The sequence below is a fragment of the Nyctibius grandis genome, chromosome 3 (genome assembly GCF_013368605.1).
Source record: "Nyctibius grandis isolate bNycGra1 chromosome 3, bNycGra1.pri, whole genome shotgun sequence".
NCBI classification, from domain to species: Eukaryota; Metazoa; Chordata; class Aves; order Nyctibiiformes; family Nyctibiidae; genus Nyctibius; species Nyctibius grandis.
Window position 1 is genome coordinate 102,325,029 of NC_090660.1, and position 494,407 is coordinate 102,819,435.

Genomic DNA, 494,407 nt, shown 5'->3' on the forward strand with positions numbered 1-494,407 from the left:
TATTTCGTCTTTCAGATCTTGTTTTTCTCTATTCAGGTTTTTCCTCTCCTGACAAGTGGCTTCTAGGCAGGTGCTTAGCATCTTACAAATAATTCCTTTTCCTTTTCTAACCTTTATATGGCCCCTGGGCACTTTTAGCTGTTCTTCCACAGCTTTCCAATCATGCCAATTATCACGAGCCTGTTCTGAGAATCTGGGGCTCAGACTCACTCCATGTCTCTGTAAATAATCGATGATACTACTTGCCATCCTGCCGACTACACCAATTTGTCACGGATGAGTATTTGGAAAAAAAGTGCGACCTAACAGAGTTCGATAGAAAGGTTCACTCTGTTACTTACTACACGGAGGAACATACAGAGGGAAAATGGGGTTAGAATTGATTTAGAATGATTTACACAGGGACTAGAGATGCAAAAAGGTAAGGCAGACCCTCCTGTTGAGTCACGAAGTTCAGAATGGACCCCCTTGCTTTCTAATCTCCTTCTCAGAGAGGAGTAGGTGTGGCTGGATCCAATCCTAGTCCCAGACTTGGTCAACAGTTTATACCTAAAGGAGTATGAAGTATGGAGTATGTCTCCTATGAAGACAGGATGAGAGAGTTGGGCTTGTTCAGCCTGGAGAAGAGAAGGCTCCAGGGAGAACTTATAGCAGCCTTCCAGTACCCAAAGGGGCCTACAGGAAAGCAGGGGAGGGACTTTTTACAAGGGCATGTAGTGATAGGACGAGGGGGAACGGTTTTAAACTGAAAGAGGGTAGATGTAGATTGGATATTAGGAAGAAATTCTTTCCTGTGAGGGTGATGAGACACTAGACCAGGTTGCCCAGAGAAGCTGTGGATGCCCCCTCCCTGGCAGTGTTCAAGGCCAGGTTGGATGGGGCTTTGAGTAACATGGTCTAGTGGAAGGTGTCCCTGCCCATGGCAGGGGGTTGGACTAGATGGTCTTTAGAATCCCTTCCAACCCAAACCATTCTATGATTTTATGATTCTATAAGTGTTTATAGCTAAAGGATTATATGTGCACACCTGATTCTTTATATCATTTAGCTAAGATTTCAGAATTTCATCAGGCTTATTCCCAGTTCACTTACCTTCTGTCTGGGCACCCAGTGTTAGTTCACTCCGAAGTTTGAACCCTAGGTTTCCTGAAGCAGAGACAGCCATCAGATTTTCACAGAATCACAGAATCACAGAATGTTAGGGATTGGAAGGGACCTCGAAAGATCATCTAGTCCAATCCCCCTGCCGGAGAAGGATTACCTAGACCATATCACACAGGAACGCGTCCAGGCAGGTTTTGAATGTCTCCAGAGAAGGAGACTCCACAACCTCTCTGGGCAGCCTGTTCCAGTGTTCAGTTACCCTCACCGTAAAGAAGTTTTTCCTCATATTTATGTGGAACCTCCTGTGTTCCAGCTTGCACCCATTGCCCCTTGTCCTGTCAAGGGATGTCACTGAGAAGAGCCTGGCTCCATCCTCATGACACTTGCCCTTTACATATTTATAACATTAATGAGGTCACCCCTCAGTCTCCTCTTCTCCAAGCTAAAGAGACCCAGCTCCCTCAGCCTCTCCTCGTAAGGGAGATGTTCCACTCCCTTAATCATCTTCGTGGCTCTGCGCTGGACTCTCTCTAGCAGTTCCCTGTCCTTCTTGAACTGAGGGGCCCAGAACTGGACACAATATTCCAGATGCGGCCTCACCAGGGCAGAGTAGAGGGGGAGGAGAACCTCTCTTGACCTGCTAACCACACCCCTTCTAATACACCCCAGGATGCCATTGGCCTTCTTGGCCACAAGGGCACACTGCTGGCTCATGGTCATCCTGCTGTCCACTAGGACCCCCAGGTCCCTTTCCCCTACGTTGCTCTCCAACAGCTCTGTCCCCAGTTTGTACTGGTACATGGGGTTGTTCTTGCCCAGATGCAGGACTCTACACTTGCCCTTGTTATATTTCATTAAATTTCTCCCTGCCCAACTCTCCAGCCTGTCTAGGTCTCTCTGAATGGCTGCGCAGCCTTCTGGTGTATCAGCCACTCCTCCCAGTTTGGTGTCATCAGCGAACTTGCTGACAGTGCACTCTATTCCCTCATCCAAGTCATTAATGAATATATTGAATAGAACTGGTCCCAGTACCAACCCTTGAGGGACTCCGCTAGACACAGGCCTCCAACTGGACTCAGTCCCATTGACCACCGCTCTCTGGCTTTTATATTTATTTATATTTATCCTTTTATAAGAATAAATAATTTAATAGAGTGGTGCAGCAGCAGGGTCAGCTCAAGCTGGGTGCCTCTGGAGAGGGGCCGACACGAACAAAGAAATCCCTGAGCAATTACACCCTTACAGACTATTCACCCTCCCCTCACACAATGGTTCAGTCCAGTAGTAATATTTGGGTCTGGGGTCTTCCTGTTCCGCATTGGATTCCTTCACTGTCTTCAGATAGGCCGTTATCTTGTCTAGTTGCAGCTGCTGTTGATGGTTGTAGTCTTGAAGCCTCCATATCTTCTGATTTACGCTGGGTCTGGAGGCCCTGTTTTGAGTAAGTAGGTACATGTTCAGTAAACCTAAGTCGAAATTTACAGCTTGTGGCATAAGGTTTCAGCAACTCTAGCTACTCATGCTAAGTAAGTAAAGCTAAGCAAACAGCATACTAAATCACACAACGCTATAACTCTAAGTGATTCATTCTATTTGAAACTTACTTATTTAGGCTAAACAACTAATATGTCTTAACATTGAGAGGTGTCCCTGCTAAAGGGGAGAGTTGCCTGGCATTAGTCCAGTTGCTGTCCAGGGAGAATTTAAATTGGGCTCGTCCAGTGATCTGTTGTTGGTAAAAGATCATGTTGCTTCAACGAACAGCGTTGAGAGGTATCCCAGCTCAAGGGGAGACCATCGCCACACAGCCATGCTGCCTAGCAGGGCGAGCTCAAAGACGGCTCACTTAGGCTGTCGTATTTATGGGATAAAGTGGTTGGCTTGAAGTCGAATTGCATACAATGGGAGAGGTACGCACGAGACTCCTTGTACCCTCAATTTATCGGTGTTCACTGTGTCACTCTGCTTCTTTGTGGGTTTCCTAGAGGAGTTCTTGGCCTGGCTACAGCTTAGACCTTTACTGTCTTTGGAGCCTGTACCAAACTGCTGCTGGTTTGGTTAAGGGGGGTTGAGTGTATCAATCACAGTGAGTTACTGTGAGCATTCCGAGGACCCCCCAGACAGACTAGGGCACTGACACCTGGGGAGGGAAATAGTGATTCACTATTTGAGTCTGGTCCTGGAAAAGTTGTAATATTTAACAACCCCTGCTGATCATACCTTGCTTTGTTAGTTGATCTCATCCAACAGGGCTGAAGGATGAACAGAGCGTGCGATACAAATCCACCCATTAATCAACTTTGGGTCACTCCCTGCTTTCAGACCTCTCATCTGCACACTTCAAGGGCACAAGGCCTTCCCTGCAGTCCCTGGTCACAAGACAACAAGGTTTCTAAATCATCTTTCACTCACTGCTAAAATTAAACATTCATCATTGCCAACTGATCTGCTAAAACCCATTTCCTTTGCCCTGTGCCACCCATGCCCAGTACTTGTTCCTGTCTTGTCTGTCTTGTCTGTTCCTTGTCTTCAAGAAAGACAAGGAACTACTGGAGAGAATCCAGCAGAGGGCTACAAAGATGATCAGAGGACTGGAGCATCTCTCTTATGAGGAAAGGCTGATAGAGCTGGGTCTGTTTAGCCTGGAGAAGAGAAGACTGAAGGGGGATCTTATAAATGCTTACAAATACCTTAGGGGCGGGTGTCAAGAGGATGGGTCCAGACTCTTAGCAGTGCCCAGTGACAGGACAAGGGGCAACAGGCACAAACTGAAACTTGGGAAGTTCCATCTGAATATGAGGAAAAACTTCTTTACTTTGAGGGTGACAGAGCACTGGAACAGGCTGCCCAGGGAGGTTGTGGAGTCTCCTCTGAAGATATTAAAAATCCACCTGGATGTGACCCTGTTTAACGTGCTCTAGGGGAACCTGCTTTGGCAGGGGGTTGGACTGGATGATCTCCAGAGGTCCCTTCCAACCCTAACCATTCTGTGATTCTGTGATTCTCTAATTCCCTCTTTGGAAGAAAGCAACATTGCGGGTTCTTCTTTCATTTTAAATACTGATGCAGCAAGCTCATCTTCCACCAGCAATGAAAAGCAGATGCACACCTGGTTTTACTGGGCTTATCGTTGCCTTGTGTGGTGTGAATCACCCACAGCGTGTTATTTACTGAGCCTGTATTATTGACTTTCCTCTGTTATTTGCTGTAAATTAAAGGATAAAAGCATGTGGATTATATTTCTGCAGTCATTGGGACTGAGAAACATGCAGCCTGCTTGGAAATAAGTGAAAATGAGCTACAGAAAGTGAATTTTACAAAGTTTGGCAGCACAAATCAGACCCAGACCTGGAACCCAGCTCCTGTGCATCCCAACCCACCGTGGGAGCACAGAGGAGGAACCAGCTCCAAATTTCACAGCTGGTCCTGCTACCTCCAGGTTTTAGAGCAGCTTGAGCATGATAGGAGCAGACTTACCAGCTGGACTGGGGTGCCCTGTGGGATATGTGACAGAGGATGGGCTCTGCTGCTGCCGAGGCTCCTCAGCGCTAATCAGGATCAGCCTTTGACAGCACTAGCCCACCCCTACAAGAGCTGGTCTCATCTCAGCTCTGTGGGTCCAATGGCATTTCAATACTTTTTGCAGGTCTTTAAGCAAGTTTCTCGCAGACTATGGTTGATTCAAACCCATTGGCTGTTTCTCTTGGAACTGAGCTAAATAAATTATGAACCCTGTCTCAGAAAAACAGGCAGTATGGTTTTGTCAGTGCTTTTGAGGGGGCAAGGCAAATTTGTCAGTGAAAAATGTTATTTTAACCCGGGGCAGTCTGCAAGTACTTCAAATGTGAGAGCTCTTTAATTGCACTGCTTATAATTACATTAATGCAGAGCTTTCACCAGGCTCTTGACTTATGAATATGCATGACTGTGATCTCTTTTTTTTAGTCCATCAAAATACCTTTCATCCCAGGGTCATAAGGTCTTCTACACAGGAATCCTTGTGGGTTGGTTTTACTTGCTAACACATACCTCACTGAAAGGGAAGCAAACTGAGTGCGGCTCCAAACAGCGTGTGTGCAGTTGCAAGTCATGTGCTGAGCTGTGCACAACCAGCATGCGTCTTGCTCACGCCTTGCAAAGCTCTCATGGTGAGACCCAGCATCAGAGCAGAGCTCCTGAAACATTGGTATGCCAGAGAATTCATGCTCAACTAATTACCGAACAGACAATATGGTTTGTGTGGTCAATCATCCCCAGCACAACTCAAACATTAATCTGAAAAGGCTTTCTGCCAGAATTCAGCCCTAGTGTAGCAAAGTATCACACGGGGAAGCAATTCTGCTCTCATTGAACGTGGTGGGAGATTCATTTCTGATGTGTGCAGGGCCTGAGATTGCTAGACTTCAAACAGTCAACAGCTTGAGAGTAAGTAACTTTGCTGCTGAGGGCTTTGGAAAAAACCTCTGTTGCATCTCATCAAATATATGTGCTTCGGATAGTTTTGTATGTTGGAGGAATTTCACATTTTCAGACTTCTGTTGTGCAGCACTCAAAATGAGGATTGGGAAAAGGCCCACAACTCCTCTCTCTAAAAAAAAAAAAAGCCTCTCTAAACTCCTGCAGCATGATCGCAGCCCTGGAGATCAATTTCTCTCATCCAGGGTTACCAGATGCAGCTCTGAAGCAGTGAGTGACCCTGGGAGACCCTGAGGCAGGACTGACATCAGATGCCCCATTTGCACTGCTATGGTGGTGCAGGTGCTGTGGGGCAGAGCAGAAGCGGGACAGTCAGCTGCTTGTGCTCACCCTACCACAGCCCATTGCGGCATCTGACGTGAGGACCTCACCAGCCCAACCTCACCAGGGGTTCTACAGGTGCTGCCCCGAGCCTGTATATGAGCTGCTGCTTCAAATAACACCTTAAGGGACATAGTGAGATGGGACAGGTGATGCCAAGAAGAATTCTTAGTGGTCAGTGGCTGCAGAATTGAAACCTCCTAGTCAAGAGCATTTCAATGTTGGAAAAAAGGAGTGTACAGCACACAGGAGGGCGATTCAGAGTGATGGTGGAGAGAAATCTCCTGAGCTCTCATTGCTTTGCAGCAGGGACCCAGAGCAAGCTGTTTCAATAGACCTAGCAATCAAATCATCATGGTTATCATGAGTTGGTGCTGGGTTAACAACCAGAGAGTTCAGCAGAGCATGGCTGGGCCAATAGACAAACTTAATGCCTTCCTATTTTGTTGATTTCAGCCCTTTTACTGCAAAAGCTGGGAAGGAGTAGATGGAAATTCTAATTATATTATATATCAGCAGTGGCAAAAAAATGAGTAACATTTCAGTTTGCAAATGAGTAAAAACGGAGAATATGGCCAAACGAACAAGGTGGAGAAGATTCTAGCATGTCATTTGTGATTTTCAACATCTACCATTTTAACCACATTTTTATTGGGATGTCAATTTATCCATAATCTGTGCTGTGCTTTCACTGATCACCCCTTATTGTTGACTGAAGTGGTGCAGACTCATGCCAGAAGTCTCTCATCTCATCGTAACTCCCTGAAAGTTTATATATTGACTTGCCGTGACCCAACTGGTAAAGCACAAAGTGGTAGTTTCATTAAAGGGCAAAATTTGAGTCGCCTACCCAGAGTATTACCATCTGTTCCTTTTTCTTCATTTCCTCTTTGTAGAATAAGTAATTCACAGTTATGTGCAGTTACATTTTTTGAGTAAAAGTCCTTTAGCAGAAAAGCTGTTATGCCAGTGCAGTTACCAGGCTGCAGGGACCTCTAAATCCACCCGGCCTAATGAGGATGTTGGTGACGCAAATGCGTCACTCCCTACACTGCAGACAAGCTGCAGCACCGAGCTCAGTCATTCTGGCATCCTAAAGCAAATCCCTATGCAAACATTTATTTAAAAAATGAAGAGTACAAGAATCGTTAATTCAAGACAAGGTATGTGAGTTAAGACACGATCTTTTTTTTAGACCAACCAGCACAAAAGGGAAAATTAGGCAAGTTTTTGGGCACACAAGAGCTTCTTCAGATCTGCAGTAGAAGCAGGAAGCTTCACAGGCATGTAACAGCAGAGAAAAGTTATCACAGTTTGATGAGCTGTGTATCAGACCATCTCTAAAGGAAACGTGGTTTCTCAAGTGGAAAGGATTAATAGGATGGAGAGAAAGGTGCTGAGATAGATATTGCCTGAGGAAAGAGAAGGCAAGATAGTGTAGAAAATATGGAACACAAAGAGGTTAATAGGAAGAAGAGAATCATGTGCCGTAAAAGCAATACTGCTACAGAGCCACTGATTTTTGGTATGCAATAAGATATAAATTTTAATTCCCAGGCTCATATTTGGCAGAAGTTTTGTAAGTTTCCTTAATTCACTTTTTGAGACAACAGCTAGGAAGAGTTTGGATTTTAGGAAGATTTTTTAAAGTCTTTATATAACAGTATACCTTAGCAGGAGTGCGTGTGTGTGTGAATGCAGTATACTTTGCTACTGCTTGAATATCATGTATATTCAAATAACATCTTCCCATAACCCCTCATATTGTCTTCAAAGAAGACTTACATTCACCCTGAAGAGCTGAAGAGGATGTCGCTAGGATGGTGGGTTGTGCTCTATGCCCCCGAGTGGCTACTGGGAATGGAAGTGGCTGCTTTAACCTTGGTGGAACCAGATTAAAAAATATATCAAGTCTGTGTGGTTACACTTGTAGCTGCAAGATCGTTTAAGGGCTGAGAATTTGTAAGTTTGGGAAAGGCTGTTCCCAGTGAGCTGCCTGCCTGAGGTGGGCATAGGGGATGGGGATAGGATTTCTGGGTGGTCAGTAATTTCAGGGAGCATACTTGCTGTATGGAATTCACTTTTTGTGAACTAATTTTTGAAGAAAAGGAGAAAATTGCTGGTGTGACATAGTTTTTTCGAGAAGGGGAATTCTCCAATTGCTGCACATGGATGGGTTGCTCCCAGGCACCGGAGGAACTGCTGAGTGTGGAGGGACCTCAATGTCCTTCCTGCTCGCATGTCTCACTGTGTTCACAGTGAGCTCTGCATGCTCTAATTAAGCAGCTGTTTGTGGTCTCTTTGAAGCAGACTTTAAACTGTGATTAACATCTCCCTTCTTGGAACCTCAGATGGTCACAGTGAGGTTTTTCTTCACCTTGTGTTTTCTGAGCAGGTACGTGACCCTGGCTTTGAGTTGTGTTTTTCAGCATATTTATTCCTATGAGGATGCAGAAGCAAATAGTCCCTGTGCTGTTCATGGAATTGGGAGGCCTTATAAAATGAAAAAATGGTTCCTGTATTTCAAATTGTGCCCTTTGTGCCTTGTCCTGTCACTGGTGCCACTGAATAGATCCTGTCTCTTTCTTCTTTATTCCCTCTCCATCAGGTATTTATACACGTGGATAATCACAGAATCATAGAATTGTTTTGGTTGGAAAGGACCTTTAAGATCATCAAGTCCAACTGTTAAAAGATCCCCAAAGTCTTGTCTTCTCCAAGACGGACAGTCCCAGCTCCAGAGAGATGCTCCAGTCCCTTAATCATCTTCATCGCCATTTTCTGGACGTGCTCCAGTATGTCCATGTCTCTCTTGTACTGGGAGCCTATCCCTGGATACAGCACCCAGACATGTCTCACCAGTGCTGAGCAGAGAGGAAGGGTCACCTCTCTCCACCTGTTGGCAATGCCTCTCCAATGCAGCATAGGATACTGTTGGCCTCCTTATTACTTACAACTTCTGTTTCCATCTGCAAAATTGGACATGGTACCATCAGGGAGGTGATAGAACTCTTCAAAGATTTTGAGGCACTCAGAAAGTGTGCCAACAGAGCCCTTCCTAGTTATTCAAATCAAGGAAAATGTTTTCCTCTCAGGTAGTGATGAAAGTAATGAGGAACACTTCAGCAGCTTCCCCCATACCCCATGGCACAATAAATAAATAAATACTGACTTCCCAACAAGCCCTCTGTGAGAGATGTGCAGGCAGGTGTGGGAGTGAGCAGTCTGGACAACTCCTTCCTCTGCATTAGTGATGTATCTGTCAGTCCCGGTGGAGAGATAAAGCTCAGTAGGACCGTGGGTTGCCAACAGTATATGTACAATAAATGCATCTTACAATGTGTGATTCATTACAGCAGAAGGAAGGTCCCAGCCAAAGAAGACTCTGGAACTGAGAGGCCACCTGGGAGGACATGGAAGCTCTTGTTACATTTGCATGTTATACCTCCAAGCCTATCTCCAAAAGTCATGACAGGGGAAAGCGTTCAAGCAGATGGTCCCATATAACAACAGTCTGAGCCACTGAGGCTGCCTTCCTATTACAGGGAAGAATTAGCAAGCAAAATTAAAAAAACAGCTGGGAAAGGAGGTCCATCACAGATAAAACGAGAAAGAGGGAGCTCAGCCACAGCTACCCTGGGAGGGATGGGGAAGGTGTTTGGTCAGGGCTAAGACTTCAGGGGTTGAACTCCTGTAGGGTTCCACACTGAATAGCAGAATGCAGGGAGGTGAGTGGTGATGCCTGAACTTTCTGCTCTCCAGTAGCTGAGAAAAGCCTTAGGGTATCTCAGTGACTACCAGGGAGGAATGTTTCTGCACAGGTAGGATCTGAGATTGGGTTCCTTTATTCTGCCTTTCTCTTCTGTAAGCTTTTCCCCTACTTGAAGTGCAGCTACCTATCCTTTCGCTTGGCTGAAATAAACCTGTCACGTTGCCATCCCTGCCTTGCCTGGTGTTAGAAGTCTTGGGGAAGTGAGAGGACTCTTCAGCAGTAACAAGGGTAATTACTGATGTGCACAGGAAGCACCACTGGGACCTGCCACCCAGGGTGAGTGATGGCATGCTTCCTGCATAGCTTTAAACGCAGTTCCTTAGGTGATTTTCCCTCGTGCCAGCTCCCAGACAGAAGTCCCTCTCCAGCGGCTGAGGAACAGCTTCCAGCTCCAGGCACCCTTCTCTCTTCACCTGCTCTTGTCACATACCTCACTTGTCTGAGGAAATGGAAATTTTTATGCAAGGCAGTGTCCAAAAACATTTGGGTCTTTTCTGCCTCAAAGTTTATTTTCTGTGTTTTGATCCTGCTGAGGTCACAGCCCAAGCCCAGCCCAACTGCCCCAGCAGGTATCTATCTCTCTCTCCTCACATGGACTGCATTGCCTCATCTCAACCAATGTTGGGGCATGACCCTGTCTGAAATAAGCATGAAGAAAGGAGGAACTCTCTCACCTCCATATTTGACCAAGTGAAAATGCCTTTATCCTGCTATCATCATAGCATTTATCTATCAATATCTTGTGGAGAATATGAGATAACTGTTTATTTTTCTTTAAATGGTGATATCATTGTGGCATTTTCATAACTGTTCTGATACAGATGTTTTTTTGCACTCCTGCCTGGGGTTCAGGGCATTGCTGTTCTTCAAGTAATCATGAGGAAAATCATTGCAGAGTCTTCAGAAATCAAGTATACTCTTCCAATCTGCTAATTACTGAGGAATTAAAAAGCTGAGGAATTAAGCTGTGCTGCAAATAGGTATTTGATTAAAAAAAAAAAAAGCTCATTTCATCATGAAAATAGCCCAGAAGCTGGATGCTAGTTCCATGAATGGCAGTAAGGAGCAGATCCTGTTCACAAAGGCTAACAGGATCTGAATGTCCCTCTGCCCCTGAAAGTATCAGCAGGATGCAGATGAAGGTGCAGGAGCTTTGTACAGCACTACAGCAAAAGCAGCTGATCTAGTGATCCTGGTAGACTGACATCAAATAGATGGCAAAGGCTTGTGCTTCATCTCAGTTTCCAAATTCAAGCAGAGTGTTTAAAGTTAGCAGAGATAAGGGAATGAGATAGGTCCTATACCAATTCTTGGAGAGGTAGCCACACTTGCATCACTTTTTCATCTACATTTCATTACAGGGGAAAAAAAGCTGCATGTGAGACGTTAAAGGCATCTTGTAAGACTTCCACATACTGTGAAAAGTAGCAATAGAAGGAACTTCTCCAACACTTGATCAAACACCACAAGAACCATTAGGGGCTGAGCTTGGTTCCCTGAAAGCAGAGTCTTTCTGTCTGATAACCACAAAACACGAATGTCTCTATTGGGTATGTACAAACAGAGGTTTTGGGTTTTTTAAAGTATGTCCTCCAGTTTGGATTGGATGATGGAGAACAGTAAAGACTGCAGTTTTCCCAAACTCAATCCTTCCAGTCCTAGCCAGCAATAGAGCCAAGAGAAGTGATGGAAACTGAAACTTTGTCGCTGCTTGGGCTGAAAGTTTCGCTAAACCTCAGGTCCAGGGAGATTTCCCAGGCTCGGAAATTTCAGCTCAAACAGTTACAAGTGAACAAAATTACAAGTGATGGGAGACATGCTTCTAAGGTAACTTGTAGGATTGGAAGGATCCTGCCTTCAGATCAGGCAAGTAGGTCATTCCTCATCTATTGATCTCACAGAAAGTGTTTTCTACTCTCCAATCTGTGGTTCTTCCATGTTTCTTTGATTACTACTTATCCTGCCCATCATGGGGTAGAAATGGGGATTACTACTTTCTCCCTCCTAGGAACCTGATGTGTATTTCAAGACCTTTTTCATGTTTCTGTGTCACTGCCTCTGAATGGACCCAAGTGATCCATTCTCTGAATGGACCCAAGAGACCTCACCCATGCTGAACAGGGCAGCAGGGAAACTTCGGGGGCCTTGTAGGCTGGTTGCAAAAGTCACCTTAATAATTAGCCCAGTGTGACCTGCCAAGCTGTATTGCTTGGGGAAAGGTGGGGGTGTCAGGTAGGTCCAGTCACTTAACTCTGCTGTCCATGTTCCGTAGGCATGTACTGCAGTCAGCCCAGGAGAAGGAAGAAAATATTCAAAGAAAACTGTTTATTTTCCCCATCATTAATCTCAGTGGATCTATACAGCTGCTCTTAAAACTTTTCAGTTGAAAGGTGCTTGGGGAACGTAAGAGCATAAGGACAGATGGGCACAACACATTGAATTGTGGAAGATGCCTTATAGTATCAGGGAACTTCTAAAACTTTTTTACTCCAACATATCATTATATGCAGCATGACCTTACAGACTATTATATGCAGCATCTGAGCAGAAGAGATAGCAAGAAAAAAGCTCCTGTAAGGCTTCAGAGAGAACATGGACACTTCAAGTGTAAAGGGGACAAAGTAAAAAAAAAAAACAAGTAAACCAAGTAAAGGGCAGACATGTGGCTTATTTGCATGTTGTCTAAATTCCATGTCTTATTCTATGCAATCAGATCAGATTGCAATTATTAAGTGAACTTTTTAGATCAAAGAAAAAATGTACTACATAACAGTATCCCCCAAGGACTGTCTCCAACGCAAACTCAACCTCCCACTTCTGTTAATAGTGAATTAATTGTGGCAGGCTAGGCAGAGGATTGATTATTGCTACAAATTATTTCATGATCCCTCTTCTGGTGCAATAAAAGGCAGTGATTCAGCTATCCAAAGAGTGGTGAATGAAAAGAAATTAGGGGCTTAGTTAAGAGTAATTCTAGATCACAAATTGTTCAATGGAAGATTGTTGAATCCATTTAAAATTCCACTCAGTTACTTTTATTTCTGTAACATAACTCCATCCAAAGTAAACCAGCTATATAGCCAGTAGAACTACACCAGCATTCCACTGAGTGAGGCTGTACCTCGACTGACCATAGCCAGTGAAGCTTTTTTGAACAGTCTATTTCTATTTTAATGTATTCTTCTGTTTAATAAAATTAATATTTTCCCATGTTTTCTGCAGAGCACTGCAGTTTCTTTATCTGTGTCAAAGCAGTATGAAAATAGGCTGAAAGAGAGGAAATGTGTAAGAGAAGCTGGTTTCTGCTAGTGGAAGAAATTAATGTACTGGTTGTAAAATGGATGCTGTTTTGTAGAAGAAAACTTAAAGTGGATATTAAAAGGATATAGCTACATATAAAAACAGGTTTAAAGTGTTAAACGCAAAAGATTTTTTAAGGAAAAGCTAGGATATTGCATCAAGTAAGCCCTGGGAATGACTGACCATAGAAGAGTCTTAAAGATGAGTGGGCGAGGTCCATGAAGGGAACTGGTGGTACGCAACATCCCAGCACCAGAACTCAAGCCACTTGCCCCGTCTCTGAAGCCCTAGTCCTGAGCTGAACACCTAAACTCTCAGTGTGATGCATGAATCATATTACACATATGTCACAGGGGTAAGTAAGAGCAGTGCAGTCCCTAAGCCATAGCAGGGCACATGACAGGGAGGAGGAGACAGGTTAAATGCACCTGTTCCCTGGAGTTAATGTTTCAGTCAGGACTATCCTTTCCAATGGAAAATGTCAGAAAAAGTTGTTCGTGTCCCATCACTCACTAAATGGAGCCATAACCCCATGACGACAATACTTCAGCTGGGGAAGGCTGAGGTATAAATCCTGTTTCTTTCTTTTCTGTAGCTGAAAATCAAACCTGAGTTTTCCCTTTTGCCCATTTTCTCAGTCATAAAGCAATCTCTTGTTTGGTTCATAAGAAAAAGCCACTTCTGTGGGCTTGAATATAGCTAAAATAGTGGCATTTTGTGTATGCAGACTCTGAAATAAGCAGGTGACATATTACCTTGTCTCACTGTCGGTTTTGCCCTCCCCAAGCCAATAGAAAATGATGTAAATTCAGTCAGACCCCTGATTGCTGTTGCTGGGATACCTTAAGCAAATAAGTGTGAGACAAGGCAAAATAAAAGATGTGATACTGCAACTAACAAGTAACAAAGCATCAGAGATTCCAAATTTCTCAGTAAAAGACCTAAATGGGAGACAGAAATAATTTTATTTAGGGTTCATGCATATCAAGGCATTTAAAGATAACCAAATGGATGTTAACAATATTTTAAATTGAAAAGAAAGCACAGTAAAAAGAGAAGCTGGAATCTGAAGACTGAAGGACCATCAAGCATGTAATAGGAATTACCCTCATCCTGTGGCTGCAGGCTTGGCCAGTGAGGTCCTGAGCAAGAAGGAATGTCCCCTATGTACAATACATTTTTTTGTTATTCTGCTTTACCTAATCTGGCAATAAATTAATGTAACCTGTATGACAAGGTTCTAGGGTTTTCTTTGTTATCTTTGCCTGTCCAATTAAAACAATGGTGTAACAGGTTAAGTAATTATTTACATATGTAAAAGGTAAACCCTTTCAACTGAGAATTGAGAGATGACATATAGTACCTAGGAATAACAACATTCCCCTGTGAATCAGGGTGCTTTTGTCAGGTAAAAAGAGTATTTGAGTAATGATTGTCATATTTACAGGAGTGATGGTCTTAAGTAAGGCTTCAAGTGGATTTGTGATGTCACTTGATCTTATGGAACCTGATATTATTGGGTTTGCTTTTATTGAATATCAAAGCCATAACCTGAAAGCATTTCCATGACGTGTTCTTCTTCAGACAGGGGAGAAGTACATCTCCATACAGCTGTATCTCAGCTATCAGGTACCCGAATTCAAGTATCTCCAGCTGCCATAAATCCAGTGCCAAGACCATTGCCTCTGGCTCTCTGACAAGGACTGTGATGGTGACAGCCTCTTTAAGCTGCTTTTGTCAAGCTGGCCAAGAATTCACTGTTACATAAAAATTATATAGGTCTTTCTGATTAAAAAAAGATGGTCTGTCTCTAGAAGAAGGATCATAATTAATTGGATTTAGGGTATTACATCTGTCTGAGGGTGACTCCAAAAATTACAGAGTGGAATTGAATGTAATCACTACAGACTCAGTGATGAGAACTGTTTTAATAATAAGAGAAGCCAGGTCATCCTGTAGCCTGTGTAGGTTTGCACCTGCACACTGTTCCTCTGAAAGACATGGTAAGGAGATATGACTGGGGCTTTACCCAGGTCTTTCATTCAGAACAGGGTGAACACGTGGTCCCCAGGAAAAGCAGCAGCTTTCCAGTCCTGGAAATTGCTCTCCACATATAGGTCAAGGGTCTTTCCATGGTTAATCGTGCGGCTGTGATTTCCACCTACCCATCCATCACTGGACTGCAACACTGACTTTGAAGGCTCATTCCTAGGGTGAAGAAGCCATCACCTCACTCACTGGGCTGTTCACGTCACAGAGCAGTGTTTTGAACCCTTGGCAACTACCAAAAGGACTAGAGTTGCTATTTGGTGCTCACTGCTGGAGAAGGATCAAGCCCCACTGCTGGAGTTGCCTGGAGGTCTTGTGCCCAGGTAACATGGCATTGGACATACTCTCAGATGCAGAGGACTGAGATTATACACTAAGAAACAGAATGTTATGAAAAGTCTCCCAGATCCCAGTCTTTTCTCACCATTACTTCTGCCATCATGAACCTCTTTTAAAGATGGAAAGGCAGCCTTAGAAATAATTTCTTCAACAGCACTGAAATACACCAAGGAATCTCTCCAACTTCCCCAAGTCATCCCAGCACAGCACTTTTTTAGGTCTTATTTAGATTTCATTTCTGAGCATGTAAAGATGATTTCTCTCTCAGTAACACCCTGCTGAATACTCACAATTTGTTCATACCTATTTTTCATCCTTGGTTGCAGTGCCTTGTTGGAGTAAGCCCAATGACCAACACAGACTTCCTCTAAATCATAGGCTCTGAGAACAAGCACATCAGGATTCACATTGCAATATGTTCCCATGGACCTAAGAGAAGAAGAGAGTCCCCAGTATAAATCTTCCTCACTGACTTGCAAATGCTTCTGGTACTTCAGAGAGTCTCATCCTGTCACCACTTGTATTTCCCTGGGGGCTTGTCACCTCTGAACCTTTCACTGCACTTTAAAATCTTTTTTTTCTTTTTTTTTTCTTAGCTTGGAGTACTTAATTAATGTCTAAAGTTCTGTTAAAACATCTAAGTGATCTGACATCTGCAGCCCACAGGGAAAAAGTCTCCCTGTGTTAAATGGCATGCGGAAAATTGCAAGTGTCAGCTATTGTGAAAAAAACATTTTCAGTTTCAGTAAGTTTGTGAGTCCAAAGCCCTTGTCCCTCAGGGCCTGCTCTGGGCTCCCTGTTCATGGCTCCAGGGCAGACTCTGCTCTTTGACCCCTAAGCAGGCAAGGAAGGATCATCTACTGCTCCAGAGGGGATCCAGGCTCAGATCACTTCCTCTGGTTCCCAGTCAGAGGCTTCTTTCACTTGGTCTTCCAAGAGAAATCCCTGCCTCCAGACTGGTCAAGAGAATCAAATTAGCACTGCTAGCTCTTTCCATGACAAACATTGCTCTGTGCTGGGAGCATCCCATAAGGCACAGACAACCTTGGCACTAAAAATTCTGCTATTGGGATGAGGGCAGCAGTGCAGCTTCTATATCTTGACATTAGGCACTTGGACACCAAAACCTTTCACTATTAGTGATACTGTGTTGGATTTCACTATATTTCTCTTTTCTAGAGCATCCTATAGAGACACCCCCAGAGATCACCCACTTGGGTTGCTAGCTTCCCTAAGACTTAAGACAGGGTTCAGATGACTGAATGTAAATGTCCAGAGATACAGATTTCTACCTCTGAGCTAGTGAACCCAGATTTTTCTTGGAGCTTATATAATATACAATTTAATGGGTGCAATTTAATCTGATCCTATGGCAGTTGGCTGAAACAGCTCACATTAATTGCACCTAGCTTTTTAGCTTTTCATTGAAAATGATTCTTCAAGATATATGTTCATGTGCCTGGAAATGGTTTCCAGGATTAGCTGCTCCATCACCTTCCCAGGAATCGAGGTGAGGCTGACCGGCCTGTAGTTCCCTGCGTCTTCCTTCTTGCCTCTCTTGAAGATAGGAGTGACATTTCCTTTCCTCCAGTCTGCCTTCACTTCTCCTAATCACCATGATTGATCAACGATTATCAAGAGTGGCCTTGCAATAACATCTGACAGCTCCCCCAGCACTCATGAGTGCATCCCATCAGGCCCATGGAGTTACGTATGTCCAGTTTGCTTAAGTGTTCTCTGACCTGATCCTCTTTCACAAAAGGTACATCTTCCTTTCTTCAGATTTTCCTTCTGGTCTCTGGGACCTCGGATTCACAAAGGCCAGAAAAGCATCAGGCAGTAAAAAACATATGGAAAAGAGGGTTGATGAAACGATAAACTAGATAGACTCATCTATCATTGAAGAAGAACTATGTTCTAATTTCCCCCCTCAAACAAGAAATCATATGATTTTCATGTGCATCCATTTACATATTCTTCTAATATAACTCACCAAATGGGCCTTGACCGAGATTAATCATTCTTAAATAGGATCTCCCTGGATATGTCTTTGGAGTGATTATTTCTGAGAAAACAAAAGAAAAGATCTTAGTTTATTCTTTCTCACAGGAAGACGTGATGCTTGATGTTCTGGGAATCACTGCTTGTTTCTCTGCGGCTGTTGTGTTCATGAAGCCTGGGAAGAACCAGTTATGCACAGCTAAGCGCTATCCCTGCTGCTTAGGCTGAACTTCATCTCATGCCCTTAGTGTGAGACAGGTCCAAGCTTTCATCTGTATAGTCTGGATAGGTTAGGAGGAACTACTCTGTTGGCATTGAGTAAATTGTCAAAGGAAATGAATTAAAACATACACTATTATTATGCCACTATTTTTAAACACCAATGACAACCATTTCACAGAATCACAGAATCACAGAATCACAGAATCAACCAGGTTGGAAGAGACCTCCGGGATCATCGAGTCCAACCATTGCCCTGACACCACTCTGTTGAATAGACCATGGCACTAAGTGCCATGTCCAGTCTTTTCTTAAACACATCCAGAGATGGTGACTCCACCACCTCCCTCGGCAGCCCATTCCAATGTCTAATAACCCTTTCTGAAAAGAAATTCTTCCTAATGTCCAACCTGAACCTCCCCTGGCGAAGCTTGAGGCTGTGCCCTCTTGTCCTATCACTAGTTGCCCGGGAGAAGAGGCCAACTCCCACTTCACTACAACCTCCCTTCAGGTAGTTGTAGACTGCAATAAGGTCGCCTCGGAGCCTCCTCTTCTCCAGGCTAAACAACCCCAGCTCCCTCAGCCATTCCTCATAGGTCAGACCCTCCAGACCCTTCACCAGCTTGGTCGCCCTCCTCCGGCCTCGCTCCAACACCTCAACACCTTTCTTGAAGTGTGGGGCCCAGAACTGAACACAGTACTCAGGTGCAGCCTCACCAGTGCCGAGTAGAGAGGGACGATCACTTCCCTAGACCGGCTGGCTACACTATTCCTAATAGAGGCCAGGATGCCATTGGCGTTCTTGGCCACCTGGGCACATAGCTGGCTCATGTTTAGCTGGCTGTCGATCAGCACCCCCAGGTCTCTTTCCACCGCGCCGCTTTCTAACCACTCTTCCCCCAGCCTGTAGAGCTGCATGGGGTTGTTGTGGCCAAAGTGTAAGACCCGGCACTTGTTCTTGTTGAACCTCATGCCATTGATCTCAGCCCATCTATCTAACCTGTCCAAACCCCTCTGTAGGGCCTTCCTACCCTCCAGCAGATCGACACTCCCACCCAGCTTGGTGTCATCTGCAAATTTGCTGAGGGTTCACTCAATCCCTACGTCTAGATCATCTATAAAGATATTGAACAACACCGGCCCCAGAACTGAGCCCTGGGGAACACCACTAGTGACCGGACGCCAGTTGGACTTTGCCCCATTCACCACCACTCTCTGGGCTTTGCCATCCAGCCAGTTTTTAACCCATCGAAGAGTCCACCCATCCAAGCCCCGGGCAGCCAGTTTGTCTAGGAGGATGCTGTGGGAGACAGTGTCGAATGCCTTACTGAAGTCTAGATAGACTACATCCACAGCCCTGCCCTCATCTACTAAGCGGGTCACTTGGTCATAGAAGGAGACCAGGTTGGTCAAGCAGGACCTGCCTTTCATGACTCCATGTTGGCTAGCCCCGATGCCCAGATTGTCCTGCATGTGCTGTGTAATGGCACTCAGGATGATCTGTTCCATCACCTTGCCTGGCACCGAGGTCAGGCTGACAGGCCTATAGTTCCCTGGATCATCCTTCCGACCCTTGTGGAATGTGGAATCCTACTTAAAAACAACCAGATGAAATGAACCCAGATAATACCTCTTATAATTCATCCATCGATAAACTGGAGGAGGGTGATTGATAAATTGAGTAGGAGCCAGGAGGATCCATAACGTCATATGTGATCCATGTGTTGCTAGCTTTGCAGAAAAACATATGGGCATATATGTTTGTGTTACATAACATAGATGGTAAAAATTACTTAGTGCCTTAGCACAATGTCTGTAGCTGATGGCTGCTCTTGTCAGGAAATGAAAACATGAGGTCTACAAGGTCCTCAGCCAGAAGGGCTTAAATGGTGCTCCCAAGAAATCTTACAGTTTTTAATCCAGTGATGGTTGGATGTAAAGTTATGAAGAGTGAGGGATCATACATGTGCACACCAAACCTACCTCTTTTGTTGATACACTCAGATAGAGAGCACAATCAGCTTGACACATGGGATGGCTAGGTAAAAAATCCTTTCCCTTCTCCCTGGAGATGAGTGGGCTGGGGAGAGATGATACATCCATCAGGTGTACATTCACCTGAGGCCATTTGTATACTGAGTGTCAGGGGGGCTCAATGGGTTTGTGGCAGACTCCAGAGTGACCAGTACTCCAAATTATAGCATAGTGCTCTTTAAGAATGCACAATATGGAGGCGGCAAAGTTAAAATGAATTTTTCAAATCCTTGAAACTGGCCTTGAAAACTGGGACACACTTCAAAGTAACAATGGGTTTTCCAGGGAAGGACTTCATCCTCTAAGCATGGGTTTCCATAGCTGGGGAACACAGCTCCCTGCCATGTATGTGGCAATGGCATACAGAGGAAAGCTTGTCTTCATGGTGTCCCAAGGACATCTGTGTGGTTGGTGCCTGACCAACCGATCTGTCTGCACCCAAGTGTCTCTCCACCCGAGTCCATTTGAGACCTTGACTTGCTTCTTCCACAGGACCATCACACCTATCTCCATCACTCAAAGTGCCTTTGTGTTTTCTCAGGCACTACTTGCTCCAGGCTTGGAAAACTGGTCAACACTAGAGCTAACTCTTTTTCCTCCTTCATCTTCCTCCTTGCTCCTCTGTTACAGCACATTTGATGTAGTTTACAATGATAATATCCTTGTGCCCTTGGCACACGAGCTTGAGGAAAAAGGAGAAGGCTGTGGTCCTTCCCTGCAAATGCACATTGCACAGGCCATGCCTCTGAGATGGGTAATTCCATGAATCTCAGAGTCCATATCTCAACAAAAGTGTGTACTTCAGTCTGTGTCATGTGACAGCCACTGTACATGACATCATAAAATAACAAGAAAGACCAAATTAATCCCTCATGTATCACCATGGACACAAGAGTTCATAATTTTCCAACACTGAGAATTCGGTGGGGACAGAACGCAAACAAAACCTCCTTCACAGCACCAAGTTTCTTACTTGTTTATTTCTTTCAGTCAGCAGTATCTGGCATTCATCAAGGTGCTGAAATTTGTGAAATTTAATTTTTCCTCTGAGTTTACAGCCTTCTGTTCTTCAGTAAGAAAAATCAGCTATTAAAAATATCTACCTCTTTTTTTTGGCTTGTTTTTGAGGGTGGAAGAAAGAAAATCAGTGAAAGTTTAGGTGAAAGACAATGAAATGCTCAAGAAAGGAGCAGAGAGAGAGGGGTCATCCTAGCAAAAAGGAAAAGTTGCATGTCTGGAAAATGTGGATTGTGAAAGCACAAGCATCTCTCCTTGCTGGTACAGAGGCATAATACACATATTTTCTCATTTATTGATCCCACATAATTCTGAACAAGTGATATGGCAGGTGAAAAGTGCTCTAGGAACTAGTCACCAGCTATAATGTTTTTGATCCAGGGAGGAGAACTGCTGAATGAGAGATGCAAGGGAGGCAGAACAGGTTAGACGTGGGCTGACATGCCCAAGGGATGGGATACCATCCAGAGGGATCTGAACAAGCTCGAGAAGTGAGCCCATGTGAACCTCATGAGGTTCAACAAGACCAAGTGCAAGGTCCTGCACCTGGGTCCTGCACCTGTGTCAGGGCAATCCCCTGTATCAATACAGGCTGGGGGATGAAGGGATTGAGACCAGCCCTGAGGGGAAGGACTTGGAGGTACCGGTAGATGAAAAGCTGGACATGAGCCGGCAATGTGCACTCGCAGCCCAGAAAGTCAATCATATCCTGGGCTGCATCAAAAGAAACGTGGCCAGCAGGTCGAGGGAGGTGATTCTGCCCCTCTACTCTGCTCTGGTGAGACCCCACCTGCAGTACTGCTTCCAGCTCTGGAGTCCTCAGCACAGGAAAGACATGGACCTGTTGGAGTGGGTCCAGAGGAGGGCCACAAAAATGATCAGAGGGCTGGAGCACCTCTCCTATGAAGAAAGACTGAGATAGTTGAGGCTGTTCAGCCTGGAGAAGAGAAGGCTCTGGGAAGACCTTATTGCAGCCTTTCAGTACTTACAGGGGACCTATAAGAAAGATGAGGACAAAATTTTTAGCAGGGCCTGTTGCAATAGGACAAGGGGTAATGGTCTTAAACTAAAAGAGGGTAGATTTAGACTAGAGATAAGGGAAATTTTTTACAATGAGGGTGGTGAAACACTGAAACAGGTTGCCCAGAGAGGTGGCAAATGACTCATCCCTGGAAACATTCCAGGTCAGGTTAGACAGGGCTCTGAGCAACCTGATCTAGTTGAAGATGCCCCTGCTCACTGCAGGGCGGTTGGACTAGATGACATCTCAAGGTCCCTTCCAAACCGAACTACTCTATGATTCTATGTGGGAGGCCCACTGTCCAGTCCCAGCTGCGTCACTGGTCTCTGGTGACTTGTGTCAGCTGCCTCCCTCTACACCAGTAAAAGTTGGTTCCACTTATCAAGTTTTGTGACTTGCTCTTCCTTGCTTGTAAATTTCCTCCATGGAAAATAAAATGAAATAATAACTTTTTGCATCTGAAAATACAAAATGATTCATAATTTTTTCTTTCCTGGAAAACAGGTGTTCGGCTACTCACTCGGACCTCTCTAGCCAGGTATGCACTCTTTTTTGCATGTTGGATTCAAGTAGGAAATGTGTGCTTAGTAAGATTTCCATCTCTTTCCATTTGCTGTACACAGAAGTCTTGGAATTTGATGGAGATGCCCTGATTCATGCTCCCACCTGAATTTGTTTTTCTTTTTTTTTCCTACTACATTGGCTACAATAATGTCTTCATACTCGCAGCCATGAAATTAAATATATATGTATCTCTCCATAAAAAATTTAAATGTGAAATGAAACCTGCTTTTCTGTTTTCTGGATGTGTTTTGAGAGCAGCTTGCAAGAAGTGCTGCGCAGAAGGCGTCATTTGCAGGGCACCAACTTGTTCCATCCTCCACCACCCTGGGACTGCTGTGTGTATTCCCGAGTGCCATCTGCTGGCACCTCTGCCGTTGAGCTCTGATATGCAGAGATCACACAATGCTCCTCAATCCTCAGCAGTATGTAAGGGCTGCACAGTGCTGCCCTTAGGGACAGGCACACTGCAGCCCACCATGAGCCTGTTGCTCTATCAATGACCAGGTCAGAGGCTGTCCAGCTGGAGGGTGTATCACAGAATCACAGAATCAACCAGGTTGGAAAGAGACCTCAGGGATCATCGAGTCCAACCGTTGCCCTGACACCACCCTGTTGACTAGACCATGGCACTAAGTGCCATGTCCAGTCTTTTCTTAAACACATCCAGAGATGGTGACTCTACCACCTCCCTCGGCAGCCCATTCCAATGTCTAATAACCCTTTCTGAAAAGAAATTCTTCCTAATGTCCAACCTGAACCTCCCCTGGCGAAGCTTGAGGCTGTGCCCTCTTGTCCTATCACTAGTTGCCCGGGAGAAGAGGCCAACTCCCACTTCACTACAACCTCCCTTCAGGTAGTTGTAGACTGCAATAAGGTCACCTCGGAGCCTCCTCTTCTCCAGGCTAAACAACCCCAGCTCCCTCAGCCGTTCCTCATGGGTCAGACCCTCCAGACCCTTCACCAGCTTGGTCGCCCTCCTCTGGACTCGCTCCAACACCTCCACATCTTTCTTGAAGTGCGGGGCCCAGAACTGAACACAGTACTCAAGGTGCAGCCTCACCAGTGCCGAGTAGAGAGGGACGATCACTTCCCTAGACCGGCTGGCTACACTATTCCTAATAGAGGCCAGGATGCCATTGGCGTTCTTGGCCACCTGGGCACACTGCTGGCTCATGTTTAGCTGGCTGTCGATCAGCACCCCCAGGTCTCTTTCCACCGGGCCGCTTTCTAACCACTCTTCCCCCAGCCTGTAGAGCTGCATGGGGTTGTTGTGGCCAAAGTGTAAGACCCGGCACTTGTTCTTGTTGAACCTCATGCCATTGATCTCAGCCCATCTATCTAACCTGTCCAAACCCCTCTGTAGGGCCTTCCTACCCTCCAGCAGATCGACACTCCCACCCAGCTTGGTGTCATCTGCAAATTTGCTGAGGGTGCACTCAATCCCTACGTCTAGATCATCTATAAAGATATTGAACAGCACCGGCCCCAGAACTGAGCCCTGGGGAACACCGCTAGTGACCGGACGCCAGTTGGACTTTGCCCCATTCACCACCACTCTCTGGGCTTGGCCATCCAGCCAGTTTTTAACCCATCGAAGAGTCCACCCATCCAAGCCCCGGGCAGCCAGTTTGTCTAGGAGGATGCTGTGGGAGACAGTGTCGAATGCCTTACTGAAGTCTAGATAGACTACATCCACAGCCCTGCCCTCATCTACTAAGTGGGTCACTTGGTCATAGAAGGAGACCAGGTTGGTCAAGCAGGACCTGCCTTTCATGAATCCATGTTGGCTGGCCCCGATGCCCCGATTGTCCTGCATGTGCCATGTAATGGCACTCAGGATGATCTGTTCCATCACCTTGCCTGGCACCGAGGTCAGGCTGACAGGCCTATAGTTCCCTGGATCATCCGTCCAGCCCTTCTTGTAGACGGGCGTTGCATTTGCTAATTTCCAGTCAGCTGGAACTTCTCCAGTTAACCAGGACTGCTGGTAGATAATCGAGAGTGGTTTGGCAAGTTCGTTTGCCAGTTCCTTCATTACTCTGGGGTGAATCCCATCCGGGCCCATAGCCTTGTGGGTGTCCAACTGGCACAGCAGGTCACTAACCGTCTCCTCCTGGATTACGGGAGGTTCACACAGCCCCCCGTCCCTAACTTCAGGCTCTGGGGGCCGAGTCTCCTGAGGACAACTGGTCTTGACATTGAAGACCGAGGCAAAGAAGGCATTGAGCACCTCTCCCTTTTCCTCATCCCCTGACACTATACTACCCTCCTCATTCAGCAAGTGGTGGAGGCTCTCCTTGACCCTCCTTTTGCTGTTGATGTATTTGTAGAAGCTTTTTTTGTTATCTTTGACCATAGCAGCCAAATCAAGCTCTAATTGAGCTTTGGCCCTTCTAATCTTCTCCGTACACGACCTGGCAATGTCCCTATAGACCTCCCAAGTTACCCGACCCTTCTTCCAGAGCAAGTAGGCTCTCTTTTTTTCTTTAAGTTCTAGCCTAAGTTCTCTGTTTAACCAGGCCAGTCTTTTTCCCTGATGGCTTGTCTTCCTACACACCGGGACAGCCTGCTCCTGAATATTTAGCAATTCCCTTTTGAAGCATGTCCAGCCTTCCAGGACTCCTTTGCCCTTCAGGACCAATTGCCAAGGGACTCTGTCCACCAGCCTCTTAAACAGGCTAAAGTCAGCCCGCCAGAAATCTAAGGCAGAAGTTCTACTCTTGCCCCTCCTTACTTCCCCCACTATCGAAAACTCTAACATTTCGTGGTCGCTACTCCCAAGACAGCCACCGACCCTCACATCTCCCACTAGTCCTTCTCTGTTCACAAACAACAGGTCAAGCAGGGCCCCTCCTCTAGTGGGCTCATTTACCACTTGCATGAGGAAGTTGTCCTCCACACATTCGAGGAACCTCCTAGATTGCTTCCTCTCTGCCATGTTGTATTTCCAGCAGACATCCGGCAAGTTGAAGTCGCCCACGAGTACAAGGGCTGGCGACCGGGCAGCTTCTGACAGCCACTTGTAAAACACCTCATCCGCCTGCTCATCCTGGTTGGGTGGTCTATAACAGACTCCCACCTGCCGCCTGTAATGTCCGCCCTGCCGACCTTCCCCCTGATCTTCACCCATAAACATTCAACCTTGTCATCCTCACCATCTTCCTCAATTTCAACACAGTCCAAGCACTCCCTAACATACAGCGCTACCCCACCGCCTCTCCTGCTTCGCCTGTCCCTCTTAAAGAGCCTATAGCCATCCATAGCTGCACTCCAGTCATGAGAGTCATCCCACCATGTTTCTGTGATGGCAACCACATCATAACCTTCCTGCTGTACAGTGGCTTCTAGCTCTTCCTGTTTGTTGCCCATACTGCGTGCATTGGTGTAAACACACTTCAGCTGGGCTAGCGGCCTTGCCCCGACGCAGGCCTGTCACCCCTAGGTTCATTTGTGGCTGCCCTGGTCTTATCCCCCTCCCCCATCGAACCTAGTTTAAAGACCTCTTGATCAGCCCTGCCAACTTCTGGGCCATAACCCTTTTCCCCTTCTGATTCAGCTGTTCCCCATCCGGCATAAGCAGGCCCGGTGCCATGAAAGCTGCCCCGTGGTCAACAAACCCAAAATCCCACCTCCGGCACCAGTCTCTTAGCCACATATTAATCTGTTGTACTTTCATAGTCTTTTCCCTATTTTCACCAAACACTGAAGTAATTGAAGAGAATATCACCTGCGCACCTACCCCCTTTACCAAACGCCCCAGGGCCCTGAAGTCCCTTTTGATAGCCCTGGGACTTCTCTCTTCAATCTCATCCCTACCCACCTGGAATACTAATAGTGGGTAGTAGTCAGAGGGCCTCACCAGTTGAGGAATCCTCCTGGCAACATTCCTTACCAGAGCCCCAGGGAGGCAGCAGACTTCCCTGTTGTTGCCGCTTGTCTGCGGCAAGCTCCGTTCGGTTGCTGGCTGGCCTGAGGCTATTCGCACCCCAGGGCCATAGAGCACTGACACCAATGTGAGGATGCAACAAATGGCGTTTATTTAACTGCGCAACAGCCTTATATAGTCGTCTTGTCCCGTACGAACTCGCACAATACTTGCACATCCTGCTCCTTTCGCCACGCCTACCTTCCGTTACAGCCCGAGATTTTCCGGTCGCCGTACCCTAATTTACCTACATTTCCCCCTCCCCATGCTTCAAGTCATGCGAAGTAAAGCGTATCGCTGATTCTGGAGCCTTGCGTCAAAGCGTAAGCGTAGCTGGCGGATACAACATCCCGAGCCCAGGTTCTCCAGTAAGATTCCCCTGCAACTCCTGAGATGCAAAGCAAAAGCAAGCTAATCATGAGCGCATTGTTCAAAGCTTTTGTTTCACTCAGCAACGGTCGCCGTACCCTAATCTACCTACACCTGTGAGTCAGGTCTGGCCTGCATATGGGGCCCTCCGTTCCCCTTAGCAGGGAGTTGCCTATAACAATTACTTTTCTCCTTTTTGGAGCTGGTTGCAACCCTCTTACTCAGTTGCTTCTGTTTACGTAGCCCCGTAGAGGGTCTTTCACCTAGATTTGTGTCTTCCTGATGCTCAGGAAGACGCTCAGGCTCCAGCACCTCATACCTATTCTGCAGGGGGACGTGGGGAGGGGAGGAAGGTCGGGATGGGATTTGCCTGCCACCCCGAGCAAGGACCTGCCTCCATTCCCCCCCATCCCCTAGGTCTTCTCTTGCTCCTTGTGGAGGAGGAAGAGGATCCTCCACTACCCGGGGAGCATTAGGCCTGTTAGTTTTCCCCAGGACAGGCAGGGAACAGCACTGCCCGCCATCCTCTTCCTGGGATGCTCTTGTACTCCTTAACCTTTCCACCTCCTCCTTGAGCTGGGCTACCAAGGAGATCAGGTCGTCGACCTGTTCACACCTCACACAGGTGAGGTCTCCGTTACCCTCAAGTGCCAGGGCCAGGCTCTGGCACTCCCTGCAGCCTGCCACCTGCACCTCCGCATGCTTCCGCGGCAGGTCCATTTGGGTTGCCATGTCTTTTCTGGCACCCGCAAGGGACTTAGGGCCCCGCCGAGTGGAAACCATACCTGCCTGCCTGCCTACCCTGCTCGCCCTGACTGTGTGAACTGCTGCGCAAACTGCCACGTCCCTGTTTGCGCACTCTTGTTTGCGCGCTCCGGGTCGCTCGCGCTCCCCAGGGGCTCTTCAGATCTCCCACGGTGCCTCTGGTTATGCCCCCTCCTCTCCTGGGACGGGACTCGGGGGCTGCTGCTCGGGTGGCCCTGAGTACGGAACCCGCCCGGTACAGCCCTATCTCACCCTCGCCCACACTCACCTCAGTCGCTATCGCTGCCACCGCTGCTGCTGACTGACAGCAGAAGCTGTCACAGAAGGCCAAATCAATCACAGAAGGCCAAATCTTCAAATATATTTAAAGGTGATCATGCTCAGCTTTGCTCTCCTGACCGTCTACTAGAAAATTTGAGCCTTGAACCTGTATCTTTCATACAGGGATGGGAATTTATGAATACAGCTGGCTGATGAGCCACAGACAGGTGCCAGCCAGGACTTTATCCTCTATTTCCCTCCAGGTCACCTACTTAGGTGTTCTGTCTCCTTTGTGTGAAACGCTCCCAGTGTCCCCCTCCGGCCCCTCCTTTCTGCTTGTATTTCTCCATCCCAGTACATTTATATAACCAAGTGCCTGGTACTTTTGTTTTTGGAGAGAGACCTTTGTTGCCTCTTTTCTTGTCTGGTCGTTCAATAGCAAGCAGAAGGTGCCAGCACAATTTTCTGAAGTTCTCTGTTCAAGACAAACACATAGTGTGAGGCTCTTACCTGCAGCTTTGTGAGTCTTTAACCCGAGGAAGGTGTGGAAATAACTATTGGGGGCAACTTATTGAAACTATTGGAGGCACACTCCTTGAGAGTAAAGTTATATCCACATTTTACAGAACTAAGAAAGCATCTAGGGTGGGACGTGGTCAGCATGTACCGTAACAGTCTCCAAGCAACCTGACCTGCATTCTTAGATGCTCGCACACCAAGGGAGCTTGGCGTGCTAACTCTGAGACAACAGAGGGTGGAATGGTGTGGAGATAACTGTGGCCAGGCTCTGTTAACGAAGCAGGTAAGAGAACTCTGTGGTGCCTTGGAGCCGATAAATCACATAGCCATTGTCCAGCAAGAAATTCCACCCAGAATGCTGGTCACTGAGCCAGTAATTGTGGCGAAATCGTGCCCTGTGGATGAACTTTGCTCATTATAATACCAAAACACACCTCCATCCCAAAAGCTACCTGCCTCCCTCTACCCCCTGAGCATGCTCTCTGAATTTTTCTTAGTCTATACATTTAAATTGAAGCGAGAGAATTTTGCACCAATCAAAAATAAAGGTATGTATGACTATAGTCACTCAAGCTCCACCTAACATAGGAAAACAGTATTAAAAATGTTCAAGAAAGAGGCAAGGTGGGGAGATACCACCTCTGAAAACTCAGGGAGACATCACTACAGACTTCTGGGATCAGTCAATGGGCTGAACCTCTCTTCCCCACCCATAGGGATGCCTTTGGGTAAGACTCGTACACTTGGTTATACCAGGTGCTTCCCCGGGAAACTTAGAAATCAAGCTTGTCATTGTAATCTTATTAATAGCGCTGTATAGTCATCTTGCAACATATATACGTTCATAGGTACCTAAGCATGCTTTGCAGACAGTGTATTCATCGCTGGCAATATAAAAGAATCTGTATCTGTTGCTCGAATAATTTACCTTAACTGTGGAACTGGTCGCGAGGCTTTTATTTCGGTGGATGTGCCCAGATTTATGGCATAATCTGGAACTGTGTTAGTTCATCGACTGTGACTGGGCCCTGCACTATGAGTGCATCTGGACCCGTGTTAGTTCAACATATTAAGTGTTGAACACAGCCCGACTGATAGTGCCAATTTTGGCCTATTTCAGCCAAAATCCAAGGTGTCAAATCAGGCATCACTCGGAGGCTAAGCTCAGCCGCCCCCAGCCCCTCTAATATCTGAGGACAGGCTGGAATGCAAGAGGATTTAGCTTCTGCCAAATTAGCCCTCCTAAACACAACAGTAGGGTGCTTAGGTACCTTTACCTAGGTAAAGGTAGTGCCTTTAACCCTGTAGGGCACTGTCAGTGGATTTGTAAAAGCTCAATGGCAGAGAAATAAAATGTCTGAGAGATGGGGGTGGCAGGCTGAACTGTGGAAGAGCTGGCAACACCTACATGGCAGCCTGCCTTGCCTGAAGGTGTAGATGGGCACCAGTTACCTTTGAGAGTTTGGATCTGGGTATACAGGAAATCATCACCCCGTGGAAGTGTTGCACTAAGGTTTCAAATCCATGAACCTCAGTGACTGGAGAGTGTGGTAACAGATGCAACTTCTTGCAGTGTATTTTCTTTTGGTAGTGAACAGATACTACAAAATTGGTAGGACAGAAATCAGGAGGAAAAAAAGGAAAACTTGTTCTCTACTGTAGCAGTAGGACACAGTATGAGAAGAAAAGATGACTAATTTCAGTTACTGTTATGGGCCTAGGTACCTTGGCAATTAAATAATTTGAAAAAAAGATGGTAGGTTTGTAGGGCTGTGGGTATTTTTGAGCTTTCCTCTCTCTGTTTCTTCTCAGACCACCAGGTAGCAGGTTTCTTCTGTTCTTACTGCAGTTTCTAACATCTCAACAGCTTTATCTAGTCTCTTGATTTGGGTACTTTTAGGTTGGAAGGGACCTCGGGAGGTCATCTAGTCCAGCTTCTCGCTCAAAGCATGGCTAACTTCAAACTTATACCAGGATGCTCAGGGCCTTGTGCAGCTGAGTTTTGGAAATCTCCAAGGACAGAGATTCTTCCATCTCTGTGGGCATCTCCCCCTGTGCTGAACCAACCAACATGCTCTCACACACTGCTTTGTCTAGGCAGTGTCCCCTCGGTACAGGGACAGAGGGACTGAATGCACCAGCACAGCAGATCCTTGTTTTTCTTCATATTCTCACCATGTTAATTTTTAAATGGTTACAGATCTGAATTAAGAAATAAAGTCGCATGTGTAAGTAAACGAGTACTGTGAAGAAATCTTACCCTGTCTCTTTTTGTTCTCAGCACTGGCTATTTCTAGATGTTTTGAAAGCAGGTACAGCATAATGCTTCATATCTAAGGAAGCTCAAGGAGTATCTCAAAGGCACTGTCAAAGAGGCAGCTTGAGGAAAACGTACAATTTCCACTTATAGATACTAAATGATAGTAAATCATTTAGTGCATTAGAGGACCTTACCTAGGAATATTTTACATTGCTAATGGCCTGCAGAAATCCAGCATTTATGATGCAGATGGTAGACAGTATATATAAAACCCATCAGTAGTCAGTATGGAACCTCCATCACAATTGTGTGGGGAAATGAGGCACGGTTCAGCTGCTACTGAAGTCAACACGTGCCTCCCCAAGGACTCCTCAGTGGGATTGAACTGAGTACCAGGGACTTGAAGGCATGTCCATCTTTTCAGAAGCCTGTTTCTGTAAATAGCCAATACAAGTATTTCAGCTACTTCCAGACTCATGGTCCATCTTTCCTTCCACTTGTGGTTAGCGGGTAAGGTCTAGAGCAGTCATCTCTCTGGATAACGGAGGAATCCATTCAATCAACTAGCTAGCTGACATTTAGACAACAAGCATAGCTTGAAGTCTGAAATTGTTTGTTCTGCTCGTGCGTATATGTAGAGCAAACATGATCCTGTACTGACAGCTATGTCAGTTAATGAGCGCCGTGAGATGACAGAGCAGCCAGTGAGTCAGTTTTGAGCTACTCCTGCTAAACAAGATATATGTGACTAGTAAGAAAATGTCAGCACGTCTTTCAGACTTGCCTGAACAGAAGACTTAAAAATCCTTTTCTTCTGAGCTTTTTACTTCCTCTCACCAGTTTTCTTTTGTTTGTTTGTTTGTTTTCTTGCTCAGCTCTTAATTTAAGCAGCTCAACTTAAGAGAAGAAGACATCGGAAAATATGCTTATACAAAAATTTTTGTGGAAATGGACATGATTTCAAATCCAGCATGGCTCAGGCAGAGCTGATTCTGCCCTGCACGGACAGTCACAAGAATGCTGTAAAAACCAAACACATTCCTCCTTTACATTTCAGTTTACTGTTTATTTTTGCTGGCCTGGCCTGCAAAGCTGACATCTGTGTAAGACTTAGCCCAGAAGAAATGGAGTGCCTCATTATTTGAGAGACACAGACAAAAACTGAAGCGATGATAAGAAGCCGTCTGGCCTTTATCTTTCTCTTGTGGCATGTATGGAAATGAATGTCTTGATTTCTGCATACAGTATTTGCTTTTCAATATGATTTCATCTGTCCTGGTTGATTATATCAGAACTTTTTATCGCAATAATTAATTCAGCCAAATGGATATGATTCTTTAAACATACCCATCCTCCAACTCCATTAAAATTATGTCTGAGATATCTTTTCTTTAATCGTGAAGAAATTATAATATTTTATCTTCCTGTTTCCTCTAGTTGAAACAAAATGCCCCTTTGAGGCACAGCTAAGTGGTTCCTGTGGTACTAAAACCATCAGGAGGGACTCAAATGGGATTCAAGAATAACGGCCTCAAGAAGATGTGCATCCCAGTGGCTGTACAGGCAAAGATGGAACAAGTGTAATTTGTCCCAGCTGAAGACAGCTGTCTGTGCTGAGATGAGGTGTCTCACAGAGTTACAAGACACTTTCCACACTGCTTACTCAGGACACATGCTTGGGTGTTCTTTACTGGAAGATATAATAAGTGAAAAGTACATCGTTTTAAGTTTATTATACAAGATCATAAAACTAAAAGTCTAGAGAAAAGGAATACGACATGTTCATACTACCTAGAGATCTTGGCTCTGCATAGTGCCAATCCTACAAATGCTGTTTCCCAAAACAGCCAGCAGGACCGAAGGCAGGTTCTAGTGAAGCAGCTAATGCCGAGTGACTCAATAATCTGGTAATTCAGAACAGGACATTTCTCACCTGGGACTGGCAATGGCCCAAGCTTGGAAAAACCTGGGTCTCTTCAGAGATGTACACCAGAACGTAGTGGGTGGGGAAGACGTGGCTTTCTGAAATCACAGCAGCCTACAAAGCAATTTCTTGTCCAGTTGTTCTTTTTTTCCCATTGTTTATCCTCTTTAGTCAAGGCTAATTGGTTCTAAAATTCTCTATAATGCTGACTAATGTCAGGAACACAAAACCAGTCCTTTCATCTTGTTTTCTCACCCTCTTACACAAGTTCTGGCTGACAAATGGCCTTTGAAGTCAACTACTTTGTAGAACTTTTTAGTTATGAAGTTTGCTGAATCCATGAGATAAGAACTACAAGTTACGCGCAAGACCAAGCCTCATCAAGCAGTCTCATTTGTGCTGAGTCTGAATATGATATACATCACACAGCAGCAGGTAGTCTTGATGGTGTATCAAAAGTAATCTCGGAGAACACTGGCATCACAATGGATGAAATGTGACTTGCTGAACATCAGCTTCTGAAACACAGAAATCAGCTGGCAAGCTAGTCATCACTAAATTACCTTTATGATCAATGGAGAGGAATAGGTACACTTCGTCTCATCCTATCATAGACATGATGAATCATAGTCTACTTCTTTCCACTGACTGGAAAGGAAACCTAGGGTAACTGATTCAAATGGAGATGTCTAAAGTGAGGTGAAATGATTCCTACCCAGTCTTTGGTAAGAATTGCTCTGTTAAGTGACCCGTGGCTACAGAGGAGGCATGTGCAACCAGTTAAAACTAAGCATGCAGACTTTTACATGTCTAAAGACTGGCACAGATACTGCCCTACAGTCCTTGTTTTCCTCTTCTGCATCAGAGACCTCTGCCTCAGAAGAATGAGATGCCAACTTACAGACATCTTTGAAGTGTTTTGAGAAGCACAAAAGATATGAGCTATAAGGTATTACAATTATTCATTTCACTTACAGATGTCACAATGACAATTTTCTCCCCTGAGGACTGAAAGTACAGGGAGCAGACTGGGAATGAAAGGAAGGGAGGAGGAGGAGAGGTTGAAAGCATTTTGCCAGTGAGAATCCCTCTATAGGGCGGTGTGGGAAGAAGGTGCCAGTCAAGCCTTGGCCTGAGCAGAGCTTACCCTGACATGCAGCTGTTGCTCACAGAGGAAACTTTAGAAGGCCAGGACAGAGGTGAAGTGAGGTGATGACCACAGTCCCCATGGGACTGGCTTACTCAGCTGTGGTCCAATCGTTTTAGGTGGGATCCAGAAGGTACTGAAGAAGTTCATGTTTGATTGCCTACAATATAAAATATCCCTTTCCCCTTTTATCTTGAGCATGTAAATACATGCACTCATATTGCTTTCTCCAGCATATGCACAAGGCAAAATCCCTTTGTATCCCGTTGTGCTCTTTCTGATGCTTTGTATTCGGATTTTCCATCAGCTGGAGAAAAGCTCTTCAGATTCACTTAATCAAATCTGTTCCTTTATTAGGTGCATTCGTTTACTCCAGAGACACATCTAGCATTTCCTGCCTTTGCCACAAAAAAGGTAGTAATGAGAACAAAGACACTTCATTAGCATAAGAAGAAATACATGGAAAATGCTTATCACCTGAATGTGTACATAAGGTCATTACTGGCATTGCAACACAACTTTTTAAGACTGATCATTTCTTTGTAATTGCACAAACACAGAAGGCGATTCCATCTTTTACAGCACAGCTTATGACCAGAAGCCATTTGCCAAACAGACATCACAGTAGTAAATAAACTTAAACTTGCTTTGAAATTGGAAAGATAGTCACAAAATATATGCCACTGTTTATACCTGCCATGCATAGGCTACCTGGGGAAAAGCTATTGAGTAAAATTAGCAAATGCTACAGAACAGCAGGCTGGCAAAATAACTTCTCTTAAGCCAGTATCCTGCCAAGTGAATTTAGTGAAGACAGCCAGAACTGAATGATGAGATAGACTTCATTAAGTTATGGCTGAAAATATCTTAACAACTTTCCTTTGAAAAATATTTGTTTAGTGGAATTCAAACTTTCCTCTTTAATTCCCAGCTACAGCTGAAAATGTCTGTGTTGGTATAAAATTTCAGATTTCCTTTTTTTTTTTATTTTTCAGTTTGGAATGAAAGGTCAGAAACGCTAGAGTTTCCCAGTGGTGGAAACTGCCACTGCCAAAAAGCTCAAAGGCTGGAAATTAATCAGGAACGTCCTCCCCAGACTCTGATTTCAGGCCTACTGCACGCCTTTCAGACCCACCTTGAACAGATATAACCTTGCAAAATGAACACATTCTGTGGAAAAAAAACAAAGAAATGGCAAGAAGATTCAGGCGAAAGACAAGGAAAGCAGGACAGATCTACAGCAGAAACCAAGCAGAAATTACCTAAATAAGAGAGCATACCAGAGTGTGCTACTGAAGACCAAAGGATTTGAGGGGACATTATCTATGCCTTAGATCAGTACAGGCTGAAATACTACTGTCAACACTAGTTTCAGCAGAGTGAGAAAATACTAGACTGCCTGTCCTCCTAGCAACATGTTGCAATGTACTCTGCAAAGTACAGCTCTTGCAGTCCTTATGACTGTTAGGAAGTGAAATGGGTAGTGTTCAGGCATCCTTGAAGATACAAAGATACTAGAACAAATTCCAGAAAAGAGACCTGCTTCAGATGGTGCTGCCTCAAAGGCATAGGTGTGTTGCTAGCCATAATCCTCCCAGCAGGTGTTGTTTTGCTTGGGACTACCCTGACAAAGGTCAGACACTACTAGCTCTAGCAGATCAGTGAGGTTGTCCCAGATGACTGTCAAAGACTGTAGGTTAAGGTAAACCAACATCCCCACATGGGGCAGAGGGTTACAGTTACTGGGCAGTACTGGAAGTCTACACAAGCCAAAATCTCTCAGGGTGAACTACTCCTTTGGTGGGATTCATGTGGTTAAAGGTAGAGAAGAGTATGTGAGAGACATTCATCTGGCTTCACTTAATAGTAGTTACAACTAGGCATATCAGCATCCATTATCTCACTCTAAAGTCAATATCTAAAAAACATTATATAAATCATATTTTAAATTTCCTACTTTTTCTTCCATTGACAGTGGCAGGAGCTTAGGATGAGGAGCTCAGATGGAGGTACATGCACTACAGCCATCCAACCTCAGGTATGATGTATCTTTCCTTATCTCACCACAGCAGAGATATTTTTGATACAAAAGTCTATGCCCAGTCTGTTTAAAATGAATTATTTGCAAAAGCATGTACTTTGATGACTTGTTTATTTGTTTGCATGTAGCATATAATCGATGAAAATGCTTTGTTCTTCTTGCAATGCATTGAGCTTTATTTGGTTACACCGCCAGTAAATTCCTGTGCTGAGAGTGCATCAAGGCTGTTTGCTAAAAGCCCCTAGGGAATGACTGATAGATTGCTCTGGCTGTTGTCTGCTTCTGCCTATTTCCATTTCTGACATAATCTGGTTACTTTAGGAATAGATCCCTTCCTTCCTTGCCAGAGGCAACTGGCTGCAAGCATTAGTAGGGATGCAGATGAGTGTTTCAGAGCCCTGGAGAAACTAAAAATAGACCCGTTTGCTTTGACATAGGCAGTAAATTACATTTGTAAGAGTATCTGGCCTCTAAGTAACCTCTCAAACTGTGGGAGCAAAGAGAATATCAATACACTAATTGGAGAAGAGGCAATAGTTCATATTGTACATTATCTTCATTTTCCCATGAAAGGGGGTGCTCAGTGGAAAGACAAGAGATTTCCATGTGCTTTCCTGGCTTCTTCTGAATCTCAAGAAACAGAAAGGCTGGATGAAGATAGTAATTTTCCTCCACCTTAGCACTTCAAATAAAAATCTGCTGCAGCCACCTGCTTGTCTCCAGGACTTTCTGTTTTGCCTGACAACTTCTATTTTTAAACTGGCTGAATTCCTCTCTGCAAGGAATTACCACAGCTACCTTCACCCCCCCCAGTCCTACACTGCTCTGGGCTCTGGATTATGTTTCCTCATACGTTGTGATCTTGTTGCCATTTTATGACTTTTGGTGGGGTGTTTCTCCAGTTCCTTCACAACACATGATGTGTAGAAGTGTCTGGCATAAGGGAATGAAAGGCAGAAATTTGTCCCAACGATTTGTGCATGTCTCCAGGCTACAGAGCACATTGAATTTTGCTGCTTGCTATTTTTAAACTTTTTTTTCCCCACTTCTTACCTCTGTTCTTATTTTAAATATGATCTTCATATTTGATTACTGTGGTTTGTAATTGCCCTTGACTTAATAGTAGAAAAAAACATAGCTGTTCGGTGTGTTAACTTGCCAATTTTGGTAGCTTTTGCAGTGATTTATACCTCAAGCCATCCTCCCCTAATACACTGAAAAAAGGTCATTTGAGTATTATTACTCATTCATTTACATGGCACTAGGCCCCTGTGCCTGCATGACACAGGATGTCATGGTCGTATGTGTTAATAATGAATAAATGCAAGTATTATTTAGCAGAAGTCAACAATTGATTTGTTTCTCATCTGAAACTTTTTAGTCATTTGCTTTTTCTCTCGTTACTATGCATGAATATATATTTTTCCACTGAATGACTGAGGGGAGCACACAACCAGGACAGGACACAGGACCAGGGTCCATTGAAGATCTCCTCAGTCATGATCAGCATCACGCAGCACACAAAACAGCTCATGGAGCTTAATGAGATTTGGAAGTGCTATGTATAATTTTCCATTAGAAGTGTATACATCTCCCATGAAACACTGCCTCCTTTGTTTGTTCAAGACATTTATAACCTGGTTTTAATGTAATTCCTTTCTAATGCGTCCCCTGCAACTGCACATTTGAGGCCCAGTTTTCAGAATCGGGCACCCCTGCCACTAAATGATTGTGTGATCCTATGATTCTATAGATGTGGTGAGAGTCAATAGTTTGGAAATCCAGGTCAAAACCCAAGTGTAGATAGGTCAGGACCAAAACCTCAGCTCTAAACATAGGCATGAGAGAGCCTGCATGTGGCCCGTGCTCAGTCTCATTTATCTCCAGATGGTAAATTCATACAGGCAGGGATTTTGTTTAGTTTTTTTGTCCAGTGCGTAGCACAGCCTAATCCTGGTGTTTAAGACAAGCAATAAATATTGAAAGGAAGTTTTTCACATGGGTTCAAGTCAAATCAAGCCCTAATCCTTCATTTCCCCAAACTCTGTGTTTTCTTTATCCTTATCCTTATGTCTGATTACGGCCTACCTATAATGTGTAACAAAGAACAGAAGAAGGAAATTAATATTCAATACAGCATTCAAATCCTTTTCAGTCCCTCATTACTGGTCAGTCCCTGTTTAAACGAAAATTTCCTCCACCCTCCTGATAGATTAATCTTTTAAATAGGCATTAATGAGGGAAAAAAGGATCCTTTACTACAAAACCTGTCCTGCACAAGTCCATACCATTAGATATAGAAGTTCACCACCCTGTGAAAAAGCAAGAATACACTTACAGATAGGGATTTAATTGGTAATAGAACTTTCTGTCTGGATCCAACACTGAGATCATGGAGTCACAGAATCATTTAGCTTGGAAAAGACCTTTAAGATCATTGAGTCCCACCATAAACCTAACACCGCCAAATCCACCACTAAACCATGTCCCTAAGCACCACATCTACACATCTTTTTATTAAATACCCCCAGAGATGGTGACTCCACCACTTCCCTGGGCAGCCTGTTCCAGTGCTTGACAACCCTTTCGGTGAAGAAATTTTTCCTGATATCCAATCTAAACCTCCCCTGGCACAACTTGAGGCCATTTCCTATAGTCGTATCACTTGTTACCTTGGAGAATGGACTAACACCTTCCTCACTACAACCTCCTTTCAGGTAGTTGTAGAGAGTGACAAGGTGTCCCCTGAGCCTCCTTTTCTCCAGACTAAACAACCCCAGTTCCCTCAGTTGCTCCTTATAAGACTTGTTCTCCAGACCCTTCACCAGCTTCATTGCCCTTCTTTGGATTCGTTCCAGCACCTCAATATCTTTCTGGAAGTGAAAGGCCCAAAACTGAACACAGTATTCGAGGTGTTACCTCCCCAGTGCTGAGTACAGGGACGACCACTTCCCTTGCCATGATGCCCACACTATTTCTGATACAAGCCAGGTTGTTGTTGGCCTTCTCGGCCACCTGGGCACACTGCTCATATTCAGCTGGCTGTTGACCAACACCCAACACCCCCAGAATCCACATGGCCTGGTCCCACCCTCCTGCAGGGTCCAGTTGCTGCTGTAGGTCCACAACCACCCTTCAACACCAGTACTTTGAGCACCAAACCACTCAGACTTTGCAACAGTAAAATGAGGCACCAAATCCCCAGCATTCAATGCGTGGGCATTGCTCGGAGCATGGCTCAGAAACCCAACAAATGTAGCAGAATCAGGCAGTAGCTGAGCAGGGGATGGTAAAGAGCCTCCTGATCTCATACAGGCTTTTTTGGTTCCAGCCATGAGCTTTTGTTGGCCTTTACTCAATGGCCTTTAAGCCATTTAAATGCTATTGCTTTAATAGTCCTTGAGAGGGGACTTCCTTGCCAGCTGTTCAACCCATTCCATCCATGGTTTATGTTTCACATATTAAAGACTTAATGCATCTTGGAAAAAGATATAATGCAGCCAGTTTACATACAAAGGTCTTGGCTTCACAAAGGCATTGGGCACCCTTGTCTTCACACCAGGCCAAATGCAGCCTCAGAGCCAATACAGCTCCAACTTGGGCAGCCCAGGGTAGATGACATGCATTTACTGTATAATTGTTTGATTTGGGTTTTCTTAGCCTGGAGAGGCTAACAAACAAGAGGAACAGTCCAGCCTCTGCAATTGGACTTTCCCCTCCCCAGAGGCTTTTCTGGAGGCTGCCACATGTCAGCTGTGTATTTCCCTTGGGTCTGTAACAAGGTCGGTGCAGAAGGACATCCCCCTTGGCACTCCACTTCACCCCACTGCTCGCAGGTAGAGAGCTCAAAGTGTTCTTTGACTGCAAATCAGCAGCACTAACCATGCCAGTAAGGACGTGTGGGCAGTATCAAATGTTTTCCCAAGATGTGTAGAGGTCACATACCTCCTGGCTTGCAGTAACGCAAGGATTGTGCAATGTGTTGGAAGACGGCTCAAGGGCACCTGGACATACGCTGCTTTCTGCTTGCACAGCACAGAGAGGAATGGACAGGCCAAATCCTATGGGAGCAGGAGAAGGAGCACAAACAGGGTTGGGCAAGGTCTGTGGTACTCTGTCCTGCACTGATGTGGGGCCCTTAGGTCCTTTTCTCCCATGGCAGGTGGAACCTTCTCAAGTCTGCAAACACTGGGACCCCCTCCGAAACATGCTGCCTGGGCGAGGAAGGGGCTGGTGTTTGCCAGCTCTCGCAGTCCCAGTGCCAGGTGGAGTGACCTGGGGGCAAGGAGGATGGGGCAATCCTCTCTATCAAATTATTGATGATAACATTTCCCCAAAATCTTTTAAATAGTTGTCTCTTCTGTACAGCAATTGTGAGGGGAAGGCAATGATAATTTACCATTGCATGTCCAGACTGCATGAATTCTCCTGACATAATTTAAAAATCAGTGTGTAGTCTGTTTGCTTGCCACTTTATTCCTTTAATGAATGCTGGGGTCACAGGAAGGAGTTGTTTAAAACAATACAGGTGAAATAGCTCTAACACTTGCAGGAAGACAAGGACATAACAAGATATAGCAAGAAAAAGAGCAAAGACAGTATATTGATCCACATGTTGAGGAAGATTTTTTTTTTTTAATCATAACATCTTCCATGCTTCAGAAAGCTCTGGAGATTCAAACACAAGATGAAGGGAAGAAAATGGTCTTGGGCTGAATTAGAGAGAGAGCGCAACACTGTTGATTCAGGAGCTGGACACAGTAGGGCAGCACAATATTGATCATGTTTGGCAGCAAGTGATACCAAATACCTGCAGGTTAGCAATTTGCAGAAGGACAGACCCAAATGACAGCTGGCCTGAACCATAAGGTGAGACTTGACACTAACTGATTGGAACTCCTTCAATGGAAAAAAAATGGTGTAAATATGCCCTGCAAGTCTTAGGAGCTTGGCGATAGTGGTAGGGGAAAATGCAGAAATGACAAGCCACATTTATGGGTATCCATGAGTATGATCCTCCACCACCAGAGGTAATAGGTCCTTTTATTCACATTCAGTGGTTGCAAGATCAGGCCTCACTTGCACAAGAAAATATGTGGCCTGTGCATGTGACTGCTCTGGTTGTGCAGTTAAATCAGGGCTATGTTGTGCACATGTTTCCAAAAGTAAAACTAATGTGCATAATCTGGAAGAAGAGCCCAACTTGAAGAAAAGCTCTTGAAGTCCTTGAGCAATTGAATTCAGTTTCAGAACGTGATTACTACTAAGCTACTTTTATCCTCTAGGTACTTTTCAACCTAATAAACATTACTGCTGAAAATCAGCATGAACTTGTGGTAATAGTTTTACAGACTTAGCATTTTGGAGGGTGTGAGAGTTCTGGTGTGCACCTGTGTTCAACTCTCCACTCTTTGGACAGGTCTTGTTATTTTTGCATATCAACTGATCCCAGATGAATCAGATAGATACTCCTAAGCAACTGAAGATTCCAATATATGGCTTGTTAAGGAGCCTTAACTGGGTAGTACAGCCAGGATTCATTTCAGTAAATATTGGCTCCTATGTTCCCCCTGTCTCCACCCGAACAGCATCATCTAGACACCCATTGGAGTCAGCAGAGTGGGCTAGTTTGATTTAGAATGCAGTTTGTCTCTTTTTATAATGTTGTTTAAAATAGGCAGCATGACTCACTCCTTATGACTCCCTGTCTTCATTGACTATCAAGAAAGATTGAGATGCAAGGATGTTCTGTGGGCACACAAAGTTAAATGACTTTGGTAAACATTAATAAACTTGGCTATTAATAACTGTCTGTGGGCAAGCTACTAGCTCTTACCAGTCAGAAAGTAACGTGACTGAAGCTTTTTTATCCGGTGCTTAAAGTTGGTCTGTATTGTCTTTCACTGAATTTTGACCTACTACCTCCTCTTTGGGGCATTACCTCTTATTGTAGGAACTTGGGCAGGTACTACAGTTCAGCAGACCATAGGTTACACGTTCCATCTCAGTTTTTTGGTTATTGTCTGAGCCAGACAGTGCTTCTGAGAAGTCCAGCCTTGACCTGCAACCACCATTTGATCATTTGGTAATTTTTTTCTGTATCTATGGACAGAAACTATTTAGTCTGCATGTAGAAAATTATGCAAAGTCTGCAAGGAAGACAGATTTTTCTGAACAGGCTTACACTCATTTTTCCTTTTCTTCAACCTCATCATTGCAAGCCTATTATCAGTGATACAACTTAACATAAAAGACCCATTTAAAAATCCACTTCTAGCATAGGTTTTGATTGATTGCACTGCCACGTGGAGCCCCAAGGGGTGGTTTGGCCAGAGACAAATACACATATTTGAAAAAACATGCCATTCCTGACCTTGAAAGATATGGAAGAGGCACAGGACTCCAAGCTTGAAAATCTACTTGAATAATGAGATGAGGATTAATTTCCTGATGAGAGTATGCCTTAAACTTGTTCTTCCACACTATAGATCAGCAGGAGGTTAGGGAAAGATTTTGTGGCATTGGTAAACCAAAGATCAATCAGCAGCATCACCCATGTGTCATAGCACACTTTGCAATCTGTGTGTGGTCTAAGCCAGACCACTAGATACAAAGATAACAATTAAATGTGGTTTCAGCACTGGCTGAAGTGAGTTCCTCACATAGATATGTTTGCAGTCTGCAGCACTGACCCACCAAGAGAAAAATAAGACAGTATTTACAATGCACTCTCCACACAGTGCTGTCTTTTCATTCTGTTTGCATGGAACCTAATATCTGTCACGTACCATACTGGTCCATGCCCGAAATTAGGCACCACAGTCATGCAGTCAGCCAGGCCAGAGGGGGAAAATATGCAGGTACTTCTTGCTTTCTCTGCTCTCAAGCACTGGAGCAGGGCCAACAATGCAATAGCTCAAGAAGATGTCCTGCTCACACAGGTATGTTCAACCAGCTGGAGGAAACAAAGTGATGCTTTGTTAACATTCCAAAAAATAGACTAGAGTTGAGAATTAGAAACAGGAAGCATGACCTTGCCTCTGAATCAGGAGACCTCTGATGTGAGGGGAGTCTTTCTGTGGCAAAGCACTTGTTTGCATGCTAGATGGTTCCACTGCCCTTACACTATGGCTGTCCCAGAGGTGGGAATGATGAAGAAGGGTCATGAATGGTCTGTTGTCTTTTCCATGTGCGCCAGCCTGGCACAGTGCAAGTTAGAATGTTTACAGGTACACTTTTCATTTCTGTTAGGATATAGCTCTAATTTGTGTTCCCAAAACCTTTTTTTACTCATCTTTTACACACATCCCATGTTGAGGACAGGGGTTATTTTCATAAAATAGTGAAAAAATAAAACTAACTTCCTTTCAAACGGGGCTAGAAAGTGGTGAGGGATGAGTTCTTGGTGTTGCTCCAAGCGTGTTTTCTGGGTTGTATGCTCCCTGTCAGAGAGAACATTTGTGTGAAGAGTCAGGAGCAAAAGCCTTCATGAAACTAGAGGTACAAACATCTGTTTAATGGTTCACAAGCAACCTAGAAGTGAGTATCAATTGTTTAAAATTCCTGTACCTGCCAACTTCTGTAGCTTTACAATCTATCTTTCTGAAAGTCCCTGATGCTGAGGTAGGTCATATTTGGCAATGAAAAAAATCTCAATTTTTCTTTAAACTGTTTCCATTCTAAACCTTCATGTGGAGCTGAGACTCTTCTGCCTCTCTGGAAATCTTAACATAACCTGGAGCGTTTCTGGAAGACAAGTTTTACTCAAACACATGCTATTAGGCTTCATCCAAGAGTCCCAAGGTGGAAGTTTAAGCTCCTTCCATTCAGACTGTCACAACAAATTATTTAACAGCCTTTGCTGGCTTTAATATTTAAGCATTTAAGTAACAAAAACCAGATGGCAATGAAAAGAATTCCATTAGCTTTTGTTGTTGTGTTTTTAAACAATCTTTTTGGGGTTTATCACTTTCCTGGTTATGGAGTGTTTGACAAAATTTATACTGGCTTCACTCTTCAGCCCAAAAATATTTTTCCATTTATTTTATATCTAACACCTACAATGCAAAGAGATCAGATAAAACAGTCAGTGGGACATATCCAGTGATGAGTATGAGCATAGCATCAGCAAAGGCAGCGGCCCTAAACTACATCTTTTGATGAGAGCCAGGCCTCAGAAGTTCATTTAGCCTCACAACATCTGCCGTTAGGTTTAGTGTTACTATTTTGGGTTTACAGATGGGAAAAGAAGGTACTAAGAGGTTATACAACATCATATGGTCATTCAGTCTTTCATACAGCTGGGAACTGATGTGGTTTCTAAAATAAAGACATTTGCAGCCATTTCATGGCCCATATTAGCAATGCCTGCACTAGCAAGCAATTTGGTAGATCAGGTTATTTGGTGCCGAGGTCTTTTCCTCTATGTGGCTTGGGCGGGGTGTAATTTAGATGAGTTTCCATCTGGTCCCCTGGACTACAGGTCTCTATTGGCTGTGTTGCCCCAAGCTGCCCAAGAAAAGCTCTTCCACAAACATTTGCCCCTCCACAGGCTGCCCCAAGAAGGGCTGCACTGAGCTCACGTGTGCTGTGCCAGTGTTGGGAGCAAACCACCTCCCTGCTGTCACCGCCCATGCAGGGCTTTGCATGTGGAAGCAAACCCTATTCTTGCTGGTGCTCCTGCCTTATTTCACTAAGAAGTTACCATTTATACAAAAATATCCCATAGAGTCTTTGCACAAACAGCTGGTTTCGTCAATTTGGAGGGGGTTAGATTTCACTGTGGAAACAAGCCAGGCTGCAAGCTGACACAAAGCTCTTCCTTTGCCAAAAATTTAGTTTAAAAAAAAAATAGAGTGTCTCCCCAGGCCCTGATGCATCTCCGCTGTCTCCCAGTTTATGAGTCCTCCTCAAGTGGGATACAGCAGGACACAGGATCATGGACTGGACTGACTGCACAGCAGCTTCAATAACTCAGTCTTGCCCAAGGACTTGTCTGCAGGAGCGCCCCAGAGCTGCCCCAAGGCTGAGAATGCAACCCCTCTTGTGAGGAGCAGGTTGTGCCTTACCAGCAGAGCTGTGCAACTGTGCTCTGCAGTTCTGGTATTTTGTAGGCAGCAAGACAAATTCTCTGTGAAATGAGAAATTTGACAGAACTGATAAGCACTGGATATGCTGGTCTCTGGGTAAAGTGCACTCAGCTGAACCATTTCCTTATTAACTCTTCTGGAGCATCTTTCTGAACGCTAACCCCAAAAGTTCAAAAGATAAGAACCAGATGCAGAAACCATGTCTTTAAAGCTATCAGATCTAGGGGGAAAAAAAAATCCTTTTCATTTGCTTTCTGTCTGGTATTTGAGTCACGAAATTTATTTTTCAGGTTTTTCTGCAAGCACAAGGAACAAGGAGCTCAGACTGTGTAAAATATGATCATCCCCGTCAGGAACTAGGGGTATTTGAAAATAGCCACCAGAAGATGGGAGGTAGAAATAGTCACTCTTTTCAGACATCTTTCCAAATAATAACTGAAACCAAACAGAAAATTTTGCAGTTACTGTAGATACACAGTTCCCCTTTGACTTCTTCTAATGTCTTCAGCCTCTTTGTTATTATTTATCTGTTCAGGACTCAAATCAACAGGGTAAGAGTGTTGTTTTGGGCTATTAGATACCATTCATCAGGGATAAAAATAATATGAGTGGAAACAAAAGGTAAAGGAATTTAAATATGCTAATATTACGTTCCTTTCTTCCTGGATTTTACCCATATTACATAAATCGTGGCAACATCCAATTGTAGACTATCAGCAAATGAAAGGTTTTATAGCAACTCACAGCCCACCTAGGACAAGGATGGCATATGGAATGATGGTTTTAATGATGTTATTGTTTTATTCAAAGAAAATGTATTGGGTTCCATTCAGGACTAACTTATGAAATTAATGGCCTATGATGGGTACGCTAAGTTCCCAGCTATCCTGCACTAGCAAGAGAGACAGACTTATAGACATTAAGGTTCCCAAAAACCTTTACTGAGAGATAAAACTGTCGCAGGAACCTTCATAGTTAATCCATGCAGTGATTCTAGAAACTACATTTCAGGACTAGATACACAGAAATGTTTCTCAGAGGTCGAAGTATGCCTGGGCTTCAGATTAAGGTGTAGGGTTGGAGAAGGAGGTTTCATTGGCAGAGGCACTAAGCATGGTTTTATATGGATTAATTACATACACTAGGTGCAGATTTTTATGATTGGATGGGGTTGCATCCTTTTTGCTGTTTTTTTACAGTCACTTTTTGGCATGGAAACAGTTAATTCCATTTCATTTAGTTTTACTATGGATCTTCAAAAAACTTGTTTGAGTTAGTCAACAACCTTTAAGTCTTTCTCTACAGTCTGCCTGGTAAGTTACAGCACTGGTGCAGTAAGGGCAGGTGTGGATGATCAATAACATGTCAGAATCCTTTAACCAGGAGAAAATTAGTTTCCTTGGCTCCTTCTTAGAAGTGTTGAATATGCAGCAGAGGATATGTTTATTCAGACAATGAATTACAATACAATGCCAACAGGTTGGAAAAAGGCCCTTTCTCCTACATGAAGCCAAAATGGTAGAAAGACAGGGTCACACTGCTTGTTTCCTCCTGTTGGCCCAGTTTTGTGCGTTTGTAGGGCTGAATGTACTCATACAATTGACAAAAGAATAAAATTCTCAAGAGCTGGAGCAGTCCTGCTGATCAGACATGAAATGGAGTGACTGAAATTTCTGACTAGTCTTAATATGAAAGTCATTCACATCTTCCTTTAAACATATGTGTCAGCTGAGGACATGCTGCTCCTCCTATTTTCTTTTAGCTTGTCTGTCTTGTGAGGGCTTCAATTATCAAGTTGGTTGATTCTTTAGTAATTAATAGTTTGAAGTTCTTTGTATATCTCAGCAGACATCATGACTCAGAAAACAACCCACTCTTCTGAATGGACCATTTAGATGAAGCAGTTCCATCAATCATTCAATGAGCCTTTGAAATCTATCCTGGTTTTCCTAACCATTCTTCTCATTCGGACTTCTGAGCATGATTACATGATGAGAAGGGACGATGGATGAGCAGCTGAGGGGCAGCACGGAGGCCAGATGGGCCAGGCTTGATTCATCCCTCCATCCCTCCAGTGGTGGAATCATTCTGCTTGGCTTAGACACAGGACTTCACAATCCAAAAAGGCATTAAAAGATGTGTATGTGTCTGTGCAGATGGGCAAAAAGACACAGAAAGGACCGGATACAATTAGTCGTGTTTTTTAAATAGAATTCAACTGAAACTATAGATATCTTGCTGCTGAAAAAAGTCATGACGCTCTTTTTCAAGGATCTGAGGCACGCAGCTTTCATTGATGGCTAGAAGGCCCCCAAGAACAGTGAAACTCCTCCAAGGCTGAGCTGTCACCCCTGGGCTTTCATATCCAGCAGTACTACCAAAAGGTGCAGAAAAGGACATGCAAAAAAATGTCGGTGTTTTTCCATCAGTCACTTACCAGGTAGATTGAAGAAGAGCGCTACTGTCATGGGCAGTGTGCCCTGACACCCTGCATGTCACAGATTGGTTCTTAGTCACTGGTAACTTGGTGCACTGAAAGTACCATTTCCATTTCCAGCTTCTGCCCAGTTATTATGGCTAAGCCAAGTGTAAATTTAACTGAAGAATTTTCTCAGCAGTATTTGTCTGCTGAACTATTTTGCCTCAGTTTCATTATGTGTAATAATGTATCTTTGCAAGATAGCAATTCTGGTGAAACAGTTAAAATCAGGTTAGCATCTGAGTTAAGATCAAACAAAATCAAACTACAGCACATTTGTCACAGGCTCAAAAGAATGAAAAAGAATCATGGGTCTGTGAGAACAGTAACTTGGTTGCGTGGCTAAAAGTCCTTCACCTGCCTATGCCATAGCTACCCACCTGCAAAACAGCAATGATAATTGTTCTTCCTCTGGTAGAGGCTTGCAAAAACAGAGTCATAAGAACCTCAAGGAGTACCTGATGCTTTGAAGCAGTTATTACAGAATTTGGTCAGGATATGTGCTAAGCTTAGTATTGGTCTGTGTCTGGGAAAGAGCCGGAAAAACTAAATAGTCATTGCTGACTCCCAGAGACTAAAGTGAGCTGGCATGACCTGTGGATCTGAATATCTCTGTCGCTATGAAATAAATGCTGATGCTCTCCTTCCTTCCTGACTACAATAAGGTTTGTGATTAGGTTTGAGAAAAGTACAAAACTGAAATCATCATTTTTGCAAACCAGTTGTTCTTCTGAATATTGCATCTCATCAACAATCTTTAATGTGCTTTTTTGACTGATTGCTTCTTAAGCAGCAGATCGGAGTCTTGCAAGTCTGCCTTGTGGTCTGTTTCTTATTTGCTTTTTTTTTATCTTTTTATTACCCCAAACTAGGTGCTTAAATTATAATTCTAAATCTTAAGAGATTGTTTTAATTTTTTTAAATCTGCTGTCCATGCATTGTACCCACCTGCTAATATTTCTCTAGGAACATGATTAACATAATGTAAAATTACATGTCGTAATCAACTGAATAATATTAGCATGCTATTAGCATATGATTTTCATGTTAAGTGGTCAGTGAACTAAGAGCGAATTCAATGAGACTCCTGTAAGAATTCATGTTTCTCAGAAATGCATGATGCCAAAAACATTCCCAGGTGAGGTGGAAGTGAATGGTTGCGTTTTAAAAATCTTTGTTCAGGTCACAAAAATTCAGCCACTGATGTAATCCTTTCAAGACTTTAAATAAATATTTTATCTTTCTCTCTGCTGCTTGAGCCTGTACATTCTGTTCTGGCTGTGTTTTCAATTTGTCATGGTATCATGGAAGAGAAAGACTTTTAAAAACAGAAAGAAGGGTGAAATTATTATAAATATACAAGACTTGGCAAATAAAACTTCCTGAACAACAACACCTGGAAACCAGGATCAACACCATGAGAATCAACAGATTCTTGACATCTCAGACCATGAGTTTTACCCTTTCGAGACAAGAAGGTTGTAGCCAAAGAGAAATAAATGTTCATCAACTAACACATGTCATTGCAGCCCTCAGAAAAACAGAAAAGCAGAACCCACAATGCAGGAAAAACATCTGGCTTTTGTCCTACACAGTCACTGTGGCATTTGGAGCCAGTTAGTGGAGTAAAACACTGTTTTCTACATATATTCTGAATTTACAATTCGAAACATTTTTTAATATGCTCCTAGGAAATGAGGAGTAAAACAACCGTGAACAACAGCAGTATATCTTCGCATCAAAAGTATCAAACTTCACAATTTCCATGTTCTGTTTTCTTTCTCCTTTTCTGGTGTATCAAATCAAGACAGCTTTTATGTGCTGCATTGCTTTGGAAGAAGGGAAATTCAAAGCCTGAATCTAATCCTCAGTCACATGTAAACCAGCGAATACTCATCTATGACCCTTATGATTTCTGCTGTTGGATCAGGAGAGGACATATACCACGAAAACAGGTTCCTGCAGGAATAACATTTCAAACCTTTGCAGCAGCTGTGAAAGTCAAACCCGTTTTCCACCCAAAGGCCCTTTTCCACATGGTCATCACGAGCACTTCTATGGAGGCTTCATGGTATCACTGTATGTTAGGCCATTTCCTATATTTAGGCACACTAAATGCATTTCATGCCTCTATCCCATCTGCATACTAACGGGAAGAGATAATCTATCTCCCACCCTCCCCTTCCAAAGAAAATGAATCCACTGAAGTCAAGGTGCTTTGTCTATAACTGTACCATGGTGAGCCTTCATGTGTGTTGCAGTTCACATCAAGGGTGCACTTCAGAAATGAATCTCTTGGAACATCTTGACTTACTGTTTTTCAGTCTGTGTCCCACAGTGTTGTTGGACAGGACCTGGGCTTCTTTCAGCTGAAATCAAATCTGAGTTGTGCTCCAGGAGCACCCCAAGAGCTCCCACTGCTGATGGGTGTTCAGACCTCAGAACCAGACTGGAACTACTCTAAAGTGACCACCCTGAAATAATTATAATGTGTTTTAATTAGCGCTTTAATGATCTCTTTGACAGAAGCTTCACTCAGATATCTGTGTCTAATACCTCCTGACAGCCCATTACTGTGTGAATCCATCTATTCCCTTTTGGAGCCTTTTTGTACTTTTGACCTTCTTTAAGAAGCTCAGCTGTGAAGTTGCACTTCCTATTAACCACTATGTGCTTTCTTTGTTTTAAACCTATTACCTAGTAGTTCGCATTCTACCTGTGGCACATATCATGACAAGTAATGAATACCTTTCCACCTTCTCCTAAATGGTCATAATTTTACAGACTTCTGTCACATGCCCCCTCTGTTGTTTTCATTCCAGACTGAGGTCCCTTTTAAAGTCTTTCCTCATACTAAAGCAGTAAGATCATCCTTGTTGCCCTTCTCAGTTCTGTTTCAAGTTGTACTGTATCGCTTTGGAGACAGGGTGACCTGACCCACATACACTGTTCCACATATTGATGTATTAAAGACAAGCATGATTAACCAGTTAGACCTTTTGGAGAAAACCTCACTCAGTATTTATTTGCTGCATTGATAACTCCGGCAGCACCACAGCACTTTGAAATTGAATTTCAAGAAAATACTGTGAAAAAAAGGACTCAAAGTCTGAAATGAGAAAGAGACAGAGGCACAAAAGGGTTGTCTGTACCATCTGATGTTAGATTAAATGAGCTAGGAAAAGCCACAGAAGAGTTGGAAGGCAAAGTGTGGAATTTGCAGTCTTTGAGGAATCATCTCAATTTGAGTGACAACTGAATGACAAAGTTACAAGTGACTGAATTCATTTATCTATTAGAAAAAAAAAATCTGGTTAACAAGCTTTCTATGTCACATAAATAACTTTTAATTAGGGCAAGTCTCAGCTCTGAAACACCGAATTCTGTGTTGGAGAAAGAGACAAGCAGTAAATCTGTCATTCAGCCTTACTGAAGTGCTTTACACCAAGATGCTGCAGGAGCAAAAATATTACGGAACTGACCAGATCAGAGAAATTATCATTTCCAAATTGGTGTTTTTTCATAAAGTGCGTGATTCTGCCCCTTTATAGTAAACACGATCTTTGTCATTATATTCAAGACATGCAAGGAAAAAATAGTTTCTCAGGACCATTTTCAAATCCTAATTTCTTATGGAATAGAAGTTTATAACTCAGCCATATGAAATGGTCAAAATGCATTTCTTGCTTTCTCCTTCTCTGCCATAAGTAACTCACCCTTCTTGCTTTGCGATGGAGACATTTATTTTCAAGCATTATCAGCAGCACCCTGAAGCTGCTTCAAAAGTTACTACATGAGGCTGACTATAAAGAAATGTCTATGTGCATCTTTTAATACCACACATTAAGATTAAAATTACAGCCCTTACAGCTCTAATTCTGAAGTGTCATTTCACAACTAAGAGTAACAATAATTCATGAAAACTTTGTGTGGGATTATGTACTGCTTGCTGAATATTTCCCAGATTCTGCAAACTTTCCAAGCTCCTACAACTGAACCTCTTTTGAAATTCTTACCTCATTTTGCATTTCTTGTGTGGTCTGTGTATGAAAAGCTGGATATGGCTCATAATGTCAGAGGAGGATAACAAAAACAGTAAGGACAATAGTTACAGATGAACCTGTGTTTGGAGACCATTTACCTGGAGTACTGTGTCCAGCTCTGGTCCCCACAATTCAAAAAGACATGGACAGACTGGAGAGGGTCTAAAGGCGGGCCACAAAGATGATCAAAGGGTTGGAGAACCTGCCTTGTGAGGAAAGACTGAAGGATTTAAGTCTTTTCACCCTGGAGAAGAGAAGGCAGTGGGGGGGGACCTCATCACAGTATTCCAGTACTTAAAGGGAAGCTACAAAGAGGATGGAGGCTCTCTCTTCACAAGGAGCCACGTGGAGGAGGTATAAGTTGCACCAGGAGTGGTTTCATCTTGATATAAGAAACATTTTTTACAGCGAGAACAATCATACACTGGAACAACCTCCTTAAGGATACGGTGGAGTCCCCATCACTGGAGGTTTTCAAGATGTGATTGGACAGGGTGCTAAATAATCTCATCTAGGCTCCCTTTTCCACGAAAGGTTGGACCAGATGACCTTTCGAGGTCCCTTTCAATCTGGCCTGTTCTATGACTTTGTGATCATCAGCCAGGCTTGCTGTGTGACTAGAGAAAGACCAGGAGTTGGCATGTCCCTGCTTGTGTTTAATATGGTCATCAGGTCACAGGAGAGTGCAGATCTCCAAAACGGGGCCACTCAAGGCTGACCAGGGCTCCTTGGACAGGGATGTGTGGTAGTTACAAATGCCTGTTGCTTTCACTACGGGCTCTCTGGGAAGACAGAGGGAGTAAATTGTAGCACTATTAAGATGCATTTTCTTTTTAAGGCTGGCTGAAATTTTTCTGTTAATTGTTTTTCCAAGTGGAAATTAAGTTTTTGAGAGAACTCATTAAACCTGCTTTCTCCAGCTGTGTGCCAGGATATTGGCTCAGTGCTAACTCAACATGGAAACCATCTCTTCTTTTATTTCCACACTGCAGCCCCAGGAGAAGCCTGCTCCTCATGTCATATCATGCGGAGACTCACATCAGGATGCTGCGGCTGTGCATAAGTGACCAAAATCTATCATGTCACAGCTTAGTCCCAAAAGCCCTTGGGCTTCACTTACCTCTCCAGCTACTTTCTTGTGTAAGTGACTGGATAACCAAACACCAGGTGAAAATCCAAAACTTTTGTTAGCTTCAAACATGGAAATACTACAGCTGATTGGAGGTGGGTGTCACCAATTAGGAAGGGTCTTAGTGGGAAGCAAGCCTACAGAGACACTGAAATAACAGAATCACAGAATCTTTTTGGTTGGAAAGGACCTTTAAGATCATCAAGTCCAACCATTAACCTAACTCTACCAAGTCCACCACTAAACAATATCCCTAAGCATCACATCTACTCATCTTTTAAATGCCTCCAGGAACAGTGACTCCACCACTTCCCTAGGCACGGTGAAGGACTGGATGCTGTCTTATCCACTGCATCTCAGCTGGATATAATCTGTTATGGTAATCTAGAGAAAGGAGATGTTTATGTGGGTATATTGCTACTCCTGCAGCTGTAACTGAGATTGGAAGATGCTCAGAGCTCTTGATAAGGGCAGATGTGTATCCTGATGAGTGGACAAAGTTTAGGAAAGAGACAGCTCAGAGGGCCACCACGCTGCTCAATCTCTTTCTTATGGGGTCCTGCATAACCATCCACCAGTCTCCATGTGCCTTGTGGGTGGAAGGAGTGGGTAGTCTGGGTTTGCTAAACCCTCTCCTCCTTGCCTTCCAGCCTGAGTAACCATAAGGTCAGAGAAAGCCACTGAGCTGAGTAGCAAAAAGGAATCAGCTGTCATTCCTCTGCACTAAAAATTATCTCAGTACAGCATCCAAACGCTTGCTGGTTAGTATCTGGCTACCATGAAGTCCCCAGGGATGGCCCTCAGCTGGCAGCTTCATGATACAGCAATATCTCAAGAGAAACCAGTATCTCAAGAGAAATCCTGTTCTGTTTGTGCCTGAGCTGTGAACAATATTATTATCAACTTTACTATTATATATAACCTGATAGAGTGAAATGAGCTTCCCCCCTCAGGTTTGTGGCATGGATTAATATGGATAATATTCGGAGTGATAATAACAGCTATTCTGTGTATTGCCCTAATGCTGAAATATTAGATGATTTAAATGAGGGTACTAACCTCTTACCATCAATAAAGGCTTTAAATGGTGACTTTTGGCATTAATTTAATATCTCTGCTTCTTAAAGAATGGATAATAAGAGGTATTATCAGCTCACATTTTTTCCCCTGCAGCACAGTCTCAAACCAGCAGTTCTCTCAGAAAGCTGCACAGAAGGTGGGAAAAATGGGAGCAAGAACAACTGCAGCCACAGTGTGAAGGTAACCTCACGTCCAGCTGAGAAGAGCTGGGTTTGATGATGGTGCTGATGCCTTCAGGGATCTCTGATCATTTCACCTCTCCTTTGTCATCTTTCACCACCTAAATATAACAATTCAGGAGCTGTATATATCTTGCCTTTAAGTTTTTCATAGTCTAAGCAAGTCAGGACGAGACCCTACCTGGAACAAAAAAAATTTGGGATAGATTTATTGTAAAAGTACACACCTCCCAGTAATTCAGTGATGATAGCTTCCTACATAGAGACTTGAGCAGATTCATTTTTATAAAATATGGAGTCTGGGGCATTGTGTGAAAAACATAATTTATTCTTATTGTCTTTTAAAACTCAGTGCAATCCCAAGATACTCCCTCCTCTACTAGCAGCAATATATTCCCAATAACCTCGTTAGCGAGCTTTGGGAGAAAGAAAGTAAAAAACCTTCAGGAGATATAAGGGGGAGAAGACAGGAGAGTACAGAAGAAGCTCCAGCCAAGAAGCTAAGAATAGCAGCAGTTCAGCTCAGGCTAAAAATATCTTCATTTCTAGTGACGGGATCTAGACGGGGAACGAATGCCAGTTCGTGTCACTCAGCTCTGACCCAAGCACAGGCAGTGAGAGTGTAAGCAAAGAAATGATGATTAAACAGAGTTACAAAACAGTGACTCATGGGATCAGAAAGCAGCAGCATTCCGGTTCCCACGGCGAAGAAACCCAGCTAGCTGAGCTCGTTCATAAAATAATAAAACAGGCCGGTGCTTTCTATATACATTAGCTTTAATAGCACGGGAGCATCAAGCATACCATTGCCAGAGATTAAACTCTGCTTTCCAAGCTCCTTTCAGCTCTCCATGTCAGCTGTGAGCTCCTGACCTCACTGCAGGTTTCCTGCTTTGCTTTCTGCGGAGGGCAGAGACGGAGAGCTAACAGTGCTTCTGGCCAGCTGCCCCGGCGCTCCACCACCCCGGCCAGCTCGAAGAGGTGCTGGGGAGGATGGTTTGAGAGGGCAGGAGAGCAAGGGGAAATTTCTTTTCCTGGAAATGTCTTTGCTGACTTGCAACTTCCCTGCACTGGTGTTATTATTTCCAGTACAGCCGTGGGCCTGATGAATACAGGCCAGAAGCAATTATGGTGGGTCCTAATTGCAGGGTGCACATCACGTTGGATAATGCTGAAAGAGGAGGGCAGGGAAGGAGCATTGCTAAACTCACCCTTGGAAAGATGTGTAAGTGAAATCAAAATGATTCAGCTGCATAATATGCCTGGGTATGCTCCCGGGGACCCCCTGCCTGGGCAGTGTGCCCTGGCATGACCTAACACCACAATTTTAATAGAGCTTTGCTTTAGCAACTCTGCCAGGTGACACTGGAGCAGAAAAATTGGAAAAGCAGCTGACTTGGACTACAGCAGAGGGGAGAGAGAGCCCAGCTTTCTCCTAGGGAAAAAGGACGAGCAGCTCCCACTTCTGCACTCTGTCTCTGAATCCATACAGCTGAGAATAAACAGGGACAAAAAGGCTGCCCTACGGATGCAGAGCTGGGAAAGAGAGAGGACCTTCTGGTAAGTCCCCTTAGTCCTTGGAGAAAAACTTCTGAGGCTGGAAGACAATCAAAAGAGCAAGGGAAGACAGAGCTCCTTTGCTGCAATGAGCCACGTTGGGAGGTGACCCTTAGTCTCCTCACCCAGGTCACCATAACTGGACTCAACTGAATTACATGGTGACAACTGCAGCTAAGGGACCCAAATTCCTTTGTATGGACATATCCTGGAGGCCTGGCAGCACTGCAAACATCTCGGCCTGCAAACACTAGGGACCAAAAGATGGACGAAAGAGATACTTACATACCACATTGGAGATACTTAAACACCGCTTCATGGTCTTTTTGGTGCCCTTTTTCATTTTTGTGAGCTTTTTGAGGCTTACAGCATCCTGGGGCAAAGGGAGGTCCTTGTGTTTATGGAAAGAAGATCTGGAAAGGTGAGTAGGGAGCAGGCAGGGTGCTCAGTGTAATCTAGTATCTCACAGACTAAGGTTGATGACCCCAAAGGGAGCAGAGCTGTCATAGATATGGTTGTGAGTCCAGCTCGATCATGTTGTTGTTCAAGTCATACTAAATTGTCAGTCTGTGAGCAGTGATGCCAATAAAAGCTTGGGATAGCCAATAAAAGCAATCTGTGTTGCAAGTAACAGGGAATTAATCTGGCACATCACTTCTTGCTTATGGAACAAGTTACCTCTTAATTGGGTGCAGTAAAAGCTTGATGTATCCTACTTTTATGTCAGCTTAAATGTGCAAGGAACTGCTTCTCTGAACCTGGCCATGTCCATCCAGAACACAAGATATAAATGTCACATTTTGGTTTGCTCAAGGTGTAAAGGAAACCAGGACTACCAGAACAGATGAAGCCCCAGGCAGTACACTCGTGCTGCCCAGTGCGCTCGCTCTTCCAGGGAAGCTGGTGGGTCAAACTGAGCAGGTAATCAAGGAGCTCGCACTGACATCTTCACTGCAGCGGTGAGACTCACTGATTTCTCTCTTCTCTATCTCTCTGAAACTTACTGGCACTCACTAAGTTCCAGGCTCCTCATCTTTGTCAAGACTGGTCAAAAAGCTGGATTTGAGAAGTATTGGGAGGCAACGACTCACAGATGGGTAGATGGAAATGCAGTTGCATAATCTTTGTCCTGTTGGGAAAAAAGGCTTAAAAAATCCCCTCTACTAACTTGCTTGTTATTACCAAGATCACTTCAAAACAAGATAAAAATTAAAGCAAAAGTGGCTGCTGCTTAGAAGAAGTTATGCTGTGTGTTTTCCCCTGTATTTCAAACGACCAAAAGTCTGTCCAGTTTACAAGAAAACTTATTTGTTAAGAGGTTTAGTCTGCACCCCCAAGAGCAGGCAAAGTGTGGTTCTCTCTGATGATAAATGCTGTGAGTAACATTGGAAAGTGCATCCGTTCTCCTTCTAGACTGTCAAAATTCAGCTGCTCTAAACTGTAGCAGCCAACTGCGCATTTTGATAATGGAAATTCATTCATAGAAGAACTATATCAAAGCTCTTGATAGGTCTTTTGACCTCATGGTAAATCATATTTCCACTTACAGACATTTGAGTGGTTATCTATGAAATCAACTGTATGCCAGAACAGTCCTGAATGATGTACTTCAACCTGCCTTCAATGTATTTGAAAAATGTCCCTGGTCATAGGAGTAAGAGTGCTGGAAAGAACCTCTTCTTCCTCATCAAATTAAACCTGATTGTCTTTCTGTATCACAAGGACTGCACTTAACTGTTCAGTCCTTTAAAATACAAGAACAGCTAGTGCAAATCTCTTCCAAAGTGAATGACCCAACAAACAAGCAATTTCACCTCCCCCTAAAACCTCCAGTTTTTTCCAAACTCTTCCCTTCAGGTTCTCCCCAACCACTACTGAAAACTTAATGGTCCCTGCAGGCTCTCCAGAAGGAAAATAAATGTCAGAGTCATGGAAATTTGTCCCTTGCCCTCCCCATTTTTGAAGCTGCAGTATGTGAAAAGGTGAATTATCATGAATATCAGCACTCAGTAAGCTGATCCCTCTCTTCTCTGTTTCTAAATGACATCTGTGTAGTTTGGCCATTTTTTTCCTACAGATCATGTGCTGTTATAGCAGCTATGAAAATGAAAATTTAATAGTAGCTATGTGGCTACTTCGTTAACCTGGTTCCATCCCAGGAAATCCTCCATTCCATCCCATTTCCTCTCTGGGAAGAAATCCATGTAGCTGTTTGAAATGCTGGTATGGCATATGCCCACATCCTAGGCCACTCTGACAACCGCTATGGCAAATAAAGCAGATCAGTCCTTCTTTCTCTGTTTGGCAAGAATAGTGCTGGAAAACAGCACTGGAAGGAAAGGACAGAGAGGACCTCACTGGTCATGCCTGTGCTCAGCACTGAGTCATTTCCAGCTTCCCAGATCACCTCAGGCCAACAGGCTTAAAGCTATGTCAGTCCATAAGACTGCAAATCTATAGGGTGTTAAAGCTACCATCCAGATTTTCATGCCCAGATCACTCTGCCTGCCTTTTAAAAGCTTGTGATGGGTGGGGGATGCTTTGTGGCCTATCAGGCTAGAAAGGCTTAGAGGAGACAGGTGGAGATCTCAGTGTTCAGCCCAGGCACCTTTGTTCTCTGTTTGGAGTGTGATGGCCCAGCCTGTGATCCTGCTTCCTGCCTGTAAACGAAAAGCATCAGAAAGCATCTTTCACCAGGCTAAAACTGAAGAAGATAAATAGTTTTACAGAATATATATATACACAAGTAAGCAGGAATGTAGGCCAAGAGTATTAATAATTACTGACTAATGGTCTATGACACAGTATTAGAGGGGGAAGAGGTAAAGTCTCAGTGTAGTCCACTAATCCACCGAAGCAGAATACCCATGGTTGCAATATTGAATTAGATTTTCTGTGACCCAGATAAACTGGAGAAGGAAAATTTCAGGCTGGAAAAATTGTGGTTAGGATTATGCACTGCCAGATCATCCAACAACTACTTAATTTTCACCTTAATAAGAAAATAGTGCATTGCTCCCCATTCAGCACTTTTCACCCTTTTGGTTTCAAAGTATTTTGCAAAGTCAGCAACTGCTGGGATAACTTCGGCTCAGGAAACACTTCACTCACCACTGAAATCAGGTGGTGTATTGTATAAAGATGTAAAAACAAGATCCCATAAATGATGCTCTCTTTTGCTTCCTACCCAGAAGCACAGAGGGGTGCTACATAGGTGGGATAGAGCCACTCAAGCTAGATTCCAGCCACAACACACTCTTATGATGAGCACACCACAATTTTTAATGCCTTTTTTTCATCAGACCTGTTATTTAGGTAGGACATACAGCAAGCAAGGGACTGCCAGGTCAGGTCCACCCCATACAGCACTCGAAGCCCAGTGTTCCACCTCTGAGAAGCCATCTCTGGAGGATCCAGAAGGTAATCATGCAATGATTTGCCCAGAAAGATGGTTTTCTTCAACCGCCTTTCAGGTATTGTTTAGCTTATGACTTAAAACTATAAACTAGAAATCCATTGCACAAATGCATAAATGTTTTCACTCTGTCTATTCTGATTGCAGGTACTGCTGTTATCGAGACAATTGCCTGATCTTTTCCTAGCTCCTGTTCAGTTGTCCCTGAAAAACAGTTTAAAATACCCAAGCCCTGTTCCTCCAGGATATCTGGTCCATTCCTGGTCCATACAGAAAGCTTCACTGCAGAGACAAGTATAATTTGGATTTCTACATACTCCCTCAACATATGCTGTCAATATTTCTTTCTCATGAGTAGAACAAGAAGTCCAATTGATAGACATTTTGCTGAAGCATTTTTATTCATAGGATTAAGGATTTCAGTCTTCAGGCTGTATACTTTATGTTTATTCCTATATGTTCAAGTGTCCCTTGAGTCTGGTTGCTTTGGCATCTGTAATGCATGTTGACTTAAAGCATTGCAGAATGTGCTGGATTTCCTACAGTTGTGCAATAATTTGCCATTCATTTCATGTCAACCATCTACTCAGACCTTACTTTTCTCCCATGTGCTGGTTGGTTGAAATCAGAATTGACAGAAACCATAACTATGGGAAAACCAGAGAAGTTAATAAAAGAGTTAAAAGTGCAAGGATTTTGAAGGCAGCACAGAGTTGCTCTGTTTTCCTGCCAGTTACCTTAAGTTTACATGGCAGTTGAGTTATACTCCTCAAAAATGTATCTACAAAAACATCCAAGCACATTTTGTTCCTGAATTTTTTGGCTGTGCAAGGAAAAGTGACCAACTGGCTTTAAAATAATAGCTCTATATATCTTTTCTGAGGTATATGCCTGGCTTAAGCAGAAAGCAAATCTCCGAGTATTGACTGAAAGGTGATTAAATTGCACTGCTCTAGAAATAATGCTAAAACCACAACTCGCAAAATGGGAAGCTGCCTGAAGCCTCTCTGCACCCCATCACTCTCAGGACAGATTCCCGCTCTCCTTCGAACCAGGGGTGAGTCGTAGGTAAAGACTTGGTTGCTGACCAAGAGGGGCTACTCACGGGGTGCTCCCCCAAGCTCCTTGTGCCTCCCATGGCAAACACCTCTCCCAAGGTACAGGAAGAGCCAAATGCATCAGGACTTCACCATACAGATGGTGGATTCCCAAGCCAGCACACAAGCATGTGCTGGGAGCAGCATTTTAAGAAAAGAATACAACTTTGCTATAATTATAAAGTCACTTGTAGGGCAGTGCACTGGGAATGTCTCTTGTGCTGGTATCTAACCATTGTGTCTCTTCTGCTGTTCCCTGTATCGCCGGCTACCAGGATTTTTCTTTACAGGTAATGGGTTCAACCAGCCTTTACAAACAGGAATGCTGTGGTTGGGTTTGTTCGTTTCCATATGAAAAATACAGACATTTCAGAGCTGAGTCCAGAGTTTCTGTCCCCTATCTATGAAAGGGAGAATGTTGTATCTGTCCATATCTCTGTCACCCAGCACCATGAAGATATGCCACAGAGTTAGATGGGAAGAGGGAACTGTTGAACAGAGGCTTCTTCTCATGAATGATATATTTCTGGAGATGCCACTCCACACAGATATTAAAGATTCCTAATAATCTTGAATGTTTTACTGCAGGTTTAAACAGTTCATTTCATCAGTTAGCCCTGTGGTCAGTGTTGCATGCCTGGCTGCCATGGGCTAGATGAGCTCTTTGCAATGATCTTGTGCACAAGTCTTGTCCCAGAAGCAAAATATGCAGAAATGACATCAAGTGCAAAAGCAGCACAAATCATTTTAGTGAGTATGGTTTCCATTATCTGCAAGGATGAGTCACATCTTACCAAAACACAGGCAGTAAAGTGGGCGCTCCAAGGTAGCTGCCTATACACACATAAAACAGGCAAGTGCTGAATACTGGGGGAAGCATATCTGTTTTTGTCAAGTAGCAAAAGAAGAAAAACGTTCCCAGATGAACAGAAAGCAGAAAATAAAACAGCAGGCATCAGTCTCCAGGTTTTTTAAGTTGTCTACTTCTGCTGTTGAATTGGGACACAGAAGGGACCTTTCATTGTTTTGAAACTCATTCCTTGATCTTTCTGCTGTGTAAAAGGGAAGGCAGAAGGGTAGCATGATTAGACCAAGCCAGAACAATATATCAAACTTGGATACAAAAAGCCCTTGGCTATCTAGAAACCTCAAGGGCTGTTATTAGTAGAAAGGCCACAGTTTACATGCAGCAAATTCCAAATCAAAGTATGTCCTCGCCTGAATCAGTAAAAAACCTATCATGTGGATGGGGATGGTATCTAATAATTATTTACAAACTCATTAACAGAAATCGTTAGTAGCCATTTCTAATTTAGATGGAAATTGCATGTTTGATGGTCTATCACTAGTTTAATTTGTGATGAATCCAGCAAGTATTGAGCTGTAGTTGCTTGGATCTGGGTAAACTCCTGAAGGATGCCATGTGATTACTAAAGGCACTTTAAATCTCTTTTCTGACAGTTTCATGCTCCTTCCTAGTTTACCAACAAATACTCACAAAAGCAACATTCTGTGACCTTATTCGTATTTTCAGTGTTGAAGTTCAATGCCCCTGGGATGGGGTATGTATAGCAACTTGAGAAATACTAAAGCCTTGCTTACAGTGAGACTAGAAATGCAAAATTTCCTTAAAACTTACTCATGACAACTTTGCTCTTCACAACATAGTTAGTGTCACATCCCATTCAGAATCTGGTTTCACTCTTTTAGAATTTAGTATCAACTTTATTACCCCTCTGCTCAAGTTCTTTTATAGCAATTCATACTTCTTTAGAATCCCTATTGATCTATGAAGAAAATACTGAGCAAACTTACTTTAAGGTTCAATAAATATTTTTTTCCTAATTTTTGCTAGCTCCCCTCATTTTACAATAAAACTCTTACGATTTGGTGTTTTACTTAAAACCAGAGCTTCTGAAATCACACGATGATGTGAACACTTCACCGAATCACAGAATCAATCAGGTTGGAAGAGACCTCAGGGATCATCGAGTCCAACCATTGCCCTGACACCACCATGTCAAATAGACCATGGCACTAAGTGCCATGTCCAGTCTTTTCTTAAACACATCCAGAGATGGTGACTCCACCACATCCCTGGGCAGCCCCTTCCAATGTCTAATGACCCTTTCTGAGAAGAAATGCTTCCTAATGTCCAACCTGAACCTCCCCTGGTGAAGCTTGAGGCTGTGCCCTCTTGTCCTATTGCTAGTTGCCAGGGAGAAGAGGCCGACTCCCACTTCACTACAACCTCCCTTCAGGTAGTTGTAGACTGCAATAAGGTCACCTCGGAGTCTCCTCTTCTCCAGGCTAAACAACCCCAGCTCCCTCAGCCGTTCCTCGCAGGTCAGACCCTCCAGACCCTTCACCAGCTTGGTCGCCCTCCTCTGGACTCGCTCCAACACCTCCACATCTTTCTTGAAGTGCGGGGCCCAGAACTGGACACAGTATTCAAGGTGCAGCCTCACCAGTGCCGAGTACAGAGGGACGATCACTCCCCTAGACTGGCTGGCTACACTATTCTTAATAGAGGCCAGGATGCCATCGGCCTTGTTGGCCACCTGGGCACACTGCTGCCTCATGTTTAGCCGGCTGTCGATCAGCACCCCAGGTCTCTTTCCACCGGGACGCTTTCTAACCACTCTTCCCCCAGCCTGTAGCGCTGCATGGGGTTGTTGTGGCCGAAGTGTAAGACCCGGCACTTGTTCTTGTTGAACCTCATGCCGTTGGTCTCGGCCCATCTATCTCACCTGTCCAGATCCCTCTGTAGGGCCTTCCTACCCTCCAGCAGATCGACACTCCCACCCAGCTTGGTGACATCTGCAAATTTGCTGAGGGTGCACTCAATCCCTACGTCTAGATCATCTATAAAGATACTGAACAGCACCGGCCCCAGAACTGAGCCCTGGGGAACACCGCTAGTGACCGGACGCCAGCTGGACTTTGCCCCATTCACCACCACTCTCTGGGCTCGGCCAGCCAGCCAGTTTTTAACCCATTTAAGAGTCCACCCATCCAAGCCCCGGGTAGCCAGTTTGTCCAGGAGGATGCTGTGGGAGATAGTGTCGAATGCCTTACTGAAGTCTAGATAGACTACATCCACAGCCCTGCCCTCATCTACTAAGTGGGTCACTTGGTCATAGAAGAAGACCAGGTTGGTCAAGCAGGACCTGCCTTTCATGAATCCATGTTGGCTGGCCCCGATGCCCCGATTGTCCTGCATGTGCCGTGTAATGGCACTCAGGATGATCTGTTCCATCACCTTGCCTGGCACCGAGGTCAGGCTGACAGGCCTATAGTTCCCTGGATCATCCGTCCGGCCCTTCTTGTAGATGGGCGTTGCATTTTCTAATTTCCAGTCAGCTGGAACTTCTCCAGTTAACCAGGACTGCCGGTAGATAATCGAGAGTTGTTTGGCAAGTTCATTTGCCAGTTTCTTCATTACTCTGGGGTGAATCCCATCCGGGCCCATAGCCTTGTGGGTGTCCAACTGGCACAGCAGGTCACTAACCGTCTCCTCCTGGATTACGGGGGGTTCACACAGCCCCCCGTCCCTAACTTCAGGCTCTGGGGGCCGAGTCTCCTGAGGACAACCGGTCTTGACATTGAAGACCGAGGCAAAGAAGGCATTGAGCACCTCTCCCTTTTCCTCATCTCCTGACACTACACTACCCTCCTCATTCAGCAAGTGGTGGAGGCTCTCCTTGACCCTCCTTTTGCTGTTGATGTATTTGTAGAAGCTTTTTTTGTTATCTTTGACTGTAGCAGCCAAATCAAGCTCTAATTGAGCTTTGGCCCTTCTAATCTTCTCCGTACATGACCTGGCAACATCCCTATAGACCTCCCAAGTTGCCCGACCCTTCTTCCAGAGCAAGTAGGCTCTCTTTTTTTCCTTAAGTTCTAGCCTAAGTTCTCTGTTTAACCAGGCCAGTCTTTTTCCCCGATGGCTTGTCTTCCTACACACCGGGACAGCCTGCTCCTGAATATCTAGCAATTCCCTTTTGAAGCATGTCCAGCCTTCTGGGACTCCTTTGCCTTTCAGGACCAATTGCCAAGGGACTCTGTCCACCAGCCTCTTAAACAGGCTAAAGTCAGCCCGCCAGAAATCTAAGGCAGAAGTTCTACTCTTGCCCCTCCTTACTTCCCCCACTATCGAAAACTCTAACATTTCTTGGTCGCTACTCTCAAGACGGCCACCGACCCTCACATCTCCCACTAGTTCTTCTCTGTTCACAAACAACAGGTCAAGCAGGGCCCCTCCTCTAGTGGGCTCATTTACCACTTGCATGAGGAAGTTGTCCTCCACACATTCGAGGAATCTCCTAGATTGCTTCCTCTCTGCCATGTTGTATTTCCAGCAGACATCCAGCAAGTTGAAGTCGCCCACGAGTACAAGGGCCGGCGACCGGGCAGCTTCTGACAGCCACTTGTAAAACACCTCATCCGCCTGCTCATCCTGGTTGGGTGGTCTATAACAGACTCCCACCGTAATGTCCACCCTGCCGACCTTCCCCCTGATCTTCACCCATAAACATTCAACCTTGTCATCCTCATCATCTTCCTCAATTAATTTCACTTCTACTTTTAAAAAAAGCTTCTCCCATATGGTTGCAGATTAAAACATGGAAAACATTCACAGGACAGGGTTTGGAACTTGATTTACATTTGAAATTTTAAGGACATGCTTTCCCCAGCTAGGTAAAGAAATACTTGTATTAATAGAAATAGAGCAAAAATCTTGTTTTTCTCAGAAGCATTTTGAAAAGAAACTACCGCTGTTGTCTTTGTAAATCACAACAATTTTTACTTTGACCTTAATATTTGACTGCCCATCCTGCTCATTATATTTCAGACCCTGTTCATACTGAGCATAGGGAGGTCTACAACAGAAACTTATTAGCATGCTCAAGAGTATTTTCAGCTCAGCATGAAGTAGGATGTCTCAGTACTCATTACAGTAACACCCTGCTGGTTTTGAGTCTTAATTAGGAGTTGATAAAGAACTTTTAAATCTTGAGATGAAACTCTTGATATACACTTCCTAAATTATTTGCTTACTTTTCCATTCCTGGATGATCATCTTTTACATCATCATTTACTATTTTAAGAAGAAAAAGCATGAAAATGTTGTTTAATGAGCAAGCTGAGCTCACACTTTACAGATACCAGTTGGTTCACTCCTCATAGCATTTTATGTTAACACCAGGTGCACACATCTCTGTAACAGCTACGTTCAAATACTGACTGTTGACCTACTGATTTGGAGAACCAGTTCATAAAATTAACTGTAGAGGCAAAAAAGTAAAAAAAGCAGTAAGATGACTGCATACTTCTCATGTCAAATGACCAATAAATGAGCCAAAGGAAATCAATCTACCAAGATGTTTGATGGGGTCAAAATAAGAACTGCAGCTACAGTGCTAAATAAAGTCTAAGTCAGTTTTGATTCATTTCCCTATACCCTAAATATACTCAGGTTGTAAATAGAACAAGTGAGGGAAGAAAGGTCTAAGGTACTTTCTGTATCTATGAACTCATGTCCATACCCTGGCACAAACAAAAGGTCACATTACGCGGTGTCCTTACATGTGCTACTGCTTGTGTCCTACCGCTGCTAAGAGCCTGAATGCATGCTAATAATAACCACACAATCTAAACTTTCTTAGCGAGGCATGGAGTAAAAGTGCCAAGTACCATACAACAAGTCCCAGCATACTCAGAAAAGAAAATGGGCTTAGCCTAGCAAATTCAGGCATTGGCACTCCAATTGTATTGACAGCAGTGGGCACAGCCAAACCAAAGAGCTCATCTGGAATAAACTGCTGAAATGGTCCCAATAGAGAGCTTTCAGCATTCTTTTTCTGACGGAGTGCTTCCCATTTGATTCCCTGTTGCATGGGCAGCCCATCCTCCCGGGATGTGGCTGCAGTGGGAATGCCAGGGTGAGGGGTCTCCTGGAATGCTGGAGAAAACGTATGATTCCTCAGGTCTTCAGGATGGGGAAGCCATGTTGCTCCAGCAGAGTGCCCAGCTTACCCCACTAGACTCCAGGTAACGAAATGACTGGTATTTCCGCTTCAGAAGTTAGCCATAGTGATTTGCTGTTGGAGGGAATTTGGCTTGGTGTTGGACAACTCTCCAATGAGTGCAGCAATCAGCAGGCATGCAGGGCCATGTGGCGTGTCTGGCTGCACTGCATTGGGATTTTGAGCAGCACACAGGAGACAATAGACCAGGTCCATGAAGTGGGTTTCTCTTTCCACTGCAGAGTGATAGATGAAATATCTCCTGGCCCTGCCTCCCAGCCTCTCCTCCATCTCGGGCTCTCAGTGCACATCCCCATGGCAGTGCACCACTTAAAGGTAAGAATGGGCACAGTGTGTGAAGATAAAGCCAAAGGAAACTTGTTATTCCATCTCTGATAATGGCCAACAGCAGATGCTTTAGGAAGAGGAAGGACAGGCAACCAGAATGTAACACTGTCCTGGAGAACTCCAGCAAATTGCTGCTCAGGGATTTTAGGAGCTGAGAGCAAGGTTTGGGGGCTTAACAGTCTTTGGTTTATTTTTCTCTCATGTGCAAGGAAACACTCGTCCAGCCCCATGTAAAATCTTAGTATTCATAATACTCTCCAGTGAGAGTCCCACTGTTTAGCTGTATGTTGCAGGAAGAAATCTCTCTTGTGTTTCTTTTGAACCTACTATGTAGTGCTCCTCATTCATGCTGTGAAGACACATCCATCTTTTGTTCCTTATTTACTTCCTCTGTTTGACCCATGATTTTAGACTTCTGTTGGACAACCCAGCAGACGTACAGATAATCAGGGATGCACCACTGACACCAGTGATGGCTACTCCCTAGTGATCACAGGGACACAAAATGTTTCCAAAAGCTTCGGGCAAGGACATTTTCCTCCAAATCGACATACTCATACTAGTAGTGTTGCTGTGCTGATTGTGTTTCCTAAGGTTCTACCATACTCTCACTTCCTTGGGAAATTAAGAAATATATCAAACATAACAATCTGTCCTACAGCAAGGACAGAATATGTTGTTAAAGGAGCAGATGTTGAATGATCACGGTGTGAGCCTTTGGTAATTTAGATGACCAATAGAAAGGTTGTATGAACATGCTGGAAGCTACCCAGCAAACATTTCTGTTATCAATGCACACTGTGTTTTGCACACCGTTTGAGAGGCCAAGAGAGACATGCAATTGCTGAGGATGGAGGGATGAGCCATCTGCTGATTCCCAGCAGCCAGCTGTGGGTCAGGCACAAGAACCAGTCACGGCACTGGGAAAGTGAGGAGAGCCTGAACCACAGTCGAACACAGCTGCTTATGGCAAATATCACAGCATGATGCTTTGTGCCTGTAGAGTCAGAAGCTGTTTTTTTGTTTCCTTGGAGAGCCCTCCAAATCAGAAGGAAGGAGTTATACTGTGCACCTGCACCAGAAGAGAGGAGAACTTGGCTTTCCACACAACAGGGATCCACGCAGTGACAGTACACAAACTGCTCAGAAAACAAAGTGCCTCCTGGGACCCTGTGAAAGTCTGGATACATTCAGTAGTCCTACTCTCCACTGCAAAAATGGTCTTCTCAAGAACTTTTTGATGCATCACACCAAGAAGGGAAGGTGTGTGGAGGAGGACACAGTTGTAGCCAGTCCAACACCTCCTGAAATGGCCCTTTGGCTCTCTGCTCTCTGTCTCTTTGAAGTGCTCTAGCTTGCCGTGCAGGGATCTTAAGGACAACTTTGCATACCTCTTAGTGCTTTTCTCTCTCTTTCAGACCTACTTTCAGATTCTGAAGCATCATGCTTTTCTGTGAATGTCTCTTGTTATATATTTTCTCACTTTATTGTGGAAGGTCTCAGCAGGTGTAGCAAGAACAGCTCTTCAAGATACTGAGCCCCAGGGTAAGGCAAACAGCCTGTGTGTTGTTGCTAAATTCAAGAGGTTAACGTCAAAATATGAATATAACTCCCCAAAATACAGACAAGCAAATTCATATGAGTATAAATATTTCCGTCTTCATGGCTGTTGAACAGCAGCAGAGCTCAGTGAGACCACGGGTACACATCTGGATCTCCTAACAGTGTGGGTGTGGATGGGCTGTGTGACTTGAGGGAAAATGCAGTGCAAGCTATGAATTTGCTGATGTGCGATGGAGTGCATGACGGATATATGCTTTGGGGGGACACTATACGTCTGAGAAGTCCTCTGGCTGCCCACCACCTTACCACAATTACTGTCCCTCAACAACCCATCCTCTCCAAGATCTCTAGAGATTTGTGTAGGAAAGGTCCCTGAAGCAGTGAGAGGAACAAGGCAGCTCTGCTTACAAACACCCAGGCTGTGAGCAAACACCAGCTGGGTGAAAAGTTCAGCAGATTTTTTTCCAAAGAAGCTGAAAATTGTGCAAGCAGAGATAAACCACAGCCTTTAAAAACGACGAAAAGCTGTAATCCTGGCCAAGTTACACCCCTTCAGCAAATCAGGCGTGTACTGGTTTGGCTGTTTTCAGAATCTAACTGCAACATCCAAATAGTGTATTATAAAAACTTGTATTCAGGAACTTTGCAGCTCTTTTTTCTACAAACTCTTGTTGTCTGGATGCACAATTATTGGTTGTTCACAAATCCTTTTCTAATTCCAGCATATTTCTTTGTTAGCAGGAAGATAATGTCACCATAGCTACCCTGAATGCTTCAGTATCCCTCTGCACTGAGCTTACCATCAGGGAAAGCTGATTTATTCATTTGAAATGTGTTTTGTTGGATTATATTCCCGCAAAAGCCTGAGTTTTTTATGCAACAAAGCTGATTACAGAGTATTAACGTGGGAAGACATTTTGGCTGCTTTCTCCTGGTTTTACTTTGTTGGTCATACATTGTGCTGCCAGGTCATGCTCTTAAAATTAGTGAGTTATTTCAACAGCAGAATTCTTTTTGTCCCTGCCAATGCACTGTCATCTGCCATCGAGTGGGGAAAGAAGGTGACTTTTTGGAGGCTCTGAAAAACACATGAAAATTAATGGATTCAGTGAACTCTGACCCTGCCTGAGAAGGTAATTTATCATCCTGTTCATTGGAGTATAAGCAAGGTCTTGACTCTCTGATGGTTTCTGTCACCTCCTTCCAGCCAACTCTGATGGCTCTGCCTGGTCTTCCTGGACAGTGATAGTGTCACTGAAAAACTGTTTTGTTCCTCAGTGCATGCAAAGGTGAGCTAGCCACCATCTGAAAAGAGCAGGAGGCACTGTGAGCAACCAGAACACTTCCAGGCACCACAGCTTCTGGGCAGGAGGGTTCAAGTATGAACAAAAATATGGGGCACAGAAACTGAGTGGTTCTTGCAGGAGGAAGGCAAGTATGGGTGCTTCAGCAAACAGCCATGCTTGGGGCTAGGAGGAGGCACGTTTAACCAAGCAAATGGATTTAACATCCCTTGGCAGCACTTCAGTGTGCTGTGAGCATGACTCAAGCTGTGTCTGGCAGCCCACAAGGACACTAGTGAGGCTGGTGCAACTTGGTAGGGCAGGGCAAACCTGGGTAGGGTGTTACCCAGAGTCCTGCAAAGCACACGCCACCTGGTACCTCTCTCTGGTGTTAATCAAACACCAAACACCTTGTAATAGAGCACTGTAGATAGAAGGTGTGATCCCACAATGTTTATGCACAAGACTAAAGCAAACAGGAATATCCATCTGCTTATGCTATATTCACAGACTGAACCATGGCAGATATTCAATAAAATGTGGGCCAGCAGCAGAGCTGGTGTGAGTCCATGTACATTTGCATCAGTGAGAACAGAGTTCTTGACCTATTGACTGTATCGATACCACTGCAAGTATGATGAAGTCTAACAGGGACAGAGTGGCAAAGAAAGACAAATATCTACATAAAGTCTTTCTAAATAAAAGACAGATTTCCAAGAAACCATGAAAATGCAGATGGGTAAAATGATACCCTTCAGTTAGGTTTTCTCAATCTGCAGATGGGATCCATTTTTCCTAAAAATCCAAGTATCAGGAGATAATTCACATTATCCTAAAAGCAGTGCTTAAGTCATCTGGGATGATGGTCCTTCCAGATGTGCTTGTCTGCCTCCATTAGCTATCTCTAAAATTTTGGCTGAAGGCAGCTCATTCCCATGCTATGAGTGAAACTGTGTGCAGCACCTAACTGGAGTTAGGCAGCGGATGAGCATGGAGCTTGTCAGCATTTCAGGATGGTTAGCTGTCAGTCTTTGGTCAAGCAGGAGCCACTCCATTACAGAGGTTTCCTTTCCAACAGCTGCATTTTCTGCAGAGGATGGTTTGTGCTGACAAACAGGGACAGAAGCAGCAGAGAAGCAGTTTCAGTCCCCTTCTTTTCATCTTGCAAACAGACCCGTGGATACCACTGACATAAGAAACACCAGGACTAGACCCAAGAGATGTACTGCAGGTTGCCTAGGGCACCTGGTGAACAGGGCTATGCTCTACAGCCCTTCCAGCATGGCCTGTGGGGGACAACAGCTGGCAGCTCTGCCCACCACCAAGAGCGCAGGGACTTGTCTGGCACATTGAACACCCAACACCTGACTCATATGCAGCAAGCAGGAGATCATCAGGCAGCTGCTATTCTTCTGACTCTTCTGCCTTGCAAGAGAAGGGTGAAAAACCTCTGTAAAAACAGACAGTCCTTCTAACCCAACAGGGAGGACGTCACCATGACATCACCATACTGCAAGCCTGGATGCATGCCTGCCTATGTCAAAGTAGCTGATGTCATATTAGAGAATGACCTCAAGGGCCTGATCTATTCAAACGAGGAGCGCGTTTCTGGCATGCAACTTCAACAAAAAAGGGCAGGATTGACCAGAGGCCTCCATTTACACTGACCTCCTGAGGGATTTCATACGCAGAGGAATAACACCAGGAGTGCTTACACATCTTTGGCTACCATGTGCAGCTAAGTCGAATGCAGAAAGTAGCCACCATTCATGAGAGATGCTGAGTGTTTTCTTTCAGAGCTTTTTGGGGGTGTAGTGCTGCGGGAGAGAGGTGCATTCTCTCGCCTGCTTAGGCACACCTTAGAGAGATTACAGGGAATTACAGATCAACCTCTCTTTCATTCTGTGGAAGGACACCTGTAAATTAAAGGAAAGGAAACGCAAGAGCCAAATGTATCAGGAAGTAACTCGTTATCACCAGCCAGTACCATAATGATAAGAACTCCTTCCCTCCAAAGCCTTCAAAGTGGAAAGGTTCAGTTCACCCCCCCACTAGCCTCATCAGTTTCTGAGAGCTGTCCCAAGCCCTGGATATCCCCTCAATCCCATTGTAAGGAGAACAGACCAGCTCAGGCCAATGTGGGGTTGTCTGTAGCTGAGAACATTCAGAAGCTGGGTCCCCTGCTGTTGCTCTAAGCTTGCCCTCAGACACTCCTAACCACTCCAAACCCAAGTACCAGGCACCATGGCAAGTACGGGCAGCCAGCGACCAGCAGTGCTGCCTCATACCCGCACAAGGCACCAACAGCCTCTGGTTGAATCAGTCACAGAGGAGGCAAGGAGACTCAGGTTCCACTCTCCCAGCTCTTCTTGGAGGAAATTCCTTCTGGACCAAACTGGCATCCTGGACAGAGGAACATGGTCACCCTGGAGGATCTGTCTGACTTGGTCCCTCCAGCTCTGTGGGACAGATCTGTAACAGCACAAAGGTCTAGATGACATGAAGATTATGAAGATTGTTCAGCATCCCTCTGAAGTCACCCAAAAAAACCTGTTGTTGCTACAATACCCCTTCACAAGTCATTAATATAACCAGAATCCGCGTCTACCTTGCTGTAATCACAGCTGCACCTGATGCTCCAGCCAGTTCCTTTTATTGTGAATTTTAAAGCTAATTACAATGGCTCAATCTGCACTTAAATATGGGCAGAAGCAATGGTCAAATAAATCCTATTTGCGCTTACAGGGTGTTATCATCTGAAGGCTCCTGGCTAAGGGAATTAGCCTATATGGGGATGTGAACAGCATTTGGGGTCTCTGAACAACTCATGAGCTGAACCGCTTGGCTAAAAATTAATTCATTGACAGTCTTCTTGGAGGCAATTACCTTCCAATGCCTATTAAGACAACATCTGATGAGATTATTTACCGCCTTGTCTAATTCAGCTGTTTTGTTAAGCACTATTAGAAAACACCTACTTTGTGGCAGCGGCTGGCTAAGCGATATCCACAGGCTTCCAGTAATAGTGTGGAAGGATGATAAAATACTGAACAACCCCAAATCACACACAACTATCAAGGTATGTAAGGCCACATTTTGGCCAAGCACCACAGTCACTGCTGGACCTCTGAGAATATTCATAGGAGACTTAACTGTCCCCAAAAGGGATTAGCCTTGAAATCTGGCAGGGAGATGAACTCCCCAGGCCACTGCTTTTGTGATCAATGAAAAAAAAAAATTCTTATCCAGTTGCTCTCCTGTCTTGGGGATAAAAAAGTCTTTTTTTTTAAGACTCTGTTTCTAGATCAAAACAAGAAGTCAAAATCTTGGTAGCTTGAAACTACAAGTCAAAAACTTTATGTCAGTGGAAAATATTTTGGTTTAATGTCATATTGCATTTGCCAAAAATATTAGCTTAAATAATTAAAAGCCATTTGGAGCCATAAATATCATCTTTCTGTGTTAATATCACCAGGTCTTTTAAAATTGAAATACCTGTCAGGGCCAATGTTCTCCTGGGAACAACTTCAGTTTTGACAAGTATGATTTTTTTAAAATCTTTTTATTTATTCAATAGATACAATTTCTAAATGTGTACATTTTCTGTAAATCAATAATGACATTCACCAAATAATCACTCCCAGATCATTCATATATAGGAACAAAGCACCTACGGAACCTATCTGGGGAACATTTCAGAACAAAATCTTTTTCCCTATTTGCAATATGGGCTTGGAGATATTTAATGTGCACAACCACCACAGGCATTTTTCTTCATAATGTGGTTGTATGTTTTGATCAATCACAATTTGTTCAAAGCTTATCAAAAATAATGTGCACTTCCAGAAAAACCCAGCAGACAATATTTATATTTCTATCCAATTCACATTCATTTTACATTGACTAATCAGTCTCCACTCAAGGATTTGGAGGTCGTAGGCTGGTTAGTTTATAACTGTATGTACACCACATAACAGCACGCTGATCCCTGGTTTTGATGAGGAGCTTTGAGCAAAGCCACTGCCTTAAACAAATGCCAATCTGATTTTTTTTTTTAAGAGTAAGACAAATGATATTTTTGTAGTCAAAGGTGCCAAGTTTCGTTCTGGCTCAGGAGGTGTTCTGAAGGAATATGTATTTCTTTCCAGATCTTGGTTGACTTCCATGTATATTTTGGGACTGCAAGGCAAGTACATAATACTGCAGATGATATATTCTTATTTCATGGCTAGAGCAGAAAAGTTGTTTGGCATCTAAAGTTGCATAATTGTATTAAGGCAGAGCTTCATTTGCATTCAAACTGCTTTTTTTTTTTTGTGCTTTAGGTATTTACTGCAGACCTACAGTAACTGAAATATCAACATTATTTTGCTTCCACCAAACTCCCTGCCAAACTCCTGTGGCCAGTCCTGGGAACAGAGTTCAGAGGGTTTGGCTCTGAGTGCCGTGGAGTTTTGCTTTTGTTCCAGGAAAATGTTTCTGGCTAGATATTTGAGAAAAATAACAAAATTTTTCAGAAGGCCAGCAAAATGAATGGACTTCCCTTGTAGCTGAATAGTGGCCTCAGGGGTTAAGCACGGGAAATCAAGGCTGTGTTTGGGCTCTGAAACTTCTGTATAATATGAGGTAAATTAGCACAGCTCAGTATTCACCTTCTTTCAGGCTGGCGAATGGTGTCTCACCTTCTCAGATATGCTGTGAAGATGAACTACTCAAGATTTTTTTTTAAGTCTTAAGAAGCCCTAAATGTTTTTAATGATTATTCCCATAGTACTGTTAATCATCATAGATCTCTTCTAAGTCACGGTCAAGCAAAGGCAGCCCAAGGCAGTATTCCAGGTATTTCTGAATTCAGAACCTAGTCATTAGAGTAATTCATCATACATCCTTCACCAAATCAGTTACATCCAGATTGCAAGGGGTATTTAGGCACTGCAGGATATAAATGACTGAAGCCAATATTGAAAATGGAACCATGCAGTTACTGTGCTTATCGCAAGCCTAAATGAAGAGACATCAAGGCATCTCAATTCTGTACTTTGCCAAGCAGGACAATTGCAACCGATCCACTGCAGGAAAAAATGAGAAATAAGACATGCAAAGTGCTGTGAGAGTTTAAAGCAGGTATAAAATGTATCTTACTTTATTGTCACCACAGTGTTAAGGTGTAATACTTAAATCAAATAGGCACTTCTTTGGCTGAGGGCACTTCTCTTCGCTACCTGAGGCAACGCCTGAGAGAATTCAGGGCATAGACAGACATATAGAGAAAAACGCAAGGGTTTCACATGAGTTTTTTCTGTTGGTGAACTTATGAAGGATACTTATTCTGCATCAGACAGGGTGATTACAACAGTTGGTAATTTCCATAGTAGCCATGGGTCCACACCTTGTGGCTTTTGACACTTTCAGATGCCACCTTTGAATGGTGACAGTGAATCTGCAATGGTCTGAGGAGCCCTAACCCCATATGCAAAGACATCGATAGATAGACCAGGACAGACTGAAACAGAATTCCCAAGTCACTGTATAGGAAACCAGTTTTACTTCTTTTTGAAAACTTCTACAGGGCATGGTAATTGCCCAGTCAATACCCAAGTTACACTGCTTAATAAAGAGCTTACTTTCTTTATTCTAACACCGATGAGAGTTAGAGCCAACTTTTCATGTTCCTTGGCCCATGGAAATGCCTATGGATTACAAAGCATATCCTGACTTGATTAAGGAGGAGATCATAAGTTACTCTGTTTGCCTGGGGCAAGGTTAGATTCTTTGATGAAGTAAGAGACTATTTTGTGTGTAGAGTCTCTCCGATAGAGCTTGCACTGTGCATAATGTAATTTATAGACTTCATGCAAAGGAATGGTAAGCATCATTCCAGATATTTGAAATGAGACAGATCAATGGAAATGAGAAAACCAATTGCCCACACTGGTGTCAGTAAATTACTTTATTTCCTTGGCTTTGTTCTAACGAGATTAGCTAATGAACAACCTTTTTCTTTAACTGCCTACTAAACAGCCAATGATTATGAACTGATTTTTTTAAACTTTATTTCAAATGAAATGTTCCATATCCTTGCTTTAAAAGCAAAGTGCTGTTTTGCACTGATATCTGCACCACCAGTGATGGGATCAGCTTTGGGCCATGGTGGCACATGTTTAGCAGCCAGCCCACTGTTAGAACTGGTCTCATAACAGTATGAAACTCAATAGCAGTTGTTATAAAACTTCAGTGTAATTTCAGGGAAAATAATGCCCATGATTGCTCACAGCATCATTCCTGCCTGGTTTAAATCAGTTCATTTCACAAGTATAAATAATAACCTCTGTCATCTTCCTGCTGCCCTTTAATCAGTTATACATAGGGCCACATTCTTACTTTCCAAATAGCAAAAGGCACATCAGACAGGTCTTGTCCTCCCTATACATGGGATCAATCCTCACTGCAACGATGCTGCAGAAGCCCATGAGCTCTGAGCACACTCAGTTATAATGCACTGCATTATCCCCCATGGGATGCAGCACCAGTCTTCAAGCTTCTTGAAGACCTGCCGGCTGGAAGCATCCCAGTGCAGAGTATGCAGGCGAGAGACCGGAGGGTGCTGCACTGGTACAACCTCCCCCTCTGCTCATAAGGCCACTGGTGTTTGTGTGGGGAGGGCCAGTGGGGTTCTGGGGCCAGCCCCACTGGCTCTGCAGCAGCGCAATGCCTTCTTCCCCTCCCAGCAACAGGAGCTCCCTGGAGCAATTCCTGCTGCTTTCTGTCCCTTCGCTTTGCAGCCGATGATAAAAAAAAAATTAGCCCATTTGCAGTAAAACCTTTGGCCTTCTGAAGTGACTGCAGATGCTCCATGAAAGGTAGTGCTTGGTAGCTGAATCTGTCACCACTTCTAATGGGAGCGTTTGGCCCCTTGAGAACTAATCTGATGACCTGCAACCTGTAATTGCTGCTCCCTGAAGCTCCAGTAGATAACCCTACGCATAAATCACCATAGCTATCCAAACACCAGAAAAGCACTGTTTTTTTTTCCCCCGCCCTCTAACAGCTCTCCCAGCTTCTATGCATGACATTCAGAGAGGAGGAAGAGGAAGGTCAGGGCAGCCTAGCAGAAAGAGAGTGTTTTTGCAGGGATTTTGACCAGAAATGTTCTCATTGCTAAGCTGTACAACACAGAGAGTTGCACTTGTACATTTGAAGTGTTGAATATTACAGCTGGTGTCTCACTGAGAGACGTAAGGACTGCTATAGTTTCCCTAATGCATTCCTTCACAAAAAGCCAGCAAGTTTATTTGACTGATGGAGAGAACAGAGTTCAGGTCTTACCTCCTGTAAGACAGAGGCAGGAATCGCTCTGGTGCTGCAGTGGGGGTTGTGCCATCGTGGCAGCAGCTGCAAAGAGAGTAAAAACAGTGTTAGCAGGTCTGGCTGATCACTGCACATATTTAAATTTCTTATTAGGAAAATCCCTCCTCAGTCACCCCTAAAAGCATCAGAAAGCCCTTTCTCCAGGTCCTCGTGGTGCTCAGTTGCTGCTCTAGCCTCTGGGAAGCAATGGTGTTGGCATCTGTTACCATCACAATCTCTTTTACTCAGTGTCAGTTCACTTCACAGCTCCAAAATCCCTCCCATCAGGTGCATAAATGCAGGATGCTCTGAAGTTTCAATCTACTGTAGATTATATTTGACTCAAGCTGCCACAGGCTGATAAGGACCTCAACAGTTGAGCAAATGTTCATGCAAAGCAACCAATTCTGGTTTAAGCGATCATTTCCAGAACAATTCTGTGGTTTCTGAGTGGCCAATAACATTAGAAGATTCCAGTGTATTAAAGCTTGTCTAAGACCAGTTGCCAGTTTCCTAAGTGTAAACCATCTGGATTAATTTTTAACCACATTCATTCCAAGAATGTGGAGCTAATTGGTTGCTACATCACTTTTTACAAGTGCAATTCCTAAGTAAGTGGTAACAAGTGTTCCTAGCTACTTTGACAAGGATGGAGGAGAAAGATAGAGGCAAAACTGCCTTTTTTCATTTTTTGCCCTAAGGGCTTCTGTTTTGCATGGGAAGCACATATTTACCTTATTTACAAAGATAGTTTGCTTGGTGTCCCAGACTTCATATAGTCCGAGTAATCTCTGTTGTTAGCCTGAACAGATACATTCAATCTAATTCAATGCATGGAGAAAAGGCAAATACAATCAAAACAGTAACAGGAATATAGACAACCTTTCCACATCAGGACATCACGTTTTGGGCTGCAAGGCAGTTTTCATGGCCAAGACAAGCGTGAAGCAGGATACATATGGACAAACCAGCTGGCCAGCACTGTCCTTGGAAGGCCACCATGGCTTCACCCCATGAGATTATCTCCTCTGCTGTTGGGCTGTGTGCTTTCATGTCTTTAAGCCAAACTAATACAATGCCCAACTATAGCGGATCCCATTCCCTTCCATGTAGGGTGATCTCACTTCTGGGCGAACTAAGAAGGCAATGAAACTAAGTATGTAGCTCATGGGGAAAAAGAAAACTCTTGCTCTGTGCTCCTTCATGCTCTGGTACTGTTAATGTGCCCACATTGCAGAGCTCTTTGGCTGGACACAGCCTGAGACTCAGGATACTTTGTTCAGTTCCCTGCTCTTCTCTCTCAAAATTCCATTTATATCAACAAAGGTTAATGGTTGGATGCAACGATCTTAAAGGTCCTTTCTAATCAAAATGATTCTATGGTTCTATGATTCTAACAGGGAAACATCAAAATAATTTGGGGTCATTATTGGGCTTCAGTTCCTATTATAGATACAGTTATACATTCTATCAGTTCAGAGTGTCCACAGTAATGTGAGGGGCATGGTAGAGCCAACCACTGACCCCTTTGGAGGTCCCTCCCAACCAACATTTTGAACCTATGACACTGTGAACTGGTCAGTTCACTCCAAATTCAGACTCAAGAGTGAACTGACATTTCAGCAGCTTGGATGGCCATGTGAATCAAGACCTTCTTCACAAGTCAGAAACACTTTGAGGACTTCCTCAAGTCCGATACCTTCTCCTGTACAGCTGCTTCTGTCTCACATAGCTTGGAAGGCTTTCTGGTCAGAGTTGGCCTTCTCTTTCCTCAGAGAAAACTGTGGCAACCTTTCAGTACGGACATGGAAACCAGCTCACCCCATCCTGCAGGGACACTAACCACAGGCTGCCACCCAAACCAGCCTCCCCCAGTCAGCCAACATCAAAACCTGCCCCCACCTTTGCCCAGACTGTCAGCAAAGTTCTCAAACACCATCTGAAATGAAATGGTCAGGAGCAAGGAAGCCCTTCCCTAACCACTGCAGGAATCCTGGGAAAACCAGCATAAGTCAAGACAACTCAGTATCACCCCTTCATTCTGAAACATTTGTCTAGCACGGAAGAAGAGGCAGGTTTTACACTACCTTCTCCTGAAAAGTGATGGTCTCAGAGAGGAGGGAGCTTTGCCCACTCCACCTTTCGCCACAGCCTCACATAAAACACAGAAGTCTGGGGTTTCCCAGTCATCAGTCTCCACTCCTGAGCTTGCCTGCTCTGAGCTGCAAGAGCCTACCAGACCCCATCAGCTCTTCTCCTTTAAGGGATTTCAGCAGACTCTCTATGGGATTTAAAAGCGGGAGGTTAGTTCAGTCATTCTTTTGATTTTTATCAAGTTCTGTTCAGCTTCATATTTATTCAGGGCTTTACTTCATATCCTTCTACTTGCCCCAGTGATGATGTCCCATTTTATGTGCAATGTACGTACAATTGCCCTCATATTTTCATTCAAGCTTTTCCATTACCTTTCACACTTAACCTCTTTATGCACTTCCATCTCTTCACTGTAGATAAATCTAGCCCTGATCATCAGCTCAGCTTTCCTCCCCTTGCAGTTTCTAGTCTTGTAGACATGCAATACTGAATGATCACCAGGGGCGCTAAATTGGGGTTATTTTGGATACTGGATTAAGAGCAGCCATAAATTCACAAATGAAATAATTGATGTAACTATAGAGGTAGATACAGTTGTGTTGGTCATCCCTAACTCCCTTTATCGACAATGTGGATGCCCATTTTTGGGATCCTATGCAGTAAAAGATAATAAAAGGTGTTTTTATAAATACATAACCAACAAGAGGAGATCAAAGGAATATCTCCATTCTTTGTTGGATGCAGGGGGGTGTTAAAGAAAATTGGCAGAGTCCGGGTCTCTAGGTTTGCTGGTTTTATTAAACTACTCAGAGTTGGACCACCACCGCAGTGAATGGTACCTGACTCAAATTCACTATCGGTTTATATAGAAACTAATAATCAATTACATCATAAACATTTCATAAGCTTCTGTTAATAATCCACTAACTATTTCAATTCCTCTTTCTTCCTTCGTCAAGAGTCCACAAAAGTCCATTCTTTTCCATTGGTTAGCTGATCTTTATGTTCTGGTTCTGCTCCGACTCCGGTCAACACCCCGTCCTCGATGTTCTTGCTGTGATCGGCGTCCTGTCCTGATCCAGGTTGACCAGAGTCCGGTTCCCACCGCCACTGTCTCCTAAACATTCAACCTTAAAAACAACTAAAGTTATATTTAAAACCTTATCTATACTAATTTTTATTTCTAAGTGTCCTATATTTCTTTTAAGGTAAAGAAAAGGTTAACCATACATCCCCTTTACTAAAATCATCAGAAGGTAATACTTCTAGGCCTACTCCTGCTTAGCTACTCATTAAGCTTTGATTGATGATTTGTTCAGTCATAGGTCAGGATTACACAAGGAGCTCTGAGAACAATATTCATGGATTGTGAAAGCCCACCTGTGTTTATTCAGATAGACTTATATTAATTATTCTATTCTTCATTCTATTTCACCCCTATTGATCCCTGTCTCCCTAACTCATAAGAACTTTTACATTAATTATGTGAAAATTTCTATAACGGGGAACATTGTGACCAGGTATGAGGAAAAGGCTGAGGTGCTTAATACCTTCTTTGCTTCAGTCTTTCCCAGTAAGACCGGTTATCCTCAGGGCAACTGCCCTCCTGAGCCGGTAGACAGGGACAGGGAGCAGAATAGACCCTCTATAATTCAGGAGGAAGTAAGCGACCTGCTGTGCCACTTGGATGCTCACAAGTCTACGGGACCGGAGAGTATTCACCCAAGGGTACTGAGGGAGCTGGCGGAAGAGCTTGCTAAGCCGCTCTCCGTTATTTATTATCAGTCCTGGCTAACCGGGGAGGTCCCAGATGACTGGCAGCTGGCCAATGTGACACCCATCCACAAGAAGGGCCGGAAGGAGGATCCCAGGAACTACAGGCCTGTCAGCCTGACCTCGGTGCCCAGCAAGGTCATGGAACAGATCATCCTGAGTGCCATTACACAGCACATAGAGGACAAACAGGGGATCAGGCCCAGTCAGCATGGGTTTAGGAAAGGCAGGTCCTGCCTGACCAACCTGATCTCCTTTTATGACCAGGTGACCCACCTAGTGGATGAGGGAAAGGCTGCGGATGTAGTATACTTGGACTTCAGCAAAGCCTTTGATACGGCATTCTCCTGCATAAGCTGGCAGCCCACAGCTTGGATAGGTGCACACTTCGCTGGGTTAAGAACTGGCTGGATGGCCAGGCCCAGAGAATGGTGGTGAAATGTACCGCATCCAGTTGGTGTCCGATCACTAGTGGTGTCCCCCAGGGCTCAGTACTGGGCCCAGTCCTGTTTAATATCTTTACTGATGATCTGGATGAGGGTACTGAGTGCACCCTCAGTAAATTCACGGACGACACTAAGTTGGGTGGAAGTGTTGATGTGCCTGAGGGTAGGAAGGCTCTGCAGAGGGATCTGGACAGGTTAGATAGATGGGCTGAGACCAATGGCATGAAGTTCAACAAGGCCAAGTGCCAGATCCTACACTTCGGCCACAACAATGCCACACAGAGCTACAGGCTGGTGGAAGAGTGGTTGGAAAGCGGCCCGGTGGAAAAGGACCTAGGGGAATTGGTGGACAGCCAGCCGAACGTGAGCCAGCAGTGTGCCCAGGTGGCCAAGAAGGCCAACAGCATCCTGGCTTGTACCTGGAGTAGCGTGGCCAGCAGGACTAGGGAAGTAATTGTCCCTCTGTACTCGGCACTGGTGAGGCTGCACCTTGAGTACTGTGTCCAGTTTTGGGCCCCTCACTTCAAGAAAGACATTGAGGTGCAAGTCCAGAGGAGGGCAACAAAGCTGGTGAAGGCTCTAGAGGGTATGTCCTATGAAGAGCGGCTGAGGGAACTGTGATTGTTTAGCCTGGAGAAAAGGAGGCTGAGGGGAGACCTTATCACTCTCTACGACTACCTGAAAGGAAGTTTTAGCGGGGTGGGGGTCGGCCTCTTCTCCCAGGTAACTAGCAACAGGACTAGAGGGCATAGCCTCAAGGTGTGCCAGGGGAGGTTCAAGTTAGACATTAGGAAAAATTTCTTCACAGAAAGGGTTATTCGCATTGGAATGGGCTACCCAGGGAGGTGGTGTAGTCACCATCCCTGGAGTTGTTTAAGAAAAGACTAGATGTGGCACTTAGTGCCATGGTCTAGTTGACACAGTGGTGTTAGGTCAAAGGTTGGGCTTGATGATCTCAGAGGTCTCTTCCGATCTAGTCGATTCTGTGATTCTGTGAATCACTGTTTCTCTTGGTTGACCAGAGGGGAAGGTAGTTAGCTTCTTGTGCCTATACCAGAGATGTCAGTCAGATGAATCCTGCTCAACTTGTCTGCAGGCACTCCCCAACTCTGTTGGACACAAAATCTATAGCCTACATCTTGCAGTCTGCTGCTGCAACAAATCGCCTCTTTCTCCCCCTCTTGTTACAGCTCATTCATTTGCTTTGTAGCTCCCAGACACACAGCAAGCATGGCCTGGACCATTTACACTTCTCTGTCTGAGTTAAAAAGAGAAGAGGCAGTCAGGATACTATTTCTCCCACTAAAGTCAGGAAAATGTTCCCTCCTGTCAGGCAGTGTTTGACAATATACACACAGAAGTCTATAGTCTACTCTGAATATTTGAATTTATTGCAGTTCCCAGCTGTGCTCAGTGTGCAATTCAGATGACCAAAAGAGTAATCATAATTCTCTTCTTCCATCCCAGACTGATAGCCCAGATTGTACCTTTGCTCCATGCAGACTACATCTTTATTAATTTTTAGTATGGTTAGATATTTAATCCTCAGAAGAAATAAGTCAGAAAATGCAGAGGCTGTTCTGAATTATGATGATGTTGTTATCACTAACAAACAGCTCTTTGGTAACAGAAAACAGCACAGAGTGCTGGGTTCCAAACCGATATGAAATGAAAAAATAGGTCTGAATCCCAAGACCTGAGAGGAATAGTTGTCACACCCTATAAACAATCACCCTCCACTAATTACCTGTCACTTCATAGCACACATGGGCCTGGGCAAGCCAAAGGGCAGGGTTTTGTCCTCTGCTAAGCTGTATCAAGTTGTGCTTAATTAGGGAGCCCCAGTTCTGTTTCTGCTTCTTCCACTAAAGGACCGAGTCATCTGCAAGTTACTGAACGGTGCTTATCCACTGTGTGTAAACACTCTGAGATCTCACACTGGAAGCCATTATAAAGGTAGGTATTATTAATTCAATACAAGACTTCAGAAAATACAAAAAGAGTGTGGTATTTGAGCAAGACTAATGGCAACATCGAAGACAGCTTTTTAATTCTAACGCCTAGCAGCAGCGGGGATCCGGCTCTGCTCGTTGCTTTCTGTCTGGAGTTCCTCCAGGCAGCTCTCACCTCAGATAAGACTGTATCCCTCCTAGCTGAAAGCCATGTCAGGAAGGACTCGGCGTAATGAGACTGCTGCCAAAATGACAAGTAGGGGATGGAGTTTCAACCTTTGGCAGCTGACAGGACGACTGGCTTGGTGACTGAAGGTCTGTGGAGCAAGGGCAGGGAAAAGGAGATTCACTCCAAGGAGGTGTCTGGGCGGCTTCCTCAGAAAAGCCAAAAGGCCTAAGTTTGTACAAGGAGAGGTTTTATATATTTATGCATAAAAACAATTTCTGTCTTTCAGGATAAGGGGCCTAGAGACTTTTACAGAGGCAGAGGACATCGAGTGTGTTTAGAAATAAGATTCCTGGCACAGTATGCTGTGCTCACAGCACTTTGGAAATCACCAAGATGAGCATCCAGCACTGTATGGCTGCTCTGCTGCTGCTGTTCCTGGAAAATAAGGGAGCGTGAAACGAGAAAATCCTTCTGGGAACACAGAAGGATAATAAAACTCTACTCAAATTCATATGAAAAAGACCTCAAATTTGGGTCACTGAATCACCATTTCTGGCAAGTAGCTTTCCTGTAAGTCACTGTTTGGTTCCAGTGACTCAGCAGCTAACTTTTGGTACATAACTGAGCTGCTGCCATCAGCAGAAAAAAGGGGGTACAAAAGGCACAAGGAATCTTGCATGACAGAGGGTGTCCTTTTCCAAAATCTGGGTGGCAGTGGCGACCTTACATCATTCCCCTTAAAGAACACATACGTATGGGAAATACCACTCACGTCCCTACTACTACTAGGGTTTGAACTCCTGAAAATACTGCACAGCAAAGCTTGTGCTTTTGTTGCAGCTATAGAACGTACATAAATATAACACACATTTTCCTTTGCTCCTTCCTGCCTGAGTGTACTTTGGCCCAGTTATTTCTCTATGTATGTCAGATGGCAATTTATTGTCAGCAGTAAGTATAAGAAAGAGGCACAGAGGAGAAGTGCAAGAGGTCAATCACTCACAGGTGCCCAGGGACAAACCCAAAGCTTTCACTGGGAGCTATAGGACTTGATGTTGTTACTATTGCACCATCTTTACTGTGTGGGGCTGCATACGTTTGCCATACATAGTTCTCTGTGCCAGTGCTTGATGGCTTGTTCTGCAATCTGAGCCACACAGTTGCTGGAACAAACACAACATATGTCCCTGATTTTGTTTCCATGCCCTGCTCTACAAACAGAGAAAATGCACTCGGCTTTTTATGAAAACAGAAAGAAGCCAAAATACATTGGATGTGAAATTTTAATAGCTACCTGGCATCACTACCCCTCCTGCACAACAGGAGTAGATTAGAAAAAGCGTCCTTGATCTGCAGAGCAGGGACATGACTGGCTGGGGGGGAGCTGCTAGACATCCCTGCAGGGGTGGTGCACGCCATGAGCTGCCCAGATGCCACCCCCAGCCTGGGTTTTGGTCACAGGACCAGCCTGCAGTAAAGAAAGGACAGAGGATAAGAGGGCTAAGGAGGCCCATAGCCTTGAGAGCCAGGGATATCTTATAATGGTCCAGGGAAAGCTGTGCCCAGGTCTCCTCCTTCCCCAGCTCTGAGGTCTATGGGGAAACTCTTGAGGCTCTCACTGATGGGAAGACTTATGTAAATTGATGCTCTATAGGCAGTAGGTAGCAATGTCAAGTTTGTGTATCACTTTCCTGGTGTCACTGCGTTAGCTCACCTGTGGTCTGCCCACTTGACTCTTAGCAGGACAAAAGATACTCCCTGACTTCCAGCTATGTAATAAGCAACAGCTCCTGGAGCCCTTGTGAAGGGGAAAACAAAACCTCAGCACTGCAGATGAGACTGAAACCTCTGCTAAGTTAAGGGGTAATTCTGCTTTGTCCGAGTTTGCAGGACTGGAAAAAACTCTCTTGTCTCACCATTCCTTCTGCATGGGAAATTTTCTGAGCAGTGTCTCGCAAAACTTGCATTTCAGCATCTCACCAACACTTTGATTTTGGATTTTTTTTTGTTGTCTTCAATCTCTGTTTTAAAATATCTTTGAACATTGAAGATGAATAAGCTGATCTGGGAATGCTGATGATACCCGGCTACCTTGAGTCAGACATAAAACAGTTCTGCTTGTGGTTTATGCCTATCTCTCACTAAAATTTCCTGCCCATTAAGAGAGGCATCAAACACGAAAAGTTTTAAACCATGTAATTTGTGCAGTATAATAATAGGCCAGATTGAATATTCAAGTTAAATCAGAGCACTGCTTTTGGCAGAATTATTCCTATTTACAACAACAAAGACATGACATGTGTGTTTATCATTATTCACAGTCTCTACTGCCTTCACGCTGCTCACCATCCCTCCCACATCTGAAAGAACGCAAACTAAATTGAGATTGATTCTGATTAACTCTAATAAAAAGTTAATCCCTAGGAAGTGTGGTTTAAATGCAGCCTGCACGTCAGTCTTCACTGGGCAGTCACATGCCCTTGTTTACTAAAATCCCAGGAGCACACTGGACTCAAGGCTGAGCTTTTTGCCATTGGTATTGCTGGTGCATGACAAATGAGCCTGGGACTTTCACCTTAATGATCTGGCCAATTTACAAACTCTTCCAGGACAGTTTTTATTGACTGTGTTATTGTTCTTCTATTTTGCCATCAGTTGCTTCATCTAAAAAACAATTTGTTGTTGTTGTTGTTTTTAAGTCCTAAAACTTTCCAGTTAAAATACAATCAAGTTTATTTAGGAAATATGGATGACTGCAATGCAGACATTTACCTTTGTGCTAATCACTACCTCCTCATTTCAACCAGCATGGAGCAATAAAGCCTTTCAGGGTTCTGGTAATCTCATCATAATGCAAATACCTAAAATGAGTCAGACAAGCCCTTCAGGTCCCTGTTTCTCCACAAAGCTTAGACAGAGACTTCATCAAAGATGTTTACAGCCAAATGGGAGTTAGCACAATATCTTTGCCCAGATTCAGCAGCATATATCCATTTTATAAACACAGAGATATATGTATTTCTAATTCAATTAATAAGATTTAATACATTTATACATATTTAATTTTATTAGCAATCAGTAATACAATAGTATTTGATTGTATTACCAATACAATCAGACACAATCACAGATTCACAGAATCGACTAGGTTGGAAGAGACCTCTGGGATCATTGAGTCCAACCTTTGACCTAACACCACTGTGTCAACTAGATCATGGCACTAAGTGCCACAGCTGAATGCAATACATCTGAACCTAACCAATTGAAAACCTTTCCCTCTGTCCCACAGAAAGTTGGGATGGTCATTAATGGCTCTTCCTAGCCTCAAATCTTTTGCTTTTCAGTTGGGTTTTGTAGCTATCTTTTTTACATATTCATCGATTCATTGCCCTGTCCAAGCCAGACTGAACTACCACAGTGCTTACGATGGGCTGGATCAAATGAACTCCTGTTGATATCAGCAAAGAGGAAAAGACTCCTAGTCCCGCTTGCAATGTGTGCTCTGATCTCTTACCTAGCTAGAAAACCTGCATATCCATCACAGTTTTCCTCTGTTAACACACTGGAAAGTTAATTATATTTACCTGTGCTGAGTGGAAACTAACCTGACAGTAAGGTCTGTTTTGCTGCACAATTAACTTAATATGCAAGTGTGAATTTGTTCCATTTAATTAGTGCACGGAGTAACTCACCTGACATCCCCTGTTTTCAGAAAGGGGTTTTCTTACACAGAGGCACAAAAAGCCATCTGTGTAGAACCTAAAAAGATACTTGGTAACTGCATTAGACTATGGGTCTACTCAGCAAAGACTTAACAAAATAAATGTAATTGGTATTTTTATATTAACAGAGTGCAGTTCTAGACTAAAATAGGATGGCAATAAAATGTTGAGGATATTTTAAAGTTTGCTCTCGCCCCTTTCTGCAGATTTCCTCATATTTTTTCTGATAAGGTTTTTGAGGCTTTTAATGGTCTCTGTTGCCACCAGGAGTCACCACTCATCAGTGAGGCTTTAGGGTTTTTTAGCCTTTAGGCTTTGTTCTGTGGAAGAGGTTCAAGAAGAACAGTTACATCTGCTGTTGGGTGCATCTGCTGTTGGGTGCATCTGCTGTTGGGCATGAGCTGCAACCTCCATAAAGACACGGGAAGAAAAACCCCCTTTCCCATAGCATAGCTGAGGTGCAATTCAACTCATCTAATACCAACCTAAAACCACGCAGCCAAAGCTCATGAAACTCCTCAGCAATTATTTGCTTACCAGGACAGCTCAAATTTTTCCTCTGTTACTTAGTCTACCAGCTTGGTTTTAATCTCAATTAATCTGATCACATGGAAGTCAAGCTCTAGCCTGAAAGACCTACCTAAGCGCCTTGCATTAGTTGGTGGGCACTTCCAAAGGAAGCACTCGTTACACTTTAAAGAGAGTAGCCAGGGCAAGTGGAGTCAGGAAGTGCCTATCTCTTCCTCAAGGTTATACGGGGAATGTGGAAAACTAGTTTAGAGGAGATGGCTAACTCTTAGATAGCTGGAGATGGATGGATGCACTCCCACCAGCTAAGCAACAGGGGCAGATAGCACCCCGTAAGGATTTAAGAACAATTGCATTTTCCTAGTAACAAGCATGTGGTTGTCAAGGATCCTTCTGGGTTCCTGTGTAGGGTAGAGCTTAATATAGGGACACACTGCCCACCACCTTGAGTCGGTGTGGGAAAGGAAGCCTTTCCCTTGCTGTCAAGAGAGATGATGAGGCAGGCAAGCCTCAAACAGAGGATCTGCCCCCTGCTTTCTCACAGCTCTCTGATCTCACATATTTATGTTGTGAACTCTCTATAGCATGGACCATCTCTTGCTATATACAGGAGCGCCCTGTTTGCTGCAGGGAGATCCCTTTCCTAGTACAGACCTCAAAACAGTCCGGTGGTTCAAATGATTAAAAGTGATGATGATGATGATGGTGGTGATGATGATGATCACAGAATCACAGAATGGTTGGGGCTGGAAGGGACCTCTGGAGATCATCTAGTCCAACCCCCTGCCAAAGCACGTTGCACAGGCTCGTGTCCAGGCAGGTTTTGAATATCTCCAGAGAAGGAGACACCACAACCTCCCTGGGCAGCCTGTTCCAGTGCTCTGTCACCCTCAAAGTAATGAAGTTTTTCCTCATATTTAGATGGAACTTCCCATATTGATGACAATAGATAACACAATACACTGAAAAAGCTTTGGGAGACAAGTGCTTGGAAGGTGGGCTACTACTGTGACAAGGCTGTGTCCATTTAGGTTTTATCCAGATTTCCTACACACGTGCTCAAGATCCTCATTTCAGATTTTGCCACCTAAAACAGACAAATGAGCCTGGAACACCAATGATGATTAGTGCCAACAAATCTGTAGTATAAAAGTCATCAGGATCTCAGAGCTGGACTGACCTGTGGGGAAGATACTAGTACTGCTCACAGGGCAGGAATGAAGCACCAGACCAAGCGGATGCTTTTACTTTCCAATAGTGCTCTGGGAACAGAGGTGCCCTTCAGAGTGTAGAGGAGCTTTGTTATGGAACACTGTTGTCTTAGAAAATATTACTGACTTGTTTGATGGGGATACTAGGGAGGTCAGACCAGCTACAGACTAAGTTCATTTATAACATTTTATTAAGGGTTTTTATTTTCATATGGCTTTTGACCTCAAGTCTAAAGGAAACGTCAATCCACACTGTAATGCGAGGTCCAGTGAATGCAGACACATCAGACTTTTCCATATCAGTTGCAAGACCTTTAGAAGTACACACAGACTAGCAGCGCTCTCACTAGCGCAGAGTGTGTTAAAGATAAGCAACAGATTGGTTGCTTGTCAGCAACAGTGGAGAGAAAATTTTAACAGCAACATTTTTCTTTCATCTGCCCAGGGGTGGGAGATGAAGCATGAGCGTGCAGACACCTGAAGGAGGGGGAACCGGGAGAAGGGCACAGACTGGCATCACAAGGTGGGATTTTTCAGCTTTGCTGTGTGAGCTCAGAGAAACGAGTATCCCGTTTCGGTCCTCCCAGTTCTCTTTGATGGTCTTGCTTGTTTAGATAACTCCCTCCTTCTGCAGGAAGCTTTTGGGGCAGTGACCTACAGCCTTCCATTGCTGCCAGGCCTTCCTCTCACTATCGCAATATCAATAACCTTGCTGGAAATGGATTTGGTCAGTCCCTGAAAGGAAATCAGATTCTACCAAAAGTCTCTGTCTTTCACCCAAATGCTTTTATATCCCTGTAGCTTTCCCCTGGAAGGTGCTTCTGTGCCCCATGACCTGACCTTGCAGCATTCAGCTGTTCTTCAGATGTAAAACCAAACCCCACATTGCTACACACCTGCAGAATAAGTAGAGAGCAGGGCTGTATCCTGTATGGAAAACAAGTTAGCTGGGTTTCTTGGGTACTTTTTAAAAGGTTGCTTTGTATTGAGCAACATCCTGAAGTCCCAGAGCATTATCCTCTGATCTACAAGCTGTCAACTGATCTGCTTGCTGGTCTCAGAAAATAAAGAGACCATGCGTCTGGAGTCACAGACATTCTCCTGCAGGGAGCTGGATGACTAGTTTCAAGACAGCCATGTAATTAGCAGGCCATCTACCATCATCACACTAAAATCAGAGGATGCTTAAGAGGAGACAGTTTTCATCCCAGATCTTCAATGCACTTGACAGTAACTATTTTTTAATGAGGCAACAAGGCCCCGGGCATTCACATTTCAGAGAGGTAAACCATCTCAGACAACATGAGTTCCTAAAATATTTTAGCAGCTCCTAAAGACAGAGCAGGGTCCTAGCTCCAAATACTGTGCTTGTTTTCCTGGCTAGTATTACAGCTTGGGAAACTAAACAAGCAGGTAGCAATGTACGGAAGGAAAGTAGGGGCTCTCCCCAGGGATCCTGCACAAGTTTTTGGCTGCCAACCAGTCTCACTGAAGCTGTCCCTTCTTCAGGCTGAACAAGGCTAACTCCCTCAGCCTCTCCCCATATGTCATGTGCTCCAGCCCCAACTATCTTAGTGACCTCTGATAAGCTTGTTTAAGTTTTTCAACATATTTCTTGTACTGGGGGGTCCCAAAAGTGAATGCAGTATACTAGATGTGACCTAAAAACCACACCTCTCCCAGGGGGGTTTGCTCAGCAGACATCTGACACACTAAAGCCAAACGAGAGAGAACAAGAATGACCTCTTCTAGAAGGGCAAAAGTCCACTGAAACCCTGAACACGTGTAGGTATGACAGAAGACACCTTGCAAATGCTTTTCTGGTCTTAAGCTGAGAGACCTCACCACTAATGTTAAGGTGGTCACAGGTGCAGTGCTGTGGTGTGAAACCTGCCTTGCTGGAGTTAACAGCTTCTGGTGGGCCTGGAGGCTCCTGGTCCTACCCACAGGCAGAGGCAATTGACTGCATGAATCCTCCATGGAGAACAGCTGGTGAAGATGGCTCAGGAATGTCTTGAGCTGGGAAAATGGTAAACATCCCACTGGGACATGAAAACATCTTGCAGGCATGTGAGGTGATCCTTGCACATGCTACTGTGCTGGTGAAAGGAACCAGCCTTTGCACTACAATTCAGGATGCATGAAGACCAAGAAGAGCAAAGACTCCTGCCTGGCAAAAAGGACAATCTGTGACTGACCTTAATCTGGTGATTATGTGGAGTTCGTGAACAGAGGCAGTATACATGAACCCAAGGTCTTTTTGCCAAAGCGTGAGTGTCATGCTAGACTGTTGCTTTGCAGAGGCTGTTTGGGTATCGTGGTTGGTCTCTGGGATGTCACCGGAGACACTTCTGTCTGAAAGCAGTGCTAACACTACTGGAACTATGTCCTGAGCAAGTCAGAATATCTTTTTCTCTGGTAAATGAACCATCTAATGAATTGAAGCTTAGATCATCTTGCTCTTGCTCAATTTAATTTGAAATAATAGTACATTGTTCCCATGTACTACATCATCAGAGAACTGATCTCTGCAGGCTCAGTTGCACCAGGACCAGGGCACCTGACTGACAGGACCGATGGCCAAGACATGAGGCCAAGGTCACCAGATGATTGTTGTTGGCAGAGAACTGTTTCCATCTGACCTCAGAACCTTGCAGTAAATTTAAAATAACTTATCATGTTCTAAGCCTTCTTTAACAAAGAGCTGGTTTAATTGGTAAGCATCCCAAATAGATGGTTGCTTACACGGTCACATCTGTTTCTATTTGTGTGCATGCATAGGGGTGCATATGTAGACTTTTCCTGTATTTTTCAATACTCCTGCAACTCAATGTTTGCCTTACATAAGGCTTGCCTCATTTGCAGATGTCTGCTGAAATTCTTTAGGAGCAGCATTTTTTTTTAAATTTAACTGAAGATGATAAGACTTTATCACTTCCAAACTTAATAGGCCTCTGGAAAATGATTACATGGTCATTAAAGTAAATTCTTGAGCTAGTAGATTTCATGTAAGGAGAAAAGCCACAACAGAAAAATTGGATTATGGGTCCACAGAAAAGGCAAGTCACCTTTCCTTATGTAAAAGATTGTTCTCATCCCTAATTTTTCATGCTTTCCAATCCACTGCAGGGCTACACTTTGACTGCTTGATTCAAAAACTTGCATCTCTGGTACAGAACAAGACCCAGGTAAGGACAGGATTAAGAGTCTAGCTGTACATGGAAACTCAGTTCACTTCTGCAAAGCGCTGTTTTATGGCTTTTTCCTTCCAGTGTGAGAAAGGACTTTGCTTTGCTTTTCAAAGACACAGAGAAAGCTGTTTCTGAGCAGCCCTTCCTCTGTCCTGAGTGTCTGTAAAAAACATACAGCTTGTACAAGTGTGAATCAAGACTGATGGTCATTTAATTGTTCTCCCTTTCTCCCACCCCTGCTCAGCCTTTATACCTTTCTCTCCTTGCTTTGCCTTCCTCTTCTCCTACTCCTCCTTCACCCAACTCCACCTCCCTCCCTGCAACCTTTATGGCAGAGGTTGTCCATATTGGAGCCCCATTTGGCCCCTCAGCTATCAAGACTTCAATTTTAACTCTGTATTTCATGAATAATGGATATTTGCTCACACAGTGCATTTGCCATTATGCTCACTGCTTTTCTTCCCTTTCTGCTCTTCCTCACTGGCAGCCATGCCCCCACAGCGGCTGCCTGCTGCATCGAGGCCACCGTGCCACCTTGAATAGAGATTTCATCCCTTATAGCCAGCCTTGGACTGCTCACCCAATTTTAAACACTTTGCTATTTTAGCCCATCCTGTCAGTCCATCTCAATGTTCAACTCACAAATAACAAGAGCTTCAATGTGAAGGTTTCTCTGAGTACCCGCCATTTACAGTAGGGACACATGGGTTGCTGGCAATGTCCCAGTATGGGACATAATTCCAGTGTGGAATAGCAAGTGCCAATGGACTGGTCTCACGTGGCTTACCTCAGTTCACAAGTCTTCTGGAAATAGTTATAAGGCAATAGGTAAGAGCAACAAACTTAACACTCGCTCCCAGACCTGTGCAGTGTCATCCATTTGTTATCCAGCCTCCCCGATTATGTCTTCCCAGCTGAAGACAAAGCACTAGAACAGAACCGATGCTTTATGAAGCTGACCTAGTCACAGACCAGCAAGCTGGTGAAATCTGCAACAGGGTAAAGAAAATGAATGAACTCAATGTGCAGCTCTATCCAAACCCCAGCTTAAAGGGCCTCAAGAGATCACATTAGGATGGTAATTTAAATAAGATTTATGGCCTTCAGCTCTGTTCCTGGAGCACCGAGGGTTGTGAAGGCTAGTCAGCATGCTCAAAACCACTGTTAGTACCTCTGAGCTTCCTCTGTGTGGTCTGGCATAAAAGCAGAATGGGGGATGAGTGACTGGCAGCAGAGAGATAGTTTATCAAATGATGATAATGCCAACCAGGGGAAGGATCAAAGGAAAATGCACATCATTTATGCTGGTCCTTCATTCCTTGCTAGCAAAGAGGTATCTAGTGGGACCACAAACCCTCTGGGACAGGGACTGTGGCCTAAATCTGCAAATACACAGATATACCAAATTCTCACTGGCATTTCTTTGAGCACTAGGGGCCTAAATACCTTTGCTATAAATCCAAGCACCTAAAAAAGTTTCCTACATTTAATCTCATAAATATGCCTTTGTATATTATTTATGCATATACACGTGTATGCACCTTTGCAATTTTACCTCTGGTGAAAAGACGTGCCTCTGCCTGGAGATCCCAAAGGAGACATTCCCTGGCAGGGCAACTCAATTTTCTATACTGTTAAATTGTTACCACAGTCCTGGCACACTTTTGGCCCCCAGGCCAGCAAGCACTGTCCCATCCACAGCCATGGATCAGGGCCTTGCGGAGGTGCCCCAGGTGTTTGACACCAAGCCAACCATGCTGGTGCTGGGGTGGGCTGCCTTGAAGCACGGCACGGGCAGGGGCAGGGGAAGGTTTGGGGGGTGTTGCAAGTAGAGGTGAAGCACCCAGGTCCCAACTCCAGATCTCATGCTTGAACCACTCAATAGTATTTCTCCTCGTGATTTACCTAGAGAAACCAGGCTGGGTTGTTCTGTTCACCAGACTGGTTTCTGGATGTCTTTGGGCAGCTGAAAGACAATGCATTGCTTGAATCAACTGTATTAGTTCAAGGAGATTGTGTCTCTTCACAAACCTATACAGCCCCCACATAAATGACCTATCTGACCTTTGTATCACCACTTCACCCCAACTTTCATCCTCTGATTTCCTATTTGGCCTTACTGAGATCTCACTCCCTCATTCTCCTGCTACCACATGCTGGCCTGGGGGGACAAGCCCTGAATTAACACTGAGAATGTGAAGCAGGGCCACACGACAGCTATTACTGCAAGAACTGCTCTAGGCCAGAGCCCAGGTAAGTGAGCAAGTGGTTTTGAAACCTTCATCTGTTTTTTTTATGCCTTGTGTCACTCAGGACTCAAGACTGAAATGTGCAGAGCGAGCAGACCAGCAACACTGAAGCCAGAGGAACATCACTCTTGCTCCTGCCCATCTTTTCTCCCTAGTCCATTTTAGAGGTGTTATAATATAATGACCTCATCTAATGTAGCTCCCTGCTAAGCTGATATTCCCACTATGCTAGATATTTTGTAAATCCATTTAAGAGCTCCCCTGCTCCAAAAAGCTCATAGAAATTAACTGGCTGCTCAATATTTATACACCTACAATCCTACAGAAAAAGGCAGAATTAGCAACAATTTGGGTCTCCACTTGACTGCAGTGCTCCCACCCAGACAACAGTGCTGCCACACAGCATGGAAAATGACTCCTCTCCCATTCAAGTGATGTCCAGGCACCCTTTGACTTCAACAGCGCAGACGGAGTAAAAACACAGACTGACAAGATATTCTCAGGTTGTTGAGTCTCCCGTCTGTGTGGTGGGACAGGATTGTGCCTGCAGCTCTTCCCTAACACACACCAGTAATACCCTCCCTGGGAAATACTCCTTCCTGCTGCCAGACTTCTTCCTCTCTGTCGCCAGACTCCGTCACTATATATAACTCCTACTGTTAGGAGTCACTATATATAACTATATACCTCCACAGTTGTCTGTGAAGTTTAGAGGAAGCAGAGTGAAAATCAATCAACAGGAGCATTTTAACTGAATGCAAAAATACCTTTCAAAAAATAATTTTTGAGGCTGTGGGGGGGTGGGGAGAGCAATTTGTTTATATAATATGTTATTTTCAGATTGGCAGATGATTAATAATAATCAAAGCAGACTGCAAAAGCAATCATTTCAAAGATAGACTAGCTTTCTAGCTTGGTAAAAAAAATCTCTTCAGGTTTTGCACTCAAGGCAATCCCACATTTTTTACAAAAGGGAAAGCAGGAGAATCAACAAAGCTCAGTGGTCAGCTGAGAAGTGAAGAAACAGGGGCCATCAGGGCAGTAGAGAGGCACAAGCTGCTGCAGTCTTGGTCATCTTGCAGGTACACATACACACACAGAGCAAGATCCTGGGGACACTATCTCCATAGCCATCTCAGGAGAGAAGGCAGGATGGAGATTCATGAATGCAGCTGCATTCACATCCATACCTCTGCTTGTAATAATGGCAGAAGACTGGCAAAGTGCTTTGCAAAATCTTCCCATTCATTCTGCAGCAAAAACTGAGCTACCGAGCAACCTTTGCTGCAAAGATCTCTCTGTGTATGGCTTTGTATTGAAAAGTCAGTTTATTCATTTGGGGCAGATGGCTGGTTTGGGGCTTTTCTTTAACTGAGTGATGGAGTAAAAACAAGTCCTTTGCAATAAACAACACATGGTGTGGCAATAAAGCCAGCCTGAGTTTCATTTCCTGTTAAAGCTCTGACCATTTTCTCTCCTTCCACTGCAAAGAACTTGCAAGATCTGTCTCCCTATGGCTAATTTTAATTCCCTGATAATGTGATTGCAGTATAAAAAGTGGAATGGTGCTGAAAAATATGTGCATAGGATTTGATGTGTGTCTCAGATTAGGGGAAAAGTGTACTGCAGCTTTCTATCGCTTGTCTGAGATGACGTGTGTTTACCCACCTCTACACACCATTTTCCATATTTTATGGGCTGGGCGCTTACAGCTCCCATCAGATTAGTGAGAGTTATTGGTGTCCTTCACACTTGAAGTAAGTCAGCTTATTAAAGGAAACTCATTCCATTACACAGAGACTTTATAGCAGCACAGGGCACCCATCAGCTCCTTTTCCAGGGACCTTTTCCAGTAAAGTGACCCAAAGCACAGAGGAAGGTTTACATACAGGGAGCTAGACTCTGCACTCAGGTACAGGCAGCAGTTTGTGGTGCAGCTCAGATCATACAGATGACCTTTCTGAGATGAATCTCTTACTTAAAAGGAAGTTTTCTAGGTAAGATACCAAGAAGGCAGCATCTTGAAACCTCCCCTGAAATATTTGCCTTAATTTCTCTGAAGTCATGGACGTTGCCTGAAGCTCCTGTTCTACATAAAGCAACAAGAAGATTTTCAATAAAGAGCTCGCTGTACTGCTAAACAAACCCTAATCTGACCCGCCATCTTCAGTCTCCCTTGGTTCTGCTGAATCTGCAAGGTGCCTTAGTTTTCTGAGATATAAGAGGAATGAATGGACAAAAACTCACTATAACTTTTTTTGCAAGTATATCAAAATCTTGACAAAACATTTCCAAAGAGGCATCTTGCAAAATTCATGCTTTCTTACTGCCTTTTCCCATGTGTTCCCCTGATAGAGACAAGAGACAGAGGCGTTAAAGGAAAACCTTGAATGCTGTCCTCTGTCATCTTGTTGCCTTTGATTTCTGAGCATAACAGAAGTCCAATCCATAGCAGCTCAGCTGACTGATCTCTTCATACCGCATCTTTTCAGTGAAATCTGGATGAAACAGCCTTGAACTGTGAAGGTCCCAGTTCTCAGTCAATGCATTGAACAAACGTTAGGGCCGGCCTAACGACCAGCCTGCATCAGGCAGCACCTGCTGCCCTGTCTGCCTGGCACTGGCTTTGTCACTGCCAGGGAGGATGGGATTGCTGCACTGATTGCTAACATGTGGCACCGTGCTGCAGAGGAGCCACCACTTTCCTTGCGATTCCTTCCTAATCCGATATTGACACCGGGACTGGGCCTAGAAACACCAGCCGAAACACTAAGAGCTTTTCTCACTGAAGTGTCCATTTAGACATCGAAGAGATCCAAAATCCTCCATCTTCTGCCACCCACCAACTACCACCAACATCTGTGAGCCACACGCCAGACAGACACTGCCCAGTACATTTACGTTTACAAGTGCACACAAGAGTACCTTTAGGAAATATATTAAAAAAAAATATTATCTGCACAAGGTCCAGTTGGTGCTAGGTGAAAGCCTGAGCTGTCAGATACTGGTGACTAGTATCAGCAAATATCTACCTGGTGCCTGAGAGAAGGCAGCCACCCTGTGCAAGATCTGCCCCATGCCCTCTCCAGTTTTATGCCTACAAGAAGGTCCCATCACTTGCACAGCTTTCCCCAACATGGAGTCCACCTCCAGCAGCATGGTCTATGGGTTGGGGTTATTTCATTTGCCTGTAAGCAGCAAGTACCTATTAAATATAATACTGAGACTGACTCATCTCCCAGCAAAAGTCTGGAATTATCCTGCTACAGTGCTGGATCACAGGGAACCAACACCTTTAGTCAGCTTGACCTAGAAGATGGTGATGTTTCCTCCATGGAGAGAGGGAAATTGATGATATAACTACAGATGGAAGAGAATTGCAGGAGGAAAACAGTAAGAAAGGCACAGGAACTTACAAGCAAAGATATTATTTACTAAGCCAAGAAAAAACAACCTTTCCTTTAATTTACAAGTGGTTTCAGGGGTGCCATAAGCAGAGACTGAGCCATATTAGGCAAAATTAGTTTTGCAAACAAGCTCATAATAAATGCATTTATTTTTGACCTGCTGTTCACCGGTATTAAGATACAAGGACTGTTTAATATCTTTATTTGTTTAATGTTTCCTGCTTATTGAAACTTGCCCCTCAACAGCAGTTTAGGAGCACTGAAGGAAGCGCTGGGGGCTGCGTATGAACCCCGCTGCCTGCCTGGAACACCATTCTGGTGGTAGTTTAATATGGTTCGGCTGTGGTGTGGATAGATCACTGCTTTTACTGGAGAAATGCTGAGCTATTTCAATTACAGGACTTCATTGAGCACACACTCGGGGGAGCATGGTGACTGTCTGGAAAGTCAAAGTAATTTTATGGCTTCTTCACCTCACCACAAGCTGCTCTGGGCTGTGCCTACCATCAGTTGACCACTCCTCAGGAGATATGTAGTCAGAAAGAAAATCCTACGTGCAACTGAACCGCAGTTTTGTACTAAGCCATGTTGATTTTGGTGACATTTTGACATGAAAATCTTCAGATCAGCTCTCATCAGGTTTAGATGTGTAGGTTTAGACAGACAGTTGACAGGCTTCTTGTATAACTGTTTAGCTTTTCAATTCCCAGATGACTGTGAAATATATAGTATATGTTAGTACTATTTCACACCACTTAGGTACGGACTGTGCTGTACCAGTCCTGCATGCTGTCCTGCCAGAGGCTGTGGCAGAGGAAGGCTGCCTGCCTGTTTGGGCTGGGAGCTGTGGTCCATGCACTGTCGATGCTTGAGCAAGCCCCCCTGTACCCAGAGGAGTGTGGGGCGCACTCCGGGCTTGGGCTTGCCCGCGCCAAACTGGGACTGAAGCAAAGGGATATATTTAACCCTTATGATGTTGGTGAATGCGGTGTTCAACCCACAGGAGGAACAGAGTGCCTCACCAGGGCCAAGTACAGAGGGACGATCATTTCCCTAGTCCTGTTTGCCACACTACTCCTGATACAAGCCAGGATGCTGTTGGCCTTCTTGGCCACCTGGGCACACTGCTGGCTCATATTCAGCTGACTGTCGACCAACACCTCCAGGTCTTTTTCCGCCAGGCAACTTTTCAGCCACTCTTCTCCAAGCCTGTAGCGTTGTATGGGGCTGTTGTGACTCAAGTGCAGGACCCAACACTTGCTAACTTCCAGTTGACTGGGACCTCCCCAGTTAGCCAGGACTGCTGATAAATGATGGAAAGTGGCTTGGTGAGCACTTCCGCCAGCTCTCTCAGTACCCTTGGGTGGATCCCATCCGGCCCCATAGACTTGTGTGTGTCTAAGTGGCGTAGTAGGTCACTAACCATTTCCTCATGGATTATGGGGGCTTCTTTCTGCTCCTCATCCCTGTCTTCCAGCTCAGGGGGCTGGGTACCTGGAGGACAACTGGTCTTACCATTAAAGACTGAGGCAAAGAAGGCATTAAGCATCTCAGCCTTTTCCTCGTTCTTTGTCACTGTGTTTCCCCCCGCATCCAATAAAGGATGGAGATTCTCCTTGGCCCTCCTTTTGTTGCTAATGTATTTATAGAAACAGTTTTTATTGTCTTTTACAGCAGTAGCCAGATTAAGTTCTAGTTGGGCTTTGGCCCTTCTGATTTTCTCCCTGCATAGCCTAACAACATCCTTGTAGTCCTCCTGAGTGGCCTGCCTCTTCTTCCAAAGGTTATAAATTCTCCTTTTTCTCCCTGAGTTCCAGCCAAAGCTCTCTGTTCAGCCAGGCTGGTCTTCTTCCCTGCCAGCTTGTCTTTTGGCACATGGGTACAGCCTGCTCTTGCGCCTTTAGGATTTTCTTCCTGAAGAGCGTCCATCCTTCCTGACCCCTTTGCCCTTCAGGACTGCCTCCCAAGGGACTCTGTCAACCAGGCTCCTAAACAGGCCAAAGTCTGCCCTCTGGAAGTCCAAGGTAGAGGTTCTGCTGACCCTCATCCTTACTTCTCCAAGAATCAAAAACTCTATGATTTTGTGATTGCTATGCCCAAGATGGCCTCCAACTGTCACATCACCCACGAGTCCTTCTCTGTTCGTAAACAAGAGGTCCAGCAGGGCACCTTCCCTAGTTGGCTCACTCACCAGCTGTGTCAGGAAGTTATCTTCCACACACTCCAAGAATCTCCTACACTGTTTCCTCTCCACTGTATTGTATTTCCAGCAGACATCCAGTAAGTTGAAGTCCCCCACGAGAACAAGGGCTACCAATTGTGAGACTTCTCGCAGCTGCTTCGTGAGCCTATTCATCCTGGTTGGGTGGTCTGTTACAGAGTCCCACCATAATATCTGCCTTGTTGGCCTTCCCAATTCTTACCCATAAGCACTCAACCCTATCATTACCATCATCAAGCTCTAGACAGTCAAAACACTCCCTAACATACAGGGCTACCCCACTGCCTCTCCTTCCTTGCCTATCCCTTCTGAAGAGTTTATAGCCATCCATTGCAGCACTCCAGTTGCGAGAGTCATCCCACCACGTTTCCGTGACAGCAACTATGTTATAGTTTTCCTGCTGCACAATGGCTTCCAGCTCCTCCTGTTTGTTGCCCATGCTGTGTGCATTGGTGTAGATGCACTTCAGTTGGGCTATTGATCCTGCCACCTTTGTGGGGGGAGAAGCCCTAGGTCCTATATGACCATTCTCAAGCACTTCTGTGGTTTCTAGCACATTAATAACCCTTGCGTCTTTGCTGCTGCATGGCTCTCCATCCCCTACCTCCACTGAGATGGCAGACTGAAGGACCTCACTAGCACACTGTCCCTCAAACACTGGCGTGCCACCCCCAGGCTTATCTCTAGCGAGCCTGGTTTTATCCCTTTCCCCCTTCAATACTAGTTTAAAGCTCTTTCAATGAGCCCTGCTAACTCCTGCATGAAGATCCTTTTCTGTCTTTGAGACAGGTGTACCCCACCTGTTGCCAGCAGCTCTGGTGTCATGTAGACCAACCCATGATCAAAAAAACCCAAAATTGTGCTGGTGACACCAGTCTCAGAGCCAGGTATTGATCTGGCTCTTCCTGTTTCTTTCCTCATCATTCCCTGCAACTGGAAGGATAGAGACCACTACCTGTGTTCTTGATCCCTTAACTAATTGTCCCAAGGCCCTGAAGTCTCTCTTGATTGCCCTCTGACTTCTCATAGCTACTTCGTAGCCTGGAGAAGAGGAGGCTCAGGGGTGACCTTATTGCAGTCTACAACTACCTGAAGGGAGGTTGTAGTTAAGAGGGAGTTGGCCTCTTCTCCCAGGCAACTAGCGATAGGACAAGAGGACACAGCCTCAAGCTTCGCCAGGGGAGGTTCAGGTTGGACATTAGGAAGAATTTCTTTTCAGAAAGGGTTATTAGACATTGGAATGGGCTGCCCAGGGAGGTGGTGGAGTCACCATCTCTGGATGTGTTTAAGAAAAGACTGGACATGGCACTTAGTGCCATGGTCTAGTTGACAGGGTGGTGTCAGGGCAACGGTTGGACTCGATGATCCCTGAGGTCTCTTCCAACCTGATTGATTCTGTGTGATTTGTTGCTGCATACCTGAAAGATCAATAATGGATAATAATCTGAGGGCTGTACCATGGTAGGAAGTTTTCTCTTCACATCTTTAACCCAGGCCCCAGGAAGGCAGCAGACTTCCCTAAGAAGTGGGTCCAGTCAGCATACTGGGTCTTCTGTTGCCCTCAGGAGAGAGTCTCCTATGACAAAGACCCATCTTTTTTCTTTATGGAAGCAGTTTTGATGCAGAGCATAAGCTGACTTAACCTCGGTGACACCTTTGAGCTAGATGAACCATAGTCCTTGTTATTGTTTGGTTTCACTTGTGGAGCCTCATAGCTATTATGCAATGGCACCAGGGAAGGTGAGGTAATCACAGAGGAGACACACCTGCTGTGCCAGGCAGGAACTTGTTGCCATTGCCCCCTATCCCTTAAGTCACCATGTTCAACCAGGTGGAGAGAAGATAGGGAATTATCTGTATTGTGCATCCTGTCTGCCTGTTGGGCCTGTCCCAGGGACATGGTAGCCCCAGGCATTGTACATTGTATGAAGGCTACGCTGGATCACTAAAATAACCATTTAATTTAGGGTTCAGATGAGCAAATCTGAGGGGCCATGCTGTAATGCAGCATAGGCTTGTGAAAGGAAGGGTTAGGCATTTTCCTAAAAAGATTACAGATCTATACACTATATAGATATTCTTGGACCCTCCTGGACACTTGACTGTTATGTGGTATGTTGATTCATCAGCATGCATGAGAGAGCTGTAGGCACTAGATGAAGCATGACATGCATTAAAGGCTGGCTCATGGATGGGTCTCCAAGAGCAAATCAGGCTGACATCTGTTGGGTGTCAGAGAACTAAAGTTATGTCTGTTAGAAATATTCCTCAGCGTGTCGTAAACTTTAGTCTGGAGGCTGAGATTTGCAGAGGTGACATGCTCCATCAGAAAGTGCTCCTTGATATTTCTGAGGCAGCAGGAAGGAGCAGAGCGCAGCCACCTGTCTTAATTCTCATCGTTGTAATTGCCTCAACATTGCCAAAGAAATCCAGCGCTTTGAACATACACTGCATCAAAAGATTTGTGATGAGTTTTTGACTGACACAATTATTAACATAAAGAATGAGAGATGTCAGAAGAGCAAAAATGTACATGCCAGTCAGAAAAGATATTCTGATTAATAAGAAAAAGCAGTTTGGAGCATGATATCAATATTTCGATTTGCAAAAGCCCCAAAGGAATGTCATTAAACTGACATGAAATGTCTTAAAACAGCAACATTTTTAACTTAACAGTGATTTGTACTCTGTCTTTTACTAATGGAAAATAAGAAGTTTCCCAAGATCGACAAGGTACACATACATAGCCCACCTCAGCAAATGATCTATTACTCAATGAAATCATTGTGCCTGTTTCTCTTGTAGCTAAATATTCGGGGAAAAAACAAACCATTCCAGGCAGTATTTTAAAATACATGTTTCAAGATTGCTAATGCCCTTTCTGAATAAGTTATTGGCACTGAACTTTGCAACTTTCTGTCTTTGCTAACTATTGAATGACCCATCCAGGAACCCAGAGTGAGATGGAAGGGCAAGTCTTCAAGATACAACTTTCATCTCAGTTTATCAAACACATATTGGTCTCCCTGCAGTATCAAGCCCAGGTGCTCATGCCCTGCATATGGCAGAAAGGGGCCACCACAGGGCTCCAGCCGCTCCCACAGCACCCAGCCCACCAGCCAGGCTGGATGGAGGGCTGGGGCTGCCTCAGTCACTTGCCAGCATCCACACCAATGCGTTTCTCAAGTGTTTATTTTCTGATGACCCAGTGTCCCAGGAAATGTTGATGTCTGCACTGATTGCTGAGGATGCTTCTTCCCACTCCTGTGGGTCTTCCAGCAGAGCTTTGTACCAATGCCCATCCCCTCTGAGCCAGGTCTTAGGTACCTCCAGTACTTGATGCCTGTAGCCGTCTCAGTGCAGTATGGAGATGGCTTTGGACCTGCAGCTACAGCTCAGGCTGTCTGTGTCTCCATGGCTGCTGGTTATCAGTAATGGAAGATGGGTTCTTCACGTCCACATGGGGACAACGCAGTGCTCAGAGACTGTGTCAGCAGGGACAGAAATGTCTCAGAAATAGAGAGGTCTTCCCCCAACTCTGCTCTTCCAGGTAGCCACTGAACCACAACCCTTTGAGGTGGTTTATTTTGCACACCTTTTTCTTACACCATCTTACTTATCCAACAAGACAAAACCCACAAAAATGGCACTCACCTGAATGACAGCATAGCCTAGGGCACCACTTCAGACTCATTTCACTGAGTTGCATGCATAGAATCATAGAATCATTTACATTGGAAAAGACCCTTAGGATCATCAAGTCCAACCGTAAACCTAACACTACCAAGTCAATCACTAAACAATATCCCTAAGCACCACATCTACATGTCTTTTAAATACCTACAGGGGTGGTGTCTCAACCACTTCCTGGGCAGCCTGTTCCAATGCTTGACAATCCACACAAGACTCATTTCACTTAGCTTTATATCTCTCATTCTTAGCTGGTTAGCATAGGCTGTCTGTATGGTCAATGAAGGGAAACAGGCCCCTTTATCCAAACAATTTATTCTAAATATGTTTCATTCTAAATATTTCTAAATATAGCTTCAGTCTAAAACCATAGAGTGAAATGAATGAAATTCTGAAAGTGACAGTTTTCCTCCACGGACTGTAAAGTGGGTCTAGACAACTCGCTCAGATACATATGTACAGTTGGTGAGATGGATCCCAGCAATGGGGTCTAAACACAACACACATAAAATTACAGGCAGCACATCAGCACGACATGCACCAGCCAGCTCTGAAGCAAGCCAACATCAGTCATGGCAGCCATGCTGCTCTGCACAGAGAAACACCATCCCCTTCACCTCCAGCATATGGGAAGAGGGTGCAGGAGGGTCCCACCACAGTGTGGGCAGTCCTTTGGCAGGACTGTGTGCTGTGTCCACTTCAGCAAGTGGTTAATGTTCCTGCACACCACCACAGCGTGTACTCACAAGTGGGGACACAACCTGGACAGTCTTCACAACACGGATTTTAATAAGGGCCTGCAAACATCTACTGCTATCTGAGCTCCCAAATCAGGCTCCCTCAGTAAACCTTCCTTTAACGCTTGTTCAATGACATCGAACATGATGTTATCCCTAACCAAATCATTCCTGGTGTTTCCTTGCTCCCAGTTTCCTGCTTTTTTGACTCAGTTTGGTGTTACGCTCACCCTCCTACACAGTGAGGAGAGAAGAATTGATGCCAGGTTACTCGGGAACAGCAGAACTTCCTAAACTTTTTCAATGGTGCGTCCAAAGGGATAATAAAATGCTTCCTGTGATAATACTTTACAAATAACCATATCCTCTTCTGCCTTTGTATACACTAAAAGCTGACTTTTATGCTGCCTGTTTTTTAGCATGCTCCTGATAAGTTCATAGGCATGCAACAGCTCCTCCTAGTTCTTCAAGACTCAGGGAAATTAACCCACAAGGAAAGCAATAAAAGCAACTTGCAAGCCTTTTCCTTGTATTTTTTTTCTAGTTGAACAGATTTTCTTGCACAGTCCCTGGGGATGAGATTCCTTTAACTACAGTATATATAGCAATTAGTTTCCCTGGGCTTTTTTTATAGTCTATGGAGAGAACAAGGCACTTCAGGTGATGCTAAAGCAGAGATCTAACGGAGGGCAACCAGTCACAGTGTAAGAACCGCATGAGCCTCTCCACAGCCTATGGAGGGAGCTGGGAGCCACCATCTCACGTGCAGCCATCTGAAGACATGAGATGGGCCCCCCCTTTGGGTTTTGGACAACGCCCGTGCCATGCTACCAGTGGTTGTTTCTGGCACTCTGCCTGGCCCAGTGTCTTCTCCCTGTTAGCAATCCAGAGTGAGGTTCATGGCTGAACCCAATCCCAGGAGCTGCAAGCAGACATCAGCTTAACAAACACCTCTGCCTGGCAAACCCTGAGCCCAGCTCAGCACGTGCACCTGCTCTTGGGTGGCAACACTTCATTATTTTGCAAACACCACACTACATTGCATACTCATATGGCAAATACCCATATTGCATGCCCCACTACATTTGGCAGTTGTGGCTTTCGCTCTCTCTCCCTCGTGATCCCCAGGCTTGTCCCCAGAGAGCTCATTTCCCCATCCATTACTGAGAGGAAAGGCTGAAAAGTCTGATGCCTAAGTATGTCAGTTTGGGACTCAGAAATCATTTCTCTTGACAGGTTTTTGTGTCATTCTGCAGACAAGAATTTCTTTTTGCATGTCAGACTGCTGGCTGCATCTGCAGTGAGACAGTGGCCCTGATCCAGCCAGGACACTCGAGCTCTGCAGGGCCATGTTGTCTACCATGGGTGAAGTGCAGTCAGGTGAGGACAACGCAGGTTGAGCTGAGCCTGTTCTTTGGGGTAACTTCTTACCCTTGCATTCTGACACCATTTCCCCTTGAACCTAGCGGTGGCCTTGCAAACTCTCTACCAGGTAAACCTGTGGACAGCTAATGAATTTTGGCTTCAGCCTGGCTCCAGCCTATGCCTGAACAGCAGCACCAAAACAAACCACCTACCTCCTACCCATGCCACGACCATCACTACTCTGACCAATCTCAGAGACAACAGACTAGTCTCACCATGTTGTCACTATTAGTTATAAATATTTATCTATCGTTAGCACTCAGAAACACAAAAAACAGTGAATGCCCCTTGTGCTGGGGGCTGTACAAGCTTAGGACAGACAAGACGTTTGGTGTCTTAATAAGGAATGCCCCCTAAAATAAAATCCACAATCCATCCAACCTATTTATTTTTTAACAAAGAACACAGGCTTTTGACTTTTACTACTCAGTATTTGAACCAAGCATGATCTGAACAAGAAAGTCTCCATCTCTGCTTACCAAAGATATTCCCAAAACACAGAATGAAGTTCTCCTTTAAGAATGAATGTTCTTTATTAATACCTTGCCATTAGCAAAGGAATTTCTGGATCATAATTGGTTTTACTTAAAATTTTCTATATCGTGCAGGAAAATGTTGTTGTAATTGCTTATTGCTTCCCTTAGCATTTATTTTCATGGAGTAATCAGAATTATCTATACCTGAAAAGACAATTTGTTTATGTAATTCTGTCCCCTCAATCAGTTTGCTGAAATCTCTTATATTCTAAAAACATCTTCCTTATCTCCATTTTTCAATTCAAATCCTCTTGCCTGCATGCCAATCCCATCTTATTTACAAACTCACAGAAAGCCTGTGCTTCCTTTCTCTCTCCCTGCCATGGGGGAATAAAAAAAGAGTAGCCCAATTTTATGTCTTAGTTCAAGAAAATGAACCAAGTGGAAATGAATACAAATTTTGCCACTGTGGTGAACTGCTGAAAAAATGAAACTTGAAGCTGACATTTAGGGTTCATCTTTATTTAGCATAAGAAATGCTCAGAGTTCAGAATACATTTCTGCAGATATTAATGTTTAAAACAGGCCCGGTGGGCAAGAATTTTTAAATTCTGGTTTACAGTTGAATAAACAGAAGTATAGACAGAAAGACTGCTGGATTACTGTAAATACTGGACACATTTTTCCCCCTTCAGTAGAAGCAGGCAATGTATATATTTCATATTTAAGAGATCCCTAGCAGACCTGGTGTAAATTAGCATTTATATGCAAGTGTCCTTTGAGGAATTTGGCTACTTTACTGTTCAGAGACAAAAAGTAATAGGTCAGATATGAAAGATCAGTCTTTCCTGAAACTCTTCTGAAAACTGGTGACATTCATTGACGACTTGAAGCAAACCCCATACAACTGCACAGATACAAAGACATGACAAGAAATCCTGTTTTTTTCTAACAACCTGGCTTCGTATCTGTTCTATTGCTCACTTACAATCCAAATCAAAACACACTGCTGTCAGTGAGAGTGTTTCCAGTGATGTGTTGAGTAAATATATAGAAAAAAAGTTATACCTTTTGGGATCCTGTAGAGCTGTTTTTATGGAGGAGAAACTAGAGGATGGAGCTATACATGCGAATGAAGTGTAGGCAGCAAACCATGTGGATAGTTTTTATATAATATTTATACAACCAAGGCCCAAACAAGATCTTTTCATTTAGCTTGCAAGTGGCTTCTATGCCATAAGAAGAGACTGAGCCATATTAAGCAAAATCAGCTTTGCCAGCAAGGATGTAAGTATGCGTGTGCATTTCCGCGGTGCTGATTAACAGCTGGGTGAATGCCATAGGACATCTAAGAACTCTGAAACACTTGTGTTTGCTTAATGTTTTCTGCTGATGGTAACTTTCCCCTTGCTCATCTGCCAGGTTATGGGCAAGCCCCCAATGCCTCTGGCACAACAATCTGCAAAGAAATGGCATCTGCCAACTCACACCTCACCTCCCAAAAGGCAATGTGAGACATGTTGCCTCGATCTACATAAACACATTAAGAAAACATTAATTCAGGCCAGAGGTGTCTGACTACAGCAGTATTCTTAGGATAATTACAAAAATAAAGTCAGTGAGACTCTCAAAAGCACCCAGCACAGGTTTTTGTACTCCTTTTAAGTTCAAACAAATTAAAAAAAAAACAATCCAGGCTGAAGGTCTGCTTCAGAGAGACTCATTTCAACCTGGTAAAATTCAATTACTTTTCCAAACTCTACCTGACAAATTTTCATAGAATCATAGAATTGTTTTGGTTGGAAAAGACCTTTAAGATCACCAAGTCCAACCGTTAACCCAGCACTGCCAAGTCCACCACTAAACCATGTCCCTCAGCACCACATCTACACGTCTTTTAAATATGTCCAGGGATGGTGACTCAACCACTTCCCTGGGCAGCCTGTTCCAATGTTTGATAACCCTATTTTGTTCATCCTTTTCTGGATTTAGGAACCAGTATTTGTACAGCATTCAGTAAATCAGAGCCCTGGAGTCAGGACACATGCTATCACCATAAAACACAGCAAGGAGGATGGGTAACCATTATATGACTCATCAGAGACAGAATCAGTGCAAATCAAAAGAAATATCCAATTGTAAAATCACTGTTGCCTCAGAGATCATGATGAACAGGCCAACTGATAAAGGAGAACTCTCTCTGTCCTTCTCGCGCTCAGACACTTGCTGCTTTTCAAACATTCAAGTCCATTTGTTCTCTTAACAGTGTGTTGATGGATTTGACGCTAGAGATAGTGGGTTTGTAAAGAGCATTTTCTTTCCTTTTGTACCCCTTCCTCACATGCACCAGCCTGTTATGGTAAAAGATTACACAGTACAATCATCTGTTATTTTCTGTTCATTTTTTCAGTGTCATCGTGGCTGCTGCACAAACAAGAACAACATTTATTACTTCTAGGTAAGCTGATAAGATAATTTTTCTGTCCTACTCTTTGCTGCAAAGGCTTCTCTTTTATTGATGTTTCCAGTTGTTCCTGGAATATCTAGTTTCGGAGGTAAGGATTTTTGGAGTAGAACTGAGCATTTAATTTGTGGGATCTGCTATTTAGGTCTAAACTCTTCACGGTGCTCTTGCAATACTACACACGTTTAGGAGCTGAAGTCAATATAGGAAGGCTGAAATCCTGATTTGTATGGGGAAGGCAGAGGGGAATTTCAGTGAAAGCATCTACAAACTAAGTTTTTCAGGCAGGCTGTTCCTTAAGGACAGCACCTACGTGCCTAAGCTTAGGTTGTCTCCCACACAAAACCAAAGGAGTAGTTGCATATTGTTAAAATGCTCTGGAATGGCAACTGCAGGTTTATTTCTAACAACAAATTTTAGGTTTCCCAGCATTGCCCACGTGTTGCACAGACCCCCATCCACCAGCAGTCTCCCAGGACCCCCACAGGACTACATAAGCTGAAAAGTTTTACCTGTGCCTGTAACTTCTTAGCTGCAGCACGTGCCGTGGAAAAGCTTTCAGGCCTGCCTAGCAGAGTTCTAGGGATGGGGAGCAGAATTTTTTAAATAAAAAATTAACAAAGCAAAAATACATCAATTTGTGTAAAGAAGGTGAATCACAGGTGGCAGCTGCTGTACTCATAATTCACTGCTTCACTCTGCTACTGTAATCGAGATTTGTAAACTGTAATTAGTTTTCTGTGGCTCTTTAATCATGAGTAACCACAGGGAAAAAAAAAAAAAACAAACCCACCACTACTTTTGGATGCGATAATGTGGGGAAATGCATGTATTAAAAAAGGATAAAAAGAGGACTTCCCCTGCCGTCGGAGTGAGCTGGAGGCAGCAAGTCCAGAGGCAGGACCCACGTGAGCTGATAGCCCGGGGTGCAGAGAGGCAGAAGCTGAGTGCTTCAGTGGTACTGCCTTCTTGTGTGACTTTAAGCAAAACAATTTTATCCCTCTTCAGCTCTTATGTGTAGCCTGGTGATATCAGCAGCTTCCCATCCCTCGCACTCCTTCTATTCCACTTATTCCCACTATGAACTCGTGGAGCCACACCTCTATTTCAGTATGTATTTATACAGTGCTGACACCAGCTCGGCCGCACGCACACAGCTGCATCAGTACCAAATCCCTGATGCAAAACAGCGAGGAAATGTTATTTCTGAGGGCTGGCAGCTCACCTTCCCATCCTGCGACTGCATCTCCCTGCCTCTGCAACTCAGGTAGCACGTAATAAAACCCTCTTGGTCTCAAGTACACATCCCTGAGCAAGCATGAATTTTCCCCTTCTGCAAAGACTCTGCAGGGGACTGGAGGTTTTCACAGGCATTTAATTAATTTCAGATTTTAACTGAGCATCTCAAAATAATAGCGAGAAGGAAAAACTACTCATGTTATAATTAGATATGCCAGAAATAACCTCACCTTTTTCCTGACACTGCTAAAATTAGTATTCATTAGGCATAAACTGTGAGTAAGCACTGTGAATAAGCTAATGAAATGATTCATTCATTCATTTGCCTACTTATGTTGATAACTATATGCCAAGAACCCAATGATTTGTTAACAGCCTCATTTATTTTAAGGAAGCTGCTGTCATTCATAAAGCGTTGGCCAGCTGCCGTGCATCCCTTCACCTTTCCCTCCTGCCTTCATAAATCTTTGATAAACCTCTCAAGCTTCTTAGGTATTTTTGCGAGGAAAACAGCAGCATCTGTTTGGAGACAACTCCTGCTCATCTGCTCACCTTGCAAAGGTTTCTTGGCTCCCGCCCCTTCCACTGCCCGTTGCATCCTGCTGATGCAGCTCATTACTTCTAGCCTGCACGGACATTTCTCATCATCGGTTGGTGCTTTGCCATTGCTCTGTATAGGAGGAGAGAAAGCCGTAGCTCTCCTCCCCTCTCAACCAAGGAGCTAAGATTAATCATAAACCAGATCATTTGTTCTCACTGTGATTTTGAATGAAGCTGTTAAAAGTTGTCGTTATTCTCTGTTGCGCACAAGGGGCACACAAGAGCTGTCCATCTGCTTCTGAATTTGGTGGGGAGGCCACCAGAAACCAGTGACTGGCAACTTTCCCATCCACAAGTACTGTCAGTGCTTATCCAGCCTCTGGGTATTTCTGAGCGCCCACGTGAGACAAGTGAGTCGGTGCCATCATCTCATTTTGTAAGTGGGCACTTGAGGTGCAGAGCTGAAATAGCCTGTTCAAGGTCACGCACAAAGACTGGTCAAGAAACAGAATATGTGTTTTCCCCTCCCTAGATTAGATAAAATCCTTCCATTTTGTGGGAAAGTGAACATCCTGGCCCAGCCTGCTCTCGGCGTCGCAGCAGGTTTCAGCAGGATAAATAGAGATGAGTCTGTCTTGGGAAAACCTCCCCTGCTTCCAAAGCAGGTACCTCCAGTTTTCTTGGTGGAGCACAGTGCTGGGGTCACTAGGACATACTATTTTGGGTTCAAAGGAGGTAACCACACAGCCCCAGTACACACAGAGAAGAAGCACTTCGACATCAGTTGCATAGGCAAGTCCTCTTCTTTCCCTATCGTATAGGTCCTCTCACAGCCAACCTGCAACAGGAATGTGTTGACGAATATAGTAGGCTCCATTTCTGCCACCACTGAACGACATTGTCACCATCTGCCAAACAGTGTCACACAGTTACTGGTCTTACTTTGCATTGCAATAGTTTTCAAACTATGGCCCATGTACCCTTGAGGTCTGGTTAACAGTCTGTAGCTGACAGATTTTACGTATTAAACACTCACACTGACAAACTCATCAGTTAGAATTTGGATGCTATGGACACCTGGCAGTCCACTAAACGCTGCAAGGATAACAAACAGGTCATCTCCAAAGTGGTTTGAGATTGTCTGGATCCTTATTACTAACAGGAAAAATATCTGCATCCTAGCTTGTGTTCCAGGTCCATATGGCATGTTTTATTAAAATATTAATAAAGTAGAAGAAAGATACTGGGCTACCAAGAGGAGTTGAATGGAATATATAGAGCAAGGACAGAAAGAAGCCATAACAGTGGAAAATCATGAGACACTTGTAGGGTGCAACTCTGACATCAGGTGAAGTGTTGGTTAAATCCTGTGTTAGTGTTTATAGGAAGGAAGATAATCCTGGGCCTGGGTGTGCTCAGAAACATCCCTTGGTCTGGATGACCTCAGGAAGTCACTCTACTCTTCAAGTCTCCAGAGTGAGATCCAGGACTTCTCCTGGCCCTTTCCTTGCAGTGCCTTGGTGCTACAGACAATCCATGCTTACAGTGGCTGCTGGGAGCCCCAGGATGAGAGGGCTTAGCAATGAGAAGCACCCCCTGATCACAACTCCCTGGGACCAATTAAAGCCTTTCCTGCTATTTTCCAGTTTCCTACCTAGATTGAAGGGACACATGTTCAAGGACACTGGTGCACCAAGTGGGACTGGAGTTTTGTGGTGATGACTCTGTAGTATCACTAGCTTGCAAATACAAGCCTGATGAATAGCACTGAGATGATGCCTACAGGCAGGATTTATTTCACTGAACTTTGGCTGCTCCAAAAGACAAGCACAAGTCTGGCCGTTCTCTGGGCTCCTCTCATCAGAAGAGGAAAACCGGCTCCTCCAAAAGCAGATGCTGCCCATCCTAATGCAGGGACTCAGGTGGGTGCAATAGCTCACCCCTGGAGAGGTCTGCCTTCCTTCACTAAATATGGGGGAACTGATGTGGCCAGACGCCACGAGTCTAATTCTACCCTTAATTTGAAAAAAAGTAATGCCAGAAAGCTAAGGGGAAAAAAAGGCAAACATTTTTTAGTAACAACAAAATGAGCTTGATAAAGCTTAACAGAGCATCCTCCTTGAAAAAGCACAAACCATTGATTAAAGGTGTACTGGCTTAGACAGTTATTGCTTTGTCTGCCTCCACCTGTCCTGCAGCTTTCTGTTTGACAAATTTAAGAAGTCAGTGTGGTTTCCAGAGTAAAATAGTGGAAATTGTAATTGAAGATTGTTCTCAGGTTTTAAATTATAGGAAGTATTACTTTGCTGTCATTGCTACTGATTTAATGATGATTTATACCCCAAAGAGATTCTGACTCACTGTAGTGAGCCTCAACCAACCGGATTACTTTTATTTAACAGTCTACAGAACTAAAAAGTGAGTTTTAAGGAAATCATTTATAACAGATGTAGATCAAGCATAAAATCAGTTGATTAGATCACCCCCAAGAAGGATGATTTCTACTTATAAAAGTTATGTAGACTGAACTACCAAAAGCACAAGGCTAAACCACACCAAATATGACCTTTTGGGATGACCCTTTCCATATAAATACCTGTTACTCTTGTGGATTTAATAGTACAGGAGACTCTTCATGAGGTCTGTTCAGAAGCTGTCAGCAGCAGAAGAAACCATTTCAGATAGTAAAAGCAACCTACTTTAAAACCCAGGTGCAAAAAGCCAGAACAATCAAACTCTGAAAGACAGCAGAAGAAAATAAGAAAGTCTTCAAAGGATAACCCCATAACCACCTTTAATGGCAAGGAACACTCTCCCCATCACTTTATGTCACAGTCTCTCTCCCCTCAGCCCACTGCCATTGATGACAGCAGCCAGAGGGTCCTGTAGCCCTTTCAGGGTTCTTGGAGGACAGCACTGCAGCGGGGCTGGGAAGTGGGTTAGGATTAGCCTATGTGGGTTGTCCCATAAAAGAAAGTCAAATAAAAAAGGATGTGCACTGGGGACATTTCAGCACATGCAAATGAACTGCATAAATAAACAACTCATATTTAAATAGCTCATCCAGACTAAAAAAGGTAGACTTAATAACTCTGACAAGTAGAACACTGGTGATCCAGACTCAGATATACACATTCAAGCTGAAGCTAAGAAGAATATTTTTTTTTTCTCCAAATCACTGCTTCCTGCCTAATAAAAATGTGTCATGACATTGTGTTAAGAGAGATGAAGAACTTAGTATTTTGAGGAGCTGTCACAGGAATCCATCAATCAAACTTTGCCTTTTCAACACTGATGTGATTAAATCTAATGTTTGCTCATAATTTTTAATGGCATAATAATAAGATGTAATAGGAAAAAATAATTATTATTTAATCTGAAAGGGGTTGGAAAGAGAGATAAATCAGACTAATAAGAATTCTTATCTATATGGGTAACCACAGGAAAGCCAGACCAGAATGGATTAACTATATGCATGTTTAACTTGAAAATGTAATTTGTGAGATGTGTTTAACCTGTGTTTAACCTACAGGCATAAAAACATTTTCTGCTTTGTTATTTAACAACCACTTTAGGGTCCACATGACAGAGCTAGCCAGGGAAACTTAAAATGAAACACGGAAAAGGATTTTAGCTAATTGGAATGGTTTTAGGGTGTAATGCACTTACCTAAGCTCAGAACAGAAGTTTAGAATCAATGCATATAAGGGCATTTAAGCCCACCTTTACCAGGGAGAAAATAACTGGTTTTTTTTGAAAAGGTCTTCCCAAAATAGCCGAGGTCCTGCTGGGCAAGAGGCTATTGCGAAGCTGAGCAAGGAGGTTTTTGCTTTAGGTGGATGTCTAAGAGCTGTCAAGTGGACCTGAGCAATATGTTGAGGAGTCTTGAACGATGGCTGTTGGCAGTCATTTGAAATTCAGTTAAAAAGTATAGATTTAGCATTGTTTATTTAGACCATGCCAGAGATAACTGCAGCACCTTATCAACGTGAGAAAGGCCAATTACCAGTGCTGGCCTCAGCCACACTGCATATGCTACAGAAATCTCCGGGGGCTTCTGCAAGCGCAGGAGTTTTCCTGTGTGATGCCCATCACCAATTAGGAACTTGACATTGCAGGTCCGGAAAGGTCTTGAATGAAATCCCCAATCAACTGGATTTAATCAGATTTTTGCTGTGGCTTTTTTCAGTGAGCCCCGGATGGCACCCATTGACTTCAGGGAGGGCTTCACCCTGGGAAACACGACAAGTAGATCTAGAGGTCTGCAGTGGCATCACTGTGTCACAAGGAAAGGAAAAACGGATAAGCAACAACAGGGCATTTTTTTCTGTTCAAATGAATTATTAACGTGCAATGTTTTGTCTTGTTCTGCAAATTGTATTTTCTCACCCAGCAGTGATTTTCCTGCAGATACCATTTATCTCTGACCACCTCACCAGCACTCTTCCTACTAGCTCCATTTCTAAGATCAACGGCTTGAACATTAACACAGCTAAACACTGGGTAAGGGGTTACCTTTTCATCAACCATCAGTTCAAAGAGCCACAAGCCTGGCCCAAAGTTGTGTATTTATGCAGTTAGAGAACACGCCAGGGCTTCTGTGAAAGCAGATAGATATTTTAACCTGTTTTCATGATTTACTTTGTCTTTTAGTCAATGCTGTGTGCATAATCAGCCAATTATCTTTTCCCTTTACAAGAAAATCCTTACAACTACGTAGTGAGAAACTAGAAAATCCTTTCACAACAGATTTTAGGAAATTACATATGAAGTCAGATGCTCAGCTGGCAAAAAGCCAGTATATACTTTACATTAATTGCACAATATTTATGCCAAATAAAGATGCAGCCCACTTTCTAAGGCCAGCTGCATAAATTCAGTAACCCTGAAAATAACATGTAAAATCTTTCTTTTTTCCCCCCAAGGCACAGAGTTTGGCTTTAAAATTCCACAAATCTCTTTTGTAGGGTAAGTAATTTTCAGTCTTTAACAAACACCAGCTGCATCCTACAATCTCTGGAAATGAAAGCTTCCTACTGCTAGATAAATTAAACCTCCAGCAAGACTCGTGCCATTGTCAGGAATTCCCAGTCTCCTGAGGATGCTTAATTGTGATGCACAAACCACATGCACTACCCCCTCTATGATAGAATAATAGAATCATTTTGGTTGAAAGGACCTTTAAGATCATGTGAGTGGGCAGCTAGAATGTATTGAGTTCTGTCCAGGGGCGGATCAGGAGCGAGTTGAGAGTTTGTGGGTGCGAATTAAGGGGCAGGCTGGCAGGGGTGATACTGTTGTGGGTGTCTATTACAGGCCACCTGATCAGGATGAGGAGGGTGATGAGGCCTTCTACAGGCAGCTGAGAGCAGTCTCGCAATTACAGGGTCTGGTTGTTGTGGGGGATTTCAACTACCCTGATATTTGCTGGGAGGCCTACTCAGCCAGCCATCCTCAGTCCAGGAGGTTCCTCCAGTGCATTGATGATAACTTTCTGATGCAAATGGTGGATGAGCCAACTAGGAGAGGAGCGCTGCTGGATCTTATCCTTACTAACAAGGAGGGTCTGGTTGAAGAGGTGAAGGTTGAGGGCAGCCTTGGTTGTAGCGACCATGAGATGGTAGAGTTCAGGATCTCATGTGGCAGGAACAGAATAGCTAGCAGAATCACAACCCTGGACTTCAGGAGGGCCAACTTTGGCCTTTTCAAGCAATTGCTAGGGGAAATCCCATGGGACAGGGTACTAGAAGGTAAGGGGGCCCAAGATAGTTGGTTAGCATTCAAGGACTGCTTCTTCCGAGCTCAAGATCAGAGCATCCCAACAGGTAGGAAGTCAAGGAAGGGTACCAGGAGACCTGCATGGTTAAACAGGGAACTGCTGGGCAAACTCAAGTGGAAGAAGAGGGTGTACAGATCGTGGAAGGAGGGGCTGGCCACTTGGGAGGAATATAAGTGTGTTGTCAGAGAATATAGGGAGGCAACTAGGAAAGCTAAGGCCTCCTTGGAATTAAACCTTGCAAGAGAGGTCAAGGACAACAGAAAGGGCTTCTTCAAATACATTGCAGGTAAAGCCAACACTAGAGGCAATGTAGGCCCACTGATGAATGAGGTGGGGGCCCTGGAGACAGAGGATAAAAAGAAGGCGGAGTTACTGAATGCCTTCTTTGCCTCTGTCTATACTGCTGGAGGCTGTCCTGAGGAGCCCCGGACCCCTGCGGCCCCAGAAGAAGTCAGGATAGAGGAGGAATCTGTCTTGGTAGATGAGGGCTGGGTCAGGGACAAATTAAGCAACCTGGACGTCCATAAATCCATGGGCCCTGATGGGATGCACCCGCGGGTGCTGAGGGAGCTGGCGGAAGTCATTGATAGGCCACTCTCCATCATCTTTGCTAAGTCGTGGGCAACGGGAGAGGTGCCTGAGGACTGGAGGAAAGCGAATGTCACTCCAGTCTTCAAAAAGGGCAAGAAGGAGGACCCGGGGAACTATAGACCGGTCAGCCTCACCTCCATCCCCGGAAAGGTGATGGAACAACTTGTCCTTGGTGCTGTCTCTAGGCACATCAAGGATAGGGGGATCATTAGGGGCACTCAGCATGGCTTCACCAACGGGAAGTCTTGCTCAACCAACTTGATAGCCTTTTATGAGGAAGTAACCCGGTGGATAGATGATGGTAAAGCTGTGGATGTGGTCTATCTCGATTTCAGTAAAGCGTTTGACACGGTCTCCCACAGCATCCTCGCAGCTAAACTGAGGAAGTGTGGTCTGGATGATCGGGTAGTGAGGTGGATTGTGAACTGGTTGAAGGAAAGAAGCCAGAGAGTGGTGGTCAATGAGACAGAGTCCAGTTGGAGGTCTGTGTCTAGCGGAGTCCCTCAAGGGTCGGTACTGGGACCAGTACTATTCAATATATTCATTAATGACTTGGATGAGGGATTAGAGTGCGCTGTCAGCAAGTTCGCTGATGACACAAAACTGGGAGGAGTGGCTGACGCGCCGGAAGGCTGCGCAGCCATTCAGAGAGACCTGGACAGGCTGGAGAGTTGGGCGGGGAGTAATTTAATGAAATATAATAAGGGCAAGTGTAGAGTCCTGCATCTGGGCAAGAACAACCCCATGTACTAGTACAAGTTGGGGGCAGACCTGTTGGAGACCAGCGTAGGGGAAAGGGACCTGGGGGTCCTAGTGGACAACAGGATGACCATGAGCCAGCAGTGTGCCCTCGTGGCCAAGAAGGCCAATGGCATCCTGGGGTGTATTAGAAGGGGTGTGGTTAGCAGGTCAAGAGAGGTTCTCCTCCCCCTCTACTCTGCCCTGGTGAGGCCGCATCTGGAATATTGTGTCCAGTTCTGGGCCCCTCAGTTCAAGAAGGACAGGGAACTGCCAGAGAGAGTCCAGCGCAGAGCCACGAAGATGATTAAGGGAGTAGAACATCTCCCTTATGAGGAGAGGCTGAGGGAGCTGGGTCTCTTTAGCTTGGAGAAGAGGAGACTGAGGGGTGACCTCATTAATGTTTATAAATATGTAAAGGGCAAGTGTCATGAGGGTGGAGCCAGGCTCTTCTCAGTGACATCCCTTGACAGGACAAGGGGCAATGGGTGCAAGCTGGAACACATTAGGTTCCACATAAATATGAGGAAAAACTTCTTTCGGTGAGGGTAACCGAACACTGGAACAGGCTGCCCAGAGAGGTTGTGGAGTCTCCTTCTCTGCAGACATTCAAAACCCGCCTGGACGCGTTCCTGTGTGATATGATCTAGGCAATCCTGCTCCGGCAGGGGGATTGGACTAGATGATCTTTCGAGGTCCCTTCCAATCCCTAACATTCTGTGATTCTGTGATTCTGTGATTCTGTGTGATTCTGTGATTCTGTGATTCTGTGATCATTGAGTCCAACCGTTAACCCAGCACTGCCAAGTCCACCACTAAACCATATCCCTAAGCACCACATCTACTCGTCTTTTGAATACTTCCAGGAATGGTGACTTCACCACTTCCCTGGGCAGCCTGTTCCAATGTTTGGCAACCCTTTTCGTGAAGAAATTTTTCCTGATATCCAATCTAAACCTCCCCTGGTGCAACTTGTGGCCCTTTCCTCTCATCCTATCATTTGTTACTTGGGAGAAGAGATCGACACCCACCTCGCTACAACCTCCTTTTGGGTAGTTGCAGACAGCAATAAGGTCTTCCCTGAGCCTCCTTTTCTCAGGAGATGGTCTTAGTGTCCTAGTCTTCTCAGGAGGAGAGGACTGAGACATCTTCCCCTCCATCAACACATAGAGCAGCCAGAGCAGGGTGGTCCTGCTGCCATCTCAGCTGCCAGCACCTGCCACACGACTTCCAGCCACCCTCCCCTGAGCTTCTGGGAATGGGGAAACAAGCTGCAATACACTATCATGCAGTCATTTATCAAGAAAAGCCATTGATGTCTCATTAGATACGTATTTTAATGCATCAAATATTTGTTTTCCCCTGCCAAGCCTGTAGAGCAAGAGCTGCAACAGCTATAGGGCTCCAGCTTTGCAGGTTGTGGTATAATGAAAAAATGAAATATTAAGTTAGTGTGGTGATTTGGTGGAATTGGGTTTTCAACACTTGTTCAGCAAGCCCTGAATAATTCAGCGGTAGCTTTGCTTCCTGTGAATAATGTGCTCAGTCTTGAACTCATGCCAGTAAAGACTTACATTGCACCATTGTGAATTTTCTGCTGCATACAACACTAGCAGTGATGCTTACAGCTCAACGTCTAATGGGTTTTGGGTATGAATTTGCTCCGCGTGTGCTCCAATATAGCCATACTGAATAACACCTGCTTACTGTTACTTAAATGCTCACATGACACACTTGACTATAGTTTTCCATACCCTGAGTTGGTTGTTAGCTTGATTGCCTGAGATGGCTCAGGAGTCCCAGAATTTGCTGCTCCATCCTCCTCCTACCAATTCCTCAGCACCCCAGCTTGGTTTTTTGATTACTGTTGAGCAACCGAGCCAATGTCTTCATAACAGAAGCTGTCACAGCCCAGGTACATTACTCCTGACCAGTAATGGCCAGCTCAGAGCCAATCATTTTATAAACGAAGTTAGGAATGGTTTTCACCATGTATATCCCTGTACATTTACGCATATGGAATCTCACTTGTTTTTCTGCCCAGTCACTATGCCTCGAAAGATCCTTCTGGAATTCTTCACATTTGGCCTGATTTTTTTAATGCCCCCGAAAGTTTAGTGCCATTATTATTCATTCCCCCTTTCAGTCTGTTATGAATATACTGAACAAAGCATTCAGCTGCCTTAGCCTTGAAATCATTCTCTCATTCCACAGGTTATTCATTCCTCCCCTCCACGCAAGCTGAAAGAACTGAATTTTGGAGTATAATGAAAGGCAGAAATTGCAGTCAAGATGTAAAAAAATATGCACAGAAAGAAGCAGGTTACATGAAAATACATAGAGCTGGGAAAGTAGACAGCTCTCCTCCCAGCCTTATATTGTCTACCTGGGACACAAATGGGGCTGAGTCCATCCCATATGCACTCCTTTCTGCGCTGTGGTGGGACAGCACAGGGCCACCTCTCCGTGACCCAGCTCTATGCACATGCTCACATGTGTCTGCAAAGGGGATGGCAGCATTTCGGTGTCCCCCTGAAGAAGGGGTTCAGTTTGCCTTAGCGCTGAGCAGTGGCACCACGGTCGGTACCTGCAGCAGTGCCCGGAAAGGGGATTATCTTGCTTGCCAGCAAGTGAATTATTTTGAATAAATAAATAAAATCATAGAATGGTTTCGGTTGGAAGGGACCTCAAAGGTCAACGGGCAGGGACACTTTCCACTAGACCAGGTTGCTCAAAGCCCCATCCAACCTGGCCTTGAACACTGACAGGGAGGAGGCATCCACAGCTTCTCTGAGCAACCTGTTCCAGTGTCTCACCACCCTCACAGTCAAGAATTTCTTCCTAATCTCTAATCTAAATCTACGCTGTCTCAGTTTAAAACCATTCTCCCTCATCCTATCACTACATGCCCTTGTAAAAAGCCTTTCCTGTAGGCCCCCTTCAGGTACTGGAAGGCTGCTAGAAGGTCTCCCCAGAGCCTTCTCTTCTCCAGGCTGAAGAGCCCCAACTCTCTCAGCCTGTCTTCATAGGAGAGATGCTCCAGCCCTCTCATCATCTTCGTGGCCCTCCTCTGGACTCGCTCCAACAGCTCCACGTCCTTCTTCTGTTGGGGGCCCCAGAGCTGGACACAGTACTGCAGGTGGGGTCTCACAAGAGCACAGCAGAGGGGCAGAATCACCTCTCTCAACCTGCTGGTCACGCTGTTTTAGATGCAGCCCAGGATACGGTTGGCCTTCGGGGCTGCAAGTGCACATTGCCGGCTCATGTTCAACATCCTAAACCCATGCAGAGACTGGCCTCCTTACAAAACAACAGCATCTCTTCAAAACTAATTGCTTGAAGCCGATTGCTGAACACGGCCCCTTTGGCATGTCTGGTCCCAAGCACTCAGGCCATGACTGCTTCTGGCGGACGAGAGAAATGCTGCATGGCCTCTGAGAGCAGCTGCCTGTGGGAGGGCAGCCATCAGCAACGACATTTCTGCACCACATCTCCCTGGCAGGAGGCCTGGGGCCCTCCAGTCATCCCCTCCACGCTCTGGAAAGGAAGGTAGAGGTAGATGAAGCTCTGCGACATGTGCCAGATTCCTCCTCCGTGCCTCAGAAAAGCACCAGCCTCCAAACAGATCTTACAGTCCATCTCAATCTATTCAAGCTCCAGTACACAAGCAACGCATCGAGTGTCAGTTTAAGTGAACAAAAGAGAGGATTTAGAAGAGCATAATAAAAAAAAATCCAGGAGTCCATGAGATCAGACTATGTAATCTCATGACTGCTCCAAATCCTTAATAATGAAGCCCCTAAATAAACCACATCTTAAGATCAAACACCATCACAACTAAGGTACATTGTATTTATCATAAATTCTCCTAAAAATGTATTATTAATCAGCACAAATATTGCTGGTAGTGCATCTGACAGGAAACTTCACAACATTTTAACTTTTCTTTTAAATGTGCATTTCTTACGGAACAAACTCTGTCTCTGCTCCTTCTGGCACTTTTCATTTGCATCTTTTCCACTCACTCAAGTTAGAATATTGTATTACACTGAAGGGATTACAATAATCTCTTTGCAGACCCAAGTCTAAATGAAACACTTTGACACTTAAATGGAAGAAAAGAGGCCTTCCAGCTAAAGACCCATAAAAATCAGCAGGTATCAGGTAAACATTTCCATTTTGATGAAACTAAACTCTTCACAGGGAAACTATTCCACCTGTGGACTGGAATAGTTCTAGTTAACTGTTAGAGATATCTGTGAATTGCTGAAAAATACAAAGCCATTAAAAACGCCCACGTGCAAGTGATGACTACCATTTGGTGCTGGTAATTCACTGTGTGGGATGGCTGGCTTCCAGCACAAAAGTAGGAAACATCTGGATAGTACCAATGAAGCCAGCCCATCATTCTCAAAAACGTGGAAAAGACTCTCCACATTTTATTTTCAGGAGCACTGCAGCGTCTGTTGGGTCTGTCCCAAGGGCTTGGCTGCCAAGCAGCCCTGGTGCAAATAGCGTTGTATTCCAGTGAGACCCAGGAGGCTTATCTCTCTTCCAAAGATATAACTAATGGCTCATGTATTTTCATTTTGCCCTCCCGTTCGCTATTCATTTACTCAGGTTTATACCAAAACCTCAAAAGCGATGCCCAAGATTTTACAGCAACCCTTCTAGAGGTTACAAAAAATACTAATAAAATCTAATTGCTCATCAAGCTGCAAATTCCTCATCCTGCCTCCAAATCATATTTCTCAAATCCACTTTGTCAAAAAGGCAACAAACATCACAGGCCTCTCTGCCAGGTTCAACTCAGCAACGTGTTTGTGTTTGGTCTTACAGCACACCAAAGGCCTGACACTGAAACAATCTCTGAAAGTCTCCCTTCACCTGACTCCTTTTCCTTCTCCCAGCTTTCAAGACCAGGCTGCAATCACATGCTTCTCTGCCATGGCTGTGTGGCTCGCTGGATGCCTGTCTTCTCTCTCAAATGGCAACTAAGTCTCACCATTCTCTTTTCTAATTATCACAGGCATTTACATACTTTTTCTTCCTATCAGCATCCTTGTTAGAGAGCGAGGGTCCAAATGGGCGACTCCTGCTCATGGTTTCTCTGCACTTAGTGCTGCTGGTCTCATGGGCTTTCATTTCTGGTGATGGGTTTAAGCACCCTCATCCTCACCATGATTTCCTTCTATATTGGTCACTGAGCTCTGCTTATCTCTGGTCTTTGTGTTTTCTCAGTCTTGACCAGTGCTAGGGACAGGTTCAATGACAACATGAAAAGCCTCTGTACAAAGGCACAGCAGATGATTACCCCAAATGGGTATGAAATGGTAGGTTCCAACAGCCTGAAGAACAGATTGCAACACGATTTTGATTCTAAGCCTAATATTTACATTTACTTTTAAAAACACAGACATGGCCCTTATTCCTCATGATCTCTTGTTGTTTACAAATTGTCACAAACACTTGTCAGCAACAACTTTCCAGCATTTAACAAGACCAACCTCATTTCATGCTGAATTTTAAATGTTCAGAGTCCAATGCATCCTCAGACACTACTGGGAAGAAGCTCTCTCCAGGAGTTCAGCTCCCATAAGACAGGGTTGAACTGGCAAACAGCAAATCTCACCTCTTGCCACGGCTACTGAAGGAGTCTCATGCTGAAGCAGCTGGGAGACTTTAAGGACACAGACAGAAGCCTTTGTTAGAAATGAGGAAAGTCTTTGTACAACTGAGACACTTCCTGGGCAAGTCCTTAATTTCCATGGTTCAGATACTGTCAAAGCACTTATAACAGTTTATTGCATGTTTGCATATGAAGCACCCTTTCTCTGATAGGGTCAAATTTGCAAGCATGAATGTTCAGGAGGCATTTTGCAAAGCCCGTTAGCTGCAGTTCCTCTGAGTTTCAGAATTTCTGGAAATCTTCAGTTTTCCTCTAAATGTCAGGTTTAGGTCATTCCAGATATCCAGAAGTATTCAGGATCCAACCTTGACCCACCCTAAGTGAGCCTCCCACCAGGCCAACTATTATTCATAGCAATTGCTGACTGTCTCACCATCCTCTGTCCTTCTCCTGTATTTTGGACCCTGACTCTTCCCTTTTACTATCTCCAGTCCAAGCGCTTGGTGAAAGCCTCTCCCAGTGTCCAGCCCGAGTCCGGAGACTCAGTTTAGCTCTCACCAGTTCCGTGTCAGCCTGAATGTTATCTGGGTACCGAGATGGTGCCATGGGGTCGAGCATCTGCTCAGTTTGAGGAAACACAGGGAAATGACCCCATCCTGAACTGTTTTCTGCCCCATTGGAAGTGACTCTTCATCACCCATCCCTCGAGCTGCTGGGGAGGGAAATCATAGAATCATAGAATGATTTGGGTTGGAAGGGACCTCAAAGATCATCTAGTTCCAAACCCCCTGCCACAGGCAGGGACACCTTTCCACTAGACCAGGTTGCTCAAAGCCCCATCCAGCCTGGCCTTGAACACTGCCAGGGAGGGGGCATCCACAGCTTCTCTGGGCAACCTGTTCCAGTGTCTCACTACCCTCACAGTCAAGCACTTCCTCCTAATATCTAATCTACATCTACCCTCTTTCAGTTTAAAACCATTCCCCCTCGTCCTATCACTACATGCCCTTGTATGTAAAAAGTCCCTCTCCAGCTTTCCTGTAGCCCCTTCAGGTACTGGAAGGCGGCTAGGTGGTCTCCCTTGAGACTTATAGCCAAGGGCCTGCCTTTGCCATGAGTGCTCTGAAAGTCAGGGAGGAAAAGGTAAAGAAAAAAAGGTTTACCTCCTTCTTGTCTAGGCAAGAGGCAGCAGGATTTCTTTTGTGATGGAGTAATCCAACCCTGCAACCCCATGGGTAGGGATCAGCATAAAGTTTCTATGCTCACCCGGAAAATCCTGCAGAACAAGCATCATTTTAAACACTCCCAAGATACAGGTTTACTGCAGGGTCTCTGCTCAGACTCAGGCTCTGGTATAGAGAATTCACACTACTTCCAAAGGGGCCTGAAAGTCTTGACTGTAAAAGAAATCTGAGATCCAGGAGCCTAATGCAGACAGCTGGGAAAAAAAAAAGTGTTTTCATCATGTCAGACTCATGCGTTGCCCAAGGTCACTCTGCGGCTCTGGGTATAACAGTTTAACCAGAACTTGTCAGCGCAGCTGTCTGATGGCCTCCCCCACATTGCACAGACATCGGAAAGCAGCAAAGGAATGAAAAGCAGAATTATTCGGGAAAATCGGGGTTGATTTGCAATTAAATAACAGCCTTTGTGTTTTCCAGTAGTTTTACTCCAGCAGCTTTAAAATCTCATTTTGTGCAAGATGTGTCCCTTATCTAATATTTGCATAAAGCTGATGATGTGCAACAGTTTTTATTAAAAAAAGCACCTCCCCTCCAGTTTTTTGATTTACAATGATAAATATATTTAGAAGAAAATTCTCTTCTCCAGCTGCAGTCCCACAGCCCACTCACATTAATTACACTGGGAGAGCCTGGAACCCAAGATTACTATTTAGCAGATGGTATTTCAGCAGCTCCTGTTGCTAACATCTTTTTTCACCTACATTACAACCAGTCTTTTCCTTATGCCCACCATCAGTCAACTGCAGATTATATCACCTCCCCAGCCACTCCTTAAACTATAATTTAATAGTGAAGATGGTTTAGAATAAATTTCTTCAGTTTTCTTCTCTCAAGACAAAATGCCCACTCCCACTGCTGTCACCTCCAGTTCAGACAGAGCCCTCAAAATCTGCTAAATTATTCTCTTCCAGTGATCAATATTCTCCAGCGTTGATTAGAAAATAACAGCTTTCAGAAGGAGAACGGCCCAGAGGGTAGGGATAACGTTAAGTGGTCGCAATGAGATCAGTTTGGCCTGGAGGAGAAGAGCTATTTCATGCCAAGCCCTGCAGCTACAGAAGGATTAGGCTGCATTTCTCACGTGCATTCCAAGTCAGTCATTCCAGAGATATCAGACCCTGCAGCTGCTGTACACCCAGCCTACTCAGAGCCAACCAACCTGGAAAGCCAGCCCCTTTGGGGATACGCACACAAAAAGGGACGAGAGACAGAAATAAGCAACAAATCAGAGATGCATTTAAAAAGAAAGATCCTGGTCCTGCTTACTGCTGGCAGGGAGGCACAGAAGCGGACAAGCTCTTCTAGGAACTCCCCCCCAGCTGTGGTATGTCGCACACAAAGGTACCACCATGTATGTGGTGAGCTATTTGCAGGAGCTTCTTCCTGCTAGGAAATTCAAAGGCACTTTTTCCAAACCAGGCTTCAACCACCAAAACCCTCCCAGTGTAATTCAAAACACAAATCCTTCCTTCTCTCACAAGAACTGAGAATCCTGTAAGAGGCAAAACGTGGACTTGACCATAGTGATGTTTCCAAGTTCTACCTACCAATGAACTTTTAGCTACATAGTGCTTGTTTTCTCTTATTTTTCACCGAGACCCTCTGAACAATTGCAGTTTCACTCCAGTGAAGAATTTTTTTTCACAGGATAACAAAAATATATCCTACCCACAGAATGGCATATGGCTGAGGTGGGAAGGGACCTCTAGAGATGGCCTAGTCCAACCCCTTGCTCAAAGCAGGGTCACCTGCAGCATGTTGCTCAGGGCTGCATCCAGTCAGGTTTTCAATATCTCCAAGAACGGAGACTCCACAACCTCTCTGGGCAACCTGCTCCAGCATTTGAGCACCCCCGCAATAAAATGTTGGGAGTTTTTTCTGTTTAAATGGAATTTCCTGTCCTGAACCTGGGAACCACTGAGAATCAGCTGGCTCTGTCTTCTTTACTGCCTCCCAGGTAAGTATTCACACATGGGTAAGCTCCCCCTGAGCCTTCTCCAGAATAAATAATCCTAGCTCTCTCAAGCCTTTTCTCATAGGACAGATGCTCCAACTCCTTAACCATCTTTGTGGCCTTTTACTGGACTTGCTCCAGTATATCCATGCCTCTCCTGTACTGAAGAGCCTAGCTCTGGACACAGCACCCAGACGTGTCTCACCAGGGCTGACCAGGGGGGAAGGATCACCTCCCTTGACCTGCTGGCAGTGCCCTGCCTAATACAGACCAGGAGGGCTGTGCAAGGGCACATTGCTGGCTCATGGTCATCTTTGTGTCCACGAGGACGCCCAGGGCCTTTTCTGGGGTTGGCTCCAGCCAGTAGCAGTGCATGGGGCTCCTCCTGCCCAGGGGCAGCACTTGGCATATCCCTTTGTTGGGCTCCATGAGTCTCCTGTCAGCACATTTCTCCATCCTGTCCAGGTCCCTCTGGATGGCAGCATAACCCTCTGGTGTATCAGCCACTCCTCCCGATTTCGTATCATCTGCAAATGCACTGACAGAGCACTCCACTCAATCATCCCGGTCATTAATGAAGAGGTTAAACAGTACTAGCCCCACTAGTGACCACCTTCCAGGTGGACGAGGTCCAGTCATTCAGACAGTTTTCAGTCCACCTCACCGTCCACTTGCTAAAGGCAGGATAAACAACATCCATGGTCCTCTGGTCGTCCACAGAGCCCTCTGCAGAAGGCTATCCAAATTTAATTAGGACTATTGAGAAATGACACACATGTACCACAGGATGAATTATGTTATTTGAAGGTTCAAATAAAGATGATCCTTGAATCACGATTCAGTTTATATGCTCATCTAAAACACACATTCATGGTTTGCTTAAGAAGAACGAATACAACATCAGAGTGAGGTTTGTATTATGAATAGTCAGGTGAGCAGCGATTCCTCCCCATACCTCCCCTGGAAAGGTACATTTGCTGGAGCTCCAACAGAGACGTCAAGATAAATGTGCTCTTTGGTGAAAGGAATATACCACAGCCATTTATAAGCTGACTTAACCTTATTGCCTCTTGACTTAAATCCATCATCCATGTTAAGATTAACGATGAAGATTAAGTATGTGTTCTGAAATATGTATGTTAAGATGGATTTGTTTGAAGCCAGAAGAAAGGAAAATGCCTTGACTTCGGTCTGCTATTGAGCTATAGATTTTTTCCCCAGTTTATTCAATTTCCATTTTGAAATGAAAAAGGTGTACCTCTCTGCCAAATAAGTCAGGCAATATTTGCAAAGAAAACCCCTTGAGATCATAAGGAAAGCTGAGCAAAATCCCAACCTTTCAAGTAGGTTAATTGAAGCAACAAAACAGTCTCTCAACCTCCTCAACCAAAGCATCTCTGATTTTCACAGCAACACCCACCATCAGAGCTCAGACTACTGACTGGCAAGACACATCCCTGCACTCTTGCTGCCTGCCTTAATAACCAGAAAGGACCACACACCCCCACAAGGTTTTAATATAGTTGGCTCATTTTGTAAGATTCTGAAGCATCTTTTCTTCCTTATTTCATTCTCTCAATTTCTTAGAAGCTAATTCTCAGTCCTCCTTCATCTCCCTATCCTCTATCCTGCTGACTCATCGCTTCCCCCCCACCATCAGCCCAGTTTTTAACCCCCAAATACTGTTTTCTCTCCCACCTCCCTGTTTGACCCATCCAATCTTCACACTCCAAGTAACACTCTACAGCAGAAGGCATCCCCTACATATATGCAACATCCCTGTTTAAAAAAGCTTACATCCCATTTCAACCACTGTGACTTTCCAACGCTACTTCTGACCCTGCCTCCCCTTCCCCACTGGCTCCGTTTCCGTTTCCCTTTCTCTTTTTGCCAGATGTGGGCTTCTGGCAATTATTGAGACCTCCCTCCCATGGCACTGAGTGTTCAGTATGGGTAGCTGGACTTAGCACAGTGCTGCGATGACAGTTATTTTTGTGTCCGATGCCAAATTGACTTTTAAAAGTATCACAGCTTGCTGTTGTTGGTGTGTACCTAAATCTCTCCTGGTGCCAGACTTGGCTGCTATCAGCCCTTTGTCGTCACTGATGCTGTGTGCCAGCAGCTCCCTCACTGAATGAGTTTCTCCAGCAGACTTCTTCACCCACATGAATACAGGCTAAACATCAGGTCAGCAAGGGTGTCTGCAGCTGCGAGAGGACGAGTGAGTGTGTCAGATTGGCAGAGGACATACTGAGACAATAGGGGTGGAAACTTTCCAATGCTCTCAATGTCATGCCAGGATCTGTCATGTTTGTGACAGGAAAGCCAGCTTTTCCAAGTCATAAGGATGAGGACAAAAAGTCTTCATCTTCTAGGTTAAAGGAACACTCATACCTCACTCTGTGTTGGTGCTGTCCCTCACATACCGTGAACCCTCTAGCCAGAACACTTCTGCAAGGAGATATTAAACAGTAGCTTCCCACACCTGAGTGATTCCGTCTTCAACAGACATTTGCTGAACAGTTGGACTGGACCCTTAGTACTTACATATGTACTTTGAAGTTAAAATCCCAAGTGAATTGACAAATGATAAGCCTATAGCATTGTGGAGGGCAGGAATGTACCGTACCTGTGGTTAGATGCTCTCTATCGATGTATAAATCTCTTTAGCTAAAGGGCAAGTCTCAAGAAATAAGAAATCTCATCACAGCACAGGATTGCCCCAGGTAGGCATGTCTTGTGCACACAACGGGTTCTCATCCTGTGGCAGGTGCATCTTAGTCTCAAATTTAAGTGTGACTTATGCTCCAGGAAAAGGGGCCCCCCCAATTCCCCAGACACCCATCTTGCACCCTATATGAACACTGCCCATCGCTAATACAACCTATGCATCTCATATTGTGGAAAACCAGACCAGCAGCCACTGGACTGAGGCCCCGTCATCTGTTCAATGCACATTTTCCATTTCCTAGTGTGTTCTGGATACAGTCCTCCCAAATCTGCTTCAAACTGCCTAGAAGACCTGATACACCATTCCCAGTATCTGTCCTGGCCCAGTTTCCCAAGCTGTACAGAGAACCGGAGACTGTAAAAGCAGCTTAGCAAAGCATCTGAGTTGCTTTTCCAAAAGTCACTTGATTTAAGACATTGAGGCAAGTCTCCAGTACGGATGAGGCACTATATTTCTTTCAGGCCAAGAACGTAATAGCCTCCCTCTTTTTCCAGTGAAGGACAGCAGCTTTTTTGCTGCTTGCCAACAGAAATGTCAGTCTGCCAATCCCACACCACAACCAGAAAGAATGCCTTCATTTTCAATTTAGTAGCGTCTAGTCCTGAAGGTGAAAGACTTAATAGCTTTGAGTTTGCTCCAAGTTTGGAGCATGGTCATGTTAAAATAAATTGTCTCATCCACAACTATTATTCTTTTCTTCACTTATACCGATTGCAGAAGTCATTCGTCTTCCAGACCCTATAAGCCATGAATCAAAACCATCATACAGCCAAGAGTGACAGGAGTCAGGGACATCCGAAGGAGTTATTCACCAGATCTGCAAATTCAGACTTCACTGGGCTGGGTCACCACAGTGACTTAGATGTACAACAGTCTTTGCTGGCTCATCTTCTCCCGGGATTCAGATGACTGGGCAGCAAACCTTCAAACCCAACCCCGCAGCCCACCGCATGATGTACCATGAGCACAGGATCCAGTCCTGAGGAGCCACAAAGCTCCATGCAGTTCAAAAGCCAGAAGGTGCCAACATTGGGTTTACCTCACCTCCATCCACAAGTTTGGGGCATAATTTACAGTTAGTCAGCTAAGCTTCCCCTTTGGAAGCAGAGAGACACAAGCATCCTCTGGAGATGTCCTACCCTCCAAACAGAATGACAAGCTGATGTTACACAGGTTCCTCCAGCAACATTATTGACAAAACTGCCAGTTTCTATAAATTGATTCACTCTTTCTAAGATCAGCAAAACCAGAGAGCTTCCTCTCGAGGGCTGAACATTTAATAGTTCTTGAAAATGATGCAAAAAAGGAAAAAAGACACAGATTGTGGAGAAAACAGCAAAAAATATTGATGGTGTTCTTTGCATGGGTGGTCAGTAATGCCAAGAATAAGGACAGCTTGACATAATTAGCATTTATAAGACAGAAAGTAAAATATTAATGCTAATAAATAAATAAACACACTCTTCCCTCGACTATTGCTCACACTTCTGCTAGTAACAGGATACTGTGACAATGATTCAAAGAGGTTAGAAGGAAATGTAAACATTTTTAGCACAAATTAAAATCTAATTTCACATGTGAAAAGAATTGGGAACAACGATTTAGTGTTAGAAGTCAGTAGGGTTGGATGTCCAGAGGTGAGAGAAAATTAAGATCATTTGCTTTGTGCAATAAGGAAGGCTGAGACAGTTTTGGCTGCACAGACGGTGATAACAGGAGGAAGGAGAAGTAAAAGCAGTAAAGTTTTCCTATTTGTTTTAGCTGTTTTGTGGCAATCCCTGAAATGTGCCATCCTGTGTTTATAAGCACAGGAAAATGCAGCTTGCTTACTCGCAGAGGATGGCATTATATGGGATTAAGGGTCTGGCAGAACCGATATACAGAAGAGAGCAGTATGTTTCAACAGTGACTAAGAGTGGTTAAAAGAAGGGATATCTTTTCAATATATGAGTATTTTTCAGTGTGGATATACACCAAACATGGGGAGGAATTACTTAGTATGACACACTGCGGAGTACTAATTCAAAGCAGTAAACTGAAGGTTGGGGGAAAAAAAACAACCCACCTTTGGAAGCAAAATATATCAGAACTTAGATTACAGTTTGCAGAAGAACTATGGCATCAACACGCCTGCAACATCCCCGACGTGACACTGCCAAATGTAGCCAGAACAGTCATTCATGGGCAGCAGCATCAACAGCTAAGGGTGGTTTTTCATTTTTTCCAACATTTACACATCTCTACAGCATCCATGCAAAGCAAAAAGCATGTTCAGAAAATTCAGAAGCTCTCCTGCCTTTCGTTCTAACCCTCTGCACCACCACTGTTCCCTCTGTATTTTCTTACAACCTGGAGGAAAGAGCAATCACCTCATCACCAACATATCAAAAGGAAGTTACCACCAAATTTTACCCCGAATAAGATTAAATGAGGATGTGAGACAAAATATGCAAAAACCACAATGCATACCGAGTCAATGATGCTTCCTAACGTAAGCAAGATCAGAGAACACAAACCCTGGTATGTCAGAAGACACTGACGTGTCACTTGTCGTGTTACTTTCTTAATCAGGTACCTCCTGGCAGCAGGAGCCTTCCAGGCTCCAATCTCTGCCTTTGCCCTCTAGTCTCTGCTTTTACAGGCACAAAGCGTGGGTGCTGCCCCACAAGGGACTCCGCTCACCACGGGAATTACTGTCAACTTCACCTGAGCTCACCGGAGCTGTCAATGCCCCAAAACTCAGGGCACGTGGTGGCACTGGTGCAACATGGACACTACTTCTCCTGCGGAGCCATGCCCAGGCTCACGGACTGCACGTGGGCGTCAGAGTCCCAATGACTCCACTCACAGAGCTGGATCAGATGATTTGCTAAATCCTTCCTCAAAAAACTACAGGAACCAAAACAGAGATTCATGACTCGACTGGACCAGATCACAAGTGTGCATGAGTCATAGTGTATCTTGGAGACTTATATGTAAAGGGCTTTCATCAGAGCATTTTTAACCTGATTTGCATGAACTGATGACAAGCCAGATTATTTGGTGGTGGATAATATGAAAAAGTCTCTTCCACAACATTCAGGGCCACCTCCCTGGGACACATACAAGATCAATGACATAACAGAAAGCAACAGAAAGCTGAATGCTTAGTTCAGAGAGCAAGAAGCAAACAAAACCTATGAAACCAGTATGGTAACCATACACTGAACAAGTAGCTACCATTCTATCTTCTGTCATAGCTGGAAAGGTCTTTTAAAGGAAATAACTAAATCATAAATAAATAAAGTGCACTAATAATTGCTATCGCCTAACCGAAGTGAAACACAGACTACATTAAGGAGGGAAAAGAAAGTGCATCCTAACAACTTTTCCCATTTTAGATTCAGAGTCAGAAAAGAGACCATTTGTTTATGTGTGACACCATCTTAACAGCATTTATCCAGCTAGGAACCATACGATAACAGCTTTAAAATATACTGAGTATTATATCATCATATAAGAAAACAAACACACTCCGTTGTTCTCAACAATCATTTACAATGACAAGCACAAAACAGAAACAGCAACTCTTGTTCTTTCACGGGCTGATTGCACACATGGGCAGTATCCTAATTTACTAAACTGGAAAATAAAAGGATTAAGAAATAACACACACAAAATCCATTGTTTCTACTTACCATGACTCAAAGTAAATCAGAATCAAGTCAATACAGGACCTGCGCCAAAGTGGTTTTCATCAGATGGGACTCAGAAACCTTCTAGCTCTGTAGCCATCAGTGGGATTGCCGGAATGAAAGATACTGGTTTAGACTGAAACACTGCTGCTGTTGCATTTTTTTCAGATATTTTAATGAAATTAATAATTTGTTTGTATTTCTCTGAAGGAAGGGTTTATTTCCTTTCTGAGTTCTCTTCTTTTGTAATTATAATCATCAGTGTTTCATTATATGTGGTGGCCCACACTGGCATCAGAACCACAAGTGACTCAAGGAGACACAAGCAAATCCAGCATTGAGAGGGGGCAGCTGCAGAATATTCACAAAAAACATCATTTTTTGTAGGCCACAATTCTCTTAATGATTTGTCAATAACTCTGTTTGCTACATTGCACCATTGGCCTCCCTTGTGTTATAACAACTTTCAGCAACATCAAGCTGACACCATTTAGCAGCACATTAGTTATAAGTATGCTATTAAGTCCCTTTTTGTTGGCCAATCTGTTTAACTGAATGCATTTTTCAAAGTACTTTACAACGGAGAGCCCCGCTGCTGCGCGACACGTGACATTTGCATAGTTTGTCACAGCAGCTGAAATGAAAACAAAAAAGTCGTAATTTGCTACCCACACAGAGTGTCACAGGGAACAGCCATCCAGGAAGGAGGAACTCTTCCCTGCTGGAAAATTTCTAAAGAAGTAATTTGTTTCCCTGTCAGCCCTCTTCGCTACCAAGCTGCTCCACTTGCAATTAAAGTAGGCTTGCTTTACAACAGTGAACAGTTTCCATCCAACGAGCTAGTTATTTCACGTTGAAATAAACTCTTCCATTTCACGTACAAGCTAACTTGCACAATTAAAAATTTCAGCGATCAAAACCAATAAGGCGCAAGTGAGGACAGTCAAAAACTGTGCAAACTCTGGGCAAAGGATAGGGCTGAAACTCCAACACGCTCCAAATACCATGGCTTGGAGAACAATAGAAGACAATAAGGATTAACATAAATGTTGTGTTTTCGGTGCAGAGGCTGTATGGTGGTAACCTCCTGCCTGGAGAGCATGACCGATCCCATCCTGAACTGGACACCCACAACACATCAGATTCTCCAGTGCTGGTTTCTACTATATATAAAGGGGTCATGGGGTACGTAAACCAGATGAAGTTGCCCAGCTGCAACATAGAAAGTCTACACTTAGCCAGAGAAATCCCATTTCAAGAATCCCCCAAACATACATGAAAACTGAGCCTTGAAGCCTGCAGGACATCTGCAAGCGACCGAGGTCACGAGTAACCAAACCATTCATGTCACCTGGGTGACCCACAGAAACACAACACGCAACTGCATTTCGGCTTTCCCAGGACTTTGTAATCTGCTAAAACATACAGCCAGGCCATTAACCTACTGCAGAGATCAGCAGATGACTATCCTAAGAGATGTTAGGGTTTCCAATGTAGGTTGGGAGGAGCCTCTTCTTTTTTAAATATCTATATGAAGGACTGCCCTGTTCCTCAGCGTGTCAGTGTAATAACCCTTGGCATAAACTAACACAACCCAACAAAATTATTTCTTTTCCCAGAGAAACAGTCCCACTGTCTGCTTGCCTTTACAAGGCAACTGAGGACTATAAACAAAGATGAGACTGCCTCTCACAGCATGACCTCTACTTGGGATGTTTTCCCACATGCAATGGCTCTGGTTGCAGCCTCTCTCCCAGTCCTGCCATCCCAGAGAGGTTTTGCTGTTCTCATAAAGGAAAGTGGGTAGAAGGAAAACAACACCCTTCAGTGTTCCTACATAAAACAGGGCAAGTAACTAACCAGGGGAAACCACGCAGAGAAAAAGTCGCTTGGAGATCTTCATCAAAGTCTATCTGAAACTTCACCAAAAGGGGCTGTTTTCCTTTTAAGATCTAAGTGGCTTTTGATGTGGTCTTTCGTAACTAGGCAGTTGTATTGTAAGTCATCCGTAATCATTCTCCTCTTCCTATTCAAGGACTCCTGTGTTCAAAAGGAGGTATTTTACTATCATTTTTCCTTTGACAGTTACTTCTGTGCAGTGATTATTGGCAGCTCAATAGCTGAGATGTGCAGAAAAGCCACTCTGGGGGAGGGAAGTCTCATCAGCTCTTTCTTCCAATCTCCCAGCATGTTAAAAGCACTCTAAGGCACAGAGAACAGCAGGGAAGTAGCATGAATGCAAATCATAGTTTTTTCTTTTAATAGAATCGTAGAATCTGTTTGGTTGGAAAAGACCTTTGAGATCAAGTCCAACCGTTAACCCAGTGTCCTGGTTTGGCCTAAACCAGGCCGATTTTCCTTTCAGTGATTTTTGCTTTCAGCTAAGTCTCCTCTAAGTAACTGCATGTTTGCAGACAGTGTCTGCCTCCAAGACTGATAACGCCCGAAGTTTGTAGTTATCGCTGAGGCACCGGTAGGGATGTTGTGCAGTAAGGCTCTTGCTGTACTTATTCTTAGAGAAACCAAGGTCACTGCTGAATTCCTCACTGCTTACAAGTGAAGAGCCGAAGGGGGGTTGCAGCTGCAGTGGGGAGCAGACAGGGCAGGTGACCCAAAATTGACCAACGAGGGTATTCCATCCCACACACGTCATTCTCGGTATAAAGGGGGGGGATCACGAGGGTCGCGCCCCTTTCTGCTATGGCCGGTGTCCAAGGAGGACTCTGTCTGTTTTCCTGCTGCCCCCGATCCCGATCCGTGCATCCCTGAATACAGCTCTCGACCGTCGCTAGGCCCAGCCTGGGCCTTCCCGGAGCCTGCCCTGCAGTGCCGGTGGTGACGTGGCTGACTTCAGGGGAGCTCAATCTTGGTTTTGTATATATATTTGTATATATTTGATTATTTCTATTTTTTTTTTTTTTTTTCATTATTATAGTTTATTAAAACTGTTTTAACTTTCCAACCCGGAAGCCTCTCTCCCTTTTCCCTTTCCCTTTCCCTTTGGGGGGGAGGGGGGGGGGATAACAGAGAGCATCTGCCGCAGGTTTAATAACTGGCCCAGCTTTAAACCGTGACACCCAGCACTGCCAAGTCCACCACTAAACCACGTCCCTAAGCACCACATCTACATGTCTTTTGAATACCTCCAGGGATGGTGATTCCACCCCTTCCCTGGGCAGCCTGTTCCAATGCTTGATAGCTCTTTCGGTGAAGAAATTTTTCTTGATATCCGATCTAAACCTTCCCTGGCATAACTTGAGGCCGTTTCCTCTCGTCCTATCACTTGTTACTTGGGAGAAGAGACTGACACCCCCCCTCGCTACAACCTCCTTTCAGGTAGTTGTAGAGAGTGATAAGGTCTCCCCTCAGCCTCCTTCTCTCCAGACTAAACCACCCCAGTTGCCTCAGCTGCTCCTCATAAGACTTGTGCTCTAGACCCTTCACCAGCTTTGTTGCCCTGCTTTGGTCTCGCTCCAGCACCTCAATGTCTTTCTTGTAGTGAGGGGCCCAAAACTGAACACACTATTTGAGGTGCAACCTCACCAGTGGTGAGTACAGAGGAACGATCACTTCCCTGGTCCTGCTGGCCACGCTATTTCTGATACAAGCCAGGATGCTGGTGGCCTTCTTGGCCACCTGGGCACACTGCTGGCTCATGTTCAGCCAGCCATCGATCAACACCCCCAGGTCCTTTTCTGCCAGGCAGCTTTCCAGCCACTCTTCCCCAAGCCTGCATAGAGGATCCCCATAGATCCTCTTTGCGTCCCCAGGTAAGGAAAATGACCCGGCAGAATTCCATTCTCCTCCCTTTCCTCCTTGTTCCTACCTGTACGTAAGAGATAAGCCATTTTCAGCAAAAATAGATAGTATCACCACAGTGCAAACAGATCACCCTGCCAAATCCAGGCAGCAGTGCTGTGCAAAGACAAGGCGGCTCTCCATGCTATTGCACTACCATCCTGCTCCGTGGCAACCTCTTCACAACAGGAACAGCAGCTGTAGGTCCAAAGCAGCAAATCTTAGTCTTCAGATACATGTTTTCTAACTAGTGAATGGTCCTATTCAGGACACTTCATAATCCATTGCAAAATAATGTTTACTGATAGATAATATCGATACTTACAGGTTTGGAAGGGCTTAAACCCTCTAGGCAAAAGCATAAGGCCCTTTTTATACTCAAAGATATACAAATAAAACACTCCGACAAGCACAGTATCAAGAACAGAACACAAAATGCATCAGGTTTAAAGTCTCAAATAATTTTGCTATTTCACAGCAACTTAGTCTTTGCACACATACACAGAAGAAGCAACTCATGAGACTATGGAGTAGCATTCATAGCTGCATCATTATTTAAGCCAGTTGCTTAGACAACTATGAACTACTAAGGTGAAGACTTAAATCAAACCTGTTTCCTGCCAGTTCTCTTCATGGTGCTGCAAGAGGCATCATCTACTTAGGAGAGGTACTACATCAGCACTCCATGCTCCCTGTTGCTACCCAAGGTCACTACTCTGAATTACACACCTGAGGCTCAAAGACTGCCCTGCTCAAATCCTAGTGACTACAGTCTCTTGGGGGAGCAGGGAGGGGGGAAGCCCACAGGTCTCTCAAGAAGGTGGGGTTTGTTTTGATTGGGGGAGGTAGTCTTCCCAAACAAAATTTAAAAAATTCTTCTGCATTTATCTTAGCTGGCTTTTAAAGCCCAAGTTTCCCCAAAATCCTCTGTCCCCGCTGCCCCAATACTATTTTGAAGCAACGCTCTGGATGCCAAGGGTCCTGAACACTGAGACAAGGGTAAAAGCCTTAACAAACATGAAATACTTTAAAACAGGAGCTTGAACTTGTGTTATGAGAGCATTAACTGCAACATGGAGCAACTGTAGCTATTTTATTAATATTTTAGGTTAAAAAATTCTAGAGGCATAAGACTCTCAGAGCAGGATGACAATTCCTCAGTACTTTATTAAGGTCTTTAGTTGATGTACCACTGCTCTGTTAGCTTGTCACTAGATCACGTAAAACATGACAGAAAAGAGAAATACGTTGGCTAGAAGTGTGACAGACTCTCTGAACAACATTAATGAAGAGTTCTACTACACAACGCAATCAGAGTAGAGTAAAATAACAGCCAGCCTATACAGGTTCCCAAAATGAGATGAGACCATCCTTCCTGTACAGATGTTTTACTCATAGCACTTTATGCAAAATCCACAAAAGGGACTGACCAAGGAGTGAAAAAAAAAATGAAGAGCTCCAAAGTTAAGGAAAGTTCAAAAAGGCTTAGTTTGCATACAAAAAAAATCAGTTAATTCCAGTAAGGTCAAGTGCAAGTGGACTTCTGACTAATAGTAATCACAAACACCAGCAATTTACCATGCAAACATTTTAATTGTTTAAATTGCTCTCTTCCAAGCACGAAGAGACAGAAGTACCACTCCACAGTGGTACCTCCTATGACAGTGACAAAGGACCACCTGCTTATAACTTAAATAATAAATTCCTGTTTTGTATAACTGAGTCTGAATACCCACAGGATATTATTAACATTTCCCCTCCAGCATCTGGTCTAAAAAAGAAACACAGAACAGCTTTGCTGTAGTACAAATTTTTACAGAAAGTTCGACAATTTAATTAAAGCCAATACAAAATATGTTGTCTGAATTCAAATAATTTATGTAAAAGTACATGAATGAGAAAATATTGGCGAGAAGATCTGGGTAATCATATTATCAGATGCATGTTCTTTGTCCCTAGAGATAACATACAGTCAAAAATATATTTGTATTTTAAGTTACAATAAAAGACAGTATTTTAAAATAAAGACAATTTCAGGTCTACCAGCCCTTTAACACAAAAAATTCCTGTTAACACAGGACAAACTGATAGAATAAAAAAAATGGAGCAATACTGAAGTCTCTGAATAAGCCTGTAGTGTTTGTTTTTCCTTTTATTGAGGAGGGAGAAGACAACAGAAAACAAAGAGGAGTGTTTTGTTAGTCCTCTGCCTTCTCAGTTAAATGTTTTAAAAAGCGTGATCAGAGCATCAAGGGATTACTTTCATCCATATATCTCAGAAAAACCCACCCTCCTTGTGAGGAGACACAGTACAGATTAGGCACAGATCTTCCCTTCGGCACGAAGCAGTACCACATCCACCCAAGAGTGGATCCCGCAGGCAAAGCAAGCTACCCACACTGTACTCGGGGTGGCAGCTTGGCTCCAACAAGCACTTTCAGCCTCCAGCAGAGCCACTGTTCCTCTCAAATCACGAGTTATTTCTTCACTTTTGTCAGAAGTTATCTTCTTGATTACAGTATCTGCCAACATCCTGAAACACCCAAGATTTCTTACCATGTGTCACTTGCCCTCAACATTTTTGTCAGCTAAATAGTTTAACAAGACGACACATGATTAATTTCTTTGAAGATATTTTAGTTCATTAATTCTCGATAAAAGCATTGGTTGCAGTACAATAATTTGACATACAGCAACAAAACATATTCAATTTACATGCACAAGCTATTTAACAATAGTACATGGTCTTTCCTATTACTGTTATAAAATGAACACTACTATGAGAGCTGACACAGCCTTCCGATTGTTCTCATGAGCTCTAAAGAAGTGACGAAAACAGTGTCCCGGTTGGTACTACAGCAAAGAACAGAGGTTTGGCCACTGCTGGAAGATTCCAATGAAGACGCCAGTATCATAATGGGAAACAGTGTTGGAATTACTGTAAAAACAGCTACAAAAAAAGCTATGCAAAATTGTTTTGTTGTATACCTCAGTTTAAAAAAAGAATATGTGGGAAATGCTTACAGGTTTGTATAGAAACATACCAGAAACAAAAGTACATGCAGAGGAAGAAAAGTTAGAATTTAAGGCAAGATAAATGTGTGGATGACTAAAAAATACTGATTACTGACGTACTGTAAACCAGCAGCAGACTGATGGGGAAAGAGCACATAATTTTCTAGCAGGATTGTTTTTTGTGTTTTGGTTTTGGTTTGTTTTTTTTTTTTTTTTTGTTTTGTTTTGTTTTTTTGTGGTTGGAGGGTTTTTTTTTGGTTTTTGTTGTGTTGTTTTTTGTTTGGTTTTTGTTTGGTTTTTTTGTTGGTTTTTTGGTTTTTTTTAATAAAGATTCCAACTTTGAAAATGCAAGCTGACACTCCTCTGCATTTGTGTTCTGTGCCTGGCTGAGATTTCTTTCAGTTTTACAGTTTGGTCCAGATTCTCATGGCTTAATGTACAAAGTACAGTACATGCTACTACGCCTGCTCACGGCAAGTTTTCAAAGTCTGCTTTTTAAAAAACAGATACAACACTGTCACCTTCATTAAAAGTTGATGTCAAAGTTTCAGTACTGCTGCTAAAGGGCTTCTAGAAATGAGAACAGAGAAGTCAGATAGATGCAGATAAGCAATGAGCTCTGTAAAACATACACGTCACAATAAGACTTTTCCTATAGCAAATGAAAGTTATCAGGGGACTTAATTATTTTTTTTTTTAAAAAAAACATTTCTTTCTAGGTTTCAGAAGTGCTAACAATTCCAGCAATAAAACTTTCAAAGTGCCCTGGTTGTGCCTCTCTTTTTAGTGTCTTTTCCAAATGGTATTCAAACAGGTAAGAAATCTTCTCATCTAATCAACAGCTATCAGTTTAGCATTATGCGACTGGCAAGTCAGATCCTGAAATATTCTATATATTCAATACTTGTAATCAATTTATTCATGACATATAAAAAAAGCAGTTACATTTGACTGCACTGTCAGATCTATAATACACCAAGCAAGGCTGCAAAAATAAAAGGCAAAAAAGGAAAAAGGCCTCAAGTCTCCTTTTTTTGTTGTTTGTTTGTTTGGTTTTTTTTACTAATTGTCTCACAGCAAAAAAAAAAAGTAGCAAAGACTTAATCTTAAATTCAAAGTTATAATCTGCAAATCAGGTCCTCTAATACAGACTGATGGTACACTTTATTGTTTCAACTGAACCACCCATTACAAACTTGCAATGCCAGCACTCATTCATACCGTTAAGTGTTCCCCAGTCTCGTCCACCCAATCAACTATTCACACCTTATTTTAAGCAGAACAATAAAAAGTTGTTGTTTGTGGTTTTGAAACAGTTGGTCTGAATTCTTTAATACCACACTCAAAACTCAGGAAGGATCTCTCAACTCCATTCTCAAAATATTGTTTACAAAGAAAAAAAAAAAGGCATGAATATGGAAGTACAGAAGGTGTTAAAACACCACTAAAAAATGGACTTGGTAAAGAGCCTACATTGGAAACACTTACCTTGTCAAAGCAATAAAATGATCATCTCGGAAGACAATTCAGAGACACTTAGTCAGGACTGTGGAAAAAAAGCAAACTAGACTGTCATAGATCACTGAAATATCTAATCTAAAGGCAGTGCAAAACGATGGCTGGCGACAGGGTAACCAGTCATCTTGCACAGTGAGGGACTTCAAATTACTCATCACTGACCTCCTTAATATCTGCATTTGAAGGACCTGATGAACAGCAGTGAAATTTCTGTCATGCAATTACAACTATTAAGCAATCAATATGCAACTTAAGAGTGATACTGTCATCCATGGTGGATTATTACTTCAATAATCCATTAAAGAATAAGGTCAAAGAGGTAAGTGGTAAACATCAGTTGCCATAAGTGAAAACACTTCAAAAATTTACAATTAAATAAAAAGTTAGATGATATCTTATAAAAAGAAGTACTGAACACAACAAAGCCACAATAAATTAGTGTTTCCATAAAACGACATGCTGAAGGTTTTGTTCCCAAGTCTATACATTTTTTACTGTCTGTTAATTCCTAAATGTTGACAGCATAATTGAATAATTGAGGTACAGTAGTTTACATTTGTATTATGTCTTGTAAAAAGATTATTTTTTTTCTTCCAGTTTTTCTTCCTCATCGCCAATGAACAACAAAGGAAACATTCCTAAAATGCAGCCAATGGTCACTCCAATAGCTTTACCCTAGAGAAAGGGGGAAAAAATTAAGTTTCTCACTGATCGGTTGTTACTCATTTGCTGTGTAGCACCAACACAACCACGAAAACAGACCATTTGTTCTAGCTTTCTGTTGGGAGCCACATTTTTCTTAGCATGCAGACTAGAAACACAATCTATGAGAGACAGACAGACATGACAAGGTTAGAAACAGTGTGTGCTGTGATATAAGACAATTCTGAATAAAGAGGAGGGGAATGACCCATGAAGAGCTGCACAGGTGGTAAGGGAGGAGACAGATTCCAAGGATTAGTAGGATGGCCAGGAAGACAGGGAGGGAAAAAACCCACCCCACATTTTAGGTGCAGTTATAAATGTATCTGCTTGTTTGTGGTAATGCAAATTATCAAAGTCAGGAACAAGGAATTCCTTGCAAGCGTGATGGCTTGGCAAAGGCACAAGGTGAAGACAAAAAAAAAAGACCTGAAAACATTTCACAATTGACCTAGATGTAAAAGTCAAGAGGAAAGGAAAGAAGTAAGACAAGGCAACATCCAAACCACATCACCAGCAGTATGATAGTGATATAGTGTTTAAAAACCTGAGACAGCAGGTAAAAAAGAAAAAATAGCATATAGGTGAAGATGCTCAGAAGTCTTTTCACGGAGAAGTGCTCTGAATGAACTGCAAAGCAATTACAGGCTTTTGCCACAGACTCAGCTTCCACCGAGAAGACTTTGTTGGACAGACTAGAGGGCAGCCCACTGACAACATGCTAGCTCTTCCCTGCTTAATGCTTTGATCTATCACTGCTAAAAGCAGACTTTTTTTCCCCCCAACTTATTTCTCTTCCCTTAAATCTCCAAAGACAATTTTTCCCCAGGAAGGTTCATTCTGGCAAAGTGAAAGAAATATCTCTTTCTCTATTCAGCGCTGGTGGATAGGGAAGAGCGACTGACATCATCTACCTGGACTTGTGCAAAGCATGTCACACTGTCCCGCATGACATCCTTGTCTCTAAATTGGAGAGACGTGGACTTGACGGACGGATAAGGAATTGGCTGTATGGTCACACTCAAAGAGTTACGGTCAATGGTTTGATGTCCAAGTGGAGACCAGTGACGAGTGGTGTTCCTCAGGGGTTGGTATTGGGACAGGTCCTGTTTAACATCTTTGTCAGCGACATAGACAGTGGGATTGAGTGCACCCAGCTGTGTGTTGCTGTCGACATGCTGGAGGGAAGGGATGCCATCCAAAGGGACCTTGACAGGCTTGAGAGCTGGGCATGTGTGAACCGCATGAAGTTCAACAAGGCCAAGTGCAAGGTCCTACACGTGGGTCGGGGCAATCCCAAGCACAAATGCAGGCTGGGTGGAGAATGGATTGAGAGCAGCCCTGAGGAGAAGGACTTGGGCGTGACCGTTGACGAGAAGCTCAACATGAGCCGGCAATGTGCGCTTGCAGCCCAGAAGGCCAATCGCATCCTGGGCTGCATCAAAAGCAGTGTGGCCAGCAGGTCAAGGAAGGTGATTCTGCCCCTCTGCTCTGCTCTTCTGAGACCCCACCTGGAGTACTGCATCCAGCTCTGGGGCCCCCAACATAGGAAGGACATGGAGCTGTTGGAGTGAGTCCAGAGGAGTTCCACGAAGGTGATGGATAGGTCTTTGAGCAACCTGGTCTAGTGGAAAGGTGTCCCTGCCCATGGCAGGGGGGTTGGAACTAGATGGCTTTTAAGGTCCCTTAAAACCCAAGCCATTCTATGATATGATATTCAGTTTCTTATTATCTATTTCTTTAATCAAAATAAACTAATGCTCTCATTGCTGAAGTGGGACTGCTTCAAATGTTTAAACGTTAATTAAGTAATCGTACTGAAAATGAATCTGCAAGATGAGTGTCCCTTAACTGTAAACCCTCACAGTGAATATTACTGAAGTGCTAAAAGTTTACCCAGGGGAAAGCTAATTTCATATCCAAGCTAATTATAGAATATTAGCAATTAATACATACTAGCAAAGGTATATGAATAGCAAGCACTTTACAAAGAATGTATAGGAGTAAACTACTAAGGGGTCATAACTTTCAAATGAACTGTTTTATCATAGTAGCCAGAGCTCAGCCCAGGCACCTGCACAGCATACAGGAAGTCATTGCAGAGACTATCCACCTTACTAGTCACTCGTGTTTTGTTGCAGACAAAAAACCAGCCAAGCCTGAAACAAACCAGCCTCATGATGCTCCCTGACATAAGCTCACAACTAAACCTTCCAGGAAATGTGCAAAATGTTGGCGGTCGTTAAGTATTTAACAGTAAAAGTGACAAAAAGGATTTATTGCATATTAGTTTAAACAAAAAAAGCTCCAGCAAACAGTGATTACCTACAGGATACTCACCAAGTGTGCGCTGAGACGTGTTTGCCACATATCAGCTTGTTTGGGTGTTAGATCAGGGATTGACAGACCCAGTCGTGAAGCTAAAGCTTCTACATAACCTGCAAGACTGGAAGAACAAGAAAAAAACAACAACAAATGATTTTGGATCCAACAGTATGTTCTAGTGAGGATTTTGAAATATTTGAAGCACTGAATTTAAAATTAATAGCTTTTCCTTCAGCATACTGATAAAGCCATCAAGAGGTAAATATGGGGAAGTGTTCAGACTCCTGATGGTCACATTTTGCAATACAAGTTCACTAATTTTCTCACTGATTTAATACGCAGTATTTCCAGAAAAACTTTATGCAGTAAGACACAACTGATGTGAATGTTATTATATTTTTGCAGAGCTTATAAGTAACCTTTACTGGACAAAAGGTTACACACACACACTAGTTAGTAATGAGCCTTGTTATTTGCAGAAAAAAATAAATTAGAGGGAAGACAGGAAAAAGAGGCATAACAGCTTTACTTTCAGCAATTACTCAGAAATTTCCTTTAAAAAATTAAAACAGCTGCATCTGTTTATATCAGATCTAGGTATGCCTAGATCTGAAGACATTTCAGATACGTAATTGTTTTATCTGAGGAGAAGGAAATGTCTTCAGATCTAGGCATAACAATCTGAGGAGGTATATTAGGTATATTCTATCACAGCAATACGTTATATCACCAAAAAAAAGTATTTTTCCATTTTGTGTTTTAAGGAATGCACTTTTTGTACAAAAAGTTCTAATACTTCCCTAAAAGCAAGCATTACCTACAGACTACACTGAATCACATTAAATGCCATTCCCAATTTTATCATATAAAATATATAATACTGTAATAGGAGAAGAGTTATTCTGTTTCAGAACTATGGCATTGCAGTTTTAACCTCGACAAAAACACCTAATATTCCAACTTTTTCTTAGCAAGGACAATATATTTCTATAGTCATGTATTTTACTGAAGCAAAATTCAAGAGCTAGGAAAATAAAGCCATTTCAGCAGTTTATGTTTTAGTTCAGTAGCACCAATAGTGTTTGCAAGAGAGAAAAAAAAAAAATGTATCCTTATTAAGTTCAGACATACCCCAGTCCAGCTAAATCTGAAACAAGGTTTCCCAGAGCTGCAGCTGGAGGGAGGAAGAGGGAAGAGAAGGGGAGAAGGCAAAGTATTAATTACAAACAAAACCAACCAGCTCTCTCCTCCTTCCCCCGCAGGGACCCTCACTCTTGTCAGTATATATAGCATAAAAGACTAGAAGTAAGTTTCTTTTATTTTAGAGTTTTTCTTCCGACTTCATTACAGTTTGTAATAACAGCATTGGACTAACAATAATAGGAAGTGCAACTATTTTTCTCAACTTATATGAAGCAAATTTGAAAAATATAAAAAGACAACACTGACACCTGGAAATCAATGTAACAATTTTTCAGATCAGAGTTAAAAACAACCACGCGCGGTTGCCAGTTTCGTACAGCGAACGCTGGACACCAAGCAAGGCCTTCCAGTGCCTGAAGAGGCACAGGAGCACTGGAAATAGAAGGAGCTGTTACTCATGTACATACCTTTGATAAACATTTCAATATACCCATGAACTGTGTCAGTTTAGGAATAAATACTGTACGTATGACTGAATAAAGTCACACACTCAAAATACATGATTTCACAGCGGACCTCACTGAGATGAGCTTGCTTGTGACTGTCTTGCATTGCAGGAGGGCTGCGTATTTCCAAACAATTAACTTGTTCTGCTATATACGTTTTCATTGAAGCTATCTGCATGCTTTCGAGCAATGCTGCACCTGCAGCTGGTGGATCCATGAGCAGGCTTTTTTTCCCCTCTGACACTGCAGAGGCACCAAAGCTGTCGAGCAGAACTTATCAGTTTTGGCCCAGTGCAGGAGCAGGGTGGCTGCTGGGCCTTCCCGTGGTATCACACGGAGGCAGAGAAGCCACCAAGAACACCGGCCAACACAGTAAAAGGACACCAACACTGATCTTCACTTACCACTACAAGCAAACAGCAACTTACAAATACATATATACACATACATAAATATCAGCCCCTAGGGAATTTAGAGCAGCTCCATTACAGAAATCCAAGTACGCTTTCCTAAGTGACCCAGGATTTGAACTTTTAGATTAAAACCGACAACGAGCATTTCAAAAGTTACTTGAACTGAAATTCCACTTCTGCAAAAGGAATATGTACTTGCTTCAACCACAGGTTGTTTCTTTACTAGGAAAGGCAGCTGCAAGACCAAGGATGAGCCATTTCCAGCCCTGTGGCCCACTCTCAGCCTAAAATATAGGAATGTGCCATATTAATCTACACATTACATTTTTATTACTTGCCTGCCATAGTTGAAATTCCTAGGATAACTCCAATTGACAATTCTATTTGGGTTCCCTGAAAAATAAAGAGTTTTCTCATTATTTGAGGGATTTGGAGTTAAAATAGACGGTACTGATTCAACTGGCAGAAGTATTGCTTACTGCTTGTTTATGTTAAAACTGAAAGGACAGACAGACATTACTTCTACTAGGTCTGCACAGCTCCTACCCTCCTGGCATATGTATTTCCCCCTAGGACAAGAACCTACTTCTGATATTCTTTTAATATTTTATGTTGTTTCATAACAACCACCTAATGGACAACACCGTAGTCCCTATCTCAGTATACCATTTTTCCCACTGTTATTCTTAGCTGAACGTATAGATCTGAATACAAATGTCTACAAATAGTGAGCAAACAAATAAAACACAGTATCATAGCTCCTTACTTTTTCAGTTGAAGAAACAAAATCACAGTGAACTGCATGATGAAACAGCAGTACATGGTCCAAAGATGAGAGACAATGTGTGTGAATTAAAACAAGACATGCTCTTGTTGGATATAGGAAAATGTTTTCCACTGTGAGGACAGTCGAGCATTGGAACAGGTTGTCCAGACAGGCTGTGCAGTCTCTGCCCTTGGATCTTCTCAAGCTCCACAAGATAAAATCATGAACAACTTGGTCTGACCTTACTGCTGATCCTGCTTTGAGCAGGAGGTTAGACTAGAGACCCTGAGAAGGTCCCGAGCAGGAGCAAGACTAGAGACCTAGTGGGTCCCACGGTCCCTTCCCACCTGAATTATCCCATGATTAAGATCACACTGTCAATGATAATCCTACACAAGGAACAGTATCTTTGGCCTTTATCCACCTCCCTGTTTCACTAGCCCATTTCATCTTCCAAATGAAGAGGAAAACGTCTTGAGTGTTCCTCAGAAATGCCAGACTACATCAGTACAAATCAACATCAGCACTAACAGTGCCTGCATCACTCAGAACAAAGGAACATATCAGTAAAAACCCTGAAGACCTATTCATCAACACATTACAATCACACTATCATCAGTCGGTACAAAAAAAAAAAAAGTATTGGCTACATGATCATAAATGTGTCTTGCAATACCAATTAGGAGAGGGGAAAAAAAAAAAGCAAGCCTCTTCTCAATTCAGTAAAATTTGTTAAAATACTGGCCTTCAGAAGGAACAATGCTCCTTTGCATTCTACAAAGGCTCAAAAAAGCATGGACACTTTCTTTAAAAAATAAAAATTGAAATAGAAATTAGCGAGTTGATACAGAGGGAACGGAGCCTTCCTGAAGCTCTCATTTACTACTTGAACAATATGAATCATGCTGACTTGATCAAGGAATTAAATAATGAACTTACCGCAGCAATCATAATTGCGTTATCCAAAAATCCAAACCCTACAAAAGGTAATGCATTGTGGAAGAACACTGAAAGAAATAAGTAACAAAGAGAAAACAAATATTTATAAGAGAGTTCACTAATTCACATGAACAAATGAGATGCCAGTCTAATACTGCCTTTAAGACAAACAAAGAATATATACACAAAATCCCTGTGTTAGTGACCTGTTCTCTCAGGTTTGGTAAAATCTTTTGCTACACATAAGCATTACTAATGGTTTGTGAAGAACCGGTTAAACCAACTTACTCGTTGCAAATACTTGTACAATTCTGGATGGAAGCCAGTTACACCTACTAGTGCATAAGAGAGATATTTAAAACTACACAAACTTTGATACTATTTACAGTCCTTCCAACCGATGTTGCGGTATCACTGAAGATTGCCAGACCACCTCACCAGATTCCCTGCATTCTTCTCTTGCTCGAAATAGAGCCCTTTTCTCTGCAAGTCCCTCTCTGTTCCTGTGAAGAGCTCCATCTTCTTCAGACATTCCTAAAAATTCTTATTTTAGGAGTATTGCCTGGAGCTAGGCAATTCTTATCAAAACTCCTTCAGCTAAACCCGCAAATGCTCTGGCGGTTTTCACTAGTGTGTCATACAGCATTAATTATCTCACTATTCAAACCCAAACTTCTGTATCTTGATTTTGTTTGGGCTATGATGAGGACAAGGTAGACTTGAAACTGCTCCTCAATATATTAAGAAATCAAGTTCCACCTTTTGTTTTATGTGTTTTTTTTCTTTTCATTCCTAAAACTCCAAGTAAATCCTGTTTGAAAGTATTTTCTATTGTACAGTTCCATTTTCTCCCTCAAGCCTGTAAGCTTCTGATGGAGATGAGACTGAATTTGCACAGCATTGTTTCCAGCCAAGTCTCAAGGTGCAAGCATCATAAGACTAAATACAACATCAAGGACAGACTACTTCAATAAAAATAGAGCTTAGAAAGTTAGTTCTTTTCACTTTTTTAACATTTAAAATGCATCAGCTATTTAGTTTTTTTTCCCCACTTCATATGGGAACAATTCCTACATTTTATAAACTTACAGAGATGCAAACTTATGACAAGGGAAGAAAGAAGAGTGCATGAACCTCACAGTCGTGTGAAAATAAACTGGTATGAGTCCCTTTTGGATTTACTTCTCGTGGGCAGCATGAATCCATGATCATATAAAAAGCCTCACGAGATCTTTCATGCTCAGGTAGTGGAACATGTTTGGATTTCTATATTTTGTAAGAACACACATACCTTCTTAAATGCACAGGTAAAAGACTAAAGCACAGAATGCATGAAATTTTCAAAATTATTATTTTTTTAAACCACCGCAGGACAAAAATCCCAAAAACATAAATAACAAAAAAGCACATAGATATGAACAGTATTTTCAGAATGTGTGTACCAAACCCTGGAGCTACAAAGGAGCTACAAAGGGAGTTCAAATTCTTACACAAATTGACAGAATTTTGGAATCCATGGAGTAAACAGAACCCCAGGGACCAAGCAAAAAAACCCCAAAGAAAAATAAGCATAGATACCTAGAATAGGACGATGTTCAACTAAATACATTTGCTCACTGAGAGAGTATTAAACTGCAAAAATACACTGATTTGGAAACTAAATCAGAATTTGGATGACCACGGTATTATAATGAATACCAAAACCTATTTCCAATTTCTCTGCAATTTTATCCCACTTCTCAGTCCATTTAAAATACAGGCGACTTAGAAGCAAGTCAAGAGTTTTATACTTAAGCACAAAAAACCCCACAAGGTACTGCAGCATCAACACCACTTGGCTTAGAAAAACAATGTTTGCTGCTGGCTTTGAAGAGCGCGCTCTCATTTGCACTTTCTGTCCTACTTTCACTAAATTGTGAACATTCTCCAGCTGAGGTGTTAGGAAATAAAGAAGGCAGGGTGATTGTTGGTGCTTGCTTTGGTTTTCTATTACTCCATTCAACAGGGATGAGGACAGACCAGCACTCGCAGGAGGAAGGTGAAGCAATCCAAAGACAGACTGCACAAGTACTGAACCACATTCAACAAACATTCTTTTACCATGTTTCAGTTGTCCTGGAGATGGTGGTGCAACCTCCAACTTTTCTAGAGAAGTCAAAATGAAATGAGAAAGTTAGCTAGTTTATCATAAATTCTGTTTATTATAAGTGTTTACCAAATTACTAGCAGGCAAAAAAGCAGTTATGTTACTTAGCAGCTTTAAAATTTGAAGAAAAATGTTCTACATCTACATTTTTATTATTTTTACAAAAGGTAACTTGGTATTAAAAGCCCAAAAGTCTTAGAATGATATTACAAGATTAAACTAGTATAAGTGATTATGCAAAGTAACAGCACATATTAGAAGCAGCCCGATAGCCATGTTTATTACTGAAAATTAGAAAAACACACTAAAATTAGAAAAAAATCAAGACATCTATAGAGAATTGTATTTTATTATTTGTTTTTTAGAGGTCCTCTAAGCATGCAGCAGACTACCTTCTTTCCTCCAGAGACAGTCTGCAAAAAAAACCCTACCATTTCTGTTCTGACAGAAGACATCTTATAACAGCTAGTATGAGAATAAAAGAAAAATACTATAATGGCATTAGAGATGGCTGATTTCAGTAACAGATGATCTTGTTTGGTCATTTGGGGCATGTTCCAGGTATCCTAGCATCAAACCATCAAGAGCCTGGAAGGACCAGGATGTCACTCCTGAACCTGAGAGCGTACTCTATAGGAAGGTAATGCAGTCTATTAGAGGTGATGCACAGAATGCAGCAGCAACAGCTACCCATTTCACAGGGCCAGGGGAAAGAAAACAAGTTTTTTTAGGCTTGCCTTTTTTTTTTTTTTTTTTTTTTTAAACATGGACTTTAAGCATAAGACCCTTTTTTAAAGCAGGAAAAAAAAAGTTGTCCCAATATCTTCCATACCTTCTGGTATTAGGAACCCTGAGCTTTTGACAAGTTGCTTCCATACTTTTGATTAGGTAACGTCTACAGGCAAAGGTAAAAAATGGTAAAACATGAGAGAAGCCTACAATGCTACCTCAAGTATTCAAATTTTACTTGGAGCAGCCAAGTACATGAAAAGACAATGCTGCAAACACGGGCTGTGAATCATTTGAGCATATATCTGAACTGTGCAGACTAGAGTGAGCATCCCTGCATGCAAGTCACTCCTATATTCAAAGCTATTGTAAAGGAGAAACTAAAATATTCACTTAAATTGATTTTGGAAAAAAAAATGGTTAGACCATAACACTAGAATTCAGCCAACCAGCACACTGACTTCAAAAATAATTTCATTAATTTAAGGTCTTAAACTATAAGAACTTTCACGATTTAACAGTTATTGAAGAGCTGATTCTTCCCTCTGCTCAACAGATAAACTACCTAAGCTTTACAGAAGCACTCACCATGCAAGTGAGAGAAGTACAGCCCAACTACTACAAAAATGCATAAAAACTTTTTTTTTCCCCAAGAATTTTTCTTCGTTCAACCTGAATTCACAGGTTCAAACCTCAGGTCAGAGGAGGAACAAAAGAACAGCCCATGGGAAACAGAGGAGAGCCCTGCAAGAGCCAATTTTCCATGGCCGCAGGCATCACTGGTGCCCGATGGCCGGAGAACGTCAGACCAAAATTTTCAGCTTTTGTTCAGGAAGGATGGGCCCGGGTATGGGAGACATTTTCCCCAACACAATCTGCTTCTGCACTGTCTGCATATGGTCTCCCTTCATCCTCACAGATTAAGCAAAGCTTTTACAGGAACATGATACAGAGAGCGAGCTCTCTGCATACACCAGTACTGCCATTTCAGCAGCTTTTCTCAGAGACCAGAGACAGCAAATTCATACAACACTGGGAAAAATCAGAGCCACTTTGAACCAAAGAGATTAACTGAGGCCACTGTTTCCAAAAGCTCTAGATGCCCTGGGGGTGGTCAGGCAACCTAAGCCAGCAGCATCACATTCCTGAGGAAGCTTTCCTGACCTCCTCTTGCTCCATCCTGCTGGAGAGAATGAAAACCCAAAATCACAAACTCAAGCACAGGAGGTCACTGCCAGAGTGCTGCCCTCCACGGCTCTCTGCTCCGATGGGAAGCTATCACACTGACCAGCGTGCTTCCTTGGCTTCATGTGACACTGCCACTGAAACCATCCCCGCTGAAGTACCATCTAATATTCAGGTCTAGTTCTCCACATACAAGGATTTAAGGATAAAAAGCTGTAACAGCATACACAAGCTTCCAGGAAATACTCCATTTACCTCTGAGGAATACATTTTTTCATAGTTTGCCCTGATTATGATATCCAATTAGTTTAGATAATTCCCAGCTATTTTGGGTACCAAGTTTGCCACACAATACTACAAAGCTCTAGAACATCAGTCTTGTGGATTTAACTACAACTGATGTTTGAGTTTGATAGCACACGGCAGTCTACATAATTACACCCTATTCAGTGTCACCAGAAAGCTATTAAAAAAGCTAAAAACCAGTGCATAATTCATTTTTGAAACTTATTATGAAAGAAGGAATTGAGGACAAGTGTTTGGTAGGAGAAAAAAACCAATCTTTACATCTATGAATAATGGTAGTTTCAAGTCACATTAACTAAAAAGGACATAAACCTCCTCCTTCAGAGCACAAATCAAGGACTATCTTGGGATGGTTTTAAAAGGAGGGACGCTGGGTGACACTACTTCGGGGGTAGAGGACAGATAGTGCAAGGTAGAGGGAAATGGCAAGGGATCAAATCTAAGCAAAAACTACTTCGTCATTGACATAATCTGCTTTGGTAGCATGGGATTCCTGCTAAATGCCCATTTTATGAAGCAGGGCACCTAAGGTGCTGCAACAACACTAGGGCAGACAAATGTTAAAAGAGAAGTTCCTAAGGACAGCATGGTGGCACCATGCTCTGGAGACCAGACTACTCTTGTCCAGCCATAGGGAACTGTGTAGGTAACAGCATCTTCCTGCCGCATCCATGAGAACTTTCTTTTCTATAAAAGACTCTTGCTAAACTCATCAGGAAGCATGGACAACATATAGCTGCCCTCATCGTTCCCTCATCTCCCTTCAAGGAGGACTTGGGGGTGATGGTTGATGAGAAACTCAACATGAGCTGGCAATGTGCGCTTGCAGCCCAGAAGGCCAACCGTATCCTGGGCTGCATCAAAAGCAGCATGGCCAGCAGGTCAAGGGAGGTGATTCTGCCCCTTTACTCCGCTCTCGCGAGACCCCACCTAGAGTACTGCGTTCAGCTCTGGGGCCCCCAACAGAAGAAGGACATGGAGCTGTTGGAGCGAGTCCAGAGGAGGGCCATGAAGATGATGAGAGGGCTGGAGCACCTCTCCTATGAAGACAGGCTGAGAGAGTTGGGGCCCTTCAGCCTGGAGAAGAGAAGGCTCCAGGGAGAACTTATAGCAGCCTTCCAGTACCTGAAGGGGGCCTACAGGAAAGCTGGAGAGGGACTTTTTAGAAGGGCATGTAGTGATAGGACGAGGGGGAACGGTTTTAAACTGAGACAGAGTAGATTTAGATTAGAGATTAGGAAGAAATTCTTGACTGTGAGGGTGATGAGACACTAGACCAGGTTGCCCAGAGAAGTTGTGGATGCCCCCTCCCTGGCAGTGTTTAAGGCCAGGTTGGATGGGGCTTTGAGCAACCTGGTCTAGTGGAAGGTGTCCCTGCCCATGGCAGGGTGTTGGAACTAGATGATCTTTAAGGTCCCTTCCAACTCAAACCATTCTATGATTCTATAATCATTGAGATAAACATTAATTTTGGAAAAAAAAACACATGCATTAATGAGACAGGGATAGGAGAAGACTGACCGAAGAAGTTCGGATAACGAAGTGCAAGTCAACCCTGCTCCCACTCCAGAGAGGGAGGTTCCAATCCCCACGCCCTCTCTGCCTGAGCAGGGACACACATCTTGAGCCTGGAGAGGACATCTCGTCCCACCCTGCTCAAAGCAGGGCCAAATTAGACCAGGTTGCTCAGGACCTTGTCACATGGTACCTGCAGGAGCAGGCTCAAGGAGAAAGCTGTCCCCCACGGACCACCAAAACAAGCCTTTAAGCACAAAGATGACTTTACTGACAGCCCAAGTACGCTCCATCACTGCGAGGCACAGAGCACTGCTCGCTGTGGGGAAGGGGGCTGGACCAGCTCAGCTCCACTCACAGAGCCCAAGGCTTAGTTTAAAGCTGGGACTTTGGGAGGAAAAAATAGAATTATTAAAGCAGAAAGAATTAAATAACCACTGTGGCATGAAAGCCAATAACCTTTTTACAGAATCACTTCCAATGTCACCTCTCTAAAGCATAACAGACTTTAAAACTCTGCAAGACATGAAGGCACCAGGGGAACACAACTCATGGAGAGCCAAAAGAATTCTTTAAAGGAATTTTTTTTAAAGCTCTAGATAGCAAAATGTATTCCAGAATAGGGTACTTATTCATAGGAAGCTGTTCTGACTATTTGAATTTTCAAGGCTCAGCAAAAAAAGCAAGAAAAAAATCTTCAGAGAGTACAGCAAAGGAAACATGCCCTTTGCTTGTTTTACTGGAGGGAAAACAAGAATTCAAATTGCAAAACCCCCTTTCAAGAACTGAATTCAGACAGAATCCAACAGTTCATAATTTAAGTGTCTGGGGAGAAACGCTAAAGTACTCCAGTACTGCATTTAACAACAGCCATTCACCAGCTCATCCTGTGCCACAGTGCTGAATACAACACCACAATTCATCTAATCGCAGAAGGAATAAAACAAAGTGGCAGAGTAAGGAATACTGCTATTTTTTAACTTACATTCATTACCATAAACGAAGTTATAAACCAAGGTTCAAGTGCAGTACGGGTCAGGAGCCCTGAATTAGCAAAGTCTAAGGAGCAGAAAAAAATTAACTACCTCTTAAATCTGTTCCTGCTCTTTTTAATTTATAGTATCACATTTTTGCTAACTAAATATTTACCTTTTTTTTTTTAATAGATAGAACCCAGGGGGGAATATAAAACTGTCAACATAAATAATACCATTATCCACAACTCGGCCCAAATCCAGCAACTTAAATTAACTTTGCCAATTGTATCCAATTTAAACCAAGACAGGACTTGCAATTTAGTTTTAACGTTATTATTCTTAGCTGACAAAAACCCCCAACTGACAAAAGGGTAATGGGGGGGCATTTATTCAGACAGTTGGTAAAAAAAAAAAAAAAAAAACAACAAAAAAAAAGAAAAAACAACCAAAAACCAGAAAGTTGTCATCAACGGTTTTTGAAATATCAATTTTTTAAGAACTGGCATACAAGGGAACTTGCAAGCCTAAAGGCACATTTTATTATGTTTTATTCAAATGCAGCTAACACTGCTGTAAAATTTTATAGCTAAATCTGTTACTGTCACCCAAGGGCAGGAAGCACATAATAGTGATAAGTGGTACTATGGCCAGGGCTACCCTAGGAAGAAAAAGGCTACAGCTGAGTATTGTTAAATCTAAGACAAGAATACGAGCACTGTTTGAGAGATTTTTAAATAGTGACCAGATTGTTAAGATGAATGATTTAACAATGAATACCAAGAAGATAAGGAGAAGGAATATGAAAAATATTAATAATCTAGATCCCTTATAACCTCATTGTGGGCTCTGAAGGTTAAGTGTCTCAGCTGGAAGTTAGGGAGGGTTTTGTCTCAAACCCATCAATCGGTTTCCTCCATAAAGCCTGTCCAGGTCACTTCAGCAAATCATTCAGCTACACATCATGGAGACAGCAAGGGCTTCACTTGCACAGGACAAGAAACCAAACCAATTGTTGTGTCTATTAAAAAGAGGCACTCCTTTACATGTGAGTTTGTAAGAGGATCTTTATCCCCAAAATTCAGGATTGGAGCCTAGAAATGAGATGTGTGTTACTGCTTTGTTCAGTATCTAGAGGTGGACCCTTAAGAGTAAATTCTGACCATGATGCACGAGTTCACTCATGGGATAAGCTCATAAGGCACATCCCCATCGCCCTTTGTTCCTCCTCTGTTTTTTTCAACGTTTTAACAAAAACTGCAAAAATCTCAGCACATGCAGCAAACCACAAAGTTGAAAAAGCATGTCCATTAATCTTCAGTTGGGTTCCCTTAATATTCCAGATGGGAAAAAACAATCCATGAGTTGACAGCGAAGAAAAAATCCTGCATCATTTGTTATAACTCACAAATGGTTTCCTGTTACTACAGCAATTAAGGCACAAAAGGATGCTGACTCGTGCAGTGCTAAATATAAACTTGGCTGCCAGCCCGTTCAGTCACATGCACACAAGAAGAGAAAGCTGAGCGAAGCACTAGTAAGAGATGAACAGACAGAGGACATGATAGAATAATTTTCTGACTACCCCTGAGAAGATAATTATGTCCAAACAAGTATTCTGCATACATACAAATAGGACACTACGAACATTAAAATTATTTTTTATATACTCTGTAACGCTGTAGAAAATTACACAGTGATTACTTTTCCCCTCCCTCTCTGAAAAACCTTGAAGTAGCAGAAGAGATTATCATCTTTATTTGAAACTATTGTTATATCTAGTGGACCAAGTGTTGAAGAGGCTTTGCAGGAATGCCATTTGCTCCCCGGCATCAGCCAACCAGCTCCCTTCAGAACAAAGCCCAGGAGTGATTTCAGGGATAGTTCGCTCCCAGGATCCCCTCTGAGCAGGTGGGACCCTGGACACGTGGACCTCAGGACAAACCCAGGGCTAAGTGCACGTACAATGGATGCAGCAAGCCCGCTCCAAAGGAAAAAAACCCTGTGATTGGGAACACAAATACTCCATACCACCTCATCTAGTGGTCTGTAGTTACTTCCCAGAACGGATCCATTTAGCAACAGAAATGTACATTTTTGTCTCACCATATGCAGGATAGTCTAGGTTTATATATCATACAACTTAATTTCAACTTTATCTGCAGTGCTTACTGGATGTTCATCATCCAATATTGTGAGTATATAATACATTTACCCTGTTATCCCTTCCAAAAACGTGATACATCATTCAGGTCCTTTTAAAGATGTTTAACAAAACACAGAGACCTAAGGTAGAAATCCTGACCAGGAAGCTAGGAGAAAGTAAAAAATGCCAACAGGTATCCCGAGACTCAAATCACTGTCTTTATCATTAAGATGTTTCCTTCCTGATCTAATCCAATTCTCTACCAGTGCCTTATAAATTTAAAGGTCAGCCTTTCACTTCGACTCAAGCAGGTTCACACCAAAATAGGATTTGCAGTGGTTTGCTTAACAAGGTCTGAAACCACAGCTGAAAAAAATTAGAAATAAGATGCTTGCCTCAAGATTCAAGGGGTTAATCAGCTAAAATGATGACAATGCAGAAAGAATTTGCAGTTTGTAAGAGAGATGCAGGGTAAGTATACAGAGTTTGAGCTGCCTCCTTCAGAGAGAAATGGAAAATGTCAGAAAAACAGCAGAAGTGTTTGTATAAAAATGCCAGAAACATGGTAACAGGAACAAGGTGGTATTCTGATCTGTGCATTCCAGACATGAGTGGTTATATATTATTAAAGAAAAAAATAAAAAATAAGAAGGTATTTGAGTGCTGCCAAGAAATAAGCTGGCTGTAGGAATTCCTTGACTGGACTGAGCCATCCACAGAGTCAAAATTCTCTGTCTCAGAAAACCAAAATCCTACTCATCATCCCAAAAGGAGGTTGGCTCTTCTTTCCCTCCTCACCTTTCCATTTCAGTGCTCGGGGACTGCAATGATCTCCCAGGAGCTAAAGGAGGGACACCTCTCAATGGCATAGCAAACTCTTCTGCCTTTGGATGAACGAATCCTCCCCAGGATTATTAACACCTTCTCCACTAGCTATAGAAAAAAACACGTAAGTAGTTCAGACTAACATTAGAGTGGAATTAATCTCATCCAAATATATTCGTCCAATTGTGTTTCAGTAAGATGAGGTGTTGGCACATCTCTGTCAGCACTGATTTTTCTTGGGCCTCTCTGGTTTGAGGTAAGTATCTAGCAATCATTTCACTGGTTTGCAGCTGAGCAGAGCAGCAGCTCAGCAACAGTGTTGAACTGGAAACTAGTAAGACCACCGTATCTATGTATTATCAGGGTGTAAGATAGGTTTTTGGCTGCCCTCCAAAGCAGGTTCATGTAAGAGAATAAGCAAAGCAATTCTGTGGGATACCACAAAAGATTTGTTAACAAGAATTATCAGGGCTCTGTGCACAACCCAAGAGATCTGATCTAGTAGAGGGCTTTCATCGCCTTTAAATAGTGCAGCGTTAGGCATCAGTGATGCCTACGTATGAGCACTCATGAAATATCTAGGGAGTTATATATACAATTGTAACATCCTTTATTTAATGATGTTCCCTCCAGGTCCTGTTTTTAAAAGAAATCTGAGAAAATAGCAAGAGATTAGTTTATTTATTCCCACCCCTCCTCTCCCTTACGCCCTTCCCCCACCTGACCAAAGCCACACTCATTTGCCCAGGAAAGAATGGGAGGAGAAAAAAAGGTAATTTATGAAGAATAGGGAGCAGCACTGGCTTTCCAGCCCAGGTACATGATCCGATGCTCGCAGCCAGCAGCACATCCCCTTGGAGGACAATGCTGACTGATGACAGCCTGTGTGGCACCCAGGGGAACTGGGATGATCCCTCCTCCATTGCCCTAGCATGAAACAGAGCACACTAATAACACGGGGGACTTATGCCTCATAGCAGATGTAGCGATCCGGTCGTTATGCACACTGGCTTTTTTCAACACACTTGCTATTTACACTGTCACTCCCAGGCACGGAGAGTGAAATTTTGCCTTTTGCAATATCGAAAGGGTCTTGAAATGAGAAAAAGTGACTTAGTTAATAGCAAAGGGTTGTTTAGCCTGGAGAAAAGGAGGCTCAGGGGAGACCTTATTGCTGTATACAACTACCTGAAAGGAGGTTGTAGTGAGGAGGGTGCTAGTCTCTTCTCCCAGGTAACAAGCGATAGGACGAGAGGAAACAGCCTCAGGTTGTGGCAGGGGAGGGTTAGATTGGATATCAGGAAAAATTTCTTCACAGAAAGGGTTATCGAGCAGTGGAACAGGCTGCCCAGGGAAGTGGTGGAGTCACCATCCCTGGAGGTATTTAAAAGAGTAGATGTTGTTTAGGGATATTGTTTAGTGGTTGACTTAGTAGCGCTAGGTTAATGGTTGGACTCAATGATCTTAAAGGTCCTTTCCAACCTAAACAATTCTGTGATTTTGTGAAGAGAGATGTTTACTGTAAGAGCAAATTCAAGGCTGGCAACAGCAGTGCTTCCCACAGTCCCTGGTACCAGCAACACCTGTACTCAGTCAGACAGCAACAGCCCTGCCAACAACCAACACCATGTGCAGGCAGTTACAGCAGCGCTGTAACACCAGGAGGGCAACTGGTAAATTTGATGGGTTTGGTGGGATTTTTTTCTTGACCCCCTTTAAGAGAAATCTACTATGATCTTTACAGAAAGCTGCAGACAAACTGCTATTAAATCACATACTACTAAGTATCAGCCTTTTCTCAAGCAGAAAGTTTCATTCCCTGCCTGAGGACAACCTTGGAAGCAAGTAAGACCGCAGCAATAAGCTTCTCTATGAAATAATTTTAAATGCATATGGAGTTTATTGCTTTTCATCTGTCTCAGAATTAAGACAGCTACCCAGAATGAGACCGAGTGGACAGATAAACTGAAAGGTCTTCAAACACTTCGTTCCAGACTCACATTAAGTGTAATTATGCCCCTACTAATTTCTCACTGTGTTGGGTCAATAAAGATAATAGTATGAACTCCGCTTAAGTCCTTAAGAAACTATGCATACCTGTCAGCAAAAGACAACACCATAAGAAACCACTAACAATTTAAGTTCCAGCCATAAATTACACTCAGATAATTTGCACCTCTCCATATAAATGCCTACTGAATACAAAACACCGTAGCAAAGAAGCTATTCTTAACTCTTAACCTACTGCTAGAGGTAGCACAGTGGGTTCATCACTTGGGTACCTTTCTCCTTCCCTTCCCCACGTAACTTAGGAAAGCCTCTGGCTGCATTTGTGAAACTAGTCGAGACTTCAACGTCTGACCCTGCACAGTCAAAGCCAAGCCACAATGTCAGCTGTCTTTGGCAAATGGCTGAAGGAATGAATGTTATACGATATAACGTAAAAATAGACAAAATACATTTTACATGGAGCTTGACCTCAAAGCGTTTTCTTTTGGCTTTTATAAGAATATGGAATATCTGCTGGGTTATTATGCAGCTGCATTATTTAGTAATTTATTCTGCACGTGAATTTTAAGTTCTACTAAAAAAAATTTACTCTGTTCATGAAAATGGTCTGAAATTACTAAGATTGTTGATTTTGTAAATAAAGTCATATAAATAAGGAGGAGCAGAAGACAACAAAGACTGTTGGGCTCTACTCTTCCTGTAAACGTACAGCTCTAAGTTCACTTTCAACTCTTTCAAACAAACTGCCATTATTCTGCAAAACAAAAAAAAAAAAAGGAAAATTATTCTCCTGTTCAGTGTTTCTGCAGCCTTTCGTGAGCACGAGCCCTCCCTCGGGAGGATTAACTAGCTCAGTTGCAAGTGCATCCAGCTGCAGAGCTACCCCAAGCTTCAGCCCACATCACATCACTGCAAGGCACCGCTGTGCACACCCTCCCTCTAAAGCCTCTTCAGGACCTCTGCTCTATGAAGTACTACACATCTGATCCATTTATTTAATCCCAGTGTTGCTTAATCTTCCTGTGAAACTACTCAACGCCACTTCATGAAAGACTGGGTTCCACCACTTAGCACAGCGTTTTTCAACTTTTCATGTTTTACCTTCTCCACTGCTAGTTTTTTACCTGTTCCTTTGTCACAATTTCAACTGTGAGCAGGCAGCAGACTCCTGTGAGTGCTGAAATTATGTGCTCCACCTCCAGGTCCACTAATCAGCTTGAGAACTATTAAACTACAAACACAAACTCATAGCTGAGACTAAGCTTTTCTGCACACATAAGCCTGTTTTGTTTTCTACATGGGCGGAAATACGGAATCTCATCTATTTAACACTTTTCCCCTTGGCAGCAGAAAGTATGCTGTGGCACTGGTGTATTGCCTGCATCAGTGACATACCTGTGACGCCAGTATTTACTGGAGACCTTAATTAAATTTGCGCTCCTACATTTTTTTTCATGCTGTGTGATGCAGGCTGATCTCAGTGTGCCTCCAGCGTCCTTCCTTCCCTCCCTCATTCTCATCTGCTTCTCCAAAATCTGGGCAATGTTTACGCATCCTCTACTCCAGCAGCGAGGAAGGGGATGGACTCAGGCTGAGGATGCCTTTTGCAGTGCTGAAGCAAAGTGCTGTGTGATACAGCAGGGGCAGCCACTGATCCCAGAAGGAAAAATCCTGGATAGTGAGCCAGAGGAAAGGCTAAGAGAGACAGCTCCCTACCTAGTCACAAGAGGCAAGAGGAATTTTGAGGTCAAAAATGCTCTCAAATGTAATTCACAATACTAAAAAAGTAATCTGGGAGATCGAAGCAGTATTGCTCACTAGTGCAAGTCACCAAACATGCTGTTAAGTGACACAGTGGGACCCCAGAACAAACTCCCACCTGAGGCACAATAACCCTCATGGCACATCCCATGAGAAAACAGGAAAGGTAGAACCTCAGGTCAAATACAAAACTGCACCCTGAAGTGATCTAAAGTCATGTTGCTGCTGCAAGGGGTGATTTGATACTTTTCCTCCCGTTCCTAAATTCCCTCCTGATCATTTGGGACTTTTCCTTTATTCTAGCATTTGTGCTCAGCCAGGTGTACAGCCAGGCCCAGGGAAGAACGGCAGTGCTAGCACGGAAAGCCGAAACAGGACTGCACACCCAGAGGTTTTTGGGGCAGGGGGGAAGAACAGGATACTCCCTTTGCACAGCCTGGGTGAAGCCAACAGTAAATCCACACCCATACAGAGAAGTCACATCTACTACACATCAGCTCATCCACAGCTCATCTGTGCATGCTCCTATCCCACACTGGGGAAGCTATCTTGATTTTTTCCTCCATGGCTGGGAAAGAATAATTAAAGTGAGCTCTTTTCTTTTTTGTTAACTGAGCTTTTACACAAGGTCAGACGTAAATTGTAGTAAAAGTCAGCCACATTAGTGTCCAACTGCAAAAACTGAAATACGCAGCATCTGGAAGTAAGGCTGATACGATAGAGTCCTAGTATCCAACCCAGAGAAGCAAACCAACAGTGAAAACATTACAAATCCAAAGATTTCTTTTCTTTCTGATAAATCAGATCCAATAAATGAGCAAACAACAAGTCACATATATTTCCCACCGGAACCAGTCATCTTCCACATGGGCCATTTGTGCTGTATCAGAACCACCAACACACCTTTGTTACATTCAGGGAGAGGGACACCGAATCACGAGAAGTCTGTCCGACATTTTCAAGAGGAAAAGGTCACCAAGCTGATTATTTATAACACCACTGCCACTTTTGCAGCTACCTGTTTACTTTATTTACTTTGCTCCGTGAAATAATATAAAACAGGTAAAAGAAAAACTGGGGAGGGGGGCAGATTTCAAGCCGCTCTCACCATCTCTTCTCTCTGGCAAAAATCTTTATTAGGCAAGACAGCTGTGGATCCAGCTGGCAATTCTTACGTCTCTTCACCTTGAACAAAACAGTTAATTTTATGTTTGTAACATCACATATTTACTTGTGCTTTGTAAAAATCAGCCCATTGCCAGGACATAATGAAGCAAGGAAACAGCTGGATTGAAATGCTATTTGCAATCTGAAAATACAAGATGATGGTATTTAAAAGAGCAGCTGGCTAAAGAAATCAGTTTGTTCCATGCACATTTCTCTCCAGTCTTCCATGAAATCCAATAAAGCCAATAAACCACAATTTCTGCCCATTCAGATAGCCATAAAAGATGCGATAATATCCTAATGGAGACTGGTGATTCACACTTTTGGTGTAAGACGAGTTACAGCAAACTGGCCAGCAGTAAGGGATGGATCACCGCATAGAGCCAAAAGCTATCAAGAGCAAATAACCGAAAGCCATGAACAAAAGTTATTTTCACAGTACAATAACCAGAAACTGATGATGTCTAAAATAAAAATGCAGCAGGTCAAAATGCAACAATTACCTGTTGGTTCACAGGAAGCATTTGGACCTGAAGAAAATACCAGAGCTTTGTAGTAATACAACTTTATGTACATCAACAACCCCGAAGCAGACAGACCTCTGTCTGTGGCATGGGCAAGAATCACATACTGTGTCCCGTGCCTCCTCCTAACCCTGCCTGAAGGCTTCCCAGAAAGTTTTGAAAGGACTGCTGGTGTCCAGCTGACAGGTCCCAGACTATCTCCAAGAAGCGAGCTTTGGGAACCAAAGCCTGGGCCACCGCTGAGACCCACCTCTCTCGCTCCTCTCAGTTCAAGTTGGCCTTGCTGTAGAAACCTTTTTCCTCGAACTTTTCCACTCTTTTTGAGAAGAAAAAGATTTTTCAAGGCTTCATCCTTCCCCCAGGTCATGCAGGAGCCTTTCACCACCAGGATCACTGCCACATGGTAAGGCAAGTTTTAACTCTGGAAATGCCTATGCTCCTATCTGACATCCTAAAAAGCTACAAAGTATTTAGCAAGCATGTTGAGGAAAGGTTTTATCCCTGGGTACAAGAAGTAGGAGAGCATAAAACAAGCCACATACTCCTTATGTCTGCTTTAACGTGACGGGAGAGTTGCCATAGAATATGCCCCATCTCCAAACACATAATATTGTGGTCTTCAAACATGTTCCTATTTGTTCTTTTTATTATCTAGAGAGAAACATGTAAGTCAAAAAAATAACCTGTTGGAATTTGCCAAAAGCTAAAGCACGTGAGTTTGTCAAAATTAAATTAAAAAAACCCTCAAAGAATACCCAAAAAGCAATGAACATGATGAGTCCATCACATACAAATGGAAACTGGCAAATGATGTAGCAAAAAAAGTACAGCAAGCAGCAAATATCAGTACATATTATGGCTGCTAGGGTAGATATTTTATTAATAATTAACATACAAATACCTAAGAATCCAAAGTAAATGAACACTGGAAAAAACAGCTATGATTTTATATCCTGTAGTTTTCAATGAAATACGCACTCTGATGGGTTAAAAAACAGTATTTCGTGGGGTTTGCCTTAAAACGCTCCCTGTGTTTCAGAGGAAGCAAGGGTTTTGTTTCAGGCACGGGTTAGTCACATCCCAAAAATTCCAAGGGGCTGGTTCGATGTTAAAGGAATCTCACACACAGCAACAAAACGGAAACAAGAACGTGTAGTTTCAGGGTTTTGAAATAACACTGTGCTAATTTAAGGAGAAAGGAAGAAAGATGGGGGCACAAGAGCCACTTCTTGTAAAAAAATAAACACCACCAGGTGATCCAAGACAGCTTCCTTAAGCACTATGTTTGCATGATGTATTTACCTCATATTTCCATTTACTTTTTCTTTTCAGAAAAGATTTTCTCCTGGAGACATCAGCTGCCTCTGTAGTTCCACATTTGGACTGACTAAATAATAAATAAGGCTGACTACGGCTAAGAGATTTCAGTTGAATGAGTAAGCCTTAAATAATTTCTTTTTTAGAGAAACTGGTAGACTTCATTTTCTTTTAATTTCGATTACACACTGAAACAGTACCTCTGTGTTCACAGAGTAAACTCGATCCATTTCATTCATGCCTATTACAGGGAGATATGTGTGTTTCTAATCTATCACTACGAAAGGTTTAAGTTGCATTGTAAGTAAAAGTTGCATTTCAAGTGATCTTTCCTAATAAGACCTAAAACAAAAGCACCTCTCGTACCAGACAATGTAGCTAAAAGGAAAATCTGTCTCCTGATAACTATAAAATGTATTCTTTTACACGAGACACATACAGTTGAAGAACAATGGCTCAAGGTTTAGATATTTTTTAAAAAAAATTCATGATTTAAGAGATGTCCATGCATGACAACTATTTGGCACACATCACATGCTTAAACACATGCAAAAGATGGAAAACAAATTTTAACTGGAGCAATCATCTGTTTTACCTTTTCTAAAACATTAATTGCAGGGAAGGGCAAAGGCAGCTAACTAAATAACGATTTTTTTTAACAGTAATATTATTTCTGCATTATGTTTGGACGATGTAATTTAATGCACAGTGCTTTCATAGGAAAAGGTGTAAGGTAGATGACACTGAGCTTCTTCAAGTAAATGAAGCTGTTTCGCAGTCTTAAATCTCTGGTCAAGTATTATCTAGAAACTATGGCATAGCTCAGGAGTTTCCACAAGACCTGGACTTGAAACACTTCTTCGGTCACAGTAAGTCCCTGAAGTACTATGGGGATCACTGAAATTCTTGAGACTGAAGGCTTTACATTAATGTAAATAAACAAAAACTGTATACTTTTATTTCTTGTAGCAATACATGCCAAGTGCATCAAAACAAGCAAGCAGAAAGTCTGCCAAACCAGCAGCCTGCTGGCCTTATGCAATGCCACGTCTTAGCAAACACACTTTTTCGTTTGTTTTTTTTACTGTACCAAATGTACTGGTCGTCTCTGGTGATACTACCTCCTTCGCTGGCTTCTCAAGTGGTTTAGGATATCTGGATGCTACAATGAGTTTTCAAAAGCAAGACAGCAATAGGTCATTACTTAAAGTCTTCCAATCAACACTGGAGCATCTGCCAGCAAGGAAAGAGCCTTTATAAACACCAAGACGGCTGGATTTCTCTAGGTCTCACACCAATTCCACTTGAATGTTTGCAGGCTCTCCTCTGCAAAATAATACAGCAAAGTTTCTCCACCTAAGCAGAGAACTCAAACTGGGACCTGCTTCAAGCTATACGAGCAAGTAAAATTTCAGAATACGGCAGAAAACCAAACCACAAAAGCAAAATCAACATGAATTTCAGAAAACAGTACCTTGCTGAACGTGGCTTAAAGGTAGTTATAGTGACATTCAACTTCTTCAGAGAACAGTTTCAGGATAGTTTTATCACAAGTGACCAAGCACCAACCTTATTGTTTACAACATTAAACCTCAGCCCCTTCTAATACTTAATATACACATGGCCCTGTCCCAAAGTACTATCTATATTAGCACAAATTAAATTAGCCTCACAGAGTTTAAAGCAGAGATTATTACCAAATTTCTTCAAAGTTAAAATTCTATGAAAATTTTTCTATATAGCTAACATTTCCATAAGATACTACGTGTGTATCGAGATGACATGATGAAAAACTCAACTTTCCCAAGCTACCTAAATTTGCCGGTTTATTGTTACTTAAAAAAGGAAGTCCAAATAAATCACATGCATCCAGTTGAAATAGAGCTTAAACATGAAGGAGCACTGCAATAAAGACACACAATGTCTGACTGACTAATGCAACACAGTAAGGGCAAGAATAAACAACAGAAATAGAGATTTTCCACTGCCCAAGAGGACATTTTGGAGGTGTGGTTTCGTTCATGCATTTTTTTTGAGTTTTGGGATTTGGTTGGTTTTTTTGGTTATGTGTGTGGGTTTTTTTTTCCACACTACACTTCCACTTTTGAAAGGCTTCTTGAGGAATGGGGCATACCTCTCAACAGGTCTTCAGAAGTATTAAATCTCTTAACTAATGCACCCCCACGCAGTGTCCAGACCTTCCCATGCACTTTGTCTTTTCTGATAATGGACATCCATATTCTTGAGACAGGATGTAAGAAAAGAGAATCTAAAAAAAGTTGAACTAAATTTCATAACAAGTGAGAATCCAATCTAGAGATAAAAAGGAGGTGGAACTCCCACCTCTACCTGTTACTCAACAGAGCAGCTGCAGGGTTCACTCGATCAACCAGGCTTATCCCTGGTCATAACATCTACATAACCACTGTGGGCTGTCAGAAGAGCGAGAACCCAGCTTCCCTGGGCCAGGCTCCGATCCAGCTCCCTGCAGAGGGCAGAAGGCAGAGCCCTGCTCTTCAGCATCAACACCTGGGAAAGCTACAGCAGTTTTATGCATCCAGTATTCCAGATATAGAAGCACATGACAGCTAAGGGGCTGAATACTGCTTATGATTTCTCCCTCTCTTCACCAAAGCTCAAGAAAAATAGTGTCAGAGCAACTACAAAAGATATAACTCACACTCCTCACTCCTCTTTTTTTTTTCCCCTGGCAAAATGGCATCAATTTCAAGTAAATGGCTAGGATTTAACATTAGCATTAACTGACATTTAGGGTGAGAAGTCTATTATAATAGTTTCTTTATCCCATTTAATAAAATACTTTGCATTACACAGATGACCACCATTTGAAAATAGAACAGTTCCATCTGTAGATGTTAAAGAAAATGACCAGTAGAGTCTCTGTAGCACCCTTCCTTCTGCACTCTGCCTTCATGAGAGGGCTCCATGATGGGGGGAGAGATTAAAAAAAGTTTCAGAAGCAAAAAGACAAGTAGCACATGTTTCCATCTGAAAAACAATATTCCTTTCACCACTAAGTATTTTTGACTCAGCAGTGAGATTAGCAATAGTCTGGTGTACGCTGTGCTGGCCTAAGAACACAAAGGGACTGCACGCAGGTGGGCTGGCAAGTGTTTGCCATTTTCTCAGCTTGACGGGGCACTTCAAACTTGCGAATCAGACGTTTGCCAGCAGTCTGCCAGAAGACCTTTTCCTAGAACAGCAATCAAACACCAGAGCTAAAAAACAATTTCTTGACCTAGGTCACAGCAAGGGAGAGGTAGGTTATTTTCTCCACACGCAGCTCAGAGTTCACCTGCATATGTTGGGCCTGTAAAGGAGAGAGGGAGAGAGAACCGTCCCCACCAGGTGCCATCGTACCTGCCAAAGCATGCCAACAAGACTGTCCCCTCTTCCCCCAGCTCAGCGGGCTGGGCGGTCCTCACAAGAAACCTCACACTCGCACTGTGAAATCACTCTTCAAACAAGACACGTACTTCCAGAAGGACTGAGTTAGGCTTTGTTGTGTTAACGCAGATTAAGTTCTAACAAAAAGAGGTACTAAAATCCGAGTAGTCCTAAACCACCATGGCAGATGAACTGGTTTGTTCGCAATAGCAAAAAGCATCTGACTCGTGCAACAAAGGGGATCTTTTTCATAGGCGATCACGTTTGGAGTGTCTAAAAACCTCAGTGAAATCTGTTTGTCTTTGATGACATTTGCAGTCTTCTGAATTAACTTTTCCATTTAAAGTTGTGGAAGAAGGGGCACCCAAGATATTCCAGTAAATTGGAGAGCTCAAAAATTTAACACCAGATCATAAACCAGAGATGTTTCTTCTGACACCAAAGTAAGATTTCACCCAACGATGGCTAAAAGTTTGCAAATTCCTACAAAGATCTTGACCCAGCTGTGAGCCCTACTGATGCATGGAGGTGGTGCCCTTTACCTGCACGCTAACTTTTTTTTTAAAAAAAAACAAAGATAAGACGCAATAACTTGAAATTATGAACATTTTTCTATCAGAACGCAACAGTTTGGTCAGATTACTTATTAAACCATGTATGGTATGACATACCAATGCCTTCAAAGAGAATCTAGCTAAAGACTGCATTCTCCAATACCTGCAAGTTAAACCAACAAAACTAGCTGTCATGACTGCATTGCTACTGGGTTTTTTCATGCTTTCCAGTTAATACACAACCTCAACAGGCAAAGAAACAAGCAATTACACTTCAAAAGGTGTATTTAGTGACCACATCACAAACGCCTTCCATTTAAAATATAAAATGCAGCTTGGTGGTTTCAGGGAATTGTGTTCAATGTACATACATTATATATTAAAAAAAGTATATATTTTACATATTATATATACACAAAGGTATATACTGTATATATATTTTATGTATATGTACACAAAGATGGGAAAACAGGAACTGTTTTTCCATCTTGGCAATAAAAGATGGGAAAATAATGGATTCTCTAACTATCAAGACCTGAGATCTCTTAAAGGCCCTAGATAGCCATCGTGTTAGTATTATTAATGGAAAATGGTTACATGTGGGCTCAGGAATATTTTAACCCAGCACAGATAAGAACAACAGTACCCTTAGAAGAAATAAAGATGCAGCAGACACGCTAAGTTTAGTATTTCTTGCCTAAGCAAGTCAAACCCTTTAGCATTTTTCCTCCTTGCTACCAGGCTTGCTGCGCTGCTTAGAAGTGCTTTCATGAATCATTTCATATCATACGCTGGAAACTAAAGGTAGAAAACCTGAATATAAGCCCCTTAAGAAAGAAGTTACATCTTCTTTCTACTACCACTCTTTTATAATGGAAAATTGCTATAGAAGGTCAGAAGCATTAAATCATTCTCCACATTGCCAGTAAGATTTTTACACTTTCATCTCCCCCGTGCAAGAAAGGAGCAACAGGAAAGAGGATTTGACTGTCTGCTGCCAACAAAACTAAGCCTTCAATATGGGGCACCACTTCCACACACAGGAAAGCAGAATTGTTACATTTTAAATGAATTGGCCTACTTGCTACTTCAGTGTTGCTGTAACTATGAGAAAGAAAAATACAAAACATTTGTATTCAAGTCCACCTGCATTATCTCCATCTGGCATGGCTGACATGCTTACAAGAAACCAAGCTGAAATTTAAAAACTTTGTTTCAAATGTCTTCCTGGGGAAATGCAAGACCTTATTCACCTTTGCAAGACTGGAAGGGTGGGGGGGGGGGAGGGGGGGGGGGGGGGGGGGGGGCGGGGAACTACTTTAATAAGGAAGGAAAATTAAATCCAGTGAGGTCTTGCAGCTATCTTCACAAAGAGCAACTTAGTGATGTTTTGACGAAATTTTAACATAGTAAGAGATACAGATTATAGTCTAAATCTGAGAACAACTCCACCAAGATTCAGTTTCATAGCCTTCCCCCCAGCTTCTCCTATGCAAAACCTATCTATTAATTTCAGCTCAGGCTCCCAGCTTCACAGCCATCCTTTATCACAAGCTCACAGATAGAGCTCTGTCTTCTGACTCATGCCCTAAAACAAACAGAAGAATCTCAGTGTTTATTAACAAGCTAAACTGTTTAAATCGACCACCAGTGCTCAGCATCTGGAAGCTCTACGAGTCCAGACAAACATCCAGGTAAGACAGGTGACAAGGTGACAGCAGGAACGCATTCACAAACTTCTCCCCACCTACAGCTTTCGTGACTACAGCGCAAACAGACGCGTTAAGTTTCAAAAATGCTTCAGAGACTCACCTAACTTACAGGTCAACGGCTACGACTCACCTACCTGAGGACCGTCCTTCAGCGTAGCGGCCGCAGCAAAGGATGGGTTTCCCTGTAGCCTCTGCCATTAGCGGAGGCCACAGATAGTGTGTCCTGTCATATTTCACGCTAGGGCAATTAGTTGATGGAACCGCATCCTTCTGGTGGTAGGCCTGGGAATGGGCTGAGGGAGAGGCCCCATTTGGTTCTTGATGTGCCCAGGTCTCCCCATATTGCTGACAGCTTCCCCTAGCTGATATGGGGTCTGTTAGGGCACAGAAGAGGTAGTGAAGGAAGAAGGTCAAAACTTAACCCAATAAGGACTGTGTTAAGAAGGGTATGGACTCAGACCTCCCTTTCCATATAAAAGTATGAAAAGATCACAGGCACGAAACATGCTTAAGCACAGTGGCAATACTGCATAGGCATGCCATGATTGAGGAGAGATTGATTTTATGGACTCAAACAGGACACGTGAATTCACTCAGCAGGTAGACAAGTGAATTTGAAGGCTGCATTTGGATCACTTTCATTGGAAATCAACACAAGAGTAAAACTAACGACCTCATCTAAAGAATCAGCTACCGGGAGCTATAGCATGCTGCCACCGAATGAGAAGATCAAGAAGAAACTCAACATCTCCAAAACCACTTTATCTTGATTGAACTCATCAGTTGTAAAAAATCAAAAGTGACACTAGTAGATTGGAGAAAGTACTTGGGCATAAATACCTCTCACTCCCCGTCTGCTATTCACAATCACAACCTGTGCACTTAGTTAGATCATTCCTACACAGTCACCACTTCAACAGCAGGAAAGAACAAACATATAAAATATTATCTAACCATAATAAAGCACGTGAAGTACAGAATATCAACATCTAGTCCAGAAGTCATATCATTTTCTTTCCAGTGCAGCCCTTCTATTCACTTCATCTTCTTCTGGCACTCCTTGGTGTCGAGAGTGATGATACACACCCGACACGCCTCAAGAGCCTGGCTCTGTGTTCACTGCCCTTCTCCACATAAAACCTGAATTCTGTCAGTGTCGGCCCCCTGCAGAAAACAGCTATGGGCAATCCATTCCCCACTATGGACTTCTGGCACTACCATTCCCTTCCTCAGCCCACATTTGCACACCAAAGAGGATCCAGTGCTATGGTGGGTGCATCTAATGAAAGCAGAGCACCTATTTTACCACCATTGAATGATTTCTGTGCCACATTTCATCTCTTGTTCACATGATTTTAGCTCTCTAGAATATCAGGGAATGTACACAAGGTACACACTACAGTTTTAAGTTTTTCTTTTCTCTAATTTTTATTCAACAGACTTAGTAGAAGCCCTTCTTGGTTACATTTTTTTTTTCCACAACACATGAAGAAATATAAGTTCTTACAGTTAAAAGCTGACAGCTGTTATCATGCTGCAGTCTGGTAAAAAAAACACAAATGGAGCTGGCTACAGGAAAAGGTTATTTTCAAACAAGTCTTATGAAGCTACTAGATAGGCAGATCAAGAATCCGACTCCAAGGACCAAGGTCTGATGGCATTATAACACTTTGCGCAGCCCTTATCCGTGAGACTACAAAGCCCACAGCCGAGGTTTTGTTGAAACAATCTCTCCGGTGAGATTAACGCTTGCAGTTTCGGGCACAAGTGAATTGCCATTTCCACTAGTGGGATAAATTTGCAGTTAATTAATAAGGTCCCACGCAGTAAAATCTCTAAACTCAAACTAATGCTTTTGTTACTCTGTCTTCTAAATCCTAAATCATCAGAAAGGCAGAGTTTTTTATAGAAACAGACTTTCATACTATAGCTAACAGCAACTGAGCAACAAGATATTAAATAGGACCATCTGTTGAATTATCTCTGTATAAACCTTGAGACATTATACTGAAATCCATTTTAAAGTCTCATGTTGATACCAGAAGTACACAGAAGCACAAGCAACCCAGTTTCACCTGAGCAGTAACTACCGAGATAGAAACTCACACAAAAAACTCATGGCAAGAACCCTTCAGAAGCTGAGGAGGATTTGTTTGGGAAGATTATTAGTTGTTAGTATTCAAAAGTTAGTGCCAACTTACTGCTCAAAGCATACTTTCCACTGTGTTGGAAAACAAATACAACTGATTCACACTCTGCAAAACAGCAGCGCTGCTCCTAAAATGAACTGTTTAAGTGAACCACTCTCGCTCTGACTAGGAACACTAGTGTTTATATGCAAGCGTGCTATAAACAAAACCAAAGAGGTACCTGAAAATGTTCTGTCTCTTCACAAAAGCAGCATTCCTATGGCTGACCCCTGGACCTGTCCTCTGCCCACCACAAGATTCCTTCCAGACATGTACAGAAGAGCCACAAGGCACAGAAATGCCCTTTCCAAGGGCACACTACTATCAAAGTCATAAAGAGGCCTAGATCAAACGCAGGCTGATCTCTTAAGTATCTGCTATTATCTTCGTTGCAATAGGGATCGTAAATTACGGCTAGGCATCAGAACCCGAAGTACAGAGGTTGTAATTAAGAGGATTTGGTTTTGTCAGGTTTTTGATTTGTTTAAGCAAAAGCGTCAAGCTGGCACGAACAGTCGGATCGGACAAAAAAATCATCGTGAATTATTTTAATTGGTGGAGATACACCTGTAAACCTCCCCAGCACACACACGCCTTCCCGCATAAGAACCAACACTTCCAAGAAGCAATGCCGGCAAGCAGGCAGCTCTCTGTGCAGGGAAGTGTAATTCATGAATGAGCTCCCAGAGTAACAGCAGCCCAGCGTCTCTTAAGAGGTCTGAAATCAATTTACTGCTGCACTAGTGGCAAGAGGATTTTAGGAGAGACACTCTTCTACTCCCGTTCCGAAAAATGGCCACCCGCGCCTCTCCGAAACTCCTCGTGAGATGACAAACACACCGAGGGATTTGGCACGGTGGGTCATTTTAAGTTGTGAAGGTGCTGCAGATGCTTCTCGAAACTAAATTTCAGGTTGTGTGCCTAATTTAAACCTGATTACTCCGAAATACACCGGCGTACGCTCCTCGGTGCCTTGTCCTGCTGGAGTTCCCTACTCGCTCGAGGGAGTCGCCTGGGCGAAAGCGGGAGGACCCGCCACAGCCAACGCCAAACTTCGCGGGGCTCAGTCCCCGCACCGGCCCGGTCCCCCCCACCCCGCCTGCCCCTGCGGGGCCGCGCCCCGCCGCCCTCAGCGCGGCCCCGGGCAGGGGAAGGAGGCGGCGGGTACCGGCCCTCAGGCCGCCGGGACGCTGAGGGAGTCGCCGCTCACCTTGGGCGATGGCGATGGACTCGAAGCGGTGCAGCTCCCGCAGCAGGCAGCTCCGCTCGGTGGAGTGCAGGCTGTAGATGAAGTCGCGGGCTCCCTGCGCCGTGTTCAACGCCTCCATCGGCTCCTTCTTGGGGTGAGTGCCCAGCGCCCGCGACCCCCGCGGCAGGAGCAGCCCCTCGGCACCGCCTCGCAGGCTGCCGAGGCGGCGGCGGCAGCAGCAGCGCGGCGGGCCATGCAGCGAGCCCAGGCAGGAGGAGGGAGCGGCGGGGCCCCCCGGCCGCCCCAGCAGCAGCACCGCCCGGCCGAGCCACGCCGACATGGGGCAGGGGAAGGGCGCGGCGCTCGGGCCGCCAGTAAACGCCCGTCGCTGAGTCCCCGCACCGCGCTCCCGCGGCTGAATTTCACCGGGTCGCCGTATCCGCACCCAGTCACCGCCTCCGCGGCCGCTCCCGCCAGCGGCGGCGGCGCCGCACTCCGCTCCGCGCCGCTCGGGCCGCCTCAACCGCTGCCGCCCATGGCCCCGCGCCGGCGGCAGGGCGGGGCGGAGGGCGGCCGGCAGGGGGCGGTTCCGCGCAGGCGCGGCGCGGGGCGGTGGCGGGCGCCGAGCGCGGCCTCCGTCGCCCCGTCAGGGGGGCTCGGTCACCGCCACCGCCTCAGGCCCGGGGCCAACGACTCTCGCCCCCGGAGGGGGAACTCGCCTGGTTGCGGAGGAGGGGCGATTAGTGGGGGTTTAGCACCTGCTCTCCTCCAAACACCGGCGCTTTGCGAAGCTCCTGCCCAAACTCTTAGGATTACATCTATTATTAAGGTAACCTGGAAGCCCACAGGACTTCTTTGCGACAACAAAAGGTGTCCCCGACCCGCGCCAGCCTCGTAGCAGAGTAATGGAAACAAGGTTTTCTTGTCTTTCCCAGTTTGGAACGAGTCCAGGTTGCTCAAAGCCCCATCCAACCTGGCCTTGAACACTGACAGGGAGCGGGCATCCACAGCTTCTCTGGGCAACCTGTTCCAGTGTCTCACTACCCTCACAGTAAAGAATTTCTTCCTAATCTCTAATCTAAATCTCCCCTCTTTCAGTTTAAAACCATTACCCCTCATCCTGTCACTACTTGCCCTTGTAAAAAGCCCCTCTCCCACTTTCTCGGAGGCCCCTTCAGGTACTGGAAGGCTGCTAGAAGGTCTCCCTGGAGCCTTCTCTTCTCCAGGCTGAAGAGCCCCAACTCTCTCAGCCTGTCTTCATAGGAGAGGTGCTCCAGCCCTCTCATCATCTTCGCGGCCCTCCTCTGGACTCGCTCCAACAGCTCCATGTCCTTCTTCTGTTGGGGGCCCCAGAGCTGGACGCAGTACTGCAGGTGGGGTCTCACGAGAGCAGAGTGAAGGGGCAGAATCACCTCCCTTGACCTGCTGGCCACGCCGCTTTTGATGCAGCCCAGGATGCGGTTGGCCTTCTGGGCTGCAAGCACACATTGCCGGCTCATGTTGAGCTTCTCATCAATCATCACCCCCAAGTCCTTCTACTCAGGGCTGCTCTCAATCCATTCTCCACCCAGCCTGTATTTGTGCTTGGGATTGCCCCAACCCACGTGCCGAACCTTGCACTTGCTTTACTGGTACATATGCCATCCTAGGGTTTAATCCAGGTTCTGTTTTTTCAAAACACTGTATTAAAATAGTATTAGATTTTGTAATTAGACTGCAAAGAACCTAAATAACCACAGCCACAAGGGACTCACTTATTATATGCCTAGTTTATTTAATACTGAGGCAAGCGACTTCTGGAAGCACTCAAAATTTATTGCTATATGCCTAGTTCTTTTAATACCAAAAGTAGAAGACTTCTGGAGGGGGGATGTCCATCCAGGTGGTTTCTTCGGCAGGGGGGTCTGCTGCTGTCTTGGAGGGAGGCAAGCAAAAAGTTTTAACTTCTCCCTGCTCCCTCCTCTGCAGGGAGAAGTTAAAACTTTAAATAAAGCAGCAGCATTTTCTCTCCAGTTCCACTGCTGCAGAGTTAATGCGTGGTATAAAGGCAAGGATCTCATGATCAGCAGAGGTGTCTTACCTAGAGTTTGCATTTAATATTATGGTTATTTACATGTAGTGTGTGTACAGTAGAGAGGGAGAAGAAAGCGAGCGCAGAAATATAGAAAATAAGTTATAAACACCTGGATATATGATGTTATAATTTTCACCCTTTTAGAGAAATAGTGGAGATAGACAGGTGTTGGCTGCTATTTCCAGTTAAATGCGTTTTTGCCATGCAAAACGCATCCTGCCTCTGAGACAATAGATTTTTTATGGTTCTATAACTCTCTTCCAGTGCTTGCTCCTGATCAGCCACTAAGCATTTGATGATGCTCAGAACTGTACTTATCTTCCCAGGCATTTTATTGAAAAAATGGTATCTTCTGCTACTCTTCAGGGGCAACACGGCAGTTGGTAACAGTTTTCACTTCCAGATAACTGTAACAACAGAGTTCATGAAAATGTTCAAAGATGCTGTTAAAATTTTCTTAATCAAATAGCTTTTTCAATAAAAAATTGATGCTTCCACACAGAAACGCAGGACATCCAACGGGATTGTCAAACACATCTGAAAAATAAGGAAAAAACAAGCTTTCCAGATGCCAAACCTTTAATACTACAATTTGACATATTTCTGATTGTTTATGTTATATATTGTATTTGATTTTATATTCATACAGCTTGATTGCACCAGACTACGAAGACAGAGCAAAGAAGGAATACTGGTACCTGGCGAGAAAGGAGACATCTTGTCTTTCCCACCAACGAAGCCTGTGCCAGCCACCCTGTACCTCTGTTGCAAAAGGTGACTGCATTTGGATTATTCTTGGGGTGTTTTGACAGTACTCAAAACATTGCAGGTGTTTTCAGACACTGAAGGAGAGAATTTCTTTGTCCGGAGGGGCTGGTAGTCTATTGTGCCAGCCTCTAAAGGATTTCCTTATAGACGGGACCCTGTGCCAGTGTGGATCTCCGATGAAATGAATATGAAGTCAATGAGAACAAATGGGGAGTTCCCACATAGCCTTTAGGTATTTGCTGTATAGAAATATCAACCGTATAGAGAGGTGCAAGGACATTATTTAAGTAGACATGATTATGAAAATAAAGCCATTACTTGTATGTCAAGATAGAGATCAGGGTTTAGCAGACTGCAAATTCTTCTGTGGGCGGCAGCTGTGGCTTGTGCCTTTCCAAGCCTTTAAAACTGCATTGAATAAATTGGAATAAAAATGTCTCCAGAGGGACTATTCTGCAGTGACAGGGAATGAACTAGATAACCTAATAGGCTTTTTCCATAATTCTTTGTTGGAACTTTTATTTTGTGAAAAAGTGAAATTGAAGCCATTGGCTAAACTGCCACGTTAATTAATCAGACTGTCTGTTTAACTCAATTCAGCAGGTGGTATAGAGCAACTTTCATTAGTCCCTGGCACTCTAGCAGAGCTTGTGAACCTGCTGAGATGCGTATTTCTCACAATGTTCTGAAAAATGCAAGTTTCCCTTCATTTTCTTGTTTTCTTGCTGATAGGTTAATTTTCTCCTAACATGATTTATTTTATGAGTGACCAAACTAATAAGGACGGCATGCACACCAACTGACAGAAGCAGGAGGAAGTTGTTTAAAATGCTGCATGGAAAATTTGGCAATGTTCAGCCTTAAAAGCTGGAGAAATGCTTATGAAGAAATCAGCAAAAACGTGCCAACCATCTTTAAGAGAGTTTCTGTAAGGCCTTCTAAGGACTACAGAGCTGGGAGACAAGTCATTTTGTGGAGATTGGCAGGAAATATTAGGCAGCCTTTATCCTATATAAATATGGGGTGCACATTTAATAATTACATTTTTATGTGGTGAAATAAGAGAATGTTATTCATGAAGGAACTTTCTATTAAGGGAGTAACATGATTTAAGGGCTGATCGACAGCCGGCTAAACATGAGCCAGCAGTGTGCCCAGGTGGCCAAGAAGGCCAATGGCATCCTGGCCTCTATTAGGAATAGTGTAGCCAGCCGGTCTAGGGAAGTGATCGTCCCTCTGTACTCAGCACTGGTGAGGCCGCACCTTGAATACTGTGTCCAGTTCTGGGCCCCGCACTTCAAGAAAGATGTTGAGGTGTTGGAGCGAGTCCAGAGGAGGGCGACCAAGCTGGTGAAGGGTCTGGAGGGTCTGACCTATGAGGAACGGCTGAGGGAGCTGGGGTTGTTTAGCCTGGAGAAGAGGAGGCTCCGAGGTGACCTTATTGCAGTCTACAACTACCTGAAGGGAGGTTGTAGTGAAGTGGGAGTTGGCCTCTTCTCCCGGGCAACTAGTGATAGGACAAGAGGGCACAGCCTCAAGCTTTGCCAGGGGAGGTTCAGGTTGGACATTAGGAAGAATTTCTTTTCAGAAAGGGTTATTAGACATTGGAATGTGCTGCCCAGGGAGGTGGTGGAGTCACCATCTCTGGATGTGTTTAAGAAAAGACTGGACATGGCACTTAGTGCCATGGTCTAGTTGACAGGGTGGTGTAGGGGCAGCGGTTGGACTCGATGATCCCAGAGGTCTCTTCCAACCTGGTTGAGTCTGTGATTTCTGTGATTCTGTGATTCTGTGTGATTTCTCTGCCCAATGTAAAGGTATTGTTAGCTAAGGCGAGACCAAGATTTAAAGGTTGGTAAATGTCTGACACCATAAATTGCAACTATGCACAGTTTGTGTTTTACCAGTTAAGCACTATATTTAGGCAGGTCCAAATTTCTAGGAAACTTTCAGATAAATAGCTCCAGAGAGGCATGGACAAACTGATTTTCTCCTGCCTCACATTTCTGAAAAAGGCGTGGCTCTTCTGGTCCCACTAGCCCAGCTAGGGTCTGATCCTACAATTCTTTGTGTGCTAGCAGACAGAGAAATCCACAGAGAACACAACACGATGCTCACTTAAAAAAGGAGTCCTGAAATATATTGACCACTTGCTAAAATTCAAAATCCCATCTACAGTCTAAAATATTAATGTAAGACTGGATGTAAGATTGGGAGCGTAAAACATCATTACTTACTGAAATAGTGCAAAAATGAGTAAGATCTTCTCATTTAGCAATAAAAGAAGTTACAGTAATCTTGGGAAGTTGTAGGAGATCAAGTGCAAACAGGATTTTTCTGACCATCACCATCTCCCTCCTTGAACAGCTTTGTAGAATCATATGCATTGTTATATTGATAAACAGTTATAATTTATTTCAAGACAATTTTTGGCTGAGGACTCTGTACTGGCTTTGGCTGGGGTAGAGTTAATTTTCTTCACAGTAGCTGGTATGGGGATATGTTTGGGATTTGTGCTGAAAACAGTGTTGATAATACAGGGATTTTTTAGTTATTGCTGAGCAGTGCTTACACAGTGTCAAGGCTTTTTCTGGTCCTCATCTTGTTTGTGTAAATTATTCCATGTTTTTAACATTCAGGAGGCAGACAGGCATATTGTGTGGTTTAAACAAAGCTGAGGATCGTGGCAGACAATCACTGAAGTAAGGTCCCTCTGGAACACTGTGCCTGAAAGATGTAGTATGTTATTTGGATATATAAACATGGGGTTATCAAATACGAGATGAGGAGTTACACTTTTTCTTTCTTTCAAGGTAAATGCTTTTAGAATATTGTATTCAGCTACAGTGTCCTCAGCCTAAGATAAATTGCACATAGCTCAAAAAACTGTTGGGAGAATTATTAAAAGCTTGGAAAAATGCTTCTTAGTAAGAGACTCCAAAGATCAATTGAATCACTTTACTAACTGGAAGTTTGTGGGTTTAATATAAACATAGTCTCTAAGTAACTTACTTTATAAAACAACATTTTCAGCACACAATAAAATTATACATAACAGTCAAACCCATCAATGTATATCAATGTATGGCAAGTCTTGAAGCTGAAACTAGGCAGAATCAGACTATTGTAACAAAGTTTTAGCAGTGAAAATAATTAACAACTGGAACAACTTTCTGAAGGTTTATTTTCTAAAAGATGGGATCTGCTCCATATAAGAATTACGTGAAGCTTAGACAAGCTCTTAGCTCTTCTTTTAACTTAGAAGAGCCAAAAGTAGGTACTTACTATAATTCCTCCCACATGTATAATATATGGATGCACAGCACTTTTTCAAAAAGAGTCCAGTTGGAGGTCTGCGTCTAGCAGAGTCCTGCAAGGGTCGGTTCTGGGACCAGTTCTATTCAATATATTCATTAATGACTTGGATGAGGGATTAGAGTGCGCTGTCAGCAAGTTCGCTGATGACACAAAACTGGGAGGAGTGGCTGAGATGCCGGAAGGCTGCGCAGCCATTCAGAGAGACCTGGACAGGCTGGAGAGTTGGGCGGGGAGAAATTTAATGAAATATAACAAGGGCAAGTGTAGAGTCCTGCATCTGGGCAAGAACAACCCCATGTACCAGTACAAACTGGGGACAGAGCTGTTGGATACCAGCATAGGGGAAAGGGACCTGGGGGTCCTAGTGGACAACAGGATGACCATGAGCCAGCAGTGTGCCCTTGTGGCCAAGAAGGCCAATGGCATCCTGGGGTGTATTAGAAGGGGTGTGGTTAGCAGGTCAAGAGAGGTTCTCCTCCCCCTCTACTCTGCCCTGGTGAGGCCGCATCTGGAATATTGTGTCCAGTTCTGGGCCCCTCAGTTCAAGAAGGACAGGGAACTTCTAGAGAGAGTCCAGCGCAGAGCCACGAAGATGATTAAGGGAGTGGAACATCTCCCTTATGAGGAGAGGCTGAGGGAGCTGGGTCTCTTTAGCTTGGAGAAGAGGAGACTGAGGGGTGACCTCATTAATGTTTATAAATATGTAAAGGGCAAGTGTCAAGAGGATGGAGCCAGGCTCTTCTCAGTGACATCCCTTGACAGGACAAGGGGCAATGGGTGCAAGCTGGAACACAGGAGGTTCCACTTAAATATGAGGAAAAACTTCTTTACGGTGAGGGTGACTGAACACTGGAACAGGCTGCCCAGAGAGGTTGTGGAGTCTCCTTCTCTGCAGACATTCAAAACCCGCCTGGACGCGTTCCTGTGTGATATGATCTAGGCAATCCTGCCCCGGCAGGGGGATTGGACTAGATGATCTTTCGAGGTCCCTTCCAATCCCTAACATTCTGTGATTCTGTGATTCTGTGAAATGAGTCCTGGAGTTTTTCATACTAAACGTGATGGAAAACTTTGCCCTTTGTCCCCCAATATTTGTGTTCCACTTGAAAAAGAGAAAAGATCAGTACACTCTTTGAGTTCAAAAAAATTATTTTGTTAATAAATTGGGTAAGGTGACAGGGCTGAACTGTTCCAGTTAGTGAACTGCATTAAAATGTATTAGGGGAAAGGTATGAAAGAAGAGAAATATTCCAAAGGAGGCTAGGGAGTGTCAAAGAAAAGCAGTATATAGAGCTTACCTTTATTGGGCCCGCTTAGCTGTTTTCGATTATATGTTTCTCAGAAAAAAGGACCAGGTGGTCGAAAAAAGCCTTTGGGAATTTCCACTGTAGAGAGGGTCTCCCGCATCAGTGTAAAGCTAAGACTGTCATCAGAGGGTACTTGAACGCACTTTCAGGTTTGTAACATTCATTTTTGGGTATATAAAAACGCTGAGTGTGAACTAGAGTGGCTGACCTGCTGTGAGAACTGAGCAGCTCCTGCACAGCTCTGAAGTCAGGTGAACATACAGATGCTGTAAAGCACCTTTGCCCAGCACCTTCATCTGGCCCCTAAGCACTGGGGTAGCGTCTCATGCAGAGGATATTGTACCATTACCTTTCCTTTGAAGCATGGAAAAAAGATAAAGCTCTCAAAGCATTACCAAGCAGCTGGATTAGGGCCTTGGAGACATCCACCACTTCGGTGTAAAATGGATGAGATGACCTATAGCGACCCTATCTTGATAATTTTTTTCTGTGACTGAAGCAGCCGTTCCCTTATATGTCCCTATATAAAACATTTCCGTCAGCATTAACCGCGTTGCCCCTTGATCCTGTTTACCTCTATTGAACAAAGCTAATTAGTGACAGGAGATAACAGTTAAATACCACCGAAAGGGCAGCCCAAGCAGTTGTTCAGCCTATTTACACATTTAGTGAAAGAGGTGATGAACAACAGCTTTGTTACCTCTCACAGAGGTTTTCAGGCAGTTTTACATCACAGATTTCTCTATGTACTTTTTTTTCCTCTTTATCAGTTGCTTGCTTTCTCTTACTTTCTTTCTACTCTATGAGTCTTCCACCCACATTATCCTGTTAACGTACTCAGCCTGGCTGTTCCCAGTATGTTAATTTAAATGGGCCTACAGCTGGTTTTTGGAGGCTTTCACCAGTCCACGGTTGCTCCTTGGTGGTCGCCTCTTTTTCCAGTTTAAGTCATTCTTGCCAACTCTGCTGAAGTCCTCCAGCTCCAAAACTCAACCCATTCTCTCTCTCCAACAAGAGCCAAGCTCATCCTTAAGCAACCTGTCTTCCACTCTAACATGCAAATTGTTTGCTCAGTCCTACCTTCCTTCTCTTCAACATATGTATGTTTTAGATTTAGGCCTCTGGACAGTCTACGCGTAGGTCTGTAAGTTCGTACCTTATATACAAGTCCACAACCATGCACTATCCAAACGCCTTCCCCAGGATTTCAGGAGCCCTCAGTCCCTCGTTAGATAATGCTCCCTTTCAGGCTAAGAGTACTAACTCTTCTTCTCGACAGGAATGAAGACAGACAGGTTCCTTTAAGCCATGCCACAAACTCCTATATCGTAGTGTGTTTTCCTTAGAGGAACAGTGGTTTTTCCTTGCTTTGCTTTGTGAAATTGCTGTTTGAGTGTTATAGCAGCAATTGCAGAAAATGCAGAGCAAAACAAAGACTAAAATGAAATAATGTTCAGGCCTAAAGTAAAAGTTATTCTACCCAATGCCTAGCACAGATAGATAGATTCTTGCAGAAACTGATACATCTCCTTAGCAACTTGAAGAAGTGCAACAATGTAATACAACATCTTTCTCTCCAGTAAACCTTTAGAAAAAATTGCTGCCGCATTTTCCTTTCTAGTTTCTTTTAATTCCTTGCCTGTCTTGTAATTCCTCTTTACCACTTTTCAGCGCTGAAATCAGAGTGGATATGATAATTAATTTTCTTCTCATGGGGATGGGTATGTATTTGAAAATCCTTCTCTCCCATTCCTCATGGTTTGTCAGGAAAGCATGTCGTGACTTCATCTTCCCATAGTTTCCTTCAGTAACCATGGCTGGTTAAATACCTTGTATTGAGGTCCCCAGTACAAGATTTTCAATCTCCATTTACTCATTTATCGATAAATAAGTTGCTATTTGAAGCTGCCTTGTTATACAAAAGCAAATATGATTATATACCGTGATAATGTGATGGGCCATCGCTATAATTGTAAAATTTCATAGCCTTGACTCATTTTAAAAATTCTGTTTTAAAAGTCACATGATATATTAAGTTCTGTGAATACTGATTGGGATGCCAATCAATTAACTGATTCTATCACACAGATAGTTTTCAAGGAGGAAATAAGCAGGTGTGAACTGCCAAAAAAAATCCAACGTCTTACTATAAAGTTATCTGTATCCTCATTGTCTGGAAGCTTGACAGTCTTCTAAACCAGCGAATGAACTCTTTTCTCAGCAGGGTCACATGTGTATATCCCCTCAAACTGAAAAAACAAATCAATAATCAGAATATATTAGAATCCACATTTAGAACTTTCCCAATGAATAGCTGTTGTGCAGATTTAACTGCTGGATTAATTCATTAGGAGAGTGGCAATAAATTTTTAACTACTATCTATTTAAATTTCAGTATATTTGCATTGTTCCAGTGAGATCTTCAGAAGTTCTATTACATAAAAGAGGCTCCATTTATTTATTTTTTTTATAGAGGGTATATAAATCCATTTAAAATGAAGAGATGTACGATAACAGAAAGGTGAAAAGGAAGGAGGAGCAGAAACAGATGATGTGTAAGATCCCGATGATAGTTTACACTAATATTTCATTCATCAAAGGAAAGAAAAGGCTACAGGCAGTATATAATAACCACAGAAATATAGTCATCTCCCAAGTGTGCAAGTGACTGTCAACTGCTAAATCCACCATGACACCAAATGGTGTTTTTAACATGTTTTTATGTTATGGTGGTTTTGTTTTTAATTAACCACTTAATTTCTATATGGATGAATAAAGACAAAAAAATTGAAAGTCTTGATTCCTCTTTCCCTTAGCAATAAGAAAATAAATTAACCTCCTAACACTAAGAGTTACAAGGTAGAGAGCTTTTTTAGTAAACTGGCCAGTCACAGAAAAGAATTTGAATATGCATGTTATGCCTGCATGACTGTCTCCTGTGCAGATAAAACAATGATGAGTAACTCCAGCTGACTGTTTTTAATATTAAACCTACTATCGAATTGGACTATGAGAGGAGGCAACTAGAGATTGTTTGCAAAGAGAAACTCCTTCACCTCCAGAAAACCAGATGCAAATGCAAAATAAATCAGTAATGACCAAAAGTCACAGCTTTGTTCTGGCTGGACCAGTGTCACGGCCTGGGCTGGTTCCTGAACAACATCATTTTGTATAGAAATGTAAATAGAAACATTCTGAATTGTCAGATGTAGCTGTACGGATAGAGAGGCAGAGACTGATGCACTATTTTACTGTTACTTAGGGTTCACTGTTGGCAGTCCCTGAGAGTGCTCTTGCTGTACCAGTTGTGTAAATAAAGCAGTATTACCAGGAGCGAGGTATGAAGTCTTGCCTTGGCACTAAATTCAAAATGACCCAATGAAGCTGATACCCAGCTGTTACAGGAAAGGTGTGACTACTGCGCTTATTTTATATTAGCATCTATTCTGCTGAAGTTAGTATCTGATATGTTTTAGTATTTTAGGTGATAATTGAAATAATTATTAATGTATTTTCTAAACAAACAAAAGAAAGAACCTGCTTTCATTCCCCAAATTTGGATACACCAGCCTTATCCAGGAGACCTGGACAAGCAGCCGACAGATGGAATTCCCCTCCTAAATTCACAGGCAGGGGCAGAAAACTGGCAATGTTCATTGCAGCGAAGTATGAGGTTTTTTGGCAGTATATCTCGGCTCCATTCCCTGTGTTCTCTCGAGGTCCACCCTCACCCTTTCTTTTTACCCTGTGCTGTTGCTGAGAGCGCTGCTATAAAACAATATGCAGAGTATGAAATCTTTCCTCTGCAAGCTCTTTAAGAAAAAGCTCTGAGCTAAAGAAGAGTCAGAACAAGGTAAGACACGTAGCAGAATGGTTGTCAAAATTAAATGTGAAAAATTTGGAAAGGAGAATGAACATTATGAGTCAGAACCAAAGCCAAACTTTAGTCACAAGTCACTTTATATAGAGAGCAGGTTATTCCATACCTACCTTTTATGGGGCTTCTTATATTCATGCAAAGGTCAGCTATCGATCACTGTCAAAGATGAGATTTGTGAACTAGAGGGAAAACAGGCTGCACGAACAATGTCAAAAGCAATGCTTCTGGTCTCTCTCGCATCCTCAGCTGTTTGTTTGGAAGATGTTAGAGTGGATACACAAGCAAATAGTGCTGCGTAATAAAGGAGAATGCTTGCTGCCAGTCATCGGTATCTCACTTGTGAAATCCAAGGATTTACCTTGCTTTTAAATGGCTTATATTTCTTTTGAATTTTGCAGCACCTTGATAACCTGTGGAAGAATGTAGTGCTGAATAAAGTGAGCAATGTTCTCTCTCAGACAGAGAATTGCCACTGTTCAGGGTGGCTGAATTGTTCATTGCTTCGATTTTTTTAAAGGAAAAAATGGCAGATCAGCCTTGAGTCTATTTATTACCAATGCAATAGGCCATTATTGTAGTTTTATTTTTCTCTTTTGCTCTCAGTCTGTAGCAAAAACTCTGAATTCATTTCTTTTCCAATATGGGTTGAATAAATATACAGAATATGCACGTGGGCATAAAAGGTGCTACAACATCTGAAAACATGTTTATTGATTTATCGACCTGTTTTGCTCAGGTACTTTAATGCCATACAGGAATTCTTTTCAAGAAGATTTTTCTGTTAAAACAAATAACAGATGCGGAGGGAATAAATTGCCTTTGTGGGTATTCATGTGTTACATAGATATTTGTATTTGGTAAACAAACAGAGGGTTTGAGCCAAACTTTCAGGTGCCTGAAGGTAAATAGGCTCAGTGGAGCTATGACACTTCTATCACCCAATGTAATACTCCATAACCATTCACTTTATAGTGTTGCTTTAACAGGAAAATGACCCACAAGTTTGTATTCCTATGTTTGTTTGTTTGTTTGTTTTATTCCACTGTCTTTACATGCTTGCACAACTACAAGAGATAAAGATCTTATGTTAAAAAAACCTTTGCCCCCAACAATGCTCCTCAGCATTTAAGACTGCTTGCCTATAGCAAGGACAGCCAGAGGCTGTCTTGCCTGATTTCTTTACAACTATGTAATCCAAGAAGCTATCGGTTTTGTTTTATTACTGTGCTTCAGTATTGCCCAGACCTCAGTGATCTTTGCCAGGCATGCTAGGTCATCTGTTTCTTGCATTGCAGCTTTATGCTGCCTGTTGGAAGTTCACCTCTTACCCCCTGAAGCCTACGTGACCTGGATCAGCAACATAAACTTTTACGGTTTTGACTCTGTATTACCCTTGTAGACTTTCTGTCCGTCTCCTTAGCCTGCCTGAGCTGTAGTTTCCCTCCTGGCCTTTACTGGTGGAACTTCAGATTTCCATGGACTATGAAGAGAGACTAGAGCGACCAGTTCAGATTTAGACATCTAACTTTTTAGATATCTATAGTGGCAGCTACAGCGTAGGTGTCTTGTGTGTAGGTGTCTGGGCTCCCAGTATAGACAGGAAGGGATGCAGACACCTCCGGAGGGCAACTTCGTTGACTTACCTCAGAGGCCTGTCTGATGATGAGCTTAACCACGCTCTACTCATGCCTGGTTATCAGCATGGACTGTAGAGGGAACTGGGAGTGACTATGACTTAAATGCTTAACTTCCAGATGCATAAGCTTTAGCAGATGAGTCTTACTCAAAACCACCTTTAAAGCACGGATACACTACCGTTTCCTCAGTTTCTGCTTTAATTTTACCTACTCTGATTTTTCTACTGCAATCCCTGGGTAGGATTTGAGACCTGGTCAGCAGAGTGCTTGCTCTCCAGCAGGAAATGAACGCACAGGACAATAGGATGTGGGCTCAGTGCATGGGATTTCTGCTTGTCTGCCAATTTGTGGCCAACAAGAATTTGAGTTCTGTCCAGAGGCGGATCAGGAGCGAGTTGAGAGTTTGTGGGTGCGAATTAAGGGGCAGGCTGGCAGGGGTGATACTGTTGTGGGTGTCTATTACAGGCCACCTGATCAGGATGAGGAGGGTGATGAGGCCTTCTACAGGCAGCTGAGAGCAGTCTCGCAATTACAGGGCCTGGTTGTCATGGGGGATTTCAACTACCCTGATATTTGCTGGGAGGCCTACTCAGCCAGCCATCCCCAGTCCAGGAGGTTCCTCCAGTGCATTGATGATAACTTTCTGATGCAAATGGTGGATGAGCCAACTAGGAGAGGAGCACTGCTGGATCTTATCCTCACTAACAAGGAGGGTCTGGTTGAAGAGGTGAAGGTTGAGGGCAGCCTTGGTTGTAGTGACCATGAGATGGTAGAGTTCAGGATCTCATGTGGCAGGAACAGAATAGCTAGCAGAATCACAACCCTGGACTTCAGGAGGGCCAACTTTGGCCTTTTCAAGCAATTGCTAGGGGAAATCCCATGGGACAGGGTACTAGAAGGTAAGGGGGCCCAAGATAGTTGGTTAGCGTTCAAGGACTGCTTCTTCCGAGCTCAAGATCAGAGCATCCCAACAGGTAGGAAGTCAAGGAAGGGTACCAGGAGACCTGCATAGTTGAACAGGGAACTGCTGGGCAAACACAAGTGGAAGAAGAAGGTGTACAGATCGTGGAAGGAGGGGCTGGCCACTTGGGAGGAATACAAGTCTGTTGTCAGAGGATGTAGGGAGGCAACTAGGAAAGCTAAGGCCTCCTTGGAATTAAACCTTGCAAGAGAGGTCAAGGACAACAGAAAGGGCTTCTTCAAATACATTGCAGGTAAAGCCAACACTAGAGGCAATGTGGGCCCACTGATGAATGAGGTGGGGGTCCTGGAGACAGAGGATAAAAAGAAGGCGGAGTTACTGAATGCCTTCTTTGCCTCTGTCTATACTGTTGGAGGCTGTCCTGAGGAGCCCTGGACCCCTGCGGCCTCAGAAGAAGTCAGGATAGAGGAGGAATCTGTCTTAGTTGATGAGGGCTGGGTCAGGGACCAATTAAGCAACCTGGACGTCCATAAATCCATGGGCCCTGATGGGATGCACCCGCGGGTGCTGAGGGAGCTGGCGGAAGTCATTGATAGGCCACTCTCCATCATCTTTGCTAAGTCGTGGGCAACGGGAGAGGTGCCTGAGGACTGGAGGAAAGCGAATATCACTCCAGTCTTCAAAAAGGGCAGGAAGGAGGATCCGGGTAACTATAGACCGGTCAGCCTCACCTCCATCCCTGGAAAGGTGATGGAGCAACTTGTCCTTGGTGCTGTCTCTAGGCACATCAAGGATAGGGGGATCATTAGGGGCACTCAGCATGGCTTCACCAACGGGAAGTCTTGCTCAACCAACTTGATAGCCTTTTATGAGGACGTAACCCGGTGGATAGATGATGGTAAAGCTGTGGATGTGGTCTATCTCGATTTCAGTAAAGCGTTTGACACGGTCTCCCACAGCATCCTCGCAGCTAAACTGGGGAAGTGTGGTCTGGATGATCGGGTAGTGAGGTGGATTGTGAACTGGCTGAAGGAAAGAAGCCAGAGAGTAGTGGTCAATGGGACAGAGTCCAGTTGGAGGTCTGTGTCTACGGAGTCCCGCAAGGGTCGGTTCTGGGACCAGTTCTATTCAATATATTCATTAATGACTTGGATGAGGGAATAGAGTGCGCTGTCAGCAAGTTCGCTGATGACACAAAACTGGGAGGAGTGGCTGAGATGCCGGAAGGCTGCGCAGCCATTCAGAGAGACCTGGACAGGCTGGAGAGTTGGGCGGGGAGAAATTTAATGAAATATAACAAGGGCAAGTGTAGAGTCCTGCATCTGGGCAAGAACAACCCCATGTACCAGTACAAACTGGGGACAGAGCTGTTGGATACCAGCATAGGGGAAAGGGACCTGGGGGTCCTAGTGGACAACAGGATGACCATGAGCCAGCAGTGTGCCCTTGTGGCCAAGAAGGCCAATGGCATCCTGGGGTGTATTAGAAGGGGTGTGGTCAGCAGGTCGAGAGAGGTTCTCCTCCCCCTCTACTCTGCCCTGGTGAGGCCGCATCTGGAATATTGTGTCCAGTTCTGGGCCCCTCAGTTCAAGAAGGACAGGGAACTTCTAGAGAGAGTCCAGCGCAGAGCCACGAAGATGATTAAGGGAGTGGAACATCTCCCTTATGAGGAGAGGCTGAGGGAGCTGGGTCTCTTTAGCTTAGAGAAGAGGAGACTGAGGGGTGACCTCATTAATGTTTATAAATATGTAAAGGGCAAGTGTCAAGAGGATGGAGCCAGGCTCTTCTCAGTGACATCCCTTGACAGGACAAGGGGCAATGGGTGCAAGCTGGAGCACAGGAGGTTCCACTTAAATTTGAGGAAAAACTTCTTTACTGTAAGGGTGACTGAACACTGGAACAGGCTGCCCAGAGAGGTTGTGGAGTCTCCTTCTCTGCAGACATTCAAAACCCGCCTGGACGCGTTCCTGTGTGATATGATCTAGGCAATCCTGCCCCGGCAGGGGGATTGGACTAGATGATCTTTCGAGGTCCCTTCCAATCCCTAACATTCTGTGATTCTGTGATTCTGTGATTCTGTGAAGGCATCCTGCATCTTGTACCAGGCACGTGGCAGAAGCTAAATCCCACAATCCAGAGTAACTTCATCCATATTGTCCTGGTTTTTGTTGGATAGAGCTAATTTTCTTCTTAGTAGCTAGAATAGCATTGTGTTTTGGATTTAGCATCGGATTTGGTATGAGAAGAATGTTGATAATACGCTGATGTTTTTAGTTGTTGATAAGAAATCATGGACTTGTCAACTTCCCGTGCTTTGCTCGTGTGCAGGTGCACAAGAAGCCAGAAGGGAGCATGGCCAGAGCAACGGATCTAAACTGGCTAACTGGGATATTCCATATCATGCAACATTACGCTCAGTGTATAGATTAGAGTTGGCCGGGAAGCTGGCTCTGTCTTCTGGGATTGTGGGTTCAGGATTTCTCTCCTCTGGGATCGCTAGCCAGGGACAGGCTGGACATTGGTCAGCGGGTGGTGAGCAGTTACACTGTGCATCACTTGTTTGTATTTCTATTATTATGGTCATTATTATCATTATTATATTTTATTTCAATTATTAAATTATTTTTATCTCAACCCACAAGTCCCTTTACCTTTCTGATTCTCTTCCCCATTCCTTGGGGGCTGGGGGGAGAGTGAGCGATTGGCTGTGTGGCATTTAGCTGCCTGCTGGGTCAAACCACGACACATATTTATCCTGTTCTTTTACACTCTTCACTCTCAAATTAATCCAGAACATAAACTTGTCTTGTCAGTACAAATTGTTATCTGAAGAACAAAAAATATTTTTTCTACAAAAATTTTTTCTTTCCCAAAAACTACATATTTTGGGCAGAAAAAATACTAATAGGCCTTTGTGTACGAACTGTAACTGAGGGAGAAACAACTACTTTTCTAGAAGTTGCTAATCATGAGGCACCATAGGAGCTGTTTGTTGATACCAAGCATTGCTTTCTGCTGTATTGCCACTAACAAATGTGATTTTTAAACAGTTTACAAAATTATTCCTATAGAGGGTTTGAAAGCACATTGTGCAGGACAAAAAGCGGTGGTAACGCCGACGCGATGTTAAGGACCCAAGGCAAACGTTCATCTGTAGACATATTAGGGATGTGGTGGTCTCCAGAGAAGCAGCTTCCAAACTGGAGCTTGCAATGCCACTTAGAAATACAAGTGGAATCTTGAGCAGAAGTTTCACTCTTGGTGTCGCTATAAGCAAAATAAATGATCAGTAACATAGCAGTGGTAATACCAGTCTCACAACACAATTTTTCCAGATTTCTCTCTCCCATATGCAAGCTAATTATGTGATTATATAAGGAGAAAGAACCAACTCTTCAATATGTATGACAAAAAAATGCACCGTGTGTTCACTTGTGTTCATTGTGTTTATTGCCTCTTCACTTTTGCAATTCTATAAGCTTACTATTTTCTTTAAAAAAAAATACTTCAAAAGGTACAGATACCTTTAACATGTGACACATAACCCATAAAATCAGGATATGAGATGAAATTTTTCAGAATAAGCAATCTGAAGTCTAGTAAATTAGCAGTGTATATCAGACACCACAAAATGCATGTGAGGAGTTTCAGAACAGGAGAACATTGGATTCCCAACAGTAGAAACTGCCTTTGGTTTTCAACAGCCCAGAAAGTTGCAGTTGTTGCTTCCGTGGCTGGGTAATTTTATTACCAAAGCATGGCTGGCCAAAGAGATCTATATAAACACATACAGGGTTTTGGGAGTAGGATACAAGAAAAGCAATTTGTTAACACATCTATAAAATGGGAATAGCTTCAGAGAATCAGCATCAAAATACTTCTATAGTTTTTTATTCTGACCCAGCCATTCCCACTTACCTACAGCTCTTGCTTAGGTTAAATATATGGAAGACACTGGACACTTCAAAATGAGCCTACAGCCTGCACCTAAATGAGAGATTTGCTTAGGAAGTTGTACTGCTTTCTCTTTACAAAACGCCTTTTAGGTTATGTTATTTTTTTTATTATTCTTTGGGAGTTTGGGGCTTGTAAAGTACATTCTGTTAATATTTTCAAGGCTTTTACCATAATCACCATGACTAGAAATTTACATAAAAAGACAAAAATAGACACTGTCATGTAAACATTAGACTTGAGCTCTCAAAACCCCCACTCTACTGTATCATGAGAATCATATTAAAACTATTAGTGTTTGCCCAGACAGAAGTTTTACTATATGGCAGGGAGATCTTGAAACTGCTTGCACGCAACTTTTAGGTTTGCTTAGTGTTACTGGCCTTATCAGCTTCAAATGACATTAAGGGCATCCTCAACACATCTGAAGATCAGAGAGCAACTGAGACACTGGAAAGTCAGGGCTATGCGTACCCTAATTTCAAGGTCAGGGGTACTTACAGAGTAATCTGGTAGTTCATGTGCCAGTTTTGACTTTACAACTCAGTTTGTAAATATTGTTTACAATCAAATGAGTAAATTAAGGTTTCTAGAAGTGTTTTGAACAAACTGCCAATTTTCCAAACTATCTAGATAATTAAACTTTCCATGTTAATGGATTTCTGAGTGCATTTGATCTTAAATACAGATCTAAGACTTAAACACTGAGATTAACATTCTACCACACATAGTGCTAGTGTTTGTCAAAAACAAGATCAAAGGCTTATTTTTTTTATTATGATGAGGCCCCTTTAAACCACCGTGACAATGTAAAACATCTGTACAATTCAGGGAAGTAAAGCCTACACCCTTTAAAAGCCCTATTACTCTGCTATTGTGCAATAAAAGCATCTTATTCTAAAAGAAAATTTAAGGGCCAAGAATCTAAACGAGAAAAAATCAAATCTTCATGAGCTCTTAAGAGACCTCTATGCAACTGTAACACAGTCAGCCAGGATCATCTAGAAATCTGCATTTCTCATACAGAATATGAAATTACGTATAAAATATGTTACAGAACTTGTTTTGAATTCTACTTGTGTATGCACTTTACCTCTGGGCGTGTTCTCTCTTGTCTTGGAAGATCTGACTGAAACTTCTCTTTTTTCCATCTCACTCTCAGCAAATCATCAGGAAGGGAATTACTCAATAGCAGATTTAACAACCAAAGTACAATTACAGGCTGTGTAGGTTTCCTTTATAATCATAAAATGAAAGAAAAAAACTTGGCTCAGTATATAGAAAGATATTCTATAAGGACCCAATTACACAGAAGTATAGAATTAATACTAGTATAGAATTAATAAAATTCTGTGAGTAGAAGTACGGGAAAATATACATATTCATGAGAATGTAATACATAATCATCTGTAAGGATTAAATTACAAGCACTATTTTTTTATTTGTCTTACTGGTTCAAAATATCCACAGAAGTATGATGGCTGCAGCTGCTGTGAACGTTGTGAGGGGATGAGGCCCTGACTCAGAGAGCTTTGTGCCAGAGAAGCCTGATGTTCACTATCCTATCAATAACTTTGATACCGAAACCGTTATGAAGTGTTAGTGATAAGAATATACTGCAACCAAGGATTCACAGGTAATTTTTCCTCTTGCCCTTCTGATAACACATTTATATAGCACTTTATACTTTTAAAGAGATAGATAAACATCAGTGACTTAATTCTCAGTAGAAGGATGTGCTTCCACTTTATTTTACAAGCAGTGAAAACACTAATAGTAAATCCCTGATTTAAGACCTGCCCAGTCTTGTGCACTGCATGTGAGACTTACTTATTTGATTCTCTCTTTATCATCCTCTGCTGTGGTGCTTCTAGGTCAGGTGCTTGCTGTACAGCCATATGCCTCTCTCCTGCTTTCTGATCCCACACACTAGGTGCTGTGATCTATTTGCCAGCTGCAGCTTAGGTCTCTTTACCAGCTGCAGCTTCTGCGTAGGGACAGGTGAGCTGCTCTGCTCTGCAGCTGGGGGTCATTACCCAGCAGTGCCTGATGCCAGGTAGCCCTTCTAGAAGCCAAAGCCCTCAGGTGTAGATTTGCATCATGATTAATGATGCAGGCTTACCTCCTTGTGTGATCCAACACACAAGCGTACAGCTCAGACTGGGACCCACTGGACAGATGGACAACCCTGCCATGGGCATGCAGGCACATGTCCCATCAGATGATCAAACATAGGGGACTCCCATACAGGATTGGATGAAATGTTTAGACATACCTTACTTGGAAAAATCTACCATAATATGAAAAATTTAAGCCAGGTTTGAAAGTATTTCAGCTAATCCTGCTTTTAAAGCCATTGAGGTCCCACTGCATGTTCCAAGCAGCCTGAATTGGATTTAAAGCCTTCTAAAAATGGCTTTAAAAAAATTCAGTAAAAAATGTCCAAGCCGCCTAAAGCTTTGTCTACACAATAGCTCCAACCAAGTTTAAAATTGAGAAAGCATCTCCCCAGTGTGCAGTAGGTTTTTAAACACTGTTAGTAGCAATTACACCTACCCTGAAGGCTCAACTTTGCCATAGTCCTATACAGAGGCCACCACCTCTCTGTAGTAACAAATAGAGATGTTGAGAACAAACACACTGTATCATGTTTTGGGTAGATTTCAATATATTCCCATTTATTTAGGTGTTCTTGAAATGATGTATATATAAACTATTTATGTTAATTACAAATATTGATGCACTACATACATCTCCTTTTATCCATTTATATATTTACCAATAATATCTAAGACAATTAGCAAGTACCATGAAGTCTTCTCTACCATTCTTAGGGCTAGGTTTGTTCCAGCCATGCAGAAGTTCTCTGTACACGCTAAATATGGTCTCATTAGCAATGTGAACTCTACCTCTTTGCTGAAATAACCCTCTCAGCTGGTTACTCAGAATCCTGTAACAAATTTAGATTTAAATTTGTTTTAAATCTCCAGGCAGCCATCCAGCTAAACTCAGCAGGGCTTTCCTCAAAACTGTGGCAAGTTTAAAGCACAGCTCCTTCCAGAGGCGATTAAGGGTATCTCTCACAAGCAGAGCCTAGCAAGAAAAAGCAGAGCTTTGGGAGAAAGGGTGACAGAGAGGAATGCATTTTAATAATTTCATTCATTTTTAGGCTTGTTATGGTTTGCATTGTGGTGTGTACGAAGTCAATCCCATACGAGCTTAAGACAGATACAGGAAAAGGAAGAGCAGCTTCTGTAAGTGTTCTTCAATACAGGAAAATCACAATGCTAAAAACTGTCAGCCTTCTCCAAAGAAAATACTTATTTACAGACAACACAAATAAATGGGTACAGCATACCATAGAGTAACACTCACAGATAGCCCTGTTGCTGAAAGAAAGTTTGGAAATTCCCCTCTTCTTCTTTTCCCCATTTACTTTAAAGATCTCTTCTTTATCTGACATTTGTTATGCCTATGATAAAAATGAGGGAGATTTTGGAGAGAAAGAACATGTGCTCTTAACTCTTAATAGAGATTTTCCACTGGGTTATTTTTGTACAGTCACATGATGGTGATTTGTAGACCACAAAGCTCTGAAGATCACTTCCTCCACAGATGTTGGAGAAATCTACATTATTTTACAGGGAGCAAATGCTTCTGCATACTGATATTGGCATTTCACTACAGCTAAAGAATCACAAGCTCAGATACAATGAACTGTCTGTAAAATTTCATTTCCAAACTGGCTGGTCTCTGTATTCCTCTTTATTTTCAAATTAAAGCTACATTGACCACTGAAACACCTAGCTCTTCATGCTGTCACTCAAAATAGCAAACTTGAAAGTTTGCATTACTTGATAATGTTGCAAAAATAAAAATCATTAAAATGAAAAATCAGTTTCATTAATTTAAAAAATTGTTTCTAGATCCCAAGAGAATTATCATCCCAAATTAGGCTATACCAGTTAGATACTTGATTGTCTTGTCTAGTATCTGATTGTCATCAGTGAGAAATAGATTAGGCAACAACACGAAAAGGATAAATGTCTTTTTAACCATGTGCCATTAATGGTTTCCTCATCTCCTGAAACATAAAGGTTCATATCTATTTTCCATATTCATGTCCATAATATAATATAATATTTACTGATATTCGCTTTTTTTTGACCTTATCCCAATTTCATCTGTTCATGCTATATAACTCTATTGTGCATGTGTAAACAATAGGGAAACTGTTTTTTTGAAAGCCTCTGAAGTCCATGAATGAAGGCAATTTTCTCTCCTTGACATATAATAAGATTCTTTCTCTGACTGGCTTTATGTAACTGCATAAACGCAGTGCAGTAGTGATTGAACTCAGCAGCTCTGTTAACATACCTGTCCCCTCACTTCTTCTATCTGTGACTAATAGTGTCACTGTTCTTCCTGCCACCCACACTTTCTAAACCGGGTGTCATTTGTTTATTCCTTTTTTGGAGCACCTCCTTTTCACCATTATCTTCATTAATATCACATTTCTCATTCTCAGCTTCACAGCTCTGCAGAATTCCCCATTAGGTTCCTTTTCCCCTTCTTCCTACATTCACTTACCCAACTCTTTTGTGTCTTTTCATTCTCACAATTCAAGTCTCAGTACTGAATCTTAAAGAAACTCCACCAGTACACCAGGGCCTCTCTGACGTCCCACTTCTGGCCTGCAGCATCAAGAGAAACAGCTGGATTTAGAAATATCTTTTGGCTTGCATGCATGGTCAGACAGACACATGTGCAGGCAATAATACATAAATTGATGTTTTATGTGGCTACAAATATTTTAGGAACAGCAAATCACCCTTGAATTATTTTTATTTTGACATTTCGTGTTATTTTTGCTAGTTCTGGAGGAGGGAAGATGGTGAGGGGGAGTAAAACCTACTGTCAATATTTTTCCTATGAAGGTTTGTGGCATCTTTACCATTAACTGTCTTCACTCTTGATTTTGAGATTTACTGTGCATAGTGTGCTGAAAGGAACAGTATACCTTTATGCAGCTTTGATCAATTATTATGAAACTTAGAAACTTATTTTTGTACTGTGTGGTGGATTCAAACTTACTGTTGTCTAAATTTCCTTGCACTGGAACCTATGCTAACATTGGACTGTTACTGCCAAAATTTTTTTCTGGACTTTCATCAGAATCACAAAGTTCCCATTAAAATGCAATTATTCACACTTAGTTTTTGATGTTACGACAGCATTCATTAGCGCCTCAGCTGAATTCAAACCCAAAAGAGGAATTTTGCTTATATGTGGAAATGAGACTGTTAAGTTTTACCTTAGTTCCTGTTTGTTTTTAGGACACCCCTGTGGGGACAGAAGAAAGCAGTTTTCTCAGCCTTTGCTGTGAACATTCAATTTTACAGATTCTAAATTGGTGGAATGTGCTCCTGATTGTTTACTGACAGAAGTATCCCGTACTAAATTAGTTCACTCCAAATCTCTTCTTCTATTATCTGTCATGAAGCTTCAGTGTCCAAGTCAGTGATATTGTATTAGCAGCTCAAATGGTTTAAAAGCAATCTAAAATGGGGGATTTTATATGAATTTATTCTTTCTACTTAAAGTGGTTTTCTACTTATTTCTGGGAAAGTAACAGAGGAACTTGAATATGTTACATTAGAGAGGATAATATCTGTGGCACAGGTGAAGCTGCCAGGTAATACTCTGCAATAATTTTATCCATGGTAAGTTAAGGTTAGCCATATGTTAAAATGGAGAAAGACCAACCTACCTCATTCAGTCATCTCAGGAGGGTGAGGCTGTTGCATACAACTACTTCTGGTCTGATCCTGGGTGGGCAGTGGAGAACCAGGAGCAGGGAGACCCCAATCCAAGCCTGCAGTAGTAGACAGAGAAGGGGCTGAGCAGGGACTAAAAAGATGCAGAAGCTTGTGTGGGGCATGTCTAAAGGTGACCAGTGCAGACAAGTCACTCCACTCTTCAGAAGCCACCTAACAGGCCAGTGTGGACACAGCTAATGACACACCTCTAAGATGCTTTTGTATCCCCAGCCTGCAAAGCCCACATAGTCCTGCAGAGCACTGTGCCTATGCCTGGAGCCATTAGCAGCTGGAGACATTGGCTTGCAGCCTCAGAGCCCAGCCATGTGGGAGCCACAGCCCATGTTCCTCGGCCTTTGTTTTATTTTAAAAGCAAGTAAAGCCTCAGCAGGAGTTTGGTTTTCTCTCATGTCAACAATCCACAGCCATCACAGTTTTTGCAACACCTGAGGAGTTAACGAAGAGGATGGGTGAGAGGCATTATTCAGATCTGGGTGCAGCCATTACGCTGGGCTGGAGAAGGGGAGGAGGGCTCTGCAGGCTCCTATCTGTCAAATGACATGGAAACCACACTGCACCAGAAAGTATCAAAGCTGCATCTGCAACCCTCTCATCCTCCTCCAGGAGAACCACCTTGCCAAGAAATACACGCCAGCCTGGAACTGGCTCTGGCAGACAAAATGAGCGGTAGGAATGGAAGGAGACATTAACACAAAATCCTGCCCAGTGAACTCCGCTGCAAAATTCTCATTACTTCAGAGGACCAAGATGCTATACCTTGCACTCAGCTACAGGAGCATGTCCTCTTAAAATGATTAGGAGAGGCCTAGCAACCACTTTCAATAGTCCATTATGAGATAAATGAATCCTAAAAATCTGCTGGCTCCCACCTCTTGCTGTAACTGCTTGCTTAAGCTAATCTTCCTGCTTCACATAAGTGAAGATTAAAGAGGATGGTAAAAAGCAGCTAATAGCTAAGGAAGGAGGTTTTCTTTCTCTTCCTGGTTACAGTTCAGCTTATTTCATTACCTTGTTTATCATCTCTAATGATGTCTAAGCACACATGGAAGCAGGGGACATTTAGGAAACAGCAAATCGGTCCTTGCTCCAACCACCCCTCTATGTATCCAGCAGCAGAGGTGATAACGTGTCCCAGAAGGGGAACTTAATGGTGGAATATTACTTTTCAGGGACAGAGAATTGAGAACAAGAGGTTTCATAGGGCTAATTGCTTAAATAGTGTGAAAATTAGATGAGTTTGAAAACAGCCTGAAAGAAATTGTGCAGAGGCAAGGAGAGCAAATGACTCACTTTGCTTCTCTAACATAACAGTGAAAAGCTGCCGGGTCTTTGGTACTGGAAAGTAACAGTTAGTGTATTAAACTTCATAGTAGTGGTTGGTTAGAGGCAAAACAGCTCTGTGTAACACAACATTTACTGTTGTATTCTGAATTCTTGCACACAAAGTGTTTGGCTGAAAAGAGGACAAATTCGTACTTACCATGTGCAGATACTTACTGTACTCTACCATATAAAGCAGACATCTTTCTGGGAAATGAAGGGTGAAATATCTCTCCACATAAATCACTGGGAATTTTTCTTTCAGCTTCAATGAAGCAATCAAAGACCTTAAGAAATGAAGAAAATTAGCATAATCAGCTCATGTTGTTTAATCCCCCTAGTCCAACCCAGGAACGTTCTCAATGTGTTATTGGTTAACACTTTTGTCCAGGCCAGGTTTATGTGATCTGTAATTTCCCTATTCCACTGACTGGTACAACTGTCAGACAGCTCACAATGTGCATTTTGGATTTTAAAGAAAGATGCACTACACGCAATGTATCATTTAAAAGTATAGTTATATTAAGTATAATGGAGAAAGGAGAGCACAGAACAGTATGGGAGCTACAAAAGAAAATGCTTTCAAATCTGATTATTTTATACAGGTATAATATGCGTATATTTTTCATTACTCTTTTTTAAAAAGCTGCTCAGATTTGATAGTGACTGGAGTGATGACCAGGATGGAGGTCAGTGATGGATGACTGACTGAAGAACACAACAAGAGGAGGACTTGTAGTAGATTTGTGGGAAAACTAAGGAACCTCTTGAAAGCTGTAATGTTTCCATCAGACAGCATGAGCATTGAAGGCTCAAAACTACCACAGATAAGAAAATCAGCTTCTCTTAGGCAAATATTTATGTCTCGCTTAAGTAATGTTTGACAGCTGTCACTATAATAGTTATGCCAGGGACATAAGTCCTCTCGGACTTCATTTCAAATAGAAGAGCTGCAAATCCTATCCCTCAGTTCAGCCAACTTCCACTGACGAAAGTGAAAACACCCACAAGTAGCTTCCATCTGAAATGAACTGACCATGCACTGTTTGCAGACCATGCAGTGCATGCTACAGTATTACTAGAACAGAAATTTGATATAAATTACTGTTATCAATGAAATGCTTGCTGTTACAGTAGAAGAAAGCAAGTTAAATGGCAGTTGTTCTTACCATTTTCTCTTGAGAGTTGAAGAAAAACATTTAGATTTAGACACCTCTGCTTGATTTTGTGTCATGAAACAGAAATAATGCCAATTTGGTAGGACCTTTCCCCATTTGTCATGGATTCAGCTGGTTTCCTTAATTCCATTGAGCTCAACAATATGACAAGAGATGATAATTCAGCCTTACAGCCAAATGTTATTCCATTATATAAAATCTGGATGTTATTCCAATACACAAAATCTGAAAGAGGAAAAGGTGAAAACAATTACGCCGGTTGCCAAGACAAAAATCTTGACAGAAATGCAATATTGATTACATTTGGCAAGATAACTTGGTGGGAATAGGAACGGTTAGTTCAAAATGGCTCTAAGAATGCTGAACAAAGATGAAACAATACCAATCCTATAGGCAGTCCCTGTAAAACAGACATTGGGCAATGGCTACGATTATTTTGTACTTTATAGAGATTAATTCGGCTTTGGAATATGCAAAGTTCACACACACACATACCTATGAATCATTTTTCAGTGGCACATTTATAATTCTTACAGATGTTATCTTGCAACACAAGAAGAAAAACATTCCAGTCATAATAGTTCCTATTTTTAAACTGGCTTCTGAAAAAAAAAAGCAAGCAAAGTGCTACAGAAATCTGCAGCAAAGAGAGAGAATGATAATGGGATGGGCCACTCAAGCCCTTGACAGTCAGATGCATTACTCTGAGGTCTAATGTATCCAAGCTCTTTCCATGGCTTTCTTCCTCTCCTCTCACAACCACCAACAGCACGCATGGTGAAGAGTATAAGCCCATCAGACCATATAACACCTTTTTTCCTATGAAGAGCCTCACCAAAAGGGATTACAAGGGGTTTGCAGGGTTGGTTTTTTATTTCAATATTTTGCTTTTGCTAAAAAGTCCAATTCTGACTCCAAGAAATATTCCTTCCACTTAAGTTTTTGTGGAAATGCTTTAGCTTTTCCTGCTTCAGCTGCTGATGGAGATTATTTTGTTTATCATAAATAATTAAACTACATATTCTTCTTCTCGTTATGACTATATTATGATTTTTTCAACTCATGCTATATATGTGTTGCCAGGAACAAAAAAAAAAAAGTTAATGAGGAAGTTACTGAAGCTGTTAGTATTGATAGTAACAATCTTTATTGTATGTGAACTACAGGTTTTTGGGACATAGATGACGAAAAACAGTGTAATCAAGTTTTCAAAGGATATCCATTACTGCTTGATGAGGTGGATCTGTCCTTACCCCTGCTTCTTGTGCACGATCCCCTCCTCTTCCTTAGGCCAGCAGTTGCAATCATGTGTTCAAATGATAATCCAAATCAGGGAACTAATCTAAGGGGGAAAAAACGATGCTCAGTCATTGTCTGGCTGATTGTACAGCCACGTGAGCTCCATGCTGGGATAAAAGGAGGCCACTGAACCACGTTGCCAGGAGGTAAAAGAAGGGACCACCCACGAGCAGCACACAACTCCATCAGTTCAAACTGATCAAGAAAGTGCACCCAGATGGCCTGATCCAAATCCTGCTAAAGCCAGCATGAGCACTCCGTATCATCTATTTGGAAGGACTTCAGAGATGGTTGACCAGAGAGAGCATGGCTCATATAGCAGCATTACAGACGTCCTGGCCAAAACACCTGGGAACAGTAGGAGAGGGTGCTCAGGAGCCAGAGCTGCTCTTGGAATCATCCGTCACAACTTTGCAAAGGTTTCTCACAGCACTGAGCAGTAGGGACTGAATCCTGTTTGATCAGACTCTGGGTAGGACCCAAGAATTTGGCTCTCAGAAAGGAGAATAGGGCATATTTTTTTGCTGACAGTGCAAATAAAGATCCTTTTGTAAGAACTGTCGTGCCAGACAAATATATTTTCCATAGTTGGTATCTGAAGACTTTTTTTTATCTGGGGAAAAATTATCCTGCAATTCCACGAACGTTTCTTCAAAAGCAGTACTGGCACATGGCTTGTGTGGAGACACTGAGCTGGACTGAGGAACTGCCCAGCCAGTAAAAGGGAAACATTTTTTCCCTTCCAGATTTTTTTCCAGCAGGATGCCTTTTCCAGTTCAATGCACCATGAAACGATGCTGTGTAGCTGAACAGAGTAGAATAGAATAGAATAGAATAGAATAGAATAGAATAGAATAGAATAGAATAGAATAGAATAGAATAGAGCAGAACACGTGATAGTGGCATAGTACAAATGTTAGAAACACTGCATCATTTTCTATGTAGATATTAATTATGAATGTTCAGTCAATACACTGATGCAAGTTATGAAATAAGTATTCACAGTAATTTTGATTCAGTTCATCACCATCTGCTATTATCAGAAATATCAATATGCTAAATTATTTGAAATTAATAACAGCTATCCATACTCTTGCTGTACTAGCGTAAAAAGCATCAAGAATATTCCTTTTAGCTATTTCTCTACCCTGCTGTTATAAAATACATCAATGGCAGAATTTCCACAACTCACTAGGAAGCTCGTCTCTGTGCTAAGCTGCCTTTGCAGATGGAAATCTTTCTGTAATACTTGATTGAATAATCCTTTCCTGCATATTATGTCATCCTCTTTTTTTCCTGCCCTCAAAGGTTATGCAGAAAATGTGATCACCAGTGGACATTTTTTCCTCAGAAAATCAACTTGTATACGGATATGTTTTGGTTTGAAGGCTGCAGTGCTTTTAACTAAAAGAAATAAATCTTACCTTAAATGAAGTCATAGGGATGAGGGGGTTATGCTGCCTTCTTCAAACTCATGTATAACACCAGCCTTTGCAGGAATATTTGAAACTTCTTGTAAGGCTGCAGTATTTTCAAATAAGCAGAAGAAATCTATCATTCCTGTACTCTTTCAACATATACTTTCGAGTAGTGAAACATCTAAAGCTTTTGTTTCATTCCTTGTTCACGACAATCCTAGCTGCTCAGAATATGCCTATGGAAATGAGGTTAACAAAAGTCTCTAACCATAATGAAAACACATGGAAAAAAAACCCTTTCTCCTCTTTATGGTATGTTCTATTTTGGTTATATCAGCCTTCTTTCCCCAAAATCCTTCCCCACTCTTTAGCTCCACTTCAAGCAAAGTGACGGCATAGACTGGCGTTTTTGGACAGCGTTAGTGTTTCAGCCCACCCTGAGCAGTGATGGAAACTGAACTTTCTCCAGGGGATCTGTTCTCTGCCTGGTCCGTAAGTGAGTGTAGCCCCTGGGTGTAGCTGGCGCGATGGTGCCAATGCAGGCGTTAGCAGTGCCCCCACAGCACACTTCTGCACCATCACATACGGTCACTACCGAGGCTTAGTGTGCGCAGGTCATAACTGAAACGTAGACTGAAGCCCACAACATCGCCCCTCAAAAAAGTCAGCAGCAATGGGCAACATTTTGTTCCTTTGAATCTCCTGTTGAAAATGCACATCCACAATTAATCAGAGTCTTAGTTTACGACTCAGATTCCTCACTAGTAGCAACTTCTCACATAGCTACCTCAGCATTACTGTTACTGCCTCCATTGACACCTGAGGCTCATTCTGTCCTGGAGGACAATGACTTGGCTTCAGTTATTCACACATCTATGACATCTCAGCCGGATTACAGCAATACAGCAGGTCTGGCTTTAAAATCTTTGACAAATGTCTACATAGTATTACCCCACCTCTTCACAACCCTGTCCTTTGCTCCCGATGTCAGTTTCCATTACAAAATGTAATCATGTTCAAGACCCCTGTCCTGACCCTTGGGGAAAGCAGTGACCTGTGCCCAGGATATCTGAAAGATCAGCTAAACCCTACAAATGAAAATCACTGCCAGCAATTCCGCTCCCTAGTAGAGTGGAGTATCTGACAAGTACAGTACAGCTCCTTGGTCTAGAAAGTCACACTTCTTGCAGTCCTGGTCAAAAACTATGAAAAGATCTCCCGTAAATTCAGAGACATTATGAGCATCATGACATCTTGGTCTAAGTGGTATACGTATTTCTTCAACTTTGTCTTCTCTGTGGAGTATTTCCACACCGGGGAATGCCAGGTCAGTGAATAGGAGCTTTGTAGAAACTGAATGTTCAGCCCCTACTGGGAAGCAAGTACTTTGCTTTCCTCGTTTTGCACTTCTAGCCAACTCAAAAAGGAGCTGATAAACGAAGAGCTTTATCCAGTTACCAACAGCTGGAATGTCGGCAGAATTTTTCTACTTCTAAGGAAGTAAAAAGGCCTGCTTGCAGTTCTGGGAAGGACTGAGAAATTGCCAGTCTTTGACATCTGAGAGGGGAAAGTGTCAGACTGTAAAGCAGTATCTGAATTCACTGCATGCTTATCCTTGCCCCTCCCCATGCTGAAGTTATGGAAGGAATGAAGGAAATAGTAACAGAGCAGAGTGAAGAATTAACAGCAGATTGTAACTCCCTATAATTTCATAAGGCAAGAAAAGATACCTCCTGCCAGCTGTGAGAGTGGAGGCTGGATCAGAAAGCCCCGAGCTGGGAGGAGGTGTTGGGTCATAGTTGTAACCTCATTGTGTGCGATTCTGCTGTAGCTTTTTCAGAACTGCTGTTACAGAGCCAGACACTAAATGCAGGGCAGCAGAAGCACAACACTGGCGCCCCATCACTTGAGAGCACATCCCACATCAGCCATGCCCACGGGGTCAGAGGGGCTTGCCTCCCCGAGCGCTTCTTCCCTGTACATACACAGCTGTAAATCGTTGTAGGTTTTGTTATCTGTTGTTATTTTACACTTTAACCATTACAAGGCTAATGAAAATACTGTTAACGTTTCTAGTCCTCACTGTGAATTGTTTTATTCTTACAGCAGAACACCTCTGTGTCTGGCACACTTTCCTTCCTCCCACAAAACACGTCTGCCATCTTCTGGCCAGGCCACCGAGCATCTGGGGCTGGAAAGGCCCTTGGAAGCATCTGTACTGAATGGGCTTTTCCAGTTGTTCATGCCATCAGCCAAGCAAACAGGCTGAAATCAAATTTTGCTTTGGGATGTGAAGTTCTCCTATCACAGAAAAATTTAGCTTTCAAGCTGTGCAAAACTCCCCTCTCTTGATTTATAAAGCTTTGCATGAGTTTTTCCTTTTATCTTCATACCTGCAAATATCCTGAGAGTTTCATTTATTCCAAGTCTAAAGGAGACATTCAGCCAAAAGTCTTTATTACGCTGCTTTTACATTTAAATCACAAGTTTCAGTGGCTTTTAGAGGAAAACAATGATCAAAACTGGAATTATGGTTTTCATGAATGTTTATTAAACACCAACCTTGCAGTGGAACCTGAGGCTGAGCAAAGTTCACGTGGTGTCAGGTTCCAATGCAAATATTTGATGTGGCTCTAATCAAAGCCAATGCTGGAGTTTGATATCACCTTAGGAAGCTTCAAGGAATTTGCTAACTAGGAGTAAAACCTTGTTTAGAAGTCAAGTGTGAAATGCTGAAAACAATTCTTTGCTCCTCACAATCTTCAAAACATAGCTGAACCACTTTCTGAAGAACGTGAGTTATTTTAGGTACAAGAACTACTCTTGAATATTTCACAGCCTGTTAGCACAACTTTAGATTGCACACTCATAAATACTCCCTTTAAAGTCTATGACTAACCCACAAGAGCAGAATGATGAGATTTTTTTTTTTCCAGGTTAAAGCCATCCTGTAGGAAAATGGAATCATAAAAAAATCAAAACACAAACTGCACTGCATTAATGGCCTTGAGAGAAAAGTCGGAAAAGGCTGTGATGATGTTTTCAAACACTGATTTGTATTTTCTTTTCAGTATCAAATGTAGTATACTGTATATCTTTATAATATATGCATATAATCTACATATTGCATGCATATTATACATATACATATTATACATATCAAAGCAAATAATATTGAATCTTAAAAATAAATACTTGAATTGCTCAGAATTTTTCTATTTTCAGTGCCTCAATATTAAAATATAAAACTGGTTCATAAAACAGAAATTCTGTGCTCCACATCACTGGCAGTTAAGAGGGATGGGGCGGGAACTGGAACCACCTATATGAGCATGTAAAAAATCAGTCAGGTTAATTGCAGCACCCTCTCAAAATGTATAAGGCCACTTCTTACATCATTGATGGAGAAGCCCATCGTGGCACACTTCCCTCACCCAGCTTCCAAGGGTTGGGAATCATCCACCTTCCCTGGACAGGCAATGAGAAGATGTCTTCTCTGGCATCTCTGGAGGATTCCACCTCTTCAGAGACAAGTGGGTGTCTGTCTCTCTTCACTGATTTCTCAGGAAGCCTGGATAGTTAACATAGAGCAGGCTTTTAGACAGCAGTCAGCTGAGAGGAATCCTACCCCAGCCATCTCGAGATGGTGATAAAACCAAAGAGCTGAAATGAGCTTCTTTTTCTCCATTAACAGAGGAAGTGAGGCTGACTGGATGTCCACCTTCAACTCTTCAACATCAGGCAAAAGTCTGCTAGACATTTGTCCAGATTTCTGCATCAACCCCATGATGTTTATCACCATTTATACTAAGGTCAGGATTTCCCTGTGAGAAGAAAGGCTAGACCGGTCATCGCTCCGAACCTTCTTTTGCACTATACTACAAATCACTTATGCTCTGCTTGATGTGAGACAAAACTACCTTCTTCTTCCCATCCTCTCATCAAGATGGTAGCTCTATGCTATTACTAGTCCCTCTCACCCGGCCTCGTGCATGGTTAATACTCAGACTTGTCTTTTTTACCCACCAGACTCAATGATTTACAAACACGTTGCTGAAGGCTTTTCACAGGAGCAATGTTAGGATCCTCCTCTACCAGGGAGGATCTTCCCAGAAGACCACATTTTCTGCCGTGGCAGGTCTAGTTTCCAGTGTAATTCGGATTCTCTCCACTTCTGTCTCTCACACGTTGTCTTGAATAAGTATCTCCCAGATCAGCTCTTCTGAAGACTGAAATCATCCTGAGAGATGTGTCGTTTTAGCTAAAACCAGAAAATGTTTCATTCCAGTATGCCTCATTAATTAAAAAAAAAAAGCTACAATACAGAGCAGCTGACACTTTCAATTGTTAACTGGTTTTATATTAGCTTACTCGTGTTAACTAGCTTGAAGCGGTCTCACTGGTGACCAGCAGTACAATTTGGGCCTGTGAGACGTTTTCAGTTACCAGGAACTAGCTAAATTTAGTAGCCCACAGATGAGCAAATAGCTCCCGTTTGGGACTGCGTATGCAAAGGGCAGGGGAACCAGGAGCAGGGTTGTGCCGCACGTGACTTCAGAAAATGGAGCTGTTCCACTACGATTTTTTCTGCTCAGGCTTTGTGCCAGTAGCGGAGTTCAGTGAGACTGGCAATCGCAGCGTGAACCTCCAGACTGTTTGGTAACACTGAACATAGTTTCAGCGCTTCTGAGAAGCAGAGGACAGCTCTGGCAGGGAAGGTTCAGCCCAGTCACGACAGGGAGATTAATGTTTTCACCGTTGGGATTTCCTCTACAAGGCAGGATTTTTCAGGAAGATCACATCTTCTGCTGTGGTATGTCTAGTTTCCAGGAGAATTCTGATTCTCTACACTTTTGTGTTTCACAAAACAAGCAGTACAAATGGTAAAATGAATGCAGCACCCCAGCGTTGAAGGAACCTGCCTTGCTCTTCGTTATTTCACTTTGTAACCAGGAGTTCTACAGTTATATTCCAGATGTTGCTGAATATCTGAGAGAAGCAGTTCTACAAGGCCCCTGCTTTGTGTATAGTGAATTAGAATAGCCAGATCTCACCTCTCAGCTGTACCACTCACTGCAGGCAGCCATGCATCACCTCGTAAGGGGAAAAAAGTTGAGTGTAACGTATAATTATTTTTGTTAGCTATAAAAAAACAACATATAGAGCAAGGTTCTATATGTACAGCTGCTATTTAATTTGTGTTTTCAAAGGGAAAATTTTCATTAATGAGGTTAAAATTAACATTGGGTCTGCATTTTATTACATTTACAGCTGTGTAACACATAGTATGGTTAAGGTCAGAGAAACTGCTACGATGGCAGCATTTGCTCTTCCATGTGCTCCACACAAAATATCACAACTGTTTCTGTTTCTCCCTCTCAATCAGGCACACCACTTCTGAACCGTTGTCTGGCATCTGAAAAAATGAGCTGCACTGGCTGTCAGGCTTTTCCAGCTTCCCACCTGTGTTAGGAAAGAAACATTTTTCTGTGAACAAATAGATATTGGGTTCACAAGAATTAATAACCAAGAACATCTACAGAACAGAAAGGAATGTTAAAATCCAGAAAACTATTGAATATCAATTCCTAGGACAAATTTCTAGCATCTGCTCTGAGATAATTTAGATATATTTTACTATGTTAACATTCTAGAGTTATTTTTTCTGAGTATGTAATTTGTAATAAAGCATGCTGCCTTCTCTGCCATGGATTAATAACAGGATTGGGGGGGTGGCTGGTGAAATCATTATGAAAGGGTGTGATGCCCAACAGGCAAGCACATGATAACTGCCTGTCTCTAGCAAGGTGCACTTGAAAAATCAAACCTCATGGTAGGAGAAAAAGGCATACTTGGCAGTAATGAAAAAAAAAGGATCTTTAATCATTCTTTCTTTTTTCTTGCTTAGTTAAGTCTTTCAATCAGGTCTGGAATACATAGTTTGCACCTCTGGAAAAGAAGGCAAACCTCTGCAGCAGAAGCCACAATGTGTGTGGTGAGTTGTGAAAGACAGACATTTCTCCATGTAGTGCTTGGAAAACAAAACAACAACAACAACAAAACCAGTGTAGGTGAAGGATCAGGGAGGAGCCATCTTAAGTGCTGCATTTCCCAAAGGCCCCAGCACAGAGGAGAACTGGAGCCAAGAAAGCCAAAAGTGAGTGCTGCCCGAAGCGTGGTACCTCCCGGTGGGGGCTGGGCAGCGGAGCCTGGCCTGGCAACCAGGCAGTGGTGTCCACGTCGGCCGTCCTCGCCAAGAAAAGAGGCCAGTGGCAGGAAGTACATCTCTCCTGTAGCCAGAGAGATACCAGGACAGGGGTTAGAGTCCTTAGACATCTTCCGTGTCTCTTTCTTTTCTCGCCTCCTTGCTAAGTGTGCTGGTTATAGTTAGGAAATGAGATAAATACGCCAGTGAGCAACTGTTAATGTAATTTCTTCTCTTTACACACTTTTTTTCACAGGAGGCAAAATCCAAAGGCTCTTTCTCTGCACAGTTTTATAGCAAATTGTACAGCCAGAAACAGCAAAGTTTAACCCATTTCTTTGCAATCATCTCTTTACTTTAAAGAGAATGAGAAAGTTTGTCATTAAAGGAATATGGGGAAAATTATAGAACTAAGAGATTTTCCTCAAGCAGATGATGCGCTTGTATGCGAGTCTTGTCTCCTGTCAGAGATGACCTAAGACTCGTCCCCGTGTTTCGACTCTCCAGTGTGTGCCCTGCTTTGCAAGACAGAAAACTCTTCTAGGCATTTTGAACTTACAAGTGAGCATTCTCTTCAAATAACAAGCATAAAACCGCCATCCTCCACTGAGGATCCTCAGTGGCTGAAGGAAAGAAGCCAGAGAGTGGTGGTCAATGGGACAGAGTCCAGTTGGAGGTCTGCGTCTAGCGGAGTCCCGCAAGGGTCGGTTCTGGGACCAGTTCTATTCAATATATTCATTAATGACTTGGATGAGGGATTAGAGTGCACTGTCAGCAAGTTCGCTGATGACACAAAACTGGGAGGAGTGGCTGACGCGCCGGAAGGCTGCGCAGCCATTCAGAGGGACCTGGACAGGCTGGAGAGTTGGGCGGGGAGAAATTTAATGAAATATAACAAGGGCAAGTGTAGAGTCCTGCATCTGGGCAAGAACAACCCCACGTACCAGTACAAGTTGGGGGCAGAGCTGTTGGAGAGCAGCGTAGGGGAAAGGGACCTGGGGGTCCTAGTGGACAGCAGGATGACCATGAGCCAGCAGTGTGCCCTTGTGGCCAAGAAGGCCAATGGCATCCTGGGGTGTATTAGAAGGGGTGTGGTTAGCAGGTCAAGAGAGGTTCTCCTCCCCCTCTACTCTGCCCTGGTGAGGCCGCATCTGGAATATTGTGTCCAGTTCTGGGCCCCTCAGTTCAAGAAGGACAGGGAACTGCTAGAGAGAGTCCAGCGCAGAGCCACGAAGATGATTAAGGGAGTGGAACATCTCCCTTATGAGGAGAGGCTGAGGGAGCTGGGTCTCTTTAGCTTGGAGAAGAGGAGACTGAGGGGTGACCTCATTAATGTTTATAAATATGTAAAGGGCAAGTGTCATAAGGATGGAGCCAGGCTCTTCTCAGTGACATCCCTTGACAGGACAAGGGGCAATGGGTGCAAGCTGGAACACAGGAGGTTCCACTTAAATATGAGGAAAAACTTCTTTACGGTGAGGGTGACTGAACACTGGAACAGGCTGCCCAGAGAGGTTGTGGAGTCTCCTTCTCTGGAGACATTCAAAACCCGCCTGGACGCGTTCCTGTGTGATATGGTCTAGGCAATCCTGCTCCGGCAGGGGGATTGGACTAGATGATCTTTCGAGGTCCCTTCCAATCCCTAACATTCTGTGATTCTGTGATTCTGTGATTCTGTGATTCTGTGAGGGAAACAGAATGAGCGCTCATGTGTTACGGACATTGTCACTTCACGCAGATGTGAAATCAAAATTGATCTTTCACACAAACAAGTTATTATAATTTGTTTTGTCAAATGTTTCCTATGAGTAAATTGCTTTCTGCTTTCTTAGCTTCTTTTAAGAAATGCTGTCTAAGCCCATGGCATTTAGCTGTAGAGAAGGAATAAACCCCAAAATTAATACAATAACTAATCTTAAACACATTAATTTTTATAGGGAAATATATCAAAAAGGTCTCTATGTCAATAACAGTATTTACAGGTTTTACCTTAGCTTTTCAAATGTTATCTTGATTTGCTCTTTTTCTCTTCAGAAGAAGACAAAGATATAAACTATTCTTGGGTAAAGACTACCGGTGTCTTTAATTGTAACATTAAAAATAGTCATGTGAGTGTCAATCGTTTCCATTGAACCTTTAGCAGTAATACATTAGTCTTTAAATATTTTGCAAGTACCATATTGGAAGTGCCACACACTGATGTGGATCCGTACCAACCTGCAGAACAGCAAGTTAGATGTAGGAAAGTCTACACATCTATTGGCATTAGCTGGGAAATCACCCTTGTTCATAGCACAGACACTGATGAAGCCACAAAGCCTGCGCTCGGGCGGGCAGAACTGAGGACATGAGCTGTCCTCCACAGGAGGTGATGAGCAGCTGCATCAAGGCACAGCTGGGCGTCACCCACACACTGAATCCACCAAAGCCTGCGGTAATAAAACATTGATGTTTGGCTTTTTAAAAATACGCACATACCCTGATCTCTTTTATGCTAGAATATCATCCCAGGAGAAGAAAATCCACTTTAGGTTCCTTCCATGACTCTTGGTTTTTGTTTCAGTCCAAAATATAGACATCCTTACTGACTGTATTGAAAAAGCTGTTATGACAAAATGAAAGATATACTGTGCAGAACTTTATTCTTATATAAAGAATGCAAAATGACATTGGGTAATTCACCACAAAAGGTATCTGGGAAGGAGAAATGAAATTTGGAAATAGTTAATGGATTGCTGAATTCATTGCAAACTGAACTGGATTTTTGACATGCGCATTTTGCACTGTTTTTCTCAGCAACCAACTATTTTTCTTCTTACAAAATGTATTGTTATTGTATCAGGCTAAATTTATTTGTGGTATCTCAAGGCAAAGATATCATGCATATTTAAAGCTTTTCAGGATCTCATCTTTAGAAAAAAACTCTGCATTTTTATTTTTTACTTATAAAAATGTGATTTTTGCAAGACCACTTGATTTTGTAGTATCTGATGTAAGCATTGGTGTTCATCCAATAAAGCCTTTGGCTTGGAGGGCTCAGGAGAGCACTTAAGCAAAAGGAGGAGTTTTAAAAAATCAAAAGTTGTTTTGCCAAAAAGTGGTTTTAGATGTGGCCATCATATATGGGCACAGCCCCTAAACACAGTCTCGGCAGACTGGTATAGAAAGTACGTGCAGTTCTACCATGCCGTACGACAATAAAGATCGCTTTATGCCCCGTTATTTCATCGCATGCTACTTACACAGCTGGAGGTCAAGGAAACCATCAGATACTCCACTTGATAATTTGTATTTATGCAGTTCCTCTTGTCCTAAAAATCTCAAATTGAAAAATTTTAATGGCTTTTGAAAAAATTATATTAATTTTCACCACTCTGAGCTGTCAAAAAAAAGCCCCAAATCATTTTTACATGACTGAGAGTAAAACCCCAACCTTCTGCCATAAGCCCTATAAAACATCAAAGAATTCCAGTGACTTATATTTGTTACTCAAATAAATTGATCTGCGACTTTCTGACTCATCGGCTGATATAGGAGGTGTATTGAAGTATTTGGAAAGCATTTGTGAGTGTTAAGTTCTTATTTATTATGAAACAGCTCCCTAGGGCATGTTCTTTTACGCTGCCTCATCGTGGGGTGTAAGCCTGACACCTGACACGTTTACCAAGTCAGGTACACACAGGCACAACCATCTGTGGAACAACCTTCACTGTGGAGTTCAGGAGTATTTGCCCTTAACAATTAATTTATATAGACAAATAAAGGAGCCTTCTGCTTAATTTGTATGTGAGTTTATGAACAAGAAATTGCAGAAGTCCCCAACTATGAAAACTCTTTTAAATATGAATTTACTTAGGATTTAACCCCGAAATTTACAAAGGAGCTGAGATTGCATTTAACCCGAAAAATTATATGACAAATTTTCCTGAATTTGCATAACTTAAGTGAATTCAGCAGAGTTATGCTTGTGTAACAAAGCTGAATTTCATTTATTATTCCATATTTGAAACTATGTAGTGCAAATTGCAAAATTAAAAATACCCAGTAGGTGTCATCTTCCTACACATTGTATGTATGATAATCGAGTTTTAGATGCTTTTTAATTGAATTTAAATGCAAAGTAGGAGTCTTAAACACTGCAACAAGTTTTCTGAAGAATATGTGTAAAAAAAAATGTATGAATTTGCTCTGATACACTCTACTAACACTAGGATTTCTGGAATGTTTGCAACCTGGAACTGTCTATGCACAAAATAATTTGCAGATATCCATGACTGTACTTCCATGCCGAAATAACATCTGTAAAATATGCCTGTAAATGCATGTATTTAAACCTGAAAATCCATGTAATGGCTTTCATTTAATCCACATGTCCTTAAAGCAATCTAAATATTACTACAGCATCGCCTCTGATCCTGAAGCCTGTATTGCAAAAATAGATTTAAGATCCTCTTTACTGATGAGGATATTAAAGGAAGTTGCAAGGGCCTGGGGAGGGCAGGGAATTCCATTTCCATAAATGGTGTTTGCAGTCATCAATTTCTTGAAATTACACCTCATACAAATAAATATTTTCATGTGGATTGTTGAGAATTATCAAGTCCCCAGCTCTGCTTGATTCACATTACTTTTTGTTTCAAATCAAATACTTCTATTTATATTCAGCAGCTTTATACTCAGTTGAGGAGTAAAATTATTCAGGCAAGTCTGAATTGCTGTGATTCAGCCATCTTCAAATCTAAGCAGAATCATAGAGAATCATAGAATAATGTAAACACTTCACATTTTAAACCCTAACCTCTATTATTTGGTGCGGGGATACTCACTAGGTCAGAGTTACGTCTTTCAGCATGTGATTGAAACATGCACTTTGTCCATGCCCATGGATTTTGTAATACAAACCTTGAGCAATCTGGCAACATTTCTGGCTTCGTCAGTGCTGGGCATTGCTTAGGGAAGATCCTGTGCAATACTGTTGTTGTCTGATCCAAAATCCTTTGAAAACAATAGAAAGACTTCCAAGTGCTTAAGCCATGAGCTAGTCGGGCTCAGGAGCAGGTGAAGCTGGAGGCAGACGCTGGCAGCAAACCCCAGTGTGGCAGATGCCAAGAGGCGCACAAGCCCGTATCAGTTGTGACCTGAAACCTGCTGTTAATTCACACCAGCGATGATGGGGTGGGAAATCATAGAATCATAGAATGACTTGGGTTGGAAGGGACCTTAAAGATCATCTAGTTCCAACCCCCCTGCCACAAGCAGGGATACCTTTGCACTGGACCAGGTTACAGAATCACAGAAATCACAGAATCAACCAGGTTGGAAGAGACCTCAGGGATCATCGAGTCCAACCGTTGCCCTGACACCACCATGTCAAATAGACCATGGCACTAAGTGCCATGTCCAGTCTTTTCTTAAACACATTCAGAGATGGTGACTCCGCCACCTCCCTGGGCAGCACATTCCAATGTCTAATAACCCTTTTTGAGAAGAAATTCTTCCTAATGTCCAACCTGAACCTCCCCTGGCAAAGCTTGAGGCTGTGTCCTCTTGTCCTATCGCTAGTTGCCCAGGAGAAGAGGCCCACTCCCACTTCACTACAACCTCCCTTCAGGTAGTTGTAGACTGCAATAAGGTCACCTCTGAGCCTCCTCTTCTCCAGACTAAACAACCCCAGCTCCCTCAGCCGTTCCTCGTAGGTCAGACCCTCCAGACCAGCTTGGTCACCCTCCTCTGGACTCGCTCCAACACCTCAACATCTTTCTTGAAGTGCGGGGCCCAGAACTGGACACAGTACTCAAGATGTGGCCTCACCAGTGCTGAGTACAGAGGGACGATCACTTCCCTAGACCGGCTGGCTACACTATTCCTAATAGAGGCCAGGATGCCATTGGCCTTCTTGGCCACCTGGGCACACAAAGCCCACCTGGTTGCTCAAAGCCCCATCCAACCTGGCCTTGAACACTGCCAGGGAGGGGGCATCCACAACTTCTCTGGGCAACCTGCTCCAGTGTCTCACTACCCTCACAGTAAAGAATTTCTTCCTAATCTCTAATCTAAATCTCCCCTCTTTCAGTTTAAAACCATTACCCTTTGTCCTGTCACTACTTGCCCTTGTAAAAAGTCCCTCTCCTGCTTTCCTGTAGGCCCCTTCAGGTACTGGAAGGCTGCTAGAAGGTCTCCCCAGAGCCTTCTCTTCTCCAGGCTGAACAGCCCCAACTATCTTAGCCTCTCTCCGTAGGAGAGGTGCTCCAGCCCTCTCATCATCTTCGTGGCCCTCCTCTGGACTCACTCCAACAGCTCCATGTCCTTCTTATGTTGGGGGCCCCAGAGCTGGACGCAGTACTGCAGGTGGGGCCTCACGAGAGCGGAGTAAAGGGGCAGAATCACTTCCCTCGACCTGCTGGCCACGCTGCTTGTGATGCAGCCCAGGATACGGTTGGCCTTCTGGGCTGCAAGCGCACATTGCCGGCTCATGGAAATTGTTGGATGCACTAACATCGATTACACGTTTGCATTTAAATTTGTAATTTTTTTTTTTTTTTTTTAATTCAAGTCAGCTTGAAGTTTCCAAAAGCTAGTCCCTGTATCTGTGCCTTCTGTGAAGATGCAGGAGGAAGGAAACAGGATTTCAAAGGAAAATGCCTTTTTTTTTTCCATGCGATCCTGATCTATGGCTACGCATGGAGTACGACCGGGCTTTTCCATCACGCACGAGAGAACAGGAAGTCCTGCATAACCCTTCCCTAATTAAAAGCTCATTAGTTCTTCAAGGTGAACTACTCACTTCATCCAGGAAGCGATTACCGGAGCACACGCAGCGAGGCGGGGAGAACGCGGACGGGGAGGGCGGGGAGCGCTGCGAGCAGCGGCGGGCGCCGGGCCCGGGGGGCTGCGGAACAACCGCGCGTTGCTGTTATTGGGGGAGGCTCTTCCGACGGAGCCGTGTTTGCAGGAACACGAGGGATGAATCCATGTTTATCCCTCACGTCGTGACAGACGGCGCTTTGCTTTGCTACCGCGGACGTGCCGGAGGGGGAAGGGTGATGCTTCCCGGGGGCACGGCACGGCGGGACGAGCCCCGGGGCTGGCTCAGCGATGTCCCCTCCAGGCCGCCTCCTGCTCCCCCAGCCCGCTCCCACACGCCGCGCAGCCTCCTCCGCGAAACGGCTGCGCCGCCGCTCCCCGGGGAAACCGGCCGCGCTCGCCTCGGCGCCGAGCGGGGCGGGATGTCCCTCACACGGCCCCCGCCTCCGATGCCCGGCTCGCCCACAGGGCGCGGTAGGTCTGCGGGGGGAACCGGCACCGACAGAGCCACCGAGGCGCCCACCGCAGCCCGCCCCGCCGCCTCCGGCAGCGCGCGCCGCCCGCCTTCCCCCGGTCCCGGGCGATTGGGCGGCAAGTGGCGCGCGCCGCCCGCCCCGTCCCGCGTGGGAGCCCGGGGCGGGGCCGCGCACTGCGACGCCCGCGCGGCCCCGCCCCCGCGGCCCGGCCGGGGCCGGAGCTGCCGAGGGAGCGCAGAGGAACATGGAGGCGGCGGCGCGGCGGGGGGCCCGGCCGGGCTGGGCGGCGGGCGCGGGGCGGTAGCGAGCCCGCCCGCCTTCCCCCACACCCGCCCCCGCTGCTTGTTAAGAGGCGGGAGAGGTGGGCTGCCTGCCCCCGCGCCGGGGATGGCGGCCCCGGGCCCTCCGCAGCTCCCGTGGCTGCGGCTGGGCCCGCGGCTGCGGGCCGGTCTGGAGGTCGCGCTGCGGGTGCCCAGCCTGTTCCTCATCGACGCCATCTTCAACTCGTCCCCGCTGCCGGGGGGCTCCCTCTGCGCCGCGCTCCTGGGCGTGCTGCTGCGGCTGCTGGGTGAGAGACCTTCCCCTCCGCCGCGGGCCGGGGCCGCTCCCGCCCCGCTGCCCTTCCCCCCCCTGCCCGCCCGCCGCGCAGCTCCGGCCTTCGCCGCCGGCCGGGCGCTGGGGCGTCGGCACCCCCGCCGGGCCGGGGTCGGGGCCCAGCCTCTCCGCTGTCTGCCCCCGCCGGCCTTGTTTACAGCCGCAGGCGGGGCACGGTCGCCGCTTCTCTCCCCCGTCCCCTCAGCCCACCGCCTTGTTGCCGGCTGCTGCCGCGGCCTGTCCTCCGCCCCGACCCCTTCCTGCCCTCTCCTTTCTGCTGCCCTGGGCTCCCCCGCTCCCCGATTCCCTGCTCGGGGAGACCCCCTGCCTGCCTTCCTCCCTCCCCCGCTCCTGCGGGCCGCAGCGCCTGCCCCCAGCTCTGTGCCCGCTTCCCCCGTGTCTCCATCCCCGTCCACGGACTCCCGGCGCCGTCCCCGAGCGGAGGGGACGGGCCAGTTCCCTCCGTCTCCCCGCCCTGGCGGCACCCACCGCTTCACCGCGGCAGCGTCACACTCGGGAGGCGGCGGAGCCGAGCGGCGGGCCCGGGCGGGGCGGTGGCCGGGCGGGTGCTGCCGGCCATGTGCGCGGGGACGCGGGGTGGGAGCCCCCTCGGCGGAAAGCGTGGGGCTTCGTGGCGAGAGATTATTTTATGTTTGTGGTTTTTTTAAAAAACACTTTTGGTGGTGTGGTGTCTTCCTGAAATACGCCGTTAAATCCTTACTTTAGGAACAGCAGTTCAGAAACGCCGGGAATTGGGTTCCCAAATGAACAGAGAAGTCTCTTGAAACTTGCCGGTGGTTATTTTTAAGCTTTTTTCTTCCCTGTGAGGAAGGTTGACAATCACTGGTACTAACTAGGTGATGCTATATTCAGCATTACTTGTAATTTCGGGCTCTTGCGTAGCCTCAGCCAGGCTGGAGCCCTGTTCTGCTAACTGCTGTACAGGGGATGCTGCATCGTGTATCGCATCGTGGAGCTGGGAGGCCTGAGGCAGGAAGGAAAGGAGAATCCAAAATACAGCAAGAGTTTTTTGCAGGCCTGTGACATGTTGTTTTTGTTTGATGTTTACAGTAGAAAAAATAGGAAGGAAATAGGTGGTGTGGCTGTTGGGGTGGGAGACTGAGAAGCGAGGTTAAAAGGTTCACAGTGAGAAGTGTGGTGACAGCACTGCAGAAATTGAGGAGCAGAGGGGGAAAAAGTAAGGGCTCACCTATAGCAAGACAGCGGGTAAGAGGGAAGCGAAGAGAGAAAATAACACAACAATGCACATACTTTATTTGGGCTGCTGCTCCTTTGGTAAAGGGTGCCTGGTGAAGCTGCTCCTCATATGAGAAGCAAGGCTGAGGAGATCCTGGCCACGCAGCAGCCTACCAACAGCTCTGGGGTGGGGAGGAGGGGTTCTGTCTCCCTGCTCCCATTTTCTTGACCCTTTGTTCCACGCTTCTGGAATTGCGAAGGGCGCTTCCCACTGATAATGCCTTTTTAAAAAAAATGACCTCGCAGTCGCTCACCAACATAACTTGAGGAGTCCTTTGTTGTATGATCCAGACACTATAGGAAGTGCCTTGAAATTAATCCCACGTAAATGAGAACGGTGGATGTGTTACTCCATGGTCTCTCTCTAAGTGTGTGATACTGGGATTAACGGATTAAGGTGCTTTTCAGGATTGCATTTATATGATCACTTTTCTGGAAGGGTTTGGGGGAAGAAGAGGGTAGTCCCTCCCCTGCCTCTAACAAAACAGCTTTGGCAACAGTTTATGCCAAGAGACTTTATCTTGTACTTTTAGACAAGTGGTCTGTTGTTCTTGGCTTTCCAAAACTAAAGAAAAATTAAAATGTGACCACTTAAAAGTGATGTTAAAGACCTTCCACGTGGTTCAGACAACAGCATGCTTTTGCATCTATTTTTTCCTCATCTGAATTTAAGGATTACAGGATTGGGTTGTTGCTGTTGTTAGGATAAACTGAAATATTTATTTTGGATCATTCTGTACATAAATAGTGGGGCAGTTGCCCTTTTAGTTACCATTTGCAGGCTTTGAAAGACTGCTCCAACTTTTTCGTGTAGTGCAACACTGTTTAGCATAGGATAAACGCACAGCTTGTCCTCTAGACAAAGATTATAGCTCTGGAGAGGTTTGATGGCTTTCAGGGGTGATGCGGAACAGTTCTGAAGTGCTCTGGGAGTACAGTTCTTCAAGAATGCTAACAGACCTGTATGATTTTTAAGAAGTTTCATTGCAGGATTCCTCACTCTCGTTCTTCCATAACTTATTTTCTACACAAGTACACAGAGTTACACAGCATGGAACCAAGTTCTACAACTGGAGCGCAATTTTTCTGTAGTCTTTTTGATTAACCTTGCTTTGTCTCCAACACAATGTTTACCTTTCCTACCTTTGCATGGGTTTTTTTTTTAAGTGTCTCGATGCCAGCAGAACCGCTAGCCCTGGGACTGTGAAACTGTTCCCTCAGACAGCGGTCCCTCCTCGGCAAGGACACTGATTTTTGAGAGGGTTACTATAAACACTGTAGTCTGTAGGAAGACGTGGAAGCAAGTAGAATGGCTGGGGCTAGGGAAAGAAATAATTTGACAGTTCCATGTGATTAAAATACTTCTGTGTAAAGGTAATTGAACCCTGCAGTCGGGTCCTAGGTAGTGTGCTGCTGTAAAGATACTGACAAATCGCAGGAGTTAAAGGAAAAAATGAGAGGGAAGGATTTACTGTGACACAAGAAATGATTTTAAAAGTAAATGTGCATGGTTGGATTAAATGCTGAGCTTGGAGGCCGTACTGGAGACAGTTGGTGGCTTAGATAGGGACAGCAGCAGTAGCTACAGAAACATGAGACAAGTGTCCTCAAAGAAGGAACTGCAGCATTTCCTATCAGAGGGAAAATGGGAAAAGATTTACTGCTTGGTGAACACCTGGCAGGGCAGGGGAAGTCTCCTTAGGGCAAGGTGGAGTGAATAACGTTAATGGCGATGGGGGAGAGGAGAGCTCAGCTCCCCTTCCTAGATCTGAGTCACCTGCTGTGGTCTTCGGAGGTTCCTTTGGGGCAGCCTTGACTTTTCCACACAAGAGCTGACAGAAATGCTTTACCTTTTGTTAGTGCTGCTTTAGAGGAACCAGCAGGTGTAGCTTTTCTGTCGACTCACGGGAGCACTGTTTTTTTGGGATGTGTCTTGCATGTGAAAGGTCAGTGTTTTAAGATAACCTGTAGTATCTAAATACAGGCCTGTTACTGCAACTGCAAGGAAGAAAAACAGGTTTTGTTTACAGGCGTGTTTCAGAGCAGCCTGCTTAGTGCAAAATGCATCTCATCTGGCTCCGATTGTCAGAATTCTGTCAATAATGAGCTTGTTACAGGCACGTGAACCTTTTCTGTGACTTCTGAGAAAAGACAAAGGGTACAAACTTGTCAGCAGTGTTAGCTTTCCCATAGGTGTTTATGGTGGTATGCAGGAAAAGGCAATGAAACTGTCAGGCTTATTTTTTAAAAAGTGCTATATGTAACGAATATTCAGCTTTTTGTGGAATAACCGAGCTATGATCCAGGGCACTTCCTGAAAACTGATTGAGGCTTTTCCTCAGTCGGCTTCATAAGGTTACTGGGTTAATGATTAGTTAAGGAGAATGTTTTCATATCAGCCAATGCTGCTGGCAAGGAACACTTAAGGTGCATTAGTAACTTTTTGTAGTCTGCCTTTTGCTGTTGATTCATGTTGACCCTCTCCTGTCTTATTTGGTCCTCTAGGGTGTTTGGGTTTTTTGGGGGGAAGGTTTTGGTGTTGGTGGGGTGTTTTGGGGTTTGGTTTTTTTTTTGATACAAGCAGCTGGCAACACTACTGGTGAAATCAAATGTTGGTTCTTAGCAAAGTTTTGTATTCCCATGATCAAGATACCGTGGCTTAAAATATATATATTTTTTTTTAAACACTTGATTATGGAGGATTTGCAACAATCTAAAATACAATAGTCAGACAAGACCGATGCTATCCTCCAGTCAAAAGAGGATTACTTATGATTTCATTAGTTTTAGTACAGAGATTGAAAGCAACTTACAATCATCAAATGTAAGTTGTAGGGATCAAAATCTCTCCAGAGTGGTTTGGATAAGAAAGCAGTTGCATAGAGTGGAAGCTGATTGAGAAACCCAAAACAAAAGTAGTGTGTTTACTGAAGAAAAAAATGTTTAAGGAAGTGAATCTAGTGATAAGTGCCATTTAATTTAAGATCTGTTAGGGCAGAACCCTTGCCTATGTAGTACATAGTGATGAAATTCGTAAGCCACAGTACAGAAGGAGTTTACTGCAAGGACATAAATGTAATGCCAACGTACCACAGATGTTCTGATAGGATTTCTCAGAGGAAGGTGCCGACTGTCCAGTCACGGTCAAGATGTTCACGGTCAGTGTGAGGGAAAGGTCAGCAAACAGGAATTTCAAGATCTAAATCTGACTTCTAGCACGTAAGACGCAGGTTCGCGCTGGCATTGGTGCAGGTTTGGATTCTGTGTACCAAAGCGCTATATTGCAGAAGGTTGTCTCCATGAGACTTTTCCTTCAGGATGCCTTATCAGAAATGAAAGCGAACTGAAGGGAACTGGAGGAAGAGTGCCCTCCCCCCAGTAAACTACAACAATTTTTCAGTATTTTCCCATGAAAGGGTTTAGCTAAACTGTTCAGGTGACTGTTACCTTTAGTATTTCAGCTTGGACATCTGTAGTTGAGCGCTTTGCTCAAGTGAATTAGGGAACTTAATAAGGAATAAATGAGTAAAATTTCCTAACTTTACCTATAAAGGTGATGCTGTATCTGGTAATTCTTTTCTGCTTTTAGAACTTGTCTACCTTTAGATTTCAAGAGTAAGGCTGAAAGGCTGTGAGCTGTCACTGCTCTAGTCTGAAACTGCAGATGAGCTTAACAGTAATTGTGACTTCTTGCATTGGCTTTGCATCACAGCTGCAGTGCACAGATGCATTAAATGCAGAGATTAAGTCATCCTCTTGTCCTCTGGAAAGGGCACCATTGGTAAAGTAAAGTCACAAGTGACTAACTGGGAAGTGACACATTAAATAAATGTAGCTCCAAAGCGAATAGGTTAAAATCTGTTGTTGAATTTCTGCTCAGAACTAAATGACTTCAATCTGTTTTTAGGTGTCTTTGTATCCAGTGTTGTTCTGGTCTTACAACAGCGAGCACTTTTCAAGTTTTATATGATCGCCTCGGCATTTCTGCTGGCTGCGACTTCAGTGTTGGTGAATTACTATACTGCTTTGCACATAAACTTCTACAGTGCCTACTACACAGCCGCGTTCGGAATTCAGATCTTCCCTCATAAAGGACCTTCGCTATGGATGGCGCTTTCCATCCTTCAGCTTACCTTTGGAATCGGCTATGTTACGTTGCTAAATGTGCAGTCTATATACTCTCAGCTCATCATCCTGGATATACTGATGCCTGTAATTGGCTTGGTTGTTGAATTACCTTTAAATGTCCGGCAGATACTAGTTTTTATTTCAGGCCTAGTTCTGACACTAAATACCACAGCCATTTTAGTTACGAAAATTAAATGGTTCTACTATTCGGTGCGATATGTCTATCTGCTGGTGAGGCACATGTATCGCATTTATGGATTACAGCTATTGATGGAAGACACGTGGAAAAGGATTCGGTTTCCAGCTGTGCTGCGTGTTTTCTGGCTAACAAGACTTACAGCACAAGCTGTGGTATTAACATATGTTGTCAAGATGGCTGAAGCGAATACAGAAGAGAAATTTTTCTTTATATCGTGGGATAACTGTTGGGAACTGATTTGCAGTCTGATCATAAGTGGGTGTGACTCTACTTTAACTGTGTTAGGCATGAGTGCCGTCATTTCCTCCATAGCGCATTATTTGGGACTCGGTATCTTGGCCTTCATCGGATCAACTGATGAGGATGACAAAAGGCTTGGTTTTGTAGCGCCCGTCTTGTTTTTCATTTTGGCTCTGCAGACTGGTTTAAGTGGACTGAAACCAGAAGAACGATTAATTCGCCTGAGCCGAAACATGTGCCTTTTGTTGACAGCAGTCCTGCATTTTATCCACGGAATGACAGACCCCGTGCTGATGTCTCTCAGTGCCTCCCACGTGTCATCGTTTCGCAGACACTTCCCCGTACTGTTTGTTTCCGCTTGCCTTTTCATCCTTCCAGTTCTGCTCAGTTACATCCTCTGGCACTACTATGCACTAAATACGTGGCTTTTTGCAGTTACAGCGTTCTGTGTAGAGCTTTGCTTAAAAGTAATTGTTTCTATCACTGTTTATATATTGTTTATGATTGATGGCTATTATAATGTGCTATGGGAAAAACTTGATGACTATGTCTATTACGTTCGTTCAACTGGCAATATTATTGAGTTTATATTTGGAGTAATAATGTTTGGAAATGGAGCTTACACGATGGTTTTTGAATCGGGGAGCAAGATTCGTGCATGCATGATGTGTCTGCACGCGTACTTTAACATCTACTTGCAAGCAAAGAATGGCTGGAAGACTTTTATAAATCGCCGGACTGCTGTGAAGAAAATAAACTCGCTTCCAGAGGTAAAAGGAAGTCGATTACATGAAATCGATGATGTATGTGCCATCTGCTACCATGAGTTCACCACCTCTGCTCGCATTACTCCATGCAACCATTACTTTCATGCACTTTGTCTGCGGAAGTGGCTGTACATTCAGGACACTTGCCCCATGTGCCATCAGAAAGTGTATATTGAGGACAAGGAAAATGCCAGTATCTCTAACAACAACGGGTTTGTGGCACCAAATGAAAATCCCGTACAAGTTGCAGAAGCAGCTGCTGATGCTGAAAATGAATTAAATGAAGATAATGACAGTTCGGATAGCGATGAGGAAGATGATGACTGTGTGGCACAGCACTTGAATGAGACTCTTAACGCTGACTCTAACTCTCTTGGTGATTAAGATGTCCTTTACTAAGCCGTGAGGTATTTGTTTAAGATTGACTTCAACTGAATAGAAGTATCACTTTGTAGTTATTGTACTTAAGCACAACAGCAGTATCTCCATGTTGAGTCTGTGAATGGTGGTTGTTTACTGTGGTGTGTGCTACTGTAAATATACCTCTGATTTTTTGCTGGTCTCTTTCATGACCACCTTAAAATTATGTACGTTATTGTACATGGAATAAAATGTTTTCACATGTTTTTAAGATGGTTGGAAAAACACTCTTTAATTGATGTAGTGATAATGCTGTGCCAAAGACTGTATACCGGTAATCCCTGCTCAATGAGGTCTGGATGCAAATGAAAACTACTGGTGAAAACAGACTGTTCAGCGGGTCAAATTAGAAATTAAAAGCCTGAACCAAAGCAGCTTTACTTACAAATTCAGTATTAGCAGAGCTTTATTGCTAAAAACTGGCGAGTTGTGTTTTAAAAAAAAATAAATAAAAATTTAGGTTGGTAGACTTAATGTTATAGCATTTGCGTATGTGGAACAAAAGACGAAACTGCTCAGCTTTCTGGTAAAGTAGTAAAGCATGCCATCGATGTGTTACCCACTTCTGAATTACCAGTAGTAGCTTGAAGTGCTCTACATGTGAACTCAGCAGCCTGGTATTCATCTTGTAATGCATACAGGTGTTAACAAGAGTTGCTAGTCCTTGAAATCGATCCTGAATCTTGATGAAGGGGAAACAGGGCTGAGAAACTGCACAAATGCAGACCGCCTTTTCAAAAGCAGCTTTAATCTTGTACCATAAAAAAAGAAAAAAAAAGCACTACATGTTGGCATCCATTGATAAGAACTTGCAGATATGATAATTTTTAACTTTTTGCAGTATATTGACTGAAGTTATGCTGAATAAATGTAAGAAAAACAACTTTAGATATTTGGAAAGAAGACTTTAATAGTGTTGTTATAGAGAGTATTGGCCAACTCAAGCGGGTCATCTTCTCTTACTGCTGCCATGATTTCCAGTATTTGACTAAAAAAGAAAGATTGATATTAGAAGACTCTCAAACTCAGTACTGAATGTACTTCAGACTGCTGCATGTGTATGTACAAGTCACTGAGATTAACCTGGAATAAAATCCTATGCTGAGAGCAATAGGGCAAGGTGCTCAGATATGCAAATAGCTTCACTTTTAAGTCACTAACTGCCATTCCCTTCACCCTGAACACTGGTTGCTCACTGGTACAGATTCATCTTTGGTCTTTTGACTTTTGTTTGGAGGTAATTAAACAGCTTTCTGTTTCAAAGAAAGTGTTATTTTGTGGGTGTCTTTATCAATGGTCTTCATTTTTCAGACTGAAATTCGTTAGCCTTTCAAGGCTAAAGCTGCACTATGAATAAACTGGTCTATGGCAAAGCTGAAATTCCAGATACAGCCTTATCTGAGAGTATAGCTGCCAAACGAACTTAGTCCTACTTACCCGTTCTCTAGGTTGTGGTATTTGCATTCAGATATTTGCAGTAAAGGTTAAATGAGCAATGTTAAAAGGCCCATAGCCTTGATACAAGCCAGGAAAAGGAGGCAAAAGAAAAGGGATGAATAATAACACTAAGTAACAGAAAATCAAGCTGCAATCTTTTCTCTGTACTTATTTTCTTGATTTTGTATCAATCGTTCTGAAAAAAAATGAATATTCTGTACAGTTCCTAAGATACAATACTTTCATTTTTTCTAGTAGTAGGAAAAGAAAAGAAGCTTCATGGTGAAGAGTAAGAACCTCACGCCTGGTGATAGGATTTGGTGGTTTCGGTTTTTGGGTCTTGCCTCTTATGCAATAGCTCCACTTTTTGAGGAATACATAGTAGAAAAAGTTGCTCTTAACAATTACTGGAACACAAATATCTTCCTAGCAGTAGAATTAGCCCATTTCATGACCACTCCTGTGCTTTGCAGCCAGCTTCTTGATTTAAGGGGATGTTCAAGATGAGATGGGGGTGAGGTCAGGCCTACACAGAAATAAGTAACAAATACCAGAGGGCTTACATGTCTGTCCCAACTTGGGTGCAGTAGGATGCTGCTACCTGTTACTGTAAGTGAAGGAGGAGATAAAAAAAGCCACTTGTGGCTAAAATTTTTGAAAAATAGCTTCCAAGGGGAGTAGTGCAGTTCTGAAAATAAAGGGCAAATATTGCCATCAAAATTGAAAGGTGTTCAGCACCACCAAAAAAAAAGACAAGTGGAAAATGCCTCCTGCCAACTGAGCTACAGTGTATATACCCTAAACATTAAATATACTTTGGGGCCTGAGGCAAACTTGCCCCTCACACCAGATCTTGCTACTTGAGAAGTCACAAATATCAGCTCTCAATTACCATACTTCATTTTTCCTAAGGTTTAAGAGGTTCTCAGGTTACTAATCTACAGTTAATACAGGTTATAACTAATGTTAAAGTGACAGTAATTTTGAAATGAGGTTGAACTAAACGAGATTTTGTTTTATAAAAGAAAGCAAAAGCCGAAGTATAGCACTTTTATAACGCTCTAAGATACGACTCCCTGCATTTCCAGTTCTGGGGTTTCTGAAATGCTTTTTCTGTACACTGCAACTCCGGCAGCAAAGACACAGGGGGTGTTTGTTGTTAACACGTACAGGCTTGTGGAAGTAGCCTTGTTCAGCAACAGCAGAGATTCTCCACTTGTCATCACAGAACTGTTTTCACTTGATCTTTCCCTACTCCAAAATCATAGACTGACCCTAGAAAGGCTTAAAATACTGAAAGACCCCTTCCGTGCTAATGTGTGTGCTTCATCTTTAGAACACAAATAAAATCAATTTCAAAGAGCATTACAAATCAGCATAACTGCCTAAAATATATCCAAACACTAGGAGATGTCACCATGTAAGCTTAAACGATGCTTTCAGCATGATCAGTGGTCTTCTAAGTTTCTTCATGTCTCCCAAAAAAAACCAGCAGAATTCCCTTCAATGAGAATTCTCAAATAAACTCTTGTTCAGACGCCCAACTGAATACCTAACTTCTTCAGTACTGTGCTGAGCAGTATTTCAAAAGCTAGTTCCAAAAAAGTAATTTCCACAGCTTTTCATAGAAATACACACAAACTTCACAGCAAAAAAAAAATCTCACTTCTGCTCAAGTTAAATGGGCTTTGCACCTGGACAGGTACAGCTGTCAGCTTTACTGGCTGAAAATTCATTCATGTACTACACCACAAGAATCCTTCCTGAATTCCTTTTTCTTTTCAGAAGAGTTGATAACGAGAAGATGACTGAGAAGACTGGCATAACTCACCAATCAAACTTTAGTAATAGCTGTGACAATTCAGACATTTAACCCATCAGTGCTATTTAATGGAAGTGACTAAACATTTTCACTAAAACAATCACGCATTTCCCTGCTTTTCACACCTCTGCCAGGAAGCACATAAAAACGGTTTCTGTACGTTGTCCATAAGCCCCTCGAGTTTTCTTTCACTATTCTGTATGTTGACTGCTGTTCCTCATATTTAAACTTCATAGGATCACAGTGTTCTATGAAACTTCATTTTTTTAGGCACAGTAGCAGAATGAAGAAATTACCCTAAATTCATGTTATCACAGAATCATAGAAAGGTTTGGGTTGGAAGGGACCTTAAAGATCATCTAGTTCCAACCCCCCTGCCACAGGCAGGGACACCTTTCCGCTAGACCAGGTTGCTCAAAGCCCCATCCAGCCTGGCCTTGAACACTGCCAGGGAGGGGGCAGCCACAACTTCTCTGGGCAACCTGGTCCAGGGTCTCACTACCCTCGCAGTCAAGAATTTCTTCCTAATCTCTAATCTAAATCTCCCCTCTTTCAGTTTAAAACCATTACCCCTCATCCTATCATGGATTATGGCAGTTCACGTCCCAGGCACAGGCCCTACTCAGCGTTGCAGTACTGTCCCTCTGCGGAGGGCTGCACAGCTCCAGTGCTGTAACAGTGTTAAAAATAGCGGAAACAACAACTGAGTGAAATTTATTCAAGTTGGGTTACTTTACAGGGTTTAACCCCTTCCCCAGAGTATCAAGTGAAAAGATAAAAACAGCACTGGTTTCACTTTCAGGGAGCTTTTTACATCCAGAGTTGCTGAAATGGGAAAACTAAGACTACTTAAATTTTTCCACAGCCTATAAAGCAATACCTTGCACAAGTTTCAATACATTTAGAATTCATTTCTGTATACTACATTTCCAGTGAACTGATTTTTTTCTTTTTTTTTTTTCTTCCCTGTGAGACTTGAAAGATTTAAAAGAATACTACAGTAGTACACTTACATTATATGGCAGGGTTCATTTCTGTCCTTCAAGCAGTGCCCTATTTCCCATTTCTTTTTTGTAGGAAATGTAGTTTTAATGTATTTTGATCCAGCATGAGTATTTTTCACTCCACACCAAGGCGCATCTAGTTTCATTGGAAAAAAAAAAAGAATTAAGTGTATGCAATCATTTGAGAAGAGCACGAGATAGTTTAATCAACTACTTCCACAGACAAAAGTTCTTGCAATCTCTTCCTAGCAGTGACTTCCAATTCAAAATGGAATTTAAGAGATTTGGGCAATTTAACATCTTCACAATCTTTGGATTTTTATATTGTTACCTTCAAGATTTTACATTTTAAAAAATCAGCAATAATCGTACATAACCCTAATTCCCTCCAACATGATAAAGACAGCTAGATACACTGCATGTGTTCCACAGAAACTTCCTGGATACTTTAACAGGTCTGTGCTTCATGTGCAAATAAATTTAAGGATTTAGGCAGTTCGTGCTTTTCCTTTCTCAGATTCAGATATTCAAATAAATACTTTATAACTGCCAGTTATTGATAATTGACATGAACATGCAAAAAAAAAGCACCTCTAGTCAGTCAATTAAAATCACTGCTCATTAGGCCAAGAGAGGAATTCAAGCATTCCTCCACCTTACGCCATGTAAAGAGCAGTTGTTTCCAAATGCCGTCACTGCTGCCGGTGGCAAGCTCCTAGCCATTGCCCTGCCTCCAGCAAGCTAGATTTTAAAAGAGATTGAAGCAGGATTCTGGTACCTAGGTACATTTAAAAATCTAGGCTTGTCCATTCATCCTTTTCACCTTCCCCTGCAATGTCAGGAACTGACACGGCAGCTTATTCCTTCTAGCAGGCGGCTGAAAAGGACTATTTCTGGAGCCCCTAAACTCCTTTTCAAAGTGGAGAAACAGCCAGTCCTTTTTCTACTCCAGACTCCTTAGGTCTCAATTCTGCTTTATCATTGCTACACAAGCATATCTCCTTGTCTAACAGCATTTAAGTCACAAACTGACCAAGATACAAAATCTTACCAGTCTCTATCATTAATCGTTCACTAGGAATTGACTTCAGTGTTTCCAGGTTGGCTTCTGTTTTCAATGAACTAGAAAATCAGAGTTTGGTTTAAAAAAATAAAAAGTATATAAAAGTAATTACTTTGCCTGTTGAAATGTTTTGCAGCAAAGGCAGCTTCCTAAATAATCTTGTTAGTGAATAAAATTTGCCTCATATTTTCAAAGTGCTGCCTGTAAATTCAAACTTTGCAGAAAACGGTAGATTTGGAGAGTTACTCAGTCAAGCTGCCTCACCCTAGCCAGCCTGCAGAACCCCTGCCTGCACTGCCCATACTTGCCTGGCCTCAGCAACTCATGCAGCTTAGGAAGTGGTGCTGGCTGGCTTTCGGCCAGGTGACTGCCGAGAATTCAGACTGCGTAACCAGGAGATGAGGCTGCTCAGGTTACGTTTGCATTACTCCTGGATTTGACACAGCAACTTAAAATTATGCTATTTTTTAAACACTTCTCAGAAGGACTGCTTCTATGTTCAACCACCTTATTTATTTACAAACAAGGATTGACCTGAGGGCAGTAGAATGGACCTAAGACTAGATTAACTCGCTGAGCTGTGAGTTAAGACCTTTCTGTGGCTAATAGACTAATGAGTGCAATTCTAAATCTGTCAGATGATTAAGAGCCTAGTGCGCTTTGAAAACTTGACCTCATTGTTTAAAACAAGGCAATGAGTTCACTACAGCTGGTGTTTTAAAATAGTTTTATTTCTTGTAAAGAACTTACCAGCCATTTATTCCAATATAAAGATCCAAATCTATTATAGCTGCTGCTTCTTCCTTTGTGCCATCAAAAGAATGTACCTAGAACATACATAAATATAGATGCAGACATATATACAAATATATGTACTTCATTTAAAACTCTAATAATTTAAAAGTATGTATTAGTTTTTATTTGTGTTATAGATACCTTTGACAGATGCATTACACATCTGTACAAACGTGAAGATGGGATATGGCTCAGGTCATTCTGAATTTGGGCAAAATTCAGGCTGAAGTCACTTGAATATTGCAATAAAGGTGGTTACTGTGTTTTATGAGTGATAAATATGTGTAGAAAAGGCCTATCCAGGGATACTGCTTTTGGCCCAGGAACTTCCTGTAGCTGACAGCTGGGAGACCACACACGGGAAGTAATCCTGTGCACGCTGAATTTTTACACTCTTTCCTCAGTATTGTCTACAGGTCACTGTCAGGGACGTAGTAAAACCAGCATGTCATGTTCTCCACAGATTTTAGTCCACAGGAACTAGAGAAAGTCTATTTGGCCATTCCAGGGACTAAAGAGGCAAATGGTAGATCCCAAGGTGCAAACAGCGTAATACATCTGGGAACTGCAGCTTCTCAGCCTGAGTGGAGTCAAGAGGCTGTCTGCTTCCCCGTGCTGTTCCCACGGGGACAGTCAGTTGCAGAGGGCGCCTGCTCGTCACTTCTCCACTAGTTATCAGTTTTGCAGAAAAGAGAAAGGAAGGAAGGAGAGACCGTACAGAATTACATAAGTGCACAACATGCAAAGTACTGAGCTAGAGGAAGGTTTTTGTGGGAACAAAGGGGAAACCTGGGGACTGAGATACTATTGTAGGAGGCGTGGTCTGATGTTAGTAGGATAGCATAACCCAAGCATTTATCACTTTTGGAAAACCCTGCCATAATGGAAACCTGAAAGAGCGTTGCTGGACTTTCTTCATCATTTAATCTAATTTTTCTGTTATGCTTTTGAATTAAAATACATGATCTGAATATCTAAAGACATAAAGCAACCAAAAGTTACATCTGGATCTAATTTGAAAATTATGTCTAACGTCAGAAGCAAATGTTTGAGGTTACGGCTTCCACTGGGAACATGCATCTAAATTATCTGTGGTCTGAATGCACCGCAGTTACAGACACTGAAGAACTGGGAAAAGGCCAATGTCAATTATAAGGTGCTTAAACTGTCCTTCTGACAGGCCAAGAAAAACTGCTCTTGTCAGCTGCAGAGCTTTTTCTCAGCCTATCTTCTTACCTTGCAAAAAAACTGTTGAATAAGCAACGAAAATAAAAAGACTAGAAGGGACTGGAAAACACTTATTAATTAATAATAACTTAAATCATGTAACAGGAAGCCTACCCAGATTCCATCACAAATAACAAGTTGCATATTAGGCAACAATATTCACACACATCATGTAAAAATGAATGCTACACGGAAGTCCATACTTACCACCCCTCCTACAAATCTGTCTCGGTTTCTTCTCATTATGTCTATGAAATGAAATAAACAAAAATGTAAGACAGCTTTATAACAGACAAAGGGGAAAGATTCAGGTTTCCAGATTTTTCATATTCAGAATTTGCTCTGAGTATGAAATTCTCAAACAAAACCCACCTAAAAATTCAGCGTGTGAGTTTCTACAGTGGAGAAACAGGGGCAGTTTTGTCTGTTCTGACAGGTCAAATTGTTTTTCAAAATACCTGTGTAAAATAAAAATCACCTTTAAACAGAAACTCAGTGTAAGAGCAAATAAAGACAGCAGAAGAGTTTTTCCAAGCGCTTGTATGCTTTTGTCCTCCAGAACTAAAGACAGAATTAAGACAGAATTAATGGATTTGCGGGCAAAAGCTCTTATGGGTGCAAGGATTTAAAAGGAACTCTTTCTCATGGTATATTCACATAGTAGTGATCTGTGCTGGAAGACAGGTAAGAAATGGCCAAGAGCATCAATACGGAACAATGCACACATATACATGCTAAGCATGTACCCTTGCGTAGTGTGGGTGTTGGGAATTTGTTTTTATTTATGTATTTTTAATGAAAGAGGAACTGACTGTTGTTTCCACAAAGTTCTGAAATGCCAATGGTAGACTGTGGATCACACAGACACCACTATTTCAAGAAGCACTTGTAAATGCAGTGAGGACGAGTGAGGGAGCACTACGCAGACTTCTATAGCCTCAAATGGCCAAAACTGCATCAGAGCTGGCTGGCCTGTAATGTAACAATCCAGAGTTTTTGTTTGTCGTTCCATGAAGGTCAGTCTTTCCTCTCTTGGGGTGGAAAAAATACCAATATTGGGCATCTTACTTCTGCCCCATTCTGCCTATTGTCTTCACTCTTTCAAAGTCTTCCACTGTTTTCCCTCCTCTCCTTTGTGTGCCTGCATCCCTTCCTTTTCACGCACTTTATCCCGACCTTCTACTCCTACTATTCCCTTTGAAGGAGCGGTAACAGCAAGGCAGCCATCCTACAAGGAGACATAAAAATGTGGGCAGAGGGAAGGTAACTAGGTAGCCAGTTTCCCCAGTGCAGCTTCCAAAGGAAACTAATCAGCACTGAACTAGCCTGTCACTTGTCATTTTTCTGATCCCAGAGCATCATCATCTACCATTTCTGTCTGCCATGCTACACCCAGGCTGCAAATTACCAATGCTCAGGAAACATGGCAGAGGAACTTAGATGTGGCAGAAGGCCAACAGTGCATAGGTGACTCAGTACCCATATGTAATTTGAAAGATGACATTATCTGGACAAGGCAGGATAATGTTGCCTGTCCCAACAGGCTGGGACTGTATGCACATATGTGATTTCTTTAGGTGTTGCTGTTAAAAGCAGCCCAGGGTACTGGGGCATTCCCATCATCAGGTGTCAGAAACATTTCAAAGGCAAACTCAAGCATCCACATACTACTGCTGTGTATGATTCGCGTATCAATCAGGAGAAAGTGGCAGCAAATCATTAGTTTGATTTACATTTTCCTGACATATAAATAATAAATACAATTTAAAAAAGACAATGCAACTGGTCATTTTGTTTTCTGCAATTTTCACTATTTTCTGTATATTACAGGTTGATGTGTCTCTGATAGAAGTTACCTTCCTGTTACCTTCCCAGTTACCTTCCCAGTGCAGATCTTTGAGATAAAACATATGGAACAGAAATGGTCTGTAACGTTAAAAACTGACATGAAAATTCAGGAGAATCAATTACACCCACTTTGAATCTTCTTTGTAGTCTAGGTACTGTGCTTAGTTTAGCTTGTTTGACTAAATATAAATTTAGTTGCAACTCGTGATTGCTCTTGCGGTTAAATAGCTACAATTGCTTGATTATTGGTGGGTTTTTTTTAAACAGAAGACTTGTTTCATAAGGAAATGAGGTTTAGAGACTGAGCTGCAAGTAAGTCCCGTAAGTAAGCTACTGCCAGTTTCAGTCTGAAGTGGAGAAGTATAGTGGTCTTGAAAGTACCAAGTTTAGTGCCCCTACAAATGGAAAGGCAACTCAACCTTCTTTCATTCCTAGCAATGAAGCCTAACACATGCTGCTACTTGCCCTGTCAAAGAGAAAGGGGAGGTGGGGAGGTGGATGGGGAAGTTCTTGGAGGAGGAAAGAAAAAAAAAAAATAAAAGGAAAAAGAAACCCTGGAAAAGCATGAAGACACCAGACATACAATGACCAGAACGGTAACAAAAGAAGTCAGTAGGAAACCGAACCTTACTAGTTCCAGGGCTTAAGGAACAACCTTTTTCTTTTGGGTGAATAGACAGTCATTCAATATATGCTGTTTCTATGTTGCTTCTCAATAAAGAAGTTCGAAAACATTTCTGCATGGTTGTTTGCAGGTTTAGTTTTGACTATAATGTTCAAATGCTGTGGTATTTTCAGGTTTGAGATTGAGACACTAACGGAGCTGAAGCAAATTGGCCTTGCTGAAGTAGATGATCTCCAAACAGTTCTGGATTCATGTATGAATAACAGTGCATGCGACTTTGTTCACCCCCTCCAATTTGGTTAAGAAAACTCCTGTTTCCCACTTTGCTGAGCCTCACAAACCCCTCCAGCAGAAGTGAAACTTCTATATACTTATCAGTCCATTTATAATGTGACCTTCACCATAATATGAAGGCAGTACCTTCATCTAACTACTATTCGAATCACCATTTTCTGTTGGAAAAGTTATGAGAGTGGAGAAAAATTGTGACAAAAGAAGTTCTTAGGTCTGCTTCAACAAAGGAATTTCATCTTTATTAGCTTTTCAATCCAAGAAACAGAGTAAAAATAACATTCATTTTACAGGCAAAAATTATCCAGAGGAAAACACAGCATAATGAACTAGAAAACGATGATTAAACATTAAACAAAACAGAGGTCAGGCTCAGATACTACCCACTGGGAAACTGCCATACTTCTCTTCCACAGGGTAACTCTGCAGCTGCTTGCTAGCTGTCCTAGTGACTGCCACACCACCTGAACTATGGATCAGCTGAAAACCGGTTAACTGCCTCCATGCATTTCACACTTTGCCTTCCTTATTTTCAGTTCATTTATCAAGCATACATTGAATATTAGTTTGAAGAACTCGCCATCCAGTTTGCTAAAGGTCATGAAAGCCAGACTGTCTCTAACTCCATAGCATTCAATTAGCAGAAATTAAAACAACCCCAAACCTTGACTATGTTTCACAAACATGTGAAGGATGAAGGTCAGGGAATGCTGTCCATTTAGAAAATACAGTCTTTACAAACAGTGTTTGCAGGCATCTGTCCTTGAGGCTTTCAATATTTCTTTAGGAAATGCATGGACTTGTTGGAGCGGGTCCAGAGGAGAGCCACAAAAATGATCAGAGGGCTGGAGCACTTCTCCCATGAGGAAAGGCTGAGAGAGTTGGGGTTGTTCAGCCTGGAGAAGAGAAGGCTCCAGGGAGACCTTATAGCAGCCTTTCAATACTTGAACAGGGCTTATAAGAAAGATGGGGACAATTTTTAGCAGGGCCTGTTGCGATAGGACAAGGGGTAATGGTTTTAAACTAAAAGAGGGTAGATTTAGACTAGATATAAGAAAGAAAAGTGGTGAGACACTGGAACAGGTTGCCCAGAGAGGTGGTAGATACCCCATCCCTGGAAACACTCAAGGTCGGGTTGGACGGGGCTCTAAGCAACCTGATGGAGTTGAAGATGTCCCTGTTCATAGCAGGAGGGTTGGACTAGATGACCTTTAAAGGTTTCTTCCAATCCAAACTATTCTATGATTCTATGTTCTTCACTCCCTCATATTTCTCGCTTTCTGTTTTTTCATCAATCACCTCCTTCCAACTCCAACTTCTGGCAAGGGCTCTCAATAGCTCTCTTAGAAACTAGATTTATGTATTTCATATGATTTACTGAAATACCTCACATAAAGACTTTCTGTCATTATCAACATGAATTAGAAAGGAATCACCTACCACTTTACAAGTAATTTCTGTTCCACCCTGTCACCTCTTTCCTCACAAGCCAATTTCAGCACACCTGATTATAAGTTTTTCACTGCAGGTCTTCAGCTGCAGTCCATCAGATAAGGAAAATCAGATCTTTTTTTCCTCTCAGTAACATCAAGGCAGTAACGATCTTAAAATATGATACTCCATCAGTGTTTTAGTTTGCCACAGAAAAGAAACAGGTTATGCTCCATGATGTGCTTTGCTGAACTGTGCACTGAATTCCCAGGAAAGAGTTCTGTCCACTTTGCTGAGTATTTTACTGTATGACTGTAGCATTATGAAGAAATTAACTCTACCTAATGCTAACATGTGGCAAGTAGAAAAACACACAACTAACCACTGCCCCCCAGTGACTAATTTACTCAGAACAGTAACATGCAAGCGCAGTTCATTAAACACTCATCTTATTTGAATTTATCACTTATATCTTTCAGTCAGTTCCCTCTGTAGACAAGAGTTCTCAGTACAAGAATGCAAGCTGATGATAGGGGCTGAGCTAGCTTCTTTCCATTCAGTATCTATGCTGCATATATTACTTCAAAACACAGATCTCTCCAGCTCCTGAGATTACCTTTTTCATCAGCTCTCAATTATCTGCCACCAGCTAACACCTCTCTTACTAAAAGCTTATTTTTTCCACTGCTGACTTACCCTTTTTGACAGTTCTGTCCCCTTCCCTATGCCTTTCAATAATAACCCAATTCTTCTTTCGCACGCTACAGTTATGTTATTCTCCTCATGAGTCTCTAAGAGTTCTTGAGTATTAGCAAGAATGAATATGTCACACCCAGAAACCCACAAATTCTGATCAGTTTTACAGAAAACGACATGCTAAGTCAACACCAGGCAGGTGGCAAAATTTAGCACATAGCACTACTTGAATGTAGGCATCTTTCTTTAAAGTCCCATTTCTGCCCAAAAAACCCAGAGCCAATCCTGCAAATTGCAGGTCTATACCTGACAAAACATTACCTGGCAGAACACAAGATAGAAAACACTCCTGTAAATTGTTACAAGTCAATTTATAGTCATCAAAAGGTTCTTACTTGAGTTGGATGTCCTTTGGGCAAAATTCTAATCTATCAAAATCTACAAACAGAAAGAACAAAAAACCCACTGAGTGTTTCAGGATTTTTTAACATATCTCTAGGAAAAAAAAAATTGAAGTACTAAGATAACACTTACCTAAGCCACATTCTCCAACTGCTATTACCTTTGTCTTATTTTTTTCAATCAGATTTTTTAATTCAGATAAATACTGTTCAGGGCTACTCTGCTCAAATTCTCCACAGCGGGTAGGATGACAGCCAACTGTACTGTAAAACATGTCTAAAGCAAGACAGTATTAGAAGGTTTTAAGAAAAAAAGAAAATTTATGTAAGGTATGGACAGTATCTTCATCTGGGCTTTTTTCGTTGCTCATAATTTGAAAAGAAAACTCCCTTTTTGAACATCTTTATCATGGTGATGATTTTATTACACTGATATTTTCTGCTTTAGAAGTGTTAAGACAGTTATCTCCACTGAGGGTGTGCGCATGTGTTGCTTTTGAGTACGCATTATTTAGTATACTTCAAAACTGCAACTCAAAGCTGAATTATCCTGGAGAAGCCCTCAACAAATTGTTGACACTGGAAGAGACCTCTTGAGATCATCTAGAAATACATCTCGTTCAAAATGCATTGTTACCCTCAGCTGTAAGATTTGCAGACAGCACGCGATTTCCATCATGCTAGTCCTGCTTTGACAGAGGTGAGGAGTTGGATTGGGCTGGACCAAATTAACTCCTCAGGTTCATTCCAACCTAAATTATTCTGTGGTTCTGTTCATAAACAATACTTTAATATGTGTTTTAGTTCAAATACATATTTAAGTAATTAGTGGAATGATATTTGCCTCTTCACAGAAAGAAAAGGAAAGCTAGGAGAACCATAAAGATACTTTTGTTCAAGCTGGTCATGATAGATTGGTAACTAAAAACCAAACAAAACCTCACCAAAAACCATATAAGCATTCCATCTTATTTCTGGAAGAGAGCCTTGTAACAGGATTTTTATTCCAGAAATTTCCTGTAATTTCTATTGTTATCTAGAAATAGAAACTACAGGAAAGACTGATTCCTTCCAACACCCAGGGATCTAAAGAGCAACGCACAAACATACACAACGCACTCATCCCATTCTGAAACATCGCTTCTCATTTTAATCTGAGATTCTGTAGACACCTCCAGGGGCAGGTCCTTTTGGACTCAATTCTGAGAATGGAGAAGGTTCTATTTTTGACTGACAACATAAGTTTTAAGTGGAAATACCATTTGTCTGTGCCAGCTGCAACGCATCTTTGCTATCTTGTAGACTCCCCCCTGTAATCAAAAACTTAGAAGAAAAGTATTGTCAGCAAGTATGTTCTTTGAACATCAAACAGAATGTTCAAGAAAGCAGTCAGATATAAGTAAAAACCTAGACAGAGAACATCAGAAGACAGTTACTAATGTATATATGACAAAATTTCATAAATCAATAACCTCAGTGGTCCTCAGGAGCTAGTAAATACACTAGGTATCAAACCCTGATTTTTTTTCTTTATCAAGTATCTTCTATGCTAAGTATTTAAACCATTAAATGAGTAAAATAATTCCATTTGCAGCAATATTAACTTCATTAGACCATGACTCAAGCAACTTTATTTGCATTCAAGAAATTGTATTCAGAAACATTCTCCCTGTCTTACAGGTGGAGAAACTAAAAGCTACCAAACACCCAAAACAGGACATGAGTCAGTAAGTAGATAAACCAACCAACCAAGGCATCCGTATCGGAGTCAGGATTACAAATTTAAGAATTTCTGGCTCCAATCTTTTATTTTTACCTTAAGATCAAAGGTTATTCACCAGAATTGTTGCTTACAGTGTTTTTTGCACCACCACTTGCAGGATCTTGCCCCCTAGGTCCTAATAAATCATGATTCCGCTGCTTTTGAACAACTCTTACCCCTACACATGCTACATACCAGGCTCGGTAAGCACCAAGTCAGACATTTCTGCAGTATGCTCTGTTAGACACGGACACATCCCAACAGCATCACAATGAAAATAAGTTAAGCTGAAACTGGCTCAGTGTACATACAGCACAGGGCAAAACGTCACAAAAAACTACCATAAATCAGCAGCTATATGGAAAAACAGAAGTATTTTCAAATAGATAGATTAAGCTTCTAAGCAAGTAGAAACAATCTGGGATGTAATAGACTTCTGACGCTGTACAGGCCAGTAGCAAGACTGAAAACATAGCTAAGGACACAGAACCCCTGAATTCCATTTCTGAATCCACTGTGCGTCTTAAAAAATAGATTGGCTGGTTAACTTTTTCATGATAAAATAGGAAAATTGCCACTTACTTTCAGAGGGTGGTGTAAAGATTAAATAGTACTTATACAGCACATATACACACAGTAAAAGTGACTGTGATTCTGTATTTGCTGCAGCAGTGTGGTAACTTTTCCATCACTAGAGGTTTTTTTTGGGTCTCCCAGTTTATTTCCCACTCTTCAGACGAGAGCCTTTCAGCAAACTTCTGAGATGTCTGTTCCTCTTGTAGAGGAGGGTTTATTTCTTTATTTCTACTCCACCAGCCTTATTAGTGCAGTAGAACAGTTCATGACAGTGTGCATTGTATTCTCTTTTAATTTGTATTTTTGTCTTGACAATTTATTCAGTTTAGAGAGATACAGGCAGGCTGGACTATTATAACTAAACAAGTGTGGTCCAGTGCTGAAAACACCGATTTCAAGCTAAGAGTTACAAACTTGCTCATAATAAATCATTGAATTGTTTTGGTTGGAAAGGACCTTTAAGATCATTGAGTCCAACCATTAACCTAGCACTGCCAAGTCCACCACTAAACCATGTCCCTAAGCACCACATCTACACGTCTTTTAAATACCTCCAGGGATGGTGACTCCACCACTTCCCTGGGCAGCCTGTTCCAATGCTTGACAACCCTTTCGGTGAAGAAATTTTTCCTGATGTCTAATCTAAACCTCCCCTGGCGCAACTTGAGGCCGTTTCCTCTCATCCTGTTGCTTGTTACTTGGGAGAAGAGACTAGCACCCTCCTCACTACAACCTCCTTTCAGGTACTTGTAGAGAGCGACAAGTCTCCCCTGAGCCTCCTTTTCTCCAGACTAAACAACCCCAGTTCCCTCAGCCTCTCCTCATAAGACTTGTGCTCTAGACTAGCAGACATTCAGATGTCTCAACTGTAAGAATTTATGGGCACTCCCAGCTCTTCTGCAATCACCAATTTCCGTTCCATACAGAAATATCTGAAGGATCACTATCAGAAGAGTTTTTGAATTTCGATCTGTAGCAGTAACAGGATACAAGATGACTGGAGTGTCTGCCTATAATACAACTAACATTGAAAATTATGCGCTAGTTGATTGCAGTAGGTCAGAAGAGAACATCTTCCTGTTGAAACTGTACAAAAGAAACTCCACACATATCACATATGATACCACTGAACTTAAAATAATCAGCATCTAATGATCTGTGCAAATGAAAGACAATGCTCTGCACAGAACACTTTTGCTTTATGCTATTGAAGAAAGTTACTGCATTTTCCATTGCAAGTTCCAGAACCGTTTAATACTGAGCACTAAAAAGCAAAGTATTAAAAAAGTTTAAAACATTAAAGAAATTTAATTAGAAGAAATTACCTTTTTAACGCCAACTTTGACTGCTCTCTCTACCACATCCAAAAAGTCATCTGTGAAAGTTCATAAAAATGTCATAAATTGAAGTTAAGGTTTTACAGTATAATTTAACTCCTTTTCAACTAAAAATCACTTTCATGCAGTCAAAATGCCTATCATGAACAATCTTTAAACCACACTCGATTAATCTTTACAAGACAATTACAAAATGCAATAACAGAAGATCCAATTTAAATACAAGAAGTCAACAGAAGTTTTTCACATACTTAGTAGACTCTCTTTTTACATCTATATCAAAATGCCATGAGAGCAAAAAAGCATCAGTTATAATTAGTAACTACGATTCAGCAATGCAATACTTTGACCATTATTGTTCGTAATTCTCAGATCAGCTTCTTCCATGTAATCCTAACATAAATACATCAGCAATTTTCCATTTTGCTCTAGAAGCAGTTACGTGTATGACAACTTAATAGCATTTCAGAGAAAAGAATATGTTTTGCTTAGAACGTCTAATTTCTTTTATCACACTTTCTTCTTCAAGCCACAGTAAAGGATAAGCATCCAATTTCTGAAGAGAAAAAAATATTCTAACCTCACTTTCTGCAAAGAGGCTTCCATTTGAACAAGAGGGATCCTTTCTTTCAGCAGATACAAAGAAACATTTACCTTGATGTTTTTGTGTTCCCCTGTAGATTCCTCTTAACATAGGATCTGTCAGGTTAACACCAATGTCTATGAAAAAACAGTATAGAAATTAGATGTTATAGTCGCTCTACATTTCATTCTGAACATAAGCCGCCAACTAGGGAAGACATTGGAAAGCATATCTTAGTAGTCCTCGACTACCACATTGACAGGCCGTATAAAGCTTAAGCATAAGTTTACTTACATAACTTGAGAGCTTACTCCTTACTAGAATCATAGAATGGTTTGGGTTGGAAGGGACCTTAAAGATCATCTAGTTCCAATCCCCCTGCCACAGGCAGGGACACCTTCCACTAGACCAGGTTGCTCAAAGCCCCATCCAACCTGGCCTTGAACACTGCCAGGGAGGGGGCATCCACAGCTTCTCTGGGCAACCCGTTCCAGTGTCTCTCTACCCTCACAGTAAAGAATTTCTTCCCAATATCTAATCTAAATCTACCCTCTTTCAGTTTAAAACCATTACCCCTCATCCTGTCACTACTTGCCCTCATAAAAAGCCCCTTTCCTGCTTTCCTGGAGGCCCCTTCAGGTACTGGAAGGCTGCTATGAGGTCTCCTCGGAGCCTTCTCTTCTCCAGGCTGAACAGCCCCAACTCTCTCAGCCTGTCTTCATAGGAGAGGTGCTCCAGCCCTCTCATCATCTTCGTGGCCCTCCTCTGGACTCGCTCCAACAGTTCCATGTCCTTCTTCTGTTGGGGGCCCCAGAACTGAACGCAGTACTGCAGGTGGGGCCTCATGAGAGCAGAGTAAAGGGGCAGAATCACCTCCCTCGACCTGCTGGCCACACTGCTTTTTGATGCAGTGACAGAAAAATAAAATTCTGGCTTTCAGCACAACTCTACATTTATTCTACGAGTGTGTAAGGCACACCCTTATAATCACCAAAGCTAATACACATATACTGTTTCTTGCAATTCTGCTTTTCACACTAAAATACAAATTTATCTCTGCCAACAAGCAGTAACGGGGAATCAAAAACGCAGCATCTCACGTACAACCTTCACACGGGTGGGAGAAGCAGCAGGCTGCCTCAAAGCTGCCTCTTTTCCCTGCTACTGCCCACGGCCATCCAGCCCCAAGAACAAGATCACCTGCAATGCGGTCACCGCCTACAGCAGCCGCAGCCCCAGCCCCAGCGCTGCCCTCCCTGCCCGGCTCCCGAGGCTGCCCCCGAGCCACGGCCCCGCACACAAGGGCTGAAGCACCGGCTCCACGAACAACCGCGGCCGCCACAGCCCGCGTTTCTAGTGCCAAGGACATTTTCCAAGGTAGTATCAGGCTGCTCCACCACACATAAAGCTTCGATCTGAACCGACCTTCCCCAGTTATTTCATGTGTCCCGCCGAGTTCCCCGGGAACACCGACGTTTCCACCCAAGCCAAGTCCGTACCACCGCAAACCACCGCAACTAACGCGCCAACGCCAAAAAGGGGATGAGGAGCGGCCACAAACCCCCGAGCTCAGGGGTGAGCACGAGGAGCCGCGCAGCCGCCCCCCCCGGGCCCTGCGGGAAGCCCCCAGCCACGGCAGAAACGTCCCCAAACTCTTCTCGCAGGCTCCCAGGCAGCCCAGCCCGCGCCCCGGCCCCGGGGACACCGACAGGGACCGCAGAGCGTGCCCAGCCCCGGGCGAGGAGCGGGCCCTCTCACCACAGCGGCCCCCGCCCACCGCGCTCGGCCCCTCGCGGAGCGGGGCGGCGGGGCTCCCCCAGCCCGGCACCGGGCGAGGTGCGGAGGGACCTGGGGCGAGGCGACCGGCCACACCGGGTCCGCAGCCCCCCCGACCCGCCTCCGCTCCCCCCTCACCGATGAACTTGGCGCGGCTCATGGCGGCGGCGGCGGCGGGAGCGCGAGCGGCGCGCCTGCGCGCGGCGTCGTCCTCCACCTTCCCGTCAGCCCCCGCGCGCGAAGGTGAGGCGTAGGGCAGCCGGCTATGGCGGCCTACCTGACGCACCAGCAGAAGGTGCTGCGGCTCTATAAGAAATCCCTGCGGCACCTGGAGTCCTGGTGCATCTACCGGTGAGAGGGAAAGGGAGGGGGGCCTGGGGAGAGGAGGAGGCCTGTCAGCTCCGCACTTTGCTGCGGCGCCTGGCCTGGCCTGGCCTGGCCTGGCCTGCTCTGCTCTGCTCTGCCGGCCTTCCTCGCCCAGACGGGGGGTTGGGCTTGAGTGGGGCTTTGTCCTCTTCCCTCCCCTCCGCCCAGGAGTGGCTGGAGGGGTGAGGAATAAGCCTCTAGGGTCACTTGCTGTGCCTGCCGCAGAAAAGGGCAGTCTGGGAACAGGAGCTCCTCAGAGGCCCCTGGCCTAACCCCATCTTTGCGCAGGGGTGACAGATGATGGTGCCAAGCTTTGCTTCTCTACGTGATTAGGTTTTTTTTTCTTCCGTGTACTTCACTGTGTGTAACCTCTGTCTGCAGAGACAAGTACCGCTACTTTGCCTGCCTCCTGAGAGAACGATTTGATAAGAACAAGGATGTGAAGGATATGGTGAAAGCTACAGAGCTGCTGAAGGCAGGCGAGGAGGAGTTCTGGGCAAACCAGCATCCTCAGCCATACATCTTCCCTGACTCCCCTGGGGGCACTTCCTATGAGAGATATGAATGCTACAAGGTAAGGTGGCCTGTCAGATTGTATATTACTGTATTTACCTTACTCTTTTTAGTAAATGGAAAGTGAGTGTTTTAAGTAGATTTTCATAGGGCTGCAGATTGACTCAGCAGTATTGTTTCTCTAACAGTTTACTGTTGCTGAACATGTTGCTGCTTGCATGGGAGAAGCTGTCCTGCTTGTCTGATCCATGAAAATGGAATTTGCTGGTCTGTCTGAAGACAGCATCTTTTTGCTGAGATAATAATCTGCTTTTCTGCCAAATGGAAGCTGCTCTGCAATGGGTCAGGCAGGCACAGTGAAAGGGTTGGAGCTGAGCTGTGAGAGTAAACAAGGTGGAGGAAGCTGTGCTACCCTTTGTGATGCCATCTGGTCACAGCCTTGGCTTCTCTCTGGTCTTGTCAGAGGTTGGCTTGGCTGTTGGGGGACTTCTCTTCACTCAGTCCCATCAGTCTTCCAGCATTTTGAGTAATGGTAAAACCTATTGATAATTTCCCTTCATATGCTGTAGTGCCATATATGTATTTGTGCATCACTGTGGGATAGGTGGTATGCCTAAAAATAGATGTGGTATTCTTAAAATCTAAGGCAGTTATAGAGGCTTTCCCCCACTAGATTGTCTATTTATGAGTAAAGAAACAGGTTTCATAGAAAAACACATGTTTTTGCTTTCTTGGCATCAGCTCTTAATGCATCACAGGAAGTTAATACTAACGTAGAGAGTGCATGCACCCATTTTCTGCTGAACCTGAAGAAAGTGCTGACACAAGACGAGATCTGGTCAGATATTTATGCATAAGAAACCACGTGAAAAGAAGAATCTGATGTAGACTTATCAGAGGTAGAAAAAAGAACGTAGGAGTGAAAAAGGGAAGAGGAAGACTTAAGCTTATGCCAAGGTCGTGGACCTTAGCAGTAACAGAGATAATAGAATCTGGACAGCAAAAATGCCAGTTGAGCAATAAATGGTCAAAATTAGTCTTCATATAGAAATGTAAACTAGTTCACGTTCTCTCTTCTTTGCCATGTTTGACAGCTAAAACTGTCCTTCAACAAAATGGCTGTCACAAGGATTTGGCTTGTTGATATATCGGTGACTGTCCACTGTGGATGCTGCTACAAAATGCAGTTTTTAGATCTCAGCCTGTTCGGTGGTTTTAATTTGTTGTTTGGTGCGTGTAGATTTTTTTAAAATTTATTTTTAGCAGCTCTGCTGTTTCTGTTCAGCAAAAGGTTTACTTAGTGATGAGAATCACAGCAGGAAGCTGGAAGTGTAAATGTCACTGGATGAATGATGGTATTGGAGCATCTTAATTTTCCTTTTTAAGAACTGTTTGGGGTTTTTTTGGTGGGCTTTTGTTTTGTTTTTTTGTTTGTTTTTTTTTTGTTTTTTTTTTGTTTTTTTAATCAATGTTCTTATCTTTAAAATGTTAACATTCAGTGATATGCTGCTGTAGAATTTTAAATTTTGCTTTTTTTCTTGACTGGACATCCTAGAGTTCAGACTATTGTCAAAATCTTAAAGGCCACTAATTTTCATTAGTTGTAGACAAGTGGAAATGAGCTGTAAGGTTCTCTCTCTGTCAAAGAAAATGAATTAGTAGTTGGAGAAAAGGATCTCTTTAACTTGCTGCCTTTGAGAGGAGGGAAGAAATGAGATCTTCTCTTCCACCAGATGGAATTATTTCGAGGTTAAACAGAGATAACCTAGGACTTGTTTTTGGGATGCTATGATTGAAGCAAGTCACTATGATGTCTTCCCATGACTTAGGATAATGTGTGAAACAAAGATTAAAAGTACTGACCTCTGCCATGTAGTGCCTTGAGACTAACACTAGTCAGGTGGCTCTTAAATGGTGTTTTTATGTAGTACTTTATATCCTGGGTTATTTATCCATTTTAATAGTGGCTTCAGTGATTGCGTTTTGTTCTTTTGTGTGTGCGCTATATATAATTTAATATGTAAAAACAATGCATATGAAACTTTTTCTTTATTATTTAACAGCTTCCTGAATGGTGCTTGGATTACTGGCATCCTTCTGAGAAAGCGATGTATCCTGATTACTTTGCCAAGCGAGAGCAATGGAAGAAGCTGCAGAGGGAAAGCTGGGATAAAGAGGTCAGTGCTTGCTCAAGGCAAAGTAAAGCCTCTTTGGCACGCAAGTATGTTGTGTGACATTTAGATGTGTCCTTGGAAAACACCTGAATGCCTGCTGCGGTTTCATTTGTTAGAACTCTTGTCAGTGTGAAACACTCACTTGACTTAAAATGCCTACACAGAGATCTCGGAGTTACAGGTTTTTAAACACTGTGGAGGGAATTTGAGGTTAAAGCTGAACCTGCAACTGTGTTTCAGTAAGTGCAGGGCTGTTGCAGCAGCTTTGCTAAAGGAAATTCTGAAGTGGGATAAAGAAGAGATCAATGGCCAGAGAATTCCTCTGCTGCTGCTGCGAAGCTCTGACACTTTCTGGTTGCATCTTTGAAGCGTCCATTAGTTGGGAACCGAGACTAATTCCTGGCCAACCTAAACTGAGATTCAGCTGGATGTTTTTAGAGTAGTTCTTTAATTCAGTTGTAGAGAGATAGTCGGGTTATACGTAGCATGGCACTCTTACCAGAATTAACATAGTGGCAGCCAGCACTTAGGCTGCTTCAAGAAACATGTGTTGAAAACATCTGAAGGGCTGTTGGTGGTGTGCAGAAATAGGGGGCTCCTGCTGACTGGAATGGAAGTGGTTTGGGACTTGCCGGCTTTCAAAAGTAGCAGTAGAATGCAGTCTGTTCAGTGTTGCAATGGTAGACATGAATTATGTGGAAATAATGACCTTTTAAGTAAGATTTCTCATGTACATTGCTTTTTACTCCTAAAAATTCCTTCTTAATTAGGTAATATAAGCCTGCAACGGTTACTGAGTTTAAATGAATACTGAGAATCACAGAACCTGTCTTGTCAGCCAACGGGGTCACTGCTGGTTCTTCCCTTCAGAAACAGGGGCCAGTTTCGCTTACTGCCTGGGCACCAAGAACTGTGTTATGGAAATGTGCTTGTGTGTACTGAAGTGATTTTATATCTTGTCTTCTAGATTAAGCAGTTAGAAGAGGAAACTCCAGCTGATGGTCCAAGAACTGAAGCTTTGCCTCCAGCTCGTAAGGAAGGGCATCTGCCACCACTGTGGTGGCAGTATGTAACAAGACCTCGTGAAATGCCCATGTAAAAGCATTATTTCCCGTGAGAATTGACGTGGTCTGTCTTCTGTAGGCAGTAGACATGTCAGAGACCGCATGCTACTCTAAGTAATTCAAAATAAAGCCAAATAAAGTAAAAGAGAAGGCATTTTTCTGACAGACTGTTCTTTTACAGTGTGCATGTGCTTCCAGTTTGTGCAGTGTAGCATAGATGACTGTTAGCACTTACTTACACTGTGTACCTGAAATGTCAGAGAATGCTGACCAGCCTGTGAAGAAGTCTTGGTGGAATACTAACTCCAGAGCAAGTTTTATAAAGGTGAACATGCATCGCAGCTTTCACAGTAGGAGTTAGAGAGCTCAACTATATGAGACTGAAAAAATTGGCCACATAAAACGCAGGTTCCCAGAGAAAGAATGTGAGCTGAAAGGGGCAGAGGAACCCAATCCGGGGACCAGCTCAAATGATAAGCAACTGAACTGAGAGTAACTGTGGCATGGAAGAGCGGGGAGGGAAGGGGGCGTGGAGGGAGGGGCTAAAAATTAATAATTTGCATCAGCCTGATAATTTGGAATGTGATACTGAATACAGGCGAGGTGGTACATGCTGGTGCTACAGCTGGAGTTTCAAGGTACGGACAGCAACAGATAGGGGCTTTGGTTGCTGCTGGATTGAGGGTATTTCTATCTTGCTTAGGGATAAAGGCTTCTTGCCCTCCCTCCCCACCTTGTTAGGCTTTCAGCTGTATTTTTCACTTGGGTGTCAAATCTCGCAAGACAAACCTTCCTTACGATGTCATGCTTCCTGGCTGCCATGGGAAACGTTGCTGTAGAGCGCCGGAAGAAAGTTCACCCCCACATACGCCGAATCCTAGAAAACTACAGAGCTCTATCAATTAAAACAAGTAGCCTGCTGAGGAACATGGCTCTTCTATGCTCATTTACGGGTCACACACAGTTCTAGCAAGCAGTGTGCTACAAGGAAATAGGTACAAAAGCCGTTTGCTTCAGCAATGTTCCCAAAGCATCGATGTAAGACAGGAAATTCTGCTAAGGCTTCCACTGATCTCCCAGTGAGTAAAAGAATAGATGGGATATAGCCACCTAGTAAAAGCTCATCTGAAAACCTTCCTGGCTTTTCCGCTCTTCTCCCATGTTTAGGGCTAGAAGAGAGGAGATTTGAGTTATCTAATCTGACTTTAATTCTGCAGGAGTTAGTTGATTGCACCATATTTAACCCTAAGGCTTAATTTTTTTCCATGAGCTTCAGCTTGAGGCTTGAAGATGGATAACTAGAGGTGGCAAAGGCACTAACTTCAGCTGTTCTGAGGACTAACCATATCTAGCTTGGATATAAGAAAAGGCTGGTTTTTAAAGTCTTGGATATAAGAAAATCTGGCTGGGTTTTAGAAATTTTATATGGCCCTCTTCAGTCAGCCTACATGCTAAAAGAAAGACGCCTGAATTTTAGAGAAGAAAAAAAAAAAAGACTTCACATATTCCACTGTTTAAAGTGTCAGTTTTTACCAGGCAGCTGGATCTGTTCCCTGTGCTCCCTTAGGCCGAAGGCAGCAGCAGAATTGGCGTTCGGCACACCCCTCACCTCTAGCCTGGTCACCTACTCCGCATGGAGCTGTGGCATCTCTGCACTCAGGTAGTGGTGCTTTTCCCTGCTGTTTCTCAATCCTGAAGGTGCTTGTTCACAGTAAGTGCTCCACCCTGCACCCCTTTTCCTAACTTGTTACAGGTTTCCAATATGGGGTCTCCTCCACCAGCACTGCAATTCCCTACGTTACAAATGCTGATTTGCTTCAGCAGCTACTTGCATTAGCTGGAATATGAAAGGCCAAAACCACGTGGACAAAATCCACAGGGATATAGAACATCACACAGGGATCCTGGCTCACCTGCCCTGCCCCGGAGCCTGCTCTCTTGTCCCCCCAGCCTGGCACAAGCAGCCCTGGGCTTGAAGCTGGGGCTGTAACTGGGTGAGTGCTGGCGGTATGGGCAGGCTGGTGCCTGAGTGCTCCCCACTGTCATGGGGTACAGCCAGTTGGAGCAGTCAGCGCATATACACCAAGGGGGTTTTAACTTCTCAAAACCATCCTCCTTCCTGCGCCTCACCTTCCCCCAAAACCCTATTCCTGTGCTGGTATTTATATTCAGAAATTGTGCAAACACCAAAATACTGCTTTTTTTTTAATTATGTGTGATTATACACCCTCCTTCCCTGTCAGCCAGCCAACCACTTTTTTTTTTTTTTTTTTTTTTGCTAGAAAAGAGAGCAAAAAGTCCTTCCTGACACTTACAAACACCTGCGCAGGTCTGACTGACATTCCTTAACATCATGGATACGCCACATCCCAGCATTAAACAACAACAAAAACACCCACCTCACCCCACAACAAATGAAACATTTGTTTCAACAAATTAAACATTTTGCACGTGCAGCTGCAAGTGAACTGCATTCACTGTAGAAGCAGCAGGGATCTGCTTCGAAATGAGGGCACCTGACCAACCAGCATGTGAGATACAGCCATAGAGATGGGGGGAATGAAACTACCATCCTGTTGGAGACAGGACGTATTTCCAGCCACACCACCTTGAGTTTTCCTTTAACGTCTTCATGACAAATGGAAACATCTGGACAAAAACGAATCTATCGCAACGGCAAGGAAATAAATCAGGCCGCTGCTGGTAGCTGCAAGTGGGAGCGACGTCCCCCCCGTCTACCTTTGTTCCTGAGAAAGCTGAACAGAAGAATGTCTTCAGTCACTCAGGGGCGTGCGGGAGTTGACACTGGTGGTGTGCGTGATAAATTCTGGCTGTACACACGGGCGGTGTTGACAGCAGCAACCTTCCTCCTCTGGCAAGAGGTGCTGTGGTCCAGCACTGAAGCAGCTGCCCAAACATGTCGAGTTATCTGTGCTTCCTGGCCAGGTAACGACAGTGAGGGACAGAGAAATGTCATCAGTCATTATTTAACGGGAATTTCCATCATTAACACTGCACCTTCACTCTGTTACCAGTGCACATCAGTAAAACATAGCTATATGCAATTTTATTTACTTATTGTTTAATTCTCTCTTGCTTCTATTACACACAGATGGAACCTGCGTGATCTGATGAAGGACACCATTGCTATCCAAAGCTCTGGAAGCAGAAAGTCTTTAAGAACTGAAATACAGAAGTTTTCCAGCAGTTCTTTATTTATAATGTAGGCTTAAGCAATCATTACAATGTAGAAGGGAGACACACTTACAGCAATTATTTATACCAGTTTAGAACAAAAAAGCTGCACAGGGAGAGGTCAACTCTCAGTACAAACTAGCAACTAAACCACAATAATTTACCATTAGAAACATTTTATTTTTTAGCTGTGACACTGCTTTTACAATATGCAAAAACACAAACAATAGAACTATCCCAAGTGTTTTGTCACGTTCTTTCTACATTGAATTTGGCAACATTTTATATTAAATTTTACTGATTATACTAACGTTTAAGAACTAAACAAGTGAAAAGCTGTACTTAGGTACAGTTACATCCATTTATTTCAAAGGTTTAAATAACACTTTTAACTATTGAGATTATCTCCTAGCAGTTTTTGTTTATGCAAAAACCATCTCAAAGCCTCATTTGCACAATGCATCAGCTACTGTATCAAGATTGGTGGGCTACACCCCAGGCACTACTGTTTAGTATATTGTGTAATAAGGAGCTTGTTTTTCAAAGAAAGGAAGGTTTAATATTTTCTAAGAATCATGCCTTTTTTTTTTCTTTTTGTTTCTAAGCCATAACAAAAAAAAATAGGTTAGCAACCACAGCAGTGTAAAATGTTATATCGAACACAGTGACTACACAGTTACTAGAAGTTTCACATCCAACGCAGTTATGTATTAAAGCATAAGAGGTTATGTAGGCAAGTCTAGAGCCAACAGAAATCTGCAGAGCGCGTGGTGGAAACTAGCCCCTTCTATCTGTTACTTGGGGCATTTTTAAACAACCCCGGACGCGCGAGTCTGGTGCCCACCCACACGTGGGTCTGCTGGGGGTGGGCAGATGGCATCCTTCTGCTCCGGCTGCTCGGAACACGAGTCGTGCCCCGGGGTCTGCATATTTCTATCAGCTTTAGGACACGGGTATTGCAGCAAGAACTTACTTTTACTTTAAGGAAAGAAATCCAACTCTTAATAATTCTATCAATAGCGTTCCAAAAAACATGTCTTAAAGTACAAAAAAAAAAAAAGATAATACAGTGGTCAGACTCCCGGTATTATCAAAAAGCCAGTATCTCTCCCCACCCCCCACCCTTCACCCCTTTCTTTTCAGTATTTAAGAAAAGCCAATCAACTGCCATTTAAAAGAAGTTAAGAAAAACAAGCCCCTGTATTGGAAAGAAACATTCGCAGTTTATTAGATCACAAGCTGGTTATGCCTGTCAAATTGTGAAGTGTTTTCTCAAAATATTTGGGCTTTCCAAGGTGCCCAGCCTGCTGGGCACAGTCAGAAAAAGGCATTTGGATAATTAAGAACTCCCTGCTTGCGTTTTAAAAACGTTTGCACATTTGTAACTGCCTTAAGCCTGTCGTCCTTGTTTGTATGCAGTGAAAGGATGAGTGGAACACAAGGTGGAGGTGGAAGAACCAAGCCTACACAGTTACGGCTGCATGCATGTGACTGAGAGTTGTTGCTGTGCAGTCAGAAGAGAAACGTGGAAAAAACCCCAGTCTTTAAAACACCCTACAGAAACAAAACACTGCAATCCAATATGGCTTATTCTGATGCATTTACCATGAAGCTACTAGTAATTAATCCTACTAGGCTACTTTTGTGCAACAGCATCTGCTATTTTGATGGCATCTCCCTCCCCCCACTACCCCCCAAATACTCTACCAACTGCAGGTTTCTTCCTTGCATTATATATTGCTTTTATTGTCAATTTGTATTCCCACTTCTCAAACTTTTCTTTTTTAACACTTAAATGAGGATCTGTTCCTTACAGCTTGACTTAAACTTCAAAATCAGTCCCATCGTTTTGTTTTGTTTTTTAACCTATTACAAGGCGCTCTACAAAAGCTTGCAAAAAAGCCAAATTTTCATTAAATCCCTTTGCTGAAGTTAACTACTTGACTTTTTTTTTCTTCTATGATTTAAAACTTTACAAAGAGTTATAAAAAAGGTAAATGGGATTTGGCACCTTCAGAAAAAATTAAAAGTGTAACTTAGATCAAAAAAAATGCAGAAACAAAATCATTGATTGATATTTACAAATTAAAACACCAGTGAAGATTATTATGTCTTACTACGCTCTTTCACCTTGTTTTCTCTTTCAGAGTACTTTCAGACTGTCTGTTACCGAGTATCTTAAAAAATTCATTGATTACAGATTGGAATGGATAGAGACAAATTAGTTTCCTCACAGTTCCTTCTCGGCGGCTAGTACTCTGGCAGCTTTTCCACTCCTAGGAAATACGAGGTGCTGAGCGATCATTCGTGGTCGTCTTCTTCAGTTTGACACCACGCCGAATGGCGTTCAGCATATCTTCACCTTGCGGGACATCCCCGGGACTCAGCTCTCCGGGATCAAGCTCCGGCTGGCCCATGGGCGCGAGGGTGCTGACGCCATCCCGGTCGCCTTCTTCCCCCTCGCTCTCAGGAACCGCTTGCCTCTGCTCATCGGCAGCACTCAGTTTCTGGCTTGACGGCGGAGGGTTGACAGATGCTTGTCCGCTCCATGAGGATGAGGGCATGCTGGTGACACCTTGCCCACCATCTCCTGCTGCCGGAGACTCAGGACTTTGCTCGGGGCATTCTTCTGTCCCAGCGAGGGTGCCGGGCAGCCCCCCTGGGATATCGGGGACAGTTGGTGTTTTGACAGGAATCACTGGCGTCTTGATGGGAATCGGACCTCCCCCTATGGTACCGCGTCTGACCGAAGGCTTGGTGGAAGGGGTCCGTCTAATGGTGGCGACGCCGGGGGTGACGATGACCGGTCCAAGTGTGGTTGGCAGACCTGCGGTGGAAGCAGGACGCTTGGTTTGAAACATTCTGCGATAGGACTGGCTAATGTCGCTGTTTCTTGGGATGGTGGAGGATTTGTCAAACTCTTGTTGTTCTGCCTCCTGGTCACCACTCACAGAGAAATAATCATAATCTGAAACTGATGCCAAAAGACAGAGTTAGGAACAAGCTGGAGAAGACAGCTGAGTCACGTCAGTAAGTCTCAAGTATGTCTAACCAAAAAACTATATATAACCAAAAAAGCCTGGAGGTCAACAGCAATGAAGAGAGGTTTCCCCTTTAGGAGGAAGAAAGCCTGAAATATTGTGACCAAGATTCTCAGACTGTGTGGCTGAAGGCAGGCACTGCAGCAGACTGACCCTAAAGCTGCAGGGTGCCCACATCTCTTGTGGAAGAGAACGAGAACTGTACACACTCAGGACCTTCTCTGAAAAGAACTAAGTAACAAAGACTCAGTGTTCATTCCCAACATTAAGATACCAAAACCAGCATCCTAGAAGCCATATGCTACCACTTGTAGATACAAATACTTCAAACAGTCAGTGACCAAGAAGTGTACTTTAGACTCGGCAACGTGGGGCTCAGGGGACTGCGTACCAGTGATTTCAGCAGCAAATTTGCTTATTTTGCAAACAAAATAAACCCCATCTGTCAGGTCTGAAAACTCAGCCTCAGCTTCAATAATTGCATTGAGTTCCTTCCTTTCCATGTAATGCTGAGCCAAGCTAGGCCCTCTGCAAGCCCTGCTGCCTCTTGTGATTGCACAGCACGCCCAACCTCAGCTGAGCAAACAAGGCGGTTTCTGAACTGCAAACACCAAACTCGGTCCCTCTCAGCTTGCTGCTGATTCTGAAACAGCATACAAACCCCAACACCTTACTGCACCTTCCCAGGTATGCCCAAGTTAAGGTCTCCAATGGATTCTTTTTCCAATTATGACAATTTCTGCTTAGGTAGGAAACAAAAGGTCACAAAGGGAAACCAAGAGCAGATTCAGAGTACTGACAGAGCAAGAAAGCAAAGCTCATGAGTGCGTATTTGCTAAGACAATAGCTCTGAAAGGACACTACCACCACAAGAAGTGTATGATGCAATACCAGTGTCATACCATTTAACCCATGAAATGTAATTCCAGCATCTTCTTTAAAATGGTAGCATCCTTAAGCTAAAACTCATTCCAGTAATGCACAAGCAAATATGATCATGCAGTACACTATGCAGCAATCCAGGTTTCTATTTAGTTAATCAACCCAGGCTGCATTCCAAGCTGGAAAAAACATCATAACAGCAATGTTCACCCCTTTCTCCCCAACTGCCTACAAAGCCAGTGAGCGATAGCTGCTGGAATATAGCTCCTTGGCACCGAGGGGCGAGTGTATAATGGCCAGGCTGGGAATGCGCTGAAAAAGAACAGCTCTTGGATGGGTACCTTGAGATGGGATGGTGTCTTCTGAACAGCATGGAGTTGTTGTCTGGGTGCTGTAGCCGCTGGAGCACTGCAAGGAATCCCGACTGCTCCTCTGGGTGTCCAGCTGTAGCCCTCTCGTCAGAGCGAGCGCCAGCTCCTCGCAGGCCTCCATCTCCTCACCCTGCTGTACACACAGAAAGGAGACTCATCACGTCTAGAAGGGTCAGTCACCCTTCACCAGCCTTTAGCTGTCTCTCCTCCCAAGCAGAGCTTGTCACCATCACAACCCAACAGGACTGTGTCCAACCATTTACTAGGGCTTCAAAGAAACAGACACTTCTTTGGATGCTGCTGCTCTACAAATGCCAATGCCCAACGGCACATTCTCTCATGCCCACCCAACTCCCGCTGACCACACCACCACCACACCAGTCCCACTTGCTGGATAAAACACGTGCCAACATAGAGCACGTCAAAAAAGTACTGGCAGGAGCTAGCACATCCATTTCCTTTGCACCAAATAGTGTATTCAAAAATAGAGTTTCACCCTTGTGGCAGCTGACACCGTCATGCTCCGAGGTCTCTGGGCCTCCTCAGGGGGCACGGGTGGTCCGCTCTGAGCTCCTCCATTGAGATCTGGTTCGCGCTTTTCTTTGCGACGTTGCAATGTGTTCACCATTGGTTGATCGTATGGGCCTGGTTTGGCCCAGTCCTAAGGAAATGTGCTTGTTAGTGATGACTGATAGCTTTCATCAGTAGCTGTGCTTTAACTACAAGTAAAACCATGCAAAAGGGGATTTTTAATGCAATAGATTATGTATCAAACTGGATATGCCTTTCTGAATAAGGCTAAAAATAAATTAATTTTGAGGATATTAAAAATCATAGAATCATAGAATGGTTTGGGTTGGAAGGGACCTTAAAGACCAAGGACCTTAAAGTTCCAACCCCCCTGCCATGGGCAGGGACATCTTCCTCTAGACCAGTCTTCACTTATAAAATCTATCATCTCCTTTATTACAGGGAATCTAAATTTCCTATTCTACCTAAGTGTTCTTATATGAAGATATTTAACATGTTAATACTATAGTTTCCTCTAAATGAAATTCCATTGTGTTAAAGCCTATATTTTCAGAAATTCAAATACAAAAATCACTGGCACACAGCAGAAAATACACATAAATGTCCAATCAGCAATGTAACTGTTCTAGACGTACACAAGTTCTAGTATTACGTGCTGTTACGCACGTCTTCAATTCTGAAAAATTAGGCTTGAACAGGTTTTTGATACACGTCAGCAGAGTAAGTTACTCTGAGTAATCTCTCAGTTCACTTACTGGCTGAAATCCTTTTTATAATAATGATCTGTATGAAGAAAGACTAACTTCACTCTGAATTACTGGTGCCAAATTTGAAACAGAAATTCCTCAGGCCACGAGGGCTATATTCACTCAGGGCTCTATTAAGCAAAGTCCTGAGGGTGTCCAGAAACCACACGTTGCACACAAAGAGCAGGACTGATCAGTGACCTGTGCTGGGATGCAGAACCACTGCTAAGCAGCAGCTCCCCAAATGTGAGCTGCTGCAGGGGCAAGCCCACTCCTAAGACAGTTTTCCTTCACCAAGACAAAAGGTGCTTTAAAAATAAAAAGAAAAGAAAACTTGTGCGTGAGAACAGGCCACACACCCCACCATCGGCAGCAGCTGGCTGCTGGGCAGCATCCGATAGATAATTAATGATGGGCTAAGACCACACTGTAGATTTTTACTGATGTGTCTCAGTCCAACGCATGAGAAGTGTGTGGCAGCTGTGCGGACAGAAGCCCCTTGTGCAGACAGGTATTTTGGTTTTATTAACACATACAAAACTCTGCTTTGCCTGAACAGCTGTGTCTTTGCTGAAAGTGTTTTGCTGTAAAACATATTGGCAAAGTGCTTCTAGCATAGACACAACCAATGATGCCGAAGCCCCAAGACCACCGTGGCCACCCTGTGCGTACGTCTCAACAGTCTCCAGCTGCTGGAGAGAGAGATTAGGGTGTCTATAACAAGGTATCTCAATTTACATGTATAAGAAGGTGCCATGCATATGCAGTATCACATAACCATCCACAGGCATCTAAGACCTGTGCAGCTACTCTCAACTGCATATCAGCCTTGTGAAGATTCAGGGCAACAGGTAAAGACCTTCTCCCCTTGCTCTGGGGCAGAGTCTTGCAGGGGAATCGCCTGGCAGGGATGAGAGTCAAGGCTCTGCCAGAGCAGAGACGTTTTGATGCCGAGGAAGATCCCTGCAGATCCAGCTGGAGCAACTGAAAGAAGTTACTGCACTCTGACTCTGTCTCACCCAAGAGAGCAAAACAAGCCGTGTGAGCACTTTCAGCCTGGGGCAGTAAAGCTAGGATAGCTTCAGTCATCACTTGGGTTCACCTGGTGACGAATGCCTTCTTAAACCACTCCAGCTAGATCTGCAAGAGCAGGCCTGCCCCTATGGCCAAGGTGGGGGCCAAGCACAGCCGCCGCAGTGAGAACATCGTGTTGTTCAATGTATGGTTTCACTAAGCCAACTGGATGCCAAACCTCCACTTCCCTGCTCAAGTGAGAGCTTTGATGGTGCTAAACAAGCTTTTTTCTCGCTGAATAGAGCCCAGAGTGCTTTCACCAATGTTCCAGAGTTAAACTATTCCATCCTACCTAGGTGTTGTCAGCTTTGATATGTTTTAGGCAGTGCCAGAATAGACAAGGTCATTCAGAAATAGCCACTACCAGATTTTAGCTCTCTGATTATCACCATGCAGAGCCCATTCAGAGTAATATTAAACAGAGCAAATCAACGAGTAATTACATGGATCGAGAGGTAGCAACAACCGCCATGCGCGCACTGTTGGTATGAGGAGGTGAGGACTGCCACAACAAAAGGAACACAAACCTTCCAGCTAGGGATCTTAGATGATGGTAACATGCCTGGCCCAATGGTGTAATAATGAACGTAGTCTGGAAGGAGGGCTGAGGGTGCCCGAGTCCACGCGCGGGAGACAGGCGGGAAATGAGGGAAAGGACCTGCACCAACTGAAGCTACGGATGGGTCACTTGATAAACTACAGTGATAAAACCCATTAGACAACTGGAAACGAAACAAATAAACAAACAAAAACAGAGAAATTAATATAAACAGAATGAATATGAAAATATACTGCGACTCTGATGTTCTAGGGAGAAAACTTCTGTATCTTAAAACAAAAGGAAGAAAAATCTTAGCTTTGCTGCAAATAAACAACAGAAAATTGATACAATGCTTGTTCAGAAGTGAGATTGCTTGAAAATTGTTATTTGGTATAACAAATTTCAGACGTCAATCTAACAGTCATTGTCTCCAGGCTGAGTAGCTTTGCCTTCTGTCCATGAAAGCGTCACGATGTGAAAAAGCCTTTGCAATTTAGGTACCCCACAGACTGCGGACACAGAAACAAAACATTTCCAATACTGGAGGCGTTTGCATTGGTGGCGTTTATTCTGTGTAGCTGGACAGAGAGGAAAAGCATACACAGCCTTCGAAAATGACATGTTCTGGCTGTGTGATGGCATGGAAGAAAAAAAAAGAAAGAAAAAACCAACAGCAAGGATTTACCAGATGAGAATGGAGACTGCTACCACTTCCTCCCCCATTCAGAGTGTATCCCCTGTTAATTTATGCCAACCACGTGTGTTTTGTTTGCCTTTTTGTTTTGGTCAAAAACACACCCCAACTGCTCAGTGTAATTCCTGCTACCTAATGGGAGAGAGAGGAGAAGCCACAAATGGTATAACCTGGGCAAGATGCTCTTTGTCAGGCAACCAGCTGGGTTTGGGCAGCATTCCACAATCTCTTTGAGTAGAAAAGGTGGACAAAGAGCTTTTCTTAGAAAATTACCTCTGTAAAATGCCCAATTTGTAGCCTCCCCCTAGCAGCTAGTTTAAAGGCAAGTGTCACTGTGGTTTATTCAAACAGATTCATTTCTAAGGGAGGGTGCAACAGTTCCTATTCTCATCTTCAGAAGGAGGAATCCTGGCTGTGTCCCATGCACGTTTGTTTTTTTTTTTTTGTCCAAATGTTGCTGGGTTTGGATAACGAGCTAGTAGGTTTGTATGTCTTTGAGATGAAGTTTTTCACCTTATCTGTGGAGGCCCAAGCCCCCATGGTGGAGCCTGAGCTGACTGAGGTGGGGGAACTGCACTCGCTCACTGACTGGCAGGTTTCAGAGGCTTCTGAAGAGGCAGAGCTGGACGAATTCTGCAGTGTAAAACAGCACCGCAAGGCAGGGAAAGGATACACAAGCCACCAAAAAAGGAAAAAAAACACACAGACAAAAAAAAAAAAAGACAAAAAGCACATACACAGAGACACACACAGGAGAGAGGGAAGGATGAGAGAAGCAGAGGGTTAGGGCTTTAAAAATCAATTAGAAACTGCTCAAAACCATTGCTAATGTTCAGGAAATCTATGAGAAACAAAACAAGCCATTTGCTTAATGCGAGAACTTGCCACGCTGCTTGAGAATGAGGGAATCGAGGCAGAGATCTCAACTCCTCATTGCAATTTCAGCATCTCAATTCTGTTAGCTGCCTCAGAGCAAGAAGCTGAGGGAACCTACGGTCCAAACATGCAATATACCGAGACAACTGATTTATACAGAAAAGCAGATCATCAGTACTTCAGAGACACAAAGCTCAGATTTAAACCACGGAGCAACAAATGTCACTTACATTCACAAGTTCTCGGATATTCTGATCTGCAAAAGTGCTTGTGAAAAGCTCACCCGAGTTCAAATATTATGGAACAGAGAAAGAAGTGATACTTACCAAAGCTGGAGGTTTCCAAAGTGCATTATCTGTATGCATGTGCCTCTGTGGGTAGTATGCATACACCAAAAGCACTCTGATTCAAAACTTTTCTGCCCAGCAGCCAATATGAAGGTACACGTACTCTGCTGAGTGCACAAATGGTGGTCTGTGCTTGCCACCCACCTCCTCTTAACAGCAGAGAGAGAAAACATCAAGGGCTTGGACGGTGAAGGAAGGAAAATGCAGGACACAGAGTGTCCATCAAACACCTCGAACATTTAGCTCCTAGCTAGGAACTTCTCTTCCACTTTTCAGTGCATGCCTGTACATTTGCTGCTGTAAGACCTCTACAATAGCATCTAATTCAACTACAGGCAGGCCAAGGTGAATAACCACGTGGGCCATTTTACCAACTACAATGCTATATGTCTCCTCCTTGAAAGTGTCATCCCCCTCAGCAGGGGTGTCGTGCAGGTCCAGCTGAGTGCTTGGAAATTGTCAAGAATACTGGCAAAGTTGTCAGGACAGTACTGAGCTCTATTCACTGCCAGGAAATTCAGCACTAGCAAGACTAATTTATCCTTTGGTAGTCTGAGACCTGTGAAGCAAGTCCCTCTAAAGATATCCCTGGCATTTCATTTTATGATAGCAGAGAGAATGGCTGAGATTTCCAGAAATGCGCTCTTGTATCAAGTTTGTGTAGCAAAGCCTCAGGTTTCAAGGAATGACATTTTGAAGAGGAAGGGAAATCTCATCTGAAATAAAATTTCATCAGGTAACCTTAGATGAGATCTTGGGGTGAGTTTGCAATAAAAGGACAGCACTGTAGAGTAATTACTGCTAACACCCAGAAGTTGTCTCGCTGCTCACCAGAAGCTACGTACAAAGAACGTATAGCTAAGTGCGTAGGTAAAAGGAGATGTCGGTCTCCTGAGGTCGGACACCACCACCATAAGCATTTGGGTGAAGACTGTTGGAGCTGTTGAGAAGCCAATAAAATATCAGCATCCTGAGCTCATTAGCAAACTGTGGATTTAAATGAAACTTTGCAAAGGCTGTTAAAAAAAAAAAGCATGTAATGTGGTGGATTATTTTATAGAAATAACGCACAACCCCTCTTATGCTGACATGAGATCAGATCTGTGGGTGACCTGTCAAATGTGTTTAGGGTACAAGTAAGCTCAGCTAACAAGGCTTGTATTCGAAGTGCAGTAAGAGCTGAGGTGAACATCAGATCAGAAGAAACTACAACAAATGAGATGTAGCTATTAAGGAGAGACGTGAAAAGTGTGCAGCGGGGTACCCAATGATGCAGTGGCTTGATGTTTCATGGAACTTGTCACATTCTTGATTTAATGCAACTCCTTTTACAGGAGAAAAGCCTCTAAAAATAAGAATACCAACAAACATGAACTGCAGTTGACTCTGCCATCAGTCTTAACTACAGTACACTAAATGGAGATGAGTCTATTTTTAATGTCTTCAGAGAAAAACACATTACAGAAAATTAGCTTTTAGACTAAAACTCCAAGTTCTACCTGGCATTCTAGGTAGCTCAGCAAAAGAAACTGTTTGAAAAGTCCCATGAGAACACACACTAGTGTTACACTTTGCCCGGGGGGGGGGGAGGAAAGGAGAAAAATGTAATTTCAGAAAATGCTTTCTGAAACCTCATGCTTATGGCCAGAAAGGCCCCCCTGGATCTGCATGCTCTGCACACAGCAGGACAGCCAGTGAAGCCTGCGTTCCAAATACCTACGTTTCTGCAGATGCCCTGATGATGACAAGTGAGAATTTGGAGTTTACACCCAATAAGACTATTCCTTTTTACAAGCCAGAAACTTTATGTCAAGCAATTGTAGAAATGGGTCATAAATGAGTTTTATTAGCAATAAAGCTATATGTAACAACTAGATGGAAAAAGGCCAAAAATGCAAATTCTGAAGAGGCAAAAAATTGTTCAATTTATTTGGTGTATGGGGAAAAAAGATTGGAAGTGGTGAACTTCATTTTTGCAATAAAGTGACTCCAAGGTGAAAGAAAGAGGAAAGAAAGGACTCTCCCACTAACTCAGCGTGGCCATTCTCAACAGGCAAAGCTAGACAAAGGGTAAAGCAAGATGCCATGGGGAAAACACCTTGGTAGCTGAAGGAAACAGTCTCCTCATCTTGAGAAACTTGCATGGCACAGGGAGGGGGAGCCTCTGGTCTTGCTAAAAAAGGATTACAACAGTGAGAAAACGAAGGAGAGGGAGGCAGAAGAATACTGAACTCCTGAAGGAAAAGCGTAAAGAAAACGCAAGCAAGCAGCAGGTCAAAGGCTGCGTGGATCAGACTGCAGAAACAGCCTTGAACGGCTGGACCAGGGTGTGGGAAGCACAGACCACCCTTCGTTTCTTAGCAGAAAGTACACGAGGGGCTGAAAACAGAAACTGCACAGTTAGTGCCTGGGCAAAAAGTCTCCCAGCTTTTGAGTGCTTGTTCTAGATGCACAGCCACCGGCACACGCACCCTGGGAGCACACGCACAGGCAAACATCAGGCAGATCAATTTCTACTCCACAGCCCATGGACTGAAAAACTTGACTATGGGACTTTTTTCAACTTACTTTCGTCAATTCCTTTTTAAAATGACTGTTTAGTTTGAATAATTTTTAAAATTAGTTCTTTCTTTTTAGCTGTTTTAACCCCGGGAGATTTTTTTTCCCCCACAGCTGTGATAATGGTGGTTCTGCTCTGCTCTCAAACCATTTCTTCTGTGAAAAAGCTTAAAGTTAATAGTATCAGCAGAAAGCTAAAACTGTGCTGTGCACAGTAACAACCAGTTCCTCAAATGTGCATTATACATATGTAGCTTGGTATATGGGCCCTCAAACATTGTGCCACAGCTTGGATAGTGTCCTGCTGCTTGGTGTGGTGTATATGAATTCCAGAAAGGATATAAAAAAAAAGCTGCATTTTGGGCTACTGGACCGTATGATTATATTTTCCATCTTGTCCTACTAACCTATAAAAGGACCACAGTTATCTCAGATTACTTGCATCCATTGTTTGCAACATTTTCCATTCAAATATAGTATTGCTTTCTTAACCACCTCCCTTCCTCAACTACTAGACAGAGCTTCCTGGGCAAGGGAAGTCCTAATGAAGAGCTTGGTCCAATGTCTCTCTACAGTCAACGGAAGATGTCTCAGTCACTGTTCAAAAGGTCTTTGGACAGTGACTCAAGGTCACCTCCCCAATTTGCCATATTTCCAGGAACATGTCTCTACTGACCCCTTTTTTCTAGCCAGGGACATACTGTTGGGAAACTTAACTTAAAAAAGGAAGTTTAGGAGAAACAAATATGTGGTGATAATTCACAGATGCATTTCAGTTCTTTGGGGTTTTTTGGTTTTCGGTTTTGGTTTTTTTTTTAAGGTCTGATTTGGGAGCATTTCTTAATTTACATGGAAAACTGAGTAGTTGTAGAAATACATTTTCCATATTCTAACTTCAAGATATTTCAAGCAATGGAGTCTCCTCAAAAGCAGAATCTTTTCAGCTTGCTAATCTGTACAGGCAGAAGCAAGTTCACATTCAGTTTCTCTCTACTTCACTGTTTAGGGAAAATGATTTCCAGAATATTCTAACAATAAAGACTTAGTCCTCTGCTGCTTTACAGCACATCAACAGTTTTTTTCTCTTCCTTCACCTGCTTCTTTCTCTCCCCTTGCTTTCACCCTCACAAAGTCATAAGCAGCCTCTAAAATCCAACTGTATAATTGTTTCCCCCATGTGTGTTCGCTCCAAGTCCAACGGATCCTTCTATTATCATCCCCCTAAATCAAACATAACCATACTACCACCATATCACTTCATCACACATACCCCCAGATCTCAGCTTGCCTGACACACAGGCCAACGTGTGACTTTAGCGGCACCAGCCGTGTTCAGTGCTGCCGTGTTCAGTGCTCATCCCAGAGCTACTCTGTGCTCCCAGCAGCAGGTCTGTCCAAAGGGCTTTACATGGCATCAGTACATGCCATGGGCAACACCGGTCATGCCTGACCTCAAATCTGGCATTTAGAGAAACCCAGAAAGAGACCTGTGATGCTTTTCCAGCTGTTCAGCTATACCCAAATGCACTTGCTTAATTAAGACTAAAGCATTTTACAGTGACCTTTCCACATGTACAGCTGTCTGTTACGGGCTAACGCTTTTAATCCCAGTGACGTTAACAGCAACACTGCAGAGAAGAGATCGTACTAAACCAGTGTAAGGGTAGAGTCTGGTTTTATAATAGCTCTCTTTCTTATCTTCTATGCAGAGTGTGATAACTGTAAAGACTTACTACTCAGCAACTATAGGCTGAAAAGCGGTCTTCGTTTTGCCAGTCATCTCTCTGCTGGTATAGTCTGTATCTTGTTTAAACCTCTACTTATTCCTTGTTTGAGAATTTTTTTCCCCATCTACGATTTTGAATAAATTCAGTGTATTTTTCAGTGACATTTACTTGTCTAAAATGTAGGTGAGAGCATAAAAGCTTCACATAGCTCATCTATTCTCATTCCCATAATATAGGAATTTTATGTAGCCCCCTTCTACTTTTTTTTTAAATCCATTATTAAAAGAAAATGGGCTTTGTTGCCTTCAAAACTACAGCTGCCAGTAGCTGCCACAGCACGTAGCTAGCAAACATCAGCAAAGTGTCCACCTGCGCAAGATATATCGCTTTTAATTTCCTTTGTTGATTCCAGAGCTTGCTTTTCTGCTGTCTCAGTGTCACTATTAGAAACAATGACATCAGTGTTTTAGAAACAGTCAGCAGCTGGTATCGCTGCTCCTCCCCACCCACCACCAAGCCTCAAAAGCACAGTAATACCACAAGGAAAATCTGTCAGTTGGTTAGAGACACACAACATGAAATAAAGCTGTAAATTGAACAGCTTCTCAGTAAGCTCACGATCACAATTATCCGTCAGCACAACACACACATTTTACTTAGTGCTGAACATACAAAGCAAGACACTGAAGCAAAGATGAAGCGGCCAGGCAATGATCTGTTACCTTTTCCTTTGCGTAAAGGTATACAGAACTGGAGACATACAGAGCACATACCTATTGATTGTACCAACACACTACACTTGTCAAGTGAACGCCACACTGCTGCAGCCTTCTACAGCTCATGAATAGCTCAAGTGATGCTTGGATCAGTTTGCAACTTTATGGACAGTTTCTAAAATGAAGTGAAAGCATATGAACTTAGCTGGTGTAAATCAGCATGACTCACATCAACTTTCAGGATGTTCTGCCAGCTGATACCAGCCTAAGTTCTCTCCCCTGCTTAACAGGGAACTTGCAAAGAGAGGCGTTGGTTTTTTTCCATGCTAAGGGCTATTGCAAAGTTACATCCTCATCTGCAAACATAGCATCATCATGTAGATTACTGCCCTTTTATGCAGGTGCAGTGAATACTATGAAAACCAAAGATGATGCTAGCATGTGTAACTGATGTACGTATCTTAAAAGTCAACTTCCTTACCTTGTTACTATTCCAGTTTACTTTATTATTGCTCATTTACTTTTTTGCATTTCACTTAGGTTAGCCATAGCCAATCTAAACAAAACATTCATTTTATTAGTGTGCACAAAGTTCTTCGGGATGTCATCTATAAAAAAATGCTGATATGTCCAGACTGGGGACAGTGCAGAAGATGTATTCATTTGAAAACAAAGCATTTCTAATAAAATGAAAAAGGTAAATTATTTAATATTTAAAAATTGTTGAGCTTCCCTTGAGAACATGTTCCAAGTCTAAATGAACCAGTGTTGTTTCGGATGATACTCTAAAAGTTTCAATGTTCTGCAAAAAGTGAGGGCCTGTGTGCTGCCAAAGATGGTCTAGGAGTAGCTTAAGTGTGCAGGTGACATTTGGTAACCGCTAACACTGAAATTGTTGGCTGTCTGCTGACTGAAGATTAAAGTTATCACTGCCTACAAAACCAACTACTCCCCAACACATGAAAAGGAGTGCAACTACATTTATTAAACTAAAGGACAATCTTCTCCAGTGACCTCAGGGTATATTAAAAATGAGTGATACTCAACAACAGGATATTAGGTCCACTTCAGTTTGTAACTAAGATTTATGATGGGATTTGTAATGTGAGATGGCAGTTCAGCCTTGTTTAAAAATTATTGCAGCTGACATATGATTTGTTTAAAAAAAAAACAAAACGGAAAAAAAAAAATTCAGGTGCTGGAAGATACATGCCATGGAGGCATGAAAACCTCTGCCTGCAGGTGGCCAGCTAGTTTTTATAGGAATGATGCCATGAACAAACAAAGCAGCAACTTCCTTCTGCAGACCAAAAAATGCTCTAGAAAAGTTTGGCTTGTATTAATAGCGAAATCCTCTTAGTTTGACCAGATTCAGGACACTATCCTATATGACTACAATAACACTCATTTCTCATGAGTTCCATAAAGAATTAAAAATACCTCTTATTTTAATGCAGAAACCTTATTTCTGAAAGGTGCTCAACTGAGAGTCAAAAAGACCACGCCTATCCACAGAAAAGGATGTCATAAAACATGGCAAAGCTAATTTCATATGATACCTCTAATGACATTTTGAGTATTCCAGGCCCTTTGTGGGGGGGTAGGCAGGGAGAATAAAAGTACTCTTCCCTGCTGCCAGTATCAATACCAAGGCTGTCAGAAGGCTGTTCTGGCACCGCTATTTGTCCATTAAACAGTAAACAGACACCAGATATTAACAATTTGCAATCTGTGCAGGATATTAACTGGTAACCTCAGTGGGTAAGTTGAATATTTACTCCCCCCTATAAGGTGGGACGTCTTGCTCTTTCTCATCTGTACGTATGTGAAAGTTAGGTATCTAGGCTCCCTCCAGGGCCAGAGTGAAAACCAAATCCCCCATGAGCAACTCATCCCTTTCCTCAGTGCTAACTGCAAAAGCAGCATAAATCACTACAGCTAGAGGCCCAACTTTTAGATGGATGAAGTGCAGCGAGACAAACCTTACCCTCAGTGTTTAACCTGACTCCAAGGTACCCCAAAACCACACCAGATCCTTTTTGTGAAAGGTGAGCCAAGTTACAGAGTCCAGCTCACGCTCAGGTTTTTGTTCTCATGCTTGCACGTACCTGGTTAGGTGCTTCTGGTGGCATAGGGGATGGCGATTTGGACTGGAAAGCATCCTGGGACATGAATCCAGAATCATGGGAGGACACACTGGACAGCCTCATGGGTGCCTGCTGAGGCAGATTGGAGCTGCGATAGCGATAGTGTGAACTAGGTGAGTGCGAGTGCGAGCCACTGGACCGGGAATCACTACTGTTAACGCTGTTCAGACTGCTGTGAGAGACAAAAGGAACAAAGAAAGGAAGGGGGAGAGGAAAAGACACAAGGGTGGGGTGGGGAGAGACCCATATACAGTACAATTAACATTCCACATATCTCTAGCAACAGGCAGCATAAACCGGAAAAGAAAAAACATTGACAAATTAAATTTAAATATATATATATGCACATATATATCAGTAAAGAACCTTAAGCAGCTGCAGTATCCCTTGTGACCAGAGAGAAAATGGCATTTGACCTCGAATTTCACCCAAATGATAATACAGTAACCACTCAGAGTTCAAAGTCAAGCTAGGGACGAAGGGGTTGCTACATGCCCTCTCTAGCATTTGCACAGCACTTGCACAAAAAATGTCTGCTGATGGCTCTCTCCTGTTCCTGACTTACACCTTGTTGCTCTTGCACTGTGGCCCAAAGTTTCAATGGGATCTCTATCAGGGGCATCACAGTTCATCTAAAAGTCTCCCTCTGGGCATGCCGTTGCAGTCAGTCAACAGGCCAACATGTGAGACTTTTGAAAGCATCACCAAAACCCCATGCTTCAGCATACCTGGGCCAAGTTTCACTCACATGAAGGCTTTCTACCAGAAAAAAATCATGTGACAGCATATTGAGTGAAGTCAAACCACTGGGTGTGAAGCTTTAGTTAGTAAGAAAGACGATTAGAGAATTAAAACCCCAAATTAATATCCATGAAGAAAAAATATTTGATTTTTCAAACAAAGAGATTGATTTTTAATCTCCAGTATCCATGAATGACAACAACAACGACATGCCAGCTGCAATGTGGGAGCCTTTGAAGTTTCCTGCTGGGGTGGCTCAGCAGGACTAGCAGGATGCATCAACCTGAAGGCAGCTTCCTACCTTCGTTGGCAGGAGCCCACTGACTAGCTGAAGGGATGGCTCTAAAGGATACATGGGTGAGGACTGCACTTCCTGTTCACAAATGTCATGTACACGGAAGATGTACAAGTCAGCTTGAAGCAGGGGAAAAGGAGCTCTGCCTTATTTCACCCCTACACAACAGTCTGTTGCCATACAGGTTTTACCACACAAGAAGATGAGGTTGATTAGGAACAGATGATGGATTTTTTGTGTTCTTTTGCCATTTTCTTTTACAGCTTCAGGATATTGCATCTTTAAGCCTGTGCTCATTGCTCTAAATATGCATGTTTTCACATATATATATATAAAAGTACTGAAGTTTTTTTTATATATATCTGCATGCAGAGACAAGTAGGTACATAGAAGAAGTCATGTTCACTTGCTCTGACATGCTATAGGTAACTTTGCTCATACACAGGGAACCTGTAGCACATTATTCATAAAGCAAACTAAAAGGTAACCATTCGAGAGCAGCTAGAAAGGTGTTGAGCAGAATACACAATAGGATATCTTCCTTTTCAGTAAAAGGAAAGAGTAAATGTAGACACCAGGGTATGGGGGCAACACGCTAATAAACTGTTTTATGAGAGAAAACAGTTTTTACAGAGAAAGCATAGACAGAATCCAGTGTTTCAACATATTTCAGGACAGCATTAAACAGTCAAAAAAACTTGTATCAAAAAAGCATTTCCATCTACCAGACTGATAGGGCAATTGCCAAGGATGTTTTTCCTTTTCAAACAGTTTAACTTACTGATTAGCAACAGCTACTTAGAATAATCTAAAAAGTCATCACATGAAAAACAGAAAAGGAAGTTATGAATGAACAATCTCAGAGCTTAGATCAGTACAGTCTGCTCTTTGATCTGAAATGGATTCAAGAGAACTGAACCAAAGCATCTTCAAGTTGTCTTGAGTTCAAAAGTTGTTCAGTCATGCCCATCCTTTTTAATATTCCCAGTCACACACTTAAACCGATAAAGACCATGAGGGATTGATTTCATTAAGAGTTGTTATTTAAGATTTAAGTATGCATACAAATCCATACCACAGTCTGAACCGGCCTCCCTTTGCCCCCAAAGAGGTTAAAATTAAATATTACCAGCCTACTTACCTGCAAACACTAGATTTTCTGGACATGGTAGTACTGGGAGAGGATGGAGGAGTCTGATAAGACCAGCTGTAATCAGAACCTTTCAAATCTAAAATTACCTGATGAAAGATAATCAACAGCATCAAGGATGTGGAAAAATTTTTTCCCCTATTAACAGAAAGCATCTGCTTGTCATACAACATTCGTCACCATTACAAACTTTCAGTGTCAACTGACCCAGTCTCAGTTATCTTCCAGAATTACACTGTATATGTTACACAGGAGAGTCAGCTTCATCCTTGGCTTTCCAGGAACTACCATACTCCAACACTAGGGCTGCTATCACAGAAGGAAAGTTCAGATTTGAATGGAAAAATCTTTAAAAAGTAAACTGGAGATTTATTTTATCCAGGCTGTAAGCTGTTTTGGTTTTGGTTTTCTTAAAAAAAAAAAACTATTACAGCCTTAGAGTTTAAAAACTGTCACATTTTAAAAAATTAATCAAAGATCCAATATTCAACCACAGCAGAGCTTCCCTCCTTTACACTTCCAGGTCAACAATAAGGTGATTAAGGTATGACAAGAAAACTAAGTTCACACAGCAGGGTTGGAGAAAAAGGTCGTACCTGGAGTCATTTAATGATACACATTTTCCTATGCATTTTAAGGACAGCATGGGAAAATGTTCAAATGTTAGACTCCATCAAGCTATCTAATCCCAGCAGTCTTGCGACCACATAAAGACAGGGATGCTCAAGTGTAGGGTGAGGAGATGACGCTCATTCCTCAAGTACCCTCACCAGAAACTGGGCATCTTCATATACATCAAAGTGTTACTGCCACCACTTCACACTGGTCTCAACAAATACTTGAGGAGTGCTCAGTACTTCAAAATCAATTTTTTTAAATTGCTTATGTTAAAAATTACCTTGCTGCAGTGAAGCATCTACAAAACATAACATTAAGACACTAAATGCTAGTAGTCAATATTTCTTACACCACAAAAGGAAAACCAGTACAAGCTACAAATAAAAATGTTTTCCAGGTATCAAGAGCTAACCTGTTCACTTGAAGATGGCAATTTGTGTGGATCCATGGTGAGACTTTTCAGGTCATCTGATATGGTTTGTAAATGGGTTATTTCTCCTAGCATGGATATTTCTTCTTCCTGAAAAGACAGAAAAGCAAGGCTAATCACAGCCTTGGTTTTAAAATTCAGACCCATAACACAATACACAACTTTTTTCTTTTTTCTGATGACTGTGGGAATGCCCAGTGGAGCTGCTTTTTCTTTGCCAGTGGAGCTGCTTTTTCTTTGCCCATTAAGCAACCACTGCTTATGAAAGAGGGTTGGAAATATCAGAGTTTTATAACTACTTTAAGATTGCTCTAAGTTCTGAGGCCCAGAAATCTCTTCTCTCATCAACAAGATAAGTCTCAGCCTTCTTTTTGTGACATCTTCAGAAAAAGAGTATCATTTTTGCTGCATTTGGAAAAGATTTAACTCTTCTATGTATACCCACTAATGTGCCCTAAGGATTTTAACCTTGTACCTAAACAGGTGTTAAACCCATACTTTTTGCTAGTTTTTGGAAACTTTGAGATAAAGGCACTATACAGGCACAGAGCATTAATACATCTATGATTCATTCTGGCTCAACCTACATCAATAGCTAACTCAGATGATTCCTGCACCATAAGTTACCATAGCTAAGTTACCCTTAGCTACCATGTTCATTTCATCCAGGTCCTCAGAGTCTGTAATTCATCTCCTCCTGCTCAGCCATCACCTCCCTACTTCTCTAACCACGGTTTTCTGTTGGGACTGATGCTCTTTGTAAACAAGGATTGGGAACATTTTCCCAATACGCTGGAGACCCTTCAGAAACGCATCATGCTTGCACAAAGCCACAAACGATTCATTGCCGGGCTTCAGACAACCTGAGATTATGAAAATATACTTAAACCTTTTCAATGAACTGAAAAAGCTGTCATGTAGGAGGAAAAGAGCTGCCAGAAAACTGCACGCAGACAGCCTGCAATCTGTCAGATAATGTCATTATATACCCAGGGGAGGTCTTGAAACATTTATCAGTCCTAGCACTGGAGTAGAACAAAGAAAGATTTATATTAAAATGTGATGTTAAGAAAAAAAGCAGCGGAAAAACCTGCATTAGCAATGTCTCAGGTCAGTATGCATAGGAAACTCAAGCCCACTTAAGTCTCTGTGCCCATTGTTTTCCCATTAATCATCTTAGAGATTCATTCCTACGACATAACAAGCTACTCTCTTTAGAGGCTTCTGGACACTTATCCAATTTGTGAATTGTACTGACTTAAAATGGAGAGCTCTTACTATCACGGGCCGCAGCATCGAGATGAAGGTACAGAATCGACCACGCTCCTCGATCAGAGCTTTTCTGACAGCTTGCTTCTCTGTTTCTTCAAGCAGCAGGTACTTATCATTGACATCTTGTAAAGCACTATCCAACTGGGGCTGAATGTCACCCCGTCCTGTATGCAGGAAACAATCAAGAGTACATTTTGTCAAAACTGTGGATCTCCACAAAGGACGACCTTTTTTTCAGCCAGCACTGCTGCCAGATTGTGCTTTTGCAATTCAAGTCTGAACCAGCATTTTCCCTTAATTCAAATTAGTTAGGTTTCCCCCCACCAATTAAATCAAGATTTTCATAGCATTGATTTTTTTTTTTCCTTTTGCATAGAATAGAAATCCATCTCAAGTCAAAAGGTTTCAACAAGCCAAAGACAGCGTTTCACATAAGGACTTTCTCAAAGTGTTAGCTGTAGAAACCCTTCACATCATGCTTGCTGAAAATCAACATCTTATTAGCTGGGAGAGTATTAATCACTAACCCCAGGTATATTCCTCTTCCTTCCTACTTTTGTGCTTAACAAGGTTCTAATGACAGCTTTCTGGAGTCACTAAATGAGTGAATGAATCTCCTGTACGAGATGGTTTTAAGGACATGTTACTGATCATTGGACCACTGGATTCAAGTACTCTACAGAAGCAACTGCTAAAACAGTTTTCTTCATTCCAAAGTCCAAAACAAACAAACAAACAAACCTATCAACTTCGCAAATACGTACTAATGTCCAGTATTCGTCTAAGGAAATGAAAAAAATCCAATGTTTTGCAATCAAAAAACGTCACTGTGATAATTATAGTCAACTCATAATACCAAAACTTTCTCTAACAGTTAAGTGCCTTATTCTGCACCAACTGCTCACTCTGCATCATGCCAAAAATTTATTCCTCTAGGAATGAAGAGCTGCTGCTTAGCCACAGTATTACTGAGCCAAGAATGTTGCAGTTGCAAGATGCTTTCATGCAGCTTACACCCCTAAATATATTAAAGAACCTCAGCTGTGTAAATTTGTCTCAAATCTCCCAGAAACACCATCACATGCAAATTAAGTAAACAGGTACATATCCATGCCACTGTTGCTAAACACCAGGAAGACAACATTGAAAAATGGTGAGTTACAAGCAGGAACCCAAAATCAATTTTTATGTAAAAGAACCTTTGTGCATGGAGGATTTAAAGCTATGAGCAAGAGGAAGAAAAAAAATCTCTTGATGTGTGTAGTACACAATGCAGATGACTCAAGGTCAGAGTTACAAAGGAAAACCTTTGCTTTATTATCATATGCATTTCTTCAATACTCCAGAGCGAGGTGAAGTCATCAGCTCCCCTCCACTGATACACAGTCAGAGCCACAGAAAAGAGAGCAGGGATGGAAGCAAAGAGAATCAGCGGCATTACAGACTGGATATATCCAGATCTCCTCTGTACAGAGACAGACACAGTCCAGACAAAACTTCACAGATACCTACAAGCAGAGCTCTGCAATGCATCCTCAAAGAATCACGTGCAGAGCAACACCGGCACAGCCACCGCCGAGGCCACCTGGGTACCAAACTGCCAGCAGGAACACCCAGGGGCGGGTCTTCTAGATCAGGCTGACTGGTGCAATGTGGTCATAAAACTGTTTTGGAAGTGAATAACTTTAAAAATAACTGACTTTGAAGTTGCAGTCACTTGCTTCCTCTCTCAAAATTAGCACCTGCCAGAAACAAGTTACAGAAGAGTTTTGGATAACTCCTTGAAGGTCCTGTGTCCTTTCGTCTGTCATCCTTAAGAGACAAACTGGGCCCTTCTGCTTGAAGACCATTCCGTACATTTCAGGCCCTTCCCCATACTCTTCTTTGCTATTAGATGGAACAATTGAACATTTTGTACTTCTCTGGAGTTCTTTCAAATCCCTTATGAAACTGAGACTTGCATTATTGCTCAGACCCCTTATTTTGAGAGCTGCCTGGAAATTACAACAGCTGAAATCATCTCCTGTTGTTTAAACCTAGACACCGGCTCACTACTGTAGATGTACCAAATGCAAAATATACTAGTTGTGAACTAAATCACACACTCATTAGTTCAGCTCTGAAGAACTGCTGTAAATGGTCAGCTGCTCCACCATATGATCATGCACTTAACGCAGTAAATCCTTGTTAAATGCCTTCACCTACGTAGTGAGAAGACACACACTTAGAAAGCAACTGGACTCTATTGATAAGGTGGGTTCAATTATAGTGAATTTTGGCAATTTACGTGGGCCTCACAGAGCACCACGTCTTGGACCAGAGCAACAGAGCACCCAAAAGACTGGACAAAAATAAATCTCATTTACACCTGTGTAACTCACTCAATTCAACAGTTATCAGGATAATGTTCAAGCTGTGTATGTTAACCCTTTGATAAAAGCCTGTGTAAATCTGCATCGCTCTCCAACACCCTTTGTACCTCTGCGAAGTTTCTGTTTTACTCCTTTAAGTGATTCAGGACATGAATAGACATACCATCTCCTCACCGCTACTTTTATGGACCCATTTTTACACTACGGCTCTTGGGCAGCCGTGCAGCCAGTGAAGACAAACAAGCTGTTCAGGGGGTAATTCAGAGCAGCAAACAAGCTTAGGTGAATCATTTAGATGAGGCTCTGAAGTCAGATGTTTACATGGAGTGAATACAGCTCTCTCCTGATGTCTCCTTGCAACTCATCTTTTAGGAGCAGGAAACCTTTATTAACATCCTTTGAAAGCTCGATAATGCAGACATCAATCTAGCAAATATTGTGAAATCAGGCATAACTCTTCCCATCGCCTGCTGCCGCCTACAGCACTCAGACAGCTCAGGAATTTGAGGGACAAGATCTCTGCCCAATTTAACCAGTTTCCTTTACTAAGCAGAGCAGAGCACAGCCCCTCGACAGCACTCCTACACCCAGAGGACACCAAGGATGTGAGGGCCAAGTGCCGATCACCTCTGCTCCTCATCCACCTTGGGTCTCTGCTACTTTGAGTCCACTACTTATCTCAGAAAGTCACATCAACCACTGCAGAGCGATGCAGCTCTCTTCCCCTTTGAATTACAAAGGGAAGGTCACTTCCCCCAACATAAGATGGACATGGACCTGTTGGAGCAAGTCAGTTTAGGGACCTGACAGATGGACCATTCAGTGGATAAAGAACTGGCTGGATGGTCACACTCAAAGAGTTACAGACAATGGCTCAATGTCCAAGTGGACACCAGTGACGAGTGGCGTTCCTCAGGGGTCGGTATTGGGACCGGTCCTCGTTAACATCTTTGTCGGCGACATGAACAGTGGGATTGAGTGCACCCTCAGCAAGTTTGCCGACGACACCAAGCTGTGCGGTGTGGACGACATGCTGGAGGGAAGGGATGACATCCAGAGGGACCTCGACAGGCTTGAGAGCTGGGCCTGTGCGAACCGCATGAAGTTCAACAAGGCCAAGTGCAAGGTCCTACACGTGGGTCGGGGCAATCCCAAGCACAAATACAGGCTGGGTGGAGAATGGATCGAGAGCAGCCCTGAGGAGAAGGACTTGGGGTGATGGTTGACGAGAAGCTCAACATGAGCCGGCAATGTGCGCTTGCAGCCCAGGAGGCCAACCGTATCCTGGGCTGCATCAAAAGCAGTGTGGCCAGCAGGTCGATGGAGTTGATTCTGCCCCTCTACGCCACTCTTGTGAGACCCCAACTGCAGCACTGCATCCAGCTCTGGGGCCCCTGACATAAGAAGGACATGGAGCTGTTGGAGTGAGTCCAGAGGAGGGCCACGAAGATGATGAGAGGGCTGGAGCACCTCTCCTGTGAAGACAGGCTGAGAGAGTTGGGGCTCTTCAGCCTGGAGAAGAGAAGGCTCCAGGGAGACCTTCTAGCAGCCTTCCAGTACCTAAAGGGGGCCTACAGGAAAGCGGGAGAGAGACTTTTTACAAGGGCAAGTAGTGACAGGATGAGGGGGAATGGTTTTAAACTGAAAGAGGGTAGATTTAGATTAGATATTAGGAAGAAATTCTTGATTGTGAGGGTGGTGAGACACTGGAAGAGGTTGCCCGGAGAAGTTGTGGCTGCCCCCTCCCTGGCAGTGTTCAAGGCCAGGTTAGATGGGGCTTTGAGCAACCTGGTCTAGTGGAAGGTGTCTCTGCCTTTGGCAGGGGGGTTGGAACTAGATGATCTTTAAGGTCCCTTCCAACCCAAACCATTCTATGATTCTATGACTTGGCTATGGCATCCCTGACAAATGATTGCACTATTTTTGCTTGTGGACATGAGGCATAGTTTCATAAGGAACACCACCAATCAATTATTCTCTCCAGCCCACATTCTCTGGGCTTTAAGTTACCCGGTCAGAAACATTTCCAAACCAACACAACTATCATAATGACAGAAAGTAGCTCCAGAACAGTCTTACCATGGAGTAGCTGTAAAAGTACACCTGGAAGGACACTCCTACCCCAGCTGCAGACAGGTTTGAATGACCCACCAAGGCAATCAGCATTACAAATGGTCAAAAGCATCAAATGTAGTCACAGGTCTCTGGTCTGGAACCAGCCAGACATGAATGTGATGTAGTGACGGCTCTGCAGAGCACATCTGGTTGCACTTCTGAAGAACAAGTCAACACTCTGAAAACTGAGGAGAAATTAAAATCCAGCCTTTCTCAAAGTGGAGCTTTGGTGTTGCAGAGAGGAGCAGAAATGCAAGACCAGAAGTTGTGGACTGTCTTCTCCAACAGCACCATGCTCCAACAGCCCAGGGACTTGCTGCTTGACACAGGCAAGTAACAGCTAATGAACTGCAGAGAGCTGAACTGCTTCTCATCAATATTAACATAAATCCACTGCTACTCCAAGGACAGTCTTAATATGGTACCTCAGAGCAGGTGCTTCACATCATTACCATGACGTGCAAGAGCTTTAAAAGACCAACACGCATTAAAACCTCGGTTTTAGAGTGTTCTGTGTGAATCCTGGCTGAAAGCCTCGTGCAGCTTCTTAAATAACCATTGTTCAAAAAGCACTTTAGTCAAGGAAACACATTAGTGAGAAGCAAAAAGGTAAATCTAATTTTCAACCCACTTTCATACCTATATTTTATAAGACAAACTAGCAAAGCTGTCAGCAACAGCAAAGGAGAACAATCACTTTTAAATGCTCAGTGCAAGTCTGACAGCTAAAGCTAATGCTGTTACTGACAAAGTAATGCAGCAAATACTGATGAAATTATTATTTTCCACATTCTCACTTAAAGAGTGCTTCCTTGCACTTTTTTAGGTGTCTGCGCAGAACTTGAATATTCAATACTGGACACTTTACACAGTGGCAGAATTTACACTGTATGAGACAATGCTGAGTACACCTCTACTCGTACAAACCAAAGCAGGCTTCAAGTCGTTCATTTCCAAATCACCTTCTTCAGAAGAGCATACCTGCTTCAGCTGCCAGGATGAATAACCCCTCTAAAGCCTGCACAGTAAAGCCAACAAATAAACTAATATGGATCTAGGCTGAGAACAGAAGAATTCTGCCACGGTTTACAGAAAGGTGGAAAACCTCATTGCTGGGGTTAACTTCAGACCCCTTCAGCAACCGAATGTGAGTCTTTCTGGTGGCTACTGGAGATCTGAATCAGCTGCGGATGTTCAAAAGCACTAAGTTGTCCCTTAAAAGAAAAGCTCCAAGTCACCAAAGGAAAATTCCAGATTGAATTACAAACCAGAAAAAACACAGTGTGGTTTCACAAAAGGGGACAAGCAGCAGGCACCACAGTGCCCGGCTCCAGGAGCCCAGCTGAGGTGCCTCGGTTGAGGGTCTCCTGATGTAATCAATCTAGGCTTCTCCAAAGGGCAACATTCACACCATTACACCTACAAGTGGAGGTATGATTATTTCTCTCAAATTCAGAAACCGTGTTTCACTCACAAGAAGATTTCAAGGCAGCTACTTTATACTTGCAATACAACTGAAACAGCACTCCACTTTAAACAGATTTGAGATGTGATCAGGCAGCAGGAGAGAAGACAATTGTGATGCTGATTTCCACCCCTTCCCCAGCATGAAGTTAAATATAGCGATTTCTTATCTATCGGTTAAGGTGCATGCGATTTTCCGAAAAAAAGTGGGACTTGTATCACAGGTTTACAAAGAACAACACTGAGGACTTTAAGCTCTAGACTTTAAAAGTCATATCAACAATAAGATATTCAATTATTTGAACATCACCTTGATGACGTATCTATTCCATTTAACTTCTCTCCCAACTGTAACATGATTTATCAGTCTATGTTAATCCCTTTCTAAATAAACCAGAGGTTTATCTACAATACTGATTTTCTTCTTTTACAATGTTCCAATTAGATGCCAAAAGAAAATAAATCAAAAGATGGTTTGTTCGTTAAGATTAGGTGACATTTTAGTTTCATTAGAAATTAAAGTCTAGGCAGTTAGTGGAGACCAGACACCATAAAGAGGCCACAGCAAGGGCTACAATAAACCAGCCACCAGGGTTACGGCACGGCACAGACTTACCCAGAGCCTCAGCTGTCAGGCAGGTGCGCATGGTGAGAAATTGCAGGACACAAAATTGACACAGAAAGGAAAATAAAAAAAGTCAAACTGGTATTCCAGCATTCCTAGAGTTTACACATTATCATCAGCGCCAAGATAAGAGAGCGAGCAGTTTGGACTAGACTATTTTGACTTCTTCTGTTGCTGATAAAGACAAACGCGTTAGCTTTGCTTCTCGATAAGCTGTTGCAAATTAAACTCTCAGTTATTTACCATACATTTTTATTTTAAGAAACTTAAACCAGTTTAGGAACTTTAGCTGGCAGATTCCTAGGTGAGAACATGTTAACTCGTGCTTCAGAGAAAGTGCACAACACTGACAACTGTCAAACTCTGGCCAAGCTGATGAAGTGGCACAAAGCTCATCCCGTGGCAGGGAAGAGGGAACTCCAACTTGCAAAAGTCTAGGTGGGTGCTGCGTTAGTAACCACAGTGCTTTTTGATGTTCTCTACTGCAATTACGTTAATAGATTGTTAATTAAATGAAAAACTAATTGCTGATGCAATGTGGAAGAACATCAAAAAGATTAACCACGATATGCGTATTTTAATTAAAAAACTTTATATATAAAGTTTTGCAACAAACCTGGCTCACTGTCAAAAAGAGAGGAACTATCAAGAGGCATTCAAAATTGAAGAAATGAAAATAAATCAAAGAAATATCTCCGGTCACTGATTTTGCAACCTGTCTTCACTAAATTTTCATAAAGTGGAGCTTACATTATAAGCTTGCGGGGTGGGGGGGAGGGGGGGTGAAGAAAAAAACACCAAACAAACCCCGCAGGCACCATGGCCTCATCCACACAGGATTTTTTTCCCTGCAACAGATACGGATAATTTGCTCATTAGCTTCCCTCCTTCTGAGCTGTATCATACTGACTCCCACAGTGAGTCCCGGCTCTCACTTCTGTCATTGTGCCACACTTGATCAATTTAGAGGACTAAGGCTACCTCCTGGTGGAGAAAGGGTCTGGCCAGGGGTCCTCCCTCCCCAGCCTGCCACTCCAGACAGGGCAAGCGCCAAGTATAGAAAGCGTGCAAAGTACTTGAATGAGAAGGTCAGCATTTGCTTTAAGAACTGAGATGTTCTTTGGTTATAATTACATTGAAGAGCTTTATGTTTTTCAGTTAAGAGTCACGGGGTTTGAGCAATCATCCTTGAGAGGAGCGTAACAATATTACGAAGACCAGAGTGTAAGACAAAAATAGCTGCAAAGGCTCTAAAACACAAACAGGTCATCTTTGCTAAATGGGAGGAGGGGAAGAAAAAGCACTTTAGGCAGTGTTACAGTAAATTAATAATCATGTTCTACTCTCTCAACTTCATTAAAAGTAAGAATACTTTCCAAAACTGCTGCATACTCAAAAGTAGAGGCTGTGAGTTTGGATACTCAACGTTGATGGGACATGAGATGAAATATTGGACTGAATGTCAAAGGCACTCTGCAGGAACTTCTATGAATGGCTTAGAGATAAGACTCAGTTTTCACATTAACACGTTTTATATTATTGGGAGCGTTACATGTAACTCCTTTTCACAAGTCCACTTGGATTTAAGCATTTGCTCAAAGCTCACACACAGTGTCACATGAAGAACCTGAAAATGAAACCTACCAGTCAAGTCATAGGCAGAAGGGAAACCTGTCTAGTTAATCATTAATAGCCAAGCTGAAACACAGAAAATAAAGCCACCATGCACTCCAGATTTTACATATACATTCAGTCATATTTTAAGTTAGTCACTTGATGCTTTTTTTTTAAACTAAGAATCATGCATTTTGTTAACCTTCCAAAACGGTTACATGCAGAGCCACAGCTGCTCTCTCTCCTCTGAATTCAATATAGCATCGACAGCTTCTAGCAGCTATGGATCCACTTACGAGGCCTTGACTCAGCAGAAACCTAAACATGGAATTTATTTTAAATATATGCATAATTATTCTGCTGACTCAGGTTAGCTGGACTGACTTCTGATGTCCAGTGTTTGTCCAAAAACAAAGAGCAATTTAGAAGATGTATGCAGTTCCATGCACTCCATAGCTTCATCTGTGCAGACAAGAGCTAAGTTTCCACGCTGGGGCAGGCAACATGCTCTACGGGCCTGTTCCCCTTGGGAACAAGAGCGTAAGGAAAAGGATGCACCTTGAAGATCACCATGACACCCCCAGGGACTGCACGGATCTGGGAGGTGCACCAGGATCCTATTTAAACTATATATATTTAGACTTCATATGGATTTATTTTTTTTTTATAGTCAAAGACAACAAAAAAGAATGAAAATTATCCCCATAAGGTCTTTTGAAATGCAAGACCTTCATTTACACACAGACTTGTCGTTTTACCAGATATACTCCAGCAAACTTCCAAGAAGGACCCCTAACACCTTTTTGGTTTGTTTGGAAAGCTTGGTGTTTTCCCCATCACTTCAAGCTTTGGAAACACCTTTATTGCAATTAACACACCTACTCTGCAAACATAATTTCTAATAAATGATCTTAAATGCCCCGGCCTGAACTTTCAACTTGGCCACATGGAACCAGAACAAACAGACCATGCACAAGGCAGAGAACAGGGAAACCCCAATGTATTCAGCCCCTCAGCACTAAGGTGGGGTGCCCAACCTGTAGCGCTCCTGCCAGGACAAGCCATGCAGCCATGGCCCTTTCTCCCACACGTCCTTGGGATGCAGGCAAGGAGCAAGGAGCTGCTACGCATGCTGCAGCCATCGGCTGGAGAGGCAGCCTCTGCAGCCCGATGCGGCAGGGAGAGAGGACACCACTGCTATGACATGAATGAGAAAAGTAGAGGGTTATAGTTGAGTTCCTAGATCTGAAGCTGCCCAAAGCAGAAGAAAACCACTTTCCCATCCAGTCACAACAGAAAAAGCTTGGAAGACATCTTTAGTAGCATGCACGGTATTTAAGCAAATCCAGAATTCAGCAAACATTTCACTTGCCCACAGATGATCGTAAGGTTAATTCATAAATACTCTTACAAGCGCTAGGAAGGGAATGAATTGATTGTTTTAGAGTTCCCATAGGTGAGTCAGTAACTTTACAGAAAAATCAAAGGGACAGGTCCTGCTTGAGGAAGAACAGAAAAAAAAAGTAAGTCTGAGCAACAGGCAAACAGGAGAGCTGAAGACGCAGTAGGACTTTCATGCACTCAGCCACATGCCTGCCAGGACAGTTTCACCCAAGAGTTTCCCTGCCCGTAGTTCAAACATTATTTGTGACCTAAAGTAGAATCACTTCTGCAGCTTTATCACTTTATAAATAAACCCCTTCTTGATTTTTTTTATCCCTCAGTGACAGCAAGAGCAACATACTTCACCACGTAGCACATTTAAACAGATCTGTCAAGGTAGGTACATACAAAAAAGTTTTCATAACAATATTTGACATTGTACTCAGACCAATGCTTTATTCCTTCAAGGTAGGGATCAAAAAGGCAATGAGAGGAAAAAACATCTGCTACTCGTTTTTCTTCTATATTTAAGTGCTGTAGATAACTTCCAAGAAGACAGGGTGGACTTCCTCCCAACTCCCATCCACTCGTGCTGGGAACCCACAGGGCCAGCAGCTTTGGGCATCCACTCCCACATCTGTTATCAGCCTCAGCACCTCACTGCATCTCTCCTCCCCAGGTGCTGTGAGAACAACTCTCAGCTCCTCAAAAATACTGCAGCTCCTCCTTTCCCCTGTGCTGACTACCTGGCAAACCTTCACCGCTTCCACCTCCCCCATACGCATCCCTCTGCAACCAGCTTTAATTCTACCTCAGTCCCACTGGGTTAGTGCTCTGGACCCAAACACCATGTGTGTGACAGCAGTTCTAGGGACATCGCACAGAAATACAGCAGGTTCATTGACAACTCCAAAAGCATGTCATAACAGCAAAATTAATCAAGGGAATTATATTAAAAAAGTCTTCAATCATAGCATGGCTGCTATAAAAATGATAGCAAAATGAGGCCTGTTCCACTCCCTGCTCAAAGATGTTTAATCCTGAAGGAGGACAAGACACCAGTGTGCTGACCCTCATCGCTAGACATGGCACACATCTGGGGAGGCAGACAGGAACCCAGAAAATCCAAGGAGAAAGTCCACTTGCTTTAACCACTGCTGACAGACACCTACGTTGGCATCTGCAGTATGAGAACAGTGGGGTTTTTTTCCAGGAGGCTTTAAGTGCTTCTCTCTCCTCTTCCCACCTTACAGAAAATGCTGTCTCCTCCTCTAAGATTGCAGATTGATTTATTCAATACTCAGCAGGATAAAAGGGAGATGGAATCAGATAGTTGTCAATTCACAGAAACAGGTTCAAAAAATGGCTCCTTCTTCCCAGATCACGACGTGTTTTTCTCAGCTCTCACCTGCCATGCATTGAGGGGTTGTTTGTATCACACAGGGACAAGAAGTGATGAGACAAGAAAAGAGGGGAAGAAAGGAACAGAAACAGAGGGAAAAGCACAGACTCTCTAAAGCTGTTTGTCTGAAGTCAGACAATTCATCACAAAAATGAGAAACACGTTTATGCATCACCCAAAAATAAAATCTTATCACAAAACATCGTGTTCTCCTAAAGATGACCACTCTGATTTAAAACAGTAAACCTTTCCACAGACAGACAGACACACAGAGCCTACTGAGCTAAGCTCCCTCTTGCTGGCTTCTATCTCTTCCTCCCTCATCCCTCATCTAAAGTCAGCTAAAACTCAAGGGCAGTTTTCCAGTCATGTGGCTTTCTACAAGCGTAATTATTGACTCACCTATTAGGAAGGACAGTTAAGAGACAGCTCACCTGTCCTGGACAACACTTACACAATTTTAAAAGTTCAAGAAACTCCCCGCCCCAGCATTTATTTTGCTTGTCCCTGGGCTCACAGTTTTTAGGCAGGAGGGGAAGGACAAGTTGCAACCTGCAGGCTGAGAGCTGCTCAAAGCACACTTCCTACCCAGCTGGGAAGAGCCCAGTGCGGGAAAGGGAACCAGAAAGTCTGCTTCTATACATGCTCCGTAGCATTTTTCCAAAGCCTGGTGGGGTCTGCACTTGGCCAAGTAACACTCTTAGTGATGGCAAGGCTGCAGCTATCAGTGATGCATGTTTCCATTAACATGATGATGAAACTCCTGCGACAAGATGGTGGTGGGAGAGCAACAGGAGCATGAGATTCAGTTGCTAAAAAAGACAGATTGCCTTTGTGGAGAACTCCCTTTCTTTTCTTACTCATCTTTAGTTTGCTATGGTTGCCAAGTGCCCTCCCCCGACAACAACCCATGCCACCTTCTCACACTCTGAGGAATAATGTTAAGGTTTAGGAGATTACAGGCTGTTAAAAAAAAAAAAAGAAGAAAGGTGGTAGAAAGGGAGAACAGTGAGAAATGTTAATAGTGACAGGACATTTACATAATGGCTTTTTTTTTATATTATTCCAAAAGATTCTAGAAAATTTTACAGGTATCTGCACAAGCCACGTTACAGTGTCAACGTTCGTAACAGGAATAAGTTAGCAGCACGCGCTCTATTTTAAAACATGATTGACTTTGTACAAGCAGTTTTAAGGCTTTTGTATAAGAACATTAGACAGCAGCTTCAGAATATGATTGAAATGACACATAGTAATTGTACACCGGTGTTCAAGTATGTACCAGGAATATATTACAGGGGACCAAATTATTACAATAGAAAGTCCTATCGCTGTTCAATCTTTGTCAATGAGCACTGCACTAAAGGGTTTTACCAGTATAAGTATGGAGCAAGTTACCTTTCTTTGCTTTCTTCTGTAGTTTCAGTGTGTCAGACGATTTCTTTTTTATCTCTTGGCGGGCTTTTTTGTATTCTAAAAAAACACACAGTCTCTATTATAAACACACTCAATGTTAAAATGAATGTTTTTCACAGAAAGGGCTATGTTTAAGGACATTAGACTACAAATTTTAAGAGGACAGCTACTATTAATCAAAGCAGCTTAAAACTCGCATTTTGTAGTTCCTACATGTTTGGCTTAATATAACATTTTAGGGTGTGAGCACATTCACATACCAAAATCTTTCCCAAATAAACAAAGCCTTTACAGAAATAACAACTGAGAACACAGTACAAAATTAGAGTGCTTTTCATTTCAGAGACTCATCCACTCTCAGGAATGGAAAAGAGAGATGACAGGTTTCTCAAAACATGTGTGTTCAAAAACAAGTATCCAGAAATGTCAAGGCAGAGAATACCCTTGTGATCCCTCTCCAGCATGAGAGTTGGGCAGAGGGAGAGTGTGCTAAAGTTTTGCCCAAGGAGGGTCACATTGCCAGCTCTCTCTGATGAAGTGGAGCACACTGCAGTTGTCCTCATTTTCAGATGAGCTGCAAATCCCGGGAGAATTAAAATCCCAGAACAAAATATTCCACCTCTAGTCCAGGCACACTAAAGGTACCAGATATGGAAACTAATACTTAAAAAAAAAAAAAGAAAAAAAAAAGGCATGTATGCATGTATATACATATACACATACACTTTAACAAAGGAGGTCAATGTTATTAACCTTCTATAGATGGAAAAAACAGAAGCAGGCTGGTGGTGGGCACATGAACTGTACCAGGGCCAACTGCACCCCCAACACCCAACTTTACCCACTAAACCCTAAATCTCACTGCCGCTTTGCCCAGGGTCACCCCTACCTGCAGGAACCCAGGTGATTCCTCCCTCCTGCTCACTGCCTGCTTAACACTCTTCGCAGCACAAGGTGGAAATTTTTTCAAGAGCTGCCGATTTAGCTGCTTCTATCTGACCACAGTAATAGTGGGGCAAGAAGCAAATCCTCTTTTGGAGGCCAAGAACACTCCTTCCCACCAGTTCTCACCCTCCCCAAAATAAATTATGGTGATGCTGCTTCTCTCAGACACAGCAAAACTCTTTAACTGTCAAGGGTCAGTGGTGAACTGCAACCTGCTTTCAGCACCCGTGCTAGAGGGCCATCATCCCCAGCACAAGTTTTGCAAAGCCAAAGGCATCTACCAACATGCTCTTGCTGTGAGAGACTTTGCTGCCTCCTGCTCATTCCCGCGGGAAAGCCTCCGGAGCCGCCATCAGCACTGCAGCTCTGAGCACCCCATGGCCAACGACACAGCTTTCCCGTTCCCCAGGTGCACATTTCTGTATCGTATCAGACATAAAATAACAATGCTGAATGTTTTACAGGGCTGTGCATTCTCTGGAGGACACTACGTCTGAGACATAACATGATCTTACAGTTAGCTTTTAACTACACCCCAGGGCTTTGCAGGCATAGATGCGGCATCCCCAAGCCTCAGCACTATTGGAGATTACACAGTGAGAGTGGGTAATGGGAGTTAAAACTAGTCACTGCTTACCAGTCTAGAAAAATAACCCATCCCTTGGGGTCCTGCAAACTAAGCCTCCAAAAGGTATATGCAAAGGTTAAAAATTTGTTAGGCACTTTGGGAGAGAAGTGTTTTAGAAGAGAAAAGTTGTTATACTTATTTAAGCGTGTCATTCAGTTCCCCAGTACAAACATGAAAAGAGGTAGAAAAGCTGATATTACAATCTTACTCCTATTAAAGAATTCTTCCTCTGTAACTACCTTTTGCATGGTCTTTATCCAGTTGATTGGCCACTTTCTTCCACTCTTCCATCTGTTCTTGAAGTGGGTTTATCAGACAGTCAATTAAAGCACTAATTTTGTTGAAAAAACACAAAGAGCAATCAAATCCTGCAGATGCCCCTATTCTTATATAGAGAGCCAAGGTCAACATTGGAGTATTTTTACTTTTTGCTGCGACAGCTACCAGTGTCACAATGTAAATATCAGAACATAAAAATGTTTAAGTTGGAGAAAGCAAAAGAAAAGACTGGATTAAAAAAAAAATCCACATCACAAGATAACCAGAATTACTGTGCAGAAGTTCCGGACAGTGAGAAACAGTGTAAATCAGAGGAGTGACCCGAAACAGGGCCAATGTAAACAGTTAGATCCTACTCATCTGTCACACAAAGAGCAGTTTAAATGGATACTCCAGAAACCAGAAAGCTTCATGCAGCCATGAAGATTACAAACTTAACACATGTATGTGCACAAGAAGACAGAGCAGTTGTACAAGCGAACAACATCCTGCCCACTGATGTGCCTCACCTCTCACCAGTGGAGTCCATGATACAGTACTAGTAATGCTCCACTAATTAACGAGATTGGGATTGAATCATTTAAACTGCTATCTCTGGGGTAACTAGAGACTAAAGGTGTCTCCTCACAGCCAATTTCACAAACATCTTTACTTTAAAAGGGAAAAAACATAGGTCATCAGGCAAATGGTGAAGCATCATTTTAGTTCACCTCAGGTCAAGTATAACCTTTAAGTCTGGTTAAAAAAGGCACATGTGCAAACTACTACTTACTAGAGAAGTAGGTTATTTATGTATAAGCCCAGCTTACACATGAGTTAATCCTCTCCCATTACCTCTACAGTCTAACATGAACTGAAAAAAGGGAATGAGAGAATTTGTCTTTTCCATACTTGTTTGCTGAAAGTTTCTCTCTTGGCCTCAAGCTATTTGGGCTCTCCAGTAAGCTGAGGAAGCAGCCCAACAGTTGCTCCTGCTTTAAAACTTAGTGACAAAGCTTAAAGTCCTGAAACAAAGACAGGTTGGTCACATCAGCAGCCGCTTGCTCAGCACTGAGGAACAGGAACTGACAGTGGAATGTGCAGCATTTAGAGTGATTTGAGGTGACAAGTCCAGTCCCCAGAACATTCAGTGAAATCCGGCATGTTCATAACACCTAGTGTGCTGTGGGGGAGAAAACAACTGCTGTTCTCAGTGACCTCTCTGAGGTCAGAGATCAACTGAAAAGCCAGTGTCAGTGAAGAGCCTTAGGTGTTCCCCAGCAGCAAACGGAAGACGAACCTCAAGCTCCGGGCCAGGTTCAGAGCCACTCACCTTGAGAACTGCCGGAGTTTGGACTCTATACTTCTGTGCCTCATACACATCCTGGTGAGAGCAGACCCAATCTCTCTGGTACCACCTGAAAAACAAAACATGAAGCAGGTGATGAGATTCCTGCCTGCGGTAAAGGCACATCAACCAGAAGGCGGGTGCTGAGTCTTCCAGAGCAACTGTAAAAGAGATTCATAATTAACTGTAGAATTGACCAGGCTATTAAGCAGGCAGACCTCAAGGATATCTACCACCGTGGGAAGAGATTAATTCCTGTTCATCCAGAGTCCAGAACTGAACAATTAAACACGATTAAAACACAGTTCTTCCCAGCAGCTTTATGAGGCCCAACTCTGTGGCAGAAGAGTTAAAAGAAAAGGGCTTGAGATGTCAAAAGACAAGAAGCAAAGCTGGCAAGTGAGTAGGCATCTATAGACAGTTTATATCCACATTTTGGAAACAAACCTAGGGAATTCGATCCAATTTTCCCATATCTAGATTCTTTAGACCCAATGTCTCAAAAGGATTTTGCTCCTCCGGAATATGTAACTAACCCTACACATTGCCACATACATCACTGACACAGACCATAGGGTATCACGTGCCCCTCCCATCTCAGACCACACATATATTTTCATTACATCGCCAGGAGGTGGCACTACTTGCTCTAGACCCTCATCTCGGTTCCTGACAACTGCACGACAGCAAGAATCATTTTTTGCCAGTGTTCCTCCTCCGAAGTTTTCCCTTTTAAAAGCACACATTCCTCCATTTCCCACTTTCATCAGCATTACCAGCTTTGATCAGCCTATTAAATTTCAATGTAATTTTGTTTTGGTTAGTGTTAGTTCTGATAATTGCTTAGTTCCTCTTTGCAAGTCAAATCTACTATTCTCAGGGTACAAACATCAACCTTTGTACAAAGCTTTTCCAATCTGTAGTATTCTCTGGAATGGCAAAGATATCAGCATCTATTTAGGGTCTCATTTGATTATTAAAATAACCTTAGACTTGTAATATATAGTAAAATCATAGACTCATAGAATGGTTTCGGTTGGAAGGGACCTTAAAGATCATCTAGTTCCAACCCCCCTGCCACAGGCAGGGACACCTTTCCACTAGACCAGGTTGCTCAAAGCCCCATCCAACCTGGCCTTAAACACTGCCAGGGAGGGGCATCCACAGCTTCTCTGGGCAACCTGTTCCAGTGTCTCACCACCCTCACAATCAAGAATTTCTTCCTAATATCTAATCTAAATCTACCCTCTTTCAGTTTAAAACCATTCCCCCTTGTCCTATCACTACATGCCCTTGTAAAATGTCTCTCTCCAGCTTTCCTGTAGGCCCTTCAGGTACTGGAAGGCTGCTAGAAGGTCTCCCTGGAGCCTTCTCTTCTCCAGGCTGAAGAGCCCCAACTCTCTCAGCCTGTCTTCATAGGAGAGGTGCTCCAGCCCTCTCATCATCTTCATGGCCCTCCTCTGGACTCGCTCCAACAGCTCCATGTCCTTCTTATGTCAGGGGCCCCAGAGCTGGACGCAGTACTCCAGGTGGGGTCTCACAAGAGCAGAGCAGAGGGGCAGAATCACCTCCCTCGACCTGCTGGCCACACTGCTTTTGATGCAGCCCAGGATGCGATTGGCCTTCTGGGCTGCAAGCACACATTGCCAGCTCATGTTGAGCTTCTCGTCGACCATCACCCAGAAGTCCTTCTCAGGGCTGCTCTCGATCCATTCTCCACCCAGCCTGTATTTGTGCTTGGGATTGCCCCGACCCACGTGTAGGACCTTGCACTTGGCCTTGTTGAACTTCATGCGGTTCGCACAGGCCCAGCTCTCAAGCCTGTCAAGGTCCCTCTGGATGGCATCCCTTCCCTCCAGCGTGTCGACCACACCGCACTACAAGTCCAGGTAGATGACATCAGTCACTCTTATCCACCAACGCTGTAGCACCATCTTAGAAGGCCGACAAATTTGTCATACATGATTTGCCCTTAGTGAAGCCATGTTGGCTGACACCAATCACCTCCTTATTTTCCATGTGCCTTAGCATAGTTTCCGGGAGGATCTGCTCCACGATCTTGCCAGGCACAGAGGTAAGACTGACTGGCCTCTAGTTCCCCGGGTCCTCCTTTTTTCCCTTTTTAAAAATGGGGGTTATGTTTCCCCTTTTCCAGTCAGCGGGAACGTCACCAGAACGACTTCTCAAAAATGATGGATAGCGGCTTAGCAACTTCATCCGCCAGTTCCCTCAGGACCCCCAGATGCACCTCATCAGGTCCCATGGACTTGTGTACCTTCAGGTTCCTTAGAAGGTATCAAACCTGATCTTATTCTACAGTAGCCTATCTTCCTTAGGCCTTAAAAATAGTATTGTACAAGTAAAAATATTTTCCGAGTAAAGAAACTTGAAAATTTTAATCACTTTATTTATTTTTTTAAGCACAAAAACAAGTCACCATCTTCCTGCATTCTTGCAGAATTAAATCCTGTGCCCACGAAATGGCTCTGGAACAAAGACACTAAATAACTGGAACAAATTGTGGCTATTTGGTATTTTCCATTGTTCAAAAAGATAAACAGAAAGTCCTTTGTCGCTTGCCTAATTACTCATGTTTTTATAAGGAGCTTTTGAAATAATATTATTTGGTAACACTGAAGAGCTGTAGCCTCCCTGCATATGGGTGGCTGGGAACAGCATACGGACTCCAGCCTGGACCCGGACCCATCGCTTCTGGTGACGCTGCACTTGCACAAGCTGCGATAGACTCTGGTAACTCAAAAAGCAATACAGAAGATGAGGAAAGGCGCAATGGAGAGAGAGCAACTGGAGGAAGAGGACAACGTCCACAACAAAAAGTGTATCTCTGTCCCAAAACATCGGCATTTTTCTTTGGAGCCACTGCCAAATAGAAGTAACTCAGAGTGGCACAACTCCAATGGCAGAGATGGAAAAATGAACCAAAAACTTCCATGGCCATTGGCAGAGCAATTCCCAGTCGAGTTTTAAGCAAAAGGCAGGTTTTTCAGGTTGAAAACTCACGAAAATATTGGAATATTAAGGACTGTCAATGGTTAAGTGACACTGCTTTCTGAAGCCCATTATATGAAAAAAGGAAGAGTAGTTTCAGAACAATAAATAGGAAATAAGGCACCATGTGTTTTGGAGACTAGGAAACAAGGGTCAGTTACTATTAATACTGCATTGCAAGGTAACAAAATTTTAACTGAAACCCCAATAACCAAAGTATAAATATATCCCCTCAACCCATAGTACAGATGGATGGGCAAGGCCAGCAAAACAGCTATACAAAGTTAGGTCTATACATTGGCAGTTGTGCTTGTTTAAAAAAAACACAACAAAATAAATAAAGCCTGGAATATATAATATATATAATATAAATGAAAAAAAACAAACCCAACTGGCTGGGGAAGAGGGGGGTTACTGGTTCTTCCCACTGTTTGAAACTTCATGTTACCCGTAAGTGTTTACAAGAGCATGGAATTATGAGGCGTTAATTTTATTCTGTGAATAAAGCGAAGGAAAGGGAAAAAATGGTTTTGAGAAGTTTTTGGAAACAAGGTGTCGCAGAAGATGGGTTTAGGAGCCTGCCACAGGAAGGGGAATGACGGGTACTGCTGGAGAGTTTGGGAAGGCTGAGCCAGCACCTCAGCTCGGTCAGCGCGGACCCGGGGAGGGCTGCGGGCAGTGGGTCGGGGCTGGCGAGGCTCCATTTCAACGTCCAGTGCCGAGGTGTGCTGGGAGTCAGACAGTGCTGGCAAGGGTCAGCAAGGCGATTTCAACTCCTGAAGCAGCAGCTCTTGCCAGCCATTCGCTGAGAAAGGTGCTGCTCAGCCCTCCCTAAAGAGCATAAATCCCGCCCAAGCAGCACTTAAATTATAAACTCAACCTGCCTAGAAGTGAAGTGCTGGGAAAGATGATCATTCCAAATGGCTACGACAAGAAAGGATTCCTGTTCCTCTGCAAAGCCATAACTCGCCACAATCAATAAACTGAGTGTATTGATAAATAAACCGAGTTTACAATAAACTGAATTCAGAATAAACTGAGTTTAACTACCTTGGAAATGAGATTTCTGCAGCACCGCAAATTATCAACATAACACTTGCAGCCAACACACATCCCCTGCACAGTCTTTCCAGCCACCCTCTCTGCTCCTCTTGCTACAGGATCATTTAAAGAGTTCCCCACAGCCTCTTGCTGCAAGGCTTACAACGCTGCTGGACGCAGACAGGAGCGAGCTTTGGTTTTATTCCTCAAAGCCTTCTCATTCGCACCATCTCACCACGTGCCCAGCAGCTAACGGACATGTGGTGCATCAAGTGCTGAGGGGGGCAGGCGGCTGTTGTGTGCCAGCAGCTTCTGCCCCAGCAAAGGGGAACCGCTCTCCGTTCAACGCACACTGCTACAATAAACTCACTATGCATTTCCAATTCCCGTTTAAAAGCTAATGTTACTGGTGTCCAAGTGTAGGAGAGAGAACCTTTGCAAGAGACAAGGGTTTTTTTAATTTTGGCACTCACTCGATTAGCAGAGGCAAGAACCATGTCCAAGTGTCCCCAAATACCTACCTAGGTGAGACAGCCCACGGAGGTATAGATACACCTCCTGCAGAGGCTAGACACCAAACCAGCAGCATTTCGTAAAGGATCACCTCCTCAGATATCACAGAATCACAGAATCACAGAATGTTAGGGATTGGAAGGGACCTCAAAAGATCATCTAGTCCAATCCCCCTGCCGGAGCAGGATTACCTAGATCATGTCACACAGGAACGCGTCCAGGCGGGTTTTGAATGTCTGCAGAGAAGGAGACTCCACAACCTCTCTGGGCAGCCTGTTCCAGTGTTCAGTCACCCTCACCGTAAAGAAGTTTTTCCTCAAATTTATGTGGAACCTCCTGTGCTCCAGCTTGCACCCATTGCCCCTTGTCCTGTCAAGGGATGTCACTGAGAAGAGCCTGGCTCCATCCTCATGACACTTGCCCTTTACATATTTATAAACATTAATGAGGTCACCCCTCAGTCTTCTCCAAGCTAAAGAGACCCAGCTCCCTCAGCCTCTCCTCAGAAGGGAGATGTTCCACTCCCTTAATCATCTTCGTGGCTCTGTGCTGGACTCTCTCTAGCAGTTCCCTGTCCTTCTTGAACTGAGGGGCCCAGAACTGGACACAATACTCCAGATGCGGCCTCACCAGGGCAGAGTAGAGGGGGAGGAGAACCTCTCTTGACCTACTAACCACACCCCTTCTAATACACCCCAGGATGCCATTGGCCTTCTTGGCCACAAGGGCACACTGCTGGCTCATGGTCATCCTGCTGTCCACTAGGACCCCCAGGTCCCTTTCCCCTACGCTGCTCTCCAGCAGGTCTGTCCTCAACTTATACTGGTACATGGGGTTGTTCTTGCCCAGATGCAGGACTCTACACTTGCCCTTGTTACATTTCATTAAATTTCTCCCCGCCCAACTCTCCAGCCTGTCCAGGTCTCTCTGAATGGCAGCACAGCCTTCTGGTGTGTCAGCCTCTCCTCCCAGTTTTGTGTCATCAGTGAACTTGCTGACAGTGCACTCTATTCCCTCATCCAAGTCATTAATGAATATATTGAATAGTACTGGTCCCAGTACCGACCCTTGAGGGACTCCACTAGATACAGGCCTCCAACTGGACTCTGTCCCATTGACCACCACTCTCTGGCTTCGTTCCTTCAGCCAGTTCACAATCCACCTCACTACCCCATCATCCAGACCACACTTCCTCAGTTTAGCTGCAAGGATGCTGTGGGAGACTGTGTCAAACGCTTTTTGGGCTTTGGGGGTGCCTCAGCAATCCCTTGTTAAAAATCAGCCACCAGACTGAAGGAAGGACAGTATCAGCCCATCTTCTCCCACGCCTGAATCACACGGCTCCTCCTCAATATATTAAGTACTCCAACAGCACTGGAGTTAAACAGAGCTTTACCTCCCCGTTCCCAGCTATATTATCTGTGAAGAATCAAAATACTTCCTGAGAAGGGTAAAAAAAATTAAACACAGGCCTCTCACCACCCCTTGATTTATTGAGTTGGAGCACCATGGCCATTACTGATGCACTCAGCCGTCCTTCCAGGAACATGTGCAGTGCAAAGGGTTTATCTCAACTGCCAGCAGGTTTCTGCGAAGGCCGGTTCCCAACAGCAGAACTGACGCTCCTGTTTGCAAAGGGCTGGGATCAGCTGGCTACACAAACTGGCAGAAGGGAACCATTTTGTACCACTTTAGTGGTTTGAAAATGTCCAAACATAACAAGGGATGGTGGTTTGGATTTGTTTCTTTTACCCAATCTCAGCCAGACAGCCTTAGAGAGCAAGAGTAACATATGCTTTATACAAATTATTGTTCCATGTTACAGTAGTAGTTTACTCACAGAAGGAGCGGGTCGCCAACGTGCATACCCTGCAAACAGAGATGGACCTTACAAGCAACATTAACGTGTGTGTGAGTCCTGATATTGGCTATGCTGCAGAGTATTCAAAATCCGGTAAGAAGTTTATTGCGCTGGGCTACACCACAATCATACCAAACCTGCTTCAGCCTCCAAATTAATTTACAGTTTATCTTTTCAAAAAGACCAGCTCCATAAGTAACAAATTGCCCACTTACAGACAGAGCCATGAGCCAGGCGGGCAGAAGACCAAGTGGAGATAACTCCTTTTTCAGAGCTATCAACACACAAACTTCGTGGCAAAAAGAGCATGTGAAACAGAAGTGTGTCAGGAGCATGCCGACAGCACTGCCCTTCTCAACTTCAACAAGCAGGTCCCTGGCAAAACGTCATGACATTCTCCAGCAGCTGTAATTTCCTGAAGAGAAATACTGAGGTCACATTAGCAAACTTTTTATCAAACCAAGAGTACGTTGAGTGGGTGACCTGGGCTACATTCACTGCTCTGCAGCTATGCAAGTTAAACTACTGTGCCTTGGGCTCTCCGTTTAGAAAATGAGGCTGTGAATTATCTGCTTCTCTGACATACTACAATAATTCATCCATTAAGGCAAACAATGCTTGGGAACAGTGTAAAGTAATACTTTGAAACCGGAGATGAGAGCCGTATTCATCAGAATTCCCACTCAGAGAAAGTGGCTTAACAAAATGCTCCTGTCAAATTTGATTAGAAAGTGGGTGATAACATCAGCCTTATTTCTCATAAGTAAAAGGTAACTCTACAAGGCAAAACGTGCTTTTGCTCTCACCTTCCCTGCTTCTCCCTATTCCTGCCTAAGCCTGTAAAAGACCAAAAACTTTTTTCATGGAAGATAATTAAATGAAAATCTGTGGACCACGACACTACAATGAGTCTACTATAAAGGCATAAATGATTTTCTTTCGATGCTTGCTTGTCATTCAACATTGCAGAGAGACAAGGAGAGATTGTAGGAAAGAGACTCAATTGTTTTATTGGAGTCATTATGCTTGTATTTAATAATGATCATACATCAAGGAAATTATTATTTGACGAAATGTGCAGCTGTACAACTGCACGGCCTCTGTATACTCCAAACAACCCACTACAATCAGCCTCTTATCTTCCTCCTCTCACTTCACTGCTGAGCAACCCCAGAAGGCTCAGAAGATGACTGCCTCTCAGGAAGCGCCTTTAAGGCTCCAACTTATTAACCAGCTCATCTTTATCTTCAAGAGCAGAGTCCAAATGTGCTAGCTACTTCCCTCTCTCCCAAAAGAGAGAGAATGATGAAAAACTGGTGTAATACTTTTGTAATTTCAAAGTTATCAGAAGCAGCTTCCGTTTTCGAGCAAAGCTTAAAGCAGGAGCAGAACAGAGTCTAGATTATTAAATACAACTCCAAACACAGAGGCTATGACAGGATGACTAACAGCAGGACATTTTAAGTTAATGGTCATTACTCAACTCTTATCCAAACTCACACTATTAGAAGAGCAAGCAGTTTCCATCACTGATTACATGGGGCATGGACCCTGATCTTGCAAAACTGTTTATGCGGATGCCTCTGTGAAACTCAAGGATGATGGGATCAGTGCCAGGGTGTTGCAGCAGACAGGGAAAAAAGGAAGGCTTTTGCCTAAAAGTGACCAGCACAGGGGTTGTAAGCATTACCACTGGGACAAACCTGAAAGTAGAGCAATGGTTGCACTTTATCTTTCAGAGTGTCAACAGCCTCCAGGTAAGACTTCTAAGTTGGAAAAACACATCAGGAACTGCAGACAACAGAGGGATGTTGTTCAGCATCTACCAGCCAGGAAAAGAAAACAGGACACCCTTATTCCTACAGCTACTACGAGCCTTTCTGAGCAGCGCTTGGCAATGTCTGTGAAAGTTGCTGCTCAAAACCAGAAAAAAGCCATTTCCTGAAGTATTTTTTAAAAAAAGTTTTAATTTAGACATCTTTCAGAGAAGACTGGATCAACAAATGCAGATTCAAGGTCAAACTCACCTAAGGATTTTAGATTAACCAAATTTAATAAAGCAGCTCTGTCAGGCCATTGTCATGTGCCGCATCGCTGCGGTTGTTGTTGCAAAGGAACAGCTTGCTTCCAACGTTCAGTCAAGCGCCCTTTCGGGCAAATTGCTTGGAAAACATATTTGTAGAGGCTTGATATGAAGTTGTCACATTTGCTAGAGCCCCATGCAGTCCAGACGATCCTGAGAAGAAGATGCGGTAGGTGGTTTATTTTCTCTTTTGCAGAAGAAACTAGCATTTGTTCATGGATGGGACTAGCAGGATCTCAAACTGCATTTGCATTGATTTTAAAGGAGGAAGAAGAGTTAAGGAGAAGAGTGGCAGTGGCAACTAGTTAGAGCAGTAAAGAAGCAAAAGAAACAAGAACCTGAGCCAACCCTAGCCCACAGCCTGTCCTGGCAACCGCCAGCTTTAGAAAGTCCCTAAAACAGCCTATGACCATATTCCAGTCAGTATGTTAAAGAACATGCAATAAAACTCTTATGACTTCTCCTGATCTAGCTTATTGCTCTGCTCAGCAGCATTTTTGCTTACCCTAGCTGTTCTCCTAGCAGAGCACTGGGCAAAATCCTCACCCCATGGGAGTCAACACGAGTGTTGCCATTGAACAAGCAGGGTCAGAATTTCACCCATGCACGTGGAGGTCACTATACAGTGCGTCCAACACATTAAATACGGTCATGAACCAGCCCTGCTACGATCTTTGAACAGTTTGGGTTTAGTCAGCCTTCAGGGCATGCTGAAAAGCTCCCCTGTGGCCCTCTGCTTTTAAAGAGGATGTCACACACACAAGTGGCTGAAAATGCTTTGGGAAGGTTTCAGTTCAGTTATCATGGGATGCATCGATTTAATTTTGGAGAAACTAAGAAGTCTGTCATTGATTCACAAACTTGTAAAGAGACACAAAACGCATCACTGAACCATGACATCCTGTTAGAGAGCAGCAGAAGTCCAGGCAGAAGTGTTTCCCACTAACAAAAGTCTCAAGTTCGAGCATGTTTGTTCCAGGAGTGCAAGCTGGCTTGGTCCCTCCTCCTCTCCCTTCATAAATGGTGTTGCCAGCACACACAGCAGTGTTTTGTTTCTGGAGATTTCTTTCAAGAATTAATATCCATCCCTCCTCGCAGGTGGTTGTTACTCGTTTTTATGAACCCAGAGTTCCGCATCAAGGTTTTAATGCCACAAAAATAAAGCATCATTAGAAACAGATTTGCTTAGAAGAGCAAATACCACACTTGTGTTTTCCTAGGGCTGTTATTTACATTTTATTCTTTGGAATACAAATAATTTCATTACTGAAAACATACAGGGTCTGGTAAACATCTGTACTCACAGTGAAGCTCTGCCCACTAATATTGTCCACACCTTTTCCCCATTTCTTTTCAAATCTACAGTTGAACGTATTTACAAAATCATTCTATGAATAGCTACATAAACCTAACGGTCTTAATCCGAGCAGATCCAACTGCTTTGCTCCAAATGCTACACCCACTGACGGCTTAAGAGAGGCAGGTGACGTAAGCCATCAAGCTCGCTCTCCAAGAAAAAAGGAGCACGCTAATAAAAAGGACTCTCTGTAATGAAAAGAGAATTCCTGAAGCTCCTGATGACCATGAGGCCAAGCCTGTGTGCTGTTTCAGAGTAACCCCTCACCTGTGCAGCATCCCAGAGCCGAGCCACCAGCTGACAGGTATCTAAAGCCTGGCTCCATCAGCCAGGGATAGTCACTGTACCAAGGACCATGCTCCACTGCGTGCTCCAGATGGTGAAAAGACAGAGATCTGGTTCAGACCTAGTTAGACAGACAGACTCATTGATCTCTGTACCTCCATGAATCTGGCTCTAAATGAACACTTAACGTCAGCCCAATGTGTGAAGAAGGCAATAACTCAAGATCCTTATGTTCTTCCGAAGTACAGCTCTTTATTTTGTCTAGGCACAGCTACGAACTGCGATGTAATCTGATTAGACGCCAGCAATATTCAATGAGGGGAATGGATAATACACTTACAGCAAATGGCCTGGAACACCAAGTGCAATTCCACCGCACGCTCAGCAGAACACGCACTGCTTATTTTGAACTGGCAACTTCCACAGAGCCCATGGAAAGCCTACAGGTATCTCTCCTCTTTGTGTTTAGCTACTGGTCTTCCAAACACCTCTTGCCCCAAAAGTCAAAACCTCCTTAACTCAGGTCTCCCAAACACCTGTGCTGCTGATCCCAATCCAGCAAGGATTTCAGCTACGACCAAATGGCTGCTGCCCCCAAAGCACAAAATCAAGCACGACCAGGACAAGCAGACGCAAAAAGCAGAAGAAAAGATTTTTTTTGTTTTTAAATCCAAGTCAGCAGATCTAACTGAAACCCCACAAGTCAGCAGATGTGCAGAATAAGGCACTGCTATTTTTACATGCTGTCACTTCTTCCAGCAGAGCACGCCTCCTTAGTGAACAGAGGGAAAGATCATGGAGGGACAAAGGGAGGTAAAAATAATTCAAACCACCTTAAGAAATTATCAGTTCAAGAAATTTTAAAGAAAGTCTGTTATGTTTAAGTTAGTTATACACAGATACAGCATCGTCAACCCATCAAAAGATTCAATGCACAGCTAAGCACTGAGCGCAGCACCTTAGTCTCTGGGCAGAAGGGGAAGCTCTGTCCCTGCCCCAGGTATTCAAGGACGTGGTTCCCACTCGCTGGGCAACCTTGTGCCTGTGCTCAGCGTTAACGATCTCTAACTGCAACTGGCATATATGGGGGGGATGCTGGTGGTGATGCTTCAGAAGGCAATACATCCTCTTTCTGGTACGTAAGGCAGCTGCTCTGTGTGCTCCAAAGGCCATTTAAAAACCACTTGAAATATGTATTGAAATACCCATGGCTCATCTTCGTCCCCTGATTCATTTAGTGTGCCTCCAAACTCATTTCAACTTGGCTTGGTAGAACCCTAGAGATTAAAAACACACTGACTTTGCAGACTTCTCCTCTAGAACTCAGGAGACTTGTCAGCAGACACACAGAGAACCCGCACAACTCTTTAATCGAGGGGCAGATAACGAGGGTTAACAAGAATCCGGGGCACTAGTGTTTACAGTGATCCGGACTGCCCCAAATCTCATTTTGCCCGGTGCTATATATAAAGACAGCTGTGCTGTTCATCAGGTCAGCTCTCAAAGAGTTAACTAGTTTTGTCCTCACCGATAGGCTTTTTTTTTTTTTTGGCAGCATCCCACTTATTTTCAACTTCAGCTTCCTCACCCTTACTACAATATAATGAATTTTCACAAAAGCAAAGGAGAATGTCACAGTATGGGTTTGACACCAGCTGGCTGCGTGAGCCCACAGTGTGAAGGAATTTGATACACAACACTGAACTCGGCTTAAAAAAAAGAAGTAATATTCCACCTGTTACAGAAAGTGAAATGAGGACAGTCATCTCCAAGCAGAGAAACTGGAGGTCTTTGTGCTTTTGGCCACAAACTCAATAAACACACGCTCTGAAAGACACAGCAAACTGAATTTGTACTTTTGAATTTAGAAAAGGTATGGGCATTTTATCCTTTTCTTGTAAGCAGCAAGCGAAGCAAGCTTCACGCAAGAACAAGGCTGCATGCAGATCAGGTGAGACAGCTTACAAGCACAGGACGGTGCTCCCCGGATCTTTGGCTGCTTTGAATGCACAGATTCACATGCTCTGCAGGCAAACTCCTGTTTATCCCCCAAATCCTTCCAAACAATCTAAATCTACACCGTCAGGCTGCATTTACAGTGCGCCTGCTTAAAGCCTGAAGAGTGCAGGAGGAGAAAAACTTCAAGAGTTCTTTGATTCACAAAAAGAAAAAAGCACATCTTGTAGAAAAGATCAAATGAAGCTGCAGAGGTGTACAGCATTACAAACACGCATACAGCAAGACACGTAGCAGTGCTGATCGGCATGCAAACACCCAGGACATGCTTATCTCTTTCCGCGAGGACAGAGCAACTGGATTTCTTCCTCCAAACAAGCTCCGTTGTACTGTAGCGAACGTGTCTCGACCACTGGAACAGGAGATGCACGTAATTCTGCTGTACTTGCCCGCTGTGATGTACACACATGCAATGCACACGAGGTTTGTAAGATCTGTGCAAGGAGGCTAAGTTTTAAAACATTACTCAGTCACCCTCAGTAAGAACAACTGTAAGAAGCTTCAGGAAACCAGGATGTGAACCAGTGAAAAAGATTAGAAACCAAAAGACAGAAGGAAAACGGAGATGAATCAAGAACAGGGCTTTCCAAATCCTGAAATTGAAGCCCTGAAAGGGGAGCAGAAGCTACGCTGTGCCCACAGAAGCTGCTTTACAGCACTGCTTCTCCATCGTTTTAGCCATTCCCTCACTGCAGCGCAGAACACCTTTTGTACCTCCTCCCACTGAACAGCCCCTAGGAGAGGAGCTGGAGGGGATTCGCACCTTACACTCCACGCAGGACAAACCTTCACAGGCTGCGATCCATCTACAGAGTGCTGCTAAGGCTTTCATAGCAATAGCATGCCAAACTATGTTAATACCCTTCTTAGGGGATGCCCCTCCTTCCACGGTAAGGAAGTCCATGTGCCTGTACTGCTCCCCTCCAAATACTGTTGTAATGTGTTTGGTTACTGGTTCTTCCTTTCAGCATCTTATGCAAAAACCAGGGAGACAAAACTGCTCCCCCACTAAAAGCAGGGCCAACTTTGATGAGGTTCCTGGGGGTCTGTCCAGTCCAGCTCTGAGTGTCTTTAGGGGTGAAAATTGCTGGGCTCCTCTTCCAGTTGCTGACTAGCATCACTGCGAAAATTGTTTTCCTTACCTAAAATCCAGAGCCCATTGTCCCAGCAGTTCAAATACGCAGTTTTCCAAGCGCCTCTTGGGAGGCTGTGCTCCCCTAACACTGCTTCGTCAACGTAACGCAGTAAATACATATGGAAAGTGTTTATTGGCTTTAGCAAAGCTTTGATGTCAAAGGAATTCAAACATCCACCTTCTGCACACAAAACAGCATTGTCACAACCCAATCTGGGAAAAAATTGACAAACCAATTGAAGTTCACCCAGAAAAAGTGGCCAGCCCGAGCACTGACTTTTCAAATGCATCCATGTACATTTACTTTTGCTACATCTTCAGTGTTTCTCAAAAAATGAATTCACAGTACTCTACAGTTAAGCTGATTTTAGTACAGAAACATTCATCTGGTCATTTGACATCTCTGGTAATGCAGGAAATCCATCTAAACCTCACAGCTCCTCACACGCTCTGATGCTCCCTTGTTCTTCTAACAGACCTCATCAACCGCACCTACAACACACAGTTGGCTGTGACCTATTTCTATTACTTTGTCTATTAAAGACAAAAGGAAGGGTCAAAGTTGAATGGAAGATTTCTGACCTAGGCATTAAGCACTGTAATGCACAGGACCAGCATATAAATTACAAGTTTAGAGGAAAGTGCTCAGAAAGAGTCACCTCCTATTTAGAATTTATTAACTACTGCCCCCAGAGACTACCTTGATGAAGTACAATGTAACCCATATTCCCACATTTCACAGTGATGTTGTTACACAAAAGGTTGCTCTTGCCTCCATCCTGCTCAGCCGTGTGAAGCAGGACCGATCAGTTCACCCCGCTCTTCTCCCAAAGACCGTCAACTTGAAGGACAGGTCACTCAGAAATTACAGACACACACAAACGCACACACAGTGACAGAGAGTTTGAGGAAACCCGCATCTGTAACACTCTGCTGGACATGCTGCGGAAGAAAAGCCTTGGATCGCTCAACAGAAAGTCACCTTGCCGTGTGGTCTCAAAACCAGTTTGTAACACAAAGGGCCAACAGAGATGATACGATTTTATTTTGCTAACCGAAGGGAGAGCCCCCGGGTTTTGGAAGCTTTAAGACTTGGGCTCTAGTCCCAAATCCCCAAGCGTAAGCTTGACTCAAATCCATCTGCTGCTCGCCAGCATGTTCAGCTCTGTCCTAGACCGAAAGGCAGAAATCTTGCGAGACAGTGAAAAATACAGTCTGCAGAATAAGGCCGCAGCTGCTCTGAAAAGGTGTGCAGGATAGAGGCAGTTACTGACTTGCCCCCCTTTCCCTGACGGGCAGTAAGGCTTTAAGGTGCTGATTCATGAGCTGTGTTTTTCGAGACGACCGTGTGTACCCTACTGCTAGTCACAGGCAGGGCAAAGCCCAGGCTGTAACACGACTGTGTCGAGATCATGGCAACCAAATGCCGTACAGAGCAAAGCATCTTCTCACCGTGCACCCATCAATGAGCAACCCCACGTGAGCTGTTCAACAACACTCGCGTGCTTATATTTAATGTCTGCACTGAGAATTTATGGTTTTATTTAACAGGAGCTTCTCGGAAGAGGGCAAAGGTGCCTCAAATTGTTTTCCCCAGAGTAAAGTGCATCTGCAGACAGTTCTTGAGGAGCAGCTAACACATGAGAGTTTAATCACACGATACCATTCTCATTCCTTGATGTTCTCCTGGGCGTTGCAGGGTCAACACAGGCCAAAACTTTTGCAAATTTAAAGTTGCAGTTGAAAAGAAAAATACACACACTTTTCACATCATTTATAGACCAGACACAACTTGTTCCAGAAAGAATCAATCAGTTTCTCCTGCTTGTACAAATACCCACCAACCAACTTAACCACGCTAAACAGCCAAACACTTGTACTGGTAACTAGTTTTGTTACCACAATATGCCAAAGTGAAAATGAACCTTACTAATGTGACACAAGCTAGATTTTAAAATACATATATTTTTTATGTGCTCATTTTTAATGTGGTAAACTTCTGCAGTTACGCTCCGGTAAGTGTGACATATCATCAGTCTTAATAGACTTCCAATGCAACAGCAGTTTCTGATTTATTTCCCCCCATCCCACATCGTCTTCAAAGTCCATTTCTATTTCAAGCATCAGTACCCCATGCTTGCAACATCTGCAGATTGCCAAGCCACTTTATCTATGGAAAAATGGATACGAACCACTTGCCAACAGAAGAAAATACACCCTGTGCTGAAAACTAGGTCTAGCTTGTGCTTTTTCCATCTATCTACAAATACGGCAATGCCAACTGCTAATTAAAGCAGACAGGTTCAAATGGTGTAAAAGCTGTAATCACAATATGACACGTGTAAGTCTCTAAATATATATATTTAAAAATGAGGCTAAAAAGCCCTCCAACCAAAGCCCTGTAAAGGGATAAGCACTCTCAGCTTTTTATGACATGTTAAGGAGAACAGAGAGCTGCTGATAAAGGCTACCCTGTGCAGAAAGCACCAGATCCACAGTAAAAAGCACAGAAAACATAAGTCCAAGAGATCTGTGGTTACGTGGTACTAAAGCCACTCTCTCCTCAGGCTCCCGAGGAGCCCTTCGGCTGCTGGAGTATCTGTCCGTGATATAAGCTGACAGTAACTGCAATGCAGCACTCGCACGGGCGCCGATTATCTCTGAACGTGTCTTCCAAGGCAGCAGCACTGTCACTCAGCCCGAGCGAACTCAAGGGCATGCCTTCAACAGAAATAATTGCCACGTTTCATCTGTCCAGCTGCAATCCATTTCAGATACAACCGCTTGCAATAGGCTTTAGCCTAAATTTTTGTAACAGTTTGTTTAAAGTAGGTAAAATAAATGATCCAATTAAAAAGATAGCTCCCAAAGAACAGGTTTTTGGTACGGGCTAAGGATGGTATAATTGGGTCTTGATGTAAGCAGTATTTCTCTGGTTAACAAAAAGTTCTGTCCAAAGACAGTAGTTAGTCTTGTTACTCTGCCATTCCCAACAGGATCAAAAGGCCGTGAAAGGCACAGCTTGCAGGTCAGACTATAGTAAAACAAGAACAAGGTACCTCAGTTGGCAACCCAGGAGAAACCAGCAATACACGTGGGACATACTCTATGTGGTGCATTATTTTCCTATCCGGGAGATGTGGCAAAACCCTATGGCAGCAGAGGTGGGAAGCACTAAAAAAATCCTGTGGAGACTTATGAATTGTAAACATTAATAAAAACAGAATCACACTTAAGGAGCTCTGTTTTATCTACTAACAAAGCTTTACACCAGGTTTGCTAAAATGTAGGCAAGCTAGGGGCAAATGGAGGCATGAAATAATTAAAAAATGTATTGAGCTCCAAAGAGAGACACGGCGAGTTACCTGCTATGAAAACAAAATTAAACCTAACACTATTTTAAAGCACTTAAGAAGGTGATTGAAGACAAAATAGGTACAAATCAGCATCAGCAATTACCCATCCAATGACTTCTCCTCCGTACTAGAGGCAGCTCCTGCAAGTCAAGTCAGCAGTCGCGATGGGCAGGAGGAGGGAGAGGATCCCCAGGGACATTTTTTCTAGCAAGAACCGAACGTGAGAAGACTCCGCTTTAAACCTAAAGTGCATACAGAAGGTGGGACGATACAGCTTCCTTTGAAGTTTGATTGCCTTTTGCAAAACGAAGAAAAAATAATATCAGGAGAAATGAGCTTGCAAAAAAGGGTGAAGAGACCTTCGTAGCAGAAGCTGTTTTCTGAGACGGTATCACCTTCCTTCAGCCTGCCCCCTGCGTGGACCAGCCTCCAAGGAGTCACACAGACAGGGTGCTCCTCATCCAAATGTAGCTGCTGGGTACCAAAATTGCACCTTTGCTTTAAGGTTTTGTTAACAGAGTTGCACCAAACACATTTCAAACAACTTTGATGCTGCCGCGCTTTGGCAGGCAATAGTGTGAAACACCAACCTATCTCTAAGCTGGAGAAGTCAAACTGGGGGGGACTACAAATGCTTGGGGGAGGATGAGCAGTTACCTCAGTCACCCCTCTGCCAAGGCACACTCCAAGCAAAATTGTTCTGACAAGCAGGCAGAGACCAAAAGTAAAAGTCCTGTGCAATTTGCTCATTTAAAAACATATCCCCCATCAATTTATTCTGCCATCTGTTAGCAAGGTCAAAGTTCAATCTGAAATCTAGGCAAGCCACGAGCCCTCATGGGTGAGGCATCCTACTTTCTGCAGCCAGCAGCGCACAAGTGTTTGATGGGCTCAGGATCTCAGCCAACTTCCTTTGGCTCTCCGACCACAGTGACGTGGTGCGTTTGGAGCAAGGCTGACCAGGGACAGCCTCAGGCACAGCGCAAACCCAGACACAAATGTGGATCTCTGGATCTGCAGCAGGATGCTGTTATTCACCCTATTCCTTTACAGGTTTTGGCCCCTCCTGTCTCTGTGTGACTGCCATCAACGTCTCCCAACAGCAGTTCTGTAGCCCTGGAAAAGGCCATTAGTGCATCCAAGGATCCCTCCTAAAATTAAGAACCACTAGAGATGGGACCATCCAACAGAAAGATGGGTGTAAACACAGAAATCAACACAGAGCATCTCCCAACACCTCATCAGATGTCAGACCAAGGTCCACCCTCCCTCAGATCACACAATAGCTGCCTGTAGCCCAGACCTCTCCTCTAGATAAAGTGTCACTCAGCTTCACATGCTTGTTGGCCACCACGGTACAAGAACTTGGCAGCCGATAGGAAATACGTTGTTCCAGCACTGTGCTCTCCCCGACCCATTCCAAAAGTAAGGAAACGGTCAAGCTCAAAACATACCAGTGGTCTATCGATTTAGTACAGCCAACACTTCCGAAAGGAAGAACTTCCAGGCTTAAGTCACACACAGTCTTTAACCCAACCTCTCAAACAGGCTAATTCATTTATAGCAGGATATGCTTCCTGCCATAAAACATCCATACGCAGAAAATATTACAAACTTCCTTCAAAATCCATATTTAAACTGGAGTGATAACGCACTGCTAATATCACCGCTGATACTCACTGCTCACCGCTGTCTTTTTAAGTGAGCTAGAGGTTTAGATGCTTTAGCACAGCTTTGTTATTTTATCTGCAAGTTCTCCTCTATCCCCATCCGAATGCTCCTCCAGGAGAGCCGCCAAGACAGACACCACCTGTCCTGGTGACTCACGGCAGTGAATTGGATGCGATCTAAGGAGCATGAATCATCAAGAAGAGCTATTTAAACCAAGTCCAGCATTTTGATGAGAAAAGTGTATCACCTTTGTCACCCTGTAAGGCTCTTTTACAGCAGAGAGCATGGGAGGATCCGCCAGGCAAAGAGCCAAGCCCTCTCTCTACAAAACCTTCCTGACGATTTCTTCGGTGACTGCAGGGACAGGAATGATAGTCCTGTCCAAGTGACACAGTTCCCCCGCTCACCCACATGGACAAGTTAACTCCAGAAAGAAACAGCCTTTTCTCTTCTCAGCCAATGCAGTAAAACTAGAGAGGTCTACGGTCTCTTCAGGCAGAACCAGGAAAACCCTGTTTCCTACAAGAGGCTCTTGGCCCAGTGAACAATAAAGCACTATTAAATCGAAAATACTGAACCTGCCTGGCCGTGGGAATACGGATCCGAGCTCCAGTTTTATTCCTGGAATTCCCTGTGATGAACAAGAATGAACCCGCTAGATATCTGCGATTCAAATTTTAGGATAATTTGTTTCTCCACAGAACACCAATGCCACACTGGTGGTGTTTTCAGGAAATTTGTCCAAAGTCAATGCAACATTTTTCAGCGTGGCCTCTTGTGTAAACAAATACATCCAGGTCCACAGTGTGAGCCTGAAAGATAAGCGTGCTGAGCTTCATCTTCAGAACACAGATCTCCAAAGAGCATCTTCTCAATTTCCCCTAGTAACTTCAGACATAATGCTCAGAGGGAGGAAAAAAAAACAGGCAACGCTATTACAATTTCTATGACTATGACCTTTAAATGTTTAACTAGCAATCCATTCTTTGCAGTCAAGATAAAGCAGCAGGTGATTAGCTTCACTATGAGTCACGATGCCCCTGTAGTGCAATAATTTAATTAGACACTTTAACAGCCTTCAATTTTGTTCGGGATCTGCTTACCAGAGCTATAGTCCCCCAGCTACAATTTTGTTTCGCCTTGCAAGCTAAGCAGGGTCAGGCCAGGTCAGTGCTGGATTGAAGGAGAGGTCTCACAGAAAATCTCAGATGCTCCAAGAAATGGGGCTGATGTTTCTGGAGGAGGCACCGTGAGCAAGAGCTCTGGGAGAGTCTGAACCTTGTGTCTGGAAACAAGCTGCAAACTTTCAGTGAGCTACAACCGAGACCCCGACCTCTCCCTCTTGCTGATCTCAGGATACACATATTTCACTTGCTCAGGCTATCCGCTACCCTCCAGCTAAATCTGACACACTACTGTCACTTTCTTTTGTAGCTGCTGTGAATATACTCTTAAGGGGCTGTCTCACATCTCCAGAAATGGCTTCAATGTGGTGGTGTGTGAACACCTACCCAACTCCACCTTCTGCCTGATCCATTCCTCAGCTGGTGTTATGGTATCAGGAAATTGCTGGAGCAGCTGAATAAAGTTTCACATGTAATATGTAACACACAACTTCATAGTCATTCAACCACACCTGGAGTTTAGAAGTCATACAGGAAAGTATCTGCAAGCTTGAACTGCGTTCTTCACAGCCAAGGCTCTTTCCCCTCCTCCAGAGTAATTTCTTTTTCCCCAACAGCTTGATAAGCAATTCTGAAAAGAAAAAACATATTTCCCTCCTCCCCATAGCTGAGTCAGCAATGGCAACAGCAAACTCCCAGAGCATGCATGTACCCTGCTGACCTCTGGACCTCTAAAACTGTTTCACTTCAGCACTTGAGTTCTCCAAGGCCAGGCACAGGCACGAGGTACTCGAGCTGCACTCGTGCTCGCAGGACCAGCCCCTACTTCTGCTCACAGTCCAGAGGGTTACCAAAACACAAAGATAAATTAGCAGGAAGGGTAAATGTTCTTTCCATCAACCCATGGCCAAATACGCTTACCGAGAATCAAACTACACACAATACCCCCCGTTCTAAGCCTGCACCATGGGGCACACAGTTTAAGTTTAAAAATTTACTTTCGTAAGTTTTAGCTTAAAAATTACCTTTGGTCACCCTTTACTGACCATTTCATAAAGCTTTGGAATGAGTTACTGGCTGCAAGCTAATAGATCAGTGCTTTAGCTCAGACAACATCTGCTCACGGGTTTTGATCCAGAGATCCTGGGTTCAAACTCCACTGCCATGGTCCATCCATTAGGGTTGTACAGTCATAACAATTAAGAAAAAACAAACTACAAGCTTTCACAGAGAGCAATGAAACGTTTTTGTTCTACAGCAGGATAGTTCGATCAAAGCCTTTTATTAAATATTCTTCCACTTCTTAAACCAAGTGTTCTGCACTATGGAAAGGGTTATTTTTAACTCATACCTACCCTGGATGTATTTATGAGGCCACGTTTAGTATGGTATGTTTTTTTAATCCAGGATTAGACTCACCAAGAGTCTTATCAACACATCAGTCACGGGTTTGCACGGAAAATATTTGTACCGTCAGCTCCAGCATGTGTGTACATAGCTTCATTAACATGAACACATTCATCCCAGTAAAAACTGCATTTTCATCAGACGTTGCACTGCTATTCACAGAAGTGTTAAAGGAGGGTTACTGCTTAATGGGTCTAGTATTACTGGGACACGGGGAACCCCTAATGAGAGCTTCGCAACACTGTATTGCAAAAGGGCTCCAGGACCAGTGACAGCAGGAAGATTTATGTCAAAGACATCTGTACCTATATGAACAGGAGATGTTTAGTTTTACAGGGGTAAAAAACTGAAACTGGGGCCTTGTAATAGAAAGTGAATCAAGACAAAATTAATCTTACACAGCAAGAAGATAAGTTGGCAAAAAATAAAAGCAGGTAAAGAATAAAGTCATGTATCAACCTCGTGACTAGAAAACAAGAAAGATGCAATCTGTTTGGCTTCCACTTAAGTCCAAAATCTCATATTTCTTTCCAAGAAGGCCTTAGACTCTTATCTGCCATGATAATCTTGTACTTTGGTTTGCACAGTAACAGTGAGGGCCCAGCATGTAGGCACCACGATCTCTTTCTGTTTCCAACTCTTCTAAAATCACTTTCAATGCTTCAATCTCTCAGCACTCCTACGAGAAAAACCTGGTGAGTCACCACAGGCAACCGAAACGCCCAAATACCTGTGACCTGTGCAGAGCTGAGAAGCTCATTCTACCTACAAGACTTCATCTCCCCAACAGACACGAGACAATTCTGAGATGGCATTAATGCCTTCAAAACTTGAACCAGTGACTTTCTGCCGAAACAAGGTACACCACAGGCATCACAAGTGGAGGTTTGTGGGGGAAAAAAGTCAGAATAAAGCATATGTTTAACAGCTGGGCTAGGAGAGGCCATAAACCTTTCCTTTTTAAATGCAATGCAATCCCCACATCGCATCCCACGTCCCAGGCGTGTGGGAGCAGATATGTCCCTGGAACGGCAGTCTGGGCTCGGTACGCTGTAACTTGAGCAGCTCCTGTCTCTGGTGGGTAGGACATAAAAAACATTGTCAGCCTGAGAAAAGACACAGGTTGTGCTCTTGTACGCTCAGCACATGGGAGATGGTCCTTTCCTTCAAGGAGTACAACTGACTGACATTTGCTCAATTAGTTTCCTATTAACATGCAGTCAGGGACCTGGTAACAAGAACATTTTTTTTTTCCTTCCTGATTTGATAGGAGAGACATCAAAATGTTTTAATCTGCAACACAGACAGATAAAACCAGCTGCCCAACAGACAGTCTCTTTCACGAAGGCTTAATTCTCCTCGGAGAGCTCGAGAGCAGCTTTACTGCCTGCTGCATAAGTCATGTTTACAGCAGATCCTCAGAGCTGCTCAGCCTCCTGGATGAATCTAGAAATCAGACCAGAGGGTAGGTTTGAAGAGCAGTAATTAGCACAGGAGATGATGGAGAAGCAATGGAGAACAATAATTTAGTCTGTGTCAACATAAGGCCGAGGTCCAGGGGGCTTGTCCAAACTTCTCCATGGGGAGAAAGGCAGGGAAGGATAAAACGAGGGGGATCTGCACTCCGAAAACCCAACTACTTCCCATAGACCAGCTTGAGCAGCCTTAATCAGCTTTGCAACTCTTCTTCCTTCCCGTTTCAGGGCTTCTTTTATTTTGTGTTAAAAAAAAGGCAGGTAGTGGGCACCCCTGACAGGCAGCACTGCCGTGTTGCCACAGTGACTGTAACAGTACCCGGTCTGTTGGCAGGCAATTTCCCCACTACTGCCTTTCTGCTAATGAGTCAGCAAGTGCCTTAACTTAAATAACATGCCACCAGCTCGATCAGCCTTGTTGCTGTGCAATTGCACCCCAGAGCACAGCAGATGGGAGAGCTCCTGTTGTACCAGCTGGATTCCACCCCACTGCCCTCTAAAGCCACTTCCAGAAAAGGCCAACGTGGGTAACTCCAGCCACCATTTGCACAGAGCTCAGCATCACCGTTTCCATCTTGGAGAGACTGTGTCAGCATTGAAACAAAATAGAGAAATCATTAGACAAAGATAAAAAGATATAAATATGAGATATAGATACAGGCAGACTTGCTTAAAAAACAAAACTCAGGTCAGAGGAAGGCCAGGAACCATCAGGTAACGCAGTTCCTTCTGGGTTCTCCAGATACAAAACAGCCATACTACCAAAACTCATACATTCCCTCTCATGTGAAGAGAGACTAGAGAATTTGTCCAATCAGTGTCTGTAGGGCTGGTTTATTTGTGCTTCTCTCCACTCCAGGAACTAAGCATCTTCTTTTTTTTTAAGTCAATAAGAACCTGTTCTTGGTATTCCAGCTATAGACAGAAAGCAGTACCAATAGTGTCAATACCAACACATACTCCTCAAACTACTACACCTGGAACTAAATTCGAGAACACAAGTCCCAGAGTACAGACAATAACTGCACACTCAAGAGCAGAGAAACTAGTAAAAAGATTCATTTACCTTATGTAAATAGACAGTTGATATGCCTTAGACCCTACTATGTAAAACAACACATACAGATCCCCAGAAAAGCTAAATACAGAGTCACGGACAGATCAACTAAGAGGTGGACAGGTCTTCTTGCCATGAGTATTTATTGACTTTCTGAAAATGGCAAATGTGTATTAATTCAGGAAGCAAAAAGCGGTTCAAGATAATAAATAACAACACAAGTAAAAGGAGGAGACCAGACCCAGCCCTTTCTAGCTTCCAACCTGCCCCTGTGCCCTCTCTCTTATTTTCCAGGGCATTTCCCACTCCCATCCGCAACTGGTTGAGACACGCTACTGCAAACCTGACCCAGGAGACAGTCTGCCTACCGCTCCCATTTAACGGAGGCACAGCAATTCCTGAAAAAAAGCAGGGCTAAGAATAAATCCCAGTGGCCAGAATAAGTACATGAAGTAAGTACAAGGCACACCTAAGAAGATTTATTAGGTCTCACGCTGTAACAGCACCGTGAATCATAATGATGCCCTATTTGCTATCCACATGTGCCTCTAAGTCAATGATAAAGGTTCACTTGGCACAGAAACATACCACGCAGGGTTTCACCTGCAGTGTTTTACTTCTAGCCCTTCCCAATTCACTTGTGTTAATCCAAAAATTGGCTACATTGGTGGAAAAAAGATGGAGCAGTCCTGCAGTGTCTCCAAGCTGGTGAGCACAAGGGGCTGACAAGCAATTCGCCAGGCTGGGACTGCCCCACTATGTCCAGTAAGTTCAGGATACACACTAGACATGCGGGTGAGTCAGTGATCACAGGAACGCTAACAGCAGGTAATCTTATCTCCGAGATCTCCTTTTTATTTGGAAACTGCAATTTGAACCCTAAAAATCAAGGCAAGCGTTACAGGAATTGATGCAGGTGTTGCTGTTAGAGCCAGCCTGCAAACACTACTGGACAAGGTGCGTTGGAGGGGAAGATGGGTTGTTCCAGTGAGTCCTGTTTGCAGGTGTACCAAAAGGGCCAGCAAAGGACCCCACAGAGAAGATGCTATGAAGGGCGGGACTGTTACTACCAGCAGTAAATGGCCAAAGGAAACTACAAGGAGCAACAGGAGGAAGCGAGAGGGGAAGGAAGAGGGCCTCCAGAGCACAAAGCCACCGATGGGAGGTCTGTTTTTTCCTCCTGTTTTCCACACAAAATGACTATGCATCTGCCATCATGACCAGACTCCTCTGCGTGGCAGATTCGCCATCTCTCCTCGAGGCTATAGAAGATTTAAGAATAGATTTTCATAACTTACACCACAGAGCACATACGAGCCCACTGGTGCTAGGCATACTCAGTACTGGCGACAGTGACCTTCTCGAAGTCCCATACCACTGCCCCACGTCCTTTTGTACAACCTGGCTTTCAAGATCAAATACAGGCAGTAGCACAAGCTTGTTTGCTGTGCTCCACAAGCCTCTGTCTTGCTCTTGTTGGAAGGAACACCACCACATCATTTGATCTAAAGGGATATCCATACCTTCAGTTCACAAGCAGACACTTCCATTTAATGCTAACTTTGGTGCTGGCTTCTCTGCTGGGAGCATGTCTCCAGTGCGAAAAGGATGGTAACCAAATCTATTTGCACTAGCCTTTGGAGAGCTTTGAAGGTAGAGCAATATTCAGTCACTACCAGTGTGCTCCCAGTTAAACTACGAAGCACAGCTAAGGACCCTGCAGCCACACTTCATCTCCTGAATCACTAATTTCCTAATAAATCATTAATGTGCATAAAACAAAAGAAAAGATAGCGAAGCTGCAATTGTCTTTCCCATCCAAACACACCTTGTATTTGCTGGTCCTGCATCCCAACTGTGGGAACTCATCTGGGATCGCTGAGGAAACAAATAGACGGAAATGGTAGTTTCAAGGTCTACATATTTTTTCCATGATGAAAAGGGTCCCTCCAGGGCTGGTTCAGACACGAACTACAGGAGGTGAGGAACATCCTGGCCAATGCCCACATTCACTGCATGTTCCTTAGTACATTTGCCTACAGTATCTCTTATTTCACAACAGGTCCTCCCATTCGTACGAACTTCGTTCAACCTTCGTTTGCCGAGGACAAACAAAACTGAACAGAACACCACGGTGCTCCCAACCAGCTGTGGCACAGCTTTGCCTTTATTTCTCTTGTTGTAGAAGTGACATAAGGCACCCAGCTCACACGACTGGTCAGGGAAAAAGAGTCATCTCCTCTGGCATGCAGTGCAGGTCTTGGAGCGACCATTTCAGCTAGAAACCTCCAGATGCTGAATAGGGAGAGAGGCCTGAGCGCGAGAGGCTAGAAAAAGGCGAGGGGGCTTCGCAACAGCCTTGCATGGCCTGAGAGCACCAGGTCTCACTACCGAGAACAGCTCTGCTGTGCATTCAGGATTATTGATTATCCTCTCCTAATCCCATGATTGAGTGCCCGGGGCAAAAAAAGAAGTTTCATATTATATACAGATAGATAGCTATTTAAAATCATTAACAGAGATTTATATCTCTGAGCTAGTCTTCCATTCTCTGGGGAAACCAGACAGCTGCATAGTAAGAGACTGAAAGCTACCATAAAACGAAGGTATGAGCTTCAATAAATCATTAAGCTAAAGCTCATAATGTTTATATGCAATGTCATGTCCCCACAATCTACAAAAGCAGATGTGTAACTTTTGTTTTTCTTTTATCAACTATTAAAACTGTCATGTAGCTATTACAGAAGATTCAAACTTCTTTTTAAAAGCACTGAGCACCAGCGATTGCAGTTTCTTGTCATGGAAAGGATACTTGCATGCCTATCCATATCGTGCAAGAGGAACTGGAGATAAAACATATGGAAATAAACCTTTAAAGGAGACGCTGTTCACCTTCTGCCCATGTTCTGGCAGCTAGACGTGCCTAAAACATCATTAACAAGGCAGCTCTGTGGGATCCTTTTCACCAGTTCTGCTCCATCTTCCCTCATTTATTCTTCTTCCAGTACACCCCATCCCTTCATTTCTAAGTGTATTATATATATAACGTGGCACAGGCAGCACCAGAGCTGGCTCAAGGGCCCCCAGCAATGCAGGCGAAGTCCTGTGTGGCCGTAGCACTTCTGCCTCCCCCCAGGGGAGGTCAGGTAGACAGGCTGGAAGAAGGCAGACCCGTTTCAAGAGCAGAAGGAGGTTTCAGGGACAGCAATCGCTTTCTTACACCCTCCTTTGCAAGCAGCACTGCTCCCCCCTCCCGGTCAGCCTTGCTCTCCCTCCTGAGCCCCAGAATTTTTGGGGGAGATGGGAAGCGCCAGGGCTGGGGCACTGCTCTGCATGAGTAAGGGTGGAGAAGGGAAAGGACGGCCCTGGAGACATCCCGTCAGGGCTAAGCTGATGGCAGATGCAGATAGCTGTGCCCCCGACGGCCTCCCCGAGCGGCTGGGACAGGTGGCGTAGAGAGGGGCAGCTGCAGCCTGAGGAGACACACTGTCATTTCCCCAAGACCCAGTGGTCACCAAGAAGGGGGCAGCCAGCGTTGCATCATGAGCAATGCACTCGCATGACCTCTCTGTTGAACGCTCAGAGCTCTTCCCGCTCCGAGGTAGCTCCATAAACACCGCTGACATTTCCCAGCCGTGCACTGTAACACACCACGGACCCAGACCCTTCACCTCTTTCTCTGAAGCTCTACTGTAGCCACCAGCACAGAAGGAGCAGAAATCAGCCTTACAGGTATTTCAGGGATCCAAATATTTGTTTTAAAACCTTGTTTCCTTTTTTTTTATAAGAAGAATAGAGCAGGAAAGCTCTCTGCTCCCTCAGGCTTGACATCCAAAAATTAGCATTTGTTTGTTTTACAGAACAGGACTTGCTCTATCCAATTTAGACCAAATCTGTTAATCTACAAACAAAAGCAAATAAATACTGAAATTATGACTAAGGGGGATTTCAAGAGGCCTACATCTTACTGTGTTCTTCTGAGGTATTATGAATAAAGTCTTGCATTTATTCTACTGTATTTCCTGCTGGCACGAATGCAAAATTCAAAGCTGCTGTGCTGCTTTTGTCTGCTGCTGTAAAGTCTAACTACATGTTCAATCCAGCCTGGGAGGGCTGCTCTTTAAAAGCTAATTTGAAGCATGATTTCCAAAATCCTGACCGTACCAATCCGTGAGCAAATCTCTCTGTTCTACATAAGCCCTCAAATTACTGCTATGCTCAAGTCCTTGAAGTCCACCAAATTAACAAGCTCTAGCCCACATGACTAAGGTTCACAGAAGTTCAACCTCAGCTTATGTAAGAGACAGAATTGGTGTGTTTGCCTTTAAAAAAAACCACACCAAGATAAATACTAGGGTCAGCAAACATGCTGTCCAATATTTAATGAGAAAAAACTGGGACCTTAACAGGATTTGCAGCCTAAAACTGCTCCTGAAGGCAACAAACATGACATGATCATTCTGACAGCTGTGACAAATTAGGTTTCATTTGCCTGAGAGCCAGCCATGTTCATTTAACTGCAATTACTGGCACATCATGATCCCCACGCCTGAGAACGCACCGAGCCATCCAGCCAGACAGTGAAACAAAGCATCTTGTACAGATCAACCTGTTCAAATGGTTCTTCTGTAACAATACCAAGTCTTCGAAAACAACCATTTGTTAACACGCGCCAATAGCTTCTGGAGATGTTTATGGTGGTCCCTCAGCTCTTTTTCAACCAGTGGAACAACAAAATCTGGTTAAGATGCTTTAAACTCTGCACCTCTTCCCTGCGCGCCCGGCTGCCGAATGCAGTGCACACAGAACGTGCTATTTAGAGATGTTTACTCTGTCTGGTCTAATCCAGGAGATCTGAAAATTGTTTCATCCAGCCTGAAATATTATTTTGAAAGTCTAAACACATAAATTAACTCTTTTTTTGTAACTTGTCTTTATGCCTGAGAACATATCTGGACTTCGTGATCTTAGGAGCAAAATCCTGCACACGCATCTACAATTTCGTAAGAACCCTTTCCTTATCCCCTTATACTTCAGCCCCACCAAAGAAGAAAGCTTCAGTCAACTATACATGCACCATTTCAACATATTTAGTTGGTGAGCTAATTTAGAGGAAAAAAAAAAAACCTCCAGGATGTGACCATCAGCTTCCTTGAAAACTCCCAGATAACACATCCACAGTGTGTCTAATCCATTTAGTCACACCACAAAACATCCCTCATTTTTCTTCAAGACAAACTCTATTTATTCCCAAGCAAGGCTTTACAAGCCTATGCATTCTGTAGGCAGGAATGCAGGAGCCCTCATCCATCCGTCGGTCTGTCCGTTCGCTGCTGAGGCACCAGCTGCCAGCAGTAACAGGTGTTCTCTGGTTTTCTTCTCAAGAGAAAGTCCCAGGCGCTATCTCCAGTGGAATGCAAAAAACCAGCGCGGCACGTAGGGCCCGACACGGAGCCGCATTCCTCTCCAAGCAAGCAGGCAGGACGCTCTCCGCCGCCACGCCACTAACTCAAATGCTTTCCTGGGAAGTAATCTCCGTTTGGGTATAGGCACTCAAAAAAATTCAGCCAAATCATCACTCGAAAAACAGTTTTCCCCACATTTTTTTTCACAAGGAAAAGCTAGTTTATCAACAGCTGCAGAGCACAATACATCTGCACAGTGTAACATTAACTAACTCTCAGGATACCATCAGCTGAGGCTGAGGACTCTGCCCTGGCAGTACCTACCTCCCATTCAACATTTCTATGCAGGGAAAAATCTTCAAAAGTTATTTTCAATAACCCCCACAAACTCTGCAGTGAGCCAAAATAGCTCAAATTTCTGAGAATAAGATACGCAGGAGAAAAAAACTGAAAATAGCGGGATTAAGAAAAACAAGCGGTGAAGACGAGGAAAAACATACAAATGGATTTTTGATAAAAAACTGCAAAATAACCCGTGACCAAAGCAAACAGCCATGCGACGCGCCACCAACATCTTCTGAGGAATGCTTAGCAGTGAGGCATCACACAACTGAACGCAAATTTCACAATGAAACCAAGTTTGCTTCTGATCTTCAAAGGCTTATAAACGCGTTAACCTTTTACTCGCTCTGTGTAGCCCTGCATATTTACAGTGAATTAAGCTCAACATGGGCTTAAATAACTGTAGGATTCCAGCTTAAATCACTCCTACATGGAGTCCCTCTCATCCTGTTGTACACTGGGCGTTTTCAGACAGCAGCTTCTTCATGGTGGAGACAGACAACGGAATCTAACATACTCCGAACGGGAGTGTGATACAAGCAATAAGCAGCCGCCCAAAATCTAGTCACGTTGCCCATGTTTACAATGTAAAAAGTTATGTTTCTCCTGATAAACGCAGCTTTTGAAAAGGTTATTTCCCTCCCCCTCTGCAAACAGAAAAGGTTAACTTCATCATCTGCTGCGCACACGTCAAACTATCACGTAAAGCAAGGAGCTGCGAAGAGCACAGCCCCACGTTCCTCTGCACCAAAGGACCTGTCAGAGCATTCCGGCAAAACGCCCAGAAAACTGTCCTAAAGTTACACTAACCTGCCTCAAACTCCTCCGCCACAGCCTGCTTGTTTAGTAGAGTTAATTTTACAGCAAGCCTCTAAGGCATGGGTTTATGAACAAGTCCTCAGACCAGTAAATTCAGAGGTAAAACCCAGCTTACCTTTTCATTTAGTGTAGTCGTTAAAGTTCCTCCCTCTGCCTGCTTTCAGATTAACCCCACAAACACCGCTACATCACAAAAACTTACTTATTCACTCAGAAGCGACCACTGCACTGCTGGCAGCTGACTCCAGCTAGTCTTTACCTTTATTCCTTGAAATTTTAATTTTTTTTTTAAGATAGCGCAGGATGCCCACAGGGACATCACTACTGTAACACTAAATACAGCAGCACTCATGAATTGCTGCCTACGAGCTGTATCAGCAAAGTTCAGAACCATTTCGTACACGGGCAGGCAAGATGCTCGAAATACAAGAGGTCATTTCAGCAAAGCCCAGAGATGCGGGAGCCGGAGCTCCTTTGACAGTTGCCTGGCAACGCTCCGTTATCTTATATTAATTTATATTTATATTGTTTTTAATACACTTATCCCTAGGTCTCGCCCATGGTTCTCCCCAAAGTGAGTCTGGCATTTTCTGTCATTGGGGGGGGGGTGGGGTGGGCGTTTGTTTGCTTTCTGCAAGTCTTCTGGAAACAACTGAGTTGTGCCAAAAAGAGCACAAAAGTTGAGAGCTTTCCGAGAGCAGTTTTTGGAAAGGGCTGTCTGCTCCTTCCAGCCTCAGTTCTGCACCCCAACGTGTATTTTGGCAGGCTGTTTCTCAACAAGTACCTCTCACAGCTGCTACCTTTCGTCAGCATCCAGCCAGCCACTCAGTGCATTTCATAAAGAGATGGGCTGCCCAGACTCTATTAGCTAAAAAGAACAGTTAATGGGAAGCTACTGTAATATTAAAAGCATTTTCATGCTTAAAAAGCATTCAAGTTTATTCCTTTGTCAATAAAAACAAGGCAAACTTAAAATTCAAGAGGATCTTGATTTGCCACCAGGTATTCCAAATTAAAGAAAAAAATGTTCAATTATTTATTTCTGGGGAGAGAAATCTCCCCCCGTCCCACTTCCCCACTCAAAGAAAAAGAAAACATAATCAGTGTCCACACAAAAAACACCCTAAAGCCCTTTGGGCATGTTTTGAAGAAGCTATTTAGAGTAAGGAACATGGGCATTCTCTATCCTTGTATTTATAATGAGACTCCACCATCCCCAGGAGCTAAAGCAGAATGAAAATGGGTCACATATCTAATTAGCACTATTGAAGCGTGAAGCCCAAACATCCCTGAAATGTAATAGATTTTTTTTTTAATAACTCCAGCTTCATTAAAATATCCCACAGTCACCTATGTGAGATGCCAGAAGCTTAAGAACAGGGTACCATAAAGCAGACGCGTATTCTGCATCATGCAGCTTTGTTGTTGGGGAAGGGGAGACAGTGCTTTTGACAAAACCTAATCTATTAGCTAAAAAGTGAAGCGATTAGTCAACAGCCTAGCACAGCCTGTTCTTTAATCACTTTTTATTATTAAAAAAAGAAAAACACAATCCTCTTGACTATAAAAACAAGATACAGATCCACAGGCACATTCAAGAAGGGCGGTTTCCAAAGCAGACATCTGGACAGAAACTGGTGGGTTCCCACTCTTTCTCCCAGCAGAGATGCCCACACACTGTCCCACGCTTTGCCTCTTCCCCACGTTTATAAGCAAGCCGGTAAGAGCTCTGTACTTGGCTCCGCTCCTCACCCGCACCGCCCTCCCACACACAGGTATGGTCCATCCAAGTGTCAGACACCACCAGGCACGGCGGGGCTGTCGTACGCGAATGTGTTTAAATCACAGGTGTGTGAGCTGGGAGAAAGCACTAATGAGCTGCTCCTCCTGCTTGCCGGAGAGAAGGCACAGGGAGATTGCACAGGCGGGTGGAGGGAAGAGAGGCAGCAGATGACTTTTCCTTGGGTGTGTTTACAGTACACAAAGCTCCAAAGAGGGTCCATGAGCTCAGCACATCAGGCTGCCACACTTTGCTTTCCCCTCTGTGTCCATAGCCTGCCGCTTGCTCTCACCTCCCAGGGCTCGCTTTGACCCCGGGCAGGCTCAGCCTCCTGCACCCAGCACCCAAAATTTCATTTGCTTCGGGTGAGACAAATGCCAGTGAAGCTACGGGGAAGCACCCCCGGGGAAGCACCCCCGGGGAAGCACCCAGCAGCTCAGTCCACCCACCCAAAAAAGCAGCCAGTGAAGACTTCCACGTACAAACCCCCTCTCATTGTGAACAGGACTCTGCGCTTCATTTCGATCAAAGTCAACAAGCCATAAACAACACCACTCACCCGTGAGGGTTTGGAAGTCACTACAGCCTTCTGTAAAAAAAAAAAAAAAAAAAAGACCATGAAAAAAATCAGAGAGGGGAATTAATTGAGCCTGCAGCTGTCTGCTTGACATATCAAACGTCACAAAGTTCATGTTGCTGCACGGGATTTTTTTTTTTTTCTACAAGAGATGAGCAGGCGAATGCAGCGCAAAAACCAGAACAAAGCGTTTACTCTGCCCATCCATGACCACGCTTTTACCCCGCAGGTGACTGTCTTTTGTGGGACATGGCACATGAGCAGTTTGATGCATCTCCTGCACTGATTTTGTATTTCTGTTTATTACAGCGAGAAGTTTTTTATTTTTTTTTATTTTTAAGTTCCTTTTGTCACAGTGGAGAATGAGGCACACCACTACATGTGAGTGAAACAAAAGTATTTTATTTGGTTTAATGTACTAACTCCTGATCTGCAAATGGAAACAAAAATAGACACTCACACTTTGATTAGAGAGATATGTATAAAAATTTACATCTTTTTTTAATAGCATAGCATGGCAGTTTCCCAAACTGCTCAGGTTCACTAGAAGTTAAAGCTAAAGCAGAGCAAACAGCGATGGATGATCCGTGTCAATGACAGAGACCAGCAAAGGCTGGAGACCACTGGTCCAGCACCTCCAGTCCAGACCTCACATTATCACTGCTGGTGTAATAGTTGCCATTTTTGTTGCTTGTATTGGCAGAATTTCAATTACAGTAGTAAAACCACAGCTTATACCAAAAGTTACCCTTCACAATTTCTCCTGTAACCAAAACTCACTCTCCATCACTTCATTATAGTACCAACGTCCAGTTCTGGGCCCCTCACTACAAGAAAGACATTGAAGTGCTGGAGCGAGACCGAAGGAGGGCAACAAAGGTGGTGAAGGGTCTGGAGGGTATGTCCTATGAGGAACAGCTGAGGGAACTGGGGTTGTTTAGCCTGGAGAAAAGGAGGCTGAGGGGAGACCTTATCGCTCCCTACAACTACCTGAAAGGAGGTTGTAGCGGGGTGGGGGTCAGTCTCTTCTCCCAGGCAACTAGCAACAGGACTAGAGGGCATAGCCTCAAGCTGCACCAGGGCAGGTTCAGGTTAGACATTATGAAAAATTTCTGCACAGAAAGGGTTATTAGGCATTGGAATGGGCTACCCAGGGAGGTGGTGGAGTCACCATCCCTGGAGGTGTTTAAGAGAAGACTAGATGTGGCACTTAGTGCCATGGTCTAGTTGACACAGTGGTGTTAGGTCAAAGGTTGGACTCGATCCCAGAGGTCTCTTCCAACCTAGTTGATTCTGTGATATGGCTGCAAGGAGACTCAGCCACTAGCAATCTCCAATTGGTTCTAATTGTATAATGCTTGATGTACCTACTTTTTTTTCCCCAAGCAAATTGCCCAGCAATTGGCTGAAGCGGCTACAGAAGTCCTGAGACTCTGAGAATCTCCTGAGCAGTTCAGCTTCCACTGAGGCTCGCTCTCACCAGCTCAGGCCGCTCACTCCACACACAGTTCTCAAAATGTGGCCTCGTGCTTAAATACCTAACTGGAAGATGACCTGTGATGTGCTTCCCACTGTGTTTGATACTGAAACCTCCAGGCTGTGAAAACTGCCTTTCAGGGGGGATTGAACCCATACACCCAAACCATCCTCCTTGCTGTTCGAATTGCACGTTCGAGGTTTCCCACCCAGGGCAATGGACACAGCCCATGAGGAGCCAGGAACAGCATCCAGAGCCTCTACCACCCAAAAGCCCCATTTACTAGGGAACAGAAATAGCAGAGGGGAGGCTTTCAGTGGAAAATGTGATGAGAATAGAAAGCAAGAGAGTAAAAGCCCTGTCAGCACATTTCATAGACAGTCTTTTTAATGAGGAGATAAACAGATAAAGCTTTCAATCCATGTATGGAGCTTTTTTTTTTTTTAATTTCAAAAGAAGCTAACCAAGCACACAGGATTCAATAGAAAACAAAGGCTGAACAAAACATTTTCTGACAAGGCCTAAACAATCTGAAAAATGTCAATTCTAGTGCCACAGAGAAACCAAAGGTTTCCCCCGCTCCCTACCCACCCTATTTATTTTCTTTAATTGCCTCTTCCTTTCAGCTACCCGGCTGTGCAATGACGTTAACAAGTACGTACAAAAACCAACCCCCAGTGCTGCGCAGGACCCCCAACTTTGCTGCAGTAGCACTGGAAGTCAGAGCAAAGACTGGGAGCAAGCTAACCTTCCATACTGGAGATGGATCCAGGCCACACAGTGAATCCAGACCTCCCCAGATGCCAGAGAGCTCCACCAGTGTGGCAAGACTTAGTCCTTACTACACAGTTGCCAGCTGCAGTATCTGCCACCCTCTACAACCATTTGATGTGCAAAGAAGCTGTCCCGCCAATAACATGCTGTTTCTTCAATCTGATGCAACACATTTAAATCAGGTGTGTAAACGGAAAGTCAATGTTCAAAAGCCAGCCTGAAGCTATTAAGCAACAGAGATTTCTTCATATGAAGATGACTTTAAACACAGAATTTAAAAAACATGAGATGGGACCTAGACAAGCAACTTCACAAGGGAAGGCCCCCTCTTCAGACACCATGCAGCAACAGCAAAGTGCTCTCCCACCAAGGCTTCTTCCATCGTAACCTCAGACGGGGAGGTGGCAGCTTATCTTCAGTGGCCCCTTGAATAACCCCCTTCCTCTTGACACTCACTTTTCGGGTGGAGTCTTCAAATGACTTCTCTCCCATGCACAAAGAGATTAAAAGCCAGCAGCCTCCAATGAAAGGCTTTATATCCTCTATGCTATGCTCTCCTGAGTAGCTTGCAATACCTTCAGATTTCATATATGGCATCTTCAAAGATAAATGATTTAGGGGGATCTTCAACACAATCAGAATCTGCCCAGCAAATACCACCACAGCTTTATCCCTGCTGTTGTAAGAAGCTACATGAATACATAGAGCTATGGACTTTTCCCTAGACAAGGTAATATACATCTACAGAAACCCCAAACTTAAAAATGGAAACAAAAGCAGTTTAATATACAAAATCCAACTAAATGACAACCATACTCTACAGGAAAATACGTCTTGTTTTGGGCTTTTTATGTTTCAGATGGCACTTCAGGTTAGTAGAAGAAAACCATATCCTAAAGAGCCAGCCACAGAAACCCATTACAAACACATATACACTTAAATATGAGACATTGCTGCCAGACATTTTCAACAAACTGCAGACTTACTGCATATTCAACCATCCTGAATGGTCTGCAGGGACCATTTTCCGTGGTAACATTCAAGATGTGCAAGTGTCAGCACACAGGATGCAGCAGAGTCCTGTAACCTGTCACCCAGCTTGTACACACCATGTAGGTTTTTATTTTGAAGCAGTGAAGTAGGGCTAAAAACTGCCTCCTGCATATAGTTATTAATATGTTCTCAGACCCGCTGGTACGATGGCCTAACTCAGACGCTGCGCCCGCCTCTGCCCGCTGCCTGCCAAAGGAGCTAGCAGCCCCGTTCAGCAGGAAGCCCATTTTGCTCCTTGTTCTCTTGAATGACGATGCCGTAGTACGTGACTACATGCATCTTCATCGCCGTATAATGCAGTTTGAATAAAACCACCGCAACTCTCCCTTTCTCATCTGGATTTGTTCAAATAGCTAGTTAGAAGGGTATTCTTCCCAAATGACAGGGTAAGTGAACATTTGAGTTTGTTTTACAAATTCTTGCTTTCTCACTTCTATTTTGCAGAAGCAAGCTGGGCTGGATTAACAAGAGCAGCGTACCAAGGGAAGCAATAAATTCATCACCACTCCAGCTTCCAAATCCACTGAGATTTGAACAGCCTACCCAAAAGTTTTGGGCACAAAAGCTTTCCATTCACACCAGGGAGATCTCATTACAGGAATTCCTATGTGAAATTCTCAGTCTGAACTGAGTAAGAGATCAGATAAAATAACAAGGACACAGACTATTTTCAAAAACCTCAAAATAACGCATGCTCTCTGAAGAGATGCAAGAGTTAATATATCTACCTTGAATTACAGATGGATACATCAGCTGCACCAGTGATTGCTCCTGAGATTACGGAATAAGCCCAGATAAATGGGAAACTGCACAATGAAGTACCTACAGCAGAGTCAACTGTCTGGAATATCCCAATTTACTATAACAGTTGGCCAATTCAACATGAAGTATGATCTTTTTCTTGCATCTTAACCCTAACTTTTGAAATAAACCCTGTACTGCCTTCCTCCAACGCCTTTTTTTAATTTGAAAGCTGACTTTGGTATTGAGAAACCTCCGTATGCTACTTATTACATTTTTGTAAAGGAATTCAACAGTTAAGCACTTTTTTTAACTGGGTATTTAATCTGGTCCAGAGCATTCACCTCTCACTCCCATCAATAATTTGTTAATGGACTTTGCTTCAGCCCCACTCACTTTCATTGCATGCATCTACAGCAAAGAAATTTCTACACAGATGGCAAATTTCCAGCATTTGCTTTCAGGCTGCTCATCATGAAAAATACAGACATATTCCTTAAATATTCTATGAATCAGAGCCATATCTCAAAGCCAGAAATAATTACCTTCTCTGGACAACATTCAGCTACCCATCCCCTTCTTCCCTGACCTGCCAGCTGCCTTCAGCACAAGCAGCCATGTTCCTTCTTTTAATTGTCTCCTCCTTTGTTTCTTGTGGTTTAGTCTTTTCCCATTTTTCTCATCTTTCCCGCTCCAGCTTTTTACAGGAGTTATACAGAGCTCTATCCCCAGGCTTTTTGCTCTCTGCACTCTTGCTCAGCTTCCTCCTGGGGGACCAAACTCCCACTGAAATAATTTTATTGTGATCAGCAGGAGTGCAGCATCCTCAACCCTTGGAAAAAAAAAATAATCAATCTGTGTTTTCAGTATTCTCAAACAAACACAAAATAAACAACTTGACATGAATGACTCAGATTAGCTCTCCTTTTCAGTCTTGTTCTCCATCTTAAACGTCTTGGATCGCTTCCATTTTTTGATAATGTTCAGGCATTACTTTAAGTGAAACACTGCCAAAAAAAGGCAGACTCAAAGCACGCTCTAGCCCCATTTCCTGATCACTGGCCACAACTGACAAACCCAGCTATGGGGGGCTGCCTTCTACTTAACCCTTTCTCCAGATCGTCACGTCCAGGATCGTGGATTTCTTCTGAAAAGCAGCCAAGATGTGCTTTTCCCATCCATCCTAGTATTGAAGCTTGTTACTACGTCTGTGTTTTGGTAATGCTAGTATCTCCTTTTTTGATACGTGTGCTGCTGCTTCGTTCAGATTTAGCTTTCCTTCCCCTTGTCTAGCTTTACCAATGCACTTAAAATTGTTGCTTTCCTTCTGGTCTTGCACTTCTTCAGTGCCTCCATCAAGCTTATGCTATTTCAACCTTCAAGGGCTACATCGTGCTATTGAAGAGTCAGCTCCAGTCTCCGGTTGGCCAACCCATCTAGATGCCATTGCACACCTGGTAAATTCATAACATACACCAACATGATTTTTCTCTAATGAACTAACTGCTCATCCTGTCACCTACGACACACATCTGTCTGTCCTCGCAGATTTTGCTGTGCTCAATCAGTAATTTCCAGTTGTTACCTATCACATTGGTACTGTTGTCACAGTTATACACTATGAGTACACAGTGGAAAAAAGCTTTCACTGGGTTCAGCACTGTACAATCTTGACTCAAAACAAGCCAAAGTAACTCTACATTTATTAAGAACTGGCCACAAAATCACTCAAAATATTCTCAAATATTATTATAACTGAAAATACTCCCAACTATTTCATAAAAACCATTCCCTGCCTGATAGCTGCTTTTTACTTTGGAAGCCTGTCACAGTAATAGCAGCACTGATACTAGCGTATGGAGCAGACTGCAGTATTTTAAAGTTGCCAACAAGTTTAAACAAACAAATTGCAGAAATTAAAGTTTAAGCAAAACTTTCTTCCCAGAAACAAATACTGACACTGGATACAAAATATGAAAATGCCAAGCCAATACAAACACCGATGCAGACAAAACAAAACCAGGCAGGAATTCCATTTTGGCAGAAGTGACAATTTTGTGCCTGGATCCCAAAGCAGAGGTTTCACTTCTGAAAAATGAAGCATCTGTACCCCGGGGTAGGTGGTGAAGCACCCAGCAAGGCCAGGGAGGATGATGCAGAGAGCTGCGCTCCCTCTGCCCAGTGACTCACCAGGGAGACGCTCACCAGATCTTTTCTGGTGGTGGTTTGTCTCACACAGGGCAGACTGGCAGTTCCCGGGGGTAGCTCTTCCTAGTAAATACTCCACCAGCAGATTACAGACTCCACGAGTGGACAAGCCTCAGAGGCAAAAAACAGGGTGTGCAATTTCAGTGATAGACACTTGCTTTGATGTGACCTATAGGATTAACCGTAATCCTGGTGTGACTAAATATGTTATTTGTGAACTTTATTGCCCATAAAGGAAAATTTAATGACACTCCTACTTCTTTTTGCTCTTCCAGGCTAGCAAAAGACTGGCCAAAAGATAATATGCAATACACTGAGACCCTATTTCACACTAGCCAGTTACTTTTTCCCCTTTTTTGGATGGATGCTAAAGCAAAACTTAAACTACCAAGACATTAATAAAAGAGCAATCCAACTATCAAGAAATTAATAAAAAAAAGCAATCCAGGCATCCTTGTTAGAATTTCCTCCGAACAAAATGCATTCTGTACTCCTCAGCTTCATGCGAACTGTTGCCACGCACTTAAAAAGTGTCTCCATTTGCCTACGCAGGCACTGCACAGACAGAACGGAGCCCTTTGAGCTACCTAACATGAGCCATTCAAATTATAACATGCGTAACAAAAGCAACTCAATCTTGAAGGACTATCATTACATTTCCAAACCAAAATGCAAAAGCTATGCATTTGAACAGCGAGCTCTGGCTGAAGTAACCCATGGCCCAAAAATGCTGCTTTAAGGGCCTGCTGAATATAGACCCAAATCTTGTGAAGTTATTTTGCTACGGGATACAATCACTTCAGACTACCATTAAATCTGGCCACTGCAAAAGCAGCAGCAAGCAGTAAGGCAGATGACAAACAACCAAATCTTATCTCATGACCTTTTCAATCAGATGCTAAATAGCAACTTATCTCAGTGGCAGATCATTGGTATCATCAAGGTTGCTCCATCACATTCTTCCTACAGTCCAGCCTAATATTACATCAGCAAGTCAAGTGAGGACACAGCCCTTTAACCTTCTACTTTAATTGAGACTTTGCAAAAGAGGAGCAATGTCTTAGGGCTTTTTCTCTGCTCAGAAGCAGCCATCATATTCACATGTAACTATCTGTAGAGCTTACAGGCCTAAGTGGTCCAGGACCAGGTTCTCTCAGAGACATTCCCTGTGGGCTGTTCTACGCCACTGCTCGTGCTGAGTAGGGTCTGGGTACACTGTGTGGGACTAACAGCATCTCATCCAGATGGTTTTATTTTAACAGTATGCAACGGACTCTGGCTTCTTTAAGTCCCTTCTAGCTGTACTTTCTAGAATTAACTTCCAGAACTTGAGGCAGAGAATCTCATCTGTATACACCCTGGCTTTGCCTCAGCCCAAACCCTACAAGCTGAGAAGTTTTGGGTGCACACAGTTAAGTAGTGGATGTGAAACCAATCACTTAGGCAGCACTGCACCATTAATCAGAAGCTATCCAGACAGCAGCAAAAACCAGGACCGTAAGAACACACAGACTCCTGAGCCCAGGCAGATACTTTTCAACTTAATTGCTTTTCCTGCTCTACAGATTACCCCAAAGTCATTTGTCCCAGTCTGCATTCCTTCAACTGCTTGCTTGTCCTGGTTTGGCTCAAACCAGGCCAAATAGTCTTAGAGAACCCAAGGTCACTGCTTACGAGTAAAGAGCCGAAGGGGGTTGTACCTGCAGGGAGTAGTGGACGGGGCAGGTGACCCAGGATTGACCAGCAAGGTATTCCATCCCATACATGTCATTCTCACTTTCCTGTTTATCACTAACCCTCTGCCTCCTGGAGGTGGGGCCCAGGAGGGAGGGGCCCTCCTGTCTCCCACTGATTGGTACCAGCTTTGCCAAATCTCCAGTTAAAAGCCTGCAGGTGTGATGGCAGTGGGGCTTTTGCATTTTGCCCTCTGCCCGTGCTGGGGGGAGCTACTGCCTTTTCCCCTCTGCCTGTACTGGGGGGAGCAATTCTGCCTGAGGAGGATTTCCAAGCTCTTGATCTTGGTTTTGTACATATTTGTATATATTTGGTTATTTCTATTATTATTGTTATTATATTCTTTTTCATTATTATAGTTTATTAAAACTGTTTTAACTTTCCAACCCATAAGTCTCTCTCCCTTTTCCCTTTCCCTTAGGTGGGGGGGAGAGGGTTAACAGAGAGCATCTGCCACCTGGTTAATAGCTGGCCCAGCTTTAAACTGTGACAGACTTATTGGCGCCCAACGTAGGGCACGAGAGAAGCTCCAACAGGTTGCTCTGATAAGTTGAATCCTGGCTCCGGTGGTTAGGAGACCCGGAGAGCTCAGCTGAGAGAATATCAGATTTCTTCCTTTGAGATTTATGAGGGGTTGGAAAGTTAAAACAGATAGTGAAGATGGGGATGTCATTTTTGAATGCTGTGTTATCTCATCTTTTTATGGAGTTTCTTTCACAATTGAGTATTGCAATGATGCCTTACCTGCCGTGGGCACTGTGTTATTGCTTGCTTCTTATGAATGTTTACATGCAGTTTAGCAGTGGGCGCTGGTCGAAATGTATTGTTTTGGTATGGGGTTTGATACTGATTTATGCTGTGATAAACTGGGCAGTTAATATTCCGATCTCTTATCTCTATGACACAATGATGGGCAGCTTTAATCGTGAATCAGTAGCAGCAACTTCATCTGCACGCTCCAGGCGTCCTTTAGCTGATTCTGTTAATGATTACACTTCCAGTTTTACTTTGGGAAATAGTACCTTCTCCTTTTCTGCCAAGCTGATTCCACTAGATTTTGCGAAATTAGGATGGTGCTGTCTAGGTGGCATGTTTTTATTTTTGGTTGTCCTGAATGTGTTTCTGATGTGGGATAAGATTAAATATCGGTGCAGGGACAGTTGTAGGTGTTATGCAGCCACCTCAGATCCTACAGTGTGTACTGCTGCTACAGCCACTCAACCCACTGAAACCTCAGCAGCCTGTACCACAGCTGCTACACCCCCCAAGATGGCCACTGCAGCTACTCAGACTCTCAGCACTCCCACGACAGCCACTGCATCTACTCAGACCCCAGCATCTATCGAATCTGTACCAATTGCTCCTGTAACCAGGAAGAAATACCAAAAGAAATCAGCTCGTGAAGAGAAGGATGATGACTCAGAGCCTTCTAAGACAGAGCCATCATATGACCCAGGTGAGGGCCCTTCTCAGGCAGAGTTAGGGCCCGACACAGATGGGGGTTCCCTTGATTGTCCTTTTAAAGCAGACCCATCACAGAAGAAAGGTCCTTCTAAAGCAGAACTATCACAAGAGGACTCGGACGTAGAGGTAACCTACCACTCCTTATCCCTGAAGGACCTGAGAAATATAAGGAAAGACTTCAGCCGTTATGACGGTGAGCCTATTATTACCTGGCTGCTCCGATGCTGGGATAATGGGGCAGACAGCATGCAATTAGATGGCAGAGAAGCCAGACAGTTGGGATCCCTGTCCAGAGATGGTGGTATTGATAAGGCGCTCGCAAGAAAGTCAAACACTGTCAGTCTCTGGAGGCGACTCTTGTCAGCTGTAAAGAGCAGGTATCCCTATAAAGATGATGTTATGAGTCACCTAAGCAAATGGACCACTATAGAAAAAGGTATTAACTACCTTAGAGAACTGGCTGTGCAAGAGATCATTTATAGACACCCACGGAACATTGTAGATCCTGTAGATCCTGATGAAGTGGAATGCAACCGATCCATGTTCCGGAAGGTTGTGAGAATGCTCCACCGACATATACCCATACATTGTCAATATTAGTATGGGGAGAAGATGATATGGCACATTCTACTGTGGGCAAAATGGCTAACTGTATGCGACAGTATGAAGATAGTATTTCTTCCCCACTGCAGACACGCATCTCGGCTGTGGAAAAACTGACTAAGGAGAACAAGGACTCATTTAAACAACTGTCAGACAAACTGTCCAAGATCGAGAATAAACTTGACTCTCTACCTACACAGGCGCGCGTTGCAGCCGTTAGGAGAAAACGCTCTCCTACAGGACCAGCTCAAAGGAAACAGAACACATCACGAGGTATCCTGTGGTTTGCCCTGCGTGGTTATGGGGAGGACATGAGCAGATGGCATGGACAACCTACCAGTACCCTACAGGCACGAGTACGTGAGTTGCAAGCTAAAAGAAATACCAGAGAGAATTTTTCTAGGAGGATGGTTGCTCCAGTTACCAGTGAGCAGGACCCCAGTCAGGGAGATGGGCCTCAAATCACTTTTTCCCAAGTGTGAATAGGAGAAATGAAGGTCCAGTCCCTGTGAGCAGCATGAATCCATTTCTTAATTAGGGGGGCCCTGCCTCCAGCCAGGTGGAGGAGAGGGACAACCGGATTTATTGGACTGTGTGGATTCGATGGCCTGGCACATTAAAACCACAAAGGTATCGAGCCCTGGTAGACACTGGTGCACAGTGCACCCTAATGCCATCGGATCATAAAGGGACAGAATCTATCAGTATTTCAGGAGTAACAGGAGGATCTCAAGTGTTATCTGTATTGGAGGCCGAAGTGAGCCTAACTAAAAATGAATGGAAAAAGCACCCCATTGTGACTGGCCCAGATGCTCCGTGCATCCTTGGCATAGACTACCTCAAGAGAGGTATTTTAAGGACCCAAAAGGGTACAGATGGGCCTTTGGTATAGCAGCTGTAGAGACTGAGGACATTAAACAGCTGTCTACCTTGCCTGGCCTCTCAGAAGATCCTTCTGTTGTGGGGTTGCTGAAGGTTGAAGAACAACAGGTGCCAATTGCTACTACCACGGTGCACCGACGACAATATCGCACCAATCGAGACTCCCTGATCCCCATTCATAAACTGATTAGACAATTAGAAAATCAAGGAGTGATTACCAAGACTCGCTCACCCTTTAATAGTCCTATATGGCCAGTGCGAAAGTCTGATGGAGAATGGAGATTAACTGTGGACTATCGTGGCCTAAATGAAGTTACGCCACCGCTGAGTGCTGCTGTGCCAGACATGCTAGAACTTCAATACGAACTGGAGTCAAAGGCAGCCAAGTGGTATGCCACCATAGACATTGCTAATGCATTTTTCTCTATTCCTTTGGCACCAAAGTGCAGGCCACAGTTTGCTTTTACCTGGAGAGGTATCCAGTACACCTGGAATCGACTGCCCCAGGGGTGGAAACACAGTCCTACTATTTGCCATGGACTGATCCAGACTGCACTAGAAAAGGGTGGAGCTCCAGAACATTTGCAATACATTGATGACATCATTGTGTGGGGTGATACAGCAGCAGAAGTTTTTGACAAAGGGGAGAAATAATCCAAATTCTTCTGAAAGCTGGTTTTGCCATAAAAAGGGGCAAGGTCAAGGGACCTGCCCGGGAGATCCAGTTTTTAGGGATTAAATGGCAAGATGGGCGTCGCCAGATCCCGATAGAGGTGATCAACAAAATAACAGCAATGTCCGCACCAACTAACAAAAAGGAAACACAAGCCTTCTTAGGTGTTGTGGGTTTCTGGAGAATGCATATTCCAGATTACAGCCAGATTGTACGCCCTCTTTATCAAGTGACCAGAAAGAAGAATGATTTTCAGTGGGGCCCTGAACAACGACAGGCTTTTGAACAGATTAAACAAGAGATTGTGCATGCAGTAGCCCTTGGACCAGTCCGTACGGGACAAGATGTTAAAAATGTGCTCTACACCGCAGCTGGGGACAATGGTCCTACCTGGAGCCTCTGGCAGAAAGTGCCAGGGGAGACTCGAGGTCGACCCCTAGGATTTTGGAGTCGAGGATACAAGGGCTCCGAGGCCAATTACACTCCAACTGAAAAAGAGATACTGGCAGCATATGAAGGAGTTAGAGCTGCTTCAGAGGTAATTGGTACTGAAGCACAACTTCTCCTAGCACCTCGACTACCAGTACTAGGCTGGATGTTCAAGGGTAAGGTTCCCACTACCCATCATGCAACTGATGCGACGTGGAGTAAATGGATTGCATTAATTACGCAGAGGGCTCGAATAGGAAACCCTAATCGCCCAGGAATCTTAGAAGTAATCATGGACTGGCCAGAAGGCAAAGACTTCGGAATGCCACCAGAAAAGGAGGTGACACGTGCTGAAGAAGCCCCACCATATAATGAACTACCAGAGGATGAGAAGCAGTATGCGCTGTTCACCGATGGATCCTGCCGTCTTGTAGGAAAGCATCGGAAGTGGAAAGCTGCTGTATGGAGTCCTATACGACGAGTCACAGAAGCCACAGAAGGACAAGGTGAATCAAGTCAATTTGCAGAAGTAAAAGCCATCCAGCTGGCTTTAGACATTGCTAAACGAGAAAAGTGGCCAAGGCTGTATCTTTATACTGACTCATGGATGGTGGCAAATGCCTTGTGGGGGTGGTTAAAGCAGTGGAAGCAAAGCAACTGGCAGCGCAAAGGGAAACCTATTTGGGCTGCTAAATTGTGGCAAGATATTGCTGCTCGGCTAGAGAAACTAGTCGTGAAGGCACGTCATGTAGATGCTCACGTACCTAAAAGTCGGGCAACTGAGGAACATCGAAACAACCAACAAGCGGATCAAGCTGCTAAAGTGTTCCAAATAGATTTGGACTGGGAACACAAAGGTGAACTATTTTTAGCTCGGTGGGCTCATGACACTTCAGGTCATCAAGGGAGAGATGCAACATACAGATGGGCTCGTGACCGAGGGGTGGACTTAACCATGGACTCTATTGCACAGGTTATCCATGATTGTGAAACATGCGCCGCAATTAAGCAAGCCAAACGGTTAAAACCTTTGTGGTATGGGGGACGGTGGTTGAAATATAAATATGGGGAGGCCTGGCAAATTGACTATATCACACTCCCTCAAACCCGCCAGGGTAAACGCTATGTGCTTACCATGGTGGAGGCGACCACCGGATGGTTGGAAACATACTCTGTGCCCCATGCCACTGCCCGGAACACTATTCTGGGCCTCGAAAAGCAAATCTTGTGGCGACATGGCACGCCAGAGAGAATTGAGTCGGACAATGGGACTCATTTCAAAAACAGTCTCACAGACAACTGGGCCAAAGAGCATGGCATTGAATGGGTATATCACATTCCTTTCATGCACCAGCCTCTGGGAAAATTGAACGGTATAATGGGCTGTTAAAAACTACCCTGAAAGCAATGGGGGGTGGAACCTTTAAAAACTGGGATAAACATCTGGCACAAGCTACCTGGTTAGTTAACACCAGGGGATCTATCAATCGAGCTGGCCCTGCTCAGTCAGACCTTCTACATACAGTAGAAGGAGATAAAGTCCCGGTGGTGCATGAAAGGAATCTATTGGGAAAAACTGTCTGGATTCTTCCTGTAACGGGCAAAGGTAAACCCATTCGTGGGATTGCTTTTGCTCAGGGACCTGGATGTACTTGGTGGGTGATGTTGCAAGATGGTGAAGTCCGATGTGTCCCTGAAGGTGATCTGATTCTGGGTGAGACTACTTAATTTTGAACTGTATGTTGTTGCTGCATAAGTGTCTTTTAGGTTAAGACAGTGGTGATGCGACCGGAGCTAGCTTCATCAAGTGGCGTCCAGTAACCTCCTCGAGTCTGACATCTTTAACCTGCAACCCGTGGGCACGAACCATGACAAAAGAGAGACTGCTAGCCAGAAAGACTGCTGAGAGACTGCTAACCAGATGCAAACCCACAATCCTGAACCAAATGAACTTGATGGACTTTTTGCATAAAGATGAATCATAGACTAGTGATATGTATATATATATTTGAAAATGAAAAGGTAGTGGTGATCTGAGTATGACATGAATGGTATGGAATAAGGGGTGGAATGTCCTGGTTTGGCTCAAACCAGGCCAAATAGTCTTAGAGAACCCAAGGTCACTGCTTACGAGTAAAGAGCCGAAGGGGGTTGTACCTGCAGGGAGTAGTGGACGGGGCAGGTGACCCAGGATTGACCAGCAAGGTATTCCATCCCATACATGTCATTCTCACTTTCCTGTTTATCACTAACCCACTGCCTCCTGGAGGTGGGGCCCAGGAGGGAGGGGCCCTCCTGTCTCCCACTGATTGGTACCAGCTTTGCCAAATCTCCAGTTAAAAGCCTGCAGGTGTGATGGCAGTGGGGCTTTTGCATTTTGCCCTCTGCCCGTGCTGGGGGGAGCTACTGCCTTTTCCCCTCTGCCTGTACTGGGGGGAGCAATTCTGCCTGAGGAGGATTTCCAAGCTCTTGATCTTGGTTTTGTACATATTTGTATATATTTGGTTATTTCTATTATTATTGTTATTATATTCTTTTTCATTATTATAGTTTATTAAAACTGTTTTAACTTTCCAACCCATAAGTCTCTCTCCCTTTTCCCTTTCCCTTAGGTGGGGGGGAGAGGGTTAACAGAGAGCATCTGCCACCTGGTTAATAGCTGGCCTAGCTTTAAACCGTGACATTGCTTATGGTAAGCACCTGCTTACTTAGCTGTCCTCAGTCACGTACGCAGCTTGCACAGCTCCCTGCCCACGCTCCGCCTTGCTTGGAAATAAAGCAGCTCCTTCTCGAGCTGATTTTGAGTAACCTTACACTCTACCTCACGGCTGAAAGCAAACTCATACAGAAGGTCTGACAGGCCACAAGACCGTTTAGCAGAGGGGAAAACAGCACTGAGGGTAAAAAGGCTAAACTGCCCTATAAAAACACTTTGCAAACGCCTAGGAGGAAACATTTGTTAAGTATCAGAGGCTTTAAGCAATGGGAAATCACACGCCTAAATAACCCTGTGGAGTCATACCCTCTTGCTGAGGCTTGAAGGTTTTAGCCTTACATTGCAGCGTAGCCATCTTCTTGTGCAATGGCAGGCTGATCCCAGGAAGAAAAATCAGCTGTGCCCACCCAGATCTAAAAGAAGGAGATGCTTTGTTTAATTGCTCAGGTTCAAGCAGCCTCACAGAAGTCTAGCTCGGTAGCTCCTATCAGAAGCTATAGGATTTCCTCAGTATACATCAGTCTGTTATCTACTGCAGTCAATAATGTGAAATTCGGCACCGTGTTTACGGGAAGAGTGCTGACTGCGCAGCAGGCTGCTCTCTAGTGTTCCCAGCAGTCTGAGCAACGTATAAAATACCAACTGCCACCCGCTTCTGTCCCTGATAAAATTGCCAAGATAGGAAATCCCAGCATCCATACCTTTGCATTTGATGAAAGTGGAGGGATGATTCATTCATATGCATGCAGAAAATGGTTTTATTTTTTTTTTTTTAATTATCAGCCTCACATGGCCATTTTTGCCACACAGCCTTGAATAACCTAGACGCAGCAATGAAATTCAGTTTCAGTTCTCACTTGTTGTTACTCAACGTTAAGTCCTGCTATTAGTCAGATGTAGAAACTTCATTTTTCATAGAAGTACCTGGATCTTCATTCCCATTCACAGCACCCCAGCGACCACAGCAGCTACATAAGGACCACCAAAAGAAGGGAGGACGTAAAACTTTGGTACTGCTAACATACAGCACGAGCCATTTTATCAAGACTAAACCACAACAGCTACAGCAAAACCCAGTCTCTTGTGCCCATTTATCACTGCCTGCATTTAAGTCTGTTGCAGCCTGTCAAGTATCTGGAAGCTCTTCCTGCCATCTGTTTCCTTCCTCCAAGGGTGCTGCAGTTTTCCATCATTGCTCTCTCACAAAAAAGTCTTCATTTCTGTGAGTCTTAATGATTTCAAACAGGCTATGTACTTTGAACCTGCCTGTGCAGACTGTAACAACTGTCCTTTGCTTGCATCGATAAAATTCACCCCGATACATGTCTCCACCCTCACAGAGTCACACCAAAATCTATTTGCCCCACCCTTGCTTTGTAAACCGGCAATATTAAACCCTGCCAGTTAAAATCGCAAGAACACACCAAGCTGTTTCCAGAACACGGTGGCTTGCTTGCTCCCACAAAAAGCTGTCACACCAATTACCAAAACAATTAACAGCAACTAAGCAAGGAGACAGATTTGTAGAAAGACTTGCTTGAGTTTCAGTGCTGACTGGTACTTTCATTGCTGCCCTCTGAACACCAAAGTTTACAACAGATTGTTAGTGGTACCTTTTCTGCAGCACTGAAGTTCCTGTGGATGAGCATCTGTCTGCCCTCTGTATGTAAATATTGCCCTTTTCCTCGCTTCCTACAGAAGACACCTAAGGATTTTGCCATCTCAGGAAACAGGCTGCCCTAAATATTTAAGGATCATTTTGGAGTTCTACAGCAAACAGCCCTAATTGTACATGAACGTCTACTTGTAGTTATAACAAAGTCTAGTTCTTCCATAACGCAGGAGGTATATTACACAGTAAACTGTCCTTAAAACAACAAAAAATAACCCAGCACCTTAAATTATAAGTCATACCCTTGAAGAAACAGTTAATTAAAAATGCAGGTCATTTAAATAATTTACTTTCTGCAGCTACTAGCTTCGATAACCAAAACCTGGGGATGGGCTGGCTACTTAGCATTCATTTTCCATTTTTTTGTATACTGCTGCCCTCTTACAGAAGAAAGAGTATGGGATTTCTCACAGGAAAACATTTTCATTTTAAACTTCAGGCTAAATGAATTTTAGTGAACATTTATAGTAAAAACACCATTGCGAAGAGTCAGCAGAAACACTGCTGGTGATAGTATCACATTTGGAAGTAAAAACTAAAAAGCTGTTTGGAGTATACTTTGCAACAGGACCTTAGAAAGCAAAGGGGAACCAAAGTATGTCCTGCACCAGGTGCATCTACTGTATTTGAGAGTTTTAGTAATACCATCTTTACGTAATCTCACTGGAAAACACCGGGCCAATCTGACCTACATGTTTTAAATAACCTGCTGCTTCTACTTTATGGAGAAGCTGGTATTAAACCATTAAGCTAATAGTCAGAGCTGGCTACTGTTTGGGTTTTAATAAGATCTGGCTCCAGCTGATAAAGTACAGCGAGAAAGAGCTTTGCAAATGGAAGCTTCGCTTGAAAACCTGGTCATGGTAACACCAACTCAATTTCCCCTCTTAAAATGAGGCCATAAAACCGGCACTAAGCTGATTTGCTCCATCTATTAAAAGATATCAATACCCACCCATATTCCAGCAGGTTGCGGGAGCAAAGGCATTTACAGCATAAGGACGTTTCTCAGAAGGGTGCACGCTTTGCTGTTTCATATAAAGAGAGCTGAGCCTTAACCACACTCCCCATGTTTTGAATACTGAGGACCTACTCAGCATGAAGGACCATGTGCCATGCTACCTGCTAAAGCAAAAAATAGCAACAAAATCCAGCACATCTGCCTCCAGATACTGCAGAAGTGGTTGTAAAAGCCAGAGCTGAAACATTTGTAATTGTGAAATTGTGCAAGAAAATTGGGAGGAGGCTGTGTTGACAGAAAAAAAAAAAAAAACAAACGCCACGCATTCTTCAAATTAACTCCAAACTGCCAGGCACTGCTTGCCTCCCTTCTTCCACCCTCACAAGCTCCCCGCTATGAAAGAGCAGCTTCAGTGCAGCCGTCCCTCCCCACACATCGGTACCAAGGGTGTTTGTATCCTCCAGGTCACCACTCCAGCATCACTTCTTTCCCATGAACAGAAGACAGCAGTAATTCACAGCATCCCTAAATAGCGTACTGGGATACGTCGGACAAATGAGCACTGTTAGATTGGGAACGCAAGATGACCCCTGCGTTTTGATCTACGGCCACAGGTCTGGCTGAAGCTGCTGCCTCTGCTCATTAGATGAAAGGGCTCTGTCTGCTCTGTCCTCAAATCCCCTTCCATCTTCTACCTGGTCTTTTTCCAAAGCCAACACAATCCTGGACAGCAATGCCTAAGATGTTTCCCAAGGGCTTCGTTACATGGCATCTGAGCAGGCCTAAAGAGAGAGCACTGAGCTGAAAGCTCAACCTTGCTCAGTGCCATCATTTTTACAGCCAAGGCTTATCTGCTTACCATGACTGCAGCACGGCCAACATCAGTGGTAAAAAGTACTATGATTTAAGAAATTGAGCTGTCTTCTAGTTTTCTAGCATTTACAGCACATTCAGTTTACGTTTTCCGGTTTTCTCCTCAAAGAATGCCAGAATTCTTTTTAATCAAATATTTCATAAGATTCGCAAAAAAAATCGCATAATGTGGAATAAATTATTTGAATACAAGTCCAGTAACACTCTATATTTGCAGCATCCCACAAGGCGGGCCCTAAAAAAAAGTCTTCTCTAAACCAGCAACCAAGTAGCATAGCATTTAGCTTCTTAAAGGCAGATTTACTTTGGGGCGAGCTATGCTGTCTGCACAACCCTAACCGTTGCTTGCCGTCTGGATTTCCCTTGAGGAACATAATTAACATCAAGTTAAAACCTTACCTCTAGCATCAGGGAGATAATTGAAATCCAGGCAGTCCCAAGACTCTTCTCAAATTGAGGAGTTGCTAAACCAAAATGTAAAGCTGCAGCGAGATGTTTATATTAATTATACTAACCAACCATCAAGGGGCTCCTATCTGAGGGCACTTTTCCATGGATAATTCATGGCAGCTTTTGAATGATGGTCCATAATACACTGTGCATTCCTCAACAACACGAACAAGCTGTTACAGCTACTTCAAGGCTTCCAGTATGACAGGGCAGTGGCTGCTTAACTCCCCAAAAGAACTAATCTCCCAAATATTATCTTGCAGCGATTCCTTTGTCAAAACAGAGAGGCATTCCATGGTTTAGTTTCCAGCAAAGTACTGCCTTGTAACACCCTCAAATTATCACCATCCAATAAAGATACCTATGAACTAATAGTCTGAAATTTCAGGCAAAAATGTCTTTAAACTCATTTTTAAAAAATAGCTCAGTGTTCAACTGCTTTTTGCAATGCTTTCCCTATTTTAGGTTTTTGCTACTTTGGGTCTTCCTCTGCAGGTTCTGCCCAGCAAAGCTTTTTGCAATTCCTTTATATAAACCTACACAGAGAGTTACACCAATACAGTGGATAAGTATGTCCCCCTTATATGAGTAAATCAATTTAATTGACTAGCTACAAAGTTAATCAATTAGATTAACGGTTGACCTACTTAAAGATAGGGAAAAGTATCTGATGCTTATTTTCTAGAAAATAATATGCAATACAGCATCACCATATAAACAGTCAGGCAGTCCAGACAAAGCAGGCTGAAGGCTAAGGGCACACGCAGTAGAAAAACACTGGGTTCATCGGGACGCAAAGGACTCCATTTTACACTGAAGCATTTACTTTAAGTTGCAGTCATGGCAGGGAAATAAAAGCAGTGGGATGAAGGTTCACCATGAAATACAGACAGCTATCCCCCCAACACACTGAGTTTTTACAACAGGGGCAACTTAAACCATCAAAATTTCCCCCTCTGGATTTTCTCAGAGGTCTTCAGAGTTTGTGGTTTGGGGTTTAACGAGTAGAGGGGAGAAGCAGCAGAAGTTACAATTCCCTGTTCCATGGCCAAGCTTGCTTTGAAAACCTCTCTCAAGAAGACAACCACATGAACTCCTGGAAACCTACCTTTCGCACTGCTGCATCTATGCCATTATAAGCCATCGATCCTGCAGCAAGCTACAGCAGAGGAGGTTTACCTGCATCCACCCTCAATTGCAGTTAGCAGTTATCTCGTTGCAGGCACAGCTAAGAGCCCCTGCTTCTGTCTAGGGATCAATTTATTGAACATCTGATTTTCTAACCCTCTTTTTCCTATTCAACTGACAGCATTTTAGGGACATTCTGTATTAACAGCTGATTCACGCTGTTATTCCAAACTGTTTGTTACGCTGGGGGAAAGGCATGGGGCTTTCGTTATTGCCTTTTTGGTTTTGGAATAAAAAGCTTCATTGGGAGAAACAGTGCTTCAGACAACGGTTACAGGTTCACGCTCCATAACAGGGCAAGCAACAGCAGCTTAGCTAAATCAGTCTCCACCCAACACTACAGCTTCTCAGTCTGCAGTGTGGTTTCATACCTGCATCACTGGACTAAGGCAGCGACTACAGAGTAGAAAGCCCATTCAAGTCTTTGGATGAAAGGCCCCTGGGGCAGTGCCATGCTACTCAGAAAGACCTATTTGTACCAGAAGCTGGAGCTACAGCAATCCTAGTAAGTCATTCCTTCAGCTATTCGTCAACCAACAGATGGATACATTGACGAAGGCTGCACTGTCTACCAATGAAATGTGCTTTCTTTCTGTGCAGTCAGTCTGAACATCATAATTCTAGCTCGTATCAGACTACACGTAACGTCACTTATAATTAACAAACCTGAAAAGCCGCAAATAATTCTGAGAGACAACTGAACAAATGATGTCAGGTTTTATGACAAGGCAGTTACGCCAGAGGCAATGCATCGAACAGCTACGTGACATTAAACTTCCTTCTAAAGAAACATTCACTTGCTCTCTATGAATTTACTTATTTGATATTTAAGGACTGACAGTGCTGAAAAATGTGTCATTCCATTAGACAGATAGCTGTCCTGCCTCCGGGGGAAACGCCGTTACTGTAATGGAAAGAGATTTAAGGCTCGTGTGCCATCAGCCTGGGTCTGCCCTCAGCAGCTGTTCAGAAACCCCGTTCAACCATTCCTCAGGAAACCACAGACTCAACGGCACGGCCAGAAGTTTCCAAAAAATGAAAAGCATCTCTCATCCCTCAAGAGAACGTGGGTAAACACAGAGAAGAATGAACAAGGAGGGGAAGCAGAGGGAATAGTTGGAGTCGAAGCCAGCTTCTGCTGAACATCTCTTGCATGAGGCAATTCAAGGCAGGAGGACACAACGAGAACGACTCTGCTTTGCAAGGTAAATTAGGACAATTCTTGCAAATTCGTACTTTGAAGGTAGTCCAGCATATTTTATTCAGTATCCAACATACACAGAGAAAAATAAATTTATTATTGTATTCTTATTTGCTCCCAAGAGTATCCTTTCCTTCCAGTTATGCAAAAATAAAGAAAAACTGTCATTTTGGCTGACTTATTTTATTCATTTTTCACCAACTTTTCTCCCCACTTTTCACAAAGACTTTTCCTGAGAGACACTCAGTCTTAGATGACTTCAGTTGCATACTTTCCCTTCGGTCCTGGTTCCCTCAGTAAGTTTTATGGTCTTCTCGTGAGATGTCACACAATTTAGTTCCCAGAGTCATCTAAACAGTAGTATTCTGTGAGGACAGCAGCAGTCCTTGGGATGGATTGATTTCACCCTCCACCAACAGCAATTTCAACACCCACAATGCAAGATGAAAGCTAAGAAGCAGAAAAACAAATGCTCGGAGGAACCTGATTACAGGGGAGTCCAGCTACTACTGCGGTAAGCAGAGCCTCCTGCCATTTCATTTTGTTGATATATTCGGTGACAGCATATTTTCCCCCTGTCCACAGAGAAGGTACTGCTACTCCCTACTGAATGGGAAGTATGCCAGATGAGATCCCCACTATTGGGTTGAAGATGGTACGTTATTTCCTGATCTTTCAAACTGACCATGTTGTTGCTTTTCTGATGCCTGGATTTGTTTCCTGGCACATACCTATTCCCTAGCTCAGAGGCGTGAAGAAAGCTGGGTTTGATATCTTGAAAGCAGCATGCTAGTACTTCTCAGCCCTTCCCCGACCCCTCTGTCTCAAAAGCAGGAGCGTTGCTGGTTGAGTGCCATCCCGACCAGCTGGCCCTCTCAGCACTCTTTACAACTGTCTACTATCTTTGTGTGACCTTCATGGAGCTAACCAAGCGCAGAGAGGACCAGGCAAACAACTCAAGGAAGAACACTAAATATATCCCAAACTTGCATTAGTCACAGGACTACAGCCCTGCTGAGAGCACAAGTCACTGCTCACGTTGCGTCGCAGCCCTGCTTTCCCAGCTCAAAGGGATTTGTGCACCAACTAAGCTCAAACTCTTTCATTTGGGTTATTTTAAAATGGCAGTGAAGACATACAAATCCCTACCACTGGGTTTTGTCCCATGACCAAATCAGAGTATTAGGAGGCGGCTCACCGATCCCAATCAGCAGTGGTATAATTCAGTGTTCAATAGCTTCCTTGTGCAGTGCACCGCCACATCAAAGCTCTGCCACGCTGGGTCATCCTCCCGTGATTTACTGAAACCAGGCTTCCTCTCACCAGTTTGTCAGAAGACTCAGCTGAGGAAAGTACTTGCTCAGTCCTTACCTTGGAAAGATACTAGATACTCCCTGCAGACATGGAAACCAAGCCGTATGACCTTGATACTGAGCTAGGGAATACCAGGAGACACTGGGAACCGCTCACAGGTGGATTCAGCTACTTAATTCCCATCTGGTTAAAATAAAATGCAACATTAAGGGTGGATGGGGGCTAAAAGGAAGTAAAAGAAAATAAATTATAAGTTCCCAGGCCAGAGAGGGTTTCAGAGATTAACGGGTAAAGCAAAACATCTTAGGAGAGGGAGAAGCTGACAAATGGATATGAAACACAGCACGAAAACCAACTTTTACGCTAACATGAATGCTCGCCGGCAAATGAAACCCTTTCACCCCTCACAGAAAAGCTGGTTACAATAGAAAAAGCATCTATATTTTTCAGAAACGCCTGTGCATTTCCCAAGCACACCAAACTTTGGTGCTCTTTTAATAACCTGCAACAAAGCCTCCCAGCCAGCCAGTGACCCGCAGGCAGGCAGTTCTGGGGGCGGCGGGCACAGAGGATGAAAACCCCCTTTTTTTCCCTGGCTGCCCCAGCAGCTGGTGCTGTGGAAGGGCTGCGGCTGCAAGGGTTGAGGGCAGCTGCTGTAGGACATAAATAGGCAACAGCTGTTTGGCCATATGTTCAACAGGCTCCAAAGGGTTAAACTCTTGTCACCACCCGAAAGTCCTGCACTTGGAGCTGCCTGGCCCCAAGGAAATAACCTTGCCTCTGCCTGCAGCATCACTGCTTCCACCCTTTGGGGCGTGGGGAGGGGGATGAGACAGAAAAAGGTTGTGTCGTTCTCAAGGATCAGAAAAAATTCTCAAGATTTTATTTTGAAGACAAAGACAAGGAAAACCTCCCAGCGAAGTGAAAACCCATTAGAAAGTGTACTGAAGTACTTGGGGTGTGCTGAAAGCCATCGCTCCATCCCATTTCTCATGTGACAGCATTAATACAACGCTGCCTGCGTCAGTACTATCTCAGACCAACAAACTCAAGCATTTTTCGGTGCATGGTGACAGTCGTCTTCAAATACCAGAGACACTTTCTCCTGCTATCACTGCACAGCTGGAAGTGGCTCCAAACCCCAGAGCACCTCGTTGTTCCAGTGCATGCTCACAGCACACAACTGAGCCTTGCAGGCACAGCTGCCAGCTCTCCGCTGAAGCTAAATTTTGGGGTTTTGCTTGGCACCCTCCTCTTTTCAGGGAGCTGGTCATGACCTTCCTCTGCCTGCCACCACCATCCACACCACTCCAGTTTCTGTGGAAACAGTCTCCTGACTGGGGCACACAAAGGCAGCGGCAATTTTTGGAAACAAACTCCTTGAGAGGAGTCGAGAGAAACCACAAACAGCAGCTTCACAACAAAATATAAAACACAGCCTCAGCCTGGCCTTCGTGTCAGCCACGAGCACAAGAAAACAAGCATTTTGGGGAAATCCTCTCAGACTGGGGTGAGACAGACTGACCCACCAGGTACACACAAATATAGCAGTGTGTATAGGAGTGTTACAGGGGCAGAACGGAGCCTAAAGTGGTTTTTAAATTGTGAACTTTAATCCTTCTCAAATCCTTCCGACCCTGTTGCAAGGACAGCTTATTCTCTTTTGTTTGTTGAAGTAACCGACACAGCCCGTCCCCAGCTTTACCCTTCCCACGGAGCTGGGACAGGGCAGACGGAGCTGCTGCCACAGCACCCCACATCTAGCCGTGGTCACTTACCATCCCAAATAATTTGCATTCTGCATCTAATGCCAGGAATGCATTCCTCTCGTCGCGCAGCAGTCATGCAAGATTTAATGAAGACACGCACCACACCTGAAAAAAAGTGACTGAAAGAAAGGGATTAATTATTTACACTACCAGTGTATCTCTTTTCCCCATCGAGAGCAATCACATAAATGCCTTCCTCTGATACAAATCCTTATCAGATAACCAAGTACCAGCTTTCTGGAGCAGAGACCAGGAGTAAACGCTATTTTTCGCAAAACCGGATCCGATACAAACATTAAAAAAATGCAGCCTCCCAGCCATCACAAAGCAATCAACAGAACCAGCTGCCTCCCAGAGCAGCAAGGAGCAAGAAACAGGGACACAACAAACTGCCATACATTAACAAGAGATGCTATTTCTGGTAGAAGCCCAGGCCCCTCGTTTCCTTTGACCAATGATGATAATAGTATTTGGCAACAGAATCAGGGCTAGAACAAAAACAAGACCAAAACTTTTATACAGAGAATTTACAGCACATTTTGGAACCTCTGCAGATATTGATTTCACCAAGTCAGTACCATCCCTGCTGCCACTGAGAAACACAGACCACAGAAGAGTCCCCCCTGGGAAGCCAAGCCAGGGGCTTGCAGGGGAAATGGGCATCACACTATAGGTTTACACTCAAGTAAAGCAACTCCATCCTGCCGTTCCTTTACATGCTAAGTTCAGCCACACTGAAAATCTTAAGGACAAAACACTGCAAAGAACAACCCTGATTTACCAGGAGGAAAGTCAGTTTTCCCCATATCACCCCACCTTAAGGTGAACTGTGGCACGTGGGCCAAAGCTCCAGTTAGAAAACAAAGCGAGGGTGAATTGTACTGCGATGTTCCCATAAAAGAAGCCCCAAGAAAATGGCAAGTACAACAGATAGGATTTGGCTACGATTTTTCCATTTACTCCAATGATGTCACCTCCGTGAAGAGATCCCATTTATCTCATCAGGCTACATTTGGAATATCATATCTTATGACAAGCTGTAACCATAATGTGGAAGACCACAGAAGCCAAAATGGTGATTCCCCAGGAAGAAGGTAAGCAAGCTCATATTTTTCAGGTACTGTAAGGGAGATTTTAAAGTCATTGGTGCAGAGAAACATTTCCATTTGCTAACTCTGATCAAAACAATCTACATCATTCATAACTGTGGCTACACAGAACTGTCACTCCCCAAATTAACGTCTGGATGCAATAAATAAATAAAATCATGTGCTATAGCATAAGGTGGGGTTCTCATGCAGCAAGTGCAGGAGCTGGAAAAGAACAAGGACAGTATTGTAGAAATCACCGAGTTACATAAATCCTCACTCCCCTGTCACCAGAATTTCACACTACTTGCTGTGTTAGCACGTCAAACAGAACACACAGTTCTGCAATAAACACCAGCTCTATTTATTCTGGTGCTTTCTCTATTTTTGGTGTAAACACACCCATAAGAACCTGATCACATGACAACTATCCAGCTTTGTACGCCTTTTTCCCCGTCCCACTGAAGTTGCAGGTACCCAGCGCAAATTATTTTGCCATAACTGGATTTTCAGTAAAGCCATGGCACCAGATCTGTTTATCTCTAATCAAGCACTCCACAGGTATTTGTTTTTTCCGAAGCCATGTCCTTAATCAAGTGCAACTCCTTTGTAATAACTTTTTGAAAGTTAATTAAAGGTAACGGAATTCACTACTCTAAGTGCATGGACCAAGCATGCTCACCATCCCTTACGGAGCAGACAGATATCTTCAGAAAGTAAGGCAGGCAATACAAGAACTAACACTGGGATACATGAAACCATATAAATAAAGTCCTGCTAGTCCGTAGGAAGTAAACAGGTTGGTTAGATACCGAAGCTTTTGTAAGTTTATACTCTGCAGTTTCACTGTCCATTACGTTGCTGTATTTAAAGGCATTGGGAACTGTTTAACCACCTAAGAACCTCCCTGGAGGTCACAACTCGGGCTGCAGACAGCTGGTATCATCCATTTGGCAACTGCACACATGCATTTTGGGGGAACCAAAGTTGAGCTTCTTGGAGATAGGCAAGAATTTTCTCTGGACTCTTCATAAAGTGATCAGTCTCAGCAAGTCAAGGACAGTACGCTTTCATGGAAGCCATACAGCCTATTTTAATCCTATTTTAAGTAGAAGCCAGCAGTATTTCCTTACAGTTAGTCGACAGGATGCAGCTTTCTGCTAGCAAACGCAGGTTACCTCTATCCATGAGATATCTTCCAGAACATGTTGCATGCCACTAAAGCACTCATGTTTAGGTTAATGTAGTCTGTGTGTCCCATTGTTAAACTGTTTCTCCATAGCTTCCTTCCTGGGAGTTCATTTTCCTCTTGAAAATAGTCACAAGAAAATAAAATGCTCCCTCAGAACTAAAGGGATATTCAGTAATTAATCCATAAAACAGGAGACCTATTTGAAACCTCCCTTTCCCAAACCATCAGTTTCTGAAAATAGTTATTTTCTTTTCACAAATTAACTGGGCAGTAAAAAAAAGTCTTTTGGTTTTTGTGAACTACTACTGGAATAGTTACAAACTGTATTAATGGTTATCAAGTGTACCTTTTTATGGTAGTGAAAAAACAGTTCCAAATTCCAGAATTAATGCTGTTATTAGACACTTGTTTGGCTTGAGAATTGAATGAGAAGATATAAGCTTCCAAGTGGCTTTCTATTTGAGGCTTGGGTGACTAATTATGTATTCAGATGCTGCTTGATTTAATATCTACTCAATTCGCATTCTGTTTCTGTGGGAAAAAGGCTCGAAAGACTTTGGAAGAAAGTTTTCCTGACCATGAACCAGACTTTATGATACAGTATTTTAAAAGGAAAATTAAATCTCACAATTGCAGCAACACAAATTAATCTGCTTCTTGGCAGAGGAAGTCAAAATGTTTCTGCTAGCACCATGTGAAAATGGGTAACGACAGCAAAAGCTGAACTACACCCTAATCCCCCCTTCTGCGTAATACTAACAGTGCCACTGTGCTACTTCAGCATTTTTTTAGTTCTGAGAAAACACACATAAAGAGCAGCAACTGAAAATCTCCTACCTCAAAATCCAAAGTTTCACAGAATCACAGAACGTTAGGGATTGGAAGGGACCTCGAAAGATCATCTAGTCCAATCCCCCTGCCGGGGCAGGATTGCCTAGACCATATCACACAGGAACGCGTCCAGGCGGGTTTTGAATGTCTCCAGAGAAGGAGACTCCACAACCTCTCTGGGCAGCCTGTTCCAGTGTTCAGTCACCCTCACCGTAAAGAAGTTTTTCCTCAAATTTAAGTGGAACCTCCTGTGTTCCAGCTTGCACCCATTGCCCCTTGTCCTGTCAAGGGATGTCACTGAGAAGAGCCTGGCTCCATTCTCTTGACACTTGCCCTTTACATACTTATAAACATTAATGAGGTCACCCCTCAGTCTCCTCTTCTCCAAGCTAAAGAGACCCAGCTCCCTCAGCCTCTCCTCAGAAGGGAGATGTTCCACTCCCTTAATCATCTTCGTGGCTCTGCGCTGGACTCTCTCTAGCAGTTCCCTGTCCTTCTTGAACTGAGGGGCCCAGAACTGGACACAATATTCCAGATGCGGCCTCACCAGGGCAGAGTAGAGGGGGAGGAGAACCTCTCTCGACCTGCTGGCCACACCCCTTCTAATACACCCCTTCTAATACACCCCAGGATGCCACTGGCCTTCCTGGCCACAAGGGCACACTGCTGGCTCATGGTCATCCTGTTGCCCACGAGGACCCCCAGGTCCCTTTCCCCTACGCTGCTCTCCAACAGCTCTGCCCCCAGTTTGTACTGGTACATGGGGTTGTTCTTGCCCAGATGCAGGACTCTACACTTGCCCTTGTTATATTTCATTAAATTTCTCCCCGCCCAACTCTCCAGCCTGTCCAGGTCTCTCTGAATGGCTGCGCAGCCTTCCGGCGCGTCAGCCACTCCTCCCAGTTTTGTGTCATCAGCGAACTTGCTGACAGTGCACTCTAATCCCTCATCCAAGTCATTAATGAATATATTGAATAGAACTGGTCCCAGAACAGACCCTTGCGGAACTCCGCTAGACACTGACCTCCAACTGGACTCTGTCCCACTGACCACTACTCTCTGGCTTCTTTCCTTCAACCAGTTCACAATCCACCTCACTACCCGATCATCCAGACCACACTTCCCCAGTTTAGCTGCGAGGATGCTGCGGGAGACCGTGTCAAACGCTTTACTGAAATTGAGATAGACCACATCCACAGCTTTACCATCATCTATCCACCGGGTAACATCCTCATAAAAGGCTATCAAGTTGGTTGAGCATGACTTCCCATTGGTGAAGCCATGCTGAGTGCCCCTAATGATCCCCCTATCCTTGATGTACCTAGAGACAGCATCAAGAACAAGTTGCTCCATCACCTTTCCGGGGATGGAGGTGAGGCTGACCGGTCTATAGTTACCCGGGTCCTCCTTCTTGCCCTTTTTGAAGACTGGAGTGACATTCACTTTTCTCCAGTCCTCAGGCACCTCTCCCGTTGCCCACGACTTTGCAAAGATGATGGAGAGTGGCCTAGCAATGACTTCCGCCAGCTCCCTCAGCACCCGCGGGTGCATCCCATCAGGGCCCATGGATTTATGGATGTCCAGGTTGCTTAATTTGTCCCTGACCCAGCCCTCATCAACCAAGACAGATTCCTCCTCTATCCTGACTTCTTCTGAGGCCTCAGGGGTCCGGGGCTCCTCAGGACAGCCTCCAACAGTATAGACAGAGGCAAAGAAGGCATTCAGTAACTCCGCCTTCTTTTTATCCTCTGTCTCCAGGACCCCCACCTCATTCATCAGTGGGCCTACATTGCCTCTAGTGTTGGCTTTACCTGCAATGTATTTGAAGAAGCCCTTTCTGTTGTCCTTGACCTCTCTTGCAAGGTTTAATTCCAAGGAGGCCTTAGCTTTCCTAGTTGCCTCCCTACATCCTCTGACAACAGACTTATATTCCTCCCAAGTGGTCAGCCCCTCCTTCCACGATCTGTACACCCTCTTCTTCCACTTGAGTTTGCCCAGCCAAGGATTTCAGATCCAACAGAATATTGAGGGGGAGGAGGGGAGAAGCCCAAGTTCTACATGAACTTGAAAATTAACTTGAGTTTACAGCAAACTAAAAGGATTGCACATTCTTTTAAATGTCTGGGAAGCCTCCAAAGTAATCCCCCAAATTTTGTTTCTTTTCATACAGTTTGATAACAAATACACTCTGTCCTGCATGACCAATGTGAACCTTGGCCTCCCATTCAAGCTCTGGTTTTCAAATGTGTCAAGAGACCCCAGAGACACGTTTTCGGTTGTTCAACAAGTATCCGAAGCTAAAAGCAGACACCAATTAAACCTACGTGGGTGTGCAAATATAGCAAATAGACTTTTTCGCAGAGACTTGTCTGTGGAAAAAAATGTAACCTGAACATGTCTGTTACTTGTTGCTTCACTGCAAATCTGAATTTTAATACACTACTCTAATTAAATGAGTAAGGCAGAATAAACAAACTATTTAATTATTGAAAAAATCTGTTACCACTAAATTCGCATATCTGTTTAACCCGTACTTTTTCCATCCCCACATGAGGTTATATGAAACCTCTCAATCTCCCTTTCTGTCTCCCTCTTTAAGAAGTGGATAGTTTTGAACATTTACTGTTGGGTGGACGTAGGGAACGAGAAGTCAAAACAATTTGTGTAGTCTTAATTATACAGTAACAGATTTACATTTTGCTTCCACAAAGACTAAATTACAGCATTTCCCCCAAGACTAAAGATACAGGCTGTCAGATTCGGTGTCCATGCTTCTTTATAGACTGTCATTTATCTCTAAAAATGGCACCAGCAAACAAGGGTGCGGCACCAAGGCATGGTCTCCAAGAGTGACTTACTAAGGCCACATCTCATGTGCAGCACGCCACATCCATTGGCAACGGCTGGTGCTTAATCCAGGACAAGACAGGTTTATTCCTGAATTTTAAACCTTTACTCCATACTTATTAATTTTTTAAAAACACATGCGAACCAATTGAGCCAGACTTGCTTTTAAAGCCACATGAACTTCAATGAAATTGAAATTATGAATTTGCTGTTGAACTTGCCTGTCTTCAGTGCAGACTGGACTCCATGATGTCAAACGCCCCAGACAGTTTAAGTCATCGCCAATTCTGACAATTTCCTCTCTTTCAATTTAAAGAAAAAGTAATAGTGTAAAACATTCCAACCCAACTAGAATTTTTTTCTTCTTTTGGGCACCCAGGAGCAAATTCATGCTCAAAGCAAGTCAATGCTGTCGCCTTCAATGCATTTGCTGACACCTTGAATTTCTCCACCTTTCAACAGAAGGTTCGCCTGAACCTTGTCTCCTATTCTGTTCAAATACTGAAAGTCCTGAAGTCCTCCTCCCTGCCTAACCCTACCCCCTCGGACACCGTAAAGAGCACAGCAACATTCGCTTGAATCCGAGACGCTCACATCATCTCTTGGCACACGGTCCCAGGTCAGCTGCACGATGCTGCTTCCTCTTAGAAGAATGAGGAAATGTTGCCGATCTCTTTTCCTCCTCTCATTTTTAGTCACTATTTCACAATTAAGCACAACCCTCATGACACCTAAAAATAAAAATGTCTGACCATCAATTTTCTCTTCCTCCCACCTGCTATGTGTTTGATATGTTTACTCAAATATTTAAATTAGGAGGTTTTCCTGTGCCTGAAGTAGTGATATTTGGGTATTACTGGTATTTTTACAAGATGTAGGTGTACTCCAGGTAATTAGCAGTTAAACACAGATTCATCTTTTACCAGTTATTAAGAAACACTAAGCAGCGCTATTTAAATAGATAACATCCTGCTACCAAGAAAATATGATTAAAAATGTATGCTAGTGAAAAGGATCCAATATGTTATTACAAAAAGGAAACAGTGGAAACAATAAGCTCTGCAATATGCCCCTTTTTAAATAGAGACTGTGTTAAACAAAATGCAGATTATCTAGGAGAATATGCAGATATCACAAAAGAAAGATGAGACAGGAATTTTAACTGGGACAGACAAGATTTAGCAAGAAGTTAAAAAATAAATTCCTTGTCAATTGAGAGAAAATTGCTTGAACAAGTCTGGCATCTGATACCCGTTCAAGGTTATTTGGATACTATAGGATTCTCCTTTTTGTCTTAACTCAGTCTGTGTTAGAGACCACACAAATATTCTTCTGCCAGAAGCATTTGTTTTTTAAAGTTATTATAAGCCATGAAGATCTAAAGCAGATCTGTTCTCAGCTACATTCATAGCCCAGATGTGGATATTGTGAAGACTCTGCATAAAGAATCAAAGCCAAGATTCCAGAGTCCCGTAAAAGAGGACCCACAGGAGAGGAAAAGAAGGCTGTCTTCAGCATTTCCATCCTACAGGCTATTCAGGGGACTATGACTTCATACTTGTTTGTGCTCAAGTAGCACAGATGTGCTCTATCAATTCATAGACTTAGAAGACGATGCGTAGAACGAGTGTAAAGGGGAAAAAAAAAAATCGCTTTTGCACCCAAAGTTGCAGCTGTACAAACATGGAACTCATAGGATTTACTCTGTTATCACTGGGGCATAATATTTGTTGACATAAATACCTACATTATAGTTTGTCTGATCATCATGTCTGAAAAGATTCTGAAGCCAACAACAACAAAAATCTATAGCTGGAAAAACAGTTTTTTTGTCCGTGTTCTCAGCTCGTCTAAATTGCAGGAACAAATGCTGTCTGAATTAGCTGCAAGCCTTTCTTTTGACATGTGTGCTAGCTGCAAGACAGTAATTTTGTTAGGGGTTTTTTTGTTTTATTTTTAAATCAAGTACTATCACTTTTAAACAATTCACTCTGTCTTCAGAAGTCAGAGAGATAAAAATTTAAATAAACCCCAAGCAACATCTGTAAGAGTGAAGATATTAGTAGGTCCAGAAAATTCACTTGCTGTGCCATAACATAACTTCCAAGTATGCCAAAGAAGGTGTAGTAAAATTCCTTTTTATGTTGCTGTAAGTTTGCAATACTTTCTGCCAATAATGTTTATGGGAAAATACTTTATAAAGCAACCAGTAAGTTTCCCCTTCCTATGATTTTTCCTTTACCTACCACATTTCCACCTCCCTTGCACACATGAAAGTTACATTTGCCACCAACTGGAAAACATAAAACATGCAAGCACAAAGATCAAAATGTGTGATGAATGCAAGAATTTGCATTGGGATGTCCCTGAACACCAGGATACTGCCCCAGAAGCCATCCTGATTCACTCCAGTCTTCTACAGAATATCACACAGCATCACCCAGTCACAAACAGAACCGCCAAAATTTAAGGGATAGATTCTCAACGCACTCCAGGTATTCCAGTCAATAGTACAAATTAGCAAGGGAGGTTTCTTAATTACAAAGTGCTAAATTTAGGATTGTAACTTATTATTCATCTCAAAGGGTCACAGCCGTGTTTATTCCAGCAGCTACAAAAATCCAGCTTATACTTTAATGTTGTGTGTATTGCAATGTATGTTTCACAGCACATAACATTTAGGTTTTTTAAAAAAAAAATGCCTCCACAGATGTGAATACTCCCTCCCATTTCTTTTTCCTCCCCCACTCTCCACTTCCATTCAAATGAGGTTAGCTAAGAAAAACCCTATTCATAGGAATTAAAAGCTAAATATCCAATCCACTCTTGCAATGAACAAGCAGCCTCAGTCAGTGTCCGTGCCATAAACCTGCTCTGGAGGTTTATAAACAGGCCCCTGTATTTTTTCATTTGAATGAAACATGTCTGAGCTACTAGAGATGCCCGTACCAGTAAGACCTACTCGAAAACTGCAAGACCTGTGTTTTGCATTCCCTTAACTGAAACAAAACACTGTTGCTTTTATAAAAAGAAATTAAGATTCAAGGATTAAAAGAAATCATGCTCCTGGACTAAATCCCTACATTTTCAGTTATTTCTGTGGTGTAAATGTCTCAGGAATTAGAAGAGCTAGGGCTTCTCAAGCTGTTACTCGGACAGTGCTATGAACAAACTCTCCCCTGCCCACATTCTGGTTCCAAGGCAAGCCAAGCCGAGCCACATACACAGTGCTGAACATGCAGGCATTGTCTCAAAGGTGTTGTAATCAGAAAGTTCATTAAAAACACTGTTAACTATTAACCTCCAGTTTACTGACCTGCAATTGCATTATCGCTCAGCTTCCATGCTCGTCATCCAGCTCTGAACACAGTTTAGCCTCATCTTGTTTTTTGGAACGTTTAGCAACTGGCAAGATCAGTGCCTTGACAAAGCTCAAAGCGTGGCAGATGCATGGATCTAGCTCTAACTCTTCCTGCAGAGTATCCCATTTAAAATAAAGCACTGAACCTCAATCCTGAAGACATAAACCTCTGTAGATCTGTGCGATTCCATCTTCAACAAACAAGCAGCTAAGAAAAGCTCCTCTAAGCACTAGGATCACAACTCTTTACTGCTGTATTTAGGTCCTGTATGCCCAAAGAAGCAAATTCTGCAGGAGAAGAATATTCTGAAGGTGATCATACTTTCTACTTGGCTCCACAAACCTTGCTCATGGAAAACGGTGATGGCCCAGTTGGGTAATGGGTATGCTGGGATCCTCTACGTTTTACATACTGTCTTGGTCCACAATTTTTTCTTGCCTGTCACAGTAATTAATCCAGCAGATCTATTAAGGCACCACACCAGTCATTTCCATCAGCTAACCTGCAGCAGCTATACATCCTTTCAATGAAGCCTTAGAATAGCTCATTTCCAGTCCCTTTACAGCAGGTGATGACAGGTCATACCACCTCTGGTTTTATGACCCGTTATGAACGTACAACGTAAGACACATGAAGGTCACAGCCTGTCGTACAAACTGTACAGGTCACAGGAACTGGGGACAAACCAGAGATCTGCGTGGGTCCCCCTCCCTGGCAGTGTTCAAGGCCAGGTTAGATGGGACTTTGAGCAACCTGGTCTAGTGGAAGGTGCCCCTGCCCATGGCAGGGGGGTTTGAACTAGATGATCTTTAAGGTCCCTTCCAACCCAAACCATTCTATGATTCAATGATCTAGCAGTTGAAGTTGCCACTGCTTTTAACAACAAAAATACAATGCTTACTGCTGAAAGACAGGCTCTAAAGTGAGTAAGTATCTGAGACTACTAAATGTGTAGCACAAGAAAGTAGCCTTAAGATATTTTTTGAAATGTCATATAATAAAAATGTTTTCTGTCAGCTGCGCAGAAGCACTAGCAAATCTGCAGGGTCTAAGGCTGTGTGCTCCAGATGCAGTGGACACATCCAACTGAAGTGGTCTGGAGCACAAATCAAAATTGCATGTTAGAAGCTGCTGGACATCTGGTGCCAAATGATCTGTTAATTCTTCTGAGTCTCCTTAAACAGAAAATCTCTCACCCTCTATCAAAAGAAAAGTAATCTAGCAGTAGTTGATATAATTAAATTTAATTCAATAAAAAAATGGCCCAAACTGTAAGACTACTCCATAAATATGTCAATTTCACCATTATGAAAAGACTAGTCAATCAACTCCATGAACAGATACTGAGGTATTAACTTGTGTATATTGTTAAGTGCCCATCACTTTTGTCCAGATACTTGAAACTTCAATTTGCACATAACAAAGCAGTATTTTCTTTTTTCTTTTTTTTTCAAGATGAATAGAGACCAGCATCTCATTTCTCTCCAATTAAAAAAAAGAAACCGCTGACCATAATCAGCACATTTTCTCTCTAGATGAGAATGACAAATGCAGTCGGTACTGCATCGTGCGGTATTTCTGGTCTTACAGCTGCTTAAAGCCTCTACTTCCAAAAGGAAGCGTCTCAAAAGTAGACAGCAGTGAACGTAACTTGCCCTACACAATCGTCTCCGACTTTAAAAGAAAACTAATTCCCTCAGTGCCCCACTCCTTGTAGTGCAAATAAAGAGGAAAAGAGAGGAAAGGCAGCATGCTCAGATTCCCCCTCTCTGTTATTTCAGGAAGCTGTTTGGGAAAATAGCTGCTCGGGCTCTGCATTTCGGAGCAGCCTGAATTACCCCAGCCACCAGCAAAGAGCTCCTTCCCTTCAGCCAAAGGTCGCGCTGCATCCACGCACTCTTCAAAGCTCCTTCTGCTGATCCTCATGACCATTCCTGGAAACTATTATTTGTGCAATCCAAAGGACGGCTCCAAGGACATCTCTGCAGTCAGAACACATGCCTAACAGTGTTATAAACCACTCCGCACAGAGTACGAGGGAATCCATGAAGCTCCAAGGCATTTTGTAAACAAGCAGACATGCTGCATACCAGACAGAAAAATTTAACAGCATACAAGAACTAGGAATTTCAAATGCATACAGGACATCACTGACTTAATTATGGCAACCACCACACTTTTTTTTTAATTTTTTAAATGCTTAAGGTTACTTACGCTACTTATTTAGCTTTAAAATGTCACAACACAGGCACAAAAATAGGTACTAACCACATAAATAAGCAAAGAAATATGCTACTGCTTTTCTTCTCTTTGTACAATTTTAAGCAAACAACACCTGCAACTTTTCTTCTGTTTCTCCACATCTTCTAGACAGCAGAGGACAAACATGCTTAAAGCAACACAGGAAGAAGTACTTGGAAGATTGAACACACTGGCAGGGCACCTCCGACATTCATCCCTTAAGCCTGATACAATTTCAACTCTTACACTTTCACAGACTTCTGGCTAAGCAGCAAGGCAGCAGAAACTGGAGGAAAGCTATCTTCAGCTGCTCACTGTTATTTTATATTCTTGCTCTCATTTCCAGGCAAGTGGACTGCAAAAAAAAAAAAAACAAACCAAAAAAACCAACAAATCACAAAGCACCACCACAGATGGCAGTTTGGCATCCTCCAGCCAACCTCACACCTGCAACTTCCCCGACCCCTGCTGCAGCTGTGCTTTTTGCTGCTTCTCGCCCCAACAGAGACAAAAGCTACAAAACACGCAAGGGTTAAGTGACCCACTACCACCATCTATTTCATTTATGAAATAAGTTCGCAGGAAATCAAGATGCAAGTCTCCACTCTTGGCTCCGCTCCCACCGACACAGCTCTGCTTGTAGCATAGGAAGAGGTCGTCTTCAGGCAGTTTGGTCAAGATCGTTTGCCGTGGGGATGGGAAGGGGTGGATTATTTTTAAAATCTCAATCTGACAACAGAGGGAGGAAAAAAAGAAAGCATATAAAATTGATAAATTTGAAGAGAACCTGCCAGTTACCAATACCTCAGGTATCGGCATGAACCTCAGGAGCTCTGTGTCATGAGCCCTACAAGGACAAAAGCAGGTCTCTTCACTGCAGTTTTATTTAGCCTCTTGCAGCTAACCACAGCATAATGGGAGTTACCAGCTCTCTCCACAACACGTTACTTATTCCTGGCCATGACATTTCATTCTAGGTCATAGCTTGGCATCGCTGTTTCCATGAGACTCGCATGTTACAGATGGCAGTGCATATTCCTGCCCACTCTGAGATGTGGCCAGATGATCCCTCCTCGTCTGTAAATCTTATGCAAAATCCACAGATGACAGACACCACCAAACCCAATGTCTGTATTTCCTTCAGGACTCAAGTCAAGGAAGGCAATCCAAGACCTCTTGTGGGTACTAGTTTGGTTAAAAAAAATTTATATACATTTTTACACAAAAAAGATGCAGCCAGAGCATTTTCCATCTCGTCTGTGACTCCACAGATGCTGCTCATCCCACACCTCTCTCTGCTGGAAGGTTGCAGCCATGGCTGCGTCCAGCACAAGGCTTGCGGTAGACTAAGCCCTGACCAGTCCTCCAGAGATAATCAGGTCAGATGATCTAATGGTCCTCTGGTCCTTAGAAGGAAAATTAGCTGTGAATCACTTCAATGCTTTGAAACTCTGGTACAGTTTGTCCTGCAGACTGAGATGAAACTCAAATCAAAGCCAAGTTTTACTTTTGTGGTCAGCAGCACATGGCTGTAGCCATACATATTTCAGACACAACGAAGGTGAAGCAGATGACCAGGGAAGAGGGGTGAAGCCAGACTGGCAGCTCTCTGTCTGTAGGACACAGAGGCATTCAGTTGGCTAAGAAACAAAAATATAGGGAGACAAGGAGCCTGAGGGGCTTCCTGGCCTGAAACTTTCCATATGTAAACCTGAAAATGGTAGTCACCCATCTGCCATCATTCATTCACTTGCCCCTACTTATAAAAGCACAGTTCTCTCGTCAACTGGGCAGAACTTGCCATCTTTGCCTCTTGGGCAGGTAACTGAGGTGAATAACTTATCCTCTGATCATGTTTCACCCAAATACTTTAAAAAAAATATGAATTATGCATTAGATGGCTATTAATAAGGCTGTCGCAATTGGCTTTTTTTTTTTTTTAGGTTAGAAATGACTTTTTCTCCAAGATCTATCTGTCCAGTTGTCCATACTTAGGTAATTCACCGATATTTAAAGTCATACGAGGCCATCACTGTTTAACACTCCCACAGAAACCTTCCCAAACAGATTTAATTAACTAATAAGTTATACTGAGAATGTGAGAATGTATCCATCTGATCTACGGATGCTGTTCCCTTACATTCCTGCCAAAGCAACTCCACTCCTACTCTTCTTCCAGCATAACTGGGTCTAAAAATAGCCTTATGAAAATATTAAAATGGTTTTCATCAAGGCTTAAACTAGTGAGATGGCTTTGACAACTCTTCCGACAAAGCAAACTCCCTGTAGAACTTTTTTAAATACTCCAAAAAGAGCTGCAGCTCTACCTACAGAATTGAAATCTAAAACAAGTTAACAGAAAACAAAAGAGGAGGTAAATTATGAGCAAAGTGTTCATTGCTGCATGGAAAGGTCTTTGTCCAAATATAATGCATTTAAGAAATCTTAATATCGTATAATTAAAAGCTGAACTAATATGGCCAGGGAAGTAGAGCTTTAAAAACAAGGCTTTCAGGACTGTCTAGTTTGACACGTTCTTTACATGGCAGAAACGAGTTTGTCTGCCTTAATCCTTCCTATGCAGCCAATGAGGAAGGTCTGTAAGTGTTATAAGAAGAGCACCTGAGTTTTTCAGGAATCAAGAAATAGTAACAAAACTGTAGCGAGGCCTAACCCCATTCAAACAATCAAGAATACTGCATATTGTTCATCTCTTGTTATTACCGGCCCTCTTGCAAAACCAGGCTATTCTTCAAGTTACTTGGTCCTGAGTCATCCAATTTAATGCAAATATGCTGAAAATGCTGCAGGAAATACGTAGTGCCACAGAAAGAAAGGAAAAAGCACGGAAACCCACAGAAGTTGAAAACAAAAAACCACAGGTAAGCCTCTTTCCAATAAAAACAAGCACTGCCCTCTGCAAAGCAGAACTAACTGAACCAGACAGGGAAATCTAGACAGACTCATGAACAACAGTGACCCTAGACTTCTTACTAAAAAAAAGGGTGAGGAGGGTGTAAAAATCTAGTTGCCCCCAATCCAACTGTTCAGCCCCACTAATGTTTTGGGGTAGTTCTGGGCATGCAAAGCAACATATCCAGGATCCTAAATAACATTCCTGAAGAAATTTTGTGGCAGGAATTTCAGACCCTACATTTTTAATGTAGTCACTTTGCTGGAGTTACGTGGCATCTCATGCTGGATCTCCAAAACAACAGATAATTAAGTAACTTGCAAAAACTTCGTAGATATTAAGACCAGAAGAAATTCTCATTGCTATAAGTAGGTCATACAAAACAGATGCACCTGGCAATGTCTGACATCCAAGTCTTGTGGTCAAACTACCACTTCACACCTCCATCCTAGGGGATGTTCAAACCTCTACAATCCAGGACTATTCTTAGAGGTCTTTATTTTATTCTCCCTTTAACTAGAACTAAATTTCCATTTAACTAGAAATCATTGCAATTATGTAAATTGCTGTTATCACATTGCTTGCTTTAAAAAAAAAAAAAAATCCAGGTTACACTTGGAAATTATAAATTCTGTGCATCTACATAATGAAACTATTGTTTGGGGCAAAATATGTCATTACAAGGAAGAGCTAAAGGAAGAGACTCATATTTGCCTTGTGTCCCTTCAACCTTTTCTCTTTGTAACTGTTGGAAGCAGTGAATCAAAGGTAAAATGAACTGACTCGCCCCAGTTTGTTTCCCTGCAACTTAAAGCTGCATCATTAATGTTTAATGTTGGCTCCCATTGGTCACAAGAAGCTTTTTACAAGCTGAAAGCATTTAATCTAAGAGACCTTTTCTCTTAAAAAAAAGTGAGAGAAGAAAGCTATTCATAATCCTTCAGCTTCTAGGTAGACCTAGAGGGCACAAATTTTGATTCCAGCTTCCTTTTTTTGACTAAAAAAACCATAACTCAGAACCAAACTGGAACTAACTTGAAGTGAACAGAAGTTAACCATTAACACAAAAACATTCGTTGCTTTATCCATAACAATCATGACCTCAAAAAATGAGATCTAGAGAGGTTGAAATTCTGACCATTTTCAACAGATTAGGCAACAGTCAAAATAGTACGTTAGAGACAGGGAGCTTTGGAAAGGATACTGAATAGTTGTAGTTTTTAACCTGACTGCGTTTTAGCCTTCATTAACCAACCTCTTCACGGAGCGCAGGACAGACTTCTTGCAACTCTGGTTCAAAAATCCATTGATAATATTCATGATGGGCAGCTGTGTGGTTGTATGCACTTTTGAAGGCATCAGCTTTTCTTCTGGGAGAGAATCCATTAACTCTAATACAAAGCCTTAACAATAAAGTTTTATTCTAACAAGTACATTTGTTTTTAAATACTCATGTCTGAACTTTAAGCTCAATTACACCGTGCATAAAAAGTCACCCTACAGTAACATCTCAACCACCTTCACTGCCTATATAGATGCACACCAGATGCTTCCACCCTAGTTGGGAGCATACACCAAGCTTTTTCTCCCACTCCTAATTTTGGAAGCCATGTTAAATTAGTAAGGTTGCCAACAAAGAAAATATATTGTGAAGAACAAGGAGTCTCTGAAAACAGGCAGCCACTTCAGAGAGAATAGCTAAAACCCTTGTTAAAATGCAGCTTGAGAAACAGGGAGTTTGTAGATCCTACTAAGGCCAGCCTCAAGCTTACAATGAAAGATTAAAATCTGTTAGTCTAAATCAATTATCCATCCTGAATGCACACGGTGCGTTTGAAGCACAGAGTCTGGAGAGGGCTTTGCATCACGGTACATCCTCAGTGACAGCACTCATTTCCCCAGCAGCAAGCTAAATTTCAGCTTAATAGCACAAACATTCCCTTGACTATATTCATAACCAAGGCTCCTATCTCAACAGCAGCTACCAAAGAGCTACGTGTGAACTTTTTACCTTTGAACCAAAGTGACTAACGCTCACGCTGAGCTGCTATTCTCCATGCGAGATAACCTAGATTTCAAATGAATACACATTCACAACAGCATCAAAAGGAAATGTGCTCTATTGGACTCCAGTGATTTTGCAAACTAGCAGAAAATGAACAAGCATTAAAAACAGGGATAATACATCACAATATGCACTTTAACTATTTAGTAAATGTACTTTGGATTTAATTTATTTATAAAAACTCAATGTTCCAGACTTGCATCACTATATTGTGTAAATGTAACAACTTCTTACTCTAAGACCTCGTTGTAGCACCCTGCTTACTACCTGCTTGCAAGTATCCAGATGAAGATGATTTCTCAGCAACATTATATGCTTTAATTGCAGTTCCCAGCCCTGTTTCTCACACTGTTAATCTGGTCATATCTCAGTGCCAAATTATCTCAGATTATTCAAATGCATCACTACTCTACTCTCTTGATGCAACCAACTTAATCCAGTAATAATTTTTTTTAATCACTGTAATACTTTTTACTATGGACTTGCATACGTAAACAGTGAATATAAAAGATGAGCTCTCTGAAGAGATTTTTTTTTTTTAATATTCATGCAGAAATGAGGCTTTTTATATGTCCCTGATCTCCCCTAAATATTCCCAGCACAACACATGCAGCTCCTCTTTGTCTTCCATCCATTTCTTCCTCTCCACAGCTCCTTCCAGCATCTGCAAATACCAAATGGGTAAGAGGCTGCTCTTGGAGTGGCCAACTCAAGGGTCCCCTTGAGCTGGCTGAGTAAAGGGCACTCCTCACTGAACCAGGTGTGTGGGCATGCACACAAATGCATGAGACACACAACTTCACCCTCTCCTTGAAGATGCTTGGCTTTTGGGGGGAAAGGGCTTGGGAGAGAAGTAGGGGGAGCACATGCTCATACACACCTCCTTTTCTAGCACAGCCATGAAGACTGACCTTCAGTCATACACAAAGACATCTTCACAATTCAGACTATTTCATCAATGCCATAAGCTTACTTCACAGTTCAAGCTTGGCCTCAAAACAATTCTGGGGAACTACTGGGGAGAGAAAGAAAGAGCAAAGTATTGCTGCCTGCCTACACCCAATTTCTGTACTTACAGGACTTCTCTGGACAGGGACCACTGTTCTGCATTCCTTCCCCACCTCCATCACATGATGGAAGTTTTACTTTAAAAGTGACCCTAACTGGAAGATTAAGTTCCATTTTCATGCACCTGACCCCACTATGCCTTTCTAGACTACTCGCAAACTGGGCAAACTAGGCTTTCCATATTGCCTGGCACCCTGAAAGCCTACAGTTTACAAGTCAAGCTTCAACCCTCTCCATCCCCTTCCCTGTTTAACCCTGCAAAACAAATACATTTAGTAGCTTTGCCTGGGCCTAAGCGAGGGCAGAAGCTGGTCCTGCATATGAAAATGCATTAACAGCACTACTTATCATGCTCAGCAGAACAAGCACCAGCTCTGCTTCAAAACAGAACAGTGGCAACAACAATGGCTGTTACTCTTGGGGGAAAACAGACCCAGTTCGTAGGCTTATATTTTGCTTCAAGGTGGGCTGAAGTGATGCCAGAACCCAACAAACACTGATCAGTGTATTCTTCAGCGTTTCTGTTCAGCAGGTCTCCCTCAGGAAAAAAAAAATAGAAAAAAAAAAAGACAGACACCTTCTCACACCTCACCTCCAACTCCCACATTTTGCAAAATGCCTTTTTTTAGACCTCAACGTACATGCCAAGGTGCATGCACTACTACTGCAGCAATGGCAGCCACAACCCCCGACTTCTTGTTTGTCATCAATCAAATACTCATGCAGGATTGCATTAAACTGTGAAATACGCTCAAATACAGCTCCGAAGCGAAGTCCCAGCCAGCTCCTTGATATTAGTTACTATAGAAACAAGTCCCTCGGCACAGGCGCTCACGGCAGGAAATCATGCAGATTTCAATTTTACATAGTAATAAATGCTGCAGGAGAGGAGAATTTCACAACAATTGCAGGGGCTGATTGTACAAACAGAGACCTCTTCTACCCCGTGACACCACCCCGCTGCAGCTGAACGTGCTCTCCTCCCCTCCCACGCACACAATTGCCACTGCTATTAGTTTTGAAGTGGTTTCCACAAAGCCTGTGTTGGGATGACTGCCACAAAGGTTGCAGCATTTTTCAATGGCTTCATTAGATTAGAAAACATACTCTTTTTTACATGCAAGAAGCCCAGGTGAAAACAACAATAAAAGCAAAAACTGCAAAGCAGTAGAAAGATTTAAGCATATATAAATACAAGTACACAGAGTCCAAACATTTCAAAGGAAGTACTGGCAGGTCACAACCCAGAGCTCCTTCGGAAACAGCCCATCTTCCTTTCCTTCTCCACCCTGTCCAAAAAAGCAACCCGAATGGAGAGCAGGTCACAAATTAATTTCTAGGAAAAAACGCTGTAGAAAGCGCAAAGACAAGAGGAGGGCTCTGAGCCCTGAAGTGGAACAGTGAAGGAATTATATTATCTTAACTTTTCAGAAGTAGTTCTACAGGTTGGGCTTCATCAGGCATGGGAGTGGAAGAGGAAGACACATCACAATGCACTTCTTGTCCTAGGCAGATGCTAATTTTCTAGTGAAATTAGAGAACCAGCGGGGACTCTTCTCCACCTCTCTAAATGAGCCCATAAGCCTTGACAGTGCAGGTTTTGCTACCTCAAGGAGGGAAGAAAAGAGGAGGGAACTGCTTCACTGAAGAAAACTAACATGTAGGGGAGGAGGGAAGGGGGGGAACAGCTTGCACAGCAACAGGGACAAACATTTGTGCTGGCAACACCCGACAAATCATCAAGCAAACAGAAGGACAAGAAAATGAAGGAAGCTGGTCTATTTTTAAGCAAGACCTCATTATTACCATGAACATGCACTGCTTCCCTGGAAGCAGCAGGTATGCAAACATGAGATGAATTGTATCAACCGAGTAAATCACCTGGCAGTAGCAATGCTAGTTTGCATGGACGCACACGGAGCAAACATACACAATCTACTGTCCTGACACCTCCGAAAGCGCACAGAGGAGCATCCTTCTGGGAGGCACACTGCATTATGGAGAGCAAAAAAACCTGTTAGACAATGCAGATGTCACTGGTGCTTCTGTTAATGACTTCTGTTAATGCTTTTATTAATGATTAGACAGAGTTCCATTGTTCTGGACACTCCACTCAACACTGGTCTGCTGGAGCCTGTAATTTCACTTTTTGTGTATCTCTTACATCACTAGTAACAAACCCAGTTTCTGTCCAGCCAGGGTAGGAACAGACCTAGGGAGATGGAGAAGACATCCCAAGGCAAAGCATGCATCTTTATACCACAGCCTTTGCACAAATTGCCTTGCTGATGTAAAGAAATGCCTCAAGTGGTTCAAGGGACCTATAGACTGGGGTGCAATGAGGTTGAGCTAACTGCCTGGACTCTGGTCAGGTCCACACTCACCTCCCTAGAGGTCTGGTGAGTTTGCATGAAGCCAGCTGACAGCACCAACCTGATCCTTCACCAGCACATTATGTCTTCTTGGAAGCCACCTCTGAGGTGACCAACAAGAAGACAACTGCTGAACCTGCACTTTGAGACATCTGTAAGGCACAAGGGATGAGGCAGCAGAAGTGCAGCAATTGCTCTGCTGCCTCCACAATACATTATGGGCAAGGTCCACAAGCCACAAAGCACTACCCTACCTGACAGGAAACCTAGCTAAGTCTGAACTAATTTTTTTAATTTTCCTCCTACACCACCTCCCTTTCTGTCTCATGGCAAATAAATCAGATACGAAATAAAATGCAGTGGAAACAGATCTTCAGCTACCTTTGCTATCCAACTGGTGACAGATTAAAAAAAATAAATAAAAGCTGCAACAACTCTCTTGTTGTGGTTATTCCAGAATTGTTGTTATGTGCCAACTAGCAATTTATCACATCAAAAGGCTGACCGAATTAGCCCAAAAGGGATCTCCCACCACAGGAACGTGTGCTACTCTGGGAAAACCAACCACCAACCAAAACCTCAGCCTCCATTTTCAAATCCACATCCCATTATCAAAAGGACGCTTTTGCACCTTTGCTTCTAACCTAACGAATTATCCGAAGGAAATTCTCAGAGTCATTTATTATTTATCCTCATTATTTCCCAAACTGCATGTTTAAGACATTGAAAGTTTGTTTCTGTCGTTAAGACTGAGAAAACTCTTTGGAGCTACAAAACCAGTAGTTAGTTACTGAAGTGTAGGTGGCTCTGTGTGAAGATGCCCACAGAGATACAAACTCATCATGTAGCTGGGAACAACAATCAATCCATCCATCCCACCTGATATTCTATCCTACTAAAAGCAACACAGCTGTGTAAGGAAGAATGACAACTAAGATTGAGTGTATGAAAGATTAACTCTGTGCTTTTCCCCCTCCGCGCACTCCCAAAGATTTCTGATTCAGATGACAGTGAGTAGATTTACATTCAGTTATGAAAAAAAACAGAGGCCAGCCACTCCTATCTTGACACATCTGCCCACTCCTTGGATAAAGTATTAAAGAAGCTTATTTGCTTCTTCCCCCCTTATCCTTTTATTTTTCTCCTTCACAGAAGTTACTCCTGCATTCAAATTTTCTGTTTCTGTTAGCATACACAATCACCCGGCAGCTTTACCCCTTTCCTAACAACACTTCAGTCTCTTAGCAAAGTACGTTGAGCCCAAAAAAATACTGCGTTGTAGGGCAAATACTAACTCTACTTACGCATCACACTGTGCACTGTACCAAGGCGTAGCTGACTATGCAAGTTGTTATAGCCATTATTTTTATCTATTGTCCTGAAAATTTCTCCTTAGGTAGGAACATCAAAGCAGCGCAAGTGTTGCCAATGACCCTGAGCTAGATTTCGTCTTGACCTCAAGGAAAAAAAAGGTCAAAATAAAGAAATAAAATTTCTTCATGCTGCAATGCATACACTCACCCAACGAAAAGGCAATGGTAATGTTTCACCTGCAGAGCAGCCCTTTTAATCCTCTAAATATAAAATCTAGCCATTAATAACCAAATCACTTTTCTTGTGTTCGGGCATGTAAGATGTTCAGCCCGTTTTGACCGCTCCAGCCAAACGGGCTCATGTTAGTAGCAGAGTTCTCAGGATGCCACACTTGTTGAAAGACATGGACTGACATTTGCTGCTTGTCTAGACAAAGACAGGAATATGGAAACAGAGCGCTGCCCATTATAGATGTGTTTTGTAGTTTTAGCACTTGCAAGCAGCATTTCCAAGTCCCACTTCTCAAAATGCAACAGACATGTAATACGCATCCAGCTTCAAAATTACCTGCCAAGGATTTTGAATTGGTCCTGTGTTTTGCATCATTTTCATGAAAGTATAATGGAAGACGGAATGGTTCATTTAAATAACTTCTTCCCGATTATTTTATATTTGAAGTTCCACAAAGAAAGACTGGACTGTATTATTTTACTTTAAAAACTCCATGAGAGGAATAAGTGCTTATTACAAAGTCTTAACTGACAGGAAGCTCAAACAAAGGTATCGTTATTTGAGTACAAGCATCTGAAGTTAAAGAGGAGTCAGAAAGACAAAAGAACTGGACAATGAGAATCCCTTTCCTCATGTGCCCAGCTTTGTTTTCACTCTGAAATTACCCGCAGATCATCATCACAGCTTCCCAGTCCATAGCCAGGAGCATAAGAATTAATTTCCAAAATGTTAAGTCTACTGCTATAGATTGTGGTGTCTTTCCCTTTCCCAGGCTCCTTTTTTTGTGTGTGTGTCCATGAAAATAAATAAATAAAAAGCCACCTTTCAGTACTGTCCAGAACATTTTGCTGTGGCACCAAGGATTTATCCCTGGGGACACATTGTGCCTTATTTGCAGTGAGCCAATACTGGTTCAGAAGGCCTAAGCACACTTACTCAGGAGATAACAGATGCTAATTCCAGCATTGCAACACTTTGTGCAGCTTGTCACCTTGGAAAACCACTTCAATACATACCATTTATATCCTGGCTAAGACAACAACAGAACACCCAGAGTAAGGGCTACCTGAAGATGTACTCACACAATACCTGGAGCAACATGGATGCAGAGTCTGCCCAGGAAGACAGATCTGCAGCAAAGGCACTATTTTCAGCAGCTTTATTAAAAATGAAGAGCAGTCACTGAATACTGCAGTACAAGAACTACCCGAGGCAGACACTCACAGATATTAATCAGATTTAACTTTGTAAGTAAAAGCGTTAAACCGTATTTACATTTCTGAGTGCCGATAAAGTTTAATGGGGTCTGAAAAAAGTACAGACATTTTAATGCAGCACTTCTTCCAGGCCGATATATCCTGCACCTCAAAAGGGTAACATTAAAATGGCTATGCTGGTTTTGGTACCCTGTCACTGCTGCTTGCTATGCACGCTCAGGCTGAGTTTTGCTTCCTGGTCTGCTCAGTGTCCCTTTGTAGCTGGTTGACCAACCACAGCTCTTCCCTCCCTGTCCTCAGACTCCCTCTGCCCACCAGGCACCCTCAACTGGAACTTCCTGCAACTCTTGTCAGTAGCTCTGCATTGCCTTAAAGTCCTCTCAGACATCTGTAAAATGAAAGAGATGGAAAATGTAAATAGCACCAACTAGCATGACAGATGTCAAAATTACCAAAGTCAGGGGAAACATACCTTTAGTAGCATGTGCCAAGTTGAAAGGAGGCAACTTCGAACAGCATTACAATCCATGGAATCCAACCGGCCAGAGAAAGCCGTGTGATACACTGAAAAGTATCTTGAAGTGATTTAACTAATCTGCTAATATCAAACACATCGATGTATATGTAAAACCCTTCAATACAAACGAAAAACAAAAAACCCACAAGACTGGGTATCAGCTGCCTCATTAACAATCTCACTTTGAAGATCAATTTTATGCTTCAGGGTAAATCAAAGCTTTTAGATCATCTTTCCATAAATTTTAATTCACACCTGTGAAGATGTAGGTAGACAAGACTGGGGGAAGTTTTTTTCCACAGAAGCTGCTGCTGATATATTAAGTAGATATAGAAGTGTGCATGTCTTCACATTAATCACCCTCATAACACAAGGAAGATAGTTACTCTTCTCACCTACTTTTTCAAGTTCGCAAATTCTAGCACTTAATCTACAAAGGACATTCAAATGCAGCAGAGGCAGCATACTACTAGCATACAAAAAGCAAAGCAATTTACACACATCCATTTACATACTGTTCAAACCCAACTTACAATATGTGCATATGCGATATACGTTTATATTTGGGATGCACAGTTCTTGCTTTCATAAGAGAATAAATTTTTAATGCACAAAATATCAGGTGAACAGCTATTAAATGAAATCAGACTTAAATCTCTTTCATGCTTCGGTTAGAATTGATGCAGATAAACATTCAAAATTTCATATATTGAAAGACTTAAGCCATATGAGAAAAACGCGAACTAAAACTCACAAGCACACACCTCCCCAAAAGGAAACTTCACTGGGGCTTAAAGGTATCCTGAAGTATCTACTGAATATTTTGTGAGTAGTCTCTTTAATAATCATAGTGAGAAATAATATCAGATTCCACAGCAGACTATTGAGTTCTGCCAGGCTGAATGCCAAACAGATGTAGCTTGAATGTGAACTGCTAGACAGATGCGTGTATCTTGTCAAGAGCTCAAAAGTCAAAACATCTGAAGGAATTTTGTTTTTAAACATCTCTGGTACCGGGGAAAAAACAGCACACACTGCTATACAGCTAGCATTATTAGAGAATTAGCAACATAACTTGACAGAGTCCGCCATCCAAATGATGTTTTTCAGAGTATCAGACCCACAGAAATAAAACCTTTTGACGACAGATGCATCAGAACTACTTTCGCCATGTTCTTCCTTGTCAGGCTAAAATCAAAGAGCATTGAACTGACGGAACTGAACTGAACTCAGGCAAAAAAAAAAAACAGAGACTAGACTTTTGGTTGATATGCATCTAAATGGAAAGACAGCAAAGAAGGAAGCAAAAGCTGAAATGAGCTAGTCGGGAAATTCATCTGTGTATTGAGTCACCACAAAACACCAGTACTTCACATTCATCAGGGCTTTTCCTACCTCGAAAACTACAACGTGAGGAAAATACAGCAAAGTACAGGTTATTCAACTCATCCAACCATAGGCTTTACCATAGGCAGAGCTCCAATTATGCCCTCTATTTGAGCTCTAAATGGGAATGTGAAGCTAAACATCATTACTGTTGCAGAACTAGAAGGAATTAAAGGACATAGAAAGAAAGATGCACCAAAAGGGAAAAGCCAGTGTTTGGGAACAGCGGTAATGGCACACAAGGCAGAGAAAGATCAGCTGGAACAAGGACTGGAGTTGATGGAAATAAGGTCTCATACTTCAACACTTGATATCTGCAAAGGTAATTATCTCCTCTTGCATGTGTGTGGACATGTACATCCATGTAAACACTTTTTCTTCTTTCAAAGCTAATCCTGATGCAAACAGATTAGAGTAGCCACATAGTGCTTCTGCTGACTGATAAAATGCTTTCATCAGCTACGCCAGTGGGTCTTAAAAATAACAGGCCACTTTCTGTAAAACTATAAGCAATTACAAATAAAATGCAGCACCCAGCTTCACAACACTTCAGCCATCCTACAAACTGTCCCTCCAGAACAGGCATCTGCTTCAGCATTTTCATATACAGCTCCCAGAAGAAGCATTTGGCTCACGCAATGATAAACAAGTCTTATGATTTAAAATACACCAACTCTCCCTGCCTTTATCATGGAAAGTGCTATGCAAGTCTTGCACATCCCCAGAAGCTGCACGTGAACTTTGCTGACTTTGGTTAACCGGTTAACTGCGAACTCTCTAAACAGTGTGAAGCATAGCCAGATGTTTGATTAGACAATCAAATACATGATTTTATAAACTGGATAAGTAACAGGCAAAATTCAACAAAGAATTGTTCCAAGTTAGATAACTCCTCGAAGGGAAAACTGGGAGCCCATTAAAATCCCCACATCACAAAATAAAAACGCTAAGTTTGTTTAGTTTTGTTTTCTGAATATGGTTGTTTATACTAGTGGCAAAACACATTTTTATGAAATTGTGCCCTAGGAAGTCACAGGGAGTTTTGCCATCGTCTTCAATGGGGCCAGGATTTTATCCCTGTCCACAGCAAGCTAGAAGGATTTGTATTTGTTAAAGGACCAACATGCAACCTCAGAGATGCTCCAAGGCAATAGACATATCTAAATACTTCAATGGGCACGAGTGGAAGTTGGGTTGGGAGGCAGATCAGAACCACCAACTAGCTTGGAATTTTGATTCTTTGCCCAGAACATCACTTTCTAAAAATAAAAACAAAATTTCCTTCTATCCTTTCAGTCAGGGAAGGCAGAAAGACAGAACAGAGGAGCCATACAAATTTGGCAGGCCTGGATTTACAGAGCTCCTTTTGTAAAGGATGTGTTCGAAGAGATAAGAGACAAGACACGACGCTTGTTGGACATAGTCCAAATAACACAGCAGAAAGTGCAAAAAACCACACAAACCATTTCTGTCGGAAAGCAGGAGAGTTTCAGTCATCCTGATATCTGAATGCAAGTTCTATAAGCCTGCCAGCACAGCCAGAAGACAAGACAGGTCTCAAGGATTTTTGTAAGGTTTACTTTGTTTTCCGTTTGGGAGAGGGAGAAGAAATAGAAGAGAGCATGCTTGAAGGAAAGACATGTTAGAAATCCATGTTAAGTTCTGCCTTGGGTCTCATCCTCAGTTTATTCCACTTTCTGGAGTGTTTATTATTTTACATGAGTAGATTACCCATAATTTACAGAAGGTATTCATATAATTAGGAACTTCTTATCAGAATGTAAATATTAGCTTTAAAAAGGAAAAAAAAAATTGTTCCCTCTTGTCATTCTATGCTTTTACGCTTGCTCCAGCAGCTGCTACTGCTCCTGTTAGCCAGAAATGGAGGGAAACGAAAGTCTGGCTGAGCTTGCACACTGCTAATGGAAACACACACTCATCATGTTAGCAGTATTACTTTCTTACTCTCCAAGTCAAATGCCAATGACACATTAGGACTTAAAAAAAAAGTTACAAAACCTCTAAGGTTAGAGGTGACCAAAAGCCACTCAGCTGTGATATATGCACTTCAGATTTGTTCTTCGGTAACACAGCCTGGGGACGCAGCGACCATGAGAAGCGCCCTATGCCTCCAAGGACATCCCCATGCAATGCCTTGGTCACTGGGTATCCAACACCAGAGAGAAGCAGCCTTTTGTTTCCTTCCAACTCAGCAGCCCGGAAGGATTGCCAGCTGCACTGTTTTGGCCTCCATACTCACCAACAAGCTTAGACTGTTATCCAGAGAAGCCCACAGCCCAGGAAAATTAATTTTGACCAGTAATGTCAGACTTAAGGAAGAAGAAGGACAAGCAAAGACTTTCCTCAAAGATACAAGTACAGGCTGCTGTCATCATTATCTGCAGACCTCAAAGGCCATAGCATCAGCTGGTAATCAGCTCTATCTTCAGTAGCCCTACACTTATTTATACCAGCTGAATATCAAGCCTTTTACATTTACTTAAGGTACAGAAGCATCAGTGAATAGAGATTTCAGTAAATCTTGCTTTCTAAAATATTATTCATCAACATATAATTCAAATGGTAATTAAGAAGTGTTCACATGGTTGATGACACATTTAAATTACAGGTTTCCAGCATTTTTTTTTGGTAAAGAAAAGATTACTTCCTTTTTCACATGCCACTTTTTCAAAGTGCAAGTCCATCTAACAGATGTCTCACAGATCTGCTCGTCAATGTAACAAGTTAGACTTTTTTTTTTTAATTACAACAAATGGTATAAACGACACAGCATTCTGTTAAACTCAATATTGACACATCTGCTTACCACGTGTATTAGTAGCCATGTCAGCCACTTTCTGAAAGGCATCCAAAAAGGCAGCAGCTGCTACTACTGTAGTCCTGAAATGCATACAGATAACAAAACATTAGCAATGTCTCATTGCTGCCTATTTAATTATTGCCAAAAACATTTAGGCTTATAAAGAATACCACTGTGAACTTGCAGAGGCCACAAAAAATATCCTCTTTTATATCTGAATTTAGCCTTTTCCCTCCTTCATTTCTTAATCCCTTCCTTGCTTTGTGTTAGCTCTATGGACTTGGAGGCAGCCATGCTAATTCCGTGCTGTGAATTGCACGGGACAGGTGCCATTTCAAAAGAGCACAGCCATCCCCCTTCTAGCTGATTTCCTCTGATGAACTAGTATTAAGCAGTCAAACATGAAAAACAAATCTAACACACATTATATTGCACCCATTAGTGTACAAATTACAGGCACTGCTATTTCCAGGGAACATGTATATTTTAAGAATAAGCATGCAGGACCTTCCTTTTTTCTAAGATCCTGGCCAAACACTTTCCTGAATTTCTTATCTGAGGGGCATGAGCATCCCTTGAAACAGCAAATAGCAACTTCCTGGAAATCAGACTGGTCTGGAGTTCTTGGGCAAATAGGAAAGAGGAAAAAGAAAAAAAAAATCTCCACTTCAAAAAAAAACCAAAAAAAACCCCAAAAAACCCAAACCAAACAAAAACACTTTCTGATCCAGTGCTCCTCCAAGCAGGTCCCTTCCTGAGAGGTACACCAGCAATCTTGGAGACTCCACAGTCCAGACTGTCAACCTCACTAGCCCCATCACCCTACAGACTTGGAAAGCACAGACCACACGTCTGTTCAAGTGGGCAGCAAACGTGAGTTACAATTTTCTGAACACGTTTGTTCTACATAAGCAGGCCCTGGAGCCCTGAACACCTCAGGTCAGTACCAGATTTTTGATGGTTTATAGTCTGGTTGACCCAATTTAAGTGAAAGTAGGCCAGGGCTCTACAGGTAAAGCGCAGCTGTGCCCTCTCCACAGTTACCTCGTGGTTCTGTTTCTGCACATCTTTTCTACCAATAACTCAGACTTCCTCTCTTAATGGTAACACTCAGCCTCTCCAAGCAAAATTCTGAAGGAGGACCATCAACGCCACTTTGTTTCAAGAGCTCCTTGCTACCCTCAAAAAACCTGCGAGACCTGCAGGGAAGCTGATCCTCGGCCAAAAAGACCACAGGACTACTTAATTAGATCAGATTTTATGCAAGTCTCACTCCAAATATGCTCAAGATACAGAGGACATAACTGGCAGCATAGTAAATGGCCTACCGACAGCACAAAAGATTTGAACACAAAAAAAACGGGCTTGAGAAGACCAACCAAATGCATAAGGACTCTCCACATGCCCAGCAAATTAAAGGAAGGGCAAAAAACCCCTGACAGCTAGCCAGCAATATTGAGCCCTGGAACCAGATAAATCTTTTCTGGGATTTTCCTTAACAGTGTTTGTGTTCTTCATCTTCCAGACTTGTGGGTCATGCCGTTATTTGTGTACCATGTTGTTAATTATTAATTATATCGCTAATAACAAAGTTCCATTTCTGCAGTAACAAGATCCAGGAAGATCTGGCTCTAGCTCAGATGACATCTGCCGTCCTTTATCAGAGCACACAGAAATGAACCAGAGGCAAAAGGCTCACATTTGCTAGAAATGAACAGCAAATCCTCAAACACAGGCTTTCAAGCTGCCTGCTTGCATGTTCCTGTAGCTAGAAAAGCACTACACTGATTGACTGCAACACCACAGGACTGGGAAATAAACAAAACTATCCCTCATGCCTTCCCAGAAGGCCGGTGTTTAAAGAGTACAAAGGGCTAGGAAAGTTCTCAATTTCCCTTCTTTCTATACTTCCTCTGCTTCTTCCACGTTCACTCAACATGACATGACTGCTGGAAAAGGAAAAACCACATGCAAGTGTTTTATTTTAGGCACAGTGTGGCAGAACAGCATATTCCAGCTGTTTAGGGCAAATGAGCCTAAACTCTAGCTTCTTCAGGAATGGTTCACAACACAACACAGAACCACAAAACAGACTGCCAATAACCATACCTGTTTCTACTGCTGCTTCTGCTGTGAGAAAAAACCCGCTGATGCTCTGGAGAGCACAGCAGAGACTAATTTGGGGAGAGTTGTGAAGAAATGGAGCTTGGACTCATATTAGCAGAAACAGCTTTTACAAGTGAATGAATTTTAGAGGTAGCAGAATTGATCTGAGTATGATACATATGGCACTTATTAAGTAATTCAGAATGCCATTTGTAAAGTATACACCAATAACATAAGTTTTAATAATCACCAATAAATGATCCAGCATAGAAATTCCCTTCGTTTTTAAGGCAGAAAAAAGTGCTGTTAAGACTACCAAAGACTCTCTAATATTTTGAGCCCTCTTCTAATATAAACCTGCTGTATTCTAACCTAATAAAAAGGACAACATAGGGCTAACTCCAATGTGTGTTCACTAAACAACAATAAACTATCTTTCCAATTTTCCATCAGAAGCCATGAAATTTACAGAATCACAGAATCACAGAATGTTAGGGATTGGAAGGGACCTCGAAAGATCATCTAGTCCAATCCCCCTGCCGGGGCAGGATTGCCTAGACCATATCACACAGGAACGCGTCCAGGCGGGTTTTGAATGTCTCCAGAGAAGGAGACTCCACAACCTCTCTGGGCAGCCTGTTCCAGTGTTCGGTCACCCTCACCGTAAAGAAGTTTTTCCTCATATTTATGTGGAACCTCCTGTGTTCCAGCTTGCACCCATTGCCCCTTGTCCTGTCAAGGGATGGCACTGAGAAGAGCCTGGCTCCATCCTCCTATGTTTATTATGCACAGCTGGTGGGAGATTTTGTGTTTTCCTAAATAAATTAAAACAGCAGTATGTGGAAAAATTACATACATGGGTGTTGACTACAAAACATGCACAGTTTTACTAGGACATGCTTAGCAAATTATCCTTGCAGAAGCTACATTTAATCTTAATGTTTGCACACACAAGGAACTGTAGGGGATCTTGACTGTGTAACACAAAACTTACCGAAGCTGAGACTGTAGTTTCCCAGCTTTATTTATAAAATCTTCCCACACTGGGTAACTTCCCTGCAAGAAAAACAAAACACAATAATGAATACTTGATTGGAGCATTCTGGTTCTGATACTCCAGATCAAATGAAACTAGAAGTAAAGCAATAACTAAGACTTTACTAAATTCTAATTCATTAACACCAAAACAAATTTTCCCAGCAACTTCCCTCTCACCAGTCTCTCAGACACCAGTCCCAAGGAGATGGGACGTCAACTGGTTCTGAATCCAGATGTAGCAGTAGGTCCTCTGAGGATGCTTTACAGATTTTCCAAATAGAAACACTGGGGGAGAAGAGGGATTTCAACTAAAGCAGATAAAAGAAACACCTTTTTTTTTTCAGATGGATACAGCAAAACCAAACCTATGAGAAGTAAGGTGCTAGGATACTGCAACACGTACAGAGAAGCTCCCAAAACCAAAAGGCAGGATCCCAGTTGTTCTTCTTTACAAATGGATTCTCTGTGTCAATACCAGGTTCCCATCCTCTTTTTAAAAAAATACAATAAAATAATTTTAAAAGCCTTTAAAATAAATATCTGAGTTGACCAAGAGACGTCCTCAAACACTGTCTCAAGGTAACTCAGCAATTGGGCAGGGAAAAGGCACAGTGGCCCTAGGAGAACAAACTTTCCAACAGCTGCCCTATAACTGCAAGACCTGCTTCCAAAACAGTCCCGAATGACCTTGGAGCTGATTTCTGAATTGGAGCTGATAAAGCAGCATGGCATTGAGTGTATGCAAAGTCTCTAAGAAGGCTTAATTCTTCTTAACTTCAAGTTTCCTGTAAACTTTTTCCCCATATTTTTAAATTGTGTTGAAAGCCCAGGTTTTAATTTAGAATACAGACGCCAAATGTTCTTGCAAGTTCTGATCTTTATTTTCCAAAGTTAAAAAAAAAAAGGTGCTGATTTTTATGGTTAAAAAACCCCACCATCCTTTTTAGACCAAAAAAAGGTTAACTTACTCTCTGCAGAGCAAGTGCAGATTTTCTGTTAACAGCAAAAACCGTGGTAGAAAGAAACCTCAAAATTTCCCTTTGATTGGAGTCTAGAGAGTAAAATAAAATATCCCTGCTTCCTTTAATAAAGGTATAAGACTTGCTGTTACCAGAGCAACGACACAATAAAACCCAGATAAGGCAGATCCTCAAGGCTAACATTACCCCAGCTCTGACTGGAAGAGGTTGCAAGCAAGTGCAGTTGCTTGTAGCAAACTTGATCCACCCTGATAAAACTGGGCTGCTTTCTGCAAGTAAAACAAAATCCATGGCCCACACTGCCATGACAGGCTGCGTCTTGTCTGGCGCAAAGACAGCCCCTTCCCCAAAAGCTGACAGCCAAATTCTAGCTCCTCAGTACACCCTGGCAAGGCAGCTCCCCAGCATTCACTGGGAAGCCTATTGGTACTCTACATATTTTTCAGCAAGGCTTGCGGGTTTTTTGCTGAAAGGAAAAAAAAAAAAAAAAAGAACGAACCTAAAAAACCCCAATGTAAAACAGGTGTTCATAGAACCTCATTATACCTACACACAAGGGAGCCAGTGGAAAATGGAGAAGGGGAAAGAGAAAATAGCAGTTATCTGGGTGGTGAGATCTAGAATATAAAGTGCTTAGTGCTAAGCAAAAACCGTCAGACCTTTAAAAATGAAAGAAACCCACCGATTATTTGAAAGAGGAAAAAAATGCTATTACCTTAAACCTATTAGTCTACTGAAATCCCCTACTCCGAATCCCATCTCTCAACATTTGCCTTCATGCTGTATATGCATTATGCATGTGTATGCCAGGAGCCCTGAAAGCCCTGACAATTAACAGCAGGGCCTAAGGCTTTACTGAATTCTCAAGCAAAACGCAAGCAGAGGATACCAAAGCAGCCTGATTATGTTTCCATCTCGGTGGTGTATTATCCAGCTAAACGTGCCTGATGGCACGCAGGAGATTGACACCAGCCTTGCGTTTAGCTGCTTCACAGGGAAGATACTCCTCAGTGTCTCCAAACACTCCTCCAAAACACAGCTCAGAAAGAAAACACCTACCCTTTTTTTTGTGGCCAGGCTGGCCACAAAGCAAGCAAAATTGGAATAGTCACCAAGCATTTCCATGACTATTTATTCTTTGTCTTTAAAAATGTTGTTCTCTTCAAGCCAAGCCTACTTAAATAAGCTGTAACAGCTCACTTAAATTGTTTGGTGTATTTGTTTGGTTGAAATCAACACACTTTCTACACCTGGGCACTCCTGCACTGGCAAAGAGCACTTGATCTCATTTTGAACAGTAGAAAAACGCAGCATTTTTTTAAATGTCATTGAATTAATAATTTGGGTGGTGTTTTTTGTTGGTTTGTGGGGTTTTTTTTGCAATTGTTAAAGAAAACACTTCAGCAGTTTTGCACCAGTGGCATGAATTCCTGCATTATCTGCTCAGCTTGCGGTATCTTGATCTGTTTTCTGCAACTCTGAATTCTCTCTAAACTCAGCTGAAAATTAAGAGGAGTATATTTTATCTGTGTTGCAGTAGAATTTGCTTTTACTTTTCCCTGATGAAGCCACGTCCGCAAGCTCGTCTCTCTCGGTAACACACAACTCAAGTCTCGGACATAAAATCTGTCATCCCTTTGAGCTTTTCCACAAAACACTTCCACCACCACAACCCTGCTGAAACCAAAACCCCCTTGATCCCTACCTACAGCAGAAGTGCACAACGCCTACCACTTCACAGGACCTAATAACTGGGGTTTTACCCTATCTCCAGCACTTAGGAAGCAAGGAAGCCATTTAGTGATGCTTGTGGGGACAAACCAGGGAGATGACTGAGGAATCAAACTAGTGCTGTAAATACTGCAAGGCTCCAGCACCCTGGGGAGCAGCTCCTTCTCCAAGACCTCTTCGCGTGCCACCTTGAGCACGGCAGCCCCGCTGTCACTCTTGTGTTTCACCTCCACGGTTGCAATAATAGTTCTTGCTTTTGTCAAAGAGGCCGTCAAGAGAAATGTTAACGGTGGAAACCACACACTACACGAGCCATAAAACTTCACCCTTGATTCAACATGTATTACTTTCTCAATTTAAACACAAAGAAACAGCAGGTGGAATTTGACATCTTTGTCTAAGAACTGCTTTTGAAACATAACCCGCTCTTGAAGAGTCATAACACAGTATTTTTAAATGCTGTCTCTCCCAGAGCTTCCTCTGCAATGTCAGATTTTAACCAGCTAATAAAGGAAATGAATTTTCCCCCTTTAAATGTCAGGGTTACTCAGGTCCCGGCGTTATCTGTGAAAGCAGCAGGTCTCTTCCACCTCCAGCCCTGCTCAGAGAAGAGCCGCTACAGGAATCAGGGTCGCAAATCCTCTTTTTAGCTCCTCATGGGTTAAAATAGAAATCAGTTACGGTGTGGGTTTGTTTAAATGGTTTTCTTGAAAATTGTTAACGGTTTAATCCGGAGACTATTTCCCCCAAAATAACTTTGAGCCCAATTATTTCTTCACCATCAGATGAAGAAATTGGCCGTGTTTTCCATGAAATGGGTGTTTCACCATTACCGTACAGCACTCCATGGCATCAAGTCCCCTCGAGCGGCTCAGCGGGGCCCAGCCCTCGGCTGCTCGCCCGCCCACCCATCAGGGCATGTCACCAGTAAGCCATAACATGCCATTATCCTCCCCTATTGCTTAATTAGTCGGTTTATAGGTGATTAGTCACCTGATCCCAGGGCCCAGCTCCAGCTAATCTATGCTGAAGGCAGGCAAGGAAACACCTTTCCGCCTCAGGGCCGAAAAACAAAATGGTGCCTCGTGCCTGTCACCCAAGTAGCCAGTCTGCAATTAGGGACATGAAACAACTTTCCCTCAGGGACAGGCACCACAACAAGTGTTTGAAAGGCACCAGGCTGAGCCAGCAAAACACCTGCAAGTGCCAGACACCAACACCCAGGCCTGCCAGCGGCTGGCCGGTGTCCTCCATAGCCACAGCTCCTGGGGACAGGTCCTCCCTGCCTGCCACTGGGACGGGAAGGAGAAGGGCATCTCTTCACTCAGTGAAATCCCATCCAAAACCCAGACCCACAGACATGGGGATGGGAAGGAAAGGGGCATCTCTTCACTCAGTGAAATCCCATCCGAAACCCAGACCCATGGACATGGGCAGATGTTTTAATTTTTGTCTTCCTCATCATTCAACATATTTTAATTGGCAATCAATTTCACCTTCCCCAGGCGAGCCTGGTTTGCTCATGACAGTAACTAGTACGTGATTTCCTTGTCTTTGTCTGAACCCATGAGCTTTTTCATCTTATTTTCTGCCCCATCCCGTTGAGGAAGAGGAGTGAGAGAGTGGCTGGGTGGGCACCTGGCAGCTGGCCAAGGAAGAGCGGGCAATGCTCACTAACAGGCAGCTTTGGAAGGAGCATTGAACCCTGGATGGATGAAGAACCCTGGTTTTTTATTTTTGTGAACCAGTACAGCCACCCTACACAAACACAACTCTACAAGAGATTTATTGAAGTTTGTTTTTCCCTTTCTTTCGGGCCAGCAATCCTGCAGTAGGAGTGAGAAGAGACCCAGACAAGAAACTCAGCAATTTCTCAATAAAGGAAGGGTAGACTTGCAGCAAAGCATCATATGTACTGAAGTCATTGATTACATCTAATGGCAAGAACAGGAACCGAGATTGTTGTACTTATTTAAGATTACAACTTGAGTATCAGCAGTCTTGACAGTTTAAAACTGTTCTGTCACTTCTTCTGCTAAGAAGTTATGATTCTTCTTTTTCCATTAAAAGACACTTTCCTTAATAATTTATTTTCATGCACCCCAACTCCCACAGACAAGACGCATCACATCATCTAAAACCCCTTGACATCGTTCTTTTAAGTGCTTTCATTTATCAGAAAGGCTTTTCAGTCCTATTATCAGGTCTTGCTGGGACACTGAGTACAAAGGCAGCAGAAACAGTTCTGTATCTTGTTCACAGCAACAACCCCTCTAAACTTTCGGGGCTGGGGGAAAGAGACAGAGAGCTGCTCTACAGTAAAGCAAATTCAGAACCTAATTTTGGCTGTTCCAGCTAAAGAGGCAGGACAGAAAGGGACCGCGTGGGCAGTGCCTTGGTTTTATCTCACCGGTTATCAAAGCAAGAGCTGTATGCCTTCCAGAAGAGTACTGAACAATGACTATCTGCAGACTTCAATAAAATTGAAAAAACACTACACAGGCTACAGGAGTTAGGACTTCTCCACCTCAGTGTAGTCGTTCAGCTATGACCAGCTAAAAAGTTGAGTCCCGAACACATCACTGTTATCAAGCTTCATGCCCTAGTAACACATCCAAATGCCATACATCTATCTTTGGAACAAAAATGGCAACTTTGCTCCTGCACATGTCCTCCTACCCCTCCAAAGTAAATTATGCCAAAAACAAAAGATTTGTTTATATAGTTTTATCAGATATCAGAATCACAAGGATTATTATGAATGTCTCGTTTCTGTGGCATTCACTACACTACCTCCAAGTAGCAAAGAGACTTTATTGTGCTAGACACCACACAAAGTCACAGATGTTACACATAAAGAACGGCCTGCATAAGCAAGTACGGTTTGCACAAAGAGACTATCACTTTTCCAAGGGGCCTTCAACAGGCAAAACCAGGAAAAACTGAAGGGGAAGGGGACAGGAAAACAATGACAGCCTGAAAAAAAAGGGTTCCAGACACAAATGTCTCAACACATGGGAAGATGCAAGGGTTGACAATTAGTTTCCCTTCCCAGCTAACATCTGGCACTGGAAGTTTTTCCTCTTTTCTAAAAGAATCAGTAGTCAACTGGGGAAAAGGGCACTCGGCCAGCCACAACTGCAAGAGTTACAAAGCGCTACCAAATGCTAATACCTTCCTCTGTGCAATCCACAGATGCAGCCAAGTCGATGACTCATGAATACGACTGCCTAGTCCTTTAATAAGCCACAAAAGCTCCTGCAACACACAGGTGAGCAGAGAATGAACATCATCTTACACAAAGTTCACAATTGCTCTTCTCCATCAAAAAAATTCTGCTTGTTCACTTTGCCTCTTCCTCGGTTAAAAATAAAAAATTCAAGACCCTGTCTCATGAGAAACCTCATGCAAGTTTCTAAGCTGCATCTATTTCCCAATCACTCACCAGAAGAGTCTCAATCTTTAAACAGAATGAAACATAAATTTTGCTGCTAAGACAGACTTCACTCTTTATGAAGATGCAGAGGTGTACACAACACCTATTTCATTACTTCTTTGGTTTCATTTACCTCATTTCAAATATACAGAACCATAGAATGGTTTAGGTTGGAAGGGACCTTTAAAGATCATCTAGTCCAACCCCCCTGCCATGGGTAGGGACATCTTTCACTAGATCAGGTTGCTCTAAGCCCCATCCAAACTGAACATGAACACTTTCAATGATGGAGCATCCAAAACTTCTCTGGACAACCTATTTCACTGCCTCACCATCATCATAGTAAAAAAAAAAAATTGTTCCTTATGTCCAGTCTAAACCTACCCTTTATATCTACCCCCTATTTCTTAAATTCAAAACCAGAACTGAATCAACAAAGTTCCAATACTGATTTCAAGAGCATCCCATAGACTGATGTTGTCCATCATCTGTTTTCCAGTGGTGCAGGACAAGAAACAATCAGTTTTACTTGCAGCAGAGAAGTTCCAGGTTGGAAAATCCATCCAAGTATAAGACCAGTTAACAGGTAACTCTGAAAGGTCAGGGTGCATCCTTTCACTGGAACTCTTTAAGGAAGAGAAACACATTTATATAGAGGTCTTCTAGGAAAGCGTAGTAGTTCCATAAGGCAAGCAAAGGGGCTACCTGACTGCAAAGTCCCTTCTGCCTTTCTAAGCTAAAGGTATTGCCGTGCACAGCGGAAGTTTGAGCTTAGCTCTAGCAGCAAAAGGGACTCTCAACTCATGCAGAATGCTTGCTGGGCCAGGAATGAAAAGTCATCAACAGCAAAAGACGAGACATGAACTTCGCAGGATTTCACAGCAAGAGCTGAACACACGTGATACTGAATGGAGTAGACAGGTACAAACTCAGGGTTCAAGAGATTATAGGGCATGCAAGTGAAAGTAAAAACATGTCAAAGATCAGATTAAGATGTCATTTAACCTGTAACTACCCTTCAGGAAAGAATGCAGGGGTAATTGAAATCAAAGTCTTGTATCCGTACATCTATTTCCATTATTTCTGCCACTTGTTTAGGGAATGCCAGGGTTAGAAATGAGTTTCTCTCAGCATGCACAGTATAAACAGGCATGCCAAGCTTTGCTTTCACAAGGTGATACATTATCACAAAACTGCAAATTAAGCAAACACTCCTGAAGACGTCTCATACACTATTAAAAAAAACTGTCAATGAGATATTTCTTCTATGCATCACAGAACCACTCATTTAGTATTTTCAAAATTGTTTGATTTTCAGTCTACACAGAGCATAAGGACATTGAGTAAAACAGATAATGGCCTAATATCTTGAGAAAGTCAAGACCAAAATCCAGTCAGGAAAGTCCAGAACAGCGTAATCACCCCACTGGGGAAAAACACACATGGATATCAGTTATTTCTATATTGTCAAACCACCTGAAGAACTCTAAAGAATGCCCAGTTCCCTGGGCACTGAAATGCAGCACTTCTTAGCAAGAACACATGTGTTTATTAGACCTCACTAACCATTTAAAGGGGGCGGGAACCTAAGTCTGGTACTCTTCTGTTGTTAGAGCTCTAGAGTCTTTAATTTGTATTATAATAAAGCCTGCACCGTGCTAGCCCATATTTAAACATCCCCAGTGGAGGATGGCAGCTGCCCCATGGTTGTGCCTTCAGTTTGTAGTACAGCAAGGACCTGTGAAAACTCATCCTCCTTGGCTGCTGCACAGCATTCTGGCTTACAACCCAACTCATGGTCCCTACTGATGTAGCAAGGAGGACCACGTCAAATCTGTACCGTCCGCAGCCCAGTTTCATAGGTTGTAAGACAAAGAAACTCAGCTCCAAAGCAGCCAATTCATGGTTTAAATCCAAGATTGGGTAATTAGCAAACAAAAGTTATACTATGAGAAAATACATCACGCATAAACATACAGTCTCTCCCTCTCTAAACACAGGAAGTTATTCACAAGGAGGGGGGGGGAACAACTAGCCACAGCTTCTAGAGACCTTTTATCCCATGTTGCATTAGAAAAGCTAGACATTAAGTAGTCTTCCAGAGGAAGCATTTAGTTCCACATTCTTCCCTGCAGGTCTAAACAAGTTTGCAAGCCTGAATAGCAGATTTCTCCTCAGAGACTCATCAATACTGCCTCTCATCCACTCAATCATTAAGTGGCCACTGTGCATACTCAGCAGCTATTTTCTAAACCCACAATATTTCAGCTGGATCAAAACAAAGATAATTAAAATATCAGGAGGCATTCATTCAAGTTAATGCCTACACAGGACAGCCTCAAGCCAACAGCCCTGTGGCTGGTAACGCCACCAACACCACTGGGTTCTCATCACTTCTTCCCAAGCAAGGAGAAACCTTCATTTTTGAGCATTCATTGCTTGATCTCAACACAATCTCCATCACACAAGCAGTCAAAACAATCTCCAGGACCCAAGAAGTGGCAGTATCTATTGCCAAAGTACCCACAAGCGTTTGAGTTGACCACAGAAGTATCTCACTGGGGAAAAGGCAGCAGCCAGGTAGCAAAGTTTTTAGTGCTTTATGCACTTTGGCTCTCGCCAGACAGTAACATGCAACTATGCTTGTCACAGGCTACTTTCTCTCCTTTTCACTCATGAGAAGAGAAACAATCACTTTCAAGCTCCAAGTTAAGACACTTGCTTCACTCGTGGACAATGAGCAACCATGAGGTTTCCTCATGGATGATTTTGTTCGGAGGCATCTCATCACAAATAAAGCTTTCTTAACAAAAAATCCCAAATTAAGCCACTAAACAAAGGGCTTCAGAGACACTACAAAGCACATATGTGACTTACATGGCAAAAAAAAAATCTCATGCTTGGGTGGGAAGCATGGTGGCAGTTTATGTGGAAGATAAAAATGGGAACAAATCTGAACCTTTTTGTACCATGAACCAAATGTCTCTAATTACACACTCATTGCTAGCATTGCACACACCAACACAAGTTCATTCCTGCAAGTGTCCTTTTTAAAAATATCGAAGGTGATTTCTTAAACGATCTTTGTACACCAGCCAGCATCCTAGAATTAAAATGAACTACACAATACATATGGTTGTTGACCAGAAGAGTGAAAAATACAGAGCTCACACAGCCTCACAAGACAGACGGCCAAATTCTTCACGATCTACCAGGCTATGGTGAAGATGCTCCAGACTTCTCCACTAAGAAACTGGAATGTCCTGTAATTTCAGTTACAGGAGAGGAGTTCAAGACACTTGTGTGAGAGTTGATCAGTTATTTGTAGATCAGTGCCTGCAAACACTGGGTTATCACAGGGAGGGAACAGCAATACATCTTAAGCAGTAACAACAAAGTGGTACTTATATGTGGATAGAAACGTGTATTATACTGGGAGCTTAAAAACCATCCCCTCATTAACTCCATGCTCTACATGCTCTCAATTCCTTCTTGTCCTAGGGGAAAGGAGTAGAAGTCACTGAACCTGCAGCCATAGCTTGCCTTTCTGTAAAATGGGAGCCATTCTTTGGAGCTAAGTCACACACAGAGCACTTTGAAGATGAAAGCTGCTATGGTCTTAACCACAAAGCTACCAGACATTTTGTCTCCAATCCTTCAAAACATCTCAACATTCAAACTATCTCATAGCCCAGCAGGAAGGAGTCAATCAATGTCCTTAAAGGTCAGCACAGATGCCAGTGAACAGGGCAGTGCTTGGCACCTTGCAGCATCAGGACAGACATAATTTTGAATTGGAAAACATACACTTGAAGAGGGAAATGCATTTCTATAGTAGCTGCTTTGTGGTACTAACTCAAGCCCCATCTGTACCGACCTTTGCATGCTCTGAAGTAGACCAAAAAACCTTTTTGGATACAGTTCCTATTCTGCTCTCTGCCATGTAATGCTTTCTGCTCGTCTTCAAGACCACACTGTCTCTGAGTAGATCATGAACCTTAAAGATGTTTTTCAGAAGCTGACAACACACAGGCTGTTAAGCAGAAGATGCTGTTCACAGATTCACAGGAATAGTCCATCAACTGTAGCAACTTCTGTACTTTGGAAGAAACCACAGCAAAAAAAGCTTGTTTTTTTTAGGTATTTTATATCAAAGATTTTGGTCCAGCTCGTGCACACTCAGAACTGAGGAAGGAAGCACCAAACTCACCCGAATATCACCCTCTGTTAGGTATTAACCAGTGCTGAGCCTGTAATTACACAGACTTCTTGTCCTCCAACATTTGTTCAGTCAATTGTGTTTCATGCAGCACTGCACAACTCCTACCACACTTACAACCTCGCAAACCCTATTATGCAGCCCTTGGCGCCCAGCCAGATCCAAAAGGAGTACTCTTAGAAGACATTAAAAATCCTTGCCCTAGGTATGCCACAGAATAAGCCAGCCTTGTACTCACTTAACGTAGTGAACGCTCGGCAGTTTGCATGAATTCTTAACACTCACACAAGAGTATTTGGATCAAGAAAGAACATGTCCCTAAAAAATAAATGATTTGTGAATAAGTACATTCCCAGCTATGCCCTGTTGCTTGAACCCCAGTATTTAAACAGGCATGCAGCAGTTCTCTTCCTGCACCATCATTCAGCTTCGCTGCACGTCAATCCCTCCCCCTCCGAGATGTTTACAGAGAGATATTGCAGCTGCTTTCAGTGTACACAAACCAACCATTTGGGCAAGCAGGTTTTGGGAGGCAGTGGGGGTACGAAATCAGTGCAGCCAGCTAAGCCCAAAATAACTTGTTGGTAAAACCTTTAAGAAAAAAGATAATTGGGAAGAAAAGCTGCATAGAGCAGAAATGAATTCATTTCACGCTTTTTGGGGAAGAAGAGACATTGATTTGCTAGGTTTGGAACGAATCAGTTGCCCCAAAGACTTTCACGCAAGTGACATGCCAGTGCAACACAGCAAGCGTGGGAAAGCGAGGACAGAGATGCCCTTTCCTCTCCAAGCCTGTACCTGTCTGTTGCACGTGAAACATTTGTGTTTCCTTACAATAGTTATCATCCTTAACAGCTGGACTGAAACTAGACCTTAAAATCATTGAACTGAATATTCCTAATCCTTACAGAGATCACACGCTTCGAATAAAGTACAGCTGCAGAAGAGATGTCGTATTGTAACATGTCAAGGTAAAACAAATTTGCCCAGATTCTCCGATACACACAGGCTGTCCCTCGGATTAGTGCAAATGCAGAGGACCTGCAGCTGTACTTGCCATAGTAACTGTCTCAGCATTTCTATTTGTTCCAACAAATATTTTTTTTCCCACTCAGTTTACATTATTTGTGTGAACAGCACAAGGCCATCCCTCACAAGCAAAACAGGTCTACTTAACAAATGGCTCTTAATCCACCCCCCGTGCTCCATCTTTCACAAAAAGTAAGATTAAAATCCTGCTTCCCACCGGTCACTTCCTAACAGGAGATAAGAGGCTGCAAAAACATAAATGTTTCTCATGCCCACATGTTCATGTCTTTCTCTTCTGCTTTGACCAAGAGCTTTTCATGGCTGAAGGCAAAGGTGCACCACCTTCTCGTCCAAGAGTCCCAGAAGCAGCAATGGAGTGAAGGGAAGGGTTCACCTCCTTTATAGTATTAGAGATTATTACAAAAAGCAAAAGGTTGATTTTACTGAGTTTTCAGCTAAACGACTATAAATAAGGTACATACACTTAAAATAAAAGAATCTAAAATTTTCTAAAAATTTCACTCCTCCTTTGGGAACCTTGTTTTTGTTCACCAACAGGACGACGTTTGCAGTCCCCCTCACACCTGCACGTCCTTCACATGCAGGGAGATGAGTGAGACCAATTGGTAATCTGCATCAGACCCATAAAACTGTAGTAAATCCTCCCACTTGGTATAAATGAAGTCACAAACAACCTATGTTTGTTCAACTGCTCTTTAGTCATCTTCCCCGCCATGCCCACCCCAAGGATGTCAGGTGCCGTACACACATAGCAAGCCCCTGCCCTGCCAAAACACACGCTGGCAGAAGAGGGGAGACAAATAAAGAACATGCAAAAAGGAAAAGAACTGGCATCAAGCAAGTGATGAACTACAAACACCACCAGTTTCAAATTTTTCAGAGGTGTTCTCTTGTTTTCCTTTTTCCTTCGAGACAGCAGAGAACAATGTAATTAAAAGGAACATAAAATCAAGACTCAGAAGGCAAAGCAGCATTAAAGAGAATCTGCTCTGCATAAGACAAGATCTTTTGAAACCCATCCACAACAGGTCCTCCCAAAAATTATCTGCACTGATTTGCTTTGCACTACAAGAAATATTGAAATTAACAGCACATTACAGCATCTCATTTCTCAATTGCCAGAAATGAGTTACAAACCATTCAGATCAAATATTCCCATCCCACAGGGAGCTACAGCTACTTCAAAGAGAAACCGCACAGCGTTCGAATGCAGCACACAAAACTACTCCTCCGAGGGGACATACATGTTTTATATTTTCTTTTATAAACTTTGATTGCTTTGAAAAAGATCTTGCATAAGAGGATAACAAATTATAAAGTGACTTGTAGCCAGTGATGTATTGTAGGAAATATCAGGGCTGTGACAATGGACCAGAACTTAAGGATGGGATGGGCAGACTTTTTCCCACCTTTAAGATTCTTTAATCTGTTCTTGAAATCTCAAAGCATCGAAGCCCAATTCTAAAGCACAACAGCCAAGTACAATTCCCATTGTGGACTTCCCACAAACAACCCTGTCACCATGTACACCACATACTACTCAACAAATGTGACCCTTGTTTTGCATGGAAGGCATGGACTTCCCTTGCCAGAAGACTGAAGTTCCAGATGTATGTTAAAGTGCTATATGAATGGGATGTTTATTATCCATTCTTATATTTAACTCAATAACATCATTTCTCTAAATCACTTAGCTTTACGCTGAATTATTTTGAGTTTGTTTTGTTGAGTGTTAACCACAAAATTATTTTTGGTAGAGCATGGAGAGAAATTTGGGGTTTTTGGAGAAAATATTAAAGGCAGTTCAAGAGACCTCAGCCAGCGAGACATAACCTTGCTATCAAAAAATGTGATGCGTTAATCACGCTGGCATATATTGCTGTCATTATGTTTCAATGTTAACACAGTACAGAGGCAAATGGAAACATTCACATCACTCAGGATTATAATTCCAGTTTCTGTCACCTTGTCGAAATCAAGGAGAGCTCAAAATTAACAACAGGTACACCTGAGCTAGATCTGTGTTAGTGTGAACAAAGAGGAAAATCAGTCCATGCGTGCTGTATCTTCATCACCTCGGCTGCAGCACCCATCTGCATCAACTGGCAAGACTTCAGAGTTAATTTTAATACGCTGCTGATTAACCCTACCATCTTTACAACTATGTTTAAGGCAGAGCAATACATATGATAAAAAGAACCTGCAAATTATTTAGTTTAAAAAAAAAGAGGTGGATGCTGCAGCAAACCCCTCAGCACTGCAGGGCATGTGGGGCCTTGATGCAGCCTGCAATGAGAAACAGGCACAGATAGAGCACTTGGGTATGTGTGGGCAGGCTCCCAGATTCTGCCAGAAGCCTGCCCACACAGACCTGACTACGTGAAGCAGCACTTAAAACGCTCATTTTTCACTTTACTACTAAATGTATGACGAGTTGAAAGGTTCTGGTTAGCTGTCAAAAAATAGCTACTTTTGCTTCGGCATTGTCACGATCCTTTGTGCACAATTCACAAAGAACCTTAGTGCACTTCATCAGCTGTACGGCATTCGCTGCATCAAACTGAACTACAGCTAAAAATTATTTGCTCCACCTGTGCTAAATAACAAGCAGATTTTGTAAACTGTAACAACCACCAGGCTGCTAAAGACCTGCTGTGATTCCTTCAAACCTCCCCCCCCCCAATCCCAGTAATTGCCAGTTCACAAAACAGGTTCCACTACTACGGTGGATTAAGAAAAAAAATATTCACACCTGTGCCCATCTCCATAAGCTCATGTCAACATGCTTCTGACGAGCCGCATTCCCATGCAAGTAACAATGTGTACAGAAAAAAAAATAAACCCACACAGCAAAGGCCCATTTGCTTAAGAGCAAGAAAAAAAAAAATCAAATACATCATTTATGGGAAGAAGCAGAGAATAAACATACTCAGTGTCCCTCCGTGCTGAAACCCAAAACCGCACCTCATCTGGAACAAACATCTCCTGCCTGTTCCCTGCACAGCCCACTTAAATGATTCCAGGATTTGTGGACGCTTCCTGCTTTTTGGGGGGCTTGCTGTTTTATTTTAAAGGGCAGTTGTTATTAAAAATACAAGGGGGCCGAGAGCCCCAGGAACAGCACGGCCAGGACTGCAGCATTGTCTTGACAGATACACACAGACACACACTCCCCCTCCTCTCCGCAATGTGCCTGCTCTTGACAAGCCGTGCTTTTAATTAAATGTCTCCTAAGATCTGTTGAGAGGAAAGCACATATGAACCCTTGCCAAAAAAAACAACTTCTAATGCAAACAGCTTCTCCACCCCCCCAAAAAATACACTAGAAGCCATTCACCTCTGCCAGGCTCCCTCCTAGAGCAGACCCTGTCCTCCTCCACCACTACTTGGCAGCTCTTTCTCCTGCAGCCCTCCCTGCTCATCACCGATTAAAACACCCAAAGAAATCCCATGCCCCTGGCTGGGAGAAATGAAGCGCGCACGGTTGCTGCCTTTAAATTACTGCAGTCCCCCCATTCTCCAATGCATCCCTCAACATCTCCCGACCACCGCGTCCTTCCCAGCTGGCCCTGGGAGGAAGACAAGCTGCCCTTGTCCAGGGGAACACTGCAGTATTCTGCAGTAGGGCCGCGCACCGGAGGCTGGGCGCCTCGAGCCCTGGGCTTTGGGGGAAGCATGACTGGCAGAACACAGCAACGCTTTTACGCTATTTACTTCCACAAGCGAAGGGCAGGAGGCAACGGCTCGTCCAAAGAAACCCCTGCCGAAGTGCCCTTGGCTGCCAAGGAGAGATTGGGAGCATCTCTCTCACAGGGACCCTCTGGCAGAAGGGGTGAGCGCAGCCTAAGATTTCTGGTGGCTGGCAGAGAGGAGAGATCCAGCAACTTGAGACCTTCGCATTCATGAACAGAAAGAAGCAAATACCACCTCCGTGAGCACGCACAGCGTGAAAATAATACCACAGAACCGACCGAGCAGCAATTTTAATCCAGGCACGCATCAACTTTTGAGCATCTCCAGGCTGAGATTTTTTTCTCCCATCGCGCCCACCAGCATGGCACAGCAATCGCTCCATCGCCCTGCCCAGCCCCACCCCACGCATGGACATGCACCGTGCCCATCTCCTCCACACGACGCTTCCGCCTCGCTGCATTTATTCTGCTGGCCATCTGACAGCCCAAAACAACAACAACAACAAAAAAAAGAAGGTGGAGGAGAAGAAAAAAAAAGATTAAAAAAAAGAAAGAGGCAGGTTTGGAAAGCGCTGACCCTGGTGCAGGATAACAGCTTGCATGTTTGAACAGGAGAGACACAGCCAAGAGGGAGGGAGGGAAGAAGTCCTGCGAGCAACTCGCAAGCCCCAAACCACGGGGGCGAAGCATTTCCAAGGAGCCCCTTGCCAGGCTGCTTCCACCACACAGCATTTGGGGCAGGGTCCCCCGCAGAGCAGCCCAGGGCTGGAGGGGAGGTCACCCCGCCACCACCACCGCCCCCCGGTGCGGCTGCACCTCACGGTGGGCAGCTCTGCCGGGCCAGGTGGGGAGAGGTTTCCTCTCACCTGGGTCCCCCCGCCTAAGACCCTTCAGTCTCTTACCTTCATGTCGCTGATGATGGTCTGGAAGAGCCCTCCGAGCGCACTACATTCCTTCTCTATCACAGCCTCCATTTTCCTCGCTCGAGCACACCGGAGGAGCCAGAAACTGCTGCAATTTCACTACTAAGCTGAAGAAAAATTAACACCCCAGTTTCGCACCTCACGGGGAAAAAAAAAAAAAAGAGGGGAGGGCAAACAAGCCGATGTAGGCAACAAGGGGGGAAAAAAAAACCCAACACACCTGAACCCCTATCTACCTACACCTCTAAAAATTTTAAAATGGGGGGAAAAAAAACAAAATCCAGCGCTACCGGCGCCTCTCTCCTACACAGAGCTCCCCGCCCCGCTGAGGAGCGCCCGGGGACGCAGAGCCGAGCGGGCACCGTCCTCCCACGCACGGGCGGCCACCAAACCCATCTCTGCGCACAACGGCCCCGGCCGCAGCCCCTGCGGTGGCCCCGACCAGCCGCCCCGGCCCCCCGGCACGGCGACGCGCTCAGGGCAGCGGGAGCCCGCAGCCCGCCAGCTCCGCGGCGCTGGGCAGATGCGCACGCACACCCCACAAAAAAAATAAGGTTAAAAAAAAAATATATATATATATCTCTATAAAAAGAGATGCGATTGCGCGTTAAGCCGCTCCAAGGGGCGCAGCCGAGGGGGGTCCCTGCCAGCCCCGGCGGAGCGGGCTATAGCAACCGCACCAAACCGCTGCCTGCCCTCCCCGGCAAACAGCCTGCCCGCCCCGGCCCGCGCTGCGCCCGCCCACGCGGAACGCCCCGCCCCCCCCGCCGCGTCACCAGCGCGGCCGCTGATTGGTGGCCGGTACGGCGGGTTGGCGCGTCGCTGCCGGCGCGCGCTGCCGGGGCGCGAGCGGAGCCTGGCGGGGGCGCAGGCGGCGGGGCCGGCGGGAGCCGGGGGGAGCCGGGTGCCGCCCCTCGGGGGCCAGCGCCGCCCGCAGCGTCTGGCACTCGGCGGAGAAACTGGTTTACTGGTGACATTCACCGAAATTGCCAAAATTCGTCTGTTACCGGTGAAAAACCTCTGCCCACCGGTTGGGAACACCGGAGCTGAACAAGCAGCGGCAGGTACAGCCCTGGCGTGGCACAGCCGACAGGTTGTGTGGGGCTGCTTGTTCATCCTGTCCCACAAATGCAAAAGGATATTTAAGGGTGTTAGCGTTAAGTTGTATAAAACACAGTTTTTTAAAGTAATTCCGTTTTCACATTGTGCCAAATTTTGCAAAACGTTGCGATCACAGTGGTGTATTTATACACACACAGAGGCTACGGCTCACGTCCTGCGAACACCGATGCGTGCGCTTGCCCTAGGGCCGTTAGCAGCATATGGTAAATGCGCAGGGGGTCCCTCGGACTCTCCATTGCGCTGGTATTAAGCACGTGCACGTGTGTTTCAGGGAGCTGAGGCCCGAAGATCGGGGAGCTGCGCTCCTGGGGAAGCAGGCTGTATCGCCAGGCGATTTCATGAGAGCCAGATGTAGAACCAGGAAAGGTAAGTATGGAAGAATAAGCCTTAGACCTTGAAGTGAGGGGCAGGGTGGGTCTGTCTGCATATATATGTACACACACAACCATGATTGAGAGGGAAGTTTAGAAATTTGAGTTATGAAAATCAAAATTCACCATACAAGCTCGGCCTGAGAAGAGCCAGTGTGTGCGCCATCACGTTTTGCTTTATTTCTGCCAGTATCTAGGTACGTGCACGTGACTGCTGACATTCTCCGTGTTAATTTAGCATCGAAGGAAAAGGCTGGACAGGTGCCCTGCCTCCAGCCTGGCCGTGGCAGCACAGGCTGCCGCACCACAGCAGTTTCCCCTCTGCTTTTCCCCACTTCACTGCAGGGAGGAAACACCCACCCAGGCATGACCGAGCGATTCATTTTGTGGCTGTATATGACCCTTTCTCCCAACGATGAGTCCAGCAAATGTCCCCAGCCGCTTGTGCTAACAACACGTGCGCATCACACGCAGAGCTTCAGGTGCCGTCACATCACCAGCGCTGACAGTGTTCCCCTGGGACAGAATGACATCCAGCAATTCGGCTGCAAAAGTTGGTGGCCTACTTTGCTTTCTTCAGCTGCTCCGTTTCTGGGATGATCCTTGTTCTAGCACAAGGAGTATTTTGATTAACCTCCTTTCTGGGAATGAGAATTTCCAACGTAAAAGGCTTTACAGGAGTAAAGGCTGCAGAATGCGTGATGCACATGGGGCAGGAGGGAGAAAAATCTTCCATAAGGAAAAGGCTGTTGTTTAAGGGCTGCATTAATGCTGTAGTTAATAAATCAGGGCTGGCTGCCCTGTACCGGGCAACAAGTCTTCATATGGTGATGAAACAGCGTGCAGGTATACAATAGCAAAATGAAGTAAGCATTTCAAGCCTCGATAAATTCTAACAAGTAAATTAGGCATACAATGTAAGAGAACGTTTTTTACCTTGCAAATTTGAATGGAGAAACTGTGCTCATCGCTGGTCATGACGAGTAACTTGCTGAACCTCCTTAACTTGAGCGTACCCAGTCACAACCTAGAGAGACCTTATCAAAACTGTTCAGGTGGAATATTTTTCTGTCAGAAGGTGCTAGGTTGTGAAAAATGGAGACATGAGGATTTCAACAAACTTTATATTCATAGGACAAAAAAATCAAAATGAAACATTGCAAACAAACATATTTCTTCTTTTCAGTTTTTCATTTCATAAACCTATTTCGTTAAATTTTTGTTGTACATATCACTCAGAATAATGATTGTGTTAATTTTACATTTTAAAATTTTTGTTTGTTTATAGCATAATGCAGCTAAAAATAACACAAGGGCATATAATTGAAAGCCATCAAAACAGGATCTCGATGACTGAAACTTTTTTTTCTTTTGCTCTGAAGGAAATGTCAAGCTTTTAATTTTATTCTGCCTTTTAGTGACTTCTAATGATAGAATTTTCTGAAGTATGGCAATTCAGCTTCAACCAGCTGTAGAGTGAAAGTTAACATTTTTCTTTCAAGACCTGAGTCCAAATGGTTGTTTAAAGTGCGAGTAAAAAGCAGTGTGGCGATGTTGCGGTAACGTCGGGTTACCATCTGTCACATTATTTCGGGGACCTGCTTGATTGATTCCTAGCAGATCACTTCCCGCGAGCATGATTTGCAAAACTTTATTATGGGCAAAGGCTATTTCTGTGCTCATGAGCCGTCGTTACCGGGGAACGTTTCATTACCAAGTGATGACGTTCTGTAAAATAGCCTGGTGCATGGGCAGATGCCAGCACCACTTCTTGATGGTGGGGTGGCCGAGTGCATCTTACTCGGTAACCCCCAACAGACGTCACCCTTAAAATTTGGCAAGGGTGCAATGCTAGCCCCTGTTCTGACATCCTTCAACACGTCGGGTGCTCTGCTGACAAGACGCCTATTCCTCTGAAACCACGAGGTGGCTGATGGTTAAGAAGGAATTTCTCCGGAGATAAGTGGGCAGGTTGAGCAATGACTTGGTCACTTTTCTTGGCCTGGATTGTTCCTGCTGCTCCTCCCATGCTGAGCACCAAGGCACAAAGTACATCTGGAGTGAACAAGGGCACAACTCCATGAGGGTCGGGAGTCTGCAGCCTGCTCCCCAGTCTGCCAGCAGACCTGCCTTGTGACCAGAACGTATCCATTCACATTCTTGTGCTTCGCTTTCTCCCGTCAAATGGAAATCCCAATTTCTAAAGGCATTATGAGTGTTTTTGCATTAAACACGAGTGTGAAATGTCATTGCAATCAGGACAAATATATACTCTGTCAATGTGCTGTAAACCGTTTAACTGTGGTGCTTATTTAGGTCCTGATCTTACAAAGATTTAAGCCCACTTATGAATGTGAGTAGCCCCGTAGAAGACTAGATTACACATGCACTTAAGCGTTATCAGATTGAAGCCATAGAACAACAATCACAAAAGATACTTAATCACCTTTAAATTACAGTGTTCCTAATTTAGCTAATGTTATTCCCCAAGGAAAAATTGCCTCATCTAGCATACAATCAAGAAAGAATCAAGGGCTGTTCCTTCAAGTGGTTGACAGTTCAAAAGGAGATACAATTTAAAAAAAATAGGTTGCTAAAGGCTGAACTATTTAATTGAATTATCTCTTTAAGAAATTGATGCAAATTGATATTATAATACACTATTATATTGCCACAGAATCTTTCATCCTCAAGCCTTCATAAAATCTATTAATAAATTTGAAAAACAAATGTACACTTTTTTTTTTATGAAACCAGCATTCTGTCCCTGTTGGAGGCTCTCTAATAATGATTTCTGTTTTGAAGGATGACAGCATTTTTCTCTTTATAGATTGAGAAAAAAAGAGCCCAAGAGCTTCCAAGAGACCGAGTCCCTGACATGATTTCCTTCAGTCCTCCAGATGCTCACGAGGTACAATCCTGCTCCATCCGTAAAAGCAGATGAGCTCACTTTACAGTGCCTCCTTGGATGGAAAGGTAAAACAGCAAACAACACAGCCAGAAAGATGACAAAAGGAATTGATGAAAAATGGAGCAAACCCAACAAAATCCATGTGAGCCAGCTGTCCCAACAGCATTACAAATACTAAATTGTGAAAAATCACTAGTGAAAAATCTGTATTATATCAGAAGTGGCTTAATTATTGCCTGGTTGTACATGGAGGTGGGGACCTGGTAAGGGAGAATTCACTTTTTTTTCGGGAGCATGTGTTTACAGTCTCTGGCTTCAGAAAATGAGAAATAACAACGTTGTGGTTCTCCAGCTTTATTTGGGTTATTTTTATGTCCCAAATTGTTTTTAAATTACCGAGTAGCATTGCTGTAGTGGGGGTACCTCTGCAATCGTTTCTGCTTGCTGGCAAAATAACAGCTGTTATTGCTTTACCAGGATTGATTTCCATAGAACAGCTCCATCTAAAGCCTACCTACAGGCAACAACTTTGCAGCAAAATATCATTGCAGGCTCATTTTTGGTGGTAACCAGAACTGTACTTTTCTCAGAAGTAAAAAAATACACATTTTCAGCGAAGTCCAACACAGGATGTCATTCATTCAGTCAGAGCACATAGAGGACAAGATGCTTATTTTTAAGGGACTAAATTAGTCTTCCACTTCCCCCTGCCTCCCCACCAACAAGTAGGAAGAAAAGTCCTTCCCGCAGCTATCTCTGTGCACAAGGCACAAAAGCCAAGAATCAGGGCTTGCATGTTATCAAGGGCTTTACAGACAGGCCACATGTTTCAGTAGTGGGGATGTGAAATGCTCTTGCTCACGCCTGCCATCTCAGGCTGGTAGATTCAGAAAAGGTGCTCAGGTCTATCACCTCCTTCCAAGCAATGCTCCTGTCATCGCTCTTAAAACTCCTGCATGATGAATCTCAATAAATGGCCAGGGCGGTTCCTGTGGCTGAGGTTACGTGGGCATTTTCACCCCGTGCAAGTCCACAGTAGCACCAACAGCAAGTTTCCACGCTCGCCACTCAGGCATGGCGTCCCTCCTATGCCATCCCATGTCACTGGCACTGGAAGTCAGGATGCTGTGTGATGGGTCACGCAGGGACCTGATTTGGCTGAAAACTAAGCCTACAAAGAAAGATTATTTTAGCCCAGAAGAGGACCCTGCCTTTTTGTGTTTCAGAAAGAAGGGGCAGCCTGTATAACCATTCCCATGCTCATTCCCTTCTTGTTTGTCATCTACAGCCAACACAGGTTTAAATATCAGAACTGATATCTAGAGCTGATCTGAACCCTCTTCAAACTGGCTTCACTACCTCACATCAGGTTCTGGTGTGGACACATTCACTCCACAAAAACTGTTCTTGCTTTCACTTTTTAAAGCTGTTTAGCTGATGCATCTTAAAGTCAAGCCCTAAATTAATTTGGATAAAGTTTCCTGAGTGCCCCTGTGTAGACAAGCAGTAAATGAAAAAAAAATCAGGTTATACTTGAAGTTACCTACATGCTTAAACACTCTGAAGAAGTAAAGGCTGTAATAGGTGTCACTTTTGCAAATAGTTCACGTTCTTTTCTTTAAAGCAACATCAACTTTGACTTCAGTATAATTACACATATATATCAAAGTTGCCTGTTGGGCTCTATTATCTCCAGTACATACATTAGTCCAAGCCTTTGTCGACCATTTCTTCCTTTAGGTGTGATATAAAATGAATCTGAGTTCTTCTGTGCTTCCCATCAAGCAACAATTTTTAGTAGGTCACTATTCCTGAAGTCTCTGAGATCTGTACTTACTGGTATGCACAGAACTCGGTGTGTTGAACCACCTCAGGACATGGTCATGTGAAACACAATGCAACACTTTCTCCTATAAAAGAAAACATTATTTTTTGCCAGTCCATAAATCCAGCTTTTAAAACAAGCATTACATTCACAGAGAAATGGTTTAGAAAAAAAATAAAACTTATTTCAATGGGCAGACTTCCAACTCTGTATAAGTGTGAAATAGGCTTTTTTTTTTCCTATCTATCTCTTCAGTTATGTTTAATTTTTGATATTCTGATGAAAACAACTTGAATGAAAATCCTGTTTTCCAGACCTCCTAGTCACTTGGGATGCCAGTAAGGAGAAATTGTGGGGTAGAGGTTTCTGCTATGAGTCCAAGTTAAAGTTCTGCTGCAAACTCCGTGGCCAGAAAGCATTTTGGGGAGATCAGATCATGCTGAGAGCCTGCTAGTGTACAGTTTCTTCAAAAAAAAAAAGAAAGACAAGAATTAGAAACAAGAGGAGCCCTTCCAATGAAGCAAAGAAGATGGACAAAAAGAAAAATCTAGTCTACTGATCCAAATAACACAGGCAGACTAGCACGTACTGGAATTTGGGACTAAAACCAAAGAGAGCTGACATGAGGACATACTGCAGGGAGGGACAAGCACAGCAATGAATGGTGCCATTGTGTGACTGTTTTAATTAATTTTTGTAATGAAGCCAAAGCTCTAATTTACCACATCCCAAAGTAAATAGAAAAGGTTATGACCTTAATTTCAGAGGTGGGGAAGGAAAACCTAATTGCTAAGTAGTCAGCTGTCACTCCTTATTGCAATTGGATAGATACACTTGGTCTGTTACTATGAATAGTCCAGATTCAACAGTCAAAATAGTGGGTAATGACAGTTTTGTTCTCTCTCCCCTTCATCTTCTTTCCAAGTCTTTGATTTGTAACGTTTTGTACCAGTTTTATCACGTGGATTGCAATACTCCCGACTCCACCAGACTCTGAGTAAACCTGTCTGGGCCACATAATAGCCGCTTTTTTTTTTTTGTCTTCTCAGTACGCAGATGTGTGCAACTTTAGCAGGATGCAAGACATACAGAGATTACAGGAGGTCCTTCCTGCTTTCTTACTTTCTGCTAGTCCCACATGAGTATATTCCTATACAGGATCTCGTGATAGAAAGACAGTTCTTCCATTTAACATCTACAAGCTGCAAAGGTGCAAAAGCCACGTCTGTTTCTAACCACGGCCACTAAATAAATACAACTAAATGTGCATTATACGCTGTTCAAAACATGCCTCTGTTTGCATCACTCAGACTATGCACAACCATCTCTGCACTTAACTTATGAGGTCATTTCTATGGGCCAAGGGAAAGATGCATGGACAGACCTGAGATTGGTGTGAACTCCTTGTGTCTTATCAAATGCTGTACCTCTATATGTGCCCACATAAAAAGAGTACAATACTGTGTGCTTGCTAAATTAAGTGTTTTCTGCTCCGGATCTTTTTGTTCTTTGCTCTATAATGCCAGTTTGAAGAGGAAGTTATCCAGCACCAGAACATGGACGATTTAAGCAGAAATGTTCATAATAAAAAATGCTGTTCTAGCAAGTTCTGCTACGGCAGAAACAAAGGAGTGATCTGTGTTAGGCTGACTAGTTCAGACAGCATACTGGTATTAGATAGGATGAATATTATTAGTTTAACACCTGTAATGTGGTAGTTATCATCCAAAATACAAATAACAGATATTTTCTGCCCCAAAATCCCTGTGTTAATAGCTGCCTTCCTTTCTCAGCATACGCAGAAGCAGCTGCCTTTATTCTAGAAACATGAACATTTCTTCTGGCACTGTCCTTTCTCAATATTCCTATTCAAAATCCTGAATTACAGGGTACTTCATCTATAGTACAACTTTAAATCTGCAGTGGCAAGGCAGGATAGCTAGCTGGTTGGCATCACAGTTTGCCAGTTTAGGTCTTGAGCAGAAAAATCGATATATTCTTCTGCCAGGAATCAAGATCATCAGGGAAATTCACCTGGTGCTTTCAACAACCAAGAATAAACCTCATGAATGAGTTTCTAAACTTGTCAGTACAGGGAAATAACAGATCTTCCCTCTTCTGTGGCTGTCAAATCAAGAGTGGCCTGTCTTTTTTTGAAGGACATGTTTTAATGAAACACAAATTAGCACAAATCCTCATGGCCTATGCTGCCCAACAGGATGATCTAACGGTGTCCTCTGGCTTTAAAGACTATGGCTGCGTGAATCAACCTCTAAAGAAGACCCAGGGTTTACCACAAATCTTGAGAGACAGCTGCCAGTCTTACTGATGCTCAGAGATGATATACAGGGAAAGCACTGATCCCTTCATGCTCTTGTCCCAGGGGGTTGAAGAATCACAGCAGGAGGGAGAAAGTTCCCATGATATATGATCTGTGCATGGCCAGCGGGCAATGTGCTGGTCTCCAAAGCTGTATCTCTTTTGAGGTTGTTGGCAGAGGTAATATCTTTCATTAGGCCAAGTAAGATATTTGGAAAAAGTAGACAAGTGTTTGAGTGCATGAGCCTTTGTGAAATGCAACAAACTTCAAAGGTAAGGGAGGACATTTAAAATACAAAAATTATTTCTGCGTAACATTTGACGTTGCTCTCATGTGCAAGAAAGAAAAGTGGTGTTTTTTAGAGGAGAGCTTCCACATTGGCTTTGGTTTTAGGGCTGAAAATACCCTCCCTGGGTATCTGGGTACTTGGTTGACATCCACGTCTTTTGGCCTTTTGTTCCCATGGCAACGCTGATTTCCCAGCCTGTGCTCCGCCGAGCAGGGATGGGTGAGCAGGGCTGACGGGCGTTCGTTCCAGCTGATGGAGGCTGCAGCGTGGGGTCCCCTCCCGCCGACGCTGCTTGAAAGGGGGAGCAGATTTTACGGCCTTCAGTTGCAAAAGGAGCTCTTGGCTCTACCGTCAAGGCTGGCCTTGGGCTCTGTAGATCTCAGTCATCTGCAAAGAATTGCTGCACGCTGACCTAGATACTCCATCAGCTCTGCCGCTGCGCTGGCTCCGTGATGAGACTGCCATTTCCCTCGTCTCTGCTCTGCCCTATATCCTGCCTTGGAGATAAAAAAAAAAAAAGAGGGACAAATTAACGTTAATCAGAATAGCATTTTCCTCTGATGATTTTTCTGGAAAACAGAGTTTCCCAGGGAAATCTGTTGCCTTAACCTTCCCCTACTGCTCCCCTTCCCTGCCGTCTCATTATGTTGCTTTATCTCAGAAATCCTGCCATGTTTCAAACATACGCTGTCCTCAAGAGAAGAGAAACGTGCCACCTCCATCCTCTCCTTTCCCTGCATCTCCACCCTGTGCTCCATAGCACATCAACAGGGAGTGGGGAGGGCAATTTATGAGATAAAAAGGGGGGCCCAGAGCGAGGGTAAGCCTGGACCTCTGAGAGCAGCCACCTGAGGGGTCTGCATTGCGCTGCAGTGGTGTGTTATTGACAGGGCGCTCAGTCCAGCTTGAGAGGTACAGCTGATAATGAGAAAGTGTCTTTGTAGCTGCTGATTTGTACTAGATAGGAAATGAAAAAAAGCCAAAAACCCAACCCTTACTTGCCTCTAAAATTTCACTAGAATCAAATTAGATTGGCCTATCTATTTTCTTCCTCTAAAAAAGTTAACAACTGTAAAGGTACATCTGGGATTACCAGTAAAGGGGAATGTTCATCTTTGCAGTCTTGCTGTAGAGGGCTACAGGGGCAACACCAGCCAAGCATCCCAGAAGGCCAGACTTTCTCCTCCTTGTTTGCTTCATGTGACAGCGTTAGGCCTTGAGAAGACACAACACCCTGTAAAGTCTTTACTGGTCTAATGGAAGGTGTCCCTGCCTGTGGCGGGGGGGTTGGAACTAGATGATCTTTAAGGTCCCTTCCAACCCAAACCATTCCATGATTCTATGATGAAGCATTGCACTGCGCTGCCTTGCCTTCCTCAGTAGTTCAAGGAGAAAAGCTGCCTGGACCTGGAGCCCCCTTGGCTGAACCTGGTGCACTACAGACTGCTCTAAATAAAATCCTTGCCCTCCCTTCTGCTCTGAACCACATGGAGCCACAGGCTCGTTTCTCTGCTCCTCCACGCCGCTTTCGTGCGGCCTGAAGAGAATCATTTGGACTAAAATGCTCAAACTCCATCCCTTGGCTTCCTGTCTTCATTACAAGGCTACTGCAGCCTCGAGGGACTGGCCACCCCTGTGCGCTGCACCAGAGCTATGGAGGTGCCTGTCCAGTGGGATGGAGAATGTGGGTTCGGCTTGGCGTTCGGTGGGACCGAACGAACAGTCCCACCGGTCATTCAGCCACATATGCCAGGAGACTAATTTCTTGCAGATTGTTCACATAAATGGGAAGAAAATACTGCAAGGCAGAGCAATAAAACTCATAATTCACTCGATGGGATTTGCAGGGCAAGGTGAATAATGCAGAAGCAAGGGAAACAGTGTGACTTTATTCCAAGAATTTTCACAATACGACATTGGAGCCTGATAATTTCTTAGAATTAAAAAAAATCCTGTAACGATCAGTGTCTTGAGAGAAGTGAGGGATTCCTTGAATTCAGGAGACATCTTTTCTTAAAGAAGGGGGAAGCAGAAAGGAGGTGAGGTCTGACAGCCCTGCCCTGTGCTCTTTGGCTGATGCTTTTCTTCATGAGGTAATCAAAATAACAACGTTTTCAGATGTGATCTTCCTGATGGAGTGACTGTGACAAGGGCTGGTCTGGGGAGATGTCAGCTCCTTTTTCACCTCATGCCACTTCTTTTTCCTCCCTCATTAACCTCTGATTAAAAGGGATCTTTCTTTTACATTCATGGTCTTGCCAGGGCCAATTCCTCAACCCCACAGTAAAGTCTGAGTGACGAAGCTCGGTGGGAGGAGGGAGCGATGGGGAAGCTGGGTGGCAGCAGGACTGGGTTTTGAGAAGAGCTCCCTGAGGAACAAGTGTGTACAAGATGTTTTCCCACTCCCTGAAGACTTCAGAGCATTTCTGTGGTTAGAGACAGGTACTGGACTTCATCAGAAGACAACCAGCAGCCTTGAAAGCCAGTGCCCGACTGACTTTTGCTAAGATTGTCAGGTGACGGAGGACACAACGCCCTAAAAGTTTGGTGTCCCGCTACTCTGGGGGAAGGCTTTGCCCCTCCCCGGTGCCACATGGCTGCATTTCAGCTGAGCACAACCAACCTGAGCTGGAGCTTGCCCCGGGACAAACCAGTTGGATCTTTTGGTTCCATCTTTCCCACAAAGGGCTCCTGAAGCTGAGAACTGACTTGCCTTCCCCACCTCTCAGTGCACGTTGCAAAGCCCATCTTCCCCAGGCTGCAGAGGCAGACAGCGTGCTGTGATCGGAGATCCAGGTCTGGAGGCTGTAGGATGTTTCAAGCAGGCACGTATGATTTGACAGTATAGACTATACTGGGGATTTTTTTTTTGAGGGAGAGCCTGTTGTTAGAAGCCTTTGTATCCAAATTGTTGAATTAGAGCATCTCACTGAAAAATGTGGACGTTTTGTTTTGTACAAAAAATACAAAATACACTGCAGAGCACTGCAGTGGCACCAGTGGATTAAAAATAAGGTAATAAGAGAAGCCAGTGAGCTGGTTTGTCTGTCACCTGCCAAGAGTTTAACTTTCAGTTGAATTCAGCAACTTTGCTCTTAAAGGTACTGAGCTTTCCAAGTAATAAAGGAAATGCAAAGATGGCAAGCAGTGCATTTAAAATATTTATCAGGGCTAGTGCAATAAATATATTCCATTCCCCCATTTCTATTTATGAATTTACTTAAATGCAGCTAGATGAAGTAGTTTTATAAGGAGCATAATATTATTCCCCTGCATTAATCACGCATTGATTGCCAATGCAATCTGAGGTAGTGCTACCAAAGAACAAATAGGAAATGTGCTTCCAGATTTTGTCATTTCTCTCCCACTGTGATCACTCGTTGGGCTTGCTTTCCTTCTTCATCCCATCCCATCCCTCCGTCGCAGGCAAGAAGCTGAGTGTGCCAAGGAGGAACGGTGGTTTGCAATGCATCTGTGCCTCGCTGCCGTATGAACGCTGGTCCTCCTGCTCCCACGCGGACCATACGCAGAGGGCACATTACATGCATGGCTGCTGCAGCATAAGCTCTTTGCAACACCATGGCAGCTTGTCTCTCTGATATCCCAATAAAACAACTTCTGGAGCATTAATTTTTCAAGATGTGGGTGGTTATTTATACCATTGCAGTTTGTGTAATGGCTGAGCCTTGTTCTGCCACGTTGCTGTTTTATTTCTTCAGGATTCAGTGCACTTTCTACTGATGCCAGCAGCAAGTCCCCCACTTACATTGCTGGGAGGAGGACTTGGCTATTGTGACAATAGCATATTGTATGTGAACTCACTCTGATAATGAGGATTTTGTAGATATGGCACTGCATTGATTTAATTGATTTAGTGTCTTTTCCATGCCTTGATCCAGAGCAAGACCCTCTCAGCTAGACTTAATCCTTGAAACTAAAGCAGACTTGTATCAAACTATTTTTTTGCAATGGTTGGAAGAGAAAAGAAAAAAGGAAAGAGGGATGATTTTTATGCTGGGGGCTCCTGCATTTCACAAGGGATAGGAAAATTTCTGTCTTGAGGGACACTGAGGCTGTTATCTCCAGGTGGGAGCTGGGAGGCAGGAGCAGGTGCCTCTCACGTTGGCAAGCTCTGGAAAGCCTGTATCCACCCCTGCACAGACAGCTCAGCGGGCGTTCCTGCGGTCCACAAATTGTTGCCAGCTGTCGAAGTGAAATGGTTCAGCAGTGAGTCTCCCAGGCTGCGTTCTGGCCAAAATTCAATCGGATTACAAAACAATTGCTCCAGCCTGTCCCAGAAGCAGGAAACCACCATCAGCTGGCTGGTGCGATCTGGTCTCGGTGACAGACAGTGCTGCTCCTTGCCTGCCACAATGTTTTTGCAGTAGCTTGCTGGGAGCAGTGGGTCTCCTTGCAGGTCTTACGAATGCAGCTCTCCCTCCTTCTCCAAGCTGTGGCAAAACATTTTCTGGAACTCCAGGCACCACATCCTCCCAAAGCGCTACCACTCACGTGTAACTGAAATAGCAAATACCTTTCACCAAAGTAAGAAAATTGCTTTTATTTTACATAGTTTGGCTGTGGACAGCCTGGCTGTAGATTGTCATTGAAGTCACAGAATCACAGAATCACAGAATGGTCAGGGTTGGAAGGGACCTCTGAAGATCATCTAGTCCAACCCCCTGCCAAAGCAGGTTCCCGTAGAGCATGTTGCACAGGGTCACATCCAGGTGAGTTTTGAATATCTCCAGAGAAGGAGACTCCACACCCTCCCTGGGCAGCCTGTTCCAGGGCTCTGTCACCCTCACCGTAAAGAAGTTTTTCCTCATATTGAGATGGAACTTCCCATGTTTCAGTTTGTGCCTGTTGCCCCATGTCCTGTCACTGGGTACCACTGAGAAGAGTCTGGCCCCATCCCCTTGACACCCACCCCTAAGTTATTTGTAAGTATTGATAAGATCCCCCCTCAGTCTTCTCTTCTCCAGGCTAAACAGACCCAGCTCCCTCAGCCTCTCCTCATAAGGGAGATGGTCCAGTCCTCTGATCATCTTTGTAGCCCTCTGCTGGTCTCTCTCCAGTAATTCCTTATCTTTCTTGAAGTGGGGGGGCCCAGAACCGCACACAGTACTCCAGGTGTGGCCTCACTAAGGCAGTGTAGAGGGGGAGGATCGACCTGCTGGCCACACTCCTCCTAATGCACCCCAGGAAACCATCAGCCTTCTTGGCCACAAAGGCACATTGTTAGCTCATGGTGAACTTGTCGTCCACTAGAACTCCCAGGTCTTTCTCCACAGAGCTGCTTTCCAGCAGGTCAACCCCCAGCCTGTACTGGTACATGGGGTTATTCCTCCACGGGTGCAGGACCCTACACATGCCTTTGTTGAACTGAAGTCAAATTGAAAAGACCTGGCCAGGTCTATAGGTAGCAAGACTATCTAATGATAGTTTGTAATAAAAAATATTTTGGAAAAGAGAAAGAAGTTTTCCATTTGGGGACTAAGTCAGTCTCTGATTATTTGTGATTAAAGGCAAGACATTAATGAGAAACAGATTGTCATAGATACACTTACCTGTCACATTTCTTCCCTCTCCCTCTTCAGCACTGACTGCCTACAACATGCTGAAGGACTTGGTGATGGATCTTAGTAGGATGCCTCAGCTAAAGTCCCACTTAAGCCCATGTGTAAGCTGGACCTTCAGGAGGACTCACTTAGAAGAAGAAGTCATCGTCTTCGCTTCACTTGTAGGTGCAAAGCAGTGAGGCAGGCATGTGTCAGTCTTTTCAGCATTTTAAGACTAAGTATAAACGTGAATAAGAAAGCAGGATGCTGATGAGGCCCTTGGCTGATCCCGCTGAGTAAGAAGTGCTGGCGGTGGAGCATTATCAGGCTGAGGCAGTGGGCTGCCTGTGGGCTCCTTTGCACTGAAAGGATGAGACCTGTAAAAGCAAAAGGAAGAGAAGAACGTGGAGATGTGGACGCCAGAGGGTATAATCAGGAGCTTCACCCCATGAAAGGGATGGGGGAGGGAGGCTTTGGTTCCTCTCTCTCCCACGCACCTTTACTTCCCTTTCTTTTCCTCTGTATTTCTAGTCCCGTGGGGAAAACATTGCTATTAAAGCAAAGCTCCAGGGAGCTAAAATATACGTAGAGATTCTTTGGAGGAAAACTTGGCTCTGATGAAGTCAACAGCAGTTTTGGAATCAACTTCAATGGAGGCTGAATTTCACCTTGCTGTAATACTCTCCTAAAACATTTCCAGGACCATACAAAACATTGCCTGCTTGATGCTGACCTTTCCATCACAACCGTACAGAGCCTGGTACCGTCCTGTGAAATTCACCATTCTTTTGTGATAAATCACATCCTTCTCTCAAGGGCTAATGACAAATAAATACCCCTTCATCATCCTGAGAATGGGATCAACAGTTTCATGTATCACTGGGCACTGTGACCAGACCTTTGTAATTTCAGTGGGAAACTGCTGGAAATCGAATGTTACTGCAGAGTTTGTTTATTTGAGGGACAACTGGAATATTCTAGTGATCCAGATTTAGTTATTTTTGGTGTCCCTTTCCATAGGGAGTTGGCAACCTATTTAAATCCAGGGGACCATGACTAGCTATTCAAGTTTTGCTCTGCTGGATTTGTGCTGTGTATATTTTGGAAACAATGTCTGCTCTGAGCAGCAGATAGAGCAATGCCACAGCCCACATCAGTGAAAAGCTCTTGTGATTATTTTTTTTTCCTCTCCCATTTTCAGTGAAGGCTGTGCTCTGTTCTCCCTGTTTCTATATTTTATTGCCAATGTGGAATGCTTTAAAAACGCCATTATGAAATGTGTTACCCAGTAGGATCTACACTGCATTTCATTCTTTATGCTCTTTCCAACAGCAGCCAAGCCCTGAATCTACGATATCATTCTGATGATTGAAAAAGCACAAGCATTTTCTGTTTGGTAAGCGTAACTCTGGGGCTATTGACAACAGGCTTCTAATGTAATGTGCAGAGCCCACATTTTCTTAAGTATACAGTGATTTTGACACAATTGGTCCAATTTTCCAAGGCACTCAAACATCTGAGGATCCCAAGCTGATGGTCTTCTTCTCAGGAAATGAGACCAGGCACTGGAGATTCAAAAGTTAGATCCAAAGAATGAGCCACTCAAATTAGTGAAGTCCAATGACTTTACCTTTTTCCTCATCTCCACTTTCTTTTCCCATTCCTGGAGAAGTCAGTCTGATGTCTTCACTTGCACTCTAACTTTCAAAAGCACTTCTGGAGCCATTACTTCACCAGCCTCGAAGGGGCCTGGGATCAGGGAGCGCATCAGCAGCAAGGGGTGACTCAGCAGTGAGAAGCTGTTTTCAGCTACAAACCTGCCTCCCACGACGACTCTAATCAGCGTATGCATGCAACCACGTTGGCTCAGCACGATGAAACAGCAGCCAGTTCTCATGCAACATCTGCCTCCGCTGTTGGTCTCTCACGTATGCCCACGTAGCACCATCCTCTCCGCGGCCAGGCACCGGGAGTGGATCTCCCCTTGCCATCCTTTCCCAGACAGCAACAAAGGATCCCTTGCCTGGCTCTTCCCCGTCTCACTGCTTGCCTGGCTCTAGTCTATGTCTTCCTGCAGACCTCTGCTACTGGTAGCAGCGATCGGCACTTTGGGAAGCCCCTGGCAGAAGACGGGACCACAAACTTTTATATATTGTATACTTTCATACACTAAGATGATGTGAGGTTTCCCTCTGCACTGCTTTGTCACCCCCAAACCCTGCCTCAAGCTGATTTGGCTGTGTCCTTTGGGACAAGACAGCAGTGGAACTGGGAACAGACTGGCTGCACAGGAGTGGGATGTTCAGAGACGTTCCCACTTCGGCCAGGGACTCACCACGTGAGGCTATAAAGGCAGGCAACTGCTCTGTTCTCTGTATTTCAAGACTAAAAAAACAACTCTGACCTACCAAGATTAAAATAACTTAAGAGCCTGGGCAGTGTCTTATTAACTGATCATTGCCAGAAAAATAAGCTGGAAAAATAAGCTGGAAAAAACCTCTTTTACTTGCCTTGTTCTATCTGTAAAAAAGACATTTGATAAAAATGTCACTTGAGCACATAGAAGTCAGCGGTTCCATCTAATTCCCGTAACCTTTACCTGCCTCCCTGGGCCCTTGTATCTCACTTACCACGAGCAAAAATCTTGGTCGTCCCACTGAGAAACAGAATCCTGGTGCAATGCACAGGGAACCCTATCAGGTAGTTGATGTTAAGAGCAAATTTCATTAGAAATATTGGTGAAAGACAGAAGAGGTGGATGATAAACCAAGGGCTAGCACAGAGCGTGTCCTGCAGAAGGCACTAGAGCTACCGTGGTGTCTTCAGCAGGAGTCACACTGGGCACGGAGTCTGGGCCAGTTTGTAGACCTCAATCTTCTACTCTTGTGAGCAGTGCTGGAGGAAGATGGCTGTAAAGTCCCTTTCAGACAGTTTTTGGCCAGAGAAATGTATGCATCCGTGGTGCTACAGATGATTAAAATTATTTTTGCTAGCACAGTTTATTAAGAAATGTTCTCAGTTCTTTGTTCTGCTAGTTATAACGTGAAAATAAACATTGCTCTGCAGATAGAGAAAGGCTGGTTAGTCTCCACTAAATTCCTGATGAGTAGCACCAAAGCTGTGGCCTCAAGAAGCTACAAAGGTTTTGTCAAATAGAGCTAAAGGGGTCTAAAGCCTAAAGACTGGCCTCCACTCCTGGAAGGAGCGCTGGTGGGATACTGTGTGCTTTAGCACTCTGCTGCGTTCCTTCCAGATGCTGTCTTGCTCCAAGCAGATGATGTCCTCAGTTCAGGACCTGGAGTCTGTAGAGTCGACAGGCAGAGCACTTCCAGATTGCTGGGGAGGAAAGAGATCCTAATTCAGCAGTCCCGCTTCACCTCAGCACCACTCTGTGATCTCTCAGAGCTTGCTGATGGCAGCCAAAAGGAGGGTGGACAACCGTAACAGTGTCCTGTCTTGTTTCCAGCTGGTGTCATGGCTTTTATTACAGACTTGCTGATTTCCATTACAGCTACTCACTGCTCGCATGCTGCTGCTGCTTGGCCACGCTGGCCCTTTATTGCAAAGAGGGCAACTGGTGGTGTAACATTTTCTGCTTTGAGAAACACAGGCCCTTGCCACTTGCATAAAGAAATTCCTACGTCATAAGTCTATTTGCTTGTGCTTTTCCTCTGTGTACATAACCTGTAACTATTTTTATCTAGGCACAGACCTTTTACAGTTATATCTGTTTATTTTCAAAAACCTTAACATTTGGCACTTATTGTACTGGTCTCACTGATTTTGTGTTGCTTTTCTTCCCTTTTCCCTTCATTCTTGCCTCCTCTCCTCGGTGGATCCCAGCCCATGGTCTCCTCCTCCCAAAGAGGCACAGGCTGATTTCAGCCCTGCCTTCCCCACTCTGATTTAACCTAGCCCCTTCCCCCAACCCAAAATTAATAAAACTTTCTCACAAAAGACACTGTGCTGGTGGCTTATTTCCAGCTCTTAATCTTACAAACCTATTTATAGCTCGAAAAACTTGGAAAGAGATCATTAAGGGAATACATTTGTGAATGTAGAACAAAGATCTGATTCTGAGATTTTCTTTATGCAATTACTTAGTGTAAATAATGTTTGACACGTGCTTTCCTCTCCCATAGAAATCTCAAAGCAGTTTACAGCTCTGAATTCACTGAGCTACTCACAGCCCGAGGGCAGCAGAGAGAGGAGCCGTCCTTGAGGGTCTTAGACTGACACCATGTTCAGATCTACTAACGTTACTTTGCTTTTAAATTCACTGACTTGCTCTTACTCTGTCTGTGACCCCACTCACGCACGTCCTCACTTCAGAGGCTGAAGCATGAGTGAATTAGACCTTCACAGATTCGAATTATATCAAAAATACAGCACTACAGTGCTCAAAGGTGACATTCAATGGAGACCCCCAGCCCCTCTCTTTATTCTGAAGCCATTAAGCATTATCATTCATCTATAAAATATAGCACAGTTACACACTGATGCAGAGAAATTATTTTTTCCCTATTTCTTCATTTCCCTTCACTATTAATGTAATGTGAACATGAGAGTGCTGGGCTGAGGAGCCCCATCCTAGCCCTGCTCTACAGTGACAACCTGAATACATTTTTTTGTGCAAATTATGTTTTGATGTTTACCTTTGGGTCTGATGAAAAACTGCAAACTTGCAGTTAGTGTTCGAAAACCAGTGCTAAGGTGGAAAGTTCAGGCATTACTCATGGAAATGCACTTCAAAACCAGAATTTCTCTTCTGGATCGTGTCTCCGTCCAAGAGAAATCGGGACTCAGTTAAAAATTACAAACCCCAAACAGGATTCAAGCTGAGAACGCATCCACATAAGCTTATCATGACTTTTTTTTATCCCCAAATTCAGTTTTTTTTCCATTTCCTCGTCACCCTTCAGCTCCAAGTGCCACTTCACTGCTAGTCACTAAAGCTCGGCTGTGATGTGCGCCGGTTTGCAGTTTCTTTCCATGGAGTCAGGCCAGTGTTACAAGGACGATCACATCAGCTTAACCAAGCAAAGCCATCCACCTGCGCCTGATACAGCCTGACAGTTGGTGAAAACACAGCAAAGCCAGATATTTCAAACACTAGATACGTCCTTTCGTAACCATTTTATACAAGATACTTTCTTTAAACTTCAAGCCCACGTTCTCCCAAAAAGTGTCTTTTGGTGGAAGGGTTGATTTGCTTTGAAAAGTTTCTTCTTGTCGTGAATCATCCTCTTCATTGAACCTTTACCATGGACCTTGACAAAGGTTTCAAAGTCCATTTTGTTTTCCCTGAGCAATCATTGACCTGCAGATTAGAGGCTTCATTCTGAAGAGTGCTGGCCATGCTGGCCAGCGCTGTGAGCTCAGGACTCCTATATTATATAGATGTGCTCCCCTTGGACCCAGATAAAGCCTAAAAGACACACTTCAGTGAAATTTCCCCTAGAAAATAAGGTAAAAATTAGCTTTATTTATGAAGCACGTTTTAATCCAAGTCAAAATATTAGGCCTCGGCTCTGAGAATTCAAGTGCATCTTGTCTTAGGTACCTTCTGGGTGAGGGAGTATAACATAGTGATAAAATAGGGACACGGGGATTTTAGATAGTAAGTGGGGTAAAGGCAGGGAGAGGAGCTAGAATCACAGTTCTTTAGGGCACCAAGAGGTATGACTTGGGGGTGAGACCAGAAGTGTCTCTGTAGACATCAAGTGCATGTCTAAACCTCGTCAGGTTCCACAAAGGTTTTCTTCTACTCATGTGCAGAGCTTGACCTGGTTGGTCTTCTCATGGCTCATGTAATGAGCTGGATTAAAAACCCTCTTATCCTTCTTCAGTCTATTTGCACGGGGCACAGTCACTTTGAAACCATGATGGACTTGGCAGAAAGACTCAGTGAGATTCTCTAAATTAATAGATTCTTCCTCGTTGTGTTCACTGGGCTGTGTTTACATGTCTTTGTCCACAGCATGTGCATGACTACTTTTTCTTCACCTAAAATATGCCTACACTTAGACTGAGTATTCAGAGGTTCGTGATATCCTCCTGTGTCTCATCCTCCATCTTTGGCCCAGCTACAACTCCTCTACACCTGAGCAGAGACTCCTTTGGAGCAGAGACCGGTCGGCTCTGTGGAGGTGCCAGCTGCTCTTTAGGGCATAAAAAAATTATGGCCCAGAACAGGGCCAAGTTGCTGATGAATAGCAGTTGCGAGTGCCAAGTCGCTGATGACTCTCAGGCCTGTTGGTGACTCCTCTGGCTACACCTGTGCTAGTGAACTGGTGCCAGTGCCCGCCCTTTGGTCCTGGGGCCAGCTGGCATAGTCTGGCCATGCCTCTACTTTAGCTTCTCTTAGCTTCCAAAACAAGTTTGCAAACTTCCTACTATTAGTAGTCCCTGGTCCAGGCTAACTCCTGAAGCTTTATATAGGAGAGTGCTGCTTACTCCAGGCCATAATCATGCCTGAGAACACTCCAACAGCTTCACACTGTTGTTGTTCCAGTGTCTGAGCCTGGTCTCCAGTACCGTTCATGCCAAATGAACGCCGACTTGCTTTGTGGTTTAGCAATATCGTATTTGCAAACATGAAGGATCTTTTTTGCCTGGTTGGCTGGTGCTAATTTTTTTGAATCCCCTCATTGTCTCCCAGTTTGCAGTGCACGTGTCTTGGCAGATCTGCAGCGACACTATATGCGTGTCTTCACTACAATTAAAAATTAGCAGCATTCTTGTAGAGAAATAACAGAAATCTCTGGTTTAAAGTAATCATAAATCATAGTTCAGCACTTGCCTTACTTATACGGCGCAAGATAAACCAACCCCTGCCGAATCCCAGGCTGCACATCCAGCTGGTATTTCTGCAAGGTAGACACATCCTATGCCGCAGGACTTCCAAGGTTTGAAGACCCTGGAGGATCAGGTCCTAAATACCTCACTAAAGGTCATGAGGAAAGTCTGAATGGGATGTGGAAACAGCTCTTCCAAGTCACAAGCTAGCACAGCAGTCCCTGGAGCACATATTTCTCAAATTTAACAGGTGATGGGGCCTTTATGTCCTTTAAATTTTCTTCCCTCTGTAATAACACACAGGACCACCCTAGTTCATATAGGCCAGGGTCATAGCTCCAAAAGTAGTGAGAAAGCAAGTCTCAAGGGAAAAAAAGGAGCCCCATAGGGCAGAGGAATGCTAATTCAATGGTCCAAAGGCCTTAACTGTAGTGTGTTCATATATTACAGCTCAAAGGTGAGTAAACCAACTTCCATAACAGTGATATACCTGAGAAGGCTGAAAAAAAAATAATCCTGGGAAACAGAAAGGGTGAATAAAACACAGGAGTAGAAGAAAATGGGGATTTGTCTGTTGTCCATGGCAAGCTCAAAGTAGGACCTTGTTAAGGAGGGGCTGAGAGGGAAAAGGAGGCCCTTGGCACGGGGCAGGAGGACTTGCAGAGGTTTCCTGCTCGAGAGGGCTGGGAGGGCAGCATACTGGCAGCGTGGGAAGAGCGATGGAAAACAGCAAGGAAGGCCAGATGTGCACCATGTTGTCTGCGGAGAGCTGCTGTAAAGAGAAGTCCACCTAATCCTTGCTAACTCTAGCTTAGCAGGTACTCCCAGGTTCATGGGAAGCTGAGAAGTAGCACAAGTAGCTCCGGACAGAAGAGCACCTTCTGCACAGACCATGGGCAGCTCTGCAGCATCCACGGGGGACAGACACACTCGAGGGCAAGGGACAGCTCTGGTGAGCCCTGGAGCAGACCCTGGCAGGTGCTTATCACATTCAGGATGTGGTCGTTCAATCTGTCTGTATTAACACTGGGGAAAAATTAGGGTTAGGCAATCACCCTCTTAAACACAGAGGGTTCACCAATCTCCACAGCAATATTTTAAAACAACCTTTTTATTTTCTACCATTGTTGGATCCTGGGGTCTTATTTTATCTGTCACATCCAGTCTGCAAAGAGAGGCAGGTTCTGTATTTTAGTCTGCGGTATGATTTTCTGTTTGTCCTTTTGAATGACTTTGCCCAAAGGGGCGATAATAAAAAAATATGAAAGCTGGTGTCAAAATAATTTCTCTGAGCTTGGAACATACATTTTTTTCACTGTTCTTGACATTCTCTTTTATTTGTGTCTTTTCTCTTCCCCTCTCCACTTACGTTCAGTATTGGAGCAAAGTAAAACACATAATAAAGATAATTGTGCTTTCAGATTTCTTGGCTAGCATTGACCCACTCTCCTGTGGATATGTAGGAGTTCTACACACCGCATATGGTCTTTATATTCCTGCGATTTATGAAGACACATAATTTTCCACTCACAAGTGCACAGGAGCATGGTCATATGGAAGATCCCCTGCTATTTGGACTTCTGCTATTTGGAGTTCTCCCACTATTTAGACACATCCAAAAGCTGCAAAAGCATCCCAGAAGCAACCTCATCCATCAGCAAATAAAAAAAAAATAAAAGGAAATGCTCCATATTGTCATACAGGTTATCCAAAATAGATCTTCTTAGGTCCTTCCATTCTGCTGGTCAAGTGGGGTGATGCTCCCAAGAGGAGGGGAGCTAACCCAGTGCTTCATGCTCGTTATTCATTTGGGTAGGAAGCTGGGGTCTGGAAGGGCTTTAGGAAGAGATTCTCCATCCATGATATTTAGAAGGATGTCAGGGATGTCTGGTGTTTCTTTGTTATATGTTGTGGTGAAGAACTGAAAGGAAGAGGGCCCGTGTTGCTGAAAGGCCACTTATATGTGCTGTCGGGCATTAATTGTCCCTGGTAACATGGTCTGTAACGAGGCCCCAGCGTTAACACTCCCACTCTGTCTGCATGGCTCTCGGAGGCCCTTATCGGGTAGGGAGCGGGAGCCAAACGGTAGCTGAGTGAGGTTGGAAAGGATCAAGAGCAGATGACAGTGTTTCAGTGCTAATCCCCAAATAAGGCTGTTTTAGGAAGAAAGCTGGTCTCATGGCGATACCGTGTTAACACAGAGCTGCTGGCACAGCCGGCGGGGTGGTTTCTCCTCCTCTCAGCCCTCTTCGTCTCTTTCTAAATTGTTTCCTCCCTACCCCAGATTTTCTGTTTTAAAGCCCACTGTAAAGGGCCTGGTCTGCTTCTAAACACATTCAGGCGTATTTCATGTGTTTAGCAGAAGCAGGGGCTGATTTTTGAATGGGTGCCACCATTTTGACATTTGTGTTTCAGAGACAGCATCTCTAAACCCATATGTCCCAGGTGACATCTCCGGATCAGCGTGGTTTGGCTGGCACCACGGCTTTTTGCCTGGGCACGGCTGCTTCTCCCAAAGGCAGTGCAGCGTAAGCATTTCTGCTCTCCGTCTAGATAAACCATAAGCTGACATGTTTTTACCCTTTAGTATTATTACTCTTTAAACAATGTATTAGATGATGTACTGACATGGAGGACACACTGGTCCGTCTCCCACATCAAAGACAATGAAAAAGGTATTAAAATGACAGACGTGCCATGTGGGGTTATTTCAATCCACCTGTGTCTTTAATATCCACAGCTAAAAAATGCTTAAAATGACAATTATTTTGCACTCTGGGATCCCTGGCAAACCGTAGTGCCACAAAGCTTGTAAAGATGAACTGGATACTACAGTCAATTGGTCTTAGCAAGCTCCTGAAGTCACTGCAAAAATAGGATTTACCTTGTGGCTGAAATAAAGGACTGGGAATCTCCTGGCATTTGTTACAGTTTCCACCACAGATTTGGAATTGTGGCTTAGGGCAAGGCTCTGTTTTTCTGCCTCACTGTTCTCCTGCCTGAACTAAACAGTATTTCCCCCCTTGCAGAAATGCTCGTGCTAGGAGAGCACCAAGGTGTACTGAGAGCCTGGCACAGCGTGGACGCAGCTGGAAATGCCAGGGACTGTTCGCTGCAAGGGCAGGTGTTAAATAATTGTGCTTTTTTTTTTTTTTCGCTGCCGTTTGTCAGCAGCGATGGGAACACAGCAGTGAATGCATCATCACTGTCCTCTGACATGATGGAGGAGTTGGGCCATGGGCTAAGTGTGGGAGATTTATGAAGGTAAGGTGCACAAATGGTTTTTACGTGGAGATATACACATTTTCCTGGCACGGGTGACGCACGCAATGTGAACAGTTCGGAGAATTGCTTTGAGCGGACACGCATTGCAAATAAGGTTTGTTTTGTTTCGAAACAAACAGGGAGTGATTGAAACGCACAAAGGTATTGGCAGTGCCACAATGGGAAAATTATAAAGGCACTCACATGTGACATGTCAACTGAGTTCACGTACCGGAACATCTCTGCAGCTCGGATTTGCGAAAGAACAGAAGAGAACTGGGTCTTCAGATCCCACAGATATTCAGTGGGTTTTGAGCACCCAACTCCTTTCAGCATTTAAAATAACAAAAACTTGATAGGAATTTAATATGAAAAGGGGCATTAATGCACTCTCCTCAGTTCAGGCCAATGATTCCTGGCTTGGGCTGCAGCATCAAGATGTTGTCAGAGAAAGTCAGAGGTTGGTGTTGGTAGTTGCGGTGTGGTGGTGGCCAAAGGCCCTGCTCCACGCTGGCTCCCACACTGGGACTGGCAGGAGTGGCCAGGAATGGGTTACACCAGAGCACAGGATCAGGCGTGCTCCAGAGGAGAATAAATCAGCCACATGTAATAACCCATAGGCATCGGGCAAGGAGGGAAGCCGTTTCCTGATTGCACAGCAAACCATGTATTTTTCACAGACTTTGGTTTGATTAGCTGCTTTCTCAACATACAGAATTTCCTTCGTATTTTTTCCCAAATCCTGCCCTGTGGTTCACCAGACCACTCCTCCCAGCAGGTAATTATGATGAATAGAAAGTGCTGTGAGGTCTCTTCAGGACACAAGGATGACCAGCTCTGCAGCAAGTATTTCCAGCATAGATCAAGCAATGAGATTCAACCAAAGGACCTAGAAGCAGGTTCTGACCACCTTCACAGCAGCTGAAGTCTCAAGTAACTCTGGTAGCTTCACAGAATGTAATTCTGTACTGTGTACATTGTACTTCAAAGGATTTATCTGTCTTGTTTTAGTAGAAATAGTCCAAAATCTGAACTGATCTCCCTGCTGTATGCAGCAGCAATTATTTCGTATGGGCAAGGGTGGATCCTACCACAGCTGGGTTTGGAATGACCTTTGTTTTTTACACCACTCTGGCAAATGAAGTCCAGTTTGGGGTAACCTGGCCCACTTTGAGTTGTGCCTTACCACAAGATCAGCATCCTGAGCATTCAAAGTATGAGGTTCTCCTAGGTGGGCTGCCATCTCACCTCTCTTGCAGTAGGGTAATTCATAATTAGGAGCTGGTCCATCCCTTGCTTACATACAGGTGGAGGGACCAGTAACTGAGATCATTGGATTGAATGGCCTAAATTCTGCCCTTCATCACCTCTTAACCAAAATGGTGACTTGGATGAAGGAGGAAGGAGAGGATAGCAACTGGGGGGAAGGTTAATGAGTAAATTCAGGTAATTTCAGTATATAAGGTAGGGTTCACTGCTGTTTTTATATGTATTTTGGACTGGACACACACTACTCAGGTCCCTCACTACTGCTGTCTGTAAATGTCAGGAGCTGTCTTGGCACATTAGAGAGGCACACAACACACGGGATATTGCTGCAGTATTTTTTAGAACAAAACTGACCTTTTCTCTTTTCCTCCACTATCGCCTGCAGGAAGACTTTGGCAATCCCTGGGTTTGATATTATCTGCAGGATGAGTCTCATTTTCCACCTCAAGCTTTACAGGGCAGGATGTGATTGTCAGACACTGCTCTACTTGCTCCGTGCACACTCTCTGACAGCGCTGATGTGTTTATTATGATTAATAAACATTATTATTCATAGCACAGTGGCAGCTAGAGAGTCTAATGATACATTAGGGCTCTGTTACTCTACGCCTGGTAGAAGCTCATAGGAAGAAGCAGTAACTTAAATAGACAAAGAATGTTATTACTGTTTTACAGGTGAGACCCAGAGAGGTTTGAGAATTCGTCCCATGCCTCCCAGGAAGCTTTGCAGAATCGGAAGCTGAACTCACATCCCTTGAGCTCCAACCTCTAGTTTTACTGAGACGGAAATGCAGGAGGAAAACCACTTGCGTACAGCCAAGTGCATCACAGGATACACACTCATTCTCTCAGCCCCATAGAGCTGAAGCACTGCTGAGTTTTTTGATTTTGTTTTTGTGTTTCCCTTCCCTGGTGATTATTTCTTCTTTTCTTCTTTGACTTGCAGCTTGTGAGTCATCATCATACTGAGAAAATTTTTGTCCAAATCAAACAGAGACCAGTTTTAATCAGGAAATAAAAGATTATTTCTTTTTCTTCTTTTTTTTTTCATTTCCCTCCTTTTTTTTATATCAAAACAGTACCAGATTGGGCCCTACAAAAAGAAACTCAGGTTCCATTTGGACTAACATTTAATTGCCTTTTATTGCACCTGATATCAGTTCATTTTCACAAAGGCTGGCGTGGGGCATTTTAACACCTCTTTACTGCTAGATTTCCTTGTCCTGCTGGCAGTGGAGTTACTCTTCTCCTGTACAGGACATCTGGCATGATCCCATATAAATATCTCCGTAAGTTCTCTCTAGTTCACTTGAAGCATGAAGTGGTACCTCCATGATCTCTACCTCAACAACTTGGCTGAGATTCAAATCCTTCTTGAAAACTTCGCCCAGTCCTGTTGTTTCTGATAAAACTTGCTGACCAATGTGTCCTGCTTGGGCAGCAGCTTGAGAGCTGCCGCTGTATTCTGGGCTATTAGGTCTGACTATGACTGTGCCATCCTGGTTTTACTCATTTACCCCTGCTTCAACTTTTATTTTCAGCCCCCTCAGTGCAGGCGGTTTGTTTTCATCTGTTGGAGAAGTCCTAGCTGTGAGTACTCCTACGGTATGAGTACTACCAGAAATCACCTTGCTATTGTATTTTGGGTGAGGAAGGAGGTGGTGAAGAGTTGTCTCCATATCAGCATTTGCTTTCCTCTTTCTCTTAGCTGCCATGCTTCATTTTATGGCATCCTCAGCCAAATGGCTGCAATTATAACCTTGCCAGTCTACACCATGCTGTGGATCCCATCCCAAATACTGCTAGGCTACAGCTTCTTTAAAAATTTTGGCAGACCTGTGGGCCAGATGGGGACATCCAGGCATTCAGCACATAACCTGGGACTGTTCCTGGTGTTATTCCATGCGTGGGATTCCCACGGGTGGAGAGAAGTCATCCCCTGCCTCAGAGAGGCAGCAGCTTTAGGATACCCAACACAAGTATCATCTCCCACAGCTGCTCAGAGGAAGGAGGAACCTTTCTCTGGAGTAACAGCCTCTGTGGATAGTGAGTGCTGTGGATTGGTAAGACTTGTGGGTTTGCAATCACAGAGGCTTTTCTTCAGCAGGGGAACAGGTTCACAGAGCCCACAAAGAGCGTCTTCTGCTGCAATGGCAGGGAGAGCTTGGTGGGTGGAATAGCAATGCCCATGCTGGAGCTGGCCAGGCTTACAACACTCATCTCCTCCAGAAAGCTAAAACACCACAAACCTGATGTACAGGCAATGACTCGAGATATAAGAACGTGCAGTTATTAATGTTCCCACACTAAAAAGCCTACGGTACTGACTCCCTCTGGAAAGACGACCCTTCATCACAGAGAGGTGGCTCTCCAGCACTGCTGCTCCAGCTCACATATCACTTGGTGTGGACACCTTTTAGAGGCTATAAATACAGAGATGCCAAGACACTGGCAAATTTGGTCAAGGACATGGACTTGTGGGTCATTTTGCCTCATGGTGTACTACAAACCAGTCCAGCACAGTGCTTTCCTCGTTATGATGCTAATTTTTGCAAGGGAGGTAAAATGAAGCAGACTTTTCCTCAGAGGAAAGAGAGCAGATGGCAAAATCTCAAGGCATGCTGTGTTTTGAGTAGAAAGAAGGCATCGTGAATGGCTGGATTTGAAAGCAAAGGCCAGATATGATTTAGGCTGTTCTCTCTTATTCCCTTTATTTAAGGACAACAGCTGACTGCCTTTCCGCTGTATTTCAAAGGGCTGCTTCAAATGGCATGTTTCAACTCCAGGCATCTGCTCCTTCCAAAACACTGAATAGCCATTGTGCTTCATAACACCATTTACAGCTGTGAGTTTCAGGGGCACTAAGCACCCAACCCAAAAGGCTTCCAGGTGGATATTCAAGTGTGGAGACACTTGAAAATATGTGACTCCTTGAAGATAAGGGACTTCTTTTTTTCCTTTGGCGAAATGAGACTGTTTAACTCTTCCTGTTCAGTGCTGACCATCCACTGAGTACACACAAGGAAGGGAACTCTTGTGCCATTTCCCCTCCAGCATCATCATGAATATATGTCCTGTTAGACTGGAAGGAAAAACTAAGGTATTTCTAATTGTAGCCTCAACTTTCAAACCCATGTTGTTTGCATTTACCTTGACAACAGTTGTATTGCAGTTCCCGTATCTTTGTGGTTTTGCTTTCTCTGTGCTTTGGCATTTTAAACCAGCAGCTGATGTAGAAATAGAGTTGGGCTTTCCCAAATTTTCCACTTTTGATGGCAATCTTGTCAGACCTCTCAAACCACAAAGACGTATGGGTGGTGAGGGAGTTCTCTGAATGGCCAGACACTGCGGGGAGTGGCGCTGACTGTTCAGCATGTCTCACTCTGAGTCACCGCTGAACCCATCGATGGAGATGGAGAAACACAGTGCTTATCAAAGTACCATGTTCTGAACGAAAGAGAAAAAAACACCTTGGATTCGTGGATATGAAAACTTTTGGGGAGAAAACATTGCTATTTAAAATAAAAAATAATAAAAGAAAGAGCTCCGCTGGATCAAGTCCTGTGGGGAGTAAGACTGAAACATTACCTGGTGTCAGATCCCTTAGAACACTAAATGAAGAGTTCACCAATTAGCCGCGTATGTGAACAGCTCTCTGACCTAAGCTCGCTTTACTCAGCACACATTATCTGATGGCTTGGAAGTGAGAGGGAAGTTGTTGTCCCCAGGAGGCAGAGGGTCACTGTGATCTAATGTCTGCATTTGCAAAGTCAAGACTTGTTACTCATCCCTTAAATGTCTATTTTAAATAGTATTATTTTTAAAAGTAGCCACGAGACAGACTTGTAAAGCAATTCCTTGTAAAAACCCATTGGTTCAAAGACTAGGATCCAAGTAGCCTTCTCACATTGTAAATACATTCTGTGAATTTCAGATTTCCCCTGCAGTAAATAATGGATTAAGTCACAAAAATCACATTATAATGAGAATGACATGATGCTTGAATGAGACCAGAGCTAGGAAAATGAAGCCAATTTTCTGTTCTCAGAAATCAGGCTAAGGTTTATCATTAACACATCATGACCAGCTTTAATTGAGTAATTAATGACAGTAGCAAGATGATAGCAAGGTGCTTGGCAGTGTTATTCTAGCTGATGTATAGACACATGACAAATATCTGGGCTTTGTCTAGGAAAGTTTACAACTCAAGAGAAAAGACTGGAACAGAAAGTCCACATCTGCCAACCTCAGCAGCACCCTAACTACAGGCTGATGACAAGATGGACTCTTCTCTACCCTTTCTGTTGAAGCTGAACTCTACACAAAAACAGACCAAGGCAGAGGTCTCTCACTGGTGAGTAGCCACTGGCACTCCCCCCAGGAGGAGCAAGCCCAGAGCTCTGCTCCTCATTCCTATTGCTATTTATATGTTTCATACCATGAAGGAGGACCAGAGAAGTCCCTGGTGCAAGGACCAACCATCACTTCTCATTCCCTGCCCAGAAGAGCCAAAAAAATTTGCCGCAGAGGCAGGATGTCTTTTCCCTCTCTTCTCTTGCAGAGGCAAAGCCTGGGGGACATCTCCTTCTCTCAGTGATCTCCAGCAAACCTTTTAAGATGCTCATGTGGAAAGGGAAGCAGTAACTTTGAAATCTCTCAGGTCGAGGGTGTGAAACCCAGGTCTCACCGTTTCTTGGCAAGTGCTTGACCTAGCAGGCTTTTATACAAAAAGAAGGAATTATCTGTTCCAGTTATGTTCAGGAAGAAAAAAAAAGCTAGCTGTAATCTCTACCCAAGGGCAGGATTACAGTTTTGTATGGGAGTGCTCTGCAAATCTCCAGTCTGGATGATTGCCCTCACCACTTCCTGACACCAAGGTGTGCAGTAACCTTCCACTCTCTTTCACTCTCTGGCTTCCACGGGAAGAAGCCACGGGTGTACAGAAGTCATGACCCATCCCAGCCAGGTCCTGGCTTGACTGTAGGGAGGACTATAAGGTGAATTGTGGATCATCAGTATTCTGCAGCCAGACAGCTGGATGTCCCAAGGTACAAGCTCACACCTAATTTGGGCTTTCAGGTAAATACCTACATCCAAGAGAAAGGTGAGAGTTTCAAGATTGACTTCTTCTTCACATTTCAGACTGTCTTAGCAATGTCCTGCTCAGCACCCTCAGTGTTGTGGGCCCCATTCTGGGATGCCAGCTCTCCTCATGGTGGCACAGTGCTGTAGATACCTCAGCCCATGTAACGCTAAGGGCCTTCTAGCTGCCGTTCTGTAGCCTGCCTTTCACTTGCAGCTTTCTACCCTTTCTCCCAAGCTGCCACAGGAGTGTTTCCAGAGCTTCTGGGACAGTTATTTTCCTCTGTTGTTGTCACACCGTTGTTCTCATGCTGTTATTCTCATGGCCTTGAACCTGCAAACCCTGATACTGTTGTTATGGCGGGTTCTCAAGGGGAGCAATTGCCACTGGGGTGAGACTCATACCTAGCCCCTTCCCTCCTGCTTGATGTTAGCTTTCAATGAGGGGACCCAACAATACACAACGATTAAGAATCAGCTGGCATGCAACACCCACCCTGGTAAAAGTGTGCTCGCAAGAGCATCGCAAGCAGGAATAAAGCACAAATTCCTCCCACAGGGAATTTGAACAGTTCCTGATGAAAACTGTGTAATTATGGAACATTATAATGGGGGACCCTGCTACACTGGAGAGGACACCCAGCTGGGGGGCCCCATCTCTCATCTTCCCAGCTGGCCTCTCAGAGAATTTTCCCTTTCCCTTATCTCTCTCTCTACTTCAACACTCGTGCCTTGTTGTCACTGATAAGCTGGTAACAGCAAGTGTTGTTTGATAAGATGATCGCAAGCATGGCACCCTAACTCAGGATGTGGTTATGACTATATCTGAGAAAACTCATACATCCAGGTATTTGTCTTCATAGTTCATTGTTCTTTCAACCAGGCTGATTCAGAAACGTACTGAGCACTTTCCAGGAAAGGACTCGTGAGATGTTCAGCCCAACTTCAGATCAAGTCTTTAAAAGAAACTTTGTCCCCCTATTTATTATAAAAACGACCATCAGCATTGTCAGTTCTACAGTGGTGGCTTATGTTAAGATTTCATGATGTTACAGAAGTGTGGACCTACTTCCTTGATGCAAACAATTATGTCAGTTCATGACTAATGAGTTTTTTCAATCGCCTTTATCTTTATCCCACCCAGTAATTTAGACTCAGAAAGGGACTGTACGAATATGTTTGCATGCAAAGGATGATGCTCTGCGTGGAGTAATTGATTATATTAGCAGCTTCAATTCTGGCTGAAGAGTTCCTTAGTCCTGCCAAAACTCGGGAGTCAATCCAGCTAAGAAAGATAGGATGTCTTTGTATATTTTCCAACTGCTGTTGGAGATTCACTTCAGCCAGAGTCCTAACCAGCGCAAACCCAGACAAAGCACTGGGAACACATGGAGATAAAGAAGGCTCAAACTGAAGAGAGTCTAACTTCCCAGCATCCTGGAAGACAGCTGCGAGATGTTTATTAGCTGTGATGATACATGAGATAGAAGGAAAGATGACTAACAAGGCTTTCACTTGAAATTGTGGCTGAGTGTCTCATAACCAGTAACACTCAACTGCCTCTAGGCAAAACCCTCCATCATCCCCAAAGAGCAGACAGTGCAGTGAATGAGTAAACTGAAGCTGGGACACAGTGATTTCTCAAATCACTTGCTATTGCTGATTTCCACCCCTGGTGCTTTGAGCTCTAGTATGCAGCTAGCAAGGCCCTTGCTCCAGAATCATTATTGGCTCGACGACGTCTAACATAACTCACCCATTACACATTGTCTAGGGTTCGGCTGACATGGCTATAAACTGTGAAATAAGGCGAGATAAAAGATTACCCAGATTACTTGCAGCAGTAGAAGCTGCAGAGCAACCTTGGCAAGCCTGCTTTAGCTATCTGGCAGAAAGCTGAGTAGAGAGGAAAACAAGGCTCTGCCCTTACTGGGGGCACGGTCCTTGGCATCCTGCTAGGAGAGCTTGGCGCAGGCTGCCATCACCCAGGATTTATGACAAGCCACCCTTTCAGCTCAACAAGACTTAGGGCATCTCCCCATGCACAACGGTTGCCAATAGCATGGTCCTGTTGTTAAAGGTTCAGACACGCAAGGGAGTTACTAAAGCCTTGGGAGGCACCGCATGGCATTGGGGACCCCCTGCTTCATCGTATGCTTACCCTGAGCTGGCGGCAAAAAAGGTTTATGCTACCACATGCTGCAGCTCCTATTTGCACCAGGCTAAACCTTGTTAGAGAGGGGTCGGGGTCATTGCAGATTGGGAGCCCAGGGGATGCTCAGAGAGGTGGTGGATGCCCACATGTTAGCTGAGCTGTGGCGACTGTTCACGTACACGCTCTCGCCCCTTTGCAAGTAGCAAGGAAAGCACGTTCATCTAACCTTCCACCAAGGCTTAACATAATGTGTTTTACCTACCGCAAAGGGTATGAATCAGGCAGCTATTGCAGCAGAGCTGACATGTAAGAATGCAGCCATGTGTCTCAGCCCTCTGGGCCAACTATTGTCACATTGTCCTCTGGGCCAACTATTGTCCTGCATTCGTCTCGGCTTGTTTATGACCCTGCGTGGTTGGGTCACACCAGATTTACTTTGTGCTTTCCCTTAGCAGGGACCAGGTTCCTGTTTCATTTTTGCTATGCAGTTTTCACTTTTCTGGGCTGCTGTAGTTCAGACTCTTCTCCTTCCATACAGGGGGCTGGTTTGCTGAGCTTCAGAAGTATTTTTTATGTTTTTACTTAAACCCCCCATTGCCGAGCCTTTCTGTTTGTATTCAAACATGTCCCTCTATTGCTCTCCATGCAAGTAATAAAGCGCTCTTCATAAGCAAGCAAACAAAAAAAAAATCAGCTTAGCACCAAAAGCTGTTTAAAACAGACAAAGTTTAAAGCCTTACATAAAAAGTGGGGCTGGTTTTTGCAGTCCTCATTGTACTCAGTGGAGCATTTTGTCATTACAACTTTGGACTATAGCAAAAGAACCTCGCAATAAAAGGCTGCCATAAATTGACCTTTTGTTGCAAATTGTGCCATTCAAGCATAAAGCAGCAAGAAAGGCTACATAAGCTGTGTTAAAAGTAGGTCACTGTACATCCACTGTTACCACGGTGGGTCCTGGCTGCATGTGACTAACTGGAATTCTTGGTTTGAGCAGCGATACGCACGCAGGCGAGATCGTGAACTCGCTACACAACTTCATAGGGTGTAGAAAGGCCAGGTTGGTGTTGGGGGTGTTTAAAAGCCTTGTTCCCAGGTAGGGTAGGACTGCTGCGGACCAGCTATGGAGCCGCTTTCCGAGAAATGGGGCATGCTGGTGGCAGGGATGGTGTTTCTGCAAAGAGCCTGGTGACTGGCACTGCCACCCCTTAGGTAGGTCCTAGGACTGTAGAAGTGACACTGGGAGCTGGTGGGAAGCTCTGCAGCTCAGCAACAGTACCGCAGGTCTGTGTTGCCTGGCCTTGCTGAGCCTCTCTCTCCCCACTGTGCTCCCGTCCAGAGCTGGGATGACGCTACCTGCGTGGGCTCCGTACCACAGCAGCAGTCCTCTTCTTCCAGCCCAGGGTGTCTTCCCTTTCCCCAGCAAAGCGCTTGATCTGTTATGCTCTGGCAGGTACAAGGTAGAGGGAAACAGAAGGAGTCAAGAAATGACTTGCACTGGGGATCTCATCTCTTCCGGTCTTACCTTTTCAGACTCCATCGTGACATAAAGTCGCCCCGCCTGCTGTACTATTAGCTTGCTCTCAGTAGAGAGCAGAGAGAAAGATAATTTTATCTCCTCCACAACTGTCTGAACTGTCATTGATTCTTTGATATTGGTCCCCTGAAACATTCAAATAGTCTCAATCTCCACAGCTCCAGGAGAGTCCAAGCAAAAATAACAGAGGTGGCTTAACTTACCCTGTCACCTTCCAGGGCTACGTACTATGGGTGGTGCCTGTTAGAGGATCCCTGTTTTTTTTTCAACATTGGCAACACTACTAAAGAGAAAGTTGAATCCAAGCCTCCAAGAGTTAACAGGATCTTTCCCCTTTAACTCCAGTGGGATGGCTACAGACATTACCTCAGAAAACCACCACGCTCCAGGAAAATGCTCAAGTGCGCAAAGCTCTAAACTGCCATTCTGAATAGGAGTGAACGAAGCTCAGGGTCAAATGTTTCCTTGACTCAGACCCTAACCAGCATAACACAGATAATAAAAACTGAGTGAATCATAGGAGCTCCTCAAGAAAACAATTTCTTGTTTCCCCTGCCTGTCCAAGCTTATCTGACTCAGCTGCACTCACTGGCTCAAAACAAGACTGGATTCAAGATCCAAGCTCCTCCTGGTGATTGACAGCAGACCCTGGAAGGTGATGGAGAGCAAGAGCACTTCCCCAGAATGGGCAGTCCTGGTGCCAGTTCTGCCTTGTCCTCAGCTCAAGGCTTTCCTCTTAAATCTTTTACTCAGCAACAGGGAGGAGCCTTCATCTACTACCCTTGACATAAAATGACATGATAGACTGAAGAGGAGAAACTGTTTTCCTTTGTGTCTCCATTATAGACTTACACAGTGAAATAATACGCAGCCTTTGATCTTGTTCTGCTTGTGTTCTGCATCTTCTTTGCAACTGATTGATTGAAAAATAAAACACAGGATGTGTAGATTTAAAGACATTCAAAGTAACAGACTAGCTAGACTTTATGATTTGTGCTGAATTATTTATTGCACAATAAATGACTTATCTGTTTTAGTAGACAATCTGTCCACCCATCCCCTTCCACGGGCTGCTGTTCAAAAGGGCTTAAACACTGTCAGAGGAGAGAAGCAATGGAAGCAAGCAAGATGCTGGTGCCTAGTCACCAGACGAAGGAACAAAAAGCAGAAGTTGTTGTTTTTTTTAAATTATAGCAATGGATAGATAGCAAGCACGAAGGTTCTTCCCAACATTTCCCTGCCAGTTCTGAGTGGTCCCAAACGGAAGTACGGTTCCCTATACTGAATAAACATGGGCTAGGCAGAATGGGTGGCCCAAGATCCCACAGAGCTAGAACAGCACGACTTGGTGAGGGACACTGCAAGGCAATAAAAACCTGGTCCGACTTACTGACATACAAGGTATTGCATTTAACATGCATTTTCTACTAGTTTTGAAGGATTTGCACCCAAATACATTGAATACACTTCTAGATATTATATGGTAGAAGGTCTGTGGCCTGTATTGCACAGAAGACCAAAACCTAAACATGGACTGATTAAAAAAAATGCTCTGCACATGAACGCCAAACTTTTTAACTCCCCCTAGAACAAGCATCGCGGTATTTCTGTTTTCTTTGTAAGCCTGATTTTCTGAAGAGTTTATGCAGTCAAACTATCTGTGTGTTCACACGTATACATATATACACATATATATATATATATATATATATATACACACAGATGTACCCACCCCACACAATCACAGTACAGTCGAAGTTCGAAGGCACCTTTGGAGACCATCTGGTCCAGCTCCCGGTCAAAGCTCCCGGAACAGCTTGCTCAGGGCTGTGTCCAGTTGGGTTGGAGACTCCACAACCTCTCTGGGCAGCCTGCTCCAGTGTTTGACCACTGAACAGTAAAAAAGTTATTTCTTATGTTCACACAGCATTTCCTGTATTTCTGTTTATGTCCATTGCCTCTCTGATGGTGTCACTGGGCACCACCACTGTGAAGCATCTGGCCCATATTCCTCACACCCTGCTCCGCTCCAGTCAGGTATTTATACACATTGTTAAGGTCCCCTGCAGCCTTCTCTTCTCCAGGCTGAATAATCCCAGCTCTCTCAGCCTCTGCTCCAGTCCCTTAATCATCTTTATGGCCTTTTGCTGGACTCATTCCAGTATGTCCATGTTTATCTTGTACTGGGGAGCCCAGCACTGGACACAGCACCCAGATCTGTCTCAGCAGGGGTGAGCAGAGGGAAGGATCACCTCCCTTGACCTGCTGGCAACACTTTGCCTAATGCAGCCCAGGAGGCTGTTGGCCACCTTTGCCACAAGGGCACATTGCTGGCTCGTGTGTCACTCCTTCCAGTTTTTTATCATCTGTGAACATGCTGAGGGTGCATTTGGCCCCATTATTCAGGTCACTAATGATGAGATTAAACAGTACTGGCCCCAGTATCAACCCCCAGGGATACCTCAATGGTGACTGGCCTCCAGCTGGACTTTCAGCTGCTGATCACAACCTGCTGAGCCCAGCAGTTCAGCCAGTTTTCAAGCCACCTCACTGTCCATTTATCTAGTCTGTACTTCAACATTTTGTCTTGAGGATGTTATGGGAGACAATGTCGAAAGCCTTGCTAAAGTCAAGATAAACAACATCCACTGCTCTCCCCTCATTCAATGAGCCAGTCATCTCATCGTAGAAAGCTCTTCGGTTGGTCAAGCATGCTTTGACTTTTGTAAGGTCTTGTAATGTCATGCTGACTACTCCCAATTAGTTGGGACTATTTGCTCTGTCACTTTCCCAGGAATCGTGATGAGGTCGACCAAGCCTGTAGTTCCTCAGATTCTCCTTCTTGCCCATGTTGAAGACAGGAGTAACATTTACTTTCTACTAGGCCTCAGGAATCTCCCCAGTTACCATAGCCTTTCAAATATAATTGAGAGTGGCCTCACAATGACATTGGCCAGCTCCCTCAGCACTCACAGGTGGATCCCATTGGGTCCCACGGACTTGTCTATGTCTAGTCTGGCTAAATGTTCCCTAAATTAATCCTCATCCATCAAGGGCAAGTCTTCCTTGCTCCAGACTTCCCCACTGGTTTCAGGAATCTAGGATTTCTGTAGGCAAATCTTGCCAGTAAAAAACAAGGGAAAGAAGCCACTAAGTACTTTGAACATTTCCGTGTCCTTTGTCAACAGTTTCCCTGCCCCGTTCTCATCTCACCATCACTGCAACCAAGGCTACCCCTGACTTTCACACCACTGACCAGTTCTTTCTTGTTGGTAAGTGTCAGGTAGAGCAGAGCACTTCCCTTTGCTGGCTCCTCCATCCCCTGTGTCAGAAAGTGGGTTATCATCAATGCACTCCAGAAACAGCCTTGATTGCTTGTGCCCTGCTGTGTTGTCCTTCCAGTAAATATCAGGGTGGTTCAAGAACATGTTTGCATGAGGCTGCAAACAGTTGTTCACATCTTCCCAGTCAGGTGATCTGTAGCAGACACCCACCACAGTCAGTCACATTACTCAGCCCTTTAATCCTGACCCATAAGCTCCCAGGTGGCTCATCATATCTCCTTAGGCAAAGTTCCATGCACTCCCACTGCTCTTTCACATGGAGCTCCCACACCTTCATAGCTTTCGAATCTTCTGGTTGATTTCAGAGAAGTATCTATCTAATCTCAAGCATGTAAAGTTCCTACTACATTTTTCACGGAAACATGTCTCCATAGGGGGACACATACCCAACAACAGGGGGATGCAGGAGCTGCTCAACCCTTCTTAGACACTGGAAACCCAGTTATAGGACTCAAATAAATGGGGACTCAAATAAAGGGGAAAATCAGACTACATTATTTCTGCTGATACAAAGCAGTTCTGTGTTTTTTATAGCAGCATTGTGAGGCTTTGGACCTTCTAAAATAGAAAAATCTGAACGTTATTCTCAGAAGAAAGGAACGGCTACTTTATAGTACATCCTAAGGGAACTTAAGAAAAGAAAGTGAGATGTTCCTTACGCAGCAGGAGTCCAGAACACAAACTCGTTATCCAGTCCTATCATTGCCTGTACTTTCCACAAAAATTTTAACTGAACTACAGCCCCTTAAAAATAACATATGGACTTAAGGATTTTGTCCTATCAGAGAAAATCTAATATATCATTCATTGGGTCATACACATTAGGGCTCCCATTTCTAGAGTGTCTCATGAGCACTGGAAGCTCCCACTAATGTCAGTCATTTGTATTGTCTTGGCACCACACAAGCTATTACCACTTATTTGTTCTTTACTGAAGGCCAGTGACAGGCTTATACCAAGCTTATAGAGAAGAATGAAATAAAAAGCCCTAAGACTCCAAATGTAAAGACACGGCTCCCACTTGCTGTTTCAGAGCCACTCATCTCTCAGATATACACAAGAATGAGAGGGAATGAGTCTAGTCCCTGGATGACGTTACAAATTGCCCTTCAAATCCTGAAGAATTATTGATGGCTGTTGTTGACAATATGTTTATTAGTTTCCTGGTGTAAACAGCCATATGTTCTGTGAAAAAAAACCCACCTGGCTTTAAATCAGAGTTCCCACAGCTTGTTTGCAAATACAAACTTCTTGGAATTGTTTTAAAGCTTATCACTATTTGTCTGCTTTCTAAATAAGCAGGAATGAGGAACAAAAACATCAGTTGTTACCTCAGGGAGATATCTCCTGCAACAGGGCTACTCAGGTGCCAAAGTTCGACCTCGATTCGGGGTTGCCGAAGGTCGGACATGGAAGGAGCCCTCAGCACCAGTGTCCTCCTGAGCAGAGCTCGGCACTGCTCCCAGTGCAGCGAGAGCAGCCCCCACCCCAGGGAACGATGGCATAGCTGGCCCCATGCTAAGGGATTAGATGCTTCTCTTTTGAAAGGCTTCTTTGTTTCCATAAATAATGGGTAAAATTCTTAAAAGTGCAAATCTTCTTTCTCGAAAGTGTCAGGAAGCCCTTGAGCTCGCACCTCCAACGCAGCTGCAGCCAAGGTACCTGATCACAGGGATCTGTAGGATCCAACATGCCCAAATACTTTTGAGAATCTGGGCCAAGAGCCTGAGTTTCACGAAGAAGCAATGGAACAGGGACTCCAAAGCACTGTTTTTTTAGAGTACTTAACTGTCCTAATGTGGCATTGTGAAACACACCCATAGCACCCAAGCGCCCCTTGTAATTATACAGCTTTTTTTTCTGTCTAGTCTTTGCTGGTTTTGAAAAGTTTACCCCAAATCTATAGCTACTCATCCGGCTGTCCAAAAGCCCAACCACTCCTGAGAAAGATCTGCTGTTCGTTACACGCTGCAAATCATCTTGATACCAACACACATGGTGGATAGATGCCTCCATCAGGCCAGCACAGTACTTTGCCGGGAATTTGTATGAAGTCATGTTGCACAGGGGCAGTCCTGCACGACCGTGCGGTCTCTCCCCTCTCCATTACTATGATGTGACCAGCATTAATATCATTCCAGGCAGAAATAAGAGAGTGTCAGGTGAAGGCTGAAAAACAGCCTTCTAGGCTCTTGTAAATCTGTCTTGTAAATGCAAGTTGCTCCAAAGAGCTTTTTATTACCTGCAAGAGGACCACTCCAAGGTCAATGTCAGGAGGTTTCTGTCACCACAAACGGTCTTCCTTAGAACATCTTCTGCAGCTCTCACTAATTTGTAATGAATTATTGCCACCACAGTCTCGGGACATCTTAAGCACAGACATCTTAAGCACAGATGTCCTCTCTCTATTCTTACTGCCAGCATTCAGGATGTCAGTTTATCCCATGTTTCTCTAAACCTGGGAGCAAAGGTTTTCTCTCAGGTATGAAGCAGCATTTCAAGTATTAAACTTGCCTCCAGTAGAATATTGCATTTTGTCCTCCAAAGAGTTCTGATAGGAAATCCTACAGTTATCCAAAAGCAGTGAATAGAAGAACAGAAATTTTTTACTTAGTTATAAGTACAAGCAAGAGGTAATATTAAAAAAAAAATAGAAAAAACCCCACTGAGCTGGTATTTTCATTCACTTGCATCTGTCCACACTGCTTCGGTATGAAAATGACAACACTGTAGAATTAAATTCAAAAGTGATATAAAAGAAATTTCATCTAAGTTGAACCATTTTAGTAGACCTGAAGCTGACCTGGCCTTTGTGGATTTTTTTTTGCTAAAGCAGAGATGTTATTTTTCTTGTTGCTGTGTCCGTGGGCCAGCAGAAGCTCTCGGCGGCTGCACGCCGTCCTTCCATGGTGACGTGCTGGAGATCTTTCTGTGGGAATGCCTTATGTTAGCATTACTGCAAACGACGTGATGTGCTAGTACAGATGTCAGGTGAGAATTTCACAGTTACGATAAAAATCAGTACAAAGCCTGTAGCTGGCCAGCGTACCAGGAAACCTCTGCAGACTTATGCAATCCTGTTTGTTCCAGTTATGTCAATCAAAATTGCCCTGGCTCAGGAAAAATAAAGCAACTACAAACAATTATTTTCAAATAACAAAACTCCTAAAATGTAATTGAAGAACCTCTGAACTCTGCTTTATTCCCATATAAAAAAACATTCCATACATATCAGGGATTTGTCAGAATTCCCCTTCCTCCGTCTTGCCTTCTTGTAAAATTTACTTTTAATAACTGTCAGCTTCCTGAACCACAAAGCTCTCTCTCTTCTGTTTTGCTGTTATTCACTGGGGCAAAATAAAATGCTAAGGCAAGAAGAGAACGCAGGTGTGTTTATCCTGGGTCAGGGCAAAAGGAATTCGCACTCCGGCAGGAGTGGAAACACAAGCAAGGGGCTAATGGGTTGTTTCCAGCCTTTGCCTGCTGCAGTGGGAGGTCTCCTAGAGAGGCTTGCTAAGGGACACCAGCCAAAGCTGCACCTCCACCTGCCCCTCCCACCTGCCCACCGTGATGGCTTATCTTGGAGGGAATGGGATCGTCCTCTTCCTACGGTAGGAAGTCCCAAACTTGCAGAGAGCAGAGGGGTGGGAGGAGGCATCTCAAACGCTGCAATTTCCCCCCGAGAAACCATCCATCTTCCCTTGCAAGCTGAAACCTTATCGTTACAATCAGGGAATACGCGCCAGGGAGAGGTTTCAATGCCTTTCATCCCGCCAGTGCCTCCAAACTGGAAGCTTGGAAATAACTCAATCCAGTGCAGATGTTAGAGTGCAGCTCCCTCTTACTGCAGTGCTCTTCTGATGAGGCCAGAAACCCGCCTTGTGCCACAAATGGAAATACCCTTACGGAAGAATACGATGGCACTGCACAGGGGTGATGGGCCAGGGTTTAAGAAGCACTGAGCTCACTGCAAAGGTAGCTAGATCTTGGGGAGGGATTTTTCAATTGTTTAAATCCCGTCGATTTCCATGGCAATTAGGTGTTAGTCACCTTTCAAAAATCCCACGAAGCACCACTCCTTCATACTCTGGCTTTTAGCTAGCAATGGACAGTGCCTATGAAACCACATTTTCTGTGTGTGTGGGAAAAGGGCTGAGGCAATTACTTTGCTGAGAAAGTACAGGGAGAAATGAAGCTTAAGAAACTGAAGCAAAAAGAATTACACTTTGAACCTACAATGTAAAATTCTATATAAAACATATAAAAATACTGAGAATATAGCGGTCAGTTCAGGCAACTAGCATTTTTCTTTTGCTATACTTCATAGACTTTGCTATAAAAACTCTCGTACAATTTCATCTAACACCCAACAGAATTATTTCCCAGACCCAGCTCTCTCTTTCTTCAACACACACACAGTGTGTCAGTGCAGTAACAAGCTATTCCTGCTGCAGGATGATGAGAAGAGAGACCTTTGGTACATACATAGTGTCATATTGACCTGGAAAATTGACTACAGACCCACATCCCATTATAACAGGAGCTGCACAAAGAGTAGAAAGAACTGGAGAGCAACCAGGGAGGGCCCTTGCAAGAGCAGGGAGGGAAACAGAGCACATACATAGTGCTTTTACGATCGCTTTGCAGTTAGGCAGAGAGTGATTTCTTTCCAGTCCTGGGAGGAGAAAAAAAAAAGCAGTTGGGACCTGCTTCACATCCACTTTCCACAATACTGACTACCCAGTAGTAACTGTCTTTCTCTAAAGAAAGCTTTTCCAAGGTAAGCACTTTTCCAGTGTAAGCACATAAACACCTACCACGCATGTAAATCGGGTGTCCTCCTTGGTCTTTAAATGTGTGACCAGTTCGAGTATTTATGCTAATTCTTGGTTACAAATATAATGTTAAATTATGAACAAAATATGGTGAAGGCATGCCTGCATAGGTAATAGACAAATACAAATAACACATGAGAAAGAGCTCCAAAGTAAACCCAGCAGTTGGTCTTCAACTACAAACATGATCCAATAGTTTATTATACCACTTTGAACCTCATTGCTTGACCCATGTATAGACCTTACACTTCTTCCTGCTTCTCCCATGTCACTGGGAAATCCTACGCAATCCTTTTCCCTGTCCCCTTTGTCAGGCAGGAAAGCCCTGAAGAAACCCAAGTCTCAACCTCCTGACTATAAAATATGGACCGAGGCAGCCGGCATGCCTGAGTAGGCGTATGCGTGACAGGAGAAGGCAGCTCAGAGATAGGAGAGGAGAGGACTGGGACAAAGGCAAGGTGAGTAGGCTGGCAGCAGCAAGACTGGGCAGGCCCAGCTGCAGCAAGGGTATGAAGTTCAAACAGGGTGATGCACAGCGAGGGCAGGTTCTGGCCTCCTATACACCCTGCGTGGTGGCACCAGGGAAGAGTAAGGCCTCCTGAGATATAGCAGAGAGAGAAAAGCCAAGTCAGGAACAAAGACTGTGAGCAAATACCTTCTAAAGTTGCCCAGAGTTGCCCATGTTGTGACTGCCCCCTCCCTGGAAGTGTTCAAGGCCAGGTTGGATGGGGCTTTGAGCAACCTGGTCTAGTGGAAAGGTGTCCCTGCCCATGGCAGGGGGGGTTGGAACTAGATGATCTTTAAGGTCCCTTCCAATCCAAACCATTCTGTGATTCTATGATAAAGGTTAGTGCTTTGACAAGAAGAGGGTGATCTGACAACGGTGGTGGTTGATGGGGAACAAAGTGGACTCAATTTTTTATACCTTGCTATAAAAGTATCAGCAGTTAAACTACAGACCATGTCACAGATTCCTCTTTCCAGGCATTATCATTTATAGACATTTTAAAATAAACACCCTCAAGTTCCATCACATTATCTATTAGGCTACAAGGAAGCACAGAGAGGGGCATCCATCATTTCCCTGCCTGCACAAGGCTCATCCGTGATCAGATGTATTAAACTGTCTCAATGATCACCGACTCTCCAAACAACATTCCTCCTTCCATTAAAAGCGTTAAGTAGTCAAATGGCAAAAACCCTAAATCCATTAATATAGAGACAAGCTTTTCTGGGTGTGCCTTGGCCCTCAGAAGCTCTTTTGCTAAATTAGACATTAAAAAAAGAGAGGAAACCTGTGTAACTAAAACTGCCCAGACAATGGTAACCTGGTCACCTCTTTCCCTGCCTCAGGTCTGTGCTGACCAGCAGCAGCACACCCCTGCCAAAGGGACAATGTGGCCGGCTGCTACAGCCCCCGCACAGTACGCACGTACCACCCTGCAGCGTTACGCTTTTAGTTCCCAAGCAGTAAGGCCACAGGTGGGTCTCTCCCACTTCATAACCCATGCAGCAAGGCAACTGCTCTTTAGTTCCTGCATTTTCAGCAGTTTGCAGAGTCAAAATATACTCAATTGCTTAACCAGGGCCGTCATCTGGAACACAACCAAGATTAAGAAATCTGCATTTTGTGTCTTTCTGAACAAAGTGCCTTTAGGTATCTTGAGATAACACACTCATTTTCAGCTCTGTGTCAGCAACAGTTTTGTCTCACCCCCTCCATATTTTTTTTGTTTTAATATAAAATGCATTCAAACAGAAACCAAATCTTTCCAAAGCTAACAAGGAAAGGATTTCTTCCTCTGATTGAAGTGGAGTTAGCAAGGTTGTGATGAAGCGCTGCATGCCAAGACCTGTACGATGCCGGCAACGACACGTATTAAGATGAGAGGAGTCATTGTAAAACTCTGGGTAAAGGGGTTGGGCCAATCTCCCCACAGCCTGATGTATACCTCATTGTTTCAACAGCAGAAAAACAGCAAGACCAGATTGTTTACAAGAGTGTGGAGGTAAATCTTGACAGTGTTTTGTTTCTTCTGTAGTTAGTGATGACAGAATAGGTGATTATGAAAAGCAATTGAAGTATTTCTTCCCAGATCAGATGATTCATAACTCCTTGTTGATGCCATTGTCTCCAAACCAAAGGTTGTTGAAGATGGTGAGAGGAGGAAGAAGGAAGAAAAGAGAAGGCACAAAGAAGTAGTAACATGGTGCGCTTGCACTAATCCCTCTGCAGTCCTGAGCCACCCCTACGTGCACTCCTTAAGTTGCACATAAAAATGAGCACGCAGTCCAACACACAGGTAGGAACAGGAGAGCAGAAAAGAACATCAAAAAAAGCACAAAAACAATGCCTACATGGAAGGCAGAAGATTAAGTGCAAGCAATAGTCTAGACACTGGGTCATGCACTTAAAGCCCATTCATAATTTCCAACATTAAACCATCACTCTGTATACCCCAAAATGAATAAGCCTGAGTAAAGAAAGCTCAGAAAAGTCTTTGTCAGAGCACAGGGACCAAGAAAGGCGTAGGTTATCATGTGCTACATCCTCACCTGCCTTAGTCAGAATAACCAGAACAAAGCCAGTGCAGCTGTGCCAGTTTACACCAGCTTAAGCTATGACCTGTTTAAACATTTTTGGATGGAGTCCAGTGATAGAGTCTAGACATTGTTATTCAGAAATAACTTGATCTTCATCTTTCGCTTTTGTCTTGAAAGGAAGAGGAAATGTATGTCACAAAGCAACATTTCATGCAGAGCAGCAGGGAAAGACAGGATGGTAACCCAATTAAAGGCAGATCACAAATCTTTCAAAGCTGTTTATAAAGAAACATAAACTATCTCCATCCTCCGGTGACTGAATGAAAAGAGATTGTATGGAGCAAGGAATCAGGTGATCTGCCTTGCAAAATCTTCTTTGCCTCAGAGAACAAAATTCAAGAGCCCATTTCATCAGCCTTGCCCCTTCGGTCACTGCTGCAATCTTCTGCTTTTATCTTCCTCAGTTCCTGATCTGGCAGACCCAACACCCAAGAAAACAAGTCTTGCTACTGTCTGCTATCTCACGTTTGCAAGGAAAAAATCTAAGGAGCTTGCAAGGTCTTCTGTGTTTACGGGCTATGCCAAACAGCACTGGGTTTTTTTGCCCCTAGTTGCTTACTAGAAAGACTGTCTGAAGCAAAATACCTTCTCTAATTCTAATATTTTGTATCTTTCTGGTCTTCATTGCATCTAGGTCTCCTGGTCATGAAGTTTTATTTTTAACTTACTCTCTTTATGTAACTTCCATGGAAGATTTTGGCATGCTCCTTCCATACGGATATCTGCACTAAGAGCAGGGAGATGAGGCGTTCTTTGAAAGAAACATCTGTGAAGTCTTTGTGCTACAGCTTCCTGAAGGCCCTGACATTCTGTCTCTTCCTTTGCTTCTACATCAGCTTCTTGTCTCTTCATATGCAGCTTTTAAGGATATTTTTAGGTAGTTGAACATTTTGCCTGGAGGCAGCATTTAAACTTAGACCTGTATTTTCAGAAAAATAGATTTAAACTTAAAATGGTTATTTACATGTTTTAAAAAGGTTGATCTCCTGCTGACGTTTTTACATACCTTATTTTTGTAGCTGCTTATATTTCAGATGAAAAATTTGTATGTTATAAAGAAACATACTATCTGTTTTAAGAGAAACAAAAAAAGGTCACTAAATTCTATCATAAAATGGCAGACTTTTATTTATTTACCTATACTTCTCAGGCTAAGCTCAGTGGGACTGCTTCAGCACAACTCAGATGAGATGTTTGTACAATTTGATGAGATGCTAAAGTCTCTGCTCGAGGCCCTAGTACTGCATCTCAAACATCACAACAAGCACTGGCTCAATAAAACCCCCTCAATTTGCTAGTTCTTTTTTACCGAAAACATTTTTGTAGATTAATGTGGCAGCGGTAACCCATATGCTGCATTGCATGCTGTCTATTCTCCTGTAGCTGGCCAAAACCAGCACAAACCTCTTATTGGGAGCCTTTGCGAGTTGAACAAAAGCACTCTCCTAGCCCCCACACTAGTCTCATCCAACAGGGCACAGGTTCTCCTTGCGAGTGGGGAATGACAGCCTCAGAAGATACGTGGGGATGAAAACCAAATGATCTCAGCAGCTATCAGAATGGATACAATGGTTGGATATTCAGGAGTACATTAAAACAGCTCCTCATCTCACAGGTGTGTCCCATCTCAGTTCGCAGGATTCATTGGAAGACGGCAATTGAGCTTGACACACAGATTAGTTCTCCTTTAAAAGAACTCCAGCTACCTCCACCACAGCCTGTCGTCCAGTTCCAGGGAACCCAAACTTCCCTACTTTACTTGGGCATCTGTTCAGAAATTGTCTCAATCAGCCATAGGAAGACACTACAGAGAGATGGAAGGATGGGGAACTCCAATGGATTTTGCCTGGAGAAGCAAGGAGTACTTCCCCAAGGACCTCACCCCTTCCTGGCCAGACGAACCTGTCTTAGGTACCCACCTGGCCTCTGGAAGATCTGATGATACCAACCTCAGCAGCTGAAGACTTGCTTTCTCCCACAGATGAGGTCTATGATTAGCAGCAAGGCTGTGCTGGCCCTAAACACCATGACATTACAGGAGTTACATGGGAACCGCTGGAAAGCTATGTGTGGCTCAAGGGTCACAACATGGTTAATGCTGTCTTTGACATATCTGCCTACCACTGGGATTGCTGCTGTTACCACCCACCTACCTGCTCCCCTCTATTGCTGCCATTTCATTAAGCCTCAGACTACCAGTACAAAACCAAATAAAACCAAACACTGCAGTTCCTCGCTTTCTTCCGGCACCACTCCTGGCCTGACTCATCCACCAGTTACCTCCTCCCTTTATATATGCTATTTCTGCTGGTGCTTCGTGTCCCTCTCACACCTCCCATACAAATGATACCAGCTACCATCCAAACATCAGGATCTTCAAAGACTGACACAACTGCAGTCTTGATACTGGGACACTTCCCTTTCCCCACACTGCTAGAAGCATACCTTTTCCTGGCAATTACTTCGGACGTAGCCTGTGATGTTGAATTACAGGAGACTGAGCAGAAGGAAGACCAGAACACCAGTGGGGAGACTTCACTTTGACAGTGAAAGAAAATAGTATTTAGGTGACTAGGACAGCAGATGGAAGGGTTCAGACAGAACAGACTATGTAAAGAAAAGCAATTGTGATGGGGCCGTACTGGAAGGACAATTTACCACCTTTCAGCTTGTCTCCAGGTTTTCTCCATAGTATTATGTTCTTATCTACAGCACATATAAAGTAATTCAAAGAAACTTAGTCTTCTCATGGCCTCAAAATGGAATCGTCATAGAATCATAGACTGGCTTTGGTTGGAAGGGACCTTAAAGATCATGTAGTTCCAATCCCCCTGCCGCAGGCAGGGCACCTTTCCACTAGACCAGGTTGCTCAAAGCCCCATCTAACCCGGCCTCGAACACTGCCAGGGAGGGGGCATCTACAGCTTCTCTGGGCAATCTGTTCCAGTGTCTCACTACCCTCACAGTGAAGAATTTCTGAGAAATTCTGAGAATTTTCAAAATGGAAATCGAAAACAACTGCATATCTTTGATATTTGCTTATCTGAGCTTCATCTCTCCCTTAGTAAAACAATGAATTATACTCATCTCCAGAAAGGTATGAAAATTAATTCAGTAATATTAATGATAGTTCTGCGAACCACTCAGAACCACTCTCAGAAGAGCCCATTAGGAAATTAACATTTGTGACTTTGGCATAGTGTTAAACAGAACCCACTGGAACATGGTCCGGAGCTGCATAGTGAAACTGTTAAAGCTGATCACTCAGCAGACATCATCCCTCTCTTGCACTGAACAAAGCAAGCATCATATGGAAAATGCATCATGTAGTCATGCAATAAAACCCTGTATCATTACGCATAGAAGGGGTATAAACTAAGGTAACATGGTAAATGTTAATTCTAACACTTATCTTCAGAGTTACTGCACTTGTAACTCATGTTTCTTCTAATGCAGCTTCTTGGATGAAATATCAGTATATGCTAGCAAAAAAGAAATTCAAACCAAACAGCTGGATGTCATTTTTTCTCCTCTAAGGAATGTCACGTTTGGAATGGCCCAGTGGGCAAAGGCGAATACATAATGGTTATTCAGAAAGCAATTAGATTCTGACCGCAGGGAAATGTTTTCTGAATGGATTGAGCTTTAATAGAATAGACCCAATAGTCTTTTTTGTTCCTCTCTTTCTTATATAAGGAATCTTTTTTTCCTTAGAGTTAAGATCTGGGTTAACGATGAACACATAATTATACTCTTCACACAGTTCGTCACTATGAACTCATACATATATCTTGATAGTTACAACAGCTGCATTCTAAGATAGTAGTCAGTGTTTTGGGCTGATACAAACAACAAAAGCAAGTAGTTACCCAAGCCAAAATTAAAAGGAATTTATTTGCCTTTGAGCAAATTCTAATGATTTAGAAATCTTACATCTTCTTGTGCTGTTTCTTTCAGTTCTAAGATATGAGAAATTACACTGAATTTAGAGAGCTACTAAATAACAGGCCTAATTCTGCTCTCAACAACACGAGCAAATCTCAAAGCAAAGACAAGAGGGTTCAGGTAGGTTATGTAAGCCAACACTGCTACCAGAACTCATGAAAGGCTAATCAGCAGCAGAAAACAGTAAGGCTGCTATAAATCAGTGTTTGATAACATAAGAAAAGTTAAGTCTTTACAATATCTAATCTCGTACCTCTGTAATGACAAACTGTAAATATCTACATTACCTGAATAACGAGCAATAGGCAAGATTAGGTAGTTACACAGCACGGGCAGGAGAGACGCTGAAGGAGGGTGGAGGGGAAGGGATAAAAAAGTTTATTCATTGTTTTTCTTATAAACATCCTCATACCAAGGACAGACTGACTGTTTGCCCCAACCTAAAAGGTACAAGGCAATACAGGAGAGAAATAGCTTTGCTAAGTAGCTACAGAGCAAAACACACACTTCTAGGTAGTGAAGTCTCAGAGCAGCTATGCTTTTTTCTGCATAAATTAGTATTACTGTTTCTGCATTACTCCCAGTAACACTTAGAGGCTCCACTAAAACAGCACATTACTGCACCAGCTCAAAAAGCACTGAACAGACTCATTTTTCTTGGGGATTCATCAGTCCTCAGTTCTGGCAATTATGTACACCTGGGTTGCTTCACGCAGGTTTGACTGTACCAGCTGTTGCCAGTCTTCAGACAGAATCAATTTCAAGTGTCTCTAATCAGCCAGTGAGACCAGGTGCTCTCAGAAAAGATGGCAGTGTTGGCTCAGCTTCTTGGTGCATCAAAGGCAGTCCTCTGTGTTTAGTAGTGATCAACAGCTGAGGTGTGAGTGAAAATGCCTGAGGTTACCTCATCTCCTTTTTGATACCAGGTGTAACATAAAGTGGATAAACCTTTTTTCTTCCCATTTTATTATTATTTCTTCTTTGTAAGGGGGAAGAAGTCTTTGTCATTCAATGCATTTCTATATCTGAGCACCCAGAATACCCGTAGATCTGTAGTACAACTCAGTTTTGATGTGTGTGATGATTTAAAAGAAAAAAAAAAAAGACTTCCTTGATTTGGTAGCAGTATCTATAAGAATATTTGCTCTGTAGGGAACAGTTTCTAGCTATTAAGTAGAAGAAAAAGGTTGTTTGTTATTAGTGACATGCAAATAGTGAATGAATTCTAATCATGAAGGTTGTTCATAAGAATGATAAAACACCTGCTTGGATAGACACCAAAGTTAAAACACATCAATGATATCATGAGTCATCAAGTGATAAGATCTTGATCTTATGAAGTGTTTTTCACTGGTACGCTCAGATTGTAAAAGAACACTTAAATCAAAATCAATACTACGGGGAAACAATTGGGAAGCTGGTAGGCAGAGAAATGGAGGACGTAATCTGCTAGCCAACAGGTCAGTGGGAGCGGTGGGAAGAAAATCCTTTTTTCCCTCTCTCAATTCCCTTATCAGTTTTCTGTCCATCACACTGCTGCAGACTACTGTCATTTAAAGTTCTTTTTTTAAGATACAACATTATAGAGACAAGTGCCAAAAGACCAAGAGAAAAATAATTCTTCTGGACCATCCTTTCAAATTATTACAATGCTATAATGGGAGTTTGTCCACTGAAACCCAACATCCTCCACATCACCAGTTCAGACTTCCAGGAACACATGAGAGAACTATGTTTTGTGATGTTCAAATAACGTGTGAAAGAAAATGTGTACTGTAAATGTTTTTACAGCCACTCTTCACTATATAACCCCTTTCAGAAAGAATTATCAGGATTATGGTCTGGTATTTTTGAGAAGTGTATGTATTGTCTTCTTCTATACAAGTCATTTTTAAGAGATGCTGGAAGAACATGATAACTGTGTTTTAATTTATTTTCTGGCTCTCTCTGAAACTGAATGTAATGGTTTACTGCCTCTTCCTCCTTTCTCTGTAACGGATCATTTAACCAGAAGTTGATAGTCTAGTGGATGAAAATGTTAAAAAGCCCACAGAAATATATTCAGTCTCCTGCCCTTTGCAGGCAGGCCACAATAAAATCAGTTGTGAAGATGTGAGAGCAACCAATCTAGAATTGGAAAGATTTAGCTTCTCAAATATTTTTGATACATACAATATCTGTGTATTAGAGATGTTGAAGTTTACCTGGTGTATGACCTTCTCTCTAAATCTCTCTGAGCCCATTGGGTTGGATCTGTGAAGGGCTGTAAATGCCTGAAAGCTAGACTGAGGTGGTGTTGAGGTCCTAACTTCAAAATATGCAAATCTCAAAAATTTAACTTAGCACTACAGACATATGAAATGTGTAGACATCTAAACTTTCACTCATAAATTTTCCCAGCAACTTAAAGTTCTGCTTCTGGCCTGCTCAGAAACACTCAAGCTCTACAGTCAGGTCATCCCCGTACCTGCATCTCCTGAAGGTCGTCATCCAGTTGCTGTGCTCACTAAATAAACACCTATATCATCCTTTTCCTCCCATGACAACTGCCACTTTTGTTTGGAAACACGGCAAGCAGAAACCTTCCAGAGCTTATACAACTTGTCTTGTAGTTTAGATGCTCTCAGGGAAGGGCAACAAGGGGTTGCCAGGAGACATGAAGAAGAAAGGGGTGACCTTTTCCTGTCTCCTCAAAAGTACATCAGGGTATTCCCACAAAGAATATTGTTGACAAAGAATTGCTGTATGTGGCCTTAAGGGTCTCTTCTTTTTTCTTTTTTTTTCTTTTTTTTTTAAGCTTGGTTGCAAAATTAGTCATTCCTTTGTTTCCTTTTAGAAAGAGCAGAACAATATTTCTATTTTAAATTTTTTCATCTTTCCTGGACACAATAGGGAACATCAGTGATGTTACAAAGCCTATAGAGTGTTTCTGAAATGTTCTCTATGGTCATCCAAGCTTCACAGAGCTTCTTATTAAATAGAATAGCAGAAAAGGCAATTTCATATCATCCATAGGATATAGCTGCGCAGCATAATTCTTTTTGAAAGTGCTTTATATTGGATGCTAGAGATATAGACAGATTTTAAAAGACTGTTGTTTTAAGAAGTACATGAAGCTCCTTCACCAGTGTCCTCTCTTCATTCCTATTCCAAGCTCAGTCTCAGTTCTTCTTAGATGCCCCAGGATGTAAGTCAACAATGACACTTAAATCATATCTGTTTTGAAGACAAGGAAAATCTGCAACAACCAACAAGTCTATTGTCTCATGACATGTAAATGCATTAGCTGAGTAACTACACTGTCACGTTTGGTATAAACCTTGCTTACTGTTTCCGACTCTTCTTCCTCTAATATTCCTGATTTTTACGGTATTTTATTCTTAGGTAAAATCTGAAATTTAATGGATTCTTTCAGTTTCTTTTCCAAATTCAAAGCCAAGGTTTGCAAGTAGGTTCTTCATAGATTAAAAGCTGCCTTTCACCATTTTATACACAGTAAAATACTGAATTAATTTATTATAAGAATATATTGCTACAAGATTTAGTCTTGAAATCATGGATCATCAACCAGAGGTCACAAATTAGCCATCTAATGTACTCTGTGGGCTTTATCTTCTGTGATAATCCTGGAAAATGTTTTATGGTTAATTTTAATGCACTCCTTGGGTCAATTCTGAGATGCAATTTGTCATGCATCATTAATTTACAAGTCTAAATAAGACCTGATATTAATTATTACTTCACAGCAGCCAAACATTTTATAAAGTGATATTCCTGTTTTTCATCTCTACTGTAAGCATCTGGCTGGTAAATATTTGGTACTCTGTGCTTATTTCTTCTCATACTTTGAAATTGTTAGTCTGTACTTACTAGGAAAAATACTATAATATAAAGCATGCAATTATGATATTCATTCTTTAACCTTCTGTGTGGTATTTGACACCCACAGAGATTTTCCCAGCTCTGGGAATTGTTGAGTCAATGTTCTCTCAGCTACAGATCAGCAACCATAGCTAATGTTTTCAAAGCTGTCAGAAGCTGCACTCGTAAATCCATTATTTATACTCTTAGATAAAAGTGATCTGATTTTTAGAAACATAAAAAACCCAATAAATTCCCGACTGAAATCAATGAAGAGTAATTATTAGCATTCCTAATTAGCAAATAGAAACAATAGCCTATAAATACTCTCACGCATTTGTTCCAGTCGTACTTCCCTCACCAGGAGCAGTTTGGTCCATTAAACAGCCTGTTACATTAGAAAAGCGGTTCTTAATCTTGGGATTAATATTTCACAGCAGGGGCCAAAGGGACACCATAATCCAGGTCATACCAATAAAAAAATTGCAACCAGGATCTCAGAGAACAGATGTCTAATAGTTTAGAAATGAATAGGAGTGGATAACCCATGTAACATGGCTCTAAAAAATTTTCGTTACATACTTAAAGAATATGAGAATGTTTCAATTCTAGAGCCAAGCAATAGCTTTGTAAAGGCTGATGAACAAAAGAAAGAGCGGGAGGACTATTGTCACACAGCTATCACTATTGGACTTCACACAGCTAAGAGGTGGAGGTTTCTTCCTTCACTGCAGTGACTCCTTGGCCTTTCCTGCCACCCTGGCTCTCCTTTCTGTTATTGCAGGACACTGAGGTGAAGGCTGCAAGTACCACACTGATCTCCCAGCCCTGCGAGCACAGAGCTCTCAGACACTGCTGATGTTTCAAGGGGAAGGGAGGGGAGGAGGACGAAAGCACCCTGAAATTGGGTGGGGTAGTATCAAGGAGAAGACAGTGTCTTCCTCACCCTGTATCCAAACAGCAGCTGGCAGGAGGTACCTTCATCCTGCCTTGGAATTAGGTCTCTGATTTAGCCTACCCCACCTATTTAAGCCGCCTGGGTTTATGTTTCCTTTGCAGCAGTAATGCAGCCCGGCCAGTCTGGCTGACCTCAACTGGCAAGCCTACAGCTGAGAGTCTCATTATAGCTCATGGTGATATGCTGTACTTTTATATCAAGAGCTGAAATAACAAACTCGGTTCATCCAGGGGGCAGAGCTTTGGACTCATCTCTGCTTGAGAGGCCTGGTTATTTATTAATTATATTTAAAGTTTTATAACAGCTTAAAAGGAAGGTGAGCCAGAGGCAACACTTCCAGTGAAGCCTCCCTCGTGCAATGCTTGTGTAATTCTCTTGTTTTAATGCTGGATTGAGCGGCTACGAAAGGCTCCAGTCTGTTCCCTTCCCTAATGCCTCCACTGGTCCTGGTGATTTCTTCATCCTTTGACATGGGAGCGTTCTGACAGACAGACCCCCAAAAGCACTACTTCGTTGTGAAATCCCAGTGCATGGGAGTCCAGCGGGCAGACTGATGCAAACTCTTGCCCAATTACTTTCTAAGGAAAATCTGTAAGATTCCTGCCTTTTGATACCCACTTGGCAAGATCGGAGAGAATGCTTTGCAAGCCACATCCCTTCTCCTTGAAATCCCACTCGGCATAACAAGGCAAGTGTGGCTGGTAAACTGCAGCATCCAAGTTTCTGATCCAGAGCCTGCCAAGATTAGAGTATGAAAGGGTGGTGTAAGTGAACGAGTTCAGGTTAGTTAAGAATTGATGTATACTGGCTCGTTGAGTCAGGAAAGGCCTTCATAAACCTATGTGTGATTTGCCACGGCCTTTTACTTGATGCAAAGCAACCATTTACTCAGTAGTAGGCACTTCTGAAGTAGAAATTCCCTGGTGTGAGTGGTTTGGACTTCAAAACACTGCATGGAGAGGGAACAGGGGAAATTGATTTTGGCTGAGCATATTTGGGGCATGAACTAAGAACCTGACTCTGCCACAAGCCTGCTTGTAAAGGTACCTGGTGTTAATTACTTCAGTGAGCCTACTCCAGGTTTCCTCTGGCACGGCGGAGGGCATCCTGGGTGCCTGCCCCACTGCAGGGCAGCTGCTGGCATCTACAGCTGCCTGCTGGCTTGTCACTGCATCCTGAAGGTTCCTGCACTAGCTCCTGCAAGGCACAATGAGAAGATTGGGTGTCAGTCTTTCATACCACCAATGTCTTGTTAAACAAACATCACCTCTTTAATTTGAGAGCAAGTTCTCTTTCTGAACAGATCTTTTGAGATCTTTATTGCCTTTGTGTTCTCTTTTTATATACATTCCCTCCCTCTTTTATGCAAGCCAAGAGTTACTTCCAGACACTTACCACATATTAGCTAATGAAAACATTGCAGTTTTGCAAAACAGATTAGTATAATTACACCCATTTTGCAGCAGAGAGTACTGAGAAGTAAGTCAGACAAAGGTTCAAGATCTCTCAGCAGCATTATTGGTACGGGCTCTTGTCTGACCATTCTTGCCTGCACAGTTTGCTACTTGCTGGTGTTTCTTGAGGTGCTGGCCCCAAAGAAGGAGAGGCTTGGAGACAAGATGTGCTGCACCCTGTTAGGAAGTATATGAGGAGTCCCTAGAAATCATTTCACCCTCTGTCCTTCCCTACTGCTGTATTTAGCTGTGCAGGAGTGCAAACAGGCCTAAGAAACCTGACATAAATTCAATGTATTGTAGATGAGCTGCGGGTTGTACCTTGATTAAATGAATTTGCATAGCCAGTATTAGCTATATCCTAATGTATTTTAAAAGATGTTAATCAATTAAGAAGTGCTTAGAAAATGATATGCAAACTAAATAAAATAAGGCATAGGTAGGCATGCTTAGGGAGTGGTTCCTGAGATGTTTCTTCAGCTTGCTGTCTGTGGATAAGATGCCATCCTGCTCCAGCAAGGCCTTATCAAGATAAGCCAGTAAGTGACTGCTTTGATTTTAGCAATAAAAGATATTATCTGCGCTTCTTGATTTCTTTTAAATTAACACGCAACTTTCTGTAGTAATGATACAGGTTTCATAAACAAACCCAGCAAAGGTAACAAATGTTAATTGGGCCTACTAACCTCAATTTAATATGATAATCAACATCTTTTGTTTTTTCACTTCCTGTGTTGCTGACTGCATCATTTCTTCCCTATTCCCCTGCTCGTGTGTTAACCCTTCAGTTACCCCCTTGATTTAATTTTTCCTAGGAAAAAAACAACTTCCCAGCCCATTATGCATCCCTTCACATCTCTGGCCTTTGGTGCTATCCACGTGAATAAAACTGGAACCCTTTGTCCTAGAGCTCTTGCTGTCTAAAACTGTTACAAAAGAGAAGTGGATGAACAAACTGGCTGTGGTGGCAATAAGGAAATAAAAAAGATGGCTGTCACCTGGAGTGTCAGACCAGTTTCAGTCTCTTCCTGCTGGCTCCCTTCTGCAGATATCCTCCTAGTAGTATCACTGAAAGTCTACTTCCTAAGCAAGGTTCAAGCCTGCACATTCTTCTCATCCTCTCTGATGTATCTGTTGCCCTTGACACTCCTATTAAATGCTTGTCCTTTGATACCTCGTCGTGTTGGACATCATGACTTTTCTACGCTCTTTTTCTCTCAGTCTAGACTTTCTCTCAAGCATCTCTCCCCAACGCTTTTCCTCCCACCTCAAAGTGTAGCCCCCTCAAAACTTCCTGGTGCCCCTTCCCCTCCACCCTCTGTTCTCTGTCCTTGGGTGACCTCTTCTGCTGATGTGAATGTAATTATTACCTCTATGCCAACGACCTTATAAAATACTTATCTACCGCTGATCTTCCGCACGTCGGTTTCGCATCTCACTGCCTCCATAGTGCTGCATCCTGACAGACAGCTTGCTACCAAGCTCACTGAGATCCAAAAAAGGAACTCATTAAAAAACAAACCCAACAACACAGCTTTCCCTAGCTCTCTGGCCAGCAGCCAATGTGTGTGTCAATTTTAATGTCTTTGATATTTAAATTTAGCTCTCTCTTACTTCTGATACCATTTGGCAGAAGGTGTACTTACAATATTATTCCCGAAGCTATTCACCAAGCATCTTTTTGCTGCACTCAAACCTTCCCAGGAATTCACTTCTGTTAATAAAAAGACGTAGGGATGAGTGAACTATCAGTGCTGTCCTAATTGCCTAAAGGGATGGTTTTCTTCTTTTCACTCTCTTCTTTCTGCTCTTTGTATGTTTTTATGCCATATTAAATCTTACCTTCTAGCCAACGACTGTCTTTAATTGTTCACGACATATCTTCAGGTTTCTTGGAAAATCAATGTGTGTTCTTTCATGAAATTACAAGGAAGGAAAAAAGTATTTTAGTAACAGGACAGTATGACTACACAGCTGCAATGCTAAAATGTGGTATCAGAGGCAGATGTATTATCTGCCTGAGAATGTTGTACTTCTAGGTCCCAGATTCGACACTAGTCATTCAAGGTAGTGCAGATTGGACTAAAGCTTTTCACGTGTTGAATGTCTTGGTCTAAGAAGAGAGAAGAACTAAGCTGCCTGGCAGCTAGACTCAATAAGATTCTTTTGATTGTTTTAGGGGTTTTTTTTAGGTAACTTCAACACTTCAGAGTTGTGAAAGTATTACCTTCATGTATTTCTTAACTTATTAATTCTTCTTCATTGAGGTTCCTAATTTCTCTTTTGAGAAGGATCTGAGAAATTACAACTCTTGGTTTATTAGGACTCAATTCTGTAATTTTTTAAGACATTACAGAATGTTGAAGTTACACAACTGGGATTCAAGTGATTCTATGTAATTTTAGACGGTTTCGACCAAAACATAGGTGCTATTGGTTGTAATAAATAAACAAATACATTTTTTAAAAAGAGAAAATTAGTGACAGTTACTTAGATGTTGCCAAAACCCGAAGATGTTTATTGTGCCTTGATACCAACACCTATGTCATTACAGCACCCAGATACTTTGAATTTAGACAGAAACTCCACTAAGATTCAGGGGACAAATTTTTTGTCCCTCCTATTTAATCTGCAGGATTTGATATGATGTATATGCTGATATGAAATTCCATCAGCCATGGCTGAAAGAGTCTGCCTTTTTTTCCATAACAGCTCAGAAGTGAGGCATTCACTAAGACCTAATTCTTCTCCAGTTTTTATCCCAGGACATTGGAAGTGGCTAGGTATCACAGAATCACACAGAATCACAGAATGTTAGGGATTGGAAGGGACCTCGAAAGATCATCTAGTCCAATCCCCCTGCCGGGGCAGGATTGCCTAGACCATATCACACAGGAACGCGTCCAGGCGGGTTTTGAATGTCTCCAGAGAAGGAGACTCCACAACCTCTCTGGGCAGCCTGTTCCAGTGTTCAGTCACCCTTACAGTAAAGAAGTTTTTCCTCAAATTTAAGTGGAACCTCCTGTGCTCCAGCTTGCACCCATTGCCCCTTGTCCTGTCAAGGGATGTCACTGAGAAGAGCCTGGCTCCATCCTCTTGACACTTGCCCTTTACATATTTATAAACATTAATGAGGTCACCCCTCAGTCTTCTCTTCTCTAAGCTAAAGAGACCCAGCTCCCTCAGCCTCTCCTCATAAGGGAGATGTTCCACTCCCTTAATCATCTTCGTGGCTCTCTGAGTAAGTGCTATAATCACCCAGCTATTCAGGACCAAAGTTCTAAACTCTGTTTTCCATAAAGTGCTTAAATACTAATAAGACTTGGGCACAACACCCACTTCTTGAATGCTCTAATGACCATATTGTGGTATCATACTCATTTGCTTTCCTTGTCCTGCTGAATATTCAGGTATGCCATACAAAGGAGAACCTCCACTGGGAACCAGAATATCCTGCAGCAGATGGGTAGAGTGACAGCAAAGAAGAGGGAGCTCTGGAATTAAACCTTCACCACAATAATGGCACCTGGACTTTGGTGTCCCACATCCTGGGTGCCTTACCCAGGCAGCTAGATAATTACCCTGAGCATTTAGGTAAATGGTAAATTCCTGGCTGTCCTTTGACAGGGCTGATGACCTTCGTTCTATCTCAAAGGAGTTCTTCCCAAGAGGAGAATTTACACCTCAGTACGTGCAGAATCAGAACCCCAAGTGAAAATGGTTAGAAAACAGGAGGTACAGTAAAGCTCCCATTGATAAAGTCTTGCAGCTAGATAAATAATGTTTTATGAATGACTGCAAAAAAGGGCTTTTCTCTTGCCCCCTAGCCCTTTTTTATTCATGAAAGCCTTATTATTAAGCTGTAGAAAAGACCTGCTCCTTTTAGCGCCTTACAACCACCCAGCAAGAACTTTAGCAGGGGATACTTAAAAATGCAAGTTACATTACTTTTATGTAGTAAAGTTGGCAGATAAAAAAACTAATTGGTTCTTCCAGCAACAGCTCAGGAATAGTATTTAGCTGTGAAGTTACCTATGACTTGTTCTGTATTGCACACTTTTCTTACAGAGTTTTTGTTCACAATATAATCCGAAACCTGTTAAATTTAGTGGGAACTGTGTTGCTTCTGTTCCTCAACTGGAGAGTTTTTCTCATGGTGCTTCAAAAGCTCTGCAGAAATACAAACAGGAAAGTTTCAGTCTGAGAAGACTCCTTGACATAAATTCATTATTGAACACATATTAATATTCATAAGGGACCCAATTATCTGGGAAAGTCATAGTGATCTTATTTGCTGATTAGCAAAGAAAACACTGACATGATATTTTTCTTAAGTTCACCTTGTTGGCTAAAATTTGTGTCAATGAGCAAGTGCAAGGTTAAGATGGAATAAGAGAATAATGACACTGGTGAGATAATAACTGCTGAAGTAAAAGTGATATAGAAATGCAACTGAGTGATTTTTCAGCAGGTAAGAATCATACAGTCATATGATAATTTAGTTTGGAAGGACCTCTGGAGGCAGGTTGGTCCAACTCTCCCATCAAAGCCGGGCCAAATTCAAAGTTACATTTCTCAGAGCCCCCAGGGGACACTGCAGTGTTAACAAAACATGAAATGAGAAATGCTTGAGCAAAGGAGGTAGATATAATTAGGTATAAAAGGCACACTTAAGGGTGGTTCTTTGGAGTTTCATCCAGGGAAAAATGTTTTTTGAAGTCATCAAGCTGTCCTGTTTGGCCAGGCAGTGTTAAAAGTAAGCAAGATAAAAGGCTGAAACCTTATCTAAAATGAGTACTTTAATTCTGCTTATAAGGGAAGGTCTCCCAACTTTTACTAAAATAAACCTCAGATTTCCTGGAAACATGACAGTGATTCAGGACGGCCATGAACGTAGCAAATAGCAGCCGGGCCTTGTCTAACAATTTAACAGAATAGTCAGCATCCCCAAAATCTCGGGATCACTTACGGAAGGACCACTGCAGAAGTGGCTCGCAGGAGACACCTGCCTCAGGTCTCCGGGGATGAGAAGAGAGCTTCACAGCACAACTGGGTAGGGAGAGAGGCCAGGCTCTACCAATGTCTTCCTGAGACCTGGCGTGTCTAGGGAAGTGATCGTCCCTCTGTACTCGGCACTGGTGAGGCTGCACCTTGAATATTGTGTCCAGTTCTGGGCCCCTCACTTCAAGAAAGATGTTGAGGTGTTGGAGCGAGTCCAGAGGAGGGCGACCAAGCTGGTGAAGGGTCTGGAGGGTATGACCTATGAGGAACGGCTGAGGGAGCTAGGGTTGTTTAGCCTGGAGAAGAGGAGTCTCAGAGGTGACCTTATTGCAGTCTACAACTACCTGAAGGGAGGTTATAGTGAAGTGGGAGTCGGCTTCTTCTCCCAGGCAGCTAGCGATAGGACAAGAGGACATAGCTTCAAGCTTCACCAGGAGAGGTTCAGGTTGGACATTAGGAAGCATTTCTTCTCAGAAGGGGTCATTAGACATTGGAACGGGCTGCCCAGGGAGGTGGTGGAGTCACCATCTCTGGATGTTTTTAAGACTGGACATGGCACTTAGTGCCATGGTCTAGTTGACATGGTGGTGTCAGGGCAATGGTTGGACTTGATGATCCCAGAGGTCTCTTCCAACCTGATTGATTCTGTGATTCTGTGTGATGTGCAGCAGCCCTACATGCACAAACATCACCATGTAATGAAGTGCAGCGTGTCCTGCTCATATGCACACCTCCTGGCGCAGATTGATGCTGCTCTCCACCTCATATAGTAAAGCCAGAGAGTATTAGTTTATACCCACTCCTGGGAAGGGTCACCACCTTGAGATTTTATCCAGGATGCATTCAACCTTGTTGCAGCCCTGCCCACTGCTCTTTATCTGACTCATGTTGAGGGTGAGAATCAAAGGCAAGTGAAGCTTGTGGGAGCTGACCTTGTTCAGCAGGGCTCTGCCATCTTCAGGCAATTTTCAGGTTGCCTCTATGCAGCAAGAAAAGGCTGACTCACTTGGTTGTCATGATGCAAAAAAGGCACTCAGTATCTTCTGGGAACTTTAAAAATTGGATTTTTGTTTCTACTATTTCCACACTGAGAATGTTGGCTTTTTTGCAGCTGAGACTGGGCTAATTTGATAGCTGGAAAAAAAATTATAAAGATTCTTATGGAACAACTTGGATTTTTTTCTCTGTATCATCTACAATTTTTTGAAAGCCCCAAAATTAAAAGACTGGGAAACTTACTAACTTACGTCAGACTTTGTGAATGCCTAATTTCTCCTTACATTTTCTTCTGATTTTTCTCCCCATTGTTTGCTCTGTGTTCTGAACTACCCATGCCAGCACAGCCTTACTGACTGTGCGTGTTTCATTATTCAGGTCTGATGTATCGGTGATGAAATATTTGGGATCTGCCAGCTATTCTATTGTCTCATAATGTGCTGTAACACTTGCTTTAATTTTGCAACGAAGGATTAAAAAGACTGACAGTCAGAAAAGCATGTAAAAGTCTGATTAAAAGGTTGTCTTTCCAGTGGTAGATTTTGAATTTATTTTAAGAGCCATAGACTGAATTTCTGGTCTTTTCTGAAATATTTACCAAAACATACAATAATTATTTTTGTAAAATGACCTCTTCAACCTATCAAAAGACTACTGTGGATACAAAGGGAAGATTCTGAATAATATTAATTTGCTATTATAAAATTACTAAGTTAATCTCAAATAGTGTCTTCTCCGCACTGTTCTGAATTTAAAGCATCAGAATTTCCAGACTCCCTCCCTGAGAAGATGAGCTTGAATAGCCTCTCAGTCCAGATCTGTTTTCAATTGAACAGGAATGTGCATAGCCAGAGCTAAGGAAGATAAATTCAGAAAGGTTTTAGCAGTTGAAAAAAAAAGAGGATGGGGTATGGCCTGTAAGCTATGAACATTAACAACAGAAAGGCAGAGGAAAGACTTACGGGTGTGATCTTGAGAACAAGGTGAAAGATGGTCTTTCTGGGTCCAGGCCCTGGAGTCACACACCCCCATTTTTACGGGTGATAAAACTTCCTACCAGTATTTGCTGCTTCTGCCTACACAGAAACAGGATTTATGCACATTTTTTGCAAATAAACAAGATTATACTAAGAACATATCTAATTTGTATGAATAATTAGTATTCAAGTAAAAAAAAAATCCTTGCAAGGCCTTGCAATTTGATGATCCGCTGGAGCAAAAAGGCCAACACTAGTCAATAACATCTTAAATGCAAAACTCTTCAATGGACCTTGAAACACTTTGAAGAGTTGACTTTTAGTTAGCATTTTGCTCTGCGATGTTAACAAAGTAAACTAAACCATCAAATTACATTGCTGGTTTTTCTCAAATACTGAAGAACAACGGGTGTGATTATGTGCAATAACACAAGACTGAAAGGAGAATTGCTCAAACTGATCTTCAAAGCAGACAAGCAAGGAAATTGAAAAGGTTTGGGAAAGAAATAAATGAGAATCAGCAAAAAGTTTGAGAATGGACTAGAAATCTCAAACACGTTTGGTACTGCTATAGCAAAGGCAGGACTGTACATAACAGGAACTTCTACAGAGCTAATTGGAAATGCAAAAGGAGGTTTTAGCAAAACAAATTTCTGAATTCTTGACATTTATGAATAGTTGACACTTGTGAGGTACTGAGAGAAATCTTTTTTTTGAAGGCAAGTAGATACCTGTGTGTGTATACACGTATGGTTTATTTATAGATGGAAAATTTCAAACTGTGCAGAGCTAATAAAATGAAACATCCATTTACTTTAGAAAAAAGGACCGATACAAAGTTTTCATAGATGACAATAAATCTGATTAAGACAGGATTCTCTTGCAGCTGCAGATTCACCTTTAGGTCTCTGACACATACGCCGCGACAGATTAAATCTGGTCGGCTGAAATTGTTCAGTCTCTGGCTGTCTGCCAAACCTTTAAGGCAGAGCTAATGCCAAAGTGTTTTAAATTTAAAATCTGAAAGTGAACTAACCCTAAACACAATTTGCCTTATCATAGTTGCCTGAAAACTGCGGCGGTCCAAAAGCTGTTTCACTTGCCATTTACTTATCCCATGGCAGGGTGAGGCACATATGTGGGGTGCGCTGAATCTGCCATCAATTTTAATCTGCCATCACATTGTGTTCAAGCATTAAGTACAGTTCTGCTGTTGCCAGCGGAGAGGAAACTTCAGCCAAGAACCATCACTGGACAAGACAAACTTGAGAAAAAGTGTTCAGTCTGATCGGTGAGGAAAAACACACTGAAAACACAAGCCAGAGAAGCTGAAGTTTGTGGGCGAGATCAGTTGTGTAAAAGGCATTAATTTATCTTTAACTATTTAGCCCATCACCTGTACTTGGGAACAGGACATCGAGGAGCCAAGAAATACCCTTTCTCAAGTAGCTAACTCCTTTTCTTTATAGCACAGCAGCATGAATGTGGCCAAAACCACTTCGACCTTAGCTAATGACTTCTTTCACAGCAGAACTGCCCACTAATTCAGACACTCCTTGCACAGTCTGCTGGTCATTACAAACCTTGCATGGTTTTGAATGTGAAATCAGGGCTTCTCCAGGACCTTCTCTTTCGCTCCGGCTCCAAATAACAAGAATGCTTGCTGGTGTCCCACACAGGGGTGGATAATGGACAGACCTCACTTGACTTGACTCTAATGACCATGTTTTGTCTTCGTTACTCTCTCCATAAAGTCCCAGCACTGGTTTCCCAGACCAGATCTCCCAGGAATATTTGCATTGCTACAGCCCATTAAGTAATTATAGACCAGGATTCCTCAAATGCCAGAACATGGTCTGTGTTCAGGCTGCAAGTAAATCAGCTTATCAAGGCCTGGCAAGACTGAGGAACAACCGAGACCATAGGGAAAGCTCAGTCAGCAGCGCAGTAGGCACTCTGCACAGGAGGACGGGCTGTTTGTGCAGCAGAGAGCATCCTGAGTCCGCTTCCCTGAGGGGCAGGCTTTGTGATTCCTACTTGTCCAGTCCTACTACCACTGGCACTCCTGGCAGAGCATCCTGAGCCCCTCTCTCAGTCCCTCCTGATGCCTATGTTTGGCCCTTTAGTAAATGGAGAAGGATAATGCTCATGTCACTGATACCCACTTTTAGTAGAAGCACTTCAGCTTTGGCACAGAAGCTGTTGTCCAGCAACACATTGCTTGCCATCCAGTCAGCTGGACTAGAGATTGCATGGGTAACAAAATATTAAAAAAAAAAAAAAAAAAAAAAAAAAAGAAAGAATATTTCAGTTGGAAGGGACCTACAACCATCATCTAGTCCAACTGAGTATGAGTATCTTCTTGACTTTGACAGGCTTAAGGAGTAGGCCCATGCGAACCTCAAGAAGTTCAACAAGGCCAAGTGCAAGGGCCTTGTTATTGTTTAGCCCACATCCAGGGCTAAATGATAAGCAGTTGTTGTCTCACCCAATGTCCCTTCCCGGACCGAGGAAGGGAATTGGGAAAAAGAAGAAAGACTTGTGGGTTAAATTTAAACAGATTTAATAAAATAACCAATATCAATGGTAACACAAAACACACAAAATAATACTTATCCCACATTGTTGCAGCAAGTTGCTCTAAGGATAGCAATTACTGAGAAGGAGACTAAGAGAAGGGAGAAGAGCAAAAACTTTCCCTTTTATAGTGAACCTGACATTAATGTTATAGAATACACCTGTGGGCCAGCCTGGGTCAGCTGCCCTGGATTTAACTGCTAATGGCCTTGATCACCATGGCTGGCCACAAACTGAAAAACAAAATCTAACAGAAACTTGATTCTGTAAAGTTTACCCCCACGAAACCAGGATAGTCCTGCACATGGGTTGGGGCAATCCCCAGTACCAATGCAGGCTGGGGGATGAAGGGATTGAGAGCAGGGCTTACGGGTACTGGTAGATGAAAAATTGGACATGCGCCAGCAATGTGTGCTCACAGGCCAGAAAGCCAACCGTATCCTGGGCTGCATCAAAAGCAGCGTGGCCAGCAGTCAAGGAGATGATCCTTCCCCTCTACTCCACTGCCATGAGACCCCACCTGCAGTACTGCATCCAGCTCTGGAGTCCTCTGCACAGGAAAGACATGGAGCTGTTGGAGCGGGTCCAGAGAAGGGCCACAAAAATGATCAGAGGGCTGGAGCACCTCTCCTATGAGGAAAGACTGAGGGAGTTGGGGTTGTTCAGCCTGGAGAAGAGAAGGCTCCAGGGAGACCTTATTGTGACCTTTCGATAGTTAAAGGGGGCTTATAAGAAAGATGGAGAAAGGCTTTTTACTAGTGCTATAGTGACAGGACAATGGGCAATGGTTTTAAGCTGAAAGAAGGTAAATTTATATTAGTTATTAGGAAGAAATTCTTGATGGTGAGGGTTGCCCAGAGAAGTTGTGGATGCCCCATCACTGGAAGTCTTTAAAGTCAGGTTGGATGGGGATTTGTACAATCTGACCCAGTGAAAGATGTCCCTGCCTATGGCAGGGAGGTTGGACTAGACGGTCTTTAAAGGTCCCTTCCAACACAAACCATTCTATGATTCGATGATTCTTCACATCTAAGCCCAGACTGTAGCAATAGAGAGTAGATGAAAAACAGATGTTAGTAAAAGGGAACTGCTGTAAACAATAAAATGGAAGAGGTCCCCTTTTTCTAGGCTCTTCTTTATCTCTCTGATGCATTTGCTTCAGACTTGCCTTGGTTTTTCTCGTCTTCTTGCAGTTACCGTATGTTTGGGAGCTCTCTTTACAAGCTCAGCTCAGGTACTTGCTCATGGAGGAAGCAGTCCCTCCCTTTTCCCAATCATCCCACCGGTGGAGTCATACTCATCTTCATTTCATTATGTCAGCTATCAAGAACTAACAAACTCATTTTTCCTTCTGAGAGGCAAAGCTGCATTTTGCTTTAAGGTTGTCAGATAGCATTTTCAAATAGGATGTGGTAACATCACCTGCTGCTCTGCTTGTACCATCAAGTCTGACATTTACAGGTGTCTCTGCTACAGTCAAGTACTGAGGTTTTGTATTTGGGATTTTTCCTAGTATTTCATTTAACTAGTATCTATGCGTATTTTATAGATGCTTGCAGGGTATCTCAGGAGCGTGAAGAGAACTCCTTCCTTCATTAACTCTACTTCCCTCTCACACTGGTAAACAGCTGTTTTTGAAATCACGAGAGAACACAAATTCATAGAATTAAGTTCCAGGAGGGGACACAGTCATTTAAACTGTCACATGACTGTGCTGCCATTCAGAGAGACCTAGACAGGCTGGAGAGTTGGGCGGGGAGAGATTTAATGAAATATAACAAGGGCAAGTGTAGAGTCCTGCATCTGGGCAAGAACAACCCCATGTACCAGTATAAGCTGGGGACAGAGCTGTTGCAGAGCAGCGTAGGGGAAAGGGACCTGGGGGTCCTAGTGGACAGCAGGATAACCATGAGCCAGCAATGTGCCCTCGTGGCCAAGAAGGCCAATGGCATCCTGGGCTGTATTAGAAGGGGTGTGGTTAGCAGGTCAAGAGAGGTTCTTCTCCCCCTCTACTCTGCCCTGGTGAGGCCGCATCTGGAATATTGTGTCCAGTTCTGGGCCCCTCAGTTCAAGAAGGACAGGGAACTTCTAGAGAGAGTCCAGCGTAGAGCCACGAAGATGATTAAGGGAGTGGAACATCTCCCTTATGAGGAGAGGCTGAGGGAGCTGGGTCTCTTTAGCTTGGAGAAGAGGAGACTGAGGGGTGACCTCATTAATGTTTATAAATATGTAAAGGGCAAGTGTCATAAGGATGGAGCCAGGCTCTTCTCAGTGACATCCCTTGACAGGACAAGGGGCAATGGGTGCAAGCTGGAACACAGAAGGTTCCACATAAATATGAGGAAAAACTTCTTTACGGTGAGGGTAACTGAACACTGGAACAGGCTGCCCAGAGAGGTTGTGGAGTCTCCTTCTCTGCAGACATTCAAAACCCGCCTGGACGCGTTCCTGTGTGATATGGTCTAGGCAATCCTGCTCCGGCAGGGGGATTGGACTAGATGATCTTTCGCGGTCCCTTCCAATCCCTAACATTCAGTGATTCTGTGATGTAATACAAAGCATCTTGTGTCAATGAGTTACCTCTGTATTTAACTCAATTACTTGTGCTGAAGAAAAGCATAGCTCATGGTCGGCTAAAATATGTACAACGTGACACCCAATTTACAGACATAAAGAGATGGCTCTATCATCTCTCCTGAGAGTCAGTGCCAGGCATTAATCACACTCAGCATTAAACATTTCGGCCTTATTCCTCATTTGAATGACTTGGGATCAGCCACTGCTTTTGAGCCACTGTTGCTTGATTAAAGAACCCATTGGCACACGGGATTTTTTTACCCAAAGGTGTTTCTCTGCTCTAATCCAGTCACTTCTCAGTCATTTATTTGACAAATTCAACACAATGAACTTCTTAAATATCCTAGTGAAGCGCATTTTCTCTAGTCTCAAAAATCAGGTGTGGTGCTCTTTTGCTTTTCTTTTTTTTTTTTCAATTTTTAAGGCTGATTTTTGCCCTTGAGAACACAAATTCCGCAGGCCATTCTGGTATCATTGTCAGCATTGCCATATTCCATAGTAAAATCATTTTACTTTTACTGCTCACTCTGCTCCTTTAGACATCCAAAGATTACTACTTTAATACCTCTTGCTACAGCACTGTCACGGATACACGTTTAGTGATTTTCACAGTGCTTCTTCCCACGACATAATCCCTCATTTTATATTGACTGAAGTGTCAAAAGAGTTTCGAAGACCTGTGACCCTAGAAATATATAAAGCAGGAGATGAGCCTCAAGTACCCATTAGTTTTTCAAAAAATTCTGCATCAAGCAGTTAAAACTAAAAAGCAGAAAAAGCTAAAGACACAGATTGAGAAGTGCCAATAAACAGAAAATAGTGATTAAAGTGAAAATAAGTTAAATTCCTCTACTGAAATCACGTCCCGTCTAGCTTTGGCCCGTTTGTATTGCAAAGCAGCGCACCCAGGCAGCAGCGTGGCTGTGAAACAGACCCTGATTTAGAGACAAAATGTGGAGAGTTTTGGCATGTAATTTAGCAAATGTCCACGAGAGGGGGGTACTAGCCACAAGCAGAGCCTGCTCGGGAAACAAAACCGGGATCTGACCGCGCTGGTCTGCGCTGGGGTTTGCAGTGAGGCTTAACTTAGGTGGCAGCGCTTCGGGGGCTCCTTGGAGATGGAGATCCAGCCTCAGTGTGGTTGCTGCTTAGACAGCCCTACCTCAGTTGTTTTTAGGATTCTAAAGTAGCTGAAGTACTTTCTATATAAAATAGTTGATAATTACATGTATTGAAGTAAACGTTGATTAAAAATATCCTATCGATCACTTCAGCTTTTGAGATAATAGGAAACAAAGTCGGACCCCAGAAAGAAATACAGCAGCACCTAACAGTAGGATTTGTTCCTATGCCTTATTGAGAGCCGCCCTGAGGAGAAGGACCTGGGGACACTGGTGGATGAAAAGCTGGACGTGGGCTGGCAATGTGTGCTCACAGGCCAGAAGGCTAACCGTATGCTGGGCTGCATCAAAAGCAGTGTGGCCAGCAGGTCGAGGGAGGTGATTCTGCCCTTCTACTCTTCTCTGGTGAGACCCCACCTGCTGTACTGCATCCAGCTCTGGGGTCCTCAGCACAGGAAAGACATGGAGCTGTTGGAGCGAGTCCAGAGGAGGGCCATGAAGATGACCAGAGGGCTGGAGCACCTCTCCTAGGAGGAAAGACTGAGGGAGTTGGGGTTGTTCAGCCTGGAGAAGAGAAGGCTCCAGGGAGACCTTATTGCAGCCTTTCAGTACTTAAAGGAAGCTTATAAGATGGAGACAAACTTCTTAGCAGGGCCTGTTGCGATAGGACAAGGGGTAATGGTTTTAAACTAAAAGAGGGTAGATTTAGACTAGATAGAAGGAAGACATTTTTTACAATGAGGGTGGTGAAACACTGGCACAGGTTGCCCAGAGAGGTGATAGATGCCCCATCCCTGGAAACGTTCAAGGTCAGGTTGGACAGGGCTCTGAGCAACCTGATCTAGTTGAAGATGTCCCTGCTCACTGCAGGGAAGTTGGACTAGATGACCTTTAAATGTCCCTTCCAACCCAAACTATTCTATGATTCTACAATTCTTTATAAGAAAGGAAAAAACCCAGATATCCCTTTTTTACAGGGAACATTACTGAGTCAAAACTACAGATCTCATTTGAGCCAGCACTGTTCACATATGACTGCACCATACAGAGCAGTACTTAAATCGATATTTAACCCTGTCCTGGTTTTGCAGGGATAAAATTTATAGAATCAAGTTTCTGTTACATTTTGTTTCAGTCTGTGGCCAGCTGTGGTATGGTGATCAAGGCCATCAGCACTGAAAGCCAGGGCAGCTGACCCAGGCTGGCCCACAGGTGTCTTCTCTAACATTATCATCATGTTCACTATAAAGGGGAAAGCTTCCTAGGGGTGGGGGCTTTTTGCTCTGCTGTCTTCTTCTTCTGCTCTTCTCAACAGTTATGAGGGACTTGTCACCACTCTATGGGCTGAGTATAGCTTTGTGTCTTTTGTGTGAGTATTGATAGTGTTTTTCTCATTTTATTAAATCTGTTTAAATTTCAACCCAGAAGTCTCCCTCCTTTTCCCAATTACCTTTTCAGCTGGGGAGGGGTCTTGGGTGATATAACTGGTTATTGTTCAGCCTGGGTGTGGGCTAAGCAAAGACAACTCCCTTTTCTTACCTTTTGGCCCTAGATACTTTGTGTGGGTTTTTTCCAAACTTGAAACAAGAAAGTCTAAAGCTTGAGTCTTGTAAAATCTGTTCTGCATGTTGATTTTTAATGCAGCTCTGTTCTCTTTTTCTTAATGCTGAATGCTTAGTAGAGAAGTATTTCTGTAACTAGGACACTGTGATACCTGTGTATCTGTGGAATAAAAAGCACAACCTTAGGGTCCGTACAAGGCATTTTACAAGCGGCTGTCAGAAGCTGCCCGGTTGCCGGCCCTTGTACTCGTGGGCGACTTCAACTTGCCGGATGTCTGCTGGAAATACAACATGGCAGAGAGGAAGCAGTCTAGGAGGTTCCTCGAATGTGTGGAGGACAACTTCCTCATGCAAGTGGTAAATGAGCCCACTAGAGGAGGGGCTCTGCTTGACCTGTTGTTTGTGAACAGAGAAGGACTAGTGGGAGATGTGAGGGTCGGTGGCCGTCTTGGGAGTAGCGACCATGAAATGTTAGTTTTCGATAGTGGGGGAAGTAAGGAGGGGCAAGAGCAGAACTTCTGCCTTAGATTTCCAGCAGGCTGACTTTAGCCTGTTTAAGAGGCTGGTGGACAGAGTCCCTTGGGAGTCGGTCCTGAAGGGCAAAGGAGTCCAGGAAGGCTGGACATCCTTTAAAAAGGAATTGCTAAATATTCAGGAGCAGGCTGTCCCAGTCTGTAGGAAGACAAGCTGTCAGGGAAAAAGACCGGCCTGGTTAAACAGAGAACTTAGGCTAGAACTTAAGGAAAAAAAAAGAGAGCCTACTTGCTCTGGAAGAAGGGTCGGGTAACTTGGGAGGTCTATAGGGATGTTGCCAGGTCGTGTAGGGAGAAGATTAGAAGGGCCAAAGCTCAATTAGAGCTTGATTTGGCTGCTATGGTCAAAGATAACAAAAAAAGTTTCTACAAATACATCAACAGCAAAAGGAGGGTCAAGGAGAGCCTGCACCACTTCCTGAATGAGGAGGGTAGTGTAGTGTCAGGGGATGAGGAAAAGGCAGAGGTGCTCAATGCCTTCTTTGCCTCGGTCTTTAATGTCAAGACAGGTTGTCTTCAGGAGACTCCGCCCCCAGAGCCTGAAGTTAGGGATGGGGGGCTGTGTGAACCTCCCATGATCCAGGAGGAGATGGTTAGTGACCTGCTGTGCCAGTTGGACACCCACAAGGCTATGGGCCCAGATGGGATTCATCCCAGAGTAATGAAGGAACTGGCAAATGAACTTGCCAAACCACTCTCTGTTATCTACCGGCAGTCCTGGTTAACTGGAGAAGTTCCAGCTGACTGGAAATTAGCAAATGTAACGCCCATCTACAAGAAGGGTCGGAAGGACGATCCAGGGAACTGTAGGCCTGTCAGCCTGACCTCGGTGCCAGGCAAGGTGATGGAACAGATCATCCTGAGGGCCATTACATGGCACAAGCAGGGCATTTGGGGCATAGGGGCCAGCCAACATGGATTCATGAAAGGCAGGTCCTGCTTGACCAATCTGGCCTCCTTCTATGACAAAGTGACCTGCTTAGTAGATGAGGGCAGGGCTGTGGATGTAGTCTATCTAGACTTCAGTAAGGCATTCGACACTGTCTCCCACAGCATCCTCCTAGATAAACTGGCTGCCCGGGGCTTGGATGGGGGGACTCTTCAATGGGTTAAGAACTGGCTGGATGGCCAAGCCCAGAGAGTGGTGGTGAATGGGGCAAAGTCCAACTGGTGGCCGGTCACTAGCGGTGTTCCCCAGGGCTCAGTTCTGGGGCCGGTGCTGTTCAATATCTTTATAGATGATCTAGACGTAGGGATTGAGTGCACCCTCAGCAAATTTGCAGATGACACCAAGCTGGGTGGAAGTGTCGATTTGCTGGAGGGTAGGAAGGCCCTACAGAGGGATTTGGACAGGTGAGATAGATGGGCCGAGACCAACGGCATGAGGTTCAACAAGAACAAGTGCCGGGTCTTACACTTTGGCCACAACAATCCCATGCAGCGCTACAGGCTGGGGGAAGAGTGGTTAGAAAGCGGTGCGGTGGAAAGAGACCTGGGGGTGCTGATTGACAGCAGGCTAAATATGGGCCAGCAGTGTGCCCAGGTGGCCAAGAAGGCCAATGGCATTCCTGGCCTCTCTTAGGAATAGTGTAGTCAGCCGGTCTAGGGAAGTGATCGTCCCTCTCTACTCGGCACTGGTGAGGCTGCACCTTGAGTACTGTGTTCAGTTCTGGGCCCCGCACTTCAAGAAAGATGTTGAGGTGTTGGAGCGAGTCCAGAGGAGGGCGACCAAGCTGGTGAAGGGTCTGGAGAGTCTGACCTACGAGGAACGGCTGAGGGAGCTGGGGTTGTTTAGCCTGGAGGAGAGGAGGCTCAGAGGTGACCTTATTGCAGTCTACAACTACCTGAAGGGAGGTTGTAGTGAAGTGGGAGTTGGCCTCTTCTCCCGGGCAACTAGCAATAGAACAAGAGGACACAGCCTCAAGCTTCACCAGGAGAGGTTCAGGTTGGACATCAGGAAGAATTTCTTTTCAGAAAGGGTTATTAGACATTGGAATGAGCTGCCCAGGGATGTGGTGGAGTCACCATCTCTGGATGTGTTTAAGAAAAGACTGGACATAGCACTTAGTGCCATGGTCTAGTTGACATGGTGGTGTCAGGGCAACGGTTGGACTCGATGATCCCAGAGGTCTCTTCTAACCTGATTGATTCTGTCATTCTGTCCTGTTGGGCTAATGTCTCGACAATTCAACATGTATCAATTTCTCCAGCATTGATGGAAGCTGAAAGCAACCGGAAAGTGTTCTTGAAAATCATCCCAGTTTTAGCTAAGAAAAAACAAACTTGAGATTGTACCTTTAGGGAAAGGTGTGTAATCTCGGGTAAATTCAGTGTGTTTGTTTCTTGATGTTTGTTTCCCCCGCAATACATTTGTACTCATCATGCACTCCTTTCTCCTTGCGAAGGTAATATCGTTGCTGGTTACCTCTACTGTTGTCCTGGAGAAGCAGCCAACTGGCAGCTGTTGTAACTCAGACCTATTACAAGAGATTGTAGTGGGAAATGCATTAACTGTAGCCTAAACTCCTGGTCTGGAGGAAAGGGACTTGGGCTCTTGTCCTACTAGAGGTGACTATCAGCTCATTACATGCAAGTAGAGAGTCCTGTAGGAGGCCACAAGTGCTGTTAAAGTGCTTCCTACAAGGGTTTCATGTAGGAATATTTGTCTACACTTTGACAGTGAGGCTCTAGAGCATCTAGAGTGACCACACTCTACCATGGGTAGAGCACTCCTGGAGACACTGCTTATCCCACCAGTCTTTTCTGTGTACCTGCTAACCACTGTGTTTTTCTCCTTGCACTCAGTGAATGAGTCTGTGAAGGGAGATTACCCAACTAGAGTGTGAGTCCTCTTGGCCTTCCACCAGTCCCCAGTGCCTGTGTCTGTGGCTGGTTGTAGCAGGCAGCTAGGATACAGACTGCAGCTCTGCAAAGCCTGACCTCTGAGGATGTCCACCCCCTGCCCTGCACGTCATTTGTGAGGGACCCAACCTCTCCCTAGAGGAAGAGGCAGGCTAAGAAGGACCATCCGTGAGCCTGATTCTGCTCAGCAGCCTTGACTGAGCTGAAAGAGGCTGGTATTCTTGAAAACCAGCCTGGTCCTGCCCTAAGCAAGGGGAGACAGAATCCATGGGACATGGACTTGGCATTGACAAAAACATGTGCAAGAAGCTAGAGCAGAGGGAGAGCTAGAGCAGGACATTCAGCAGGCAGACAAAAAGGGTAGAGATAGGCAGGAGTTCTGGCAGCTGTACATTTATAATTGTAGCAGCAAAGCAGCCTTGAGCCATGGTTGTGGGTACCTGAACAGTCCCATCAGAGAGGCTACTTAGTGAGCTTCCTTTGAGGGACAGGTAACACCCCTCCTGTGGAGGAACAGTCAGAAGGCAGTGCAACCTTTCATCTAGGGGTTCTGATGTCTCTCATCCAAGGCCAAGTTTGATGTAGCACAGCTGAGTGAATTTCAGTCACTTTTATTGAGAAAATTAAGATGTGAAAAAACACATGCACTGAAGCCTTGCCAGGCAAAAAAAATAAAAAACAGAAGTGAAGATGTTGAAATTGTAACAGTTAGCAGCATAATTCTGATATGAAAGGTATAAAACCCTAAAAAACAAATCAGAAGATCAGAAGACAGCAACTTGGCAACACTGACAATGTCTCTGCTCCACAGAACGATGGAGGTCAGCCTCTCCCTACCTGACTGATGTTCTTCTGAAAAGCAAAGAACCACAGGGCACCTTATCTAGGCCAGCGAGCATATGCTTAGCCCAGTAGCTCATTAGTTCTAGCTCTGTATTTGTTATGTATTTTGGCCAACGAATTTTTGGGGTTTGCTCTTCAATTGTGTTTATCCTGTCTGAGGAGTTTTTGCTCAGACAGTAGAATTTTACTGAACAAAGTGGCCTCCGATACCCTCATCTGGTCAGGGTGAATCACTATAAAGATCAGTATCCTCAAGGAGAAGAAATAAGAGATGAGAAGTGCCACTAAACTAAGCTTGGACTTCAGAGGAAAATATTCTGTTCTCTGATTCAGAGTATTTTGTCCAGTAGTACTTTTTCCAGTTTTTAAAGATCAACAAGCAATTGCACCTCCTAATGAAAAATTAGAGTAGATGCGGAAAAGACTGAAAAGAAACAGGGCAGATGGATGGCAGGGAAAATATACAGAACTGAGTGGAAGAATTTATTTGCACCTTGGGATGATGAATTTTCAGAAGTTTTTATCACATGCTCCTACAGTCTAAAGAGACCATCTTTGATTTACAAAACAACCAACAAAATAACTAAAAAAACTGCTAAATGGAACTTGCCACCTGGGTGTATTCTCTCCACCAATTTTTCTAGGTCAGGTATCTTGCTGCAATGTACCCCTCCAGAGCCTGTAATTACAGGCTGTCCCCATTTTTACTGATATTTCCAACCCATAATTTTCAGTCATAAACTTTACCTACCCTTTACATTTATAGACGACAAATGATTTATGTACAACACTTTTATGGGCAAGCAATATTTTTTATTATGAAGTCATGTGGAATTTAGTAGGTGGCAATTAACCCTCTTGGGAAGTAAGCTCGCTCAGCAGCAGGAAAAGTTCACTCACAGCAAAGTCAATGTGGATTAATTCCTCTCTCATCGGATTTTTTTTTTTTGTATTTGCTAAGCTCTCTCTGCTGTTCCCTTCTGGTTGTCTGGCTTCTCCTTTTCTACCTGCCCTCAAGAGCTCACCTGTTCTGAAATTCTAGTGCATGGATGGACGATTGTTGATGTGCAATTTCCAGTTCCACCTCATGGGAATTCACAAATATGAGCTGCTTTCCTATTTACAGAGCTAGTGCACCTCTTGCCTCAGCATTGCTCCATGCTGAATGTGAAGGCTTGGTTGTCTTCTGGGTGAATCTGAGCTCCAGCTATGTAGGAACAAACTGCTCACTGAGCAAACGATGGAGAGAAACGGCCTCTGGGATCCATGATAGATCTGCTGTAAAGAGAAGGAACCATTGGGATTACATGTGGAGATAGACACTACAGAAGCTGCATTTCTGTTCAATGCTGTATAACTGCACGAAAGGACAGACTTTTTTAATAAATCCTACTACAACATTGATATGCTTCTCTGCCCTACCTCTGTCTTCTGGGTCTTCAACCTTTTTTTCCCTTCTCAGTATCTGTAGTCTGTTGCTATCTATTAACCCTATTCCTACATCACCACCTTAACACTGCAAGCCTGAGGACTGTATATGCCTGTAGTGCCTTGTGAAAACATTTTGCTGTCTTCAGCAAGGCACGACTAGGAAATGTCTATGGATTGGATCTCCAAAATCAGAGAAAAGCACAAAACTAAGTCACTGCTGGTGTGAGGACTGTAATCTTTAAAATAAAGAGTGAGCCCTTCCTTCCTTCTGACCCAGTCAGCTGACTTGTGATTATGGATATCACTGACTGAACACTTGCCCACTCTATATAGTAAGAAAAAGAGATAAACACATTGATAATACATTAAAAAATCACAGTGTGCAATCTAAAAGATAAAATGATAGAAAAATGGACAGCATAATCCCAACCTTATAGGGAAAACAGAACCAAGAAGGGGACAAGTGCTTACAGATGTAGCTGTTGGGGCTGACACAGGGCATGTGGCCACTGGCTATACCACAGTCCTTATGTTGCCTATATTCCTCACGTCCAAATAATTTTAAATTACAGCCTGGACTCCTCAGGCATTACAGCTTTGTCCCCAAAGAGGTGCCCTCTTAAATATTCTCTACTATCAGACTGCAAAGAACATAATAGCTACTGGCTTTAGTTCCCTAATTATGCATTAATAAGAGACAAATTATTTTATAATCTTCCTACTGTGATAGAGAAAATCTTGCTAAGCATCCTTTGAATACTTTATAAGTACAGTATGTCATCAGGATGAACTTTCATGATGTACTCCATAATATTTTAAATTCCTTAGTGGAATTCCAATTCATGCATTACATGGATATTTGATAATGTTTTTGCTGTTGCTCAGACATCAAGCTGTTTTTTTGACATTTATTAAAAACACACTGAAAACATCTTCAGAGTTCTTTGTTGTGATCAGTCTTGAAAATATCCAACTGCACTGCACTACTTTGTTAGAAAAATGAATTAAACCACTCAACTTCTCAATAGAGTCCCCACATGAAGGATAAGTTTTGTATTCCTTCACACACCCACTGAAATATACACAACAATTACAGCTTTTTATGCAAGTGGCCTCCTGCTTCAAAGCGCAAAGCATCTCTAACTCTGAATAACTGCAGTTTCACATAATCATCCTTCTCATTTTTCAGGAACCCTACCACCTACCTCTTCCAAACATTTACCAGGTTCTTCTTCTCATGATGATTAGTGAAACATAAGGAGAGATATTTTTCTTTCATCTTTTAGTCTACCCTCTGCTCTGCTCTCATAAGACCCCACCTGCAGTGCTGCATCCAGCTCTGAGTCCCCCAACACAAGAAGGACATGGAGCTGTTGGAGTGGGTCCAGAGGAGGGCCACAAAGAGAGGTCTAAAGCACCTCTCTTATGAAGACAGGCTGAGAGAGTTGGGGCTGTTCAGCCTGGTGAAGGCTCTGGGGAGACCTCATAGCAGCCTTCCAGTACCTGAAGGGGGCCTACAGGAAAGTGGGAGAGGGACTTTTTACAAGGGCATGGAGTGATAGGACCAGGGGTAATTGTTTTAAACTGAAAGAGGGTAGATTTAGATTAGATATTAGGAAGAAGTTCGTTACTGTGAGGGTGGTGAGACACTGGAGCATGTTGCCCAGAGAAGCTGTAGATGCCCCCTCCCTGGCAGTGTTCAAGGCCAGGTTGGATGGGGCTTTGAGCAACCTGGTCTAGTGGAAGGTGTCTCTGCCTGTGGCAGGGGGGTTGGAACTAGATGATCTTTAAGGTCCCTTCCAACCCAAACCATTCTATGATTCTATGATATACCAGATTTCTCCATCTATCTACCAGTGTGGGTAGGTGACCATTAACTGGATGCGCAGTGAGACCAGGCTCTACATCACGTGTAGCATGTCCATGGACCGCGAGGGTCAGTCTCATGCAGCCCATGCTGGTCAGTTATGCGGCATACAAGCAATAGGTCTGATACCTCAGATACAGGTCCTGCTGCCTGTGCTGCCAGGGTAGTTGTGACCATGAACTAGGGGCATGTTTTGTGTTTTATGGGTCTGCATCTTAAGATGACATATATATGACGCCTGCTTCTGCACAACCAGCAAAGTCTTCATCAAGTGATTTGTTTTTTATACCCTGCGAGTTCAGCCAACCATTTCTGGTTATTCCAACATCACATTGCTGCCCTGCCAACTGCTGGTTGTCCAAGTCTGAAAACAGCATTTCCCTGAGTGAAGCTGCTTCTGGAGAAGGGCTAAGAGAAAAGTCTGCTCAACTCCAACCTCTTCTCGGGTGCCTTTATTTCCTGGTTGTGAAGTTGTTATGGAAATTTAGAAATTCTTGTTTCAGCCTGTTCATATTTGCCACTGTGAGATTTAAATCATTAAAAGATGTTTCATAGTAGTCATCTTGACCGTGCTTCACAAGCGAAGCAAGAAGTGTCTTACTCTAGGAACAAAATTCTTAACAAAGTTCAATAATGCACATAAATACAAAAAAGGGGTTGTTTTGTAAAGCTGGAAAATAAGGCCATAGTAAAAAAAACAGTAGCTCTACCTAAGTACAGAAATACCTTCTTATTTACAACAATGTAAGCAACAAAAGATAGCTCTTGCAGTGAACAAAGAAATGCAAGTATGTCAAGCTCTTCACCATAGCCAGGACAGTGAGAGTAAATGAAGAGGTAGCGGGAAGCCACCAACTTTCGATGTCTTGGCTAGAAATACAGAAATGTTCTGATAACACCTGAGCCTTGAACAGACGCATCTATGAGTGCTGCATTCAAAACCGGAATTCTGCAATTGCTTCAACCACTCCAAATATAAGTATCAAGAAAAATGACTCACAACTTACATAATCCTGAAAGACATTTTGCATGAGTATTTCATCAACAGAAGGTGGTTTCTTGGGGTGGAAGGAGAATAAACGTGCAGTTTTCTTGGTCACCTAATAAGATCTAATTACAGCCTGCAGCCAAACAGACACCCACACTCACTCCTTCCTGTACCAGGCACTTATTAATTACTGCCCTCTCCTCCGGCTCAGGCGCAGTGGCTATGGGGTGACTTGGACCAGACAGAAAGTTGATGTTCTGTAGTGGATTACACTTACATGTCATCACCGAGTTGACACCAGTAACCTTACAGCTGCATAAAGCAGGATCCAGGGCGGGTGAAGAAGGGTTTTGGGTAGTTTGCAGTAAAGCGGAAGATGAAATTTTACTCTAATCTTAAAATCATCATATCATTATCTTCATTCACATAATTCTGCTTCAGTCTGTTTTCTTAAACACCATCCTCCTTTCTACTAGCCACTTAAGCTTGTTCTGGTCCTTGGTACCATTCTGTCTATGCACTTGCATTACTCTGGTATTATTTTCATTAGTTGTTGTTTCATGTATGTCAGTTGACATGTCTTAGCCTTTAGAAGGTTTGTGTTGGTTCCAGTAACTTAAAGGCTATGGGTCTTCTTATGTTTTGTCTCTAGCATGAAATGCCCAGAAGGGTTATACACAGTGTAATTTGGTCTCACAACATACTGAGTGACTCTGTGGAGCTCAGTCCATTTTAAAAAAGGCATTTTTAGCAGGCACAGGGAACATTAGTAAACTGAACATAGGAAATCAAGTGCAGATGTATTTAAAAGGTTCAGTCTCAAGTGGTTTAAACACAAAACTTGCTGACAGCTGTAATAACCCTAGCTGAAACTGGGGAAAAGCGGCTCCTGCTGTGAACACGTTTTTACAGGTAGATGTCTATGATTACGGATGCCTCTGCTGCACCAGAGTTCATTTCATCACTGAGGGAATAACCACCATCGCTGAATGAGACCCGTGTCTTTTACCATATAGAAAAACCTGTGCTTGATCTCTTTACCTCACAGGATCTTTACTTCTAGCCTTTACTGACTGATCTGATGAATGAACCAAAGCCCCTTCTCTTACTGGCTCCTGTTTTCACCCGTATTCATTCAAGTCTACCAAATTGTTTTCAGTCTCCTTTTTACCGCATAAGAAACTACAAAACGTTTTTCCCCTCTTCAAAATCCACTCAGTTTTACCACTTCAAGGATCTCGTCTCCTTTCACGCCATCTGCATGTGATTGGTTCTGCTCATTCTTTTATCTGTTCTGCCTGGAGCGGAGCCCTGACGTGTTTCATAGCTTCATCACTTTTAAGTATTAATATACTGCAATAGAGAGATGTGTTCAGTGGTGGTGTGCTGTGACAAGTACATAGCCCAAGAAAGGTCCCTCTCACGGAGAGAAGGGAGGACCACAGGTGTGTGCCCCTGAGGAGCTCAATGCTAAAAAAAGGATTATTTCTGGTTTGTTCGTTTTGTTCTGCCACACAAATCATCCCAGAGGCAAATCTCCAAATTCCCCTTCCCGTCCACGAGGCTGGGGCACAGGGGGTCTTTCTTATCTTTCACCTCCCTCCCATCTCTCCCACGGGTCTGGCACCCCGCGGGCTGCCCGCCGGCTCCCGCCTGCTGCCCTCAGCTTCCCCGCAGCCGCCCGCACCCCTCGCAGCGCGCATGCGCGGCCGCCGTGAGGCAGCGGCGCAGGGAAGCGAGGCCGGGTTGAGGGGTCCCTCCGCCTCGACAAGCAGCAGCCCCTCATCCCGTGACCATGGCAACGCCAGCGCTCCCGCCCCGCCCTCCGCACGTCGTCACATCGCCCTAGGAGCCCGGCGGGCGCAAGCCCCGCCTACTCCCCGTTCGGATTGGGCGCCTGCTCATAGCGCCATCTCGGCATAGCACCGCCGATTGGCCAGCTGCCGCTAAGGCACGGGGCGCGCGGTACCTACGAGAAGGCGGTTGCTCATTAGCATAAGCCCCCCCGCGGCGGGCGGCCCCTCGTTCCCCACTCGCCGTGGTCGCTGTGAGGCGCCACCGGGGTCCGGGGCGCCGGGCGGGCAAACCGGGACGGGGGGAGGGAGGAGGCGGCTGCCTGACGGGGGCCCCTGACACGAGCAGGTAGAGCATCAGCCGCGGCCCCCCTCAGCCCCCGGGGCGTGTGAGCCTTCCTCCGCCCGCCTGGGCGCGGCCCGGGCGCGGCCGGGGCGGCCCCGTCCCAGCGCCGTCGCCTCACTCACCGGGCGTGGAGGCTCCGGCTGCATCGCCGCCAACGGAGGCGCATCAGTTCCCGGCAGCCGAGGCGGGGCTGGGCACGGCGGAGGGGTGACCTCGGGCGGCGGCGGGGACGAGCTCCGCGAGCATCGCGGGGGCGGGCGGCGGCGGGCGTTATTGAAGGTGCTGTGCGGGGCTCGGTGGTTTTTAAGGCGGCGGTTTGCATTGATTCCCTCCCCCCGGTTTTTTGGAACCTCTCTCTCTGGGCTCCTGTGGCAGCCCAGCGAGGTGGGGCTTGTTCTTCTGCAGGGTTTTGTGGAGCTGCTTGTTTTTCCATTGAGATCTCCCTCCCTTCCGTCGCAAAGGAAGTCTTTGCGTTTCTGTACATATATTTTTAATACGTTGCCAAAAACACGTTTTGGGCAGCATCCGTCGACGGGAAAGCTTTGGAGGAAGCAAGCAGGAACAGTGACCAGTCCCCTCACGATGTGGACCTTTCTGGGTATTGCCTCCTTCATCTACGTGTATAAAAAGTGCGGAGACCTCATGACTTACGCTAATAAGGAGGTGCTACTCTCCGTGTTAGTGTTTTTCTCCCTCGGCTTGCTGCTATCGTACAGGTACCACTTCAGGGGGCCCAAGAAGCAGCAGCAGCAGCAGAAGACCCACCTGGGGATGGTCTCTGATGTTCTCTCAGCTTTACCACTTGTTGGCTTCTTCTGGGCCAAACCCACTCCAGGATCTAAACAAGTCGAACAGCCCAAATCCAGAAAGGTATGTTCAATTCAAATGTGGCACAGCTCATCCTGCTGCTCCCTCTGGCTGCTGACCCTCTGCCCTGGTGAGGGAAAGGAGCTAAGAAAGGGTTGGAGAGGGTTTGTCTTTAGATGCTGGGTGCTGATTTGTCATGCTTTGCATTAGTTTTGGATGACAAAAGAAACAGGGAAACTTACTTAAGTAACAGGTCAGGGGTTTTGTAGAGTCAAATCCAATGTAAGTGTTTGAAGAAATAATTGTAGTAAAGGTTTATTATGCTAGCAGAAAATCATCAGTTGTCAGTCTGTTATAGAGATGAAGGACTGGAGCATCTCTCCTATGAGGAAAGGCTGAGAGAGCTGGGACTGTTCAGCCTGGAGAAGATAAGGCTCAGGGGGGATCTCATCAATGTATATAAATACCTGAAGGGAGGACACAAAGAGGACAGAGACAGGTGCTTTTCAGAGGTGGCCACTGACAGGACCAGAGGCAATGGGCACAGACTGAAGCACAGGAGGTTCCCTCTGAACATCAGGAAACATTTTTTTACTGAGAGGGTGACTGAGCACTGGCACAGGTTGCCCAGAGAGGTGGTGGACTCTCTGTCCTTGGAGATGTTCAGAACCCAACTGGACATGGTCCTGGGCAGCCTGCTTTTAACTGACCCTGCGGGGGGGCAGGGGAGGGGGGGGGGGGCAGCTTTGGGCCAGATGACCTCCAGAGTTCCCTTCCAACCTCAGCCATTCTGCGGCTCTGTGATTAGCTTCCTAATATTTATGGATAAAACACATTTGTCTAGATAACTGCAGACAGAGTTATTTGAAAATTACTGCTGTATTATTGGTTGTACAATAGCTACGGGACCTGAGCTCACATCATCAGTCTGTTCTGCTGACCCCAGTGTGAGACTTACTGTGAGACAGTGGAGAGAGCTGTAGTTCGTGGCTGGAGCTTAGCTTGGAGTCCTGCCATCCAAGACTACTGACTGGACATGCATATTCAGTACATCTGTGGGTCAGCACTGTTTGGCTACTTTCCCGTGTGCTTCTGGGCATTTTCAGCTGGGCACTGACCCCTTGTCCAAAGGAACTTGAAACTTTTTTTGGCTGCAAGTCAAAGGCTCTGGATTTTTATTTTGTTTTTCTGGTAAAGCCTGCCTTTACCCCAGTTGCTTGTATTATCTGAATTCAGATAGTTAGTTTTGCCCACCCTTGCCGTGTTGTAGATACAAACAGGACACTATGCCACTAGAAATCCTGGTGTCAGTGTTGTTCTGGGCATTTGTTTCACTGATGCAATCATATTTTTACCACTGTCAGCACTGTAGTGCATTTGTGAAAGAGTGAATTGGACTCTATTCTACCAGCTGGAGAAATTACTTGTAGGTTTGCACTGGAATTGCCTTTACAACTTTTTTCACTTTGAAGTGTATGTGATTAGGTGCTATTGGGAAGGTACTATAACATAGCTGGTCTTCAGGTAACAGTTTATATGGTAACATATGTAATCTGATGTATGTCAGTTCTTAACAGTTTTAAATGTAGGTAAATTGTAGTTTTGCCTATACTTTTGACTGTCTGATGAGTTCTCATTTTGCGATGGCTTCTTTATAACATTTCCCAGGTAGCTGCTTCTGCTGACACTTTTCCATGCTGCGTATTACCATAAAGGTGTTATTTTGGTAGATAGGTTCACTTACAGTAAAATTAAAGAGAAATACATTTTCCAATGAATCTTTTCATTGCAAAGTGCTAAGGCCTCCATGTAGTAGTGGCTCACCGGTATGAAGACATTGGTGTGTTACTACAAGAACATGGGACAACCTTGGCTTACTGCCTTTTATAGGAACTTGACTTTCAGTCTCTCTGATACTATGTCAGTGGTTTGTCTTTGATCAGCAGAGCACTTTTAAGCAAGTATCTTGATTTTGTTTGAGGGGGTGTTGTTTTTTCTTTTCTCTGCTTGTTGTCTTTTTGTTGCATTGTAGAGTACAACTGAGTTCATTTTGGACAAAACTAAACTGGAAGATGCTCTCCAACTACCGATGCGCTCTCAGTCCCCTGGGTCAAAGTAGAACTAGTCCAAAGTCAGCCCTCTCACAAGGTTATGGTACTACATCGGCACATGTAACTTTGTTTGCTTTCTTTTCTAAAGGGTAAAAGAGAAGTAAACTTATCAGATGTACACCTGACAGAGACTGCTCCAAATGCAACATTATCGCCCCATTATGATCCAGAAATTATCATTGTGGGATCAGGCGTCCTTGGTTCTTCCTTGGCCACGGTGCTCTCGAGGGATGGAAGGAAGGTGACTGTGATAGAGAGGGATCTGAAAGAACCTGACAGGATAGTTGGAGAATTGTTGCAACCTGGAGGTTTTAATGCACTTAGAGACTTGGGTCTTGAAGGTGAGTGCATTTCAAAATGTAAATATGTCTATGATGCCACAGTTACTACACTCAATTACGCTTTTTTTAGAAAATGCATGCCTACAGGGAAAATTAAGAAATACATTATCTACGCGTAATATTTGGATTTAAGTTGCTTGTGTATTTCTAGTCTGCCATTTTGATAATATTCATCCTTCAACATGTGTGTTTTGATTAAGAAAATTGGACTCTATGTAAAGAAATACTTTTCATACATAATAAAGCTTTCTTAAAGCCTTTTTTAAACTCATCTATTGGCTTATATTTTGCAGATACAGTAGAAGGTATTGATTCACAAGAGGTAAATGGTTACATAATTCATGACCGAGAGAGCAAGTCGGAGGTTGAAATTCCGTATCCAACATCTGGGGATGGCTGCGTGGCGAGCGGAAGATCATTTCACCACGGCCAGTTCATCATGGGTCTCCGAAGGGCAGCTATGGCAGAGCCCAAGTGAGTCAATTTGTGAAGGGCACAGTTGGGATCCAGAGGTTCAGAAGCCCCATTCCCAGCGTCTGTGAGATTCCTTAACCATGCCACTCTGTCCCAACATGGGGGACTGCAATGAACAAGACTGAGAGAATGGAACAGTTGTAGTTACTTGCTATGATTTCTGTAGACATGTTCATGAGTTGTATATACATCATACCTTAGCCTTTGGGACAAGTTAATCTTTAACCTATGGGAATATAGGCTTTAAGGTAGTGGCCCATCCATGTGAGAGAACATTTCAGGAGTAAAGAGCTGATTCTCTTCTACTGGTTCTTGGGTTTGGCATTTTACGAGAAGAAGTGACCTCTTCTCGTTGAGCCATGTATAAAACTTCTTTGGTCGAGAAACGAGTGGCAAACCTGGTATAATTTCTTAGAATTGTAGAATCATAGAATGGTTTGTGTTGGAAGGGACCTTTCAAGGTCATCTAGTCCAACCCTCCTGCAGTGAGCAGGGTCATTTATTTCTTCCGCTGACATTATCTGTGATGTCAGAAATCAAGCTGCTTTTACATTTGCATGTTGTTCTCTTTTTCTGAAAATAAGAAGTCAAGCAAAATAATTAGAAAGGAGCACTAAATGGAAGTAGGTCTTTCCAGTTATTTAAACCTCTGTTTTTCAGAATCTTGAAGACACCTTCTCTTCCTAATGAAATAAAAATTAGTGTTTGGTATTTCCTCTTTAACTGATTGGGTTTTTTTTAATACAAGAGATGAGAAGGAAACTTTTATTGAAACAGAATAGATTCTAGGTGCTGTTTTCTGTGGGGTGTTTTTTTTTTGTTTTGTCTTTTTTTTCCCCTAAATAATGCTTCCAAGGGAAACGTGGGTTTATCATCTTCTTACCTTACATGTCTTTATTCTGAACTGGAAATTTGCATTCTCCTATCATACCTGTTACAGCACGTGAATTACTAAAAGTAGCTCTAAAAGATAGCAGCTCTGTAGTACAGTTAAAGTTAATGACAGCTGTGTTTACTAGCTATAAAAGCTAAAGCTTTGTTGTTGAGGCTTCAAGTTCAGTGAAATTTGGGCACCTGTTTATTCAACTTATGAGAAAACTCCAGTAGGTGTACACAGTCTTTGAAGCAGAAACTTGTAAAAGCTAATGTTTGTGGCTTGAATTCAATTCTTTCCCCTTTTTCCACTCTCTTTAATGTTCATTTTGTGTATGTTTGCTTTCCATTTTAGTTGCAGCATAGAAAACTGCATGTTAAATTAAGGTACGGGAGAGATCAAGAACTACCAGTGCCATGAAGCTTCGTTTTTCACCTCGTAACTTGTGAAAATATAGGGTATAATTATTACTGATTAATATATCCTCTTCATAAGTACTAGGCAATATGAATTTATTTCAGAGGAGTAAAATTAATTTTGCAGAGGAAAGAGGTGGGGCATCATTAGTCAATTATTTTTATAGTTGGTGAGAACCAGAAAAAGAAGTGAACACTTACTTAGATAATTGAAATGACAACTATAAAAGAAATTTAAAGCTGATAGGATCTGCAGAACGCTGATTCACCTGCTCTTAACCTCTGACATATTGCTGCATTCCCTTGCTGTTGAAGTTTCTGTTAGTGTGCTTATGCATAACCATTCATATTTTGATACAGCCAACCTGCCTGTTGCCTGGCAAATTAAGTGAGTCACGATCTGCTCTGAAATTTCTGTGCTGGCTGACATGTAGAAACGACATGAATTCAATTGCTCATGTTCCCTCTGAGAGCCTAAAATATCAAGCTGTTGTATTGTCACGTGGACCTTTAGCTCATTTCTCCAAGTTGTGGAATTCCATCTGGATATGAAAATATTTGTGAGGGAGAGAGAGTGTCCATTTCAAGCTGCTAAATCGGAACTGCTGGGATCAGGTCTAACAGCTCAGACCCAACAAGGGATTTAAGTTTACAGAAATTTAGTTTATGAAACCCAAATCACCCTGGTTGGGAGGTGGAAGTTGAGGATGCTCAGTTTAAACTCCAAACATAAGCATTAGCAGAACTTTAAAAGCATAAATAGACAATTAAAAAAAAAAAAAGTGTATCCTGAATTCCTGAGGTGAAAAGCTAGATGTCTGTCTCCTAAACAGGTTGGTTAGATTACTTTGGACTGCTCCGAGAATTAGGTAACTCACTTTTCTCGAGTGTACATGGTAAGTGTTGAAGTGCTACTTTGGATCTTGCTCCTGAATTCTGCTTGGAATTAGGTCTCACCTACCCTGTCAGCATTTCCCACCATTTAACAGGGGAGACTCAGTCAGCTGCCTGATTTCTGACCTAAATTATTAGGTGTCACACTCCTCTCTGCATCTCTCACATGGCGGTGGAGCACCTGAAGCACAACTGGGGATTCTGCTAAGTGGTACGGTGTTCAAGATAAGCACTACAGTTTTAGAATATTCTCAAGTATCAAACCAAATGGTAGTGTTGAACTGAAATTAATGATAAGGACCTTTTGATGTTCAGTGGGGCTTCTGAAGGTGGACAAGAACACATCTTTGTGAAATTTGAACAAAGTGTTTGTGTGGGCAGACACAAGATTGGTGAAAATCTGGTTTTCTGTGTCTAGTGCCTTCAAATGTTGGTATCATTAATCCTCTTCCATTCCGTTCTAACCCCTCTGTTTTATTTCAGTGCAAAATTCATTGAGGGGACTGTGTTAGAATTGCTTGAGGAAGATGACTGTGTTGTGGGTGTTCAGTACAAGGACAAAGAAACTGGAGACACTAAGGTGAGAGAGTTTTCTGTTATGGTCTTTGTTAAATTATTGAGAAAATGGAGGGTTAGTTTATATATACATATATAAAAAAAATTTTAAAACCTCTATTTCGGAGCACTGGTACAGAAATAATGCAATTATCAAGAAAGCAAAAACTTTAATATAAAGGGAGATTACTCTCTAGTGGATACAGTCCCAGCATATGGGAATTCTTGTTATAACTTCTTGTGCAGCCTCTGCTTGCAGTGTCTCTGGAGAATTCAGTTCGTTATTTATTTCAATATTGCTATGTCTGGAGTTTAAAATCTTTTGAGAGTTACTGGTGGAAAAAACAATTATTAAGATTTATGCTTTGCCTGTGTGTAATGGTCTGTAGTTCCACATACACTTCCACCAGAGTTCTGGCTTGTTCTAATTTCATCACTGATTTGATTAATGTTCTTTGCCTCAAATAATGCTAAACTGTTCACTAAATGCTATGAACGGGTCTAGAACAACTCTACATGGCCAGTTCTACACTGGACAACTGTACATGGGTCAACACAGCTTGTTTGATGTAGTTGTGTTTATCTCATCATTAATTTTAATATTAACTCCTAGCATTTCATCGCCATTATTTGAATTTTTGTATTTCATGTATTAAAAGTAACGATGAGATAAAGGTAACTAAATCAAACATGAAATACAAAAATTCAAACAATGGCGATGAAATGCTAGGAGATAATGTTAAAAGTAACCATGAGATAAAGGCAGCTACATCAAATGACCTGTGTTGTCCCGTGTAGGTCCCATTCCGCTCTAGAAAAACTAAACTTGAAATCTCCCCCTTTGTTGGCTTTAAAATTGCTTTGCTGCCTGAAGTTACGTAGCCGGTGTGTTCAGATGTGCTCTAATGGGGAAGATGGGAATCTCCTGTCTATGTTCTGCTGCCTCCCATAGGATTGAGAAAGTTCCTGAGTGGTTGGAAGATCCTGCTCTGAGCATTACTAACAAAATCTCTCATCTTTAGGTCATTTAGAAATGGAAATGGTCGTATAAAAACATATGTAAAAGAGCCTTTTAAAAGTACTTGCCCAAGATGTAGGAGAGCTGGTTTTAGACCCTCCTCAGGCTAATGGCATTTCAGCCCAGTTGATGGCAGAGTGCTGTAAGTAGGAAGCTGCAAGAGAGCTGAGTGGAAGCAACATCCTTGGCCCTTCTGAGGTAGCTGGAGGTAGTGGGAGTTCCAAGTCCTGTTCTTTGATCTATCTTTAATGTCATATAAAATGGATATAACAACATTAGGAAATCCCCTGTAGTAGAATAAACTGTTTAATCACACACGGGTACTGGAAAGATAGATAGGGTTTGGAGAGGGGGAGGATTTGAGGGAAGGGTGTTCGGGGGTTTTTTCCCAAATCCAACTGACTTAATCATCCAGCAGCATGGAAGGGGGTGGTTTTTGGTTTTGGTGCGAGGTAGTGTGTGTATTTTGCTTTGAAATTTGTTTTTAAGCTTTACACATTTATGGATGATGTTGTTATTTTAATGTTAAATATGATTTATTTGACCAGCAGTAAGGTGAGCAATGTTTTAGCCTACATCTTTCCTGACAGCTTGGGTGTTGTTCTCAAGGCTTTGAGTTTCCTGTCTGTGTAATGGGGATAAGCAAATTTGTGTTTTGCTTTGAATGCTGAAGTTTTGTGGCTGGAAAGAGCTGTATTATTTGCTGGCCTAGATCTCCTTCGATTGTACAAATCTAGTGTAAGAAATTTCTGCTAAACATTTCTTCTGTGTTTCCCTACCTGTGACTTTTTACAGCAGGGAAACAAGAAGAAAACCAAAGGCTGTTTGCATTCCTTAGCCTGCTTTCGTAAGGAAAGGAGGCTGATCTATGTTGTGTGTCTGTTTTTCTGTTCTCTCTGTCCCCGTTGTCCATCACATTACCTTGGAGATTTTTATTCTCTTAAATGAGGTTGAAATTAGCCAGTATGCTAAAAGTAAAGTTACAAAATTTATGAAAAGCAGGCAACTGAATAGAGGAAAGGTCTCGGTATGTTGACTGGAAAAACTGTAGCATGAATTAGACACCAGGGAACCCATACAGGCAGGTGACCTTGCTCTAGTTGCATGAATAATTAGAGCTTGCAATCATCTGAGACAGGAATCTGTAGGAAAGAGGCTTAATTAGCTCTAGTCTATCTTGAACCGTTTCTGAGCTCACTTGTATAAGCTCAGAGACCAGAAATGTATAGTTTACTCAGCTTTATGGTCATCTGATTTTTTCTGACTTCCCTTCAATGTAAGGATCATGTGTCACAAGTGACTGAGACCCACTCCTGTGCAGGAGAGAACTGCTTGTAGGGGAACCCACTCCAGACAGGGATGTACCATTCACATGCTGGCTCACCAGATGCTTCCATCCAATAGTAAAATATTTTCCAGGAGTACTAATGAAACACCGCATGCTTTTTTGCCTTGTTAGTTACATCCCAAAAGCTTAAGAGGAAAACTATTTTTTCTGCTCATGCCAAATGTATCAGATTATTGAAGGCCAAGGTTTAATGGTCAGTACTGACAATGAGAAAGCTGTAGGTAGAAGGAAACAGTTACCTCTAAATGCTTTCTAGCGTAATAGTGTTGTTATGTTACTATAACAATAAAATGCCTAAAAATATATTTTAATGGTTGGAATAATTTGCTCACGTTAGGGGACAGTGTGTGTGTTAAACATTAGGAATCTGTACATACATTCAGGCTGAACCTAGTCAGTTAACTTGGATTATATTTTGTATTTTGTCTATATACACTATTTGTGCCCTATAGTTCCTGAGTATAGCAGGAACTGCTCAGAGTTCACTGCTTGGTCTTTTAAAGAGATCTTGGTACACTTACTGCATTTCAGTTTGTTACACTTTAGTTTGTTGCTGTTTAGTGGCTTATGCATGATTCTTTCATTTAAAATTTGTTTTTTTTTTCTACTGAAGAGCATTATAGGCTGAAGGGAGCAATTACTCTACTTTCTTGTCTTTGTTTTATCCAAGCTTCTACACAGTCACCGTAACTATGTTATCTGAATGCACATCTAAAAAAGCTGGAGCATGTTGTTAGGCTAACAGAGGAAATAAGAGTTAAATATCAAGATGAGGAAGGCAAAAAATACTTTATTTCTTAATACATATATTATAAATCTGGTCTGTGATCCTCTTATTTTTTTGTAGAACATCTAATGTGCAGTTGAAAATGAGGGCTTGGGAGTTGTTTCCCACTGTTCTGAAGTAAAATTGAAAATGTCATGTCTCTTTTTTCCTTTTTTTTCCTTCTTTCTTCCATGCTGCAGGAACTTCATGCACCACTTACCGTTGTAGCTGATGGACTTTTCTCTAAGTTTAGAAAAAACTTGGTCTCCAACAAAGTTACTGTTTCATCCCATTTTGTTGGTTGCATTTTGAAGGTAACTTTTGTGTATAATACTATATAAGCCAGTAGACTACTGCGTCTTAGCGTGGGTCTGAATTTCACTGATTACATTGTAGTTCAGTACCTTTGTGCGTATGCTTTGGTGTGCTGGCTGTCTGTGGTCTACACTGAGGAATGAGAGGAAAAGTACTTCCCAGGGTCTGATGTCTTAGAGAGGCCTTGCAGCATCTGAATGTTCTCGGAAAGATCACTGCGAGGTGACACCAAACCCTACTGTATTTAGTATGTAAAGTTTGTAAATTGCTTTTACCGTAAAAGGAGTTCAAGTGTCTGTGCTGGGGACAACAGGTAACAATATTTCTTAGAGCACCTTTTATTCATTAAGCTGTTATCAACAGAATCACTCTGCAATTATTAATGGCAGAGAAGTATTCATATACATGTTGAGTTATTCACTCTTACAGTCAGAGCTCCTCGGTTGGGGCAGTCCTTGGGAGGCCAACCCTGAGAGGGGGAGAACTCAGGAGAAGCAGGTTGTAGTGGTATTCCAGGGACTTCTAGTTGGTGTTTTGAGAGTGCCTCAGGTGTCTGTGTAATCCTGCATGTTGTGTTCTCTGTCTCATACAGCAGCCACCACCCTCTTGGTGGTGTCACACAAGCTGCTGTTGATGCTAATGTGGGCTGGCAGCCTTGTACTGATTCAGCAGACTCTTGGTGTCCTAAGTTTATTAGCTCTTATGGATTCCACAGGATTTCTGGTCTCCAGGGCTTATCAATCCTTGGGAAACTTTCACATGCTGTCTTCTCAGTATGTATTGTTTCACTCTTTGTTTACTGTTTGGTGCGATTCTGTTTTGTTTTCCACCCAAATGTATAGGTACCTGTAAAACCTGTTCATAGGAACTCATACAGAAGGGGCTTTGATAGCAGAGCTTTTTGAAGTGAAAGAGAAGTGTTCAGAAGTCAGTGGAAGGAGAAATATGCAAGAAAGACTTCTCAAATATAATTGTTAGTAGAGGCACAGAAGTTTACGTACAGAATATGTCTGTATGAAAGACTCAAGCATTTTTTTTTTTTTAAAGCAACTATTGATATTTTGTTCTAAGGACTGTCTTGAATTCTAATATTAAATGTTTTCCAACAGAATCAATTAGAACTATGCTTTTAAATATTTATCCAGCTGTTACATCAGCTTGTGTATCCCTTTGAGGAGCGCTTGGAAACTTTTGTCTGTGTTTTTAACTCTTAAATTATTGATGCATGCACTATCCCCGTTCTAGGATAGCTCAACTTGTTGTGCCAGATTTAGCATATTTGGTACAGTTCAACATCAGATTTTTAACTCTTAAAAAACCTTAAGTAACTGTGAGGCAGATGTAAAAAAAACCCTTTTTTTAAAGGTTAGATTTCTGGTTTTAAGAATAGAGTACGGTGTTAATCTAAGCATATAGTAGAACAAAGGAGCATTAAAAAAACTGGATTAGGACTCAACATAGCTAGTTTAAACTGAGCACTGGACTCAATAGACCAGTTCTTAGAAAACAGTTTTGTGTTTTTAGGAAAAAAAAAGTTTCGGCATCTCATATAAGGTAGTGCTACATGTGCTATTAGTGCTGTATCTTACATAGCGCTACTTTCTGGATTAGAGGTAGGCACCGTTGTAAAGCTCGAACCCAATTTGTAAAATTACTTCCCTGGAAACAGGTGCTCTGACTGGTTTGCGTTAAGATGTAGGTAGCTAAGGTGGTGACACTCATTTTTTCACAATGCTTCTGACACTTGTTCAGGGAGCAGAAATCTTGAGTTTTAGATCATGTCAGCAGCTGTAGGTCAATCCACCTCTGTGTTATACTCCAGAAGCATACCCAACCTGTGCTCCTGCCTGAAGGTGAGGTACCTTGTAACCAGGTACATACATACCTTCAGGACCTATAAACTTTAAAGAGCAAGTGAGAATCTAGGTTGGTAGCTGGGTGGTTGGAGAACCCAGGTAGGAATCCTGGCTGGGTCTTGCCCACCACAGCTGCTGCAATAACCACTGGATTAACAGCAAAAATAATTAAGCAGAAGGAACCAAAACTACAGAACTTTCACTAGACTGGGAACACTGATTTGGAGGAGCTTCAGCAGTTCTTGGGTCCCTACCCCTATAGTTGTCACTGCCTAAGTGCATCCTGTTTCTCTACTTTGGAACCTAAGGACCCTATGATTCTTCCTCAGTTGAGATCTCCACCACATCTACTCATCTTTTAGATACCTCCAGGGATGGTGACTCAACCACTTCCCTGGGCAGCCTGTTCCAATGCTTGATAAGCCTTTCGGTGAAGAAATTTTTTATGATATCCAATCTAAATATTAAAATGTCTTGCCAAAAGAGTTGTAACTACACTGAAGTTCAGAACTTGCTTTTTGAAAACACTTCTCTTGTTTATTTAAAGAGGAAAAATAACACAAACAATATGCTATGGGATTTTATTTCAAAAGTATTTCAGAAAATGATTTTGTATATCTGAAGTTTTAATATCCTTTCATTAATCAGTCTCAATCTTTCTCCCCCTTCTTTCCTTTTTAAGGGTGCACCACAATTTAAAGCTAATTATGCTGAACTTGTTTTAGCTAAAACTAGTCCAGTGCTAATCTATCAGATTTCTTCAACTGAGACTCGGGTCCTTGTTGATATTCGAGGGGAAATGCCAAAAAATTTAAAAGAATACATGATTGAGAACATTCATCCACAACTACCTGGTAAGTCTAGAAAGATTTCCATAATAGTCACAATTATATGTGTCAAAAAAGGCACCTTTCATTGAATCCATTGAACTGTGTGGGCTTCTTCCATGTGCGCAGTTACTGGACTCAGAAGGACTATATCTCTAAGAAGAGTTTAAAATAGGTTGTGTGCAAATTGTTTTAGACTCTAAGTAGTGTAACTAAAATATTTGGTTATTGCAGATCACTTAAAGGAACCATTCTTAGTAGCGGTTCAGAATGATCGTTTAAGGACTATGCCAGCCAGCTTCTTGCCTCCTTCTGCTGTTAACAAAAAAGGTGTGTAATATGAAATAAAAGGGGAAAAGGCATTATAAACTTCTTCTGGAACTTAAGGCTTTGTTGTCATAGATGTATGTTTGTTGTTGAATACAACTGTCTCATAATTCTTCTACGAAAAATAATATTTTGAAAATGTGTACCTTGGGCATAGTTTAACTGGAATGTTTATATTGACACCAGACTTCAAATCAGTGCCTGCTTTATTTGTAAGTTTAAATTACTCAGTTGCTCAAGCTCATACAAGTGTGGTCTTTTTAAGGAAAATGTGATTAAAAAAGGAAAGAGATTACCTTGAAAAGTGTGTGCGCGCATCTCTCTCTCTCTCTCTCTCTCTCTCTCTCTCACTTTCTGGTGGGAATGCATTCTTAGTAAGTTTGCTTTTTAAAAAAATAGAGGGTTTGAGTTCTAAGATTATGTAATGGTCATGCAGTATCCCATTAATTTTTCTCTTCTACCTAGGTGTTCTCCTTTTAGGAGATGCATATAATATGAGACACCCTCTAACTGGTGGAGGAATGAGTGTTATTTTAAATGATGTTAAAATATGGAGATGTTTGTTCCAGGATATTCCAGACCTTTATGAAGATTCTGACATTCTTAAGGTGAAGCTTGATTTTGGACTTATTTTAGGCACCTTTTGCTGCAATTTAATGATGCACTTTTCAGTTTTGTGCAGCCCTGGGGCATGTAAGTTGCTAGTGAGGCACAGCAGTTTTCAAAGCTTTGCATAGCTAAATCATACATTAGGCATTCACCAGTAAGCAGAGCTGTGATATGTGAATGCTATGGCTGTGTGGCAAAAGGCAGATCCAAAACTGTGCTTCCTGACCTGTCTTGTCTTGCTTAAGGAGACTGGTGTGCTGTGTCGAGTCAGCATGCTTTGCTAGTATAATCTGATATTTCCATATTAGTAGCTTATTTGTAACATAGATTGATTTTCAGCTGGATGGGTTTGAACCATTGCACTGGTATGAGTGGTACTTGGAGAATAATGAGCACGTGTGCCAAGTTTTTCAAGACGCCTCTCAATGCTCCACGAGCCTCTTGATTGCTGCATTAATCTCACAGTAGTAGGTTAGAAGACATCCTTCTTTCCCAGGAATCGGCGCCATCGGTGTTGATGCTGGGTTTATTTTGTCAGTGAGATTTAGACCCAAAATTCTGATCAGTATATAAGATTTCTCATTTATTTATTTAGTGCTTTTAATTGGGTTAGGCCTGTTGACTTGGGTAAATGACAGCTAGAATAATTATAGACCACAAGTAAATGATTCAAAAACTGTATCTGAAAATTGAGAAACACTTAAAGGGACCCTGAACATGAGGACAACACAGAACTTACCTGACCAAATGCAGATACTTACATCTCAGCTAGTCACCTCAGACTTTCGGTTATTTCCTACTTATTCTCAGTCAACGGAGAGAACTAGGTGGCTGTTATCCTTCAAGTTTCTGACCTACGCCAGTGCTGTGGAGGCTCACAAAATAGACAAGGCAGGTAAATGTTGTAGAAGTTACCAAGTCGAATATGACAGGTGATAAACTCAAAATGAGATTTATTCTAAAAATCAGGAGTGGCTGAGGGAACTCGAGTTGTTTAGCCTGGAGAAAAGGAGGCTGAGGGGAGACCTTATGGCTCTCTACAACTACCTGAAAGGAGGTTGTAGCAAGGTGAGTGTTGGTCTCTTCTCCCAAGTAATAAGAGATAGGATGAGAGGAAATGGCCTCAAGTTGTGCCAGGGGAGATTTAGATTGGATATTAGGAAAAATTTCTTCATGGAAAGGGTTATCAAGCAGTGGAACAGGCTTCCCAGGGAAGTGGTTAAGTCACCATCCCTGGAGATATCTAAAAGACATGTAGGTGTGGTGCTTAGGGACATGGTTTAGTGGTGGACTTGGCAGTGCCGGGTTAACAGTTGGACTAGATGATCTTGAAGGTCTTTTCCAACCAAAACAATTCTATGATTCTAATCAAAATTGTTTAGCACTCTGACAAACATTAGTAAACCACAGGTTCACGATGTCAAACGAAACTAATACTACACCGTTGACTTAAGAATTCATAAGCTTTTAGAACGGTGACCCAAAATGTGCACTCACTTACCTAATAAGGTGAGGGCTCTCAACCTCGAGGAATTACCTTAGGCGGCATCCCAACCCAAGAGGAGAGTCCCTGACTGCAATGCCACTGCTCCAAGACGGTCCGACTCAAAGTGCCCTCTGGTGGGACTCCATTTATACCCTAGTCAAAACTGATCTGTGGTCATATATGGCCATATCAGTTCTTACTGTCTGGAAGCCCCATCTTCCAGCAACTGTGTACGTGACAGCAGTCACCATAAGGGCGCAAAAAGTAAGGGTGTGAAAAGTAAGGACAGGAAAAGAATCAGCGGCTGCTATGTTTCAATGGTTGGAAGGCCCCGGTCTTTATCAGGGCTGGTGCACCTGCCACACCCAGCCACCTACTATAGGATGCGATGAAGTACACCCTGGAACTACCTTTTTTGTTTTCTATATTTAGTGTAAGAGGAGCCAAGATAACTGGCTCAACAAGTTTCCAAAGTCCCTTAATGACCTAGCTTGGAACTCATCTAGTCTATCACTAAATCCACTCTACGTTTCCACATGAGTATGACTCTTGCCACCTCTTTGGGAGTCTTTTGAATGCTCTTCTGTATTTACTGACAGAAATACTTTTTTTTCCTTTTTCAGGCAAAAAGAACATTTTACTGGTCAAGAAAAAAATCTCATTCCTTTGTAGTGAATGTTCTTGCTCAGGCACTTTATGAACTCTTTGCTGCCACAGATGGTAAATATATTTTAAAGATAAATTCTGGCTAATTACAACTTGTTAAATAAATTTGCCTGGGAAGAGGATGTATATGAGCATGTATCCATGTGTTTGTGTGTATATATGTATATATGTGTATGTATATATGTATATTGATATATATGAAATATATATCAATCAAAGGATTTTGATGAGTTAGCTTGTGTTCTCTGCCTGGCTTTTTAGTTCTAGTATTATGTAAACTGAATTTTAGCAATGTGAAGGAGAGTCTGGAGTTAGTATTTTAAAAAACAGACAAAAAAACCCACCAACAAAGAAAAACAAAACACATATTCTTATGTCAGTTAGTATTAAAGAATACATAGGTATTCTGTAAGACTCTACTTAAATAAAACAAGCTCAAAATCCAGCTGAATTTAACAGAACAACAGCTACCAAAGTCCTGGATTTAATATCACTGTTGTGTATGCTGAAAAAGTTTTCGGTATGTGTTGAATACATTTGTTGAATCATTTTAATTCGTTTTGTAGATTCCTTGCATCAGCTAAAGAAAGCCTGTTTCCATTACTTCAGACTTGGTGGAGAATGTGTCTCGGGTCCTGTTGGATTGCTCTCTGTGTAAGTTCAGTGCACTGGTAATAGTTAATGTGAACTGGATTGAGCACTGTGAGCCTCTGTGAGGATCTGCTTGGCTCCCAGTCGGCTCTGCACAGGGAGAATGGTCCACATGAGCTTACATTTTTAGGATTATGCTAAAGGTTTAATCCTTCTTTATTAGAAGCTATGTCTTTAAATGCTGACTCTCTTTTTCTTCTTTGTAAAAAAATGCCACTAAAAGTTGGAGAGAAGTTAGTGTAGGTGGCATGGGAGTGTGAATGAGGTAGAGGTGTCCAGACTAGCAGAGGAGCTGGTGGAGATGTTTCATGCTTGACAAGTTGAGAACAGTGAAGGCTGAGGTCTCCCATAAAAGAGCATAAGGAACAGGGAAATCGGTAACTATCAAGGTGTTTTGAATGACCCCTCAGAAACTAGTGAACACACAATAAATCATACTACTTTGAACATGTGAGAATGTGTGCTTTTATATTTCTCCCTTTTTGGAATGAGAGCTAAAACCTGTTGAGAATAATCCCCTGGGGGTTGATAAAAGCAGCACAGACTACTGGAAATGAAGAGAAGGCAGCAGTGTACGTTGGCTCTACTGCAGAAAGGAGTACAGGGGGTGTAGCAGCTCCAAGACAAGCAAGTTTGTATTTGTTTAGTTGAGACAGCAGGATCAGAGCTGCCTAAATTTGAAGGCTGTGTGTAATCTTGACTGGAGATCTCTATCTGTAAAATGAAAATTTTTCAGTCTATTTATTTATGTGTTTTATCTGGTTTTGTTTTAATACAGGTTATCTCCTAAACCAGTGGTACTGATTGGTCACTTCTTTGCTGTGGCATTGTACGCTGTTTATTTTTGCTTTAAGTCAGAGTCCTGGATCACCATGCCTCGAGCGTTTTTCAATAGTGGAGCTATTCTGTACCGGAGTTGTTCTATAATATTTCCACTTATTTACTCTGAAATGAAGTACATAGTCTATTAAAATCCAGAGGGAAATGACTGGAGGAAGAAAACACAAAAATCATGATGCCTTCAAAATCTTTGGACATGTACTATTTAATATTGTGTTATGTTTTCTTCTCTTCAAAATGCAATTCCCTGGATAAGGATTTGACTTGATTTCGGTTTTGTGGTTATATACATATATATTATATGTAAATATTCTTTTCTTTGCAATTAAAGTTCAACAAGGAGTTAGCTGTTTACAAGGACCATAACTAAGTGTTGACGTGGTAGATGATAATTGCCAGTTTTGTCAGAATTTCATTCCTTGCTTGATCCATTGCTGAGTGCACCACTAATATTAATAAACTGAAAAGTGAAAACTGTAAACCATATGCTGCTATTAGCCTTCATGCTTTTTTCTGTTCAGTAGTTCCATAAATTTGTTTATTACTGTGAAATATTGGAACATTCTTGATTTGGGTTATTTCATTAGGATTTGCCTCTGTTCTTTTTCAGTTGCAGCTAAGCTACTGGTCTACTGACACTTAAAAGGACACCGTAAAGGATTTCAGATCTTGAAGTGTCACCATATCTTTAACTTCAGTCACTGTTGCAAGTGCCGTGTTGCTCTTGTGAAATCATTCTTTACACCAGAATTAGTTTAAACAAGTAGTAATCAAACCATAGTTATGTTGGCTCCTGCATTGCACTCAGGTACTGAAAGCACACGTGTTTGAGACTTTCTTCCTATCATCTCACTTCCTTTTAAAAACGTAGAGGTTTTGTTTTGTATTACTTGGTGTGTGTGTGCAGTTGGAGTTTAACACTGCCACGAATTGAAGCACAGCAACAAACCACATCTGCTGAAACAAATTCAGTCCAGGCTAGTTCCAGTAGACAGTAAAGTAATCTTTAATAATACTACTTCTAGTTCATGACAAGTACCACAGAAGTGTCCTTTTAATAATTGGAGTATGGGTTTTTTCCTGTAGGAATTAGTGCATGCTACTAAAGAGTTCACATCTTTTACTGTCTCAGTGTTACCTTTATCAGTATGCTTTCTTTTGTTCTTGTGTATTTTCATTTTGCCTTCCCTTTCTTATGATTGTTTTGTGTGTCGCTGTGTGGCTCTCTGATTTCGGCTTGCCTAAACACTCACGCATCAGTGCAGCCAACAGGCTCGACAGCAGTAACCCATTACGTTTTTCTGTACCAGCGAAACTTTGACTGTATCTCTTGAAAATGACAGATTGCATAAGCTGTGCATCAACATACATCTGATGTTAGACTGTGCAAAAAAATCTGCAGAGAGGCTTTTTTAGGATTTTATTTGACAGATATTTCAAATGACCTGTTCTTTTCCAGAAGCAAAAGTATGTATATTTTTCTAACCATATCACTTTTGATACCCTCTTGAAATTACACACATCATGAATATGTCTGTGTTTAAACTTCAGGGTGAGGTACTAATATCTTCAAATATCATTATATATGGTAACTAAATGATGCCCCTTTAAGGGTATACAAACTTTGCAGAATTCATACAAGTGTTTTCAAACTTTGTGACAGTTTTGAAAATATTGATTAATTCTACATTTTCTATTTTTTTATATTATTTGCAGTCAGTCTCTTTAAAGTCAAGGATAAACAGTCTTGAGCCAAATACGCATCTTCAGCTAACTTAAATAAAAACTTGTATCTGGATTTTTTTCATTGTGTATCTCTGGTTAATGAGTTTTCTTAGGTCCTGATTTATCTGGAAGTACCAGTGTGCTTAAATTTACATATATGTTTAAGCTCATTTAGATTGGATATCAGGAAAAATTTCTTCACTGAAGGGGTTATCAAGCAGTGGAACAGGCTGCCCAGGGAAGTGGCCGAGTCACCATCCCTGGAGGTATTTAAAAGATGTGTAGATGTGGTGCTTAGGGACATGGTTTAGTGGTTGACTTGGCAATGTTAGGTAATGGTTGGACTTGATGATCTTAAAGGTCCTTTCCAACCAAAACTATTCTGTGATTCTGATTCTTTTCTTTAACCCAGTGCCTGGTTAATTGTCTTGATGATTGGGGTGACGATGCGTATTGGAAATTACCGTGGGGGAGAGAAAAAGCTTGCATGTATGAGTAAGGAAGAGCAACCTGAAAATATGCCTCATTAAATGGTTACCTGCCTTGTCCTCAGGAGAAGATGGACTTACTTTGAAGTGTCGAACAAACTGGGATCATTTGCACACGGGGCAGCACGGGGTGTGGGCTTCTCGCTGGAATTACTGATGAGTTAGTCTTCGGTGGTGTTTGACAGCATTGGCTGGGCTCCTGCTCCAGCTGGTCAGCAGCACGCAGCAACGCTGGGCCCTGCTGAAGAGAAGTGACAGGGCAGAATCTTGAGCTCTGTTCTGTAGGCCCTGGCTGCGGTGTGTTTCTCAGGGACACAGGACGTTGAGGGGTGGGGTGGGGGGGGGGGGAAGTCATGAAAGAAGCCATTCTTGAGTAAGAAGAGTAAAGCTGGCAGTGATTGGGCAGTCTATAGGTAAAATGGAATCTAACAACATCTCCTGCTAGCCAAAGTACGCAGCAGACAGTGTAAGAGTCCTGGTTTTCATTTTCTACATCAGTATGCAGCGAGGGGAAGCGATACGGCAGGAAAAATATGTCACGGGCAAGATTCAGAATCTGAGAGGAACACACACAGACAACTCACAAGTTGCATCAAATATATACAATTTGTACACCGCAAAATTTAATACCATCGTGTACCCTTAGCAGTGTGCTTTGGTAAGTGGTGTGGGCACGAGACATGCATCGTGCACGTGTGGTTATCCCTGTATTCCAGGACGAGTCACAGCTACAGCTGAGAAAGCAGCAGGAACACGAAAAGCAGCAATACATAGCGATGAGACTGTAGCTCATGACGTGGTGCAGGAGCGTGAAAACTTGCTAGTGGTGGAGAGGAAAGAGCAAACTGTAGTTGCCTTCTCTGCTAGTAAGTGGCCCGGAGGCTTGTTCATAGGTGGCGAGTTGGTTAATGCAAGTGTCACATTTCTTGGAGCTTGTTTGCGAAATCTGCATCACATACGTTAAGTGTTCCTGGCCTTCTGTTTTTCGAGGTTTGGTTTGGTTTGAACAAGTCCTTTACTGGAAAATACATGGGGCAATGAGAGGTTATTTTGTTACAGCTTTAAAATGCCTGCTAGTTCAGACATGCAGTGTTGGATTTCAAGTGAGGAGTGATACCTGTTTGGGCTGTGCATGTGTTTAGTGCCTCCTCTAGCTCCCGTGCAAGCAAGTAGAAGGCAGAGGAATGCTGGTAGGTAGTTTTTCTCCCACCTTCACTTTAATCACCTGGAAAAAAAAAAAAGAAAGCACTGGATTAGTCCTGGATCAGCTGATGGATTGTGTAATTTATTACTTGATTGTGCTTCTGAGACAGTGGTAGTATATTGTGATGTTGGCAATCTCAAGCGTAACTACCGTGCCTCTCTGGGGAAGTGTGTGAATAGAGGCTTAAATAGTCTGTTCTGCAGCTGAAAAAAAAGAGGAGTGCGTTATTTTCTGTAGGTGTAAATGATTTCTTAATGATGTCTGAATAGCACTCGGAAGACTTTACACTTAAAACTATCATCACATTGATACCTGCATTACACTCAGGGGAAAACCACCAACCAAGAACAAGGAACACAGGCTATTCCTCACCTGTATTGCTCCAGCTCTGTGGCAGTTGAACAATGATTTGGTTTTGAAGAACCACACTTGAGTTTGGTTGTAATCAAGCTGTTCCAACGTCCGTGCAACATCAGTGCTGTTCCTAGGGCTTCCAAACATCTGTGGAAATCTGAAAAGAGGGGATGATTAAAACAGATTGCTCCCTTCCTGATAATGCCAGTTTCTGTGTTGTCTTTCTCCCTCGTGCTCGTGTCGTATGCCTGCTCTCAGCCTTCTACCACCCAGTTTTCTGGTCCTTGCTCCGCGTTTGCAGCCAGAAGCATGCTGCACTGTAGGACTTGGTTGCTGCACTGCAGAAAGATTAGTTAGGAAAGGTGCGCTGGGCATGTTGCCTGTACTGGTTTCCCATGTGGAAGCTGTGACCTGTGCTACTTCCAAGGGTGCTCGCATCTCCCAAAACCTCCACGTTGGTATTTACTGTGCCACTGCTGATGCACACTGGTGGTTTTGTGTCAGTAGGGCGGTAGTTTAGGGTTGGCTCACAGCGCTTGCCCATATTGCTTTCTGGAACCAGCTTGTGTATTCTGGACAAAAGCAAAATCCATTCAATCCAGAATAAATATGGGCAGTTGATAAATTATGCAGCCTGAAATTCTGGCTTGCTCAGCATGACATTACTACGTGGAAAATAGTGTCAGCAGTTCCTAAATTGTTCCCTGTGGAGCTCCAAAGAGCTGCATGAGCTCCTGTGCTGTGCATAGCAAACAGCAGAATGACGGAGTTTGCTGAGGTGAAGTTATTCAAGGTACTGAAAATAAACACTGACAGGGTATTTTAAGTAGTGACTGAAATCCACTGTTAATATAAGCGAAGTAACATAAATAGGAAAAATAATCCTGATGGTGGAACCCAGCTGTGAGCGTCCTGGAATCACCATGACTGGTCCTCTCCAAGCTTCTATTTGCTTCGCAGCTGCAGTCAAAAAGGTAAAAATGATGTTGGAAATTGTTAGTGAAGGGCTAAAGCAAAAAAACCACAATTCTGCATGAAACAAGCCTTTGCACTGACTGACATGTGGCAGAGCAGGAGCTAGAAATGCTTCAGGCAGAGTCAAAGTGGAGCTTTGGGCCTTTACCAGTACCATTTTCAGAAGGCAGAGATAGTGAGGAGCCACGGAGGAAAGGGCTTCTGCTATCACAGCCAGGTCTTAGAGCTGGTCTTCAAGCACAGGTTACCAGGCCAGCCAAACCCAAACAGCAGAACCACAGGCCAGCTGCTGAAATACTCATTAGCGTTAATACTCGTTAGTGTTAAGGCAATAGGCACACACATAGTGAACAGTTCTGGAGAAGCACTCAGCTGACTTGGTGGGGTGTGTGGCATTCTTATATGCGATTTTAGTTGTTTCCACCTATGCTCTTGCAGTGGCTAATTTGTTTTTCCACAGGAACATTGGGGTTTTCTTCAGCTCAACACCTTGTTTACCTGTGGATCACCCTTAGGCAATTACTGCTTTTTCAGGTTTCTGTGATGCGGCTGGTTCCCTTCAGATGCAGATTTCACATTCTTCAGGCAACAGCATCTTAATGCTGTCTGCTTCCCAGCTGTGGTATGGTGATCAAGGCCATCAGCAGCGAAAGCCAGGGCAGCTGACCCAGGCTGGCCCACAGGTGTCTTCTCTAACATTAACATCAGGTTCACTATAAAGGGGAAAGCTTCCTGGGGGTGGGGGACTCTTTGCTCTCTTCTCCTGTCCTTTTTTTCTCCTTTCTTCTCAACAGTTGTGGTTCCCTGGAGGGATTTGCCACCACTCTGTAGGCTGAGTATAACTTCGTGTCTTTTGTGTTAGTATTGATATTGATTTTCTTATTTTATTAAATCTGTTTAAATTTTAACCCAAGAGTCTCCCTCCTTTTCCCACTTCCCTTTTCAGCTGGGGAGGGGTCTCGGGTGATGGAACAACTGATTATTGTTTAGCCCTGGGTGTGGGCTAAATGAAGACAGAAGTATGACATAAACATATACCTCACATAAATAAAAACCTGATATTAAGATTTTAGGTTATGAAGCTTTACCCCCTTCCTTATGACTGGATATATTTGCTGTCTCTGCATTTTCTATGCCAGGACAGTGGTTGTTTTATCGAGTGCTTTCTCTTTGTGTCCGCTGGAGGAAACTCTTGAAAATGAGGACACTGATAGCAAGAAATTCGTTACTATTTTGGGAATGTGGTGGATGTGCTTTGACCCTGGCTAATTTTTGCTTTGCTTTTTGAAATGTGGGTTGAAATGGTGCATTGCAATGCATTTTGTTGACGATGATTCCATTTTGATGCACATCCTGTTGCAGGCACATAAACCCCACAAGCATTTGAGATGAGATACCATCATGTGCAGGAAGCCATCTTGGGTGTCCCTGCCTCCATCTTCTCTTGAGTTCTTATTACCACCTTCAGTGGTTGGAAGTGATTCCATTAACCTTGAGCCTGATACTGCTTTTTCTAGGTGAGTTTTCTCTTTCAACTGAGAATCATAAGGAGGCAGGAGAAACTTCTGCCACCGACTGCCCTGGAATGCCGGGAGTCACTCATGTTCCCTTGTACCCTGCCCTGTCTAGAAAGCTTTTCTGACAAATGACTGCTGCTTATGTTGCATTTTTCATAGAATCATAGAATGGTTTGGGTGGGAAGGGACCCTAAAGATCATCTAGTTCCAACCCCCCTGCCACAGGCAAGGACACCTTTCCACTAGAGCAGGTTGCTCAAAGCCCCATCCAACCTGGCCTTGAACACTGCCAGGGAGGGGGCATCCACAGCTTCTCTGGGCAACCTGTTCCAGTGTCTCACCACCCTCACAGGAAAGAATTTCTTCCTAATATCCAATCTAAATCTCCCCTCTTTCAGTTTAAAACTGTTACCCCTCATTCTATCACTACACTCCCTTGTAAAAAGACCTTTTCTCCAAGGTCTCCATCTCTCCTGCCATCACCAGGCAGGAGTTGGATCCAGTACTGGAGTTTTCAACTCCATTTGCCTTTATCTCTGTCAAACATGAGCTGCAAGTCGGCACCGCAGTGGCTCAGGTTTGGCCATACAGTCACTCGGTACACACAGGTGGAAACAGGTTGTTGACTTACCATGGTTTCCTTCATACACAGAGTACGCTTGCTAATTACTATAGCACATACACAGAGCTGCTCTGTCTCTCAGCGTCTTTGGTGTCTGCATTTTTATCTTGTCCAGACCTGTTTTTTCCTGCAAATGACATCTGGAAACAGCGTGTATGGATGTTATTTGCCAGCCCAGCTTGGGGCGTTTAAATCGGACATCTCTTGTTTTCATGTGTCTGATCACATCAGCATCACACAGCATCATTTACTCCCTGTAGTGCCTACACAGTACCTGTCAGCTGCTGTGTTTGTCATATACTATCTTTATAATCAGATAAATTAAAGCCTGTAACGGGAAGGCATTTCTGCTTTCAGACTTCTGCATTACCAGTCGTCACTGCCCAATGCTGCAAAGACTCATTCGATGCCCTGGAACAATACTCTGGGGAGCTGCACTCGTTAAAAATATCCTTATAACCTGCTTTTAAGGACCACCATACCTGTAGAAAGGATTATCCTGATTTTATTCGGTTATATTTGGACAAGTAAATGAAGATGCTTATTTGCCAAATGCAAGACAGAGCAGAACACAGCATTCAGATGTTTAACAGACACGAGCACACAGAAATGAGATTGTATCTGCATAATCCTAGTGCAGAACATGCACTTTAAGAGCCCTGTGTGATTCAGCCAGTAAAATGCCTGAGGCTTCAAAGTCTTCTATCCTGGTACAGCCATTGCGGCACGGGGGAGTGCGGCCGGGAGTGAGCCCTGCACTGGGACATGTTTCTTTTTTTAACTCTGGAAGAGTCTCGATGGAGGTTCAAGTCTCCGTGGAGGTTCTTGTCTCACGGAGGTGCAAGTTCCAGGTGCCTCCTCTCCCCAGAAAGGCATTTCAAAGGCCATGTTAATGTGCAGGTTAAATAAATGCAAACATCGCCTTGGCAGATCTGGGTGTGAGTCTTGTACTTGATCTTATCTGAAGCCAGCTAATGAGCTTTCCTGGGCCTGCTTAACCAATTAAGCAATGGATAACGGTGCTGGGAGACAACACTGTCACCATCAAACTTCAAGGGAAAAGCAATATATTGGTCTTTTGTTTCATGCAGGAACACGAACTGAGAATTATATTTTAAACATACTACTAATAACTTGCACTTAATTCCCACCAATGCTAATGGGAACTAAATAGCTTGTGGTGGAACT

General features: G+C 43.4%; 6 protein-coding genes and 2 long non-coding RNA genes across 18 annotated transcripts; 4 read left to right on the forward strand and 4 right to left on the reverse strand.

The window, feature by feature from the left end:
• Window positions 1–2,230: 2,230 nt before the first annotated feature.
• LOC137661632 (uncharacterized) lies at window positions 2,231–76,110 on the reverse strand. Of its 2 annotated transcripts, none has more exons than XR_011047884.1 (3): window positions 76,043–76,110; window positions 73,859–73,950; window positions 2,231–2,536 (listed from the first exon to the last, which is right to left on the reverse strand). It is a non-coding gene; the product is annotated as an uncharacterized lncRNA (long non-coding RNA). The 2 variants fall into 2 exon arrangements; XR_011047885.1 differs by lacking the exon at window positions 2,231–2,536 and adding an exon at window positions 71,132–71,188.
• Window positions 76,111–137,308: 61,198 nt separating this feature from the next.
• Window positions 137,309–173,260, reverse strand: TMEM65 (transmembrane protein 65). 2 transcript variants are annotated; one of them, XM_068396096.1, is made up of 8 exons: window positions 172,741–173,260; window positions 164,758–164,829; window positions 149,163–149,207; window positions 147,063–147,130; window positions 145,696–145,750; window positions 144,427–144,469; window positions 143,311–143,416; window positions 137,309–140,943 (listed from the first exon to the last, which is right to left on the reverse strand). In XM_068396096.1, exons 1-8 carry the CDS (start codon window positions 173,057–173,059, stop codon window positions 140,848–140,850), a joined length of 804 nt encoding a protein of 267 aa, XP_068252197.1. In that variant the 5' UTR covers window positions 173,060–173,260; the 3' UTR covers window positions 137,309–140,847. The 2 variants fall into 2 exon arrangements, with proteins under 2 accessions (XP_068252197.1, XP_068252198.1); XM_068396097.1 differs by lacking the exon at window positions 164,758–164,829.
• On the forward strand, window positions 172,678–204,794 carry LOC137660901 (uncharacterized). 2 transcript variants are annotated; one of them, XR_011047806.1, is made up of 5 exons: window positions 172,678–172,873; window positions 175,443–175,567; window positions 192,050–192,215; window positions 193,749–193,833; window positions 203,741–204,794. It is a non-coding gene; the product is annotated as an uncharacterized lncRNA (long non-coding RNA). The 2 variants fall into 2 exon arrangements; XR_011047807.1 differs by lacking the exon at window positions 193,749–193,833.
• Window positions 204,795–215,419: 10,625 nt separating this feature from the next.
• On the forward strand, window positions 215,420–223,991 carry RNF139 (ring finger protein 139). The gene is made up of 2 exons (XM_068396233.1): window positions 215,420–215,687; window positions 220,878–223,991. Exons 1-2 carry the CDS (start codon window positions 215,507–215,509, stop codon window positions 222,686–222,688), a joined length of 1,992 nt encoding a protein of 663 aa, XP_068252334.1. The 5' UTR covers window positions 215,420–215,506; the 3' UTR covers window positions 222,689–223,991.
• TATDN1 (TatD DNase domain containing 1) lies at window positions 223,609–241,639 on the reverse strand. Of its 4 annotated transcripts, none has more exons than XM_068396235.1 (12): window positions 241,537–241,639; window positions 239,694–239,759; window positions 239,028–239,077; window positions 236,624–236,687; window positions 235,498–235,641; window positions 235,359–235,401; window positions 230,445–230,530; window positions 230,280–230,320; window positions 228,801–228,877; window positions 228,039–228,109; window positions 226,997–227,123; window positions 223,609–223,712 (listed from the first exon to the last, which is right to left on the reverse strand). In XM_068396235.1, the coding sequence occupies exons 1-12, from the start codon at window positions 241,556–241,558 to the stop codon at window positions 223,610–223,612; spliced, it is 894 nt and encodes a 297-aa protein (XP_068252336.1). In that variant the 5' UTR covers window positions 241,559–241,639; the 3' UTR covers window position 223,609. The 4 variants fall into 4 exon arrangements, with proteins under 4 accessions (XP_068252336.1, XP_068252337.1, XP_068252338.1 ...); XM_068396236.1 differs by lacking the exon at window positions 241,537–241,639 and adding an exon at window positions 241,381–241,457; XM_068396237.1 differs by lacking the exon at window positions 241,537–241,639 and adding an exon at window positions 241,048–241,115.
• Window positions 241,618–245,665, forward strand: NDUFB9 (NADH:ubiquinone oxidoreductase subunit B9). The gene is made up of 4 exons (XM_068396239.1): window positions 241,618–241,749; window positions 242,146–242,338; window positions 244,341–244,454; window positions 245,419–245,665. Exons 1-4 carry the CDS (start codon window positions 241,664–241,666, stop codon window positions 245,548–245,550), a joined length of 525 nt encoding a protein of 174 aa, XP_068252340.1. The 5' UTR covers window positions 241,618–241,663; the 3' UTR covers window positions 245,551–245,665.
• A 4,166-nt stretch (window positions 245,666–249,831) lies between these two features.
• On the reverse strand, window positions 249,832–388,870 carry MTSS1 (MTSS I-BAR domain containing 1). Of its 5 annotated transcripts, none has more exons than XM_068396292.1 (15): window positions 388,154–388,870; window positions 372,100–372,161; window positions 369,006–369,079; window positions 285,024–285,108; window positions 283,672–283,763; window positions 281,842–281,916; window positions 269,475–269,632; window positions 268,179–268,286; window positions 267,140–267,237; window positions 264,924–265,134; window positions 257,104–257,223; window positions 255,883–256,077; window positions 253,501–253,665; window positions 252,975–253,134; window positions 249,832–251,684 (listed from the first exon to the last, which is right to left on the reverse strand). In XM_068396292.1, exons 1-15 carry the CDS (start codon window positions 388,223–388,225, stop codon window positions 250,987–250,989), a joined length of 2,373 nt encoding a protein of 790 aa, XP_068252393.1. In that variant the 5' UTR covers window positions 388,226–388,870; the 3' UTR covers window positions 249,832–250,986. The 5 variants fall into 5 exon arrangements, with proteins under 5 accessions (XP_068252393.1, XP_068252395.1, XP_068252392.1 ...); XM_068396294.1 differs by having other exon boundaries at window positions 249,832–251,537; window positions 252,975–253,137; XM_068396291.1 differs by having other exon boundaries at window positions 252,975–253,137.
• Window positions 388,871–469,735: 80,865 nt separating this feature from the next.
• SQLE (squalene epoxidase) lies at window positions 469,736–486,465 on the forward strand. The gene is made up of 11 exons (XM_068397103.1): window positions 469,736–470,023; window positions 472,160–472,412; window positions 472,706–472,886; window positions 475,554–475,650; window positions 478,958–479,071; window positions 481,611–481,782; window positions 481,990–482,085; window positions 482,548–482,690; window positions 484,801–484,897; window positions 485,410–485,497; window positions 486,273–486,465. The coding sequence occupies exons 1-11, from the start codon at window positions 469,736–469,738 to the stop codon at window positions 486,463–486,465; spliced, it is 1,722 nt and encodes a 573-aa protein (XP_068253204.1).
• The last annotated feature ends 7,942 nt before the right edge of the window (window positions 486,466–494,407 follow it).

Bases quoted from the DNA above. Each gene is read 5' to 3' on its own strand.
- SQLE (XM_068397103.1), top strand. From the start codon at position 469,736: ATGTGGACCTTTCTGGGTATTGCCTCCTTCATCTACGTGTATAAAAAG. The intron at 475,651-478,957 runs GTGAGAGAGTTT...TCCATGCTGCAG, and splicing joins AAGAAACTGGAGACACTAAG to GAACTTCATGCACCACTTAC. The intron at 481,783-481,989 runs GTAAGTCTAGAA...TGGTTATTGCAG, and splicing joins CATTCATCCACAACTACCTG to ATCACTTAAAGGAACCATTC.
- RNF139 (XM_068396233.1), top strand. From the start codon at position 215,507: ATGGCGGCCCCGGGCCCTCCGCAGCTCCCGTGGCTGCGGCTGGGCCCG. The intron at 215,688-220,877 runs GTGAGAGACCTT...ATCTGTTTTTAG, and splicing joins CGTGCTGCTGCGGCTGCTGG to GTGTCTTTGTATCCAGTGTT.
- NDUFB9 (XM_068396239.1), top strand. From the start codon at position 241,664: ATGGCGGCCTACCTGACGCACCAGCAGAAGGTGCTGCGGCTCTATAAG. The intron at 241,750-242,145 runs GTGAGAGGGAAA...CTCTGTCTGCAG, and splicing joins GAGTCCTGGTGCATCTACCG to AGACAAGTACCGCTACTTTG. The intron at 244,455-245,418 runs GTCAGTGCTTGC...CTTGTCTTCTAG, and splicing joins GGGAAAGCTGGGATAAAGAG to ATTAAGCAGTTAGAAGAGGA.
- TMEM65 (XM_068396096.1), bottom strand. From the start codon at position 173,059: ATGTCGGCGTGGCTCGGCCGGGCGGTGCTGCTGCTGGGGCGGCCGGGG. The intron at 149,208-164,757 runs GTACAGTAAAAA...TGACTTCTCTAG, and splicing joins AGAGACGACCAGTACATTTG to AAAAGTTGGAGGTTGCACCA. The intron at 147,131-149,162 runs GTAAAAGAATGT...TATTTCTTTCAG, and splicing joins TCCAGGACAACTGAAACATG to TGTTCTTCCACAATGCATTA.
- MTSS1 (XM_068396291.1), bottom strand. From the start codon at position 388,225: ATGGAGGCTGTGATAGAGAAGGAATGTAGTGCGCTCGGAGGGCTCTTC. The intron at 369,080-372,099 runs GTAAGTTTTGTG...TATGCATTTCAG, and splicing joins AAACTACAGTCTCAGCTTCG to GACTACAGTAGTAGCAGCTG. The intron at 265,135-267,139 runs GTAAGTAGGCTG...TGTCTCTCACAG, and splicing joins AGAAAATCTAGTGTTTGCAG to CAGTCTGAACAGCGTTAACA.
- TATDN1 (XM_068396235.1), bottom strand. From the start codon at position 241,558: ATGAGCCGCGCCAAGTTCATCG. The intron at 239,760-241,536 runs GTGAGGGGGGAG...GTTTTTTCATAG, and splicing joins GAGCCGCGCCAAGTTCATCG to ACATTGGTGTTAACCTGACA. The intron at 228,110-228,800 runs GTAAGTTCTTTA...CTGATTTTCTAG, and splicing joins TATATTGGAATAAATGGCTG to TTCATTGAAAACAGAAGCCA.